This window comes from Pristiophorus japonicus, chromosome 6 (assembly GCF_044704955.1).
Source record: "Pristiophorus japonicus isolate sPriJap1 chromosome 6, sPriJap1.hap1, whole genome shotgun sequence".
Classification (NCBI taxonomy): domain Eukaryota; kingdom Metazoa; phylum Chordata; class Chondrichthyes; family Pristiophoridae; genus Pristiophorus; species Pristiophorus japonicus.
Window position 1 is genome coordinate 9,257,206 of NC_091982.1, and position 418,804 is coordinate 9,676,009.

Consider the following 418,804-nt stretch of genomic DNA (forward strand, 5'->3'; position numbering starts at 1 on the left):
CTCACCCAAATCAAAATCGTATTTGATAACTGAGGGATTGCTTTCCTGTCTACCTTCTATTGAATTCGTCGTACCTGTTGCCTTTAATCTTCCAACTTTTTCACATGGATCTTTTTTTGTTAGAAAATTCAAACCATACCTGTATCAGATTTTCTAAAAACAGGGTCCATTCCCATAAAACTTGGCACTATGTGAAGTGTTTCTTTAATGTGGCTGATGGGTGCTTTTACCCAGTGTAAATAATCAAAAGTATATGCCTAAAAAAAAAGTTTTAAATGTTATGCTATGCAAACTTACAAGCTTTAATTTTTATTTCAGGTTAAAAAAAAAAATTGTAGATGAGTGTAGTTACTGTGAACAAATTATCTACCTCCTAAATCCAGGACTCAATACCTAACAGCATGTGGGAGCACCTTCACCACACGGATTGCAGTGGTTCACGAAGGTGGCACACACCACCTTCTCAGGGAAATCTAGAGATGGGTAATAAATACCAGACTTGTCAGTGACGTTCACGTATCAAGAATTAATTAAAAATGTGTAGTCATGATGTTCTGTTTGAACTGCATCTTTAGGTGGCACTGTTGTTTCACAGACTGGTTATATTCAAGAGAATTCAATTAATGTTTAAAACCTAAGATCACAATTTAGCCAAAAATGTCACACTATTGGAAATGAATATTCCTAAAGAAATTAAATGGAATGGATGACACCTGTTGTACATTTTGTGTTCTATAAACAAAGTATATTAAAAAGAGGGTGGTGAGAAAGACAGACTTGCATTTATATAGCACCTTTCACGACCATCGGACAGCTCAAAGCACCTCACAGCCAATGAAGTACTTTTGAAGTTAGTCACTGTTGTAATGTGGGAAATGCAGCAGCCAACTTGCGCACAGCAAACCCCCACAAACAGCAATGTGACAATGACCAAATAATCTGTATGTTGATTGAGGGATAAATATTGACCAGGGCACCAGGGATAACTCCCCTGCTCTTCGAAATAGTGTCATGGGATCTTTTACGTCCACCTGAGAGGGCCGACGGGGCCTCGGTTTAATGTTTCATCCAAAAGACAAGAGAAAGAGACTTCATTTAATGTTGCTTCAATTTTCAAACAGTTGAACTTTGAAGCCAACTAATTATAAGAACGTAAGAGATAGGAGCCTGCTCCGCCATTTAATATGATCATGGCTGATCCGATTATGGACTCTGGTCCACTTCCCTGCCCGCTCCCCATAACCACTTATCCCCTTATCGTTTAAGAAACTGTCTATTTCTGTCTTAAATTTATTCAATGTCCCAGCCTCCACAGCTCTCTGAGGCAGCGAATTCCACAGATTTACAACCCTCTGAGAAGAAATTTCTCCTCATCTCAGTTTTAAATGGGTGGCCACTTATTCTAAGATTATGCCCTCTAGTTCCAGTCTCCCATATCAGTGGAAACATCCTCTCTGCATCCAACTTGTCAAGTCCCTTCATAATCTCATATGCTTTGACAAGATAACCTTTTCTGAATTCCAATGAGTAGAGGCTCAACCTTTCCTCATAAGTCATGCTGCTCATCTCTGGAATCAACTTAGTGAACCTTCTCTGAACTGCCTCCAAAGCAAATATATCCTTTTGTAAATATGGAAACCAAAACTGCATGCAATATTCCAGGTGTAGCCTCACCAATACCTTGTATAGCTGTAGCAAGACTTCCCTGCTTTTATACTCCATCCCCTTTGCAATAAAGGCCAAGATTCCATTGGCCTTCCTGATCACTTGCTGTACCTGCATATTAACCTTTTGTGTTTCATGCACAAGTACCCCCAGGTCCCGCTGTACTGCAGCACTTTGCAATCTTTCTCCATTTAAATAATAACTTGCTCTTTGATTTTTTTTCTGCCAAAGTGCATGACCTCACACTTTCCAACATTATACTCCATCTTGCCAAATTTTTGCCCACTCACTTAGCCTGTCTGTCCTTTTGCAGATTTTTGTGTCCTCACACATTGCTTTTCCTCCCATCTTTGTATTGTCAGCAAACTTGGCTACATAATACTCGGTCCCTTCTTCCAAGTCGTTAACATAGATTATAAATAGTTGGGGTCCCAGCACTGATCCCTGCGGCACCCCACTAGTTACTGATTGCCAACCAGAGAATGAATCATTTATCCTGACACTGTTTTCTGTTAGTTAGCCAATCCTCTATCCATGCTAATATATTACCCCCAATCTTGTGCAGTAACCAATTATCTTGTGATCTGCTAACAGAAAAATTAAGTGAGGCACAGGAATTTTAATTTCCAGCATCAATGCAACAGAGAGAATGGCAGATATGCAGGGTTTTTTTCTCATTTTAAAATGATTTTAAAAAGATACATTTTGAAAGCAAATAAGGCCTCAAGGGCAACCGATATGATTGAATGGAGGGAAGGGAGGTAAATGCTTGAGGGAGAAGGGCCTTTGGCCTGGCATCCACCCTTGTGGACTGTTGAGTGAGAGAATAGATGGTGCTTTTGGCTTCTCAGTATCTACCCTTGCGGGGTGGTGAGTGGGAGAGAGTGGATGGTGGATGAAAGCAAGAAGCTGAGGCAGATACAGGGCTGAGTAGGTCGTTGAAGATGAAGGGACAGAGGATAAACCTGCTGGTAGCCAGGAGAATGGATAGTGAGAAGTTGAAGGGGAAAGGAGGGGGTGATGGGAAGGAGCAGCTGAGGGTCATATTTTCCCCACTACCTCCATTTTAAATGCAGCCTTCACCTTTGTGAAGTGAAGTGCAATTTTCCAATCTAAAGGAACGGTTCCTGAATGGAGAGAACTTTGGAAAATCATAGGGCATCTGCAATGTCCTCACTTCCTTTAAAACCCTGGGATGAAAAGAATCTGGTCCTGGGGATTTGTCACTCTATAGTGCCATTATTTTCTTCAATACTGTTAATTTGCTTATGTTGATTTTGGTAAGTTCTCATCCCTGATTCAATATTAGTTTCCTTGTCATGTTGGGCATGCTCTTCCTCTACTGTAAATACTAATACAAAATAATTATTTAACATGTACGCCATTTCCTTATTTTCATATCACCATTGTCAGTTTATAAGGGGCCCATATTGCTTTTAACCTTTTACCTAATATAATTGTAATAGTTTTGGGGCTAGCATTTTGTGTTCTAGCGATTTTGCCTGTTTTTGGATGATAATTACGGCGCAAATTTTTTTTTTAGCACTGGGGTACAGTTACTGCCAGAGCGCTCAAATTTCACCAAACAGTTACGTGCGATAGTGATAAATCCACCGTTACACAGCTGAATTTGTGCGCTGGAGCCGAAATTTGAAAAAGAAAAAAAAATCGAACCTTCTGTGCGTGCACAAATTGTTTTTTTTTTATGTTTTTTTTTTCTTCTTCCTGCGCTTCTGGTCAGCTGTCGGGGAGCACCCGCCCAATACACTCGGGGCTGAATCAGCCATTTTTAGATTGCAGTCACGATGGAAGGAGATGGGCGCAGGCAATGAGCAAGAAGGTTTAGCAATGAGGCCCTTGTCACGGCTGTGGAGAGGAGATGGGTGGAATTAAACGGGAGGGGTGCAAGTAAACCCCTCCCAGCGGTTTTTCGTTGCATTTGGACCGGCATCGCTGAGGAGGTGTCATATATTGATGACATCCGAAGGGGACGCACCCAGTGCCGCAAGGAGTTCAATGACCATTGCAGGGTCCTTAGAGTAAGTAATATTTTTATTGATGCACTTCTTCATTACTTAAATTATAAATCTGACACATGTTGGCTTAGTGTTGCACCTTATTTGCCATGATCTTTACACATTAAGATTGCTTTCTGAGATCTTAAAAGATATTTCTGTACTTCGATACCATCCTCATGAACCATGTGCAACTTCCAGGGCCATTAAACAGAGGACTGTATTAAATGTGCACAGTATGGTATAAGTGCTTTGATGGCTATCTGTGTGTGTGCCATAAGAGCAGATGGGCACTCTGGTAACCATTCCCATTGTTATCTTTGCAGGTAAAGATGTCCCACAACCGCTGGGAACAGCGGCGGACAGGCGGTGGTCCACCCAGAAGCATGCCTCTGACAGACCTGGAGGAAAGAGTGGCTGGTCTGATCGGTGCCTCGGAGGGCAACTGCCCGTGGGGTTGCTGAGCCCCCATTCGAAAGTGAGGGCAAGTCCTGCAAATTCCCCGGGCTGGGTTGGGACAATGTGATGCAGTGTCTGTGGACTAGAGTTGGGGCAATGTGATGTTGTGTCTCTGGACTACATATAATGGAGTAGCGGTGGTCCTTCAAATGAGCCTGTGCTATGTAACCTTACTCATGTCACCCTGCCCCCTCCCCTCGTCTGTTTTCTATTTCCAGATGAGTGGCATGTGCCACATCCTCCAATGGAAGCCTCCACCTCAGGCCGTCGAAGAGGGGGATGAGGAATTTCAAGGAAAGGAGCAGACTGAGCAACCTATTTTGCAGGGGGTTGATGCACTCGATGACTCTTTTTTCCTCTGGACCAGCACCTCATCTGAGGAAGAAACATTCTCTGGCTTTGAGGCATCCAAGACCCCGAGTACATGTGGTGTGCAGCAACACGCTCCCGGGGTTGAATCCCATATGCAGTTGCTCCAGAGGGTGAGTCAGCAAAGTCGGTCTGCAGACAGACAGACACGCAGACCTGGACATGGTGGGACTCTCCAGGGAGAGCATCCAGCTCACTCGACAGCTCCTAGAGGTATTGGGTAGGATTCCTGCAAGCATCGTGGCACTATTCGCGAATGTGACAGAGATCAGGTCACGTTGTCCGTGCAGGCCGCGAAACCTATGAGGCGATCAATGCCCATGTGCAATTGATGGCCACCATCTGTGACACTGCAGTCCCCAGTGCCACACCCAAACCCACATCACCTGTGAGTGGTGAGGCCGAGCAAGAGGGATCGCAATTCAGAAGCTGGGCCTTCCATACTCCGAGCTTCTCCGGTGGATCCACACATGGCGTCTCCATTGTCTCTCCCCCAATACAGCAGGACTCTGGCCACCATGCTGCATGAACTCTTGGTGCCAACTTGGATAGGGTCATGACACGAGGGAGGGGTGTTTGGGTAAGGGAGGTGGGGGTAGGAGCCGGAGGTAAAAGACGTTCGGTGCAGGGGTTGTTGTTTCATTGTTGCTATCTTATATAGTTTTAAATGTTTCCCAATTCTGTTGAGTTATAAAAGTTCACAATAATGTTTAAGAAATTTTGTTAAAGTTTCAAAATTATGTTTAAAAAGTTCAAAGTTTACAATGTTTAATAAATTATTTTGTTCACCTCAACCATTCCTGTGTAGTGTTTTATTTGCAGAATAAGATGGGAATAGTCAACATGGTGGGATAGAGTTGCCAGGCAACGCTCAAACATGCTGTTCACTCTTCAAGCAAAGCGTTGAATTATGAACTGCTGACAAAGCTTTTGCAGTGGTGAAAGCTCCACAGGCCTCCCCTCTGGTGGTGGTATGGGTTCCTCGCCAGGCTCCTCGTTTTCATCCTCCTCCCCTCTCCTGGGGTAGTCCTGCAGTCCCCATTGGCAAATCCTGTTCCCGCATGATGGCTAAGTTGTGTAGCATGCAGCACATCGCAATGAACTCCGAGACCTGCTGAGGGGAGTATTGCAGGTAGCCTCCGGAGTGGTCCAGGCATCGGAAGTGCTGCTTGAGCACTCCAATTGTGTTCGGCGATGTTGCGTGTGGCTATATGGCTGTCATTATAGCGATGCTCAGCTTCTGTCTGAGGGTTCCGGAGAAGGGTCATGAGCCAGGTGGCGAGGCCGTAGCCTTTGTCCCCCAGCATCCAGCTCTGGCCTTGTGGTTGACGCTTGAACAGACATGACACGCAAGATGAAAGCATCATGATGCTCCCTGGATATTGGGCATTTGCTGTCATGATGCGCTGAGTATGGTCGCAGACAATCTGTACATTCATGGAGTGGAATCCCTTTCGGTTTCGGTAAACTTCTGGATTGAGTAAAGGGCGATGTGCGTACAGTCAATGGCACCCTGAACCTTGGGGAAGCCAACAATTCATCCAAAACCTATAGCCCTCTCATTCAGTGCATCCTTGGCCATTGGGAAGTTTTTGAAGTCCATCCTGCTTGTGAGCATTGCAGTAATCACCTGGCGAATGCAGCAATGTGTAGCATACTACGAGATGGAGCATATGTCCCATGCTGATGCCTGAAAGGAGCCGGAGGCATAGAAGGCAAGTGCTGCAGTCACCTTCACCTCGGCGGGTAGTGCAGTCCTGTTGCCGCTGGTAGGCTGTAAGTCTGCCTTTATGAGCTGGCATATCTCTGTGACTGTCTCTTTTTGGAAGTGCAGCCTTCTAATGCACTGTACCTCAAAGAGCTGCAGGTATGAGTGCTGTTTCCTGTATTAATGCTTGGGGGTCACCAGACACCAGAGGGCACCGCGATTGGAGGTCATCGGGCTGTACGCATGTGGCATGTGAGCTTGGTCACCTGTATATAATTTGGGTGTGTTTGTCACGCTGGCACTCCTGGGCTGGAATAAAGATGGATCAAGTTGCACCTGAGTGAGTTTACAGTAACCAGACTCTTCATTCATTACAATTGGCGATGAGGTAATTTAAGAACTTCGCCTGCACAATGGGCATTGATGAAATCCTGGAGAGATTTGTGGAGGGCGAGGATTGGGCGGATTTTTTTTGACCACCTGGATCAGTATTTTCTGGCCAACAGCATGGAGGCAGAGGCCTACACAGTTAAGTGCAGGGCAGTTCTCCTCGCCGTTTGTGGTCCGAAAATTTACGGCCTCATGAAGAATCTTCTCTCGCCTGTACGTCCGGCGGAAAAAGGGTACAAGGAATTGTGTACGTTGGTAGGTAACCATCTGAAGCCACAAGAGGGGATCATCATATCACACTGCCGTTATACAAGCATGTCGTGCTGAGGGCCAGGTCGTGTCGGGATTTGTCGCTGACCTGCGACGTCTTGCTGAGCCGTGTAAGTTCGGGAACATGCTGGAAGACATGCTGCGTGATGTCTTTGTGATAGGCATCGGCCTCGATGCGATCCTCAGGAAGCTGTTGGCTGCAGAGACACTGGATTTGAAAAAGGCCATCGCGACTGCCCAGGCATGCATGACGACGGATGATAATTTGAGGCAGATATCATCGATGAGTCGGAGTTCCATGGCAAGTACTGTAAACAAGATGGCATTGTCTTCGAGCAGAACTGCTTACGCAAAACCTGCTGCTGCTCAGAGCCCGCCAACTGGTTCGAACCAGATTTCACCGTGTTGGCGTTGTGGGGGCAGTCATCGGCCTCATCAGTGTCGGTTTAGACAATACTCATGCAATGGATGTTCGAAAGTGGGGCATCTTCACAGGATGTGTCCACAACGGAGCAAGCGTGGTGCGGCTCACCACGTGGTTAATGAGGACCAGTTCAGTGATGGCCCGAATACGCAACCCGAGGAGGAAGTGAATGGACTGTATTCGTTCCTGAGCAAGAGCCAGCCGATAGTCGTTAATGTGAAGCTGAATGGCGTGCCTGTATCAATGGAGCTAGACACGGGTGCGAGCCAGTCGATAATGAGCCAAAGGGCATTCGACAAGCTGTGGGACACTAAGGCTGTGAAACCAAAGCTGAGTCCAGTCAATGCCAGGTTGCGTACTTACACTAAGGAACTCATACCGGTGCTCGGCAGTGCAGCAACTGAGGTGTCGTATGACGGTGTGGTTCATGATCTACCATTATGGATCGTCCCAGGTAATGGTCCAATGCTGTTCGGCAGGAATTGGCTCGAGAAAATCAAGCTGAACTGGAATGATGTCAAGATGTTGTCCTCAGTGGATGATACTTCGTGTGCTCAAGTATTGAAAAAGTTTCCTTCTTTGTTTGAACCAGGCATTGGTAATTTTACGGGAGCCACGGTGCAGATTCACCTGGACTCCACTGCAAGGCCTGCCTATCACAAAGCTCAGTCTGTTCTGTACATGATGAGGGAGAAGGTTGAAATTGAGCTTGACAGACTCCAGCATGAAGGGATCATATCACCGGTCGAGTTTAACGAGTGGGCTAGTCTCATTGTTCCTGTGTTGAAGAGTGATGGCACTGTCAGGATTGGTGGAGACTACAAGGTTACAATTAACTGATTTTCGAAACAGGATCAGTATCCGTTACCGAGAGCTGATGACCTGTTCGCCATACTAGCTGGTGGAAGGTCGTTCACAAAACTGGATCTGACGTTGGCCTACATGACCCAGGAGCTTGTCAACACTTCGAAGAAACTCACCTGCATCAACACCCATAAAGGACTGTCTGTCTACAACAGGTGTCCTTTTGGGATTCGTTCGGCTGCAGCCATATTTCAGAGGAATATGGAGAGTTTCCTGAAGTCTGTTCCAAGAACTGTCATGTTTCAAGATGACATTCTAGTCACAGATCGTGACACTGCTGAACATCTGAACAATCGTGAAGAAGCTTGGACAAAGTGGGACTCTGGCTGAAACGCTCGAAGTGTGTATTCATGGCACCTGAAGTCGAATTCCTCGGGAGGAAGATTGCTGATGATGGCATCAGGCCCACTGATTCGAAAACCGAGGCCATCAAAAATGCACCCAGGCCTCAGAATGTGACAGAGCTGCGTTCGTTCCTTGGGCTACTCAACTACTTTGGTAGTTTCTTATCCAGGTTGAGCATTTTACTAGAGCTGCTGCATGTGTTACTAAGAAAAGGTGACAACTGGGTCTGGAATGCGTCTCAAGATAGAGCCTTTCAGAAAGCCAAGAATTTGCTATGTTCAAACAAGTTGCTTGTTCATTATGATCCGCGTAAGCGTCTTGTATTGGCCTGTGATGCTTCATCATATGGGGTTGGCTGTGTACTCCAACAAGCAAATGAATCGGGCAAGCTACAAACTGTTGCGTATGCTTCGAGAAGTCTGTCTAAAACGGAAAGAGCTTACAGTATGGTAGAGAAAGAAGCTTTGGTCTGTGTGTATGGGGTAAAAAAAAAATGCACCAGTACCTGTTGGTCTTCGTTTTGAACGAGAAACAGATCACACACCACTCATTTCATTGTTTGCAGAAAACAAAGATATTGATACCAATACATCATTCCACATTCAAAGGTGGGTGCTGACATTGTCTGCCTATGATTACGTCATCCATCATAGACCTGGTACTGAGAATTGTACCGATGCAGAGTCGTCTGCCCTTACCCACAACTGAGATGGAGGCGCCTCAACCTACAGATCTACTGTTAGTAATGGATGCTTTTGAGAGTGAAGGAACCCGTGTCACTGCTCAACAAGTTAGGATCTGGACCGGCCATGACCCTATTTTATCGGTTGTGAAACGGTGTATACTCATTGGTGATTGGTCTGCCATACCTATGAAGATACGTGAGGAGACAAAATTTTACAACCGTCGCAAGGATGAGCTGTCCATTCGGTCAGACTGTTTACTGTGGGGTAATGGTGTAATCATGCATAAGAAAGGTAGAGAAAAATTTGTACGTGAACTTCATAGCACTCATCCTGGTATTGTCATGATGAAGACCATTGCTAGATCTCCTGTATGGTGGCCTGGAATTGACTTTGATCTGGAATCATGTGTGCATCAGTGCAATACATGCAGCTAAATAAAGTACCAGCGGAATCTCTGCTGAGTCTTTGGTCATGGCCATCCAAACCATGGTCGAGGATCCACATTGATTTTGCGGGCCCATTCCTCGAAAAGATGTTTTATGTCGTAGTAGATGCATATTCTAAGTGGATAGAGTGTGTTGTTATGTCATCCAACATGTCTACAGCTACCATTGAGAGCCTTCGTATCATGCTTGCCACTCATGATTTGACTGACATTGTTGTGAGTGACAACGGACCTTGCTTCACAAGACCTGAGTTCCAGGAGTTCGTGAAACTCAATGGCATCAGACGTGTGAGATCAGCTCCATTCAAGCCTGCTGCTAGTGGTCAAGCAGAATGTGCTATTCAAATGATCAAGCAAAGTATGAAATGTGTAACTCGGGGTTCACTGCAGAGACGGTTGTCATGTATATTGCTCAGGTACAGGTCAAGACCTTATACGTTTACTGGGGTTCCTCCTGCTGAACTACTGATGAAGAGAAATCTCAAGACCAGGCTTTCTCTTGTTCATCCTGATTTGAATGATCGTGTTGAAAACAGACGTCAAAGTCAGCAATGGTGTCATGATCGTGTTGCCGTGTCACGTGACGTCTCGGTCAACGATCCAGTTTCTGTACTGAACTATGGTCAAGGTCCAAAGTGGATCGCCGGCACTGTTACAGCCAAGGAGGGTAACAGAGTGTTTATTGTCGTGCTCAAGAATGGGCAAACATGCAGGAAACACCTTGACCAGGTTAAACTGCGGTACACGGAAGAACTGGAACCGAGTGAGGAAGATGCAGTCAGTGACCAACCGACCATTGTTCACTCATCAGAGGACTCTGCTGACATTACTGACTCTGAACCTTCAGTCTCTGATGTGGTCATGACCACTCCCATCAGATCGGCTACTCAGCCCTCAGTCTCAACAGACTCAGAACACTCGCCCAGAGCCAAAGTTGAACTGAGACGATCAACTCGTAAGAGGAAAGCTCCAGACCATCTTAATTTGTGAAAAGACTGTTGTTAAGATTTTGAAAAGGGAGATGTTATGTATTAATGCTTCTTGTATCCAGTTAACAAGCCAGACTTTCGTGCTGAAATAAATCCTTCCCATTGGTGGGCTTGTGATTTTTGAAAAATGCAGCTGTTGGATTTCGCGAGGTTTTTCCACTGGCCATCCCTGATGTTAACCTAATCAAGGGTTGAGTCGGTGTTAATTGGGTTGGCAGGGTGTGGGCCTCCTGTAGCCATTGTGTAGGCCCTTGGTTTGTTTTGGGTTCCCTCATTTTCTTAAGGCCTGCATAGTGTAAACGTGGGGGAGACAATAGCCCGGTATCGGTGATGAGTCAGTCCTGAGTTTTCGAGCAAGGGCACTCCCATTGGCTTGGAGTCCCTTGCTTCGGGCTGACTCTGTCCCACCATTGGCCCTCCATTATCATCCCCCGTCCAATCACTGCCCCGCCAAGGCCACACCATCTCGGTTTCAATCCACATGTGGTTCTGGGTTCCCTGTTCCTTCCAGGACACTGGCCTGCTGCAGCACAGACAGATCCCACAGCTCTTTCCCTTCTGGGTAAAATGAGGGGTTTTCATCCTCCCCTACATAATACCCCATCTCACACAGTCAGACACCACTCGAGTGTGTCAACGTTCAGGGCAGTGAGAAAACCCCTGGTCTCCCAAATGGCCCAACTTTCCCCAGTTTAACTCGAAACTTGTCCCAGTCCATATACATTGTAATCCCTGTTTAACACAGTGCAGAACACAGAATCCAACAGGTTACAATATTTACAACAGCAATATATACATGTGCCTAAGATTACAGCAGTATTTGTCCATTGTGTCTCATTCTGGCTGCCCCAGACAGTGTCATTTCAGTCTTAACCGCAAAACAAACAAACCTGCCCTGTAAACTCCCCAGGGGCCATGTATGAAAACACGGTAATCCCTTGGAATAACAAACAGCCTGAGTGTTGCGGTCAAGCTTTGTTTGCACGCCTTGAGTGTTTAGCAACAGCTCTCCTCTCTGTGTAGTAGCCTTAGTAACTGATTTATTTTCCTTTTTCTCCTGAGCTTACAGCTTGTAGCTAACAGATAAGCTACAATCAGGAGTTGGCCGATCACCAAGGCGTGTGATCCCACCCAGATCCACGCAGGTGTGTTTGCCCATATCCCCAAATCCCACCAGGCTGGGGGTTTAATTTGGGCAATCTTCCCTGCTAGAATTTCAGTTTTCTGCTCCATAGTGTAAAAATGTTTTTGAGACAAATCCACTGCCTGGAGGAGGACTGCAAGTTTCTCAGGTAGTGGGGCAATGGGATAGCCAAAATGGGTGACATATTGTTGTAGATGGCTGAGGTTGTTTTGTACCATGAGGTGAATCGTGGATGGTTCTGGGATGGGTGTGATTCTGGTGTGTGCCATTTGAACCTCTGCCTTGGGTTTAAAGCAAAAGCTGCTGTATGGTATTGGACACCACCTTCCCAGTTCGTGTTCATACTGTTGGGCACTTGTATGCAAACTGTGGAAGCATGTGGTTAGGGGCCATTACCTCCATTGTGCAATTGATAGGCTCTGCCCCAGCAGTGCTGAACCCACACTGTGGCCTTGCAAAAGCGTTCAAGTGCTGGAGACACAGGATTACCTGTGCTCCCCTGCTCTGACAACCCGAGAGGTCTGTACCTGTCACAGTGTGCTCCCACATTGTGACATAAGATGGGACCTCTTGGAATCGAACATCCACCCTTCCGCGAATGACTCCCACATTCTCCACTCGGTACAGGGTGCTGGTTGTGGGGTGCCCCCATCACGGGCATCCTGACCGCCACACCCATGATGGTATGGTTTGACTTTCCACAGTCCACCGGTACCGGGTAGGCTTCTGACGCTACACGAAGTTGGCAAGGACTCAAAACATTATCATAAGGGTGCAGTGCTGCAAAGAGCTGGTTGTTGATCCAGGAGGGGACCTGTCCCTGTCTCAGATCCTCGAGGTTACTCCGTCCTTCTCCCAGCAACCAGGTCCCATAGAGTATGGACACCTCATTTTGGGCGGCTTGATCGGAGGTGTTTTTGTCCCCCCGAATCAAGGCGTTTACAGCCCTGGCCTGTGCCTCCAATTGAGAAATAATCTCTTTTAAGTGAACTGTCATTGCCACCTCTTCGTGGAGCGCGGATCCCACTACGGTATTCTCGTCCCCCAGGATTTTGCACAGCTGGTTCTTCAACCCATTCATCAGGAGGGCCAGCTGCACATTATCCAAACTATTTATGGCGGACGCCCCGGTGTTAAACCCCATGGAAATGTCATTTAAAGTCCCTCGCCTCTGCCTGCCCGGTTCGGCCCTATCCCACTGTTTATACAAGTCTGTCAAACTGACATCCCCGAAGTCCAGTTCATAGAACTTCCGGAACATCTCCCGCTGCAGAGCCTGGTACAACAGCTTGGGGTATCCCGGGGACACCACGTAGGTAGGCGGACTCCTGTCAGATTTCGCACCACTGATGCCACCGCGTAGTGTACCCCCTGATAAAGTAGTTTCTCTGTAGGGACCAACACTAAACCATTCCCCGGCCCCCTGGCTGTTGTCAGGTACCAGTGTGGGACGGTGGGCTTGGCCGTGGGTGGGGGTTTTCTTTCCCGAACGACAAGTTCGGTGGCGTTTACTGGTACCCGGGGATTGGGGGGTCACACACGCCTCCCCCACTGCGATTCCATTCCACCCCATCCCCGACATCCTGCCACCACCTATAGAAAGCAATGGAGACCCCTGCTGAACACACGCGAGTGGATCCCCACATACACAAATAAATTCCTTGGTCGTACGCCCACCATTTCTCCCAGCACACCGTTAGCCCGCCAGATGACCCCATGATGGTTCGGTAGGTATCATTATCCAGACGTTCCCAGTCTTGAGCTTTCTGAGCCACCACCACCGTCCCAGAGGTATGTCCCCTTGGCAAGTTAGGCATACCTTCCTGCCTTCTGTCACTCTCACTCTGGAAGTGGCCACAGTGATCTCCGGGCAGGGGGTGGACACCTCTCCGAAGGTGAAGCCCTCATGGTTGGAGTACTTGGTGGAGTTCGATCCCAACCACCCAGGCCATCTCCCCTCGTGGGAGTGGTGACCCGGCCATCCGCCACCGGAGTCCCTTCTCCTGTGGTCACTGTCGGCACTCTGCCCCCGGAGCATCCGAAAACCAGGGAGTCCTCGGTGTCCCCTCAGTGCCCGGTGCAGATCCTTAGCGATACCAGCATCATTAACGTCCAGTCGGGCAAAGGCAAGAAGAACATGGCTTTGCCTTGAGAGACCTCTCCAGGCCCAGCCCGCGTAACATGTTCCAAACACAAAAATGCTGTACCCAACAGTCACTGCCTTACCTAAACACATATGCTCACAACACAAAGTAACAAAACAGGAAGGGAAAATATATACTGCGCCACCCGTCCCCGGGTGGCCAGGCTACATCCTGTCACTGTACAGGTGTCGTCGACCACTCGGCTGACCGTACCCTGGGGACCAGAATGCCCTCCGCTGAGGGGCTCGTATAGTCCCCCTTAATGGGCCTGGTGCTGCCCTCCAAAGCCTTCCTGAGCCCCGGATAATCGGTGGGAGACCCTTGCTGGCGCAACAGAGCACCCTTCCTGTTGTCTTTCACCTTCTCAGTCTGGGGTGGAGAGCTAAGTAAACAGGGGACCACGGCGCCCTGGGCTGTGGCACTCTGTCGGTGCAAAGCCCCACGTTATGGGCTGCAACGTTATCTCCTCCACCTCTTGGGCTAACCCCAGCTGATCCACCATGGGAGGTTCAGCTTCCCTTTGGATCTTGCTAGTTGTAGAGCCTTTCTCCCCACTTCTGTTAGTGGGCTGGGAACCCCTACCCAGTGGTGGGATAGCCTTATTGGAGCAGTGAACCATCCCCGGCTGTGGAGCTTCGGGGCCCGCTGTCTCCTCCGGAGCCTCCAAATCCACCGGGGCCTGTTGTTCCCCCAGTGTCTGGTTCCTTTCCCTTGCTCATCCCCTCTGCTTGTTACCCCTTTTGGGGTCAAACAACTTACACTGGTTAATGTGATACCACTTCACCCGGCGAGGCAATTGAACCGCATAGACCATAGGGCTAGCCTTGTCGACGATGCTGTATGGTCCCATATACAGTGGTTCAAATACCCCGACCCGGGCGAAGCTGCTCACCATCACCTGGTCGCCCACCTCCCAATCATGGTGACTGCGGGGTTCCAGCAGCAGCCGATTGGCACGGTGCTGTTTACCCATGTTGTTGGCTGCCTGCCAGTGTATCTGTTGAAGCTGTTCAAGCAGATCCCTGACTAAGCGGTCTCGGTTCACCTCTCGAAGCTGCCCTTTGGTGAGGACTGGCACCAACACATGCACTGAGGTTCTCATTAATCCGGTCAGTCATCAGCTCATGGGGTGAGTACCCTGTGCTCTTTGACTGACTGGCCCGGATTCCCATGAGGACCAACGGTAAGACCTCCACCCACTTGTTCTTCTGTCTCTTTGAGCAGCCTTTCCTTTAGGGTCCGGTTCAGGCGTTCTACGGGGACTGAGGACTGAGGGTTGTAGGCAACATGCCATTTGGCTCTTATCCCCAGCACCTTTAGGGTGGCCTGCATCACCTGGCCAGTGAAGTGGCTTCCCCGGTCGGACTCCACGATTTGAGGTAGACCCCAACGAGAGAACACCTCCCTCACCAGGATTTTTGCAGTCCCTACTGTGGTAGCTATTCGGCAAGGGAAGGCTTCCACCCACTTGAAAAACACATCCACTAGGACGAGGCAGTATTTATAACCTCCCTGGGAGGCAGGTATGGGTCCGATGTAGTCAATCTGGATCGGCTGCCATGGTCCCTCTACCCGCCTGACGTGTCCCATGGACACCTTCCTTTTCTGGGGGTCCGGGTTGTTTGCAGCGCAAACCAGTCAGCCCGCACAGAAGTCGCGGACGTCTTCCCGGAGGCCTGGCCAACACCCTGCCTTTTCTACCCGTTGCCAGGTAGACTCCGGCCCGGGGTGTCCCGCACCTGCACCCTCATGGGCCAGCTGAAGGAATTCCCTCCGGTGTTGTGGCGGCACGACCCATTTGTCCCCTTTAAACAACATGCCTTCCCGCACAGCAATATCTGCAGCACTGTATGGGCCCTCCGCCTTTTCCCCCCTTTTAATAGCAGCCAAGGCAGCCTTCAGGATCGGATCCTGCATCTGGACTACTTTAAGGTCCGGGGCCGCAGCCGCCCGTCCGCTCCCTTGTGTCCCTGGCCTGCTTCTTGCTGCTGCTATCCTGCTGCCTCGTATGGGTCCCATGGGCGACCTGTACGAGTACCTTCCTTTGCCAGCAGGTCTGCCTGCTGGTTACTTCCCCTCCGCCGTGACTCAGTTTTGGAGTGGGCCTTCACCTTATGGATATACACATCCCCGGTTTCTCCCATTGCAGTCACGATCTTTTCTAGCAGGGGTTTGGTCACAAGGGGCTTCCCATCCGCAGAGGTGTACCCCCGGCGTGACCAAATCGCCAGATACTCTGTACATGAATTGCAAGTGAACATGCTGTCCGAGCAAATCGTGTATGGGGTAGGGAATTCCTCGGGGTGTGTGACCACATAGATCACCGCCGAGAGTTCCGCCTGCTGGGCGCTCAGGGTGCATGGGAGTTTAAGAGCCAAGGCAATCCCTGCCTTGGGATCCCAAACTCCGCAGCACATGAGTCTTATACCTGCGGACACTAAACTGGAACCATCAACGAAGATCTCACAGCCTGTGGGGTGTATCCCTGCCCGAAATCCAAAGTTGATGTCCCATACCCCCTCCACAGAGCATCAATGCAGCTGTCCTGGATAGATTAGATTTGCTGCGAGCCTGGGTTCGTAGAGGCTCTTGACTTTTAATGCCATTTGGGAGGGTCCAGCGAGTGATTCTAGCACTGCTCACTGTCCCGTCCTTAATCCTCCCGTCCAACAGCATCTGCGTCGAGGTATGATGGGTGAGGAGTGTAATGGGGGATGTTCCAGTAAATATCTGAGCTCTCTTTGCTGCCCAATGAGTGGCAAGCAAGTGCCTCTCACATTTGGAGTATCTCTTTTCTACCTCCGTGAGGACCCTGGAGGAGTACACCACTGGTCTCAGCTGACCGTTTTGCTCCTGGAGCAGCACGACACTTAAGCTGTCACCACTGGTTGCCACCATCAGGAAGAATTCCTCTCCCCCATCAATTGCCCCTAGGGCCGGTGCTACCTGCAGGTCGCTCTTCAGATGGACAAATGCTGCCTCACAGCCCTCATCCCATTCCCACTCGACCCCCTTGTGTAGGAGTCTGAGCAGAGGGGCGGCAGTGGCCACATAGTCCTCGATGAAGTCCCTACAGTAGCCAGTGATTCCCAGGAAAGACCTTACCCCCGACACATTCGGAGGGGCAGGGAGTTCCTGCACTGCCTTACTTCTAGCCTCAACAATGGCCCTTTCTCCTGCCCTTATCGTCAGGCCCAGGAATTTTACTTCCCCTAGACCTATCTGGGCTTTCTTGGGGTTAACTTTAAAACTCACTTCCTTTAGTAAGACCAGCAGCTCGGCCAGCAGTGGACCGTGTTCCTCACTGCTGTCTGTGAACAACAACAGGTCGTGCACCTACTGGTCCAGCTGGTGTGGTTGGCTGAAGTCTTTTAAGCAGTTCGCCATGCATTGGTGAAAAATGCTGGGACTGTTATGAAAGCCCTGTGGGAGGCAGCTCCATGTATACTCCATTGTGTTGGGGAAATTGATGGGATTGAAGGCCGATAAATCCCCAGGGCCTGATGGACTGCATCCCAGAGTACTTAAGGAGGTGGCCTTGGAAATAGTGGATGCATTGACAGTCATTTTCCAACATTCCATTGACTCTGGATCAGTTCCTATGGAGTGAAGGGTAGCCAATGTAACCCCACTTTTTGAAAAAGGAGGGAGAGAGATAACAGGGAATTATAGACCGGTCAGCCTGACATCGGTAGTGGGTAAAATGATGGAATCAATTATTAAGGATGTCATAGCAGTGCATTTGGAAAGAGGTCACAAGAGAGGTCCAAGTCAGCATGGATTTGTGAAAGGGAAATCATGCTTGACAAATCTTCTGGAATTTTTTGAGGATGTTTCCAGTAGAGTGGACAAGGGAGAACCAGTTGGTGTGGTATATTTGGACTTTCAGAAGGCTTTCGACAAGGTCCCACACAAGAGATTAATGTGCAAAGTTAAAGCACATGGGATTGGGGGTAGTGTGCTAACATGGATTGAGAACTGGTTGTCAGACAGGAAGCAAAGAGTAGGAGTAAATGGGTACTTTTCAGAATGGCAGGCAGTGACTAGTGGGGTACCGCAAGGTTCTGTGCTGGGGCCCCAGCTGTTTACACTGTACATTAATGATTTAGACGAGGGGATTAAATGTAGTATCTCCAAATTTGCGGATGACACTAAGTTGGGTGTCAGTGTGAGCTGCGAGGAGGATGCTATGAGGCTGCAGAGCGACTTGGATAGGTTAGGTGAGTGGGCAAATGCATGGCAGATGAAGTATAATGTGGATAAATGTGAGGTTATCCACTTTGGTGGTAAAAACAGAGAGACAGACTATTATCTGAATGGTGACAGATTAGGAAAAGGGGAGGTGCAATGAGACCTGGGTGTCATGGTACATCAGTCATTGAAGGTTGGCATGCAGGTACAGCAGGCGGTTAAGAAAGCAAATGGCATGTTGGCCTTCATAGCGAGGGGATTTGAGTACAGGGGCAGGGAGGTGTTGCTACAGTTGTACAGGGCCTTGGTGAGGCCACACCTGGAGTATTGTGTACAGTTTTGGTCTCCTAACCTGAGGAAGGACATTCTTGCTATTGAGGGAGTGCAGCGAAGGTTCACCAGATTCCCGGGATGGCGGGACTGACCTATCAAGAAAGACTGGATCAACTGGGCTTGTATTCACTGGAGTTCAGAAGAATGAGAGGGGACCTCATAGAAACGTTTAAAATTCTGACGGGGTTAGACAGGTTAGATGCAGGAAGAATGTTCCCAATGTTGGGGAAGTCCAGAACCAGGGGTCACAGTCTAAGGATAAGGGGTAAGCCATTTAGGACCGAGATGAGGAGGAACTTCTTCACCCAGAGAGTGGTGAACCTGTGGAATTCTCTACCGCAGAAAGTTGTTGAGGCCAATTCACTAAATATATTCAAAAAGGAGTTAGAAGTAGTCCTTACTACTAGGGGAATCAAGGGGTATGGCGAGAAAGCAGGAATGGGGTACTGAAGTTGCATGTTCAGCCATGAACTCATTGAATGGTGGTGCAGGCTAGAAGGGCCGAATGGCCTACTCCTGCACCTATTTTCTATGTTTCTATGTTTCTATACTGCTGTTCCTGGAAGGTGAAGGCAAACTTGTACTGGTCTTCCCTCCGTACAGAGATAGACCAGAACCCCTTGGATATGTCCAACACTGTGAACGTGGTTGCGGATGCAGGAATTTCCCCTATCAGATCTGCAACCACCGCTACCGTGGGAGCACAAGCTGGGATGTTTTTATTGAGCACCCTGTAATCCACAGTAGCCCTCCAAGAATTGTCCAGTTTCCTAACCGGCCAAAACGGGTGTAAAGTCCTGTCCCCTCAGTACAGATTCACGCGAGGCAGATAGTGAAGTCAAGGTCACTCTGGACCTGCACCCTGATTTCACAGCTGTGAAATGCTGCACTTGCCTGAGACCTGTCCTTATATACCTGTCTCTTGCAAGTGCACCCCTGGTGGTAAGGTATGCTGGTGGTTACAGGTCATATCTTATTACAGTCATGTATAGCATGTTAGAATACAGTTATATATAATAATGTAAGATACATGACATCACCCTCCCCCAAGGTCTTATTGTCTTTATAGGTTCAGTCTCTCAGGTGGTCTATGCTCTCGCGTGGAGCTTCTGAGTTGTGGTTCAGTTGTTTGCCTTGGTGTCTGTTTTTTTTGGGTGTGGTTGCTGGTATCTCGCCTGGGCTGTCTGTTTCGATTGGTGTGATTGTTGTTGACTCGTCTGTTGGGATTGCCCTTTCCTCAGGTTGTTCCCTCTGTCTGTCCACCATTGTAGTCTGCCTCTGGTTCCACAGTGTTGATGGTAAATCTGCTTTTGACTTGGTCCACATGCCTCCGGCAGGTTTTGCAATTGTCCATTTGTACCACCAGTAGCCTGTTTCCTTCCTTGCCCGTTACTGTCCCTGCAAGCCATTTGGGACCCCTGCCATAGTTTAGTACAAACACTTTGTCCCCTATCTCATTCCATCTCCCCCTCGAATTTCTGTCATGGTACTCAGTCAGCTTACGGCGCTTTGCCTCAACGATTTCGTGCATGTCTGGGAGGATTAATGAGAGCCTTGTTTTTAAAGTCCTTTTCATCAATAGTTGCGCGGGGGGGATCCCAGTCAGTGAGTGCGGACGAGATCTGTATGCCAGCAGCAGTTGCGACAGGCGACCCTGCAGCGTGGGACCTTGGATTTTAAACATGCCTTGTTTAATGATTTGCACTGCTCTCTCTGCCTGGCCGTTGGAGGCCGGCTTGTATGGTGCCGTCTTGACGTGATTTATGTCGTGGTCAATTATAAAGTCTTGGAATTCTGCGCTGGTGAAGCACGGACCATTGTCACTGGCCGATATGTCAGGGATTCCGTGCGTTGCAAACATGGTTCCGAGGCTCTCCACAGTGGTGGAGGTGGTGCTCGAGTTTAAAATGGTGCATTCGATCCACTTTGAAAATGCATCTACAACTACGAGGAACATTTTGCCCATGAATGGGCCCGCATAGTCTACGTGCACCCGCGACCATGGTTTGGTAGATTCACTCACAGAGGGTTGTGAATCTGTGGAATTCTCTGCCCAAGGATGCAGTTGAGGCTAGCTCATTGAATGTATTCAAGTCACAGATAGATAGATTTTTAACCAATAAGGGAATTAAGGGTTACGGGGAGAGGGCGGGTAAGTGGAGCTGAGTCCACGGCCAGATCAGCCATGATCTTGTTGAATGGCGGAGCAGGCTCGAGGGGCTGGATGGCCTACTCCTGTTCCTAATTCTTATGTTCTTATGTTCTTATGGTAGGCCAGGGCCAGGGGCTCAGTGGAGCCTCCCTGGGGGCATTGCTGAGTTGGGCACAAATGGTGCACCTTTGGACGCAGAGCTCCAAGTCCGCGTCAATACCAGGCCACCAGACGTGGTATCTGGCTATGGCCTTCATGAGAACGATCCCCGGGTGCTCGCGGTGGAGCTCCCGGACAAATGCCTCTCTGCCTCGCAGAGGCATGACTACTCGGCTGCCCCACATCGGGTAGTCTCCTTGTAGTGATAGCTCATGCATGCGCCTGTGAAAGAGTTTTAATTCCTCGGGGCAGGCATCGCGAGCCTCTGCCCAGTCACCGGTTAGGACACATCTTTTTACTAAGGATAACGTGGGGTCGCTGGCCGTCCAGGCTCTGATTTGGCGAGCCGTCATGGGCAAACCTGTGGACTCAAAGGCATTGATTGCCATGACTATCTCACAGTCCTGTTCGTCAGACCCTTCCGTGGTCGCCAGGGGTAGCCTGCTGAGCGCGCAGTTGTCTGTGCCTGGTCTGTGCCTTATGGTATAGTCGTAGGACGCCAGCATGAGTGCTCACCGTTGAATTCGCGCCGAGGCGTTGACGTTTATTGCCTTGCTCTCAGATAGGAGGGACGTGAGGGGCTTGTGGTCGGTTTCTAACGCGAACTTGGCCCCGAAAAGGTATTGGTGCATCTTTTTGACAACATACACGCACACGAGCGCCTCCTTCTCGACCATTCCGTACCCGCGCTCTGCCCGCGAAAGTGACCTGGAGGCATAAGCTATGGGTTGTAATTTGCCCGCACTATTGACATGTTGCAAAACGCACTCGACCCCATACGCTGACTCATCGCATGTGAGAACTAGCTTTTTACCTGGGTCAAAGAAAGTCAAAACACTGTTGGAACACAGAAGGTTGCGTGCCTTATTGAAGGCGTGTTCCTGGGCGTCCCCCCAAAACCAATCGCACCCCTTCCTGAGTAGCACGTGGAGAGGCTCCAGCAGCGTGCTTAAGTTCTGCATAAAGTTCCCAAAGTAATTGAGTAACCCGAGAAAGGCGCGCAGTTCTGAGACATTCCGGGGTCTGGGTGCCAGGCGAATTGCTTCTGTTTTGGACTCTGTTGGGCGGATTCCATCAGCGGCAATCCTTCTGCCCAAAATTTAAACCTCAGGTGCAAGAAACAGGCACTTGGATTTCTTGACTCGTAGGTCTACCTGATCCAACCGCTTTAGTACTTCCTCCAAATTACGGAGATGGGAGTCGGTGTCCCTGCCTGTGATAAGTATGTCGTCTTGAAATACAACCGTCCCCGGGATGGACTTGAGCAGACTCTCCATGTTGCGCTGGAATATGGCAGCTGCCGACCTGATGCTGAATGGGCATCGATTGTACATGAAAAGGCCTCGATGTGTGTTGATGGTGGTGAGTAGCTTGGATTCCTCGGTCAATTCTTGTGTCATATACGCAGATGTGGGGTCTAATTTTGAGAAAGGTTTACCTCCAGCCAATGTGGCAAATAAGTCCTCCGCTCTGGGCAGCGGGTACTGGTCCTGTAGGGAGACTCTGTTTATGGTAGATTTGTAGTCCCCACAGATTCGTACGGATCCATCAGGCTTCATGACTGGGACGATGGGACTTGCCCAGTCGCTAAATCCCACAGGTGATATAATGCCTTCCCGCAGAAGCCACATGTTGACAGATATCCCGTTGAGTAGGACCCTCATCATTATAGGAGGCGTCCAGTTGTAGGAGCAGCGGCCATTGATCGTGTTGACCCGCTGTACATCGGTGTCCCGGGTACTGTCCCCACCATCTTCTGGTCTGCTTTCCGACCCATCCGATTCGTATACCAGCCGAGCTGCCGTTTCATAGAAACATAGAAACATAGAAAATAGGTGCAGGAGCAGGCCATTCAGCCCTTCTAGCCTGCACCGCCATTCAATAAGTTCATGGCTGAACATGAAACTTCAGTACCCCCTTCCTGCTTTCTCGCCATAACCCTTGATCCCCCGAGTAGTAAGGACTACATCTAACTCCCTTTTGAATATATTTAGTGAATTGGCCTCAACTACTTTCTGTGGTAGAGAATTCCACAGGTTCACCACTCTCTCTGGGTGAAGAAGTTTCTCCTCATCTCGGTCCTAAATGGCTTACCCCTTATCCTCAGACTGTGACCCCTGGTTCTGGACTTCCCCAACATTGGGAACATTCTTCCTGCATCTAACCTGTCTAAACCCGTCAGAATTTTAAACGTTTCTATGAGGTCCCCTCTCATTCTTCTGAACTCCAGTGAATACAAGCCCAGTTGATCCAATCTTTCTTGATAGGTCAGTCCCGCCATCCCGGGAATCAGTCTGGTGAATCTTCGCTGCACTCCCTCAATAGCAAGAATGTCCTTCCTCAAGTTAGGAGACCAAAACTGTACACAATACTCCAGGTGTGGCCTCACCAAGGCCCTGTACAACTGTAGCAACACTTCCCTGCCCCTGTATTCAAATCCCCTCGCTATGAAGGCCAACATGCCATTTGCTTTCTTAACCACCTGCTGTACCTGCATGCTAACCTTCAATGACTGATGTACCATGACACCCAGGTCTCGTTGCACCTTCCCTTTTCCTAATCTGTCACCATTCAGATAATAGTCTGTCTCTCTGTTTTTACCACCAAAGTGGATAACCTCACATTTATCCACATTATACTTCATCTGCCATGCATTTGCCCACTCACCTAACCTATCCAAGTCACTCTGCAGCCTAATAGCATCCTCCTCGCAGCTCACACTGCCACCCAACTTAGTGTCATCCGCAAACTTGGAGATACTGCATTTAATCCCCTCGTCTAAATCATTAATGTACAATGTAAACAGCTGGGGCCCCAGCACAGAACCTTGCGGCACCCCACTAGTCACTGCCTGCCATTCTGAAAAGTACCCGTTTACTCCTACTCTTTGCTTCCTGTCTGACAACCAGTTCTCAATCCACGTCAGCACACTACCCCCAACCCCATGTGCTTTAACTTTGCACATTAATCTCTTGTGTGGGACCTTGTCGAAAGCCTTCTGAAAGTCCAAATATACCACATCAACTGGTTCTCCTTTGTCCACTTTACTGGAAACATCCTCAAAAAATTCCAGAAGATTTGTCAAGCATGATTTCCCTTTCACAAATCCATGCTGACTTGGACCTATCATGTCACCATTTTCCAGATGCACTGCTATGACATCCTTAATAATTGATTCCATCATTTTACCCACTACTGAGGTCAGGCTGACCGGTCTATAATTCCGTTTTCTCTCTCCCTCCTTTTTTAAAAAGTGGGGTTACATTGGCTACCCTCCACTCCATAGGAACTGATCCAGAGTCAATGGAATGTTGGAAAATGACTGTCAATGCATCCGCTATTTCCAAGGCCACCTCCTTAAGTACTCTGGGATGCAGTCCATCAGGCACATGCGGGCCAAATGCCCTGTATATTCACAATTTCTGCAAACAGCCTGCTGAAATCGACATCCCCTTGACCTCCAGCACAAACCTGTTCCATTGTTCAAAGTATTTCGAAAAGAATGAGCTGCGTCTGGCTGATCTCTCTTGAGCTTCTCTCAGTTTGTAGTTGATTGCTCGCATTGTGGGTTGATGAGGTGTGAACGGCCGTTCCTGTGGCCCTTGATGGCTTCTGCCGGCTGTCGAGACCCTGTTCTCCCGGTTTTGTCTGTGTGTGGGGTAGCAGCTTGTTTAGTGCTGTGAACTTCTTGTTAGTTGTTGTACCTGCATTGTAAATCAACCTCGTTTCTTCTTCCCCTACCAAGAATGTCTGTGCAACCAGTGCTGCTGCCTCTAAGGTCAGGTTCTTGGTCTTTATGAGCTTTCGGAATATGCCTGCGTGGCCTATCCTTCAATGAAAAAGTCTCTCAGCATTTCTCTTCTCAGTTCATCGGAGAACTCACATAAACTAGCCAACCTCCGAAGTTCCGCCACAAAATCGGGTATGCTCTGGCCCACACAGCGTCTGTAGTTGTAGAACCTGTGTCTGGCCATGTGTAGGCTGCTCGCTGGCTTCAGGTGGTCTCTTACCAGTGTGCTCAATTCTTCAAATGACTTGCTTGCTGGTTTCTCGGGTGCCAACAGATCCTTCATTAAAGCGTATGTTTTCGAGTCACAGCTGGTCAAGAGATGGGCTCTTCTCTTGTCTGCCTTATCGTCGCCTAACCAGTCTTTGGTTACAAAGCTTTGCTGGAGCCTTTCTATAAAGTCCTCCCAATTGTCTCCTGCATTGTATTTCTCATCTGATCCGTTGTTAGCCATTCTGTGGATTCTGTAATCCCGTAGCTCGTCGCCACTGTAAAGTCCTGTCTCCTCAGTACAGATTCACACGATGCATATAGTGAAGTCAATGTCACTCTGGACCTGCACCTTTATTTCACAGCTCTGGAATGCTGCACTTGCCTGAGACCTGTCCTTATATACCTCTCTCTTGCAAGTGCACCCCTGGTGATAAGGTATGCTGGTGATTACAGGTCATATCTTATTCCAGTCATGTATAGCATTTTAGGATACAGTTATATATAATAATGTAAGATACATGACAGCGGGGAGTTGACATGAGTGGCTATGGGTCTCAAAGCATCCTGCTCAACAAGCGAGCTTAAAGCTGCCTCCAAGTCTGCTTCTGCCCCTCAGGGAAAGCCATACTGGTTTTGCAGGCAGGACATGGGATCCCCATCTATTCTAACCTCCACTCCTGTGACTCTCCCACAATCGTGTTTATGGGTGGCAAATGCTACAAGATTTGCTTGCACATAGGCCCGGTATTCTGCAGGGGTGTTACCGACCAGAACCTCCAGGTCATAACCCCCTTTTGGCTTCACGGTACACAGAGTCCCCTTTCCCTGTTTCTTATCAATAACCATGACTTCTCCCTCTGCTCCCGTGTCCACTGTGCCCCATAGACAGTGATTCCTCAAGTCTACTAGGATCTGGCGAGCGATGATGAAATCGGCCCCCAAGATCCCTTTTCCCACTTGCTCCCAGTTCATCAGAATGCACTTCCATTGTGTTTGGAGTGCTCCTAAACGAACTGCGAGCGGGACTGAGAAAAACCCAGCCTTCTCATTTTCTGTGAACCCAACTAGTTGATACGGCACCCCGTTTGATAGAGGTGAGGTTCCGGAGTCCTCTGAATGGACTATCGTGCTAGAAGCACCGGTGTCCAGAAGGTAAGTACTCAGTACACCCTCAACCTCCATCTTGACCCAGGGTCGTCCCCAGGGGTCGTATTCTAGTGGGCACAGGTATACAGGCTGGGTCTGGGCTAGTCACAGCCTCTGTACTGGCAGGGTTGCTGGTGCTTCCCTGCCTGTTGCCGTGGCTACCTTCCCAGTTCCATCCAGCGCTATCCTCATTGCAGCTATTATCTGGTCAAGGGATGGTGAGGAGCTCCCTTCACCTCCCCCACTCTGGGCGGCCACTGAAGGAGTTCCCCCCCTCCCCCATATCTCTTTGCTGGGCTCCTGAAATCCCTTTTAAAATGCCCAGCTTTCCCGCACCCGTATCACACTCCCTCCTTATCAGACGACAATCCACCCTCCTGGTGCCATTCCCTTTTGGGAATCGAGTTGGGTTTTTCTTCATTTACCCGACCTTTGGAGGTTTTCTCCTCCTCCCCTCCTCCATTCCGCTGGACCAGTGCCAGTTGCCTGACCAATGCTTCCTCGGTGAGGTTGGGGTCCCGGGAATCGAACCACAGTTCTGTCCTGGCCTTGAGCCGGGGCAAGCAGTTTGCCACCAGCATCCTCAGCCAGCGGCCGGTCTGCACCGCGGAAAGATTCGCCAGGTCGAAGAGCTCCCCACAGGCTGCGTGGTATACCACCCACAGCCTGTCCGCAAACGCCTGCGGGGTTTCCCCTGCAAGCTGCCTTGTCCTTTCAACCCGTTCAAAAGGACTGCCGTCATCGAAGCCCATAGCCTCAAGGACGGCCCTCTGGACGTCAGCAAATGTACGCTGTCCCCTCCGGCATTCTGCCGGTAGGGCCTGGTACAATTTGCTGTCCAGAGAGAAGAGCAGCAGCTTGGCTGTCTCTTCCTCGTCGCACCCATTAATTTCCCCTGCCTGCACCACTTCCATGAAGTGGATAGATGGGTCCCCAGTGTGAGTGAGTTTGGTCAAATTGGCCACCAATGCACAGAGTGATTGAACTCCATGGGAAATAATAAAGTCGCTCTCCAGCGCTCCCCGACCGTGGCCACCTGCCTGTGGAGGACCGTACTTGTGCTGCCTGACCGGGCACATCTACCCCGGTTCAGGATCTTTCTGCGCTGGTCCTTCCACCTCCGGTTGTCCCACCATACCCGGTGCAGCAGACAGTGCCTGGTCGCCTGATCCCGCCCTTAACTGACCCTTGGCGGGCGCCCCACATCCTGCTACCGAACGGGACACATTGGTCCTGCCCCCAGCCCTGGGTATGCTATTACCTGCGCGCCCCGCTCCTCCTGGTATCCCACCGGACAAACCACCTGTGCCTCAGGAGATGGTCGGGCGCCTCTTGCCTTTGGATTCTCCTCTATCCCCCAATACTCTCCTTGGGACCTGGAGGGTTCACAGGGGACAATCAGGGCGACCAGCCCCTTTGCCTGGGATAGAGCGTGGGTGAGAGTTTTAATCCTCTCCTGGCAGGGACCGTGATCTGCCTTTTGAAACTCACTGCTACTGGCCACCTTATAAGCTGCCTGCACATCTTTTAATTTATTCTCCAGTTCCCTAATTTTCTGGGCGTACCAAGAGTTCCGTTCCCGGAGGGACCCCTCTCTACCCTTGGCCTCAGTGACCTGACACTGAAGATAGTCCCGACTATTTTGGAAGATCTCTTCCAACTGCCTCTTCCTTTGCTGCTCCCCAGCTAATTCGGCCAGCAGGTTGTCCCCAACCGCAGCCCGGATAGCAGAGAGCTCCTCTGATTTCTGAAAACTCTGTTCCAAGTCCTTCACCCGCTGGTCGAGCTTTCAGACTTGGTGGGTGAGGCAGATAAGCCAGATGGCTTTTTCCACCCTGCGGTTGTAGTCCTTCCCTGCTATCCACTGAGCAGCAGCATCCACTGGGCATTCTGCCCGTGTGAGGGCTTGCACCCAAGGTTGGTGAGGTTCACCCTGCCAAAAATGTATGAGGAAATTCTCTTCTCCATTTTAGTTTCCTCTCTTATCACCTCATCTGTTATATTAACATCTCCTGTTTGCTTGTGTCCTGCTGCGGTCACCATGTTCTGTAAGGGGTTCTGGGGAGTATTGTGTCTTTGGTGTCTCTCTCTGGGCTTCTGCCCTCACAGCTTATGCCTGGCCTGTGAGGTACCCTGATTGCTGCAAGAGCACTCCTGGAGAGACTGTGTCCACAGCTTATGAAGGGGGGTTTTGAGACTCGTGCGTCCCCACAGCTTATGACTAGCCTGTGAGGCGCCTGTGAGTGTCAAACAATCCTAACCCCTTTTTTCCCTTGCCTTTGGCACACAGTTGAGCATTTTTGAGGCGCTCCTGGCTTCCCTTACACTGTTCTGACACAAGACTCACGATCAGGAGATGTAATACAACAGAACTGAGACGAGGCGATTCCAAGAGGAACTTTAAGCTTCCAATTTATTTGACAAGGTGTATCTCAACAAACGGCAATACACCAACAAAACAATCCCCCTAAATTCCACTAAACGGACACAACAAAAATTTTTACACAAGTTTAACAGCAGTGCAATGCCCGCCTTTCTGACCTAACTGAGTTGGGAGTTCTGGGGACCAGAGATTATACTCACCACAGCCTTTACAGTCTTTCCAGGTCAAAACGCGGTTTCGGGGTTCTCTTTTTGCTATCTTCAGGATCTTGAAGTTACTTTTTCGGTTGTGATTTTCTTGGAAACTTGGTTGTTGTTTCGTCTTGTTGCTGTGGATCTACCCGAGTCCAGCTCTCAGGGGAAGGTCCTTGTGGAAAAAAAGGAAAGGTTCAGTCTCCAGTGGCGAGAGGAGGCTGAACTGATGCCGTCTCGGGAAGGTGGTTTGCTTCTTCTGTCTTCGGTGTCTTCGGACACTGGTCTTCCTTCTGTGTCGAAAGGCTGACTGCTTGTTGGAACACGGGAACGGAACAACTTGTCGGGGCAGAAACCCCTTCTTATATCCAGTTATCCAGCCAGACTTTCGTGCTGAAATAAATCCTTCCCATTGGTGGGCTTGTGATTTTTGAAAAATGCAGCTGTTGGATTTCGCGAGGTTTTTCCACTGGCCATCCCTGATGTTAACCCAATCAAGGGTTGAGTAGGTGTTAGTTGGGTTGGCAGGGTGTGGGCCTCCTGTAGCCATTGTGTAGGCCATTGGTTTGTTTTGGGTTCCCTCGTTTTCTTAAGGCCTGCATAATATCCCTCCATAGTGTAAACGTGGGGGAGACGATAGCCCGGTATCGGTGATGAGTCAGTCCCGAGTTTTCGAGCAAGGGCACTCCCATTGGCTTGGAGTCCCTTGCTTCGGGCTGACTCTGTCCCACCATTGGCCCTCCGGTGTCCTCCCCTGTCCAATCACTGCCCCGCCAAGGCCACACCATCTCGCTTTCAATCCGCATCTGGTTCTGGGTTCCCTGTTCCTTCCAGGACACTGGCCTGCTGCAGCACCGACAGATCCCACAGCTCTTTCCCTTCTGGGTAAAATGAGGGGTTTTCATCCTCCCCTACAGTGTTGTAATTGGGGTTTAAAATAAACTTACCTTAGTGGGGAGGGTCTTTAACATAAAAATGGGTTTTTAAATTTTATTTTAATATTTTTTTATATGTTTTAAAACTCTTACGCTCGAAAAGTAGGCTATGCGCCTTATTTTTAAGTTTTGAAGAGTTTTAAGCACATTCGCTGGGCAAGAGATGGGAAAATAGCGCAATCTTGCCTATGCGAATGTTCTTCTCCCGAAGATGCGGAGGAGCTGTCAAGCCAGAACTTGACAGATTGGAAAAGCTGGTTTTCGGCGCATGCGCATCGCGCGGCTTTTGCAGAGCCTCGCCGGGTCTGTATGTATTCTGTACAGACCCGGCGAGGCTGGAATTTCTGGCCCATTGTTGCAGCAAACTATCCTGAACACACTCAAGAAATTCGCTACCTTTTTGACATCAGCTTATCTGCTTATCTCAATCTATATGGAAGTTAAAATCCTCCATTAAAACTACTTTGCCTTTATTACATGTTTGTCTAATCTTTGCATTAATACATTCTGCCACTGCACAGCTGCTACCAGGAGTCTTATACATAACTTCAACTACAGTCTTAAATCCTTTTCGATTTCTGAATTCTACCCATAAAATTTCCACTGCCTGCTTACCTCTCATTATATAATTTCTTATCATAGAAGTAATTTCATCCTTAATCAATAACGGTACTCCTCCCCCTCTACCAGATAATAACATAAGAACATAAGAGATAGGAGCAGGAGAAGGCCATAAGGCCCCTCGAGCCTGCTCCACCATTCAGTACGATCATGGCTGATCTGATTATGGACTCAGCTCCATTTCCCTGCCCGCTCCCCATAACGCCTTATCCCCTTATCGTTTAAGAAACTCTATTTCTGTCTTAAATTTATTTAATGTCCCAGCTTCCACAGTTCTCTCAGGCCGCGAATTCCACAGATTTACAACCCTCTGAGAGAAGAAATTTCTCCTCATCTTAGTTTTAAATGGGCAACCCCTTATCCTAAGATCATGCCCTCTAGTTCTAGTCTCCCCCACCAGTGGAAACATCCTCTCTGCATCTACCTTGTCAAGTTCCCTCATAATCTTATACGTTTCTATAAGATCACCTCTCATTCTTCTGAATTCCAATGAGTAGAGGCCCAACCTACTCGACCTTTCCTCATAAGTCAACCCACTCATCCCCGGGATCAACCTAGTAAACCTTCTCTGAACTGCCTCCTTTCAGTAAGTATATCCTTTCATAAATATGGAAACCAAAACTGCACGCAGTATTCCAGGTGTGACCTCACCAATACCCTGTACAGCTGTCACAAGACTTCCCTGCTTTAATACTCCATCCCCTTTGCAATAAAGGCCAAGATTCCATTGGCCCTATCCTTCCTGTAGACCTTATAACCTGGTATATTTAGTTCCCAGTCCTAACCGTCTTGCAGCCATGATTCAGTAATGGCTACCATGTTGCACCCTCTTAGTTGAATTTGTGCCTGCAATTAATTTAATATGTTGCTTACACTGCACGTTTATGTAAAGAACACTTACTTGGGCCACACATAGAAACATAGAAACATAGAAAATAGGTGTAGGAGTAGGCCATTTGGCCCTTCGAGCGTGCACCACTATTCAATAAGATCATGGCTGATCATTGATCTCAGTACACATTTCCTGCTTTCTCTCCATAGCCCTTGAACCCTTTAGCCATAAGGGCCATATCCAACTCCCTCTTGAATATATCCAATGAACTGGCATCAACAACTCTCTGCGGTACGGAATTCCACAGGTTAACAACTTTGAGTGAAGAAGTTTCTCCTCATCTCAGTCCTAAATGCCTTACCCCTTATCCTTAGACTGTGTCCCCTGGTTCTGGACTTCCCTAACATCGGGAATATTCTTCCTGCTGTTGTGTATCTGTAAAGCATGCACTCCCATGTTCTGCCACCAGGGAGCTCATCCCCTGAAGTCCCACGGGATCCCAGCATCCCTTGGGAGCACTGTATATAAGTCGGCCCGTAAGGCCTGTTCCTCACTCTGGAGTGTCTTATGAAAGACTGAGGTCACTGTTACTTTAACCTCCCTGTATGCAGCCTCAACTGTGTTAGGAACACAATTAATGGCGATGAGAATACGAATCCAACGCAAAGATGCAGCAAACTGTGGGCATCCTGGAGAAGTTCCCGGAGGGTGAGGACTGGGAAGCCTATGTCGAACGGCTAGACCAGTACTTTGTAGCCAACAAGTTGGATGGAGAAGGAAGCGCTGCAAAAAGGAGAGCGGTCCTCCTTACAGTCTGTGGGGCACCGACCCACAGAGTCATGAAGAATCTTCTGGCTCCGGTGAAACACACAGATAAGTCGTATGAGGAGCTGTGTCCACTGGTTCGGGAGCATCTTAACCCGAGGGAGAGTGTGCTGATGGCGAGGTATCGGTTCTACACGTGCCAGCGATCTGAAGGTCAGGAAGTTGCGAGCTATGTCGCCGAGTTAAGGCGATTTGCAGGACAATGTGAATTTGATGGCTACCTGGAGCAAATGCTCAGAGACTTTTTTGTACTGGACATTGGCCATGAGACCATCCTACAAAACTTTTGACTGTAGAGACACCAACCCTCAGTAAGGCCATTGTGATAGCACAGGCGTTTATATCCACCAGTGATAACACCAAACAAATCTCTCAGCACACAAGTGCTAGCAATGTTCATTAATTAACTGGAACTGTGTTTGCGAGCAGAAATGTACAGGGCAGAACCCACGAGTCTGCAACTGCCAGCAGGCCTCAGGTGACCCAGATAACTCAGTGTCCCCAACAAAGGATGAATGCAAGGCAATTGTTGGCGTTGTGGAGGCTTCCATTCAGCCTATTCATGCCTTTTCAAAGGGTATGTTTGCAAGAGCTGTGGAACAATGGGGCACCTCCAACGAGCTTGCAAATGAGCTGCAAGTTCTGCAAAACCTGCTAACCACCACGTGGCAGAGGAAGATCGTTCCATGGTGGACCAAAGCTATTTAGAGCCTCAGAGAGAGGAGGCAGATGCTGAAGTACACGGGGTGCACACATTTTTGATGAAATGTCCACCTGTAATGCTAAACGTAAAATTGAATGGCTTACCCGTAGCCATGGAACTGGACACTGGCGCTAGCCAATCCATCATGAGTAAAACGATGTTTGAGAGACTGTGGTGCAACAAGGCATTCAGACCAGCCCTGAGCCCCATCCACATGAAACTGAGAACGTACACCAAAGAGCTTATCACTGTCCTGGGCAGCGCCATGGTCAAGGTCACCTACGAGGGCATGGTGCACGAACTGGCACTTTGGATTGTCCCGGGCAATGGCCCCACACTGCTTGGAAGGAGCTGGCTGGGCAAAATCCGCTGGAACTAGGATGACATCCGAGCGCTATCGCATGTCGATGAGGCCTCATGTACTCAGGTTCTTAACAAATTTCCTTCCCTTTTTGAGCCAGGCATTGTAAACTTTTCCGGGGCGAAGGTGCGGATCCACTTGGTCCCAGAGGCACGACCCATTCACCACAAGGCGCAAGCGGTACCTCACATGATGAGGGAGAGAGTGGAAATCGAGCTGGACAGGCTGCAACGCGAGGGCATCATCTCCCCAGTGGAATTCAGCGAGTGGGCCAGCCCGATTTTTCCAGTACTCAAAAGTGATGACACGGTCAGGATTTGCGGCGATTATAAAGTAACTATTAATCGTTTCTCGCTATAGGACCAATACCCGCTACCTAAGGCAGCCGACCTATTTGCAATGCTGGCAGATAGCAAGACGTTCACCACGCTCGACCTGACTTCAGCCTACATGACGCAGGAGCTGGAGTAATCTTTGAAGGGCCTCACCTGCATCAACACGCACAAGGGACTGTTCATCAACAACAGATGCCCGTTTGGAATTCGGTCGGCTGCAGCGATCTTCCAGAGAAACAGGGAGAGCCTACTCAAGTCGGTACCATGCATGGTGGTTTTTCAGGACGACATTTTGGTCACGGGTCGGGACACCGCCGAGCACCTACAAAACCTGGAGGAGGTCCTCCAGAGACTGGATCGCGTAGGGCTGCGGCTGAAGAGGTCGAAATGCGTCTTCATGGCAACAGAAGTGGAGTTTTTGGGGAGAAAGATCGCGGCGGACGGCATTCGGCCCACAGATGCCAAGACAGAGGCTATCAGGAACGCCCCCAGGCCACAGAACATCACGGAGCTGCGGTCGTTCCTGGAACTCAACGATTTTGGTAACTTCCTACCGGGGTTAAGTACCCTTTTAGAGCCCCTACATTTGTTATTGCGCAAAGGTGAGAACTGGGTATGGGGAAAAAAACAAGTAATTGCTTTTGAGAAAGCCAGAAACATTTTATGCTCCAACAAGCTGCTTGTATTGTATAACCTGTGTAAAAGACTCGTGCTAGCATGTGACGCATCGTCGTACGGAGTCGGGTGTGTATTACAACAAGCTAACGTTGTGGGGAAGTTGCAACCTGTCGCCTATGCTTCCAGGAGCTTGTCTCAGGCCGAGAGGGCCTACAGCATGATTGAGAAAGAGACATTAGCGTGTGTGTTCGGGGTAAAGAAAATGCATCAGTACCTGTTTGGCCTCAAATTTGAGCTGGAAACCGATCACAAGCCCCTCACATCCCTGTTCGCTGAAAACAAGGGGATAAATACTAATGCCTCAGCCTGCATACAAAGGTGGGCACTTGCGCTATCAGTGTATAACTATACCATCTGCCACAGGCCAGGCACTGAGAACTGTGCAGATGCTCTCAGTCGGCTACCATTGCCCACCACGGGGGTGGAAATGGCGCAGCCTGCAAACTTGTTGATGGTGGCGCAGCCCGCAGACTTGTTGATGGTCATGGAAGCGTTTGAAAATGATAAATCACCTGTCACGGCCCGCCAGATTAGGACTTGGACCAGCCAAGATCCTCTGCTGTCCCTCGTAAAAATCTGTGTACTGCATGGGAGCTGGGCCAGCATCCCCGTTGAAATGCAAGAGCCAATCAAGCTGTTCCAGCGGCGAAAGGGCAAGCTGTCCATTCAGGCAAACTGTCTGTTGTGAGGTAACCGCGTAGTGCTACCCAAAAAGGGCAGGGAGACGTTCATCTCGGATCTCCACAGCACATACCCGGGTATAGTAATGATGAAAGCGATAGCCAGATCCCACGTGTGGTGGCCCGGTATCGACTCTGACTTAGAGTCCTGTGTACAGCAATGCAGTGTATGTGCTCAGTTGAGCAAAGCGTCCAGAGAGGCACCACTAAGTTTGTGGTCCTGGCCCTCCAGACCATGGTCGAGGATCCATGTCGACTATGCAGGCCCGTTTCTCGGTAAAATGTTCCTGGTGGTGGTAGATGCTTTTTCAAAATGGATTGAATGTGAAATAATGTCGGGAAGCACCGCCACCGCCACCATTGAAAGCCTGAGGGCCATGTTTGCCACCCATGTCCTGCCTGACATACTGGTCAGTGACAACGGGCCATGTTTCACCAGTGCCGAATTTAAAGAATTCATGACCCGCAATGAGATCAGACATGTCACCACGGCCCCGTTTAAACCAGCCTCCAATGGGCAGGCAGGGCGGGCATACAAGCCATCAAACAGAGCCTTAAACGAGTCACAGAAGGCTCACTCCAAACCTGCCTGTCCCGAATACTGCTCAGCTACCGCACGAGAGCCCTCTCGCTCACAGGGGTGCCCCTGGCTGAGCTACTCATGAAAAGGACACTTAAAACCAGACTCTCGTTGGTTCACCCCAACCTGCATGATCAGGTAGAGAGCAGGCGGCAGCAACAAAATGTAAATGATGGTCGCGCCACTGTTTCACGGGAAATTGATCTGAATGGCCCTGTGTATGTGCTAAACTATGGACATGGTCCCAAGTGGATCGTGGGCCTGGTGATAGTTAAAGAAGGGAATAGGGTGTTTGTAGTCAAACTAGACAATGGACAAATTTGCAGAAAGCACCTGGACCAAATGGTTCACAGACTGCTCTGAACAACCCACAGCAGACACCACCTTTTTCAAGCCCACAACACACACCCAAAGGATCAACGACACCACCCCGGACCAGGAAATCTAACCCATCACGCCCAACAGCCCAGCAAGGCCAGGCTCACCCAGCAGCCCTGCAGGGCCAACAACACGCCAGCCCAGCAAGGGCACAGCCAACACACCAGAACAGAAATTTGTACCGAGGCGGTCCACCAGGGAAAGAAAGGCTCCCGACCGCCTCACCTTGTAAATAGTTTTCACTTTGACTTTGGGGGGGAGGAGTGATGTTGTGTATCTGTAAAGCATGCACTCCCATGTTCCACCACCAGGGAGCTCATCCCCTGAAGTCCCAAGGGATCCCAGCATCCCTTTGGAGCACTGTACATAAGCTGGCCCCTAAGGCCTGTTCCTCACTCTGGAGTGTCTTATTAAAGACTGAGTTTACTGTTACTTTAACCTCCCTGTGTGCAGCCTCATCTGTGTTAGGAACACAATACCTGCATCTAACCTGTCCAGTCCTGTCAGAATTTTATATGTTTCTATGAGATCCCCTCTCATCCTTCTAAACTCCAGTGAATACAGGCCCAGTCGATCCAGTCTCTCCTCATATGTCAGTCCTGCCATCCCAGGAATCAGTCTGGTGAACCTTCGCTGCACTCCCTCAATAGCAAGAACCTTCTTCCTCAGATTAGACCAAAACTGAACACAATATTCTAGGTGAGGCCTCACCAAGGCCCTGTACAACTGCAGTAAGACCTCCCTGCTCCTATACTCAAATTCCCTAGCTATGAAGGCCAACATACCACTTGCCTTCTTCACCGCCTGCTGTACCTGCATGCCAACTTTCAATGACTGATGTACCATGACACCCAGGTCTCGTTGCAACTCCCCTTTTCCTAATCTGCTGCCATTCAGATAATATTCTGCCGTCGTGTTTTTGCCCCCAAAGTGGATAACCTCACATTTATCCACATTATACTGCATCTGCCATGCTAACCTGTTCTTCTGCTCTAATGTTGTTTTTCTCACACATTTCTTATTTTTCTCTCATGATTTAATTACTCTACATCTTTTAGTTTTCCCTTTTCCGTGTTGTGCTGAGCACACAATTTCTGACTATTACTCTACTCTCTTCCTTTTCATTTGTTTTAGAATTATTTTTTATACTACCTTTTCCACCTGAGCCCTTCCCCCATTAACAGGGGACCAAAAACAGATTACCTGCTCATTTATGTCATTGCTCTTCATGGGATTTTGCTATGTGCAAATTGGCTAATGCATTTCCTACATGACAACAGTGACTACAATTCAAAAGTATTTAACTGGCTGTGAAGCACTTTGGGATGTCCTGAAGTCATGAAAGGCACTATGTAAATGTAAATGATTTGTTTTATTTCTGTATGAAAGTTCTTGTGGCTCTAAAATCTATTCTGCTGAAATACTCTGGTACATTTGTATATGTATATTGGTATATATGTAATTTTATCAGCTCTTCATCCCAAGCAACAAGGTCAAATCTACAGGTATTATTAATGGGATGCGAACACACCCAACCTACACGTTTTACACTTTTTGAGGCTTATTACTAAAAACATGATCAAGCATGCCCTTTTGCCTTGTTAGTTGATTAACAGTTGCCACAATGAAGCAGTCCGAAGATAAATAAAATGCTTTTCCCACCACTATGATAAGCATTTCACTAATATACGAGCATGGGCTAAGTCAGGTTGCTTCCTGGTTTATAAAGATTGTGCCACTGCAACAGCCACAATTTTCCAGAATATTTCCAGAACAGTCACAATAGCGTTTAAGGAAATATGACAAGAATCTAAAAACTTCCATTCAGCTTTATATCAGTCACATGACACAGGAGTTCATAACTAACTACTTGGCAGATTTCCATTTTTGCAGCTTATTGACTTTTATTTTAAAAATTACCCCAAATTGATGCCATTATATCTAAATATGAGCCGCTATTACATTTAAATATGGGCCTAAAAATACAACCCTGATACGAGGCAGGGTGTTACTCTTAACCTCCATGATTCTAAAAGGACAGATCGTCAATCAGCTTCCGGGCTGTGGGCGGCGCTGTGATCCTCCTGGGCTGCTGTGGGCGGCGCTGTGATCCTCCCGGGCTGTGGGCGACGCTGTGATCCTCCCGGTCTCTGGGTGGCGCTGTGATCCTCCCGGGCTGTGGGCGACGCTGTGATGCTCCCGGGCTGCTGTGGGTGGCGTTGTGATCCTCCCGGGCTGTGGGTGGCGCTGTGATCCTCCCGGGCTGCTGTGGGTGGCGTTGTGATCCTCCCGGGCTGTGGGTGGCGCTGTGATCCTCCCGGGCTGTGGGCGGCGCTGTGATCCTCCCGGGCTGTGGGCGACGCTGTGATCCTCCCGGTCTCTGGGTGGCGCTGTGATCCTCCCGGGCTGTGGGTGGCGTTGTGATCCTCCCGGGCTGTGGGCGACGCTGTGATCCTCCCGGGCTGCTGTGGGCGGCGCTGTGATCCTCCCGGGCTGTGGGCGGCGCTGTGATCCTCCCGGGGTGTGGGCGACGCTGTGATCCTCCCGGGCTGCTGTGGGCGGCGCTGTGATCCTCCCGGGCTGTGGGCGGCGCTGTGATCCTCCCGGGGTGTGGGCGACGCTGTGATCCTCCCGGTCTCTGGGTGGCGCTGTGATCCTCCCGGGCTGTGGGCGGCGCTGTGATCCTCCCGGGCTGTGGGCGGCGCTGTGATCCTCCCGGGCTGTGGGCGACGCTGTGATCCTCCCGGGCTGTGGGCGGCGCTGTGATCCTCCCGGGGTGTGGGCGACGCTGTGATCCTCCCGGTCTCTGGGTGGCGCTGTGATCCTCCCGGGCTGCTGTGGGCGACGCTGTGATCCTCCCGGGCTGCTGTGGGCGGCGCTGTGATCCTCCCGGTCTCTGGGTGGCGCTGTGATCCTCCCGGGCTGCTGTGGGCGGCGCTGTGATCCTCCCGGGCTGCTGTGGGCGGCGCTGTGATCCTCCCGGGCTGTGGGTGGCGCTGTGCCTGGAGTTTGCCCAGGTTTGTATGGTCGTGGGGGAGAAGCGACTGCGGGGTCTCGGTAAGTGTATGTGTGGGGGGGGGTTACAGATGGGCAGCGGGGGAGAGTGGACCGAAATGTTGGAATCAGTTGCTGTGCTGCGGGTTGCCGGACAGCATGTCCTCGGCGCATTCGGCATTGGCCGCGGCCTGTATTGACAATCAAGGCTGGCCCTGAGGTGTCGAGCAAAAGGCATGACCTGTCGAGGAGGCCAGGGACTGCAGGCGGCTGTACTGGGGAGGTAGCGGGGAATGGGCCGGTGGCGAGCAAGCACACGGCGGCTGGTACTCTGTAAATGCCCAAAGTACAGCGGATCCGTCAGCGTCTGAGGAGGGGGAGGTTAATGTTCCGGCGGGTTTGATACTGGAGGGTCTGCGGCTGTCACTGGATCCGAGCCTTTAAAAGACTTGCATTTATTTATTTAGCGCCTTCCACCACCGGACGCACCAAGCCGAAGTCCAACCCAATGAAGTACTTTTGAAGTGTAGTCACTGTTGCAAGTCTGTTGCACACAGGAAGCTCCCACAGAGATGTTGATTGAGAAATAAATATTGGCCTGGACACCGGGGATAACTCCCCTGCTCTTCAAAATAATGCCATGGGATCTTTTACGTCCACCTGCGAGAGCAGACCGGGCCTCGGTTTAACGTCTCATCTGAAAGACGGCACCTCCGACAGTGCAGCAGTCCCTGGAATGCCAGCCTAGATTTTTGTGCTCCAGTCTCTGGAGTGGGACTTGAACCACCACCTTCTTTCTGACTACCCACTGAACCACAGCTGCACTTGAGAGAATCCGTGTTTTTTGTGTTTACCAAACGGGCCTGACTGAATTTGCTCCATTTGTTTTTCTCCATTGCCTCCTGCGACCCTGGGAACAAGATGGGCTCTGGCGTAGTAGACGCAATCCCTCTAGGCTGCACTGTTTCTTGAGGTACTTCCATCCCAGTGTATAAATAGGTCAGTGGCTTTTAAATATTTCTGTATTCGTGAACCCTCTTGAGCCTTTATCCTCGTTCCCTTCCTGCAGATTTGCTTACATTATTCAGGCCCAGAGGTTTGCTGTGGTGATTGACAGCGTTAACAGCAACTTGTATTTATATCGCGACTTTAACGTGGTAAAGCGTCCCAAGGTGCTTCACAGCGTAATCAGACAGAAATTGACATCAAGCCAAAGAAGGAGATATTGGAGCAGGTGACCAAAAGCTTTGTCAAAGAGCGCAGGCGAGAGAGGCGCAGAGGTTTAGGGAGGGAATGCTAGTGCTTACAGCTGAGATGGCAGCCAAAGGTGGGGGTGAAAGAAGCGGGCCGTGCACAAGAGACTAGAGTTAGAAGAGTGCAGAGTTCCTGGAATGTTGTAAAGCTGGAGAAGGTTGCAGATAGGAAGGGACGGGGCCATGGAGTGATTTGAACATGAGGATGAGAATATTAAAATCAAAGGTGTTGGTCGACTGGGAGCCAATGTAGGACAATGTGCACAGTGTTGATAGGTGACCGCGACTTTCTGTGTGAGGATCTGAGCAGTAGAGTTTTGGATGAGCTCAAGTTTCTGGAAGGTTGAAGATGGGAGGCTAGCCAGGAAAGCATTGCAATAGTCAAGTATGGAAGTAACAAAAGCATGGATGAGGGTTTCAGCAGCAGATGGGCTGAGACAGGGGTGGAGATGGGTGATTATTACGGAGATGGAAGTAGGCGGTCTTTAATGAGCATAATGATTTGGAAGCTCAGCTCGGTAATCTAGGACGCCAAGATTGTAAACAATCTGGATCAGCCTAAGACAGTGGCCGGGGAAGGGGTTGGCATTGGTGGCGAGAGAACGGAGTTTGGCGGGGCCATAGACAATGGCTTTGGTCTTCCCAATGTTAAATTGAACAAAATTTTGGCACCTTCAGTATTGGATTTTGTACAAACAATCTGATAAAACAGAGGCAGTGGAGGGGTCGAAAAAGGTGATAGTGAGGTAGAGCAGGATGTTATCAGCGTACATGTGTAACCTGACGTTTTGTCTTTGGGTGATATTACAGCATGATGATGAGAAATAAGGGGCCAAGGATAGATCTTTGAGGGATTCCATAGGTAACGGTGCGGCCATTGCAGGAGGATTCTTTGCAACAATTGGATAGGTAAGAGTGGAATCAGGGGAAGGCAGTTCCATTCAACTGGACAGTGAAAGAGAAGCATTGGAGGAGGATGGTGTGGTGAACCATGTCAAAGACCGTAGATGGGTCGAGAAGGATAAGGAGGGATAGAGCACCATGGTCACGGTCACGGAGGATGTCATTTGTGACTTTGATTGGGGTCATTTAAATGTTGTAGGAAGGGTGGAAGCCTGATTGGAGAGGGAAAGAAGGGCACCGATTTTGGAGGCAACTATATGTTTGAGAACTTCAAAGAGGAAAGGAAGGTTGGAGATGGGGCGGAGGTTTGCAAGAACAGAGGGTCAAGGATGTTTTTTTTGAGGAGGGCTGTTGACGGCAGATTTGAAAGTGGTTGGCGGGGTGGGGCGCGGGGAGAAGGAAGGGGGGAATAGTACCTGAAGTGCGGGAATGTTTTATAGCATGAGAGCCAGGAAGGGAAATTTGGTGGTAAAGAGCAGGAGGTAGATCTTGTGGGCAAAATTAGCTTGGAGATAGCATGAGGGGCGATCGATGAAAAACTAGAGAAAGATGCAAGTTCAGAGCTAGGGCAGAGGGAGCTGAATGAATGGTCTCAATCATAGTGACAAAAGTCCATGAACTCCTCCCACTTGTAGGAGGTGAGGGTGGAGGAGGAAGGGGAGAGGGGTTTAAGGAGACGGTTGGTACTGGAGAAAGAAGCTGAAGGTTATCTTTGCATTCCAGGATGATCCTGGAGTGCTGATCAGTTTTGGCAGAGAAGAGCAGGGCCCAATGGTGCTTGCTGTGGTCCAGACAGTTCTGGCGATGAATGGCTGAACCAGTTCTGTTTAAGTTAAGATCTGGGACTGCATGAAAATAAGACCCCTGAGATGAGGGAGAGATTGCAGTGATTTATCTGGGAAATGGTGAGCTCTTTCATTATTTCCTTTAAGGCATTTCCTTCGATTGTTAGTGTTTATGGAACTGAATCCTTTTACTGCCATTATACAGGTTGTGATTTAGCATGCTTTGGTGCACTGTATTTAAAGTGCCAAGCCTTACCCTCCTTTTCTTTGCCCCCCTCCCAAGTTTCTTCCCTTCCAGCTGTTGTCAACTCTGTCTCACTTTTTTTTTCTTTCTATCCCAACCAACCAAAATTTTGGTGTCTCTCTTCTTCCCTCTTCCTCTTGTTCCCCCCTCTCCCTCTTGCTTAGAATTATATAGAAATTGCAACGTGGAAACATGCTGGTGTTTTGGTGTTATCCTGCACATGAGCAGCAGTCCTAATCCCATGTGCACGCTCTGTCCTCGTATAGCTTTATTCCATCTATTTAATTTGTTATTGAATGTTCACATGGTATTTCCTTCAATGAGTAACTCTGATGTACATTCCACAATCTCAAAATACTCTCCGTTTTAAAAAAAAACTCATAGTTTCTCCTACTCTCTGTCGCAGATCTTTTACATTTCATCTTATATCTATGTCCCCTTATTCTTGATCACTCAAACGCTGGAGACAGTCTGTCCCATCCCTTCATAATTTTAAACATTTCTGTCAAATCACCCTTTAATCTCTAACAAAAACAGTTTCAATTTTTGTCTTTGTATTTATACTTCCTCATACCAAGCAACATCCTCATAAATCTGCACTCTATCCTTTCTGTTGCCTCAACATCCTCCTTGGTGAGGCCACACCTGGAGTATTGTGTGCAGTTTTGGTCTCCTAACTTGAGGAAGGACATTCTTGCTATTGAGGGAGTGCAGTGAAGGTTCACCAGACTGATTCCCGGGATGGTGGGACTGACCTATCAAGAAAGACTGGATCAACTGGGCTTGTATTCACTGGAGTTCAGAAGAATGAGAGGGGACCACATAGAAACGTTTAAAATTCTGACGGGTTTAGACAGGTTAGATGCAGGAAGAATGTTCCCAATGTTGGGGATGTCCAGAATCAGGGGTCACAGTCTAAGGATAAGGGGTAAGCCATTTAGGACTGAGATGAGGAGAAACTTCTTCACCCAGAGAGTGGTGAACCTGTGGAATTCTCTACCAGAGAAAGTAGTTGAGACCAATTCACTAAATATATTCAAAAGGGAGTTAGATGAAGTCTTTACTACTAGGGGGATCAAGGGGTATGGCGAGAAAGCAGGAAGGGGGTACTGAAGTTGCATGTTCAGCCATGAACTCATTGAATGGCGGTGCAGGCTAGAAGGGCTGAATGGCCTACTCCTGCACCTGTTTTCTATGTTTCTATGTATGTTTCTATAGTATGGAGTCCAAAACTGCACACTACTCCCAACTGTGGTCTTAGTAAGGTTTTACGTAGATTCATCATTATATAATGATTTTTATATTCCATACCTTTTGCCATAAAACACAGTATTCCATTAGCTTTTGTTGCCTGTTTTGTTTTACTTTTGCTTGTGAACCTGAACCCACAAACTCCTCTGCTCTTAACCATCAAAAAGCTCTCCCTGATTCAAAGTAGAATTCTTACTTTAAGAAAAAAGAATCAAAATGTACCACCTCATATTTAATTACATTGTTACACTGGCCACATTTTTGCTCATTCCACCAGATTCTCAGTATCCCCATGTAGTTTCCTTTGATCCTCAAAAATTATTTACTATGCCTCCTATTTTAGTATCCTCTTCAAATTTGGACATCAGTCTCTCTAGTCCTATATCCAAATCACTGATGTACCACAGAAAACAGAAGTAAGAACCTTGTGGGATACCACAAAATATTCTAGGCCCAACCATCTTCAGCTGCTTCATCAATAACCTTCCCTCCATCACAAGGTCAGAAGTGGAGATGCTCGCTGATGATTGCACAGTGTTCAGTACCAATCGCAACTCCTCAGATAACGGAGCAGTCCATGCCTGCATACAGCAAGACCTGGGCGATATTCAGGCTTGGACTGATAAGTGGCAAGTAACATTCACGCCTCAGAAGTGTCCGACAATGACTATCTCCAACAAGCGAGAGTCTAACCACATTCAACAGCATTACCATTGCCGAATTCCCCACCATCAACATTCTGGGTGTGGGGGGGGGGGTCACCATTGACCAGAAACTTCACTGGACCAGCCACATAGATACTGTGGCAACAAGAGCAGGTCAGAGGTTGGGTATTCTGCGGCGAATATGTCACGTCCTGACTCCCCAAAACCTTTCCACCATCTACAAGGCAAAAGTCAGGAGTGTGATGGAATACTCTCCACTTGCCTGGACGAGTGCAGCTCCAACAACACTCAAGAAGCTCGACACCATCCAGGACAAAGCAGCCCGCTTGATTGGCTCTCCATCCACCACCTTAAACATTCACTCCCTCCATTACCAGCATACTGTGGTTGCAGTGTGTACCATCTACAAGATGCACTGTAGCACCTCGCCAAGGTTCCTTCGGCAGCACTTCCCAAACCCGCAACCTCTACCACCTAGAAGGACAAGGGCAGCAGGCGCGTGGGAACAACACCACCACCCAAGTTCCCCTCCAAGTCACACAGCATCCTGACTTGGAAGTACATCGCCGTTCCTTCATTGTCACTGGATCAAAATCCTGGAACTCCCTCCCTAACAGCACTGTGGGAGTATCTTCATTGCACATACTGCAGCGGTTCACGAAGATGGCTCACCACCATCTTCTGGAGGGCAATAAATGCTGGTCTTGCCAGCGATGCCCACATCCCATGAACGAATATTAAAAAAACACAGAAATAACTATTGTGCAACATTTAACCAAGCTGGCGGGGGATGGGGGCAGTGGGGCTGGGGGCATCATGATTACGTGTGGACTACATAAGAACAGGCAGAATAATCACAAAAGTGCCAAGAATGTATAAGGGGTATTACATTATTCAGCAGCGAGACCAGACAACCAGATAGGGAGTTAAGAAGCAACATTGGAGGTATATACACATGAGTGCTAGAAACATTCGAAATAAAGCAGTGGAACTGGAGACACTGGTGCTAACCAGTAATTACAGTTTTACAAGAACTGCAAAAAGATGGTTAACCCAGGATAGCAACAAAGTAATATTTTGTCAGCCTTTGGTCCATCTAACCCAGTGGTTCTCAGACTTTTTTGGTTGAAGGACCCCTTTTCAAATAGATTAGTAATCACTGAGCTCCCGTCTAAATTATAATACGATATAATCCTCATAATATGAAAGTGCCGCATCTAAAGAGTGCTTATATATAGACTTGCATTTATATAGCGCCTTTCACGACCACCGGATGTCCTAAAGCGATTTACAGCCAATTAAGTACTTTTTGACGTGTAGTCACTGTTGTAATCTTTTAATTATGTCCGGTCCTCTGCTTCCCTCGGGTGCTCGACAGAAAAAGGTTAAAAAGATGCGAACCTCCCTTTTCCTGCTGCGCCCACCAGTGATCCTGGTCCTCTCCCTGTGCATCGGAGCGCGTGCACGTCTGGACAGATGTATGCTGGAGCTGGAGTCACATGGCACTGGGCAGCCAATCAAGGGAAAGTATTTTCTCATTCATAATAATGGGAACTCCGTAAGTAGGCGTTCTCATTATTATGATTGAGAAACAAACCCCCCAACACCAAAACACCAATAAAAAAATAAATAAAAAAAATCACATTTAACATTAATTTAAATTAAAGTTAATAAATGTCTTAATATATTTTCCTGATTTAAAAAAAAAGTTTTTTAAATTATGGTTTATTAGGGTTTTTAACATTAAAATGTGTTTTTAAAATTTTATTTTTATTTGTTTTTGTATGTTTTAAAACTCTTGCGCTGATACCAGGCGTAAGAGTTTTCAGGACATTCGCTGGGCAAGAGATGGGTAAATACCGCAAACTTGCCCATGCGAATATCCTGGCTGTGGGGATATGGAGGATCTGTGCTGGTTTTCGGTGCATGCGCATTGCGCATCGAAAACCGGCTTTTGCAATGCCTTCCCCGGTCCATACACACTCTGTACCGACAGGGAGGCCAGGATTTCAAGGCCAATGCTTTTCAGAGAACAGGTATTTACTTAAAGATGGCTTTGCCTGCATCTCACTGTGGAGTCTGTCTATCCTTGGTGCGATGTCTAGTTTACTACATCTTAATTTTGTTCCTAACTTACAATCTAGTCACTCACTTTGAGTGTAGTTGTATCGTCCCCTTGTATTGATACTATACCAGGTTCGTATGACAATGAATTGCAATATAGCTATGGTGACATTTACAAAACGGGAATCCCTCAAGTATGTATGTATAAACTGATAGTGATTTTAAAGCATCTGTTTTTAAAAATTACAAATGCACTTTTTATTCAGTGTATTCAAGTGCTGTCAAAATTATTGTCAGATTTGCTTCGTGGCCAGCCCTTGACCGTGGACAGATAGAACTAATATATGTAAGGTATGTCCAAATTACGGGGCCTGTTCTTTTTGGCTGTATCCTGGCGCTGCTGCAGCCGACTGATAATCGGCACGGGATCTTTGTTTACAGACGGTTGGATGCTCTCTGAACAGCGGCCCTGCAGTTTTCCGCCTCCTGTTGCTGGCGGTGGCTAGCCTGTAGTCTTTTTACTTCCCTCCTTCTCGTCCTCCTCCCTCTTGCTGCAGCGCACAGCTGCTGCCGCCGCCATGGTAACCATTCACTGCCCTGTTCAGCAGCGCCCGGCCGCTCTATCCCGGTTTGCTCTCCATCGCCGATTAGAGTTTTTGTATATTCTCAAATCAATGAAACGTGTGACGGAGGCGGTTTAGTCCTTGGACCTCCGGAAAATCTCTTCGGACTCGACTTTGAGAACCACTGATCTAACTTACCCTTCTAGACCTTCCATTAAGTTCCTTTCTGTGATTCTAGAATTAATTGTTTTGTTTTTCTTTTTTAAACTTGCTATTTTTTTGTTCCACCTTTCCCACTGGGATTCTGTTGCACAGTTCTATCACCCTTTTAAATTATTGCCAATATTTCTTCTTTTCCTTCAACACATCTAAATTTAAATTGTCTAGTCCTCAAATCCTGTATCAAATGGAATAACTTTACTAAATCCAAATTGCCCAAAGCCATACAAATCTTAAAAGACCTCTGTCAAATCCTCCCTTATCGTCGTCTTCTCTAAAGAGTAAAGTTCTCAAAGACAATCTTTCCTTATAACTCTGTCCTCTAACTTCAGAAATCAGCCTTTTAGTTCTCTAGAAACCTTCACTAATTGTACAGCTCTTTTATATCATGTCTTTTGTTTCCTAACTTGTGCCATTACCAGCTAATTTTTGTCCATCATCCCTTTTGTCTCTTAAATCACGACTGCCTTCCACCCTATCACAAACTTTCCCTTTTGTTCTTTCCTCCCCTCCCTCTTTCAGTGCCCCTGCGCTTCCTTAAGAATCTGTTACATCTCGAACTTTTCCAGTTCTGACGAAGGGTCGCAGACCTGAAACGTTGACTCTGTTTCTTGCCACAGCTGCTGCCTGATCATCTGAGATTTCCAGTATTTTTCTGTTTTTATTTCAGATTCCAGCATCCGCAGTATTTTGGTTTTGTAACAGTCTCGCCAAGGCCAGGTATGATTTTAATGTTATCTCCTTTGACTTGTAAGTTACACTCCAGCTATATATCCCAATACCTGTAGTTTCTTTGCTTTCTTGACTGCCTGTGAGCTGTGAACCAATGGTTTTAATAACCTAGCCATCAAAAAACAAGATTTATTCTCTGCTTCGTATTATCATTTGACATATGCTACATTCTTGATTCTTAATAACATAAGAAATAAGAGCAGGAGTAGGCCATATGGCCCCTCGAGCCTGCTCCGCCATTTAATACGATCATGGCTGATCTGATCATGGACTCAGGTCCACTTCCCTGCCCGCTCCCCATAACCCCTTGTTCCCTTATCAGTTAAAAAAACTGTATCTCTGTCTTAAATGTATTCAATGGCTCAGATTCTACAGCTCTCTGAGGCAGCGAATTCCACAGATTTACAATCCTCTGAGAGAAGAAATTTATCCTCATCTCAGTTTTAAATGGGCGGCCCCTTATTCTAAGATTATGCCCTCTCGTTCTAGCCTCCCCTATCAGTGGAAACATCCTCTCTGCATCCACCTTGTCAAACCCCCTCATAATCTTGTACGTTTTGATAAGATCACCTCTCATTCTTCTGAATTCCAATGAGGCCCAACCTACACAGCCTTTCCTCATAAGTCAACCCCCTCCTCTCTGGAATCAACAGAGTGAACCTTCTCTGAACTGCCTCCAAAGCAAGTATATATCCTTTCTTAAATATGGAAACCAAAACTATACGCAGTATTCCAGGTGTGATCTCACCAATACCCTATATAACCTTAGCAAGACTTCCTTGCTTTTTATACTCCATTCCATTGGTCTTCCTGATCACTTGCTGTACCTGCATACTAATCTTTTGTGTTTCATGCACAAGTACCCCCAGGTCCTGCTGTATTACAGCACTTGGCAATTTTTCTCCATTTAAATAATAACTTGCTCTTTAATTGTTTCTGCCAAGGTGCATGACCTCACACTTTCCAACATTATACTCCATCTGCTAAATTTTTGCCCACTCACTTAGCCTGTCTATGTCCTTTTGCAGATTTTTTGTGTCCTCCTCACACATTGCTTTTCCTGCCATCTTTGTATCGTCAGCAAACTTGGCTACGATACACTCGATCCCTTGTTCCAAGTCGTTAATATAGATTGTAAATAGTTGGGGTCCCAGCACTGATCCCTGCAGCACTCCACTAGTTACTGATTGGCAACCCAAGAATGAACCATTTATCCCGACTCTGTTTTCTGTTAGTTAGCCAATCTTCTATCCATGCTTAATATATTACCCCAACCCCGTGAACTTTTATCTTGTGCAGTAACCTTTTATGTGGCACCTTGTCAAATGCCTTCTGGAAGTCCAGACACCACATCCACTGGTTCCCCTTTATCCACCCTGTTCGTTACATCCTCTAAGAATTGCAGCAAATTTGTCAAACATGACTTCCCTTTCATAAATCCATGCTGACTCTGCCTGACCTAATAAATTTACACTTGTTTGTGTTGAATTTTGTCTGCCATCTCTTTGCCCGTTGACATAACCTGTCCAGGTCCCTTGAAACTATTACACGTTGGTTAGCATTATTAGTTACTGCGCCTAATTTTCTGTCATACAAGTCAATATTCCCTTCTCGTAAATCATTTATAAAAGATACAAACAACAGAGACCACAATATTGACCCTTATGAGACTCTGCTTGCACTAGCAGCTGCAAATTTTGACCATGTTATAAAAGAACTAATCAGTGATGTACATCGAATTTGTCGGAGGCTGGTGGTAATCCTGGGATGGAAATGAACTTTGTTCGCGTAAACTGAGCAGAACCTGGTAAAGAAGCTCTATCTAGTGTGAGAACTACTGGTTTCCTGAACTACACTGTAACATTCTTTAAATTGATTTTCTTTGGAATCCTAGATGGAAGAGGAACTAGAGGAGAATATACATCAGTGGCTTAGCCTGGACTGAAATAACAGCCAGTGCCCAGGTTTGAGACGAATGTAGTAATCATGTATAGAATTTTAGAAGCTTTGTCGTCTGTAAAACGCAAAATAGAGTCCACCTTTGGCAAGTCTAGCACTTCAAAATAAAAGATAGCTTTGTGTTCATAAGTTTATGGGTGGTGTAATGTATGCACCTGTGAGTATGCTCACAGGTTTGTAGAGCTGTTGACTGCTCCTGGGCACGGCCAAGGGTGCCATCAGCCGGTCCAGGCAGCGGGCGGTCGAGGGGGTCGTTCAGCCTGACTGCCTGCCTCTCTTCCGCGCCTACATCAGGGCCAGGGTGTCCTTAGAGATGGAGCACGCGGTGTCCACCGGTACGCTCGCGGCCTTCCGCGAGAGGTGGGCGCCGGAGGGACTGGAGTGCATCATCACCCCCGGCAACCAAATTTTAATTTGATTTTATGTTTTAAAGTTTAATTTGTTTTAATTGCCGGGGTTTTTAGTGTCCCCCTCCCCTTTTATAGGGGGCACTTGTAAAATTTATGATTTTATTGTCCAAAAAAATCACAAAAAAACCCCCCCAAAAAAGTAAAAAAAAAACAAAAAAAGGGCAGTTGAAAAATGTTTGGAGTGTCCCCCAGATCGGCGGGGGGGCACTTGATTTAATGTTTATTTTGTCTTCCTCAAAAAGAGTTGTAGAGCTGTTGACTGCTCCTGGGCACGGCCAAGGGTGCCATCAGCCAGTCCAGGCAGCGGGCGGTCGAGGGGGTCGTTCAGCCTGACTGCCTGCCTCTCTTCCGCGCCTACATCCGGGCCAGGGTGTTCTTAGAGATGGAGCACGCGGTGTCCACCGGTACGCTCGCGGCCTTCCGCGAGAGGTGGGCGCCGGAGGGACTGGAGTGCATTGTCACCCCCGGCAACCAAATTTTAATTTGATTTTATTTGTTTTAAAGTTTAATTTGTTTTAATTGCTGGGTTTTAGTGTCCCCCTCCCATTTTATAGGGGGCACTTGTAAATTATATGATTTTATTGCCCCCCAAAAAATTAAAAAAAACAAAACAATTTAAAAAAAAAACACAAAAAAAAGGGCAGTTGAAAAGTGGCTGGAGTGTTCCCCAGATTAGGGGACACTTGATTTAATGTTAATTATGTTTTACTCCAAAAGAGTTGTAGAGCTGTTGCACCATCTTGCAGTCCGGAGGAGGTGGGGGTCCCCAATGGAGGACTCTACGTGGGAGTCCTCCCTTTATTTATTGGAGACATGAACTGGAGGGTGTTGCATGAGGCAGTCCAGTGCAATAAGTTTTTAAGTCGCTTCACGGACTCCCAGACCATCTGCAATTTATGCAGTCTGGAAGAGTCCATGTTCCATGTGTATGTACTGTGTGTGAGGTTGCAGCCCCTCTTCCATTATTTGAAGGGGCTGCTCCTCGATTTTTGACTGCACTTCAGTCCCACGCTCCTGATCTTTGGGCACCCGGTGCAGAGGGGAATGGGAAGATCGGAGGGCCTCCTGGTAGGACTGCTGCTGGGCCTGGCCAAGGTGGCCATCAACAAGTCCAGGCAGAGGGCGGTCGAGGGTGTCGTTTAGCCCGACTGCCTGCCTCTCTTCCACGGCTAAGTTCACACCAAGGTGTCCCTGGAGATGGAGCATGCGATGTCCACTGGTACATTCGTGGCCTTCCGCAAGAGGTGGGCACCGGTGAGACTGGAGTGTTTCACTATCCCTGGCAACCAAATTCTCATTTGATTGGTTTAATGTTCCAAAGTTTGATTTGTCAGTTCTAGTGCTCCTTTAATAAGGGGACTTTATCGTTTAATTAAAATAGTTATAGAGCTGTTGCATTGTGAGTGGCTTAGCCAGTCACGTGATGTTCACAAGACTCAATAAAACCCCAGTCAGTTGAATCTAGGTCATCCACAATGAGGTATGTAGTTGTGAGCCTAGTGGATGAACTAGTAATGTGTAGTGTGATTATTAAACTTTTGTCAATAAACCGACCAGTTCTTAATAGCAATGTGTTGCTATGAATTCTTAAGTAAAGAACCCATGAAGCAAATAGTATTAGTATTAGGCAGTCCCATGTATCAAGGATGACCTGCTTCCACACCAAAAAGGATGAGTTCACAGGTGTTTCAATGAGGGACCTGACATTCTAGGTCCCGAACTACATACTGAAAGGTGGAAGATGCCTATGCATGGATTCTTTTAATGTGGGGTGGCTGTTTCACACCAGTCACCACACGGGCTTGACAGAGCTAGGTCTTGATCCACTGGCAAGGGTTAACCAAGATGACTGGAGACCAAGCTTTGCTGCACGGACCTAGTGCGCACGCATGCTCCTACTATCCATAGATCGCAGTGTGGGCTGGCCCGTGCTGCCCCTGGGCCCTCGCCTCTTCTGGGCCCCGAACCCTCGTCTCTTCTGGGCCCTGATCACGATGCTCCTGGGCCCCGATCTCTCACTGCTCCTCCGCCCTGATCAAAAATGGAGTAGTCAGAAACAGGACATCAATTTGTCTCCTCTTATTTTGGAGACATCAAATATCAACATTGTTATTTGAAATATCAAAATATTAAACTCTAGTCTAGTTGAAGGGTTATTAACATCAGCAGAAACAAATGCCAACTAACAGAATGAACACGATTCAGTAGGATGTGAATAACAGCAGAATCCAAACCCTGCAGTCACTTGTGAGCTCGCTGGTGTGTCAGCAGGATGGATGACTGAGTGAATCCCTTCCCACATGTGGAGCAGGTGAACGGTCTCTCCCTGTGTGGGAATGGATTCACTACCTCATCCAACCTGCTGACAAAGCAATGCATTCACACTGGGGAGAGGCCATTCACCTGCTCTGAGTGTGGAAAGGGATTCACTCGGTCATCCCACTTGCTGTGACACCAGCGAGTTCACACTGGGGAGAGGCCGTTCACCTGCTCTGAGTGTGGAAAGGGATTCACTCGGTCATCCCACTTGCTGTGACACAAGCGAATTCACACTGGGGAGATGAAGCAAATACATTACAGGTGGAGAGTTGGATGTTCTGTTGACCTGTAGGAGTGACATTCTACAGTAATTGCCATTTTCCATCGCCTCCAGAACTAAGGAATCTGAGGTAATGGAGACCAAAATTGGTGAATAATGTTGTTAGGGCCCTGCAATTCTGTTCAGTATTTTGGCAAATGCAGTACTATAAGACAATGAGATGATATTCATCATGATTTCTCAAGGTTTTGCTCCATAAAGCTCTCTGAGTATCCTCCAGTGTATCTGTGACTTCTTGGCAAAAGCAAGGTTTGTTTTATTTAGAACAACGCTAGAAGTTCATGTGCTTTGGGAGACAGTGAAGTGAGTAATTAGTTATAGGCTTTACATTGCGGTCTAGGTTTCTTGTTTAAAATTATATTCCCTGTCTTAATGTTGTGTAGTTGTCATGTGTAAAGTTTCGGGATTGGAAGGCATTCATCCACAGAGCGATAAATTCCTCCACCTAGTTTTTGACCAGGTGGAAAGGTGGGTTTTGGTTGAATTTCTTTTGTCCCTTCATCTCAAGTTGGTTGGATTATGTTTTCAACATGGTTTAAAAATCCACCAAATGTTAACATAAAAACATAAGAAATAGGAGCAGGAGTAGGCCATTTGGCCCCTCAACCCTGCTCTGCCATTCAATAAGATCATGGCTGATCTGATCTTGGCCTCAATTCCACTTTCCTGCCTACTCCCCATAACCCTTCACTCCCCTATCGTTCAAAAATCTGTCTATCTCCACCTTCAATATATTTAATGACCTAGCCTCAACAGCTCTCGGGTCGAGAATTCCAAAGATTCATGATCCTCTGAGAGAAGAAATTCCTCCTCATCTCCATTTTAAACATGTGACCCCTTATTCTGATACTATGCCCCCTAGTTCTAGATTCTCCCACAAGGCGAAACATCCTCTCAGCATCTAACCTGTCCAGCCCCTTCAGAATCTTATACATTTCAATAAGATCATCTCTCATTCTTAAAGGGAAGATGCAGATAGTTTCAGAAATTTGTAGGAAGACATTGCTTGTGATGGCTGCTGTGATGGATCTCATTGAGGAAGAGCACAATAGAGAATGGGAGGTGCATCTTGAGTTTTTCAAAACCAGTCAAAAATCTACATGCAGAACCTTTCTGTCCCCAATCTGGAAGATTTCACCCCCCCCCCCCCCCCATCCCAAGCACATCTGATAGAACAAACTAAAATTAACGGTTCACTGTATTCAAGAGAGCAACAACAGTGTACGAAGACTGAGAAAATGTGAGCATTGCAGTACTATTAAAAATTCAAACTGAGTGTGAATTAATGAGCAGAACAAATCCTGCAGTCAAAGGGACTTATTTTTGGTCTTATTCTCAGAGTGGATTGGTAGTACTTCTCAAGATGTCGGACTCAGACAGTGATGAGGATCACGAGCAGCCGTTCTCTCTCACTGGCTTTCTGTTTGGGAATATCAATGAAGATGGACAATTGGAGGATGACAGCGTTCTTGACAAGGTAATGTGCCTGATGAGATATAATCACTGTCGCATCACAGCAGGGTCAGATCTATATAACAGCATCTCCATGTGTGTAGCAAAAGAGCAGGATTAAATAGACTTGCAGGTAGAAGCTGTCATTATAGATGTCCATCTTCCTGTTCATATCATTAAACCCGAGGACTGAAATAACATAATGTATTTCAGTATTGTATGAGTAATAGCTTACACTATTAATGGCTATTAGTCTTCATTGCGTGAGAGCGCAAAAAGATTTGTCATATATGTGAAAAGACATAGTTATATCTGGAAGGAAAATTTCATAATGCCTTAAAGCAAAAGAAAGCTGCCAGAGTACTTTTAATGTAAAATGTCTCATTACCAATATAAACAAAATATTCCAACTACATAGGATAATTTTCTTCCACAGATTTAACCACAGAAACCTGCTGTTGGGAATTTCAGTGAATCACTGTGGAGTTCCCACTGCAGCTGACAACCTCTGTATGCTTCAGCTGCGTTATGTTGAAATCCATCGCTGACATACAACCATTTAACAATTTTCTGTCTCTAGTCCTGAGCGCCACTGATATCAGTTCAACCAGTAAATGGTATTCCATAAGTTATGTCATTCAGAAGGTTTTACCCATCACTTCCATTGCCTTGTCCTTGCTAAACTTCACTAGCTCTCGAAACCTCAGTGAATTGATTTTAAGAGATTTATCCTTTCTTTCAAATCCTGGCCTCACTGCACCATGATTCTCCTCCAGTTGTACATTCTGCATACGCCTTCTGTTCTTTGACATTACTCTATTTCTCATTCTCTGCTTCCTCCATTCCACTATCAGCAGCAGCTTTTCAGCCATTAGACCCCTACCTTCTGGAACTTACTTACTAAATATTTTCACCTTCCCATCTTCCTGTTTTCAAAAGCCTTCTTAAAAAAACATGTTTTCAGCTTAACCACCCGTCCCCAACAAACTCCTTCGCTATGTTTTCTCTTGTTCCCTGCTGTTCATTTTCCACTTCTTTCTTCTCTGTAAAACCTCCTTCTATCTAAAAGCGCTATAGGAATGCAAGTTGCTACATTGGCCTGGAATTTGCGGTGAGTAATGACAGTGAACGAATAGCGCTTGCTGTTATTACCCCTTTGAAACTGACCGCAACTTTAAGATGTAGCGCATGTGCATCCTAACGCGGAAATCCTGAAGTTGCAGTCAGTCATTCACTGTTCCGACACTGGCTGCACTGTACCTTCTCTCTCTTCCCGCCCCCCCTCCCCGCCGCCGCAATACCGTAATCAGGGAATTCAGTGAAACTGATGATAACTCTGACTTTTCCGTGGTAATATCGCTGTTAAATACCCAATTAAAAGTTAGGCCGTGTTGGATTAGTTGTAACTGGGGATTTAACAGTATATTGACTGCTAAATAAACATTATGGCCCTGAAAACTAATTTTAACATTGTGGAAGTGTCAATCTTCTCCATAATCATGAAAACTATAATTTTTAAGAAACTTCAGAATATTTTTTTGAAGCTTGTTCATATTTCAGGTTTACTTTTTCCCCATAGAAACATAGAAAATAGCTGCAGGAGTCGGCCATTCGGCCCTTCGAGCCTGCACCACCATTCAATAAGATCATGGTTGATCATCACCTCAGTACCCCATTCCTGCTTTCTCTCCATACCTCTTGTTCCCTTTAGCTGGAAGGGCCACATCTAACTCCCTCTTGAATATATCTAACAAACTGGCCTCAACAACTTTCTGTGGTAGAGAATCCACAGGTTCACAATTCTCTGAGTGAAGAAGTTTCTCCTCATCGCGGTCCTAAATGGCTTACCCCTTATCCTTAGACTGTGACCCCTGGTTCTGGACTTCCCCAACATCGGGAACATTCTTCCTGCACCGAGCATGTCCAATCCTGTCAGAATTTTATATGTTTCTATGAGATCTCCTCTCATTCTTCTAAATTCCAGTGAATATAAGCCGAGTCGATCCAGTCTTTCTTCATATGTCAGTCCTGCCATCCCGGGAATCAGTCTGGTGAACCTTCGCTGCACTCCCTCAATAGCAAGAATGTCCTTCCTCAGATTAGGAGACCAAAACTGTACACAATATTCAAGCTGTTACCTCACCAAGGCCCTATACAACTGCAGTAAGACCTCCCTGCTCCTATATTCAAATCCTCTCGCTATGAAGGCCATTTGCCTTCTTCACTGTCTGCTGTACCTGCATGCCAACTTTCAATGACTGATGTACCATGACACCCAGGTCTCGTTGCACCTCCCCTTTTCCTAATCTGTCACCATTCAGATAATATTCTGCCTTCCTGTTTTTGCCCCCAAAGTGGATAACCTCATATTTATCTACATTATACTGCATCTGCCATGCATTTGCCCACTCACCTAGCCTGTCCAAGTCACCCTGCAGCCTCTTAGCATCCTCCATGTAAGAGTCCCAATCATTGTTTTGCGCTCTAATATTTTTTTAAAGTCTGAATAAAAGCTACTTCCTTGTTCCCTGTCTGTGAGAATTCTGCATTGTGATTGGCTGCTTAGACAGCTTGTTGACACCACAGCAGCATTCACGAGGAGTTCCCCCATATTCTGCACTGATCTGACTTCCCTGTGTCGAGAGAGGCAAACGTCTCGCCACAGAGATCGTGACATCTTTGTGGGCAGCTTTCTTCAGGGCCAGCAGCGAACGCCTTGGTTTCGCCGCTGAGCACAAATTCCAGGCCAATAAACTGCTGATCTCCAGGTGACCTTGTCAATATATTTTAATACCTTTTGTAAACTGGGCATCAGATTTTCTTTTCTAATTTTCCCTGCTCTAAAGTTGCTGCCTTGATAACTAACCTGCAATGATTTTAATTTTCATGCTGACATTTCATTCAATTTATATTTACTTGTCTGTCACTGAACTCCCTAATCAAGTTTTCCCATGGATAATTGCAAGATAGTAACTGGGTTACTGGATGGAATACTTTATGATAATGGAAAACTACATTCATGATGGAAAAATCAATCAAGGTCAGCCCCACCTCCAGGCAGGAAACACATTCCTGACTGACCCCATCCCCTTGCACTTTTTCAGAGTTGTTTCGGCCAAATATTGTTACCAGCCTTCCCTTTGCAACTAAATAAGTGGATGTATAATTGAGAGGGAGAGAACAGGGTAAAAATGCTTTAATAGTTCAGTTGCTGTTGTAGTGTCATCACTCTTGTCGATGTGACATTATTTTCTCCCTGACACATTTTGTAGATCCAAAAGAATGGTATCATTTTGTCGATATGCTTTGTGTGTGTCTCTGGCCGACCATGTCACTTTGTGAGGTGTAACATGTACATTGTCTGCTCTCAGGAGTCAAAGAAGCACCTGGATGGTTTGGGGACGTTGGGTCTTGGGACCCTCATCAAGGAAATCACAGCCAATGAGGATGATGCAGTGGAATCCGATGAAGGGAGCACCAATGCAGAGGGTACATAATGGCTTTCCTTAGAAATAGTAACGAGTGAGAAATACATTATTTGTGTTAAAGGATGCACTCCTTGCTGGCACCCTACATGAATTCCCGAACTCTATAGCCCACATCCTATCCTGCTTGAATCAACTTGACAGTCTTCATCCTCAAATTCCTCCAGGGCTTTGCTTCACTCTTTTGTTGAAATCGCTTCCAGCTCTAATCTACTGTGTTACTCCCTTTCCTCTGCTCCACTACTGATGGAAGAGTCTTCAGACATCACACCTCTGCACTGTGGAAGTCTACTTAAACCAATCCACTATGTCATCTCTTTCCACACCTCCAAAAACATCTTCACTGATTATTGATCATTTACTTGGTGTTAAATTCTCAAATACATTATTAACAGTCCTAAATATTTAGTGCCCCTACCTTCCCAGCTAGTGTCTCAGCTCTATTTAGACAATTTGCAATCTTACAGTCCTGTTCAATGCCAAACTTGAGTTTCTGCCCTCATGTCCTCCCCATCATAAGGGCCATCTATGTCTACATTTGCAATCTAGCCCACTTCAGCCCATCTGCTGCTGAAACGCTCATTGACACACCATCCTAACTTGGGCATATATTGCCGTTCCTTCATTGTCGCTGGATTAATATCCTGTAATTCTCTACCTGACACCATAGCGGGAGCATCATCATCACAAGACTACAGCAGTCATATTCTCAGGGCAACCAGGAATGGGCAATAAATGCAGACTTGCTAGCCTTGCCCATATTTCAAGAACAATTACAAACTTCACTACTTCAATGCTTTCCTTGCTAGCCTTCCAGTGCTCCTCCTTCCATAAATTCCAGCTTGTCCAAAACTCTGTCGCTCATCTGACTGGCACCAAGTCTGACTTGCCTATCACTCCCAACATCGCTGGCCTACCGTTCAATTTAAAATTCCCATCTTTGTATTTAAATCCCATTATTGTCATGGCCTTGCCCCTTGTGCATCTCCTCTTCTTCACTGCATCATTGGTGGCTATGCTTTTAGTCACCGGCCTCACTCTCTTGGAATTCCCTCCCTAAACCTCTCTGCCTTTCCACCTCCCTCTTGTTTAAGTTCCTCCTTAAAACCCATCTCTTTGATCAAGCCTTTGATTATTCCTCATAACCTCTCTGGTTCAGAAAATGTGAAGGGCCTTGGGATGTTGTTTTCAGCATAAAGGCGCTATAATAATGCAAGCAGTTGTTCCAATAAAATGTGTAGATTGGTAGCCATTTGTATTAAGTTTCTTGGATGCATAGCTGCTACTCATTAAAATGGAAATGTTTTCAGTTCTGTTCCCCTCTTTGTCACAGAGACTGACTGTTTCCATCTCTGTAATATCACCTGCCTTCGCCCTGCCCCTGCCTCAGCCCATCTGCTGCTGAAGCTCTCATGTATGCCTTTGTAACCTCCAGATTCAATTTCTCTAATGCTTTCCTGACTGACCTCTCTGTTCCTTTGACTCTGGCCTGTTGAGCATCTTATGCCACCCCCTGTTGCCCTGTCACTGACATCTGTGCTTTCGGCCATTCCTCTCCATTTCCCTGTCCTCCTTTAAGACCCTCCTTAAAACCCACCTCTTTTGGTCACCCCTTGTAATCTCTCCTCCTTCGGCTTGACGACTGTGAAATGCTTTCGCTCTATATAAATGCAAGATGTCGCTTCGTTCTCTCCTGAAGATCTACAAACAAGCCCAGAGCTGCTGTGTGTTGTGCATCAATCTGGGCAGAATTTACATGACCTGGTTAATGATTGCCCTACTCTATATAGGCTGGATTCAGAGTAAAGATGATGCCATTGATTACTCAGATATCAATGAAGTAGCAGAGGATGAAACTCGCAGGTACCGTCAGGTGATGGGAAATCTTCAACCACTAAGGAAACCAGGTAAATAGGATTATTCTGTATATATTAACAAGTTAACTGTACTGGTTAATGCATGGATGAGTAGTTAAGTATGACCTTTCAGTAGTTATTGGAAATAATAATGCTGATACTGAAAAATTTAGACAGTAAAGATGCCACTATTATCAGAGCAGACCTGTAGTTTTGGGCTTAAGAGAAAAGGAGCTGGTGGGTTTGTGTAAGAAAAAAGGACCCAGTGGGTTTAGAACCATGCTGGGTCTAGTGTCCTAGTGAATCGAATAACGAGGGCTTTAAACTAAATAGTGAGGGGGAGGGTTCAGGTGAGCGGAAATTAAAAAAGTCAAAGAGCAAGGAGAAGGCAATAGAGCAGGGCAGCACTGGGAGAAATGATAACCAGAGTGTGACAGGAAGGGACAGGATGTATAAACATAAGAGTGTATCAGAAAGTGGGGTTAAAGCAGGAAAAATGGTTTAAAAAATAAATAAATAAAATTAAAAACTCTTTATCTGAATGCAAGCAGCATTCGTAACAAAATAGATGATTTGACGGCACAAATCGATATAAATGGGTATGATCTGATAGCCATTACAGAGATGTGGTTGCAAGGTGACCAGTGCTGGGAACTGAATATTCAGGGGTATTTGACAATTCAGAATGATAGACAGTAAGGAAAAGGAGGTGGGGTAGCTCTGAATAAAGGATGAGATTAGAGCAGTAGTGAGAAATGATATTGACTCAGAAGATCAAGATTTGGGCTCCAAGTTTCCACACGATAAAAAACGGGCGCCCTTCCGAGCTGGGCGCCCGTTTTTCGCGCCGAAAACGGCGCCGGAAAAAAACCGCGCGATTCTGGAGCGCCCTGCAGCTCCATGTCTGCTTGGCGCGGCGCTCAGGGGGGCGGAGCCTACCACTCGCGCCGATTTTGTAAGAGGGAGGGGGCGGGTACCATTTAAATTAGTTTTTTTTCCTGCCGGCAACCCTGCGCGTTGGAGCGTTCGCGCACACGCAGTGTGAAGGAAACATTGGCACTCGGCCATTTTTGTAGTTCTTTGTAGCTGTTTAATTTTTGAAAATTTTTTAATAAAAGCACATTGCCATCAGCACATCAGCACATCAGCACTGAGGCTTCTTGCAGCAGTGAGAAGGCTGCAGGAAGCCTCAGAAAGTTGAGGCAGTCGTTTCCCGACGGCCTCCCCCCACCCACCCCTTGCCGTCGGGAAATGGCTTCCTCCTCCCCCCCGCCCCCCCACACACCCCCCCGTGGGAACGAACGGCTTCCTCCTCCTCACCCCCCCCCCCCCCAGCCCGCGGGAACGAACGGCTGCCTCAATGAGGCTTCCTGCAACATTCTCCCTGGCTGAAGCACATTCACACAGGTAGGAAGATGGTTTATTTAATCTTTTCTTTGCTTATAAATTTTTATTCAGATTGGATTTATTTGTATAAGTATAAATAAGGATTTATTATAGAATTTAATGACTTCCCTTCCCCCCCCCTCCCCCCCCCACCTCGTTCTGGACGCCTAATTTGTAACCTGCGCCTGATTTTTTAATGTGTAGAACAGGTTTTTTCAGTTCGACAAAAATCTTCACTTGCTCCATTCTACTTTAGTTTGGAGTACGTTTTCACTGTGGAAACTTTGAAATCAGGCGTCAGTGGCCGGACACGCCCCCTTTTGAAGAAAAAATTCTGTTCCAAAGTGAAACTGTTCTAACTGACTAGAACTGCAGAAAAAAAAAATGTGGAGAATTGCGATTTCTAAGACAGTCCGTTCTCCACCAGTTGCTCCTAAAAATCAGGCGCAAATCATGTGGAAACTTGGGCCGGTAGAATTAGTTTGGATGGAGATAAGAAATAATAAGGGGAAGATGTCACTGGTGGACGTAGTCTATTGGCCCCCTAACAGGAGCTACACTGTTGGATGGAGTATAAATCAAGAAATAATGGAGGCTTGTAAAAAAGGAACGGCAATAATCATGGGCGATTTTAATCTTTATATTGATTGGACAAATCAAATTGGCCAAGGTAGCCTTGAGGAAGAGTTCATAGAGTGTATCCGGGATGGTTTCCTTGAACAGTACTTTGCAGAGTTGGCTAAAGTGCACTGGGAAAATAGATTAAAGTGTAAAATGGTTGATAAGCAGTGGCGGACATTTAAGGAGATATTTCATAACTCTCAACAAAAATATATTCCAGTGAGAAGGAAATACTTCAAGAGAAGGGAGAACCGTCCGTGGCTAACGACGGAAATAAAGGATGATATCAAATTGAAAACAATGGCATACAAAGTGGCCAAGATTACTGGGAGGCCAGATGATTGAGAAACTTTTTAAAAAAAAACAGCAAAGGGCGACTAAAAAAAATAATAGAAACATAGAAATTAGGTGCAGGAGTAGGCCATTCGGCCCTTCTAGCCTGCACCGCCATTCAATGAGTTCATGGCTGAACATGCAACTTCAGTACCCCATTCCTGCTTTCTCGCCATACCCCTTGATCCCCCTAGTAGTAAGGACTTCATCTAACTCCGTTTTGAATATATTTAGTGAATTGGCCTCAACAACTTTCTGTGGTAGAGAATTCCACAGGTTCACCACTCTCTGGGTGAAGAAGTTTCTCCTCATCTCGGTCCTAAATGGCTTACCCCTTATCCTTAGACTGTGACCCCTGGTTCTGGACTTCCCCAACATTGGGAACATTCTTCCTGCATCTAACCTGTCTGAACCCATCAGAATTTTAAACGTTTCTATGAGGTCCCCTCTTATTCTTCTGAACTCCAGTGAATACAAGCCCAGTTGATCCAGTCTTTCTTGATAGGTCAGCCCCGCCATCCTGGGAATCAGTCTGGTGAACCTTCGCTGCACTCCCTCAATAGCAAGAATGTCCTTCCTGAAGTTAGGAGACCAAAACTGTACACAATACACCAGGTGTGGCCTCACCAAGGCCCTGTACAACTGTAGCAACACCTCCCTGCCCCTGTACTCAAATCCCCTCGCTATGAAGGCCAACATGCCATTTGCTTTCTTAACCGCCTGCTGTACCTGCATGCCAACATTCAATGACTGATGTACCATGACACCCAGGTCTCGTTGCACCTCCCCTTTTCCTAATCTGTCACCATTCAGATAATAGTCTGTCTCTCTGTTTTTACCACCAAAGTGGATAACCTCACATTTATCCACATTATACTTCATCTGCCATGCATTTGCCCACTCACCTAACCTATCCAAGTCACTCTGCAGCCTCATAGCATCCTCCTCGCAGCTCACACTGCCACCCAACTTAGTGACATCCGCAAATTTGGAGATACTACATTTAATCCCCTCGTCTAAATCATTAATGTACAGTGTAAACAGCTGGGGCCTCAGCACAGAACCTTGCGGTGCCCCACTAGTCACTGCCTGCCATTCTGAAAAGTACCCATATACTCCTACTCTTTGCTTCCTGTCTGACAAACAGTCCCCAACCCCATGTGCTTTAACTTTGCACATTAATCTCTTGTGTGGGACCTTGTCGAAAGCCTTCTGAAAGTCCAAATATACCACATCAACTGGTTCTCCCTTGTCCACTCTACTGGAAACATCCTCAAAAAATGAGAGGGAAGATAGATTATGTGCCCAAGTTTGCCCCCAGGGTTAGGACGGCGCACCTCCGTATGGTGTGCCGACTTTTTAGAACCGAAACGGCACCTATTATTTACCTTGGTATTCTCCGCTCTGTCCGGTCGATCCAGGCCCTTGGCGCAGTGCAGCAGAACGCGTGGAGGGTGGAGCCAGAAGTGCTGGGACCTCTGCACATGCGCACTAGAGTGTGCACGAATGTGCAGTAGCTCCTCGCAGCCCAAATCTGTGCAGGCTGTGTGGGAGGGGCCCGAAGAACACCGCCCTGAGCCATGGCCAAATATGCTCATTGGGCATTGAAGATCGGGATTTGGGCTTCCCTCCCGTTCAGCCCCCCCACCCCCCCCCCTCCCGTTCAGCCTCCCTCCCTCCCTCCCTTCTGTTCAGCCTTGCCCCCCCCCCCCCCCCGTTCAGCCTCCACCCTCCCGTTCAGCACTTCCCCCTCCCTCCCCCCTCCTCTCTCTCCCCTCCCTCACGTCGTTGGCGGGGCCCGCCCGCCCGGCATCTTGCTGGGGGTGGCCCCCGCCCGAAGTGTCACCAGCGGCGGCCTGGCCTCCTCTTCGTCGTCGTTGTTGTTGGCGGCGGGCCCCGTTCAATCTCTCCCTCCCTCCCATTCAGCTTCCCCCCCCCGCCCCCCCCCGTTCAGCCGCACCCCTACCCCCAGTTCAGCCTGTTCTCTCCACCCCCCCCAAAATCCGGTCAGTCCCCCTCCATTCAGCCTCCTCCCCACTTCCCCCCCCCCCCCCGTTCTCTCAACCGCGCCCCGCCCCCCCCCATTCTCTGCCCGCGACCCCCTCCGTTCTTTTCCCGCGCCCCCTTCCCAACCCACTCGCCCTACTCCCCCTCTCCCCTCCCCACACCAACCCTCGCTGTCAGAAACACAGAGAGACACTGACAGAGACAGAGAGAGAGAGACATTGGGGGGGCCCTGTCCCAGCACGCTGTTGGAGGGCTCCTGGTGCTGCAGTAGGTGTGTAGAAGCTTAATTTTTTAATTATTGATTGATTTAAAAAAAAAAAAATTTTTTTATTTTTTTCAATTTTTTTTGTTTGATTTATTGGTTGATTTATTGATTTATTTATCATTTATTATTGATGATGGCTCTTTATTTGTAAAAGTGAAGTGCTTAATGTTTGTAAACTTCCCTCCCCTCCCCCATTTCTCGATCCCTACGCCAAACTAGGCGGTCTGCACCTAGGCAGGACCGGAACCAATGTCCTAGGGGGAGTGTTTGCTAGTGCTGTTGGGGAGGAGTTAAACTAATATGGCAGGGGGATGGGAACCAATGCAGGGAGACAGAGGGAAACAAAAAGGAGACAAAAGCAAAAGACAGAAAGGAGATGAGTAAAAGTGGAGGGCAGAGAAACCCAAGGCAAAAAACAAAAAGGGGGCCACTGAATGTAAAGTGGCTGCAGGAGGGGTCAAAACTAAAAATCATGGTTTCAAAACTAGTATTAAAACACTCTACCTAAACGCACGCAGCATTCGAAATAAAGTAAATGAGTTGACGGCACAAATCATTACAAATGGATATGATTTGGTGGCCATTACAGAAACGTGGTTGCAGGGTGGCCAAGACTGGGAATTAAACATACAGGGGTATCTGACAATTCGGAAAGATAGACAAGAAGGGAAAGGAGGCGGGGTAGCTCTGTTAATAAAGGATGATATCAGGGCAGTTGTGAAAGACGATATTGGCTCTAATGAACAAAATGTTGAATCATTGTGGGTGGAGATTAGAGATAGTAAGGGGAAAAAGTCACTGGTGGGCGTAGTTTATAGGCCCCCAAATAATAACTTCACGGTGGGGCGGGCAATAATCAAGGAAATAATGGAGGCATGTGAAAAAGGAACGGCAGTAATCATGGGGGATTTTAACCTACATATCGATTGGTCAACTCAAATCGCACTGGGTAGCCTGGAGGAGGAATTCATAGAATGCATACGGGATTGTTTCTTAGAACAGTATGTTACAGAACCTACAAGGGAGCAAGCTATCTTAGATCTGGTCCTGTGTAATGAGACAGGAATAATAAACGATCTCCTAGTAAAAGATCCTCTCGGAATGAGTGATCACAGTATGGTTGAATTTGTAATACAGATTGAGGGTGAGGAAGTAGTGTCTCAAAGGAGCATACTATGCTTAAACAAAGGTGACTACAGTGGGATGAGGGCAGAGTTGGCTAAAGTAGACTGGAAACACAGAAACACAGGTGGCACAATTGAGGAACAGTGGAGGACTTTTAAGGAGCTCTTTCATAGTGCTCAACAAAAATATATTCCAATGAAAAAGAAGGGCGGTAAGAGAAGGGATAACCAGGGAAATTAAGGAGAGTATTAAGTTAGAAACCAATGCGTATAAGGTGGCCAAGGTTAGTGGGAAAATAGAAGATTGGGAAAATTTTAAACGACAGCAAAGAATGACTAAGAAAGCAATAAAGAAAGGAAAGATAGATTACAAAGGTAAACTTGCGCAAAACATAAAAACGGATATAAAAGCTTTTACAGATATATAAAATGGAAGAGAGTGACTAAAGTAAATGTTGGTCCCTTAGAAGATGAGAAGGGGGATTTAATAATGGGAAATGTGGAAATGGCTGAGACCTTAAACAATTATTTTGCTTCGGTCTTCACAATGGAAGACACAGAAACCATGCCAGAAATTGCTGGTCACAGGAATGTGGGAAGGGAGGACCTGGAGACAATCACTATCATTAGAGGGGTAGTGCTGGACAGGCTAATGGGACTCGAGGTAGACAAGTCCCCTGGTCCTGATGAAATGCATCCCAGGGTATTAAAAGAGATGGCGGAAGTTATAGCAGATGCATTCGTTATAATCTACCAAAATTCTCTGGACTCTGGGGAGGTACCAGCTGATTGGAAAGCAGCTAATGTAACTCGTCTGTTTATAAAAGGGGGCAGACAAAAGGCAGTTAACTATAGGCCGGTTAGTTTAACATCTGTAGTGGGGCAAATGCTTGAAGCTATCATTAAGGAAGAAATAGCGGGACATCTAGATAGGAATAGTGCAATCAAGCAGACGCAGCATGGATTCATGAAGGGGAAATCATGTTTAACTAATTTACTGGAATTCTTTGAGGATATAACGAGCATGGTGGATAGAGGTGTACCGATGGATGTGATGTATTTAGATTTTCAAAAGGCATTCGATAAGGTGCCACACAAAAGGTTACTGCAGAAGATAAAGGTACGTGGGGTCAGTGGAAATGTATTAGCATGGATAGAGAATTTGCTGGCTAACAGAAAGCAGAGAGTTGGGATAAATGGGTCCTTTTCGGGTTGGAAATCGGTGGTTAGTGGTGTGCCACAGGGATCGGTGCTGGGACCACAACTGTTGACAATATACATAGATGACCTGGAAGAGAGGACAGAGTGTAGTGTAACAAAATTTGCAGATGACACAAAGATTAGTGGGAAAGCGGGTTGTGTAGAGGACACAGAGAGGCTGCAAGGAGATTTAGATAGGTTAAGCGAATGGGCTAAGGTTTGGCAGATGGAATACAATGTCGAAAAGTGTGAGGTCATCCACCTTGGGGGAAAAAAAACAAAAAAAAGGAATACTATTTGAATGGGGAGAAATTACAACATGCTGCGGTGCAGAGGGACCTGGGGGTCCTTGTGCATGAATCCCAAAAAGCTAGTTTGCAGGTGCAGCAGGTAATCTGGAAGGCGAATGGAATGTTGGCCTTCATTGCAAGAGGGATGGAGTACAAAAGCAGGGGGGGTCCTGCTGCAACTGTATAGGGTATTGGTGAGGCCCACCTGGAGTACTGCGTACAGTTTTGGTCACCTTACTTAAGGAAGGATATACTAGCCTTGGAGGGGGTACAGAGACGATTCACTCGGCTGATTCCGGAGATGAAGGGGTTTTACCTTATGATGATAGATTGAGTAGACTGGGTCTTTACTCGTTGGAGTTCAGAAGGATGAGGGTTGATCTTATAGAAACATTAAAATAATGAAAGGGATAGACAAGATAGAGGCAGAGAGGTTGTTTCCACTGGTCGGGGAGACTAGAACTAGGGGGCACAGCCTCAAAATACGGGGGAGCCAATTTAAAACCGAGTAGAGAAGGAATTTCTTCACCCAGAGGGTTGTGAATCTGTGGAATTTTCTGTCCAAGGAAGCAGTTGAGGCTAGCTCATTGAATGTATTCAAGTCACAGATAGATAAATTTTTAACCAATAAGGGAATTAAGGGTTATGGGGAGCGGGCGGGTAAGCGGAGCAGGCTCGAGGGGCTAGATGGCCTACTCCTGTTCCTAATTCTTATGTTCTTATGTTCTTATGATTTATGAGTGGAGGCAGGGTTTTCCTGAGCGTACAAAAATCTACACTTACTCCATTCTAATTTAGTTTGGAGTAAGTTTTCGCTGCTTAAACTTGCAAAACAGGCGTAAGTGGCTGGACACACCCCCTTTTGAAAAAAAATATCTGTTCTAAAATGGAACTATTCTAACTCACTACAACTGGAGCAATCTAAATGCCGAGAATTGCAATTTCTAAGTTGCTCCAAAAAAATAGGAGCAACTCAGGCCGAACCTTGAGCCCTATGGCCCCAAGTTTCCACATGATTTGCTCCTGATTTTTAGGAGCAACTGGTGGAGAGCGGGGTATCTTAGAAATCGGAATTCTCCACATTTAAGTTTTCTGCAGTTCGAGTCAGGTAGAACAGTTTCACTTTTGAACAGAATTTTTTTTCCAAAAGGGGGCGTGTCCGGCCACTGACGCCTGATTTGAAAGTTTCCACAGTGAAAACGTACTCCAAACTAACTTAGAATGGAGCAAGTGAAGATTTTTGTAGGCTTGAAAAAACCTTGTCTACATATTAAAAAATCTGGCGCAGGTTACAAATTAGGCGTCGGGAACGAGGTGGGCAGGGGGGGGGGGGTGGGTAGGGGAAGGGAAGTCATTAAATTCTACAATAAATCCTTAGTTATACTTATACAAATATTATACAAATAAATCCAACCTGAATAAAAATTTATAAGCAAAGAAAAGATTAAATAAACCATGTTCCTACCTGTGTGAAAGTGCTTCAGGCAGGCCTTTCAGGCAGCGGTTTGCCATCGGGACCGACCGAGGGCAGGGGGAGAAAGCTGGAAGAAGCCTCAGTGCTGATCATGGAAGGGCAATGTGGTTTTATTAAAAAATGTTAAAAATTGAACAGGTACAAAGAATTTGAATAGTCTCAAACAAGTGCATGTGTCCCGTTTATCACAGTCTATCTTTAATTATAGAATGCACTCCCTCACCCTCACACACAGAAATATCAAGAAAATTAAAATGCAAGCCTTTGCAAGGGTTCAATAAACAAATTTTCACTTTTGCTGCAGCACTTTTAAAAATGGCCGAGTGTCAATGTTTATTTCAGACTGCGTGTGTGCGAACGCTCCAACGCGCAAGCGCAGGGTTGCCGGCACCAAAAAACTCATTCAAATTGTACCCGCCCCCTCCTACTTACAAAATCGGCGCGAATGGTAGGCTCCGCCCCCTGTGCGCCTCGCCAAGCAGACATCGAGCTGCAAGGCGCTCGAGAATAGCGCATTTTTTTTCAGGCGCCGTTTTCGGCGCGAAAAACGGGCGCCCAGCTCGGAGGAGCGCCTGTTTTGCTGGGTGTGGAAACTTGGGGCCTATGAGAGTAAACTAGCAAAAAATATTAAAAAGGATCGAGTATCTACAGGTGTATAAAAAGGAAAAGAGTAGCTAAAGTAAATGTGAGTCCCTTAGAGGATGAGACTGGGGAATTAATAATGGGGAACAGAAATGGCAGAGACTTTGAACAAATATTTTGTATCGGTCTTCACGGTAGAATTCACTAACAACATCCCAATAATCGATAATCAAGGAGCTATAGGGAGGGAGGAACAATCACTATCACTAAGGAAGTAGTACTCGGTAAAATAATGGGACTAAAGGGAGACAAGTTTCTTGAACCTGATGGCTTGCATCCTAGGGTCTTAAAAGAAGTGGCTGCAGAGATAGTGGATACATTGGTTGGAATCTACCAAAATTCCCTGGATTCTGGAGAGGTCCCAGTGGATTGGAAAACTGCAAATGTAACACCGCTAATTAAAAAAGGAGGCAGACTGAAAGCAAGAAACTATAGACCAGTTAGCCTAACATCTGTCGTTGGGAAAATGCTGGAGTCCATTATTAAGGAAGCAGTAGCAGGACATTTGGAAAAGTATAATACAGTCAAGCAGAGTCAGCATGGTTTTATGAAAGGGAAATCATATTTGACAAATTTGCTGCAGTTCTTTGAGGATGTAACGAACAGGGTGGATAAGGGGAAACCAGTGGTGTATTTGGATTTCCAGAAGGCATTCGATAAGGTGCCACATAAAAGGTTATTGCACAAGATAAAAGCTCACTGGGCTGAGGGTAATATATTAACATGGATAGAGGATTGGCTAACTAACAGAAAACAGAGAGTCTGACTAAATGGTTCATTTTCCAGTTGGCAAACGATAACTAGTGAGGTGCCACAGGGATCGGTGTTGGGGCCTCAACTATTTACAATTTATATTAATGGCTTGGATGAAGGGATTGAGTGAACTGTAGCCAAGTTTGCTGATGATACAAAGATGGGTGGGAAATCAAATTGTGAAGAGGACACAAAAAATCTTCAAAGGGATATAGACAGGCTAAGTGAGTGAGCAAACATTTGGCAGATGGAGTATAATGTGGGAAAATGTGAGGTTATCCACTTTGGCAGGAAAAATATAAAAAACAAATTACTATTTAAATGGAAAGAAATTACAAAATGCTGCAATACAGAGGGACCTGGAGGTCCTTGTGCATGAAACACAGAAAGTATGCAGGTACAGCAAGTAATCAGGAAGGCAAATGGAATGTTGGCCTATATTGCCAAGAGGATGGATTATAAAAGCAGAGAAGTCCTGCTTCAACTGTACAGGGTATTGGTGAGGCCACACCTAGACTACTGCGTATAGTTTTGGTCTCCTTATTTAAGGAGAGATATACTTGTATTGGAGGTTGTTCAGAGAAGGAACACTAGGTTGATTCTTGAGATGAAGGGGTTGACTTATGAGGAAAGGTTGAGTAGGTTGGGCCTATACTCATTGAAGTTTAGAAGAATGAGAGGTGATCTTATTGATTCATATAAGATACTGAGGGGGCTCAACAAGGTAGACGCAAAGAGGATGTTTCCCCTCGTGGGGGAATCTAGAACTAGGGGGCATAGTATCAGAACAAGGGGTCACACATTTAAAACTGAGATGAGGAGGAATTTCTTCCCTCCGAGGATTGTAAATCTGTGGAATTCTCTGCCCCAGAGAGCTGTGGAGGCTGGGTCATTGAATATATTTAAGGTGGAGATAGACAGATTTTTGAGTGTTAAGGGAGTGAAGGGTTATGGGGAGCGGGCAGGGAAGTGGAGCTGAGCCCAATATCAGATCAGCCATGATCTTATTGAATGGCAGAGCAGGCTCGAGGGGCCAAATGGCCTACTCCTGCTCCTATTTCTTATGTTCCTATAGGAATACCCAGATCTTTGATGCCTAATATTTAAATAATTTCTCCTCATCGTTGACATGCTTTTGGAATCAGATCTCTAACTTGTTGGGCTTCAGTATTGCAGGAGACGCTAAAATATTTTTATTACTAAAACCTTAATTTCTAAAGTTACTGAACATTGCTGATATTAAGTATTCCAGGGAGTTTAGAAGGCATTAGTTTGGCTTAATTTAAAGCATATAATAACTCTTTTGATAAATAAGTCCTGTCCCCTCATAATGGAAGCTGTTTACTCATGGATCTATCTTGCTGGCTGCAGAAGACAATGACGACGATGACTATGATGCAGACAGTGAGGATGTGGACTCGAAGCTCATGCCTCCACCACCACCACCTCCACCACTAAGTAAGGAAGAGGCAGCTTCACAGGAACCAAGTGGTGAGTTCTAGTCTGTTAGGTAGAGAGAGGAAGAAAAACTGATGGAGTACTCTTTTGAGTTGGGGCATTAACCTCCTTGAACTGTTAGGTAATATGGAATCAGTGTGCATTGTCTACGGGCCAGTAATTGTAGCAGTGTTGAGATATATTGGTATAACAATCTAGACAGCTATAGACACCACGATTTCATCCAATTGGCGGGCTTTCCCAGCAGTCTTGAATTGCACGCTCTATATGCCAGATTATCATCAGTTTAAGCCAAAGATAACCTGTTTAATTTTTTTGTTTGTTCCTATAGCAAGGAATATCTTCCCTTAACCTAAGCATTAACTTAGAATAGTCAGTATATAAGAGCACTGTGTGCGAGATAGATATTTCCCCCAGTGCGCGGGAGAAAGTTCTAGCATGAGCTGTCTCATTGGGATCTTATAGTGTCTGCACCTGACTACAAGGCTGTAGTGCAGAGAATGCAGTTTTCTATTTTTGTAACTTTTGTTTTGTTTTCTTTCCTACAGCAAATGGAGTAAATTCAGCAGTGCTCAATTCCGGCACCACTGGAGGATCACGTGCTGCTGATACCCTTTTTCCTCGTTCGTTAGCCGATGAGAATGATGGGATCATTTTACCTTCCATAATTGCTCCCTCATCCTCAGAGAAGGTTGAATTTAGCAGTTCCTCTGATTCAGAGTCTGAGACCGACCGGCACGTTCCGCGATCAAGGCAGAATGAATCTCAGAAGGAGGATAAACTTACATTGCCACTGGCGGGTATCATGCAGCGAGATTCAACCAAGCAATTGCCCAATGTCACCGAACTCTTCCCAGAATTTCGACCAGGACAGGTGAGAAACTGTTCATTTGGATACCATTTCAAATGAATTAAGTAGGGGAATGTATATATGCGGTCTGGGATAATTAGGGAGGCAGATACCTGTGTGGAAGTACTGGGAGAGGAGTGTTTTGGAATCATTGGTGGAATAAACACATATATATATGCACACACTAAATATACTTTTAGCTCTCTTTTAAAGATTGAAGAGAGTCAGTATTCACCGCACAAGCTGGCAACTTGTTCCAAAGGTCTATTATCCTGAGAAAAGAGCAACCACCTGACGTCTAATCGGTTAAACATAAAACTTGCAGCCAAACAAACACATGATGGTGAAGGCCACAAATTTACAAAATATTTATGAACATAATCACATTACTTGAACCCAAAAATATCACTAACTCTCACATAATACTTGGCAATAAAAATGCAATTTCACTTAGTCACCATAAATATTGACTTGATCGAGTTTTTGATGAGGTATCAGAGAGGATTGATGAGGGCAATGTGGTTGATGTGGTGTATATGGACTTCCAAATTGTGTTTAACAAAGTCCCACATAATAGACTTGCCGGCAAAGTTGAAATCCATGGAGTAAAAAGGACAGTGGCAGCATGGATACAAAATTGGCTAAGTGACAGGTGAATGGTTGTTTTACAGACTGGAGGAAGGTATACAGGGGTCAGTACTAAGACCACTGCTTTTCTTGATATATATTATGACTTGGATTTGAGAGCACAGGGCATAATTTCAAACTTTGCAGATGACACAAAACTTGGAAGTATAGTGAACAGTGAGGAGGATAGTGATCGACTTCAAGAAGACATAGACAGGCTGGTGAAATTTAACGCAGAAAAGTGTGAAGTGATACATTTTAGGAGGAAGAATGGAGAGGTGCAATCCTACAGGTGGTGCATGAACATAGCGACCTGGGGGTGTATGTGCACAAATCGTTGAAGGTGGTCGGGCAGGTTAAGGAAGCGGTCTAAAAAGCATATGGGATCCTGGGCTTCATAAATAGAGGCAGAGAGTAGAAAAACGAGGATGTTTTGATAAACCTGTATAAAACACTGATTCACCCTCAACTGGAGTATTGTGTCCAATTCTGGGCATCGCACTTTAGGAAGAATGTGAAGACCGTAGAGAGGGTGCAGAAAAGATTTACGAGATGATTCCAGGGATGAGGGACTTCATGTACGTGGGCAGACTGGAGAGGCTGGGATTGTTCTCCTTAGAGCAGAGAACGTTGAGAGGAGATTTGATAGAGGTATTCAAAATCATGAAGGTTCTAGACAGAGTAGATAGAGAGAAACTGGTCCCATTGGCAGAAGGGTCGAAAACCAGAGGCCACAGATTCAAAGTGATTGGCAAAAGCACCAAAGACAACATGAGGAAAAACGTTTTAACGCAGCGAGTGGCTCGGATCTGGAATGCACTGCCTGAAAGGGTGGTGGAGGCGGACTCAATTGTGACATTCAAAAGAGAATTGGATAAGTACCTGACAGAAACAAAATTGCAGGGCTACAGGGAAAGGGTCGGGAAAGGACTAGCTGAAGTGCTCTTCCGTAGAGCTGGCATGGGCTAGACGGGCCATCTGGCTGCCTTCTGTGCTGTAGCCATTCTATCATTCTATGATAAATCAGTTGCCCTTGATTATATATTGTACGTTATTTATCATAAAACAACATATGATCCCACCCACCGTGAACAATGCATGCTCTCACCAATGACTAATGTCATGGGAGATCTACTTTTGCTATAATATTATACATTTATAAATACTGATTGGGTCGCAACTTTCCATTTTAAAGTTTATCTAAACTTCCTGTGACAGGCTCTGCCTATAGAGTAAACCATTATAAAAGTGTTATGTATTGGCAGTACCTACCCATTATGCCTGTAGGGGATGCTTTAAATAACTATTTCTATCTTAAATGGTTCACTGTAATATTAAGCAGAAAATCTGTTTTGCAAATCAATGTTTAGAGATCACCGTGACCAGTGACTGTGCAGCAGCTCTTTGTTTTCAGCAGTTGATTAATGTCTTCTCTTTGTTCCTCTTTCTGACGAATGTCACAACTAGAACCCAGTGTTGGATGATGTGAATCAAACATTTTAGCTAATGATTTTCTGGCAACTTCTAGATGTATTACTGTCTGAGAACACAAGGTAGTATGGTGTATTTCCATGCTAGATTATGTTGAATAGTTTCAGTCGATATAGTTCTTTCACAATGTTACCAAATTTTCAGATGACGTCTTCTGACCTCTCCTTCCTTGGAGCCCTGGTTGTGATGGTTAAGGTAAGTTCACAATGGATGATTCATACATTAATTTCCTTATCTTGCAGGTGTTGCGTTTTTTGCGTCTGTTTGGACCAGGAAAAAATATCCCATCGGTTTGGCGAAGTGCAAGGAGGAAAAGAAAAAAGAAGCACCGGGAGCCACAACCTGAGGCTCCTATACAAGAGGGGGAAGGAGAAGAGACAGCAAAGGAACAAAAATCTGGCTGGGAGTATCATTATGCTGCACCCCCACCACCTGAACAGTGCCTCTCTGACGATGAGGTGTGTAATTTGCAAAGTGTGGAGGAATGAGTGAGAGACAGGAATTTGTAAAGTGCAATTTATTGTTGGTCTATATACAATGTTAAACCTGTATAATCTGAATTAGATCAAACATTTAGTTCAGTGGAGCATCACACACAGCACCATGGTGGTTAGCAGTGTGAGGTACATATTCAGCCTCCCATCCCTCCCTACCATATGCCTCTGAGTTGCCTGCCTGAACTATGTGGCTATCATCGCAGTGGACACCAGGCAATTCCCACTAGAGGAATCAAAGGAACAAACAAACTAATAAACTGGAATTTATATATTTATATCTTCCTTGACTTGAGGATGTCCCAAAGCACTTCGCAGCCAATGAAGTACTTATTTTTTAAAGTGTAGTCACTATGGTAATGCAGGGAAATGCAGCAAGTAGCAGTGAGATCATTGACGTTGTAGTATGCCTTTGTGGTGTTGGTTGAGGCATCAATGTTGGCTAAGACACCAGGAGAACTCCCTTGCTCTTCTTCGAATAGTACCATATTCTTACGTCCACCTGAGTGGGCAGACTCATTCGAAAGATGGCACTTCCGACAACGTAGCACTCGTTCAGTACTGCACTGAAGTGTCAGCCCATATTATTTGCTCACGTCTCTGAATTGGGGGTTGAACCCACCACTTCCTACTGGTGTGTCTCCTAGACCTAGATTGTCGAGATGATTAAAGTGGCAAGAAAACATTTGTCCTTTCTACACTAGTAATTGCAGGTTTTCTCTTTTTTTCCTTTTCTCACTCTTCAGTGAGAGGAACCAAGAGCAGTAGAGCTGTCCCAGCATCTAAAAAGAAAGCAAAATAACTTATTGAAACTATAAGGCCCAGTGACTGAAGAATCTAAGGACCACAAATTTGTGGATCCTTTTCTGATGGTACAAAGGTATTAATGATACGAGCACGCAGTACAAGCATTTGTTCTCAGAGTTCCATTTGTTCTTACAATTGAATTTGTTCTAGCAGTTTGTAACTAGCTTTAAGATATGATTAAGCAAATGCTTTAGATGATATAAAATATAAAATGCAATTATACATCACCATAGTTTACTGTGCATGACAACAAAGACATTGGGAAACTGGAAGTCAGTGTAGATCAGTGAGGACGGGGTGCCTTTTGAGCAGGACTCATGCAAGTTAGAAAAGGGGCAGCAGGGTTTTGGATCAGCTGAGGATTACAGAAGATGGGAGGCTGGACAGAAAACATTAAAGTTGTCAAGTCTGGGGTGACAAAAGCAGGGATGAGGGTTCCAGCAGCAGATGGGCTGAAGCAAGTGTGGGGATGGGTGATGTAATGGAAGTGGAAGTGGGTATTCTTTGTGATGGAGAGGAAATGGGGTCGACAATTCAGCTTGGGGTAGAATAGGATGACATGGTTGCGAACTGTCTGGTTCAACCTGAGACAGTGGCTGGGGAGGTGGATGGAATTTGCAGCTGAAGAAGATGGCTTTGATCTTCTTGATGTTTAGCTGGAGGAAATTGCGGCTCATCTGAATCTGGATGTCTCACAAGCAGTCTGATAACACAGGGTGCAGTGGTGGGGTTGAGAGAGGTGGTGAAGAAGTCAAACTGGTTGTCGTCGACACACGTGGAAGCTGGACACACGTCTTCCAATGATGTCAGTGACTGGCAGCATGTCGATGAGGAAGACACCAAGGACAGATCCTTGGGACCTCCAGAAATAATTGTACAGGGGCTATGATCTGATCGGTAAGAAGGGAACTAATCACTGGCAGTGCCAATGGAGGAGAGGTGTTGGAGGAGGATGATATGGTTACAGAGAGATTGAAGAGGACGAGAAGAGATAGTGCACCTCACCGTCACAGAAATGTAATTTGTAATTTTGGTTCTGTGGGATAGGCAGAAATCTGATTGGAGAGATTGAAAGAATGAATTGTGGCAACAATGGATCTAGGAGGCAACACGTTTACAGACTTTGCAGAAGAAAGGGAGATTAGAGATGGGAGTGGTAGTTTGCAAGAACAGAGTGGTTGAGAATGATTGTTTTGAAGAGCAGAGTGACAAAAATAATTTTGAAAGGGAGGGAAACAGTAGCTGAGCAGGAACCATTTACAATGCCAGCTAGCATGAGGACCAAGAAAGGAATTGAGTAGTCAGTAGTTTAGTGGAAATAGGAACGAGAGCAGGAGGTAGGTCTCATGGATATGATGACCTTGGAGAGGACATGAAGGGAGATGGGGGAGAAATTAGAAAATTGTGGGCTCCGGGCTAGGTGAGGGGCAGCCTGGAAGAGGTTTTGTTTGGTGGAGAATGGATGGAATCAGCAAAGGCAGCTCTAAATGACAATCTTCATGATCTCCTTGCACTTGGAGGTGAGGGTGGGAGGGATAGAAACGAAAAAAGAAGCTTTAGGGTCATGTTTACTCTCCTGTATGGTCCTTGATTAGTGGCTAATTTTCCCAGAAGAGAGTGAGTCGCTTGATGTGGTCAAACTATTATTATTATTCTTGAATCACTGCAGTCCATGTGGTGAAGGTACTTCTACAGTGCTGTTAGTTAGGGAGTTCCAAGTTAGGGGGAATGTGGATGGTGATGGATACAAGTAAGTGTTCAGAGATATCCTTGTCACTGATCGAAACCACGGGAGTAGTGAGGTCACGTGTGATGGCAAAGTTGAGTGGGCGACCATGAATATGGGTAGAAGAATTTATTTGGTGGGAGAAGTTTAGAGAAAATAGGAGGGCAGTGAATTCAGAGGAGAGGGCACATGGAAAACTGAGATTAAAATCATATGTCCGAGGTGATGCTCAGTTCAGAGCCTGAGGAAGGAAAGGAGGGATGATATTTTAGTGAGAAACATGGGGCAGTCGACAATGAGGATTTTAAAGGAGGGGGTGGAACAAGGTGAGGTGCTTGAAAGATCTTGTACGGATTAATGTATGGATTTTCTCTGTTTATTTGAGTGTTACTAATACTTAAGTAGAAATCTGTCATGTAATTTATTAACCAGGATAAGTTATGTTTCCATTTTCTGTCCTTACTACTCTCAGATTACGATGATGGCTCCTGTGGAGTCCAAGTTCTCTCAATCCACTGGTGACACTGATAATATAATGGACATGAGACCGAAAGTCGCAGAATGGCGCTATGGGCCTGCACAGCTTTGGTATGATATGTTGGGGGTGCCAGAGGATGGCGAGGGATTTGATTACGGCTTCAAACTGAAGGAAACAATGGAGGAAGAGGAGACACTGGAGGATGAAGTAACGTGTCTGGTGGAGGTACAGGTGAGTGAAGCAGACTTGTGTGGGGAAAAATTCTATGGGCTGGTTAAAATGGGCTGAGTGCCCTTTTTCTGCTTCTTGCTCTAGGCTAACTGTGCTTTCTGTGTCTTTACTTAAGAGTAAGTGCTAAATTTTCCACCTATTCCGTAAATGGCTGAAAATCTAGCCCTGAAACTCTTCAGAAAATGTTCACCTGTAATTATCAGGAGGCAAAGACAAAGGGAGAGAAATTGGCCAGCCTTACGCACGTTTTTTCGGAGATATTTCGCCGTTTTTGCCATAAGTAGGTACCTGCCTAAATTGGCCAAAGTTAGCGAATGGCGGTTTTGAACTATTGTCGAAAAACGGATCGTCCACGTGCAACGGCAAAAAAAAAATCGCATCGCTTAAAATTGGTTGTTTGGGGAACCCGTACTAGGTGAAAAAAAATCGCCTGAGAAAAGCCTGCGTTGAAGCCCCAGAAACAGCAGCAGGTATGAAGACCTACAAAAAAGTTGAAGTTTTTATTTTTTAATTCTTTTTCAGCGATTTGTTAATTAAGTGTATAGTGCATGTTTTTCTGATTTTTTTTTTTGCAATTTTTTTTGTGTGTTTTCTCCCCTCCCAGGGCCTGTATTTTTGGCAGTGATAGTCCTTGGGCTAAAGTTGGCAAGGACCGTGGTTTCTACCGCGAATCCTCATGCAACACTGATTTTTACCGTTGGGTGCATTTTTTTGTCAATTTTATCCCCTTAAAAAAAAAAATTGGCAAAGTTTTTAGTGGTATTTTGTCTGTAAAATAACGGGGAAAAAATGATATTGCCAAAAACTGAATTTCTAGCCCTGATTGTTGTTGCATAATATTGTAATCCATTTATCTTTGGCTGTATTTATACTACTGTGCACATGGGAAGTGCATTAATATAAAAGTGGCAATCTAAGTCAGAAGACCACCGAGCACACTAAAGCCTTGAGATGCGGGATTCCCCACGCCCTTTAAGAGGCTGTCTCAGACTAGTTTGAATTTTCCAAGAATGCAGTATAAATCCAGGCTTAAAAATGTTCTGAACGATTGTAACACTGTTTGAAGCGATATGTTCTTTCCTCACTAAAAGGTCCAACTGAGCTCCTTTTTGCTGAGGAGCTTTGTTGTCACCAGCAAACTTCCATATTATCAGTGTTCCATTTGAAAGTGGGTCTTGGATTGTAACAGGATTTTTAAATTGGGATTTGTTCCTGGGTCTTAGATAATGACATGACAGCCAGTTTCAATTCTAGTCACAATGCTTTTCCTCAAAAGTTTTCCAAGTTGTGTTCTGACAGTCGTTGTCAGTGGTTTCCCAATTTTATTCTTTCCTATTCATTTGGTTTTGCCGGGCTACTTGTGCACTGAAATCAAAAGTGCAGCAAGGTTAGTTATTTTTTTCAAGGATGTTCTGTATAAGGAAACATGTTCTATCCATTTTTCAAATTTTATTTTATGGATAATTAGATTTGAAGATGTTAACTACATTTTCCAAGCTAAAACATTTTCAGTTTTCAGCGAATTCCTTTTCATTTGTTTGTTGACCATAGTTAAAAGTTGAAATTTTTTTCCTAAATCCGATTTCCTTATAAATAAAATACAGGTATGTCAATTTGCTATTTTAAACATGTTTATTGTAAAAACCAGTGCTTATGAAAATTAATAACTTACTTTGAATTTTTTAGAAAATACCAGCAGATCATCTGTGCCATAGCTTACGGGCGGTCTAGGGTCTAGAGCAGCTTTGTCGATTCATCCTTTCAAGGCTTCTGCTCAAGTCTTTTTCCAATACAAACCATTTTGAGCATTTCTCAGTGAAACTGACAGTTTAGTGGTGATTTAACTAAACTGGTGTTCTTGTCTGTCACTCTCCTCCCCCAATCTGTGTGCAGCCCTTTTTCTATCCCCAGTACTCCCACCACAACTTTCCTGATCGCCAGCCAGTTCCTGTCGTTATGCTCCCCCTTTAAAGCATTTAAATGTAAATAATCTGCTTCTTCCTTCAAGGAGACCTTGGGCCTTCCATCCTCAGACTCCCAACCCTTCCCCTAACTGTGATCGTTCCTGACCCTCTTCTTCCCCCTGTTCCCCCAGCCCCCCCACCCCCTAACCATTTCTGTAGAACCTTGGCAGCAGCCTGCCAATTTGCAATTTTCCACTCTTACACGTTGAGAGGCCGGGAGTTAAAATCTTATGTTTTGGGGAAGCCAGATGGATTACTGCCCACTTCTGCCACCGCACCCTGATTCCTGCCCTGTTACCACTTCATAAAAGCATAGAAAATAGGTGCAGGAGTAGGCCATTCAGCCCTTCGAGCCTGCACTGCCATTCAATAAGATCATGGCTGATCATTCACCTCAGTATCCCTTTCCTGCTTTCTCTCCATACCTCTTGATCCCTTTAGCCGTAAGGGCCATATAAACCATGCCAAAAATTGCTGGTCACGGGAATGTGGGAAGGGAGGACCTTGAGATAATCACTATCACTAGGGGGATAGTGCTGGACAGGCTAATGGGACTCAAGGTAGACAAGTCCCCTGGTCCTGATGAAATGCAACCCAGGGTATTAAAAGAGATGGCAGAAGTTATAGCAGATGCATTCGTTATAATCTACCAAAATTCTCTGGACTCTGGGGAGGTACCATCGGATTGGAAAGCAGCTAATGTAATGCCTCTGTTTAAAAAAGGGGGCAGACAAAAGGCAGGTAACTATAGGCCGGTTAGTTTAACATCTGTAGTGGGGAAAATGCTTGAAGCTATCATTAAGGAAGAAATAGCGAGACATCTAGATAGGAATAGTGCATTCAAGCAGACACAACATGGATTCATGAAGGGGAAATCATGTTTAACTAATTTACTGGAATTCTTTGAGGATATAACGAGCATGGTGGATAGAGGTGTACTGATGGATGTGGTGTATTTAGATTTCCAAAAGGCATTCGATAAGGTGCCACACAAAAGGTTACTGCAGAAGATAAAGGTATGCGGAGTCAGAGGAAATGTATTAGCATGGATCGAGAATTGGCTGGCTAACAGAAAGCAGAGAGTCGGGATAAATGGATCCTTTTCGGGTTGGAAATCGGTGGTTAGTGGTGTGTCACAGGGATCGGTGCTGGGACCACAACTGTTTACAATATACATAGATGACCTGGAAGAGGGGACAGAGTGTAGTGTAACAAAATTTGCAGGTGACACAAAGATTGTTGAGGCCAATTCACTAAATATATTCAAAAAGGAGTTAGATGAAGTCCTCACTACTAGGGGGATCAAGGGGTATGGCGAGAAAGCAGGAATGGGGTACTGAAGTTGCATGTTCAGCCATGAACTCATTGAATGGCGGTGCAGGTTAGAAGGGCTGAATGGCCTACTCCTGCATCTATTTTCGATATTTCTATGTTTCTATTAGTGGGAAAGCTGGTTGTGTAGAGGACACAGAGAGGCTGCAAAGAGATTTAGATCGGTTAAGCGAATGCGCTAAGGTTTGGCAGATGGAATACAATGTCGGAAAATGTGAGGTCATCCACCTTGGGGAAAAAAAAACAGTAAAAGGGAATATTATTTGAATGGGGAGAAATTACAACATGCTGCGGTGCAGAAGGGGCCTGGGGGTCCTTGTGCATGAATCCCAAAAAGTTAGTTTGCAGGTGCAGCAGGTAATCAGGAAGGCGAATGGAATGTTGGCCTTCATTGCGAGAGGGATGGAGTACAAAAGCAGGGAGGTCCTGCTGCAACTGTACAGGGTATTGGTGAGGCCGCACCTGGAGTACTGCGTGCAGTTTTGGTCACCTTACTTAAGGAAGGATATACTAGCTTTGGAGGGGGTACAGAGACGATTCACTAGGCTGATTCCGGAGATGAGGGGGTTAACTTATGATGATAGATTGAGGAGACTGGATCTTTACTTGGAGTTCAGAAGGATGAGGGGTGATCTTATAGAAACATTTAAAATAATGAAAGGGATAGACAAGATAGAGGCAGAGAGGTTGTTTCCACTGGTCGGGGAGACTAGAACTAGGAGGCACAGCCTCAAAATACGGGGGAGCCAATTTAAAACCGAGTTGAGAAGGAATTTCTTCTCCCAAAGGGTTGTGAATCTGTGGAATTCTCTGCCCAAGGAAACAGTTGAGGCAAGCTCATTGAATATATTCAAATCACAGATAGATAGATTTTTAACCAATAAGGGAATTAAGGGTTATGGGGAGCGGGCGGGTAAGTGGAGCTGAGTCCACGGCCAGATCAGCCATGATCTTGTTGAGCAGGCTCGAGGGGCTAGATGGACTACTCCTGTTCCTAATTCTTATGTTCTTATATCTAACTCCCTCTTGAATATATCCAATGAACTGGCATCAACAACTCTCTGCGGCAGGGAATTCCACAGGTTAACAACTCCATGAGTGAAGAAGTTTCTCCTCATCTCAGTCCGAAATAGCTTACTCCTTATCCTTCGACTGTGTCCCCTGGTTCTGGACTTTCCCAACATTGGGAACATTCTTCCTGCATCTAACCTGTCCAGTCCCATCATAATTTTATGTGTTTCTATGAGATCCCCTCTCATCCTTCTAAACTACAGTGAATACAGGCCCAGTCGATCCAGTCTCTCCTCATATATCAGTCCAGCCATCCCAGGAATCAGTCTGGTGAACCTTCGCTGCACTCCCTCAATAGCAAGAACGTCCTTCCTCAGATTAAGAGACCAAAACTGAACACAATTTTCCAAGTGAGGCCTCACTAAGGCCCTGTACAACTGCAGTAAGACCTCCCTGCTCCTATACTCAAATCCCATAGCTATGAAGGCCAACATACCAGTTGCCTTCTTCACAGCCTGCTGTACCTGCATGCCAACTTTCAACAACTGATGTACCATGACACCCAGGTCTCGCTGCACCTCCCCTTTTCCTAATCTGCCGCCATTCAGATAATATTTTGCCTTTGTGTTTTTGCCACCAAAGTGGATAACCTCACATTTATCTACATTATACTGCATCTGCCACGCATTTGCCCACTCACCTAACCTGTCCAAGTCACCCTGCAGCCTTTTAGCGTCCTCCTCACAGCTCACACTGCCACCCAGCTTAGTGTCATCTGCAAACTTGGAGATATTACACTCAATTCCCTCATCCAAATCATTAATGTATATTGTAAATAGCTGGGGTCCCAGCACTGAGCCCTGCGGTACCCCACTAGTCACTGCCTGCCATTCTGAAAAGGACCCGTTTATCCCGACTCTCTGCTTCCTGTCTGCCAAGCAGTTCTCTATCCACGTCAGTACATTACCCCCAATACCATGTGCTTTAATTTAGCACACCAATCGCTTGTGTGGGACCTTGTCAAAAGCCTTTTGAAAGTCCAAATACACCACATCCACTGGTTCTCCCTTGTCCACTCTACCAGTTACATCCTCAAAAAATTCCAGAAGATTTGTCAAGCAGGATTTCCCTTTCATAAATCCATGCTGACTCGGACCGATCCTGTCAGTGCTTTCCAAATGTGCTGCTATTTCATCTTTAATAATTGATTCCAACATTTTCCCCACTACTGATGTCAGGCTAACCGGTCTATAATTCCCCGTTTTCTCTCTCCCTCCTTTCTTAAAAAGTGGTGTTACATTAGTTGCCCTCCAGTCCATAGGAACCGATCCAGAGTCGATAGACTGTTGGAAAATGATCACCAATGCATCCACTATTTCTAGGGCTACCTTAAGTACTCTGGGATGCAGACGATCGGGCCCCGAGGATTTATCGGCCTTCTATCCCATCAATTTCCCTAACACAATTTCCCGCCTAATAAGGATTTCCTTCAGTTCGTCCTTCTCACTAGACCCTTGGTCCTCTAGTATTTTCAGAAGGTTATTTGTGTCTTCCTTCATGAAGACAGAACCAAAGTATTTGTTTAACTGGTCCGCCATTTCTTTGTTCCCCTAAATTCACCTAAATTTCTTTGTTCCCCTAAATTCACCTAAATCTGACTGCAAGAGACCTACGTTTGTTTTCACTAATCTTTTTCTCTTCACATATCTATAGAAGCTTTTGCAGTCAGTTTTTATGTTCCCAGCAAGTTTCCTCTCATACTCTATTTTCCCCCTCCTAATTAAAGCCTTTGCCCTCCTCTGCTGTATTACAAAATTCTCCCAGTCCTCAGATTTTCTGGCCAATTTATATGCCTCTTCCTTGGATTTAACACTATCTTTAATTTCCCTTGTTAGCCACGGTTGAGCCACCTTCCCTGTTTTATTTTTGCTCCAGACGGCGATGTCCAATTGTTGAAGTTCATCCATGTGATCTTTTAAATGTTTGCTGTTGCCTATCCATCGTCAACCCTTTAAGTATCACTCGCCAGTCTATTCTAGCCAATTCACGTCTCATACCATCGAAGTTACCTTTCCTTAAGTTCAGGACCCTAGTCTCTGAATTAACGGTGTCACTCTCCATCTAAATAAAGAATTCTACCATATTATGGTCACTCTTCCCCAAGGGGCCTCGCACAACAAGATTGCTAATTAGTCCTTTCTCATTACACATCACCCAGTCTAGGATGGCCAGCCCTCTAGTTGGTTCCTCGACATATTGGTCTAGAAAACCATCCCTAATACACTCCAGGAAATCCTCCTCCACCGCATTGCTACCAGTTTAGTTAGCCCAATCAGTATGTAGATTATAGTCGCCCATGATAACTGCTGTACCTTTATTGCACGCATCCCTAATTTTTTGTTTGATGCAGTCCCCAACCTCACTACTACTGTTTGGTGGTCTGTACACAACTCCCACTAGCGTTTTCTGCCCTTTGGTATTCCGTAGCTCCACCCATACCGATTCCACATCATCCAAGCTAATGTCCTTCCTTACTATTGCATTAATTTCCTCTTTAACCAGCAACGCCACCCACCTCCTTTTTCTTTCTGTCTATCCTTCCTCAATGTTGAATACCCCTGGATGTTGAGTTCCCAGTCTTGGTCACCCTGGAGCCATATCTCCGAGATGCTAATTATATCATATCCGTTAGCTGCTATCTGCGCAGTTAATTCGTCCACCTTATTCCGAATACTCCTCGCATTGAGGCACAGAGCCTTCAGGCTTGTCTTTTCAGCACACTTTGCCCCTTTAGAATTTTGCTCTAATGTGGTCCTTTCTGCATTTTGCCTTGGGTTTCTCTGCCCTTCAATTTTAAAACCCACACTTCAAGGTGTCAGCTGTGGGTCAGTTGGTAGCACTCTTGCCTCTGAGTCAGAAGGTTGTGGGTTCAAGCCCCACTTCAGAGACTTGAGCACAAAACCTAGGCTGACACCCCAGTGCTGCACATTCAGAGATGCCATCTTTATCACATTGCAAATTGGCTGTTGCATTTCCTACATTACAACATGCCAGGTATGGTAGCATAGTGGTTATGTTACTTGACCAGTAATGCAGTTGAACCAAGCAAGGTTCGTCCCACTGAGTTGTGTCATGTATCTTAAATTATTATATATAACTGTATCCTAACATGCTGTACATGACTGTAATAAGATATAGAAACATAGACATAGAAACATAGAAAATAGGTGCAGGAGTAGGCCATTCGGCCCTTCTAGCCTGCACCGCCATTCAATGAGTTCATGGCTGAACATGCAACTTCAGTACCCCATTCCTGCTTTCTCACCATACCCCTTGATTCCCCTAGTAGTAAGGACTGCAACCACCAGCATACCTTACCACCAGGGGTGCACTTGCAAGAGACAAGTATATAAGGACAGGTCTCAGGCAAGTGCAGCATTCCAGAGCTGTGAAATAAAGGTGCAGATCCAGAGTGACCTTGACTGCACTACATGTCTCGTGTGAATCTGTACTGAGGGGACAGGACTTTACAGTGGTGATGAGTTACGGGATTACAGAATCCACAGAATGGCGAACAACGGATCAGATGAAAAGTACAATGCGGGAGACAATTGGGAGGACTTTATAGAAAGGCTCCAGCAAAGCTTTGTAACCAAAGACTGGTTAGGCGACGATAAGGCAGACAAGAGAAGAGACCATCTCTTGACCAGCTGTGGCTCGAAAACATACGATTTAATGAAGGATCTGTTGGCACCCGAGAAACAGCAAGCAAGTCGTTTGAAGAATTGAGCACACTGGTAAGAGACCACCTGAAGCCAGCGAGCAGCCTACACATGGCCAGGTACAGGTTCTACAACGACAGACGCTGTGTGGGCCAGAGCATACCCGACTTCGTGGCGGAACTTCGGAGGTTGGCTAGTTTATGTGAGTTCTCCGATGAACTGAGGAGAGAAATGCTGAGAGACTTTTTCATTGAAGGAATAGGCCACGCAGACATATTCCGAAAGCTCAGAGACCAAGAACCTGACCTTAGAGGCAGCAGCACTGGTTACACAGACATTCTCGGGGAAGAAGAAACGAGGTTGATTTACAATGCAGGTACGACAATTAACGACATTTCGGAACAAGAAGTTCACACACTAAACAAGCTGCTACCCCCAAACACAGACAAAACCGGGAGTACATTAATGATTTTGACGAGGGGATTAAATGTAGTATCTCCAAATTTGCGGATGACACAAAGTTGGGTGGCAGTGTGAGCTGCGAGGAGGATGCTATGAGGCTGCAGAGTGACTTGGATAGGTTAGGTGAGTGGGCAAATGCATGGCAGATGAAGTATAATGTGGATAAATGTGAGGTTATCCACTTTGGTGGTAAAAACAGAGAGACAGACTATTATCTGAATGGTGACAGATTAGGAAAAGGGGAGGTGCAACGAGACCTGGGTGTCATGGTACATCAGTCATTGAAGGTTGGCATGCAGGTACAGCAGGCGGTTAAGAAAGCTAATGGCATGTTGGCCTTCATAACGAGGGGATTTGAGTACAGGGGCAGGGAGGTGTTGCTACAGTTGTACAGGGCCTTGGTGAGGCCACACCTGGAGTATTGTGTACAGTTTTGATCTCATAACTTGAGGAAGGACATTCTTGCTATTGAGGGAGTGCAGCGAAGGTTCACCAGACTGATTCCCGGGATAGCGGGACTGACATATCAAGAAAGACTGGATCAACTGGGCTTGAATTCACTGGAGTTCAGAAGAATGAGAGGGGATCTCATAGAAACGTTTAAAATTCTGACGGGTTTAGACAGGTTAGATGCAGGAAGAATGTTCCCAATGTTGTGGAAGTCCAGAACCAGGGGTCATAGTCTAAGGATAAGGGGTAAGCCATTTAGGATCGAGATGAGGAGAAACTTCTTCACCCAGAGAGTGGTGAACCTGTGGAATTCTCTACCACAGAAAGTTGTTGAGGCCAATTCACTAAATATATTCAAAAAGGAGTTAGATATAGTCCTTACTACTAGGGGGATCAAGGGGTATGGCGAGAAAGCAGGAATGGGGTACTGAGGTTGCATGTTCAGCCATGAACTCATTGAATGGCGGTGCAGGCTAGAAGGGCCGAATGGCCTACTCCTGCACCTACTTTCTATGTTTCTATGTTTCTAACAGGCTCTCGACAGCAGGCAGAAGCCATCAAGGGCCACAGGAACGACCGTTCACACCTCATCAACCCATAATGCGAGCAATCAACTACAAACTGAGAGAAGCTCAAGAGAGATCAGCCAGACGCAGCTCATTCTTTGGGAACACTTTGAACAATGGAACAGGTCTGTGCTGGAGGTGTGGGGATGGGCACTCGTCAAGGGGATGTCGATTTCAGCAGGCTGTTTGCAGAAATTGTGAATATACAGGGCATTTGGCCCGCATGTGCAAAAAAACGGCAGCTCAGCTGGTATACGAATCGGATGGGTCGGAAAGCGGACCAGAAGGTGGTGGGGACAGTACTCGGGACACCGATGTACAGCGGGTCAACATGATTAATGGCCGCTTCTCCTACAACAGGACGCCTCCTATAATGATGAGGATCCTACTCAACGGGATATCTGTCAACATGGAGCTTGATACGGGAGCGAGTCAATCTCTCATGGGCGCTCAACAATTTGAACAACTGTGGCCGCATAAAAGAGACAGACCAAAACTCACAAGGGTCGACACCAAACTAAGGACCTATACCAAAGAAATCGTACCAGTCCTCGGCAGCGCCATCTTCTCTGTCACACACAAAGGGACAGTGAACCGACTTCCCCTGTGGATTGTCCCCGGAAACCCCCCAGCATTGCTGGGGAGAAGTTGGCTGGCAAAACTAAACTGGAAATGGGATGATGTCCATGCCATATCATTAGAGGAACGGACCTCCTGCTGAACAGTTATAAAGCGATTTGAACATCTCTTTCAGCCAGGTGTGGGCACTTTCAAAGGGGCCAAAGTCAAAATCTACATCACACAGGATGCTAGACTGGTCCATCACAAGGTCAGAGCTGTACTCTGTGTGATGAGGGAAAAGATTGAACACGAACTAGACAGGCTTCTGCGGAAGGCATTATATCACCTGTGGAATTTAACGACTGGGCAAGTCCCATCCTCCCAGTCATGAAGCCTGATGGATCCGTACGAATCTGTGGGGACTACAAATCTACCATAAACAGAGTCTCCCTATAGGACCAGTACCCGCTGCCCAGAGCGGAGGACTTATTTGCCACATTGGCTGAAGGTAAACTTTTCTCAAAATTAGACCTCACATCTGCGTATAGGACGCAAGAATTGACCGAGGAATCCAAGCTACTCACCACCATCAACACACATCGAGGCCTTTTCATGTACAATCGATGCCCATTCAGCATCAGGTCGGCAGCTGCCATATTCCAGCGCAATATGGAGAGTCTGCTCAAGTCCATCCTGGGGACGGTTGTATTTCAAGACGACATACTGATCACAGGCAGGGACACCGACTCCCATCTCCGTAATTTGGAGGAAGTACTAAAGCGGTTGGATCGGGTAGGTCTACGAGTCAAGAAATCCAAGTGCCTGTTTCTCGCACCCGAGGTTGAATTTTTGGGCAGAAGGATTGCCGCTGATGGAATCCGCCCAACAGAGTCCAAAACAGAAGCAATTCGCCTGGCACCCAGGCCCCGGAATGTCTCAGAACTGCGCGCCTTTCTCAGGCTACTCAATTACTTTGGGAACTTTATGCAGAGCTTAATCACGCTGCTGGATCCTCTCCACGTGCTACTCAGGAAGGGGTGCGATCGATTTTGGGGGGACGCCCAGGAACGCGCCTTCAATAAGGCACGCAACCTTCTGTGTTCCAACAGTGTTTTGACTTTCTTTGACCCAGGTAAAAAGCTAGTTCTCACATGCGATGCGTCAGCGTATGGGGTCGGGTGCGTTTTGCAACATGTCAATAGTGCGGGCAAATTACAACCCATAGCTTATGCCTCCAGGTCACTTTCGCGGGCAGAGCGCGGGTACGGAATGGTCGAGAAGGAGGCGCTCGCATGCGTGTACGGTGTCAAAAAGATGCACGATTACCTTTTCGGGGCCAAGTTCGCGTTAGAAACCGACCACAAGCCCCTCACGTCCCTCCTATCTGAGAGCAAGGCAATAAACGTCAACGCCTCGGCGCGAATTCAACGGTGAGCACTCATGCTGGCGTCGTACGACGATACCATAAGGCACAGACCAGGCACAGACAACTGTGCCGACGTGCTCAGCAGGCTACCCCTGGCGACCACGGAAGGGTCTGACGAACAGGACTGTGAGATAGTCATGGCAATCAATGCCTTTGAGTCCACAGGTTCGCCCATGACGGCTCGCCAAATCAGAGCCTGGACGGCCAGCGACCCCACGTTATCCTTAGTAAAAAGATGTGTCCTAACCGGTGACTGGGCAGAGGCTCGCGATGCCTGCCCCGAGGAATTAAAATCCTTTCACAGGCGCATGCATGAGCTATCACTACAAGCAGACTGCTTGATGTGGGGCAGCCGAGTAGTCATGCCTCTGCGAGGCAGAGAGGCATTTGTCCGGGAGCTCCACCGCGAGCACCCGGGGATCGTTCTCATGAAGGCCATAGCCAGATCCCACGTCTGGTGGCCTGGTATTGACGCGGACTTGGAGCTCTGCGTCCGAAGGTGCATCATTTGTGCCCAACTCAGCAATGCCCCCAGGGAGGCTCCACTGAGCCCCTGGCCCTGGCCTACCAAACCGTGGTCGAGGGTGCACGTAGACTATGCAGGCCCATTCATGGGCAAAATGTTCCTCGTAGTTGTCGATGCATTTTCAAAGTGGATTGAATGCACCATTTTAAACTTGAGCAGAGCCTCGCAACCATGTTTGCAACACACGGAATCCCTGACATATTGGTCAGTGACAATGGTCCGTGCTTCACCAGCGCAGAATTCCAAAACTTTATAATTGACCACGGCATAAATCACGTCAAGACGGCACCGTTCAAGCCGGCCTCCAACGGCCAGGCGGAGAGAGCAGTGCAAATCATTAAACAAGGCATGCTTAAAATCCAAGGTCCCACGCCGCAGGTTCGCCTGTCGCGACAGCATATAGATCTCGTCCGCACTCACTGACTGGGATCCCCCCTGCGCAACTGTTGATGAAAAGAACTTTAAAAACAAGGCTCTCATTAATCCTCCCAGACATGCATGAAATCGTTGAGGCAAAGCGCCATAAGTTGACTGAGTACCATGACAGAAATTCGAGGGGGAGATGGAATGAGATAGGGGACAAAGTGTTTGTACTAAACTATGGCAGGGGCCCCAAATGGCTTGCAGGGACAGTAACGGGCAAGGAAGGAAACAGGCTACTGGTAGTACAAATGGACAATGGCAAAACCTGCCGGAGGCATGTAGACCCAAGTCAAAAGCAGATTTACCAACAACACTGCGGAACTAGAGGCAGACTACAATGTAGAACTCACACCACACCTGGTGGACAGACAGAGGGAACAACTTGAGGAAAGGGCAATCCCAACAGACAGCCCAGGCGAGTCAACAACAATCACACCAATCGAAACAGACAGCCCAGGCGAGATACCAGCAACCACACCCAAAGAAAAACAGACACCAAGGCAAACAACTAAACCACAACTCAGACGCTCCACGCGAGAGCGTAGACCACCTGAGAGACTGAACCTATAAAGACAATAAGACCTTGGGGGAGGGTGATGTCATGTATCTTACATTATTATCTATAACTGTATCCTAACATGCTATGCATGACTGTAATAAGATATGACCTGTAACCACCAGCATACCTTACCACCAGGGGTGCACTTGCAAGAGACAGGTATATAAGGACAGGTCTCAGGCAAGTGCAGCATTCCAGAGCTGTGAAATAAAGGTGCAGGTCCAGAGTGACCTTGACTTCACTACATGCCTCGTGTGAATCTGTACTGAGGGGACAGGACTTTACAAGTTGGACAACAGAGGAGAGATATTGGAGGAGAAGGCTGTGGTTGAGTGTGTTAAAGACTGTAGAGAAGTTGAGGAGGGAAATTGCACTATGGTGATGGTGATAGAGGCTGTCACCGGAAATTGCATAGTGTTGCAGTACAGTGGGACCTGCGGGTCCTGGTGCATGAAATACAAAAGATTAGTATGCAGTTACTGCAAGTGATCAGGAAGGCCAATGGAATCTTGGCCTTTATTGCAAAGGGGATGGAGTATATAAGCAGGGAAGTCTTGCTACATTAAACAGGGTATTGGTGAGGCCACACCTGGAATACTGCGTACAGTTTTGGTTTCCATATTTAAGTAAGAATATACTTGCTTTGGAGGCAGTTCAGCGAAGGTTCACTAGGTTGATTCCGGAGATGAGCGGGTTGACTTATGAGGAAAGGTTGAGAAGGTTGGGCCTCTACTCATTGGACGTCAGAAGAATGAGAGGTGATCTTATCGAAATATATAAAATTATGAGGGGGCTTGACAAGGTGGATGCAGGGAGGATGTTTCCACTGATAGGGGAGACTAGAACTAGGGGGCATAATCTTAGAATAAGGGGCCGCACATTTAAAACTGATGAGGAGGAATTTCTTCTCTGAGGGTTGTAAATCTGTGGAATTCGCTGCCTCAGAGAGCTGTGGAAGCTGGGTCATTGAATAAATTTAAGACAGAGATAGTTTCTTAACCGATAAGGGAATAAGAGGTTATGGGGAGCGGGCAGGGAAGTGGACCTGAGTCCACGATCCGATCAGCCATGATCGTATTAAATGGCAGACCAGGCTCGAGGGGCCAGATGGCCTATTCCTGCTCTTGTTATGTTCTTATGAATAGTAGCATAGTGGTTATGTTACTGGAATCCAGAGGCTTGGACTAATGATCCAGAGTCATGAGTTGAAATCCCACCACGGCAGCTGGGGAATTTAAATTCAGTTAATTAAAACTGGAATTAAAAAGCTAGTATCAGTAATGTATCGTGAAACTATCAGATTGTCGCTAAAACCTCATCTGGTTCACTAATGTCCTTTAGGGATCTGCCATCCTTATCTGGTCTACATGTGACTCCAGAACCACAGCAATGTGGTTCACTCTTAACTGCCCTCTGAAATGAAGGACAAGGGCAGCAGGCGCATGGGAACACCATCACCTCCAAGTTTCCCTCCAAGTCACACATCATCCTGACTTGGAAATATAGAAGCATTTCTTCATAGTTGCTGGGTCAAAATCCTGGAACTCCCTCTCTAACAGCACTGTGTGGGGGTACCTTCGCAACACGGACTGCAGCGGTTCAAGAAGGCCTTCACCACCACCTTCTCAAGGGTACATAGGGATGGGCGATAAATACTGGCCTTGCCAGCGACGCCCACATCCCAGGAACAATTTTTTTTTAAAAAACAGTGACTACATTTCCTTGGCTGTAAAGCGCTTTTGGGGCATTCTGAGGTTGTGAAAGGCACTATATAAATGCCTTATTCCTTTATAACTCATTCCCAAACCTTTTCCATGGGACAGAGGTCAAAACTATTGAAATGTGAACAGGATAGTTGCCAATAATCATGTATGGAACTGGTATGTAGCAGTTCTATCCTTTTTAAATATTTCCTTTGGATAGTGTCAGCTTTACTTAGTAGTAACACTTTAAAACTTACTCAGAAAACTACAGATTCAAGTCACACTTCAGGCTATGAGCCCATAATCTAGGCTGGAACATCACTGCAGTATTCAGGGAGTGCTGTAATGTTCGAGGTAATCTTTTAGATGATCTGATAATCTGAAGCCACATCTGTTGTTCAGGTGGATGTTAAAGAAACGTGGCACCATTTAGAGACGAGCAGGGGGTTGTCCCGGTGTCCCACCAAACATTCATTGCTCAGTTAACACCACAAAAAGAGATTAACTGGTCATTCATCTCTTCGTTGTTTGTGGGATTTTGTTGCGTGTAAGAAAAAAATGACCACTTTAAATGTAATTCATTGGCTATAACGTGCTTTGGGATGTCCTGATGATATGAAAGACTTTATATAAATTAAACTTGCTTCTTTTTTGTTGCCATGGTTTATTACAGTAGAGCACTCCAGTTTGATGTTTCTACTAGTAATTGTTTGTAAATATGTATGTGTATGATTTTAGGAGCCTTCTGAGGAGATGGAGAAGTCAACTGATGAGAATGAGTTTCAGAGTGAAATGGAGGCTCTTCTGGATGAGCACTTCCTCATGGTCACTCAGCTGCCCTGGGAAGAGGACATTATTTGGAATGGAGAGGATGTCAAACATAAGACCACAAAATCCCAACGAGCCAGCCTAGCAGGGTGGTTGCCATCCAGCATGACTCGAAACGCCACAGCCTACAATGCACAACAAGGTATGAACGTTTGTCCCATTCTGCTCGTTCTTGTGGATTAGAGCTCTTTACCAGCGGACACATGCAGGTACATAGACTGGATTGGCAGGAAGTAATGCTTTTTTTTGTTTCCTTTACATTTCACAGCTATCATGTTCTGTATATAAAATGGACAGGAGCAAAATCATTACTCGCCAGTCAGTTAGTAACAAAATTTCCAGACCACAGAAAAGCCAGCAACGTTCATGCATTATTTCTTTACTTTGGGTTAATTGTTAGTTGTATATTTCCTCTTGTTGACACTATCTCCATCTCAAGTAACAGTTTCCTTTCCAACATCATTTCATGCACTTTCATTTGTTTTCTGTTAAGGGCTCAATCGTGGCACTTCTTGGTTGTCGAATCCTGTGCCTCCCACTCCAGTTCTGAAAACTACAATGTCTGGTCTTCCAATCCCATCCAAAGGGAAGGACAAACATGCACCAGAGCAGCACGGTATGGCACCCCAGGAAATAGTGCATGTGTTTTTATTGGGGGTGAGGATGGAATAGTGGGCTGGGAATGGTGAGTGTTCTACAGTGAAGGTTAGATAGCAGAAGACAGGGAATGGATGTGTGTTGATGGAATACTCTCTACTTGCTTGGATTGGAGCTAGCTGTAATAGAACTTGTGCGACACTATCCAGGACAAAGCAGTCCTCATGATTGGCACGTCCACCCTGGCATACAATGGCTGCAGTGTGTCTTATCAATACAGCAACTTGCTAAATCTTCTTCAGCAGTACCTTCTAAACCTGCATTTTCCACCACCTAGCGGACAAGGGCTGCTAGTTCATGGGAACACCACCACCTCCAAGTTTCCCTCCAAGTCACACACCATTCTTACTTGGATATATATCACCATTCCTTCAGTGCCGCTGGGTCAAAATCCTAGAACTCCCTACCTAACACCATTGTGGGAGCACCTTCAACACATGGACTGCAGCAGTTCAAGAAGGCAACCCACCACTACTTTCTCAGGACAATTAGGATAAATGCCGGACTTGCCAGCAGTGCCCACATCCAGAGAAAAAATAAAAACAAAATTCAGTAGCAGAATCGTGCACCAAAATATTTCAGCATAGGTTAAAATGAAATAAATTATCATTCCAAATTTCTTCATTGAAATCAGATATCAGGGTTTCTGCAGTAAAAAGAAAAATTATAGGACAGTATTGTGTGCTGTATGAATTATTTTGTAAAAATCTTTAACTTTACATTTTTAAAGTAAAATAAAAGCTGTGTGAACAATTGGTGCTTAGTGAATCACCATTTTATTCTGATATATCCTTGGCCCCTCCCTATTTTTCATCTACATGCTGCTTGTCCAACATCCAGTATTGGATGAGCAGTGATTTCCTCCAATTGAATATTGGGAAGACTGATTCCCTGCTCACTTGGCAGCATCCTTGCCTCTGAGTCAGAAGGTTGTGGGTGGTTCAAGCCCCACTCCAGAGACTTGAGTGCAAAAATCTAGGTTGACACTCCAGTGTAGTACTGAAGGGGTGCTGTCTTTCAGACGAAACGTTAAACCGAAGTCCTGACTGCTCTCTCAGATGGATGTAAAGGATCCCATGGCACTATTCTGAAGAAGAGCAGGGGAGTTATCCCTGGTGTGTCTCAATCAACATCACTAAAACAGATTATCTGGTCATTCTGTTTGTGGAAGCTTGTGTAAATTAGTTGCCACGTTTCCTACATTCCAACAGTGACTACATTTCAGAAAATACTTCATTGGCTGTAAAGCGCTTTGGGACGTCTGGTGATTGTGAAAGGCATTATATAAATGCAAGTTTTTCCTTTATTGTCTTCGGTCCCCTCCACAATCTCCGTTCCCTGGCTCCAATTCCATCCTGACCACTGAAGCTGAACCAGACTGTTGGCAACCTTGACGTGGAGCTGAGCTCTTGGCCCCATATTCTCAACATCACCAGGACCACCGATTTCCACCTTCGTTACATCACCCGTCTCCGCCCCTGTCTCAGCTCATCTGTTGCTGAAACCCTCATCCATACCTTCATTTCCTCTAGACTCATCTATTCCAATGCTCTCCTTGCCTGCCTCTGACATTGCACCTTCAGTAAACTTAGGAACAAATGAACAATGAAGGATAAGAAAAGACCCTCTGGCCCATCCAGCCTGTCCCACACAATTGTAATACCTTGTGCATCACTATATATAAACTCTTCACCCCACCTAAAAACTATGTGATCTCCTGGGAGAGGTGAAAAACAGATACAAACCCAGGTCAATTTGAGGGGGGGAGGGGGGGGTGGTGGCGGCGGGGGGAGGGAGGAAATCTGGCACAATCTGAGCTCATCCAAAACTCTGCTGCCTGTATCCAAACTTGCACCAAGTCCTGTTCACCCATCACCTCTGCACGCTGACCTATATTGGCTCCTGGTCTGGAAACACTTAGGTTCTATGCTGCCTCTTCACCTCCCTGTCTTCCTTTAAGATGCTCCTTAATTCCTTTAAGATGCTCCTTAAAAAGTGACTCTTGGTCACCTGTCCTAATATCTCTATGTGGCTCGTTGTCAAATTTTGTTTGATGCCGCTCCTGTTTAACACTTTGGGACGTTTTACTATGTTCAAGTCTCTATATAAATGCAAGCTGTTGACCTTTTATGATTTATCAATGGTGGATTAAGCCACAAAGGTAGTTTATTAACATTCCTCATTTTTGCTGTCACTTTTCCTTACTAGCTTCCCAAGAAGATGACAAGACTTGGTACTCTATCTTCCCTATTGATAATGAGGAACTGGTGTACGGAAGATGGGAAGATAACATCATCTGGGATGACCAAGCCATGGACAAGATTCTGGAACCGCCTGTGCTCACTCTTGACCCTAATGATGAAAACATCATTCTTGGTATGTCCTACAAAAGGCACTTTACAGCAGAACATGAAAGTCTTAAAGACCATTTAAAGCTCTCCAAACTGTAACAGATTCAGGACGATTTTAGTTCTGTACAGGATAGAATCTGGACCATCAACCCATTACAGCTGTGAAATGTTGGGAAGCCATGATATGGATAATTTTTTCAGTGTCTGTCAAAGATGATGGTCAATCATGGCTAACAGTGAGGTTGATTTCGTATGGCTTCTGAAAGTAGAGAGCAGCAGAATAGCATATGATTATTTAAGGCTGAGCAATATAAAATTAGTTTGAAAAATTAATCTTTGGAGTAAAAGAAAGTGAAGTTTTATTTAGTACATTTTTAAGTGACTGATGGGGTGTTGTTGCAATGTCGTTATAATACCAGTCACACCAATGAGTGATTCCGTGCACTGATCTTCCCCTCTCGAGCCACGCCATTAAGGGAAGCTCAGACATTAAAAGATGACCCAACATTAGCCAGTGTTGCACACTTCCCAGCAGCTGCCTTAGGATCACATTGAAAGAGGGTTAGACAGAATGCCTGCCTGTTCTCTCAGCTGAAGATGGAGTGATGTAGGAGAGCCGAACAGTTGGAGAAAATGAAGTCATTATTAAAAAAAAATGGAACAATAAAGGCACTGAATACTTCCACATCATTCATATTCATAAGAACAGTTACAAAGAGACAATGAGGCCAGTGGCCCAGGCACTAAGGTGCTTTATCCCAGAGAAGCAGGCAAGCTGTGTTATCTCTAAAATTCCCAGACCTGAGAGTTTGTGATCTCAGTGGGACTGTCTAATGAGGCTCTTGCGCAGCTCTGCTGTCTTGCAACATCTAGTCAAGAATGGTGGTTGACAGTCAGGCAAACTATAGGAGGATCAGTTTCTTGAGCATCCTCATCCACAACTATGGTGGAGCCTAGCCTGTGAGTATAAGACACAAGGCTGGAACGTTTGCAAGCATCTTCAGCTGAAAGTTCAGAGTAGATGATCCAGATTTAGATGCAAGAGCTAAATGCCAGATGCTAATTGAGAGAATCATAGAAGTTTACAGCACGGAAGGAGGCCATTTCGGCACACTGTGTCCATACTGGCCAACAAGAGGCTATCCAGCCTAATCCCACTTTCCAGCTCTAGGTCCGTAACCCTATAGGCACATCCAAGTACTTTTTAAATGTGGTGAGGGTTTATATCTCTATTACCCTTTCAGGCAGTGAGTTCCAGACCCCCACAAACCTCTGCGTGAAGAAATTTCCCCTCAAATCCCCTCAAAACCTTCTACCAATTACTTTAAATTTATGCCCCCTGGTTGTTGACCCTTCTGCTAAGGGAAATAGGCCCCTTCTATCCACTATATCTAGGCCCCACATAATTTTATACACCTCAATGAGGTCTCCCCTCAGCCTCCTCTGTTCCAATGAAAACAAATCCAGCCTATCTAATCTGTCCTCCTAGCTTAGATTCTCCACTCTCGGCAACATCCTTGTAAATCTCCTCTGAACCCTCTCCAGTGCAATCACGTTCTTCCTGTAATGCAGTGACCAGAACTACACGCAGTACTCCAGCTGTGGGCTAACCAGTATTTTATACAGTTCAAGCATAACCCCCTTGCTCTTGTATTCTATGCCTCGGCTAATAAAGGCAAGCATTCCTTATGCATCCACTAATAAAGGAAAGTATGCCTTCTTAACCACCTTATCTACCGAGCCTGCTACTTTTAGGGATCTGTGGACATGTACTCCAAGGCCCCTTTGTTGCTCTACACTTCAGTGTCCTACCATTTAATGTGTACCTGTATTCCCTTTCCTTGTTAGCCCTCCCCAAATGCATTACCTCACACTTCTCTGGATTAAATTCCATTTGCCAGTGTTCTGCCCACCCGACCAGTAGATTGATATCTTCCTGCAGTCCGCAGCTTTCTTCTTCATTATCAAACACACAGCCGATTTTAGTATCGTCTGCAAACTTCTTAATTATACCCCCATATTCAAGTCTAGATCATTGATGTATATCACAAAAAGCAAGGGACCTAGTGCTGAACCCTGTGGAACCCCACTGGAAACATCTTTCCAGTCGCAAAAACACCCATCAATCATTACCTTTTGCTTCCTGCCTCTGAGCCAATTTTAGCTCTAACTTGTCACTTTGCCCTGGATCCTGTGGACTTTTACTTTTCTGACCAGTCTGCCATGTGGGACCTTATCAAAAGTTTTGCTAAAATCCCTATATACTACATCATACGCTTTGCCTTCATCGACCCTCCTGGTTACCTCCTCGAAAAAGTCAATCAAGTTAGTCAGACACGACCTTCCCTTAACAAATCCCTTAACAAGTCTGGCACCAGGGAACTCTAGCAAAACTGATATCAATGGGGCTTAAAGGAAAAATCCTCTCGTGGCTGGAGTTTTACCTAACTCCCAGGAAGATTGTTGTGGTTGTGGAAGCCAGTTATCGCAGTGCAGGACATAGCTGCAGGAGTTCCTCAGGACAGCATCCTTGGCCCAACCATCTTCAGCTACTTTATCAATAATCTTCCCTCCACGATGAGGTCAGGAATTACATTCTTTGCTGACAATTCTTCAGTGTTTAGCTCTATTCATGACCCCTCCAGTCATGAAGCACCGATGCCAGCATAGAGCAGCACTTGGACATCCAGGCTGGGGCTGACAAGTGGCTGGTAACATTTGTGTCACATAAATGGCTCAGGGATTGCCTTAGTTAATACATATCAGTTATTGGTAACAGAAGATCAATATATTTGACTGAATCGCAGAAAGTATTTGTTCATTAAGCACACAGTTGCATTGAGGCGTAGGATGTTTTGTTTTGTCTTCATACTTGCAGACTAAATAGCTACAGTTTATGTTGACTGGATCATATAACACATTGTGGTATCATTATTGTCCGTTTTAAGGTTCTGCTTTTACTGCTACAACTTATTGGGAAATGGAAAATTGTTGGTTTAAAAAAACATGTTATGTACAATTCTGTTTTAAATTCAGGTGTCAACATTGGCTTAATAGAAGCACTCTCACCTCTGAGTCAGAAGGTTTCGGTTCAAGTCCCACTCCAGAATTTGAGCACACAAAATAGGCTGACACTAATGTAGAACTGATAGCGTGCTGTACTGTTGGGGATGTTGTCTTTCAAATGAGACATTAAACCAAGGCTCTGTCCACCTTCTGAGGGTAAAAGATTCCATTGCACTATTCAAAGAGCAGCAGTGGAGTTCTCCCAGTGTCCTGGCTAACATTTATCTCTCAACCAACATTTATTGGAGTGTGCAAATTGACTGTCTTGTATCTACAATACAACAATAACTGCACTACAAACACACTTCGTTGGTTGTGAAGTGCTTTGGGACATCCTGAGGTCTATATGAAGGACATCCTGAGGTCTATATGAATGCAAGTTCATTCTTTTTGAATTACAGGATTAGTGTGCAAAAGCACGTTTTTATTTAACATTTTAACTTTATATGGTTCATTTAAGAACTGTAGCTGTCATTGACTGATTAATGATAGTAATGGCTTTCTGTTGTATACAAAGCCTGGGATCAGCAGTGGCCAACACAATGTGTTTTGTTTCATTATGCAATATTTTGTTGTATTGTTTACTCAGATTAGTATTGAAGTCAACTATTAGATGGACATTCATGCCTGCTATGCTTTATTCCAGAAATTCCTGATGAGAAAGAGGAGATGACATCTAACTCTCCTTCCAAAGAGAACAAGAAAGAATCATCAGCTCGGAAGAGTCGGATCCTGTTGGGAAAAACTGGTGTCATCAAGGACGAACCGCAACAGGTCAGTAGGATAGAGATAAAGGTTTACAGCTGAGTGCCGATGTAATGATTTCTGTTGATTATAGTTTTCAGAGTTTGTTGTGGTGTAACACTCTCTGTTTCCAATATTGGGCTTTGAGGCCACAGTAAAACTTAAATTTAGGACTAATTGCATCAGTATATGTAAATCCTTTTGTGAGACCTTTGTAACTTCACTTATAAAAGCAAAAGGCTCCCTAACAGACATTTATCAGGTGGTGCAGAGGCATTCTGTGACTGCAGGAGCTTGTTAATTTAGGATTGTGCAACGGAGGGCATATCATTACAACCACTAACTTCACTCTCGTCAATGCTTTGTTGTCTGGCAGCTGACAACCATTCAGTAGCTATAGTTCTACCAGTATTGGAACCATTTGGTAAACAACAAATTCATCTCTAGGTCCTCTTGCACCATATCAAATATATTTATTTCTCCTATCTCCAATCTTCCCCCTCCCATATTGAGAAGTCAGTGGTTTGCTTGCAAGCCATGTGAACTTAATGGCTACCTTTGGCTAAAGTGGTTGTTAATAAACATGTACTCTGTGAAGTCAAGATGGTAAGGGAGCCTTTTCAGCTTAATTCAACCTAAAGATTTACAGCCAGCAGTGAGGATTCTGGTGGATCCACATCCCACAGATACGGAGAAGGAAGGGTACCACTGTTGGTTAGTGAGAAACTGCAAACCTCCACACAATTGGACAGATTATGAAATGTGAATATGAAGAGAAATTTTAGTATTTGTTGCCAGAATCTCTGATCTGATAATATGTACATACAGTGAGCTATGTGCGGCAATAGTGGAGAATTACACTCGCACATCTCTCGGTATGCCATCAGCTATGCATGTCAGCATTTCATACATGTGTACTCTATCTTGCTGTTGGTCATACATGCTTGTGCTCTCTCTTGCACTTCTACCAAATAGCCAGATTGGGCTATGTCCACCAGTGGTGCACATGTTCTTCATAACCAGTTATGAACTGGACCATGTAAACCATAGTATTGGCACACAAAAACATACATTAGCTCAGTCTCCTCTCTGTCTTTGGTAGAACATGTCACAGCCGGAAGTAAAGGACCCCTGGAACCTTTCCAATGATGAGTTTTATTACCCCAAACAGCAAGGACTGCGAGGGACATTTGGTGGCAACATTATTCAGGTGAGTAAAGCATTTGTATTCTCCCCAAGTGAGGGTTTCATTTAGTCATGCTCCAGAGTTGTACAGTCACTAAATGATATCTATAGAACAGAAGGGGAGGGATATAATTTAGTAGCTGTACAGCAAAGGTCGCTGAATAGCAATCAAGAACAGGAATCCTGACAACATTTTACTGAGACCAATTGTAGCACGTAGTCCTCCTGCCATCTGATTGAGATCAAGAACTGAGGGGATTGAACCCTCGACCTTCCTATAGTCTGTGTGGCTCACCTACTTACTGCCTTAATAAGTGGAGTCATCAGTGGAGAACCAAGTTACAGCAAAAACAGAAAATGCTGGAAATACAAAGCAGCTTCATTCTGACAAAAGATTATTAACCTGTCTTTTCTTTTCACAGATGCTGAGTGATGAGCTGTATATTTGCAGCATTTTAAGTTTTTGTTTCAGATTTCCAGCATTTGAAGTTTTAAAAAAATGAGCACCAAGTTAAGGTTTTTTTTAAGTTGCTTTCATACAAGTGCAGGTTTCTGCTCAATTGAAACTCACGTTACACTAGAAAAAGAGTTATAATTGTAGATGATTTCAGTTTGCCCATGATAAAATGAGCAGAAAAGGATTCACTTTTGGGCATTTAATCCAGAACTACTTTATGCTACATCATATATGTCAAGGCACCATAGCAGATGCAGTAAGATTTTGTTTATAAAGGAGGATGGATGGCCAGCAAGGTGAATTTTGGCAAAATCAAGTCTAGAGCTGACAAAAACATAGACAAGGGCTTTTGTGGAAGTGTCGATGATGTCGGGGTAGAGGGAGCTCATGTTGCAAGGGTCAAAGTGAGCAGTCTTGGTGATGGATAGGATATGAGGTTGAACAGGACAACAAGATTGCACATGGGTGATTCAACCTGGATGAGTGGCTGGGGAGGAAAATGGAGTCAGTGGCAAGGAAGCGGAGTTTATGGCGGAGACTGAAAATGATAGCTTTGGTCTTTCCAAATTCACCTGGAGAAAATTTTGACTCATCCATGATTTAAATGTCTGTCCCACCTGTGGTAGGGACTGTGGCTCTCGCATTGGACTGTTCAGCTACCTAAGGACTCATTCTAAGGGTGGAAGCAAGTCTTCCTCGATTCCGAGGGACAGCCTATGATGAGAGATAGGCCGTCTGACAGCACAGAGGTGGTTGTGGGGTGGAGGGGTATGCTGGATGTTGTCAGAGAAACCATTGCTGGAAAAGCACTGGCACAGACTGTAATCACACCAGGGTAGTTGCACAGAACTGGACAGCAGAGGCGAGGCAATTCAAGAGGATGGTATGAATGACTGTGTTGAATGCTGAGGAAAGGTTAAGATGGACAGGAGTGATAACATACTCTAATTGCAGTCACAGACTGTTATTTGTGCCTTCGGCCAGAGAAATCTTGGTGCTAGAAATAGAGATTTGAAAAGGAGTTTTGGGAGAGTTGGGCATGGCGTTGGGAAGCAATGACTCGTTTAAAAACCTTACAGAAGAAAAAAAGGTAGTGATGGATAATAGTTTGACACATTGGGTGGGTCAATGGTGGACTTTTGAAGTAGTGATCATGGCAATTTTGACAGGGGCAGTGCCTGAGGTAAGATAGCTATTAATCTTGGCAAGCAGGGAGCTATACTTACCAACGTTACTGGAAAGGAGATCAAGGAAGCAGAGGGTATATCTCATGGAAGCAGTGCGTTTGGAGAAGGTTAGGGAGATGTGATAGGTGGAGTGGGAGGCTGGGGTTAGTTGGGAGTGGAAGGTATAAGAGGGGATAGTTTAGCTGTGTGAATGGTCTCAATCATGAGGATCAAGAGCTCTATGAGCTCTTTGCACGGTGCTGGATGTGAAGGTGGGAGGGGGGGTTGAGGTGTTTGAGGACATGTTTCATCATGGAGTAAAGAAGGCCTGGATTGTCTTGCTCTCCAGGATAATCCTGGGGCAATAGGATAATTTTTCTGGGAGAGCTAGAGCTTAATTCTGGTAATGAATGCCAAGATGAGTCTTGCACCTGGTGTCTTTGGGTTTTCAGCCCTCCAACTGAAGGTAGCAAACATGGTACTTTATCTCCCACTGCTGCTTTCCCTGGTACTGAGTGAGTTGATGGTAACAGAGGCATTTAACACGAAGGTGAGGGAGCGGGTCAACAGCAGCAGAGGGATTCTGACATATGGAGGGCCAGAGAAGAGAAAGTTGAGAGTTTGAGAGTAAATTTGTGAGGAGCTAGGGGAGAGGTTTTTCCAGGAGTGGAGTGTGATGATAGTGGAAATGGAGGAATGTGAGTTGTCAAAGATAGCCTTATCAATGATCAAAGTCTCTGAGGTGGAGAGGTTCTGTGAAATGGCGAGATCAGTGAAGTGGGTGTGGATTGGAGCATTTATGTGAAGAGTGAGATTGATTGACGAGAAGGCAGACAATCTGAAGAAAACAGCCTGGGGGAGTTTAGGTTTAGGTTGAAATCAAGGGTTGAAATCAGAGTTGCTCTGTGCAAAGGCTAAGGAAGGAGAGATGGGAAGAGATCTCAGTATTGGTAAACACGAAGGATTTTAAATGAGAGGCAGGAGGAATGGGAGAGGGTGTGGTATTTTAGGTGGAACATGTGCCAGAAGAGTAAGGGAAGAGGTGGAACTTAACATTGTGTTCACCATGGGGCAATGTGTAAGGAGGCAGGAGGAAGGCTTTGTTGTGGGGTAAGGAGTCCCCAAATATAAGCCAGGTTTCTGCTGCTTCAAGAGATTCATTCACAATGAAGTTGTGAAGAATGAAGGTCTTCAAAAGGGAATGGGATAAGTATTTGAAAAGGAATAATGCCGAGCGACATGGGAAAAGAGCAGGAAAATGGGTTTGGAGTAGATAGTTCCAGTTGAAGAGCTAGTATTGACATGGGTTTAATAGGCTGAATGGTCTCCTTTTATGCTGTAATTTCTATGATTTCTATTTTCCTAAGATCAAGATTTTGTAGAAGATCAGCTTAAGGAGAATCTTCAAGTGAGTTCACCACTCGTCAAAAAGGAAGAAAGTGGGATTATTGTTTATCCAACAAACGAGATATCTGGGTAATAGTGGGACTTTGTGGAGAAGTAAAACAGTTGGAAGAGAGGGAGAGAGCTGATAAGGCACTGGGACAGGTCAGTTTACACCCACCAAGAATAACACCTTGCATTTATATAAGCGCCTTAATGTAGAAAAATGTCCCAAGGTGTTTCTCAGGCATAATCAAAAATAAATGCATGCTGAGTGAAAGAGGAGATATTTGGAGCGGTGACTAAAGCTTGGTCAAAGAGGTGGGTTTTCAGATGGGTCTTAAAGGAGGACAGGGAGGTGAAGAGACAGCGGGGCTTCGGTAGAAAATTCCAAAGTACGGGACCTAGGCAACTTGCTGGCATGGCCGTCAATAGTGGGGGGCCGGACAAAAGACCAGAGTTGTAGGAAGGGGCAGATCTAGGGTAGGGGGGGCGGTTGTAGGGCTGGAGAAGATTACACTGATATGGAGGAGTGAGGCCATGGTGGAATTTAAACACAGAAGGTTGAGAGTGGTGATTAAGAGGTAGAGCTGGACATCATCTGCATACATGTGGATGCTGACTCAATGTCTGAGGATGATGCTGCCAAGGGACAGCCTGTAGATGAGGAAGAAGAAGGGCCAAGGATGGATCCTTGAAGGCTCTTCAGAGGTGAAGAAAGAGACATTAGAGATGAGGTTGTAGTTTGCAAGGACGATGGTCAAGGAGGGAATAGCAGCAAAGACAGTCAAATGAATAGTCTCAATCTTGGTGACAAGAACTCCATGAGTGCTTCACACTTGTTAGTGGTGAGGATGGTGGGGACAGGGAAGAAGGGATAAGGAGACGAGTGGTAGCGCAGAAAAAAAAGCTGGACATTATCTTTGCTCTCCAGGATAATGCTGGAGTAATGAGCAGTTTCAGCAGAACAGAGTGAAGCCTGATACTGCTTGATGTGGTCCAGCTAGATCTGGTCATGGATGGCCAATCCAGTTGTGCACAAGATACACTCAAGTCTGTTCCCCTTGGACTTGAGGGGGGGGGGGAAATGTGGAGGCCATGCCAGGAGGAATGACTGGGATGCGGTGGGGGGGAAGTCAGGGTTTTGCTTGGAACAATTGCATCAAAGATGGAGGTAAGAGAGTGGTTGTGCAGTTCAATGGCTGCAGAAGTACTGTGGTGAATGGAGGGCCAAAGGCTAAGCAGTTGGGACTTTGAAAGTGCAGTTATACATGAATTGGGGAGAATTTTTCCAAAGCAGACGCAGAAGGTCATGGAGTTGGAAGTGAGTAGGGGAATGTGGGGAGTAAGGGATACAAGGAAGTGATCAGAGATGGCCTTGTCTGTGATCGAGATCCAGGGAGTAGAAATGTGACATGAAATGGCAAGATTGAGGTGGCTGTGAATATGGGTAGGAGAGTTCATATGGGGAGTGGACAGTGAATTTAGAAGAGAAGAGGGAAAAGTGAGGTGAGATGGAGATTGAAATCACCGAGGATGAGCAGTCACTCAGTGCAGAGGCTGAGGGAGGCTATCCTCACTTCATCCTTTATTTCCATAAGTATCCCTGGGATAGTTATGGAACTAAACGATAAAGCAAGGATCTCTGGTGGAAAAATTTAGCAGCTGCTTGAAAGATGAGGTAAGTACCTAAAGGACCGGAATGTCTAGTGTGGTATTAACCTTTCAGAACGAACAGATATATTTCTAAGTCAAGTTCTTACTTGTGAGTATTGTATACTGTTTGTAACATTGAATTATGCTTATTTCTCGTAACTTAGTCTAAACTCTGTTTTCTGTTGCAGCACTCTATTCCTGCTGTGGAACTCCGGCAGCCATTTTTCCCAACTCACATGGGCCCAATGAAGCTCAGGCAATCCCACCGGCCAACACTGAAAAAATATTCCTTTGGGGCTCTGTCACAGCCAGGACCTCATTCTGTGTACCCTTTGCTGAAACACATCAAGAAGAAAGCCAAGGTAAAGATCTCCTCTAGCCATATATAATGTATGTTTTGTTCTTGTAAATCTAGGTTGTTTCTGTGTTCATTTATATACATGTATTGATTGCGGTTGTGGATTCAAGTTCTCCTACACGTCTGTTTCCTGGTTCCACTCGACTTTCCATTCTGGTCTCTCATCTTCCCTTTCTCTTCTGGTTTCAGGCACTCAGCCCCTCCCCCCCCCCTCGTTCCCATCCCCATGTCATGCAGCATTCCCATGAGAGAGAGTGGGGGGGGAGCGAGAGAGAGAGTGGGGGGGGAGCGAGAGAGAGTGGGGGGGGAGCGAGAGAGAGTGGGGGGGGAGCGAGAGAGAGTGGGGGGGGAGCGAGAGAGAGTGGGGGGGGAGCGAGAGAGAGAGAGAGTGGGGGGGGAGAGAGAGAGAGAGAGAGTGGGGGGGGAGAGAGAGAGAGAGAGAGTGGGGGGGAGAGAGAGAGAGAGAGAGAGTGGGGGGGAGAGAGAAAGAGAGTGGGGGGGGGGAGAGAGAGAGTGGAGAGAGAGAGTTTAGAGAGAGAGTGGGGGGGGAGAGAGTGGGGGGGGGGGGGGAGAGAGAGACTGTCAGAGAGGAGGGAACTCTGAGGCAGATCACGTTCTCCGAACGCCACCCGCTTTACACCCACACCCGATTTCTCAGAAAGCTAGGTGCGTGTGTGACTAGGGACATAATTGGAGTGGATGAAATGCGGAAGTCACTACATTGTCACTATTCATACCCAATAAACCTGTTAACAATCCGTGACCCACACACAATGCCCTATCTATGGTGTGGGGGGATGGGGCAGGAACTTGGGCTGGGATGGGGGAGCTCTATCCTGTCTGGAGACGGCAGACAAAATGGCTCGAATTACACTTTGCAAAGTCACTGAGAAGTTGGGCTGGGCGGTTTGAATTATACATTCCAGAGGAACTGCTGGGTGTGTCTTATCCTCCAAAGGAACAAATCAGGAATCAGAGCATTTTGCTAGTGCAAATAAGTGTGCCCCCCCCCCTCCCCTTAAATGCATCTATACTATTCACTTCAACCATTCCCTTTGACAGCGAGTTCCACATTCTCACCACTCTTTGGGTAAAGAAGTTTCTTCTGAATTCCCTATTGGATTTCTTATATTGATGGCCTCTAGTTATGCTCTTCCCCACAAGTGGAAACATTCTGTATAAACTCTATCAAAACCTTTCATAATTTTATAGACTCTATTGGGTCACCCCTCAGCTTTTTTTTTAAACAGAAAAAAGATTCAGCCTGTTCATCCTTTCCTGATATGTGTACCCTCACATTTCTGGTATCATCCTTGTAAATCTTTGCACCCTCTCCAGTGCCTCTATATCCTTTTTATAATATGGTGATGAGAACTGTACGTAGTACTCGAAGTGTGGCCTAACCAAGGTTCGATACAGGTTGAGCATAACTTCCCTACTTTTCAATTCCATACCTCTAGAAGTAAACCCGAGTGCTTGGTTTTCTTTTTATATGGCCTTGTAACCTATGTCGCAATTTATAGTGATTTGTGTATTTGTACTCGGAGATCCTTTTGTTCCTCTACCCCACCTTGACTCGCACCCTCCAAGTAATAAGTGACCTCCCTATTCTTTCTACCAAAATGTAATACCTCACATTTATCAGTGTTGAACTTCATTTGCCAATGATATGCTGGATGAGCCCATGGCTTCCTTCCTGAATGAGCTTTTGTCTTTCTTCTGTTCCAACCTAAGTTTTTTCTGCCTTGCCTGTCATGGCACCCACTGCTGGTTTTCCCAAAGCAACAACAGTAACAGCTTGCCCCCAAATGCCAGCATAAATCCCATCCAATCCACTCTTCAGGAGCAAATCCCTTCAATCTTATCCCAGCCAGCTCTTCACTGAAAACCTCCTTGATAGGCCTCCTGTACCAGCCCACTCTAGATTGGCCTACGAGCTGTCTTTACCTTGCAAAAAAAGATCTTCCCCATTATCCTAATCTTGGATAACCTTGGATCATCAGCCTAATTAAAACCTTGCTCACTGACGTTCACTCCTTCCCTATTATCAAAGCTGCCATGTTCAGCTACTTGTCCCACCAAGTCCTTTGTCCAAACTGCCAAGACAGTGGCGTAGTTCTCATCTCCATGCCCCATCTCAGCCTGTTCTAATTGTCCTCTAACATTTTCTCTCCATTTGAGTACCTCACCTTCTTCCACTCCTACACCATCAAAATCATCATTGTTTACTACTCTTCAAGTCTCAATTAAGTCTTTTTTCAATTCTCCTCTTTGAGGCTTTGCTCAGTGACTTCATTCTCTGTCATTTCAATCTACACTCGCACCTCTCGTCCTCAATTAATCTTGCACTGCTTTGACCATCATGTGTGGCCTCACCACCTCTGAGGTTTCGATTATTTACAAGGCTATCTATGATCAGATGCATGTCTCCTGACCCATCTACATCTCCCTGTCCAACCTTTCTACCTTATCTCCCATCCTGGGGAAAAACATCCAGTTCCCTCACCTTTCTAACCTTTAAAGTTTCCTTCTGTCATTTCCCAACTTCCATGACATTACCACCTGTGTCAATCTGCTAAGCAGCTCCTTTGCTTCAACTTATGATTCCTTAATTTCCACCATTCCCCCTGTACAACTCCCATTTCTGCGTGCTCAGCTGCAAAGGTTGCAGGCTTAATTTGACTTGCACACCTCAACTAGTATCACCTTTCTCCACAGCCAAATCTACTCCAGAATCATCCTGGAAAGTAAGGACAACTCTATGTTCTCTACTTCTCCTTTGCCTATCCCCTTCATCCTCACCAAAAGCCCCAAGTGTAAGGATTTGTGATGTATTCATCTCCATTATTGAAGTTAGCTGTTCAGCATCATCCTTCTGTGATCTACCTTCTAGTGATTGCTCTCTCTCTTGGTTCCACTCCTACCTATCCTAACATAGCCAGCACATGTCCTGCAATTGCTTCACTTCCTGTGCTCACATGGTTACCTCGGGCATACTCCTTATTCCTCATCTTTATGCTACTGCCCTGCAATATTATGCCTTGCTATAGAGTCAGCTTAATTTCTCCATAACCATCCTTGACTATAGTGCAGTTTGAATACTTATCTGACATCAAGTGGTGGATAAGCAATAACTTTTTTCCACCTCAACATTGGCAAAACTGAAGCCATTCTGTTGTTGTCCCACCACAAGCTGTGTAGTGCTGCCCCTGATTCCATCTCATTCCCCAGCTCTTTGTTCAGGCTGATTCCAATGGTGTCCAACTTCAATGTCTTGTCTGTCCATTGCGCAGTGTATTGATTTCAATATCCTCGTCCTCATTTACAAATGCCCCCATGGCCTCACCACATCCTACTTTTGCAACCTCCTCCAACCTGACATCCCAATGCATACCCTCAACTCCAATTCCAGCTACTGTGTGTCTCCCTTCTGTTCAGTTGTTATTTTGTGCATACTGGAATTCTCTTAAATCTATCCACCTTGTTACATCTTTTCCCACTTTCAAATACCTACCAAGTCACTTCCCCTAACTCTTTTCCTGGCCCATGCTTGATATTTATTCCCCCATCTTTGGGATGCTTTGTTATGTTAAAGGTTCTGTATAAGTGGAAGTTCTGTTTATAAATAATAGAGGAAAGTGCTTGTAATATTTTACAATGTGCTGATGGTACCAAAACCCCGTGAGCAATGTCTTGGAAATTCGGAGTGATCAAAAGGATCAGGACAAATTAAATGGATGAGCTGAGGCACAGCAGTTGAAATTTGATGTTGATAAATGTAAGTTAATGTATAAAATTTCACAATATTACCCAGTGGAACCGCCAGTCTAGTCCATAATAAGTGGACTTTGCGGTTTCCTCAAAATGGAACAGGGGAGATTTTTGTTACAGGATGTGTTGAGGGATGGAAATGTAAATCAAGTAAAAGATGGAATTAGTTTGAGCTTTTGAGGAAAGGGGAATCAGTGGCCAACATTGGATGGTGGAAGGAGCTTGTTGCACCAATTCATTGGCACGATTGAATTTTTTCCAGTGTGCATAATATGTGTTCTTGTGTACTGTAGAGTCAACCGGGGTGATGACCTGTATCTGTTTTTATCTTAGATGCGTGAGCAAGAGCGTCAAGCCTCTGGTGGTGGGGAGATGTTCTTCATGCGAACTCCTCAGGATCTGACGGGTAAAGATGGTGACCTCATTCTTGCCGAGTACAGTGAAGAATACCCACCACTTATGATGCAAGTTGGCATGGCAACCAAAATCAAAAACTATTACAAACGGGTGAGTTGAACTTTTTTTATAAGAACATTTTTAAAACGTACAAATAAATAGAGCCTATCAACTCTACAAGTGACAAACAGATCCATGATCTGAACCACTATACAAACAAACAGATCTTTCATTAAAAGTGGCATCTAACATTTCAATTTACTTTCAAATGTTTGTATTTTTGAAATCCCAAATCTGCTACATGTGCCATTTACATTGTTGGATTATAACTCTTCCATTACAGAAACCAGGCAAGGATCCCGGTGCACCAGATTGTAAATATGGCGAGACAGTTTATTGCCACACATCTCCATTCCTTGGATCCTTACACCCAGGCCAGTTGTTGCAGGTAGGTATGATTCTGCGTCAGGATGGGGCACAAAGTATTGGGCATCTAAGGTGGAAAATCAGGTCATGCTGCACCATCTTCAGTGCTTTATTATTTGCTTTTTTTAAATAATTGTGACCACTATTCATGTTTATAGGTTTGCCTCCACTGGTTTGGATACCTCAGTGCTGATAGTCTTCCCCATTAATTTATTTTTATTGTAACTGTGTACTTTATAGTCTTGAAAGCCACCTTAGTGTCATTTTCAGGATTTAAATGAAGGTTTTTGGAAAAAAAATCTGTGCTGTAGTTCTGTGCAGTTGGAAGAAATTGGTTCATTCCTCCTGGTTAATACATCCTGTACAAATCCAACACGAATTAGTTAAATTGAGTGGCTTCTCTAGATGAATCAAGTTTTGAGATCTTTATTAGAGCTTTTGAAAAGGAAGAAGAGCAGTAGATAACATAAGAACTTTGTCAAACATGACTTCCCCTTCATAAATCCATGCTGACTCTGCCTGACCGAATTTTGCTTTTCCAAATGTTCTGCTACTGCTTCTTTAATAATGGACTCCAACATTTTCCCAACCGCAGATGTTAGGCTAACTGGCCTATAGTTTCCTGCTTTTTGTCTGCCTCCTTTTTTAAATAGGGGTGTTACATTTGCAGTTTTCCAATCTGCTGGGACCTCCCCAGAATCCAGGGGATTTTGGTAAATTACAACCAGTGCATCCACTATCCCTGTCGCTACTTCTCTTAAGACCCTAGGGTGCAAGCCATCAGGTCCAGGGGATTTATCTGCCTTTAGTCCCATTATTTTACTGAGTACCTCCTCCTTAGTGATTGTCATTGTGTTAAGTTCCTCCGTGCCCCCCCCCCCCCCTTAGTCCCTTGACTATCCACTGTTGGGATATTGTTAGTGTCTTCCACTGTAAAGACTGATACAAAACATTTGTTCAGAGCTTCTGCCATCTCCATGTTCCCCATTACTAATTCCCTGGTCTCGTCCTCTAAGGGACCAACATTTACTTTAGCTACACTTTTCCTTTTTATATACCTATAGAAACTTTTGCTATCTGTTTTTATATTTTGTGCTGGTTTGCTTTCATAGTCTATCTTCCCTTAATCATTTTTTTTAGTGATTCTTTGCTGGCTTTTAACAGCTTCCCAATCTTCTGTCCCCTCACTAGTTTTAGCCACTTTGTATGCCCTTGTTTTTAATTGGATACCATCCTTTATTTCTTTAGTTAGCCATGGATGGCTATCTTCTCTTACACCCTTTCCTCCTCACTGGAATATATTTTTCTTGAGAGTTGTGAAATTTCTCCTTAAATATACACCACTGTTCATCAACCGTCCTATACTTTAATCTATTTTCCCAGTCCACTTTAGCCAACTCTGCCCTCATACCTTCATAGTCTCCTTAATTTAAGCTTCGTACGCTGGTTAGATAGAAATCCAATTTTCTCACCCTCCATCTGAATTTGAAATTCAGTCATGCCATGATCACTCATTCCAAGGGGATCCTTTAGTAGGACATTGTCTATTAATCCTGTCTGATTACACAGGACCAGATCTAAGATAGCTGCCCCCTGGTTGGTTCCGCTACATACTGCTCAAGGAACCCATTCCTTCTGAACTCTATGAACTCTTCCTCATGGCTACCCTGATCAATTTGAATTGTCCAATCAATATGGAGGTTAAAAGCACCCATGATTATTGCTGTTCCCTTTTTACAAGCTCCCAATATTTCCTGGTTTATGCTCCGACCAACAGAGTTGTTACTGTTAGGGGGCCTACAGACTACACCCACCAGCGACTTTTCCCCCTTATTATTCCTTATCTCCACCCAAACTGTTTCAACATCCTGATCATTTGAGCCAATATCATTTCTCACTATTGCAGTGATTCCATCCTTTATCAACAGAGCTACCCCACTTCCTTTTCCTTTCTGCCTATCCTTCCGGATTGTTAAATACCCCTGAATATTTAGTTCCCAGTCCTGGTCACCTTGCAACCACGTCTCTGTAATGGCTATCACATCATACCCATTTGTCTCTATTTGTGCCGTCAACTCATCTATTTTGTTAAAAATGCTACGTGCATTTAGACAAAGTGCCTTTAAATGTGTCTCTTTACCCTTTTTTCCTGCTTGTTTCCCCTCTCTTTCAAACTCACTTTCTTTATTTTTGGTTTCTAATTCCAGCTTTACTCCTTTCCCTACTGAATCTATTTTCAGATTCCCATCCCCCTGCCAGGCTAGTTTAAACCCTCCCCAACAGCACTCGCAACCCCCCCCCACCCCCCACGAGGATATTAGTCCCGGCTCTGTTGAGGTGCAGCCCCATCCGGCTTGTACAGGTCCCACCTCCTCCAGAAGCGGTCCCAATGTCTCAGGAAACTAAAGCCCTCCAGACTGCGCCATCTCTCCAGCCACGTATTCATCTGCTCTATCCTCCCATTTCTGTACTCACTCGCTCGTGGCACTGGGAGTAATCCGGAGATTACTACCTTTTGAGGTCCTGCTTTTTAAACTCTCTCCGAGCTCCCTAAACTCTGCCTGCAGGACCTCATCCCTCTTTCTACTTATGTCATTGGTACCGATATGGACCACGACCCCTGGCTGTTTGCCCTCTACCCCCAGAATGCCCTGCAGGCGCTCAGTGACATCCTTGACCCTGGCACCAGGGAGGCAACATACCATCCTGGAGTCACGTCTGCGGCCGCAGAAACGCCTGTCTGCTCCCCTGACTATGGAATCCTCTACCACTATAGTTCTTCCCTTCTTCTTCTTCTTCCTCTACCCCCCCCCCGGCAGCTGAGCCACCCGTGGTGCCATGGACTTGGCTCTGGCTGCACTCCCAGAGCCACCATCGCCCTCACCGGTACTCAGAACAGAGTACCGATTGTAGAGCGAGATGGACTCGGGATTCCTGCCTAGTCCTCCTCTTCTGTCTGACGATCACCCACTCCCTCTCTGCCTGCACACTCTTAAGCTGTGGGGTGACTGCCTCTAGAAACGTGCTATCCACGTAACTCCCAGTCTCGCAGATGCACTGCAGTAACTCCAGCCACCGCTCAAGCTCCAAAACACGGAGCTGGAGTTGGTGCAGCTGGAAACACCTCCTGCACATGTGGTCATCCCGGCTGCGCGAAGCATCCAGGATTTCCCACATGCCACAGGATGTGCAATCCACGGGACTGAGCTGCCCTGCCATCCCTCTAGTTAGACTCAGAACTATCAAGTAGAACTAAACTCTAAACCTTAGCAAAACACACCCAGCCGCTACTCAGCAAACAGCTGATTTAATTAACTGGCTCGCCTTAGATAATGTAGTTCATTTATCTATTTAATTGCAGTTCCTAACTGCACTCCTTAGATAATATAAATCATTTATCTATTTAATTGCAGTTCCTAACTTGCACCAATGCCCAAGGTTTGTTAAAGAAAAATACTCACCATTCCACCAGCCAGTCACTTACCTGCTTGGCTGTGACGTCACACTTCGATTTCGATTTAAAAAAAATGTTACTTAGGTAGTTGAAGCCTGCATTAGAAAGAGAAGGGATAATGAAATGGCGATATGTGGCTTAGTGTGGTAAAATGATTAACTTCAAGGGGCAAAGATTCAGGCTTGTTTTGCATTCTGGCTTTATTTTGCTTATTTTTTGTTTCTTCGGCTTTTCTTTTATACTGATCTTTCCTTTTTTTATTTATCTCGTCATCTCTTTAGTGTGATAGTTTTTCCTCATCTGTTCATCCTCTATATACAAATGAATAGGATATCACCAAAGAAGGGCAGTTGTAAGCAATGTTCCCTTTAAGCACAACGCTCTGGGGCTCCCGCGCAGCCGGTTCACTGGCTTTTAAATGCAAAACCTCCGCATGTGCATATTTTTGAATGGGCCGCACAAGCCCTTAAACGGGCTACGCAGCCCCCCTAAAAGTTAGAGGGAACATTGGTTGTGAGACATTGTCCATCTAAACCTTGCTTTCAGTAGCCTTGTGAATAACAAGATCTTCCCAGGCCTGCGTTTTACATAAGGCCTTGTTCTGGAGAACTCCTGTGCTCTTCTTTGAATAATGCTGTGGGATCTTTTACATCCACCTGAACAAAAAGATGGGATCTCGGTTTAATATCTCATCAGGAGGAAGTCACAGCCAACAATGCAACACTCTTTCAGTACTGCACTGAAGTGTCGGCCAAGATTAAGGGCTTGGCTCCCTGGGGTAGGGGTTAAAGCCACAACCTTCTGACTCATAAGCAAGAGTGCTACCACTGAGCTAAGGCTGACAATAGAAGAGTGACGAGCCAGGACTCATCAAAGGACATGATCCAGCAGCCATCAGAGTAGCTACTGAATCAAACTCCGTTGCTCTCTGGATCAATCACCATTCCTCCATTAAACCGTTGGATTGAAATCTGCTAGCTCCTGGTCCATATCCTAATGGACTAGGATCTTGCAGAATTGAATCCAAAGGTCTAGTGGAGAAGTGGCAATCGATCAAGGAAGTAGTGGAGTTTGGTTCAATAAATTTGCAGAGGAATGGAGTTGGACCCGAAAAACAATGGAGGAGCAGAGTAATAGCCAGGAAACCAGTGGAGTAATCCATTCTATTAAGAGCCCAGAAGCCAGTGGAGTGCAACCCTGCAAGTAACTTCGGGTGAAAGAGTATTACCTTTCAGTGGTAGGCAGAGATCCATGAAGTCTCCAGAAGCAGAGCAGCAGAGTCCCGATCGCAAAGGAATCCAGAAGTTCAGATAAAAGCAGAGCCTTAGCAGTGAAAGCAGAATCCAGGTGAAGGACAGACACGGGGTGGTCTGGAGTAAAATTTAATCCATCATTATTGCAAGATCCTCTGCAATAAAAAGATTTTAAAATCCCAAACTTGGCATCACTACTTCCTGACTTACCTCAGTCTCTCTCCTTGTCTCAACCTTGGTGATATCTTGCATTTTGGGCCTTTGTCCTTTGTTTGGGCTTCTCGGGTTAAAAAAGAGCTCTCATTTTTTTTAAATTAAATATAATTTAATCTCAGAACTGGCAACTAAGTCAGCAAATTGTCTGATGGTAGACAAGCTATGGCTAGCATTTAAACAATTAATGCATAATTTACAACAAACATACATTCCTTTAAGGTACAAAAACCCCACAAGAAGTGATCCAACCGGGGCTAACAAAAGAATTTAAAGATAAATGTGGGTCCCCTATGGGCTGAAACAGGAGAAATTATAATGGAGAATAAGGAAATGGCAGAGAAATTAAACAAATACTTTGTATCTGCCTCTTGGAAGTAGTGCAGCACTAAGGGTCTGGCGAGAATGAAGAACTGAAAGAAATTAGTAATAAAAATAGTACTAGAGAAATTAATGGGACTGAAAGCTGATAAATCCCCTGGACCTGATGGCCTGCATCCGATGGTTTTGAAAGAGGTGGTTATAGAGATAGTGGATGCATTGGTCGTCATCTTTCAAAATTCCATATATACAGATTGGAAGGTAGCTAATGTAACCCCACTATTTAAGAAAGGCGGGAGAGAGAAAACAGGGAACTTCAGACCAGTTAGCCTAACATCAGTAACAGGGAAAATGCTAGAATCTATTAGAAACATAGAAATTTACAGCGCAGAAGGAAGCCATTTCGGCCCATCGTGTCCGCGCCGGCCGACAAAGAGCCGCACGGCCCTCTAGTCAGGTTACATATAAACCGATGAACAATAGCGGAAAGGTAAAGAGCACCCAGTCCAACCAGTCCGCCCCACACAACTGCGACACCCTTACACTGAAACATTCTACACTCCACCCCAACCGGAGCCATGTGATCTCCTGGGAGAGGCAAAAACCAGATTAAAAAAACCCAGGCCGATTTAGGGGGAAAAAAAATTATTATTAAGGACATGGTAACAGGGCACTTAGAAAATAATATTAGGTTTAGGCAGAGTCAGCATGGATTTATGAAAGGGAAATCATGTTTGACAAATCTGTTTGATTTTTGAGGTTAGAACTAGGGGCTAAATTTTCGCCACCATTCAGCGCCGTATTTTTGGCCTATGCTGTTTTTTTGAGCAGACTATAATCTGCAAGTTTCGCCAAAGTTTCTGCGCCATCCTAAACTTGCATCCAATTTTTTTTTTTAGTTCCCGATTATTTAACATCACTGGGGGTTGAACCTGCCGGGTGCACCATTTCTGCCCATTTAAGTGAGTTTGGCCAACTATGACTTTTTTCAAAAACAGGCACCGTTCTGAAAAACCTTACCGGAAATTAAGAAAATCGGTGCAGAGAAGAGAAAATGGGTGCAGAGAGGACGCCATTGTTTTAGCGGAACTGAAAACACGGCACCTGGGGTGGGGGGACTTTCGGTCCAGGATCGCAGCAGCACTGGGGGCGGGGGCCATTCTCTCCAGGATAGCAGTGGCACTGGGGGCGGTGGGGCAAATCGGACCGCGATAGGAGTGGCAATGGGGGCATGGCGCCTTTCGGGCTGGGGTTAGAGCGGCGTATGTTTCACTTTCCAGCCTCAGCCCTTCAGTGCGTCCATTGTTACCCTGGCAACCTCAGTTTTTGGCCCAGTCCTTAAGCTCCAATCACAGAGCCTAAGGACAATCATCGCCACTCCAAATTCAAAGTTTATTCCGGTGTAACTTGGAGCTTTTTTTTTGGCGCAGTCAGCCACTAAAAAATCGGACATTCCTCTGCAACTGCGCCAAAAATCGGCCATGTGGAAAATTGGCCCCTAGATAGGAGAGGGACCAGTGGATGTGGTGTATTTGGATTTTCAGAAGGCATTCGGTAAGATGCCACACAAGAGGTTATTGAACAAAATTAGGACTCAAGGGATTGGGGGTAATGGATTGAGGATTGGTTAAAGGACAGAAAACAGAGATTTGGAATTAACGGGTCATTTTCGGGTTGGCAGGCTGTAACTAGTAGGTTGCCGCAAGGATCAGTGCTTGGGCCCCAGCTATTCACAATTGATATCAATGATTTGGATGAGGGGACCAATTGTAATACAGGTGCAGCGTCGAAAATCTGGACTCCGGACCAATCAGTGGCAGGGTCGTCCGGAATCCGGACCCCCCAACCCTGCCGACCTCGGGGACCCGCCACTACCCGACCTCTGGCCTCGCCTCACCGCCCCTCATCTTGCTGCTGCTTCCCTTGCCTCGCTGCCGCTGCCCTTACCTCGGGGCCTCCTCCGTGGCGGGGTCCGCCCGAACACTGCCTCGGCAGCGGCGTCCACCCAAACATCTCCTCGAGGGTGGGGCCGGCCAGAACAGCTCCTCGTCGGTGGGGCCGGCCCGAACACCTCCTTGGCAGCAGGGCCCCACCCAACGACCTCATAGCCGGGGCCGGCAGCCCGAACAGCTCCTCGTTGGGAACCCTCCTTTCTGAGTTCCGAAATCCGGGCTCGGGTGTTTCCGGATTCGTGACGTCAGAAAGACGATCGGAAGTCCAGAAAAGCCTGGAATCCGGAACGGCCTCGATCCCGAGGGTTGTGGATTCTCGATTCGTGATTCTGGATCCGGACCCGCCAACCCTGCCGACCTCGGGGTCCCGCCACTACCCGACCTCCGGTCTCGCCTCACCTGTATATCCAAGTTTGCTGATGATACACAGCTGGGTGGGAATGTAAGTTATGAGGAGGACGCAAAGAGGCTTCAAGGGGATATAGGGATCATCATAGGCAGTCCCTCGAAACGAGGATGACTTGCTTCCACGGCAAAAAAGGATGAGTTCACAGGGTTTCAATGAAGGACCTAATATTTGAGGTCCCGAACTACATAGGGTAGGGTGGAAGATACCTGTGCGTGGATTTTTTTAACGTGTGGTGGCCGTTGCACACCAGCCACCACATGGGCTTGACAGAGCTAGGTCTTCGTCCAGTGGCAAGGGTTATCCAAGACGATTAGAGACCTGCTCTTCTACACGGACCTAGTGCGCACACATATCGCAGTGTGAGTTGGCCCGCCTGTGCTGCCCCTGGCCCCGAACTCATATCTCCCCTGGGCCCCAATCACGTCGCTCCATGATCACTCGCCGCTCTTTCGCCCCGACCTCGCCGCTCCTGCTGTATCTACCCACGCTGCAATCAGCGACCTGGACTTAGTTGACGTCACTCTTTGCTGCCGTCGTCCTCCTGCATCAGCTCGTGCTGCTCCCGAGGCCACTCGCCGCTCCTTTTATAGCCCCGACCTGCCACTGGTGTTCTCACTCAGGTCGGGGCCTCTACCGGATAGGGCCGGAAACAATGACAGGAAGATGGAGAGAGACACGGCAGTCCTCATAAGGGATGGTTTTCTAGACCCTATGTCGAGGAACCAACTAGGGGGGAGCCCATCTTAGACTAGGTGTTGTGTAATGAGAGAGGATTAATTAGCAATCTCGTTGTGCGAGGCCCCTTGGGGAAGAGTGACCATAATATGGTGGAATTCTACATTAGGATGGATAATGAAACAGTTAATTCAGAGACCATGGTCCAGAACTTAAAGAAGGGTAACTTTGAAGGTATGAGGCATGAATTGGCTAGGATAGATTGGCGAATGAGACTTAAGGGGTTGACTGTGGATGAGCAATGGCAGACATTTAGAGGCCGCATGGATGAACTACAACAATTGTACATCCCTATCTGGCGTAAAAATAAAAAAGGGAAGGTGGCTCAACCGTGGCTATCAAGGGAAATCAGGGATAGTATTAAAGCCAAGGAAGTGGCATACAAATTGGCCAGAAATAGCAGCGAACCAGGGGACTGGGAGCAATTTAGAACTCAGCAGAGGAGGACAAAGGGTTTGATTAGGGCAGGGAAAATAGAGTACGAGAGGAAGCTTGCAGGGAATATTAAGACGGACTGCAAAAGCTTCTATAGACATGTAAAGAGAAAAAGGTTAGTAAAGACAAACGTAGGTCCCCTGCAGTCAGAATCAGGGAAGTCATAACGGGGAACAAAGAAATGGCAGACCAATTGAACAAGTACTTTGGTTCGGTATTCACGAAGGAGGACACGAACAACCTTCCGGATATAAAAGAGGTCAGAGGGTCTAGTAAGAAGGAGGAACTGAGGGAAATCCTTATTAGCCGGGAAATTGTGTTGGGGAAATTGATGGGATTGAAGGCCGATAAATCCCCAGGGCCTGATGGTCTGCATCCCAGAGTACTTAAGGAGGTGGCCTTGGAAATAGCGGATGCATTGACAGTCATTTTCCAACATTCCATAGACTCTGGATCAGTTCCTATGGAGTGGAGGGTAGCCAATGTAACCCCACTTTTTAAAAAAGGAGGGAGAGAGAAAACAGGGAATTATAGACCGGTCAGCCTGACATTGGTAGTGGGTAAAATGATGGAATCAATTATTAAGGATGTCATAGCAGCGCATTTGGAAAGAGATGACATGATGGGTCCAAGTCAGCATGGATTTGTGAAAGGGAAATCATGCTTGACAAATCTTCTGGAATTTTTTGAGGATGTTTCCAGTAGAGTGGACAAGGGAGATTGATGTGGTGTATTTGGACTTTCAGAAGGCTTTCGACAAGGTCCCACACAAGAGATTAATGTGCGAAGTTAAAGCACATGGGATTGGGAGTAGTGTGCTGACGTGGATTGAAAACTGGTTGGCAGACAGGAAGCAAAGAGTAAGAGTAAATGGGTACTTTTCAGAATGGTAGGCAGTGACTAGTGGGGTACTGCAAGGTTCTGTGCTGGAGCCCAGCTGTTTACATTGTACATTAATGATTTAGATGAGGGGATTAAATGTCGTATCTCCAAATTTGCGGATGACACTAAGTTGGGTGGCAATGTGAGCTGCGAGGAGGATGCTATGAGGCTGCAGAGTGACTTGGATAGGTTAGGTGAGTGGACAAATGCATGGCAGATGAAGTATAATGTGGATAAATGTGAAGTTATCCACTTTGGTGGTAAAAACAGAGAGACAGACTATTATCTGAATGGTGACAGATTAGGAAAAGGGGAGGTGCAACGAGACCTGGGTGTCATGGTACATCAGTCATTGAAGGTTGGCATGCAGGTACAGCAGGCGGTTAAGAAAGCAAATGGCATGTTGGCCTTCATAGCGAGGGGATTTGAGTACAGGGGCAGGGAGGTGTTACTGCAGTTGTACAGGGCCTTGGTGAGGTCACACCTGGAGTATTGTGTACAGTTTTGGTCTCCTAACTTGAGAAAAGACATTCTTGCTATTGAGGGAGTGCAGCGAAGGTTCACCAGACTGATTCCCGGGATGGCGGGACTGACATATCAAGAAAGACTGGATCAACTGGGCTTGTATTCACTGGAGTTCAGAAGAATGAGAGGGGACCTCATAGAAACGTTTAAAATTCTGATGGGTTTAGACAGGTTAGATGCAGGAAGAATGTTCCCGATGTTGGGGAAGTCCAGAACCAGGGGTCACAGTCGAAGGATAAGGGGTAAGCCATTTAGGACCGAGATGAGGAGAAACTTCTTCACCCAGAGAGTGGTGAACCTGTGGAATTCTCTACCACAGGAAGTTGTTGAGGCCAATTCACTAAATATATTCAAAAAGGAGTTAGATGTAGTCCTTACTACTAGGGGGATCAAGGGGTATGGCGAGAAAGCAGGAATGGGGTACTGAAGTTGCATGTTCAGCCAGGAACTCATTGAATGTCGGTGCAGGCTCGAAGGGCCGAATGGCCTACTCCTGCACCTATTTTCTATGTTTCTATGTTTTTATGTCCTTAGTGGAGAATGAAATATAGACAGGCTAAGTGAGTGGACAAGAACATGGCAAATGGAATGCTTTTGCCCGGGGGTGGGGGAGGAGTTGAGGGGGTGGAGGGGGGAGTGGAGGCGGGGGGGGTGTCGCGGAGGTCGGGTTGCCGGGGGAGGTCGGAGGGTGTTGCGGAGGTCGGGTCGCCGGGGGGGGGTTAGCAGAAGTGGGGTCGCCGGGAGAGGCGGGGGGGGGAGCGGAGTTCGGGGGGGGGGGGGCGGGGAGCGGGGGTCGGGTCGCCGGGGGGGGGAAGCGGAGGTCGGGTCGTGGGGGGAGCGAAGGTCAGGTCGCCGGGGGGGTGGGGAAAGCGGAGGTCGGGTCGCCGGGGGAGTGGGGGGAGCGGAGGTCAGGTCGCCGGGGGGGGGGGCGGAGGTTGGGTCTGGTCCGGGGAGCGGGAGTCAAGTCCAGTCGGGTGGGAGGTGAGCCTTATCCACGCAGGCCCAGTGAGGCTGCGTGCTTCGGGCGCCTGGAGCTACTGCGCATGCGTGCCCACTGTAGCGCATGTGCAGAGGTCCTGGCACTGTTTTCAGCGCAGGGACCTGGCTCCGCCCCCCACAGCTCGTGCTGCGCTGCGCCCAGCTCCAGAGGACCTGCAGGGAGCCGGAGAATAGGTGAGTTTTTTTTAGGTGCACTTTGTGGCGCGAAAAACGGGCGTCCAGGAACGGCGCAGCCCGAAACTTTAGCCCTTATTGTGTATAGTTTTGGTCTCCTTACCCAAGGAAAGATATACTTGCCATAGAGGGTGTGCAATGAAGGTTCACCAGACTGATTCCTGGGATGGGGGGATTGTCCTACGAGGAGAGATTAAGTAGACTAGGCCTATATTCTCTGGAGTTTAGAAGAGTGAGAGGTGATCTAATTGAAACATACAAAATTCTCATCGCTACTTAATTCAAGCTGATATATAATTTTTTTGTGCTGGAAATATTATGATTAGGCTTTCTCCACCACTTAATCTTAGCTCCAATGGAACTTTCACAGTTGTTATTCACTTGCTTCAAGTATCTGGTGACAATTCTAGGGACATCGCTATATTCAATTACTACCAGGAGTGTTTTTCAAATCTCTCTTGTAATGGTAGAATTAAACTACCAATGCTTATCAATAACTGAAACAATGCAGCACTGTATCAAATTTTAACACTGCTCTATTGATTGGTGCAAACATCTTCAGTGGATAGAATACAAAAAACAGCTGCAACTGCAACCAAAGGATAACCACACAGTCAAAATGACGAAGGGAACATCGTCTTTGATAAGAGGCGGAACAAGACCCACACTCTTTGCCGGCTAAAGCATTTCACCTGCAGAAATCGACCAGTGGTAAATGTGCCTACCCTGCCAAGAAAAAGAGGAAGTATAGTTGGAGGCCAAAAGGAGAAACACATGAGGCACCTGAAGGTGGTGTATCGCAGATTCAGGAATGGATTCTGTGAAGGGGCCACCCCGAAGCCCAGACACGCCACAATGGCTTCCTCCAGCACTGCATAAACTATCGGTGTACCTGAACAACAAATAAAGCTATGGTTTGGAAAGTTTAAAAAAAAACACACACAAGACAAGTTCACGATTAAGGCAAGGGGCACCATTCACTGCCTCCTCCCCTTTCTTTCCTGCCAACCACTTTCTCCCCTTCCTTACTACCCTCCACCCCCTTCAACCTCTTTCCTCCCACCCCCTTCCTCCACCTTTCTCTCCAGCCTCTTTCCTCCACCCATCTACACCCACCCCTCCTCCTACCCCACTATTCTCCTACCATCTCATTGAAACATACAAAATTCTTACAGGGCTTGACAGGGTAGATGCTGGGCAGATGATTTCTCTGGCTGGGGAGTTTAGAACCTGTGGTCACAGTCTAAGAATTACGGGTCAGCCGTTTAGGACTGAGATGAGGAGAAACGTCTTCACTTAGAGGGTGGTGAATCTTTGGAATTCTCTACCACAAAGGGCTGTGGAGGCTCAGTCTTTGAGTATATTCAAGACAGAGATCGATAGGTTTTTGGATATTAAGGGAATCAAAGGATATAGAGAGAGTGCAGGAAAGTGGAGTTGAGGTAGAAGATGATGATCTCATTGAATGGCAGAGCAGGCTCGAGGGGTCGAAAGGCTTACTCCTGCTCCTAATTCTTATGTTCTTATATTCTTATGTTGTGAATAAACTAGGGATAAAACAAACTTAACAAAAATAACTGAAGTGGAAATAAAAACATATTTTAGGACCTTTAATTGAAAGATTCTTTGTTTTGCTTGATAGGCATTTGAAAACAACCTCTTTCGCTGTCCGATATACCTACACAAGATGCCAGAAACGGATTTTCTGATGATCCGAACTCGCCAGGGATACCATATTAGAGAGTTGGTTGATATTTTTGTTGTAGGCCAGCAATGTCCACTCTATGAAGTGCCTGGTCCAAACTCGAAGCGTGCAAACACACACGTGCGAGACTTTCTTCAGGTAAGCATACTTTTATGGCTGAGTTAATTTGTAAATTCATGTCTTTATAGGATTTGACGTATAATAGCTATTTACTTTTCTTAAGGTGTTTATTTATCGCCTTTTCTGGAAAAGTAAGGATCGCCCACGCCGAATCCGCATGGAGGATATAAAGAAGGCATTTCCTTCCCACTCTGAGAGCAGCATCAGGAAACGATTAAAACTGTGTGCAGACTTCAAACGAACAGGTATAAGCTCTTGAATGTACACAAAATAGCAGGGCAGTGATGAGCACGTGCATCCATTTGTGTGACAGCAATACTGCATGGCTAGCCCATTGTATTATTGCAGTAATGCAAAGCCAAGCTGCCATGTTACTGCAGTGATGCAATTCTTATCCTGTAACCTCTGTAGTATAAGACTTTTCTTAGCGCAGAAATGTATAATATCCACCTGCCTGTGCACGCTAATTATGTTTCTTTAATCTGCTTCTAAAGGGATGGATTCAAACTGGTGGGTGCTAAAACCAGACTTCCGATTACCCACAGAGGAAGAGATTCGAGCCATGGTATCTCCAGAGCAGTGCTGTGCATATTACAGCATGTTAGCAGCAGAGCAGCGTTTAAAGGTGAGGTGGAATATTGCATTCTTGATGAAGTCCCACTGTGTGTGCCTTTAAAAAAATTACAGCAATAGCCGGATTATATTGTAAATTCTAATAATGTTAGGATTACAATGAGCAATGTTTTGTGCACAGTTTGCAGAATAAAAATACATTCTGATGAAGATTGAACAGTGCCTTATATATTACTTATACCGACTTGTATCAGAGACTCTGTCTGTACAGTAATAAAAGTTTGCACTGGCTTAGTTCACTTAACATTTCACTGAAATGAATATTTGTTGGGGAAATCTGAGTCCTACTCTTCCACATTTAAGTATATTCGGACCAGTGTACTTCCAATTACAGTGTTTAATCTCAACACACTGAGTCTCCAGTTATACTTTTAAAAAGCATTCATTCCAATTCAAGAAACTGCTACTATGAGGATGGCTTTTTAGGACAGACTTGGCTGATTTCTGAATTGGGAGTGGTGATGTGGGTTGGTTTTTGCAATTGATCTGAAACTGATTGATACTTCAGTCTCATCTCTGGATTAGTGTCTAAATCTAACTATTTTAACTGAGCTGCACTGAAGACTGAACGTGTCAGGATTGCAAAGTGATGGGAACTTATTGTGACGAGCTGATTGTGGGTCCTGTGTGAGTGCTTGATTATGGTAAAGTCAGTCCAGAAATCTATGAATCAGCTATGGTTTTGCTTTACAATGCTTAAAATTTCTGAGGCAGTTTAATTCATTTGGCCAAAATCTATTTCTTGTAATTTTGTTTTCTGGCTTTAGAACCAGATTTTGTGTCTGTTTGGTCTCTATCTTCAGCTCCTGAGAAAGGTCTTTTCATTATAAAAAGTTACATCTCACTACTTAATTAAAAGATTCACTGCTGATAGTTGCTCGAAGTCATGGTTTTTGAGACCATATGGTTTGTGCTGCAGACCATTTATATAAAGAAGATTGTTTACAGTTTATTGCCATTAAAAAAAAATTGAAAAGTGGTCCATTAACACTTTGCCTTCTGCCCGCTGAACCAAATGCTGGGTCGGTACCATTTGCTAAGATCCAAATAGTCGGAACATTCAGCCCTTTTTTCTATGCCCAAAATGCTACTAGTACTACAGGTATAACGTCCCGAGACCGGAAACCTCGGGACCGAGGCCATTCTGGTTTTTAGGTTTTTCCGGATTTCGGAGAAGAAATCTAACGTCCCAAATCCCGAAACCCCAAGACTGAGTTTCGGGTATTTCCGGATTTTGGAGAAGAAATCCAACATCCTGAATCCGGAAACCCTTGGGCCGGCCGATTTTCGGGTCTTTCCGGATTTCGGAGACAATCCGACGTCCCGAATCCGGAAACCCTTGGGCCGACTTTCATGTATTTCCGGATTTCGGACCATTACATCCCACGACCCGAATCTGACAATCTCGAGGCCGGGCCGCACCAGTTTGTGTATTTTTGGGGATTCATGTTTGGAAAAAGGTACGTACAGCTTAAAAGTCTGGTTTTCGCGAAATATTTCCGGATTCTGGGCAACGACTCTTGCAATCTGCACAATGTCCGGTTTTCGGACAATCCGGTTTTTAGAACTCCAGATTTCAGACGTTCTACCTGTATTAGTATATCTGATTGTCTCCGATTTCAGAATGAGTTGGGAATTATTTTTTAAAATGGTTATGTTGTTTCCTTAACAAATGAATTTCAATTAGCTGGAATCTGAGCTCTGAACTCCTATGTTGCAGTAGATAGCAGCCAGGCCACCCAGCTAATGGAAAGTTCTGTTGCTTGTAACATAAATTTCTGTTTGAAAGTAATCATTACATTGTATCCAAGAAGCTTATCATCATTGAGAGTTGATTCTATAAGCAGTGCGAAGTTATTTATGTTCACTACTTTACTTGCAGGATGCTGGGTATGGTGAAAAGTCATTCTTTGCACCAGAGGAAGAGAATGAAGAAGAATTTCAGATGAAGATTGATGATGAGGTAACAAGAAGGAAACTTTCTCTTTACTCTTGAGTAAAAACCCCAGCTCTTATGTTATTATAGTCATGCACTTGGCAATGCATATGTTGAGACACTGATGTAATGTCACTAGAGCATGAAGCACTGTTTTCCATCATTAGACCCTTGATACAGTTTCTACTTTGTTTTCACTTCACTGATTTTATATTCATATTATACAATACATGTCATCAAAAATCAAAGGGAATCTTTTAACTCTTTCCACCCCCATACCCAACAGTATGATGCAACAGCAAGTCCATTTTTATTAGCCAAAGACACGGGCATAATTTAAAGAATATCTAACACTGTTTACAACACGAGTAACATGCATCAATTCATCTATCCATTTATCTTCTAATCACCACATTGAAAACCATTTGCAGTGTCTATGATCCAGATTAACAATAAGTGAAAGGAATTCTGGGACCAGTTAGCCTAACATCTATCATTGGAAAAATGCTGGAGTCCATTATTAAGGAAGTAGTAGCAGGACATTTAGAAAATCATAATACAGTCAAGCAGAGTCAGTGCTTTTATGAAAGGGAAATCATGTTTGACAAATTTGCTGGAGTTCTTTGAGGATGTAACGAGCCGGGTGGATAAAGGGGAACCAGTAGATGTCGTGTATTTGGATTTCCAGAAGGCATTCGATAAGGTGCCGCATAAAAGGTTACTGCACAAGATAAGAGCTCACGGGGTTGGGGGTAATATATTAGCTTGGTTGGAGGATTGGCTAACTAATAGAAAACAGAAAGTCTGGATAAATAGGTCATTTTCAGGTTGGCAAACTGTAACTAGTGGGGTGCCACAGGGATCGGTGCTGGGGCCTCAACTATTTACAATCTATATTAATGACTTGGATGAAGGGACAGCGCGTAATGTAGCTAAATTTGCTGATGATACAAAGATAGATGGGAAAGCAAGTTGTGAGGAGGATGCAAAGAATTTGTAAAGTGATATAGACAGGCTAAGTGAGTGGGCAAAAATTTGGCAGATGGAGTATAATGTGGGAAAATATGAGGTTATCCACTTTGGTAGGAAAATAAAAAAGCAAATTATTATTTAAATGGGCAGAGATTACAAAATGCTGAGGTACAGAGGGATCTGGGGGTCCTTGTACATGAAACACAAAAAGTTAGCATGCAGGTACAGCAAGTAATTAGGAAGGCAAATGGAATGTTGGCCTTTATTGCAAGGGGGATAGAGTATAAAGTAGGGAAGTCCTGCTACAACTGTACATGGCGTTGGTAAGACCGCACCTGGAGTACTGCGTACAGTTTTGGTCTCCTTATTTAAGGAGGGATATACTTGCAGAGAAGGTTCACGAGGTTGATTCTTGAGATGAAGGAGTTGTCTTATGAAGAAAGGTTGGGCCTATACTCATTGGAGTTTAGAAGAATGAGAGGTGATCTTACTGAAACATATAAGATTCTGAGGGGGCTTGACAGAGAGGAAGCTTTCCCTCGTGGGGAATCTAGAACTCGGGGGCATAGTTTCCGAATAAGGAATCTCCCATTTAAAACAGAAATGAGGAGGAATTTCTTCTCCAAGCGTCGTGAATATTTAGAATTCTCGACCTTGGAGAGCTGTGGAGGCTGGGTCATTGAATATATTTAAGGTGGAGATAGACAGATTTTTGAATGATAAGGGAGTCTAGGGTTATGGGGAACAGACAGGGAAGTGGAGTTGAGGCCAAGATCTGATTAGCCATGATCTTATTGAATGGCGGAGCAGGCTCGAGGAGGCCAAAACTGCTCCTATTTCTTATGTTCTTATGGACACTAAATTTAAAATTTTTAGTGCTGCAGATAAATTTAGCCTGGTTACCATCGGAGTCTGGAAAATTCTGGGTAAACTGGATTTTTCATGGATTGTTGTTCATGGTAGAAGGGTGTGTGATCGTTCATCCTGGGATGGTTATAACTCTTACCACTTGACCAAGTCCATGTTCTAGCTACTTTTCTTTTATCTCTCTCAGGTCAGGACAGCACCCTGGAATACCACGCGAGCATTCATCGCTGCAATGAAGGGCAAATGTCTACTAGAGGTTACTGGGGTTGCAGACCCTACTGGCTGTGGTGAAGGGTTTTCCTATGTCAAGGTTCCCAACAAACCACAGCAGCAGAAGGTAATCCATCGGAGTCTGAATCCTTGTATTTCTGCCGTCTGTTTACAACACTGGAAACTATGTCTATCGGTCCACTCTTATCCATTTAACTCCAGTCTTCATACTGGCAGCCATTTGCAGTATCTGTGGGCCCAAGTTTCAGGCCGCGCCTAAAACGGCGCAGCCCGGACCTGGATGCCCGTTTTTCGCGCCACAAAGTGTGCCTAAAAAAACTCACCGATTCTCTGGCTCCCTGCAGATCCTCTGGAGCTGGGCGCGGCGCAGCATGAGCTGTGGGGGGCGGAGCCAGGTCCCTGCGCTGAAAACAGTGCCGGGACCTCTGCACATGTGTGCTACAGTGGGCGCGCATGTGCAGTAGCTCCAGGCGCCCAAAACTGTGGGAGGGGCCCGAAGCACGCAGTCCCTAGCCCTGGCCGAATGGCCTCACTGGGGCTGCGTGGATAAGGCTCACCTCCCACACCCAGCTCCCTCCCGACCGGACCCGCCCCGACTTGACTCCCGCTCCCCGGACCGGACCCGACCCCCCCCCCACCCCCCCCCCCAGCGACCCGACCTCCGCTCTCCCCCACCGACCCTCCCCGACCTCCGCTCTCCCTCCCCGATCTCCGCTCTCACCCCGACGACCCAACACCCCCCCCCCCCCCCCCCCCGACCTCCGCAACTCCTGTACGCGACACCCCCACCCCCCAACCTCCGCGACCCGGGACCCGACGCCACCTACCTGTAAATCCAGCCCGAATTCTTGGGCCCGGCCCGTTCAGCCTTCTTCTCCCTTCCTGCCTCCCTCCCCTCTCCTTTCCTCCCCTCTCCTTTCCTCCCTCCCTCTCCTTTCCTCCCTCCCTCTCCTTTCCTCCCTCCCCTCTCCTTCCCTCCCTCCCCTCTCCTTCCCTCACTCCCCTCTCCTCTCTTCCCCTCCCCTCTCCTCTCCTCTCTTCCTCCCCCCTTCCCTTCCTCCCCCCTTCCCTTCCTCCCCCCTTCCCTTCCTCCCCCTTCCCTTCCTCCCCCCTTCCCTTCCTCCCCCCTTCCCTTCCTCCCCCCTTCCCTTCCTCCCCCCTTCCCTTTCTTTCCCTCCTTCCCTCCCTCGCCTCTCCTTCCCTCCGTCCTTCCCTCCCTCCTCTCTCCTTCCCTCCCTCCCCTCTCCTTCCCTCCCTCCCTCCTCTCTCCTTCCCTCCCTCCCTCCTCTCTCCTTCCCTCCCTCCCTCCCTCCCTCCCTCACTCATCTCTCCTTCCCTCCCTCCCTCCCTCCTCTCTCCTTCCCTCCTTCCCTCCCTCCCTCCCTCCCTCCCTCCCCTCTCCTTCCCTCCCTCCCTCCTCTCTCCTTCCCTCCCTCCCCTCTCCTTCCCTCCCTCCCCTCTCCTTCCCTCCCTCCCTCCTCTCTCCTTCCCTCACTCCCTCCCTCCTCTCTCCTTCCCTCACTCCCTCCCTCCTCTCTCCTTCCCTCACTCCCTCCCTCCCTCCTCTCTCCACTCCCTCCGCTCTCCCCTCCCTCCCTCCTCTCTCCCCTCCCTCCCTCCTCTCTCCCCTCCCTCCCTCCCTCCCTCCTCTCTCCCCTCCCTCCCTCCTCTCTCCCCTCCCTCCCTCCCTCCCTCCTCTCTCCTTCACTCCCTCCCTCCTCTCTCTTCCCCTCTCTCTCTCCCCTCCCTCCCTCCCTCCTCTCTCTCCCCTCCCTCCCTCCCCTCCCTCCCTCCTCTCTCCCCTCCCTCCCTCCTCTCCCCTCCCTCCCTCCCTCCTCTCTCCCCTCCCTCCCTCCTCTCTCCTCTCTCCTCTCTCCCCTCTCCCCTCTCCCCTCTCCCCTCTCCCCTCTCCCCTCTCCCCTCTCCCCTCTCCCCTCTCCCCTCTCCCCTCTCCCCTCTCCCCTCCACCTCCATTCCCTCGCTGTTAGAAACACAGACACTGACAGAGAGTGAGAGACACACACAGACAGAGAGATAGAGACACACTGAGGGGGCCATCCCAGCACGTTGTTGGAGGACTCCCGGTGCTGCAGTCGGTAAGTAGAAAATGTTTTATTTATTGATTTTTTAAATTTTTTTTACTTAATTTTTTTGGATTGATTTATTGGTGTATTTATCATTTATTATTGATGCTGGCTCTTTATTTGTAAAACTGAAGTGTTTAATGTTTGTAAACTTCCCTTTAAACCCCCCCCCCATTCCATACGCCTGATTTGTAACCTACGCCTGATTTTCTAAGTGTAGACAAGGTTTTTCTGAGCGTACAAAAATCTACACATACTCCATTCTAAGTTAGTTTGGAGTAAGTTTTCACTGCCTAAACTTTCAAAACAGGCATAAATGGCCGGACACGCCCCCTTTTGGAAAAAAAAATCTGTTCCAAACTGAAACTGTTCTAACTGACTAGAACTGGAGCAAACTAAATGCCGAGAATTGCAATTTCTAAGATACTCCATTCTAAACCAGTTGCTCTTTTAAAAAAAAAAACAGGAGCAACTCAGACCGAAACTTGGCCCCAATGAGTGCTCTTCATTCATGGAATATGCCTCCTCACTCATTCACTTTCTCTACACAGTAAAACATAGTATCAAAGTGGGTGCTTTCCTTCTGTTTGGCACCAGTGATAATTACTTAAGCGAGATCATTAACATAATTTTATCATAGCAATGAGGACTGACTCAGGTACATACAGAAACGAGAAACGTACATTAACTTCAAGCATTAACGTTTGGGTGTTTGTGACTGAAATTAAGTGTTTTTTGGGGTAGGGCAGTCGGTGATATTCACACAAATGTTTTATGGTAGCTGCTTTTTGGGTGGTACCTGCAGACAATTTTGTTTCCCACATTCGTCTACAATTTTCAGCACTGCAAGCTATTAACTGAACTCTTTGATTGTGAAATGAGAAGGAAAATATGGCAATTACTATGGGATCAATAAGCACTTGCACACATAATCCAGCTTTTGGGCTAGTCCTGGATGCTAGTTGTAGCTGTGCCAGTGGCAACGTTCAGTACCAGCATATTAGACTACATGAGTTGAGCTCAGCGCTATTAGCTGAAAATGGCAACTGTCTTCATGATCAGGATGCAAGAATTTTCATGAAGCTGTTGACCCATGATTTGGAGGTCAGCTAGTAATAACATCAAGCCAGGCGTGGTGAGTGGCTTTTACTGGTACAACCACTTTATGGAATGGAATAATGACCTCCAGAGAATTTGGGAAACGAGGTGTGTGTCTTTAGCTAACATCTGCTTGGCATGGAAGCAGGCTTGGGCAATGGCCATCAGTGAAAGTCTCTAAACCCATCGCTACTATAGCATAGTACATGATCAAACAAGCAGAATGCTCTACAGGCACTCGTGTTAGAAATTCTGTGTAAAATCTTGCTGTGGACACCTAGATTAGGGACACGGTCTAATGATTTGATCCTACCAAAAATATTAACCTGTTTTTTTCTAACCTGTGTCTTTCCAAAAAATTCTGTTTTTATGTTTGAGACTATTAACAATCCCTTGGAATTTTATGTACTTTTGATGATAAATGTTGACCCTTTCATAATTGTCAGTAGTTGTAAATTGATTTAAGTTGCCGCATTAAATCGAAAAATTTAGAAAACCAATTTTGAATTTGATTTCCAGGATGACAACCAGCCCCAACCTGTGAAGAAGACAGTGACGGGAACAGATGCTGACCTGCGGCGCTTGTCTCTGAAAAATGCCAAACAGCTCCTTCGGAAGTTTGGAGTACCAGAGGAAGAGGCAAGTTGTTGCCCTGCCAATTTTATCAGCAATAAGTCCTTTACTGGTCTGTACTGGAGTAAAAAGTGGGATTGACTTTCATTTTAATAGGAACATTTTAGAATTCAGATTTATTTGATAAATTCTATTTGTTTCAGTTATAAATCAGCACATTGATGTAAAGTGCTGTACAAGTTTATAAAGCAAATATCACAAAAGCTGGCAAATTCAGTTGAAACTCTGATGTTTTTATTCATTTTATAAACAGATTAAAAAGCTATCTCGATGGGAAGTTATTGACGTTGTGCGTACAATGTCAACAGAGCAGGCCCGGTCTGGAGATACTCCTATGAGCAAATTTGCCCGTGGTTCACGTTTTTCAGTTGCTGAACATCAGGAGAGATACAAGGAGGAGTGTCAGCGAATCTTTGACCTTCAGAACAAGTAAGTAAGACTGTTCCTAGCAATTGTAACTTCACTATGACCTTCCATCGCGCACCAGGCTCATATCTGTATTGCAACCCACCAAAGCCCCTCTTTTGAAACTGCATACTTGCAGATACTTGCCTCCCTCTGGAAAGCCACACTAGTGCAACTCTCCGAATTCCACACCAGTAGAGGTATTAGAATGGAATTAAAATGAATTTACTAAGACATAAAAAACATTGTTAATTTGTCAGTTAGCTTCGTTGTCTGGTAGGGTTGATGTTGGTGCGAAGTTTTGGCTAATTATAGTTCTAGTCAGTGTCGAAAACCTGTTGATATTTTAACACTGACCAACGCACAATATTAGTCCTTAGAATTTAAATACACCATACCTTCCTCTAGTCAAGAAGAAGGATTCAAGCGATGATAACCAATTGCAGTCAAGCTGTTTCGATTTGCTGCGACCACGGTGGTATTCAGGCAGGCGTCTCCTCAAAACGCAACACTGCAACCAGTTACACTTATTTGGGTTTCTTTGCTTACACCCATTGGGATTAGCTTCAAAAATTGCCGACCATTCTGAGTGAGAAAATTGATAAAATAATACACCAGGAGAATTACCGCCTGACAGTTTTGTAGATCTCTCGACCCGGCCCACCATGCCAGGTGAAGCTCAGCTTAACCAGCACTGAGCTATCTGCCTGATCCTCTCACACCTTGCTGTAGCCTGGGTTGCACCAGAACCACCAGTATCATCTGGAGATTCAGTTCTGTGCTGGCTGGCATCGCAATGTGTGCTCTGATAGTTGCCCTGATGGACAGCTTGCTGGAATCCATTCTCTTGCCCATTCTGTGCCAGTGCTGACAAAAGTGGTTACCCCAACCCAGATGAGCTCATTGCATTGGTATGCATGTCTACTTTGTCACCCTTTACTTCAGGGAACTTTCCATGAGGTCTTGAAACCCAATCTCAGATAGTCCTTTTTTCAGGGTCATCGTGGCCATGGAGGGCGTCTTGATCTTTGCTAATATCATATGAATCTGCGTATCCTTGTCTCTCTATTTCTGCTCTTTCTGCACTCCATACAGCTCCAGGGGGAGGTTCAGATCTCTCGGGCATGAACATGATAGGAAGGTCTGAGCTTTTCCGTCACTTCCACTTGCATGGCCGGAGTCCATTGATCATTTGACATTCTCAGCAGTTTGATTAGAAAACTGAAAGGTGTTCTAGTTGTCATTGTCCTCACTATAGAGCCTTGGTCCACAATTTCCCTGTCTATTCCACCATTGGGGACTGCCTGGAATTGGATTGGCTTCCAGCTAATGAATTGAAGGAGAAGTCTCTGAAGAAATGAAAAGTTATGAAATGCTGAACGATACCCCTTCTGATCAAAGAACCAAAGCTTTTGATGGTTTCAACTTTTAGGATGACCCAGAATCAACTTGGGGTTTTCGGTTCCCTATGCCTCAGCTGACTTGCTACACTTGTCCAACTCTCTGATTCAGCAGTTGTGTTCCAAGTATGGAAAGGCCAGCACCCAGTCGATCAAACCTGAACTCTGATTGTGATGCCAAACTGTTAAATCTTTGACAAAAGCAAAACACTGCGGATGTTGGAAATCTGAAATTAAAATGGAAAATGCTGGAAGCACTCAGCATCTGTGGAGAGTGTAACCGAGTTAATGGGGAGGAAAATTGCGGTCGGAGGCTTCCTTCGGACGAACGCCTCCGACCTGAAAATACCTGGGCCTGGACCACCAATCACTAAGTAGTACAGGTTGAGCGACCAGAGTTCCGAAATCTGGAATGTTCTGCAATCTGGACACCATGGCAGAATCGTCCGGAAAATGTTCCGAAATCCGCACTCTCCTCCCTCGGCGGGCGGCCCGACCTCGCCCCCTCACCTCGGCGGCCCGACCTCGCCCCCTCACCTCGGCGGCCCGACCTCGCCCCCTCACCTCGGTGGCCTGACCTCGCCCTCCCTTCCCCCCCCCCCCCCCCCCTTACCTTGGCCACCCACCCATCCCCAGGCAAAGGCATTCCAATATCTGGAAAGGTCTCGGTCCCAAGGTTTCCGGATTTCGGACGTCACACCTAAATTCTTATTGATAAAAATGGGAACTGCGCTTTTAAGAGTTCCCATTACAATCAATGAGAAAACCCTCCTAAAACGAGAAACACAGCATAATAAATTTAAAAAAAACACCTCGCATATTTAAAATTAAATTAAATTAAAAATTATTTGTTTTAGAAAAAGTATGTATTTGGAAATTGTTTTATGTATTTTAATAGGGTTAAGAATAAACTTACCTTAATAGACACGGTTTAGAATATAAAAATGAATGATTAAATTTAATTTTTATATGTTTTAAAAGTGTTACACTGGTAAAAGTAGACTCTACGCCTGCTTTTACCAGGCATAAAAGTTTGAAGGACATTCGTTGGGCAAATAGCCTAATTTCTGCTTTGCGGATGTCCTTCTCATGGGGATGAGTAGATTCTGTCAGAAGAAATCTTGATAGATTGGAAAAGCCGATACTTGGCGCTTGCACATCGCGCCCCAAGAAACGGCATTTGCGAGGCTTTGCCGGGTGCATGCACACTCCGTACGGACCTGGTGAGGCAGCAATTATCAGCCCAATATTTCAGGTCGATGATCTTTCATCAGAAAATGTTAACTCTGTTTCTCTCTCCCCAGATGCTAAGTGTTTCCAGCATTTTCTGTTATTATTAAACTCTTCACTTATCTGTGTTTTCCTAGAGAATGTGGCTCAGGTTGCATTGCTTGCCAATAGATTCACTGGGTTGGGTTCACATAGAATTTTACAGCACAGAAAATGGGTGCCCTGGATTTGGGTTACTCATCGACAGATCTTTTGCATTGCGAGAAAATCGGCAACTAACATTTGTTTGCTCAAGTATTGTACACAAGTCCGCTTGGAATCCGTTTTATTTTTCTGAGAAACAGATATTTTTATTTGTGCTTCTTCCATTTCACTTAATACCCAAGAAAGTTTCCAGAAGTATGGGTGGTTCAGGTCCCCCCCTCAACTCTCCCTAGTTCCGAGTCGCTAGCGAATGGAGTTTGTGGCGGGGTCCAACCCATTGTCTTCGCTCCCTGCCACAAACTCCGTTCCCTAGCTACCGACTCCATCCCTCTCCCTAACATCTGTCTGAGGCTGAACCAGACTGTTCACAACCTTGGTGTCATATTTGACCCTGAAATGAGCTTCGACCAAAAACCCGCGCCATAACGAAGACCGCCTAGTTCCACCTCTGTATCATCGCCCATCTCCGGCCCTGCCTCAGCTCATCTGCTGCTGAAACCCTCATCCATGCCTTTGTTACCTCTAGACTTGACTATTGTAATGCACTCCTAACTGACCTCCCACGTTCTACCCTACGTAAACTTGAGGTCATCCAAAACTCGGCTGCCCATGACCTAACTCGCACTAAATCCCGTTGACCTTTCACCCCTGTGCTTGCTGACCTAAATTGGCTCCTTGTTTTCAAATCCCTCCATGGCCTTGCATCTCCCTATCTCTGTAATCTCCTCCAGCCCCACAACTCCGAGATATCTGCGCTCCTCTAATTCTGGCCTCTTGAGCATCCCTGAATTTAATTGCTCAACCATTGGTGGCCGTGCCTTCAGCTGCCTCGGCCCTAAGCTCTGTTACAATACATCTTCAGAAGAATGAGAGGGGACCTCATAGAAACGTTTAAAATTCTGACGGGTTTAGACAGGTTAGATGCAGGAAGAATGTTCCCAATGTTGGGGAAGTCCAGAACCAGGGGTCACAGTCTAAGGATAAGGGGTAAGCCATTTAGGACCGAGATGAGGAGAAACTTCTTCACCCAGAGAGTGGTGAACCTGTGGAATTCTCTACCACAGAAAGTAGTTGAGGCCAATTCACTAAATATATTCAAAAGGGAGTTAGATGAAGTCCTTACTACTCGGGGGATCAAGTGGTATGGCGAGAAAGCAGGAATGGGGTACTGAAGTTTCATGTTCAGCCATGAACTCATTGAATGGCGGTGCAGGCTAGAAGGGCTGAATGGCCTACTCCTGCACCTATTTTCTATGTTTCTATGATTCATGTTGCCGCCAAAAAAGGAATGTGGGTTGATCTTGTGTCAGTATCATCATTGGGCTGAATTCCAAGCTAGTTGAAGATAGCATTGTTTTATAGTTCTGTTGATACATTCAAAACTGAAAACTTATTTTTCACACAATTGACATGTGTAATTCCAGAGAGTGTCGAATTGCTTTGTTCACTTTCAGGGTCCTGTCTTCAACAGAGGTTCTCTCTACAGACACAGACAGCAGCTCAGCAGAAGATAGTGATTTTGAGGAAATGGGAAAAAATATTGAAAACATGTTGCAGAATAAGAAAACAAGCTCGCAACTTTCACGTGAGCGTGAGGAGCAGGAGCGCAAGGAACTGCAGAGAATGTTAATGGGAGAGGAAATCGGAAATGATAAGGACCGCGACAAAAAGGAGAAGAAAGACAGGAAAGGTTCATGTGAGTGACGCTTGCTCGATATTGCTGCAGGAGAGGCATCATTTTACTGACTGCTCAGTAAGATTTAGCTGCTGCTATGTGTGGGCTGGTGATGCAGGGCTGAAGCCGAGTGCTGCAGGAAGTGGGCCAAAGGTGGGTGTTGCAGGATGTAAGTCTGAGGGTAGGTGATGAAGCTGGGTATGGCAAATTAAGCCCCGAGGGAGTCAAAATGCAAATGTTGATTGAGCCTAGATAATTTGTGTTAAGTTTCTTGACTGAAAATGCTCCTCCAGAATGCACTGAATCTGTTAAATATTAGAGGCAGGAGAGCAGAATTGTGAAGTCACTCGACCTTTTTTGGTGTAGAATACCAGTTATATAAATTACTGGATTTTTTTTTAAACCATTCAGTATATTAAAGTTTGGTGTAATGGACAGAAGTGCTTGCTGTTGGGCAAAATGCTGAGCTTTGCACTAAGGAAGTGGTTAAACTGTAGGAATGTCTGTATCGTTGACTGAAATGTGGTTGACTGAAGGTGCACTGTAAGAATAAAAAAAAGATCACAGATATTAATCTTTCTGTGATGTTCTATAGTCTCAGGCAGTAATGTTTGTTATTTCACCCATCAGTTTTCCCCTTGTGACAAAACAAGATTCAGCACTCGAGCATAACATGAGGGACTTGCAGCCCATATTGCTGTCCTGATTGTGATCAGCTAATTCAGCACATACTTTGATCGAGTTTGAGACGTTCTGGTCTGTGTGGCTCAGTTACTCCATTTTTAATAACTGGGGCATTGGAGAGCTTCATTTCACAGCTATTTTTGTTTAGTTTCATTTTATTTTCAGTGGGAATGAACATATTAAATGATTGAGTACATTGGTTGCAGTAGCCAATCACAAATGTATTTCTCCAATTAGCAAACACTGAGAGATCAAGTGTGCATTCAAGCCTTGGATTGTTTGGGCAAAATGGATCTTCCTGTTGTCGCACCATGGCCTCGACTGTGGTCAGTGGTGAAGCGATAGCACTCGCCACCGTTCTCGAAGAAAACTACCCACAAAGATTTAGCGATTTCTATGGCGTGAATTTCACCTCTCCCGGCCTTTCTTTGATTCTGGCTTCAAATTAAGGGGATCTCCAGTATCCAGCAACAGTGATATCATCAAGCTGGCAAAGCAGCCAATCACAATGAAAAATTCTCAGACAGCAAACCAGGAAGTAAAATGCACTGATTTTCCTTCACATAATCATTTTACAGAGTGCGAAATAAAGATTGGGACAGACAAATGGAATTAAGGTAGAAGCTGAAATATCATAACTAAACTTAAAAAAAAAAATTAGATTAAAAACCATGGAATGTTTATCGTAATGGAAAAATTTGACATTCCACCAATATAATTAGTGTTTCAGAGCCAGAATAGTTGTTCAGCAATCAGTACACCTTTAAAGACCAAGTTACACCTCTTCCAGCAAGTCTTTTTCTGTTTTTTTAACAGCAATACTTCAGAGTAAAAGGGGAAGTTTTTGTCAGTTCTGTATGATTTAAATTGATTGAGGGCACCGGAGAATTCCAAAGCACAGCCTATGGAGGAGCAAGGAACGACTGTCAGCAACTTCTGGATTTACACGTTTATCTGTGCATGTGAGGACTACAGAAGTTGCTGTCAGTTTCAGAGAAGTAATGACGGCGAACGCTGACAGTTTTGCCGTCATTACTACCGCAAAATCCGAGCCATTATTTGTTATCAAGGAAAGAACCAGGGTCCGACTCAGTGACTCCTGCTGGAAGTGCATCTGTGAACATAAGATGAGGACAGGATTGGGCTCAACAGTGATGTCCCCCATGGTTAAATAGCCTACCAATATGCTATGTCTAGACTCGCACATGAAAATGAGGTATATGAGAGAGCCATAAAACTGCATCCCTGTCTTCTGGGCAATGGGATGAGAGAGAATATTAGCTACATTCTCCAGATTACAAAGGATCTTATGCCATATAAAAGTAAGTTATTTTCCTACTTTTTAAAAACTTTTGTGTTTATCACTGCTGGAGAATGAATCTCTCTTCATTTCAGGCCCCGAGTATTGACACATACAAAACAGCCAGTTACAGAGTAAAGCTCCCTCCACTCTGCTCAAACAATGTGCCTCAGATGAGTACTCCCTACTGCACCAGCCATCCTGTGGCCTTGCAAGTGAGACAGCAATTAGTCCCCAAATAGGCACAGTGTTGAGCTGTAGGGCCATGCTTACTAGCGACTGATTTAAGACTGCCCAAATCTGTTTCACAGAGGACCCTCATAGCCAGCAGAGTGAGGAGACTTTCATCTCATTAGTCTGAGCTGGATTTTGACCCAGGTCTGAGTTGAAAGGTCAGTGTCTAACCCACTGGTCCACCCAGATATCCATCTTTTCCTCCTTTCATCTTTGGATCAAATACTACATAGCTGTTTGATTTGACATTAAACAGTGATATCTAGGTAATATTTTGATCTTTCAGCATGCAGCACTCCCACTCCTGGAGTGTTTCACAAAGATGATGACACAGCCTCTGTTACCAGCCTGAACTCCTCAGCAACAGGACGACGGCTCAAGATTTATCGTACGTTCCGCGATGAAGATGGGAAGGAGTATGTAAGGTGTGAGACTGTCAGGAAAGCTGCTGTAATCGATGCGTATGTTCGAATACGGACAACAAAAGATGAAGACTTTATGTAAGTGGAATGTTCACTGCTTCTCAGTTATACTTTAGAGTGGTTTTATTCTGCTAGAATTTACATCTGGGGCTGAATTACATCTGACTGAGAAATAGTTGCTTTGTCAAAGGCAATCTTAATAAATATTAAGGCAAATTAATTCTTTGGATGGGTTTGTAGCAAGCAGTATATTGAAGGTCAAATGGGGTCTTCAGGGTGAGCAGTGAATTGATCCTTAAACTTCTGCATGAGCCATGGCTCAGTGGTAGCACTATTGTTTCTGAGTCCAAATGTTTTAAGTCCCACTGGTTTTGAGCACATAATCCAGGCTGACACTCCAGAATGAATGCTGAACTTTTGGAGGTGCCATCCTTTGGATGAGATGTTTGAGATGATAAACCAAAACCCTGTCTGCCTTCTCAGGTGGACGTAAAAGATACCATGGAACTATTTCAAAGAAGTGTCCTGGCCAATATTTGTCCTTCAACCAACATCACTAAAACAGATTATCTGATCATTATCTCATTGCTGCTTGTGATATCTTGTGTGCCAATTGGCTGCCACATTTCCAACATTAAAGTACTTCATTTGCTGTAAAGTGCTTTAGGGCGTCCTGAGGTTGTGAAAGGCACTATATAAATGCAATTCTTCTTTCCACTTCTTTCCTCCTTGAAAACCTTCCTTAAAACCTACAACATTGACCAAGCTTTGTCCTTTGACTGTCAAATTTTTGACTGATTTATACTCATGTGAAGCACCTTGAGACGTTTTACTACATTAAGGACGCTGTATAAATGCAAGTTTTTGTTGATACAAAATAAATGCCAATGGTAGAGATGTTTAAGATTTCATTTTTAAAGAGCACTTTTGAGACACACGAGACAGCCAGGGACTGACAAAAGGAGTTGTGTAAAATCTGCAGTTGGGTTAAATTAGTGTCAGTCAAAATTAGATACAGATAAATGCAAGGCATTATGTGTCAGAAAGGAATAGACTGCCTTCGCCTAGCTTAGGAAATTCAGAATTGGGTGAAGTATTCAAATAATATATAGTTGTATTCATTATTTCATAAAAGAGCGATGTAGCTTGACATCAAATGATTGAACAAGTATTGGATCAAGACCGAAACAACATGGAAACTACTTGGAAAAAAAGATTTCATTCTTCGGTGTCATTCTTGCGTTTTTGTGTCCGTCTTTCACAGCCGCAAATTTGCTTTATTTGATGAGCAACATCGTGAGGAAATGCGACGAGAACGACGCAGAATTCAGGAACAACTTCGCCGACTCAAACGGAATCAGGAGAAGGAGAAATTGAAAGGGCCACCAGAGAAAAAACCCAAAAAGGTCAAAGAAAGACCTGACCTTAAGGTAACCAATCTGAAAATGCATTGATTTTATGCAATCAGAAGGGTCTGATCTAATATGAAACCAGTTTCATTTGTAACTTCAAAACCCCAATTGTCATAATTCATTTCTTTCTTGCTTCCTCATACCTTGGTGAAGTCTTCCTTTTTGCAGTGAGATCAGACTTATCAATTACATGACCTAATTAATCAGTCCGACTTCAGGTTCAGCTGTCAGACTTGTTTACTTTTAGAGGGAAATTGACTTCACACCAAAAATGGTCTGAGCGATTCCTGTACATTAATCTAACTTCCAGGGTGAGTGAGGTGGGCTGAGAGTCCTTCTTACTGAAACTTCTTGTGTTTCCATTTTGTGAAGTTAAGATTCAGTGCCTTTATCATTGCCTTTCTTTGACTACTTTCCAAGTCCTCTTTCCAAAAAGTATTCCATTTTGCCCCCTCACTAGCAGAGTGAAAGCAGGATGGAATAGCAGTCGGGATGTGCTGAGCACATGGGTGAGGCAGAGAATATTAAAATCTGTCTCCTCTCCAGGAAAGTGTCTAAAATATTTAAGGTATATGTAAACACTACCTGGGTGCTTGGACTATGTGGGATCTAATGTTATGACCTAACTTATTCAGAATGTTTTGAGATACTGGTAATCTGTATTTTGTCATTTTTTAAAAAGTCTTGCAATTGGAAGGTCGAGTAAGAACTCAAAGCTCCCTTCTTTCTTTTCCCTATTTACAGCTAAAATGTGGTGCCTGTGGTGCCATTGGTCACATGAGGACCAATAAATTTTGTCCTCTGTATTACCAAACAAATGCTCCACCAAGTAACCCAGTTGCGATGACAGAGGAACAGGAGGAAGAGCTTGAAAAGACTGTTATACCCAATGACAACGAGGAACTTATCAAAGTAGAAGGAACTAAAATTGTGCTGGGCAAACAACTGATTGAGAGGTAAGTAAGAAATTGTGGTTAGTGCTGAGGACAAGAAAGGAATTCTGCATAGTTAACCTGCGCAAGAAGATGTTGAAAAGAAAAATGGGTAATTGTTTTGAAAGATGGGAACAAAACCTGCGTAGCAGTTTTGTAGTCATGGAGGCGAGAAATGGATGTTTCGAGTAATTTTATAAGCACCTTGTCACAAATTACCTTTGTGTTTTTTGATTAAACTCAGTGTTACCTAAGAGAGGGGGATAAAAAAGGAGGGGTGTCGCAATAATGATTAAAGAAATAATCACAGCTGTGAGGAGGGGGATGATATGTTGGAAGGATCATCAAATGAGGCCATATGGGTTGAACTGAAGAACAAAAAAGGGGCAATCACTTTGCTGCAAGTGTACTATAGACCCCCAAACAGTCAGAGGGATATAGAAGAGCAAATATGTCGGCAAGTTTCTGAGAAGTGCAAAAACAATAGGACAGTAATAGTATGGGATTTCAATTACCCTAATATTAACTGGGATAGAATTAGTGTGAAAGGTATAGAGGGAGCAGAATTCGTAAAATGCATTCAGCAGAAATTTATTAGCCAGTATGTAGCAAGCCCAACAGGAAGGAGGAGGTTCTGGACTTAGTTTTAGGGAATGAAGCTGGGCAGGTGGAAGGGGTATCAGCCCCTTGAGCCTGCTCTGCCATTTTATAAGATCATGGCTGATCTGATCTTTGGGCTCAGCTCCACTTCCCTGCCCACTCTATCTCCACCTTAAATATATTCAATGACCCAGCCTCCACAGCCCTCTGGGGCAGAGAATTCCCCAGATTTACGACCCCCTCGGAGAAAAAATTCCTCCTCATCTCAGTTCTAAATGGGCATCCCCTTATTCTTAAACTATGCCCCCTCATTCTAGATTCCCCCACCAGTGGAAATATCCTCTCTGCATCTACCTTGTCGAGTCCCCTCAATATCTTATATGTTTCAATAAGATCACCTCTCATCCTTCTAAGCTCCAATGAGTATAGACCCAACCTGCTCAATCGTTCTTCATAAGTCAATCCCTTCATCTCAGGAATCAACCCAGTGAACCTTCTCTGAACTGCCTCCAATGCAAGTATATCCCTCCTTAAATAAGGAGACCAAAACTCTACGCAGGTGTGGTCTCACCAATACTCTGTACAGTTGTAGCAGGACTTCTCTGCTTTTATACTCCATTCCCCTTACAATAAAAACCAACATTCCATTTGCCTTCCTGATTACATAGAAACATACAAAATAGGTGCAAGAGTAAACCATTCGGCCCTTCGAGCCTGCACCACCATTCAATATGATCATGGCTGATCATACAACTTCAGTACCCCATTCCTGCTTTCTCTCCATACCCCTTGATCCCTTTCGCCATAAGGGCCACATCTAACTCCCTTTTGAATATATCTAACGAACTGGCCTCAACAACTTTCTGTGGCAGAGAATTCCACAGGTTCACAATTCTCTGAGTGAAGAAGTTTCTCCTCATCTCAGTCCTAAATGGCTTACCCCTTATTCTTAGACTGTGACCCCTGGTTCTGGACTTCCCCAACATCGGGAACATTCTTTCTGCATCTAACCTGTCCAATCCCGTCAGAATTTTATATGTTTCTATGAGATCCCCTCTCATTCTTCTAAATTCCAGTGAATATAAGCCTAGTCGATCCAGTCTTTCTTCATATGTCAGTGCTGCCATCCTGGGAATCAGTCTAGTGAACTTTCGCTGCACTCCCTCAATAGCAAGAATGTCCTTCCTCAGATTAGGAGACCAAAAGTTGAAGGTTGGCATGCAGGTACAGCAGGTGGTTAAGAAAGCAAATGGCATGTTGGCCTTCATAGCGAGGGGATTTGAGTACAGGGGCAGGGAGGTGTTACTACAGTTGTACAGGGCCTTGGTGAGGCCACACCTGGAGTATTGCGTACAGTTTTGGTCTCCTAACTTGAGGAAGGACATTCTTGCTATTGAGGGAGTGCAGCGAAGGTTCACCAGACTGATTCCCACAATGGCGGGACTGACATATCAGGAAAGACTGGATCAACTGGGCTTGTATTAACTGGAGTTCAGAAGAATGAGAGGGGACCTCATAGAAACGTTTAAAATTCTGACGGGTTTAGACAGGTTAGCTGCAGGAAGAATGTTTCCAATGTTGGGGAAGTCCAGAACCAGGGGTCACAGTCTAAGGATAAGGGGTAAGCCATTTAGGACTGAGATGAGGAGAAACTTCTTCACCCAGAGAGTGGTGAACCTGTGGAATTCTCTGCCACAGAAAGTTGTTGAGGCCAATTCACTAAATATATTCAAAAAGGAATTAGATGTTGTCCTTACTACTAGGGGGATCAAGGGGTATGGCGATAAAGCAGGAATGGGGTACTGAAGTTGCATGTTCAGCCATGAACTCATTGAATGGCGGTGCAGGCTCGAAGGGTTGAATGGCCTACTCCTGCGCCTATTTTCTATGTTTCTATGTTTCTAAAACTGTGCACAATATTCAAGGTGTGGCCTCACCAAGGCCCTATACAACTGCAATAAGACCTCCCTGCTCCTATATTCAAATCCTCTCGCTATGAAGGCCAACATGCCATTTGCCATCTTCACCGCCTGCTGTACCTGCATGCCAACTTTCAATGACTGATATATACAGACACCCAGGTCTCGTTGCACCTCCCCTTTTCCTAATCTGTCACCATTCAGATAATATTATGCCTTCCTGTTTTTGCCACCAAAGTGGATAACTTCACATTTATCTACATTATACTTCATCTGCCATGCATTTGCCCACTCACCTAACCTGTCCAAGTCACCCTGCAACCTCTTAGCATCTTCCTCACAGCTCACACTGCCACCCAACTTAGTGTCATCTGCAAACTTGGAGATATTACATTGAATTACTTCGTCCAAATCATTAATGTATATTGTAAATAGCTGGGGTCCCAGCACTGAACCTTGCGGTACCCCACTAGTCACTGCCTGCCATTCTGAAAAGGACCTGTTTATTCCTACTCTGCTTCCTGTCTGCCAACCAGTTCTCTATCTACGTCAATACATTACTCCCAATACCATGTGCTTTAATTTTGCACACTAATCTCTTGTCAAAAGCCTTTTGAAAGTCCAAATATACCACATCCACTGGTTCTCCCTTGTCCACTCTACTAGTTACATCTCAAAAAATTCTAGAAGATTTGTCAAACATGATTTCCCTTTCATAAATCCATGCTGACTTGGACCGATCCTGTCACTGCTTTCCAAATGCGCTGCTATTACATCTTTAATAATTGATTCCAACATTTTCCCCACTACCGATGTCAGGCTAACCGGTCTATAATTCGCTGTTTTCTCTCTTCCTCCTTTTTTTAAAAAGTGGGGTTACATTAGCTACCCTCCAATCCATAGGAACTGATCCAGATTCTTAGAATGTTGGAAAATGACCACCAATGCATCCACTATTTCAAGGGCCACTTCCTTAAGTACTCTGGGATGCAGCCTATCAGGCCCTGGGGATTTATCGGCCTTCAATCCCATCAATTTCCCGAACACAATTTCCTGACTAATAAGGATTTTCTTCAGTTTCTCCTTCTCGCTAGACTTTCAGTCCCCTAGTATTTCCGGAAGGTTATTTGTGTCTTCCTTAATGAAGACAGAACCAAAGTATTTGTTCAATTGGTCTGCCATTTCTTTGTTCCCCATTGTAAATTCACCTGATTCTAACTGCAAGGGACCTACATTTGTCTTCACTAATTGTTTTCTCTTCACATATCTATAGAAACTTTTGTAGTCAGCATTTATGTTCCCTGTAAGCTTACTCTCATACTCCATTTTCCCCCTCCTAATTAAACCCTGTACCTGAATACTAACTTTTGTGTTTTATGGCACAAGGGTCCCCAGGTCCCTCTGTAATGCAGCATTTTGTAATTTCTGTCCATATAAATAATAATTTGTTTTTTTATTTTTCCTGCCAAGTGGATAACCTCACACCTTCCCACATTATACTCCCTCTGTGAAATGTTTACCCACTCACTTAGCCAGTCTATATTCCTTTTGGTGTTAGTGATCATCATTCAGTTAGATTTAGGGTAGTTATGGAAAAGGACAAAGCTAGACCAGGAATAAAATTCTCAATTGGGGAAAAGTTAATGTTACTAAGCTGAGATGTAATTTAGCCAAAGTGGACTGGAAACAGCTACTTGAAGGTACATCAGTGCCAGAGCAGTGGGAGGCATTCAAGGAGAAGATAGTGAGGGTTCAGAGCAAGTATGTTCCCTTAAAGAAAAAGGGTGGGACGAACCAATCTAGAGCCCCCTGCATGTCAAGGGACATAGAGGGTAGAATAAAGGAAAAAAGGGAAGCTTATGACAGATACCGAGGGCTCAATACTGCAGAAATCCTAGATGAGTATAGAAAGTGCAGGGGTGAAATTAAAAAAGAAATTAGGAAAGCAAAGAGAGGGCATGAAAATATTTTGGCTGGGAAAAGCCAAAGATATTTTATAAATACATTAAGAGCAAGGGGATAACTAAAGAAAGAGTCGGGCCTATTAGGGACCATAAAGGTAACCGGTTGTGGAGGCGGAAGACGTGGGTATGGTTCTTGAATACTTAGCGTCTGTTTTCACAAAAGAGAGTGACGATGCAGACCTTTCAATCGGAGGAGGAATGTGAAATATTCTATTAATACTTCTTCTCTCACGATGTTTATTTAAGAGGTTTAGCATCTTTGAAAGTGGATAAATCCCCAGACCCAGATGAAATATAGCCCAGGCTGTTAAGAGAAGCAAGAGAGGAAATAGCAGGGGCTCTGACCATCATTTTCCAATCCTTTCTGGCTGCAGGTGTGATACTGGAGGACTGCTCACATTGTACTGTTGTTTAAAAAGGGGGAAAGGGATAGACCGAGTAATTACAGGCCTGTCAGCCTAATTTCGGTGATGGGAAAATTATTGGAAAAGATTCTGAGGAACTGGATAAATCTTCATTTGGAAAGACACAGATTAATCAAGGACAGTCAGTGTTGATTTGTTAAGGGAAGGTCGTGTCTGACTAACTTAATTGCATTTTTTGAGGAGGTAACAAGGAGGGTCGATGAAGGTAGTTCATTTGATGTAGTGTATGTGGATTTTAGCAAGATTTTTGATAAGGTCCCACATGGGATGTTGGTCAAAAAAGTAAAAGCCCATGGGATCCAAGGCAAAGTTCCAAGTTCGATGCAAAATTGGCTCAGAGGCAGGAAGCAAAGCGTAAGGAAGACTGTTCTAAGTGGGGTTCTGCAGGGCTCAGTACGAGGTCCCTTACTTTTTGTAGTACAATATATATCAATGATTTGGACTTAAATGTAGGGGGTATGATTAGGGAGTTTGCAAATTATACAAAAATTGGCCGTGTGGTTGATAATGAAGAAGAAAGCTGTAGACTGCAGAAAACTATCAATGGACTGGTCAGGTGAACTGAACAGTGGCAAATGGAATTCAAACTGGATGAGTGTGAGGTAATACATTTGGGGGGGGCTAACAAGGCAAGGGAATACACAATAAATGGTAGGATACTGAGAAGTGTAGAGTAACAAAGGGACTTTGGAGTGCATGTCCACAGATCCCTGAAGGTAACAGGACAGATGGTTAAGAAGGCATACGGAATACTTGCCTTTATTAGGCAAGGCATAGAATATAAGAGCAAGGAGGTTATGCTTGAACTGTATAAAACACGAGTTAGACCACAACTAGACTACTGCGTACTGTTCTGGTCACCACATTACGGAAAATATGTGATTCCAGTCGAGAGGGTGCAGAGGAGATTTACGAAGATGTTGCCTGGAGTGATGAATTTTAGCTAAGAGGAAAGATTGGATAGGTTGGGTTTGTTTTCTTTGGAACAGAGGAGGCTGAGGGGACACCTAATTGAGGTGTATAAAATTATGAGGGGCCGAGATAGAGTGAATGGGAAGGACCTATTCCCCTTAGCAGAGGGGGTCAGATTTAAAGTAAGTGGTCGGAGGTTTAGAGGGTATTTAAGGAGAATTATTTTCACCCAGAGGGTGGTGGGGGTCTGGAACTCACTGCCTGAAAGGGTGGTAGAGGCAGAAGCCCTCATAGCATTTAAAAAGTACTTCGTCATCATAGGCAGTCCCTCGGAATCGAGGAAGATTTGCTTCCACTCCCAGTGAGTTCTTTGGTGGCTGAATAGTCCAACACGAGAGCCACAGACACTGTCACAGGTGGGACATATTCGTCGGGAGAAGCGGGGGTGGCACTGATTTGCCGCACGCTCCTTCCACTGCTTGCGACTGATCTCTTCACGCTCGCAGTGTTGAGATTCGAAGAGCTCAACGCCCTCCCGGATGCACTTTCTCCACCTAGGCTGTCTTCGGCCAGGGTCTCCCAGGCGTCAGTGTGATGTCGCACTTCACCAGGGAGGCTTTGAGGGTGTCCTTGTAACGTTTCCACTGCCCACCTTTGGCTCGTTTGCCAGGAAGGAGCTCCGCATATAGCAGTTGCTTAGGGAGTCTCGTGTCTGACATGTGAACTAAGTGGCTTGCCCAGCGAAACTGATTGAGTGTGGTTAGTGCTTCAATGCTGGGGATGTTAGCCTGGGTGAGGACACTGATGTTGGTGCATCTGTCCTCCCAGGGTATTTGCAGGATCTTGCGGGGACATCGTTGGTGATATATCTCCAGCGACTTGGTGTCTTCTGCAAGTCACCCATGCCTCTGATCCATACAGGAGGGCGGGAATTACTACAGCCCTGTAGACCATGAGCTTGGTGGTAGATTTGAGGGCCTGGTCTTCGAACACTCTTTTCCTCAGGCAGCCGAAGGCTGCACTGGCACACTGGAGGCGATGTTGAATCTCCGCATCAATGTCTGCCTTTGTTGATAAGAGGTTCCCGAGGTATGGGAAGTGGTCCACGTTGTCGAGAGCTGCGCCGTGAATCTTGATGACTGGGGGGCAGTGCTGTGCGGTGAGGACAGGCTGGTGTAGGACCTTTGTCTTACGGATGTTAAGCGTAAGGCCTATGCTTTCATATGCCTCGGTGAATGCATCGACTGTATCCTGGAGTTCAATCTCCAAATGTGCGCAGACGCAGGCGTCGTCCGCGTACTGCAGCTCAACGACAGAGGTATGGGTGGTCTTGCACCTGGCCTGGAGGTGGCGTAGATTAAACAGCCTCCCACTCGTTCTGTTGTTTAGTTCCACTCCGGCAGGGAGCTTGTTGACAGTGAGGTGGAGCATGGCAGCGAGGAAGATTGAGAAGGGGGTTGGAGCGATTATGCAGCCCTGTTTGACCCCGGTTCAGACGTGGAATGGGCTTGTAACGGATCCGCTGGTAAGGATCACAGCCTGCATGTCGTTGTGGAGCAGGTGAAGAATGTTGACACATTTTTGGGGGCAACCAAAACGGAGGAGGATGCTCCATAAGCCCTCACGGTTGACAGTGTCAAAGGCCTTTGTAAGATCGAAAAAGGCCATGTATACGGGCTGGCACTGCTCCCTGCATTTTTCCTGCAGTTGTCGTGCTGCACAAGATCATGTCCGTTGTTCCACCCCCCCCCCCACCCCCCCCAAGGGGACGAAATGCGCATTGTGACTCTGGGAGGAGCTCCTCGGCCACAGGGAGAAGGACTCTTAACGACAACCTTCCCAGTGGTTGATAGCAGGGAGATTCCCCTGTAGTTGCCGCAGTCGGATTTGTTCCCCTTTTTAAAAATGGACACGATCACTGCATCTCTGAGATCTCCCGGCATGCTCTCTAAATGAGAGAGATGAGGTCATGTATCCGCGCCAATAGCGGCTCTCCACCATATTTTAACGCCTCAGCAGGAATTCCATCCGCATCTGTAGCCTTGTTATTCTTGAGCTGTTTTATGGCTTTGCCTACCTCTTGCAGCATTGGAGTTTCACTGACGTGGTGGTGGGTTGCATGTAGCAGGATGGAGTTGAGAACATTCAAGTCAAAGGCAGAGTCTCGATTGAGGAGATTTTCAAAGTGCTCCTTCCAGCGGGCCCTGACAGCCTCGGCGTCTTTGATGAGTATTTCCCTGTTCTTGGCCATGAGTGAGGTGGGGCTTTGGGACTTTGGACCGTAGGTGGCCTTGACTGCAGTGAAGAATCCTCGTATGTCGTGGCTGTCGGCTAGTTGTTGTATCATCTGCGCTTTCTCCATCCACCACCTGTTCTTTAGGTCCCGGGTTTTTTGTTGGACCTCAGCCTTGAGCCATCTGTAATGTTGCTTTGTAGCTCCCGAGTTTGGTTGTTGCTTGAGGCTCAAAAATGCTCTGCGCTTACGATCTATTAGTTCTTGGATCTCCTGATCGTTTTCATCAAACCAGTCCTGGTGTTTTCTGGTTGAGTAACCAAATGTCTTTTCACAGGCATTGGTTATGGAGATCTAGAGGGCAGACCAAGCGCTGTGGGCATTGAGCATCTCGGGGTCATCAAGGCACGCCAGGTTGACTGTGAGGCGCTGGCTGTATAGGGCTCTCTTAGCTGGGTCTTTAAGTGCCCCGGCATTAACTTTTTTGCGGCACTGCTTCTGCTGTCCCCTCTGCTTTGGGACTATGTTAATATTGATGATGGATCAGATTAGGCGATGGTCCGTCCAGCAGTCGTCAGTTCCAGTCATGGCGCAGGTGATGCACACATCCTTGCGATCCTTGGCTCAGACGATAGTCCAGCAGGTGCCAGTGTTTGGAGCGAGGGTGTTGCCACGATGCCTTGTATTTGTCCCTCTGGCGGAACAGGGTGTTGGTGATGAGTTCGTGTTCGAGACATTTTGTCAGGAGTAGGGTACACCTGGAGTTGGATTTCCCTACCCCCTCTCTGCCAATCACGCCTCCCCAGAGGGCTGTGTCTTTGCCGATCCGAGCATTAAAGTTACTCGGAGGACCAATTTGTCGTCCTTGGGGACGCAAGACAGGGATGCCTCGAATTTGGAATAAAAATCCTCTTTAGCCTCATCCATTGCATCGAGTGTTGGGGCGTACGCACTGATGACTGTGGCGCATTGGTTCCGGGATAGGGTAAGGCAAAGGGTCATCAGGCGTTCGTTAATCGCACAGGGGGAGTCTTTGAGATGGCTGACCAGTTCATTTTTGACAGCAAAGCCGACTCCATGAAGGCGGCGTTCTTCCTCTGGTTTACCTTTCCAGAAAAAGATATAACCTCCACTGTGTTCCTTAAGCTGGCCTTCCCCTGCCCACCGGGTCTCGCTTAGGGCGGCGATGTCGATGTCAAAGAGTCTTAAGTTCCCGGGCAACTATGGCGGTGTGGTGTTCCGGCCTGTCGCTGTTGGAGTTGTCCATTAGGGTCCTGACGTTCCAGGTCCCGAACTTCATATTCAATGAGTGGAAGATGCCTGTGCCTGAGTTCTTTTAATGTGGGGTGGTCGTTGCACACCGACCACCACACGGGCTTAGCTGAGCAAGGTCTTGGTCCAGTGGCAAGGGGGTCCGAGACGACGGGAGACCAGGCACTGCTGTATGAGCCTAGTTGCCTACGGCGAGATGTTGGTCGCAAGCTCGGCGCTGATTAGCACATTTGATGGTAGGTGGCCCGAGGCTTGGTTGAGGACGGGCATTGAGGGGGTCAGCAGTCTCCTGGAGTTCAGTGTGGAAGGTCAGGGTGGTCACAGCCATGGTACTCATCACATGCTGGGGGAGAAGAGGTCAGGAAACCAGCGGGGAAAGAGAGGCCCAGTCGTAGTTGAAGGGGAAGAAAGCCCGATCACCGTTGAGGAGTTGAGGTCCAGCCGTCGTTGAGGGAGGAGGAGAGGCCAAGCCGTCGTCGCTGGAGGCTCACCTGGCTCGCCGGACGTCGTCGAGGATCGGATGGGGCAGCTGAGTCGACGTCGAAGGAGCAGATCGCCAGAGAGGGTCGCTGAAGGAGGGAAGAGGTTCAGGTCCAGTTCACTGCTGCAGCAGGAGGCTCGGTCGTCGTTGGTGGGCCGGTCGTCGTCATTGTCGTCGAAGAGCAGTGTGGGGTTTAGGAGGAAGATTCGCGCAAGTGGTCGGCCCAAATTTATGGATTATAGGAATAAAGGTTTAAGGTAAAATTGAAAAGAATGTACCCCCTATTAGAGTCTAATAAGGTTAGGGAAAGTTTAGACAGTGGGAGGGGAGGGGGTTGAGAGTGAAAGTTGCCAGGTGGCTCAAGATTCTAAAGTTAAGTTTAAGTTTAAGTCTGTTTGCTCAGGGAGCTCCTCAGGGAGCAGTCACCCCGGTGGCCATCTTCCAAAAGTACCTGGATGTGCACTTGAAGTGCCTTAACCTACAAATCTACAGCAAGAGCTGGAAAGTGGGATTATGCTGGATAGGTCTTTGTCGGCCGGCGCGGTCTCGATGGGCCGAATGGCCTCCGGTGCTGTAAATTCTTATGATTCTCTGAACAGAGAAGGAGCCTTATAGATGTACACAAGATGTTAACTGGCATAGATAAGGTTATATTAAGAGGAACAGATTAATACTGGAGTAAGGAAAGTTTAGGACCGATGTCAGGAATCACTTCTTGATGCAAAAGTGATGAACATGTAGAATGATCTGCCAGGTAAGGTAACCTTAGACTCATTCAGTTTGATGATGATATAGGGAGAATATCATTATTTTCTATTCTGGATAAATGAGCTAAGATGGGCCAACTAGCTTCCCTCATCTGTAACTATCTTGTAATAAGAACATAAGAATTAGGAACAGGAGTAGGCCATCTAACTCCTCGAGCCTGCTTCGCCATTCAACAAGATCATGGCTGATCTGGCCGTGGACTCAGCTCCACTTACCCGCCCGCTCCCCGTAACCCTTAATTCCCTTATTGGTTAAAAATCTATCTATCTGTGACTTGAATACATTCAATGAGCTAGCCTCAACTGCTTCCTTGGGCAGAGAATTCCACAGATTCACAACCCTCTGGGAGAAGAAATTCCTTCTCAACTCGGTTTTAAATTGGCTCCCCCGTATTTTGAGGCTGTGCCCCCTAGTTCTAGTCTCCATGACCAGTGGAAACAACCTCTCTGCCTCTATCTTGTCTATCCCTTTCATTATTTTAAATGTTTCTATAAGATCACCCCTCATCCTTCTGAACTCCAACGAGTAAAGACCCAGTCTACTCAATCTATCATCATAAGGTAACCCCCTCATCTCCGGAATCAGCCTTGTGAATCGTCTCTGTACCCCCTCCAAAGCTAGTATATCCTTCCTTAAGTAAGGTGACCAAAACTGCACGCAGTACTCCAGGTGCGGCCTCACCAATACCCTGTACAGTTGCAGAAGGACCTCTCTGCTTTTGTACTCCATCCCTCTCGCAATGAAGGCCAACATTCCATTCGTCTTCCTGATTACCTGCTGCACCTGCAAACTAACTTTTTGGGATTCATGCACAAGGACCCCCAGGTCCCTCTGCACCGCAGCATGTTGTAATTTCTCCCCATTCAAATAGTATTCCCTTTTACTGTTTTTTTTCCCAAGGTGGATGACCTCACACTTTCTGACATTAATCAAAAAAGGCAGGTGGTAAAAGAAAAAAAGAACATATAATATTTTTATTGGTACAAAAGATTGGAAATTGGCAATAGACTTTTGGAACAGTACTCTTTTCTGGCACAGTTAAGTAGTACCAATCTGAAGCTGTAGATTGTGTTACAATGAGAGTGGATAAGAAAGCACGCATATTGTGGAGCTGACAGTTCACGTTAGATGAGGTTAGAACACATGAAATAAAACCACTGAAATATAAAAGGGTCATGACGAAGTGCTAAAACACAAGTGGAAGTGTGTAATTTGTACGGTGGCAGGGAATTGTAGGAGCATAGTTGAGGAGATTTGTAAGGCTAGAAATGAAAGGAACACGGCTGGTAGTGTGATGAAGAGAATTGAGAGTGCAGCAGCGAGACCTTTGGAAGAAAGGAGTGGAAATTGCTAACCATCATATGAGAATAGGCTCGGGGCAAAAAAGATTGTACAAGGGAATGTGGCCGACACCACTAGTAGCTAAACCTTTTGGGTTAAGTGGTCGTATAGTAAGGGCCAAGACTGCGATGCTGCCTTACAAATCTGGTGATCTGCATGATGGAAGAATTCCATGACACAAAATTTAATTTCCAAACATAATTTTGTTTTTAAAATACTGTTAGAAGGTACTAAAATAAACAACTTGCATTTACATAGTGCCTTTCAGGATGGAAACGTGGCATCCAATTTGCACACAACTAGATCCCACAAACATCAATGACCAGATAATCTGTTTTAGTGATGTTGATTTAAAGATAAATATTCGCCAGGACACAGGGGAGAAATCCCTTGCTCTTCTTCAAATAGTGCTGTGGGAGCTTTTACATCTACCCGACAGGACAGATTTGGCCTCAGTTGTAATATCTCATCCAAAAGATGACACCTCTGACAATGCAGCACTCCTCAGTACTGCACTTTAGTGTTGGCCTGGATTATGAACTCAAGTCTCTGGTGTGGGACTTGGATCCATGACTTTCTGACTCAGAGGTGAGAGTGCTACCAATGAGCCAAGGCTAACACCTCAACTCTTGCTAGAATGCAGGAATAACATATTATCATCAGAGCTAAAGCAACTTCAGTTTTGGCAAGCATTTTGGGTAATGGGATTCAGTGTTCACATCATTATGTTTACATTTGCAAACAAACAACACATTTCCAAAGCACTTTTTGTTAAAGACAGTGCTACTTTTGGTGAAAATCTAGCTTTATAAATTGTTCAGTTTACATTAACATCAACTGTGCAAGAAGTGAGAGAACGATAAACGGATAGCTATAGACCAGTTAGATTAATCTCAGTTGTGTGAAATTCTTTGAGTCCATAATTTGAGATAAAATTGGTGAGCATTTAGAAATGCGTAAGTTAATTAAAGACAGTAAGCATGAAATTGTTGATGGCAAATTGTGTTTGACAAATTTAATAGTGAACATGTGACCAATTAGATAAAGAAAATGTAGTAGACATTTTGCATGTGGGTTTTTTTAAAAATTCGATCAGAGGATGGGAGCGTTGCTGGCAAGGCCAGCACTTATTGCTCATTCTTAATTGCCCTTGAGAAGGTGGTGGTGAGCCACCTTCTTGAACCGCTGCAGTCCTTGTGGTGAAGGTTAGGGAGGGAGTTCCAGGATTTTGACTATGAAGGAACGGCAATATATTTTCAAGTCAGGATGGTGTGTAACTTGGAGGGGAACTTGCAGGTGACGGTGTTCCCATTCTCCTGCTGCCCATGTCCTTCTAGGTGGTAGAGGTCGCGGTTTGGGAGGTGCTGCCAAAGAAGCTGTGGCGAGTTGCTGCAGTGCATCTTGTAGATGGTACACACTGCAGTCACGGTGCGCCGGTGGGGGAGGTAGTGTTGAAGGTGGTAGATAGGGTGCCAATCAAGCGGGCTGCTTTGTCCTGGATGGTGTCGAGCTTCTTGAGTCATGTTGGAGCTGCACTCATCCAGGCAAGTGGAGAGTATTCCATCACACTTCTGACTTGTGCCTTCTAGATGGTGGAAAGGTTTTGGGAAGTCAGGAGGTGAGACACTCGCCACAGAATCCCAGTCTTTGACCCGCTCTTGTTGCCACAGTATTTATGTGGGTGGTCCAGTTAAGTTTCTGGTTAATGGCGACTCCCAGGATGTTGAAGGTGTGGGATTCAGCGATGGTAATTTCGTTGAATATCAAGGCGAGGTGGTTCGACTCTCGCTTGTTGGTGATGGTCATTGCCTGGCACTTGTGTGGCGCGAACGTTACTTGCCACTTATCAGCCCAAGCCTGAATGTCGTCCAGGTCTTACTGCATGCAGGCATGAACTGCTTCATTTTCCAAGCAATTGCAAATGGAACTGAACACTGCAATCATCAACGAACATCCCCACTTCTGACCTTATGATGGAGGGAAGGTCATTGATGAAGCAGCTGAAGATGGTTGGGCCGAGGACACTGCCCTGAGGAACTTCTGCAGCGATGTCCTGGGGCTGTGATGATTGATCTCCAACAACCACAACCATCTTCCTTTGTGTAAGGTATGACTCCAGCCAGTGGAGAGTTTCCCCCTTGATTCCCATTAATTTCAGTTTTGCTAGGGCTCCTTATTGCTACATTCGGTCAAATGCTGCCTTGATGTCAAGGGCAGGCACTCTCACCTCACCTCTGGAATTCAGCCCTTTTGTCCATGTTGTGTTATCTCGCCAGCGGCTGCAGGCCCAGTGTGGCAGCTATGTCCTTCAGAGCTCGGTCAGTAGTGGTGCTACTGAGGCTCTCTTGGTGATGGACATTGAAGTCGCTCGCCCAAAGTACATTCTGTGCCCTTGATACCCTTAGTGCTTCTTCCAAGTGGTATTCAACATGGAGGAGCACTGATTCATCAGCTGAGGGAGGGTGGTTGGTAGTAATCAGCGGGAGGTTTCCTTGCCCATGCTTGACCTGAAGCCGTGAGACTTCATGGGGTCCGGAGTCAATGTTGCAGACTCCCAGGGCCACTCCCTCTAGACTGTATACCACTGTGCCACCACCTCGGATGGGTCTGACCTGCCAGTGGTACAGGACATACCCAGGGATGGTGTTGGAGGAAAGCTGTTTTAAAGGTGATTTTTAAAGGTGATCAATAGATGTCTGCAAGAGGCTTGATAAAAATCTACTTGACCTCGTCCTCACCAAACTACCTGTCGCAGATGCATCTGTCCATGACAGCATTGGTAGCAGTGACGACCGCTCAGTCCTTGTGCAGACCAAGTCCCGTCTTCACACTGAGGACACCCTCCATCGTGTTGTGTGGCACTACCATCGTGCTAAATGGAATTGATTCTGATATATGCTGAGAGCTTGGCTAGAAAGTTGGTTGATGGGGAAACAAGAGTTAATATACATTGTGTGACCCGAATTGGACAATGGTTGGAAGTAGTGCACATCGGGCCATTGTTGGGTCATTTTTGCTGTGTCTGTGTTTATTTGGACTTCGGCATAGGGTGCACAATCCTGAAATTTGTTGATGACATGAAAGTTGGGGTTTTAGGAATCAGCGAAGCTGGCTGAGAGTGTTCAACAGGTCATGGATTGATCAGAGAAATTAGCATTTTGGGAAGGTAAAAAGAAATGGGAATCAGTCTGTGGAATGAACAGAAGGCTAGGATTTTCTATAATTGCAACTGCAGTTAAATAAAGCCACAAAAATCCATTGGCACTTTTAGTTTTATACCAAAGTAAAGTAGTACTGATAAATTTGCACATGGCAATTTTTAATCCACAGTTAAAAGTAATGTGTGCCATTTTGGGTGACCCTTTTATAGAAAAGACATTAAAGCCTTGGAGCATACAGCACAGCTTTGCCAGGATGATGCCAGGGATGGGAATCTATGGAAATGAGGAGAGGCTCGAGGCAGTGGGATTATTTCTACTGGAACAGAGGGCTAAGAGGAGGTTTAATGAAGGGCTTTTTAAATTATGAAGGATTTTGATAGGATTAATAGGGAACAATTATTTGCTTTGCTTGGGGAGTCAGTGATGAGTGGTCATCAATTCAAAATAGTCACAGTGAGGAGGGAGATTCGTGGAAATGTCTTCATAGAAGAGAGTTGCTGGAGAATGGAATGCTTTGTCACGGAATAATTGAGCCATAAAGCAATTGGATCTTTTAAGGGAAACTTGAATAAATATTTGAAACACAAGATACAAGGGGCTAGAAATTCAGTTTTTGCCGATATTGTTTTTTTCCTGTCATTTTACGGAAAAAATACCACTAAAAACTTCGCCATTTTTTAAGGGGGTAAAATTGGCAAAAAAATGTGCCCGACAATAAAAATCGGTGTTACAGGAGGATTCGCGGTGGAAACCGCAGTCCTCACCAACTTTAGCCTGAGGCCTATCACCACCAAAAATACAGGCCCTGGGAGGGGAGAAAACACAAAACAAGTTGCAAAAATAAAAAATCAGAAAACATTCACTATACACTTAACTAATGAATCGCTGAAAAAGAACTAAAAAATAAAAACTTCAACTTACCTTTTTTGTAGGTCTTCATCCCTACCGCTGTTTCTAGGGCTTCAACGCAGGCTTTTCTCAGGCGGTGTTTCTTCACCCCGAGTACAGGTTCACCGAACGGCCAATTTTAAGCAGTGCGTTTTTTGGGGGGCGTTGCACGCTGGCGATCCGCTTTTCGCCGATATTTCAAAATTGCTATACATTAACTTTGGTCAATTTAGGTAAATACCTTTTACCGGCAAAAAAGGCAAAATATCGCCGAGAAAACATGCGCAAGGCTGGCCAATTTCTTTTCCACAGACTTTGGGGAGAGAGCAGGACAGTGGAACAATTTTGGCAAAGGCTGACAGATATGATAGGCTGCTTCCTGTGTTGTAAATTGCCTTTTGGCAATTCCATCATGTCCTTTCCCATGGTGTTTCTGTGTACATTCCAAATGACTTTGTTTTTATACTTTATTTAAATGTAATTTAAATGACGGACAGAAAATGTAAACCAGATGTACCATTTTTATCATTAGCGAATGTCCCGTGGTGTTGCCCTTGCTATATCCGACGAGGTATTGTTTTATAAGGACAGAACATATTATGTAAAACACAATGTATTATTTGCAGCAGTCACTCCAAAACTTTTCAGAATGTGAATATGTACATATGTTCCATTCAAAAATTCTATGTAAACATTCCAATGAAGATTGTCATGTTTAAATGTCCACAGTAGTGGTAATGTTCCAATGATGCTTCCCTGTAATGCCAGTACAGTAGGTGACACTCTACTGTATTGGGCAGTGGAGAGGAAAGAAAGAGGTCTCTGGCCAGCCTCCACCCATGTTCCTTGGCCTCCTCCCATCCTGAACCTAGCTTTTCGTGATCCTTCCAACCTTTCCAATCATCTTTGCCCCTTTGTCAACTGATAGAGGAATTGGATTATAAGGAGCAATAATGTAAATTGGGAATGTTCTTGTGTGATAATGTGATTACTGTTTTTAGGATGCAAAAGGGACTAGATAATGTAGACCATGTCAAGCTATTTCACCTTGTCCAGAACAGTAGAACCAGAGGACACAACCTGCGCTTGAAGTGGGGTAAATTGAAAACAGATGTGAGGAAAGAGTATTTTAGAAAGAAAGACTTGCATTTATATTGCTCATTTAACGACCACTGGCCGTCTCAAAGCACTTTACAGTCAATGAAGTACTTTTGGAGTGTAATCACTGTTGTAATGTGGGAAACGCGACAGCTAACTTGCGCACAGCAAACTCCCACAAACAGCAATGTGATTATGACCAGATAATCTGTTTTTGTTATGTTGATTGAGGAATAAATATTGGCCAGGACACTGGGGATAACTCCCCTGCTCTTCTTCGAAATAGTGAATTGGTATCTTTTGCGTCCACCTGAGCGGGCAGATGGGGTCTCAGTGTAACGTTTCATCCAAAAGACAGCACCTCCGACAGTGCAGCACTCCCTCAAGCACTGCACTGGAGTGTCAGCCTAGATTTTTTTTTTTATGTGCTCAAGTTCCTGGACTTGAACCCACAACCTTCTGACTCAGAGGCGAGTGTGCCACCCACTGAGCCACAGCTGACACTGTTTAGTGAGCGAGTGGTAAATCTATGGAACATGCTCCCAATGGAGATGTTGGAAACTGATAATATTTCTTTCAAATGTCAATTAGATAATTTATTTCTGAAAATGATATTTTCGGATACAGTACATGAGTACTTTGAGACATGACATATGATAAATACAGTAGGCTTGGATGAAACAGGTTTCTTTGGACCTATGGCTCCCAAACACTCCACCTCTGGGATTTTCTAGCCTCATGTCTGGATCTATTGTAGATTAATTGATGGAGATTAATTTCTATGATTAGTCAACACCTCCATTATCTTTGTATCATGCAACTACCAGGATGGTAGAAAGCGAACGAGATGGACCGTGCTCTTTTTTCATCGAGCAATTCCTGTGATTGTATACAACTGTGTAATCTATGAACTTCTTTGTATGGGTCAATTTCCAGCTTTTATTGTTGCATGTTAAATATCCATGAATGTGCCAATTTCAGTGTCATCGTGTATTGCCAAAATCACTTCTGACTTAAGTGTGGCATAATGATTTATGCATCTGAATTTCTGAAGTATCCTCTATCTGTAACTTTTCTCTAACTTCTATATTTAACATTTAATATTTCAGTGCAGATGAAGTGCGCAGGAAATCTTTGGTTCTCAAATTCCCCAAACAGCAGCTTCCTCCAAAACGCCGCAGACGGGTGGGAACTACGGTCCACTGTGATTACCTAAATGTAAGCCTGCTTTTATTTCTACTGTTTCCTGAAGTACTTAAAACAACTTCCTGAATTATTAGAGACTTACAACAGCTTTAGAACAGTTACTGGTATAATTTTAATTTCCGTTCAAGGAGTCCTACACTAAGTTCATCAATATCCTACTGTTTTATTTTCAACTCTTTATTTGTTGCAATCTAAAAAACTGAGTGTGGGAAATGACAGGTTACTAAAGGGGGACTTGGTGCATGGAGTTATCATGTTGTCCATTAGAAGAACAACTTACATCTGTATAGCATCTTATTAAAATAGTTAATCTCAAAGGAACAGGGGATCTCACAGAGAATGGATGCCAAGCAGTAATAGGTGAAGAATTAGGAAGTGAACAAAAGCATGGTTTTCAACATAGGTTTTGATAGGGATTTTGAAGCTGGAGAGAAATTAAACAAGATGGTGAGGTTTATTAAATACCTCAAGACTGCACTGTGTCGATTACTAAAGGCACTGCCACTGATAGTGGAGTGGAGGGGAAATAGACAGGAGGCTACGATTGAAGGAGCAAAGGAAACAAGCTGAGAAATAGGATTGAAAGAGGTAGCAAAAGTAGGGTTAGTCAAGGCCATAGAGGGATTTGCACTTTGAATTCAGTGTATTGAAGGGATGGGGTGCCAGTGGAGGTCAGCAAGGATGGGTGAGTTGCGCTTTGCGTCTGATAAAATGCTTGCAAGAACTTTGGGCAAGTTAAAGTTTATTTAAGATGCAGCACAGAAGACCAGTGATGAGCATTTTAGAGAACTTGAGCTCAAAGCTTACAGTGGTGTGGATAATGGCTTCAGTGGCAGTGAGGGTGAGATCTGGGCAAAAATGGGCAATTTTGCAGAGATGGAAGTAAGTGATTTTGGTGATAGGATAAGGGTTTTAAAGCTTAGCATTAAGTCAAATAGGAGACCAAGATTGCCAACATCAGGTTCAGTTTGAGGAAGAGTCAGGGAGAGGGATGGAGTCGGACAAGGATACAGAGCTTTTGGCAGAAGCCAAATAAAATGACTTGTCTTACCAAAATTTAAGTTGGAGAAAGTTCTCGATCAACTACTACTTCAGATTTTTGGGAAAGGGTTGGTAATATTTTGACAACTGGAGGTAATAATTCTGCCAAGATCAGATAGTTGTGTAGAATTAGAGGTGATTATTTTTATTCTGGTGATCAGAGCTCTTAATGCTGCAAAACTGTTCAATTTTGTTTTCTTTCTCTCTTCAGAGACCTCATAAGTCCATTCACAGGCGAAGGACAGATCCAATGGTCACCCTATCATCCATATGGGAAGGAATTATCAATGACATGCGAGACCTAGTAAATGTGAGAGTTCACAGCTTTTATTTAATTTAAGTCTTGGGAGAGGGAAGAAGCAACAATTTTTTTTTAAAAGTGAAATGTGAGATTGGATGAGCACAGCAGGTTAGCATGTTTCATTTTCACCTCTTGGACCTACATTAAAATCCAGCTCAGACTGATGGGATGAAAGTCTTTCCTGTCTGTATGGGTACTGTACAAAATATTTCAAGAATCTCGATCCAGTTCCTTGTGGACATGGGCTCATAGCATAAAACAGCCCAATTGGTATCAGTGGACACTAGCTTGAGATAGATGGTTTAGAAAATGGGGCCTTTTTAGCCTTGTACGGATCATATCCACTTGGGGAATGTGCAGGAAATGCTTCCCTTTGCACTATTCCCGTTAACATGCTCCACAATACCATTCAGTTCAGTTTTTCTATTAAATTGTTTTAAGATTAGCTGTGTTAGAGGATAATATGTTGGTTCAGACAAGAGAAACGTTTCCATTTCATTTGATCTTCCATATTAAGTTCTCCTCTTGCTCTTCCCAGACTTATCCATTCCACACTCCAGTTAACGCGAAGGTTGTGAAGGATTATTATAAAATTATCACTAAACCAATGGACCTGCAGACCTTGAGAGAGAATGTCCGCAAACGGATGTGCCATTCGCGAGAAGAATTCCGTGAGCACGTGGAACTTATTGTAAAAAACTGTGTCACTTACAATGGTAAGAGCTCCAAATGATCACGACAAAATCATTTATATTATTTACTTTAAAAAGAAAAAAACTTGCATTTATATAGTGCCTTTCACAACCACAGGATGTCTCAAAGCGCTTTACAATCAATGGAGTACTTTTGGAGTGTAGTCACTGTTGTAATGTGGGAAAAGCGGCAGCCAATTTGCGCACAAGCAAGCTTTCACAAACATCAATGTGATAATGACCAGATAATTTGTTGTTATTTTGATTGAGGGATAAATATTGGCCAGGACACCGCGGATAACTCCCCTGCCGATCTTCGAAATAGTGCCATGGGATCTTTTACATCCACTTGAGAGAGCAGACGGGACCTCAGTTTAACGTCTCATCTGAATGACGGCACCTCTGACAGTGCAGCACTCCCTCAGCACTGCACTGGAGTGTCAGCCTAGATTTTTTTTATGCTCAAGTCCCTGAAGTGGGACTTGAACCCACAGCCTTCTGACTCAGAGGCGAGAGTGCTACCCACTGAGCCACAGCTGACACTTTAAACTCACAAAGGAGACGTGAATCGTATTGTAGAAGCGTTATGTTTCTGAGATAAGGAGTTGAGTAGATGGGCATTCAGGACAGTGCAATTAAGTGTTGAAAAATATGAAGTAAGAATAAGGAAAGGAAAATAACCTTTAAAAGATAAGATTATAAGTAGACGAGAGGAACAGAGGAACTGGCGTACAGATACACAAGTCATTAAAAATAATAGCATACGTAGATAAGACCATAAAAAACAGCAAATGGAGTTCTTGGTTTTGTGCTTAGAGGAATAGAAAATAAAAATAAGGTAATGTTGAACTTGTACAAGGCCTTAGGCCATAGTTGGAATAATTTGCACATTTCTGGGCACCTCATTATAGGAAGGATATAAAAGCGATGGAAAAGGTGCAGTTCAGATTCTCTAGGCTGTTACATGGAGTAAGGGATTAGTTATAAAGAGAGGGTTGAGAAGTTAGGGCTTTGTTCATTCGAATGAGATGGTTAAGGTGTAATCTGATCCTAAGGGGCCGAAATTGATGGCCTTACCGCCCACTGCTGCTGACATTCCTCCTCGCGATGCGCCCAGTGCCAATTTCGATTTGGTCTGGGGCAGTCGGGAGGGGAGATCCTCCGGGAACCGCCCGCTAACGTCAGCGGACGGCCAAGTGGCGCAACTGACCTCCCGCCCGCCGAGATGCCAGATTGGTGCGGGCAGGATTCGGCGCCAGAACTGGGGTGGATCGCTGCGGGGGAGGCTGGTCTATCCCCAACGGTGAGTATGAAGAGCTGAAAAAAAGGTTGGTAAACAATGTTAAAAATTTCTCTCTTCAGTGACTTACCTTGATGGGGTCCACTGAAGGTCTTTCTTTTTTAATGCTTTTTATTTGCAGCTCTTCGACCCTACGTGGGCCCGACTCCAGCCTCGGCGGCACTTGGGCGGCAAGCGCCTCTGCCGCCGAGATTGACAGTGTAAGTCTCTCTTTTGTTGCTGGCCACCCTTTCAAGGACCTTTTTTGCCGAAAACCCCACCCAGAGTACCATTGGGTATCTCGGCGGTCCTTTGGGCGGCACTTGCCCTTCACCAATTTTGGCCCCTAAATCTTTTAAGATTATGGAGGATTATAAGGTTAAAAAAACGATTGTTTCCACTGGTTGGTGAAACAGTAATGTGCGGGCACAAATTCTTTGTAGTGAAGTGGTCAGAATATGGAATTACTTAAGTAAGAGTCCATAAATTCTTCTAAAAGGAATGAAATAGTTGCTTGAAAAAGAGGAATATTAAAGGACATGGGACACGAGAAGGAGAATATGATTAGTCTGCATGGCTTATGTGGAAAAAAACAGGGTATAGACGTGACGGGCCAGATGGCCTGTTTCTGTACTGTAACATTCAGTGAAATGAGCTGGAGCTCCATCTGTTTGAGTAAAAGGGATGTGAAGTAATTTGGAAGCTGACAGTTTTAAAGTGGCAGTTGTGCACATATATGGATGGATATGTGATGATGGTCATGTGAGGGGAGCACAAAGCAGGTCACAGAAGTGATATGTGAGTGGCTACACTGAGTACCTGTTTGCTTCTCTCCAGGTGTGAAGCATCCTCTGACCCAAATTGCCCAAAGTATGGTGGAGCTCTGTGACATGAAGTTCAAAGAGGTGAGTAGTGAGATTCATTTTGTATCAACCTGCTGTGTGCTTCCCATTGCAACCTATAATCTCTGCTTTTTTCACTCTTGAACTGTGCTTAAAATAACTGAAATGCTAAAATATTATAAGATATTGAATTAAATATTTATAAAATAAAAGCTATGTTCCTTGTTGCATTTATTTTCTGGAGGAAATATTTTCGGTCAAGTAGATTCATTGTCACTTGAAAATCTTTTTGATGTACCAAAAATGAAAGGAATTCTGTGAGCATATGTTAGTCATTGTATAAACTGTGCCCTTTACAATAGATATGAATTAAACTGACCAAAATCTGCTCAGATACTGAAAAAAGAAAGACTCACTCACTCCTCAAAGGACTTGTGAAGTGTAGTCACTATTGTAATGTGGGAAACATGGCTGCCAATTTGTGCACAGCAAGGTCCCACAGACAGCAGTCAGTTATTTCCAGACAATCTATTACTGATGTGGGTTGAGGGATATATATTGGCCTGGACACGGGGAGAACTCCCATGCTCTTTGCTAAGGGATTTTTTACGTCCACCTAAGAGGGCAGACGGGACCAGGTTTAACTTCCTATCTGAAAGACCAGCACCTCTGACAATATAGCACTCCCTCACTACTGCATTGGAGCGTCAGCCTAGATTTTGTGCTTAAGTCTCCGAGACTGACGCCTGTCATTGATTGAACATTGGGTAAGTCTGTTTTCCGTTCATCTCCATCTCCATCTCCCTCTCAACTGACTTTGTGGCCCCTATCAAGTAGGAGAATCCAAATGTCAGTATCACTTGGGTCAGGGATTCAAGCTTGGGTCTCTAATGCCCTGACAACACTCTTCATAACTTAAGATTTTATTCAATGGGTTTATAACGTGATGGCTTCATTGGAAGAGGATTTTTAAAATTATAATGTTAAGGTTTAAGATTTTATTTACTTTTATTAGAAAGAAGATAAACTGGTCCGCCTGGAGAAAGCCATTAATCCTCTTCTGGATGATGATGATCAGGTTGCCTTCTCCTTTATACTGGATAACATCGTCACTCAAAAGATGATGGCTGTGGCAGATGTAAGTCAGACTCAATGTGTCTGTCTCCCTTAAAGGACAGATTCAAATTACATTGTGAGAACTGTTATGATCTGTATTGTTAATACTTTTCCTTCCTCCTGTCAGTCCTGGCCCTTCCATCATCCTGTTAATAAGAAGTTTGTTCCTGATTATTACAAAGTGATCACACATCCCATGGACCTTGAGTCAGTGCGAAAGGTATGAAAATTAACCCGAATACTTGTTGGAAGCTTCTGAAGTGTCTGCATGAAGTTTCTGCAATCACTTGTCCATTCTATCATGTAGTTACTAAAATCTCTCCATGTCTTTGGTGTTGCAGAATATTTCCAAACACAAGTACCAGAATCGTGAAGTCTTCCTGCAGGATGTGGAACTTATTCTCTCCAACAGCATCAAGTACAATGGTAAAACCCATGGCATGTCTTTTCACCACAGTAATCAAGGCTTGTTAGCTTATTTTCTTAATTTATTGAGCGCGGTTCATTCCTTATACTCCCTTGTATAAGTGGAACTGTAGGCAATCGGGTTCTGGAGTGAGGTGAGGGGGAGAATGAGCTATGGGCTGTGGCTAATCAAAAAATGGGGAGTTTCTGTTGTTCAGGAGGGAAATGTAAACAATGGTTAAAAAAATAACCATTAGCAGAAAAAAGTGCTCAAGAATAAATGTTAATATGTTAACACAAAAAAATTAGAAGTATACAGAGCCAGTAAAAATGTTGGCATTATTGACATGCAAGAAACATGGCTGTGAGCAGAAAGTGGGTATGAAATGGAGAAAAGAAATACAACAGTGTTTCGCAAATTTTTTTGACGGTTTCCACCAAAAGTTCTCATTGTCTGTCCCCCATAAGGCATGGCTTCTGTCTACAGATTAAAACCAAAAACTACCTGGGAAAGGAAGGCCATTCCACTCTAGCCAGCTGGCTTTGAAAAGGGAGACCCCGTTTACAGTTTGTTCGCAAAAAGGAGATTTTTTTATTTTATGTACTTGCACATTAGTGATCACCCTGACTTCAGAGGCCTGTATATTTAGGTCGCATAACTAAAATCTTTCAAGATTAAAATATTAAAGAAACTAAAATGGTGCTGCAGATTAAGGAAGATTCCAGCATCTGCAATATTTTGCTATTTCTATTTTTATTTTGCTATTTTCTTTTCTTTTCCTTGTATTAATTTGTAACAAGTCCTCTTTAGTTTACTCTGGTCATAAATGGTCTGGAAATGGATACTACTAGTAATGTTACAAAATTTGCTGGTAACAGTAAACATTGTGGTCAATTGTTCAGTATAGAAGAGATAGAAAGTACCCAAATAGACCTGCCAAAGAAATAAAATTGTGCTTAATGTGAAGTAACGTAATGCATATTGCTACAAAATATAAAGACTATGTGTATGTAATGAACGAGATTACATTGACAGGAATGGAAAATGACAAAAGGTTTTGTCCACTGAAAGCATCCAGTCAAGATGAAGTTATTGTTTCAAAAGAAACCACTTGCATTTATGTAGTGCCTGCCATGATTTTGGGACATCCCAAAGCGCTTCCTAACCAATGAAATACTTTTGAATTGTAGTCACTGTTGGCAATGTAGGAAATGCGGCACCCAATTTGTAATAGCAAGGTCCTACAAGACAAGAATGGGGTAATTTACTATACAATTGTTTTTTTTGTGATATTGGTTGAGGAATAAATGTTGACCAGTACACTGAGCGAACTTGAATAGTGTCATGGGATCTTTTACATCCACCTGAGAGGGCAGACAGGACCTTGTTTTAACATTTCATCCTAAGACAGCATCTCCAACAGTGCAGCACTCCGTAAGTACTGATTCTGTGTCTTTAGAGTGGTGCTAGAACCCATGATCTTGTGTCTCAGAAATGACCATGAGCAGAAAAAAGTGCTCAATAAATGTTAATATTTTACTACAAATACACAAATTATAAGGATACAGAGCCAGTAAAAATGTTGGCATTATTGACATGTAAGAAACATGGTTGTGAGCACAAAGTGGGTATGAAATGGAGAAAGGAAATAAAACAATGCTTCTCAAACTTTTTTGATGGTTTCCACCAAAAGTTCTCATCGTCTGTCCCCCATAAGGTATGGTTTCTGTATACGGATTAAAACCAAAAACCACCTGGGAAAGGAAGGCCACTCCACTCTAGCCAGCTGGCTTTGAAAAGGCCATCCTTAGCCACTGAGCCATTGACCAGACTCGATCAGCTCCAATGGATGGGCCACATTGTCCGCATGCCCGATATTAGACTTACGAAACAAGCACTCTACTTCGAGCTGCTTCACAGCAAGAAAGTCCCAGGAGGGCAGAGAAAACGCTTAAAAGGCACCCTCAAAGCTTCCTTGAAAAAAATGTAACATCCTTACTGACTCTTGGGAATCCCATCCCCAAGAACGCTCAAAGTGGAGGAGAAGCATCCGAGAAGGCGCCGAACACTTTGAGTCTCTTCGTCAGGAGCACATGGAAGCCAAGTACAAATAGCGGAAGGAGCGTACGACAAATCAAGCACCCCACCTACCCGTCCCTTCAACCACCACCTGCCTCACCTGTGACAGAGACTGTAGATCCTGCATTGGTCTCATCAGTTACCTGAGAACTCATAGCGTGGAAGCAAGTCATCCTCAACTCCGGGGGACTGCCTAAGAAGAAGAAAATACTAATTGATAGCTACTATCGGTACTATCTGAAGATGGAGTGTCTGATCAGAGAAATCACCTTTTATACTGAATTTAATGTGGTGTTGCGACCACTGTCTCCTGACTTGGGATTCTGCAGATGGTGCCAAACCCAATACAAGGGTCCCAGATTTGCTAAGGCTGGTATCTGTGAAGACCGTTTTTGTAGTGTTTTCCCAAATTCCATCTGTCGCAGTTCAATCAAGTTTAATTTGAGGCAGTTCCACAGTACAGGTCCTGGCACACCACCAAACCCAACAAAAGTAGATTAAGAGGCTGCAGGAAATTGTAATGTCATAATTATGCAGGACTTCCAAGTCCCAGAATGAATAAGCCAGAGCAGGCTCAAAGAGAAGGAAAGGATGATTGCACAAGTAATTTCAAATCAGTGACTGCTTCTTAACACAACACATGAAGCACAGGACTTAAGAAGGAACTATATTAGATTCAGCATTTAACATTCCACTGAAACTGGTTAGTAATCTGGAAATGGATAAACATTTCACATCAAGTGATCCCCATGTATTCAGATTTGGTACTTTTAGCCTTTGACTTCAATAGAGTAACAAATAGAGGTAGATGATTGTGGAGAGCAAATTGTGGACGTGTGAAATTCTTCCACATGCATTCAGCCTCATATACAAGTTTTGTTATAATGAATGAGGGAATCATCCAAAAAGACTCATTCTGGGTAGCTCATTCTCCCCTCCCTCAACCTGATCATCATTCTATATTGCACTCGGTATTCAAACATAGAAACATAGAAAATAGGTGCAGGAGTAGGCCATCGGCCCTTCGAGCCTGCACCACCATTCAATATGATCATGGCTGATCATGCAACATAAGAACATAAGAATTAGGAACAGGAGTAGGCCATCTAGCCCCTAGAGCCTGCTCCGCCATTTAACAAGATCATGGTTGATCTGGCCGTGGACTGAGCTCCACTTACCCGCCCGCTCCCCGTAACCCTTAATTCCCTTATTGGTTAAAAATCTATCTATCTGTGACTTGAATACATTCAATGAGCTAGCCTCAACTGCTTCCTTGGGCAGAGAATTCCATAAATTCACAAACCTCTGGGAGAAGAAATTCCTTCTCAACTCGGTTTTAAATTGGCTCCCACGTATTTTGAGGCTGTGCCCCCTAGTTCTAGTCTCCCTGACCAGTGGAAACAACCTCTCTGCCTCTATCTTGTCTATCCCTTTCATTATTTTAAATGTTTCCATAAGATCACCCCTCATCCTTCTGAAATCCAACAAGTAAAGACCCAGTCTACTCAATCTATCATCATAAGGTAACCCCCTCATCTCCGGAATCAGCCTCGTGAATCGTCTCCGTACCCCCTCCAAAGCTAGTATATCCTTAAGTAAGGTGACCAAAACTGCACGCAGTACTCCAGGTGTGGCCTCACCAATACCCTGTACAGTTGCAGCAGGACCTCCCTGCTTTTGTACTCCATCCCTCTCGCAATGAAGGCCAACATTCCATTCACCTTCCTGATTACCTGCTGCACCTGCAAACTAACTTTTTGGGATTCATGTACAAGGACCCCCAGGTCCCTCTGCACCGCAGCATGTTGTAATTTCTCCCCATTCAAATAATATTCCCTTTTACTGTTTTTTTTTCCCCAAGGTGGATGACCTCACACTTTCCGACATTGTATTCCATCTGCCAAACCTGAGCCCATTCGCTTAACCTATCTAAATCTCTTTGCAGCCTTTCTGTGTCCTCTACACAACCCACTTTCCCACTAATCTTTGTGTCATCTGCAAATTTTGTTACACTACACTCTGTCCCCTCTTCGAGGTCATCTATGTATATTGTAAACAGTTGTGGTCCCAGCACGATCCCTGTGGCACACCACTAACCATCGATTTCCAACCCGAAAAGGACCCATTTATCCCAACTCTCTGCTTTCTGTTCGCCAGCCAATTCTCGATCCATGCTAATACATTTCCTCTAACTCTGCGTACCTATATCTTCTGCAGTAACCTTTTGTGTGGCACCTTATCGAATGCCTTTTGAAAATCTAAATACACCACATCCATCGGTACACCTCTATCCACCATGCTCGTTATATCCTCAAAGAATTCCAGTAAATTAGTTAAACATGATTTCCCCTTCATGAATCCATGCTGCGTCTGCTTGATTGCACTATTCCTATCTAGATGTCCCGCTATTTCTTCCTTAATGATAGTTTCAAGCATTTTCCCCACTACAGATGTTAAACTAACCGGCCTATAGTTACCTGCCTTTTGTCTGCCCCCTTTTTTAAACAGAGGAGTTACATTAGCTGCTTTCCAATCCGCTGGTACCTCCCCAGAGTCCAGAGAATTTTGATAGATTGTAACGAATGTATCTGCTATAACTTCCGCCATCCCTTTTAATACCCTGGGTTGCATTTCATCGGGACCAGGGGACTTGTCTACCTCGAGTCCCATTAGCCTGTCCAGCACGACCCCCTTAGTGATAGTGATTGTCTCAAGGTCCTCCCTTCCCACATTCCTGTGACCAGCAATTTCTGGCATGGTTTTTGTGTCTTCCACTGTGAAGACCAAAGCAAAATAATTGTTTAAGGTCTCAGCCATTTCCACATTTCCCATTATTAAATCCCCCTTCTCATCTTCTAAGGGACCAACATTTACTTAAGTCACTCTTTTCCATTTTATATATCTGTAAAAGCTTTCACCAGCCGTTTTTATGTTTTGCGCAAGTTTACCTTCGTAATCTATCTTTCCTTTCTTTATTGCTTTCTTAGTCATTCTTTGTTGTCGTTTAAAATTTTCTCACTGTTCTATTTTCCCACTAACCTTGGCCACCTTATATGCATTGGTTTTTAATTTGATACTCTCCTTTATTTCCTTGGTTATCCACGGCTGGTTATCCCTTCTCTTACCGCCCTTCTTTTTCACTGGAATATATTTTTGTTGAGCACTGTGAAAGAGCTCCTTAAAAGTCCTCCACTGTTCCTCAATTGTGCCACCGTTTAGTCTGTGTTTCCAGTCTACTTTAGCCAACTCTGCCCTCATCCCACTGTAGTCCCCTTTGTTTAAGTATAGTACGCTCGTTTGAGACACTACTTCCTCATCCTCAATCTGTATTACAAATTCAACCATACTGTGATCACTCATTCCTAGAGGATCTTTTACTCGGAGATCGTTTATTCTTCCTGTCTCATTACACAGGACCAGATCTAAGATAGCTTGCTCCCTTGTAGGTTCTGTAACATACTGTTCTAAGAAACAATCCCGTATGCATTCTATGAATTCCTCCTCCAGGCTACCCCGTGCGATTTGATTTGATCAATCAATATGTAGGTTAAAATCGCCCATAATTACTGCCGTTCCTTTTTCACATGCCTCCATTATTCCATTGATTATTGCCCTCCCCACCATGAAGTTATTATTTGGGGGCCTATAAACTACACCCACCAGTGACTTTTTCCCCTTACTATCTCTAATCTCCACCCACAATGATTCAACATTTTATTCATTAGAGCCAATATCGTCTCTCACAACTGCCCTGATATCATCCTTTATTAACAGAGCTACCCCACCTCCTTTCCCTTGTCTATCTTTCCGAATCGTCAGATACCCCTATATGTTTAATTCCCAGTCTTGGCCACCCTGCAACCACGTTTCTGTAATGGCCACCAAATCATACTCATTTGTAATGATTTGTGCCGTCAACTCATTTACTTTATTTCGAATGCTGCATGCGTTTAGGTAGAGTGTTTTAATACTAGTTTTTAAACCATGATTTTTAGTTTTGACCCCTCCTGCAGCCCCTTCATATTCAGTGGCCCTTTTTGTTTTTTGCCTTGGGTTTCTCTGCCCTCCACTTTTACTCATCTCCTTTCTGTCTTTTGCTTTTGTCTCCTTTTTGTTTCCCTCTGTCTCCCTGCATTGGTTCCCATCCCCCTGCCATATTAGTTTAACTCCTCCCCAACAGCACTAGCAAACACTCCCCCTTGGACATTGGTTCCGGTCCTGCCCAGGTGCAGACTGTCCGGTTTGTACTGGTCCCACCTTCCCCAGAACCAGTTCCAATGCCCCAGGAATTTGAATCCCTCCCTGATGCACCACTGCTCAAACCATGTATTCATCTGAGCTATCCTGCGATTCCTACTCTGACTAGCACGTGGCACTGGTAGCAATCCTGAGATTACTACTTTTGAGGTCCTATGTTTTAATTTAGCTCCTAGCTCCTTAAATTCATCTTGTAGGACCTCATCCCTTTTTTTACCTATATCGTTGGTACCAATGTGCAGCACGACAACTGGCTGTTCACCCTCCCTTTTCAGAATGTCCTGCACCCGTTCCGAGACATCCTTGACCCTTGCACCAGGGAGGCAACATACCATCCTGGAGTCTCGGATGCAGCCGCAGAAACGCCTGTCTATTCCCCTTACAATCGAATCCCCTATCGCTCTCCCGCTCTTTTTCCTGCCCTCCTGTGCAGCAGAGCCAGCCACGGTGCCATGAACTTGGCGGCTGCTGCTGCCCTCCCCTGATGAGTCATCCCCCTCAACAGTACTCAAAACGGTGTATCTGTTTTGCAGGGGGATGACCGCAGGGGACCCCTGCACTACCTTCCTTGCACTGCTCTTCTTGCTGGTCTTCCATTCCCTAGCTGGCTGTGGACCCTTCACCTGCGATAAGACCAACTCGCTACACATGCCACTCATGTCATTCTCAGCATCGTGGATGCTCCAGAGTGAATCCACCCTCAGCTCCAATTCCGCAACGCAGACTGTCAGGAGCTAGAGGCGGATACACCTCCCGCACACGCCGGTGTCCCTGAGTTCCCACATGGTACAGGGGGAGCATATCACGTGACCGAGCTCTCCTGCCATGACTTAACCCTTAGATACACTTAAATTGGCAACAGCAATGCTAAAGTTTACTCGCTGTTATAGAAGAGAAAAAAGAAAAACTACTCACCAATCACCAGCCAATCACTTACCCTCTTGGCTGTGACATCACCGTTCTGTTTCTTTCTACTTTTTTGCCTTCTCCATGTAGCTGTACCAGCTAACCTTTTATAGGCTTCTCGCCGACTGCCTCACTACGCGCCTCTCGCCGACGCTGGGCCCCGGACTCCCTGCTGTGCCTTTTATAGGCCTCAGTATCCCGTTCCTGCTTTCTCTCCATACCCCTTGATCCCTTTAGCCATAAGGGCCACATCTAACTCCCTTTTGAATATATCTAACAAACTGGCCTCAACAACTTTTTGTGGTAGAGAATTCCACAGGTTCACAATTCTCTGAGTGAAGAAGTTTCTCCTCATCTCAATCCTAAATGGCTTACCCCTTATCCTTAGACTGTGACCACTGGTTCTGGACTTCTCCAACATTGGGAACATTCTTCTTGCATCTAACCTGTCCAATCCCGTCAGAATTTTATATGTTTCTGAGATCCCCTCTCATTCTTCTAAATTCCAGTGAATATAAGCCTAGTCGATCCAGTCTTTCTTCATATATCAGTGCTGCCATCCCAGGAATCACCGCTGCACTCCCTCAATAGCAAGAATGTTCTTCCTCAGATTGGGAGACCAAAACTGCACACAATACTCAAGGCGTGGCTTCACCAAGGCCCTGTACAACTGTAGTAAGACCTCCCTGCTCCTGCACTCAAAACCTCTCGCTATGAAGGCCAACATACCATTTGCCGCCTTCTGTACCTGCATACCAACTTTCAATGACTGATGTACCATGACACCTAGGTCTCGTTGCATCTCCCCTTTTCCTAATCTGTCACCATTCAGATAATATTCTGCCTCCTGTTTTTGCCACCAAAGTGGATAACCTCACATTTATCTACATTATACTGCATCTGCCATGCATTTGCCCACTCACCTAACCTGTCCAAGTCACCCTGCAGTGTCTGAGCATCCTCTTCACAGCTCACACTGCCACCCAGCTTAGTGTCATCTGCAAACTTGGAAATATTACACTCAATTCCTTCATCTAAATCATTAATGTATATTGTAAATAGCTGGGGTCCCAGCACTGAACCTTGTGCTACCCCACTAGTCACTGCCTGCCATTCTGAAAAGGACCCGTTTATTCCTACTCTTTGCTTCCTATCTGTCAACCATTTCTCTATCCACGTCACTACATTACCCCCAATACCATGTGCTTTCATTTTGCAAACTAATCTCTTGTGTGGGACCTTATCAAAAGCCTTTTGAAAGTCCAAATACACCACATTCACTGGTTCTCCCTTGTCCACTCTACTGGTTACATCCTCAAAAAATTCTAGAAGATTTGTCAAGCATGATTTCCCTTTCATAAATCCATGCTGACTTGGACCGATCCTGTCACTGCTTTCCAAATGTGCTGCTATTATATCTTTAATAATTGATTCCAACATTTTCCCCACTACCGATGTCAGGCTAACCGGTTTATAATTCTCTGTTTCCCCTCTCCCTTGTTTTTTTTTTAAAGTGGGGTTACCCTCCAATCCATAGAAACTGATCCAGAGTCTATAGAATGTTAGAAAATGATCACCAATGCATCCACTATTTCTAGGGCCACTTCCTTAAGTCCTCTGGGATGCAGACTATCATGCCCTGGGGATTTATCGGCCTTCAATCCCATCAATTTCCCTAACACAATTTCCTGACTTATAAGGATTTCCTTCAGTTCCTCCTTCTCGCTAGTCCCTCGGTCCCCTAGTATTTCCGAAGGTTATTTGTGTCTTCCTTAGTGAAGACAGAACCAAAGTATTTGTTCAATTGGTCTGCCATTTCTTTGTTCCCCATTATAAATTCACCTGATTCTGACTGCAAGGGGCCTACATTCACAGAAAGAAAGGTTATTATTCTGCTTAGAGTTTATAACCGTCATGATCTGATCATGGAATTAGTAACAACAGTGCTAAGACCATATCCAAAGTTTTTATCAACTTGATGCCTCTACCTTCTTCAAAAATACTTAGACATGACTAGAATGAGGCGTTGCATACAGCAGGGGTGGGAGGATACTACATAGTCATGTGGCTGTACCACTGTGCCAGACTTTCAAAGAGACTATGACCTAACGATTTCCCTCAACTTAGTTGAGATAGACTATTTTATGTGGAAGTTGAACTACATTCAGTTAAGAAAAACTATACCTATGATGGGAAATGCTTTGGATAAGTTAATAGAATATGCTTAGAGAACCTACTATTGACTTACCTTTGTTTCTTTCACCTACAGGCACAGATAGTCTATACACAAAAACTGGCCAGGAGATTGTGAATGTCTGTCACCAAACTCTGGCTGAGGTAGAAATCTTTTCGTAAACCCTTTATTAAATCTGAGCGTTTGTTCAATTTCACAGCATATAAATGGGTAGGATAAACCTCAGTGCATTTATTGACCTAGTTTTAAAATAGACATACAGTTAAAAAGTATTTCAGGTCAGTACCCATCTGCTGGATTGTATGAGAAATCCATGTCTCCGTTTGTTGAATATGTTCTCCTCTTTCTCTACGAGTCTCATTCTTTTCTTGGGATTTATCATTTGATGGTGCCTTGGACCTTTTCTTTCCCAGTTTTCCCTATCATCAGCTGTCATCAGCCAAGGAATAGTTCTGTAGGCACTGGTAACCCATTGTACTTCACCTAAATAGGTGTTCCTGATATGAGTCAAGACAATAAATGTCAGAAGACGATTCAACTTAGGGTTGATTTCAGCAGAGACTGGTCTTGTTCGCACTCAATATCTATACAAATCCATTTTCCTGGTCTGTATTGCTTAGTACTACATCAGGCCATTAGGGAATTTATAAGAATATTGTTCATTAAACAGGTTCTCCATGATCGCAGGATGCTGGTTATTTAACAACAAATTTTCTGATTAATCTGTATATATAGAGATATTCCAGAACACTCAGCAAAAATATATCCCAATAAGAAGGAAAGACTAAGAGAAGGGATAACCATCCGTGGCTAACTAACAAAATATGGGATGGTATCAAATTGAAAACGAGGGCCTACAATGTGGCCAAGAGTAGTGGGAGGCCAGAGGATTGGGAAACTTTTAAAAGTCAGCAAATAACGACTAAAAAAAATAGTAGGGAGAGGGAAAATAGATTATGAAAGTAAACTAGCACAAAATATAAAAACAGATAGTAAGAGTTTCTACATAAAAAGGAAAAGAGTGGTTAAAGTAAATGGTCCCCTCGAGGATGAGACTGGAGAATTAATAATGGGGAACAGGGAAATGGCAGAGACTTTGAACAAATATTTTGTATGGGTCTTCACGGTAGAAGACACTTAAAACATCCCAATAGTGGATAATCAAAGGGCTATAGGGAGGGAGGAACTAAATAGAATCACTATCACTAACGAAGTAGTACTCGGTAAAATAATGGGATGAAAGGCGGACAAGTCCCTTGGACCTGATGGCTTGCATCCTAGAGTCCTAAAAGAAGTGGCTGCAGAGATAGTGGAAGCATTAATTGTAATCTAACAAAATTCCCTGGATTCTGGGGATGTCCCAGCGGATTGGAAAACCGCAAATGTAACGCCCCTATTTAAAAAAGGAGGCAGACAGAAAGCAGGAAATGATAGACCGGTTAGCCTAACATCTGTCATTGGGGAAAATGCTGGAGTCTATTATTAAGGAAACAGTAGCAGGACATTTGGAAAAGCATAATTCAGTCAAGCAGAGTCAACGTAGTTTTATGAAAGGGAAATCATGTTTGACAAATTTGATGGAGTTCTTTGAGGATGTAACGAACAGGATGGATAAGGGGGAATCAGTGGATGTGATGTATTTGGATTTCCAGAAGGTATTCTATAAGGTGCCATATAAAAGGTGACTGCACAAGATAAATGTTCACGGGGTTGGGAGTAATATATTAGCATGGATATAGCATTGGCTACCTAACAGAAAACAGAGAGTTTGGATAAATGGTTCATTTTCCGGTTGGCAAACAGTAACTAGTTGGGTGCCGCAGGGATCGGTGCTGGGGCCTCAACTATTTACAATTTATATTAATGACTTGGATGAAGGGACTGAGTGTAATGTAGCCAAGTTTGCTGATGATACAAAGATGGGTGGGAAAGAAAATTGTGAGGAAGAGTAAAAAAATCTGCAAAGGGCTATCGACAGGCTAAGTGAGTGGGCAAAAATTTGCCAGATGGAGTAGAATGTGGGAAAATGTGAGGTTATCCACTTTGGCAGAAATAATAGAAAAGCAAATTATAATTTAAAGGTAGAAAAATTGCAAAGTGCTGCAGTACAGAGGGACCTGGGGGTCCTTGTGCATGAAACACAAAAAGTTAATTTGCAGGTACAGCAAATAATCAGGAAGGCAAATGGAATGTTGGCCTTTATAGCAAGGGGGATAGAGTATAAAAGCAGAGAAGTCCTGCTACAACTGTACAGGGTATTGATGAGGCCACACCTCGAGTACTGCGTTCAGTTTTGGTCTCCATATTTAAGGAAGGATATACTTGCATTGGAGGCTGTTCAGAGAAGGTTCACTAGGTTGATTCTGAAGAAGAGAGGGTTGACTTATGAAGATAGGTTGAGTATGTTGCGCCTGTATTCAGTGGAGTTCAGAAGAATGAGAGGTGATCTTTTCGAAACATATAAGATAATGAGGGGGCTCGATAAGGTGAATGCAGAAGGATATTGCCACTCATAGGGGATACTAAAACTAGGGGCCATAGTTTTAAATGGGCAGCCCCTTATTCTGAGACTAAGATGAGGAAAAATTTCTTTTCTGAGGGTTGTAAATCCTCTGCCACAGAGAGCTGTGGCGGCTGGGTCATTGAATATATTTAAGGCGGAGATAGACAGATTTTTGAGCAATAAGGGAATAAAGGGTTATGGGGAGCGGGCAGGGAAGTGGAGCTGAATCCATGATCAGATCAGCCATGAATCTTATTAAATGGCAGAGCAGGCTCGAGGGGTCAAATGGCCTACTCCTGCTCCAAATTCTTATGTTCTTATGGAACAATCTTACTGATCCAGCTGCATAGATAGGTCAGAGGTCTGAAATAAAGTTCTGGATCAAACTACTCAAACATTAAGTGCGTAAGTTGGGATATAATATCTTAATCTTCAGTGTATGATTAAGTTTTCGGATTTAATTTTTTTAGTATTCCAGAAATATTCATCCCTAAATAATTCAGATTTCATGGGTTATCTAATTGTTCAATGAAAAGTATTAAAAATTCATTATGGCATGAGAAATATAAAATAAATATACTTTAGGTGGTTCACTGGAGCACCAACATATGTACCATGGGAAGACCCATGTTCGATTTACCTGCACTGTTAAGTTTCTAGTCCTGATGTACAATTGGACCAGTCATCTTCAGACAATTCTTGTGAACTTTTTCCAGCTGATGTGATGACACAATGTTTTCAGGAAATAGTATTTTTTTTAAATTGTGTTTTTGGTTGGAGCTATTGATATAACTGCATTTATGAATCTAGTCTGAATGACCGAAGTGCAGTGTTTGCTATTAGTAAGTTTCGAGCTTATTTGAGAATATTTAATGCAGCTTAAATCCACCTCAAAAATCTTTGCAATTGTTTTTGATTTAGCTGATTTGATTTTTCCTTTTTGTTTTAAATAGTATGATGAGCATTTGACTCAGCTGGAAAAAGATATTGCATCTGCCAAGGAGGCCGCTCTTGATGCTGCGGAATTTGACAGTCTTGACCCGCTGACTCCAGGACCACATACTCCTCAGGTCAGTCCAAAATCAAGTTGGTCTAGTATATACTTGCCTTCCTAGATAGTTGCTGAGGTCATCTCATGGGTCAAAATGCAAAATGTTTCAACTCTTCATTCTTTCAAAATGTATTATTGTCTTCACTGCAAGGTCAAGTCAGTGAACATTCTGGTGCTTCAAAGTTCCAAAATGGCCTTGCATTGTCAGTTTCTCTCCTTTTGTAATTCTGCTACTTCGGTGAAATCAGGACCCCCTAGAATTCTGCAACACCAATTTCAAAACTAATTTCTGAGAAATGAGAATGTGGATTCTGCAACAACTCTGTCCCTTGGTTGGGAGCCTTATAATAATTTTTAAAAAAGCACATTAAACAGTACTAAACTGGGCCCTTGTTTAGAAAAAATAGTTAGTCTAAACTGTTGAAAAGCACTTTACTATGCTGTCCCTTTGGATTTTGACATGCTGCTCAGCTGTTTACCGTAATAAGGACAATACATCACGCTAGATAAGACAGCTATATGTTATGTGGCAACACAGTTAAAATTATTTGTTTTATTTACAAATAGCGGAGGAGAGAACAAAAAGGGAAGGTCTGTGATAGGGTGGAAGGCAGCAGGGATTAAGAGACAAAAAGGATAATGGTGCAAGGCAAAAGGAGATGGTAATGGGACAAGTTAAGAAACAAAAGATGAGTTTAGATAGGGTGGAAATGGCAAAATGATCAAACTGCTGCCATGCGAAAGAGAGAAAAAAGAGAGAGAAAAAGAAAAAAAATAGGCAGGGGTTACGGTCTGAAATTGTTGAACTCACTGTTTAGTCCAGAAGGCTGTAAAGTGCCTAAATAAAAGATGAAGTGCTGTTCGTCGAGCTTATCTTGAGCTTCATTGGAACAGTGGAAGAGGCCGAGGACGGAGAGATCAGAGTGGGAGTGGGGAGTGGAGCAGCGAATTAAAGTGACAGGCGACCGGAAGCTCGGGGTCACACTTACAGACTGAAGAGAGATGATCTGCGTTTGGTCTCCCCAATGTAGAGGAGACCACATCGTGAGCAGCGAATACAGTATACTAAATTTTAAGTAGTACAAGTAAATCGCTGTTTCACCTGGAAGGAGCGTTTGGGGCCCTGGACAGTGGGAAGGGAAGAGCTAAAAGGGCAGGTGTTGCATCTCCTGCACTTGCATGGGAAGGTGCCGTAGAAACCAGCGATGTTGCATTCAACAACAGCTCACTGGTATATTATACTGGAGACATATTGTTGTAATTTTAAATGGGAAAGATTTAATAGATATAATTTCTAAGTACTGGCACTTTAAATATCTAAAACACGCAGGCCTGGCAGAGGATCAGGAGCTCAGTGGTTAGATTCAAAGCTTTTGTAAATCCAGATTATTAAAGAGGGGATTTCAGTTGGGTTAGATAGTATCAGTGTTTTTAATCCCAATTGAGTTAATGGACGCAATCGTTTAATCCCTATGCAATTCACATGTTGCACCTTTCAACTGCTAAATTAGACTCAGGTTCTGCAAGGCCAGTTGATTAAGGAGCTGCAATCAATGGATGGATAATTCCCATGGACAGGAATTAACAAACTTCAAATCATTGGGAATTGGGAGATTGTTGTCTTTGGTTTGAATCTAATTATGTGGGAGATAATGGTTGGTTGGGGGAAAATTCTGCAGTGTATTCCATGGCGATGGAACCACCCGGTAATTGGAAGCCTTTGTGTAATTCATTTGCACGAGGAAAATGAATAACTAAGGAAGAATTACTTGCGTTCTGTATGTACTTCCTCATTCTTTGACTGCAGATCCCACTATCACTCCCAAATCCTCTTCTGTCTGGAGCACAAGGAGTTTAATCATTTTTTGTATGTTTGTTTACCTTGCATAAATGTGATTTCTTGTGGTACATCTACTGAAGTACTGAGGGTTTGTATGCCTTCTGTTATGATTGGATCACAGCTACTGGAGAAAATTAATAAGTTTACTTTTAATGATATACCTCCTTACGATTATACACAACCCTGAAAAAGGCAAATCAAATGCTTTAAGAATAATCACAAGAATTACCTCTTTTTCTATTTTTGCGGTTGTTTCAGCCACCAGAATTCGAAGATGGAAACATGTCACTCATTATGTCTCGAGACCTTTCTCTGTTTCATGAAGAAGGCAGTATGTCTGCCAGTGCTACCCCAACAACAACACCAGAGAAAATGCACCACAGGTTGGCGCAGGTGAGAGGAAGGGCAAAGGTTCCAATTAATGGTTCAGCTGGAACATTTTTTTTGTATATCTGCGGATGGTGGGGGGGGAAAGCACCATTTCTACTGATTAAACTACACCGATACAGCCATCTTATAATCTTGCATCTGCGTGCATTTCCTGTATGTGACAGTGGAGGTAGTGCTATACAGTCCCCTCTTACACTAAAGCTGTGGACTGGATCCTGGTGTGATTTTTGATTCCTCCCTTTTCTGAAGCCACTGACTCATGCTGGAGTACAGTTTCACAGATCACAAGATGTGTTTGGATGAAGATGGCTCTTCAGAATACCAATCATAGCATCCACACATTAGATGCTAATAACTGTTGTCTTCAATTATAAATATAGTTATGGAGCGTCGGCAAGCTATTTGATCACATGCACAATCCTGTCCTCGCCCAACATTTGTGCACACACATTGTCTAGCAGTGGTCACTAGATAAAAATCAGAAGGGGACTTTTTAAAAACACTCTCCTCAATCCACAGCCACTGAGGCCAAATATAGTACTCCCATTGTAACTATAGCTGAGTTCATAAAATCATAGAATGGTTACAGCACAGAAGGAGGCCATTCAGCCTGTCAAGCTTGTGCTGGCTCTCTGCATGAGCACTTCAGCTAGTCCCCGCCCTTTCCCTGTAGCCCTGCAACATTCAACTTACTCATTGTAGGCCAGAGATTGATCCTGGAACTTTCCTGGCTTAAATTTCTTGGAAGGAATATGTATCTCTCTTCTTAGGGTTGCATTACTTTCCAAGTTACATGCAGTATGCTCATTTCTTAGGGTCATTGCCGTGAGGGGCGTATAAGGACAGGTGAGGAGGAATCTGATGTGGATGTTGAAGGTTTTGAGGACGATGATGATGGCAAACCGAAGACACCTGCCCCAGCAAGTGACTTTTACCACGCTCTGCATGTAATATTTCATTACAACCCTTGAATGTTTCATCTGACCTTTTCATGCATTTCTGTTTTCATTTATAAAGTTACTGTGAAATATTTTGCTATGTTATCTGTGACAGGAAGCAACTGAGGGAGAGTGTGAAATGGAAGATGAGGATGAGATCTCTGTACCACAGCGTCAGGCAAGTGTGTTGTATGAAGATTTACTGATGTCAGATGGGGAAGATGAGGATCATAGTGAAGAAGAAGAAGGAGACAATCCATTCTCCTGTGAGTAGGATGCTCTCTGCTATTCCAGATTGTATTGTGAATTTAACTTCAAACTTCTTCAGAGTATTAATGAAGACCACATAAGTGGAAATAAGAGCTCTCACCCTAATTAAATGGAATCAACCAAGTCCCCAAAATGGAATTCTTACAACCATAGAGTGTCTTCCCTGCAAAAAAAAATCCAGGTGCTTTTAAGGAAATTGAGCAGGAAATGGGAGAGAAATTACAGGAGGTAATCAAACGCACAATCAAAAAGATAAGCTTAAAGGAGGCTTTTGAAGATAGCAAGGTATATGAGTTTCGGAGTAGGCCCAAGAGTCCAGAAACATGTAGGCTGTTTTCTAGCTCTGTTCTAAAACATCAAATTTATTGTGGTTACTGTCATTAAGCAGGTTGAATGTTCATCTTCAAAAAGAGCCTCAAATCTTCCTCAAAATTAAGTTTGAGCCTTATACAATCACAAGGTCTGTTAATGAGATATGAGACAAAGCAAAAACCTTTGAATATGTCCATTGAATAAAATACAATAAATAAATTTATGTTTCTTCACAACTTTTCCCTCACCTTCTGATGGAGCTACAATTCTTATTTTGAGTATTGATAGTGACATTTATTTCCAGTATATCATTTAAATGGCCTAATTGTTGGTAGGCTGGCCAACCCTGAGTGGCATCACAGCAAATAATGATCCTGTGCCTTGCTGATGTCCGCATACATGCTCTTTGCAGCATAAGTCACTAGATAATGATTGGGAACAGAAAGCCTGGCTGATTTTTCTTCTCTGAAACCAATTGAGCCCAGGCTGATATCAGTTAACCAAAAACTAAACTTGAGAGGTTTCTATTCTGTTTTTTTTAATTCGTTCTGGGATGTGGGTGTCGCTGGCAAGGCCAGCATTTATTGCCCATCCCTAACTGCCCTTGAGATGGTGGTGGTGGTGGTGAGCCGCCTTCTTGAACCGCTGCAGTCTTACGGTGAAGGTATTCCCACAGTGCTGTTAGGGAGGGAGTTCCAGGATTTTGACCCAGTGACGATGAAGGAACGGCGATATATTTCCAAGTCAGGATAGTGTATAACTTGGAGCTAATGGTGCTCCCATGCGCCTGTTGTCCTTGACCTTCTAGATGGTAGAGGTCGCGGGTTTGGGAGGTGCTGCCGAAGAAGCAGTGGCAATTTGCTGCAGTGCATCTTATACATGGTACACACTGCAGCCATGGTGGCGGATGGGGTGCTAATCAAGCGGGTTTCTTTGTCCTGGATCTTGTCGAGCTTCTTGAGTGTTGTTGGAGATGCACTCATCCAGGCAAGTGGCGATTATTCCATCACACTTCTGTCTTGTGCCTTGTAGATGGTGGAAAGGCTTTGGGGAGTCAGGAGGTGGGACACTCGCTGCAGAATATCCAGCCTCTGACCCGCTCTTGTTGCCACAGTATTTATGTGGCTAGTCCAGTTAAGTTAATGGTGACCCCCCCCCAGGATGTTGATGGTGGGGAATTTGGAGATTGTAATGCTGTTGAATATCATGGAGAGGTGATTAGACTCTCACTTGTTTGAGATGGCCATTGCCTGGCATGAATATTACTTGCCACTTATCAGCCCAAGCCCAAATGTCATTCAGGTCTTGTTGCATGCGGGCATGGACTGCTTCATTTTCTGAGCAGTTGAGAATGAAATTGAACACTGCAATCATCAACAAACATCTCCACTTCTGACCTTATGATGGAGGGAAGGTCATTAATGAAGTAGCTGAAGATGGTTGGGCCAAGGACACTACCCTGAGGAACTCCTGCAGCGATGTCCTGATTGACCTCCAACAACCACAACCATCTTCCTTTGTGCTAGGTATGACTCCAGCCAGTGGAGAGTTTTCCTCCTGATTCCCATTGACTTCAGTTTTACTAGGGCTCCCTGATGCTACACTCGATTAAATGCTGCCTTGATGTCAAGGGCAGTCACTCTCACCTCACCTCTGGAATTCAGCTCTTTTGTCCATGTTTAGACCAAGGCTGTAATGAGGTCTGGAGCCGAGTGGTCCTGGCAGAACCCAAACTGAGCATCAGTAAGCAGGTTATTGGTGAGTAAGTGCCGCTTGATAGCACTGTCTACGACTCCTTCCATCACTTTGCTGATGATTGAGAGTAGACTGATGGGGTGTTAATTGGCCGGATTGGATTTGTCCTGCTTTTTGTGGACAGGACATACCAGGACAGTTTTTCACGGCGGGTAATGTGAGTGTTGTAGCTGTACTGTAACCGCTTGGCTAGAGGCGCAGCTAGTTCTGGAGCACAAGTTTTCAGCACAACAGCCGGGATGTTGTTGGGGCCCATAGCCTTTGCTGTATCCAGTGCGCTCAGCCATTTTTTTATACCACGTGGAGTGAATCAAATTGGCTGAAGACTGGCTTCTGTGATGGTGGGGACCTCAGTGAGGCCAAGATGAATCATCTACTCGGCACTTCTGGCTGAAGATGGTTGTAAACGCTTCAGCCTTGTCTTTTGCACTTGGGTGCTGGGCTCCGCCATCATTCGAATGGGGATATTCATGGAACCTCCTCCTCCTGTTAGTTGTTTAATTGTCCAGCACCATTCCCGACTGGATGTGGCAGGACTGCAGAGCTTTAATCTGATCTGATACCTCACTTTGACCACTGAGCCATTGAGGTAGCATCACAGAAATACGTTACCTAGGAACAGATTTAGATTGGTGTAAAAGATAACCGTGAAAGACAGCTGCTAAACATTAAACTGAAAGACATTATTTTATTTCTATAAACTGGAATAACTTGGACCTCATGTGTAGCAGGGTCTGCTATTCACATGTCATAAATCAATTAGGCGTCCATGATGCTGTAATTGATCCATCAGCTGTATGAAAGAATCGTGTTCAAACAACTCAGCTAATGCAAAAGGTCCACACATTTTAACATTTCAGCATTGTGTTTTTCTGTTTGGCTGACTGCAGTTCAATATTTAACATGACGCACTCCAGGTCAGGTCTAGCATGATTAAATGCATAGTAAATGGAAAATGTTCTGCTCTTCAGTACCAATATCTCACATTTTGATCAGCACAATGCTTTATTTTCAAGAAAACTAAACATTTTTAGATGCGTTATTAATGCAACAGATAAGGTACAAGAAGCTGAGTTTATTATGAATATGAGCTTAATGGAGACAGTTTTTGGCCCTTGGGTGTTTGACACTTGGTTGGCAATTCTCTATACTATATTCATCTCAAACAAGTTTAGATGTTGATTTATAGTTATTTTCGGGAGCCCTCCCCTTTTTGAAAATTTAGACTTTGAAGCTTCCTTATATTAAAAAAAACAGGTTTTCAATTAGTATTTTCTCCTGTGAGGAGCACTGACCAAAATTCTTTGGACATTGTGAAGTTTTACCACTGAGCCATGTCTAATTATTTTGAGAACAAAATGGATTATGCATTAGGATGCTCTTAACTTTCTATTTGATTTGTAAGTTATGTTGTCCAGTACCTTTAGAAACTGAGTTGTTCCATGTGTCATTCTGTTGCATACAGCATAGCTGCTTCCTGATGCCATGGGCTTGACTCCAATTTACAGACACAGTATTAGTGATTATCATTGTCAGTTGAGTGACCAGTGTAATACTGCCTGTTTATCAGAACTCTTCCATTGTTTCAAACAGCTATTCAGCTCAGTGAGAGTGGCAGTGACTCTGATGTTGAAACTACTGCCATCCGACCAAAAAAACTTCATCTGATACCAGAGAATACACGCATGGGAATGGAGAATGAAGAGAGCATGATGTCCTATGAGGGAGATGGTGGTGAGACTTCTCAGATCATGGAGGACAGTAATGTAAGGTAAAATTATTTGGGCAGGGTGGGTTTACCACTTTTTTAAAAATAGCATTTTGCTTCAAGTCAATAAAGACCTGCTTCAAGTTTGATCAAATGTACAAATAAAGAGCGAGTACTTTTGATAGTACCGTTAAGAACTTTTATTGCTTCTTGCTTCAACTCCGCTCTCTGTTTACACAATGATAAATGGCCTATTTAACTACAGTATTGCCATTTCCCTTTCACAAAAAAAATTGCTTTTGGCCAGTCTTAATTGTCTTTCAACAATGTGACTTTTCCAATTGGTGTTGCTTTCCACAAATCTCATTGCTCAGGAGTGATTATGTAACTTTTCCTATCTTGTTGCTTTCCATAACCATATTGGCTGCTGGTATGCACATAACCAACCTGATTATTCATGTTTGGTTGACACAGCTCTGGAATCATGTCAGTAAAGGTGTGATTTGACAGGATTCAGTGACAGAATAATGACTACTGATCCCTAGTAACCACTTGCCTGTTTCTGAGGTAATCATTTCATACTGGATTTGAGCATTATGATTGGTCCATGAGAACCACTTGTCTAAAAATTCATCAATCATTGGCTCTTAATAATCACATGACCATAATCAGGAATGAGGTCGCAGTGACTAGACAAATCATGAAGTAGTTTCAATTAATCATTCAAGTTATAAAAACATCTAAAGAATGTATTGTCAGGGTCATAAGTAGAATATAAATTGGTATGGAAGGGTCCAATATTTTCTACCTATTATACATTTATATAAGCAACTAGTGAATCATCTGTGGCAATGCTAATGGTAAATCAGAAAAGACACCTTCATAAGAATGTGAACATCGTCCAGTGTAATGCACAAATATATTAAACATATCTTACTGCTACTAAGGTGGACCATATCCCTTTAAGACCCCAAAGACTAAATACTAAGAGTAAATAGCCTGAGATTAGCTGGAATTTAATTGCTGTTTGGTAAAGGAAGTTTGCAAATTGGAAGGTGCTTGTAAATTTCTGGTCCCAGACCAGCCTGAAATTGACTGCCGTTCTCTTTTATTAAACTGTTGACAATTAAGAGAGCATCTAGCACACCTTAAACTTTTCTGTAGATAAATATATGCTAGTATATCGCCCCAGTGTTGCTTGATCTCCCTGCTCGCTGCGGGAGTTTGGCAAAGGCCAAAATGCTATTTGTGGATATGGGAATCAAAATGGCTGTTGCCTTGAAAACTAACGCTGCTCCAGAATACAAAATCAGGCTATACTTAAACACACTCTCAGGCTGATGAGTAGTTTTCAGTGTATGGATAAGAAAGATGTGGGCTGGGAGCATACCATTTATGTCGGCCTTTTGAGGTGCCCATAGTGCTATTTTGCATCACTCATTGACGGCTGACTGAAATCAAAAATGTAACTGATGAAGATCATTGGAGGCTTTTGTCTGCAGCTACTCAACTTATTTTACTTATTGTCCTGGCCAATATTTATCTCTTAAGCAACATCACAAAAAAAAAAATTATCTGGTCATTTTCACACTGCTGTTTGTGGAACCTTGCTGTATACAAATTTGTTGCCGTGTTTCCTACATTACAATAGCACTTCATTACACTTCAAAAAAACATTACACTTCAAAAATAATTCATTGGCTGTAAAGTGATTTCTGAAATGCTGAGGTCATATAAATGCAAGTTCTTTTTACTATCACGTGGCAAATGAAATTTAACGCAGAATAGTGCGAAGTGATACATTCTGGTAGGAAGGAGAGGCAATATAAACTAAAGAGTACAATTCTAAAGCAGGTGCAGGAACAAAGAGACCTGGGGGTATATGTGCACAAATCATTGAAGGTGGCAGGGCAGGTTGAGAAAGCAGTTAAAAAAGCATACGGGGTCCTGGGCTTTATAAATAGAGGCATAGAGTACAAAAGCAAGGAAGTTATGATGAACCTTTATAAAACATTGGTTCAATAAGAATTAGGAACAAGAGTAGGCCATCTAGCCCCTCGAGCCTGCTCCGCCATTCAAAAAGATCATGGCTGATCTATATAATCCATCTGATAGTGCAGTTTTCCCTCAGTACTGCACGCAACTATCAGCTTGCATGTTATGTTTTAAGTCCTGGAGTGGGGCTTGAACCCAGAAGCTTCTGAGTCAAGAGGCAAGAGTGCTATCACCAAGCCAAGGCTGTCACCTTAACTGGAGGTTCAGCCTCAACTGGAGTATTGTGTCCAATTCTGGGCACTGTACTTTTAAAAGGATGTGAAGGCATAGAGAGGACACAGGAAAGATTTACAAGAATGGTTCCAGGATGAGGGACTTCAGTTACGTGGACAAGTTGGGGTTGTTCTCCTTAGAACAAAGAAGGTTGAGAGGAGATTTAATAGAGGTGTTCCAAATCATTAGGGGTTTGGACAGATAGAGAGAAACTTCCCATTGGTGGAAGGGTCGAGAACCAGAGGACACAGATTTAAGGTGATTGGCAAAAGAACCAAAGCTGACACGAGGAAAAACTTTTTTACGCAGCGAGTGGTTCGGATCTGGAATTCACTGCCTGAAAGGGTGGTGGAGGCAGATTCAATTGTGGCTTTCAAAAGAAAATTGTATAAGTACCTGAAGGAAAAAGATTTGCAGGGCTACAGAGAAAGAGCAGAAGAGTGGGACTAGCTGAGATGCTCTTGCAGAGAACTGGCACGGGCTCGACGGGCTGAATGGCCTCCTTCTGTGCTGCAACCATTCTATGATTCTACCTCAGCTTTAGGCTATTGAATAGGAAATCTTTACAGTTACATAACAGCTACTCATCATTACCTAACAGCAAATCTGTGAGAAATTAATTCTGTCAGGGGACAAATAGCAGAAAAGATAGCTATTTGGCTTCAAGACAGAAAGCAGAGAGTAGGGGTAAAAGGTGGCTATTCACAGTGGCAGAACGTGGTTGGTGGCGTTCCACAAGGATCAGTGCTGGGACCACTGTTGTTCAAAATTTATATAAACGATTTAGACTTTGGAATCAAAAACACAATTTCTAAATTTGCGGATGACACCAAATTGGGGGCAATAGTCAATACTGAGGAGGACTGCAACAAATTACAGGAGGACATTAATAAACTTGCAGAATGGGAATATCATTGGCAAATGAAGTTCAACACAAATAAATGTGATGTATTACATTTTGGTAGGAAGAATAGGGAGGTTACTTATTTCTTGGAGAATGAGAGTCTAGATTGGGTAGAGGAACAAATATACAAATAATTAAAAGTTGCGATGCAGGTTAGCCACAGGCCATTTAAAAAAAAAAGCAAACCAAACACTAGGGTTTATTTCTAAAGGTATAGAATTGAAAAGTAGGGAAGTTATGCTGAACCTGGAACGAACCTTGGTTAGACCACACGTAAGAGTACTGAGTACAGTTCTAGTCGCCATATTATAAAAAGGATATAGAGGCACTGGAGAGGGTGCAAAGAAGATTTACAAGGGTGATACCAGAAATGCGAGGGTATACATGTCAGGAAAGGATGAACAGGCTAAGTCTCTTTCCTCTTGGAAAAAAAGGCTGAGGGCTGACCTAATAGAGGTCTTTAAAATGATGAAAGATTTTGATAGAGTGGATAGGTTAATATTCAATATGGAGTAATAGTAAGTTTCAACGTAACTTGATGTTAGGCATGCAATCATTTGGTACAGCAACTATCCTGAAGTCCACCTTGGTGATGGAAAGGTAAAGTTTTGTGTCATTGTATTCATGTGGAGGCTAACATACTTGTGGATGAAGTTGTTAAGGAATAGCATGTAGATATTGAATAGGAAGGGTCCAAGGATGGGAGTTTTGGGGTATATCATAAATAATTATGAAGGCACTGGAGGAGATGTAGTGACCGTGCTGTTTGACTAGAAAGTGATCTGTAACAAATTAAAACACTTCTAAAACTAATTCATTTTGTGAAGTGCTCTACGTTTTGTCTTGAAAGGCACTGTATAAGTATTGCATAGTTTAATTGGGTCCAACATTACTTTGGTTGCTTCATGGTTTAATCATTTTTCACTGAACAGTGAATGCAACTTTTTTCCCCAGTTACGAGAGCTATGAAGAAACTGAGCTGAAGTCCAATACTCGTGATACAACCTTTAGCAGTGGAGGAGGTGATTATGAGCTGTCCGAGGAGGAAGAAGATGAGGAACAGAGGCATGGACCAAGTGTTCTTAATGAGGTTCAACTGAGTGAAGACGAAGAGGACAGCGAAGAATTCCACTCCATTGGAGGGGACAGTGATATAGAATCGGATATAGAGAGCTGAACACAATGTGATACAGAATCAGATATAGCGAGCTAATCATACAGTACAATCTGTTGTGGTTGGTAAGACTGGGAGACACCAACGCCAGTATAATCACTGAGGTGGAGACAGATTTCGTTGACTGATGCTGCTGTGACATCACAGGACTATTTTGAGCAGAGCATAAGTCATTTATTTGCCGTAATTCCACAATACACTTTTATGGTGGTACAGATGGATAATAATCCGTGTAAAATGGAGACCGAATACAGAGTCCAGTAACAAACTGCTTCATTCCAAAATACATTCGTTTCTGGATAAAAGGCTGTTCCTGGGAGCTGTACAAAAATTGTGTGTAAAAGGAATTTGGAAATTTATTGTTTTTCTGTTAGTGTGCATTCTTTAGGGCTACCTCACAATCAGTGATTGTGTACCATAGACTTTAATAGCACAGGTTTAAAAGGTGAATCAGAACAGATGCAAAAACAAATTAATTCTGTTACTTTTCTAGGAAATGTTTATTTGCATCCAGGTTTGAAGAGGTACGGGACCCCAAATAGTGATCTTGCTCCTTTTATTTCATTGCCTATAGCTCTCCACGTAATTGCAGCTTTTGGTTTTTGTTATTGATCTGGCAATTTAGGTTATCTGATTTTTTTTTTTAAATTTGTCACGATATCTTGCTAAAAAGCATGGTCAACTGATCAAAACTCGACCCAGTTCCATGCTGAACAGAGAATATTGCACTTTGATCTGATGGACCAGTGGATGAATTAAGATTCCCAGCTATTATGGGGAGGATGGATATTCGTCTGCCCAATTTTGTGGTCAACAAGGAAGTAGAAAGTGAATGAAAATGGAAAAGCGACAGGGAGACACAAGAACAAACCTTCAGCTGTCCATCCCAGATTCAAATGCAAAAAAGTATTGGAAAATAGAAGGAAAAAATACTTAAGACCGTAAGTAATTTCAAGTAATTAGTATACTCTCCAGAAACGTACCATCATAAACAGTGAGACATTTTGGCTAGCAGTCTTGGATGAATAACTCAGAATATTTGTCTTCTGAAAATGTGTAGATCTTTTTTGTATAAATGTGTCCTTAATTTGATTTCTGTTTCTATATCATGATAGCACCCCAATGGTTTGGTGGGTAAAGACACTATCTTGTGCAGTTCTAAACCTTACCAACTCGGTGGCCCCATCATCTTTCCCAATCTATACTTAGCTGATCTCAGTGTCATGAGCTAGGAATTCCTGCTCCTGATCTCTAGTGACTGGAAATCACACGTGTGACCACTGGGTGAAAACTGGCTTGACCATGATGGTCTCTGAAGTCAAATATCCTGCTACCAGTTACTGTTTGGGCTTACTATGAAGATCTGCCACTTGGTTAAGTACTGGAGCATGGTTGCTACCCATAACACTGTACCTTTGGGTAGGTGGCAGGGTGGGGGGGGGGGGGGATTTTGGCAAAAAAGATATCATGGTTAGTGTTTTGATGATTATGATCAGACAAAAGAATGTGACTCTACCGTTACATTTTGTGATGTGTATGTTACAATTTTGTAACATCCTGTGTGTATTGTAAATAACCAACTAAAACTACAGTTTGAAATGCAGTTTTGTATTGAAATGTCAGGATTTTGAGAACCAAAATTTTACACTTTAATGGCTGGAAAGCTGTTAGTACATCCTATATGTTATGAATATTGGTGTAAATCTCAGATAAAGGTAATACTTGTGTAGTATTCATTGCTCTTAGTTTTTATTTCTATCTTTCGGAAACAAATAACGTATACTCAATGCCTAAAATCTGTTTACAGATTGTTTTTATTGGGGGCAGATTTTTCCAGTTTCATATCTGTTCCCCAGACATTGTTCTCTCCAGATTTTGGGATTCTTCAGTTAATAAATACTGCAACTAAATCTTTAACTTTCATATACAGCAAAGTGCAAAACCATCTCATTCCTACCTTTTGGTATTAAACTGTTACATCATATGCATTGCTGGCTGTACACAAGCTTCTGCAACAGAACCAACGGGTAAGCATTTTAAATTGGTACATGAAGAAAGTGTTTTTTTGATGCAGTGAGATGGTCAAAATTGACACATGCTTCTGTGCTCCAGGCTTATCTCAAATGAATTTCCAATTTTCCACGTCCATTTTTTGTATTTTAATGGCCCCAAGTTTCGACATGATTTGCTCCTGATTTTTAGGAGCAACTGGTGTAGAACGGAGTATCTTAGAAATCGGAATTCTCGACATTTAGTTTGCTCCAGTTCTAGTCAGTTAGAACAGTTTCACTTTGGAACAGAATTTTTTTTTCAAAAGGGGGCGTGTCCAGACACTTACGCCTGTTTTCAAAGTTTCGTCAGTGAAAACTTACTCCAAACTAATTTAGAATGGAGTAAGTGAAGATTTTTGTATGCTCGAAAAAACCTTGTCTACACTTTAGAAAATCAGGCGTAGGTTACAAATTAGGCGTAGGGAACGAGGTGGGGGGGGGGGGGGAAGGGAAGTCATTAAATTCTACAATCAATCCTTAGTTATACTGATACAAATATTATACAAATAAATCCAACCTGAATAAAAATTTATAAGCAAAGAAAAGATTAAATAAACCATGTTCCTACCTGTGTGAAATAGCATCAGCCTTCGAGCTGCTGTGCTTCAGGCAGGCCTTTCATGTTGGAGACAGGCAGGGGTGTGGCGTCAGTGTCTCGACGGCAGCGGCAGCAAGCTTCGAGCTGAGCTGCAGTGCTTGAGGCAGGCCTTCATTCTCTTCGTGGCTGGCCGCGAAGAAGCAACACCGGACGGACCCGAGGCCATTCGGCCATGAGATATCAGCGGCGTCAGTGGCTGGCCGGCAGCCGAAGAATCAGCAGCAGACCGACGTGAGGCCATTCAGCCATAGGATATCAGCGGCGTCAGTGGCTGGCCGGCAGCCGAAGAATCAACACCTGACACACGCAGCTCTTTACTGTGCTTGAGGCCATTCGGCCACGCTTTAGGGGGCGGCGTCAGTGGCTCGACGGCAGCCGAAGATACAGCACCAGCCTTCGAGCTGTGAGGGGTACTGAGGCCATTTGGACAGGGAGAGGCAGCCACATCGAAAGTTTTATATTTAAATTTGCAGAATGGGTGCTGCATTGTCAACACCACGTATTATGCAATGGTTTGCCATCAATTCACTGCATAGGAGAGAATTGATTAGAGCTCACCGCACCAGGAATGTCGTAGCCTGTAGATTGATGGGCAGGAGACCTTACCCACGTCGACAATATCGAACCAGGCGCTCGTACCTGGACATGAGCGAGGCTGATTGTGTGAAAAGGCTGCGTTTTCGCAGAGAAGTTGTCACTGAGATCTGTGATATGGTGAGAGCAGATTTGCAGCCCAGAAGCAGAAGGACAACTGCCTTGTCTGTTGAAGTGAAGGTAACAGCTGCACTTTCTTTCTATGCCTTGGGATCGTTTCAGGCTACAACTGGAGATGTGTGTGCCATCACTCAACGTGCAATACATGCCTGCGTTTACCAGGTCACGGCTGCACTTTATGTGCGAAGGAATGACTTCATCAATTTCCCAATGACCGCACAAGCGATCCATGAGAGGGCTGTGGGTTTCTTCAGGATTGCTGGCTTCCCAAAGGTACAAGGCTGCATTGATTGTACCCACATAGCCTTGCCAGCACCTGTGGAGGAATCTGAGCAGTACTGAAATAGGAAAGGTTTCCACTCTATCAATGTGCAGCTCGTGTGTGACGACAAGCAGCGCATCATGTCAGTCGATGCGAGATACCCTGGCAGCACCCACGATGCGTTCATCCTACGCGACAGCGTTCTATCTGACATGTTTGAGCAGCAGCCAGAAGGGCAGAGCTGGCTACTGGGAGACAAAGGGTACGGCCTGACCACCTGGCTCATGACGCCCATACGCGTGACACAGACAGAAGCTGACCGTCAATACAACATGGCGCACATTACGACGCGCAGCATCATTGAGAGGACCATTGGCATATTGAAACAGCGATTCCGATGCCTGGACCATTCCGGAGGACAGTTGCTATACTCTCCTCAGATTGTCGGTCACTTCACTGTTGTGTGCTGCATGCTTCATAACTTAGCCATCATGAGGCAGCAGGAGCTGGTAGTGGAACCCGAAGACCGACGTGAGGGTCCAGTGCATGATGATAGTATTACGGAAGACCAGGATGTGGATGATAACGACAATCAGGAAAGCATGCAAGTGCCTGATGCCGAAGCACGAGGTCGGAGGAGGGCCGTTCATCGTGCCCCTTTAACGATTGCTCGAGACTTGCGCCAGCAGCTCATCCGTGAACGCTTCAACTACTGATGCCTGAGGGCTCTATGACCACTTTTGCATATGGACATGTTTATTCTTTGCAGTTGTTCCTACGTTGTGTTGTGTTGTGTTAATGGAACATGAAACAGTTTTAATGAATAAATATTTTATTGAAACGTTAACGTCACTCTAATAAAATATTTGTTGTATCAAACTATACTTTTTAATATGACTCTTGAAGATCACTTAAAAACTTTATTGTAACTTTACAAGTTTATATGTGAAAAATTTTACACTCTAAAATCACTTACACTTCAAGATCACTTTTTAGATGCAAAATTAAATAATTTACAGAATGTGAGAGCATTTACACTATAAGATCACTTGAAAACCCTGAGATCACTTATATGTTGTAAACTTACAAAACAGTTTCATTGTGAAAAATCTTACACTCTGAAGAACACTTAAACTTCAGGATCACTTTTTAGGTGCAAAATTAAATAAGATACAAAAAAATGTGAGAGCATTTACATTATAAGATCCCTTATAAGTTGTAAAGTTACAAAACTTACAAAACAATTTCAATTTGAAAAACGCTACTACAGCTACATCAAGAACAAGAACAAAAGCAGCAAAGAAAGGCTGCAACCATGTCTCATCCATATCTTAGTGAATGTTCACTTCCTCATGGGGGTGTCATTTGATTGGCTGGGCTGTGTGCCCTTATTGCAAGAGCTACCTCAACCAGGCCCTCCCTGATGGCCTGTGCCGTAATTTGCATGCCCTCCCTGACGGCCTGTGCCGTCGATTGCATTCCCTCCCTAAGTTCCCGTGTCATTACTGCTATTTCTCCCGTCAGGACCGTCAACTCTTCACCTACTGCACTGACGTCACCAATGAGTGATCAGGTAAGCTCATTGGTCTCCATACCCAATGCCACAACCTGAGTCGCATCTGTTGCACGCTGCATCCCAGGAGAGCGTGTCTCCAATCTCCTCTGCCTGGGTCTGCCTTGTGGCACCGCTGCACTGGGAGGCGCGGGCACGGATGATGGGACGCTCGGTGTTCCAGACAGCTGAACTGGAGGGAGATGCTCGGGCTGGAATAGTGGGATGCTCGGTGTTCCAGACGACAGCACTCGAATGCGAGCCGTGGGCTGGGATGTTGGAAGAATGGGTGTAAACTGCTCCATGATATCAGCAGCAACACTGGGACCCGAACCGTCGGAATCAAAACCATAGTAGGTGGAAGCAGAGCCTATGCGAGAGGGAGGCACAGGCTGGGACGGTAGTGCACTGACTGTAGAATGCTGCATTATACCAGCAGCACCACTGGGACCCGCAACATCGGAAGCGAAACCATGGAAGGTGGAACCAAGACCTATGCTAGGGGTTGAAACTCTGATGCCCCTTGATGGGGGCTCATAAACATTAAATTGGAAGCTCTCCCCTGCAGACGTTTCACTCATCACTGCCATCATCCAGTCTGGATTATCCGCAGCTGGTTGTACTGGTTCTTGTTCTGTACCCTCAGGATCCTCAGGGTTGGCAGCAGCAGCATCGTCATCATCATCATCATGTTCTGCAAAATACATCAGAACAGTCAAATGCTTAACAGCAAGGGAGGGGGCCGGATGGGTAGCATGAGTACTCTCACACATGGCAGGTTAGGCAGCAGGTTGATTTAAAAGGCCACGATGCATTTTCAGGACTTACCCTCTTCCTCGCGTGCGGGCCCAGCTTGTGCTGTACCGATTGCTTTTCTCCATGTACGACTCATAGCAGCTACCCTTTGTTCCAAGGTGTCAGTGGATGCAGATTGGGCACGCCTCCTTCTGTCCGAGTTGCCTCCCTTTTGTTGTGGGCCAATTTCTTCTGCAAAGAGTAAAATATAACTTTTTACAGAGTGTGTCAGTCTGCAAGGTGGGACATACAGATAGCCAGGTTACAATTACGATTAAATTAAAAATGGGAAATATTACTTACACTAACTAATTGACGGGTTTAGACAGGTTAGATGCAGAAAGAATGTTCCCAATGTTGGGGAAGTCCAGAACCAGGGGTCACAGTCTGAGGATAAGGGGTAAGCCATTTAGGACCGAGATGAGGAGAAACTTCTTCACCCAGAGAGTGGTGAACCTGTGGAATTCTCTACCACAGAAAGTAGTTGAGGCCAATTCACTAAATATATTCAAAAGGGAGTTAGATGAAGTCCTTACTACTCGGGGGATCAAGGGTTATGGCGAGAAAGCAGGAAGGGGGTACTGAAGTTTCATGTTCAGCCATGAACTCATTGAATGGCGGTGCAGGCTAGAAGGGCTGAATGGCCTGCTCCTGCACCTATTTTCTATGTTTCTATGTTTCTATGTAAGGTCGTGCCATTTATTTTTACACTGACTTCTAGATCTTCTGGTATGCACCACTGCGCAGTAATCTTCTGCAACTTGGTTCCAGCGTTTCTTCATTTCTTTTGGTGGCACTTTTATGCGACCTCTGTTGCTGGTATCCAGCTCCTGCCATCTCTGCTCAATTACGTTGGCTAATATCTCCACTTCCTCATGCAAGAAATTCTTTGTTCTTGGCGGACGTTGATCCATTACAAAGTTGAATTGACACTCTTATTTCTCCAAACACAGTCCTTAATTTGCATGCACCAATGCAGCACCGGTTCTGCAAGTTTAGCAGTTAAAAGCTGAACTCACTGATTTCAGCAGGTGATTTATTCAGCAGTGCTGCTAAAAGCACTCCCTCACACACAGAAATATCCAAAAAAATTAAATTACAAGCCTTTGCAGGGGTCCAAGAAACAAATCTTCACTTTTTCTGCAGTCCTTTTAAAAATGGCCGAGTGCCAATGTTTGTGTGAGACTGCGCGCACGCGCACGGTTGCCGGCACCACGAAGGCTAATTTAAATTGTACCCGCCCCCTGCTACTTAGAAAATCGGCGCGCGTGTTAGGCTCCGCCCCCTGCTGCAAAGAGCACGCCGTGCCAAGCAGACATCGAGCTCCAAGGAGCTCGAGAATATCGGACTTTTTTTTAGGCGCAGTTTTCGGCGTGAAAAACAGGCGCCCAGCTTGGAGGTGAGCCGTTTTCACCGCGGGACGAAACTTGGGGCCATTGATTCTACTGTGGGGTTTGAAGTAAATGAGGAAGGATGTTACCTGTTTAACTTTGGTATGGCATTCTTCAGTTTTGTAGCTAGATCAACCTCCACTCTCAGAACTTGGAAGTTTACTTTTTGTCTAAACTTCACTGCTGCCACTTCCTTTGAAAGAACGGGACGGCAAAACAACAACTTGCATTCATACAGCAGCTTTAATGACAATTTACAAAGAAAAATGGAAGGAGGAAAAAAAAGATGAAGAGATAAAAGGAATGCACACTATCAGTGATTGTGTATCATAGATTTTAATAGCACAGGCTTAAAAAGGTGAATCTGGACAGATGCAAAAACAAATTAGTTCTGTTACTTTTCTCGGAAATGTTTATTTGCATCCAGGTTTGAAGAGGTGCTGAGTGAGATATGAGTGACCAAAAGCTCCATTGAAAAGATGGATTTTAAGATTTTTTAAAGTTGGGGCTGCAGAGATAGTGGATGCATTGGTTATAATCTACCAAAATTCTCTGGATTCTGGGGAGGTCCCAACGGATTGGAAAACCGCAAATGTAACACCACTATTTTGAAAAGGAGGCAGATGGAAAGCAGTAAACTACAGATCAGCCTAACATCTGTCGTTGCGAAAATGCTGGATTCCATTATTAAGGAAGCAGTAGGAGGATATTTGGAAAAGCATAATTCAGTCAAGCAGTCAGTATGGTTTTATGAAAGAGAAAGCGTGTTTGACAAATTTGCTGGAATTCTTTGTGGATGTAACGAGGCAAGGTGGATAAGGGGGAACCAGTGGACGTGTGGTATTTGGATTTCAAGAAGGCATTCGATAAAGTGCCACATAAAAGATTACTGCGCAAGATAAAAGTTCACTGGATTGGGGGTAATATATTAGCATGGATAGAAGATTGGTTAACTTAACAGAAAAGAGAGAGTCTGGATAAATGGGTCTTTTTCCGGTTAGCAAACAGTAACTATTGGGGTGCTGCAAGGATCGGTGCTGGAGCCGCAACTATTTACACTGGATATTAATGACTTGGATGAAGGGACTGAGTGTAATGTAGCCATGTTTGCTGACGATACAAAGATCGGTGGGAAAGCAAATTGTGAGGAGGACACAAAAAATCTGCAAAGGGATTATAGACAGGCTAAGTGAGTGGGCAAAGATTTGGCAGATGGAGTATAATGTAGGAAAAGGTGAGGTTATCCACTTTGGCAGAAATAATAGAAAAGCAAATTATAATTTAAATGGAGAAATATTGCAAAGTGCTGCAGTACAAAGGGACCTGGGGGTACTTGTGAATGAAACACAAAAAGTTAGTATGCAGGAACAGCAAGTAATCAGGAAGGCAAATGGAATGTTGGTCTTTATTGCAAGGAGGATAGAGTATAAAAGCAGAGAAGTCCTGCTACAACTGTACAGGGTTTTGGTGAGGCCACACCTAGAGTACTGCGTTCAGTTTTGGTCTCCGTATTTAAGGAAGGATATACTTTCATTGGAGGCAGTTCAGAGCAGATTCCGGAGATGAGGGAGTTGACGTATGACGATAGGTTGGGCCTGTACTCATTGAAGTTCAGAAGGATGAGAAGTGATCTTATCGAAACATGTAAGATAATGAGAGATCTCGACAAGGTCGATGCAGAGAGGATATTTCCACTCACGGGAAACTAGAACTAGGGGGCATAGTCTCAGAATAAGGGGCCGCCCATTTAAAACTGAGATGAGGGGAATTTCTTCTCTCAGGGTTGTAAATCTGTGGAATTCTCTGCCCCAGAGAGCTGTGGAAGCTGGGTCATTGAAAGTATTTATGGCAGAGATAGTCAGATTTTTGAGCGGCACGGGAATAAAGAGTTATGGGGAGCAGGCAGTGAAATGGAGCTGAGTCCATGATCATATCAGCCATGATCTTATTAAATGGCGGAGCAGACTCAAGGGGCCAAATGGCCTACTCCTATTTCTTATGTTCTTAGGATCAGATGGAGGGATTTAGGGAGGGAATTGCAGAAAATAGATCTGAAGCCCCTAAAAGTTCTGCCATCAGTAGTAAAAGGTAGACTGCAGCATGTGGGAGTTTGTGGAGAGCATTGTGATCCTGGACAACTACATTTGCAGTAAGTGGCTGCATCTTGAGGAACTTCAACTCAGAGTTGTTGAGCTGGAGTCTGAGGTGCAGACATTACAGGGTATCAGGGAGGAGCAGAATTACCTGGACACTTTGATCCAGAAGGCAGATACACCCCTTAGGTTAGGTAGTGGTGCAGTTCTGATTAGTGGTCAGGGACAGGATGGTGTAACTGCAACTCAGGCAGGTAAGGGGACCCCAGATGCAGTGCTGGAGGAGCTTCAGCCATTGTCCTTCTCCAACAGGTCTGAGGTTTTTGCTGCCTGTTTGAAGGAGGGAAAAGCCACAGGATAGATGAGTAGGCTGACCATGGCACATGAGGCCATTCAAGTGGCAGGTGTGAAAGGGAATGTAGTTGTGATAGGGGACAGTATAGTCAGAGGGATACTGTTCTCTGCAGCCGCGACTCGGAGTTTCGAAGGTTGTGTTGCCTGCCCCCGTGCCAGGGTTAAAGACATCCCTTCGCAGCTGGAGAAGAACTTGGAGTGGGATGGGGAGGATCCAGTTGTCGTGGTTCACGTAGGAGCCAATGACATAAGTAGAACGGGGAATAAGGTTCTGCTAAAAGAGTTTGAGGAGCTGGAGTCCAAATTAAAAAGCAGAACCTCAAAGGTAATAATTTTTTAGAGTGTTACCTGAGCCATGCGCCAATTGGTCTGGGGACAAACAGATTAGAAAGTTAAATGTATGGCTCAAGGGGTGGTGTGGGAGGCAGGGGTTTTGCTTCATGGTGCACTGGTACCAGTACTGGGGAAAGAGGGAGCTGTTCTGTTGGGGCGGATTCCACTTGAACCGGGCTGGAACCAGTGTCCTGCCGAATCGAATAACTAGGGCAGTAGACGGGGCTTCAAACTAATGGAGATGGGGGGAGATTCAGGAAAGAGTAAATTTAAAAGCAGCAAGAGAAATGTCAAGGCTCTAGAGCAGAGCAGAGTTTTGGGTAAAATTAAAGAGAGTGGGTCAGGAAGGGACAGAGAGAGTAACAAAGGTAATAGGGCATTACTGACTAAGGTGACATCAGGGAAAAATGGAAAAAAATCAAAGCTAAAGGCACTATATCTGAAAGCCCGAAGCATTCGCAACAAAATAGATGAATTAATAGCACAAATAGAAATGAATAGGTTTGATCTAATAGCCTTTACGAAGACGTAGTTGCAAAGTGACCCAGGTTGAGAACTTAAATATTCCAGGATACTTTTAGAAGAGATAGGCAAAATGAAAAAGAAGGAGGGGTAGCACTGATAAAGGATGGGATAAAGACAGTAGAGAGAAAGGATCTTGGTTCGGAAAATCAAGAAGTAGAATCAATTTGGGTGGAGTGAAGAAACAGCTAGGGGCAGAAAACATTGGTGGGAGTTGTTCATAGGTCCCCAAACAGTAGTGGTAATGTAGGGCACAGTATAAATCAGGAAATTAGAGGTAGACTGGACAAATCAAATTTGCAGTAATAGTATGGAGGACAAATTCATGGAATGTATACAAGATGGTTTTCTAGATCACTACGTTGAGGAACCAACTCGACAACAGACTATTTTAGATCTAGTGCAATGTGAAAGGGTTAATTAATAACCTTGTAAAGGGGCCCTTAGGGAAGAGTGACCATAATATGATACAATTTTACATTCAGTTTGAAAGTGATTTAGTTAAATCCGAAACGGTAAACTACGTAGGTATGAGGGGAGAGTTGGCTAATGTAGATTGGGAAACTATATTAAAAGGTCTGACGGTAGACAAGCAATGACTAACATTTAAAGAATTAATATATAAATTACAGCAAACATACATTCCTTTAAGGCACAAAAACCTCACAGGAAAAGTGGTCCATCCATGGCTAACAAGAGAAATTAAAGATAGTATTAGATCAAAGGAAGAGGCTTAAGTTGCCAAAAAGAACAGTGAGCCTGACGATTGGGAGGATTTTAGAATTCAGCAGAGGACCAAGAAATTGATAAAGGGAAAATAGAATGAGAGTAAACTAGTGAGAGAAATAAAAACAGACTGTTAAAGCTTCTATAGGTACGTAAAAAGGAAAAGATTAGCAAAAGTAAATGTGGGCCCCTACAGGCTGAGACAGGAGAAATTATAATAGGGAATAAGGAAATGGCAGAGAAATTAAACAAATACTTTGTGTCTGTCTTCACGGAAGAAGACACGGAACCCCCTTCCCCCCCCACCCCCAGAAATAGTGGAGTACCAAGGGTCCAGCGGGAATGAGGTCGGTGCACTGGGCGGGCCCGAAGTGTCGGCATGGTCGCAGCGGGCCGAGTGTCGGCGGGCTGAGTGTCAGCGCACCCCCAAAGTCGGGAAGGTCAGCCGCGTTCTGCGCATGCGCCCCCGACCACCAGAATCATGCCGGATAAGGAGTCCCGGATAAGGAAGGTCCAACCTGTATTAGTAAAGATATAGTACTGGAGAAATTAATGGGACTGAAAGCCGATAAATCCCCTGGACCTGATGGCCTACATCCTAGGGTTTTGAAAGAGGTGGCTATAGAGATAATGGATACATTGGTTGTCATCTTCCACTTTGGTAGGAAAAATAGAAAAGCAGAGTATTTTTTAAATGGTGAGCGATTGCGAAATGTTGTTCAGAATTACCTTGTGTGTCCTTGTACACGATTCACTGCAAGTTAACATGCAGGTACAGCAAGCAATTAAGAAAGTTTGTTACAAGAGGATTTGAGTATAAAAGAGTAAAGATGTCTTACTGCAATTATATAGAATCATAGAAATTTACAGCATGGAGGGAGGCTATTTCGTCCCATCATGTCCATGCCGGCCAACAAGAGGCTATCCAGCCAAATCCCACTTTCCAGCTCTAGGTCTGTAGCCCTGCAGGTTACAGCACTTAAAGTGCACATCCAAGTATTTTTTAAACGTGGTGAGGGGTTCTGCCTCTACCAGCCTTTCAGGCAGTGAGTCCCAGACCCCCACAACCCTCTGGGTGAAGAAATTTCCCCTCAACTCCCCTCTAAACCATCCACCAATTACTTTAAATGTATGCCCCCTGGTTGTTGACCCCTCTGCTAAGGGAAATAGGCCTTTTTTTATCCACGATATCTAGGCCCCTCATAATTTTATATACCTCAATGGGATCTCCCCTCACCTCCTGTTTCAAGGAAAACAAACCCAGCCTATCCAATCTATCCTCATAGCTAAGATTCTCCACTCCCGGCAGCATCCTCGTAAATCTCCTCTGGACCCTCTTCAGTGCAATCAGGTCTTTCCTGTCATGCGGTGACCAAAACTGCACACAGTATTATAGCTGTGGCCTAACTAGTGTTTAATACAGTTCAAGCATAACCCCCTCTTGCTCTTCTATTCTATGCCTCAGCTAATAAAGGCAAGCATTCTTAACCACCTTATCTACCTGGCCTACTACCTTCAGGGATCTGTGGACATGCACCCCAAGGTCCCTTTGTTCCTCTACACTTCTCTGTGTCCTACCATTTAATGTGTATTTCCTTTCCTTGTTAGCCCTCCCCAAATGCATTACTTCACACTTTTTCAGATTAAATTCAATTTGTTACTGTTCAATTGCCTACCTGATCAATTAATTGATATCTTCCTGTAGTCTACAGCTTCTTCATTATCAACCACACAGCCAATTTTAGTATCATCTGCAAACTTCTTAATCATATCCCCTACATTCAAGTCTAGATCATTGATGTATATCACAAAAAGCAAGAGACTTAGTACTGAGCCCTGCGGAATCCCACTCGAAACAGCCTTCCAGTCACAAAATCAACCATTACCAGCTGCTTCCTGCCTTTGAGCCAATTTTGGATCCAACTTGCCACTTTGTCTTGGATCCCATGGGCTTTTACTTTCGTGACCAGTCTGCCATGTGGGACCATATCAAAAGCCTTGCTGAAATCCATATACACTACATCAAACGCCTATCATAGGGCCCTGGTGAGACCGCACCTGGAGTATTGTGTAGTTTTGGTCTCCTTACCTAATGATATACTTGCCATTGAGGGAGTGCAACAAAGGTTCACCAGACTGATTCCTGGGATGGGGGAATTGTCCTATGAGGAGAGATTGAGTAGACTATAGAAGAATGAGAGGGGATCTCATTGAAGCATACAAAATTATTACAAGGCTTGAGAGGGTAGATACAGGGAAGACGTTTCTTCTGGCTGGGGAGTGTAGAACCTGTGGTCACAGTCTCAGAGTAAGTAGTCGGGATTTAGGTCTGGGATGAGGAGAAATTTCTTCACACAGATGGTAGTGAATCTTTGGAATTCTCTACCCCAGAGGGTTGTGGAGGCTCAGTCTTTGAATATATTCAGGACAGAGATCAATAGATTTTTGGATATAAAGGGAATCAATGGATATAGGGATGGTGCAGCCTCGAAGGGCCGAATGGCCTACTTCTGCACCTATTTTCTATGAAAGCGGAGTTGAGGTAGATCAGCCATGATCTCATTGAACGGCGGAACAGGCTCATGGAGCCGAATGGCCCACTCCTGCTCCTAATTCTTATGTTTTTCTGATATGTATAAAGGCCAGAGTCAGAAGTCTGAAGGAAGGGAAATCAGGTTAGAGAAGGAGACAGAGACAAAATGGGGTGATGCCATGGATGGATTTGGGGGCAAGAAATTCAATACATGAGACAACGTATTGAGGCAGGGGCTGAGAAGGAAGTAGGTGATCTTTGTAATGGAGAGGATATGGGGTTGGCAGCTCAGTTCGGGATCAAATAGGACATCAAGATTGCGAACTGTGGCCTGGGAAGGGGTGTAAGTGGCAAGGGTACAGAGTTTGTAGCAGGGGCCAAAGACAATGGCATCTTCCCAATGCTTAACGGGAGGAAACTGCAACTCATTAAGAATTGGATGTCGTACAAGCAGTCTTAACAACACAGACAGTGGAGGGGCCGAGATGAAGGAGGTAGAGATGGTTGCCGTCATCATATATGTGGAAGGTGACAACATGTCTTCCAATAAGGACACAAGGACCATCATTTAGATAAGGAACAAGTGGAGACCAAGTATAAATCCTTGGGAAATTCCAGAGGTAATGCAGTGGGAAGAGAAGTCGTTGCTGGAGATGCCTTAGCTACGATTTGAAACGCAAGAGTGAAACCAAGGGAAGTTAGTCCCACTGAGTTGGTGAAGAGGCATTAGAGGAAAATAGTGTGGTTGATTGTCTTCAAAGATTGCAGAGAAGTTGAGGAGGGAAATTGCACTGTGGTCATAGTCATAGAAGATGTCATTTCTGACTTTGGTTAGGACCACTTCAGTGCTGTAGCCGGGCGGAAACCTGATTGGAAGAATTCAAACAGGAAGTTGCAGGAAAGATGGTCATGGATTTTGGAGGCAACAACGCGTTCAACAATTTTGGTAAGGAATAGAAAAGCAAATTATAATTTAAATGGAGAAAAATTGCAAAGTGGTGCAGTACAGAGGGACCTGGGGGTCCTTGTACATGAAACTCAAAAAGTTAGTATCCAGGTACAGCAAGTAATCAGGAAGGCAAATGGAATATTGGCCTTTATTGCAAGGGGGGTAGAGTATACAAGCAGAGAAGTACTGCGTACAGTTTTGGTCTCCGTATTTAAGGAAGGATATACTTGCATTGGAGGCTGTTCAGAGAAGGTTCACTAGGTTGATTCCGGAGATGAGGGGGGTTGACTTATCAAGGTAGGTTGGGCCTATACTCACTGGAGTTCAGAAACATAGAAAATAGGTGCAGGAGTAGGCCATTCGGCCCTTCGAGGCTGCACCACCATTCAATATGATCATGGCTGATCATGCAACTTCAGTACCCCATTCCTGCTTTCTCTCCAAACCCTTTGATCCCTTTAGCCGTAAAGGCCACATCTAACTAACTCCCTTTTAAATATATCTTAACGAACTGGCCTCAACATCTTTCTGTGGTAGAGAATTCCACAGGTTCACAATTCTCTGAGTGAAGAAGTTTCTCTTCATCTTGGTCCTAAATGGCTTATCCGTTATCCTTAGACTGTGACCCCTGGTTCTGGACTTCCCCAACATCGGGAATATTCTTCCTGCATCTAACCTGTCCAATCCCGTCACAATTTTATATGTTTGTATGAGATCCCCTCTCATTCTTCTAAATTCCAGTGAATATAAGCCTAGTCGATCCAGTCTTTCTTCATAGGTCAGTCCTGCCATCCCAGGAATCAGTCTGGTAAACCTTCGCTGCACTCCCTCAATAGCAAGAATGTTCTTCCTCAGTTTAGGAGACCAAAACTGCACATAATACTCAAGGTGTGGCCTCACCAAGGCCCTGTACAACTGCAGTAAGATTTCCCTGCTCCTATACTCAAATCCTCTCGCTATGAAGGCCAACATGCCATTTGCCGCCTTCACCGCCTGCTGTAACTGCATACCAACTTTCAATGACTGATGTACCATGACACCCAGGTCTCGTTTCGTTGCACCTTCCCTTTTCCTAATCTGTTACCATTCAGATATTATGCCTCCCTGTTTTTGCCACCAAAGTGGATAACCTCACATTTATCTACATTATACTGCATCTGCTATGCATTAGCCCACTCACCTAACCTGTCCAAGTCACCCTGCAGCCTCTTAGCATCCTCCTCACAGCTCACACTGCCACCCAGCTTAGTGTCATCTGCGAACTTGGGAGATATTACATTCAACTCCTTTGTCCAAATCATTAATGTATGCTGTAAATAGCTGGGGTCCCAGCACTGAACGTTGCGGTACCCCACTAGTCACTGCCTGCCATTCTGAAAAGGACCCGTTTATCCCTACTCTTTGCTTCCTGTCTGCCAACCAGTTCTCTATCCAAGTCAATAAATTACCCCCAAACCATGTGCTTTAATTTTGCACACTAATCTCATGAATGGGACCTTGTCAAAAGCCTTTTGAAAGTCCAAATACACATCTCTACTGGTTCTCCCTTGTCCACTCTACCAGTTGCATCCTCAAAAAATTCTAGACGATTTGTCAAGCATGATTTCCCTTTCATAAATCCATGCTGACTTGGACCAATCCTGTCACTGCTTTCCAAATGCGCTGCTATTACATCTTTAATAATTGATTCCAACATTTTCCCCATTGCCGATGTCAGGCCAACTGGTCTATAATTCCCTTTTTTCTCTCTCCTTTTTTAAAAAGTTGGGTTACATTAGCTACCCTCCAATCCATAGGAAGTGATCCAGAGTCAAGAGAATGTTGGAAAATGACCACCAATGCATCCACTATTTCTCGGGCCACTTCCTTAAGTACACTGGGATACAGACGATCAGGCCCTGGGGATTTATTGGCCTTCAATTTCCCTAACACAATTTCCTGACTAATAAGGATTTCCTTCAGTTCCTCCTTCTCGCTAGACCCTCAGTCCCCTAGTATTTCCGGAAGGTTATTTGTGTCTTCCTTCGTGAAAACAGAACCAAAGTATTTGTTCAATTGGTCTGCCATTTCTTTGTAACCCATTATAAATTCACCTGATTCTGACTGAAAGGGATCTACATTTGTCTTCACTAATCATTTTCTCTTCATACCTATAGAAGCTTTAGCAGTCAGTTTTTATGTTCCCTGCAAGCTTCCTCTCATACTCTATTTCCCCCCTCCTAATTAAACCCTTTGTCCTCCTCTGGTGAATTCTAAATTTCTCCCAGTCCTCAAGTTTGTTGCTTTTTCTGGCCAATTTATATGCCTCTTCCTTGGATTTAACACTATCCCTAATTTCCCTTGTTAGCCACGGTTGAGCCACCTTCCTCGTTTTATTTTTACGCCAGACAAGGATGTACAATTGTTGAAGTTCATCTGTGTGATCTTTAAATGTCTGCCATTACCTATCCACTGTCAACCCTTTTAGTATCATTTGTCAGTCTATCCTAGCCAATTTACATCTCATACCATCGAAGTTATCTTTCTTTAAGCTCAGGACCCTTGTCTCTGAATTAACTGTGTCACTTTTCATCTTAATGAAGAATTCTACCATATTATGGTCACTCTTCCCCCAAGGGGCCTCGCACAGAAGATTGCCAATTAATCCTCTCTCATTACACAAGACCCAGTCTAGGATGGCCTGCTCTCTAGTTGGTTCCTCGACATATTGGTCGAGAAAACCATTCCTTAAACACTCCAGGAAATCCTCCTCTACTGTATTGCTACCAGTTTGGTTAGCCCAATCTATATGTAGATTAAAGTCACCCATGATAACCTTTATTGCACGCATCCCTAATTTCCTGTTTGATGCCATCCCCAACCTCACTACCACTGTTTGGTGGTCTGTACACAACTCCCACTAGTGTTTTCTGCCCTTTGGTGTTCCGAAGCTCTACCCATACAGATTCTACATCATTCAAGCTAAGGTCCTTCCTTACTATTGCGTTAGAGGTGATCTTATCAAAACATACAAGATAATGAGAGGGCTCAACAAGGTGGCTGCAGCGAGGATATTTCCACTCATAGGGGAAACTAAAACTAGGGGACATAGTCTCAAAATAAGGGGCTGCCCATTTAAAACTGAGATGAGGAGGAATTTTTTCTGAGGGTTGTAAATCTATGGAATTCTCTGTCCCAGAGAGTTCTGGAGGCTGGGTCATTGAATATATTTAAGGTGGATACACAGATTTTTGAGCGATAAGGGAATAAAGGGTTATGGGGAGCGGGCAGGGAAGTGGAGCGGAGTCCATGATCAGATCAGCCAAGATCTTATTCAATAGCGGAGCAAGCTGGATGGGGCACTTATGCTCCTAGGTTAATATCAATTTTTCTGCTGGCTTCTGGAACTTAGTGACCTCCACAGTCGCTGCTCTTTTCTGCAGAGACCATATTCTCTGCTGGGCTGTCTCTGTTCTAGTACCTGTCCTGCTCCAGTGTCCCTCGTTTTCAGCTTTTTAACGTTTCGTTCAAGCTGTGCGGCCACACAGCTCTCTGCTGGTCCCGCGCAGATGTTAATTTAGGCTCCTGTGAAGCGCTACAGTACATTCCCATATAAATGTAAGTTGTTGAAGAACTTTGGGATATCATATGTACATTAAAGGTGCTTTATAGATGGACTTTTAAAAAAAAAATTACAATTAGAAACTAATACCATGGCCACGATCTGATAGCTGTAACCTCTGCGCTTGTTGACAGAAGTCTATTGCAGATGTAGAAGTTATAACATGGAAATAAGCCATTTGGATCAACTACATCATATTTGCATTTATCATCCATGCAAGTAAACAGTCCTAAACACACATCTACCCCGTTTCCATATCCTTTTTCTTTTGTTCACTTATTCAATTTACTGTTTCCATTGCACTTCCAAACAAGTTGCAGCAGCACCGGCAGACAAGCTGAGGAAATCCAGTCAGGTTTTTGCCTCATTCACTCACCGTGGAAGTGAATTCCACAGCCTCGTAACTGTGAAGAAATTTATCTTGCTCTTTGCTCTAAATCGATTACATTTAATTTTGTATCCATGGCTACTTGTTTTTGAGCCCTCAACGATTCTGCTTCTATCTATCCTGTCATAATTTCAAACATTCTATTTTTATCACTACCCACAATTAAAAAAAAAACCCCAATTTTCATATTTACCTTTTACTCATGCTGGGACGCATCCCAGTTAATCTGTGTTGTACCCTCTACAAAGCCTCAATATCCTTTCTATAGTCTTCAATTAATTCCAGGCCTTGGCCCTACATTTACATCCCTGCCCTGCCGCGCCGAGATACGTAAAGAGCCATGAGCCGTATAACCATAAACAATTTCAAAATAAAACATAGTTTTATTTTGTCTGTTCTGTTTTGCGACTTGTTTCATTAACACCAGGTCCCTCAGATAACCGTCTTCGTCACTAAAATGTCTGCGTCGTCTCACTGGACAATCACGTGAATGTTCTCGACCTTTCCACACAATCGCTTTTGTTGCGCATGCGATTCCAACACCGTCGCAGTGCTGCCGCGCAGCGATACTGTAGTGCGAAGCAGTGATGAGCAAGAGCGAGCTTTCACGCTTAGTTGTTCCGCGAAAAGGTTACGAAATTTGAAATTAAATCCTAATTTGAAAAAGGAAAGCATATGCTTAGCGGAAACGGAATAGTGGAACCAAAATCGTCAGATGAAGAGCGTTAGTTCCGGAGTTTGTGTGATTGTAACGGGGTTATTGTAATGGGAATATGGGGACTCTTTGGTGTGTAAATAGTTCCGGTTAGTGTTATCCGTATTCTGGCCGCCATCTGCACGCGAGAAGAAGAGAAATCGGAACGGCAGCGTTAGAAACCAGGCGCCGGCAAAGCGGAGCTGGTAACGAGGACTGCGGCCGAGAATTGGGGTAAACCGTGAATGTGAGATCGCCGTGACGGAGCGCGGGGAAAGGCGAGGACACTGCATCGCGGCTCCAGGCCTCAGGGCACAGCCACCGATTGGGACAGTGAAGCGCGGTTAAAGCCCGCCCCCCCTCAGCAAGAGGAAGCGGCTCGGAGTGAACTACACCCCGAACGGGAGCATGGCGGCGTCGGTCGGCGGTGTGGCTGACAGCACAGGTGAGAGCTTATTGAGTTATGAAATAACCTTTCTGGGAGTAATCCGGGCCGGCATTATTTGATCGTTATAAAACCGTCAGATGGAGCCTGAAATCTGAGCTACATTTCAGAGGGTGAGAGTGAAGAAGAAATGGCGTCAATGCAGATTAGTGCAAGTTCTAGGAAGTTACCGGGGAGAGCGCACGAGAAACATTGCATGAGGACAGCTCATTTTTAAATGACTCATTTATATATTATCATACGCATTCATAGTTAATGTGAGTATAGAAACATAGAAAATAGATGTAGGAGTAGGCCATTCGGCCCTTCGAGCCTGCACCACCATTCAATAAGATCATGGCTGATCATTCCTTCAGTATCCCTTTCCTGCTTTCTCTCCGTACCCCTTGATCCCCTTAGCCATAAGGGCCATATCTAACTCCCTCTTGAATATATCCAATGAACTGGCATCAACAACTCTCTGCGGCAGGGAATCCCACAGGTTAACAACTCTCTGTGAGTTTGCCAAGATTGTAAACATGCTGATATTCTGCTCACAAATCACCTACCCACTTTGAAATAGCTTATGTGGTCAGGTAAAATATATAGCCCCGGCATATGAGAGTACACAAATGGGTTGATAAATTGAGAGTCTGCATATGTTATATGTTGCTGGTATGAAGGGGGCAAATGGAATAAATCTATCAGTAAACTTGGGAAAAGTTTCATCAATTTAACACGTGTGGGTAAATGTAGAGGAGATGAAATATGTACTGAAGTGAAGAGATTTCCTGAGGAAGTGTATTTGAAAAATGGATTGAGACAGAAATGTAGGTATAAAAACTTATATGTGGGATGATGTCCTTTAGAGATTACATTTTAGTGTTCGGCTTGCAGAATGTTAGTGGATTTCAAGTTGCAACTAATTTTTCTCATTTTCTACTCTGCTGAAGGCTTTCATTCTTTACCAGGGTACGATTCCATGGGTGTTTGTCTCTCTTTGGAAGTCTTTCTAATGATAAAAGTCTTGGCCATAATTACCGGCATGTTGTTTAACATCACAAGTTCAGCTCACTAGACCTCTCCTGACATCCATACACATGCTCTTCCAGCATTGAATGTTGTCTAGTGATTGGGATGCTAATTTTCCCATATTTAACCAAGGGATGTTGACGTCCGTTGCAGCACTCCAAAGGTGCTCTGACAACAATCTGCTAACTCAACAGAGACCAGGGATAAAAGCTGGGACATCTTGTGAAGCTCTGCTATTCACTACCAAATTCATTGGTTGTCCTATTGACCTGAATGCTTGTCTATCCTAGTCACATAATTAGAATTCTGGAAGACTTGACTGGGAAGAATAAATAAGTGTCCCTTGTAACTAGTAGCCTCTGAGTCAGAAGGTGTGGGTTGAAGTCCCACTCCAGGGACGAGCACAAAAATTGAGGCTGACCCACCAGTGCAGTGCTGAGGGAGTGCTGCACTGTGAGAGGTGCTGTCTTTTGGATGAGACGTTAAACCGAGGCCCCGTCTGCTTGCTCCGGTAGTCATAAAAAATCCCATGGCACTATTTCGAAGAGGAGCAAGGGAGTTATCCCCGGTATCCTTGCCAATATTTTATCCCTCAATCAACAAAACAAAAACAGATTATCTGTTCATTATCAAATTGGCTGCTGCATTTCCTACGTTACAGCAGTGACTACACTCCAAGAGTACTTCATTGGCTGTAAAGCACTTTGAGACCTCCAGTGGTTGTGAAAGGCATGATATAAAAAGGGACGTCTTGCGGAGGCATCGCTAGTGGTATTTCTCCAGCGATTTGAGGTGTCTTCTGTATATGGTCCACGTCTCTGAGCCATACAGGAGGGCAGGTATCACTACAGCCCTGTAGACCATAAGCTTGCTGCCAGATTTGAGGGCCTGATCTTCGAACACTTTCTTCCTCAGGCGGCCGAAGGCTCCGCTGGCACACTGGAGGCGGTGTTGAACCTTGTCGTCTATGTCGATTGAGTGTTCTCGATCAGGCCAACATCCCCAACATCGAAGCACTGACCACACTCGACCAACTACATTGGGCGGGCCACTTTTTTGCATACCTGACACGAGACTCCCAAAGCAAGCGCTCTACTTGGAACTCCTACATGGCAAGCGAGCCCCAGGTAGGCAGAGGAAACGTTTCAAGGATACCCTCAAAGCCTCCTTGATAAAGTGCAACATCCCCACCGACACCTGAGAGTCCCTGGCCAAAGAGCATCCGGGAGGACGCTGAGCATCTGGAGTCTCGTCGCCAAAACCATGCAGAAAACAAGCGCAGGCAGCGGAAGGAGCATGCGGCAAACCAGGCTCCCCACTCACCCTTGCCCCCAACAACTGGCTCACCTACGACAGAGACTGTAATTCCTGTATTAGACTGTTCAGTCACCTAAGAACTCACTTTGAGTGTAAGCAAGTCTTCCTCGATTTCGAGGGACTGTCTATGATGATGATGATAAAGGACATGTTTATTTGCAATAGCAAAATGCTCAGAGACCCCTTGATCACATAACCCCACCCCCTCCCCTGCCCAGTCACAGATTGTTAACGGGTTTATTGGGTATGAAGCGAATAGTGACCATGTCGTGACTTCCGGATATCATCCACTCCAATGATGTCATTGTCACACATGCACCGAGCTTTCCAATAAATCGTGTGTGGGTGTAAAAGGGGTGATCTGTCTTCACTGAGTTCCCCTCTCCTCTCCGATCACCTCCCCCACGTCTCCTCTTCCTCTCCCCACTCCCCCCCCGCACCCCCGTGTCTCAATCTCAGGAAAAATAAAAAGCAAATTATTATTATTTAAATGGAGAGAGATTACAAATGGCTGAGATATAAAGGGATCTGGGGGTCTTGTACTTGAAACACAAAACGTTAGCATGCAGGTACAGCAAGTAATTAGGAAGGTAAATGGAATGTTGGCCTTTATTGCGAGCGGGGATGGAATATAAAAGTAGGGAAGTCCTGCTACAACTGTACAGGGCCTTCGCGAGACCACACCTAGGGTACTGCGTACAGTTTTGGTCTTATTTAAGGAGGGATATACTTGCATTGGATGCAGTTCAAAGAAGGTTCACGAGGTTGATTCCTGAGATGAAAGGGTTGTCTTATGAAGGAAGGTTGGGCCTATACTCAGTGGCGTTTAGAAAAATGAGGTGATCTTATTGAAACATATAAGATAATGAGGGGGCTTGATAAAGTAGATGCAGAGCGGCTGTTTCTCTAAAATTAGGGGGCATAGTTTCAAAATAAGCGGTCGCCTATTTAAAACGGAAATTAGGAGGAATTACTTCTCCTGAGGGTTGTGAATCTTTGGCATTCTATATACCAGAGAGCTGTGGAGGCTGGGTCATTAAATATATTTAAAGTAGAGGTAGACAGATTTTTGAATCATAAGGGAATCGAGGGTTATGGGGAATGGGCAGGGAAGTGGCGTTGCGGTTAAGATCAGATCAGCCATGATTTTATTGAATAGCGGCTCAGGCTCGAGGGGCCACATGGCCTACTCTTGCTATGTCTTATGTTCTCTCATAGAAACATAGAAAATAGGTGGGGGAGTAGGCCATTCGGCCTTCGAGCCTGCACCACCATTCAATAAGATCATGGCTGATCATTCCCTCAGTACCCCTTTCCTGCTTTCTCTCCATTGATCCCTTTAGCCATAAGGGCCATATCTAACTCCCTCTTGAATATATCCAATGAACAGGCATCAACAACACTCTGCGGTAGAGAATTCCACGGGTGAAGAAGTTTCTCCTCATCTCAGTCCTAAATGTCTTACCCCTTATACTTACACCGTGTCCTCTGGTTCTGGACTTCCCCAACATCGGGAATATTCTTCCTGCATCTAACCTATCCAGTCCCATCAGAATTTTATGTTTCTACTACTCTCATCCTTCTAAACTCCAGTGAATAAAGGCCCAGTTGATCCAGTCTCTCCTTATATGTCAGTCCTACCATCCTGGGAATCAGTCTGGTGAACCTTCGCTGCACTCCCTCAATAGCAAGAACGTCCTTCCTCAGATTAGGAGACCCAAACTGAACACAATATTCCAGGTGAGGCCTCACCAAGGCCCTGTATAACTGCAATAAGACCTCCCTGCTCCTATACTCAAATCCCCTAGCTATGAAGGCCAACATACCATTTGCCTTCTTCACTGCCTGCTGTACCTGCATGCCAACTGTCAATGACTGATGTACCATGACACCCTGGTCTCGTTGCACCTCCCCTTTTCCTAATCTGCGGCCATTCAGATAATATTCTGCCTTCGTGTTTTTGCCACCAAAGTGGATAACCTCACATTTATCCACATTATACTGCTTCTGCCATGCATTTGCCCACTCATCTAACCTGTCCAAGTCACCCTGTAGCTTCTTGGCATCCTCCTCACAGCTCACACCGCCACCCAGCTTAGTGTCAAATGCAAACTTGGGAGATATTACACTCCATTCCTTCATCTAAATCATTAATGTATGCTGTAAATAGCTGGGGTCCCAGCAGGGGGAGCCCTGCGGCACTCCACTAATCACTGCCTGCCATTCTGAAAAGGACCTGTTTATCCCGACTCTCTGCTTCCTGTATGCCAACCAGTTCTCCATCCACGTCAGTACATTACCCCCAATACCATGTGCTTTAATTTTGCACACCAATCTCTTGTGTGGGACCTTGTCAAAAGCCTTTTGAAAGTCCAAATATACCACATCCACTGGTTTTCCCTTGTCCACTCTACTAGTTACATTATCAAAAAACTCTCGAAGATTTGTCAAGCATGATTTCCCTTTCATAAATCCATGCTGACTTGGACTGATCCTGTCACTGTTTTCCAAATGTGCTGCTATTTCATCTTTTAATAATTGATTCCAACATTTTCCCCACTACTGATGTCAGACTAACCGGTCTATAATTAGCCGTTTTCTCTCCCTTTTTTAAAAAGTGGTATTACATTAGCTACCCTCCAGTCCATAGGAACTGATCCAGAGTCGATAAACTGTTGGAAAATGATCACCAATGCACCCATTATTTTTTGGGCCACTTCCTTAAGTACTCTGGGATGCAGATGATCAGGCCCCGGGGATTTATCGGCCTTCGATCCCATCAATTTCCCTAACACAATTTCGGCCTAATAAGGATTTCCTTCAGTTCCTCCTTCTCATTAGACCCTCGGTCCCCTAGTATTTCCGGAAGGTTATTTGTGTTTTCCTTCGTGAAGACAGAACCAAAGTATTTGTTCAACTGGTCTGCCATTTCTTTGTTCCCCATTATAAATTCACCTGAATCTGACTGCAAGGGACCTACGTTTGTCTTCACTAATCTTTTTCTCTTCGCGTATCTATCGAAGCTTTTGCAGTCAGTTTATATGTTCTAAGCAAGCTTCCTCTCATACTCTATTTTCCCCCTCCTAATTAAACCCTTTGTCCTCCTATGCTGAATTCTAAATTTCTCCCAGTCCTGCTTTTTCTGGCCAATTTATATGCCTCTTCCTTGGATTTAACACTATCTTGGATTTAACACTATCCTTAATTTCCCTTGTTAGCCACGGTTGAGCCACCTTCCCCGTTTTATTTTTACTCCAGACAGGGATGTACAATTGTTGAAGTTCATCCATGTGATCTTTAAATGCCTGCCATTGCCTATCCACCGTCAACCCTTTAAGTATCATTTGCCAGTCTATTCTAGCTAATTCACGTCTCATACCATCGAAGTTACCTTTCCTTAAGTTCAGGACCCTAGTCTCTGAATTAACTTTGTCACTCTCTATCTGAATAAAGAATTCAACGATATTAAGGTTACTCTTCCCCAAGGGGCCTTGCACAACAAAATTGCTAATTAGTCCTTTCTCATTACACATCACCCAGTCTAAGATGGCCAACCCTCTAGTTGATTCCTCGACATACTGGTCTAGAAAACCATCCCTAATACACTTCCGGAAATCCTCTTCCACCATATTGCTACCAGTTTGGTTAGCCCAATCTATATGTAAAGTCGCCCATGATAACTGCTGTACCTTTATTGCACGCGTCCCTAATTACTTGTATGATGCTGTCCCCAACCTCACTACTACTGTTTGGTGGTCTGGACACAACTGCCACTAGCGTTTTCTGCCCTTTGGTATTCCGCAGCTCCACCCATACAGATTCCACATCATCCAAGCTAATATCCTTCCTTACTATTGCGTTAATTTCCTCTCTAACAAGCAACGCTACCCCACCTCCTTTTCCTTTTTGTCTATCCTTCCTGAATGTTGCATACCGCTGGATGTTGAGTTCTCAGCCTTGGTCACCCTGGAGCCATGTCTCCGTGATGCCAATTATATCATTAGTTAATTGCTGCATGCGCAGTTAATTCGTCCACCTTATTACGAATACTCCCTGCATTGAGGCACAGAGCCTTCTCACTCTTTGCCTCTCACTCCCCACTGTCCCCACACATTCTCTCTCTCTCTCTCTCCGCGCGCGCGCTCTCTCTCTCTCTCTCCGCGCGCGCGCTCTCTCTCTCTCTCTCCGCGCGCGCGCTCTCTCTCTCTCTCTCCGCGCGCGCGCTCTCTCTCTCTCCGCGCGCGCGATCTCTCTCTCTCCGCGCGCGCGATCTCTCTCTCTCTCCGCGCGCGCGATCTCTCTCTCTCCGCGCGCGCGATCTCTCTCTCTCTCCGCGCGCGCGATCTCTCTCTCTCTCCGCGCGCGCGATCTCTCTCTCTCTCCGCGCGCGCGATCTCTCTCTCTCTCCGCGCGCGCGATCTCTCTCTCTCTCCGCGCGCGCGATCTCTCTCTCTCTCCGCGCGCGCGATCTCTCTCTCTCTCCGCGCGCGCGATCTCTCTCTCTCTCCGCGCGCGCGATCTCTCTCTCTCTCCGCGCGCGCGATCTCTCTCTCTCTCCGCGCGCGCGATCTCTCTCTCTCTCCGCGCGCGCGATCTCTCTCTCTCTCCGCGCGCGCGATCTCTCTCTCTCTCCGCGCGCGCGATCTCTCTCTCTCTCCGCGCGCGCGATCTCTCTCTCTCTCCGCGCGCGCGATCTCTCTCTCTCTCCGCGCGCGCGATCTCTCTCTCTCTCCGCGCGCGCGATCTCTCTCTCTCTCCGCGCGCGCGATCTCTCTCTCTCTCCGCGCGCGCGATCTCTCTCTCTCTCCGCGCGCGCGATCTCTCTCTCTCTCCGCGCGCGCGATCTCTCTCTCTCTCCGCGCGCGCGATCTCTCTCTCTCTCCGCGCGCGCGATCTCTCTCTCTCTCCGCGCGCGCGATCTCTCTCTCTCTCCGCGCGCGCGATCTCTCTCTCTCTCCGCGCGCGCGATCTCTCTCTCTCTCCGCGCGCGCGATCTCTCTCTCTCTCCGCGCGCGCGATCTCTCTCTCTCTCCGCGCGCGCGATCTCTCTCTCTCTCCGCGCGCGCGATCTCTCTCTCTCTCCGCGCGCGCGATCTCTCTCTCTCTCCGCGCGCGCGATCTCTCTCTCTCTCCGCGCGCGCGATCTCTCTCTCTCTCCGCGCGCGCGATCTCTCTCTCTCTCCGCGCGCGCGATCTCTCTCTCTCTCCGCGCGCGCGATCTCTCTCTCTCTCCGCGCGCGCGATCTCTCTCTCTCTCCGCGCGCGCGATCTCTCTCTCTCTCCGCGCGCGCGATCTCTCTCTCTCTCCGCGCGCGCGATCTCTCTCTCTCTCCGCGCGCGCGATCTCTCTCTCTCTCCGCGCGCGCGATCTCTCTCTCTCTCCGCGCGCGCGATCTCTCTCTCTCTCCGCGCGCGCGATCTCTCTCTCTCTCCGCGCGCGCGATCTCTCTCTCTCTCCGCGCGCGCGATCTCTCTCTCTCTCCGCGCGCGCGATCTCTCTCTCTCTCCGCGCGCGCGATCTCTCTCTCTCTCCGCGCGCGCGATCTCTCTCTCTCTCCGCGCGCGCGATCTCTCTCTCTCTCCGCGCGCGCGATCTCTCTCTCTCTCCGCGCGCGCGATCTCTCTCTCTCTCCGCGCGCGCGATCTCTCTCTCTCTCTCCGCGCGCGCGATCTCTCTCTCTCTCTCCGCGCGCGCGATCTCGATCTCTCTCCGCGCGCGCGATCTCGATCTCTCTCCGCGCGCGCGATCTCGATCTCTCTCTCTCCGCGCGCGCGATCTCGATCTCTCTCTCTCCGCGCGCGCGATCTCGATCTCTCTCTCTCGCCGCCGCCCCCCCCCCCCCCCTTAGCGCTGTGTCCTATAAAGTAGCCTGTGGTGCTATGGTGTGTGATCTTGTCAACGGCTTTTTGAAAATTCACTTTGGCAAAGTCAACCTATAGTTGTGACGAAAAGTCATCGCCCTGAAATGTTAACTCTGTTTCCCTCTCTGCAAACGCTGCCTGACCTGCTGAGTATTTCCAGCATTTTCTGTTTTTATTTCAACCTATAATTTACCAGCTTTGACTTGTTGCACGTTTTGAATATTGGCACACCATGAGCCTGTCTCCAGTCCACAGGAACAATCCTTGACACTAGTGAGTTGTTAAATATATAAGCAAGGGACATAATTGATGAACAGGTCTACATTTTTGAGTATTCTTTAGTTAAATTCTGACAACCAGCAGCATGAGTTCCTTTGAGACCCCTTATTCTCTCCAGGATTATATCTGTGTCTGCTTTGACACTTGCAACTTTAGAGTAAACTGAACATTGCAAAAGGAAATAACAAACTACACACTAATGAGACTCCATGGATGAATAAAGCCTAAAGGAACAATGGAGGGTAAGGAAAGAGGCATACATTAAGTACATAGACAGCAGGGGAGTGCATAAGAGAGAATGCGAAGAAATTTGGAGAGAAATCAAAAAAACAATGAGGAAGGCGAAGAGGGACTATGAAATAAGGAACATAAAACAAAATAGTAAAATATTTTTCAGGCACATCAATTTAAAAAAAAAAAGGAAGGAAAGATGGATGGTTGCGATGGGAATAGGGCCATTCAGGGATGAACAGGATAATACCACAGGTCACGATAGGGAGACGGCAGAAATATTAAATCATTATTTCGCTTCGGTATTTACCAAGGAGATAGAACAGATGGACATGACATTGGATGATGAGATGACTAATGAGATAGGTGCATTTAAATTTTAAAAATGGATATATGAAATAAACTAATTAGAGACTGAGGATAAAACCCCTGGTCCGGATGGATTAAATCCACCCATTTTAAAAGAAACTAGGGAAGAGATAGCAGAGGCTTTACTACATACATTTAATAATTCGTTAGAAAGAGATGTAGTGCCTGAGGACTGGCGGATAGCGAACTTCATACCTATATTTAAGAAGGGGGATAGAACATGTCCAGGGAATTATACACCAGTCAGCTTAACATTGGTGGTCGGAAAAATAATGGAATCCCTACTAAAGGAGAGAATAGAAGAACATCTAGAAACCCAAAATATAATAATGAATAGTCAGCATGGATTTCAAAAGGAAAAGTCATGCTTGACGACTCTCATAAAATTTTTTGAAGAGGTAACAGAGAGTAAACAATGTTAATACAGTAGATGTAATTAGCTAGATTTTCAAAAAGGCTTTCGATAGGTATCCCATAATAGACTGATGAACCAGGTTAGAGAATGCGTTGTCAGAGGACAAGTAGCAGAATGGATAGCTAGCTGGCTTGAAGACAGACAGCAGAGAGTGGGAGTAAACTGTAGCTGCTCACTGGCAGACGGTGGTGTTCCACAAGGATCAGTGCTGGGACCACTGTTGTTCACAATTTAGATTAACGATTTAGACTTTGGAATCAAATAAAGATTTTCTAAATTTGCAGATAACACTAAATTAGGGTGGGGGTGGGGGGATAATAAATATTGAGGAGAACTGCAACAAATTACAGGAGGGCACTAATAAACTTGCAGAATGGGCAAATAATTGGCAAATGAAGTTCAACACAGATAAATGAGGTACAGGTGTGACGTCCGGGGACGAGGCCCTTCCGCCTTCCGGGTATTTCCGGATTTCGGAACGTCTTTGCCTGAGCCGAGGTAGGAAGTGGGGGGTCGGGCAGCTGAGGGGAGTGGGGGCCGGGGCGAGGTAGGTTGAGCCGGGCCGAGGTCAGGTGGGCGGCCAAGGCGGAGGAGTCCGGATTTCGGAACATTTTCTGGTTTACGGATGACCCCGGCATGGATCGGTCCGGATTCCAGAATATTCAGAACTCCGGATTTCGGACTCGGAACTCCGGATTTCGGACGCTCAACCTGTATTACATTTTAGTAGGGAGAATAGGGAGGTCACTTATTACTTGAAGGATGAGAGTGTAGGTTGGATAGAAGGACAAGGCGATCTCGGAATTGAAATACACAAATCACTAAAATTTCCGACACAGGTTAGCCACAGGCCATAAGAAAGCAAACCAAGCACTAGGATTTATTTCTAAAGGTATATAATTGAAAAGTAGGAAAGTTATGCTGAACCTGTATCGAACCTTGGTTAGACCACCACCTAGAATACATCATACAGTTCTGGTTGCCATATTATACAGAGGATATAGAGGCACTGGAGGGGATGCAAAGAAGATTTACAAGGGTGGTACCAGAAATGCGAGAGTATACATATCAGGAAAGGATGAACAGGCTGGGTCTCTTTCCTCTTGGAAAAAAGAAGGCTGAGGGTTGACATAATAGGTCCTTAAAATTATGAAAGGTTTTGATAGAGTGGATACAGAGAGAATGTTTCCACTTGTGGGGAAGAGCAAAACTAGAGGCCATCAATATAAGATAGTCACCAAGAAATCTAATTGGGAATTCAGAAGAAACTTCTTTACTGAAGAGTGGTGAGAATATGGAACTCGCTATCACAGAGAGTGGTTGAAGCGAAGACAAGCATATGAGGGAGACGGGTATAGAGAATTACGCTGATCAAGTTAGATGAAGAAAGACAGGAGTAGGTTCGAGTGGAGCATAAACGCCGGCATGGACTGGTTGGGCCAAATGGCCAGTTTCTGTGCTGTATATCTTACGTAATCCTGTGCATTAATGGTAATTGAGCATAGTCTATTGGAGTGAAGATTGATTCAATGTAGCCATGTAAAACCTCTGGCATATCCTGGAGCTTCACCTGAAACTGCCCTGGGGATTTGTTCAACAGCCCATGGAGTCCTCTGACTCCTAACAAAGTTAAACCCCATTTTAATATTGCTACTGCTGTTATCCACTTTCTACTTCTGCAGTTATATTTTGGCTGCTTTGTGGCATCTTTTATTGCCTCATCCTGAACCTGATGGCTATCCCTACTGTCCTTTTCATTCTAAAAATAATTTTGCTTAGGTCTGATTTGTCCTTGCACATAACCAGTTGGCTTTGTTTTACTAGGGACACATTTCCTTTTGTTTCTCTTCTGTTTAGTAATATCCCCACCTAGAAGGGTTGCTTGCCCCTTTGACCCAATTCAAGTCCTCTGCCATCTTTGCAAATCTAGCCCTCTTTGGAAAATTCAGAATTAATATAAAATTCTCGGCAACTTTTGTTTGTATTCTCAGGAAATGCCATCTTTTTAAGGTGGCTGCTAGAACATTCATTCAACTATTAATGCATAATACATTGTGAAATGAGAAAAGGGCCGTTTGCCTTTTTTATCGAACTTAACAAGTTATGCATTTAACAAACCCTCAACTATAAGAGTACAGAATTAAATCTCTGAATAGTCTGTAGTATTAATCTCTGGTAATTACCACAAGCATAAAATGGACAATTACCCATTTACCCTATTATATGTGAGTTTATCCGGCAACCTCCCTTGTCCGGCATCATTCCCGGCCCGGTGGGGGATGGGGGTGGCACATGCGCAGAACGTTGCTGGGTCGTTGTCAGCAGTACCCGGTAAGATCAGCTGGCACACTGCAAGAGCGTTATATGCCTGATAGAAAAAATGCTGTTTTCCAGTGCTGGCCATGTGACCTGGGACTGGCCGCTCCTCCTCTCCCTGCCGCCTCCGGTGCTCCCTCCGAGACCGGGTTGGTGTGCTGGCTAAGGATTCCCCGTAGCTGCAACAAGGCAAGTACAGCCTCGGGGAGCAATCCTTGTGGGCCAGGAGGAGCCTCCCAGCCCCACAAGCTCCCCCAGCAGTAGCCTGTCCCTCCCTAGGGTCAGGGATCGGACCTCCAATCTGGGGGAAGGGGATTGGATCCCTCCCCTCCGGGGATCAAACACCCGCACCCAGACTCTGGGATCGGACCCCCCCCCCCACCTCGGGGTCGGGGATCAGACCTCACCAGGGATCGATCTCGCCACCCCGGGTCAAGGATCGGACCCCCGTGGACAAATCTCACCTCCCCGGGTTCGGGGTCAGAGATCAGATCTTGCCAGGGATCGAATATTTAGCCTGTAGTGATAGTTACAGCATTTCAAGCTACAAATACAACGACTAAAATTAACAGCTCACTCACCATCAAGATTTGCATTTACTAAGCCTGTCCATCCTGCCTGATAGCTCATAGACTCATCGACAAATAACGCACTGGTTTTGGAAACTCTATAGTAGAATATACAATGGGTAAATTACAACTTAGAATGGTCGTCCTCTCCCTGCTGCCTCTGGGCAGACTGAGGCGCCAAAGCTGGGCCTGAAATGCTGACCTCCTGTCGTCCAGCAAATCCTCTTACCCGGCACAGGCCAGGTCCGGAAGGTGGTTCAACCTGTATTAACATGCAATTTGGCATTGTTGTCGAAGCTGAATCTTGTTCAGAAAGCTGTGTTCAGACTCCGACAACAGGAGAATGGAATGATTATGTGGAAAATAAGTTGACATTTAGATATCACAGTTCTGGGAGAGTTGAATTGAGTGACCTTGACTGACGCGAATGCGACAGTAATAAGGGTGTGTTTATAGTGCAATTGTTGCTGCAAAGTGGAACCAATGCTAAAATTGCTGTACAGGTATAACTTTGGAATCTGGTTCTGAAATTACTCTACAGAGAAGTGGTGCTAGATTTCCCTGAAGAAGGCAGTTCACATTGCATGGAGTGCAATTCCAGTACCATCTCAATCCTGGCTTAAAACTGCAGGGCACATTCCTTAAATTCGGTTGAGTTAATTTTACGATCTAGAGCATAAAGGCACTTCCACTCCAAAACATTTAAATTTTAACTAAATTAACTGGTGCTTGGTCTATGCCTGTAATTGTGCACGTGTTAAGCTTTCTTGGCAGGATTGCAAAGAAGCTAGGCAGTATAAATTAGGCACTGGCTAGATTAAATTGCAACTGATTTCAGACTAGCAACTGCCTTTTAAACACATCCTAAAACTTTATTCTTTCAGCCATTTTAACTTAAAAGACGGTTCCTTTGTGTTTTTCTTCTAGATGTATCGGGTGCAGCCCATTATATGTACAGTCTGTATGGCTTAGTACTATAACAGGTACTCTTCATCCTTTAAACCAGCAGAACTACCCAAATACCATTTGCTGTTATGGACTCTGTACAGTATTTGATATGAGGCAGATGAACAACAAGTTACTCTTCCAAGATTTTTTCCCTGACTAATATCTGAGTACGGCACAAGAAACTCCGTCTAACATCGCAGTCTAACTAGTTGAATCACACAGATGATGGTCCATTTGGTCTTCCAGAACTGGAAATTCCACAGTGTATATGTAATGAATCTTTTTCTTAGTTGGCCAGCTCTTCAAACAGTTTAAATAGCTTTATAGCTTTTTGGTGCAGATTTATTCAATATAAAATCTAGCATCTTTCATGTATCTAATCTCACTTAAATTTTCTCTTCTAGTTCTGTGCGTACAGTTCAAACCTCTTCAAGGCCACTGATTTGCGCTTTTTGTTTTGTGGTTTTCACATAGAAGCAAACTGATTACAATACCCAAAACACTGATGAAAATGAAGTAATCTCATGTAATAAACAGAAATCAACTTGTTCTGTTATTATAAAACTACTCTTCATATACATGTTAGTTGTGAATGACTTCTCTGTCTTCAGTTTAAGGTAGGATTCCAAATGTCACTATCCCCGGACCAGCCCACACTGCGATATGTGTGCGCACTAGGTCTGTGCAGCAGAGCTGGTCTCCAGTCGTCTTGGGTAATCCTTGCCACTGAACCAAGACCTAGCTCTGTCAAGCCCATGTGGTGGCTGATGTGCAACGGCCACCACACGTTAAAAAAAAATCCACGTACAGGCATCTTTCACCCTTGAGGATGTAGTTCAGGACCTTCATTGAAGCACCTGTGAACTCATCCTTTTTTGGCGTGGAAGCAAGTCATCCTTGTTTCGAGGGACTGCCTATGATGATAACTGTTTATCAAAAGATTGGGTGGTGCAGATGCCTTTCATCTTTGGAACCTGGATTTGAATTCCACCCAGATTGATGAGATGTTAATTTTTAATACTATCTCACTATTCCTGTAGAAAATAGTAACCAGTGGAAGGATTCATAGGTCTGACAGGTTTAAATGTTCCTTCTACGGCCGTAACCATCTTTCTACCAGCAGATCGGGTAGTTTGTCCTGTACCATGAGAGGGTTTTTATGGGCTCCTACAACCCATATTAGGAGGAGATCACCCGCATCCACGGTCCACAGGATGCGAGTATCCCCACTAGATGTCAACCCAGAATTTAGAAACAGATCTGAACTCGCTGAAAATGTTTGGAGTGGGGTTCGAATCTTGCACCTTCTGACTCGGAATGTTACTACTAAGCCGAAGATTTCTCCTTCGGCTGATAGGGTAAAACAACTCTTGTCAGAAGTGTCTTGCGCTAAATGAATTTGGCCAGTCTCAACCTATTTCATTGCGGTATGGACCCACAACACAAATAGCCCCAATTTGACACAGCTTTGGTAATCTCTTTCAGCCTATGGAGATATTCCAGTGGATACCTCATTGTCCATGCTAGGAGGTGTGTATTGCCGTACAAAACTTGCTGGGTGGTTTTGAGGAGAAGATTATTTCCAATGTTGGTAATTTATGTGCAGCCTGAGATGAGCTTCCATCTACATAGAAGTCCCATCACCATAGAAGCCCCATCACCAAGATCGCCTACTTCCACCTCCTTAACATCACCCGACTCTGCCCTGCTCAGCTCATCTATCTTTGTTACCTCTCGACATGACTATTACAATGTACTCCTGGCTGGCCTCCTATCTTCCACCCTCCATAAACTTGAGCTAATTTAAAACTCTGCTGCCTGTATCCCAACTCTTGTTCACCCATCACCCCTGTGCTCACTGACGTTCATTGGCCCCTGGTCCGGCAACGGTTCCATTTTAAAATTCTCATCATTGTTCTATGGCTTCACCCCTCCCTATCTCTAACCTCCTCCCAGATTTATAGCGCTCTGCCATTGGTGTCAATGCTGTCAGCTGCCTTGGCCCTAAGCTCTGGAATTCTCTCCTTAAACCTGACCAACTCTCCTCCTTAAAACCTACCGCTTAGACCCAGCTTTTGGTCATCTATCCTAATATATACTTAAGTGCCTTGGTGTCAAATTTTGTTCAATAACAGTCATATGAAGTGCCTTGGGACGTTTTACTACGTTAAAGGTGCTATATAAATCCATGTTGCTGTTTAATTCCACAGATGCATTGCTAAAGGACTGTTGACATGGAGAGGAGTGCTTTTACAGTCCTCTGACTTGTTTGCCTGGTGATTAATGTACATTTTATTGTTTTTGTTCTCATGCCTTTAAATGAAAATTTTAAAGCAAGTACTTTTTATTTTCTAATTGTCCATTTTCCCCGCCTGATTGGTTAAGGAACAACCAGCAATAATGAAATGTATGCTTTTATTCCAGGGTTAGCAGAGTTGGCGCATCGTGAATACCAAGCAGGAGATTTTGAGGCAGCTGAGAGGCACTGCATGCAGCTTTGGAGACAGGAGCCTGACAACACCGGTGTGCTGCTGCTTCTCTCCTCCATCCATTTCCAGTGTCGCAGGTTGGACAGGTAATGTATATCCGCTTTATGCAGGACCTTTGCAATTGGGAATGCAACAAACTTATTTTTAAAATGTTTAATTGTATCATTGTAATGATGTAGTCAAAATGAGCATAGATATTTTAACAACCTGCTTTCAGAGTAAACCGACATTTTTTTATTCGTTCCTGGAATGTGGATATCGCTGGCAAGGCCAGTATTTATTGCCCTTGAAAAGGTGGTGGTGAGCCGCTGCAGTCCTTGTGGTGAAGGTACTCCGAAGGTGCTGTTAGAGAGGGAGTTGCAGGATTTTGACCCAGTGACTGAAGGAATGGTGCTATATTTCAAAATCAGGACAGTGTTTGACTTTGAGGTGATGGTGTTCGCATATGCCTACTGCCCTTGTCCTTCTAGGTGGTAGAAATCATGGGTTTGGGAGATGCTGTCGAAGAAACCTTGGCGAGTTGCTGCAGTGCATCTTGTAGATAGTACACATTGCAGCCATGATGTGCCAGTGGCGGATGAGGTGCCAATCAAGCGGACTGCTTTGTCCTGGATGGCATCGAGCTTCTTGAGAGTTGTTGGAGCTACAGTCATCCAGGCAAGTGTAGAGTATTCCATCACACTCCTGACGTGCCTTGTAGATAGTGGAAAGGCTTTTGGGAATCGGGAGGTGAGACACTCGCCGCAGGATATCCAGGCTCTGACCTGCCCTTGTAGCCACAGTAGTTTTGTGGCTGGTCCAGTTAAGTTAAGGCACGGCTGGTTCTGGAGCACAAGTCTTCAGCATGACAGCCAAGATATTGTCAATGCTTTATCCAGTGTGCCGAGCCGTTTATTGATATCACGTGGAGTGAATTGAATTGGCTTCTGTGATGATGGGGACCTCGGGAGGAGTCCAAGATGGGTCATCCACTTGGCACTTCTGGTTGAAGATGGTTGCAAATCCTTCAGCCTTGTCTTTTGTACTCGCATGCTGGGCTCTGCCATCATTGAGCCACTTCCTCCCATCAGTTGCTTAATTGTCCTCTACCATTTGCGACCGGATGTGGCAGGATTGCAGAGCTTTGATCTGATCCGTTGGTTGTGGGATCGCTTCGCTCTGTCTATAGCATGCTGCTTCTGCTGTTTAGCATGCATGTAGCCCTGTGTTGCCATTACCCCAGGTTAGCATCACATTTTTAGGTACGCCTGTTGCTCCTCCTGGCATGCTCTTCTACATTCCTTATTGAACCAGGGTTGGTTGCCTGGCTTAGTGTTAATGCTAGAGTGAGGGATATGCCAGGCCATGAGGTTACAGATTGTGGTGGAATACAATCCTGCTGCTCATGGCCCACAGCGCCTCATGGATGCCCAGTTTTGAGCTGCTCGATCTGTTCTGAACCTATCCCAATTAGCACGGTGGAAGGTGTCCTCATTGTGAAGACTTGTCTTCGTCTCCCCAAGGACTATGCGGTGGTCGCTGCTATGGACTGCCATCTGCGACAGCTAGATTGGTGATGACGAAGTCAAGTAGGTTTTTCCCTTGTGTTGGTTCTCTCGCTACCTGCTGCAAGCCCAGTCTGGCAGCTATGTCCTTCAGGACTCTTGCCAGCTCGGTGACTGGTGGTGCTGCTGAGCCACTTTTGGTGGTGGACCTTGAAGTCCTCCTCCCACCCAGAGTAGATTCTGTGCCCTTGCTACCCTCAGTGTTTCTTGGTCAACGTGGAGGAGTACTGATTCATCAACTGAGGGAGGGCCGTAATCAGCAGGAGGTTGCCTTGCCCATGCTTGACCTGATGTCATGAGACATCATTGGGTCTGGAGTTGATGTTGAGGACTCCCAGGGCCACTCCTCCCGACTGTATAGTATTGTGCTGCCACCTCTGGCAGACAGACCCAGGGATGGTGATGGAGGAGTCTGAGACATTGGCAGAAAGGTATGATTCTATTAGTATGACTGTCAGGATGTTGCTTGACTAGTCAATTTTGGCACAAGTCCCCAGATGTTAGCGAGGAGGACTTTGCAGGCTTGACTGGGCTGAGTGTGTCATTGTCATTTCTGAAGCCGGTGCCGAGGTCGATGCCGCATGGTCCGTCCGATTTTATTATTTTTTCTTGTAACGATGTGTTACAACTGAGTGGCTTGTTAAGCCATTTCAGAAGTCATTTAAGTGTCAACCACGTTACTGTGGGTCGAGAGTCACATAGGCCAGACCAGGTAAGGACTTTCGCGAGCTAGATGGGTTTTTACGACAATCCAGCAGTTCCAAGGTCATTTAGCTGTTTATTACAGATTTATTTAATTAACTGAATTTAAATTCCACAGCTGCCGTGATGATATTTGAACTCGCGTCTCCAGATTTTTAGTCCAGGCCACTGGATTGCTAGTCCAGAAACATAACCACTACGTTACCGTTTCCGATGGTAAAAGTAGGAGATATATGACATATACCGAGAGTCCATTTGAACATTTGTTGTGAGGAAGAAAAAAAATCAGGATTTAATTACAAAAAAACTTGCTTTGTTCTACCATGGATTTTTAATTTTTTTACAGGTCTGCTCACTTTAGCACCCTTGCTATCAAACAGAACCCCATGTTGGCTGAGGCCTACTCCAACTTGGGGAATGTCTACAAAGAGCGTGGCCAACTTCAGGAGGCTATTGAACACTATCGACATGCCCTCCGGCTCAAACCAGACTTCATCGATGGATACATCAACCTGGCAGCAGCACTGGTTGCAGCAGGAGACATGGAGGGAGCAGTGCAAGCCTACGTATCTGCTCTGCAGTACAATCCTGTACGTTAGCAGGCATTTTTGGTCATGCTGTAAAATTCCAGTTTTAGGTGTAACGATATTTAGTTAACCACTTTCATTCCAAGTGATCATGTAAATTTATTAACCTGCAAAATCACCTTGCACGGCTTTAATTTTGTTTCTGAATGAAATTCTGTTACTGTCGTTTATTATTCTACTTTGAACACACTTATTTTCAGACTTTTTGATGCAGCCTTGTGCTGGAAATAGCTTCCATAAACTTCCTATTGCATGTCCATCTAGGACTACTCTACCTATATTACAATTTCTGACTGGATTATCTAGAGCTGAGTGGGGAAAATCCCAACCGCTTGTCCACCCCTTCCGATTCCATTAACTAGCTAAGCTGCCCAGTCAGTCATCAACAATGCTCTTGAGTATCTGTTTTGTACAGGTATCATTTTCAAATCTGCCATGGAGGTTTGGCTCAATTCCAATTTTTCATCAGCGAGCATGTCATTTTGAAGTAAACTTGACCCCATAACGATCCCATTTACCTTCTCTCTATCTTCCTGGTCACTGGGGAAATTACTTGACAAGTGCAGGTTTGAGCCTTCACTAGAGGAACAGAAGATGCAAAGTACCTCCAGATCTGCATGATGAGCAGTACAATTTGCTGTAAATTGTATGTGTGCCATCATGCCCCTGACCAGAGCACAGAAACACAGATTGCCACATTGAATAATGATTCCACTAGTTGGAAATGTGGGACCTTTATAGCAACAGTTCAGCTCTCTCAAAGAAGTCTCGTATCCATCCTTCTAGTGAAGGCTCAAACCTGTACTTGCTTTCCTGTTTGGCAGGTAAGGGAAAAGAGAGAAGTTAAACAGCGTCTTTCTGATGTGGAATTGGCTCCAGGAAGACATGCCTAATCCAGTTATGGTAGACATTAAATCCTGGGTATATGAGCATGTATTCCCAAACGGCCTCCACATACTGCCTTCCAGTAGCTGTTGTCCCAAGCAAAGGATATGTGTTTTCAGCATAGTGAAAAGAGAGCATGCAATATGCCAGCCACCTTGAGGCACTATGCAGAATAGCAACATGGCTGGTTTCAATGTCAGTTAGTTGGAAATGCTTTCAAAGTTTACTTGGGTGCAGTATACATTTATAACCAATCTGAGGAAGTATCAGACCACACTCTCTCATAAGGTAATCCTAGTTTTATGTATTTTAAAAAAAAAAAAGAAAAACAAAAGTTTAGATAAACATCAAGCTGTGATTCATGTTTATGATTAAAGTGCTTTGACACTATAGCAATAAGTTCAGAGTTAACTGGAACCAGAACCCATCATCTGCCATTGAAATGAATTTCTCAACTGCACTGCTGTTTGGAATGGCTCCTGGGGTTTGCAGTTTTCCCCAGGTCAGGAGCTAATTGGTTTAATGCCAATTTTTCAATTGATGAATCCGCTATCACTCGAGAAATGTTCTTTCCTTACAAATGGAGAAATAAGAATTATATATTCTGATATCTGCTAATAATCAATTTATGTTGCAGTGGTGTGTGCATACTAGGCCCGTGCAGCAACAGAGCTTGGTCTCCAGTCGTCTTGGATTTCCTTGCCTCTGGACCAAGACCTTGCTCTGTCTAGCTGGTGTAGTGGCTGGTGTGCAACAGCCACCCCACGTTAAAAGAATTCATGCATAGCTATCTTCCACCCTTCAAAATGAAGTTCGGGACCTGGAACGTCAGGTCCCTCAGGAAATACCTGAGAACTCTTTTTTTTTGGTGTGGAAGCAGGTCATCCTTGACCCCGAGGGACTAATACTACGTGGAACGAGATACATGGAACAACTTAAATATCTATAGTCTTCCATCCATGAAAAGACATCTGAGAGGATTTTTTTTTTTTTTAAAGAGGTATATTTAGGATCGAGGACATAAGTTGGAATAATACTTTCAGATAAGCCACAGCAGCAGAGAATAGGGCACAGGATCAGGGTTGTGAATTACCAATTTAAGACGCAGGAAATATTTTTTTTTATATAGAAGCTGGTAAACAGCCCAACCTTGGTGGGGTGGGAAAATTATTGGAAAAAATTCTGAGGGGCAGGATAAATCTTAATTTAGAAAGACGCGGATTAATCAAGGACAGTCGGCATGGATTTGTTAAGGGAAGGTCGTGTCTGCCGAACTTGATTGAATTTTTTTGAGGAGATACAAGGCTGGAAAGTGGGATTAAGCTGGATAGGTCTTTGTCGGTTGGCTGTAAATTTCTATGATTCTATGAGTGCCTTGCCAGGAAGAATGGTTGAGAGTGCATGTTTTAGCAGCAAATTGGTTGAATGAGCAGAGAAAAATTGGAGATGTAAATAATGGTACCTGATTCAATTGAGATTCATGGTTTAAAAAAAAAATTATATTATTGAAAACTAGTTAAATGGAAAAAAAATTGCTCCTTGGATACTCAGATTTCATGAATCATGAATAAGCCTATTGTTCTCTTACAGGATTTGTATTGTGTTCGCAGTGACCTGGGGAATCTACTTAAAGCCCTGGGTCGCTTAGAAGAAGCCAAGGTAAGTGTTGTTATTACTAATTGGCTACCATATTGTGAAGATAAACTTTCACAGATCATTCATAATAGCAATCCATTATCCTGACTGATAGATACATTGACTGGATAGCAACCAAGAAAAATGACCAACTGTATACTTTAGCACTAGAGATGACCGGAGCATTCTGACTGAACAAGTATAGTAAGAAAGTAAGACTCCCATGGCTAAGTAAGGACACTTCCTGAAAAGGATTGGCTGAAACAGTCTGACTTAGTGCAGTCCTCTGGAGACAATGTCAGCATCTTTCATCACATGCACCCCTCACACAGACCATCAACATTAATGGGAAGAAAGGCTGCATTAGCAATGCCTGAAATCATCATTCAAGATCCCAAATTTTGAGTTATAGCTTTGTTTCTTCAGTGCTGGTTTGGTCTTGAGAAATGAACCGATGTACCAGATTTGCTCAGTTAATAAGGTGGCTTCTAGCAGTTGAATTTCTTTCTGATGTGGTTTAGTCCTGGATTTAAAGTGGTGTTTATCACCCATACTTCAAATTCTCATTTTAATGTGTATAGATATATATATGTATGTGTGTGTGTATGTATGTATATATATATATACATATAAATAATAACTGTTTGGAGAGTTAAAAGCCACCTTATGCAAAGCCAGTAAGGGGCAAAGAATGGGAGGAAAAGGGGACCTTGTCCAAAGTCCCTCAGCCTATCATTCAGAGTCCTGCGCGCTTGCAAAGTGGAGTGTCTGCGCAGCGTAGCTGTCCATTTGACTTTGTGTATGTGTGCTTATGTGGGGGGAAGAGGGAGGATGTACAGGGGAATGAAAGATCATTGGGTAAAGAGTGCCTCAGCCCACAAGCCGTTGAATGGAGAGCTAACTTTCAGTGCATTCCACTGCGGCTTCAATCTGTATAAAGTGAGACTGCGCTTGCTCCTGGATGCTGACTTCTTTATTTCAGCGGTGGAAGGCAATAGTTAGATGTGTTGTTCAATGAAGTATAAAATGAGATTTCATTTAAAGCTCTGATCGGTACATTTAAAAGACACAACCAGCAGATTTGCAGTGTTGTTGGATTCTAAATTCTAAATCTTATAATATCTGAAGGCCCTTTCTTCCTTGAATTTGAGGCTGTCTCTGGCACATAAAGGGGTCTGAGAATAATCCACCCAGATTCTCGTGCCTGGGTGTGTTTCCAATTTGGATAGGCAAAATTTATTTACAACCTCTCCAAATGGATAGGTGTAACCAAACCTTTTTTTTAATTTACAAAATCATTTATGCGTTGGGTGACTAAAAGCTTTCAGAGAGGACCACCGACTTTTATCTTGTTTCACAAAGTTGGTGCCCTGATATGTCATTCAGATGCAGTTGTACATTGCAACACTTTGATTGCATGAACTGAAGCTAAACACATTGACTACATTTGAATATAAATGTGAAATTGTATCTATTTTTCTTTCAGAAGATTGCATTTTAGAACAAATCCAGGAATATGTTGTTGGACTCTTTACTAACTATTTTGTCTTTCTTATTTGTGTTTTTCGTTTTCATGATTGATATTATACATAGAAGGTTTCAGGCGGGTGAAAGCTCTCCCCTGTAGGTGCCTCGCTGACCGGAGCTCGAGGCCAGGATCTAGGGGTGACACCGTCTGCTCTTCCCATCATCGACTACCCTGAAAATGAGATGAAATAATGGTAACGGGTTTGTAGCACTGCCACAAACAATTTGCCTCCATGCCTGAGTTCTTCTGTCTCGTGGCTTCCAAAAAGTGTCTAAATAAATAAGTATTTATATTTTCTTTTTTAAAATGGGAAAAAAACTGTAATTTGGAAGAAAAATTGTTCAACTTGATACATGTTTTTAAAGTAGTAGCCACTGTCTTAGAGACAACTAGTATTAAAAAGTAAAATTGACAATAGCTCTACAAAGTACCAGTAAAGCTTCTAACTACTGATTTTGTTAATTTCTTTCCTCTTTGTTTGGTTTGCAGCATTCTGCTCTTCTGCTCATGCGCTGTGAGCCTGCAGTAACGCATAGGCTGCGCGGCGATGCGCCTGCGTGCGCCAGCGTTATTCAGTAGATGACTGGCTGAGCATCTACCTTGGTTAGTTCTGATTGAGATGCCCAGGTTGTCCCCGGTGCCAGTTAATCCTGATTGGCATCAAAAGAACAATGTCTGCAGCATGGCTTTGCACAGCTGCCACAATGTAGTGGTGTACTTTTATTTTTTTTTTAAATTCTATTTCTTCTGTGAATTCTAGCTCAAGTTTTTTTTTCTTTTTGATTGAAATTGTGATTTTTAGTTTCAATATTTGACTTTAATATTAATTTATTTCTTGGGTACAGTGAAATTGGCATTGTGTAGTCCATTCACAGCCTGGGCAAGTTAGCACCTGTATATCTCGTGATTCCTTTGTTGCTGTGTCTGTGGTATGAAGTGCTGCGGACTACCTGTGGTAAAATCTCAGCTAGCTATTTACTACTCAGCAGTTTTGCGTCTGCGCATGCGGTGCGCTGTGCTGCGTTTTTTTTGTTTTTTTTTTCTCAAATCTGCGCCTGCGAACTGCCAATGCCGCCACTGCAACATGTTGCAGAGCTGTGCATGGCGCATTGGCAATAGCGCTTTGCGTTACAGGGACCTTTATCCTCGTCCAGCACTGTCATTTGAGGTTGTGTGCTCTGCACCACATTCTTACAGATAGTGAAAACCCCTAGTTTTAAGAAACTCACGGGCAGCTGTTAATGTGTGTGATCAGAACCTTTCAAAATCCTTGGTATAATGAACTTTCTGTGAAACCTAAGATGGTCAAGCCACTAATAAATTTATGGAGAAATAGGTTAATATGGAGAAATAGGTTAATATCTGATAATAAAACTGCTGCATAAACTCATTGGATACAAAAGTGCTGAAATTGGGCTGGTTGATAGGTTCTACAATTGATTTCTGCAGGGGACAGTGCAGAAGTTTTATCTTTTTGTTTAAAAAGTTTGATTGTGGAGAAAGTTGAAATGGAAGAGAGAAATGTATTACTCCACACTTCATAACTGAAAAATGGCTGTCTGCATGTGGGTTGAGGTTTTTTGCGCATGCTCTCATGGGGCCAGCGAGTGAATTCAGCGCTAGCCTTTGCTGCAGGTTCACTTTTGCCCGATTTGAGAATGAGAACTAATAAAGTTTTCTTTTCCCTTCTTTCAATCTTTGTTACAAATCTCCCATCCCATCGTTCTGGTCCCCTCTCTTGCTTCAATTAAACTAATTAAGGCTTGTTACCTGAAAGCGATTGAAACTCAGCCCAACTTCGCTGTTGCCTGGAGCAACCTCGGGTGTGTGTTTAATGCCCAGGGAGAGATCTGGCTAGCTATCCACCATTTTGAAAAGGTAAGTGATCAGCCCTTTCAATAGCATGCTTAAATATTCCCTCCATGCAGAAACGTGATGGGTAACGGGTGCATTTTGTTCACACAAAAAAGTTAAAGCTTTTATTTACATTCAGTGACAGTTTTTGATTTCCTGAAAGTTAAGTATGGATGAGTAGGCCATTTTGGCCACCTAGCTTATCCTTCTATAGAAACCTACCATTTCTATATCACAATATCCAACTATGCCTTGAATGTTTTGAGTTTATCACTTCCCAGAAGACCATTCTAGGTGCTAATTATTCTTTGCTTGCAAAAGTGCCTCTTTACACCAAATCCGAACTTGCTTAATTAATGTTGAAAATAAAGAAAAATATTGTTTCTGAGCGGCATCTACTTTTCTTCTTCAGTTCTCTCTCTCTCGCTCTCTCTCGCTCTCTCTCACTCTCTCTCGCTCTCTCTCGCTCTCTCTCGCTCTCTCTCGCTCTCTCTCGCGCTCTCTCTCGCTCTCTCTCGCTCTCTCTCGCTCTCTCTCGCTCTCTCTCGCTCTCTCTCGCTCTCTCTCGCTCTCTCTCGCTCTCTCTCTCTCTCTCACTCTCACTCTTTGCCACATCCATTTAGTAGACAAATGGTCTATCTTGCCTGAGGCTGACTTTATCTAATATTTTCTATCCTTCTTTGGGGAAGCATCTGGCCTCTGCTCACCGATTGAATTAGGTTAGGAGCTCAGCAAAATGGTCTACATCACCCAACTTATTTTTTCGGAATTGTTTGTGTTTTAGGAGAGTGTCCAGGCGATGATGTGTTGTGTGTTGTAGATGGTATGAGGCGTGGGATTTGGAAGCCCGAGTAAATTCACAATGCTGGTATATGATTTGTTTTTTTTATATCCAGTGTAAACTGTGACTTTTGTTCATGCATCGGTAAGTCAAAAAAAATGCTTCACTGCTTTAGAATAGGTAGGCTGTGATGTGGCACTAAAAGTTCCTGATCATGGTGCTGCTACTGGAACCGGTTTCCAGCTCTCCATAATCTATCAGTGGTGTGCTGTGGTATGGTATTGAAAATACTCAGAAGCATTCTCAATTTAAAAAAAAAAATTAATTTAATGTCTGACTTCACAATATTGGATCTTTATTAAAAGTTGTGGTAGTAGGGCCTTCTATGCATCAGATCAGTAAGTGAAACTTGTATTTGACTACGTTTGGATCACCTTTCTATTGAGTACGGTAGTGTAGTGATTGTGGTACTGGAATAGCAGCCCAGAGGTTATGATGTCAAGTCTCACTGAAATTTAATTCACCTGGTAATTTGTGAGTTATGCAGCAGAAAACGTGACTATGCAATCTGCCAGATTATCATAAAACCCACTTGGTTCGCTACTGTCCTTCAAGGGAGAGAAGCTATCAATGGGACCTAATCTGGCTCCTGGACAGTGCTCCATCCCTACAAAGTGGTTTACTCAATACCGAATGAAGTGGCGTAACCAGTCACTCGATTGCACGGACAATCATTACAGGTAGATCCACTACCTTAAAGAAATTAGGGATAAACAGTGTTGCCCATGTGTCAAGAACAAACCGTTGTGGTGAAGATTGTTGTTTCAAGGCAGATTGCTGATTTGTAGTAACTGGCTGTTTTGGTGTTCAGTTTGATGTTTGCATGTTACTCTAGCCCTATTTTGTAACCAGTTTGCCAGTTTTTGATACGAGACCCCCTTCTTCCCTCCCCTCCTGTCTCCCCAAAGTGCAAAAAATGATGAACCAGAAAGTATGAATTTTTTTTCAGTGTTTGTGCTGCTGGATTAGTTTTATTAAATACTGTAGGGTCCAATTTTAGTATACTGGAGCTTTGAAAAAGATGCAGTTACCATTCATCTCAAGATCTGGTGAAAATGGTTTTCTTAAATTTCACCATGTCCTTTCCCAAGGATACTTGCTGATGCTGGGTGTCCGCAGGTTATTTGACCATAGGGGGAATTAACAACTGAGCCTAATATTGTTCTTGTACTTGTCTGATCTTTGAATATGTACACTTTCTAGGAGATTGGGTTGGTGTCATTCAGGAGTCTGATCCCTGGCTGTTCAATCTTCAATTGTCCTGCACTAAGTCCAGCTTGCCATCATTGATTCCTCCCTGATATACATCAGCCTCTCAACCCCAATACATCAAGTTTCAAATCCTTGTCTTTAAATCCCTCCATGGCCTCACCCATCGATCTTTCCTTTCCTATATTTCTTTGCCCTTCCCCAGAACCTTCCATTCTGTGACAGTGTCTTGTGCACTCCTCCCTCTTTTTATCCCAGTAGCAGAAATTTTGGTCGTCTAGGTCCTATTTTTTGGAATTCATTCCAAGCTCCCTATGTATGCCTCTTAAAGCGATTTAAAACTCACCTCTAAGCTTTTGCTTGCCAATTCTAATCTCCCCTTTCCCAGATGTCTATATTCCATGTGTCCGAAACATCATTACATTTTTTATGTTAAAAATGCTCTATAAGTGTCTTTGTTTTTCTTCTTCCCCAACACCCCCCCCAATGTTTGTGGCACTGAAATTGGTAGGCTCCGGTGAGATAAACTAACTCTGCGCAGACCAGGGAATGAACCTGGGACTTCTTCCGTTTGTGTGGCTGAGTACTGGTTTTGGTCTTCTTACCCAAGGAAGGATATACTTGCCACAGCGGGAGTGCAATGAAGGTTCACCAAACTGATTCCTGGGATGGGGGGATTGTCCTATGAGGAGAGATTGAGTGGACTAGGCCTATATTCTCTCAAGTTTAGAAGAATGAGACGTGATCTCATTGAAACTTACAAAATTCTTACAGGGCTTAACAGGGTAGATGCAGGGAGAATATTTCTCCTGGCTGGGGAGTCTAGAACCAGGAGTCATAGTCTCAGAATAAGAGGTTGGGCATTTAAGACTGAGATGAGGAGAAACTTCTTCATTCAGAAGGTGGTGAATCTTTGGAATTCTCTACCCCAGAGAGTGATGCTAAGTCGTTGAGTATATTATAGACCGAGATCAATAGATTTTTGAATATTAAGGGAATCAAGGGATATGGGGATAGTGCAGGAAAATGGAGTTGAAATGGAACATCAGCCATTATCTTTTTGAATAGTGGAACAGGCTCGAGGGGTCGAATGGCCTACTCCTCCTATTTCTTGTGTACTACACTAGACTGATCCATTGGGTGTTTGTACCATGTTTTAGATACAGGTACTATAATTAATCACTAATTCATTGAACGCAGCAACCAACACTGCAGTAAGGCTCAGACTAAATTAGTGTTATCATGCGGGACGATGATTGTAAGAGTGGGTAACTAAGTAGAGGTTTGGTGTGTCTTGCTTGGATGTAGGAAAATCGGAAGGTATTCCCATGAGTCACATATTTGTTCATGAGTTGTTCGAAGTAACTTTGCTGTTCCATTCCTGCCCCGTAAGTATTGCAGAAGGTTTTGTTAATTAGTATTGTAACTGAAATTGTCAGATTTTGTGTTGCTTCAGGGTCCAATATATGTCCCAGGATAAATTCACAAACATCCAAAGTCTATAGATAAGACTGGAGGGGCAGATTTGTGATGTTATTGTTGTACAGTTCCTTGTGCTCCACCTAAACCCAATGTATATTAGGATTTTTCAGTTTGTTTCTTCCCGATGTTTTTTTAACCTTGATCTTCAGTTTTACAGAACACTAATGGTATCAGCCTTCTAATATTTTGTCAAGTTATGTAGAAATGCAACATCTTTATTAATTGGACTTTATGATGAATTATAACTGATTAAATTCCAGGCTGTTACCTTGGATCCCAACTTCTTGGATGCTTACATCAACTTAGGAAATGTCTTGAAGGAAGCTCGCATTTTTGACAGGTGAGCAAAAAGTATTAAATATTTTCAAAATGTTTTAACCTGAAGTTTATGGCCTACCAATACATTCCCTAAGTGGCTATTCAGAGTATTGTGTTAGCATGTTATACAATTGTGGACACATCACAACTGATCCTATTGGGGTTTGACAATGTGATTGTTGTGCTCCTCCCCTCTCTCCTCTGAAGGGTGAGTCACAGCATTCTGACACAAAATGCATTGAAATCCCCTATGTCAACAGCCGTTACTGTATTTTTACAGTAGATTTACCTGAAATACATGTTGGCTGCTGTGGATAGTGCTGTGATGGGGAGGGGTTTAACTCCCGTTAATTAAAGCCTATCCAGTAACACGATAAGCTTTCAACTTAAGTCTGCATGCAATTCCATGCACTGGCCATCAGCCGGCTCCACACCAATGCAACTCCAATATTGGCAAGAATTTACTTACTTCCTTTGGAATGGTAAGTACTAATAATGTATTTTACATTTTTATATCTCCATATTTAAATGATTATTATATCTGGACTTATTGTCTTAATCTTTTTAGCTTGCCATGTCCAACACTGCACATTCTAGCCTAAATCTCCAGTCCACTGTTTATCAACTGAGCAGCAGGATAGTAATTGCAGTAAATCTTGCTTCCCCTTCCTCCCCACCTCTCTTCCTCGTTGATGCCTTCCATTTTTTGTTTATACCTGTACTTTTAGAATGACTGCCTCAGGAATGGGGTAGAGATTAGAGGGTCGAGAAAAGCTGAAGAAGAAAATGATAAAAGCGAGGAGGAGGTGGAACGAATGAGCAGGACAGAGGGCAGAGACCAAGGGGAGGGAGAATGAATGACAAAATGTGTTGAGATATAAAAAAACCTATGAATGATGGATTATTGTATACATAATCTCTTGGATGTGCCTACGCACACAGCTCTGATAAAAGACTTGCATCTAGCACACACTTTGTCACAAATTTTTCCATCATACTTTGTTGATTCGCTCAAAACAAAATGGCATCAAATCGGAACTGAAAAGGTAGGAAATGCACACATCAAATGTGAGTTAAGTGGCTAGAAAGCTGCCAATACAAACATAACAACTAACAGAAACAAAAAGTCCTGATTGACCAGTCAGAAAAGCAAAAAAAATTAACCAGCTGAATCAGTCAAAACAGTTTATAAAACCATTTTTCTCTTTCGATAACTTAAATTTATGATGTTTTAAACAAAATAAAAATAGTTTAACAATAACCTAATTAAATTTAAATGTGCAATTGTCAAAATGTATTCTTTTAATAGCTTTATTCAATTACATTTTTATTTGAAGGCCTTTGACTAGATAACCCCCTCTTTCCTCCCCGCCCCACCACTCTCCACATTCAGCTCCAAATTCAGTTTTTAAATTCTGAGACAGGAAACCATATTTAGGGCTTAAAAATAAATTTATTATACAAAACCTTGGAAAATGCATATTTTGAGCACTTGGTGAGGTTGTTTGAAATTAATCAATTTATGTTGAAACATAAGAAATAGGAACAGGACTCGGCCATATGGCCCCTCGAGCCTGCTCCGCCATTCAATAAGATCATGGCTGATCTGATTATGGACTCGGCTCCACTTCCCCGTCCGCTCCCCTTATCCCCTTATCGTTTAAGAAACTGTCTATTTCTGTCTTAAATTTATTCAATGTCCCAGCTTCCACAGCTCTCTGAGGCAGAAAATTCTACAGACTTACAACCCCCTGAGAGAAGAAATTTCTCCTCATCTCTGTTTTAAATGGGCAGCCCCTTATACTAAGATCATGCCCTCTAGTTCTAGTCTCCCCCATCAGTGGAAACATCCTCTCTGCATCTACCTTATCAAGCCCCCTCATAGTCTTATATGTTTCGATAAGATCACCTCTCATTCTTCTGAATTCCAATGAGTAGAGGCCCAACCTACTTAACCTTTCCTCATAAATCAACCCCCTCATCCCCGGGATCAACCCAGTGAACCATCTTTGAACTGCCTCCAAAGCAAGTATTTCGTAAATATGGAAACCAAAACTGCACGCAGTATTCCAGGTGTGGCCTCACCAATACCCTGTATAGCTGTAGTAAGACTTCCCTGCTTTTACACTCCATACCCTTTGCAATAAAGGCCAAGATTCCATTGGCCTTCCTGATCACTTGCTGTACCTGCATACTATCCTTTTGTGTTTCATGCACAAGTGGCCCCAGGTCCCACTGTACTATGGCACTTTGCAATCTTTCTCCATTTAAATAATAACTTGCTGTTTGATTTATTTTCTGCCAAAGTACATGACCTCACACTTTCCGACATTATACTCCATCTGCCAAATTTTTGCCCACTCACTTAGCCTGTCTGTCCTTTTGCAGATTTTTTGTGTCCTCCTCACACGTTGCTTTTCCTTCCATCTTTGTATCGTCAGCAAACTTGGCTACGTTACACTCAGCCCCTTCTTCCAAGTCGTTAATATAGATTGTAAATAGTTGGGGTCCCAGCACTGATCCCTGCGGCACCCCACTAGTTACTGGTTGCCAACCAGAGAATGAACCATTTATCCCGACTCTGTTTTTTTGTTCGTGAGCCAATCCTCTATATCCATGCTAATATATTACCCCAACCCCGTGAACTTTTATCTTGTGCAGTAACCTTTTATGTGGCACCTTGTCAAATGCCTTCTGGAAGTCCAAATATACCACATCCGCTGGTTCCCCTTCGTTACATCCTCAAAGAACTCCAGCAAATTTGTCAAACATGACTTCCCCTTCATAAATCCATGCTGACTCTGCCTGACCGCATTTTGCTTTTCCAAATGTCCTGCTACTGCTTCTTTAATAAAGACTGCATAAGTTGCCAAAATCACTAATAGTGCATGAAGTGCTTTAAGATAAGAAGGGACTGACAAGAGTAAAAAATGTTGGTGTGTCTGACATCCCAAAAAGGGCTGCGGAAGGGTTATGGAGGAGTCTGAAAGTCGAAAGTCGAGTGGGAGTTCACTTAATGCTCTAAAAAGGGTTCAAGGGCAGTTTGGGTCGCATTGTCCTGAAATCCCTTCCCTCTGCTCATAAACCTTCCAGTACGTCCAAATCCAGGGTCTCCTGACCCAGTAATCCTAGATGCCAGTATCTGCCCTAGTACTCCTGGAATCATTGTCCATAGTGCTTCTGGAACCTGGGACCTCATCAAAAGACTGCAAGACCCTGGGATGCAAATGCAGTACGACTACATCCTGCCTCCGCCTTCCTATGATTCCAAAGGTTCCCCCAGCGGTAAAACTACTACTTGCTTACATAGCATGACTGTTCTTGTGAAACTTGATGAGCGGCAGTTGGTGAGAGGCGGGAGCAGCGTCGGAGCGGCCTATAAAGGCCCAGCGGGTGTTCCACAGCCAGCAGCAGTTGGTGAGAGGCGGGAGCAGCGTCGGAGCGGCCTATAAAGGCCCAGCGGGTGTTCCACAGGCAGCGGCAGTTGGTGAGAGGCGGGAGCAGCGTCGGAGCGGCCTATAAAGGCAGCTACAGCGGGGAGAGAAGGCAAAAAAGAAGTAGAAAGGAATCAAAAGGTGACGTCACAGCCAAGGGGGTAAGTGATTGGCTAGTGATTGGTGAGTAGCTTTTCTTTTTATTTTTTATATCAGTAAGTAAACTGTAACATTGTTGTTACCAATTTAAGTGTATCTAAGGGTCAAGGCATTGCAGGAGAGCTTGGTCACGTGTTGTGCTCTTCCTGTACTATGTGGGAACTCCGGGACACTTCCGGTGTCCCTGACGACTACGTGTGTGAAAAGTGTATCCGCCTCCATCTCCTGACTGACCGCGTTGCGGAATTGGAGCTGAGGGTGGATTCACTCGAGCATCCACGATGCTGAGAATAACATAAGTGGCACGTGTAGTGAGTTGGTCTTACCGCATGAGAAGGATCCACAGCCAGCTAGGGAATGGAAGACCAGCAGGAAGAGTAGTACAAAGAAGGTAGTGCAGGGGTCCCATCTGGTCATCCTCCTGCAAAACAGATACACTGCTTTGAGTGCTGTTGAGGGAGATGACTCATCAGGGGAGAGCAGCAGCAGCCAAGTTCATGGCATCATGGCTGGCTCTGTTGCACAGGAGGGCAGGAAAAAGAGTGGGAGAGCGATAGTGATAGGGGAATAGATAGGCGTTTCTGCGGCCGCAACCGAGACTCCAGGATGGTATGTTGCTTCCCTGTTGCAAGGGTCAAGGGTCTCCGAGCGAGTGCAGGACATTCTAAAAAGGGAGGGAGAACAGCCAGTTGTCGTGGTGCACATTGGTACCAACGACATAGGTTTAAAAAAAAAGGGATGAGGTCCTACGAGACGAATTTAAGGAGCTAGGAGCTAAATTTAAAAAGTAGGACCTCAAAAGTAGTAATCTTGGGATTGCTACCAGTGCCACGTGCTAGTCAGAGTAGGAATCGCAGGATAGCACAGATGAATACGTGGCTTGAGCAGTGGTGCAGCAGGGAGGGATTCAAATTCATGGGGCATTGGAACAGGTTCTGGGGGAGGTGGGACCAGTACAAATTGGACGGTCTGCACTTGGGCAGGACCGGAACCAATGTCCTAGGGGGAGTGTTTGCTAGTGCTGTTGGGGAGGAGTTAAACTAATATGGCAGGGGGATGGGAACCAATACAGGGAGACAGGGAAACAAAAGACAGAAACGAGATGAGTAAAAGTGGAAGGCAGAGAAACCAAAGGCAAGAAACAAAAAGGGCCACTGAATATAAAAGGGCTGCAGGAGGGGTCAAAACTAAAAATCATGGTTTAAAAACTAGGATGAAAACACTCTACCTAAACGCATGCAGCATTCGAAATAAAGTAAATGAGTTGACGGCACAAATCATTACAAATGGGTATGATTTGGTGGCCATTACAGAAACATGGTTGCAGGGTGGCCAAGACTGGGAATTAAACATACAGGGGTATCTGACGATTCAGAAAGATAGGCAAGAAGGGAAAGGAGGTGGGGTAGCTCTGTTAATAAAAGATATCAGGGCAGTTGTGAGGGATGATATTGGCTCCAATGAACAAAATGTTGAATCATTGTGGGTGGAGATTAGAAATAGTAAGGGGAAAAAGTCACTGGTCGGCGTAGTTTATAGGCCCCCAAATAATAATTTCACGGTGGGGCAGGCAATAATCAAGGGAATAATGGAGGCATGTGAAAAAGGAACGGCAGTAATTATGGGCGATTTTAACCTACATATCGATTGATCAAATCAAATCGCACGGGGTAGCCTGGAGGAGGAATTCAGAGAATGCATACGGGATTGTTTCTTAGAACAGTATGTAACAGAACCTACAAGGGAGCAAGCCATCTTAGATCTGGTCCTGTGTAATGAAACAGGAAAAATAAACGATCTCCTAGTAAAAGATCCCCTCGGAATGAGTGATCACAGTATGGTTGAATTTGTAATACAGATTGAGGATGAGGAAGTTGTGTCAGAAACGAGCGTACTATGCTTAAACAAGGGGGACTACAGTGGGATGAGGGCAGAGTTGGCTAAAGTAGACTGGAAACGAGGACTAAACGGTGGCACAATTGAGGAACAGTGGAGGACTTTTAAAGAGCTCTTTCATAGTGCGCAACAAAAATATATTCCAGTGAAAAAGAAGGGCAGCAAGAGAAGGGATAACCAGCTGTGGATAACCAAGGAAATAAAGGAAAGTATCAAATCAAAGACCAATGCATATAAGGTGGCCAAGGTTAGTGGGAAACTAGAGGATTGGGAAAATTTTAAGCAACAGCAAAGAATGACTAAAAAAGCAATAAAGAAAGGGAAGATAGATTACGACGGTAAACTTGCGCATAACATAAAAACAGATAGTTAAAAGCTTTTACAGATATATAAAACGGAAAAGAGTGACTAAAGTAAATGTTGGTCCCTTAAAAGATGAGAAGGGGGATTTAATAATGGGAAATGTGGAAATGGCTGAGACCTTGAACAATTATTTTGCTTCCGTCTTCACAGTGGAAGACACAAAAACCATGCCAAAATTTGCAGGCCACAGGAATGTGGGAAGGGAGGACCTTGAGACAGTCACTATCACTAGGGGGGTAGTGCTGGACAGGCTAATGGGACTCAAGGTAGACAAGTTCCCTGGTCCTAATGAAATGCATCCTAGGGTATTAAAAGAGATGGTGGAAGTTATAGCAGATGCATTCGTTATAATCTACCAAAATTCTCTGGACTCTGGGGAGGTACCAGCGGATTGGAAAGCAGCTAATGTAACGCCTCTGTTTAAAAAAGGGGGCAGGCAAAAGGCAGGTAACTATAGGCTGGTTAGTTTAACATCTGTAGTGGGGAAAATGCTTGAAACTATCATTAAGGAAGAAATAGCGGGACATCTAGATAGGAATAGTGCAATCAAGCAGACGCAGCATGGATTCATGAAGGGGAAATCATGTTTAACTAACTCACTGGAATTCTTTGAGGATATAACGAGCATGGTGGATAGAGGTGTACCGATGGATGTGGTGTATTCAGATTTCCAAAAGGTATTCGATAAGGTGCCACACAAAAGGTTACTGCAGAAGATAAAGGTACGCGGAGTCAGAGGAAATGTATTAGCATGGATAGAGAATTGGCTGGCGAACAGAAAGCAGAGAGTCGGGATAAATGGGTCCTTTTCCGGTTGGAAATCGGTGGTTAGTGGTGTGTCACAGGGATCAGTGCTTGGACCACAACTGTTTACAATATACATAGATGACCTAGAAGATGGGGACAGAGTGTAGTGCAATAAAATTTGCAGATGACACAAAGATTAGTGGGAAAGCGGGTTGTGTGGAGGACTCAAAGGCTGCAAGGAGATTTGGATAGGTTAAGTGAATGGGCTAAGGTTTGGCAGATGGAATACAATGTCGGAAAGTGTGAGGTCATCCACCTTGGGGGAAAAAAAACAGTAAAAGGGAATATTATTTGAATGGGGAGAAATTACAACATGCTGTGGTGCAGAGGGACCTGGGGGTCCTTGTGCATGAATCCCAAAAGGTTAGTTTGCAGGTGCAGCAGGTAATCAGGAAGGCGAATGGAATGTTGGCCTTCATTGCGAGAGGGATGGAGTACAAAAGCAGGAAGGTCTTGCTGCAACTGTATAAGGTATTGGTGAGGCTGCACCTGGAGTACTGCGTGCAGTTTTGGTCACCTTACTTAAGGAAGGATATACTAGCTTTGGAAGGGGTACAGAGACGATTCACTAGACTGATTCCAGAAATGAGGGGGTTACCTTATGATGATAGATTGAGTAGACTGGGTCTTTACTCGTTGGAGTTCAGAAGGATGAGGGGTGATCTTATCGAAACATTTAAAATCATGAAAGGGATAGACAAGATAGAGGCAGAGAGGTTATTTCCACTAGTGGGGGAGACTAGAACTAGGGGGCACAGCCTCAAAATACGGAGGAGCCAATTTAAAACCGAGTTGAGAAAGAATTTCTTCTCCCAGAGGGTTGTGAATCTGTGGAATTCTCTGCCCAAGGAAGCAGTTGATGCTAGCTCATTGAATGTTTTCAAGTCAAAGATTTTTAACCAATAAGGGAATTAAGGGTTACGGGGAGAGGGCGGGTAAGTGGAGCTGAGTCCACGGCCAGATCAGCCATGATTTTATTGAATGGCGGAGCAGGCTCGAGGGGCTAGATGGCCTACTCCTGTTCCTAATACTTATGTTCTTATAACACCATGGCTCAGTAGGTTGTGTGTTTATTAAAGCTGAATTTCTATTGTGCCATATCATCTTCAGGATATCCCAAAATATTTGATAACCAATGAAGTGTTTATGTATATTCTCTCTCTCCCCCCCCCCGGCCGGCCTCCAAGCTCTCATTCATGAGTACCCTGTGCTTAGTGCTTCACTTCTATCCAGGATTTCATAGAAATTTACGGTACAGAAGGAGGCCATTCAGCCTATCATCTGTCTGGTCGAAAAAAACTGTCCAGCCTAATTCCACTTTCTAGCTCTTGGCCCATAGCCTTGCAAGTTACGGCATTTGTGCATATGTCAGTAGTTTTTAAATGTGATGAGGGTTTCTGCCTCTACCACCCTTTCAGGTAGTGCGTTCCAGATCCCCACCACTCTCTGGGTGAAAAAATCCTTCAACCAATTACTTCAAATGTATGCCCCCTGGTTATGGACCGTTCTGCTCAGGGAAACAGGTACTTCCTATCCACTTGTATCTAGGCCCCTCATAATTTTATACCTCAATTAAATCTCCCCTCGGCATCCTCTGTTCCAAAGAAAACAGTCCCAGCCTAGCCAATCTTTCCTCATAGCTAAAATTCTCCAGTCCTGGCAAAGTCCTCATAAAATCACCTCTGTATCTTTTCTAGTGCAATCACACCTTGCCTATTATGTGGTGACCAGAACTGTACACAGTACTCTAGCTGTGGCCTGGCTAGTCTTTTATGCAGTTCGAGTATAATCTTGCTGCTCTTTTATTCTATGCATCCATTAATAAAGGAAAGTATGCCTTCTTAACCACTTTGTCTACCTGTCCTGCTGCCTTCAAGGATCTGTGTGGATCTGCACTCTAAGACCCCTCTGTTCCTCTACATTTCTCAGTATCCTACCACTAATTATGTATTCCCTTGCCTTGTTAGCCCTCCTCAAATGCATTACCTCTCACTTCTCTGGATTGAATTCCATTTGCCACTTTTCTGCCCACTTGACCAGTCCATTGATAGCTTCCTGCAGTCTACAGCTTTCTTCCTCATTCAACCACACTTCATTTGGAAATTTTACCTGGATACTAGAAATTTCCAGCTTATTTTGATGATTTGACAGGAAAGGTATCATGGGAGTTGTAGTTTTCACCTTTGCTCCTGTATAACTATTATTCTGAGATTATATACTGTGACAGCCCACGCACTGAGGAGCAGATCGTGCTGCGGGGTGGGGGGGGAAGAGGGAGAGATATGAAGATTTTACTTTGTCACTGTTTCTATACAATTTCAAGTAACCGTGTTGTTTTGGGTAGTAATTTTTTAATGTGAGTTGCTGAGTAGGAGTGATGTTTGCACTCGAGCCAAAGAAGGAGGTTTGAGATGAATTGCTTCTGAGGTGAGTCATTTGACGTCTGCTTCCGTCAGCCAGCCGAGCCTGGAGTATGGTGAAAGACAGCATCTCCGAAAGTGTAGCCCTCCTTCAGTACTGCACTGAGAGTGTTGGAATGGATTATGTGCTCAAGTCTCTGGAGTAGCACATTAACCCACAATCATTGACTCAGCGGTAAGATTGCTACTACTGAGCAAAGGCCTTAAGTAAATACTGTAAATTCACCACTATAGGGAATATCTGGAAATAAGATTTTGTGGAGGAAAACTGTAGGTGAACAATATTAAAAATATTGTATCTGTGAGACCTGGATATTTTTAGTATCAATTACATATGTTAATCATGTGCAATATATTACTTGTAAATTTGCTGTATTCCAGGAACAGGTGAATCATTGTCTTTAGGCTGCAGCAGCACTGCAGGAAACATTAGAAAATTTGTCTCTTTTTTTAAACAAAAGCATATGAAAACATTATTTTGCAGAATACAGAAAATGAGAAACTGCTCCGCCAATAGAAACTATCTTTTCAAAAAAAGTTAGGCTGGTTTGATTTCTGATACACCTGAGGAGCTATCTTTAATCTATTAGGCTCTAATTACTCCATTATGGTCCAGTAATTGCACTTTGTGCCCTTGTAGGGTCACAAAGTTACACACAGCAACCCAATAATACATTAAGCATTACATGGAATAATACTCCTGCACATTCTCTAACCAATGGTGAGCAACAACTTGGGAGATCTGCTAGAATGTAGGAAAAATAATTGGATTCCGTTACTACTTCATAGGTTGACGATGAATTTATGGCAAATTGGAAAAAAACAATTTTTGGAGGAGAGTAGAAAGCATGGTTACTTTAGCATAATTTGGTGGCTTAATAATAGGTTATGATTTGCAACAATGTGTGAGCAAAAGCTCAGTTGAAGGAATGCCTGGTATACGAACATATGAACAATGACGGACAGGTAAAGACCCTCTAGTCCATCCCGCCTATCCCGCAAAATTGTGATATGCGCTCGCCACCAACATTCCCTCTAACCTGCAAGGCTGCGGAGCTCTCTGCTAGTCCTGCGCAGCCCCGGAAAGACTTTTCCATTGTTAAATTTCGCACTGCGAAACTGAATGGGCTGCACGCACCGAAAAAAAATTAGGGGAACATTGCTCTCCACCCTACCTAAAACCACGTGATGATCTGGGAGAGCCGGAAAAAAACATAAAAAACCCCAGGCCAATTTGGAAAGGAAAAAATCTGGGAAATTCCTTTCCGAATCATCTAGGCGAGCAAAACAAGTCCAGGAATTCAATCTGGCCCTGACTTCCCTGAAATACCTATCTTTTGTAAGAGTTGATGTTCACCCCAACCAGAGACGGGTCCAGCTCTCGCTTGAAGGAATTCAACGAATCGGCATCCACCGCAAGGGATGGCAAGCTGTTCCAGAGGTCCACTATTCTCTGGGAAAATAACCTCCTCCTGACATATGAACTAGATCTGGCCTTGCATGACTTTTGTGACCCCTGATCCTCCCTAACTCATTAGATTGGAACAAACTGTCACTTGGAACACAATCTATTCCCTTCATCATCTTGTAAACCTCAATCAGACCACCCCTAAGTCTATGCTTCTCTAACTCATAGAATCCCAACTCTTTCAGCCTATCTTGATGACTAAGATGCTTTATACTGGGAATTAGTCCAGTGGCCATCCTCTGCATCCTTTCCAAAGCCTCAATATCACCCACCATGTGAGGAGACCAAAACTGGACACAGTATTCCAAGTGAGGCTTGACCAAAGTCTTGTACATGGACAAAATAGAATGCCTCGACTTATAATCAATTGTCCTATGAATGCACCCTAACACATTTGCTCTAGCTTAGTGCATAATGGCATTGCTCATGTACCTTTCCCCACCTTCGTTAATGATTTTCCCTGAAAGGTGTATGAATGTTGAGCATTTGCCCTGCCCACATGCATAACAATGCACTCCAAATTAAACATTATTTGCCAGTCATGAGCCCAGTCTCCCAACACATTAAGATCCACCCGAAGCAGTCGAGCATTGTCTACAATCCTAACTTTTGCACAGATCTTGATGATATCTGCAAATTTACAGGTTGTGTCCCTAACATCTAGAACCAGATCATCAATAAAAATAGTCACGAGCAACGATCCCAACACCAATTCCTGCAAGACACTGCTAGTGATGGGTCCCCAAACCAATCCAAATACATCTATAACTACAACTTTGCCCAAGTCCTGACAGCCAGTTCTCAATCCAGCTCTATATGTTACCACTAATACCAGAGGCTTTAATCTTGTAGAGAAACAACTTTATAGAAATGAAACAACCCAGATATTAAATGGATCAAATATATTGAAAAAATGAATAAAATATATCAAATTTAAATTCTTGTATTATGTGTAATACTTTGTGCATTACTTGGTACAATGCTCTTGTCATCTTAAAAAAAAAACGAGTATACCGTATTCACTGTGAGACGTCACTAGAGTGTTTAAAAGTGTACCAGATTGGCTATCTATTAATTCAGTTCTTTGCATTGCTTGTGTTTCCTTTGTCAGGGCCGTGGCTGCATACCTGCGAGCTCTGAGCCTGAGTCCTAATCACGCAGTTGTTCATGGAAACCTAGCTTGTGTATATTATGAACAAGGGCTGATTGATCTGGCTATTGACACGTACAGAAGAGCCATTGAACTGCAGCCCCACTTTCCAGATGCTTACTGCAACCTGGCTAATGCACTGAAGGAGAAGGGAAATGTAAGCATTTGAGGCAATTGGCAGTGTTGCAGGCTGTACATTGTATGTAAACCAGTTTAACAATTCTGAATTGATGGTTTGAGAGGTATACAGTGTCCTGATTGGACCAATTGTGTGAAGAATGTAGTGAGTGGGGGTGGGATGATACCCTGGTGTCCGTGAGCAGAAATAGTTGAGTGAATGTAGAGAAAAGAAGCACGTGATATGTGTTTGGAAAGGTAAATGATGAAGCCTGCTGGGTGGCTGGATGGAGGCAGTGAAGCATATGAATAGGAAAACAGCACCTTTGATCATTGTTTGTGTAATTAAAAGGTAGTTACTAACCTGTACATTCTCTCTCTGGCAGGTTGCTGAGGCAGAGGAATGCTACAACACTGCACTGCGTCTCTGTCCCACACATGCAGACTCTCTCAACAACTTAGCCAATATCAAAAGGGAACAAGGCAACATTGAGGAGGCTGTGCGACTGTATCGGAAAGCTCTGGAGGTGAGCGGGAAAGGGGACAACTTACTTGGTATAGTACTACTTCATAAGCTACTAGAATGATACAAAAGCAAAATACTGCTGATGCTAGAATCTGAAATAAAAACAGAAAATGTTGGAAATCTCAGCAGGTCAGGTAGCATCTTTGGAGAGAAACGAGAGTTGACGTTTCAGGTCAATGACCCTTCATCAATAGCAACAGCTACCAGTATGATGTTGACTTAAAGAAATGTAATAAATGGTGCTGCATTTAGGTAATTTAAGGATTTATGTACTGACTTTTAATTTTTCTCCCCTCCTGTGACTTGTACTTGGGTACCTTTATATCACCAATGTGGACATTCTTTACATGTGAGGTCAGACAGTGAGTGTCAGCAGGCTTTAGACTGAGTGGCACCACAACTTGAGCCTGATCTTTTCCTCATTTGATATGCACACATTAACCTTTTTTAAGCAGGAGTGACTAACTACGGATTCAGACCTACTCTAGTTTAGAGCACTAGGGCCAATTGTAGCAACCCATGTGTCATCTGAAATCTGCAGAAACTGGGTATCAACCCTGGACCCTTCCTTGTCTGACTCAACTGCATGCCATCTTTACCAATTGATCCATTGGGCGCTGACTTTCTCTCTCTGAAACTGTCACCCCTTCAAAATATAGCAGTATTATATTTCAAGAAAAGTGGGAGCAATTTATTACTTTATAAAATCCTATTTCAGATTCATCTACCATTTCTCTGGGGAGTTTTGATTGACTGAAGGTGTGTCATAATCACTTTACTTCAGTTGTTTCAACATTCTGAATGTTTCGGTCTTAATTTTTTTAATTTGTTAAAATATTTTGCTGAAATGCAGCTGTTTATAATTCATAAAATGTTGCAAAATATTTAAATGAAAACTGAGCCATAAAGCTATTTTGGATATTCTAGGTGTTTCCAGAATTTGCAGCTGCCCATTCAAACCTGGCCAGTGTACTGCAGCAGCAGGGAAAACTACAAGAGGCATTAATGCACTATAAGGAGGCTATCAGGTAACTGCCGGCTTATTTGCATGATGCATCAAATATTTGTCCTATTCCAACAGGTAGTCAGCTGACTTAATATAAATTTTCATCAGGCAGCAACTTTGTGGCTCATTATTAATTCATCATTTTAAAGGATATCAAGACATTGTGTTGGACCAATTGCATTTCATGGGTGAACATTCAGCCAACATATGTACCATTTGGTAATGCAAGAAATAATGGCACAGCTGTAATGTGCACTTTTTTTTCAATAAAGGGATAGTGGTGTAGAGAATTGCAATGACTCATGTAGAGTTTTTTGAAGGATTATGTAGCTGCGGTAAAAATAGTGTAGTTCAGAGGGAGAGTTGACATGAGTGCTTAAGTATGCAAACTACTAGAAATTTGTAAAATTTAATCCAAAACACTCAAAATGGACAATTGTAAAATACAAAATATAAAGTAGTATTATAATCTTGCTACGGTGGATGCCAGTGGTGTAAAATGTGATTCATTCTTCAGTAAAGAACATTTTATCTGAATTTTGGTTCAGGTAATGTGGGATATTATCGGCCAGATGTCTTCAGATTAAAAACTATGAAAGGGGGATTGGGTGGGGAAGAAATATAAAGAAAAACGTAATCTGCTTTATCCCCATCTTTTGACAGGGTAAATGCGTGCATGGCTGATGTGCTGAGGTATTCGACAACATGAGCAAGATACCTGCTGCACTTTGTTGCAGTATCAGAAACATAGGTTACTGTCAGAAAGTTGGATATTAGGCAGTTTGTAAGACTTTCTAAACGCAGACGGTGTATTTCATAAAAACCTGATACTTTATTCCTTTTCTAAAGCACCAATGTTTTCTGGTACAGGTACTGATGTATTCTGATTTTTTTTTTAATCGTCTGTCTTATTTCAAATTTTCCAGCACTCTTTTCCGAAATTGGAAGCCTGCTTTGGGCTGACTTGTAGGGCGGCTGCTGTTGACATCCTGACTGATGTATGATTGCCCTCTAATTTACTTTGACAGAATCAGCCCAACCTTTGCTGATGCCTATTCAAACATGGGGAATACACTCAAGGAAATGCAAGATGTGCAGGGTGCCTTGCAGTGCTACACACGAGCAATTCAGATAAATCCTGCATTTGCTGATGCTCACAGTAACCTAGCCTCTATCCATAAGGTAAGGACTTATTGAAAATCAGCCATGATGTTATTCAAGATCAGCTATGATCTTATTGAATGGTGGAGCAGGCTCAAAGAGCCGTATGGACTTCTCCACCTATTTCTTACGTTCTTATGATTTGCAGTATTTGAAGATGAAAAATGAATTTGCAGCATTCTGACCTAATTTGCACATTGGGGGAATTATTCTTATTGTCATCATTGTAATATATCCAAGTTTGCTGATGATACAAAGCTAGGTGGGAAAGTAAGCTGTGAGGAGGACACACAGTCTGCAAAGGGATAAAGACAGGTTAAGTGAGTGGGCAAGAAGGTGGCACATAGGGGAAATGTTAGGTTATTCACTTTGGTCAGAAGAATAGAAAGTCTTTTTTTTTTTTAAATGGTGAGAAACTATTAATTGTTGGTGTTCAGAGGGATTTGGGTGTCTTTGTGCATGAGACACAAATTTAACATGCAGGTACAGCAATTCAGTAGGCAAATGGGTATGTTGGCCTTGATTGCAAGGGGCTTGGAGTACAAAAGTCAGTAAGTTTTGCTGCAATTGTACAGGGCTTTGGTGAGACCACACTTGCAGTACTGTATACAGTTTTGGTCTCCATACCCAAGGAAGGATATACTTGCCTTCGAGGGGGTGCAACAAAGGTTCACTAGATTGATTCCTCGGATGAGCAATTGAGTGGAATGGGCCTATACTCTCTAGAATTTAGAAGAATAAAAGGTGATCGAGGGCTTGACTGGGTAGATGCTGAGAAGCTGTTTTCCCTGGCTGGATCGTCGAGAAGTAGGGGCATAACAGAAAATTAGAAAGTGAATTAGGAAGGCAGAGGAAACAAAGGCTAGAAGATAGATAACAAGGGAGTTTGGCAGTGCTACATGGTGTATATTTCAATGCAAGGAGTCTAGGGAATAAGGCAAATGAGCTGAGAGCACACATAGACACTTGGGAGGATGATACAGCTATTACTGAGACATAGCTGAAAAAAGGGCAGGTATGGCAGCTCAACATTCCTGGTTACAGGGTTTTCAGATGGTATTGGGGGGGGGGGGATAAAAAGGAGGGGGGGGGGGCTCGCAATATTGATCAAAGAAACAATTACAGACAGCTGTGAGGAGGGATGATATGTTAGAAGGATCATCAAATGAGGCCATATGGGTTGAATTGAAGAACAAAAGAGCGGCGATCACACTGCTGGGAGTGTACTATAGACCCCCAAACAGGCAGAGGGAGATAGAAGAGCAAATATGTAGGCAAATTTCTGAGAAGTGCATACACTATAAGGCAGTAATAGTAGGGGATTTCAACTACCCTAATAGTAACTGGGATAGAATTAGTGTGAAAGGTATAGAGGGTGCAGAATACCTAAAATGCATTGAGGGAGAACATTTTTAGCCAGTATGTAGCAAGCCCAACAAGGGAAGAGGCGATTCTGCATTTAGTTTTAGGGAATGAAGCTGGGCAGGTGGAAGGGGTATCAGTGGGAGAGCATTTTGGTGCTAGTGATCATAATTCAGTTAGATTTAGGGTAGTTATGGAAAAGGACAAAGATAGAACAGGAATGCAAGTTCTCAATTGGGAAAATGCCAATTTTACAAGGCTGAGATGTGATTTAGCCGAAATGGCTACTGGAAGATAAACCAGTGTCTGAGCAGTGGGAGGCATTCAAGGAGGAGATCCTGAGGGTTCAGGGCAAATATGTTTCCTTAAAGAAATAGGGTGGGACCAACACATTTAGAGCCTCCTGGATGTCCAGGGGCATACAGGGTAGGATAAAGGAGAAAAAGGAAGCTTTTGACATACCGAGGGCTCAATACTGCAGAAACCCGAGAGAAGTATGGAAAGTGCAGGGGTGAAATTAAAAAGGAAATTAGGAAAGCAAAGAGAGGGTATGAAACTTTTTTGGCAAGTAAAATCAAGGAAAACCCAAAGATGTTTTATAAATACATTAAGAGCAAGAGGATAACTAAAGAAAGAGTCGAGCCGAATAGAGACCATATGAGTGGAAGACATGTGTATGGTTCTTAATGAATACTTTGTGTCTGCTTTCACAAAAGAGGACATTGCAGACATTGCAATCGGGGAGGAGTGTGAAATATTAACTGAAATAATCCTAGTGAGAGAGGAGTTATTAAGGAATTTAGCAGCTTTGAAAGTGGATAAATCCCCAGACCTGGATGAAATGTATCCCAGGCTGTTTAGATCAGCAAAAGAAGAAATAGCCGATGCTCTGACCATCATTTTCCAATCCTCTCTGGCTACAGGTGTGGTACCGGAGGACTGCGAATGTAACTTTGTTTAAAAAAGGAGAAAGTGATAGACCAAGTAATTACAGGCCAGTCAGCCTAACCTCGGTGGCGGGATAAATATTGGGAAAAATTCTGAGGGACAGCATAAATCTTCATTTAGAAAGATACGGATTAATCAAGGACAGTCAGCATGGATTTGTTAAGGGAAGGTCGTGTCTGACTAATTGATTGAATTTTTTGATGAGGTGACAAGGAGAGTCGATGAGGGTAGTGCGTTTGATGTAGTGTATATGGATTTTTAGCAAGTTTTTTGATGAGGTCCCACATGGCAGGTTCGTCAAAAAAGTAAAAGCCCATTGGATCCAGGGCAAAGTGCCAAGTTCAATCCAAAATTGGCTCAGAGGCAGGAAGCAAAGGGTAATGGTTGATGGGTGTTTTTGTGACTGGATGGTTGTTTCCACTGGGGTTCCGCAGGGCTCAGTATTAGGTCCCTTGCTGTTTATGGTATATAATCAGTGATTTAGACTTGAATGTAAGAGTTATGATTAAGAAGTTTGCAGATGATACAAAAATGGCTGTGCGGTTGATCATTAAGGAGAAAACTTGACTGTAGGAAGATATCCATGAACTGGTCAGGTGGTCAGAACAGTGGCAAATGGAATTCAATCCGGAGAAGTGTGAGGTAAAGCATTTGCGGAGAGCTAACGAGGCAAGGGAATACAGGTACACATTAAATGGTAGGACACTGAAGTGTAGAGCAACAAAAGGACCTTGGAGTGCATGTCCACAGATCCCTGAAGGTAGCAGGCCAGGTAGATAAGGTGGTTAAGAAGGCATACGGAATACTTGCCTTTATTAGCCGAGGCAGAGAATGCAAGAGAAGGGAGGTTATGTTCATACTGTATAAAACACGAGTTAGGGCACAGCTAGAGTACTGCGTGCAGTTCTCCTCACCACATCAAGATGTGATTACACTAGAGAGGGTACAGAGGAGATTTACGAGGTTGTTGCCTGGACTGGAGAATTTTTGTTGTGAGGAAAGATTGGATTGTTTGGGTTTGTTGAGGAGAGACCATATTGAGGGGCCTAGACAGAGTGGATAGGTAGGACCTATTTCCCTTAGCAGAGGGGTCAACAACCAGGGGACATAGATTTAAAGTAATTGGTAGGAGGTTTTGAGGGGAAATTTCTTCACCCAGAGGGTGACTCACTGCCTGAAATGGTGGTAGAGGCAGAAACCTTCACCACATTTAAAAAGTGCTTGGATGTGCACTTGAAGTGCCGTGACCTACAAGGCTACGGACCAAGAGCTGGAAAGTGGGATTAGGCTGGATAGCTGTTTGTCGGCCAGCACAGACACAATGGGCTGAAATGACCTCCTTCCATGCTGTAAATTTTTATGATACTATGATAGTCTCAGGTTAAGGAGTTGGCCATTTAGGACTGAGCTGGGAGAAATTTCTTTCAGAGGGTTGTGAATCTTTGTATTTCTCTATTCCTAGAGGGCTGTGGATGCTGAATCGTTGAGTATATTCAAGGCTGAGATCTTAGATTTTTGGACTAGAAGAGAATCAAGGGATAGAAACATAGAAAATAGGTGCAGGAGTAGGCCATTCGGCCCTTCGAGCCTGCACCGCCATTCAATGAGTTCATGGCTGAACACGCAACTTCAGTACCCCATTCCTGCTTTCTCACCATACCACTTGATCCCCCTGGTAGCAAGGACTACATCTAAACTCCTTTTTGAATATACTTAGTGAATTGGCCTCAACAACTTTCTGTGGTAGAGAATTCCACAGGTTCACCACTCTCTGGGTGAAGAAGTTTCTCCTCATCTCGGTCCTAAATGGCTTACCCCTTATCCTGAGACTGTGACCCCTGATTCTGGACTTCCCCAACATTAGTAAGAACATAAGAATTAGGAACAGGAGTAGGCCATCTAGCCCCTCGAGCCTGCTCCGCCACCCAACAAGATCACGGCTGATCTGGCCGTGGACTCGGCTCCACTTACCCGCCGGCTCCCCATAACCCTTAATTCCCTTATTGGTTAAAAATCTATCTATCTGTGATTTGAATATATTCAATGAGCTAGCCTCAACTGCTTCCTTGGGCAGAGAATTCCACAGATTCACAACCCTCTGGGAGAAGAAATTCCTTCTCAACTCCATTTTAAATTGGCTCCCCCGTATCTTGAGGCTGTGCGCCCTAGTTCTAGTCTCCCCGACCAGTGTAAACAACCTCTCTGTCTCTATCTTGTCTATCCCTTTCATGATTTTAAATGTTTCTATAAGATCACCCCTCATCCTTCTGAATTCCAGCGAGTAAAGACCCACTCTACTCAATCTATCATCATAAGGTAACCCCCTCATCTCCGGAATCAGCCTAGTGAATCGTCTCTGTACCCCTTCCAAAGCTAGTATATCCTTCCTTAAGTAAGGTGACCAAAACTGCACACAGAACTCCAGGTGCGGCCTCACCAATACCCTGTACAGTTGCAGCAAGACCTCCCTGCTTTTGTACTCCATCCCTCTCGCAATGAGGGCCAACATTACATTCGCCTTCCTGATTACCTGCTGCACCTGCAAACTAACTTTTTGGGATTCATGCACAAGGACCCCCAGGTCCCTCTGCACTGCAGCATGTTGTAATTTCTCCCCATTCAAATAATATTCCCTTTTACTGTTTTTTTTTCCCCAAGATGGATGACCTCACATTTTCCGACATTGTATTCCATCTGCCAAACCTTAGCCCATTCGCTTAACCTATCTAAATCTCTTTGCAGCTTTTCTGTGTCCTCTATACAACCCGCTTTCCGATTAATCTTTGTGTCATCTGCAAATTTTGTTACACTACACTCTGTCCCCTCTTCCAGGTCATCTATGTATATTGTAAACAGTTGTGGTCCCAGCACCGATCCCTGTGGCACACCACTAACCACCGATTTCCAACCCGAAAAGGACCCATTTATCCCGACTCTCTGCTTTCTGTTAGCCAGCCAATTCTCTATCCATGCTAATACATTTCCTCTGACTCCGCATACCTTTATCTTCTGCAGTAACCTTTTGTGTGGCACCTTATCGAATGCCTTTTGGAAATCTAAATACACCACAACCATCGGTATACCTCTATCCACCATGCTCATTATATCCTCAAAGAATTCTATTATATTAGTTACACATGATTTCCCCTTCATGAATCCATGTTGCGTCTGCTTGATTGCACTATTCCTGTCTAGATGTCCCGCTATTTCTTCCTTAATGATAGCTTCAAGCATTTTCCCCACTACAGATATTAAACTAACCGGCCTATAGTTACCTGTCTTTTGTCTGCCTCATTTTTAAACAGAGGCGTTACATTAGCTGCTTTCCAATCCGATGGCACCTCCCCAGAGTCCAGAGAATTTTGGTAGATTATAACGAATGCATCTGCTATAACTTCAGCCATCTCTTTTAATACCCTGGGATGCATTTTATCAGGACCAGGGGACTTGTCTACCTTGAGTCCCATTAGCCTGTCCAGCACTACCCCCCTAGTGATAGTGATTGTCTCAAGGTCCTCCCTTCCCACATTGCCGTGACCAGCAATTTTTGGCATGGTTTTTGTGTCTTCCAGTGTGAAGACCAAAGCAAAATAATTATTTAAGGTCTCAGCCATTTCCACATTTCCCATTATTAAATCCCCTTTCTCATCTTCTAAGGGACCAACATTTACTTTAGTTACTCTCTTCCGTTTTATATATCGATAAAAGCTTTTACTATCTGTTTTTATGTTTTGCGCACGTTTACATTCGTAATCTATCTTCCACTTCTTCATTGCTTTCTTAGTCATTCTTTGCTGTCGTTTAAAATTTTCCCAACCTTCTAGTTTCCCACTAAACTTGGCCACCTTATACGCATTGGTTTTTAATTTGATACTCCTTTATTTCCTTGGTTATCCACGGCTGGTTATCCCTTCTCTTACCGCCCTTTTTCACTGGAATATATTTTTGTTGAGCACTATTAAAAGTCCTCCGCTGTTTCTCAATTGTGCCACCGTTTAGTCTGTGTTCCCAGTCTACTTTAGCCAACTCTGCCCACATCCCACTGTAGTCCCCTTTGTTTAAGCATAGTATGCTCGTTTGAGACACTACTTCCTCACCCTCAATCTGTATTACAAATTCAACCATACTGTGATCACTCATTCCGAGATGATATTTTACTAGAGATCGTTTATTATTCCTGTCTCATTCCACAGGACCAGATCTAAGATGGCTTGCTCCCTTGCAGGTTCTGTAACATACTGTTCTAAGAAACAATCCCGTATGCATTCTCTGAATTCCTCCTCAAGGCTACCCCGTGCGATTTGATTTGACCAATCGATATGTCGGTTAAAATCTCCCATGATTACTGCCGTTCCTTTTTCACATGCCTCCATTATTCCCTTGATTATTGTCTGCCCCACCGTGAAGTTATTATTTGGGGGCCTATAAACTACGCCCACCAGTGACTTTTTCCCCTTACTATCTCTAATCTCCACCCACAATGATTCAACATTTTGTTCATTAGAGCCAATATCGTGTCTCACAACTGCCCTGATATCATCCTTTATTAACAGAGCTACCCCACCTCCTTTCCCCCCCTTGTCTATCTTTCCGAATTGTCAGATACCCCTGTATGTTTAATTCCCAGTCTTGGCCAGCCTGCAACCACGTTTCTGTAATGGCCACCAAATCATACCAAATCAAATGATATGGGGATTGGGTGGGAAAGTGAAAATGAGATTGAGGATCAACAATGAATGGCGGAGCAGGTTTGATGGGCCGTATTGGCTATTGCTCCTATTTATTAGGCTCTAATTTACTAGAAAGTCAGGTGGATTTAAATATGTGATTCACCATTTGAAAGTAGGTATAGTTGCTTATTGATTATTAACGAGTTGAAATTGTAATATCATTCCATGCGCACTAAAACATATTTCCCTTATTATTACAGGATTCAGGAAATATTCCAGAAGCTATTGCTTCCTACAGAACTGCCCTAAAGCTGAAGCCAGACTTTCCAGATGCCTATTGTAATCTGGCACACTGCTTGCAGGTAACTGATATCCCTTGAATTTGGTGCATGGAGTCCAGTGGAACAGTACTTGATATTTTACACTAGCAGTAACTTGGGGTGCAGAGTTTCCTGCAGGCCAAACTATGTGTACTTTACACTGAAAAGAATACCTCTGGGGTAGCATTAGCCCTTGAAGTTAACTTTTTCTGATATGATTATGCCCTAAAGCTGCTATCTCATGATGCTGTTTCTTTCTGTGTTTGGTTGTGCAAAAGATACAATGGGTGCAAATTTCCCCATGAGTTGCACCGGTTTTTTTGGTGTAACTTGATTTTTCTGGTGTATTTTTTTAGTTGCAAATATGGCCATTTAATTTGCGCCAGTGTAAGTGAGTTAGTTAGATAAAATGTCGGCTGGGGGGCTCGGAAGTGCGCCGAAAAAACTGGAGAGCCAAATTTGGGCCCATAGTATTTCCATCACAGAAACAGGCCATTTGACCTAACAGGTTAATGCTGGAGTCTATGCTCCATATGAGCCTCCTCTCGCTCTTTATATCCCTTTCACCCTCGTGTTTATCTCCTAAAGAATTGTTGGATAATGTGTAGCATGATTCACTTTTGATAATGTAGCCAAACACAGATTTTCAAATATTCACAGATATACACAACTCTCAAGCTGTATAATTTAGAATGCAAAATACATGAAGAATGTGTCACAAAGCCATATTATTGAATGTCAGGCAGTGTAAAGGCATGTCCAACAGGTTTATCCAGCATAATGTCCTACAGTTTATTTGGAATCGTCCAGTGCAATACACGTACCTTGGATAACACTTTGGATAATGTCCAAAAATTTACATTTGGAGCAAAAGTGGGAGGGATGAAGAATTGAGATGTGGAGGTAATTCCTGGTCTGAATCCAAAGCTGATGGCAGTATAAGCCTCAATGCTATTCACATATAAACTTAACTCTCAGGATAGGTCTCAGGTGCAGTTTGTGATGGTCACATGGGTGTCACTTCAATTCAAAATGGCATATATCCTCTGATATTCCTAGTGATATTACTTCTGGTATACATTAAGAACATAAGAAATAGAAGCAGGAGTAGGCCATTTGGTCCCTCAAGTCTGCTCCACCATTCAATGAGATCTAGCTGATCTGATCTTGGCCACAACTCCACTTCCCTGCCCGTTCCCCATAACCCTTGATTCCCTTATCGTTCAAAAATCTGTCTATTTCCACCTTAAATATATTCAATGACCCAACTTCCACAGCGCTCTGGGGTAGAGAATTCCAAAGATTCACAACCCTCAGAGAAGAAATTCCTCCTCATCTCCGTTTTAAATGAGCAACCTGTGATTCTGAAACTATGCCCCCTAGTTCTAGATTCCCCACAAGGGGAAACATCCTCTCTGCATCTACCCTGTCAATCCTCCTCATAATCTTGTACGTTTAGCTAAGATCACCTCTCATTCTTCTAAACTCCAATGTGTATAGGCCCAACCTGCTCAACCTTTCTTTATTAGACAACCCCTTCATCTCAGGATTCAACCTAGTGAACCTTCTCTGAACTGCCTCCAATGCAATTATATGTAGTTATTTTTGGAAAGTTGGCTGCAGAAATATAAGTAATTATCTTTTTTAAAACTTCCGAATTTGTGCCCATTAAGCTGAGGGATGATGGTGCAGAGGAATTGAATAGTTTATATTACAGGGAATAATGTCAATATCGAGCATCCCGAGGTTAAGTAACCGATTGAATTTCTAAGGTTAATGGAGAGTTTTGAATTTCCCCATAGTCTTGCACTGCCCAAGTGAAATGGCTTATTTACTGTAGCCTTTTCCAAGGGTCGTCACTTTAAACTTTTTTCATAATTTAGTCCCCTACGGCTTGGAATCATCCTCGTCACACCTTGACCTTTCTCTAATGCATCATTCTCTTGAAGTAGGTTGACCACAACTATATGCTGTCCTCCACAACTGGCCTTTCCATTGTCTAGTTCAGTTCCTGTGCAGCTTATCTTCTATCAGGATTCAATATGGTTGAAAACACCACATTTTAGACCACTTTTCCTACACTCCAGTATCCTTCAGACTCAAACCAGCACCCAATTTGCCTTTTTGTTAACTGTCTCCCACTAACCACATGCTTTTAAGGTCTGTGATCAGTGTTCACTCTGGTTCAACAAATCGTCTCAGAACAATGTCTCTTTATGCATATGTGTTTGATACTTTTCTATTTCCCACACACAGTATTTTGTAACTTTCTAAGTGAGATTGACAAATTTTACCCCAAATATGGGGTCCACTAAAATCCCTATTTTTGCTCACAAAAAGTTGTATTAATAAACTTGTCAATACAATTGACCTTTTGTGACACTCAGGGAAGGACCAGTGATGGAAAAGGCATTACTGGCACCTATGGGCAAGCTGAGGGGTTAGATTGCCCACATCAGATCCAAGTGGCAGAAGCAATACTTGCTCTGGCTGTAAGAGATTTTTATTGCATCAGGTTGGGCTGGCTTTGATACACAAGTGAAGACACCTGGTCCCTTATCCTTTTTGGTTTAAACTGAATACATTCAAGAATTTGAGAGCAGCAATTAAAGCAAACTGAATGCCAAAATAGAGAAGTATAGGGGATTAACTAGGCACCTTGTATAAAATGGCCTAGCAGCAGCAGCAGCATTCATTTGTAGAAAAGAAGCATTACTCAAAGGTAAACAAAGACAGGACAAAAGAGCATATGTTCAAATTAGTGATGGATAAATTGCCTATTGGACAGCTTTATTAGGTAGGTTCTTCCTGGTCGAGTGGCTTGCCTCATCTAAAAGAAAGACTTGGATTTCTATAGCGCCTTTCATGACTATCAAAGTGCTTTACAGGCACTGAAGTACTTTTGGAGTGTAGTCACTGTTGAAACGTCACTGCATTCAATTCATAATTTCAAAACTTATGTCAAATACGTTGGGGAATGGTAGCATAGTGGTGATACTGGCCTAGTAATTCAGAGGCCTGGACTAATGATTCAGAGGCACGAGTTCACATCCCATCATGGCTGCTATGGAATTTAAAGTCAGTTAATTAAATAAATCTGGAAAAGAAGCTATTATCAGTAACGGTGACCGTGAAACTACCGGATTGTAGTAAAAAACCCATCTGGTTCACTAATGTCCTTTCGGGAAGGAAATCTGTTGTCCTTACCTGGTGACTCCAGACTCTCAGCAATGTGGTTGACTCTTAACCGCCCTCTGAAATGGTCTAGCAAGCCACTTAGTTGTAACAAACCGCTACAAGAAAACAATATTACAAATAAAATCAGACAGACCACCTGGCATCGACTTCAGACACGCCAACGGCACACCCAGCCCAGTTGATTCTGTGAAGTCCTCCTCACTAACATCTGAGGACTTGTCAAAATTGGGAGAGCTGTCACACAGACTAGGCAAGCAATAGCCTGACATAGTTATACTCTCAGAATCATACCTTTCAGCCAATCTCCCAGACTGCTTGCCATGAGGCGCTGCGGGCCATCAGCCGCAGCAGAATTGTTTTCCACCACATCTGTAACCTCAAGGCCCGGCATGTCCCTCACTCTACCATTACCATCAAGCCAGGGGACCAACCCTGGTTCAATGAGGCATGCAGAAGACCACACTGACTGCAGCAGTTCAAGGCGGCGGCTCACTAGCACTTCCTCAAGGGCAACTAGGGATGGGCAATAAATGCTGGCCTTTCCAGCGAAGCCAACATCCCAGGAACAATTTTTTTTAAATGCCAAGAGCACCAGCAGATGTACCTTTTTAAAAAAAAAATTAGGTGCCAACCTGGGGAATCTGTAACACAGGACTACATGCATGCTAAACAGCAAAAGCAGCAGGCTATAGACTGAGCTAAGTGATCCCACAATCAACGGATCATAAAGCTCTGTAGTCCTGCCACATCCAGTCGTGAATGGCAGTGGGCAATTAAACAACTAACGGAAGGATCAGACTCCATGAATATCCCCATCCTCAATGATGGCGGAGCCCAGCACGCGAGTACAAAAGACAAGGCTGACACGTTTGCAACCATCTTCAGGCAGAAGTGCTGAGTGGATGATCCAGATTGGCCGACTCCTGAGGCTTCAGCCAATTCGATTCACTCCACATGATACCAATAAGCAGCTGAGCGCACTGGATACAGAAAGGCTGTGGGCCCCGACAACATCCCAGCTGTCATGCTCAAGACTTGCGCTCCAGAACTAGCAGCGCCTCTAGCCAAGCTGTTCCAGTACAGCTACAACACTGGCTTCTAACCGACAATGTGGACAACTGCTCAGGTAAGTCCTGTCCACAAAAAACAGGACACATCCAATCCAGCCAATTACCGCCCCATCTGTCTACTGTCAATCATCAGCAAAGTGATGGAAGGTGTGGTCAACAGTGCTATCAAGTGGCACTTAACTCACCAATAAACCTGCTCAGTTTGGGTTCCACCAGGACCACTCGGCTCCGGACCTCATTACAGTCTTGGTCCACACTTGGAAATTCCAGAGGTGAGGTGAGAGTGATTGTATTTGACATCAAGGCAGCATTTGACCTGACTGTGGCATCAAGGAGCCCTCGTAAAATTAAAGTCAATAGGAATCGGGGGTGGGAGGGGAGGAAGAGAGGAGGAACTCTCCACTGGCTGGAGTCATACCTAGCACAAAGAAAGATGGTTATAGTTGTTGGAGGTCAATCATCTCTGCTGTTAGGACATCACTGTAGGAGTTTCTCAGGGCAGTATCCTAGGCCCAAATATCTTCAGCTTCTTCATCAGTGACCTTCCCTCTGTCATTAGGTCTGAAGTGGGATATTTGCTGATGATTGCAGTGTTCAGTTCCATTCGTAACTCTCCAGATAATGAACCAGTCCATGCCTGCATGCAGCAAGACCTGGACGACATTCAGACATGGGCTGATAAGTGGCAAGAAACATTCGTGCCACACAAGTACCAGTCAATGACTATCTGCAACAAGAGTGTCTCTAATCACTGCTCTTTGACATTCAACGGCATTACCATCGCCAAATCCCCAACCATAAACATCCTGGGGGTCACCGTTGACCAGAATCTTAACTGGACCAGCCACATAAATGCTGTGGCTACAGGATGCAAGTCAGACACTGGGTATTGTGTGGCGAGTGTCTTGCCTCCTGACACCTCAAGCCTTTCCATCATCTACAAGGCACGAGTTAGGAGTGTGATCGAATACTCTCCACTTGTCTGAGTGCAGCTCCAACAACACTCCAGCTCGACCCCATCCAGGACAAAGCAGCCCGCTTGAATGGCACCCCAACCAGCACCTTCAACATTCACTCCCTCCACCACCGGCGGACCGTGGCTGCAGTGTACCATCTACAAGATGCACTGCGGCAGCTTGCCACGGCTTCTTCGGCACCTCCCAAACCAACGACCTTTACCACCTACAAGGACAAGGGCAGCAGGCGCATGGGAACACCATCACCTGTAAGTTCCCCTCCAAGTTACATGCAAGCTTGACTTTGAAGTATATCGCCATTCCTTCATCATCGCTGGATCAAAATCCTGAAACTCCCTCCCTATCAGCACTATGGGAGTACCTTCACAAGGACTGCAGTGGTTCAACAAGATGGCTCACCACCACACTCGAGGGCAATTGGGGATGGGCAATTAATGCTGGCCTTGCCAAAGATGCCCGCATCCCAGGAACAAATAAAATAACAAAGATTTTAGTAAAATTTAAATATACACTTGTATATCAACTTTAACAGTTGACTTCAACATTCTTTTGCCCTCTAGATTGTATGTGATTGGACAGATTATGACGAGCGGATGAAGAAACTGGTCAGTATTGTAGCTGACCAACTGGAGAAAAATCGACTGCCATCTGTGCATCCACACCACAGCATGCTGTACCCACTGTCCCATGCCTTCCGTAAAGCCATTGCTGAGCGACATGGAAATCTCTGTCTTGACAAGGTAGCATATAATTATATATTGTGTAATATAATTTTGCATATAATTAATCTTGCATGTATCTTATCTTCTATCTCATACATTACGTAAGTTTTTCCAGACTACCCCAACATCACAAAATGGTTTACACATCTCCTGAAAGTGTTATCTGGTAGCGAGGATATGGTTTCACCACACCTGGTCTCTCTGGTGTTTTGGCTCATTTTGTGTGTCTCTCTCTGTCTTTGTCTATCTTCTCTTGCTCACAAAAGTGTCAGTATGCTTCAGTAGGTTGTTGCCTCAAGCACCAATCCTAGACTTGAGTGCTTAAATCTATCCTGACATTTCAGTGTAGAAATTAGTCTGTGCAGCTTTGTAAGAAGTGTTGTCTTTTGGCTGTGATGTCAAACCAGTGCCTGTTGTAAAAGATCCATGTTCTTTCTCGAAGAGGTGCATTCTATCTGTGTCCTCACAGTAATTTCTCAAACAGCACCATCCAAACAGATTGACGGTCAATCTCAGTGCTGATTATGCACCTTCCTCTACATAAATTTGCTGTTGCAGTTACATACAAGACTTGACTAAAGTAATTATTTAACTTTTGGAGAGCTTTTGGATATCCAGAGACTTAATAAAAGCGAACTCATGACAGTCGTAACTTCCTTTAAAATTAAATACATTGTACTGTATAATTTTGTTCTTTTTAAAAGGAATCCTTTTACTGAATCGGGTACTGATTTAGCTAATTTTTCAATCTTTGTCGGGGCAATATTTCCTATTTTTTTAAACTCACCTGAAAGACAAGTATTTGACACAATGTTCGTTATAGTACGAGCTTTCCGTCTATCATTTCTTATTGTGCTAAATTCATTCCAATCTATGATTGCAATAAATTCCTTTTCCCTTTTGGAGAAAGCTTTACAGGAGTGTTAGAAACCAGTTCTTAGAACTGGGCAGTAGGTTGCAGTTTTGAGAACTGGTGTATGAAGAGAACACAAAATCAGGAAATGACATTTTCTTTAAATTACTACCTTACAGTTTCAAAAAATTCTGCAGGCCCAATGGTGGTGCTATCCTTTTGAGACTGAATTGGTTTATTGTTTTAGGAACTTTTCTTTTCTCTTTCCCTTCCCCTCCCACCCCCAGAAGAGTTAGTGGCATATTCATGCTAATGTTAATTATTTCACCGTAGATTATCTGGTCATTATCACATTGCTGCTTGTTGGGACTTTTCTGTACACAAATTGGCTGCCGGGTTTCACACAATACAACAGTGACTACACTCCAAATGTACTTCATTGGCTGTAAAGTTCTTTGAGACATCCAGTGGTCGTGAAAGGCGCCGTATAAATGCAAGTCTTTAGCAGTTTTAAATGTATTGGTTAGTTGGATCAGAATGAAAGAAAGGCTGCCTATTGGAGCTGATGGCATCCAGTATGTTCTGTATCTCTTATAGGTTCACTGGTAGTCACTAAACAAAGCTTTGCAGGAGCTGCATTTAGGCCTCAAGTGACATTGCTTATGGGACGCGAATTGCTTCCCTCCCTCCCTGCACCCCCCCCCCCCCCCCCCATTCCCACACTGTATAGCTGGTAATGCTACAAGATGACCTTTGTGTTTATAATAGCCACGGTTTTTCTTTGCAGATTAATGTGCTTCACAAGCCACCATATGAACATCCAAAAGACTTGAAAGCTAGTAATGGACGTCTGAAAATTGGTTTTGTGAGCTCAGATTTTGGGAACCACCCCACTTCTCATCTGATGCAGTCAATCCCTGGGATGCACAATTCTGAAAAATTTGAGGTAACTAGGAATTAGAAAGTTTTTGTCACTGGTTAAATTCTGCAATTAGAATCTTTTCAAATAAGCACTGATTTTGTGGGATTTTACTTTTTTTTTTGTCTTCTGCATCTTAAATCTGTTTTGTACTCTGTTACACAGTTGTTGCAATTGTATGGAATCCAATTATCAAGTGCAGCAGGACTGTGTGCGAGATTATGATTTAATTGGACTTCCATCCAGAAGCGCTAATGTCTATTCATCGAGTTTGCTTAATTTGGAGACTTGTGTGTAGATGGTTTGTCCTCTACAAATGTAGAAGTTTGTTTAATATGCAACATGATTAAGAGGGAAGTTTAAATTCTTGTGAATAATGGGGAAGTTGGTGATCTTTTTAGCTATTGTATTATCTTTTAGGATTCCACGATGCCTGGTCTTTTAATGTACCATGCCTATTGCACTAGAGGGTAGTTGTCAATTCATTTCATGCGTAAAAATGGTTCCATTCGATCCCTGAAAAATTCACAATTAGTGTATCAATTCTAATCTTTTGGGTAGTATAAATTCATGCATTGCATGTACTGTACCATAGAATGAGAGGGAATCTGTGGAACAGACTCCCTCAGGAAACGGTGGAAGCATTTAGTATTGATTCATTGAAATGCAAATTAGATTGATTTCTTTCAGAAAATATTCTTTTGAAATACAATAAATGAGTAATTTGAGTCATGACGTATGGTAAGTGTAGCATTCTTGGGGGAAAGAAAAAGTGACTGGACTTACGGTTCCCAAAGTTCTCCACCACTGGGATTTTACTTGTCATTTCTGGGTCTGTTGTGGAGGAATAGAGCTTAATTGCTATGATTAGTTAACAACTCTAATATCATCTCTTGGGACTACCAGGATAGGAGACAGTAATTTGCTTACAACTACCCAATTATTATGATTTCATGACAGTGGTGTAGGGTCTGACAAAGGGGAACGACTGAAAGATGGGATTGGATGGGGAGACTGTCTTGGTGGCTTGGATTATAATGATATAAATCCAGAAATCTTGGAGCAGTAGACATGTCGATGCCTAAATCCATTGATATGCTTTTATTTCCATTGTTCTTCACTAGCCATTCTAAATCTAACAGTTCATTGTTTTAATTTAAAAATAAATTATTTGACCTCAGCCAAATCTATGCTACCGATTCACTTCAGAACAATTACTAACCGCTTCTGTACCTTTATTACACACTAAAATCTTGACGTTTTGAAAAGTAATTTTTTTTAAAAACTCTGCTACGAGTCTTCACGGCAACTATTGTACTCCCCTCTTAAACTACAGTTTGCAACCCAGAACATATTCTGCCCATTATGTAAATTACACAGCATTCATATGAATTAGGAATTTAATTTTGTATTTCTTTGTGGCCATGAATGGAAAGCCCATGTGCTTCAGTTGTAAGCAACAGGTAGCTATGGTAAAAGAATATAACATTTGAAGACACTATGAAGCAAATCATGGAAAGAAATATGAGAAATACACAGGAATGTTGCGTGAAGATAAATGTTCTAAATTAGCACCATCATTTAAATAGCAGCACTGTGATGCTTCTGTAAAGATGTGATTGCCCATGAAATAGCTGTGTCATCAAAACCATTTTCTGAGCGTTTGAAGAACTCATTTTAAAACCTGCAGAAATAATGGCGGTTGAAATCCATGAGTGCCCGAAGCCGGCGCACGAAACGCATTCAAACTTGGGCCTCTGGTCTCGTTCTAATTATAGTGGTAAGCTACTGGGCAACTTGTCCGACGCTTGGGTTCAAATATAGGCATTCTATATTGCCAGTAAATACTTCCGTGGGGTGGAGGAAAATGAACGCGGGCTGAGTACAGGTTGAACCTTCCTTATCCAGAACTCCGTCGTCCAGAACCATCCCTCGTCCAGAACCATTCCCGGCCACCGGGTGGCGCATGCGCAGAACTCCGACATGAACAAATTGAAGTCCTTCCTCGCTGCCGACTCCCGTAGTCACTGGCCTCACCTTGCAATCCCCTGATTTCCCCCATCCCATGATCTCTCTGCCGCACTCCCAGCCCCAAGCCAGCCAGCCCTGATATCCCCTTGCTCAGTACTTGTACAATCCAATTTAACGTGACCACCCCTCGTCCGGAAAAATCCCTTATCCAGAACTCCGGATAAAGGAGGCTCAACCTGTACGAACAAGCAGCAGTTCAGGAACCAATGCTGTGGAGTTGGGAGGAAATGTTCTGCTCCTACTGGCTCCACAGAAGGGGAACATAAGAAATAACAGCAGGAGTAGGCTATTTGGCCCCTCAAGCCTGCTCTGCCATTCAATAAGATCATGGCTGATTTGATCATAGACTCAGCTCCACTTCCCTGCCCACTCCCCATAACCTTTTCCTCCCTTATCGCTCAAAAATCTGTGTATCTCCGCCTTAAATATATTCAATAACCCCACCGCCACAGCTCTCTGGGATAGAGAATTCCATATACTTACAACCTCAGAAGAAATTCCTCCTCATCTCAGTTTTAAATGGTCGGCCCCTTATTCTGAGACTGTACCCGAGTTTTAGTTTCCCCGTGAGTGGAAATATCCTCTCTGCATGCACCTTGTCGAACCCCTCAGTATCTTACAAATTTCAATAAGATCACACCTCATTCTTCTGAACTCAAATGTGTATAGGCCCAACCTACTCAACCTATATTCATAAGTCAACCCCCTCTGTTGTGCACTCCCATGTTCCGCCACCAGGGAGCTCATCCCCTGAAGTCCCAAGGGATACCAGCATCCCTTGGGAATACTGTATATAAGCCGGCCCCTAAGGCCTGTTCCTCACTCTGAAATGTATTTTTAAAGACTGAGGTCACTGTTACTTTAACCTCCCTGTGTGCAGCCTCATCTGTGTTAGGAACACAATAACTGGCGACGAGAATACGAATCTAACGCAAAGATGCAGCAAACTGTGGGCAATCTGCAGAAGTTCTGAGGGCGAGGACTGGGAAGCCGATGTCGAACGGCTAGACCAGTACTTTGTAGCCAACGAGCTGGACGGAGAAGGAAGCGCTACAAAAAGGAGAGCGGTCCTCCTCACAGTCTGCGGGGCACCGACCTACAGCCTCATGAAGAATCTTCTGGCTCCGGTGAAACCCACAGATAATTCGTATGAGGAGCTGTGTACACTGGTTCAGGAGCATCTTAGCCCGAGGGAGAGCGTGCCGATGGCGAGGTATCGGTTCTACACGTGCCAACGATCTGAAGGTCAGGAAGTGGCGAGCTATGTCGCCGAGCTAAGGCGACTTGCAGGACAGTGTGAGTTCGATGGCTACCTGGAGCAAATGCTCAGAGACATTTTTGTACTGGGCATTGGCCATGAGACCATCCTACAAAACGTTTTGACTGTAGAGACACTGACCCTCAGTAAGGCCATTGTGATTACAGGTGTTTATGTCCACCAGTGATAGTATCAAACAAATCTCTCAGCACACAAGTGTTCAGCACACAGCAAGCAATGTTCATAAATTAATTGGAACTGTGTTTGCGAGCAGAAATGTACAGAACAAAACCGACGAGTCTACAACTGCCAGCAGGCCTCAGGTGACCCAGATGACTGAGTCCCCAACAAAGGATGAATGCAAGGCAATTCACACCTTGTTGGTGTTTTGGAGGCTTCCATTCAACCTATTCATGCCGCTTCAAAGGGTATGTTTGCAAGAGCTGTGGAAGAGTGGGGCACCTCCAACGAGCTGCAACCTCTGCAAAACCTGCTAACCACCACTTGGCAGAGGAAGATCGGTCCATGGTGGATCAAAGCAATTTCGAGCCTCCGAGAGAGGAGGCAGATGCTGAAGTACACTGGGTGTACACATTTTCGACGCAATGTCCACCTATGATGCTAAACATAAAATTGAATGGCTTGCCCGTAGCCATGGAACTGGACACTGACGCTAGCCAATCCATCATGAGTAAAAAGATGTTTGAGAGATTGTGGTGCAACAAGACATTCAGACCAGCCCTGAACCCCATCCACACGAAACTGAGAAAGTACACCAAAGAGCTTATCACTGTCCTGGGCAGCGCCATGGTCAAAGTCACCTACGAGGGCACGGTGCACGAACTGGCACTCTGGATTGTCCCAGGCGATTGCCCCACACTGCTTGGAAGGAGCTGGCTGGGCAAAATCCGCTGGAACTAGGATGACATCCAAACGCTATCACATGTCGATGAGGCCTCATGTACCCAGGTTCTCAACAAATTTCCTTCCCTTTTTGAGCCAGGCATTGGAAGCTTTTCTGGGGCAAAGGTGTGGATCCACTTGGTCCCAGAGGCACGACCCATTCACCACAAGGCGCGAGCGGTACCTTACATGATGAGGAAGAGAGTGGAAATCGAGCTGGACAGGCTGCAACGCGAGGGCATCATCTCCCCAGTGGAATTCAGCGAGTGGGCCAGCCCGATTGTTCCAGTACTCAAAAGTGATGGCACGGTCAGGATTTGCGGCGATTATAAAGTAACTATTAATCGTTTCTCGCGACAGGACCAATACCCGCTACCTAAGGCATACAACCTATTTGCGACGCTGGCAGGAGGCAAGACGTTCACCAAGCTCGACCTGACTTCGGGCCTACATGATGCTGGAGCTGGAGGAGTCTTCGAAGGGCCTCACCTGCATCAACACGCACAAGGGACTGTTCATCTACAACAGATGCCCGTTTGGAATTCGGTCGGCTGCAGCGATCTTCCAGAGAAACATGGAGAGCCTACTCAAGTCGGTACCACGCACGGTGGTCTTTCAGGACGACATATTGATCACGGGTCGGGACACCGCCGAGCACCTACAAAACCTGGAGGAGGTCCTCCAGCCACTGGATCGCGTAGGGCTGCGGCTGAAGAGGTCGAAATGCGTCTTCATGGCAACAGAAATGGAGTTTTTGGGGAGAAAGATCGCGGCGGACGGCATTCGGCACAGACGCCAAGACACAGGTTATCAGGAATGCACCCAGGCCATAGAACATCACAGAGCTGCGGTTGTACCTGGGACTCCTCAACTATTTTGGTAACTTCCTCCCGGGGTTGAGCACCCTTTCAGAGCCCCTACATGTGTTATTGCGCAAAAGTGAGAACTGGGTATGGGGGGAAAAAACAAGTAATTGCTTTTGAGAAAGCCAGAAACATTTTATGCTCCAAAAAGCTGCTTGTATTGTGTAAAAGACTTGTGCTAACATGTGACGTGTCGTCGTACGGAGTCGGGTGTGTATTACAACAAGCTAACGTTGCAGGGAAGTTGCAACCTGTCTGTCACCTATGCTTCCAGGAGCTTGTCTAAGGCCGAGAGGGCCTACAGCATGATTGAGAAAGAGGCATTAGCTTGTGTGTTCTGGGTAAAGAAAATGCATCAGTGCCTGTTTGGCCTCAAATTTGAGCTGGAAACCGATCACAAGCCCCTCACATCCTTGTTCGCTGAAAACAAGGGGATAAATACTAATGCCTCAGCCCACATACAAAGGTGGGCACTCGCACTATCAGCGTATAACTATACCATCCGCCACAGGTCAGGCACCGAGAACTGTGCGGATGCTCTCAGTCGGCTACCATTGCCCACCACGTGGGTGGAAATGGCGCAGCCTCAAACTTGTTGATGGTGGCACAGCCCGCAGACTTGTTGATGGTCATGGAAGCGTTTGAAAATGATAAATCACCTGTCATGGCCCGCCAGATTAGGACTTGGACCAGCCAAGATCCTCTGCTGTCCCTAGTAAAAAAACTATGTACTGCATGGGAGCTGGGCCAGCATCCCCGTTGAAATGCAAAAGCCAATCAAGCCGTTCCAGCGGCGAAAGGACGGCGATTCAGGCAGACTGCCTGTTGTGGGGTAACCGCGTAGTGCTACCCAAAAAGTGCAGGGAGACATTCATCTCGGATCTCCACAGCACACACCCGGGTATAGTAATGATGAAAGCGATAGCCAGATCCCATGTCTGGTGGCCCGGTATCAACTCTGACTTAGAGTCCTGTGTACGGCAATGCAGTGAATGTGCTCAGTTGAGCAACGCGCCTAGAGAGGCACCACTAAGTTTGTGGTCCTGGTCCTCCAGACCATGGTCAAGGATCCATGTCGACTATGCGGGCCTGTTTCTCGGTAAAATGTTCCTGGTGGTGGTGGATGCTTTTTCAAAATGGATTGAATGTGAAATAATGTCAGGAAGCACCGCCACCGCCACCATTGAAAGCCTGAGGGCCATGTTTGCCACCCACGGCCTGCCTGACATACTGGTCAGTGACAACGGGCCATGTTTCATCAGTGCCGAATTTAAAGAATTCATGACCCGCAATGGAATCAAACATGTCACCTCGGCCCCGTTTAAACCAGCCTCCAATAGGCAGGCAGAGCGGGCAGTAAAAACCATCAAACAGAGCCTTAAACGAGTCACATAAGGCTCACTCCAAACCCGCCTGTCATGAATACTGCTCAGCTACCGCACGAGACCCCACTCGCTCACAGGGCTGAGCCACTTATGAAAAGGACACTTAAAACCAGGCTCTCGCTGGTTCACCCCAACCTGCATGATCAGGTAGAGAGCAGGTGGCAGCAACAAAATGTAAACGATGGTCGCGCCACTGTGTCACGGGAAATTGATCTGAATGACCCTGTGTATGTGCTAAACTATGGACATGGTCCCAAGTGGATTGCGGACACGGTGATAGCTAAAGAAGGAAATAGGGTGTTTGTAGTCAAACTAGACAATGGACAAATTTGCAGAAAGCACCTGGACCAAACGAGGCTGCGGTTCACAGACTGCCCTGAACAACCCACAGCAGACACCACCTTTTTTGAGCCCACAACACACACCCAAAGGATCAACGACACCACGCCGGACCAGGAAATCGAACCCATCACGCCCAACAGCCCAGCAAGGCCAGGCTCACCCAGCAGCCCTGCAGGGCCAACAACACGCCAGCCCAGCGAGGGCACAGCCAACTTACCAGAACAGACATTACATTTGTACCGAGGCGGTCCACCAGGGAAAGAAATGCTCTCGACTGCCTCACCTTGTAAATAGTTTTCACTTTGACTTTGCGGGGGGAAGTGATGGTGTGTATCTGTAAAGCATGCAATCCCATGTTCCGCCACCAGGGAGCTCATCCCCTGAAGTCCCAAGGGATCCAGCATCCCTTGGGAGCACTGTATATAAGCTGGCCCCTAAGGCCTGTTCCTCACTCTGGAGTGTCTTATTAAAAACTGAGGTTACTGTTACTTTAACCTCTCTGTGTGCAGCCTCCTCTGTGATAGGAACACAATACCCTCATCTCCAGAATCAACCCAGTGAACCTTCTCTGAACAGCCTCCAATGCAAGGATATCCTTCCTTAAATATGATGACCAAAACTGTATGTAGTACTCCAGGTGTGGCCTTACCAATACCCTATACAGTTGTAGCAGGACTTCTCTGCTTTTATACTCTATCCCCCTTGCAATAAAGGCCAACATTCCATTTGCCTTCCTGATTACTTGCTGTACCTGCATACTATTTATGTTTCATGCACAAGGACCCCCAGGTTCCTCTGTACTGCAGCACATTGCAGTTTTTCTCCTTTAAATTATAATTTGTGTTTCTATTATTTCTGCCAAAGTGGATAATCTCACACTTTCCCACATTCTACTCCATCTGCCAAATTTTTGCCCACTCACTTAGCCTGTCTATATATCCCTTTGCAGATTATTTGTGTCCTCCTCACAATTTGCTTTCCCACCCATCTTTGTATCATCAGCAAACTTGGCTACATTGCATTCGGTCCCTTCATCCAAGTCATTAATGTAGATTGTAAATAGTTGAGGACCCAACACCGATCCCTGCGGCACCCCACTAGTCACTGTTTGCCAACTGGAAAATGGCCCATTTTTTCCGACTCTCTGTTTTCTGTTAGTTAGCCAATCCTCTATCCATGCTAATATATTATCTCCAACCCCGTGAACTTTTATCTTGTGCAGTAACCTCTTATGTGGTACCTTATCGAATGCCTTCTGGAAATCCAACTACACCACATCCACTGGTTCTCCCAAATCCACCCTGCTCGTTACATCCTCAAAGAACGCTAGCAAATTTGTCAAACATGATTTCCCTTTCATAAAACCATGCTGATTCTGCTTGATTGAATCATGCTTTTCCAAATGTCCCACTACTGCTTCCTTAATAATGGACTCCAGCATTTTCCCAGCGACAGATGTTAGGCTAACTGGTCTATAGTTTCCTGTTTTTTGTCTGCCTCCTTTAAGTTTAAAAAAAAAAAATCTTTCCCTACCATTTCTTCAGCAGCCTCTGTATTGGTATATGTTGTGCCCGTTTAACGCCTAAAAATGGACGCAACGCATACCAATTTCTACCCCAGTGTGTCCAAATAACCTCCTGAATGTTCCCCACATCAAATGTCCGCTTCAGGTGTCTGATCAGGCCCACCATATAAAATTAGTTTGGCACCCCTATTCTAGTGGAATTTTGATGTAAGTATGACATTTATTTTTTCTCCATTCAACGTGTATCAAATCATTTTTGTTTCTCCTGTCTCTGTTGTCTGGTAGGTTTTTTGCTATGCACTGAGTTCTGACGATGGCACTAATTTTCGGGTGAAGGTGGTTGCTGAAGCTAATCATTTTGTGGACCTATCCCAGGTAAGAGCGAGTGGAAAGTGCAGTTTAAGCACTTAAAACTCTTTGATTATACGTTCAAAGACATTGTTCAGGAAATTATACATTCCATTTTAGTACATAGCTGCTTCTTGCCTTGCATAGATCTAGACCTGTGTGGTTTTAGTCTCATCCCCATTTCCATACAACATCAAATTCCATGGGTACCCTGACGACACTCGGATATGTCTCTCCACCACCTCTCTGGACCCCTGTACTGTCTCTGATTTGTAATACTGTTTGTCCGACATCCAATATTGAATGAGCAGAAGCTTCCTCCAACTAAATATTGAGAAGACTGAATTCATGTCTCTGATCCCCGCCACAAACTCCATTCACTGGCCACCGTTTCCATCTCTGGAAACTGTCTGAAGCTGAGCCAGACCGTTTGCAACCTTGGTGTTGTGTTTGTCCTCGAGATGAACTTTCGACCACACATCCACTCCATCACAAAGACTGCCTATTTCCACCTCCATAACATCGCCCGATTCTGACCCTGCCTCAGCTCATCTGCTGCTGAAACCCTCATCCATGACTTTGTTACTTCTCGACCTGACTATTCCAGTGCTCTCTCGGCTGGCCTCCGTTCTTCCTCCCTTCATAAATTTGTGCACATCCAAAACTCTGCTACCTGTATCTTAACTAGTCTCATTCATGCATTACTTCTGTGCTTGCTGACCCACACTGGTTCCTGGTCCAACAACACCTCAATTTTACAATACTCATCCTTGTTTTCAAATCCTTCCATGGCCTTGCTCCTCCCTATTTTTGTAACTTTCTCCAGCCCTCAAGCCTCCAAGCTCTCTGCGCTCTTCCAATTCTGGCCATTTCTGCATCCCTGATTTTTATTGTTCTACCATTGGCAGTATAAGCTTTAGGTGCCTTGGGCCTAAACTTTGGATTTCCCTCCCTAAACCTTTGCACCTCCCTACCTCTCTCCTCCTTAAGATGCTCCTTAAAACCAACCTCTTTGACCAAGCATTAAACCGAGGCCGAATGTTCCCGTTAAGCTGTGTGGCCATGCTGCACTCTGGAGGTCCTGTGCAGGCCGGTCATTGGCTTTTGAATGTCGACTGTACATACATGGAAATTTTAATGGGCCGCTCACCCAAATAAACTAAAGGAAACATTGCCGAGGCCCCATCTGCTCTCTAAGGTGAATGTAAAAGATCCCATGGCTCTATTTCAAAGAAGAGCAGGGGAATTATCCCTGAATCATCATCACTGAAAAAAACAGAATATCTGGTCATTATCACATTGTTGTTTGTGGTAGCTTGCTGTGCACAATTTGGCTGCTGCGTTTCCTAAATTCCAACAATGACTACACTTCAAAAAGTATTTCATTTGCTGTAAAGTGTTTTGGGACATCCGGTGATCGTGAAAAGCACAATATGAATGCAAGTTTTTTTTGTCTTTATCGGTCCTGATATCTCCTCCTGTGGCTCAATGTCAAATATTTTTTATTGATTTCACTTTTGTTAAGTGCTTTGGGATGTTTTGCTATGTTAAATATGCATATAAATGTTGTCCAATATTTAATCTTTAGCACAGGAAGGGGCAGGCTGAATCCTTTGTAACTCAAAACATCACCAAAGCACATACAGTCCAACTTGTTTGTCCTTCACCCTTTTTCACATTGGAATTAACTTCACGTCTAGAGAAATTTGGTAACACTCATCTGTCTTGAGATCAAGAAGTACAGTAGTCAATGTAGTACTTACATTGCTAATATTTGGATTTATTGGGTTCCCCAGTAAAAATCGTTTTGGTTGTGCTGCACTAAGTTGGAAGATACCACTGAAGCAATGAATATGAACTGCATTGGAGACTTTTTTTTTCCCGTGAATCCAATAGGGCAACCAGCATACAGTTGTGAAATGGTTAAACATTGGATTTCTGCACAATAGCTGTTTCAAATAGCTCCACTGTTTGATTAAAGTGAATTAAGAGTACAAACCTATGTCCCAGTTGCACTAAAGCATAGTGTGTTGGTGTTCCAGCTTATTGCAAAATTTGTTACGTATATTAGTGGCACTGGCTTGTAGTGACTGAATAAGTCACATTTTGTTTTTATTATATGGAATCACAGGATTTTTAAAAGATTTTATTTTATTACGAAAAACACATGTTGTCCATTGCAAATGTGCATTGGCATTGTAATGCCCCTGAAGACTGCCAGAGAAATTTCACCACATCCAAGTACCTTTTTAAATGCGATGAGGGTTTCTGCCTCTACCACCCTTTTAGGCCGTGAGTTCCAGACTCCACCACCCTCTGGGCGAAGAAATGTTTCCTCATCTCCCCTCTAATCCTTCTACCAACTACTTTAAATCTATGCCCCCTGGTTATTGACCCCTCTGCTAAAGGAAATAGGTCCTCACTATCCACTATGCCTCTCATAATTTTATACACCTCAATGAAATCTCTCCTCGGTCTCCCCTGTTCCAAGAAAAACAACGCCGGCCTATCCAATCCTCATAGCTAAATTTATCCAGTCCTGGCAACATCCTCGTAAATCTCCTCTGCACCCTTTCTTGTGCAATCACATTCTTCCTGTAATGTGACCAGAACTGCACGCAGTACTCAAGCTGTGGCCTAACTAATGTTGTATACAGTTCTAGCATAACTTCCTTGCTCTTGTATTCTGTGCCTTGGCTAGTAAAGGAAAGCATTCCGTATGCCTTTTTAACTACCTTATCGACCTGTCCCCTCCTACCTTTCAGGATCTGTGGACATATACTCCAAGGTCCTTCTGTTCCTCCACACCTCTCGGTATCCTCCCATTTATTGTCTATTCCCTTGCCTTGTTGCTCCTCCCCAAATGCATTACCTCACACTTCTCTGGATTGAATTCCATTTGCCACTTTTCTGCCCAACTGACCAGTTCATATCTTCCTGCAGTCTGGAGCTAGCTTTCCTCCTCCCTGTCAACCACTCGGACAATTTTTGGATCATCTGCAAATTTCTTTATCATGCCCCCTACATTTAAGTCTAAATCATTAATATATACTACAAAAAGTAAGGGACTGAGCCCTGTGGAACCCCACTGGAAACAGCCTTCCAGTCACAAAAGCTCCCCTCAACCATTACCCTTTGCATCCTGCCACTGAGCCAATTTTAGATCGAGTTTACCACTGTCCCTTGGATCCCATGGGTTTTTACTTTTTTGATCAGCCTACCATGTGAAACCTTGTCAAAAGCCTTGCTAAAATCCATGTAACCTACATCAAACGCACTGCCTCATTAACTCTCTTGTTACCTCCTTAAAGAACTCAATCAAGTTAGTCAGACATGACCTTCCCTTAACAAATCCATGCTGACTGTCCTTGATTAATCTGTGTCTTCATAAAAAGGTTTATACCGTCCCTCAGAATTGATTCCAGTAATTTGCCCAACACCGAAGTTAAACGAACTGGCCTGTAATTGCTTGGTTTATCCCTTCCTTGCTTTTTTAAACAATGGTACAACGTTAGCAGTTCTCCAATCCTCTGGCACAGCACCTGTGCTGAGAAATCGTGTAACTTGTATAAAACAAAAGATTGCTCTGTCTAAAGAGAAATTAAGAAATAATTGGAGTTGCAGACTTCTCGTACTCATTAGATTTGGTGTTGGCTCACATACAGCCATCTGGTAGAAGCAGAGGTTGCAATTCTAGGACTGGAAATATATAAACTGGTGTACCTCTCAGAGATAGATAATTTGGAAGTGATGTCTGCCTCATATTAAACTGCCGGAGATAAAATTAAAGGCTTCTGATCAATGCTCCCTCTAATATAAGTGCGCGGTCCCTTTAAATTTGCTGCGTAGCCACTCATGCACAATATCTTATCCAGCTGAACAGCTGGTGAGCAGTCTGTGCAGAATCTCCCGATCGCTGTGCCCTGCGCAGCTTAGAGGGAACGTTGCTTTTGGTAGGCAAGAGGCAATTTCATTTTATTCTGCTTTCTATTGGTAATAGCGTGTGGAGTGAAGAAAATAAGTGATATCTAGTTGGAAAAAAGAGGAGGCACAAAATAATTGAAGTAGTGTGGTTTTAGAAAAATTGAGGCTGAGAAAGAGAGACTGCTTCGCAAGATAAAATGAAGGGGTTGAAAATATAATGCACTAAACAAAATAGATTGCACACTGGGAGAAAAGCAGGAAGTTGCAATTTTTTGCTCATGTGCAACAGCACCGGAGATCCGAATTACGTGCATTTCCACATTGTAATCCCACTCGTACATCTCTGTAGGGGTATAGTTTGGCAAAGGAGAATTTGAGTTAAATGGTTGGATCGTTTGTTCAGTTTCAGGTCCTAGCTTTCCATACACAGGCAGAGAAGACGGTATTTCGATGGTATGAGACGTGAATTGGCTAGGATAGACTGGTGAATGATACTTAAAGGGTTGACGGTAGCGAGGCAATGGCAGACATTTAAAGATCACATGGAAGAACTACAACAATTGTACATCCCTGTCTGGCACAAAAATAAAACGTGGCTAACAAGGGAAATTAGGGATAGTGTTAAATCCAAGGATGAGGAATATAAATTGGCCAGAAAAAGCAGCAAACCTGAGAACTGGGAGAAATTTAGAATTCAGCAGAGGAGGACTTAGGGTTTAATTCGGAGGGGGAAAATAGAGTATGAGAGTAAGCTTGCAGGGAACATAAAAACTGACTGCAAAAACTTCTATAGATATGTGAAGAGAAAAAGATTAGTGAAGACTAATCTGCAGTCAGAATCAGGTGAATTCATAATGGGGAACAAGAAAATGGCAGACCAATTGAACAAATACTTTGGTTCTGTCTTCACTAAGGAAGACACAAATATCCTCCCAAAATACTAGGGGACCGAGGGCCTAGCGATAAGGAGGAACTGAGGGAAATCCTTATTAGTCAGGAAATGGTGTTAGGGAAATTGATGGGATTGAAGGCCAATAAATCCCCAGGGCCTGATAGTCTGCATCCCAGAGTACTTAAGGAAATGGCCCTAGAAATAGTAGATGCATTGGTGGTCATTTTCCAACATTCCATGCATTCTGAATCAGTTCCTATGGATTGGAGTGTACTAATGTAACCACACTTTTTTAAAAAAGGAAGGAGAGAGAAAACACGGAATTATAGACCAGTTAGCCTGACTTCGGTGGTGGGGAAAATGCTGGAATCAATTATTAAAGATGTAATAGCAGCGCATTTGGAAAGCAGTGACGGGATCGGTCCAAGTCAGCATGGATTTACGAAAGGGAAGTCATGTTTCACAAATCTTCTAGAATTTTTTGAGGATGTAATTAGTAGAATGGATAAGGGAGAACCAGTGGATGTAGTGTATTTGGACTTTCAATAGGCTTTTGACAAGGTCCCACACAAGAGATTAGTGTGCAAAATTATGGCACATGGGATTGGGGGTAATGTATTGACGTGGATAGAGAACTGGTTGGCAGACAGGAAGCAGAGAGTGGGAATAAACGGGTCCTTTTCAGAATGGCAGGCAGTGACTAGTGGGGTACCGCAAGGTTCAGTGCTGGGACCCCAGCTATTTACAATATACATTAATGACTTGGATGAGAGAATTGAGTATAATATCTCCAAGTTTGCAGATGACACTAAGCTGGGTGGCAGTGTGAGCTGTGAGGAGGATGCTAAGAGGCTGCAGGGTGACTTGGATAGGTTAGGTGAGTGGGCAAATGCATGGCAGATGAAGTATAATGTGGATAAGTGTGAGGTTATCCACTTTGGTGGCAAAAACAGGAAGGCAGATTATTATCTGAATGGTGACAGATTAGTAAAAGGGGAGGTGCAACGCGACCTGGGTGTCATGGTACATCAGTCATTGAAAGTAGGCATACACGTACAGCAGGCAGTAAATAAAGCAAATGGCAGCGAGAGGATTTGAGTATAGGAGCAGTGAGGTCTTACTGCAGTTGTACAGGGTCTTGGTGAGACCACACCTTGAGTATTGTGCAGTTTTAGTCTCCTAATCTGAGGAAAGGACATTCTTGCTATTGAGGGAGTGCAGCGAAGGTTCACCAGACTGATTCCCAGGAATGCAGGGCTGACATATGAAGAAAGACTGGATCGACTAGGCTTATATTCACTGGAATTTAGAAGAATGAAAGGGGATCTCATAGAAGCATATAAAATTCTGATGGGATTGAACAGGTTAGATGCAGGAAGAATGTTCCCGATGTTGGGGAAGTCCAGAACCAGGGGTCACAGTCTAAGGATAAGGGCTAAGCCATCTAGGACCGAGATGAGGAGAAACTTTTTCACCCATAGAATTGTGAACATATAGAATTCTCTACCAAAGAAAGTTGTTGAGTCCAGTTCGTTGGATATATTCAAAAGGGAGTCAGATGTGGCCCTTGTGGCTAAAGGGATCAGGGGTCACGGAGAGAAGGCAGCAATGGGGTACTGAAGTTGCATGATCAGCCATGATCATATTGAATGGTGGTGCAGGCTCCAAGGGCCGAATGGCCTGCTCCTGCACCTGTTTTTTATGTTTCTATGTGCTGCGGCACTGCCTATCTGCAGTGCCATGATATTTTCATGTATGGGCTCAACATGTGGTTCCTCAGAACCCATCAAGCTAGGCAGTACTCTTCTATGTGACGGATACATATCATTAAAAGCATGAAGATGCCATCATGTTGCATGTAGATCATCATGGGTATGTAGCTCAAGCAAGCTGCAATTAAAATCAGGCTGGATCCAGAGGCCGTGAAAGATTATGCGGCCCGAGAGCACAAACTCCTTGCATTTGAGTACGAATTCCCTTCTTGAAACACTGAGCGAGATTCCTATAACTCTGAATCACTTTCTGGATGTCCTGAGAGATATATTTGATGTACAGAGGTGGGTGAGGGTTTTCCCTTAATAGTTCAGATCTATAAACTGGATGACACTTCATCCTCTGTCCTCTTATCTCCAAATCAAGAGATTCTGGAGATTGATTTCACTAAATTGCTGGACACTTTCGATTTGAATAATGTAGGATTGAATCATGACCATTCACACTATTTGAACGTTAGCCTTTTTATTGCACCTGGGTCCACCGTTTTTGTCTTTAAATATTCTATGTTGTCGCAGAAAACATTGATGTATTGCTAAGGCTTCTGAATGTTCTATCATCCAATAGAATGCAGTATTAAACATCACTGAGTTTCCTGTAAGCACATTTTCTTGTTGCATCTTTGTGTGCAGATACCATGCAACGGCAAAGCAGCGGATCGTATTCATCAGGATGGAATTCACATTCTTGTTAACATGAATGGATACACTAAAGGAGCGCGAAATGAACTCTTTGCTCTACGTCCAGCTCCTATACAGGTTTGTAACTAATTAAATCATTTGTGTGTTTATGATGTAAACAAGTAAAGTAACCAAATCATTACATCAAGTAATGATCTGGCTATCTTTGTTTATCTCAAAAAAAACAATCATTGACCCTCTCAGTCCTTGCAGACTACTGCTCATCTCCTATCTCCCTTTCCTCTCAAGTCCTTTTACTTGCTGTCGCCTCCCAAATCCATCCCCATATTTTCCGGAACTCCATATCTGAATCCCTCCAATCAGGCTTCCGCCCTTGCCACAGTACCGAAACAGCTCTTGTCAAAGTCATAAATGACTGTGACAGTGGTAAATTATCCCTCCTCCACCTATCTGCAGCCTTTGACACAGTTGATCCTCCTCCAGCGCCCTCTCCACTGTCATCCAGCTGGGTGGGACTGCACTCGCCTGGTTCTAATCTTGTCTATCCAGCAGTAGTCAGAATCAGCAGCAATGGCTTTTCTTCCCGCTCCCACACCGTTGCTTCTGGTGTCCCCCGAGGATTTATCCTTGGCCCCCTATTATTTCTCATCTACATGCTGCCCCTTGGCAACATCATCCGAAAACACAGCGTCAGTTTCCACATGTACACCGACGACACCCAACTCTACCTCACCACCACCTCTCTTGATGCCACCACTGACTCTAAATTGTCTGACTGCTTGTCTGACATTCAGTACTGGATGAGCAGAAATTTCTTCCAACTAAATATTGGGAAGACCGAAGCCATTGTTTTCGGTCCCTGCCACTAACTCCATCCCTCTCCCTGGCAACTGTCTGAGGCTGACCCCGCGATGAGCTTCCGATCACACACATCCATACCATCACGAAGACCGCTTACTTCAACCTCGGTAACATTGCTCGACTCTGGCCCTGCCTCAGCTCATCTGCTGCTGAAACCCTCATCCATACCTTTGTTACCTCGAGACTCGACTATTCCAATGCTTTCCTGGCCAGCCTCTCATCTTTCACTCTCCATAAACTTGAGCTCATCCAAAACTCTGCTGCCTGTATCCTAACTCTCGCACCAAGTTCCATTTACCAATCACCCCTGTGTTCGCTGACCTACATTTGACTCCCGGTCCAGCAATACCTCAATTTTAAAATTCACATTCTTGTTTTCAAATCCCTCCATTGATTCGCCCCTCCCTAACTCTGTAATCTTCTCCAGCCCTACAAGCCTTCAAGATCTCTGCGCTCTTACAATACTGACCTTTTATGCATCCCTGATTTTTAATCACTTTACCATTGGCGCCCAAACTTTAGCTGCCTTAGCCCTAAGCTCTGGAATTCTTCCCCTAAACCTCTCCACCTCTCTATCCTCCTTTAAAACCTACCTCTTTGACTGTCCTCATGGCTCGGTGTCAAATTTTGTTTGAAGACGCTCCTGTTAAGTACCTTGGAATGTTTTACTCTGTTAACGGCGCTATATAAATGCAAGTTATTGTTGTTGATGATCCCTCTTATGAAGTGCATTGAAACATTTTGCTACACTAAAAGGGCTGTGTAAATGTAAATATCATAATTCCCGTTGCTGGGGAGTTCCAGAAACAGGGGTCACAGTCTAAGAATAAGGGGTAAGCCATTTAGGACCGAGATGAGGAGAAACTTCTTCACTCAGAGTGGTTAACCTGTGGAATTCTCTACCGCAGAAAGTTGTTGAGGCCAGTTCATTAGACATATTCAAAAGAGAGTTAGATATGGCCCTTATGGCCAAAGGGATCAAGGGGTATGGAGAGAAAGCAGGAAAGGCGTACTGCGGTTGAATGATCAACCATGATCTCATTGAATGGTGGTGCAGGATGGCCTGCTCCTGCACCTAATTTCTATGTTTCTATGATGTGAGTATTTATCTTCTAGTGAACGCACTGCCATGTCCTGCCTTTCTTTCTCTGCATAATTAGTGCAGCACAACAATAGAGATGTCTTCAATAGATTAACCAGGGGCTAGATCTGTGGTTAAAACCAGAAAATGCTGGAAATACCCAGCTGGTCAGGCAGCAAGTGTGGAAAGAGAAACAAAGTTAACATTTCAGGTCAATGACTTGTCATCAGTTCTCCACTGATGCTGCCCTATTTTGCTTTTGTGCTAGATTTGTGGTGGTCACTCTTAAAATATTGAGTTCAGGGCTTGGTATTCTGATAAATAAACTTTGGATATATTGATCTTTTGTTTGGTGGGAAGGTTAAGTGTATTCAAGTACGGCTTTGCTCACGCAGGCAATGTGGCTCGGTTATCCTGGAACAAGTGGAGCCCCATTCATGGATTACATTATCACGGACAAGGAAACGTCGCCACTTGATCTGGCAGAGCAGTACTCCGAGAAGCTGGCTTACATGCCCAACACCTTCTTTATTGGAGATCATGCTAACATGTTCCCACACCTGAAGGTAATATACTGAACTGGCTTTCCTGGGACAGTCCATGTTGTGGTTGAGTAGTTGGTTATAAGATCCATTCCCACATTTTCCTCATGGCAGCTGTAAAATTGAGCTATGCAGTGAGTGAGAATGACCCACTGCCACTGCTACGTCTGTTATTGCCATACTAGAGACTATGAAATTAATATTGGAATTATGGTCACGTGGAAATGTGAGCCATAGCACTTTGTGCTCCAAAGTGCACTCCAACCTGTTGTACATTTAGTTTTAAAAGCATTATGTTGAAATGTTTTGACCATTTAGTAGCACGTCACAAACCAGCTGGCAAATACAATTTTAAACTTCATGAATGGCCAGTGAAATACTGGATGTTTAATGTCCTTTATGCAGTGACAACGGTGTATTCCTGAAATGCTGGATCTATGTTGGCAAGATTATTGGGAAGAAGGCATGCTTTTAGTATTCTTTTGGGCTTGGGTTCAGTAGGGTCCGATAAATGCCTATAATTTTAGACCATTGTGGCAATTACAATTAATCAGAACGCCCAGCTTTTTATGGATTTTTCTGGACTCATAACAGTGGTCCATTTTTCCTTGGTATAGTGTCCAGTATATGTTTGCATTGTGTGGTGCTGCCCTCACCGTCTTTTTCACACTATTGTGGAAAATGTATGTAAATCACAAAATTCATTGTGAGCGTCCTCAGGTCCTCATGCTATCAGTAATTTGGCACAGTTTTTCTGATGTGCATTTGATTTGTCATGTGGGCTGTAATATAAACTGTTGCTTCTTCCAAGCATTTCTGATTTCATATATCACATCAGATTGTGTCCATACTTTGGCCCCAAGTTTCCACATGATTTGCTCCTGATTTTTAGGAGCAACTGGTGGAGAACGGACTATCTTAGAAATCGCAATTCTCCACATTTTTTTTTCTGCAGTTCTAGTCAGTTAGAACAGTTTCACTTTGGAACAGAATTTTTTCTTCAAAAGGGGGCATGTCCGGCCACTGACGCCTGATTTCAAAGTTTCCACAGTGAAAACTTACTCCAAACTAACTTAGAATGGAGCAAGTGAAGATTTTTGTAGAACTGAAAAAACCTGTTCTACACATTAAAAAATCAGGCGCAGGTTACAAATTAGGCGTCCGGAACGAGGTGGGGGGGGGGAGGGAAGTCATTACATTCTACAATAAATCCTTAGTTATACTTATACAAATATTATACAAATAAATCCAACCTGAATAAAAATTTATAAGCAAAGAAAAGATTAAATAAACCATTTTCCTACCTGTGTGAAAGTGCTTCAGGCAGGGAGAAGGCTGCAGGAAGCCTCACAAGTTGAGGCAGCCGTTCCCGACGGCAGGGGGGGGGAGGGAGTGAGGGCCCGACCGACCGCAGTGGTGGGGGAGGCAGGGAGGAGGCAGCCGTTCCCGACGAGGGGGAGGGAGTGAGGGCCCGACCGACCGCAGCGGTGGGGGAGGCAGGGAGGAGGCAGCCATTCCCGACGGCAGGGGGGGGAGGCCGTCGGGAAACGGCTGCATCAACTTCTGAGGCGTCCTGCAGCCTTCTCACTGCTGCAAGAAGCCTCAGTGCTGATCATGGAAGGGCAATGTGCTTTTATTAAAAAATGTTAAAAAATTAAACAGCTACAAAGAACTACAAAAATGGCCGAGTGCCAATGTTTCCTTCACACTGCGCGTGTGCGAACGCTCCAACGCGCACGCGCAGGGTTGTCAGCACGAAAAAAATCTAATTTAAATGGTACCCGCCCCCTCCCACTTACAAAATCGGCGCGAGTGGTAGGCTCCGCCCCCTGGGCGCCGTGCCAAGCTGCCATGGAGCTGCAGGGCGCTCCAGAATAGCGCGTTTTTTTTTCAGGCGCCGTTTTCGGCGCGAAAAACAGGCGCCCAGCTTGGAGGGGCGCCCGTTTTGTAGCGTGTGGAAACTTGGGGCCATTATGCTGAATAGAATGGGGAAAGAGTAACATTACTATAAAGGCAGGTGCAGTTCACTAGAAATGTTGTGAATTGCTTCCAATATTTCACAAAAACCCAGCGCTGCATAAATGTATAGCAATTTAATTAATGGGAAATTTTCCAGTTTAAAGTATGCCAGATTAAGTCCAGCGACACTCTGGCCTCCCCCCATCTGCTGGCCCCACTCAATAGCGGAGTCTCTGTCGAGCACGTGGTGTGCACAGTGGTTGTGATCACTCTGACCTATTTGACCTCCTCCTTCCACAAAATGGACCTCTGACCATCCCAAAGCCTACCCTCACCCAGGACTCGGTTTTGTCACTATCTCACCGAAGGGTGCTGCTCAGCGTTGAGCTTACGGCTCGCATTTCACCATAGGCAATTAGGCTCATACAGCAGTGCCTGGTCTCCAGTCGTCTTGGACCCCCCCCCCCCCCCCGGGACCAAGACCTTGCTCAGCTAAGCCTGTGTGGTAGCCGATGTGCAACGGCCACCCCACGTTAAAAGAACTCACGCACAGGCATCTTCCACCTTTCAAAATGAAGTTCAGGACCTGGAATGTCAGGACCCTCATGGACAACTCCACAAATCTGGTTTCCTAATTATAGTATTGCTGGAAATCTTATCTGAGGAAGATGCTGGATACATACTAGGATGGAGATAATGGAAGAAAGGAATGTGTTGCTTCGACGCTATGTTCCGTTTGTCCTTGGTGGTGATTTCTGGAATTTTGCTTCCCGATTAATTGGCATTCCTTGTTCATGGTGACTCTCACTAATTCAGCCTAAATCCTACTGGTGCTGGTTTTAATTAATCTCTCTGGCCCCAGAAGAATTACATATGTACAATTGTGTACTGTATAATACTGTAACCCCCCCCCCCCCCCCCAAAAAAAAAATACAATTTAGGCAAGGAAAAACTAGGAATAGTCTAATCCTGCCAACCCACCAGGGACAGTATTTTGAGTTGTTGGGCTAGGCAAACGCAACTATATATTACAAGTTCCTGACAGCCTAGCTGATGCTCTGATACAATGGGCGCACTCACATCTGTCACTGTAGATGATTTTTTGGAGGTAGGGACAGGGTAGACAAAGAAGTAAAAGATCATAAAATCGTACAGCACAGAAGGAAGCCCATCGTGCTTGTGCCAGCTCTTTGAAACAGCTATCCAATTAGTCCCACTACCCCAATCTCTTTCCCATAGCTCTACAATTCTGCATGTTGATATTTGGGGATGTTGCCCTATGTTAGGTGGAGTGATATGTTGTTATTCGTGCTTAGGCAGTTGTTAGTACTGCATATTAATGTGAAAGTGATTGCATATATTAAATGAACACCCTTGCCTTGAGCAGAATCAAGTGTATCTTTGAAACCAGCAGCTGGTGTTCCTTGCTTTTTATCACTTGCTCTTTAACAGACAAACTTTGACAATCTGGTGCGTTGTAAATTAAAGGTGTTTTTCTTGTTTTAGAAAAAGGCTGTGATTGACTTCAAGTCAAATGGACACATTTACGATAATAGGATTGTTCTGAATGGTATCGATCTGAAGGCATTCCTGGACAGCCTGCCTGATGTCAAAGTAGTGAAGGTAAGAATATGTACATAGCGCAGTATATAGATGATGTGCTGCATGGATTAGAATAACTATACTGTGCTATGTTGAAGTAGACAAGTGTGGAATATGTTTGATCTGTAGCAGATTCACTGATCTCGGTGCCGAAACTGGCTAGAGAGCAACCTTTTGTGATGGAGGGAGCTGCATAAAGTTTGCGCCTTTTTCTAAACTATAAATTAAACGGTCCCTTCCTACTGATATCAAAATGAAGTTCAAGGTTGCTATTATCACTAGAATTTTGGTACTTATTATGTGTAAAATACTTTGGTTTCCTTTTACTAATTTTCATTTGTATTTCGCTCATTTATTTATTTCCTTCAGTGGGAGGCGAGAATAAAACATTTTTTGATATTTCAGTTTTGATTTGGTTTGCCCAGCAACTTTTGACAAGCCAGTTTAATCTTGATGGTGACAGCTTGCTCACACTGCTAAGCAAGGGTAAAGTGACTGACCTGTCACGGTTCACGCACCATTGTGCAATAAAGCAGTTTATATTCAAACCAAACTTCTGTTCACCCATTGTTAACTTCATCCACCTTCAGAAGGATCAGTAGGCAGACGAATCGTATTTACAATGCAAGATAGGAAGTTCTGTCAGAGACCAAAACGATGAACAATTCATGCGCCAGGTCTGGTTATGCAGTAGATGACTTCACGCCTTGGTGTTGGAAATCTCTTTTTAATTTCATTAGCGGCTGCGAGAGAGGCTTTTAAAAATTAGAATACAGACACCGGGAATGAGTAGAGCATCAGAAAGGAACGAATGACTCCCTTGAATGATAGGACAGGGTATCGGGAGATTGTAGTTTTAAGTTGATTTGGATGACCAATTTGGACACTAAGGGAATCAAGGGGTATGAGGATAGGGCAGGAAAGTGAAATTGAGGTCGAAGATCAGCCATGATTTATTAAATGGCAGAGCAGGTTGGAGGGGCCGATTTACCTACTCCTGCTCCGATTATTTTCTTATGACCATTCGCAGTGGGCTAGTATTGCATGATCTTTATCTTTGTAACGGTACCAACTGCATCAAGCGATTCATCGAATTTACAACACAGAAATGGGCCATTCAGCATAATCACTAAATGTTGGTGTTTATCCTCATAATCCCATGTGCCACCCTGTTCCCATATCCCTTTATACCCCTTTCCTTCAATCACCCATCTAGCCCCTTCAATCTGATGTCTACCCTATTCTTAAACGTTGACGTGCTCTCTATTTTAATTACTAACATTCCACAGTTCTATAAACCACCTCTTAAATGAAAATTCTCCTGCTCTCTATCCTAAATCTCTCATATTTATGCCCTCTCATTCTAGACCCTGAGCCACTGAAAACAATGTTTTCATCTAATTTGCTCATGCGTTCTTCATTTTGAATACCTCTATCAAATCACCCCTTAATCTCCTCTGTTCTAAAGAAATCAGTCCCAATTTTTCAAGTCTGTTTGCATATTTGTGTATCTTCATACCAGGCAGCTGCAAGTGAATCTGCAATGTCCTCTCTGTTGTCTAGATATCCTTCCGATAGTGTGGAGCTCAAAACTGCACATACAACTCCAACTGTAGTTTTATATAGATTCATCAAACATCTCGACTTTTATATTCTATACCTCCTTGTGTTAAAGCCCAGTATTCCATTAGCTTTTTGTTTTAATTATCATGTCCACTTGAGTTGATGGTGCTTTCTCTGCTATTCTATATTACACAACATTCTTCCATTTAAAGAATATTACTTTTTTAAATCAAAATGTACCATCTCCTATTTACTGGCACTGATTTCCATCTGCCACTTTTTGCCCATTGCATCATGTTGTCACTATCCCTATGCAGCTTCCCTTGGGTCCTCAGAATTATTTATTATTCCTATTTTAGTATCATCAAATTTGAAAACCATTCCCTCTAGTCCAATATCCACACCATGATTTTTACCAATCCCATTGTTCTCTGTTTTTTCCTACTCTGCAGTAAAGCATCTTAAGATTTAAAACTTTGCCTCATCTCTCCACTTTCAGAGAGATTGAAGGGTACACTTGTCCGGTCTGAATCACAAGGCTGTTTCATTATTACACTCGTGTCCAGCTACTGCACAAGTAGATGTATAGCAGCGGAAGTTACTTTACATTTAAAAAGTAGGCACTCTGACCACTTAACGGAGTTACGGTAGTCTTGAATTTGTAACGTGGCTCTTTTCTCTGAGAGCAAACTGTAGCATACGAAACTTGACATGCTTAATCACGATGAAGTTATACTGGTTGTATGCCAAAGTGGAGGGAGAGACAGGATGTTAAATTATAGCGTACTGTTTCATAAAGTTGCCAGGCTTCTGAGCCCTTTCTGTACGAACAGTAACTTGTAGGAATTGTAGACAATAGAAAAACAAAATGTCACTTCTTTGCAGATTTCATTGTTTTATTGGACATTTAAGTTATTGCCACTGTATTTTAGTTTAAAAATGATTGACTTTCATTGCCCTTGAGGTGACAGCATTTGTTTTCTTTAAACAGGAAGACTAGGTGAGTTGAAATTGAGCAACTTTGAAAGCTTCATCACATGGTCTGAGAGTTGGCACAGTAGGTTCTGTGTATTCTGCCTGCATCATAAATCAAGCAGAAAAATGCACCGCATCAGCTTCACATATTTGTTAGACAGCATAGGGGGCATCTAAACCAGTGCCCACTCCGGGCACCTGCATAAGTTTCTCCAATCCAATCAAAACTGCAAAGGACACACTCTTCATATTGATAGCAGGAGAACTGTGTGCACCAGTTGTCGAAGCACTCAATGTAGAACCTAAACAAACGCTTCATGTTGAAACATACAATTTTATAATTGAGTAGTTGGTGCAAAGAGTGAAGGTGATGGCAGCAGGTTTTGGCTAATGGTAGATGTGGCATTTAAGAGTGTTTAATACTTGGGTTTTTATAGCGGTGGTTATAATGCCTTCCAGACATCAAATCAATCAGAAATCGTAAACTATTTCTTCCCATTCGTTATTTTTGTGTATGATAACTAAAGCAGCAAAGTGTAGCTTTCTGACTTACGTTTTGACTGCTGTTTACAGCTAAAGTGCCCTGATGGTGGAGATAACTCTGATACAAACTCCGCACTTTCAATGCCTGTTGTTCCAATGAACACTGCAGCCGAAGCCATAATCAACATGATCAACCAGGGCCAAATCCAAGTCACAATCAATAGCTTCACAGTCAGCAATGGACTGGCAACGACACAAGTAAGTGAGAGCACAATGGGGCTTAGCAGGGTGGGGGGAAGGAAATGAGAGGTTCTGGCAACCAGAGAAATAAGCAAGTTCAAATCAGTTCTAAAGTTGTGTGGGGAGTCCTCAATGAAATTGAGTGTCCATGATTATACAAACTGGCAGCTGTGAACCATTGGCAGGTCTGGGGGCAGGGGTGGGAATAGAAATATTCTGATTTTGGCAAATGCCTATGTTAGCGGTCTGTCTTTGTGTAGAGATTTCTGCCTGTGCATCGGGGTGACATTCTGAGTGAAACTGGCTTTTGAGAGCTTTTCTGGAAATTAATTAACAAATATTCAATTTTTCGTCAGATCAATAACAAGGCAGCAACTGGAGAGGAAGTTCCACGCACAATTATTGTTACAACACGGTCACAATATGGCCTGCCAGAAGATGCCATTGTCTATTGCAACTTCAACCAGCTGTACAAGATCGATCCATCTACACTGCAAATGTGGGCCAGTGTAAGTATCATCCCAACAGTTCAGTAAAGATTTAAAGATATTTCCATGCAGTTGTGAAATTGGGATTGTTTGGGGATTAGAAGGAAAAATAAATTTAGAGGACTAAGGGGTAAAGAAAGCAAGGACTGAAATTTCTAGATTGACAATTGTAATCGATAAGAATGATTTTAATTGTCATCAGAACAGTGGATATGGTTTGGATATTTTTGAAATGGGATGCAGTGGAGAGATGTGTTTGGAACAGCATATTAATAAGGGTCCACGAGTTTAGTTTAAGGTAAGAACATAAGAAATAGGAGCCTGCTCCGCCATTCAATAAGATCCTGGCTGAACTTTTACATCAACTTCACTTTCCCACCCTATCCCTATATTCCTTGATTCCCTTAATGCCCCAAAATCTATCGATCTCCGTCTTGAATTATACCCATCAATTGAGCATTCAGAGCTTTGAGGGAGAGAATTCCAAAGATTCACAGCCCTCTGCGTGAAGAAATTTCACCTCAACTCAGTCTTAAAGGGCTGACCTCTTATCGTGAGACTATGAGTCATAGTTCCAGACTCCCCAACCAGAGGAAAGGGGGGAGGTTGAGCATTCCATTCAGTCTTAACCAAATTAGCAAAATTAAATAGCAAGATCCCGCTTGGAACATTCTTGTCCTCATAATCATTTAAGTGAATTATCTGAAATATACTACCTTAATCTGTCCATAATGAAGCAAGTTTTGTTCGGATTTATTCTCCGGACCTTAAATTGAAAAAACTGCTTTTTAAATGATCTTGCTAGTGGTGCAGAAAGTTGTTCTTGGCTCTAAGTTTCTAATAAGTCTGCAAACATTAAATTAATTGTTTTGTGATTGGTTCCTGGAAAATTAATTAACGTAAAGAAGTGCTGTTTTGCTTTCATAAATACTAGATACCACAGCTGCATAAATAAGTAAATAAATGTTTGCACCTCTCTGGATATCATTTATTTGTAATTTTAATCATTCAATCAGCAGTTTTTCATTTCTTGGATAGTCAGAGGGAAAGTGTGTGACTTACAATCAGCATTCTCTCTTGAGTAGTCGTTCTTGCTTTTGCTGTTGATCATGCACACTTCCAGTAATTACCTCCAAGAACATTGGAGCGGAATTTGCTGTGGGTAATAATGACGAACTACAGCGTTTGCTGTTATTACCCCTTTGAAACTGACCACAACTTCAGGGTGCAGCGCGTGCGCGGCCTAATGCGGAAATCCTGTCGTTGAGGTCAGTCTTTCACTGCTCCAACATTGGCTGCGCTGTTTACGCTCACCACCATCTCTTTCCCCCCCCCCCCAAAAAAGCCTGCAATCAGTGAAACTGACGAAAACTTGGGCTGTTCCGTGCTAATGTTGCTGTTAAATACCCCATTAATGTTAGGTCTTGTTGGATTAGGTGTAACTGGGGTTTTAACAGTGGTATTGACAGCTAAACAAAGATCATGGCCTGAAAAAGTACATTTAATTTTGTGGAGTGTCAAATTTCTCCAGTACGATAAACATTACAATTTTTAAGAAACTTAAAAAATGTTTTTATATATTTTTTTAAAGTTCGGATTTATTTCAAGTTTACCATATCCTCGTGAGAGCCACAATCTTTGTTTTGCTCTGACATTTTTTTTAAGTCATGATAAAAGCAGGTTCTCTTCCTGCTTCCATCTCTGAGAATTCTGCTGTGTGATTGGCTGCTTAGATACCTTGTTGACAACACAGCAGAGCTCACTAGGGATTCCCCATCATATTGCACTGAAATCACTTGCATGTCAAAAAAAGCCACCGAGATCGCAAAATCTTTGTTGGCAGCTTTCGCTGAGGCCAGCGGCAAACCCCTTTGCTTTGCCGCTGACTGCAAATTCGGGGCCATTATTTACCTGAGGTAACAGTCCGAAGATTCCTTATTTTGATTTGTATATTTCCTCCCTCTTTGATTCTGATTTTAATTTGAACAAATCAAAAGTGTTACGGCTGAGATACAACTGCTAAAAAGTGACATGAAAAAGTGTAGTGTTGGCGAACAGGAACTTTGCACAGATGCAAGACTTTTAATATATTAACTTTGTGTTAATTTTTAGAGCATCTGTTACAAGTATAAAATAAAGAAAAACAGTCATTTTACACTGTGTTTTCCTGACCTGGAGCTAGGAATTTTATAAGCATTTTCCAATTTGTAAACTTCCTTCGCCAAATATCAATATCACTCTGATTTCGTACTTAATTTGCAGCAATTACGAGTTTGTGATTTTAAATGGGACTGAGAAGGCAAGCTTAAACGTAGCTCCACCTTAGCAGCATGATTATGCATCATCCAACTTCTGACCAATGCCAAGGGAGACCAAGTGTTGAAAAAAATATATAGTACTGGATATGAGTGCTTAAAATAATCTTTGTGGTGTATTGTAATGGGAAAATTGTCCAAGGCCTGGAAAATATCACTGCAGTGATTGATTTGGCAAAGGATGTGTTGGAAGTACAAATGTTAAAAAGTAATATTGAATCACTTTACAAAGTATGCTTAAAATGTGCTTCCTTGTCCTGCAGATCCTAAAGCGGGTTCCTAACAGTGTGCTGTGGCTGCTTCGCTTCCCTGCTGTTGGAGAACCCAACATTCAACAGTATGCCCAGAGCATGGGATTGTCTGCTAACCGAATTATCTTTTCACCTGTTGCCCCAAAAGAGGAGCATGTGAGGCGAGGACAGCTGGCTGATGTATGTCTAGACACACCACTCTGTAATGGACACACCACTGGAATGGATGTACTCTGGGCAGGGACACCAATGGTGACTATGCCAGGTATGTGCAACGGTGGGTAACAATTTTTGTATCTATCTTATATAAGAAATATAAGTCCGTAGTTATAATTACTTGTGAAGATTTGTGTTGTGACTCTAAGCTTAAGTATATTAATTACACAAGTGCTTGCTTCATTGCTGTCAATGAAATCCAATAACCCACCAGCTGTTAATTTTCTGATCAGATGATTGCTTTGTTAAATAGTTGACTGTTGATACGATTTCTTTGCATTCTCCAACAGGGAAGAACACCCACTTCTAATAGCAAATATATGATTGTGGGTGAGGGAAGTGCCCAGTGAGTCCTTTCTGAGATGGCCTCATGCTGGTCACTTTTACTTCAGAAATAGGCTGTATTGGGTTGTATTGTGCTGATGCTAAACATAGTGTACGACTGTTTTTGGACTGGCTGATGTAATCCGTTTGATATATTAACCTTTTTTGTTACTGTTGTCCATGCTTTTGCCTCACTATGATTATTGGGAGAGGGGGAAACTTTTAGGGGAATTGGGAATCGGTACAAAACAGTGACTTTCACTTAAAGGAACAGATTTGTAATACCAGTTACATGATAATTACCATTGTATGCATCAGAAAGCATCATGTGACCAATAACTTGCATTTTTTTTACATCACAGTGACCTCCTCACAGAGTGAGGAGAACCACATTTGTCCAAGTAAGTGAGCAGTAGTTACTTTTTTCTTAAGTTTTTTTTTTGCGGGGAGCGGGGGTGTATTTTTTTTAAAGATAGCCATTATATTTCACATTGCTAGGGTTGAGCAAAGAATGTAAACACTCTACATGGAGTCCTACTTTTTCGTAGCTCTGTGTATAGTTCCTGATTGCACATAACTACTTACTGGATTAATAGTTGTAGGTCCAAAATATAAATCACTCCATGCTCTTGTCCCAGAATTTAACAAACATTATGACAACACAAGCATAAGTCAAAAACTAGAAAAGATCACTTTCCCCATTGAGCTCATCGCTCTAAGTCCTCCAACTCAAAAAGCCTAACATTTTGAATTGTAACTCCACTGACTTACATTTGTTCCAAATGTATATCACTTTAAGTCAACAACTTGCATTTATATAGGGCCTTGAACATAGAAAAACCTCCCAAAACACTTCACAGTAGCATAATTAGACAATAATCAACACTGAGCCAAAGAAGGAGATATTAGGAGGGATATCTATGGGCTTAGTTAAGGAGGGTCATAAAAGGTGTGGAAGAGTGTAGGAAGGGAATTCCAGAGCTTGGGACTTACTTAGATGGTTGAAGGCACAGTCGCTGCAGAGATTTTGCGTTGCAGGAGAGACCAGTGTTGGAGGAACGCAGAGTTCTGTGAGGGTTATAGAGCTGATACTGTAATAAACAAGAAGGTAATGGCAGATTTATTATGAGTACTTTGTATCTATGTTCCCTGTAAGCTGCGCTTTGTTCTGCATGGCCTGTTTCTTTTAATGCGCGGTCCCTTTAAATTTCTGCGCATGCACGGTATTTACAATGTAAAAGCCGGTAAGCGACCTGCACTGGACCTTTCAGAGTACTGTGCAACTGCGTGCAGGCACTTCCTAGTGGGAACATTGCTTTGTATCCATGTTCATAGTACAGGAGCAGGATAAAATACCAGGGATAGAAGAGAAAATAAAAATAAATCTAGGAGCGGAACTTTATGGATTCAGTGTAAGTAACAGAATGGTAATGGATTTAGGATAGATAAATCTCCAAGACTTGATGGTTTCCACCCCAGGGTATTAAAAGAAGTAGGTGATGACATTTCAGAAGAGTTGGTCATAATCTTTCAAAGCTCTCTCTAGATTCGGCAATTGTTACATTAGACAGGAAAATTGCTAATTTCACTCCATTATTTAAGAAGGGTGTGGGAGTGAGAAACCAAGTAACTGCAAGCCTGTCGGTCTTAATGCCAATTGTGAGAAAGCTACTAGAATCTATAAGTAGGGAAAGAGTGACCGAGCACTCAAACAAATATGAGTTGATCAGAGAGAGCCAGCGTGGCTTTGTTCAGGGCAAGTCATGTCTAACTAATCTAGTTAAACTTTTTGAGAAGATCACTAATAAGGGAGTGTCTCTGGATTATATCTATATGGACTTTCAGAAGGCATTCGATAAGATTCCATAAAAGGTGAGGGCGCATGAAATTGGAGGTAGCCTTTTGACCCGAGTTGGAAGGTAGGAGACAGGAGAATGGGAATAATGGGTAGATACTCATGAGTGGTGGGATGTGACGAGTGGCATGCCCCCAGGTATCTGGTCTGGGGTCTCAATTTTCACCATATTTATTAATGACTTGGATGAAGGAATAGAGAGCTGTAACTTAGGAAGCACCGTAAGTAATGCAGATAGGAGAAGGGACATAGATTAGGTGAGTAGGTAAAACTATAGCAAATGGAGTTCAATGTGGGCAAGTGTGAGGCCATCCACTTTGGACCCAAGATAGATAAATCGGAGTGTTTTCAGAATGGTGAGAAGAGATTTGGGAGTCCAAGTACACATTGTTAAAAGCTAGTAGACAGATACAAAAAGTAATCAAAAAGGCTAGTGGAATGTTGGAATAAAACCAGAAAATGTTGGAAACACTCAGCAGGTCAGCCTTTATCTCAACTGAGCTGGAATACAAAGGGAAGGAAGTTGTGCTCCAATTGTATACAGCCTTGATCAGACCCCATCTGGAGAAACGTCCCGAGTAAATTGTGCTGCCCCCTGTGCGGCCTGCCTCCCCCACTGCATGGCCCATACGGATTTCTGCCCATGAGTGGTACCTACAATGGAAAAGCAGGTGAGCGTCCTGCATGGGACCTTGCCGATGACTGTGTGCAACCGCACAGCTTAGCAGGAACATTGATCTGGAGTACTGCATTCAGTTTTGGCATCGCATCTCACGAAGGATATATTGGCCTTGGGTTAAATTGAGGACAGGTTGCATAAACTTGGCTTGTATTCCCTTGACTATAGAAGATTGAGGGGTAATCTAATTGGCCTGTTTCTGTGTTTTAACATTTATGCATTTCAGCTAATCCAAAATTCTGCTGCCCGTGTCCTGTCCTGCTCACCTATCACCCTTCACTGACATACATACTGACATACTGGTCACCCAACACTTTGATTTTAAAATTTTCATCTTTGTGTTTGAATCCATTCATAGTATCACCCATGCCTACCTCCTGTAACTTCCTCCAGCCTACAAAATAAAACCCTCTTCTCCCCAACCCTTTCCAAAACTCTGCATTCCTCTGACTCTGGCCTCTTGAGCATCCCAAAATTCCTTTGGCGGTTATGCCATCAGCTGCCTAGGCTTTGTGCTTTGGAATTCCCTCCCTAAATATTTCTCCCTCTTCCTCCTTTAAGACCCTTTTTAAAACTCATCTCTTTAATTAAGCATTTAGTCAGCTTCCTAATATCTCCTTATCTGGCTCAGCATCCATTTTTGTCTGGTTGAATTGCCTTGGTAATTTTTTCTACATTAGAGGTGCTATATAAATGCAAATTGTTAGATGATTTCAATAATTAATAGTAATGAATATTAAAATTAGATAAATTCATTCTTTCTTTTGTTCTATTAAACTTGCAAGTATATCTGGCTGACTGGTGTTTGGCATGCTTGGCAGAGGAGCAGTCCAGCTGGTCTTTTAGTGTCTGATATATGTGATGAATTGGTGAGGCGGGGAGAGAGCGATTCTAATATGCAATGGTCTTTATTCATAGAGACCTGTATTCCAACAGGGCAGGGTGTTGCTTGCACCAGATAGGTTTGTGGACTTTCAAGAGGACCGCTTCATGGTTCAACTGGGATCTGGAATTCAAGACTTTGTTCCCTCCACATTCTGAGCTTGATGGTGGCAGTCATCTTAATGCTGCTGTATTCAAAGCTATTTCAGGTGTTCTGTAGAACTGAATAGATTTGTAGTTCATATCAAGTTATAACCAATGATTTTGGCTCATTAATCTACTGTAATTCTTTGAGAAACGAAGTGAATTGTTCGGTTCAAATAGTGCAGTTCACTTGGATTATCAGTGCTATTAAAGTTCCACATACTTGTTTTTTTAAAAATAAATTTAATGCCTCTATTACTGGAAAATTTATATTTGTAGTTGAAAGGTGCTGGTAAAAGCTTGCGATCAATGTTGTGACTAGTAAACAGCTATAAGGGTATATTTTAGATATCCTGCTGTTCATAGAAACATAGAAACATAGAAAATAGGTGCAGGAGTAGGCCATTCGGCCCTTCTAGCCTGCACCGCCATTCAATGAGTTCATGGCTGAACATTCAACTTCAGTACCCCATTCCTGCTTTCTCGCCATACCCCTTGATCCCCCTAGCAGTAAGGACCTCATCTAACTCCTTTTTGAATATATTTAGTGAATTGGCCTCAACAACTTTCTGTGGTAGAGAATTCCACAGGTTCACCACTCTCTGGGTGAAGAAGTTCCTCCGCATCTCGGTCCTAAATGGCTTACCCCTTATCCTTAGACTGTGACCCCTGGTTCTGGACTTCCCCAACATTGGGAACATTCTTCCTGCATCTAACCTGTCTAACCCCGTCAGAATTTTATATGTTTCTATGAGGTCCCCTCTCATTCTTCTGAACTCCAGTGAATACAAGCCCAGTTGATCCAGTCTTTCTTGATAGGTCAGTCCCGCCATCCCGGGAATCAGTCTGGTGAACCTTCGCTGCACTCCCTCAATAGCAAGAATGTCCTTCCTCAGGTTAGGAGACCAAAACTGTGCACAATACTCCAGGTGTGGCCTCACCAAGGCCCTGTACAATTGTAGTAACACCTCCCTGCCCCTGTACTCAAATCCCCTTGCTATGAAGGCCAACATGCCATTTGCTTTCTTAACCGCCTGCTGCACCTGCATGCCAACCTTCAATGACTGATGTACCATGACACCCAGGTCTCTTTGCACCTCCCCTTTTCCTAATCTGTCACCATTCAGATAATAGTCTGTCTCTCTGTTTTTACCACCAAAGTGGATAACCTCACATTTATAAACACTTTCATAAACAAGGTGGAGAATGTCTAATAAATTTGTTGATGACCCCAAGTTTTGTTGTCAGGTGATGAGATTGAAAAGAATCTAGGGGTGTGGGCTGTTCACCAGATGTTATTTAATCTAAAAATATATCGCACCTAATATGCAGTTCTGCCATACAGACCAGGAAAGTCCCAGGTTCAATCTCTTTTATTGAGTAAAGGGTTTGAACTGGGCAGTAATATGCATGCTACAACTGACCTCTGCAGCTGGGCTAGGGAAAGGAAAAATCATCCACACTGTCCTGTGATTCCGATTACTCTCCTTAGAACAAAGTTGCTCCAGTCATTCATCCCTGGTTTGTTAACATAATTTGCGCAGGTTTAACATTGCCACTTTGCTTTTGTACTGCATACCCAATTTTAAAATCCTATCTGCTGTTATATTTACAGCTTTATTAACATCATTCCACTTTTAAAGATTTATGTATCTGAAGCCCTAAGTCTCTGCTTCTCCTTTAAAGTTCTACTATGTGTATCAGCCTTGGTTCAGTTGGTAGCACCCTCGCCTCTTGAGTCAGAAGGTTGTGGGTTCAAGTCCCACCCCAGAGATATCATGAACACAAAAATCTAGGCTGACACTTCTGTCCAGTTCTGATTAAGTGCTACACTGTTGGAAGTACCGTCTTTTGGGATGAGACATCCCATGGCACTATTTTAAAGAAGAGCAAGGGAGTTATCCCTGGAGTCCTGGCCAATATTTATCCCTCAAATCAGCATTGCTAAAACAGATTATCTGGCCACTCTCATTGCTGTTTGTGGGAGCTTGCTTGCGCAAATTGGCTGCTGCGTTTCCTACATTTCAACAGTCACTGCACTTCAAAATATTTCATTGGCTGTAAAGCGATTTGATACATCCGGTGGTCGTGAAAGGCGTTATATAAATGGAAGTCTTTTTTCTTTACCACTTAGTGCATATGTTCTTTCCTTATTCCCCCAAAAATTATCATCCCATATTTCGCTGCGTTATATTTCATTTTGTATTTATCTACTAACCTGTCTGTGTTCCCCTGAAGTCAACTACAGTCCTTTTCACGGTTTGCTATCTGCAATTTTGATCGTCCTCACTGCATATAATGGGTGCCTTTGTGCTGATGCGATTTTTCCCACTATACATGGTGGACAGTAAATCCATCAGAGTCCCGAATAACATCCTCAAAGTGGAAAGCCCTAAACAGAAAAGATTGAGTTGCTGCTGCTTCCTCATCCTAATGTATCTCCAAATTGAGTAGTATTTATGCCTGTACAGACTACACGGTCTTAATGCCACTCAGAGGAACAATTTTAAATAATAAAAATTAAACTGCCCTGCCCTAGTCAATTTCAAAGTTCCTGAACCGTTGCCGCTTTGTTTGTGAATGTATTTCAGAAATTTACATTTAATAAAGGGGTGATTCTAATACATTACTACAGGGCAAAATGCTAAATGTATCGGTGTTTCTTCGTTTGTATAATCAACTTTTGTTATATAGAGTAATAGTTACTGTGGTGGTTTAATCCTACAAATTGTCCTGGTCAATTTAAAAACTCTGCTGCAGGGAGAACCGGTGGACAGAGGTGACCCTGAAACAGCTGCTTGAAATGCCTAAAATAGCTGTCCTTCATATGGTTTATATGCAGCCTTTGTAATTGATGCCTGTGGTAATGGCAAATGATTCGCGTCATTTGCCTGATCTAGGCGGCTGTCCGGGAAAAACGTGGACGGTGTAAGTGGTGGGGACTGTAATGTGCTTTCATCTCAAGTCTAGAACATAGACATTAGGCTGACTGGTTTATAGTTACCGTGTTTATCTGTTCTATTGAATGTACACTAGTAGTGATGTTGGGTAAAGCAGTATTAACTAAGTCGGTGGGTTCAGTCGAAGGTAAATGTGTTTGCCGCTTTACTCTTTTTTTTAAATATATTTTTCTGCATGAATTTTGAGTACGGATTCTGTCTATACAATATCAAGGCATGCACGTGGTTTAAAATAATGATGTGTACTCTCCGTGTGTGTGTGTGTTACTAAAAAAAAAAGGAGGGGTGGGTAATGGTTATGCTTGTAATATTGTGCTTGTGGGTGGCACTGAGTGGGTTACATTATGTTACCCATTTAAATACAGTGGGGCTCAACTAACATTACATTGACAGCCAAATTGTGCTCTGCCTTCCCCATCTAGCCAGCTGCAATAAGCAACTAATTTATAAAGATTGCAGATTTAAAACTAATATTACTTCAACTTTTCTATGAGATAGTTCTCCAGCTCAAATCCAAAGGCTAGCTAAACAACAAATATAAAAATTCCAGCCTGTCGGTCCGTTGTTAATTAAAACATTGAACATAAATATGCCTCTACCTGATCATAGCAAAGTACGTGTTATTCAAATACTTTTAATATTGTTCCTTAACCCACATTAAGCCTTAATTCTTTTTAAAAAGCCGTAAGTAGCTGCCAGCTAACTTTGGAAACTGAACTGAACCAAGCAGAATAATGGTTTAACTCCACGATTGCGCCCGACGCTGCCTATTCGTTGCTATCCGAACAATAATTAACTAACCAGTATCTCTCCCTCCTGCTCCCTTTCCCCACCATGGAGAAGAGAAATGGGCCTTGTCCATCCCTCCACTGAAAACAAAATCTAACCTCAACCACTTCTACTACCCCCTCTCACCCCATGCACACTTAATTGTCTTCCCATCTCTCCCCTCTCCCCATCCTCCTCTTGCACTCCCCATGCGAATCTGCTTCTCTCTCCTCCACTATGCCTGGTTCCAGTTGACCAAGCACTTTAAGCCTGTTTAACCCAAATATGTGCTTGGTCTTGGCTCCCTATGTGCAACAGGAGATGAACTAGTGCGTGGGTATTTATAGATGTGTACACATAAAAATCCCCAACATTATACTCTCTCTATTATGAATGTAAATATGAATTTAAAAGAAGCACCAAAAAAAATCCAACATAGGTAACTGAGTCATATCTTGGTTTATGCTATGTGATGGATATGGATTTATGTATGTTATGAGAAAGCAATTCTTTCCATTTGTGATTCTGTATGTTAAATGTATTGTGTTCCTTGTTGCAGGGGAAACACTGGCATCCCGTGTTGCTGCCTCACAGCTGATGTGTTTGGGATGTCCAGAACTGATAGCAAAGACCAGACAAGAGTATGAGGATATTGCTGTCATGTTGGGCACAGATATGGAATAGTATGTTCCAATCTAATTTCACTGATCATGTTTGATTTACTTGTATCTGCCCCTTCAGTGCTGGATACCTTAAGTTGTCAGTCTGCATAGTACTAACTTGTAACCTGCTAATAAATGAATGCACCAATTTGGTTTTGGGTAGATATTCTTTGGTACTGACTAGCTATACAATGTCCTCATGACCACAACCCAACCTACAGGCACTCATCTCTGTTAGGGATAGATCATTTGAATATGTGAATACCATTGGTTAAACTGCCAAGTCATTGAAACAGTTGAAGTTGGTGCTGTGTGCTCACACCACACCTCCATCTTGATGTACAAAAGATATACAAGTATCTGGTGTGTCTCTTAATCTGAAGGTAATGTTATTAAAGATTACTGTTGAAGAGACAAAATTATTTCAGTATGTTGCAGATGGTTTTTAGAAATTAACAGTAGAATCAAAACTATTTCAAACACGTCCTAAGATTTGCCCATTCACTTGGGTGACTGCACAACTAGTTCTATAGAAAAGCAGGCTTCCTGTTAAGGCAACAGAGGAGTCTTCATACTTTACAAGAATCTAGAAAGCCCCTTCTGTTAGTACTCCCACCATACCTCAAAAGGAACTTTGCATTATTGTCCACTTCAGTACTGACTTAATTTGTAAATTGAGGACAGGGGTCAGATGTTTTGAAACTCAATAGGGCATACTCGCATAGGGTGATTGGGATTGACTTGGAAATTTCTCTCTGATTCTGCATTCGTTTTCATAAATTTGGGAATGTTTTTTGTTAAGGAGTGCTCCTATTAAGATTTTGGACTTGAATGTAAAGAAGCTTTCCTGATCACACTGATTTTTCCCTGTTACAGTGACAGTCTAATTGTATATGGAGGATGAACAGTGTATGAAGAGCATCTGAATAATTTTAGGAAAACATTAAAGGATCACCTAAAAATCTGGTCTCAATTAGAATTGCATACAAGAGGGAGAGATGGAGTTGCTGCACTGCAGTTTGTATTCTGCATAGATTGAAGAACATTTGAACATTTCATGACAAAGAATGAACACAAGGACAGATTCACAAAACTCCTTTAACCTTGGAACCATCAGCATGTGTTAGACTTGTAAAGCAGATGTGGCAATAAGGCCTCCTGCTGTAACCTTATTGCAAATTAAATCTAGTTGAGACACCAGTATTTGCAGTTCTGAGCAATATAATGTGTCTTTTTAAATGCAAGAACTGTGCTGGGAAGCAGGCAGTGGAATGTCTTGCCATACAGAAGGCTGACATTCTGTCCTCAAACCCCTTGGTTGTTTAGCTACCAAGTGCAGATGGTACATGAAACTCTTGGACAGCCATGCCTATCCCTTGAGTGTAGGAGCTCTATTTCTGTATTTTTGAGTTTGACACCATTTTAACATTACCTTTTATTGTTTCATTATACAGTCTGAAGAAGATCCGAGGAAAGGTGTGGAAACAAAGAGTGAGTAGCCCGTTGTTCAATACCAAACAGTACACTACGGATCTGGAGCGCCTCTACATGCAGATGTGGGAGCATTATGCTGCCGGCAACAAACCAGATCATGTGATCAAGCCACTTAAAGCTATGGAGATGAATGAAACAGCTTGAACTCGCACCATTGCTGAAGCAGTGTGACTTGACATGAGAATACCTAACTGCACACTTGGCTCCAAGACCCATTATACACTGATTGTTTTGGGTTTTTTAAGACAAGCCATAAATTCTGGCAATAACACAATTTCATACCTGCCCAGAGTGACTCTTCAAAGATTGGAGCCCTTTTATTGAAAAAATCGATCTTTTATTGGTGTTAAAGTTCAACCAAGCTGAAACAGGATGGTATCAAGTACACCATGTGCAGTAACACAACCTCTGATTTAAATTGAGCAACGGTATTCTTTATACAGGATGAATATGAAAACATTTGTAATGATATTTAGCCAGAACGTCACACTAGTAATTAGAAGTTAAAAATCTGATATCACCATCTCATCGCTACACAAATGGCAGAGGCTTCCTTTTGAATGTCTGAAGGCCTGATCGGTGGATGAGTTCATTAAGGCCTTACACTAACTATTTAAAGAGGTGTCATTATGTTTTTATGTGTCCCTGTCAAATTATTTTTATAAACCATGGAGGCTCCCTTGTCAGTCTTTGTGCTCTCTGCCTTGTTAGGCCTTTTAAATGCAAAGTCATTGTACTTGTGTGGGAAACTGCTTTCCACATGAAAACGATGTGCCACATGGCCAGTGTATGTCTTTACTGCTGTTTGCTCCAGTTCTTCAAGTGATGCAGCAGGATGCACATTACCAGTTGTCCTATGTTGGCTCAAATAATGCGGTAGGATGCATTTGTGTGTGTCAGACACAAACTCGAGTGATACAATGGAATGCATTTCCTTGTATGTCCCATACAAGCTTGAGTGAAGATGTAGTATGCGTTTCTATGCATGACCGTGCAGTTGTAATAATTGTACAGAGTAGCAGTGCTACAACTGTCGCTGAGGTCTGGAATGAAGTTTTGGAGACTGGCCCAGTGAAGGAACAGTTTGGAAAAATTAAAACCAGTTAGTCTAGAGAATGGTTGCTCTTCTTTCTCACTGAATGGACTCATTTGATTTTTGTAGGATCATTTTGTGAAGGGCTAAGGATTCTTCCTTTGCCCCAAGGTAAGTATCTAATCAGTTATTAATATTATGTAGACTTAGCAACTTTCTGCAGTTTCTAACCACCGATAATATTTAGTGGTGACTCTTTTTACATATGCTTTTTACTGATGCAAAAGTTTAGTGGGGTGTTTTTGGAAGATTTTCTTTTGCTGTCATTCAAACAATCTACTTGCTCAAATGTATAACACAACTGCTTTCAGAGTTTATTATTCTCAGGTCTGCGTCAAGAATCACTTCAACTTGACCCCTCATCGCTTCAACTTGACGTAACATTTGGTTTACTGGGAGCAGCCAGTATGATTGTAAATATTTACATTAGACTCTCCCTCTTCTGCCCACTCACCCAAAACTTCTGTGGAGTGGTATTGAACAAAGCGCAAGTGGTTGGTTTTATTTCTCAGATCATTTGCAACTGATAAAGTCCCACGCACCTTTATTGGGGAAAGGAATAATGTGTGGCTCATGATGTTAAATGGATTAATAAAATACTGATTTTTATTTAACAAATAACTAAAAATAAACAGCGGATGATGAGGTTTGTACTGGATTGGGAGAGGTGGCAACAAAGGCGGGTGAGCATGTTATGAAAGAATCTCATTTCATTGGGTATGATGGTAATTCTACAACATCTGAAGGATATTTTTTATCATCAGTAACTCTAATATGCTTTGATTATTTTGGTTCTTAATTATTTTTCTTTTCCCTGTTTGTATCAGCTATTTTAACATCTAATTGACATTTCATTGGTACAGACCTCTAATTTTTGCATTGTCTGGATTTTGGGCTGTATGAAGTTGTAAATACATGTGAATGAGAATCTAATGTATCTCTGTGTACAATTATAAAGCAGCTGGATGCTTCTACTGGTGTCTTGTGTTTCTGTGTTGAGGTGTTTGCGCAGCCTCTGCTGTATCGATACAAGATTTACAATTGGTGTTTGAACTTTTCCAAGTGTGTTCATTTAATGTTTGCCCCCACACCACTCTTCCCTATGTAACATAGTTGGCAGGTGACCTGTTACTAAGATTCTGCCACCTTAACTGCGATGCATGTGAAATTGGCTGAGCTGACTTGATGGTAGACTTATTTTTCTACCACCCTCCCTGTAAAAGAAGACACTAATCACAGTTTAGCACATTTCATAAATCTTATAACCAGTATCAATTACTTGTGTGGGTTGGTTTTGTCATGTTACTGCAGCGCCTTCTGTGAATTTTCTTTTTAATAGGCAAACATGCTTTTTTTTTAAATATAGGGAAAAATGCCTCTTTTTAGGGCAGGGAGGATTGAGTTAATTGCTCCTGGCAAGTTTTAGAAATTTACTGGCGAGATCTGATGCTACCAAATATTGGTTCCTGGGGATCTTTACAAAAGTCTGAACTTGTATTGCATTGCTGTTATGATTTTTGATGCTAGAAGTTTGCATGAGCAGAGATTGTGCACTCTTGTATTCTAATTTGCTTCCAACATCCAACTTTCCATTTCTGGCTGTGGCTGAACGGGACAGAGTCTTAATTTTTTAAGTGCTCACTTTTTTCAAAAAGTGGACCAAAAAAACTATATGTCATCGTAACTGTGTTCGGTCCATGAATGGCAAGTCATTTTTGCTGACTGTTAATTAAGGCATAATTCAGTTCTTTAGGTTAATCAAAAAAACATTTTACATTAGTTTATAATGTACACTTCACCCGCACAAAGGTGTTTAAAGATCAGCCTCAGGCAGTGGAATTCCGTCACTTTGAAACATATCTACATGCATTTGAAGGAGATCCTTTCTGTTTTAAATAACGTGCTTGGAATTTGAAGTCAATTCTTATGAAAGAGCAGTGGGGTTTGAGGATGTAGGCCATAGTTGGATTTATTGAAAAAATCAAGTTACTTTTATTTGAATGTTTAAATAAAGGTAGCTTTAAAAATGAAAATTTCTTGCTTGTTTGTACTGTTTTCCACAGGTTCTGATCACTTTAGTACACTGATTTGTCTCAGTATAAATGTGTTGAGCTGTTGGCTGTGACCAGCAAATACAGCACATGCAAGCTACATTAGATTGGAGTTGTTTTCCATATTACAACAGTGTTGTGTTGCATGTTAAGCATGAAATGTTTTAACATGAACGACACTTAAGAATATAGATGTATTTTTGCATTATTCTAATACAGAACAGCTAATATAGCAGAATTGGTTTAAACTGCTTACAAATTTCATCTTTTCCTCTTAATGACACTGATAATATTGGGGAGGATGAGTTTCAGGGTCAAAGATATTGTACTATAAGGATAGGCACATAGAGATTAAATAAATCAATAAGCTAGTTGGAGCTAAAAGGGTTGTTAGGTTAAAGTGCACTTTTTTAAAAACGCTCTTCTTGGGCAGTCCCTTGGAAAAACACAGGCTTTTGTTCACATAGAAACATAGAAAATAGGAGCAGGAGCAGGCCATTCGAGCCTGCACCGCCATTCAATATGATCATGGCTGATCATTCAACCTCAGTACCCCACCCTAGCCTTCTCTCCATACCCCTGATCCCTTTAGCTGTAAGGGCCACATCTAACTCCCTTTTGAATATGTCCAATGAACTGGACTCAACAACTTTCTGTGGCAGAGAATTCCACAGGTTCACAACTCTCGGAGAAAAAGTTTCTCCTCCTCTCTGTCCTATATGGCTTACCCCTTATCCTTAGACTGTGTCCCCTGGTTCTGGACTTCCCCAACATCGGGAACATTCTTCCTGCATCTAACCTGTCCAGTCCCGTCAGAATTTTATACGTTTCAATGAGATTCCCTCTCATTCTTCTAAATTCCAGTGAGTATAAGCCTAGCCGATCCAGTCTTTCCTCATATGTCAGTCCTGCCATTCCAGGAATCAGTCTGGTGAACCTTCGCTGCACTCCCTCAATAGCAAGCATGTCCTTCCTCAGATTAGGAGATCAAAAATGCACACAATCCTCAAAGTGTGGCCTCACCAAGGCCCTGTGCAACTGCAGCAAGACCTCCCTGCTCCTATACTCAAAGCCCCTTGCTATGAAGGCCTGCATGCCATTTGCTTTCTTTTCTGCCTGCTGTACCTGCATATCTATCTTCAATGACTGATGTACCATGACATCCAGGTCGCGTTGCACCTCCCCTTTTACTAATCTGTCACCATTCAGATAATAACCTGCCTTCCTGTTTTTGCCACCAAAGTGGATAATCTCACATTTATCCACATTATACTGCATCTACCATGTATTTGCCCATTCACCTAACCTGTCCAAGTCCCCCTGCAGCCTATTGGCATCCTCCCCTCAGCTCGCATTGCCATCCAGCTTAGTGACATCTGCAAACTTGGAGATATTACATCCAATCCTTCGTCTAAATCATTAATGTATATTGTAAATAGTTGGGGTCCCAGCACTGAACCCTGCGGCACCCCCACTAGTCACTGCCTGCCATTCTGAAAAGGACCCGTTTATTCCTACTCTTTGCTTCCTGTCTGCCAACCATTTCTCTATCCACGTCAATCCAATACCCCCAATACCATGTGCCTTAATTTTGCACACTAATCCCTTGTGTGGGACCTTATCAAAAGCCTTTTGAAAGTCCAAATACACCACATCTACTGGTTCTCCCTTATCCTCTCTACTAGTTACATCCTCAAAAAATTCTAGAAGATTTGTCAAGCATGATTTCCCTTTCATAAATCCATGCTGACTTGGACCGATCCTGTCACTGATTTCCAAATGTGCTATTGCATCGGCGGTGGGGGGTGCGGAAGGAGTGTAAGAGAAGGAAATTACTGCAATATAAAAAGGCAATAAATTCCTGTTACTATAGAGCATAACAAAGGTTTGTATAACAAGGTCTATGACTCAGGTGAGAGGGGCGAGGGCAGGGGGAGGTGCAGCAAGAGCACTAGTATGGTGTGTGACCCCTTATCCCTGTCGAGCAATTTGTTCAAAGATCTAAGGATCATAAAACACCCAATCGTGTTGAATCTAGCAGGAGCTAGATCATAAAAGAAAATGATATAAAAAGAGATGCAACCTTTCACTCAGTAGGAACTTCTGCCTAACTTCATGATCAGGTAATGTGAACGGGCTTGGATAAGCCAGTCTCCCTATTTTCTCCTAAAGGTTTCCTGCATATATCATTTTAGATGTAGGGCAGAATGTTACTATTCTGTATGAAGTTTTGAAATAAATCATCATTCGTATGGCAGTAGCAAATCAAACGTCACAATATCTAAGTCAGAAATCCAGGCCAAAGATTCCGGTGCAACAGCGTGGATATTTTGTAGGCTGCCTGCAGATTTTCTCTGAGGGCATTGCTTATGATGTGCTTCAGGGTCGCATGATGGGGATGCTTTAACCTTCCATCTATGGAGAAGGTAGTAGCATCTACCATGACCTGTTATGAGGCGGTTGCTGGTTGTCCACTGTTTGCGAGGGAGGTTTGATACTTCAGATTGTACTGTGGAGTCCTCTTAAGGAATCTATTCCGTATGTCACTACTCTTTCAAGCATTTAGCCATTGGTCACCAAGGCTGAGGGGAGATTGCTGCAGGGCTTCAATGACAGTCCAAAATGGCTGCCTAGATTTGAGACAGGTTGGTGGTAGGTTGTTCAAGTTGACCTGGATCGGTATGTCTTTACTGGTGTAGCGGTTGTATTCTTTGGAGACTGCATATCGCGGCGATGTTTTGATGCACCGGCAGCCACAGTGTTGCTGTCGCTAAAAGCGTATCGGTGATGATTCTCATAGTAGAATTCAGCTGGACATCAAAAGATTTGAGATACGGACTTGATAGCCAGGCCAGAGAGCAGTATTATGCTGTTGGGAACACCAGGGTGAGTGCTGCCGTATGGAGGGTTTGAGCATCTGCTCCCCATGTGGATCCAGTGAGTTTCTGGATCAAGTTCACTCTACTCTTTAGTTTCTTCCCAAAGTTCTGGAATATGCGATCAAGCTCGACTCCTAAATAGGAGGGTTTTTTCGCATAATTAGCCTCTGCGCCGCAAAAGGTAACTTTCAAAGCTTGGTTTGTTTGATGGGTGTTGAGGTGGAATGTCGAGGTGACGGTCTTTTGCGCGTTTGGCCGAAGTCGCCATTGGCGGAAGTAAGCCTCCATCCTCTAAATCATTGGTCAGGGTATCCTTGGTGATGGACAGATTAATGTCATCAGCGTATATGAACTTGCGGGACTCTGTTTCGGGCAGGTCACTGGTGTAAACGTTGAATAACATGGGTGCCGGGACAGAACCCTGTGTGAGTCTGTTGGTCAGTGTCCTATATCTGCTCTTCTGGGTGTCAGCGTACACACTGAAGCGTCAGTTCCTAAGTATGGAATTAAGATGGATTGCTGTTCCACAGGGTAAAATGATAATAAATGGAAGTTAATTCTCATATTACTGACTCTAGTCTTTCAAATCTGTTAAAAGGATAAAGAAGGAATTATCCCAATATATCTGGTTTTTTGAGCTGTGCAATTTAAGCAAAATGGATGTGAATGGAAAGTGAAGCCTGGAAACAAGAGACTGGAATTCAAGATTTCAACTAGGGCCTACCAGTTCTGCAGCTATAAGAAATAGGAGCAGGAGTAAGCCATAGGGCCCCTTGAGCCTGCTCCGCCATTTAAAACAATCATGACTGATCCAATCGTGGACTCTGGTCCACTTCCCTGCACGTTCCCCATAACCCCTTATCCCCTTGTCGGTTAAGAAACTGTCTATCTCTGTCTTATTCAATAACCTAGCTTCCACAGCTCTGAGGCAGAGAATTCCACAGATTTGCAACCCTCTGAGAAGTTGTTGTTCCTCCTCCTCAGTTTTAAATGGATGCCTCCTCCTAAGATTATGCCCCCTAGTTCTAGTCTCCATTATCAGTGGAAACATCCTCTCTACATCCACCTTGTCAAGCCCCCTCATAATCTTATTTGTTTCAATAAGATCACCTCATTCTTCTGAATTCCAATGAGTAGTAGCCCAACCTACTCAACCTTTCCTCATAAGTCAACCCCCTCATCTCCGGAATCAACCTAGTGAACTTTCTCTGAACAGTCTCCAAAGCAAATATATCCTTTTGTAAATATGGAAACCTAAACTCTATGGCGTATTCTAGGTGTGGCCTCACCAATACCCTGTATGACTACAGCAAGACTTCCCTGCTTTTATATGCCATCCCCTTTGCAATAAAGGCCAAGATTCCATTGGCCTTCCTGATCACTTGCTGGACCTGCATGCTAACCTTTTGTGTTTCATGCACCAGGTCCCGCTGTGCTACAGCACTTTGCAATTTTTCTCCATTTAAATTATAGTTTGCTTTTCTGTTATTTATGCCAAAGTGCATAACCTCACACTTTGCAACATTATACTCCATCTGCCAAATTTTTGCCCACTCACTTAGCCTGTCTATGTCCTTTTGCAGGTTTTTTGTGTCCTCACACATTGCTTTTCTTCCCATCTTTGTATCGTCAGCAAACTTGGCTACGTTACACTCGGTCCCTTCATCCAAATCGTTCATATAGATTGTAAATTGTTGGGGTCCCAGCACTGATTGCAGCACCCCACTAGTTACTGATTACCCACCCGAGAATGAACCATTTATCCCCGACTCTGTTTTCTGTTAGTTAGCCAACCCTCTATCCATGCTAATATATTATCCCCAACCCCGTCAACTTTTATCTTGTGCAGTAGCCTTTTCTGTGGCACTTTGTCAAATGCCTTGTGGAAGTCCAAATACACCACATCCACCCGTTCCTCTTTATCCACCCTGTTCGTTATATACTCAAAAGAACTCCAGCAAATTTGTCAAACATGACTTCCCCTTCATAAATCCCACCTGACTGAATTATGCTTTTCCAAATGTCCCTCTACTGCTTCTTTAATAATGGAGTCCAACATTTTCCCAACCACAGATATTAGGCTAACTGGTCTATAGTTTCCTGCTTTTTGTCTGCCTCCTTTTTTAAATAGGGGTGTTACATTTGCAGTTTTCCAATCTGCTGGGACCTCCCCAGAATCCAGGGAATTTTGGTAAATTACAGTTTGAGGAGTGAAAAGTGCTAGTGACTGGATAATAAAACTCAGGAGGATGGAATTTGTCTATACCAAACCAAATAATTTTAAATAAACACTAGGAAATGTTAAAATAGCATCACTATTTGTTGTTGTAAAGCATTACACGTTCTAGAAACTAGTGCAGTGCATATTCAAGTTGTAGATCTGTTACCAGCACTCATTCTTGCAGCCTGTAATAAATTTTGCCATTGGGTCAATAGTGTGAAGAAATTGCATTTGTTTAAACCGTAGTAATGTTAAATATCAGACGAACGATCATCAACCTGAAATGTTAATCCTGTTTCTCTCTCCACAGATACTGCCTGACCGTTAATATTTGCTGCATTTTCTCTTTTTGTTGCAGCTTTCCAGAATCCGCAGTATTTTGCTTTTATATTCTAATGATCTTGAGTTTGTCCTGTTGTAACTGTTTTGCCAACTAGATGAAACAGTATTTCACTAACAAAGTTTTAGAATTTGGAAAACCTCATATCCCATTAACAACTATTGCCTGCCACAGCAGTTGAATGGTCCTATACAAAGTCACAAACCACATCCACTGTGACTGACCTTGGTACATTACCCCTCTTCGTCTTCCTCTAACTGTCTGTGGCCTATGGATAAGGGGTAGGCCATTTAGGACCGAGATGAGGAGAAACTTCTTCACCCAGAGAGTGGTGAACCTGTGGAATTCTCTACCGCAGAAAGTTGTTGAGGCCAATTCACTAAATATATTCAAAAAGGAGTTAGATGAAGTCCTTACTACTAGGGGGATCAAGGGGTATGGAGAGAAAGCAGGAATGGGGTACCGAAGTTGCATGATCAGCCATGATCATATTGAATGGTGGTGCAGGCTCGAAGGGACGAATGGCCTACTCCTGCACCTATTTTCTACGTTTCTATGTGACACAGTCGACCACACCATCCTGGCCAACAGTTTTCCTCTGTTATCTAGCTCCGTTGGATTGTCTTCGCTTGGTACCATTTCAAAGCTATCCGATCATAGCTAGAACATCTCCTGCAAGGGCTTCTTCCCCCACCTGCACCATTGTCTCTAGGTCCCTCGAGGATTGGCCCTCATCTACATGTTGCCCCTTGGCGACATCATGTGAAGACATGGGGTCATGTTTGACATGATGGCACCTAGCTCTCCCTCTCCATTGCCTCTACTGTCAGACTGCTCAAATGATATCCAGTCTTGGATAGGCACTATTTCCTCCTGTCAAATATTGGGAAGACTGAAGCCATCATCTTTAACCCTTGCCACAAACTATACACTCACCACCGATTCCATCTCCCTCCCCGACCATTGTTTTGGGCTTTTTGCAATCTCTGCATCCTATTTGAGCATGACTGAGCTTCTGACTCCATATTCTCTCAATGACAAAGACTACCTACTTCCACCTCCAACATCGCACATTTCCATCCCTGCCTCAACCCATCTGCTACTAAACCCTCAACTGTGCCTTTGTCACGTCTAGACTCAACCAAGCCATGTTCTGGCTGGCCTCCCATCCTCCACCCGCTGTAAACTTCAGCTCAGCCAAAACTTTGCTGCTTATATTGTATCTTGCACCAAGTCCCGCTCACCCATCATCCCTATCTTTGGGGACCAGGAAGCAATGCAATTCAGCAATGTCTCCAATTTAAAATTCTCATCCTTGTGTTTAAAGTCCCTCATGGCCCTCCCTTTCTCTGTATCCTCCTCCAGCACTAAAACTACAACCCCACCTCCTTGCCCAAACACTCTACTTCTCACACCAGCCTTTTCTGACGTAACCGAGGGTTGATGTGGTGTACATGGACTTCCAAAAAGGCATTTGATAAAGTTCTGCATAATAGGCTTGCCAGCAAAGTTGAAGACTGGAACAAAAGGGACAGTGGCAGCATGGATACAAAATTTATCTAAGTGACAGGAAACAGAGAGCAGTGATGAACATTGTTTCTGGATTGGAGGAAGGTATACAGTGATATTCTCCGGGATCAGTACAAGGACCACTGCTTGATATATATATTAATGATTTGGACTTGGATGTTCAGGACACTATTAGAAAATTTGCAGTTGACACAAAACTTGGAAGTGTAGTGAACAGAGGAGTATAGAGATAGACTTAGCAGGACGTAGACAGGCTGGTGGAATGGGTGGAGAGAGAGAGAGAGGGAGTGAGTAGGGGGGGAGGGGGTAGAGAGGGAAAGTGCAAAGTGATACATTTTAGCAGGAAGAACGAGGAGAAGCAATATAAACTAAAGGGTACAATTCTAAAGTGAGTGCAGGAACAGAGACCCAGTGGGTATATATGCACAAAGCGTTGAAGGTGTCAGGGCAGGTTAAGAAAGCGGTTAAAAAAAAACACATGGGATCCTGGGGTTTATAAATAATGGCATAGAGTACAAAAGCAAGGAAGTTAAGATGAACCTTTATAAAACACGGGTTTGGCCACAATTGGAGTATTGTCCAATTCTGGGCACTACACTTTAGGAAAATGTGAAGGCCTTGGGGTGTAGAAAAGATTTACAAGAATGGTTCCAAGGATGAGGAACTTCAGTTATGTGGAGAGACTGGAGAAGCTAGGACTAGTCTCCTTGGAGCAAAGAAGATTGAAAGGAGATTTTATCGAGGTGTTCAAAATCATATGGGGTCTAAACAGAATAGAGAGGGAGAAACTGTTCCCATTGATGGAAGGGTTGAGAGATGATTTGCAGAAGATCCAAAGGGGACGAGAGGAAAAGAAAATGTATGCGAGTGGTTATGATCTGGAATGCACTGCCTGAGAGGATGGCAGATTCTATCATGACTTTCAAAAGGGAATTGGATAAGTACCTTAAGGAAACATTTTGCAGGGCTACCGGGAAAGGGCAGGGGATCGGGACTAGCTGGGGGCCTCTTGCAGAGAGCCAGAACGGGCTTGACGGGCTGAATGGCCTCCTACCGTGCTGTTACGATTCTATGAACACCCGTCCCACCCCATTGGCAGCTGTGCCTTCAGTCATCTGAGCCCTGTGCTCTGAAATTCCCTCCCTTAACCCGCTCTGCCTCTCGACTTCTCTCTCCTTTAAGTCCCTTCTTAAAGCCCATGTCTTTGACCAAGCTTTTGGTCACCCTTGCTAATACCTCCTTTCGCTTGGGATCCATTTTTATCTAATTACCCCCTGTGAAACACCATGGGATCTTTTTCGACATTTGAAAGTGCTATATAAATGCAATTGTTGACCACCCCTAATTTTTCATGCCTTCATAACAGGTATTTCATTTCTGACCTCAATCTAATGAATCTTGACTATCTTGTTATTGGGTGTAATATGGTGGTGCCCATAGATGCACAGTATAGAAACATAGAAAATAGGAGCAGGAATAGGCCATTCGGCCCTTCGAGCCTGCACCACCATTCAATAAGATCATGGCTGATCATTCACCTTAGTACCCCTTGCTCTCTCTCCATACCCCTTGATTCATTTAGCCATAAGGGCCATATCTAATTCCCTCTTGAATATATCCAATAAACTGGCATCAACAACTCTCTGCAGTAGGGAATTCCACAGATTAACAACTCACTGAGTGAAGAAGTTTCTCCTCATCTCAGTCCTAACTGGATTAACCCTTATCCTTAGACTATGTCCCCTGCTTCTGGACTTCCCCAACATCGGGAACATTCTTCCTGCATCTAACCTGTCCAGTCCCGTCAGAATTTTATATGTTTCTATGAGATCCCCTCTCATCCTTCTAAACGCCAGTGAATACAGGCCCAGTCGATCCAGTCTCTCCTCATATGTCAGTCCTGCCATCCCGGGAATCAGTCTGGTGAACCTTCGCTGCACTCCCTCAATAGCAAGAACGTCCTTCCTCAGATTAGGAGACCAAAATTGAACACAATATTACATGTGAGGCCTGACTAAGGCCCTGTACAACTGCAGTAAGACCTCCCTGCTCCTATACTCAAATCCCCCAGCTATGAAGGCCAACGTACCATTTACCTTCTTCATCGCCTGCTGAACCTGCAGGCCAACTTTCAATGACTGATGTACCATGACACCCAGGTCTCGCTGCACTTCCCCTTATCCTAATCTGCCGCCATTCAGATAATATTCTGCCTTTGTGTTTTTGCTACCTAAGTGGATAATCTCACATTTATCCACAATATACTACATCTGCCACGCGTTTGCCCACTCACCTAGCCTTTTAGCGTCCTCCTCACAGCTCACACTGCCACCCAGCTTAGTGTAATCTGCAAACTTGGAGATATTACACTCAATTCCCTCATCGAAATCATGAATGTATATTGTAAATAGCTGGGGTCCCAGCACTGAGCCCTGCAGTACCCCACTAGTCACTGCCTTCCATTCGAAAGGTGATGTCACAGCCAAGGGGGTAAGTGATTGGCTGGTGGTTGATGAGTAATTTTTCTTTTTTTCTTTATCAGTAAGTAACCTTTAGCATTATTGTTGCCAAATTAAGTTATTCTAGGGATTAAGTCATGGCAGGAGAGCTCGTACACATATTATGCTCCTCCTGTACTATGTGGGAAGTCAGGGACGCTTCCAGTGTCCCTGACGACGACATATGCGGGAAGTGTATCCGGCTGCAGCTCCTGACAGACCGCATTGCGGCACTGGAGGTGTGGATGGATTCACTCTGGAGCATCCACGATGCTGAGAATGAGGTGAATAGCACGTTTAGTGAGTTGGTCTTACCGCGGGTAAAGGTTACACAGCCAGATAGGGGATGGGTGACCAACAGGAAGAGCAGTGGAAGGAAGGTAGTGCAGGGGTCCCCTGCGGTCATCCCCCTGCAAAGCAGATACACCACTTTGGGTACTGTTGAGGGGGATGACTCATCAGGGGAGGGCAGCAGCAGCCAAGTCCATGGCACCGTGGGTGGCTCTGCTGTACAGGAGGGCAGGAAAAAGAGTGGGAGAGCTATAGTGATAGGGGATTCTATTGTAAGGGGAATAGATAGATGTTTCTGCGGCCGCAACCGAGACTCCAGGATGGTATGTTGCTTCCCTGGTGCAAGGGTCAAGGATGTTAGGTGAGTGGGCAAAATGCATAGCAGATGAAGTATAATTTGGATAAATGTGAGTGGTGGTAAAAATAGAAAGACAGATTATTATCTGAATGGTGACAGATTCGGAAAAGGGGTGGTGCAACGCGACCTGGGTGTCATGGTACATCAGTCATTGAAGGTTGGCATGCAGGTACAGCAGGCGGTTAAGAAAGCAAATGGCATGTTGGCCTTCATAGCGAGGGGATTTGAGTACAGGAGCAGGGAGGTGTTGCTACAGTTGTACAGGGCCTTGGTGAGGCCACACCTGGAGTATTGTGTACAGTTTTGGTCTCCTAACTTGAGGAAGGACATTTATTGCTATTGAGGGAGTGCAGTGAAGGTTTACCAGACTGATTCCCGGGATGGCGGGACTGACATATCAAGAAAGACTGGATCAACTGGGCTTGTATTCACTGGAGTTCAGAAGAATGAGAGGGGATCTCATAGAAACATTTAAAATTCTGACGGGTTTAGACAGGTTAGATGCAGGAAGAATGTTCCTAATGTTGGGGAAGTCCAGAACCAGGGGTCACAGTCTAAGGATAAGGGGTAAGCCATTTAGGACCGAGATGAGGAGAAACTTCTTCACCCAGAGAGTGGTGAACCTGTGGAATTCTCTACCACAGAAAGTAGTTGAGACCAATTCACTAAATATATTCAAGAGGGAGTTAGATGAAGTCCTTACTACTAGGGGGATCAAGGGGTATGGCGAGAAAGCAGGAATGGGGTACTGAAGTTGCATGTTCAGCCATGAACTCATTGAATGGCGGTGCAGGCTTGAAGGGCCGAATGGCCTACTCCTGCACCTATTTTCTATGTTTCTATGTCTCTGAGCAGGTGCAGGACATTTTGAAGGGGGAGGGTAAACAGTCAGTTGTCGTGGTGCATATAGGTACCAATGATATAGGTAAAAAACGGGATCAGATGCTACAAGACTAATTTAGGGAGCTAGGAGCTAAATTAAAATGTAGGACCTCAAAAGTAGTAATGTCAGGATTGCTACCAGTGCCATTTGCTAGTCAGAGTAGGAATCACAGGATAGCTCAGATGAATACGTGGCTTGAGGAGTGGTGCAGAAGGGAGGGATTCAAATTCCTGGGACATTGGAACCGGTTCTGGGGGAGGTGGGACCAGTACAAACCGGACAGTCTGCATCTGGGCAGGATCGGAACCAATGTCCTCGGGGGAGTGTTTGCTCGTGCTGTTGGGGAGGGGTTAAATTAATACAGCAGGGGGATGGGAACCTATGCAGGGAGACAGAGGGAAGTAGAATGGAGGCAGAAGCAAAAGATAGAAAGAAGAAAAGTAAAAGTGGAGGGCAGAGAAACCCAAGGCAAAAAGCAAAAAGGACCACATTACAGCAAAATCTTAAAGGGTAAAGGATGTTAAAAAGACATGCCTGAAGGCTCTGTGCCTCAATGCAATTAACTGATATGATGTAATTGGCATCGCGGAGACATGGCTCCAGGGTGACCAAGGCTGGGAACTCAACATCCAGGGGTATTCAACATTTAGAAAGGATAGACAGAAAGGAAAAGGAGGTGGGGTGGCGTTGCTGGTTAAAGAGGAAATTAATGCAACAGTAAGGAAGGACATTAGCTTGGACGATGTGGAATCTGTATGGGTGGAGCTACGGAATACCAAAGGGCAGAAAACTCTAGTGGGAGTTGTGTACAGACCGCCAAACAGTAGTAATGAGGACGGGGACAGCATCAAACAAGAAATTAGGGATGCGTGCAATAAAGGTACAGCAGTTATCATGGGCGACTTTAATCGACATATTGACTGAGCTAACCAAACTGGTAGCAATGCGGTGGAGGAGGATTTCCTGGAGTGTATTACGGATGGTTTTCTAGACCAATATGTCGAGGAACCAACTAGAGGGCTGGCCATCCTAGACTGGGTGATGTGTAATGAGAAAGGACTAATTAGCAATTTTGTTGTGCAAGGCCCCTTGGGGAAGAGTAACCATAATATGGTAGAATTATTTATTAAGATGGAGAGTGACACAGTTAATTCAGAGACTAGGGTCCTGAACTTGGGGAAAGGTAACTTCGATGGTATGAGACGTGAATTAGCTAGAATAGACTGGCGAGTGATACTTAAAGGGTTGACGGTGGATAGGCAATGGCAAACATTTAAAGATCACATGGATGAACTTCAACAATTGTACATCCTTGTCTGGAGTAAAAATAAAACAGGGAAGGTTGCTCAACTGTGGCTACCAAGGGAAATGAAGGATAGTGTTAAATCCAAGGAAGAGGCATATAAATTGGCCAGAAAAAGCAGCAAACCTGAGGACTGGGAGAATTTTGTAATACAGCAGAGGAGGACAAATGTTTTAATTAGGAGTGGGGGAAATAGAGTATGAGCGGAAGCTTGCTGGGAACATAAAAACTGAAAGCTTCTATAGATATGTGAAGAGAAAAAGATTAGTGAAAACAAACGTCAGATTCAGGTGAATTTATAATGGGGAACAAAGAAATGGAGGACCAATTAAACAAATACTTTGGTTCTGTTTTCACGAAGGAAGACAAATAACCTTCCGGAAATACTAGGGGACCGAGGGTCTAGTGAGGAGGAGGAACTGAAGGAAATCCTTAGGTGGGAAATTGTGTTAGGGAAATTGATGGGATTGAAGGCCGATAAATCCTCGGGGCCTGATAGTCTGCATCCCAGACTACTTAAGGAAGTGGCCATAGAAATAGTGGATGCATTGGTGATCATTTTTCAACAGTCTATTGATTCTGGATCAGTTCCTATAGACTGGAGGGTAGCTAATGTAACACCACTGTTTAAAAAAGGAGGGAGAGAGAAAACTGGTTATTATAGACCGGTTAGTGGTGGGGAAAATGTTGGAATCAATTATTAAAGATGAAATAGCATCGCATTTGGAAAGCAGTGACAGGATCGGTCCAAGTCAGCATGGATTTATGAAACATAGAAAAATAGATGCAGGAGTAGGCTATTCGGCCCTTCGAGCCTACACCACCATTCAATAAGATCATGGCTGATCATTCCATCAGTACCCCTTTCCTGCTTTCTCTCCATATCCCTTGATCGCCTTCACCGTAAGAGCCATATCTAACTCCCTCTTGAATATATCCAGTGAACTGACATTAACAATTCTCTGCGGCAGGGAATTCCACAGGTTAGCAACTCTCCGAGTGAAGAAGTTTCTCCTCATCTCAGTCATAAATGGCCTACCCCTTATCCTAAGACTATGTCCCCTGGTTCTGGACGACTTCATCAATCGGGAACATTCTTCCCGCATCTAACCTGTCCAGTCCCGTCGGAATCTTAAACGTTTCTATGAGATCCCCTCTCATCCTTCTAAATTCCAGTGCATAAAGGCCCAGTTGATCCAGTCTCCTCATATGTCAGTCCCACCATCCCAGAAATCAATCTGGTGAACCTTCATTGCACTCTCTCAATAGCAAGAACATCCTTCCTCAGATTAGGAGACCACCACTGAACACAATATTCCAGTAAGACCTCCCTGCTCCTATACTCTCATCCCCTAGCTATGAAGGCCAACATACCATTTGCCTTCTTCACCACCTGCTGTACCTGCTTGCCAACTTTAAATGACTAATGAACCATGACATCCAGGTCTCGTTGCACCTCCCCCTTTCCTAATCTGTCGCCATTCAGATAATATTCTGCTATAAGGGGTTTGGAGAGAAAGCAGGAAAGGGGTACTGAGGGAATGATCAGCCATGATCTTATTGAATGGTGGTGCAGGCTCGAAGGGCCGAATAGCTTACTTCTGCATCTATTTTCTATGTTTCTATGAAAAGAACCCGTTTATCCCGACTCTTTGCTTCCTGTCTGTCAATCAGTTCTCCATCCATGTCAGTACATTACCCCCAATGCCATGTGCTTTAATTTTTCACACCAATCTCTTATGCGGGACCTTGTCAAAGGCCTTTTGAAAGTCCAAATACACCACATCCACTGGTTCTCCCTTGTCCACTCTACCTGTTACATCCTCAAAAAATTCTAGAAGATTTGTCAAGCAGGATTTCCCTTTCATAAATCCATGCTGACTTGGACCGATCCTGTCACTGCTTTCCAAATGCGCTGCTATTATATCTTTAATAATTGATTCCAACATTTTCCCCACTACCGATGTCAGGCTAACCGGTCTATAATTCGCTGTTTTCTCTCTTCCTCCTTTTTTAAAAAGTGGGGTTACATTAGCTACCCTCTAGTCCATAGGAACCGATCCAGAGTCGATAGGCTGTTGGAAAATGATCACCAATGCATCCACTATTTCTAGGGCTAGTTCCTTAAGTAGTCTGGGATGCAGACTATCAGGCCGCGGGGATTTATCGGCCTTTAATCCCATCAATTTCCCGAACACAATTTCCCGCCTAATAAGGATTTCCTTCAGTTCCTCCTTCTCACTAGACCCTCGGTCCCCCAGTATTTCTGAAAGGTTGTGTCTTCCTTCGTGAAAACAGAACCAAAGTATTTGTTTAACTGGTCCGCCATTTCTTTGTTCGCCATTATAAATTCACCTGAATCTGACTGCAAGGGACCTACGTTTGTTTTCATTAATCTTTTTCTCTTCACATATCTATAGAAGCTTTTGCAGTCAGTTTTTATGTTCCTAGCAAGCTTCTTCTCATATTCTATTTTTCCCCTCCTAATTAAACCCTTTGTCCTCCTCTGCTGTATTATAAAATTCTCCCAGTCCTCAGGTTTGCTGCTTTTTCCAGCCAATTTATATGCCTCCTCCTTGGATTTAACACTATCCTTAATTTCTCTTGGTAGCCACGGTTGAGCCACTTTCCCCGTTTTATTTTTACTCCAGACAGGGATGTACAATCATTGAAGTTCATCCATGTGATCTTTAAATGTTTGCCATTGCCTATCCACCATCAACCCTTTAAGTATCACTCGCCAGTCTATTCTCGCCAAATCACGTCTCATACCATCGAAGTTACCTTTCCTAAAGTTCAGGACCCTAGTCTCTAAATTAACTGTGTCACTCGCCATCTTAATAAAGAATTCTATCATATTAAGATCACTCTTCCTCAAATGGGCCTCGCACAACAAAATTGTTAATTAGTCCTTTCTCATTACACATCACCCAGTCCAGGATGGCTAGTCCTCTAGTTGGTTCCTTGACATATTGGTCCAGAAAACCATCCCTAATACACTCCAGGAAATCCTCCTGCACCATATTGCTACCAGTTTGGTTAGCCCAATCAATATGTAGATTAAAGCCGCCCATGATAACTGCTGTACCTTTATTGCACGCATCCCTAATTTCCTGTTTGATGCTTGCCTAACCTCACTACTAGTTTGGCGGTCTGTACACCACTCCCACTAGCGTTTTCTGTCCTTTTGGTATTCCGTAGCTTCACCCATACCGATTCCACATCATCCAAGCTAATGTCCTTCCTTACTATTGCATTAATTTCCTCTTTAACCAACAACACCACCCCACCTCCTTTTCCTTTCTGTCTATCCTTCCTAAATGTTGAATACTCCTGGATGTTGAGTTCACAGCCTTGGTCACCCTGGAGCCATGTCTCCGTGATACCAATTACATCATATCCGTTAACTGCTCTCTGCGCAGTTAATTCGTCCATCTTATTCCGAATATTCCTCGCATTGAGGCACAGAGCCTTCAGGCTTGTCTTTTTAACACACTTTGCCCCTTTAGAATTTTGCTCTAATGTGGTCCTTTTTGCTTTTTGCCTTGGGTTTCTCTGCTCTCCACATTTACTTTTCTTGTTTCTATCTTTTGCTTCTACCCCAATTCCACTTCCCTCTGTCTCACTGCATAGGTTCCCATCCCCCTGCCATATTAGTTTAACCTCTCCCCAACGGCGCGAGCAAACACTCCCCCTAGGACATTGGTTCCGGTCCTGCCCAGGTGCAGACCGTCCGGTTTGTACTGGTCCCACCTCCCCCAGAACCGGTTCCAATGTCTCAGGAATTTGAATCCCTCCCTTCTGCACCACTCCTCAAGCCACGTATTCATCTAAGCTATCCTGCGATTCCTACTCTGACTAGCACGTGGCACTGGTAGCAATCCTGAGATTACTACTTTTGAGGTCCTACTTTTTAATTTAGCTCCTAGTTCCCTAAATTCGTCTTGTAGGACCTCATCTTATTTTTTACCTATATTGTTGGTATCTATATGCACCATGACAACTGGTTGTTCACCCTCCCCCTTCAAAATGTCCTGCAGCCACTCCAAGCCATTCTTGACCCTTGCACCAGGGAGGTAACATACCATTCTGGAGTCTCAGTTGCGGCCGCAGAAACGTCTGTCTATTCCCCTTACAATACAATCCTCTACCACTATAGCTCTCCCACTCTTTTTCCTGCCCTCCTATGCAGCAGAGCCAACCACAGTGCCATGAACTTGGCTGCTGCTGGACTTACTGCTGCATTGCTGATGTGAAGTGTGAAGAAATGTTGTATAAGGAAATTGAAGTGTCACGGTGTTGGTAACAGAATTGCTGTTTGGGATGTGCTGGTTTTGTGACCATCTGCGTAGTTTAGGGGGCTGAGATTTATGAGAAGAGTAGTTTGAGGAGTGTAATGAGTAGTTAGAGGAAAAAAGTATTGAGAATTTGGAGAAAGAGCCTTTGAAGTAAAGTACTCAATAGATCAGGGGTGAATAGTGAAGGAGTAAGGATTACTTTAGATAGTGAGTAATCAAGATGTGGATGGAATTGTATAATTGAACGATAGTGGGTAGGTGTGTCATGAGCTGGTAAGGAGGTGGGTCGTGACAACTGAGGCAAGGGCAGCAGTTTGCAATGAATGGAGAGAAGCAGAATTAGATAGGTGAGGAGGTATGGAGGACTTATGGGGGTGGGAGAAAGGAAGGATCTGGTGGATTAACAGAGCCTTGGAGGAGTACATAGAGAACAGAAGCTGAAACAAGGAGTTGCGGAGGAACGGTGAAGGAGGGGGTAAGGCATAAGAGAACAGAATAAATAGATAAATGGAAACAGTGAAGTCCAGTAGAAATATATGGGGAGAAAAAAGAAAGGGAACTGGGACGGAATGGTGGTACTGAAGCAGACCAAAGGAACAGAATAAGATAGGCTGGAAAGCAGACTTCAGTATTGGAGAATATACTTCACACAAATTAATAACGCAACAGACTTTGGTAGTCAAGCAATTAACCAGCAAGGGCTCAGCAAACTGATTTTTCCCAAATTAATTAATTAAATGAGCCTTTGGTGGGCTTACAGAAATCCTTGGGAGTTAATAAATAAAATTACAGACTCGCAGGTGTCCTTGGAATTGATTAAATATAATTGCAGCTGAGTGAGTAGTCTGCCAGAATCACCAGAATAAGTAAGTATAATCTGAGTTGGCCAGGCTGGCTAGAATCCTGAGTTAATTACATAGATAAATATAAGAAGAGCTAAGTGTGCCAGATCTACAGAAATCCCCAGTTAGCTGGTAAAATTAAGTTGGAGCTAGTTTTGTTAATTTTAAGTTATGTATTCTTAAAAGACAAAAATTTAAAAGATACATTTAGAACATTTAAAGAATTACAAAATACCTTGCATTTCGGCAAGGATAGTTTGATGTGGATGGACCTGGGAGAATCAGGTTGTTGGTGCTGCAGCACCCTAGCTTGGAAAGCCTGCGATGTAAGTAATGCTAAGGAGAGAACAAAATTCATGGTTTAAGAATTTCGAGACATTGCCCAGGTAGGACAAAATTAGGACACAAAGTATGACAACAGAAGCAAGACTGTGCATGTTTTTCACACAATAAAGGACAGCGTGAATTCTACCCCTAAAACCACGAGCACAAATCCCACATACCATTAGAATACAAATGGAATTTTCACTCACTAAATCAGTGACCCTGATGTTCCTAAATTGAATGAGCGCCCATATTATAAAAACAGTATATCACACATTATATGTAGGGTTATAATATATAGATTCATTATGGCATTCCGAAGTATGACAGGAAGTATGATGTTTACAGAATGAGCATTCTGTGCGCAAGTATTTTATTAGTTCCTTACCCATAGCATTTGCAAAGGAGAGTTGAGACAAATTATAGTCTTCAAGTGAAGCAGAGTTCGATGCTGCAGGATACTTGGACCCGAGTAATCGGGCATAATCAGTCCCCATTTTAAAGTCATCTATTCTATCCTTATTTTATATTTCTATTATAAAATCCGATGCAGACATTTGCAAGGAAAGCTGTCAACTTGTTGTAATTACCTCCTCCTACCATTGGTATTGCTGCAGGAGGAAAAAGGGTTCTGTGCCTGGCAGCACTAGTTTGTTTTCTTCGAAATGTCTGCAAACATTGAATTCTGTGCTTTATTATTTCTTTATACCGGTCTGTTCATCTTACAATTGACACTAATTAGAATGTTTATATTTTCTAATTATCAATTAAGCAGGTGTTGGCAAATACAGCCTATTTGCTGGAGAAACTTTCATCATTCAAATTTTTATTTGTTAAAAGAAAATGCAATTTAAACTCAAATGAAGGAAGACATTGTCTTTCAGTTAGATGTGCTTTCTGAAGTTAAAAAAATAAGCTTTTATTCAAAATATTAATTAAAATTTTACTCAAATCAGTTTGCATTAAGATCCTTTTATAAAAACATTCTGTTGCTTTTTTTTTACATTGTTGGGATTTGGGCATCGCTGGCAAAGTCAGCATTTATTACCCACCCCCCTCGCCCTTGTTGCAGCCTGTGTGGTGCAGGTGCTCCAAAAATGCTGGGTGTTCCAGGATTTTGTCCCAGTGATGATGAAATAAGAGCAAAATATGTCCAACTCATTACAGTATGTGACTTGTAGGGGAACTTGGAGCCGATGTTCCCATGCACCTGCTGCCCGTATCCTTCTAGAAGGTGGAGGTTGTGGTTGCGGGAGATGCTGCTAAAGAAGTCATGGTGCTTTGCTGCAGTGCATCCTGCAGGTAATTCACACTGTTGTCATGGAATGTCGGTAATGGAGAGGGTGGATAAATGAGGTGCCAACCTAGGGAAGCTGCAACACAGAACTACATGTATGCTAAAAAGCAGAAGCAGTATGCCATAGATAGGGCTAAGCGTTCCCATAATCAATGGATCAGATCAAAGCTCTGCAGTCCTGCCACATCCAATCACGAATGGTGATGGACCATTAAACAACTAATGGGAGGTGGAGGCACTATGAATATCGCCACCCTAATGATGGTGGAACCCTTCTGACAACCATCTTTAGCCAGAAGGGCTGAGTGGATGATCTATATCGGCATCCACCTAATGTCCCGACAATCACAGAAGCCTGTCGTTAGCCAATTCGATTCACTCCATGTAATATCAATAAACAGCTGAGCGCATTGGATACACAAAGGCCATGGGCCCAGACAACATCCCAGCTGTCCTACTGAAGACTTGTGCTCCAGAACTAGCAGCACCTCTAGCCAAGCTGTTCCAATACAACTACAACACTGGCATCAATCCGACAATGTGCAAAATTGCCCAGGTATGTCCTGTCCATAAAAATCCAGTCAATACCGCCCCATCAGTTTACTCTCAATAATCAGTAAAGTGATGGACAGTGTCGTTGACAGTGCTATCAAGCGTCACTCACCAATAACCTGCTCAGCGATGCCCAGTTTGGGTTCCGCCAGGACCACTCTGCTCCAGATCTCATTACAGCCTTGGTCCAAACATGGACAAAAGAGCTGAATTCCAGAGGCAAGGTGAGAGTGATTGCCCTTGACATCAAGGCAGCATTTGACCGAGTGTAGCATCAGGGAGCCCTCATAAAACCGGTCAACGGGAATCGGGGAAAACTCTCCACTGGCTGGGTTCATACCTAACACAAAGGAAGATGGTTGTAGTGGTTGGAGGTCAATCATCACAGCCCCAGAACATCGCTGCAGGAGTTCTTCAGGGCAGTGTCCTAGGCCCAACCATCTTCAGCTGCTTCATCAATGACCTTCCCTCTATCATAAGGTCAGAAGTGAGGATGTTTGCTGATGACTGCACAGTGTTCAGTTCCATTCACAACTCCTCCGATAATGAAGCAGTTCATGCTCATATACAGCAAGACGTGGATGACATTCAGGCTTGGGCCGATGAGGGGCAAGTAACATTTGCGCCACAAGTGTCGGGCAATGACTATCTCCAGCAAGCGAGAGTCTAAACACCGCCGCTTGATAACAAACGACTTTTATTTATATAGCGCCATTAACGTAGTAAAACGTCTCAAGGCGCTTCACAGCAGTGTTATATGACAAAATAGATAAACTTGACACCAAGCCACATAAGAAGAAATTACGGCAGATGGCCAAAAACTTGGTTAAAGAGCTAGATTTTAAGGGGCATCTTAAAGGAGGAAAAAGAGGCGGAGAGGTTTAGAGAGGGGGTGCCAGAACTTGGGGCCGAAGCAGCTGAAGGCATAGCCACCGATAGTTGAGCAGTTATAATCAGGGATGCTCAAAAGGGCAGAATTTGAGGAGTGCAGACATTTCGTGGGGTTGTGAGTCTGAAAGAGATAAAGAGGGACAAGGCCATGGAGGGATTTATAAACAAGGATGAGAATTTTAAATCGAGTTCTTGCTTAACCCAATGTAGGTCAGCGAGCACCGAGGTGATGGGTGATCATGACTTGGTGCGAGCTAGGACATGGGCTGCCGAGTTTTGGATGACCTCAAGTTTACGTAGTATATTAGGCAGTCCCTTGTAGCAAGGATGACCTGCTTCCACATCAAAAAGGAATGAGTTCACAGGTGTTACAATGAGGGACCTGATAGTCCAGGTCCCGAATTACATATTAAAGGGTGGACGATGCCTATGCGTGAATTCTTTTAACGTGGGGTGGCCGTTGCACACTAGCCACCACACGGGCTTGACAGAGCTAGGTCTTGATCCAGTGGCAAGGGTTAACCAAGATGATTGGAGATCAAGCTCTGCTGCACGGACCTAATGCGCACACATACTCCTACTGTCCACGGATCGCAGTGTGGGCTGGCCCGTACTGCACCTGAGCCCTGGCTGCAGTGTAGAATGTGGGAATCCAGCCAGGAGTGCATTGGAGTAGTCAAGTCTAGAGGTAACAAAGGCATGGATGAGGGTTTCAGCAGCAGAAGAGCTGAGGCAGGGCCAGAGGTGGGCAATGTTACAGAGGTGGAAGGGTGGTTTTAGTTTTTCTGCGGATATGTGGCCGGAAGCTCATTTCATGGTCAAATATGATGCGGAGATTGCGAACAGTCTGGATTAGCCCCAGATAGATGCTAGGGAGAGGGATGGAGTCTGTGGCTCGGGAATGCAGTTAGTAGCGGGGGCCAAAGACGATGGCTTCAGTTTTCCCAATATTTAATTGGAGAAAATTTGTGCTCATCCAGTACTGGATGTCAGGCAAGCAGTCTGACAATTTAAAGACCATGGATGGGCCAAGAGAAGTGAGGGAGAGGTAGAGCAGGGTGTCGTCAGCATACATGTGGAAAGTGACTCTGTGTTTTCGGATGATATCGTCAAGGGGCAGCATATAGATGAGAAATAGGAGGGGCCAAGGATAGATTCTTGGGGGACACCAGAGATAACGATACGGGAGTGGAAGAAATGCAACAGTATTACAATTGCCGAATCCCCTATCATCAACATCCTGGTGGGGGGTCACCATTGACCAGAAACTTAATTGGACCAGTCACATTAATACTGTGGCAACAAGAGCAGGTCACAGGCTGGGTATTCTGTGGCGAGTGTCTCACCTCCTGACTCCCCAAAGCCATTCCACCATCTACAAGGCACAAGTCAAGAGTGTGGTGGAGTTGTCATCATCATCATAGGCAGTCCCTCGGAACCGAGGAAGACTTGCTTCCACTCTTAGCATGAGTTCTTGGGTGGCTATACAGTCCAATATGAGAACCACAGTCTCTGTCACAGGTCGGACAGATAGTCGTTGAGGGAAAGGGTGGGCAGGGAACCTGGTTTGCCGCACGTTCTTTTCTCTGCCTGCGCTTGATTTCTGCATGCTGTCAGCGACGATACTCGAGGAGCTCAGCGCCCTCCCGAATGCACTTCCTCCACTTAGGGCGGTCTATGGAAAAGTGGTGGAGTACTCTACATTTGCCTGGATGAGTGCAGCTCCAACAACACTCAAAAAGCTCGACACCATAAGAACATAAGAATAAGGAACAGGAGTAGGCCATCTAGCCCCTCGAGCCTGCTCCACCATTCAACAAGATCATGGCTGATCTGGCCGTGGACTCAGCTCCACTTACCCGCCCGCTCCCCATAACCCTTAATTCCCTTATTGGTTAGAAATCTATCTATCTGTGATTTGAATACATTCAATGAGCTAGCCTCAACTGCTTCCTTGGGCAGAGAATTCCACAGATTCACAACCTTCTGGGAGAAGAAATTCCTTCTCAACTCGGTTTTAAATTGGACCTCCTGTATTTTGAGGCTGTGCCCCCTAGTTCTAGTCTCCCCGACCAGTGAAAACAACCTCTCTGCCTCTATCTTATCTATTCCTTTCATTATTTTAAATGTTTCTATAAGATCACCCCTCATCCTTCTGAACTCCAACGAGTAAAGACCCAGTCTACTCAATCTATCATCATAAGGTAACACCCTCATCTCCGGTATCAGCCTAGTGAATCATCTCTGTACCCCCTCCAAAGCTAGTATATCCTTCCTTAAATAAGGTGACCAAAACTGCACACAGTACTCCAGGTGCTGCCTCACCAATACCCTGTACAGTTGCAGCAGGACCTCCCTGCTTTTGTACTCCATCCCTCTCGCAATGAAGGCCAACATTCCATTCGCCTTCCTGATTACCTGCTGCACCTGCAAACTAACTTTTTGGGATTCATGCTGACTGCCCCACAGGGCTTTCTGGGACGTCCTGGGGGGCGACTACGCGCGGGTCCTGGGGGAAAGTCTGGCGACCGGGGAGATGCCCCTCTCTTGGCGCAGGGCAGTCATCGTCCTGCTGCCTAAGAAGAGCGATCTCCGCCTCCTTAAGAACTGGCGCCCGGTCTCCCTCCTCAGCACGGACTACAAAATCTTCGCCAGGGCGATGTCTGCTCGCCTTGGTGCCGTGCTGGACCACATGATCCACCCCGACCAGTCCTACACGGTCCCGGGCCGGACAATCCACGATAACATCCATCTGGTCCGGGACCTCATCCATTGTTCCCAGGAGGCTGGTCTGTCGGTCGCCTTCCTATCCCTCGACCAAGAGAAGGCGTTCGACAGGGTGGATCACGACTATCTGCTCGGAACTCTGCGCGCTTTCGGGTTCGGGACGCATTTCGTCGCCCGGATCCGACTTTTGTACGCCGCCGCGGAGTGTCTGATTAAGGTTAACGGGTCCTTGACGGCGCCCCTTCGCTTTAGGAGAGGGGTGCGCCAGGGATGCCCCATGTCCGGCCAGTTATACGCCGTTTGCGTGGAGCCTTTCCTGCGCCTCTTGCGGACGAGGTTGACGGGACTGGCTCTGCAAGGGCCGGGCGTGGAGGTCGTCCTCTCGGCTTACGCCGATGACGTGCTCCTCGCGGTAGAGGATCCCGCTGACCTGCGGAGGATGCGTGAGTGCCAGGAGATTTACTCGGCCGCGTCCTCCGCCAGGATCAACTGGGAGAAATGTTCCGGACTCCTGGTGGGTCAGTGGCGGGTGGACTCCCTGCCGGAAGAGCTCAGGCCTTTTGCCTGGAGCACGACCCATCTCCTCTATCTGGGAGTCTACCTTAGCCCCGACGAGGGAGCCTGGCCGGCGAACTGGCAGGAGCTGGAGGCCAAGGTCGCCGCTCGCCTAGGGCGCTGGACAGGACTGCTCCGAGTGCTGTCCTACAGGGGTCGAGCGCTAGTCATAAACCAGCTGGTGGCCGCAATGTTGTGGTACCGGCTGGTCACTTTGACCCCTCCCCCTGCGTTTGTCGCCAAGATACAGAAGAAGCTGGTGGACTTCTTCTGGAACAACAGGAAGCACTGGGTCTCTGCCGCGGTCTTGAGTCTCCCGCTTGAGGAGGGCGGTCAGTCGTTGGTGTGCGTCAGCGCCCAGCTCGCGACTTTCCGTCTTCAGACCCTGCAGAGATACCTTTACGTCGAGCCCCCTCCTAGGTGGTGTGCTCTGGCGAGGTATTTCTTCCGCCAGCAGCGCGACCTCAATTATGACACGCAGCTCCTGTTTGTGAACTTGGGGGGTGCCAGGACCGCCCTCCGGGAGCTGCCTGTCTTTTACAGGGAACTCATCAGGGTCTGGAACAAAGTCTCCACCAAGCGCAGCTCTCCGCCGGCTGGAGTGGCGGCCGTCCTGCAGGAGCCGCTGCTCGGGAATCCGTACCTCCAAGGCCGAGGTTTCATGTGGCGGTCGGAAGAGAGGGCTGTGGCTGGTGAGGTGACCAGGGTCAGGGACCTGCTCGATGGCGGAGGAGCGGGCTGGATGGCGCCAGACACGCTGGCGCGGCGCCTAAACTCTGCCAACGTCCGCCACGCGGCCGATGCCATCGAGTCGCTAAAAACAGCTCTGGGCCCTGACTCCGTTAGGTGCATCGAGGAGGCTCAAGCACGTGGGGAGATCCCGTCCGAACTGACCCCCGTCCGGACGGAATTCCTCATCGGCACCAAACCCCGGAACCTCCCTCGGGGGCCGGCGCCTCACAACTTGAGCCGCCTCGGGGAAATCCCCTCCGTGCCTTTCAGTTCCGCGCGGAGGGGTTTCCTGTACGGGCTGCTCCTGCACACCCTCAACTTTGCCATCCTCGCCGGCCGTCCGGACACGCCATGGCGTACCATCTTGCCGTCCGGAGGAGGCGGGGGTCCCCGATGGAGGGCACTCTACGCAGGGGTCCTCCCACTATTCATCGGGGACTTGGCCTGGAGGGTGGTGCACGGAACAGTGCCGTGCAACAAATTTTTAAGCCGGTTCACGGACTCCCAGGCCGCCTGCAATTTCTGCGGTCTGGAGGAGTCCGTGTTCCATGTTTTTATTGAGTGCACGAGGTTGCAGCCCCTGTTCCATTATTTGAAGGGGCTGCTCCTGAAATTCTGGCTGCACTTCAGTCCCACCCTCCTGATCTTTGGGCACCCTGTGCGGAGGGGAGCGGGTAGGTCCGAAGGCCTCCTCGTAGGACTGCTCCTGGGCACGGCCAAGGATGCCATCAGCCGGTCCAGGCAGCGGGCGGTCGAGGGGGTCGTTCAACCTGACTGCCTGCCTCTCTTCCGCTCTTACATCCGGTCCAGGGTGTCCTTGGAGATGGAGCACGCGGTGTCCACCGGTACGCTCGCGGCCTTCCGCGAGAGGTGGGCACCGGAGGGACTGGAGTGCATCATCACGCCCGGCAACCAAATTTTAATTTGATTTTACGTTTTAAAGTTTAATTTGTTTTAATTGCCGGTGCTTTTAGTGTCCCCTTCCCTTTTATAGGGGGCACCGGAGAAATTGTGATTTTAGTGCCAAAAAAAAAAACACACACAAAAAAAAAAAGGAAAAAAAGTGCCTTGTAAATGTCTGGTGTGTCACCCAGGTCGGGTGGCACAGTTTAATGTTTATGTTTTGCAGGTAGACTCTAAAAGAGTTTCATGCTGACTGCCTGCCTCTCTTCCGCTCTTACATCCAGTCCAGGGTGTCCTTGGAGATGGAGCACGCGGTGTCCACCGGTACGCTCGTGGCCTTCCGCGAGAGGTGGGCACCGGAGGGACTGGAGTGCATCATCACGCCCGGCAACCAAATTTGAATTTGAATTTACGTTTTAAAGTTTAATTTGTTTTAATTGCCGGTGCTTTTAGTGTCCCCCTTCCCTTTTATAGGGGGCACTGGGGAAAAATGTGATTTTAGTGCCCAAAAAAAAAACAAAAAAAGAAAAAACACAAAAAAAAAGGAAAGAAAAAAAATGGTCTTGTAAATGTCTGGTTTGTCATCCAGGTCGGGTGGCACAGTTTAATGTTTTGTTTTACAGATAAACTCTAAAAGAGTTTCATGCACAAGGACCCCCAGGTCCCTCTGCACCGCAGCATGTTGTAATTTCTCCCCATTCAAATAATATTCCCTTTTACTGTTTTTTTTCCAAGGTGGATGACCTCACATTTTCCAACATTGTATTCCATCTGCCAAACCTTAGCCCATTCGCTTAACCTATCTCAATCTCTTTGCAGCCTTTCTGTGTCCTCTACACAAACCGCTTTCCCACTAATCTTTGTGTCATCTGCAAATTTTGTTACACTACACTCCGTCCCCTCTTCCAGGTCATCTATGTATATTGTAAACAGTTGTGGTCCCAGCACCGATCCCTGTGGCACACCACTAACCACCGATTTCCAACCCGAAAAGGACCCATTTATCCCGACTCTCTGCTTTCTGTTCGCCAGCCAATTCTCGATCCATTCTAATACATTTCCTCTGACTCCGCGTACCTTTATCTTCTGCAGTAACCTTTTGTGTGGCACCTTTACGAATGCCTTTTGGAAATCTAAATACACCACATCCATCGGTACACCTCTATCCACCATGCTCGTTATATCCTCAAAGAATTCCAGTAAATTAGTTAAACATGATTTCCCTTTCATGAATTCATGTTGCGTCTGCTTGATTGCACTATTCCTATCTAGATGTCCCGCTATTTCTTCCTTAATGATAGCTTCAAGCATTTTCCCACTACAGATGTTAAACTAACCTGCCTTTTGTCTGCCCCCTTTTTTGAACAGAGGCATTACATTAGCTGCTTTCCAATCCGCTGGTACTTCCCCAGAGTCCAGAGAATTTTGGTAGATTATAATGAATGCATCTGCTATAACTTCTGCCATCTCTTTTAATACCCTGGGATGCATTTCATCAGGACCAGGGGACTTGTCTACCTTGAGTCCCATTAGCCTGTCCAGCACTACCCCCCTAGTGATAGTGATTATCTCAAGGTCCTCCCTTCCCCCATTCCCGTGACCAGCAATTTTTGGCATGGTTTTTGTGTCTTCCACTGTGAAGACCGAAGCAAAATAATTGTTTAAGGTCTCAGCCATTTCCACATTTCCCATTATTAAATCCCCCTTCTCATCTTCTAAGGGACCAACATTTACTTTAGTCACTCTTTTCCATTTTATATATCGGTAAGAGCTTTTACTATCTGTTTTTATGTTTTGCGCAAGTTTACTTTCGTAATCTATCTTTCCTTTCTTTATTGCTTTCTTAGTCATTCTTTGCTGTCGTTTAAAATTTTCCCAATCTTCTAGTTTTCCACTAAGCTTGGCCACCTTATACGCATTGGTTTTTAATTTGATACTCTCCTTTATTTCATTAGTTATCCACGGCTGGTTATCCCTTCTCTTACCGCTCTTCTTTTTCACTGGAATATATTTTTGTTGAGCACGATGAAAGAGCTCCTTAAAAGTCCTCCACTGTTACTCAATTGTGCCACCGTTTAGTCTGTGTTCCCAGTCTACTTTAGCCAACTCTGCCCTCATCCCACTGTAGTCCCCTTTGTTTAAGCATAGTACGCTCGTTTGAGACACTACTTCCTCATCCTCAATCTGTATTACAAATTCAACCATACTGTGATCACTCATTCCGAGAGGATCTTTTTCTAGGAGATCGTTTATTATTCCTGTCTCATTACACAGAACCAGATCTAAGATAGCTTGCTCCCTTGCAGGTTCTGTAACATACTGTTCTAAGAAACAATCCCGTATGCATTCTATGAATTCCTCCTCAAGGCTACCCTGTGCGATTTGATTTGACCAATCGATATGTAGGTTAAAATCCCCCATGATTACTGCCGTTCCTTTTTCACATGTCTCCATTATTCCCTTGATTATTGTCCGCCCCACCGTGAAGTTATTATTTGGGGGCCTATAAACTGTGCCCACCAGTGACTTTTCCCCCTTACTATCTCTAATCTCCACCCACAATGATTCAACATTTTGTTCATTAGAGCCAATATCGTCGCTCACAACTGCTCTGATATCATCCTTTATGAACAGAGCTACCCCATCTCCTTTCCCTTCTTGTCTATCTTTCCGAATTGTCAGATACCCCTGTATGTTTAATTCCCAGTCTTGGCCTCCCTGCAGCCACGGTTCTGTAATGGCCACCAAATCATACCCATTTGTAATGATTTATGCCGTCAACTCATTTACTTTATTTCGAATGCTGCGTGCATTTAGGTAGAGTGTTTTAATACTAGTTTTTAAACTATGATTTTTAGTTTTGACCCCTCCTGCAGCCCCTTTATATTCATACATATTGTCCCTTCCTATCACCTTGTGGTTTACACTTATCCCAGTGCTACTCTGCTCTGTTGCTTCCTGCCTTTTGCATTCTTTCTTGGGGTCCTGTTCATCTGAGCTCTCACCACTCTAACTAGCTCAGAGCCATCTCCTGGGTTCTGAATACTCCTCGCATTGAGGCACCGAGCTTTCAGGCTTGCCTTTTTATTACACTTTGACTCTTTCGAATTTTACTGTACAGTGGCCCTTTTTGATTTTTGTCTTGGGTTTCTCTGCCCTCCACTTTTACTCATCTCCTTTCTGTCTTTTGCTTCTGTCTCCATTTTGTTTCCCTCTGTCTCCTTGCATTGGTTCCCATCCCCCTGCCATATTAGTTTAACTCCTCCCCAACAGCACTAGCATACACTCCCCCTAGAACATTGGTTCCGGTCCCGCCTAGGTGCAGACCGTCCGGTTTGTACTGGTCCCACCTCCCCCAGAACCGGTTCCAATGCCCCAGGAATTTGAATCCCTCCCTGCTGCACCACTGATCAAGCCACGTATTCATCTGAGCTATCCTGTGATTCCTACTCCGACTAGCACGTGGCACTGGTAGCAATCCCGAGATTACTACTTTTGAGGTCCTACGTTTTAATTTAGCTCCTAGCTCCTTAAATTCGTCTCGTAGGACCTCATCCCTTTTTTTTACCTATATCGTTGGTACCAATGTGCACCACGACAACTGGCTGTTCACCCTCCCTTTTCAGAATGTCCTGCACCCGCTCCGAGACATCCTTGAGCCTTGCAGCAGGGAGGCAACATACCATCCTGGAGTCTCGGTTGCGGCCGCAGAAACGCCTATCTATTCCCCTTACAATTGAATCCCCTATCACTATTGCTCTCCCATTCTTTTTCCTGCCCTCCTGTGCAGCAGAGCCAGCCACGGTGCCATGAACTTGGCTGCTGCTGCCCTCCCCTGATGAGTCATCCCCCTCAATAGTACTCAAAGCAGTGTATCTGTTTTGCAGGGGGATGACCGCAGGGGACCCCTGCACTACCTTCCTTGCACTGCTCTTCCTGCTGGTCTTCCATTCCCTATCTGGCTGTGGACCTTTCACCTGCGGTAAGACCAACTCGCTACACGTGCTACTCACGTTATTCTCAGCATCGTGGATGTTCCAGATTGCATCCACCTTCAGCTCCAACTCCGCAACGCGGACCGTCAGGAGCTGGAGGCGGATACACTTCCCGCACACTTAGTCGTCAGGGACACCGGAAGTGTCCCTGGGTTCCCACATGGTACAGGAGGAGCATATCACGTGATCGAGCTCTCCTGCCATGACTTAACCCTTAGATACACTTAATTTGGCGACAACACTGTTAGCAGGTTACTTACTGATATAAAAAAGAAAAAGAAAAGCTACTCACCAATTACCAGCCAATCACTTACCCCTTTGGCTGTGATGTCACCTTTTGATTTCTTTCTACTTTTTTGCTTTTTCTCCCGGCTGGAACTGCACAAGCTGGGCCTTTATAAGCCTCTCCACGCACCTCGAGCTCCCGCCTCCGATCTGCCGCCGCCTCTCGCAGCCACTGGGCCTTTATAGGCCTCTCCAGGACAAAGCAGCCTGCTTGATTGGCACCCCATCCGCCAGCTTAAACATTCACTCCCTCCGCTGTACCGTGGCTGCAGCAACTCACCAAGGATTCTTTGGCAAACACCTCCCACACCCGCAACCTCTACCACCTAGAAGGACAAGGGCAGCAGGTGCATGGGAACACCCACCACCTCCACGTTCCCCTCCAAGTCACATAGCATCCTGACTTGGAAGTATATTGCCGTTCCTTCATCGTTACTGGGTCAAAATCCTGGAACTCCCTCCCTAACAGCATGGTGGTATACCTTCACCACACGGATTGTTGCGGTTGAAGAAGGCTGCTCACCACCACCTCTCGAGGGCAATTAGGGATGGGCAATAGATGCTGGCCTTGCCAGTAACACCCACATCCCATGAGTAAATTTTTAAAAATTGTAGCATTTCAGCAAACCCTGCTCCGTATGGCTCAGCATCTCATCAAGAGATGTGCTGAGTCATCAGGGACACTTTGTTTCTTTGGAGTGGCATTGCTTTTTTAAAAATAATCTTCAGGGAATCCAGGACAAGGGAGGCACAACCTTAAAATTAGAGCTTGGCCATTTAAGAATGAAATTGGGAAACACTTTTTTTACCCAGATAGTGGAAATCTTTTGCCCCAAAAGTCTGTGACCCAGTAAATTTTTGTTGGGTAAGGGTAGCAAGGGATAGGACCTAACTGAATGGCAGAACAGACTTGAGAGGGTGAATGGGCTACTCCTATTCTTATATATCCTATGTTTAGGACTTTAAGCAGATCTTGAGACTGGTTTCACTATTTGGGAAATTTGATCTTAACTTCATTATATGATGGGGGAGACTAGAACTAGAGGGCATGATGTTAGAATAAGGGGCCGCCCATTTAAAACAGAGATGAGGAAAAATTTCTTCTCTGAGGGTTGTAACTCTGTGGAACTCGCTGCCTCAGAGAGCTGTGGAAGCTGGGACATTGTCTATTTCTGTCTTAAATTTATTCAGTTTCTTAAACGATAAGGGGTTATGGGGAGTAGGCAGGGAAGTGGAGCAGAGTCCATGATCAGATCAGCCATAATCTTGTTGCATGGCGGAGCAGGCTCGAGGGGCCGTATGGCCTACTCCTGCTCCTATTACTTATGTTCTTATTCGTGACCAGACACGATGGGCCAAATGGCCTCCTTCTATGATTTATAATAGAGGCCCTTAATGTAGTAAAGCTAACGAAGAATATTGCGAACTCCTTAAACTCACAAATCTCTTGTTGTTAACCTCTGACCCCCAAAGGTCTTTGATCCGAGCAGCCGGTGCCGAGTTGGGCAGAGTGAGGCATGCGCAGACAGGGAAACCTCCGCGCGCCTCGGTGTGGCGCCAGAATTCAAATAACCTGACGTTGGCTCACGTGATGCCGCGCGGGCAGTGCTCGCCGGGAGTTTGTGTCTTGGCGGCTCCGTGTGAACGGGTTGTTGGGAGGTTTCAGAGCGGCGCTGTGTCCGACAGGCAGACCCGTGCTGGTGAGAGGGAGAGTCGCTGTGCTCAGGGCTCTCTCTCTCTCTCTCTCTCTCTCTCTGTGTGTGTGGACGGACAGACAGAGCTCCGGGGACTTTTACTGTCATACCCGGGACTAGTGAGCATATTTGACCTCAACAGTTAACCTGAAATCCGTACTCGGTGGTGTCGGTTTCTTTCTCCAATACAGCTTGTTTGCTGAGCAACTCCACGCCTCGGTTCTGGTGGTGATTTTCTGTGTGATCCGATTGTCTTGAATTAATCCTGTAACCGGAAACCTATAGCGTCCCTGATTTTGCCTTTTCGAGGCCCAACTGTTCATTGCCGCCCCTGATGTGATGCTGATGATTGAGAATTAGTTACCTGGGGATGCGTATAAGGTGGCCAAGGTTAGTGGGAAACTAGAAGATTGGGAAAATTTTAAACGACAACTAAGAATGACTAAGAAAGCAATAAAGAAAGGAAAGATAGATTACGAAAGTAAACTTGTGCAAAACATAAAAACAGATAGTAAAAGCTTTTACCGATCTATAAAATGGAAAAGAGTGACTAAAGTAAATGTTGGTCCCTTAGAAGATGAGAGGGGGCATTTAATAATGGGAAATGTGGAAATGGCTGAGACCTTCAACAATTATTTTGCTTCGGTCTTCACAGTGGAAGACACAAAAACCATGCCAAAAATTGCTGGTCAAGGGAATGGGGGAAGGGAGGACCTTGAGACAATCATTATCACTAGGGGGGTAGTGCTAGACAGGCTAATGGGACTCAAGGCAGACAAGTCCCCATGTCCTGATGAAATGCATCCCAGAGTATTAAAAAAGATGGCGGAAGTTATAGCCGATGCATTTGTTATAATCCACCAAAATTCTCTGGACTCTGGGGAGGTACCAGCTGATTGGAAAGCAGCTAATGTAATGCCCCTGTTTAAAAAAGGGGGCAGACAAAAGACAGGTAACTATAGGCCGGTTAGTTTAACATCTGTAGTGGGCAAAATGCTTGAAGCTATCATTAAGGAAGAAATAGCGAGACATTTAGATAGGAATAGTGCAATCAAGCAGACGCAGCATGGATTCATGAAGGGGAAATCATGTTTAACTAATTTACTGGAATTCTTTGAGGATATAATGAACATGGTGGATAGAGGTGTACCGATGGATGTGGTGTCTTTAGATTTCCAAAAGGCATTCGATAAGGTGCCACACAAAAGGTTACTGCAGAAGATAAAGGTACACTGAGTCCAAGGAAATGTATTCGCATGGATTGAGAATTGGCTGGCGAGCAGAAACCAGAGTTGGGATAAATGGGTCCTTTTTTGGGTTGGAAATAGGTGGTTAGTGGAGTGCCACAGGGATCGGTGCTGGGACCACAACGGTTTACAATATACATAGATGACCGGGAAGAGGGGACAGAGTGTAGTGTAACAAAATTTGCAGATGATGCAAAGCGGGTTGTGTAGAGGACACGGAGAGGCTGCAAAGAAATTTAGATAGATTAAGCTAATGGGCTAAGGTTTGGCAGATGGAATCCAATGTTGGAAAATGTGAGGTCATCCACCTTTTGTGTGGGGTGTGGGGGGGGGGAAACAGTAAAAGGGAATATTATTTGAATGGGGAGAAATTACAACATGCTGCGGTGCAGAGGGACCTGGGGGTCCTTGTGCATGAATCCCAAAAAGTTAGTTTGCAGGTGCAGCAGGTAATCAGGAAGGCGAATGGAATGTTGGCCTTCATTGTGAGAGGGATGCAGTACAAAAGCAGGGAGGTCCTGCTGCAACTGTACAGGGTATTGGTGAGGCTGCACCTGGAGTACTGCATGCAGTTTTGGTCACCTTACTTAAGGAAGGATATACTAGCTTTGGAAGGGGTACAGAGACGATTCACTAGGCTGATTCTGGAGATGAAGGGGTTACCTTTATGATGATAGATTGAGTAGACTGGTCTTTACTCGTTGGAGTTCAGAAGGATGAGTGGTGATCTTATAGAAACATTTAAAATAATGAAAGGGATAGACAAGATTGAGGCAGAGAGGTTGTTTCCACTAGTCGGGAAGACTAGAACTAGGGGACACAACCTCAAAATACGGGGGAGCCAATTTAAAACCGAGTTGAGAAGGAATTTCTTCTCCCAGAGGTTTGTGAATCTATGGAATTCTCTGCCCAAGGAAGCAGTTGAGGTTAGCTCATTAAATGTATTCAGATCGCAGATAGATAGATTTTTAACCAATAAGGGAATTAAGGGTTCTAGGGAGCGGGCGGGTAAGTGGAGCTGAGTCCATGGCCAGATCAGCCGTGATCTTGTTGAATGGTGGAGCAGGCTCGAGGGGCTAGATGGCCTACTCCTGTTCCTAAGTCTTATGTTCTTTAATTGCGAGCGTGGACCACTTGTTGGAGCGCCATAATGGACCAGCTTTCCAACATTAGGAATATAATGTTTTTGGACAGCTTTATGGTGCAAGTACCAGAGTGTACTTCTGGCTGTAATTCTGTGCCATGTTTCCAGAAAGCAACTTATTGCTTTGCTAATTTTGTGAGATTGCTGCCTTTATGTTGGTGATCTGCATTTCATCTCACATGTGCATGTTGCAAGTCTGATGATGTTTGTGTTTTAATATGGGCTGGAGAGTGACACAGTTAATTCAGAGGGTAGGGTCCTGAACTTAAGGAAAGGTAACTTCGATGGTATGAGATGTGAATTGGCTAGAATAGACTGGCGAATGATACTTAAAGGGTTGATGTTGGATACGCAATGGCAAATATTTAAAGATCACATGGATAAACTTCAACAATTGTATATTCCTGTCTGGAGTAAAAATAAAATGGGGAAGGTGGCTCAACCGTGGCTAACAAAGGAAATTAAAGATAGTGTTAAATCCAAGGAAGAGGCATATAAATTGGCCAGAAAAAGCAGCAAACTTGAGGACTGGGAGAAATTTAGAATTCAGCAGAGGACAAAGGGTTTAAGTAGGAGAGGGAAAATAGAGTATGAGAGGAAGCTTGCTGGGAACATAAAAACTGACTGCAAAAGCTTCTATTGATTTGTGAAGAGAAAAAGATTAGTGAAGACAAACGTTGGTCCCTTGCAGTCAGATTCAGGTGAATTTATAATGGGGAACAAAGAAATGGCAGACCAGTTAAACAAATACTTTGGTTCTGTCTTCACTAAGGAAGACACAAATAACCTTTTGGAAATACTAGGGGACCGAGTGTCGAGTGAGAAGGAGGAACTGAAGGATATCCTTATTAGGCAGAAAATTGTGTTGGGGAAATTGATGGGATTGAAGGCCGATAAATCCCCGCGGCCTGATAGTCTGCAAGTACTTAAGGAAGTAGCCCTAGAAATAGTGGATGCATTGGTGATCATTTTCCAACAATCTGTCGACTCTGGATCAGTTCCTATGGACTGGAGGGTAGCTAATGTAACACCACTTTTTAAAAAAAAGGCGAGAGAGAGAAAATGGGTAATTATAGACTGGTTAGCCTGACATCAGTAGTGGGGAAAATGTTGGAATCAATTATTAAAGATGAAATAGCAGCTCATTTGGAAAGCAGTGACGGGATTCGTCCAAGTCAGCATGGACTTATGAAAGGGAAATCGTGCTTGACGAATCTTCTGGAATTTTTTGAGGATGTAACTGGTAGAGTGGACAAGGGAGAACCAGTGGATGTGGTGTATTTTGACTTTCAAAAGGCTTTTGACAAGGTCCCACACTAGAGATTGGTGTGCAAAATTAAAGCACATTGTATTGGGGGTAATGTACTGACGTGGCTAGAGAACTGATTGGCAGACAGGAAGCAGAGAGTCGGGATAAACGGGTCCTTTTCAGAATGGCAGGCAGTGACTAGTAAGGTGCTGCAGGGCTCAGTGCTGGGACCCCAGCTATTTACAATATAAATTAATGATTTAGATAAAGGAATTGAGAGTAATATCTCCAAGTTTGCAGATGACACTAAGCTGGGTGGCAGTGTGAGCTGTGAGGAGGATGCTAAGAGGCTGCAGGTTGACTTGGACAGGCTAGGTGAGTGGGCAGATGCAGTATAATGTGGATAAATGTGAAGTTATCCACTTTGGTGGCAAAAACATGAAGGCAGAATATTATCTGAATGGTGACAGATTAGGAAAAGAGGAGGTGCAACGAGACCTGGGTGTCATGATACATCAGTCATTGAAAGTTCGCATGCAGTACAGCAGGTGGTGAAGAAGGCAAGTGGGTATGTTGTCCTTCATAGCTAGGGGATTTGAGTATAGGAGCAGGAAGGTCTTACTACAATTGTACAGGGCCTTGGTGAGGCCTCACCTGGAATATTGTTTAGTTTTGGTCTCCTAATCTGAGGAAGGACGTTCTCGCTATTGGGGGAGTGCAGCGAAGGTTCACCAGACTGATTCCTGGGATGGCTGGACTGACCTACAAAGAAAGACTGGATCAACTGGGCCTTTATACATTGGAGTTTAGAAGAATGAGAGGGGATCTCATAGAAAAATATAAAATTCTGATGTGACTGGACAGGTTAGATGTAGGAAGAATGTTCCCAATGTTGGGGAAGTCCAGAACCAGGGGTCACAGTCTAAGGATAAGGGGTAAGCCATTTAGGACCGAGATGAGGAGAAACTTCTTCACTCAGTTGTTAACCTGTGGAATTCCCTACCGCAGAGAGTTGTTAATGCCAGTTCATTGGATATATTCAAGAGGGAGTTAGATATGGCCCTTATGGCTAAAGGGATCAAGGGGTATGGAGAGAAAGCAGGAAAGGGGTACTAAGGTGAATGATCAGCCATGATATTGAATAGTGGTGCAGGCTCAAAGGGCCGAATGGCCTACTCCTGCACCTATTTTCTATGTTGGTGAATGTTGATTTTTTTAAAACTAAACACACAGGGCCGGAATGGATGAAGAAACGTACACTCTCTTCCAGCGTGTAGCTGTGCAACTTGGTTGGGCAAAACATGATGATCTAAATGTCATTGAAACACAGGTAAATATGAACCTATAATCAATGCCATGATGACATTTGATATTAATGTTATATCTCCTATCTATGGCACTTGTCTAGGAATTAAAGGACACCTTGTAATGAGTGTTTATATTGCAAGCCATATAATTAGGTGAAAGACTATAACTTCTATTCCCATGAATATAGAAGATAAAGGGATGATCTGATTGAGGTGTTTAAGATGATTTAAGGATTTGATAGGGCAGATATAGATTTATGTTGGGCAAGGTATTAATTGGCAGTTAACTGTCAGTCAGCTGTAAGTGTTATCTTGAATAGGTGTTAATCACGGAATAGGGGAGGTGAGTCAAGACTTGTAAATTGAGTGTTGCACTTGAGTATAAAAATAAAGGATGTGCTTATATTTGTCTTGCAAAAATGGCCAACATGCTCCACCCTTTGTTTCTGATTGCTCTCTTGGAGGATAAGCCCCACCCTGAAGTTTCATAGGAATGTGTAACTAGAACTGCCTATCCCAAGGTCTCTTTGACTTTGCAAATTGTAACTTGATCCACTTTGACTTTCTGAAGCGACAGAGGACAGCTGCCGAGAAGACAGCAAGGGCCAGCCAAAGTGCTTTATCCCTAGTCAAAGTGCATGCCTCCCTCAGCCAAAGTGCCTTATCCCAGCGCAGGTACATCCCCCCCCACCATAGATGGGGCAGACATTGTGTACAGATTATTAACAGGTTTATTGGGTATGAAGTGAATAGTGACAGTGTCGTGACTTCTGGATATCGTCCACTCCAATGATGTCTCTTGTAGGGGATTGGAAGAACATGCTCTATATCTCTCCCTCCCCCAGCCCACCTTGTGCTCTCCCCCTCCCCCCAGGCCCCTACAATTTAATAGCTGCAGGTGAGAATGGTTTGCCATAGGAGGGGTAGTGCATCCCACCAATCATCCCTGTTATAATCTACTGTCTTTTTTCCTAAATCTCCCCAGTCTATGGATCCATCATTGTCATGTCTGGTGCTGTCAGCGCCATTGGTGACTGATACAGTCGCGCTTGCGCATGATTTCGTCACATTTGCTTGCATTCTTTTTGCGGCTGCCTCTAACTTTTTTGCTTAATTCATAATATGCTGGAGTTACTATTATCCATGTCTTTTCTTATGTTTTTTCTTGTCTTCCCACCACTCCTTTTGCCTGGCGGGAATTGCACTAGGGTCCCATTTATTTTTCAATATCTTTACTATAATCTGTTTATTTCTATCAGCTAAATACTTGGTCAGGGATCCCTCGGGTCCCCACTCCAAGTCCTTATCTCCCATGGTTATTTGTTGGCGGTATCTCTCCTTTCAAACTTCTCCCGAGCGAGACGGATATTTTCAACTTATACCGACTTTATACGTTCAATTGCAACGTTCTTATTATATACTCTGCTACAGATTCAATCCAGATAAAACAATATTACACAAGTCGTTTTGTCTATAGTAGTTAGGTGTAGACTGCATGTAGTCTCGTTCAGACTTGCAGGATCGGATCTCTCCGGCAGCTGACATCAGACAGACTTTTACTTGTCCTATCTGTACGTGGTAATTGAAAACGTATTTGCGTGTTTGACGTGTTTCCATCTACCAGTATCTGCCATCCGCTTGGTATCCTGCTGACTACGCCAATTGTTGTGGAATATTTCAAAATACTCCACACAAGTCTGACATAGTTCAAACAGTCTTTAATCGCACGTACAGGGAGACAACTTGCTTTCTGTCCTTAGCCAAGTCTCTCCAAATTGATGCAGAAATTTACAGATATTTATATTCATAAATGACACATTGTACAATGTCCCCACCTACTTTCTAGATTACATCATTAATCTTAATTCCTGTTTACTACCAGATGTTTACTAGTTTCGATAACTGTTAGACTGTAACAGAGGTTGCAGTCAGCATTATATAACACTTAAACAGTCACTGTTTATAAACAGTTGTGGTCAGCAGTTAGTCTGACCTATGACACACATTGTTGCAATTGATTTACTACTGACAGTTGGGGTCAGCAGATTTAGCTTAATCCCATTTCACTATCTTGTTTAGCCTTGTCTATTGTTTTACCACTCAAGCTGTTGTCCAAGATATCCTTGATTTTCCTGCCACACAAGCTAGTCGGAGGTTCCCCTTTCAGGATGAAGCTCAGGCCTTTACTGAGGACTGATCGTTCGGGGTCAGGGGGGATAGTGAAAACCCAGCAGGGGGTGAGATTGGAAGAAGGGATGGGATCAGAGGGAAGTGTGGGGGAAGAAGGTTCTGGAGGGGTGTTGGTGTCCAAGAGTTGTTGAAATTTACAATCCTTGAAACCTGAAAGGAAGGAAAAAACTTTTTGGTTAAAGTGCCGGATGAGGCAAAGGATAAAATGGAACTGCGGGCCAGGACAGCTTAGAGATAGTGAGTCGGTGCTGCTGAAGACAGAGGTCGAGAGTGTGCATGTGGTGGCGCATAGCGTTGTGTGTGGATCCCAGGATGCGGCGAGAGCAGTGGTTTGAGGAACGTTGAATATCTGAGATACCTGTAATCCTGGGTGGATCCAAAACATGAGGGGTGGAATTTCAGTTGGAATCCACATGGATTAAGTCTGAGGCAGAGACAGTTTCTGAGGAAAGAGATGTGGTTGTGAAAGCGAGTCTCGGCAGATACTTGATCAAACATGAGAAGGGAAACAGAAATCAAAGAAGATGAACAAGGTAAAAGAGAAAAATGGAAATCCCGTCTGAGGGAAGAGCAGAAATCCTAATTTTCTTTGGTTCAGTGTCCATTTTTTCCTCCTGTCTTTTTAAGTGCATTGGAGTTCATTTCCTATGTTAAAAGCACTATATAAATCCAAGTTGCTCTTTGATATACATCAATTGTTAACCTTGGGCATGTTAATCTAAGGAAGCATGTTTCAGTTCATGGTCTGCTTATAGAGACGACTATTTAACCATAAACATAAGAGCAAGTGTTGGGAGGAAGCTCAAATCATAATAGATATTTCCATTTATATCAGCACTGGAAACGTCATGTACTATGTAGTATTTGACATACCAGTATTTTAGTTCCATGCCATTCCAAGTGTTTATCTTGCTTTGCATTGTTTTGCTATTTTTCAGCTTCAGCAAAAAATTGAGAAATCCAGGCAACACTTGAAGAATCATTGTAAAGACACAACAATGAATCTACACTCTGAATCTGAGGAGAGCCCAGAAACCTGTGATTCATGTGTGTGCAAGCTGTTACTGTCTAGTTCAGAAGACGAGGCTGAATCATGGCAAAAAATTACTCCAGAGAGCAGGCAAGAAAGACATGATGAATATTCAGTGATCGAGAGAGTGGACGAGAAGCCACAGAACTGTAGTGGAACCATAGCCATCTGCGACTCCAGCAGTGATGATGATTTTGAGATTTGTAAGCATCAGACTGTGGCTCAATGCTGCTTTTTGCTTCACTAACACTTGATGCAAACAGTGTTTATGTAGTGAGGTACCTATATAATCTATATAACGTATTCACAATCTTAATACCTGCACACACTTCCTGCTAGCATCTCCACTGGCAGATTTACATAGGTTGTTATAAATGTGGATATAGGAATTTATATTCTATGAAAATAAAGACTGAATGCCTGACTTTAAATGCTATGAATTATGCCTGCACACCCTGGTCCAGTTATGCCCGGCTCTATCCCTACTTCCATCTACACTTTGTCTTGATTCTATGTACAGTGCTGCAGGAGCTGATTAGTATATTATGATTAAAGAAAATGAGGTAAGGTGGTGGGTGGGGGGGGGGGGGGGGGGGGCGAGTGCGGGGTGGGAAGGTGTGTAGGATTTTTAAAATCGCATGAATCTCAGGCAGCTATTGTTTCTCCTCCGCCCTCTCTCTCCACACCGCACCCCCCTTACTCTTATGCAGCTGATCCGTGTGTTTGTGTGTGTGTGTTTGTATGTATCCTTTTGGTTTTCAGCACCATTTGAATGTTGTCATCTTAGAGTTTACAGAATGTACGTTTGCCCAGCAAAGTTTAATTGTAGGAAATATGCTGCTGTAATATGCTGCTGTTTAGTTGAGGAGAGGTTAGAGGACTGGCCTTGGTTCAACGATCGGCCCTGTGAGTAAGAGTTTGATCAGTTTATATTGTCAGCAGAAGTTGGAGACAACTTCTGACCGTTTAGTCAGGCGATGAGTAGTTTCCTTAAAAGCTTTAATCGGTCACATTGCCTGATGTAATGTTTTTAAGCATCTCCTGCCAGAATTTTAGAATTTAATGTTTGTTTTAATTTCAAAATTAATTCAAACTTTGGAAAAGAAAGATGTCTACATCATGTTAGATTGTGTGCATAACTTGTTTCTAAGAAGTCCCTGTTAAAATAAATATATTAGTGGTCTAAATATATGCAAGTGCCAATGAACCAGGAAGGAAGACAACTGATAACTTGCTAGAGCTGTACCACAGAGTTTTGAACCAACACATTAAGAAAAAAAACAGAACAGTTTCCATAAAACCCCTGGTTAGAGGTCATATATGGTTTTTATATTTGTTGTTGAAGATGTAGACTTGAATGGGACTTCCACTAGTTAATTTGCTTTACAAACTACACCGCTATCTTTGCTTGACACATACTGTAATCTCCAAAACTGAATCTTATCAACACTTGTTTTAACCCAGCTAAGCCAGTGTTGTTCCTGTCAGTTTTTGTTCTGTAAGTTAATAATCATTTATTTTGGAGTTAATTGGGTCCTTTTTTTAAAAAAAAAAAAAAAAAAATTTTTCCAGGCTGCATCAAATCAAATTAAGCATTACATCCACGACCTGTAGATACAAACACAATTCTCAATCCAGTATTACTCTCTCCTTTGTGCCCTTGTTTCTCTTCTCCATGTGCCCCCACTCAACTGATTGAAAACCAGCTCCTATGACTAGTTGAACCTGTACAACTGGATCGGAGTTAAATAGATCTTTTGAGAAAGATGCACTGCAGAGTTAATGGAAGTGTTTCTGTGTATGATTCTGTTTAATTTGAACATTGTAAGTTTCCAATTCCATTTGTTCAGTAACAAAATTCAAAACGCTGTCTTACAGGCACAGTTTTGACCCAGAAGGGGACATTAAACTCAGACTTCACAGCAAGAAGGACCAAGAATAAAAGGTGAGTGTACTGGGGATGCCACGGTAGCTTCTGCTTCAATAAATCCTGTTGAGGAAAAAGAGCTCTGATTGGTTTTCATAGTATATAGATCAGCCTTTCTCAACATTTGCTCTAAGTACATTAGTTAGCCATTTTTCCTGTATAGCTGTGCACTGATTTTAGTCTGTCCAAGATTATGCCAATACTCATGGAGTTGGTGCTCAATTACTTTTCTGAATTATTTCAAAATAGTGGTTTGATTTAGTCATGGATAGGGTGCAGAAGAAATTCAGTATGATGATTCCAGGGGTGGAAGGCTTTAGTTATGAGGGGTTTGAGAAGAAACTTGACTCATTAGAATGGATAAGGTTAAAAAGATATCTGATTGATTATGCTCAAAATTTTGATAAGTAAATAGGGAAAGAATATTTCGACTGGTTAGTGTGAGTAACTAAAGCGCATAAATTTAAGATCACCAAAAATATGAAAGTGAACTTGAGAATTTTTAAGATGTGGAATGATCCATCAAAGTGTTGGAAGCAGAATCCATAATAGCTTTTAAAAGGGAAGTGAATAAATTATCTAGAAAAAAACTTTAAACGGGATTGTAGGTAAATCCAGAATATTACTTTAAATGAATTTGCAAGATTAGGATATAGAAACATAGAAAATAGGTGCAGGAGTAGGCCATTCGGCCCTTCTAGCCTGCACTGCCATTCAATGAGTTCATGGCTGAACATGCAACTTCAGTACCCCATTCCTGCTTTCTCACCATACCCCTTGATTCCCCTAGTAGTAAGGACTTCATCTAACTCCTTTTTGAATATATTTAATGAATTGGCCTCAACTACTTTCTGTGGTAGAGAATTCTACAGGTTCACCACTCTGGGTGAAGAAATTCCTCCTCATCTCGGTCCTAAATGGCTTACCCCTTATCCCTAGACTGTGTCCCCTGGTTCTGGACTTCCCCAACATTGGGAACATTCTTCCTGCATCTAACCTGTCCAGTCCCGTCAGAATTTTAAACGTTTCTATGAGGTCCCCTCTCATTCTTCTGAACTCCAGTGAATACAAGCCCAGTTGATCCAATCTTTCTTGATAGGTCTGTCCCGCCATCCCGGGAATCAGTCTGGTGAACCTTCGCTGCAATCCCTCAATAGCAAGAATGTCCTTCCTCAGGTTAGGAGACCAAAACTGTACACAATACTCCAGGTGTGGCCTCACCAAGGCCCTGTACAATTGTAGCAACACCTCCCTGCCCCTGTACTCAAATCCCCTCGCTATGAAGGCCAACATGCCATTTGCTTTCTTAACCGCCTGCTGTACCTGCATGCCAACCTTCAATGACTGATGTACCATGACACCCAGGTCTCTTTGCACCTCCCCTTTTCCTAATCTGTCATCATTCAGATAATAGTCTGTCTCTCTCTTTTTACCACCAAAGTGGATAACCTCACATTTATCCACATTATACTTCATCTGCCATGCATTTGCCCACTCACCTAACCTATCCAAGTCGCTCTGCAGCTTCATAGCATCCTCCTCGCAGCTCGCACTGCCACCCAACTTAGTGTCATCCGCAAATTTGGAGATACTACATTTAATCCCCTCGTCTAAATCATTAATGTACAGTGTAAACAGCTGGGGCCCCAGCACAGAACCTTGCGGTACCCCACTAGTCACTGCCTGCCATTCTGCAAAGTCCCCATTTACTCCTACTCTTTGCTTCCTGTCTGACCACTAGCTCAGACTAGTGAAAAGCAAATTAAGACTGAGATCAGGAAGTTATTCTTCAGAGTGATCAACAGATTTCCAGACAATATTGGAGGTGAAAACCCTGAAATCATTTAGTTTATATATATATTTTTTAAATTAGATACTGCAATGGGGGAACGTAGGGGCTTGCTGAACGGTGAACCAAGATTGACCAAAAGGCTTTCCTTATCGTAGTTGCCTTATATGGGGATAGGGCAGGAGTGGGAACTTATGTGGTTAGCTCTCCCAGAGAGTCGGCACATGCACGATGGGCTGAATCGTCTCTGTTATAAATGTATACTTGTATTTACTCTGTACAGCCACCAGAGGGCTCATCCTAAGGGATCCCATAATCCCTTGGGAGCACAGGTATTTAAGGAGGCTTCACAGGTTGGACAGACATTCTGGAGACCTGCAACAAAAGACTACGGTCACACTTTACTTTGAGCTCACAGTGTTCAGTCTGACTCTTTCTCCATACACAACAGTCTCATTCTGTGCTATCAAATTCTTTATATGCAAAGCATTAGAATGACAATTGTACTCATGTTTTGTTCATATCATCAGACCTGACTATATTTCTGAACTAAGCACGGATTCCAGTGGGGATGAAGGTTTTGAAAAATGTGAGTAGTATCTTAAATGTGTGTGGTTTTTTTTGAAACTTTGCTTTTGTCTTCTTCAAAGTCAGCTATGTAGGTTGGTGCTTTGTCACTGTATTTGTATTGAACACGCCAGGGTAAGGTCCAAAACTCCAACAATGTGTCTTAACCCCAGCCTCAGAGTACACCCTACTGCAGCGGTGTGGAATTTTTTCTAGTTCCCACAGTAACCATCCTATTGCTTCTTTGTGAGACTACCAATTAGCACTATTATGGGCACTTTTGTATTAAGACCCATGTCCTGCAAGACTCAAAGACGCCGACAAAAAGGAAAAAAGTCAAGGAGCCACTCAGTCCATAAATGCAGGTCGAGGCCTAGGAGCGGCAGGGTCGGGAGTCGAGGAGCCCAGCAGCGAGGCAGAGGCCCAGGAGTGGCGCAGCGTACAACAACAGCGGGGTCAGGGCTCTGGGAAGGTGCAGCACGGGCCAGCACGCATTGCGATCTATGGACAGTAGGAGTATGTGTGTGTACTCGGTCCGTGCAGCAAAGCTTGGTCTCCAGTCGTCTTGGTTAACCCTTGCCACTGGACCAAGACCTTGCTCTGTCAAGCCTGTGTGGTGGCTGATGTGCAACGGCCACTCCACGTTAAAATAATTCACGCACAGGCATCTTCCACCCTTCAGGATGTAGTTCGGGACCTGGAATGTCAGGTCCCTCATTGAAACACCTGTGAATTCATCCCTTTTTGATGTGGAAGTGGGTCATCCTCGACACTAGGGACTGCCTAATACTATACTACTAAATGCTTGTCAATCTAGCACCCTAATGCTCATTAAAGCAACCAGCAGCATTTTGAATGTGTCGGATGTCTGAGAAAATGGAGGTAAATCGGAGACCAGTGGTCAGGTTTTAAAAGTTTATGGTAGTGGTTTTCTAATCAGAAATGTCCTCACATTCCCCCTTCGAATAATCCAATAGGTAGAGGTGCAGTCTTTAATTTCTGGCTCTAATGTAAAATGAAAAGGAGCCTATTGCAGGAGTTGGGAAGCAAGTGACGGAGATAGCCACAGGCTGTGTTTCATTTTTTTAGATAAAATTTGTTCAACAAAGGAGTGAACATGTTGGGAGTGCTTGTAGCACAATATTCTTCGAGTAAAGATAGAATCATAGAAATATACAGCACAGAGGGAGGCCATTTTGGCCCAGCATGTCCACGCTGGCCAACAAAGAGCTATCCAGCCTAATCCCACTTTCCTGCTCTTGGTCCGTAGCCCTGTAGGTCACAGCACTTCAATTGCATATCCAAGCACTTTTTAACTGTGGTGAGGGTTTCTGCCTCAACCACCCTTTCAGGCAGTGAGTTCCAGACCCTCACTACCACCCGGGTAAAAAAAAAAAAAAAATTCTCCTCAAATCTTCTCTAAACCTCTTACCAATTACTTTAAATCTATGCCCCCTGTTTGTTGACCCCACTGCTAAGGGAAATAGGTCCTTTCTATCCATTTTATTTAGGCCCCTCATAATTTTATACACTTCAATAAGGTCCCCCCTCAGCTTCCTCTTCCAAAGAAAACAAACCCAGCCTATCCAATCTTTCCTCCATAGCTAAAATTCTCCAGTCCAGGTAACATCCTCGTAAATCTCCTCTGTATCCTCTCTTGTGCAGTCGCATCTTTCCTGTAATGTGACCAGAACTGCGTGCAGTACTCTTGGTGTGGCCTAACCAGTGTTTTCTGCATTTCAAGCATAACCTCCCTGCTCTTGTATTCTATGCCTCAGTAAATAAAGGCAAGTATTCCGTATGCTGCCTTAACCACCATATCTATCTGGCCTGCTACCTTCAGGGATCTGTGGACATGCACTCCAAGGTGTATTCCTTTGCCTTGTTAGCCCTTCCCAAATGCATCACCTTGCACTTCTCCAGATTGAATTCCATTTGCCACTGTTCTGCCCACCTGACCAGTTCATTCATATTTTCTTGCAGTCTACAGCTTTCTTCTTCATTATTGACCATGCGAACTTCGTAACCATACCCCCTACATTCAAGTCCAAATCATTGATGTATACCACAAAAAGCAAGGGACCTAGTACTGAGCCCTGCGGAACCCCACTGGAAACCGCATTCCAGTCACACAAACACCCATCAACCATTACCCTTTGCTTCCTGCCTCAGCCACTTTTTGGATCCAACTTGCCACTTTGCCTTGGATCCGATGGGCTTTGACTTTCGTGACCAGTCTGCCATGTGGGATCTTACCAAAAGCCTTGCTAAAATCCATATACACTGCATCAAACGCACTACCCTCGTCGACCCTCCTTGTTATCTCCTCAAAGTTCAATTAAGTTAGTCAGACACGACCTTCCTTTAACAAATCCATGCTGACTGTGCTTGATCTGTCTCTTTCTAAATGAAACATAGAAAATAGGTGCAGGAGTAGGCCATTCGGCCCTTCGGGCCTGCACCACCATTCAATAAGATCATGGCTGATCATTCCTTCAGTACCCCTTTCCTGCTTTCTCTCCATACCCCTTGATCCCTTTACCCGTAAGGGCCATATCTAACTCCCTCTTGAATATATCCAATGCACTGGCATCAACAACTCTGGCAGGGAATTCCACAGGTTATCAACTCTGAGTGAAGAAGTTTCTCCTCATCTCAGTCCTAAACGGCCTGCCCCTTATCCTAAGACTGTGTCCCCTGGTTCTGGACTTCCCCAACATCGGGACATTCTTCCTGCATCTAACCTGTCCAGTCCAGTCAGAATCTTATGTTTCTATAAGATCCCCTCTCATCCTTCCAAACTCCAGTGTATAAAGGCCCAGTTGATCCAGTCTCTCCTCATATGTCAGTCCAGCCATCCCTCGAATCAGTCTGGTGAACCTTCGCTGCACTCCCTCAATAGCAAGAACATCCTTCCTCAGATTAGGAGACCAAAACTGAACACAATTTTCCAGGTGGGGCCTCACCAAGGCCCTGTACAATTGCAGTAAAACCTCCCTGCTCCTATACTCAAATCCCCTAGCTATGAAGGCCAACATGACATTTGCCTTCTTCACCGCCTGCTGTACCTGCATGCCAACTTTCAATGACTGATGTACTATGACAACCAGGTCTCATTGCACCTCCCCTTTTCCTAATCTGCTGCCATTCAGATAATATTCTGCCTTTGTGTTTTTGCCCCCAAAGTGGATAACCTCATATTTATCCACATTATACTGCATCTGCCATGCATTTGCCCACTCGCCTAACCTGTCCAAGTCACCCTGCAGCCTCTTGGTGTCCTCCTCACAGCTCACACCGTCACCCAGTTTAGTCTCATCTGCAAACTTGGAGATATTACATTCAATTCCATCATCTAAATCATTAATATATATTGTAAAAGAGCTGGGGTCCCAGCACTGAGCCTGGCGGCACTCCACTAGTCACTGCCTGCCATTCTGAAAAGGACTTGTTAATCCCGACTCTCTGCTTCCTGTCTGCCAACCAGTTCTCTATCCACGTCAGTACATTACCTCCAATACCATGTGCTTTGATTTTGCACACCAATCTCTTGTGTGGGACCTTGTCAAAAGCCTTTTGAAAGTTCAAATACACCACATCCACTGCTTCTCCCTTGTCCACTCTGCTGGTTACATCCTCAAAAAAATTCCAGAAGATTTGTCAAGCATGATTTCCCTTTCATAAATCTATGCTGACTTGGACCAATCCTATCACTGCTTTCCAAATGTGCTGTTATTTCATCCTTAATGACTGATTCCAACATTTTCCCCACCACCGATGTCAGGCTAACCGGTCTATAATTACCGTTTTCTCTCTTCCCTCCTTTTTTTTTAAAAAGTGGTGTTACATTAGCAACCCTCCAGTCCATAGGAACTGATCCAGAGTCGATAGACTGTTGGAAAATGATCACCAATGCGTCCACTATTTCTAGGGCCACTTACTTAGTCTGCATCCCAGAGTACTTAACAGGCCCATGGGATTTATCGGCCTTTAATCCCGTCAATTTCCCTAACACAATTTCCTGCCTAATAAGGATATCCTTCAGTTCCTCCTTCTCACTAGACCCTTGGTCCCCTAGTACACCCACAAGGTTGTTTGTGTCTTCCTTTTGTGAAGATAGAACCAAAGTATGTGTTCGGTTGGTCTGCCATTTCTTTGTTCCCCATTATAAATTCACCCGAATCTGACTGCAAGGGACCTACGTTTGTCTTCACTAATCTTTTTTCTTCACATCTATAGAAGCTTTTGCAGTCAGTTTTTGTTTCTGGCAAGCTTCCTCTCATGCTCTATTTCCCCCCCTCTTAATTAAACCCTTTGTCCTCCTCCTGCTGAATTCTAAAATTCCCCCAGTCCTCCAGTTTGCTGCTTTTTCTAGCTAATTTGTATGCCACTTCTTTGGAATTAATACTATCCTTAATTTCCTTTGTTAGCCATGGTTGAGCCACCTTCCCCGTTTTCTTTTTACTCCAGACAGGGATGTACAATTGTTGAAGTTCGTCCATATGATCTTTAAAGGTTTGCCATTGCCTATCCACTGTCAACCCTTTAAGTATCATTTGCCAGTCTAATCTAGCCAATTTGCACCTCATACCACCAAAGTTACTTTTCCTTAAGTTCAGGACCCTAGTTTCTGAATTAACTTTGTCACTCTCCATCTTAATAAGGAATTCTACCATATTATGGTCACTCTTCCCCAAGGAGCCTCACACAACAAGATTGCTAATTAGTCCCTTCTCATTACCCTCTGCCTGACTTTTCCCCCCTCTCTATGACCTGTATCATCTCTCCACCGTCCCCATTCCTTCCCTGTCCGACCCTACCCCATTCCTTCCCTCTCCGACCTCCCCCCTGCCCCCGCGCATCCTTCTCTTTCCGACCCATCTTTCCTTCTCTTTCCGACCCATCTTTGCTTCAAGTATCAAATCAAAGACCAATGCATTTAAGGTGGCCAAGGTTAGTGGGAAACTAGAGGATTGGGAAAATTTTAAGCAACAGCAAAGAATGACTAAACAAGCAATAAAGAAAGGGAAGATAGATTACGAAGGTAAACTTGCGCAAAACATAAAAACAGATAGTAAAAGCTTTTACAGATATATAAAACGGAAGAGTGACTAAAGTAAATGTTGGTCCCTTAGAAGATGAAAAGGGGGATTTAATAATGGGAAATGTGGAAAAGGCTGAGACCTTAAACAATTATTTTGCTGCTGTCTTCACAGTGGAAGACACAAAAACCATGCCAAAATTTGCAGGCCACAGGAATGTGGGAAGGGAGGACCTTGAGACAATCACTATCACTAGGGGGCTAGTGCTGGACAGGCTAATGGGACTGAAGGTAGACAAGTCCCCTGGTCCTGATGAAATGCATCCCAGGGTATTAAGAGATGGTGGAAGTTATAGCAGATGCATTCGTTATAATCTACCAAAATTCTCTGGACTCTGGGGAGGTACCAGCGGATTGGAAAGCAGCTAATGCAACGCCTCTGTTTAAAAAGGGGGGCAGGCAAAACGCAGGTAACTATAGGCTGGTTCGTTTAACATCTGTGATGGGGAAAATGCTTAAAACTATCATTAAGGAAGAAATAGCGGGACATCTAGATAGGAATAGTGCAATCAAGCAGACGCAGCATGGATTCATGAAAGGGAAATCATGTTTAACTAACTTACTGGAATTCTTTGAGGATATAATGAGCATGGTGGATAGAGGTGTACCGATGGATGTGGTAGAAACATAGAAACATAGAAAATAGGTGCAGGAGCAGGCCATTCAGCCCTTCTAGCCTGCACCGCCATTCAATGAGTTCATGGCTGAACATGAAACTTCAGTACCCCCTTCCTGCTTTCTCGCCATAACCCTTGATCCCCCGAGTAGTAAGGACTTCATCTAACTCCCTTTTGAATATATTTAGTGAATTGGCCTCAACAACTTTCTGTGGTAGAGAATTCCACAGGTTCACCACTCTCTGGGTGAAGAAGTTTCTCCTCATCTCGGTCCTAAATGGCTTACCCCTTATCCTCAGACTGTGACCCCTGGTTCTGGACTTCCCCAACATTGGGAACATTCTTTCTGCATCTAACCTGTCTAAACCCGTCAGAATTTTAAACGTTTCTATGAGGTCCCCTCTCATTCTTCTGAACTCCAGTGAATACAAGCCCAATTGATCCAATCTTTCTTGATAGGTCAGTCCCGCCATCCCGGGAATCAGTCTGGTGAACCTTCGCTGCACTCCCTCAATAGCAAGAATGTCCTTCCTCAAGTTAGGAGACCAAAACTGTACACAATACTCCAGGTGTGGCCTCACCAAGGCCTCACCAAGGCCCTGTATTTAGATTTCCAAAAGGCATTCGATAAGGTGCCACACAAAAGGTTACTGCAGAAGATAAAGGTACGCGGAGTCAGAGGAAATGTATTAGCATGGATAGAGAATTGGCTGGCGAACCGAAAGCAGAGAGTCAGGATAAATGGGTCCTTTTCCGGTTGGAAATCAGTGGTTAGTGGTGTGCCACAGGGATCGGTGCTGGGACCACAACTGTTTACAATATACATAGATGACCTGGAAGAGGGGACAGAGTGTAGTGCAATAAAATTTGCAGATGACACTAAGATTAGTGGGAAAGCGGGTTGTGTAGAGGACTCGGAGAGGCTGCAAGGAGATTTGGATAGATTAAGCGAATGGGCTCAGGTTTGGCAGATGGAATACAATGTCGGAAAGTGTGAGGTCATCCACCTTGGGGGGGGGAAAAAAACAGTAAAAGAGAATATTATTTGAATGGGGAGAAATTACAACATGCTGTGGTGCAGAGGGACCTGGGGGTCCTTGTGCATGAATCTCAAAAGGTTAGTTTGCAGGTGCAGCAGGTAATCAGGAAGGCGAATGGAATGTTGGCCTTCATTGCGAGAGGGATGGAGTACAAAAGCAGGGAGGTCTTGCTGCAACTGTATAGGGTATTGGTAAGTCCGCACCTGGAGTACTGCGTGCAGTTTTGGTCACCTTACTTAAGGAAGGATATACTAGCTTTGGAAGGGGTACAGAGACGATTCACTAGGCTGATTCTGGAGATGAGGGGGTTACCTTATGATGATAGATTGAGTAGACTGGGTCTTTACTCGTTGGAGTTCAGAAGGATGAGGGGTGATCTTATAGAAACATTTAAAATCATGAAAGTGATAGACAAGATGGAGGCAGAGAAGTTGTTTCCACTGGTCGGGGAGACTAGAACTAGGGGGCACAGCCTCAAAATACAGGGGAGCCAATTTAAAACCGAGTTGAGAAGGAATTTTTTCTCCCAGAGGGTTGTGAATCTGTGGAATTCTCTGCCCAAGGAAGCAGTTGAGGCTAGCTCATTGAATGTTTTCAAGTCAAAGATAGATAGATTTTTAACCAATAAGGGAATTAAGGGTTACGGGGAGAGGGCGGGTAAGTGGAGCTGAGTCCACGGCCAGATCAGCCATGATCTTGTTGAATGGTGGAGCAGGCTCGAGCGGCTAGATGGCCTACTCCTGTTCCTAATTCTTATGTTCACTTTCCGACCCACAATTCTTCCCTGTCAGCTGCAGCTCAGTGGGTAGCACACTTGCCTGAGTCAGAAGGTTGTGGGTTCAAGTCCCACTCCAGTGTCTTGAGCACACAAATCTAGGCTGACGCTCCACTGCAGTGCTGAGGGAGTGCTGCACTGTCTGAAGTGCCGTCTTTCAGATGAGACATTAAACCGAGGCCCGTCTGGTCTCTCGGGTAAAAGATCCATTGGCACTATTTCGAAGAAGAGCATGGGAGTTAACCCCAGCGTCCCGGCCAATATCTGTCGCCCAATCAACACAACAACAAAACAGACCATCTGGCCACCAACACATTGCTGTTCGTGGCAGCCTGCCGTGCCCCCCACACCACAACAGTGACCACACTCATCGGCTGTAAGGCACTTTGAGACGTCCAGTGAAAGGCGCTATATAAGTGCAAGTCCTTCGTTCTCTGATCCCAATTATCCATTCCCCTCGTCCTGACCCCTCTTCCCCTTCTCTCTCTGACTCCCGTTGCCTCTCTATAAAGGTGATGACTCTGAACTGGGACCCTCCGTTAAAGCCAAACTATACTTGGACTACATGTCAAAGTCAGGTGGCACAGACAGACCCAAACCAAACCAAAAGATTGTACAAAGGCATTGGTGTTTGGGACACTTCTGATGGGGCACATCGTCCTAAATTCAGCTTGGGGACAACATCTCTAAAGCACACCTTAGGCTAGGACTCAATAAATGAAGATTTATCCTGTCCCTCAAAGGGTGGAGAGGATGGAGGTTGTGGGGGGGGGATGGAGGTTGCGGGGGGGGGTGGTGGAGAGGTGGGGAAGAGGGAGGGAGGGGGGGGTAGAGGGAGGGAGGGTGGGGTGGAGGGTGGGGAGAGAGGGAGGGTGGTTGGGGGGGGGGGAGAGGGAGGGTGGTTGGGGGGGGGGGAGAGGGAGGGTGGTTGGGGGGGGGGGGAGAGGGAGGGTGGTTGGGGGGGGGGAGAGGGAGGGAGGGTGGTTGGGGGGGGGGGGGGAGGGAGGGTGGTTGGGGGGGGGGGGGAGGGAGGGAGGGTGGTTGGGGGGGGGGGGAGGGAGGGTGGTTGGGGGGGGGGGGAGGGAGGGTGGTTGGGGGGGGGGGGAGGGAGGGTGGTTGGGGGGGGGGGAGGGAGGGTGGTTGGGGGGGGGGGGAGGGAGGGTGGTTGGGGGGGGGGGAGGGAGGGTGGTTGGGGGGGGGGGGGAGGGAGGGTGGTTGGGGGGGGGAGGGAGGGTGGTTGGGGGGGGGGGGGAGGGAGGGTGGTTGGGGGGGGGGGGGGAGGGAGGGTGGTTGGGGGGGGGGGGAGGGAGGGTGGTTGGGGGGGGGGGGAGGGAGGGTGGTTGGGGGGGGGGGGGGAGGGAGGGTGGTTGGGGGGGGGAGGGAGGGTGGTTGGGGGGGGGGGGGGAGGGTGGTTGGGGGGGGGGGGGAGGGTGGTTGGGGGGGGGGGGAGGGTGGTTGTGGGGGGGGGGGGAGGGTGGTTGGGGGGGGGGGGGGAGGGTGGTTGGGGGGGGGGGGGAGGGTGGTTGGGGGGGGGAGGGTGGTTGGGGGGGGGGGGGGGAGGGTGGTTGGGGGGGGAGGGTGGTTGGGGGGGGGGGAGGGTGGTTGGGGGGGGGGAGAGGGAGGGTGGTTGGGGGGGGGGGAGAGGGAGGGTGGTTGGGGGGGGGGGAGAGGGAGGGTGGTTGGGGGGGGAGAGGGAGTTGGGGGGGAGGAGGGAGGGTGGGGTTGGGGGGGGGGAGGGGGTAGAGAAGTGGGTGAGGGGGGTGGGGGGAAGAGGGGATGAGGGGGGGGGGGGTGCTGGGATGGAAGTGGGGCGGGTGGTAGTGAAAAGTGACAGGAGCAGAAGGTAATTGGTTTATAGATTTTCAGAAATTGTTGCAAAAATTCAGGCATGTGCCTGAAGAGGAAATGTAATGGCATAGATAGAAAGTGGTTGATGGATCAAGAATTAAGGTATTTGTCTTGGTCAGATTGGAGAAAGGTCTGGAATGGTGTATTGCAGGGATTTCTGCTGGATCCAGTTTTGTTCTCTGCTATACAATCTTGAAATCTGATGACACAAGAGTAAGTAGTTTGGCAAACACCAAGAGGACTGTACAAAATTTTAGGATAACAGACAATTTGTGGAATAGGCAGATAAGTGACCTTCAAATTAATATGCTTGAGTGTGAGTTAATACAATTTTGAAAGAAAGCGAGGAATGGGAATATACATCAATAGAAAGCTAAAGGGAGTGGGTAAGCTGAGGACACCCTCCATCGTGTTGTGTGGCACTACCGCCGTGCAAAACGGGATAGATTCAGAACCGCTCTAGCAGCTCAAAACTGGCCATCCATGAAGTGTTGCAGGCCATCAACAACAGCAGAATTGTATTCCACCACAATCTAACCTCAAGGCCCGGCATATCCCTCACTCTACCATTACCATCAAGCCAGGAGCAGCACCAGGCATACCTAAAAATGAGGTGCCAATCTGTGGATGCTGCAACAGAGGACCACACGCCTGCTGAACAGCAGCAGAAGCCACATGATGTAGCTAGAGATAAGCGATTCCACAACCAACGGATCAGATCAAAGCTCTCCAGTTGCGAATGGTGGTGGACAATTAAAACCAGTAACGGGAGGAGGCTCCTTGAACATCCCCATCCTCAATGATGGAGAAGCTCAGCACATGAGTGCAAAAGACACAGCTAAAGCGTTTTCAACCATCTTCAGCCAGAAATGCTGAGTGGATGATCCATCTTGGCCCCCTCCTGAGGTCCCCACCATTACAGAACCCAGTTTTCAGCCAATTCGATTCACTCTACATGATGATCGAGGAACGGCTGAGCGCACTGGATACAGCAAAGGCTATGGGCCCCGACAACATACCGGCTGTAATGCTGAAGACTTGTGCTCCAGAATTAGCCGTCCCTCTAGCCAAGCTGTTCCAGTACAACACTGGCATCTACCCGACAATGTGGAAAACTGACCAGGTATGTCTGTCGACAAAAATCAGGACAAATCCAATCCAGTCAATTACTGCCCATCAGTCTACTTTCAATCATTAGCAAAGTGATGGAAGGTGTTGTTGATAGTGCTATCCACACCGCTTACTCACCAATAGTATTGGGCAGTCCCTCATGTCGAGGATGACCCGCTTCCACACCAAAAAGGGATGAATGTGTTTCAAATGAGGGACCTGACAATCCAGGCCCCACACTACATCCTGAAGGGTGGAAGATGACTGTGTGTGAATTCTTTTAATGTAGCGTGGCTGTTGCACACCAGCCACCACATGGGCTTGACAGAGCAACAACATCCTGTGGGTCACCTTTGACCAGGAACCTAACTGGACCAGCCACACACATACTGTGGCAACTAGAGCAGGTTAGAGGATGGGTATTCTGCAGAGAATGTCTCCCCTCCTGACTCAAGCCTTTCCACCATCTAGAAGGCACAAGTCAGGAGTGTGATGGAATACTCACCACATGCCTGCATGAGTGCAACTTTAACAACACAAGATGCTTGACACCATACAGGACATAAGAGCATAAGAAATAGGAGGAGTAGGCCATTTGGCCCCTCAAGCCTGCTCCGCCATTCAATAAGATCATGGCTGATATGATCATGGACTCTGCTCCACTTCCCTGCCCGCTCCCCATAACCCTATACTCACTTATCGCTCAAAAATCTGTCTATCTCCACCTTAAATACATTCAGTGACCCAGCTTCTTCTGCTCTCTGGGGCAGACAATTCCATAGATTTACAACCCTCTGCGAGAAGTTGTTTCTCCTCATCTCAGTTTTAAATGGGCAGCCCCTTATTCTGAGACTATGTCCCCTAGTTTTAGTTTTAGTTTCCCCTATATGGAAATATCCTCTCTGCATCCACCTTGTTGAGCCCTCTCATTATCTTATTTCAATAAGATCACCTCTCATTCTTCTGAACTCCAGTGTGTATAGACCCAACCTACTCAACCTATCCTCATAAGTCAACACCCTCATCTCCGGAATCAACCAAGTGAACATTCTCTGAACAGCCTCCAATACATGTATATTCTTCCTTAAATACGGAGACCAAAACTGTATGCAGTACCCCAGGTGTGGCCTCATCAATACCCTGTACAGTTGTAGCAGGACTACTCTCTTCCCCCTTGCAATAAAGGCCAACATTCCATTTGCCTTCCTGATTACTTGCTGTATCGGTATATTCACTTTTTGTGTTTCATGCACAAGGACCCCCCAGGTCTCTCTGTACTGCAGCACTTTGAAATTTTTCTCCATTTAAATTATAATTTTATTTTCTATTATTTCTGCCAAAGTGGATAACCTCGCATTTTCCCACATTATACTCCATCTGCCAAATAGTTGCCCACTCACTTAGCCTGTCTGTATCCCTTTGCAGATTTTTTGTGTCCTCACAATTTGCTTTCCCACCCACCTTTTATATCATCAGCAAACTTGGCTACATTACACTCTGTCCCTTCATCCAAGTCATTAATATAGATTGTAAATAGTTGAGGACTCGGCGCCGATCCCTGTAGCACCCCACTCGTCACTGTTTGCCAACCGGAAAATGTCCCATTTATCCCGACTCTGTTTTCTGTTAGTTAGCCAATCCTCTATCCATGCTAATATATTACCCCCAACCCAGTGAGCTTTTATCTTGTGACACCTTATCGAATGCTTTCTGGAAATCCAAATACACCATATCCACTGGTTCCCCCTTATCCACCCTGCTCGTTACATCCTCAAATAACTCCAGCCAATTTATCAAACATGATTTCCCTTTCATAAAACCATGCTGACTGCTTGATTGAATCATGATTTTCTAAATGTCCCACTACTGCATTTCTTAATAATGGACTCCAGCATTTTCCCCAGTGACAGATGTTGGGCTAACTGGTCTATAGTTTACTGCTTTTTGTCTGCCTCTTTTTATAAAAAAAAATAGGAGCGTTACATTTGCGGTTTTCCAATCTGCTGGGACCGCCCCAGAATTCAGGGAATTTTGGTAAATTACAACCAATACATCCACTATCTCTGCAGCCACTTCTCTTGACCCTAGGATGTAAGGCATCAGGTCCAGGGGACTTGTCCGCCTTTAGTCCCATTATTTTACTTAGTACTACTTCATTAGTGATTGTATTAAGTTCCTCCCTACCTATAGCCCCTTGATTATCCACTATTGGGATGTTTTTAGTGTCTTCTACCGTGAAGACCGATACAAAATATTTGTTCAATGTCTCTGCCATTTCTCTGTTCTCCATTATTAATTCCCCAGTCTCATCCTCCAGGGGACCAACATTTACTTTAGCCACTCTTCCTTTTTATGTACCTGTAGAAACTCTTACTATCTGTTTTTATATTTTGTGTAGTTTACTTTCATAATTTATCTTCCCTCTCTTAATCATTTTTTTTTAGTCATTCTCTGTTGGCTTTTAAACATTTCTTAATCCTCTGGTTCCCCACTATTCTTTGCCACATTGTATGCCTTTGTTTTCAGTTTGATTACCCCCCCCCCCCCCCCCCCCACCACCACCTTATTTCCTTAAGTTAGCCATGGATGGTTATCCCTTCTCTTAATCTTTCCTTCTCATTGGGATATATTTTTATTGAGAGTTATGAAATATCTCCTTGAGTGTCTGCCACTGCTCATCAACTGTCCCATTCTTCAATCTATTTTCCCAGTCCATTTTAGCCAACTCTGCCCTCATACCTTTGTAGTCTCCTTTATTTAAGCTTAGGATATTGGTTGAGAACCAACTTTCTTGCCCTCCAACTGAATTTGAAATTCAACCATGTTATGGTCATTCATTCCTAGAGGATCTTTTACTACGAGATCATTTATTAATCCTGCCTCATTACACAGTACTAGATCTAAGATAGCCTGCTCCCTGGTTGGTTCCGCAATGTATTGTTCAAGGAAACTATCTCGGATACACTATGAACTCCTCCTCAAGGCTACCATGGCTAATTTGCTTTGTCCAATCAATTTGAAGGTTAAAATCACCCATGATTATTGCCGTTCATTTATTACAAGCCTCCATTATTTCTTGATTTCTACTCCGTCCAACAGTGTAGCTACTGTTGGGGGGGGGGGCGCCTATAGACTGCGCCCACCAGCGACTTTTTCCCTTTATTGTTCCTTATCTCCACCTAAATTGATTCAACATCTTGATCCTCTGAGCCAATATTGTTTCTCACTAAAGCCCTGATCCCATCCTTAACAGTGCTACCCCCACCTTTTCCTTTCTGTCTGTCCTTCCGAATTGTTAAATACCCCTTAATATTTAGTTCCTGGTCACCTTGCAACCACGTCTCTGTAATGGCTATCAGATTATACCCATTTGTATCTATTTGTGCCGTCAACGCATCTATTTTGTTACGAATGCTACGTGCATTTAAACAAAGAGCTTTTAAATGTGTTTTTTTTACCCTTTTTATCCCACTTGATTGGCACCCCATCTACCATCTTCAACATTCACTCCCTGCACCACCGGCGCACCCGTGGCTGCAGTGTGTACCCTCTACAAAATGCACTGCAGCAACTCGCCAAGGCTTCGGCAGCACCTCCCAAACCTGCGAGTTCTACCACCTAGAAGGACAAGTGCAGCAGGCGCATGGGAACACAATCACCTGCAAGTTACACACCATCCCGACTTGGAAGTATATCACCGCTCCTTCATTGCTGGGTCAAAAATTCTGTAATTCACTCCCTTCACGACAAGGACTGCAGTGGTTGAAGGTGGTGGCTCACCACCACCTTCTCTGGAGCAATTAGCGATGGGCAATAAATGCTGGCTTTGCCAGCGCGCTGACATCCCAGGAACAAATTTTATTTTTATTTTTTTTTAAAAAGAGTCGCGAGTAAAGTTATGTGGACAGACTTGAGGTACAAGGATTATTTAAATTTTAGTTTAGATATAATTACTTTATGCGGGGGGTGAGGAGCATATGGAAATATTTGACAGAATTGGATAGATATTTAACGATGTAGGTGATTTGAGAGTTGTTAGTTTTTGGAGCAGCACTATGAACTTCAATTTTTTTTTTCCTGTCCTTTCCTATATTGCTGTATACACCTATAGTGGTCCACAGAGCGATAAACTGCTCAATATTTAAATCTGTTTCCAGGAGTGGTCATTGCGTTTCTTTGGGCTGTGTGCGGAGGTTTAGATATGCCCGTGTTGCAGCTTCAATAAGGAATTTGCACAATGTTGGAATAGAGATAATGTGTTAAGAATTGGGCGAAAGAGGGGGAAATCTGCTTGTCAAATTTGAGTTTTTATATGTTAACATGGACATAATCTCTCCCATCAGTTCTGACACAGGTAAAGATACAGCATACACAATCGCAAAAGCGCAGCACTTGGAAGAAAAATGATGACAGGTGGGTAAGTGGCTGAACATGGGTTGAAAATAGGAATTCCACATCAACTTAAACAATTGTAGAAAATACAGTTCGGCCATCGAGATCAGACTAGGGAAGGTCTTGTTTCATAGAAAACACAATTCTGTCAGTTGAGTAGAAATATTTTGGTTATTTGAGATCCTCACCCTCACCCCAAAAGTAGAAATGAAGCAATTTGATTCAGGTGTCTGGTCCCTACAGATTTCAGGAGCTTTAAGATGTTATCGATGATGTAGAGACCATCCACATTTTAGTTGCTCTTGCTTGAATATGACAGTTATGCTCGCTGTCTAATTCCTATTTAATTCAAATGGATTCCACAGAAACCTTTCAGTGGATCACATTCCACCAATTCCTGGATTTTAAATATGGCAGTGAGCATTGAATTCATTTGGTAAAAGTTAGTGGTTATACAGGTTTAAGCAGAAGTTAAATCATTGCGATCTAGAAACAGAAAATGCTGGTTAAGGCTCAGCAGGTCGGGCAGGTGTGGAGAGAGAGAGAGTTAATGTTTCGGGTGGATGATCTTTCATCAGAACTGTCACTTTTAGTCTGCCAAAACTCTACTTCGCAGCCACATCTTCCCCTCAGCAACTGTCCTTGGTCCCAACCCATTCCATGTGGATTCCAATCCAAACTCCACCCATCGTGCCTCTGATCCACCCTTGCTGAGGGTGAACAGGATAATCAACCTGAAACATTAACTCATTTTGTACTTTGAATGTCCCAAATGTTTAATATTTACTATCCTGTAGGAAATTATTTCAAGCATTTATTTCAAATTTCCATTTTTATTAAACTTGTTTTGTTTTTCTATCTTAACTTAATTTAAGGTAATATTCTAGGATTACCTTGTGTATATACCACAATACTTAATATACTTTGAGATCAACTGCTTAACCCACTGCCTTGAACAGTGGAGCTTGAGCTTCTTTAATCTTTTATCATAGCTATTTCTTTTGACATTGGGATTAGTATTGTTGCTGGTCGTACTTGGATTAACCACAATGACTTCCAACTCTCCTGCATGCATTTCTAATCTTTTAGACTAGGCAAAAGTCCTTGCAGTTTTCTCTAAAAAAAAAATCTGACTACCTTACAGCCTTTTCTGCCCATGTCCCTGTTGTCTTGAGTCCCTCTGTTCACTATTAATGGGATCTAGGCCTTCAAACAGAATGGGTTTAAAGTGTTTTTAGATTGTCAACAGTTTAACACATTGCTTGTTCTTTACATTCTATGGAAAGCTAGCATCAATGCTAGCTTATTAGCTGTTTTAATTACTTAGCCTTTTTAAACTTTTTTTACTATTCTTTTTAAAAACCTAACTACTTGTTCCCAATTCTCTCTGCAAAAATAGTCAAATTTCCCTAGACACGCCAAATGACTTTAAATAGGGACTAAAACAGGACTGCGTTCCTTGCTCCAAGTATCCCCTGCCTTCTAACCATGCTTCAAGACTACATTTGATCTTGACTTTCCATGTGCAACACAACCAGAGATTGTATATATCTCTGATCTGCCGCAATAGATTTGTTCTATTCTGGGGTAGGTGGGACCAGTATAAACCGGACAGTCTGCACCTGGGCAGGACCGGAACCAATGTCCTAGGGTGAGTGTTTGCTAGTGCTGTTGGGGAGGAGTTAAACTAACATGGCAGCGGGATGGGAACCTATGCAGGGGGACAGGGAAATAAAATGGAGGCAGAAGCAAAAGATAGAAAGGAGGATAGTAAAAGTGGAGGGCAGAGAAACCCAAGGCAAAAAACAAAAAGGGCCACATTACAGCAAAATTCTAAAGGGGCAAGGTGTGTTTAAAAAAAGACAAGCCTGAAGGTTCTCTGCCTCAATGCGAGGAGTATTTGGAATAAGGTGGACGAATTAACCGCGCAGATAGAACGGATATGATGTAATTGGCATCATGGAGACATGGCTCCAGGGTGACCAAGGCTGGGAACTCAACATCTAGGGGTATTCAACATTTAGGAAGGATAGAGAGAGAGAGGAAAAGGAGGTGGGTGGTGTTGCTGGTTAAAGAGGAAATTAATGCAATAGTAAGGAGGGACATTAGCCTGGATGATGTGGAATCGGTATGGGTGGAGCTGCGGAATACCAAAGGGAAGAAAACACGGAGTTGTGTACAAACCACCAAACGGTAGTAGTGAGGTTGGGGACGGCATCCTGCAAGAAATAAGGGATGTGTGCAATAAGGGTACAGCCGTTATCATGGGTGACATTAAACTACATATTGATTGGGCTAACCAAACTGGTTGCAATGTGGTGGAGGAGGATTTCCTGGAGTGTATTAGGGATGGTTTTCTAGACTAATATGTCGAGGAACCAACTAGAGAGCTGGCCATCCTAGACTGGGTGATGTGTAATGAGAAAGACTAATAAGCAATCTTGTTGTGTGACGCCCCTTGGGGAAGAGTGACCATAATATGGTAGAATTCTTTATTAAGATGGAGAGTGACACAGTTAATTCGGAAACTAGGGTCCTGAACTTAAGGAAAAGTAACTTCGACGGTATGAGGCATCAATTGGCTAGAATAGACTGGCAAAGGATACTTAAAGGGTTGATGGTGGATAAGCAATGGCAAACATTTAAAGATCACATGGATGAACTTCAGCAATTGTACATCCCTGTCTGGAGTAAAAATAAAACGGGGAAGATGACTCAACTGTGGCTAACAAGGGAAATTAAGGATAGTGTTAAAACCAACGAAGAGGCATATAAATTGGCTGGAAAAATCAACAAACCTGAGGACTGGGAGAAATTTAGAATTCAACCGAGGCGGACTAAGGGTTCAATTAAGAGGGGGGAAAATAGAGTACGAGAGGAAGCTTGCGGGGAACATAAAAACTGACTGCAAAAGCTTCTATAAATATGTGAAGAGAACAAGATTAGTGAAGACAAACGTAGGTCACTTGCAGTTGGATTCACGTGAATTTATAATAGAAACATAGAAAATAGGTGCAGGAGCAGGCCATTCAGCCCTTCTAGCCTGCACCGCCATTCAATGAGTTCATGGCTGAACATGAAACTTCAGTACCCCCTTCCTGCTTTCTCGCCATACCCCTTGATCCCCCGAGTACTAAGGACTTCATCTAACTCCCTTTTGAATATATTTAGTGAATTGGCCTCAACTACTTTCTGTGGTAGAGAATTCCACAGGTTCACCACTCTCTGGGTGAAGAAGTTTCTCCTCATCTCGGTCCTAAATGGCTTACCCTTTATCCTTAGACTGTGACCCCTGGTTCTGGACTTCCCCAACATTGGGAACATTCTTCCTGCATCCAACCTGTCCAAACCCGTCAGAATTTTAAACGTTTCTATGAGGTCCCCTCTCACTCTTCTGAACTCCAGTGAATACAAGCCCAGTTGATCCAGTCTTTCTTGATAGGTCAGTCCCACCATCCCGGGAATCAGTCTGGTGAATCTTCGCTGCACTCCCTCAATAGCAAGAACGTCCTTCCTCAAGTTAGGAGACCAAAACTGTACGCAATACCCCAGGTGTGGCCTCACCAAGGCCCTGTACAACTGTAGCAACACCTCCCTGTCCCTGTACTCTAATCCCCTCGCTATGAAGGCCAACATGCCATTTGCTTTCTTAACCGCCTGCTGTACCTGCATGCCAACCTTCAATGACTGATGTACCATGACACCCAGGTCTCGCTGCACCTTCCCCCTTCCTAATCTGTCACCATTCAGATAATAGTCTGTCTCTCTGTTTTTACCACCAAAGTGGATAACCTCACATTTATCCACATTATACTTCATCTGCCACGCATTTGCCCACTCACCTAACCTATCCAAGTCACTCTGCAGCCTCATAGCATCCTCCTCGCAGCTCACACTGCCACCCAACTTAGTGTCATCCGCAAATTTGGAGATACTACATTTAATCCCCTCGTCTAAATCATTAATGTACAATGTAAACAGCTGGGGCCCCAGCACAGAACCTTGCGGTACCCCACTAGTCACTGCCTGCCATTCTGAAAAGTACCCATTTACTCCTACTCTTTGCTTCCTGTCTGACAACCAGTTCTCAATCCACGTCAGCACACTACCCCCAATCCCATGTGCTTTAACTTTGCACATTAATCTCCTGTGCGGGACCTTGTCGAAAGCCTTCTGAAAGTCCAAATATACCACATCAACTGGTTCTCCTTTGTCCACTTTACTGGAAACATCCTCAAAAAATTCCAGAAGATTTGTCAAGCATGATCTCCCTTTCACAAATCCATGCTGACTTGGACCTATCATGTCACCATTTTCCAAATGCGCTGCTATGACATCCTTAATAATTGATTCCATCATTTTACCACTACTGAGGTCAGGCTGACCGGTCTATAATTCCCTGCTTTCTCTCTCCCTCCTTTTTTAAAAAGTGGGGTTACATTGGCTACCCTCCACTCGATAGGAACTGATCCAGAGTCAATGGAATGTTGGAAAATGAATGTCAATGCATCCGCTATTTCCAAGGCCACCTCCTTAAGTACTCTGGGATGCAGTCCATCAGGCCCTGGGGATTTATCGGCCTTCAATCCCATCAATTTCCTCAACACAATTTCCCGACGAATAATGGGGAACAGAGAAATGGCAGACCAATTGAACAAATACTTTGGTTCTGTCTTCTTCATGAAGGAAAACACAAATAACCTTCCGGATGTACTAGGGGACAGTGGGCCTAGTGAGAAGGAGGAACTGAAGGATATCCTTATTAGGCAAGAAATTGTGTTAGGGAAATTGATGGGATTGAAGGCTGATAAATCCCTGGGGCCTGATCGTCTGCATCGCAGCGTACTTAAGGAAGTGGCCCTAGAAATAGTGGACGCATTGATGATCATTTTCCAACAGTCTATCGACTCTGGATTAATTTCTATGGACAGGAGGGGAGCTAATGTAACACCACTTTTTTAAAAAAGGAGGGAGAGAAAGTGGGTAATTATAGACCAGTTAGTCTGACATCAGTAGTGGGGAAAATGTTGGAATCAATCATTAAGGATGAAATAGCAATGCATTTGGAAAGCAATGACAGGATCGGTCTAAGTCAGCATGGATTTATGAAGGGGAAATCATGCTTGATGAATCTTCTGGAATTTTTTGAGGATGTAACTAGCAGAGTGGACAAGGGAGAACCAGTGGATGTGGTGTATTTTGACTTTCAAAAGGCTTTTGACAAGGTCCTGCACAAGAGATTGGTGTGCAAAATCAAAGCACATGGTATTGGGGGTAATGTACTGACGTGGATAGAGAACTGGTTGGCAGACAGGAAGCAGAAAGTCGGGATAAACGGGTCCTTTTCAGAATGGCAGGCAGTGACTAGTGGAGTGCCGCAGGGCTCAGTGCTGGGACCCCAGCTCTTTACAATATACATTAACGATTTAGATGAAGGAATTGAGTGAAATATCTAAGTTTGCAGATGACACTAAACTGGGTGGCGGTGTGAGCTGTGAGGAGGATGCTAAGAGGCTGCAGGGTGACTTGAACAGGTTAGGTGAGTGGGTAAATGCATGGCAGATGCAGTATAATGTGGATAAATGAGGTTATCCATTTTGGGGGCAAAAACACGAAGGCAGAATATTATCTGAATGGTGACAGATTAGGAAAAGGGGAGGTGCACCGAGATCTGGGTGTCGTGGTTCATCAGTCATTGAAAGTTGGCATGCAGGTACAGCAGGTGGTAAAGAAGGCAAATGGTATGTTGGCCTTCATAGCTAGGGGATTTGAGTATAGGGGCAGGGAGATCTTACTGCAGTTGTAAAGGGCCTTGGTGAGGCCTCACCTGGAATATTGTGTTCAGTTTTGGTCTCCTAATCTGAGGAAGGACGTTCTTGCTATTGAGGGAGTGCAGCGAAGGTTCACCAGACTGATTCCCGGGATGGTTGGACTGACCTACGATGAGAGACTGGGTCAACTGGGCCTTTATTCACTGGAGTTTAGAAGGATGAGAGGGGATTTCATAGAAACGTATAAGATTCTGACGGGACTGGACAGGTTAGATGTGGGAAGAATGTTCCCGATGTTGGTAAAGTCCAGAACCATGGGACACAGTCTCAGGATAAGGGGGAGGCCATTTAAGCCTGAGATGAGGAGAAACTTCTTCAGAGTTGTTAACCTGTGGAATTCCCTACCGCAGAGTGTTGTTAATGCCAGTTCATTGGATATATTCAAGAGGAGGGAGTTAGATATGGCCCTTACGGCTAAAGAGATCAAGGGGTATGGAGAGAAAGCAGGAAAGAGGTACTGAGGGAATGATCAGTCATCTTATTGAATGGCGGTGCAAGCTCGAAGGGCCGAATGGCCTACTCCTGCACCTATTTTTTTATGTTTCTATGTATACATTCGCCAGCTTTCTAATAACTTAAAAAATTGTTTTCTGGCATTGTGCAGAGATTGGAAGTCTCTTGCACTCTTCTCAAATTCCATTCCATTAATTGTGTCCTTGAGATATGAAATGGTAATACTGTACTTGCTGTCAGTGGTTAGTTAAGTGAGCAATCTGTCACTTGTTTTGATGTTTGTTTAAAATTGTTAGTTTCTTCAACATGGGTTACTATTGTGACACATGTTGAGCTGATTGACCCAAGTAGGGAGGGCAGGAAACTATGAATACACGAGGGGGTGGAAGTCAAAATGAAGTGCGTGCTGATTTTTTCAGTGCCCAATGAGAATATCCCATCAGTGATTACTGGTTGTTGACATAGTTCACTAATGCATTGTGGCAAACGGGCACTTGATTACAGGTTTAGTAATTTTGTTTTATGCTCCTTGATTTCTATATAGTAATGAGATTTTCTGTACAGCCTTAAAGATTTTATAGTGAGTGACTCGTCTTTGGATGAATTGGATGTAAATGGGATTGTGGCGACCAAGCACAGTGCTGATACTGGTAAGTGCAGTTTGTATGGTTTGAGTTGGGTAGCTGGGAAGAAGTGTGCGAGCCATAATCTGAATGTTGATAACTTTCACCCAGGGAGAAAAAACTGATCTCTATCCACAGGGGAAAGAATGTTGACCGGCTAGAGGAAAACTGCTCACGAATCCTGTCATAATTTTGTCATTTTTCCATCTTAAAATTAAAGTATGACTGTTGGATTCTTTTTTGTATGAATTGTATGAGTTTCTGGGTCAATATGAAGAGAGTTTCAGTTGTGTTTTATGGAATATAGCAATAATTTAACAGTTTTATTGAGTGTACTTTACATTTAGTTTACTGCATAAAAATTGGATTTTGTTTGAGAAGGGTTAATCTGGTGCTAACATTCTCTCCTGTCTCTTAGAACTACCTGAACCCATCCGGAGAAGCCATGAGCCAGCAAGTAAATGTTCTGTGGAAGCAGTCCAGAGTATACCCTCTGTAGCGAGATCCGTGTCGAACAACAGTGAAGATGATTTAGTTATCAAAAACATGAAGAGAGGCCAGCTATTGGACAAACAGGGGGAAAAACAATCTGAGCAGTCTAGTTCTCGCACTTGGGGCATGTTGGATTCAGTTTTGTCCACAGGGCCTATGAGACCAGAAGGTGATAATCCCTCACAACATCCCACAGACTCCAAACAATTCAACCAAATGTCAGATTCTTCAGATACATCAAGCGATGAGTTTAACTCTCTAATTGAAAGGATAAAAAATAAAACCCTGAAAACTCCAGCTCCAACCTCCAGCAACTTGAATGGAAAGAGATTGGCTGTTACTGGTAAGTTTTGTGATTGGCTCCATTCACTGCCCCTCAGCCATATCCATGTATCAACAATATGTGAGTATGTATGTAAACATGTACAGGTTTGTTTTGATTGTGTGGGCACCCATGTATATGTACATGGTCTTCAGATCGTTCCATGACCTTGCTTCACCTTATTTGATTGATTAGCTAGATGTTGCAGCCTGTACCTTCCTCTCCTCTGACCATTTCATATTGGTGTGATGGTTAGTGAACTATTATCTTGTCTTGGAGGAACTATCATTGAGTTGGGAGAAGGAAACTGAAAGAACAAGGCAGACCCTCTCCAAGTTGAATTAAGACTGACTGCTCAGTAGTCGGTTGAGTTCCAAACTGGAGCCCAGTTTTAATCCTGTGTGTATTAAACAAACTTGGTGAGGTGTGATCAGTGGATTGCATGCAAATTTTATCATTTGGGAATCTGCTCTTTTTTTTTTTAGTGTGGGTGAAGTTTATAGAAGGTGTAGCAATGATTGAGAAACTGGTCTATATTTTGGAAACTGCAAAAAGACCAATGATTTTAGGGCAGAAATTGCTTATTTTGTGTCTCTTTATTTCATACAAATTCTTTGTTATCTCATTTTTCTATGTAGAGCCAGTGAAACAGAAACCCATTAGTAAAAGACTAGGAATTAAGCACAAGCCCACAGCCAAGAAAAGTTTTGTTGCAGTCTCTCCCCAGCCATCTAAACCAATGAAAGGTGTTCTATCTGAACTTGCGTCCATGAATCAAGTACAAGACTTCAAGCTTCTCAGTGTTTCTGAGTCACAATTCCAACCTGGAGTATGGAGACGGTAAGTATTCTTGAAAGGATGCCTTGTAAATGCTTTTCTGTCAAGTTACCATTGTGGTGCGGTCAACATTTTTAATTTCATTTTGCTATATAAACTGTGCAGACTCTGGCCACTGGGTGAAGTGAGTTTTTGGATTTTTATGCTCGTCTTGTATATAAACTTATTCATCAACTGACTATGGACAATACTGTGGCAATTTACTAGTATATTATTAAAAGTCTTGCATATGTTGCACATTTGCCCCAGAGCCTTGCTTTGTGTAGCCAAGATTTTTTTGAGAAACCATTTTGTTTTTCCCATTTTATGCAAGTAAACTTTCTTTTTGTTCTTGCCCTACTCCAGACTGCAATGCATTCTGGATCTTTGGCTTATTTTTAATATAAACATTAAATAAATGATTACAGACATAAGGGCTTGCATTTATAGAGCAGCTTTTTATGACCTCAATGTTCCAAAATGTTTTGTGGTCAATTACTTACTTTTGAATTATAGTTACTGTTTTAGGGAAATGTGGCAGCAAATTTGTGCATGGCAAGATCTGTTAAAGAGCAGCAAGATAAATGATCAGATAATCTGGTTTTGGTGCTATTAGTTAAGTGATAAAGGTTGGCCAGTACACACAGCTTCCCTGCTCTCCAAATACTGCTGTGGGATCTTTTATGTCCACCTGAGAGGTGTGATTGGGGCCTATTGGTGGTGCAGCACACTCTCTGCCAAATTGAAGTGCCAGCCCAGATTTTGAGCTCCAGTCTCTCTGGGATGAATCTTGACTCGGGCGTGAGTCAAGGGTGACTCATTCTATTTAATTTTCATGTTTCTGGTGCCATTCGCTTCCTGATTCACTCCTCAGGACATCTGCTCTGGTTTTCTTCCGTTCCACACTCTTTGTCCTACTGGCTTGTGCTATTTTCCTGAACACTCCCCAAGGCTCACCCATGCTTTCTTTCCTGACTCAACCTACTTGCTCTTGCTATTCTCACCAACCTGTATGTCTGGAGGCCTACATACAGGTCCTGCCATGATTCCTGACCCAAACTCCAAGTTCCCTTTTGTTCCTGACTGCCACAGAGGCTTACTTTCTGAGGCTTCTTGCTATACTTTCTGACCCAATTCCCCTTCTCTTGTTTTATTCCTAACAAGATCTGATGTATTTCTGACCTGCTCCTTCCTGCTTTGCTTCCTGAGCGCATCGCTCTCTCTCGCTCCTCTTTTTCTCTTGCCCCCCACCCCGCCCTGCCCAACTGGCTTCTTCCTATGCTTTTTTTTTGACAGCCCTGTGTGTCTTTTTTTTTTTAAATAGATTATTGCATTGCTTTCCTTTCTTGTCCTGGTTGTGCTGCATTTTTCCCTGCTTTTAATGCACTTTCTTTTTGGTATCCCTGTCTCTGTTTTGTATAGTCCTGTGCTGTTCTTTTTTCTTTCCCGGTCTCCTTTTTGTATAATTTTACCTTTTTTTTTGAAGGCCTGTTTTCTTACCAATGCTCAGCTTCCCAACCCACTTAATTACTTCCAACCTCTCAAATGGTTACAAACCAAATAACTTGCTCCTACAATCAGAACCACTATATTCTGTGCCATAACACATTCACTCCCTTTTTAAAAGATAATATCCTCAGATTCCCTATACGCAGTGTTACATGAGATGCACTAGTATTTTATGGAAGTGTACATTCCCAAATATTTTATGAAGCCATTGTACATTTTAATAGTAAGCTGCTTGTGGGAGAGTGCACTTTATATATCATCAGATAACGGCTGGAGAGGTTGTGGTCAGACGTATATCCTACTTGGATGTATTTGGGTCAGGCCACCACATCTAGGCTTTATGTGAACAGTCCAGGAGACCACAAGGGCTTTTACTGTGTTGCAGTCTTGGATGACACAGCTGCACTTAACCATCAGACAGTGAATGGCCCCTCAATAAGTAGCCTAGCACAACTCATTTCTTGCTAAAAGGTTTTCCTAAGGGAAATGTAATGGGCAAATATTCCTTTGCTTCACACCTCTAATCTGTTCAGGAATTCCTGAATGAAGGGAAGCGCATTACTAAGCACACTCAAACAAGAAGTTCCTAAAATGTCCTTTTTACCTTTTTCATCAGATGCCAAACGTCTGGCTGTTTCCTTCAGGACCTGACTCTGAGTTCATCAAAGTATGTAAAGAATTTCAAACGGAATCGGGAGGAGTTAACTCAAGAACTCTATAGTTTATATAATAAAAGTATCTTTCAGCAGAAGGTAAAACCTTATTAATCTTGTAATGGGTGGCCACCCAATGAGATCCTGCAGGACTCTGTGATTGGCTTTCTGTTGTATGATTTACAGCTTCCAGAGAAGTTGGAGATCACATGGAATAAGAAAATGCGAAAGACAGCGGGATATTGTGTTACTGGACAGAAACGGGATGGTGTTCTCCAACGCTATGCCAGAATTGAACTGTCGGAGAAAGTGTGTGATTCAGCTGGTGAGAACAAAACACAATTTAACTAGATAAATGTGCCTTCAATTCATGTTGATTTTCATTCCGTGCAAGGTGTATTGGGCAGTATCGGGCTCACTATTTTGATTGACACTGAATATAAATTCTCAGAAAAATTGGAAGGAGAGATGGTCACAATCCAGCAGAATGCTGATTAAGATGGCAAAGCAGTCTGAGGAATTGCTCCTTTTCAAGGAACAGAAGGTCTAGGGAGAAGGAAGAACTGAAGGAAATCCTTTAATCAGGAAATTGTGTGAGGGAAATTGAAGGCCAATAAATCCCCAGGGCCTGATAGTCTGCATCCCAGAGTACTTGAGGAAGTGGCCCTAAAAATAGTGGATGCATTGGTGATCATTTTCCAGCAGTCTATCGACTCTGGATCAGTTCCTATGGACTGGAGGGTAGCTAATGTAATACCACTTTTTAAGAAAGGAGGGAGAGGAAAAACGGGGAATTATAGACCGGTTAGCCTGACATCAGTAGTGGGGAAAATGTTGGAATCAATTGTTAAAGTTGAAATAACAGCGCATTTGGAAAGCAGTGACAGGATTGGTTCAAGTCAGCATGGATTTATGAAAGGGAAATCATGCTTGACAAATCTTCTAGAATTTTTTGAGGATGGAACTAGTAGAGTGGACAGGGGAGAACCAGTGGATGTGATGTGTTTTGACTTTCAAAAGGCTTTTGACAAGGTCCCACAAGAGATTGGTGTGCAACATTAAAGCACATGGTATTGGGGGTAATGTATTGATGTGGATAGAGAACTGGTTGGCAGACAGGAAGTAGAGAGTCGGGATAAACGGGTCCTTTTCAGAATGGCAGGCAGTGACTAGTGGGGTGCCGCAGGGCTGGGACCCCAGCTATTTACAATATACATCAATGATTTGGATGAAGGAATTGAGTGTAATATCTCCAAGTTTGCAGATGACACTAAGCTGGGCGGCGGTGTGAGCTGCGAGGAGGATGCTAAGAGGCTGCAGGGTGACTTGGACAGGTTAGGTGAGTGGGCAAATGTATGGCAAATGCAGTATAATGTGGATAAATGAGAGGTTGTCCACTTTGGTGGCAAAAACACGAAGGCAGAATATTATCTGAATGGAGGCAGATTAGGAAAAGGGGAGGTGCAATGAGACCTGGTTGTCATAGTACATCAGTCATTGAAAGTTGGCATGCAGGTACAGCAGGCGGTGAAGAAGGCAAATGTCATGTTGGCCTTCATAGCTAGGGGATTTGAGTATAGGAGCAGGGAGGTTTTACTGCAATTGTACAGGGCCTTGGTGAGGCCTCACCTGGAATATTGTGTTCAGTTTTGGTCTCCTAATCTGAGGAAGTATGTTCTTGCTATTGAGGGAGTGCAGTGAAGGTTCACCAGACTGATTCCTGAGATGGCAGGACTGACATATGAGGAGAGACTGGATTGACTGGGCCTGTATTCACTGGAGTTTAGCAGAATGAGGGGGGATCTCATAGAAACATATAAAATTCTGACGGGACTGGACAGGTTAGATGCAGGAAGAATGTTCCCGATATTGGGGAAGTCCAGAACCAGGGGACACAGTCTAAGGATAAGGGGTAAGCCATTTAGGACTGATGAGGAGAAACTTCTTCACTCGAGAGTTGTTAACCTGTGGAATTCTCTGCCGCAGAGAGTTGTTGATGTCAGTTCGTTGGATATGTTCAAGAGGGAGTTAGATATGGCCCTTACAGCTAAAGGGGTATGGAGAGAAAGCAGGGAAAGGGGTACTGAGGTGATGATCAGCCATGATCTTATTGAATGGTGTAGGCTCAAAGGGCCGAATGGCCTACTGCACCTATTTTCTATGTTTCTTTTTCGAGTCCCTTAAACTCCCTGTATACATAACAAAAAAGCCTATTTAGTGCATTAATCCAGATCCATTAGCTCAATTATCAGTGACAGTATGGACACATCCTTATTAATATATATGAAGCCAATAAGTTGCACAGATTGCTGAGGCTTGCAAGATACAATTTGTTCTCTTCTGATTCCCACATGTTTGGTTTCTTTTTGTTCATTGCTGACAGCAAGTTTGAAAGGAGTGTATGTATATAATTTGTACATTTTGTAGTGCATTTCTTTTTTTATTATTCCTCCATTTTTCTTCCCGCCCCCCCCCCCCCCCCCATTGACTCCAACTCCTTGTTGCAGTATGGTTTGATGGGCCATGACCGCAGTCTAGTATCTTGCAAAATGACACATTCTTCATGTTGCTTTTAATGCAAATGATTTTGATAAAGGAAAAGTAACTGGAACCCAGGCTGCAAGGTGCGCCTCAGTGTTTTGAGCAGGCACATTTCCTCACCAGCGAGGCTATGAAATTGCTGATTAAGAATGTGTATTATTTTAGATGCAGCTTGTTAGGCTGAACACTTTTTTTCTATTGGCTAATTTTTGGGGCATATGACCTGATAGATCTCAAATGAAGGGACTCCTGCTTCCCAGGCAGAAAGTGATAGCATCAGTCGTCCGAAGCCCTCAATTTTGTGCTGATCTGGAGGGTGATGAGACTGGCTGGCTAGATTGGATAAATTGCTACACAGGTTAACCTGAACCGCTTTATCCTCAACCCCCAAATGACTCACTGGAATACATGTACATATGATGTAGCACTGAACTGTACACTAGGTCCCACCCATGTTTTATCCCAGTTTATTGACATGATCCGGATGCAATTGGGTTGTGGGGAGTAATTGGTCACAGTTCCTATTCCAGATCACTGACTAGTGATTACTGTTTGGAAATGTGTGCACAGATTTTGGGTCGGGTCATGATTGGACTTCACTATGATGGCCCTTTGTGCTGAATATACAGGCTCACTTAAGAATAGTCACTTATGTGAGCTTTGAGGGTGTCTGCTTGTGGAACAGCATCGTAATGAGTTGCCAACTTCAGAAAGGGTAATATGAGAGCCATTTATCTTATAAAGTTGAACTAATTTGTTCCACTTTAAAAATCTCTTACCTTTTTCGTGGAATATACGATATTTTCACCACTTGAAGCTTAACTGTATTGAAAGTAAATTTACTGCACAAATTTGTAACCAGATCAGTTTTCCCTTTGATTGAATGTATTCAAAGATGTAAACCTTAGAGCAGTTAAACCTGAGAATTCATGAAAGCTGGATCTATGTTAAGACTGATCTGCCTGACCTTATCTAAAATACTAATTTCTGTGTTGCTTTGAAGAGCGGCTACGGGACACATTGATTCACGAATTGTGCCATGCTGCTACCTGGCTTATTAATAATGTTCGCGATGGACACGGACCGTTCTGGAAGTTGTATGCACAGAAATCCATGCTGATCCACCCTGAGTTACCATTGGTTACACGCTGTCACGCATATGAAATAAATTACAAGTACACATACCAGTGCAGCAGATGCAAAAACAAGTGAGTACATGAAAAATTTGCAGTATTTCCTTTAAACTGTTTGTTACAGTATTCTGTTTTGTTGGAGAAAAGATTAGGATAGATTATTCAATTAATCATTGGTCGATGCTGAATCGAACAGATGAGGAGGGTCCCAATCTGTGCTGCATTAGCTGATCTTAGCCAGGATAGTATTCTGGGCATTTCAATTTGGTTTAAGCACTCCAGCTAAAAAGAAGGAAAAAAGTCAGGGTTCCTACACCAGAACATAAGAAATAGGAGCAGAAGTAGGCCATTCGGCCCCTCGAACCTGCTCCGCCATTCAATAAGATCATGGCTGATCTGATCATGGACTCTGCTCCACTTCTCTGCCCGCTCCCCATAACCCCTTATCTCCTTATCGTTTAAGAAACTGTCTTTCTGTCTTAAATTTATTCAATGTCCCAGCTTCCACAGCTCTCTCAGGCAGCGAATTCCACAGATTTGCAACCCTCAGAAGAAATTTCTCCTCATCTCTGTTTTAAATGGGTGGCCCCTTATTCTAAGATTATGCCCTCTAGTTCTAGTCTCCCCCCATCCTCTCTGCATCCACCTTGTCAAGCCCCCTCATAATATGTTTCGATAAGATCACCTCTCATTCTTCTGAATTCCAATGAGTAGAGGCCCAACCTACTCAACCTTTCCTCATGTCAATCCCCTCATCCCTGAAATCAACCTAGTGAACCTTCTCTGAACTGCCTCCAAAGCAAGTATATCCTTTTGTAAATATGGAAACCAAAACTGCACGCAGTATTTCAGGTGTGGCCTTGCCTTTATATAGCTGTAGCAAGACTTCCTTGTTTTTATACTCCATCCCCATTGCAATAAAGGCCAAGATACCATTGGCCTTCCTGATCACTTGCTGTGCCTGCATACTATCCTTTTGTGTTTCATACACAAGTACCCCCAGGTCCCACTGTACTGCGGTACTTTGCAATCTTTCTCCATTTAAAAATTAACTTGCTCTTCTATATTTTTTCTATCAAAGTACATGACCTCACACTTTCCAACATTATACTCCATCTGCCAAATTTTTGCCCACTCACTTAGCCTGTCTGTCCTTTTGCAGATTTTGCGTCCTCCTCACACATTGCTTTTCCTCCTATCTTTGTATCGTCAGCAAACTTGGCTACGTTACACTCAGTCCCTTCCAAGTAGTTAATATAGATTGTAAATAGTTGGGGTCCCAGCACTGATCCCTGCGGCACCCTACTAGTTACTGGTTGCCAACCAGAGAATGAACCATTTATCCTGACTCTGTTTTCTGTTCGTTAGCCAATCCTCTATCCATGCTAATATATTACCCCCAACCCTGTGTACTTTTATCTTGTGCAGTAACCTTTTATGTGGCACCTTGTCAAATGCCTTCTGGAAGTCCAAATACACCACATCTACTGGTTCCCCTTTATCCACCCTGTTCGTTACATCCTCAAAGAACTCCAGCAAATTTGTCAAACATGATTTCCCCTTCATAAATCCATGCTGACTCTGCCGGACTGAATTTTGCTTTCCAAATGTCCTGTTACTGCTTCTTTAATAATGGACTCCAACATCTTTCCAACCACAGATGTTAGGCTAACTGATCTATAGTTTCCTGCTTTTTGTCTGCCTCCTTTTTTAAATAGGAGCATTACATTTGCAGTTTTCCAAGCTGCTGGGACCTCTCTAGAATCCAAGGAATTTTGGTAAATTATAACCAATGCATTCACAATCCCTGTCGCTACTTCTCTTCAGACCCTAGGATGCAAGCCATCAGGTCCTGGGGATTTATCTGCCTTTAGTCCCATTATCTTGCTGAGTACCACCTCCTTAGTGATTGATTGTGTTAAGTTCCTCCTCCCCCACCCCCACCCCCATAGTCCCTTGATTATCCACTGTTGGAATATTATTAGTGTCCTCTACTGTAAAGACTGATGCAGAATATTTGTTCAGAGTTTCTGCCATCTCCATGTTCCCCATTACTAATTCCCTGGTCTCGTCCTCTAAGGGACCAACATTTACTTTAGCCACCCTTTTCCTTTTTATGTACCTAATAGAAACTCTTGCGATCTGTTTTTATATTTTGCGCTAGTTTACTTTCATAGTCTATCTTCCCTTTCTTGATCATTTTTTTAGTATCTTTTCTGGCTTTTAAAAGCTTCCCAATCTTCTGTCCTCCCACTAGTTTTTGGCCACTTTGTATGCCCTTGTTTTTAATTGGATACCATCCTTTATTTCTTTTAGTTAGCCATGGATGGCTATCTTTTCTTACACCCTTTCCTCCTCACTGGGATATATTTTTCTTGAGTTGTGAAATTTCTCAAACATACACCACATCAACTGTCCTACCCTTTAATCTATTTTCCCAGTCCACTTTAGCCAACTCTGCCCTCATAATCTCTTTAAGGTTAGTATGCTGGTTAGAGATCCAACTTTCTCACCCTCCATCTGAATTTGAAATTCAGTCTTGCTATGATCACTCATTCCAAGGGGATCCTTTACTAGGAGATTGTTTATTAATCCTGTGTCATTACACAGGACCAGATCTAAGATAGCTGCCCCCTGGTTGGTTCCTTTACATACTGCTCAAGGAACCCGTCCCTTATGCACTCTATGAACCACTCCTCAAGGCTACCCTGACCAATTTGATTTGTCCAATCAATATGGAGGTTAAAATCACCCATGATTATTGCTGTTCCCTTTTTACAAGGCCCCACTATTTCCTGATTTATGCTCCGACCAACAGAGTTGCTACTGTTAGGGGGCCTATAGACTATGCCCACCAGTGACTTTTTCCCTTTATTGTTCCTTATCTCCACCCAAACTGTTTCAACGTCCTTATCATTTGAGCCAATATCGTTTCTTACTATTACTATAGTTTCTTACTATCATCCTTTATCAATAGAGCTACCCCACCACCTTTTCCTTTCTGTCTGTCCTTCCAGATTGTCAAGTACCCCATAATAATTAATTCCCAATTCTGGTCACCTTGCAACCATGTCTCTGTAATGGCTATCGGATCATACCCATTTGTCTCAATTTGTGTGGTCAACTCATCTATTTTGTTACAAATGTTACGTGCATTTAGACAAAGTGCCTTTAAGTTTTTTTTTACCCTTTTTTTTTTTCCTGCTTGTTTCCTCTCTTTCAAACTCACTTTTTCTTTTTGCTTTCTAATTCCAGCTTTACTCCCCTCCCTACTGAATCTATTTTCAGGTTCCAATCCCACTGCCAAGCTCGTTTAAACCCTCCCCAACAGCACTAGCAAACCCCCCCCCCCCCCCCCCCAACGAGGATATTGTTCACGGCTCTGGTGAGGTGCAACCCATCCGGCTTGTACAGGTCCCACCTCCCCCAGAAGTGGTCCCAATGCCTCTGGAAACTAAAGCCCTCCCACCTGCACCATCTCTCCAGTCATGTATTCATCTGCTCTATCCTCCTATTTCTGTACCACTAGCTCGTGGCACTGGGAGTAATCCGGAGATTACTACCTTTTTGAGCTCCTGCTTTTTAATCTCTCTCTTCTAGCTCCCTAAACTCTGCCTGCAGAACCTCATCCCTCTTCCTATCAATATGGACCACGACCCCTGGCTGTTCACCCTCTTCCCCCCAGAATGCCCTGCAGCCGCTCAGTGACATCCTTGACCCTGGCACCAGGGAGATAACATACCATCCTGGAGTCGTGTTTGTGGCCGCAGAAACGCCTGTCTGCTCCCCTGACTATTGAATCCCCTACCACTATAGCTCTTCCATTCTTCTTCCTCTTCCTCCTCCTCGTCTCCTCTCTTCCCCCCCCCCCCCCCCCCCCTCCAGCGCAGCTGAGCCAACGTGATGCCGTGGACTTGGCTCTGGCTGCACTTCCCAGAGCTACCATCGCCCTGGAGAGGATTGGGTTCGACTGGCCTTTCTCTCTGTTGCACCTCTTGGTGGTTTACCTGGTGGCAATCTACCCAAGTGCCTATGAGAAAAATGGCCAACTGTTTGAGGTACTAGAGGGTTTCCAGCATCCAAGGAACTCCAGGAGGGGCTAGCACTTCAGGAGAGGAGGGAAGAGAACTATTAACAATGCACAACTTGTGACATATACCTCAGCCAGCCTGTTTGATTTGAGTTCATGGCTCTAACTTCTGAGAAATACCCTGTGATCTTGAATTTTAACCTCTCACATGCTGTTTCCAGCAATGAAAATAATAAAGGTATAAAAGTTCAACACTCCCTAAGCCACTTTTTCTGGATTATAATATTCCCATTTTCCTTAGTCTCTCATTGTTACTTGGCTGCCTATTACTCTGTATAAATTTAGCTGACTGTTCCAAAGCCAGATGGTTGCCCTACGCAAGTTATTACCTCCTGAGGCTTGTGCTCTATTCCTCCAGCTATATATCCCAAAATCTTATTTGCTGCCTTTATTGCTGTTGTACACTGCATAGCTAGTTTCAACAATCTATTCACCAATACAACCAGATCCCTCCCCTGTATTGCAGTCTTTAGTCTATTGCTGTTCATCTTGTTCTTAATCTGCTTATTCCCTTTTTATAGTTTCATCACCCTGAATTCATTCTCGTTAAACAACATTTACCATTTGTCAGCCCAATCTATCCAGATTCCTGGGTATAGGTTTATATCCTTTCCAATGCATGACTGGGAGAAAACTAGAGGTTAAGAAGAATATTCCACACCTTGTGTATATAAAGAAAATTTACCATTTTATCTTCAGTTGACTAGGCCTAATTTATTTTTAAATTTGTAATGTCCTATATTATCTTGGCTACCTCCTGATACACACACTAATAATCATTGGTTTGTAATGTGGATAATCCTGTGATTCATCAATAAGGTGATGAAACCAAAAAAATTAGGTCCTTTCATTGGACAGCAAGAAAATCCAATTTCCTGAGAATAAGTTAATAGTATGCCAATATGGTTATGAATTATATTCTTTTTAACCTCGTACAAATATGAGAAACTACTTGTACAGTTGATGAAATGGTGTAGATCAGTGTTGAAGTCTGTTTCACATCATTTCTGTCTAATGGATGAGCTTGCTACTGAAAGTATCTACTTGTGCTCTGTACTCATAAGAATTTCTCTACAGACTTGGCCGACACTCCAAGTCACTGGATACACAGCGTTTTATCTGTGCCCTCTGCATGGGCCCTCTAGTGCTATTAACAAACATGATGAAAGATAGCACTCCTGCAAAAAAGGAACTAGCACCATTTGCTAAGTTTGTGAAGGAGAACTACAGTTCAACTAAGAAGGAGCATAAGGGACTTCATCATGCCGAGGTCATGCGGAAATTAAGTGCAGACTTTGCGAAAAAGACACAGATATCTGACTTCTAAATCTTCCCTGAAACCGAGGCAATCTACTTTTTGTTGGAGGCCTGAGACAGCTGTATCCTACAGTTCCGTTAGCAATGATGAGTAATTCCGAAAATCTACCAGGCTTTGTCCTGGCCCAAACTAAAAATTTATAAATCGGATTTTTCTTTTCCTTCCAGAAGAAAACAGTCTTATTGCTAAAAGTCAAGACCTGTATTGGGGCAAATGATCCAATTAGATAGAATTTAAATGTTTAATATATCTTTGACATTAATCCATTTTCAAATGTACATCCTGCAAATAGAACAGTTCTGTTTGTTCATGTTCCTGAAATTCATCTAAAAGGCTCCAGTAATTTGTTGATGAATTAAGAACATGTGTTTCTGATCCATATTCTATTTCACATTTTTCTTAATGTGAACTCCTGTGGATATTTGCTCTTGTCTCTCAGCTGTGGCCTGGGTATGAGCCAGCCCTGACTGAATTGGTGAAAATCTTCTCTTACAATTATGAGAATCCCACATGAAATTAATTTGGGTTACTTTTACTGAGACCCTGCTGCTGCAATCCACACAATAAAAGTGGCTGTAATTCTGCACAATTAAGTGTCTGTTGGGTGACACCATAAAGGTGATTTGTATGGGAAATGGAAGTGTCTTACTGTTCTGAAGTTGGAGTTTTGGCAAATTGTTGAACCATTGTAAAGAGAGCTTTATCCTGTAGCTATCTGCTGTACTTGATTTGGGAATACTTAATGCCAGCAAGTATTTATTTCCTAGCACTGATCTTGCTTACCTTTTATCAAACATGCCCCAAAAAGCTTGAAGTTTGCAAAATGGGATGTCTATGTCCTGTGTTTGCTCTAAAGTTGCTCTCCTGTTGAAGTATAGTCACTATTCTTGCATAGGCAAAATCAGCTGCCATTTTGTGCACAGTTGTGGAGACTGATGGAAACATTTTAAATGGTAATAGGGACCTTGTAGTCATTATGGCATTTTCATTATATAGAATGAAAACATTTCCATAAACATTTTTGTTACAAAATTGCTGACTTCCTCTTATCAAAAGTGTCATACCTTTTTTAAAAAAAAACACCTGAAATGAGCAAAATGTGACAGCAGTCTTGAGACTGCAATAGTTTAGGGAATATTGCAGAAAATACATTTGTATGCTCCCATAGCTTCACTTGGTATGCTGTCACAAAGAAACCCATTTCCTTAAAGAAATAATAGTCAGATGTAGAGTAGCTACCTCAAATGTAATGTTTCTTTTTGCCATACTACACCACATTAAGTAAATTGTATAATGTTAGAATATGCCATCAGTTTAGTTGATACATTGGATTGGGGTTTGTGGGACTATTAAACACTGTGAAACCGTGCCTTTGAATGGATTAGGTAAGTAACGACAATGCTGCTTTTGAATTCTGTCCTATGGATTGTGCTTAACCTGTACTGCCTGTGTTCGTTTTTATATGAAGTTTCAAATGCCCTCTGTCAAATAAAGTTTGTTTTGGAAGAAAGCTGCTTTATTGGTATCTCTCTTTAAATAAAAATTATGTTTTGTCATGGAGAGAAAACAAGTGAACATCCATGAGGTATATATGTTGTAGTGGGGGGAGGCATTTTGCTCGCTGTCACATTTTGCTTGCTTCAGATGTTTTTTTTCCTTAAGAGTGCATTACAGGCCACCAGACAGTGGAGATGAGATGGAGGTGGAGAATTGCAGAAAGTTCAGAGAAATATGCAACAGCAGGGCAAATAATATTCGGTGATTTTAACTATCCCAAGATAGACTGGAATAGAGGTAATACACAAGGTGGATAAAGGGGAACCAGTGGATGTGGTGTATTTTGGATAGGTTAGGTGAGTGGGCAAATGCATGGCAGATGAAGTATAATGTGGATAAATGTGAGGTTATCCACTTTGGTGGTAAAAACAGAGAGACAGACTATTATCTGAATGGTGACAGATTAGGAAAAGGGGAGGTGCAACGAGACCTGGGTGTCATGGTACATCAGTCATTAAAAGTTGGCATGCAGGTACAGCAGGCGGTTAAGAAAGCAAATGGCATGTTGGCCTTCATAGCGAGGGGATTTGAGTACAGGGGCAGGGAGGTGTTACTACAGTTGTACAGGGCCTTGGTGAGGCCACACCTGGAGTATTGTGTACAGTTTTGGTCTCCTAACCTGAGGAAGGACTTTTTGCTATTGAGGGAGTGCAGCGAAGGTTCACCAGACTGATTCCCGGGATGGTGGGACTGACCCATCAAGAAAGTCTGGATCAACTGGGCTTGTATTCACTGGAGTTCAGAAGAATGAGATGGGACCTCATAGAAACGTTTAAAATTCTGATGGGTTTAGACAGGTTAGATGCAGGAAGAATGTTCCCAATGTTGGGGAAGTCCAGAACCAGGGGTCACAGTCTAAGGATAAGGGGTAAGCCATTTAGGACCGAGATGAGAAACTTCTTCACCCAGAGTGGTGAACCTGTGGAATTGTCGACCACAGAAAGTTGTTGAGGCCAATTCACTAAATATATTCAAAAAGGAATTAGATGAGGTCCTTACTACTAGGGGCATCAAGGGGTATGGTGAGAAAGCAGGAATGGGGTACTGAAGTTGCATGCTCAGCCATGAACTCTGAGTGGTGGTGCAGGCTCGAATGGCCTACTCCTGCACCTATTTTCTATGTTTCTATTTGGACTTCCAGAAGGCATTTGACAAGGTGCCACATAAAAGGTTACTGCACAAGATAAAAGTTCACGGGGTTGGGGTAATATATTCGCATGGATAAGGGTTGGCTAACGAACAGAAAACAGAGTCGGGATAAATGGTTCATTCTCTGGTTGGCAACCAGTAACTAGTGGGGTGCCGCAGGGATCTATGCTGGGACCCCAACTATTTACAATCTATATTAATGACTTGGAAGAAGGGACTGACTGTAATGTAGCCAAGTTTGCTGATGATACAAAGATGGGAGAAAAAGCAATGTGAGGAGCACACAATTTACAAAAGGACATAGACAGGCTAAGTGAGTGGGCAAAAATTTGGCAGATGGAGTATAATGTTGAAAAGTGTGAGGTCATGCACTTTGACAGAAAAAAAAATCAAAGAACAAGTTATTATTTAAATGGAGAAAGATTGCAAAGTGCTGCAGTACAGCAGGACATGGGGGTACTTGTGCATGAAACACAAGGATAGTATGCAGGCACAGCAAGTGATCAGGAAGGCCAATGGTATCTTGCCCTTTATTGCAAAGGGGATGGAGTATAAAAGCAGAGAAGTCTTGCTACAGCTATACAAAGTATTGGTGAGGGTACACCTGGAGTACTGCGTGCAGTTTTGGTTTCCATATTTACGAAAGGATAAAATTGCTTTGGGAGGTAGTCCAGAGAAGGTTCACTAGGTTGATTCCGGGGATGAGGGGGTTGACTTATGAGGAAAGGTTGGGCCTTTACTCATTGGATTTCAGAAGAATGAGGTGTGATCTTATTGAAATGTGTAAGATTATGAGGGGGCTTGACAAGGTGGATACAGAGAGGATGTTTCCATTGATGGGGGAGACTAGAACTAGAGGGCATGATCTTAGAATAAGGGGCCGCCCATTTAAGAGATGAGAAATTTCTTACGGTTGTAAATCTGTGGAATTCACTGCCTCAGGGAACTGTGGAAGCTGGGACATTGAATAAATTTAAGACAGAAATAGACAGTTTCTTAAACGATAAAGGGTTATGGGGAGCGGGTGGGGAAGTGGAGCTGAGTCCATGATCAGATCAGCCATGATCTTATTGAATGGCAAAGCAGGCTCGGGGGCCGTATGGCCGACTCCTGTTCCCATTTCTTGTGTTATGTCAAAGTGGGAAATACTTTTTAGAATGTATCCAGGACTGCTACCTAGATTAGTATTTTCTGGTCCATTGATTTAGTTCTTGGAAATGTAGTGGGGCAAATAGCTGAGTAAAACAATAGGGAAGTAGTGACCACAAAATAGTTAGGCAAAATAGGGAAAAAGCAAATGGGCCAACTTCCGACCAAAATTTTTTTAACAAAAATACCTGATGATCCCAGAGGAATGTAGACTTGTGCTCCGAGCCCTAGCTGCATAGTCAAGCGTAGGGGCCCACGTATGTGCAGTCTGGGATCACGTGGGCTGGACCAACAAATGAAAATAGCATATCCCAATTCACAGTAATGGTGAGTTCTGTTTGTACGGAGAACACTTTCTATGAGAATACTCCCCAAAACACACATTTTAAATAAGAAAACTTCAAATTAATTGAAATTGAATTTAATTAAATGTTTCAGACAAAATTATTTATTTAATTTTTTTAATAGGGGTAAAAATAAATACCTTAATGGACAGTGTCTTTAATATAAAAATTATTGATAACATTTTATTTTTCTATCTTTTTAAAACTCTTACGCTGGTAAGAACTGACATTTTGACAGTTCAAAAGTGCCGGTATCATGCGCATTGCACGCCGAGAACCGGCACTTGTGGGGCCTCTACGGCTGCACAGAGACTGTGATTTTTGGCCCAATGAGTCAAAGATAAGGGTGCTAGACTGTGGTGGGGAAAGTCGAAGTTCAGCGAGATGAGACAAATTTGGAGTAGGCCATTTGGCCCCTCGAGCCTGCTCTGCTATTCAATGAGATCATGGCTGATCTACCTCAACGCCACTTTCCTGCACTATTGCCATATCCATTGATTCCCTTAATATCCAAAAATATATTTATCTGTCTTGAATATACTCTGACTGAGCCACCAGAGCCCTCTGGGGTAGAGAATTCTAAAGATTCACCGCCCTCTGAGTGAAGAAATTTCTTCTCATCTCAGTCATAAACGGCCAATCCCTTATTCTGAGACTGGCTCTGGGTTCTAGACTCCTCAGCCAGAGGAAACATCCTCCTTGCATCTACCCTGTTGAGCCCTGTAAGAATTTTGTATGTTTCAATGAGATCACACCTCATTCTTCTAAACTCTGGAGAATATAGGCCTAGTCTACTCAATCTCTCTTCCTTGGACAATCCCCTCTTCCCAGGAATCAGTCTAGTGAACCTTTGTTGCACTCTCTCAATGGTAAATATGTCTGTCCTTTGGAGACCAAGACTGTACACAATACTCCAGGTGTGGTCTGAGGGCCCTATATAACTGCAGTAAGACGTCTTTACTCTTGTACTCAAATCCTCTTGTAACAAAGGCCGACATACCATTTGCTTGCTTTCTTACTTGCTGTACCTGCATGTTAACTTTCAGTGATTCGTGTACACCCAGGTACCTCTGTGTTGTAGGCATTAGGCACCTGCTGAATATATCTAAACTCATATAAGTTTAAAGCGGCCACATATAAAATGGCTGCCCAAGCATGATGGGAACCCTGTTAGTCAAGTAATGAACTGGGGCTGACCGAGCAATGACCCTGTGAGGCCCACTACCAGGAATGCCTTGGATACAAGATAATTATAACGAACCATTATAGTACACTGGTATAATCAGTGACTTCACACAGCCGAACCCCGAGGAACAGAGATAAGGGGAGAACCTGCCTCACATAACGAGGTCATTAATCAGCCTGAGCTGACAAAAACCGAACATACAGCCCCTGAGGTATCGGGAATTCTATTGGGTTAAAGAAACCTATATGTAATCTATAATCGTTATGATTGGATTGTGTCCAGCCGAAGTGGGCTGAGTAACTGTAAAGAACTATTGTAAAACATAAATATCGATGAGTTTCTTTGTTCGTCGGAGAGAAGTGCCTGGATCCAGTCCTGAGGCTTCCTCCCCGCTAGCGAAAATAAAGGCCGCATTGGCGTTGGAACCGACTCTGCGTGTTGAGTGATTCTTCTGAGAAAACATTCACGCTAACAGTGGTGTCACGAACAGGATTTCAGAGTCGCTGACGCTCTTGGAAAAACCGGGCGAGTATACCTTAAACAAAATTTTATAACGGGTGCGGAAGGTGGATGCTGGTTGATTGACACGAGGAGATGGTCCAATATCTCAAACACCTAGCCTGAGCCTGAATTAAGAGGACTTTAGTCCCACGTGACGGCCAGGAACTAAGTAGGTGCCGGGAACACACTTGGACCGTGGGATCGTGATACCGAAAGACATATTCTGGACCCAGTAGTGTGATTTGAAATATACCCCGGGGTAGAACCAAGCGGTGTACAGCGGCTAACGGAATCCAAACCTGTGAACAGGGTCGGACCAACGGGCAGAGCGGTGGTAGGTAGTCGTTAAGGATACGTAGAGCACTGCGGGAATTGCTTAAACGCGTTTTAAGAATTCTATAAGTTTGTGTAACAGCAGAACTTGTGACCTGACAGTAGCCAGGAGACGGTCTACTACAAGTTACGCTAGGTAGAAAGCGGACCTCAGAGTAGATTCCTAACGGTTCTAGTCCTACCCAGGAATGGCCACGAAATCAAGTAACCTCGAGTGGGGACCAGAAGGGTCCCTTACCCGCCACCTGGCGGAAAAACAAAAGAAACTAATCGAGAAAATGATTAGAGCAGGGTGGGATCCTCAGGACCTGCCAGCGAATAAAAATGAAAAGGCTGTGGTCTTGATACTGCGAGCCCACATAAAACTAACAGAGGAAGTAAATCAATATGTAAGAAATAAAAAAACCTGATAGTGATTATCTTAAGTGAAGTATGGATCCAAGAATAGAGCCGGCCAAAAGAAAACATTAATAAGCTTTGTTGAATGAAGAGAGACTTTTGTGAATGTCTGTCGTTGAGAGTCCTTGTGTGATTTTTTGACTGCGGAATGAATTTTTTTATGTTTTCATGTTTCCGAAAGCCTGGTTGGAAGAGGAATGCAAGTGTCTGTTTATTTTAGCTCCACCCACTTTTCTAAACAGAGTGAAAGTTTTTTTTAACCCTTTGTAATGTTGTCCTGTATGTGGGAAGTTTTAAGACATTTTAAGTTAGAAACGCAGGTGTGGATTTATTCGGATGATAAGTTACGGAGCTACGAAATGTACAAAGGATAGGTTTGTTGAGCAAAAGATAAAAAATACATGGTCCCGGTGGTTTAAAAAAAAAGAATTTATTTGACACGCTCACTTACTTGTCGAAAGAAAACATGCAATGATTGATTACATTGGGTTGAAAGACATAAATTTAGTCTCGGAATGAGATAAAGAATGCCTTTTTAAAAAAAAAGCTTCTAGCAAAAAAAAAGTTTTAAATAAAGATTGAAATTACAAAGTTTGAATTGGGATTTTGAGATATTCAGAGAAGGCACAGCAAAATACTGAGGTGGATTCAAAAAAAAAATTATTAAATTAAACCTGATCTCTTAAAGAAAAAAAGGAGATATAAAACTAAAAGGTTTGGAAACAATCTAGAAATACCTTTAGGGATCAGGTCAAACTCCTGGGCGAGTGGCGAGCTATCTGCGAAGGTGCAAAAGGGACTTTTGAAAAATGTTAAAAACAGCAAGCTTTAGCAGTTTAGAAGAGACATTTTAACGACTTTGAAACTGGAGCATTTTGAGATAACGAAAAGCGGCCCTCAAAGCCTAATTGCTGGACTCCATTCCAGTTATGGAGAAAAGAAAAAGATAAAGACGCCACTTTGAAAGTAAACAAATGATTTTAAATTAATAAATTTATGGAGTCATGAGCCCTCCGTGTAAAATACAAAACCTAATTTGAAGAAAGGAGATCTGAAAAAAAATGTAACGGACTAAATAAGTGCTGAAAAAAAATGTTTGTGATGGAAAAAGACATAACTTACTAAATACTAGTTGATGTTTGCTGTGAAAAAGATATTGGTTTAATTAGAAAAAGAAAAAAAAATTGGAAGAGGTAAAAAAACACTCTACATTGATAATGATTTTAAATTATGAGAAAGTTTCAATGCAGTTTGAAAAGATTTCCAAAATGGACAGTGTTTATCAAGAAAAGTCCCGAACAGTCTAAACAAGCAGGAGGGTTTTGAAGATAACGAGAAGAAAAGATCTAAGCTATGCGAACTCAGCACAGAAAGAAAAAACTGGGAATTAGAGAATCTTACTGAATTTTTAAATTCTTATAGAAAATGGAACTGGCACGGATGTTTAGATTTTGTGCTGAGAGAGAAATAAAACACAAGATTTGCCCAGTGAACGGGACCGTAAAAAAAACCGAAATGTTGGAATGTATGAAAATAACGAGAAGAAATGATCTAAGCTATGCTAACTCAACACAGAAAGAAAAAATGGAACTGGCACAGAAGTTTAGATTTTGTGCTGAGAGAGAAATTTAAAAAAAAATTGAATTTCAGTAAACAAAATAGCTATTAAAAATGTGTGGTCTCGTTTTAAATCAATTTTTAAAAAAAATTATTTGGCAAGTACTTGAATTAGAAGTTAAGAAAAAATTGGAGTTTAATCTAAAATGCTGTCTTTCCCGATGAGAAGATTTTTATTATGACCACTTTACTAATGATTTATGCTGTTTAACGGATTCCTAATTTCTAAGCAAGTTTTGAAGGCACAAAGACTTAAAAAAAAAGAATTTTTCGGATGATTACGTGAAGTCACGTAATGACATCAGGCTTTCTTACAAACCTGTAAAGGAGTTAACCCTTTCCATTGACAGCTGTTTTATACTGGACATTATTAATTTGGATTTCTTAAAATAAAGAAGACTCGCCTGACAGGAAATGGTGGGATATTCAGAATAAAAATAAAACAGAACTAGCTAAGATAAACAGGCTGGAAGAGATGTTTTAAAAAACAGGACTAGACGGATAGTGCAGTGCGCAGCCATAGCACCATCACCTATGGCAATAGAGCCAATGTACCCCACGGTGGGTAGGTGTAGTCCACAAACCCAACCTAACGGTAAAGCAGACAGCGATGTTTGGAGGAATAATGGTGGCATTGGTGTTGATTGGAGTTTGGATAATATTTAGATGGGTCATCATGCAGGCTCGAGCACAGCAGGCTCAAACGCAAAATCGACGGCAGCCCAGACAGGGACATGAAGTGATAGAGATGGTACGACTATAAAGAATATGGTTAACCTAATCCTTACCTCCGATTCCACAGAGTGACAGCGACACAAGTAGACCAGAACCTAACACCTGGTGACGACCAGGCTATCTGTTTAAAATTTTCAGATAAAACACTCACCAAGATGGGACCGCAGTGGTGACTTCGACTCTGGGGACTCATGATACTGGGAACCTCAAGATCCACGCAAACACTGGATGATACCAACGGATTGCAGCACACTCAGGAAATAACAACTACATGAACTATGGAGTCTTGTTTAATTTAACGGATGGAATGTGCATCCCAGCAGCCAAAGATTGGAGCAAGGACAGGACTTATTTTAATGCATGGTTACAAGTGAATCCTAATAAGAACCGGGTATGTGTACAGTGCTCCACGGGTATAAGGAGCAGCTGCATTAAACGGAGGGATGTCAAAGGGCCCGATGAATGTACTTTCGGCATAATTTGCACGCCTCCGGGACAATCCCAGCAATCAGTCATCCGCAAAAAGGGAGTGGGGCTGTGTGGGTACTATGAGGAGGTGGGGGCGGCTGCAATATCATTGTATGTATGCTTCTCACCTCCTCTGACATTGCGCCCCATAAGAACCACTACATTGCCCAAGGAACTGCCTTGTCTCATAACTACTAAGGGACCAGAAATTGGGATTGTAATGTACAACGAAGGGGAATTATTGTATGATAATGTTAAACATGAAATTGTGCCTGTCCTGATCAATATTTCAGGCATCCAAATGCTGGAATACTGTACAGAACAGTCAAGGAAAATGTACAATGTATTAAGTAAAGTTGTAATGCAGCAGGCTGCTGATGCAATGGGTGCCAGTAGATTCCGAGGACAGGGGTCGGCCCCCAGGATAAAGAGGGGAATAGTTAATGATGTTGCTACCGGTTTCAATACAGGGACCTCCGTAGTAAACTCGATAGATATACAAGGGTTAAATGAGAGGGTGGAACAGCTTAGAGGGGTGATGAAGAGGTTATTAGAGAGAGTGGAGCAAAACCAGGAAGACCAAGCCAACCTAGGAAAGGAGGGTGCCGAAATCCAGTTGGATGGCATCTCAGTCCTGAAAGCTCACGCCAAAACCATCAATCACCTCACTGATAGAGAAAAAGAAGATACAGGAAAGCAAAGACAGGGGCAACTCTGTCACGCTTATGGTCTGTGGATGGTGGGACAGATCCGCCACAATCTTGACCAGATCCAACGCGGGGAAGTACCCGATTGGATAGACAGTTCACATTTGGCTCAGTTGGCTAACCAGAGGGGGACACTGGATAATTGTACTCTGAAGGGACTGACCCAAGTATACCCAGCAATTCCAGATTGCCAGATGGGTAGGAATACTGGGATAGGGATAGTCCTGATGATCCCTATAGCCACGCCGGACTCGGGGCCGTTCTCCCTGTACCAACTAGAGAATATCGGAGTAATACGGGAAAATGTCTCCATACGTTACTATCTGACCACCACCTCCGCCGTTCGTCAAAACAACATACTTACCGGGATTTCCCTAACAGAATGCAAGCAAAGGGGGGAGATCACAGTATGCCCTCACCCGGTTGGCCGAGGTGAGCTAGACAAGTGCGGGTTTAATCGAACCGACGGGTGTGTACTAGAAATAGTGCCCACACACAGGCACTTCGCGAGGGCAGGCTACGGAGGGAAGGGAAGATACTGCGTCTCTACCACAGAGCGTTCATACCGGTATAATGACCTGCAGTGACCAATACCACTGCCGAACTTTTGCTTTGCGCCGCTACGACCTGTCATGATCGGGCAAGCGCATATCACCCAGGTTAGGCGCCGGAAGCCCGAAATTATTGATGTAACCGATCAGCTCCACGATCATTTGCAGGATTATGACGAGCCAGAGCAGGTCCCTATCCCACATCTAACCGAAGTATTACGAGAATTGAGGCTCAGGGTGGGTCAATCTGTAAAGCTCTACCACCAACTGCAAACTAAAATCAAAGTACTGGAAGAAGATATCGATGTAGACTTACAAAGTCAGAGTTGGTGGAGAAAGGTCTGCAACTGGGGAATAAATGTGAACATCCATCCTTGGATTTGAATAATTTCACACATACTGGTCGGGATACAATTGATCTTAGCAGTAACATGGGGTATAATGGCCTGCCAGGCTTGCAGGCACCATGCACAACGAAGAGGGACCCATGACCGGTCCCCAAATACTAAACAAGCCTGTCTAATAAAGGGGCAGGAGGATTTGGCCTTTGTCAATTTGATTTAAGCAACCGGGACTCCTGAAACCGCGTGACTGGCCAGCACGTTGAGGCAGGGAGTACCGGGCCGTGCACAAAATCTATTAAAAGTAGGGTGGTCAGTTAAAGGGGGACTAGGACTAGTCCCTTTACCGAAAGGAGGGAATTGTTGTAGGCATTAGGCACCTGCTGAATATATCAAAACACTAGGCATTAGGCACCTGCTGAATATATCTAAACTCATATAAGTTTAAAGCGGCCACATATAAAATGGCTGCCCAAGCATGATGGGAACCCCGACCGAGCAATGACCCTGTGAGGCCCACTACCAGGAATGCCTTGGATACAAGATAATTATAACGAACCATTATAGTACACTGGTATAATCAGTGACTTCACACAGCCGAACCCCGAGGAACAGAGATAAGGGGAGAACCTGCCTCACATAACGAGGTCATTAATCAGCCCGAGCTGACAAAAACCGAACATACAGCCCCTGAGGTATCAGGGGAATTCTATTGGGTTAAAGAAACCTATATGTAATCTATAATCGTTATGATTGGATTGTGTCCAGCCGAAGTGGGCTGAGTAACTGTAAAGAACTATTGTAAAACATATAAATATCGATGAGTTTCTTTGTTCGTCGGAGAGAAGTGCCTGGATCCAGTCCTGAGGCTTCCTCCCCGCTAGCGAAAATAAAGGCCGCATTGGCGTTGGAACCGACTCTGAGTGTTGAGTGATTCTTCTGAGAAAACATTCACGCTAACATTCTGAATACCAACACTTCCCAATATCACCATTTTAAAAAAATACTCTGCTTTTCTATTTTTCCTATCAAAGTGAATAACTTCACATTTCTCCACATTATATTCCATTTGCCATGTTCTTGCCCACTCAATTTGCCTGTCTATATACCCTTCTGCATCCTTCTCACAACTTACATTCCCATCTAGCTTTGTATCATCAGCAAACTTGGATATATTACATTTGGTCTCCTCATCTAAATCATTGATATAGATTGTGAATATCTGGGGCCCAAGCATCAAACCTTGCGGCGCCCCACTAGTTACAGCCTGCCAACCTGAAAATTACCCATTTATTTCTCGGGATAAAGAGGGATCTGGCTGAGATTAACTGAACAGAAAAACTTAAAAACCAGTTGACTAATCAGCAGTGAAAAATCTTGAAGTATGAGATGCATAGATTACAAAATATATTGCCGAGGTGAAAAGGGGTGCATCAAAGTATTGAATTAAATAGATTTAAAACTAAACTGAAATTTAAAAGGGAGGCATATGATAAAGTTAGGGCTAACAATGATAATCATGAGGAATATAGACTGTAGAGAAGTGAAAAGGGGAGAATGGCTAAAAAGTAATGAGGTTAGCAATTAATCTAAAAGGAAATGGTTGGGGCTTTTATATAAGCATATAAAAAGTAAAAGCATAGTTAGAGGGTGGGACCACACAGGGATGAAAAAGGGAATCTAATTGTAGAGAATGAAGATATATTGGAGATATTAAATAATTTTTATTGATTAGTGGGGCTGTGTATACAGAGGACAATATTGAACAATTGATATAACTAACTGTAGAAAAGGAATTGATTCATTTCTAACTTATGCAGATTGTGTTGTGGGACTGGAGAGTATCTAATGTAACACCCTTATTTAAGAAAGGATTGAAGGACAAACCGCGTTGGACCAGTTAGTGTAACGTCATTTGTCTGCAAACTCTCATATCCATATTGCAAGATAAAATTAGTGAGCATTTAGAAATGTAAGAGAATTTTGAAGTGACCAATTTGAATTGCTGGGAACGAAGCAGCCAGTAAAGGGGTGAGTGAAAGCTGGGGATCTGACTGGGTAAATAGTGAAAAATTGTTTCCATTGGTGGGCAAATGGGGAACAAGGGTTGGAGACTGATGATTCTCACTTGAAGCTGTTAGACCATGGGATTCTTCACCACAAGTGGCTATTAGGTTAGAGACGACAACATCATTTAAAAGGAAATGTGATAAATATTTGAAAAGGAGGAATATACAAAGGATCCAGGAGAAAAAGGAGTTACAGGAGAGTGCTCCAACACAGGGGTCCCAAATGGTCTGTTCTCTAATTTCTATCATTCTATGAAAACTCCTTTTATTGAGTCTGAGCCAAGGCTGTGGTTTAGAAATGTTGGTGCTGAGCTGAATTTTGGACGGTGCTGTGAGAAGTCCCCAAACAGAGGAGCCCCCTGCCTCTGTGCAATCGCTGGTTCAGGTTGTTCTGTGCTGGTCGGTTTTGATGTGTGAAGTCCAATTACAGATTGACTCTGACTGAGGCGCCCAGTTCAGACTTGTCACCTTCACGTGGAACCGGGCTACAAACCATAATCAAAAAGAGAAAGAGATCGGGCTCATTAAAAGTGGCATCGACTGTGGAGCATAACTGCATATTGTGACAGAACTGAGAACTTACAGCTATTTGGAAAGATTGAATAGATTGGGCCATTTTTCTTCAGAAAAAAAACTTGGAGGTGACCTGATAGATATCTTTAAAATTATGAATGGCTTTGACATTCATAGAATCATAGAAAGATTACAGCACAAAAGAGGTGCATCAAAGTATTGAGTTAAATAGATTAAAACTAAACTGAAATTTAAAAGAGAGGCATATGATAAAGTTAGGACTAACAACAATTATCATGAGGAATATAGACAGTAGAGAAGCGATGGAGTATAATGTGGGAAAATGTGAGGTTATTCACTTTGGCAGAAAAAATAGAAAAGAAAATTATAATTTAAATGTAGTGAAAGTGCTTCAGTACAGAGGGACCTGGGGGTCCTTGTGCATGAAACACAAAATGTGAGTATGCAGGTACAGCAAGTAATCAGGAAGGCAAATGGAATGTTGGCCTTTATTGCAAGAAGGATAGAGTATAAAAGCAGCGAAGTCCTGCAACAACTGTACAGGTATTGGTGAGACCACACCTGGAGTATTGCATGCAGTTTTGGTCTCCATATATAAGGAAGGATATACTTCCATCGTAAACTGTTCAGAGAAGGTTCACTAGGTTGATTCCGGAGATGAAGGGGTTGACTTATGAAGTTGGGCCTGTACTCATTGGAGTTCAGAAGAATGAGAGGTGATCTTATCGAAACTTAGAATGGTGTAAATGTAGATTTTTGTACGCTCAGAAAGACCTTGCCTACACTTAGAAAGCAGGCGTAGGGATCGAGAGATGGGGGGTTTACAAACATTAAACACTTCACTTTTACAAATAAAGAGCCATCATCAATAATAAATGATAAATAAATCAACCAATAAATCAATCAAAAAAAATTAAAAAAATCACTCAATAAATAAAAAAACTATTTCTACTCACCGACTGCAGCACCGGGGAGAAGAAAAGAGGGGCGGAGAAGAGAGGGGGGAGGGGTGAAGATGAACGGAGGGAGGAAAGATGAACGAAGCAGGGGGAGAAGATGATGAACGGGGGGAGGGGAGAGGAAGATGAACAGGGGGGGGGAGGGGAGAGAGGAAGATGAACGGGGGGGGGGGAGGAGAGAGAGGAAGATGAACAGGGGGGGGAGGGGAGAGAGGAAGATGAACGGGGGGGGGGGAGGAGAGAGAGGAAGATGAACAGGGGGGGGGAGGGGAGAGAGGAAGATGAACGGGGGGGGGAGGAGAGAGAGGAAGATGAACAGGGGGAGGGGGAAGAGAGGAAGATGAACGGGGGGGGGGGCGCGGGGGTGAGAGGAAGATGAATGGGGGGGAGAGGGGAGAGAGGTAGATGAACGGGGGGGAGGGGGAAGAGAGGAAGATGAACGGGGGGGGGAGAGGGGAGAGAGGAAGATGAACGGGGGGGAGGGGGAAGAGAGGAAGTTGAACGGGGGGTAGGGGGAAGAGAGGAAGATGAACGGGGGGGGGGAGAAGATGAATGGGCTCCGCCGAGAACTTCAGGCGGGGCCTGCACGTAGCCGATGCTGGGCTGCCGCCGACTCTTCGGGCGGAGCCCGGCCCCAGCGAGAGGCCGGGCGGCCCTGCCTTCGAGGTAAGATGTGTCAGGCTACTCGGCCCAGGATAGGGGCGACATCCCTTCGGCCTGGGATAGGGTCGTCGCCCCGGAGACAGGACGCGCTGGGAGGGCCAGGAGCTACTGCGCATGCGCGCAGCTGCCGGCACTGTTTTTGGCGCAGGCCTGTAGCTCCGCCCCCAGCAGCTCCTGCTGCGCTGCGCCGACCTGGAAGTGGGCCTACAGATATCGGAAAATTGCGAGGTAAATATTCGGCGCAATTTTTGTTCTACAAATTAGGGGGGGCCTCTCCGATGTGCGCCGTTCTAGCGGGAGTCCGAAACTTGAGCCCAATGAGGGGTGGATGCAGAAAGGATATTTCCACTCATAAGGGAAACTGAAACTAGGGGACATAGTCTCAGAATAAGGGGCTGCCCATTTAAAATTGAGAGGAGAAGGAATTTCTTCTCTCAGAGGGTTGTCAATCTATGGAATTCTCTGCCCCAGAGGGCTGTGGAGGCTGGTCATTGAATATATTTATGGCAGAGATAAATAGATTTTGGAGTGATAAGGGAATAAAGGGTTATGGGGAACGGGCAGTGAAGTGAAACTGAGTCCATGATCAGATCAGCCATGATCTTATTGAATGGCAGAGCAGGCTCGATGGGCCAGGTGGCCTACTACTCCTATTTCTTATGTTCTTATGAAAAGAGGAGATTAGAATGGCTAAAAAGTAATAAGGCTAGTAAGAGCACCTCAGCAAGTCCCACTCTCCCTGTTTGCCCGTAGCCCTGCAAATGTTTTCCTTTCAGGCACTTATCCAATCTCTTTTGAAAGCTGTGATTGAGTCTGCCTCCACCAGCCTTTCAGGCAGTGCACTCCAAATCCTAACCACTCGACGTGTAAAGTTTTTTCTTGTCGCCTTTTGTTCTTTTGCCAATCACCTTAAATCTGTTTCCTCTGGTTCTCGACCCTTCAGCCAATGGGAACAGTTTCTCTCTACTCTGTCCAGACCCCTCCTGATTTTGAACAACACTATCAAATCTCCTCTCAATCTTAGAAACATAGAAATTTACAGTGCAGGAGGAGGCCATTTCAGCCCATCGTGTCTACGCCGGCCAACAAAGAACCACATGGCCCTCGGTCAGCAGCCCTGAAGGTTACATAAAAATCTACGAACAATGAATAATGGCAGAAAGGCAATGAGCACCCAGCCCAACCAGTCCGGCTCACACAACAGCGACACCGCTTATACTGAAACATGCTACACTCCACCCCAACTGGAGCCATGTGATCTGGGAGAGGCAAAACATAGAAAATAGGTGCAGGAATAGGCCATTCGGCCCTTCGAGCCTGCACCGCCATTCAATGAGTTCATGGCTGAACATGCAACTTCAGTACCCCATTCCTGCTTTCTCGCCATATCCCTGGATCCCCCTAGTAGCAAGGACTTCATCTAACTCCCTTTTGAATATATTTAGTGAATTGGCCTCAACTACTTTCTGTGGTAGAGAATTCCACAGGTTCACCACTCTCTGGGTGAAGAAGTTTCTCCTCATCTCGGTCCTAAATGGCTTACCCCTTATCCTTAGACTGTGACCCCTGGTTCTGGACTTCCCCAACATTGGGAACATTCTTCCTGCATCTAACCTGTCTAAACCCGTCAGAATTTTAAACGTTTCTATGAGGTCCCCTCTCATTCTTCTGAACTCCAGTGAATACAAGCCCAGTTGATCCAGTCTTTCTTGATAGGTCAGTCCCACCACCCCGGGAATCAGTCTGGTGAATCTTCGCTGCACTCCCTCAATAGCAAGAATGTCCTTCCTCAAGTTAGGAGACCAAAACTGTACACAATACTCCAGGTGTGGCCTCACCAAGGCCCTGTACAACTGTAGCAACACCTCCCTGCCCCTGTACTCAAATCTCCTCGCTATGAAGGCCAACATGCCATTTGCTTTCTTAACCGCCTGCTGTACCTGCATGCCAACCTTCAATGACTGATGTACCATGACACCCAGGTCTCGTTGCACCTCCCCTTTTCCTAATCTGAAGCCAGATAAAAGCCCAGGCCAATTTAGGGAGAAAAAAAATCTGGGAACATTCCTCTCCGACCCATCCAGGCGATCGAAACCAGTCCAGGAGATCACCCTGTATTCGATTCCCTGCAGTACTTACCATTATATCTGCGCAGGCCAACAAAAGGTTATCCACTCTAATCCCAATTACCAGCTCTAGGTCCGTAATCCTGCTGGTTACAGCACGTTTAAGAGCCCATACAACCATCTCTTAAAAAAGGTGAGGGTTTCTGCATCCACCATTCTTCCAGACAGTGAGTTCTTGATCCCCACAACCCTCTGCGTAAAGAAGTTCCCTCTCTAAACCTTCCACTAACCACCTTAAAACTATGCCCCCTCTTAATAGATCCCTCCACCAATGGAAATAGGCCCTTATTATCCACTATGTCCAGGCCCCTCAATATTTTGCACACCTCAATAAGGTCTCCTCTCAACCTCCTCTGTTCCAATGAGAACAAACACAGCGTATCGAATCTGTGCTCATAACTAAGATTCTCCATTCCAGGCAGTATCCTAGTAAATCTCCTCTGCACCCTCTCTAGTGCAATCAAGTCCTTTCTATAATACGGCGACTAGCACTGCACGCAGTACTTCAGCTGTGGTCTATACAGTTTAAGCATAACTTTCCTGCTCTTATATTTTATGCCTAGGCCAATAAAGGCAAGCTATCCGTATGCCTTCCTAACCACCTTATCCACCTGGCCTGCAACTTTCAGGGATCTGTGGACAAGCACTCCAAGGTCCCTTTGTTCATCTACACTATTAAGTGGCCTACCTTTTAATGTGTATACCCTTTCCTTATTCGCCCTCCCAAAATACATTACCTCACACTTCTCAAAATTAAATTCCATTTGCCACTGCTCTGGCCACCTGACCAGTAGACTGATATCCTCCTGCAGCCCATGACTTTTCTCTTCATTATCAACCACACAGTGTCGTCTGCAAATTTCTTAATCATACTCCCTATATTCAAATCTAAAACGTTGATATATACCACAAAAATCAAGGGACCCAGTACTGAGCTCTGCGGAACCCCACTGGAAACATCCTTCCAGTCACAAAAACATCCATCAACCATTACCCTTTGTTTCCTACCTCCAAGCTAATTTTAGATCCAACTTGCCACTTTGCCCTGGATCCCAAGGGCTTTAACCTTCGTGACCAGTCTACCATGTGGGACCTTATCAAAAGCTTTGCTAAAGTCCATATACACTACATCGTACGCACTACCCTCATTGACACTCTTGGTTACTGATAGAGAATTCAAACAGGCTGCATTCAGGCAGGCTGTGAGAATTCACAGACCCCAAGTCAGAGTTGTTACGTGAGTGGGAGCATGTTGCATTAAGTCATCAATCAACTTGACATTTTAGGATCTTTGGTAGCGAGCCAATTAAAGGTTAACGGTATATCAATTGAGCCAATAAGGTCAAAGAAGGCGCGTTCTTTTCTGTAAACTGAGCCAGGTATAAGAACAGCCATTTTGGCCATGTGGTCTCAGAAGGACAAAGGCCTGGCTTAAAGCCAGAAGCTTGCTGCTGTTGCCAGAATAAAATTACATTAAAACTACAACTGGAGTTCGCATTTCATTGAAAATTAAGAGATCTAACAGTTACCTCCTCAAAAAATTCAATCAGGTTAGTCAAACACGATCTTAACAAATCCGTGCTGACTGTCCCTAATGAATGCCTGCCTTTCCAAATGTAGATTTATACTGTCTTTCAGGATTTTTCCCAATAATTTTCCCACCACTGAGGTTAGGCTGACAGCCTGTAATTACTCGGCCTATCCCTTTTTCCCTTCTTAAACAAGGGTACTACATTAGTAGTCCTCCAATCCTCTGGCACCATGCCCAAATCCAAAAACGACTGGAAAATGGTCAAGGCCTCAGCTATTTCCTCTTTTACTTCGCTCAACAGCCTGGGATGCACTTCATCTGGGCCTGGGGATTTATCTACTTTTAAAGCTGCTAAACCCCTTAATACTTCCTCTCTCACTATATTTATTTCATCCAGAATATCACACTCCTCCTCGATAGCAGTAACTGCATTGCCCCTTTCCTTTGTGAAAACAGATGCAAAGTATTCGTTAAGAACCTTCCCAACATCTTCCGCCTCCACACAAAGATTACCCTCATGGTCTCTAATAGGCCCTACCTTTTCTTTAGTTACCCTCTTACTCTTAATGTATTTATAGAACATCTTAGGGTTTTCCTTAATTTTACTAGTCAAGAATTTTTCGTGCTCTCTCTTAGCATTTCTAATATCCTTTTTAATTTTGCCTCTTAACTTTCTGTAGAACTTATCAATATTTCGCAAAGATTCCTGGTACCTTTCCACTGCAGAGGAGAAGAATCCCTTTCTGGACTTTTAAAATGGAAGAAAAAAACTTCGGGACACAAATGAGTTTAAAGGGGAGACAAAGCCTGCAGGGGATAAAAGGGGATGCATTCATGGAGACCCCCCCCCCAGTGTTTGGACTTTTTGAAAAGAGAATTCAAAATGGACCTAAATTACTGAAGCCTGAGATCCCCTAAACATCTATGGGAAGGAGCATATCAATTTTAAGATTCTACAACATTTTGGCTGCGAAAAAGAGTTACCGAATATAGGAGGTGGGGCTAACCTCTGTGAAGCAAATTCGCGTATTAAGGATCCCAGACTGTCTGGGGGAACTGTGCAACACCAATTCACCCCCTAAGAGATAATCAAATTACCCAATCAAGCGCAATGGAAATCATGGGCCCAACTAGATGGTCAGGAAACTGGACAATCCTAAAACAATGCAAAACCAGTGATAGCACATTATCACACCTTAATCGAGTTATTGCTTATGCTACCAAAAACACTGACAAAGGAGACATTTGAAAATCAATGGACAGAACAGTTTAAACAAAGCCCAAGAACTGATTTGGCGCAAAGATAAGGAAGCCTGTTTTAGTATAATTGAAGGCCTGTTCTGGCAGTTAGGTGTGCTTCTAGAGACACTATTAAGTTAGCAGTCTCGTTGCATAAGTTCTACACCAGCCTCGAAAAATGGGACCCCGAAACATCGGCGAAAGGAATCTCAAAAACCCAGAAGGGCAGCACCACGACAGCAAACAGGCTTTCAAAACGACTATCGGAAAGTTTCGGACCATCGCGACCAATCAGTCAACCGGAACCAACCCGACAAAACCGAAGATTTTTCCACTCTACACGCTGGTCCTATGCTATCAAGGGGTACAGACTACAGAACATGGACAACTAAGGCAAACCCCGGAGTTGGAACTGTCAAAAGGGGATTGGTGAGCATGGCCCCTGAAACCCCAAAGCTATAACTTAGTTAGTTAGGGGAATTGGGAAGGGGGGAGGCTGGGATAGCTTGTGTAAATGTATCTGCATTCTCCTCTTTACCCCATTTAGAGTTTACGCTGTATTCTTTTCCCCACAGGCTGTAATTTGACATTTTATTCAATGTGTTGTACCCCTCAGTGTGCATTGGTATTAATATTTTGTGTGTGTTATTAAAGGTGTGCCTTTTACTTCTTTTTAGACACACAATAAAGCCATACCTGCTTCCTACCTTGAAACCGACTGTCTGTCCAAGTCTGTCACAGTCCCTTCATAATTCCAGTGTCCAGAACCAAGAGTGTGGGAGTGATTCAGAACCGCTCATATAAGGTCAGTAGGGAAAGCTGACCCCCTGAAAACCACCCCTTAAATAACCTTCCCAACATCTTCCGCCTCCACACAAAGATTACCCTCATGGTCTCTAATAGACCCTACCTTTTCTTTCGTTAACCTCTTACTCTTAATGTATTTATACAACATCTTAGGGGTTTCCTTAATTTTACTAGCCAATAACTTTTCGTGCTCTCTCTTAGCATTTCTAATATCCTTTTTAATTTTGCCACTTAACTTTCTATATTCCTCTGCTCCAAGGAGAACAATGCCAGCTTATCCAGTCTATCCACATAACTGAAGCCCCTTATCCCTGGATTCATTCATAAATATTTTCTACACCCTCTTCAAGGCCTTCACATCCTTACTAAAGTGCAGTACCCAGAATTGGACACAATACTCCAGTTGAGGCTGAATCAGTGTTTTATACAGGTTCATCATAATTTCCACAATTTTGTTCTCTATACTTCTATTCATGAAGCTCAGGATCCCATAAGTTTTTTAACTGCTTTCTCAACCTGCTCTGCCACCTTCAACGATTTGTGCACATATACCCCTTGGTTTCACTTTTCAGGTCGATGACCCTTCATCAGCCAATGGGAACAGTTTCTCTCTATTCTGTCCAGATCTCTCCTGATTTTGAACAACACTATCAAATCTCCTCTCAATCTTCTCTGCTCCAAGGAGAACAATGCCAGCTTCTCCAGTCTATCCACATAATTGAAGCCCCTTATCCCTGGCTGGACTCATTCTCATTGGCTGTTTGAAATGTAACAGATTCTTAAAGAAATGGAAGGGGCACTGAAAAGGGGAGGGGAGGAAGGAACAAAAGGGAAGGTCTGTGATTGGGTGTGTAGTAGAACAAATTAATCAGGGGAAAATTAATTTAGTAAAGTTAAAATCTTAAGCAAGAAAGGCTGAAAGAAAACACCACCGGATTTAGGTGCTCCCGGACCAGCGTACACAGTTCTTCATACGATTTGGGTGTTGGTTTCACCGGAGCAAGAAGATTCATCATGAGGCCATAGGTTGTTGTCCACGCAGGCGGTGAGGATGATCGCCCTTCGTTTGGCAGAGTTCTCATTCCCTTCCAGCTTGTTGGCCATGAAGTATTGGTTGAATCGCTCCACGAAGGCTTCCCAATCGTCACCTTCTGAGAATTTCTCCAGGATACCAACAGTTCGCTGCATTTTTGCGTGATGGTTCGTCATCTATTACTTGTTGCCAGTTGTTATGTCTCAAATAAAGCAATATGACTGAGTACTGTAGACTTGAGTAAGTGTGACCTTAGTCTCTTTATTCTGACTCCAGAGTGCTGGCACAGCATGAAAGGCCTACTTATATGCAATGCCCCCAAGGGATGCTGGGATCCCTTGGGACGCCAACAGATGTGCCCTCTGGTGGCGGTAGAATGCTGGTTACAAGGCGTTGCATACATAACAATCAGTATGTTAGAATACAGATAAATTGATAGGGTATCGATGGGATTGCAGGCTCTAGGGTTAGGTGAAACCGATTAGTGGAACAATCAGTATCCAAGAACACAGTTTAAATCGATAAAAAAAATCGGTGAGACCGTAGACGCTGGGTTTAAGTGAAACCAAGTAGAGGGATGGTTAGTATCTGAGAATACAGTTAAACCGATATAGGGGTAGACATATCAAAACTGAGTATGACGTGTAAAGATATGCTGGACCGCGGGCCGGACAGCTCCCTTAGTAGATATTTTTCAGACGACCATAAGAAACTGATAAGTGACGGGTGGGATCCTAAAATAGAGCCAGCCAAACAAAAAGAATGAATAAGCTTTGTTGAATGAAAAACTGGCGTGAATGTCCGTCTTTAAATGAAAGTGCTTGTGTGGTTCTTGTCTACGGAATACTTGAGGTGGGAATTAATGAATTTTTCATTTGTCTGAAAGCCTGTTTTAAAAAAAAAGAAAATGGTGTAGCTGTCTTTGTTTTAGCTCCACCCACTTTTTCAATCAGAGAGTTGAAAGTTTTTAACCCTTTGTAGTGTATGGGAAGTTCTAAGAAAGTGTGAACCTAGAACTGAATTGCATTTTAAGTTAGAAATGCAGGTGCGGATTTATTTTGATTATTACGGAGCGATGAAATTTGGACATTCTAATTGGATCACAGTAAAAAAAATGCGCGGTCCCATTTAAAAATAAAAATTCCGATACGCTCACTTACTTGTCAAAAGAAAACACGTAATCATTGATTATATTGGATTGAAAGACAATAAATTTAGTCTAAGAATGAGATAAAGGAGAAAGGAAAGTGTAATGCCTTTGAAAAAGCCTGCATGAGTCTCGAGGCTACATAGAAACATAGAAAATAGGTGCAGTAGTAGGCCATTCGGCCCTTCGAGCCTGCACCACCATTCAATATGATCATGGCTGATCATGCAACTTCAGTACCCCATTCCTGCTTTCTCTCCATACCCCTTCAAGGTGTGGCCTCACCAAGGCCCTGTACAACTGCAGCAAGACCTCCCTGCACCTACACTCAAATCCTCTCGTTATGAAGGTCAACATGCCATTTGCCTTCTTCACCGCCTGCTGTACCTGCATGCCAACTTTCAATGACTGATGTATCATGACACCCAGGTCTCGCTGCACCTCCCCTTTTCCTAATCTGTCACCATTCAGATAATATTCTGCCTCCCTGTTTTTGCCACCAAAGTGGATAACCTCACTTTTATCCACATTATACTGCATCTGCCATGCATTTGCCCACTCACCTAACCTGTCCAAGTCACCCTGCAGCCTCTTAACATCCTCCTCACAGCTCACACTGCCACCCAGCTTAGTGTCATCTGCAAACTTGGAGATATTACATTCAATTCCTTCATCCAAATCATTAATGTATATTGTAAATAGCTGGGAGCCCAGCACTGAACCTTGCGGTACACGACTAGTCACTGCCTGCCATTCTAAAAAGGATCCGTTTATTCCTACTCTTTGCTTCCTGTCTGCCAACCAGTTCTCTATCGACGTCAATACATTACCTCCAATACCATGTGCTTTAATTTTGCACACCAATCTCTTGTGTGGGACCTTGTCAAAAGCCTTTTGAAAGTCCAAATACACCACATCCACTGGTTCTCCCTTGTCCACTCTCCTAGTTACATCCTCAAAAAATTCTAGAAGATTTGTCAAGCATGATTTCCCTTTCATAAATCCATGCTGACTTGGACCGATCCTGTCACTGCTTTCCAAATGCGCTGCTATTACATCTTTAATAATTGATTCCAGTATTTTCCCCACTACCGATGTCAGGCTAACCGGTCTATAATTCCGTTTTCTCTCTCCCTACTTTTTAAAAAACTGAAGCCCCTCATCCCTGGACTCATTCTCATTGGCTGTTCGAAATGTAACAGATTCTTAAAGAAGTGGAATACTTCCTCTCTCACTATATTTATTTCATCCAGAATATCACATTCCTCCTCCGGCACCATGCCCAAATCCAAAGACGACTGGAAAATGATGGTCAAGGCCTCAGCTATTTCCTCTTTTACTTCACTCAACAGCCTGGGATGCATTTCATCTGGGCCTGGGGACTTACCTACTTACAAAGCTGCTAAACCTCTTAATACTTCCTCTCTCACTATATTTATTTCATCCAGAATATCACACTCCTCCTCGATAGCAGTAACTGCATTGCCCCTTTCCTTTGTGAAAACAGATGCAAAGTATTCGTTAAGAACCTTCCCAATATCTACCCGCCTCCACACAAAGATTACCCTCATGGTCTCTAATAGACCCTACCTTTTCTTTAGTTACCCTCTTACTCTTAATGTATTTATAGAACATCTTAGGGTTTTCCTTAATTTTACTAGCCAAGAATTTTTCGTGTTCTCTCTTTGCATTTCTAATATCCTTTTTAATTTTGCCACTTAACTTTCTATATTCCTCTGCTCCAAGGAGAGCAACGCCAGCTTCTCCAGTCTATCCATGTAACTGAAGCCCCTCATCCCTGGATTCATTCTCATAAATATTTTCTACACCCTCTCCAAGGCCTTCACATCCTTACTAAAGTGCAGTACCCAGAATTGGACACAATACTCCAGTTGAGGCTGAACTAGTGTTTTATACAGGTTCATCATAATTTCCACAATTTTGTTCTCTATACTTCTATTCATGAAGCTCAGGATCCCGTAAGCTTTTTTAACTGCTTTCTCAACCTGCTCTGCCACCTTCAACGATTTGTGCACATATACCCCTTGGTTTCACTTTTCAGGTCGATGACCCTTCGTCAGCCAATGGGAACAGTTTCTCTCTACTCTGTCCAGAGCCTTCCTGATTTTGAACAACACTATCAAATTTCCTCAATCTTCTCTGCTCCAAGGAGAACAATGCCAGCTTCTCCAGTCTCTCCACATAATTGAAGCCCCTCATCCCTGGACTCATTCTCATTGGCTGTTCGAAATGTAACAGATTCTTAAAGAAGTGGAAGGGGCACTGAAAGGGGGAGGGAAAGAAGGAACAAAAGGGAAAGTCTGTGATTGGGTGGAAGGCAGGAGAGATTTGAGACAAAAGGGATGATGGGCCCAATTGAGATGGTAATGGCACAAGTTCGGATGCTGGAATCTGAAATAAAAACACAGAAAATGCTGGAAATCTCAGCAGGTCAGGCAGCATCTGTGGAGCGAAACGGAGTTAACGTTTCAGGTCGATGACCCTTCGTCAGAACTGGCAAAAGTTCAAAATGTAACAGATTCTTAAGGCAGTCCAAGTGACTGTAAATTTTGTCCCTGATTATTGTTTCTAAAAACTTCCCAGTATGTTTCTGGCCCAGCGAGGAAGGTGGCTTTGCTGGATCTGGTTCTAGGGAATGAGGTAGGTCAAGTGGAGCAAGTGTCAGTAGGTAACCATTTGGGGAGCAGTGATCATAATATCATAAGGCTTAGATTTGCTATGGAAAAAGACAAGGAGCAATCCAGACTAAAAATACTTAATTGTTGGAAGGCAAATTTCAGTGGGCTGAAAACGGATCTGACTCGGGTAAACTGACCGGCCTATCGTTGCTGGGTTGATCTTTACATCCTTTTTTGAACAAGGGCGTATCAGTTGCAATTCTCCAGTCCTCTGGCACCACCCCCGTTTCTAAGGAGGATTGGAAGATTTTGGCCAGTACGGCCACGATTTCTTCCTTCACTTCCCTCAGCATCCTAGGACGTATCCCAACCGGTCCTGGTGACTTATCGACTTTAAGTAGAGCCAGCCTTTCTAGTACCTCGTCTTTATCAATTCTTATCCCATCCAGGAGCTCCTCTACGTCCTCCTTCACTAAGTCTATGGCAGCATCTTCTTCCTTGGTGAAGACAGATGCAAAGTACTCATTTAGTACATCAGCCATACCCTCTGCCTCCTTGCGTAGATCTCCTTTTTGGTCCCTAATCGGCCCCACCCCTCTTCTAACTATCCGTTTATTATTTATATGCCTATAGAAAACTTTTGGATTACCTTTTATGTTAGCTGCCATTCTATTTTCATATCCTCTCTTTGCCCCTCTTATTTTCTTTTGCATTTCTTCTTTGAAGGTTCTATATTTAGCCTGATTCTCAGATGTATTCTCGACCTGATATCTGTCATACGCACACTTTATCTGCTTCATCTTACTCTCTATCTCTTACATCATCCAGGAAGCTCTGACTTTAGTTGCCTTACCTTTCTCCCTGGTGGGAATTTAACTCGACTGTACCCAAACTAATTCCTCTTTAAAGGCAGCCCATTGTTCCACTAGTTTTGCCTGCCAAGCTTTGACACCAATTTACCCAAGCCACATCCGTTCTCAGCCCACTGAAATTTGCCTTCTAACAATTAAGTATTTTTAGTCTAGATTGCTCCCTGTCTTTTTCCATAGCAAATCTAAACCTTGTGATACTATGATCACTGTTCCCCAAATGTTTACCTACTGACACTTGCTCCACTTGACCTACCCCATTCCCTAGAACCAGATCCAGCAAAGCCCCCTTTCTTGTTGGGCTGGAAACATACTGATCAAAAAGGCTCTCCTGAACACACTTCAGAAATTCTTCCCCCTCTCTGTACTTTACACTATTATTATCATCCCAGTCTATATTAGAATAGTTGAAGTCCGCCATTATCTCTACTCTATAGTTCTTGCGCATCTCTGTAATTTCTCTGCAAATTTGCTCCTCCATATTTTTCCCACTAGTTGCTGGCCTATCCGTCTTTTGGATGAGACATTAAACCGAGGCCCTGTCTTCTCTCTCAAGTGGACGTAAAAGATCCCATGGCACTATTTTGAAGAAGAGCAGAGGGGAGTTATCTCCGGTGTCCTGGCCAATATTTATCCCTCAATCAACATAACAAAAAACAGATTATCTAGTCATTATCACATTGCTGTTTGTGGGAGTTTGCCTGTGCACAAATTGACTGCCGCGTTTTCCTACATTATAGAAACATAGAAATTTACAGCGCAGAAGGAGGCCATTTCGGCCCATTGTGTCCGCGCCGGTCGACAAAGAGCCACACAGCCCTCGGTCAGCAGCCCTGAAGGTTACATATAAACCTATGAACAATGTACAATGGTGGACAGGTAAAGAGCAACCGGCCCAACCAGTCCGCCCGGCACAACTGTGCTACCCCATGTATCGCAACATTTTAAACTCCACCTCGCCCGGGGCCATGCGATCTCCTGAGAGAGGCAAAAAAAGATAAAAACCCAGGACAATTGGGGGAAAAAATCTGGTAACATTTCTCTCCGACCCATTCAGGCGATCGAAATTAGTCCAGGAGACCACTCTGGCCGTATTAGAAACCCTTAAGTACTTACCATCGTATCTGCGCTAGCCAACAAGAGGTTATCCAGTCCAATCCCACTTACCAGCTCTAAGTCTGTAACCCTGCAGGTTATGGTACTTCAAGTGTCCATCCAAGCACCTTTTAAATGCGGTGAGGGTTTCTACCACCTTTCCAGGCAGTGAGTTCCAGACCCCCACAATCCTCTGCGTGAAGAAGCTTCCCCTCAAATCCCCTCTAAACCTTCCACCAACCACCTTAAATGTATGCCCTTTCGTAATTGACCCCTCCATCAAGGGAAATAGGCCCTTGCTATCCACTATATCCAGGCCCCTCAAAATTTTATACATCTCAATGAGGTCTCCCCTCAGCCTCCTCTGTTCCATGGAGAACAAACCCAGCCTATCCAATCTGTCCTCATAGCTAAGATTTTCCATTCCAGGCAGCATTATAACAGTGACCACGCTCCAAAAGTATTTCATTGGCTGTAAACCACTTTGAGACGACCGGTGGTCGTGAAAGCCACTATATAAATCCAAGCCTTTCTTTGTTTATTTATAGAATATAACTAGTAGTGTAATGGCACCTCTATTATTTCTTAACTCTAGCCATATAGATTATGTCTTTAACCCCTCCACGACATCCTCTTTCTCCAGCACTGTAACATTTTCCTTAACCAATACTGCCACACCACCTCCTATCTTTCCTGAACATCCTATATCCAAGAATATTTAAGACTCAATTCTGCCCTTTTTTGAGCCAGGTCTCTGTTATTGCCACGATATCATATTCCCATGTGGCTATTTGTGCCTGCAGGTCACCAACCTTTTTTACTATGTTTCCTGTGTTCACATACATACGCTGTAAACCTATCTTAGACCATCTTGTGTTCTCTCTCAGTCTGACCCCACCTATCACCATCCCAATCCTTTGTGCTCTTTGTTTCTCCTTTCTAATGCTACATCCTGGTGCCCAACACCATGCCAAATTAGTTTAAACCCTCCCCAACAGCACTTGCAAACCTCCCCCGGGAGGATATTGGTCACGGCTCTGTTGAGGTATAACCCATCCAGTCTGTACAGGTCCCACCTCCCCCAGAACCGGCCCCAGGAATCTGAGAAGGTGCAGGAATCTGAAGCCCTCTCTCATGCACCATCTCTCCAGCCACACATTAATCTGCTCTATCATCCTATTTCTATATTCACTCACGTGTGGCACGAGGAGTAATCCACAGATTACTACCTTTGAGGTTCTGCTTTTTAATCTCTTTCCTATCTCCCTAAAATCTTCCTGCAGGACCTCATCCCTCTTTTTACCTATGTCATTGTACCAAGATGGACCACGACCCCCTGGCTGTTCACCCTCCCCCTCAGAGTGTTCTGGAGGCGCTCAGTGACATCCTTAACCCTGGCTGCTGGGAGGCAACATACCATCCTGGAGTCACGTCTGCAGCTGCAGAAACGCCTGTCTGCTCCTCAACTATCAAATTTCCTACCACTATTGCTTTCCCTGTCTTCCACCACCCTGCGCCCCGCCCCCCCCCCCGCCTCTCCTTACAGCTGAGGCACCCGTGGTGCCATGGACTTGGCTCTGGCTGTATTCCCCGGAAAAACCATCGCCCTCACCAGTACTCAGAACAGATACTGGTTGGAGAGCAAGATGCACTCAGGGGACTCATAAGAACATAAGAATTAGGAACAGGAGAAGGCCATCTAGCCCCTCGATCATGGCTGATCTGGCCGTGGACTCAGCTCCACTTACCCGCCCGCTCCCCGTAACCCTTAATTCCCTTATTGGTTAAAAATCTATCTATCTGTGATTTGAATACAGTCAATGAGCTAGTCTCAACTGCTTCCTTGGGCAGAGAATTCCATAGATTCCCAACCTTCTGGGAGAAGAAATTCCTTCTCAACTCGGTTTTAAATTGGCTCCCCCGTATTTTGAGGCTGTGCCCCCTAGTTCTAGTCTCCCCGACCAGTGGAAACAACCTCTCTGCCTCTATCTTGTCTATTCCTTTCATTATTTTAAATGTTTCTATAAGATCATCCCTCATCCTTCTGAACTCCAACGAGTAAAGACCCAGTCTACTCAATCTATCATCATAAGGTAACTCCCTCATCTCCGGAATCAGCCTAGTGAATCGTCTCTGTACCCCCTCCAAAGCTAGTATATCCTTCCTTAAGTAAGGTGACCAAAACTGCACGCAGTACTCCAGATGCGGCCTCACCAATACCCTGTACAGTTGCAGAAAGACCTCCCTGCTTTTGTACTCCATCCCTCTAGCAATGAAGGCCAACATTCCATTCGCCTTCCTGATTACCTGCTGCACCTGCAAACTAACTTTTTGGGATTCATGCACAAGGAGGTATCCCTGGAGATGGAGCACGCGGTGTCCACCGGTACGCTCGCGGCCTTCCGCGAGAGGTGGGCCCGGCAACCAAATTTTAATTTGATTTTATGTTTTTAAGTTAATTTGTTTTAATTGCCGGTGCTTTTAGTGTCCCCCCTCCCCTTTTATAGGGGGCACTTGGAGAAAAAATATGTTTTTTGTGCCCAAAAAAATACCACAAAAAAATAAAAGGGCTTGTAAATGTTTGGTGTTGCCCCCAGATCGGGGGGGCACAGTTTAATGTTTTTTGTTTACTCCCAAAAAGAGTTTCATGCACAAGGACCCCCAGGTCCCTCTGCACCGCAGCATGTTGTAATTTCTCCCCATTCAAATAATATTCCCTTTTCAAATAATATTCCCTTTACTTCCCTGCACTAACTGTCTGGTCTTCCTCTTCTGTCTGGCAGTCACCCATTTCCTCTTTGCCTGTGTACTCCTTGGCTGTGGGGTGACCACCTCCTGAAATGTGCTATCCATGTAGCTCCCATTGGAGAGTATGTTCCACTTGTGGGTCAATCCAAAACTAGGGGGCATAAATACAAGATAGTTAATGCAATAGGGAAATAAGTAAACATTTCTTTACTCAGAGAGTGG

General features: G+C 44.3%; 4 protein-coding genes and 1 long non-coding RNA gene across 15 annotated transcripts; 3 read left to right on the forward strand and 2 right to left on the reverse strand.

The window, feature by feature from the left end:
- The first annotated feature begins 38,403 nt into the window (after positions 1–38,403).
- taf1 (TAF1 RNA polymerase II, TATA box binding protein (TBP)-associated factor) lies at positions 38,404–191,984 on the forward strand. Of its 5 annotated transcripts, XM_070882594.1 has the most exons (44): positions 38,423–38,457; positions 38,862–39,393; positions 47,012–47,061; positions 48,968–49,037; positions 53,381–53,518; positions 56,865–56,982; positions 58,769–58,885; positions 70,301–70,420; positions 70,936–71,261; positions 73,598–73,813; positions 76,855–77,091; positions 92,535–92,766; positions 93,118–93,240; positions 95,490–95,657; positions 99,345–99,472; positions 100,545–100,652; positions 105,478–105,651; positions 109,752–109,925; positions 110,158–110,262; positions 123,235–123,435; positions 123,521–123,662; positions 123,912–124,042; positions 125,933–126,013; positions 128,013–128,162; positions 131,758–131,877; positions 132,125–132,300; positions 136,565–136,806; positions 139,290–139,503; positions 140,690–140,855; positions 141,582–141,793; positions 159,941–160,049; positions 161,290–161,388; positions 161,918–162,095; positions 164,188–164,255; positions 165,208–165,330; positions 165,436–165,528; positions 165,650–165,734; positions 175,226–175,293; positions 178,607–178,723; positions 180,803–180,937; positions 181,750–181,881; positions 181,988–182,138; positions 185,803–185,980; positions 190,044–191,984. In XM_070882594.1, exons 5-44 carry the CDS (start codon positions 53,405–53,407, stop codon positions 190,264–190,266), a joined length of 6,054 nt encoding a protein of 2,017 aa, XP_070738695.1. In that variant the 5' UTR covers positions 38,423–38,457; positions 38,862–39,393; positions 47,012–47,061; positions 48,968–49,037; positions 53,381–53,404; the 3' UTR covers positions 190,267–191,984. The 5 variants fall into 5 exon arrangements, with proteins under 5 accessions (XP_070738694.1, XP_070738695.1, XP_070738697.1 ...); XM_070882593.1 differs by lacking the exon at positions 38,862–39,393 and having other exon boundaries at positions 38,404–38,457; XM_070882596.1 differs by lacking the exon at positions 38,423–38,457 and having other exon boundaries at positions 38,564–39,393; positions 190,022–190,158.
- Positions 191,985–194,953: 2,969 nt separating this feature from the next.
- On the reverse strand, positions 194,954–209,627 carry LOC139265089 (uncharacterized). Its single transcript, XM_070881983.1, has 3 exons — positions 209,319–209,627; positions 196,269–196,427; positions 194,954–196,134 (listed from the first exon to the last, which is right to left on the reverse strand). Exons 2-3 carry the CDS (start codon positions 196,330–196,332, stop codon positions 195,458–195,460), a joined length of 741 nt encoding a protein of 246 aa, XP_070738084.1. The 5' UTR covers positions 196,333–196,427; positions 209,319–209,627; the 3' UTR covers positions 194,954–195,457.
- A 165-nt stretch (positions 209,628–209,792) lies between these two features.
- ogt.1 (O-linked N-acetylglucosamine (GlcNAc) transferase, tandem duplicate 1) lies at positions 209,793–308,495 on the forward strand. 5 transcript variants are annotated; one of them, XM_070882597.1, is made up of 23 exons: positions 209,795–210,264; positions 226,006–226,156; positions 228,663–228,906; positions 231,379–231,447; positions 234,713–234,829; positions 238,598–238,677; positions 250,314–250,509; positions 250,856–250,996; positions 251,923–252,023; positions 253,030–253,183; positions 260,403–260,504; positions 266,268–266,447; positions 268,070–268,228; positions 276,794–276,883; positions 284,078–284,203; positions 286,424–286,594; positions 290,036–290,152; positions 293,243–293,410; positions 293,749–293,901; positions 296,459–296,723; positions 297,349–297,387; positions 304,834–304,957; positions 306,391–308,495. In XM_070882597.1, the coding sequence occupies exons 1-23, from the start codon at positions 210,228–210,230 to the stop codon at positions 306,572–306,574; spliced, it is 3,168 nt and encodes a 1,055-aa protein (XP_070738698.1). In that variant the 5' UTR covers positions 209,795–210,227; the 3' UTR covers positions 306,575–308,495. The 5 variants fall into 5 exon arrangements, with proteins under 5 accessions (XP_070738703.1, XP_070738698.1, XP_070738699.1 ...); XM_070882598.1 differs by having other exon boundaries at positions 296,459–296,711; XM_070882602.1 differs by lacking the exons at positions 304,834–304,957; positions 306,391–308,495 and adding an exon at positions 300,439–300,497 and having other exon boundaries at positions 209,793–210,264.
- LOC139265546 (uncharacterized) lies at positions 292,622–340,778 on the reverse strand. Its single transcript, XR_011593568.1, has 4 exons — positions 340,719–340,778; positions 327,253–327,353; positions 297,980–298,077; positions 292,622–292,771 (listed from the first exon to the last, which is right to left on the reverse strand). It is a non-coding gene; the product is annotated as an uncharacterized lncRNA (long non-coding RNA).
- A 113-nt stretch (positions 340,779–340,891) lies between these two features.
- gcna (germ cell nuclear acidic peptidase) lies at positions 340,892–389,596 on the forward strand. 3 transcript variants are annotated; one of them, XM_070881984.1, is made up of 13 exons: positions 340,892–341,362; positions 345,846–345,942; positions 349,048–349,342; positions 351,018–351,084; positions 353,386–353,444; positions 368,257–368,326; positions 375,154–375,239; positions 375,631–376,047; positions 376,665–376,866; positions 378,968–379,103; positions 379,191–379,329; positions 382,549–382,753; positions 387,846–389,596. In XM_070881984.1, exons 1-13 carry the CDS (start codon positions 341,343–341,345, stop codon positions 388,093–388,095), a joined length of 2,043 nt encoding a protein of 680 aa, XP_070738085.1. In that variant the 5' UTR covers positions 340,892–341,342; the 3' UTR covers positions 388,096–389,596. The 3 variants fall into 3 exon arrangements, with proteins under 3 accessions (XP_070738085.1, XP_070738086.1, XP_070738087.1); XM_070881985.1 differs by having other exon boundaries at positions 340,892–341,091; XM_070881986.1 differs by having other exon boundaries at positions 340,905–340,978.
- The last annotated feature ends 29,208 nt before the right edge of the window (positions 389,597–418,804 follow it).

What these genes read in the sequence shown, in the direction of transcription:
- taf1 (XM_070882593.1), top strand. Translation starts at nt 53,405, where the DNA reads ATGTCGGACTCAGACAGTGATGAGGATCACGAGCAGCCGTTCTCTCTC. An exon ending in GAAAGACAGGAAAGGTTCAT is followed by an intron (nt 136,807 to 139,289) that starts GTGAGTGACGCT and finishes TTGATCTTTCAG; the next exon opens with CATGCAGCACTCCCACTCCT. An exon ending in AGATGATGGCTGTGGCAGAT is followed by an intron (nt 165,331 to 165,435) that starts GTAAGTCAGACT and finishes TCCTCCTGTCAG; the next exon opens with TCCTGGCCCTTCCATCATCC.
- LOC139265089 (XM_070881983.1), bottom strand. Translation starts at nt 196,332, where the DNA reads ATGAGTCGTACATGGAGAAAAGCAATCGGTACAGCACAAGCTGGGCCC. An exon ending in GCCCGCACGCGAGGAAGAGG is followed by an intron (nt 196,135 to 196,268) that starts GTAAGTCCTGAA and finishes TGTATTTTGCAG; the next exon opens with AACATGATGATGATGATGAC.
- ogt.1 (XM_070882597.1), top strand. Translation starts at nt 210,228, where the DNA reads ATGGCGGCGTCGGTCGGCGGTGTGGCTGACAGCACAG. An exon ending in GTCGCTTAGAAGAAGCCAAG is followed by an intron (nt 231,448 to 234,712) that starts GTAAGTGTTGTT and finishes AAACTAATTAAG; the next exon opens with GCTTGTTACCTGAAAGCGAT. An exon ending in GAAATCTCTGTCTTGACAAG is followed by an intron (nt 266,448 to 268,069) that starts GTAGCATATAAT and finishes TTTTCTTTGCAG; the next exon opens with ATTAATGTGCTTCACAAGCC.
- gcna (XM_070881984.1), top strand. Translation starts at nt 341,343, where the DNA reads ATGCGTATAAGGTGGCCAAG. An exon ending in TAAATGTCATTGAAACACAG is followed by an intron (nt 345,943 to 349,047) that starts GTAAATATGAAC and finishes GCTATTTTTCAG; the next exon opens with CTTCAGCAAAAAATTGAGAA. An exon ending in CAAGCACAGTGCTGATACTG is followed by an intron (nt 375,240 to 375,630) that starts GTAAGTGCAGTT and finishes CCTGTCTCTTAG; the next exon opens with AACTACCTGAACCCATCCGG.